Source organism: Rhinolophus sinicus, linkage group LG06 (genome assembly GCF_036562045.2).
Source record: "Rhinolophus sinicus isolate RSC01 linkage group LG06, ASM3656204v1, whole genome shotgun sequence".
Lineage (NCBI taxonomy): Eukaryota > Metazoa > Chordata > Mammalia > Chiroptera > Rhinolophidae > Rhinolophus > Rhinolophus sinicus.
Genome location: NC_133756.1, coordinates 123,656,364 through 124,232,893, shown reverse-complemented (window position 1 = coordinate 124,232,893; position 576,530 = coordinate 123,656,364). Strand labels below are relative to the sequence as shown.

Genomic DNA, 576,530 nt, shown 5'->3' with positions numbered 1-576,530 from the left:
CAGACTGAATCCCCAAGGCCTCACTGGCCATGCCACTCATGGATGCCCAACTGCTTGTTTCCATAGCAATACAAACTGTGTATCCCTGCATCTGTGGTTACTACAGCAACCCAGGGAGAGCCAGGTGCACTGAGGACAAAGGCCCTATCTGAAGGAACCACAGCCAGAGGCCACAGTCACTGACGCTCTCTGTGACCAGCCCTGTGCTAGGAGTCAGGAGCAGGCTCTGTGCTGGGGGACATGTGCATTGTCCCCCTGAGGGACTGATGTGGGATTTAGGGTTTCCTTGTCTGTGTTCTTAGCCTCTTTTTCTCTCATTCCCCCTAAAGTGCACCTGAGTGGCCTTATCCCCTCACAGGGCTTCATCTCCCACACTCTTACATAGAGTGCCCACACTTGCATCATGGACCCACCCCTCTCCTAAACTCTAGACCAGGGGTGTCCAAACTGCGGCCCGTGGGCCAACTGCGGCCCATGATCCATTGTTAACTGGCCCGCAGCAAATTCCAAAAATATATTTAGTTTACTTAAATAAACCAGGTGAGGCAATACGTGCTTCACCTCGAGTGAGTGGCCCGGCTGTTTGTGTATTTTACCGCATATGGCCTTTGGTGAAAAATGTTGAAAAAGTTTGGACACCCCTGCTCTAGACCTTTCCATCTACCTGCTCGCTGGACACATCGCCCTAGCTGTCCCACAGCACCTCACACTGAGGTATGCAGCCTGGGACTTCCTATGCGTCTGAGCATTCATTTTATATATTCTGTCTTTGTGAGTGACACATCCAGCCCCCCAGGCACCATCGCAACTTCCTGCTTTCCCCTGACAACCCTCTCTGCCCTTGCAGACAACTATCAAGCCCTTCTGAAGTCACTTACCAAGCATCTCCCAACTGCACTCACCCTCGTCCCTTGACCCACATCCTCGGAAGGGCTGCCCTGTCTGTTGCCCAGAACCTGGCATCAGGATGGTGTCTGCCTCCAACTTGCTCCTCTCAATCCAGCCTCTAACTGACACCAGAGTGAACCTCTAACCACTAAATGCAAATCTGATTATGTCTCCCACCCCCCGCCTACACCTTCAGAAGCTCCCCACTGCCTCAGGACAGGCTAAGCTGCTGTGCTCTGCCCAAGTCCTGATAGCTGCTCCAGCCTCACGTACTATGGGGTACTCACCCTAACTCCCAGGCCATGTCACCCCCACCTCTCTCTTCCCTACCTCCCGCCCCACCTCTTCCCCTTTCCTGTCCATCCTTGGCCACACTCATAAAAATTGTACCCAGATTGTCCATGAACACTTAGAATAATAATTAGGAATCTTTGGGATTCAGTTTCAAATTTCTGAGGGGAAAATGATGCCTAGATGCAAAACCAGACATTGCTCATTCCACTCTGACTGGACGCTGAAGACCTGAGCCCCTAGGTCTCCCAAGCAGACAAAGACATGTGAGGAGACTGTAAGTGGCTGGAGAGGAAAGTGCAAAGGTGAGCCCATTCTGTCAACTCTCATGGCCTCCAGAAAACAGAACCCCAGACTGTCAGCTGAGAAGGGCATCTCATCCCTTACCCTTCATGACACAGATGGTGACAATCAGGCTCAGAGGGAGGAAGGGTCAGAGCCACGTCTCCCAATTCTCAGTCTGCTGTTCTGTCCACTTTGCAACAAGCCTCAAAGCTCCAAAACCAGCATTGAGAAGGCCGCACGGAGGGATCCTGCGCAGATATACCGCACATAGCAGCTTCCAGGTGGGGCAGTGTATGTGTGTGCCCACCTGGAAATGGAGACCTCATCCCTGCATCTCTCATAAACGCTCAGATGTCTTCTGTCCTGCTGTGGGCAGAATGGAACTTTCCAGTCAGAATCAAAGGGCAGCTCAAAGCCAATACTCAGGCCAGCACTTTCTCAAGCAGTTCCCTCCCTGGTCCCCTTCTTGCCCGAGCTGCAGCATCAGGGTGTGCACTCTTTCCAGAGTGGGCCCTCCACCTCTGCCATCAGCCATTTTTTCTTCACCTCGAGCCCAAACACATCCCTTTGGTTCTGGTTCTGTCTTCCAGGGCCCTGCAGAACATGACTCTTCGGTCTGTCACAGCACTTTGCAGTTTTAGAGCACTTATACATATGTTAGCTCTTTTAATGGTGAGCTCAGCCTTCAAAGGAGGGCATTATTATTCAGATTTAACAGAAGAGGAAACTGAGGCTCAAGGGGAAGTGACTTGCCCAGTCAGTGGCACAGAACACATTGGATGACACTTCCAGGCGGGGTGGCCGGAGTGTGCCAGCTCTGAGGTGCTGTGGAGGCCTCAGAAGGGAGATGGTGGAGAATAGCAAGGGCGGAGTGCTTCTCACGCATTCCACCTGAGACTCTTGGGTCTCCCACTGTGATGGCCAGCCCTGGGACACTGAGTGGCCAAGTGACATAGGCCTGGACCTTCACATGACACTGCCTCAAGTCCCACATATGATTTGGCATCCTGGGCACCCCTTCAACAAGGATCTTTCTGAAATGTTTGTTTAACCTTTAGATAAGCTGAGCACAACCCGGGTAGGGTTGCGGGGGGAGGGGCAGGGAGGGCATTCTTTGGTGACAGGTGTGCCTCAGCTTACAGATGTTGCTCAGCAAAACAAAACCATTCAGGGAATCAGACCTACCCTCTGCAGAAGGCTGGTTAGCCAGCATCCATGTTTACTTCCGCGTTTCGCCTCCCTGTCACAAACATCACCAGTCTTCCATTAGCCACACGCTGTCCTTCCCCTGGGAGGGATTCAGGTAAATGTAATTTTCTCCATCTCCATACACATCCAGCAATGTTTTAGCTTCCTTTGAGATTCGTGCAGCAGGGACTCTGTCAGGCATACCTGCACTTATCCGGCCCTGGCAGGACGTGATTGTAGGAGTGGAGCAAACCCAGCATGTTCTGTCCTCAAATTACCACAGCAGTTACCATGGCAACCTGCAAGTCCTCTTGGAGGTGTCCAATGATGAAGCAGGTCCAGAGGGATGGACTGGAGGATGGGCATTCAGGAGGGAGAACCCATGGTGGGGCCCCAGCTCATATAGAAGCTGAGCCCCCAATCTGAGATAGTAGGCAGGGAGAACTGAAGGGAGCAGGGGTGTAGAGCCCAACAGGAAGTCGGGGATCAGGAACAGGACTAGGGTGAGTTGAATGAGGCACTCACCTGGGGTGCAAAATTTAAGGTGGTGCCAAACAACTTAGTGATCAAGATAAATAATATTCAAATCAAAATGGATGCAAAAATACCCTACATTTTTTTAAAATTTAAATTAAGACAGCACTGGAATTAAGGTGAGGCAAGGCCAAGTACTGCAATCCAGGGTTAGATCCTGTCTTTAAGAAATTTTGATTTTGTTCATTATGGATGTTTTTGCATTCATTTTGATTTTTAAAAGTTACTACATTAAATATTCTCTGGATTACTGAGCTTTGTGACAGTCCCTTAAAATTTGTACCTAAGGTAAATGCCTCACTTGCCTTACTAGTCTCAGGCCTGGAGGGGAAGACAGACTGAGTCAGGGGCAGGAGGGACCCTGATGCAGTGAAAATGCATCATGTGACAAGGAGCCAGGAGTCTGCAAAGTGCAGGGATTCCTCTCAGTTCTGACAGAATCAGATTCACATTTCACAAGACTTTGCAACTTAAAGATTGCTGCTATTGGGGATCACAGGTGACTAGCAAGCACATGGGCCCCCTCCATACATACGGGGGTGACAGTGACTCAGAAGGGGGCTTCCATCTCCTGCCCTCCCTCAGGCTGGCTGCTAAAGGGAGGGGAAGGGAGAAGAAGACAGGAGAATGGAGTGGGCGAGCAGGGAAGAGGCTGGCAGTTTTGCGCGACTGGGAGCAGGAATGGCAGATTAGCTATAATTGCCTGAAGCTGAGAGGCTGTTGATAAGTGTTACTAATAATCAACCTTCAGATCTGACACCCAGCTCGGGCTGGGATTACTGTTTTGAATGGAAATCGAACCCAAACCAGTAATTACACCGGTGAGCAATGCCAGTTTTACTCTGGAGCCTGTTCTAGGCAGGGAAATGGCACCTCATGTCAGCCCATCAGGGAGAGGATTCTTCAAGGGGCCCCTTCCCAAGAGCCCAAGCTGGTGTGGCCTCTGCCCACTCCATGGAACACAGTCAACAGAAACACCCACCCTTCTTCCTAGGAATGGCCACGGGAAGGGATGCCCACCCATCATCCAGGGCCTCTAAGCTGGATCCAGACTTCAGACATTATTCACACTGTCCATCCCTCCGGGGGCTGGGTGGGGGGTCCCTTGTGGACACTGTCCCTAGCTGTCAAAAGCAGTTGCTGGGAGGATGGTGGGGTTGGGGGCGTGGCTGGCTTCCCCCACACAGATGTAGTACTCTAAGCCTTTGTCTGGGACCCCTGGACAGACACACACAGTTGTTCCGTTAGACTAGGAGTTTCCTGGAATGGCCTGAGCTGGGTCTCCTCCCAGGGTACACATGTGCTTGGGTCCTTTCCCCTGCTTCCCAGTGAGGTAGCTGGATACTAAAGAGCATTCACAAGACACATTACGGTGGCAAACAGTGATGGCAACATTCTCTCCTGTTTGCGTATCATTCACCACCTTGTGCCCTCTCCACTGTGCCAGGAAATAAGACAGTCCCTGCCCTCAAGGAGTCCTGTGGGGAAAGAGGATAATAGGCAGGTAGTGACAGATCACTACAACTGCAGGTAGTCCCTGATGGCCCCTTCTCATGTCCCAAGTAAAAGTGCTCAGAGTCTGGAGATGTTGATGAGCTGCCTTGGGGGCAGACAGAGCTGGTAAGGCCTGGTGGGATTCAGAGTGTATGAGATCACAGCCTTTTAGGCTGAAACTGGACAGGTGAACAGCAGGCAAGTGTCACAACACTCAGCTCCCTCCCTAGCAGGAACCGACACCTCAAGGGTGCCACCTAGTGACAGCAGGAATGCAGCTCTGTCTTCAGGACCTGGGGTCTCCCTGTTTCTCTCCTTCTCCTGAAACAGACCCCTGAACTCAGCTGTGCAAAGGGGAGCCAAGGAAAGGGGTTCGGCTTTGTTCACAAAAGCTTGGGGCTTGGAAGAAAGAGACACTATGGGCCCCAGGGTCTGGAAGCCGCTGGGTAGCAGGCAGGGTAGGGGCTGTGCCTCTGGAGCTCCTACGTCCCTCCAGGGAATACTGGCGCCCCACAATTATCTGCTCCTTCAGCAGGGTCTCCCCCACTCCACTGGGACCTCAGTTTTCTCACCTGCTCATGACCCAACCCACAGGGAGAGGTGACAGGAAGCCCACACCCAGAACTGGCCTGCTCAGCCTCTCAGGTGCTGTGATAGATTTGGGGGTCCCAGAGAAGCTGTGCTCACCATCAGCTAACTCACTCTGCTCCTGTGGCCTGGGAAGGGACATATTTTCATCTTGGGGTCAGGCAAGGATGCTGCAGCGGCTCAGCCCTCAGCTCTCACATATCCTATTGGATTCTGTAATTCCTGTTGCCCCAATCATTTTCCTTTCTTGCCAGAGAAAGTAGTGAGGCAATGTGAGGGGAGTGGTCTGTCTCCAAGGTAAAGTGCCCAGATGTAGAGAGCACTCAGCCTGAGAGGTAAGCCAGGTGTGTGGGGGATGCAGAGTGAGGAGGAAGGGAATGTGCCCAGGTGTGGGGGGAAAGGAAGAGAATGGACACATGCAGGGTAAAGGGGAGCATGCACTGCGGAATAGCTGAGGGGGTGGGCAAACATCTTCTTAAAGGGCCAGACAGTAAATATTTGAGGCTTGAATTCTGAGCTGTGTTCAACTCTGAGGCTGTAGTGTAAAAGCACCCATAGACCATACGTAAACAAAGAGATGTATGTATTCCATTTAACTATTCACAAAAACAGGCTGCCAGTGCACCAGGCCCCAATTTGCCTATTTAATCCAAGCTCACCGCGCACCACAATGGCTGTCCATGCTCCACTACCCAGGCCACATCCCATTAAAAGCTTCATCCCAAAGACTGCCAACTAGTACCAGACGATCCAGGGACTACCAGCCCACTTCACTGCGGCCTCCTAGACAGAGGTTGGGGGTGGTGCCACAAGGGGCTGGAGTAAAAGTGGTGGGGTGGTGAGAAGCTTGGCCATCGGGGCTCCCAGATCTCAGTCCTGCCCTTTCTCTGTCCCCCCCACCACACACACACACACACACACACACACACTCGGGGCACAGACACTCACCTGAAGAGGGAGGCTCTGCACAGCGGCAGCAGCTCCCCTTCCGATCCCACGGGTATCTCTCACCGTCCAGCTGATGCCCCTCCAGCCCCTTCCCAAGCAGGAAACCCCAAAGGCATGAGGGGGGATGGGACTGAACTGCCCCAAGGACACACTGCCCGACAGATGACACCCCAGGGAGGACAAAGTGGCCCAATGGGGGAGGAGGTGTAACCCAGCACCGGGACCCAGGGGCCCAGGAGAGGCCAGGCTGGAACCGAACCCCTGCCCCTCAGGGTTGGGCCGGGCTGGCCCCCACCCTGTCCCGGGACAAAGCACTGGAATCTGCGCCAGCCTCCCCACCCCAGCTCAGGTCCCCCCCGCAGGTGGTGCCTTCGTGAGAAGATTGTCATTTGCAGGTTCGGGCTTGTCCCTGGGCTCTCCAGTTACACTAAAAGTGAGACCGGGGAAGATGGTATCGAGGCCAAGCGGAGGCAGCGCGAGTTCATCCAACATTGATGCGGCCCCGGATTGCCCCAGCGCCCCTCGTGGGGGCACAGGGGCCTGGCTCCCAACTCCTTTGGGATGGGCTAGGCAGCAGGGAAGGGTCTGCCTGCAATTCATCGCCACAGTCACATAGGTACCTTTTAGCCCCCTCACCTCAGGACAACCCCTCCAGCGCTCAAGGCCTTGCTCAATCATGCCTAGTACTGGGCCAGGGGTAGGGGCAGTGCGCCCCTCCCCAGTCTGTTCCCAATCCTCCCCAGCCAGGAGCAGGGGAAAAAGAGGGAGGGAGGGAGCCGGCCAGTTCCCCCGCCCCGCCCCCACACACAGAGTCAATTCTCTCCAGCACATGCATCTCTATTCAAGTACACACCACTCAGCACACAGCCAATAGCCACTCTTGGCACACATAACCCTCCCTGCAAAGGTGCACAAAATCATCAGTATTCACTCAGTGGTGCATACACACCTTGGCACACATGCATATACCCCAGATATACTCTAACTGGTACGCACACTCAGTTGCACAGAGAAACACATTCTCAAGGGATTCTTCTCCCAGAGGAACCCAACCCATCACTGTGTCTGCTCTCAGACACTTGGTGATGGAGAGGGAACACCACCCAGAATGTCCCACCCCAGGCAAAGCAGACTGTGGAGGGAGAGTAGTGCAAAGGCAGTGCCCTTGGTCTGCAGCGCTGGAGAGGCAGAGCCAGGTTGGGATTAAGTCTTTGCTGAGAAATGTGCCCTCCTAAGAAGATAATCCTGGGTTCTCCTTCCCCTGGTGTGGGGCCTCCCTCCCTGACTCCAAAGGTTCCCACATGCTGGGCTCTCCTCCTCCTGCCCTGAACACTGTGCCTCTCATTCTGACAATAGGTTCCAGTAGGCTGGCAGTTCTCTAGCATCGTTCACCGGCAGAAAGCTGCCTCCCCTGGCAACAGCATGGGCAAGCTGTTCCCTAAAGCCTGCTGACCTCCCCACAACCTGGATTTTCCTTAATGAAAGAATTAGATATCAATGGGTGCCTGTGAGCCCCTGTTTGGCCATTGCTCTCCAGACTGCGGGTACAGCTGGTCCTTCCTTCTACCTTGGGTCACAGATGTAATGTCCTTGCCCCCACGGTCTTCCTGCTTTTGCTTGAATGCATCCAGGGAAACCACAGTGCCTGATGATTTCAAAACTCAGTGTGGACAAGTCCTAAAGGAGTGAAGCAGTCCGTGCCTCACCTTCATGACTGACTCCTCTCCCCATCCCCTAATCACCCTGAGCCCCAGTCATACCAGCTGCATGGGAGACAGACCCCCCCCATCACCTCCTCCAGAGCTATTCCTCCACTGACCCAGGTACCACCACTCCCATTTGCCCCAATCTAGTTGTCTTGGTCCTGTACTGTTAGAAATCCATCAAAGAAAAGTAATTGTACTCCAAAAGCTCTGGAACAAAGCTGGGCCTCTAATCACCCAGCTCTGGTGGTCACCTCAACTGCCCCTGCCAGCAACCCTTAAACTGGCACTGCCATGGCCAGAGCCTCCAATCCCAGTCTGACCTGTCTTATCTCTTCACCCTGACCTTTCCAATCAGAGAACACACATGGAGGCCATGGGTCAGGCAGTCACAGAACCCCAGAACTACAAGAGTGCTCAATTAACCAGTGAGCCCCTTCCACTTCAGGGGAAACATGCCCAGAGAGCCAGTGACTTGCCCAGATCAGAATGGGAATTCATGAGGCAACCAGCATCAAATCCTGGACTCCTAACTCCCTTCACAGTGCTCGTTCCAATACATCTTCCTACTTCATGAAACCCAGTGTACAGACAATAAAAACATCACCTCCTTATCTCACAGTAAGTTGCTAGTGAACCTACATGCCACGGTGATCAGCCTGGCTACCTCCAGGCTTGGTCTGTCCTGCTGCTGCCTGGTCCCTGCCGGCTTCTCTATGGATTCTGATCCACCAGCAGTCGGGACTGCAGTTAGCTGGCTCATCCCTACAGACCCCTCTGTGGTGGTCTCTCAACAACTGCGGCACAGGTCCAAGTCCTAAGCCAGGGTTATGTTTCGGTGTCCTGATCTACTTAGGAATTCTCAACTAGGACTAAAGGCCCAGTCCCTCTTGGGGAAGCTGAGCCTTGTCACCCATGCTTCAGGCACTGGCTAAAGTCCCCAGCTCCAGAGGGCCCATCTGACCTTGGCCTGGAGGTCATGTAACCGTGCCCTCTCACCCAACTGGTCCCAACTGGTTCTCACCAGGTCTTTATTAGTTATGCCTCTTCAATCCCTGGATTGCCTCCCTAGGTGCAGTCCTCACCCTCCTTGGCCTCCCTGCTTTCCTGCCGACCCTCCTCACAGTACTCCTGAGTGCCCTGGGGCAGGGCCTGATGGGTCACCACACCTACCTCTCTACCTAGGAATGGCCTTTCAGATTCAATTGGACAGAAATGTCCTGATGTTAACTAGAGGAGCCCTGCTCTGGGCCAGGTAATAACAACAGCTAACAGTTAAAGAGCACTTACTATGTGTCAGACACTACCCCACGCATGCTACATTTATTAAGCCTTACATATATTCACACATTGAATCCTCACAACAATCCTACAAACTAGCTTTATTATTATGTCCATTTTAAAGATGAAGAAGTGGAGGCTCACAGCAGTTCAGTAGTTTCCCCAAGGTCATACGTGTACTGTGCATGTGATTTGCTGAAGGAATAAGGAACAACTTTCTGGAACACTAGAAAGCAGAAGCCAGAGCCATTGTTCGGTAGTATCTAGACACTCACTCTGGCTTCTCCTCCTACCCCAGACCCACTCCGGCCAAAAGGATGTGGCTTTGCTGGCATTAAGTTAGGTTCAAGAACCAGGAGAACCTAAGTTTTGAAAATAGAAGCACATATTTTGTTAGTGTCAGGTTTTCTTGGAATGAGAAGTAGGCCTTAGTACAAAAGGGTTACCTGCACAATAAGAATTTGGCTACTTTCTCAACTTGACAGAAACCTACCTGTGCAGAGAGTATCACCAGCAATTGTGTGCCCTGTTTGGGAACTCAGGGGCCAGAAGAAAGTTAAACCAACATATGTTGAAGAGACTCCTGGCTACCGTGGTCCCCTCGTCTCCAGTAAGCTTCAGGCCAATTAAATTAGGAACTTCACTTTTCCCAATCCTATTGCAGATATGTGTATGCTGTGTTTCTGCTAATTCACAGCTCATCTGAAAGGTTACACAAATATTATCTCATTCAATTCTCACCCTTCACCATAAGAAAACCATCACCCCCATTTTACAGATGGGGAAACTAAGGCTAAAGGATATTAAGTGCTTGATATACTTCCAAACTATTTGGCCTTTGTTTCTTTTACAAGTGGAAAATATTATTTTTATAATCAACCAGAACAATAAGGATTTTCCTTTCCTGTGCTGTATTTACACAGCTACCCTGTTTTCCCGAAAATAAGACCTAGCTGGACAATCAGCTCTAATGCATCTTTTGGAGCAAAAATTAATGTAAGACCCGATATTATATTATATTATATTATATTATATTACACAAGACCCAGCCTTACATTATAGTAAAATAAGAGCAGGTCTTATATTCATTTTTGCTCCAAAAGACGCACTAAAGCTGATTGTCTGGCTAGGTCTTATTTTCGGGGAAACATGGCAGTAAGAGGTGGAGGTGGGATTCAAGCCAGGTCTAATACCAAAGCTCAAGCTCTCCATGCTGCCCCCTTTGCCATCTCAGTGACCCAGTCCATAGGGAGTTTCATCCCTCCCCAGACATATTTATAACAGGTCATGTCTTGCTTCCTTGCCCGTTTCTCCTATTCAAAACTTGTTACAAAGCTGCAGCAATCACAACAGTGAGGTACCGGCATAAGGAACTGATTCAATAGCACATAACACACATGGATATGAAAATATCAAATTGTGCGCCTTAAATACCACATTTTAAATTGTGTGTATACACATTTTAAGAGATGTTATCTATTACTTTTCTAAGTTGAATTGAATGATGGTAGCATTGTGTAGTATGCCCTTTGCTCAAGATGCCGTTGATCAAATGAATGCTAGTGTCACCATGCGACAGGCAGGACAGTCAAAGAAAATGGGGAAAGCACGGTTGTCGTTTGAGGAGCGCAAGACCATTTTGAAGTGGTATTTGCAACTCGAGAACATCGTGGAAGTATGACAATGGAGGTGTGAAAACGCAACAGACTCTCCAACACACCTAACAATTGCACGCATCTGTGGTAAGTTTGAGATGCATGGTGCTGTGTGAAGAAACTGAAACGGCATGCAGTGATACAAGTGGGCACTTTGGTCAGCGTTGCTCAAGCAGCAGTTCGCCGCAATCAGAAGCGTGTAGACACTGATGGTAACCACTTCGAACACCTCTTGTAATTGCAGAAGTCAAATGTGACTTGTGTTCATCTTTTGTTATCGGTATATATTGAGTATTACAATTTTAAGAGTTTTTTCCTTTCTTAAAAAGTGTACACGTGTTTTTGGCACCCTCTGTATATATAATTCCTATGTGTCAATTACACCTCAATAAAGTTGGGGGGGAAAACCCAATAATAATAATAATATCAATGAAAGGACATACATTAAATTGTCCACTATTAATAATAGACCAAATCTGGAATCATCCCAAGCGTTCATCACAGTGGAATGACGGTGGTGAATTCCTTCAGTAGAATACTACATAGCAATGAGAACAAACTGCACTACCTGCGAAAACACGGATGAATCTACTATTAAGCTAAAAAATGAGGACACAAAAGAGTACACCTGGTACTCAAGTTAAATCTCAGCAAAACTAACCTCTGCTATGAGAAGTCAGCCTGACGGAAGTCAGGAAGGTGGTAACCCTTACGTCAGGGGGCAGTGGCAAGAAGGGCATCTGCTTACAAGCGTGCATTCACTTTGTGATGATTCACCAAGCTCTTCACTTATTACTTGAACATTTTTTTCATATGTAGGTTACACGTCAATTGAAAGTTTATTAGAAAAACAAACAAAAAAGATGGGCAAAGGATTTGAATAGACATTTATCCAAAGAAGATATATGAATGGCCAATAAGCACATGAAAAGATGCTCAACATCATTAGTCATTGAGAAAATGCAAATCAAAACCACAATGAGAAACCATTTCACATATCCTAGGATGGCTCTAATAATAACAGTATTTTAGAATCAGAAAATAACATGTGTTGGTGAGGATGTGGAGAAATGAGCACTCTCATATATTTCTATGGGAATGTAAAATGGTGCAGTCCCTGTGGAAAACAGTTTGGTGGCTTCTCAAAAAGCTAAACAGAATTACCATATGATCCAACAATTTCACTCCTTGGTATACACCAAAAAATAAAAAACAAAAAATACAAAAATGAAAACAAGGACTGGAACAGATATTTGCATCAATGTTCATTACAGCATTTTCACAATAGCCAAAAGACAGAAACAACCCAAGTGTCCATCACCCATACTTTGGATAAACAAAATGTGGTATATACATACAATGAAGTATTATTCAGTCAAAAAACGAATAAAGTTCTCATACAGGCTACAACACGGATCAATCTTGAAAACAGTATGCTAAGTGAAATAAGCCAGACATGAAAGAAATATTGTAGGATTCCACTTATATGCAGAGTCTAGAACAGAAAAATGATAAAGACAGAAAGTAAATTAGAAGTCACAAGGAGCTGGGGAGAAGGATGAATAAGGGGTTACTGCTTAATGAGTACAGAGTTCTTGTTTGGGGTGACGAAAGTTTTGGAAATAGATAGTGGTGATGGTAACACAATACTGTGAACGTAATTGATGTCGCTGAATTGTACACTTAGAAATCAATGACAGGGCCGGCCCGGTGGCTCAGGCGGTTAGAGCTCCATGCTCCCCACTCCGAAGGCTGCCGGTTCGATTCCCACATGGGCCAGTGGGCTCTCAACCACAAGGTTGCCAGTTCAATTCCTCGAGTCCCACAAGGGATGGTGGGCTGCGCCCCCTGCAACTAGCAACAGCAACTGGACCTGGAACTGAACTGTGCCCTCCACAACTAAGACTGAAAGGACAACAACCTGAAGCTGAACAGCACCCTCCACAACTAAGATTGAAAGGACAACAATTTGACTTGGAAAAAAGTCCTGGAAGTACACACTGTTCCCCAATAAAGTCCTGTTTCCCTTCCCCAATAAAATCTTTAAAAAAAAAAGAAGAAGAAATCAATGACATAGCTAATTTTATGTTATATACATTTTACCACAAAACTCCCCCAACTGTATTGCTATGCACTAGTTATGAACAATTGGACAATGAAATTTTTAAAAATACCATTTACAATACTATTGAAAAATATGCAATACTTAGGGAAAAATCTTACAAAAGAGGTGAAAAACTTATATACTTAAAACTACAAAATATGGGTTGGAAGACCTAATATTAAGAGTCAACTTTCCTAGGGGCAGCCAGTTGGCTCAGTTGGTTAGAGCGCAGTGCTCATAACACCAAGGTCGCCGATTCGATTCCCACATGAGCCAGTAAACTGCATCCTCCACAACTAGATTAAAAAACGACAACTTGATTTGGAACTGATGGATCCTGGAAAAACACACTGTTCCCCAATAAAAAAATTAATAAATAAATAAATAGTCAACTCTCCTCAAATCAATCTATAGATTCAACACAATCCTAATCAAAATCCCAGAAGGCTATTTTTTGGGGAGAAGGGGGGAGAACTGGAAAATCTCATTTAAAATTAATGTGAAATTGAAAAGGACCTCAAATAGAAAAAAAAAAAAAAAAAAAAAAACCCTTGAAAAAGAAGAACATCTCTAAACCATTCCTTCTCTCTTGTTTTGACTCCACACCCCCCAGGCAACCCCTTGATTTTACTTGCCTAGTAGTTTGATTCTGGGATGATGATGAGCCCTCAGCAGGGCGACGAACACTATAACAAGTAGAAAGGGATCTTCACAACTGTAGAGTAATAAGTGGGTATTTTGGTTTGAAAACAAAAAAAAGTTAAATGTCCTGAACAACCTGATAGCAAGACTTATTACAAAGCTATAGTAATTAAGACAGTGTGGTATTGGTGTCAAGAAAGACAAGTAAATCAGTGGAGCAGAATACCGAGCATAGAAATACATTACATATAAGGACAACTGATTTTCTTTTCCTTTTTTTTTTTTAAAGTTTATTGGGGTGACAATTGTTAGTAAAATTACATAGATTTCAGGTGTACAATTCTGTATTACATCATCTATAAATCCCACTGTGTGTTCACCACCCAGAGTCAGTTCTTCCATCACCATCTCCCCGCCCCCCCACCACTTACCTTCTGGTAACCATTAAACTATAGGACAACTGATTTTCAATAAAGGTGCAAAAAAAGTAAAGTCCTCTCAACAAATGGTGCTTGAACTATTGGATAACTTTTAAAAAAAATAAACCTCATACCATTTACAAAAGCACAGACCTAAAATGTTAAACCTAAAATTAGAAAGTTCCTAGGAGAAAACTCTTGTCACTTTGAGTTAGGCAATGATTTATTAGATATGACACCAGAAGCACAATACATATAAGAACAAATTGATAAATTAGACTGCATCAAATGTAAAAACTCTGCTCTTCAAAATAAGAGAATTAAAAGAAAGGCAAAGATTTGGAGACCATATTTGCAAGTCATATATCTGATAAAGGACATGTATCCAAAATATACAAAGAATTCTCAAAACTCAAGAATAAGGAAACAACTCAATATAAAAAATAAAAAATGGGGAAAAGGTTTTAACAGATCCTTCCCAAAGAAGAGATATAGATGGCAAATAAGCACATGAAAAGATGCTCAATATCAATAGTCATTAGGGAAAGGCAACTTAAAATCACAAAGCTATTCCACTACATGTCTATTAGAACCACTGAAATGAAAAAGACTGACCATACCAAGTTGTCTAAAGGATGTAGAGGAATAGGAACTCTCCTACACTGCTCTTGGGAATATAAAATGGTACAACCACTTTGGAAAAGTTACACTGTTTCTTAAAAAGTTAAATGTACACCTACCATATAATCCAGCCAGTCCACTCCTAGGTATTTACCCAAGAGAAATAAAAACCTATGTCCATGCAAGGACTTGTACACAGTCACAAAGCTTTATTCATAATAGCCCCAAACTGGAAACAAAGATGAATGGACAAAATTGTTGCATGGTATCTCCATAAAATGAAATACTACTCAGCAATAAAAAGAAATGAACTACCAATCCATGTAACAACATGGAAGACTATAAAAAATAACTGCTGCATGAAAGAAGCCAGACCAAAAAAGAGTACATACTGAATCACTCCGTCTATATAAAATTCTACAAAATGCAACCAAATCAATTCAGTGGTCCCCTGAGAACAGAGAGGCAGAGAGGTCAACTTCGATGGGGACCTAAAAGAGAGAGGTTTCCCAGGTTCAAAGATGTTGTGGGGGCAGAAGCCAGAGAACAGGGTTGGAAAGTGATGGTCAACTATTAATAGCTGCTTTTCTTTGTTTGTTTTTACAGGGAAAAAGTTTAGGTACTATATAGAATTATCTCAATTTAAAAATTTCCTCCTACCATGTTTCCCTCAAAATAAGACCTACCCCGAAAATAAACCCGTTAAGATCGTCAGACAGACAGACACATTTAGTACGTTACAACGATGTTCCAGAAGATGTCATAACTATGTTTGAATTAATGTAGATTGTTGTACATGAAAAAATAAGACATCCCCTGAAAATATGCCCTAATGCGTCTTTTGGGGCAAAAATTAATATAAGACCTGGTCTTATTTTCAGGGAAACACAGTATATACAGAGGGTGCCAAAAAATGTACACACATTTTAAGAAAGGAAAAAGCTACATTAAAATTATGCTTATGGTAACCACTTTGAGCACCTTTTGTGATTGCAGAAGTCAAACGTGACTTGTATTCCTCTTTTGTCATCTTTTGTTTATATTGAGTATTACAATTTTGTTATCTTTTGTATATATTACAATTTTAATACAGTTTTTTCCTTTCTTAAAATGTGTATATATTTTTTGGCACCCTCTGTATGTGTTAGACCTTTGGCATATGCTACCACTTATTTCTAATAGAATCTAGACTATGAGCTCATCTAGGGGAAAGAATTATGTCTTTTTATCTCCTTAACTCCAAGGCTCAGCACACATTTGCACTCAGTACATTGTTAATAAATGAATGAATGTGATTTGGGATCAGAATACAAGCTTGAAGGTTTTGTTATTTTAAGCTGAATGCTCCAATCATTTTAGAGTTCCTCTCCAGAGAGAGCACTGCTTTAGGGGGGGTTGTCACTGTGTGAGGGATATAAATGATAAATGTCTAACTATTATATTGTTTTGTGCACGTAAAACTAATAAAAAGTAAAAAAGAAGGTCACTGGGATCATGAGGTGACAGCAACCAGATTGCTAGGATTGTGCAATGAAGGACAGATGAGGAAACAGAATCAGATATTTTTCTACAAAGAAGGCAATGAAAGCAAAGAAAGAGGTGGCCCAGTTGCACCCATCTTGAGGAGGGAAACAGGACAAACTTGAGTAGGTTTATAGGCTGAGGAGAGATCCCTGGAAAAGAGGGGAAGGTGAGGATGGAGAAGGGAGGTGAGATGGGACCAATGGGAGGATAGGAGGGGTGTAAGGGGAATTAGCCTGGGGGAGGAGAAACACCTGTTCCTCTGAATCTCAGAAAACAAGGGTTGTTAGAGATGCAGGAAGGTTTTTAGCAAAGTGAAGGGAAAGAGAGTGGCAGGAAGCAGGTCTTTAGGGAGGTGAGAGCAGCCGGGTTCCTGAAGTTTCTCTTCCAGCCCTCACCGTTTAGGACCAGGGATCAGAACATTTAACTCCGGAGATCGACATGGGATTGCTAACTTTAAAAACGACAACAAAAATCTACTATTATGGTTTCATTTTAAAACGAGGGATAGCATTCAACACACCAAAAAAAAAAAAAAAAAGGCAGAAAGGGCAAAATCTCGGAATAAATCTACTCTGCTTTATGACCAACTCAGTCCGTCGTCCTTATTTCTCTCATTTTAGCAGGAAGGATGATGATTACTTCCTCCAAGACCAGTGCGTGGGCAGCGCGGCTCCAAACCGCCCAAGCGGGCAGCCGCTCTCCAACCCCGCGGGGCCGGCAGGGCGCACTCTGCCTGGGGCCAACCCTCTGCCCGCCCGGTCCCGCGGGGCACAGAACCGTGAGGCAGTAGCGGGCCTGGAGCAGAGGGGAGCCTCTCCTCGCCCCACTTGCCCCGCTCTTTCGCACGGCTCTAGCGCCCACCGACGCAGCGGAGCAGCGTGTGGGGGTGGCGTGGGGTGGGAGGTGGGTGGCAGCTCCCCGTCCCAGTGCTCCGGTGCCCCCCTCCGACAGCTCTGCCCCGTAAGTGTGAGGACACCCTCGCTTCGCTCCAATTTCGGATATTCCGAGGCTCTCGGTACTGATGTCGCGGATACTCGAGAATCCGAGTCTACCCTGGGGTCTGGATGCTCACTCACCGCCACGGTCAACCCCGGACCGCCAGCTTCTTCCGCAGTAGTGCGAGCAGCAACTGGCGTCCACGCAGGGCTACCCGGAGGGGCCCGGCGGAGCCCATCCCCCAGGGGCCAGCCCTACCTGTCGTAGCTCCAGCGGCTGTAGGACAGGGTCCGGTGGCTGCTGACTCCCTCCATCGCTGCCTCCAACACTACGCTCCTGGCACCGCGGGCGGCAGCAGAGGCTGCGCTGAGCTCCGCTTTAGCTCCCTGCGGGCCCGGCCAGGGCGCGGGCGGAGGACTGTACCATTCCCCCCCCCCAATAGGGGGGTTACCCCCTCCGGCTCTGCCAATGGCTGGGACGCGAGGGCTGCGGGGACCCGGGCCCGAGGGGCCCCCTCCCCCGCGCTGAGTCCCGCGGGGGCGCGGCTGTTGCAGCCTGGACTGCTTATTTATTTACAAGCGATGTGTGCTCCACGTCGCCATGGCAACCGTTCCATCTTTTCCGGCGTCACTAGGGTACCGCGCTTTCAAACCTCCCCGGGACAGGGACTGCTAAGAGGTGGTCGATTCTCCTCGTATTCAGGCCCCCTCTGCAGAGACGCCCCCCTCCTTTCCGTCGTGAGGGGGGGTGTCTTCATCCATTCACTCCTCCAACCTTCCACTGTCAATTGCCCCCCCTTCTCAGGAATGGGAATACCCATCACCGGAATTTCCAAGATTTTCCCTCTCCCTATCCTCCTAGCATGGAAGTCCTTTAACCACTGGAGTCCCCCTTTCCTAAAACTGTCGGGACTCAGCCTCTTCATTACTCGAGTGAAAATCCACTTCTCCCTCTCTCCTTCCCCACTGGATTCCCTCGGCCCCGCTATTTAGCGTGTTGCTGCCCGCTTGAGTTCCCAGCACCAAGCTCTGTAAACGTTCCTATTTCTAGGCCCTTCATTTCTGTTTATTTTCCTTTGTGTTTTCCCTTCATTAAATCCAGTTGTGTTGGCTCAACTAGCAGAGAGCGTCTTCTTTGTCTACACCAGGCTGAGGGTGACCCAAGGGAAGGCTAAGGAGAACTGAGTCTGCTGGGTGGTGCGAGTTGGGGGGGGGGACCTAGCCGCTCTGCCTCTCTTTCTCTTCCTCTTTCCCCAGCCTGAGCTGCGGGCTGCGGGGATTTACAGGTATAATCTCCTTGCAGAGGTCATGGAAGCCTAAGAAGGACTTCCAGTGCAATTGTGGTGAGGCTGCCGTAAGACGCTGGGACCCTGGGTGGGAGGAGGCGCCTACAGTTCCCTGGAGGTGGTGAGCAGGGCCACAGGGATTGGGCTACACTTATCCAAGGATCAGGGACAACTGCTGTGAAACTAGACTTGCCTGTTAACCCTTGGTTACAGGGCTTGCAACTGGCAGCACACTTGTTGCATTCAGCCCACAAGTGTTTTTGCTTGTCCTGCCCAGGTTCTTTTTTCTTTTTTTTCTTTTTCATTGACTAACCTGACAACACTTAAAAATTGGAAAATTTAATAGATCCAGTCTTTTTGTCCTCTGTTGAAAACTAAGCAAATCTGGCAGCCCCTGGGCCTGCCTGCAGCATGGCAGGCATAGAGCAGAGAAGGGGCTGCTCTCCTCACAGGGAGCATGTGTTCTCCTGTGGGCCTGGGGCGCCAGCCAGCCAGCTTCTCAGTTACGTAACTTGCTGGTCTCAGTAGCTTCGGAGTTTGCCACCATGTGGATGGAATACAGTCATCTCTGTAATCACTGGTTTTCCATGGCCCTCAGAGCTGCCCAAATGCATCATTAACTAGTACTAATCAAGGGCCGGGCCCTCAGCAGTGCTGTAGCATGCAGACACTTGCTACTCCCTTGTGGCACTCACAGGCTGACATGCGCGCACTGACTCCCAGACAGAACTCCTGTTCCTGAACCACATCTTGATGGTGAAACTCTCGGCATGGCCACGGCCTCAGTGATAGATTGGGACTCCAGAATCAACTCATTGCGAGTGTGTGAAGCCTTAGTTCATTGTTTGGGTAGGGCTGAGGGGTGAATTTCCCTATCTGGACAATGTTTGGAATTTGTGGCACCTCCCACAGACACTGCAGAACCAGAAGCCGCTGCTCCTGATCCATATAAGACAAGCTTCCAAGGGTGTCCGTTCTCCGAAGGACCGATGGAAGGGTAATAGGACCTAAGAAGGGATTCCCTCAAGAAGACAGGTCTTGCTCCAGCAGCATCACCCCACTCTAGCCCATGCTAGCTTAGCACCAGCCGTCTTAGAGACCGACACTGGGCGCTGGTTGCCAGGCCCCTCCAGCCTGCCTTGGTGAGCTCACTGCAGGCAGAGGTAATAAGTACATTCTACCTCATCAGGGAACCAAGTAATTAGTATAAGACAAGGGTTCTATAGCTATAAAAGCCAATAGTAGGTGTACAGGGCTCCCAGACCCCCGCCTCCAAATCCTGACACCCCTAGGAGTGCAAATAAGAAGCTTAAGACCAGGTATTCCGAGCCAGGGCTGAAAGCTATAGGAAAGCTACATCCCAGACATTCTGGAGGAGCAGAGGTCATGGACGCTAAGAACAGCTGTAAAAATTGGGATGGCACATGAGCAGATTTTGATGAAGTTGGGGGCCTTGAACCCCTAAATTATGCTGAGCCTCCTTTGCCAGTAGAAAAATCTTTTCCTCCCGATGTTTGTGTATATAATAAGCAATATTTAAGCAATATTTTTCCTTCTCCTCTCCCTTGCCACCTAATAAAAGATGTCTAAATAGTATACTCTCATCTCAGTATTTAAGCTACATGATATCAAAAGGGGAGTGTGACTCAGCTAGAAGAGAAATGCACGTCACCCAAAGACAGACAAAGGAATTTGTCCTCTTTTGGAGAGAGGGTTTGCTTCTCTGCTTGAACCCTATCTGATACATGTAGTAGTTGGAACAGAGAGAACAAGCCGATCTTTAGATGTTCAGGCTGGAGCGGGCTGGGGAGAATGGACTATAAGGTTAGCTAGGGGAGAGCTTATTGACCTGGGAGCACCCTGCCATGACTCAGGATCAAATACTCTAGAAAGGGCACCTGGAGCAGGTGTAATAATATATTTGCTGTGGTCACCCCTTGAAGCCTGGATATGGTGATGGCCTGCAGTACGTGAGATGGCATAAACAACACTGATGTGTCACTCAGATCCTTTTTTATTGACCTTATATGTGTCCTGCCACCTTCCATGTTCGCCAACAGCTTTGATGTACTTGTGCTTCTAAAACCCAACACCTGCACCTTTTCTTCCGAGGACTGCCTTCACACTGCTGGGACCGCTTTGCTCACCCACACCCAGAGCAGTAGGAACCTAGGAATTTACTTCCACCCTGGATGGCCCTGGCCTAACACCTGGCAGGTGCAGGAGTATAACAATGCAGCGTCCTTGCCTTGGGTATAACGTGTACTTGGGTCTCCTGGTAGGATCAGGTTGACTTTAACGAGTGTGGGACTTGGTCTAAGATCACTCTTGCTTCACTTCCTCCTACTTCTTGCCCTCCTGCATCCACTCCTTTCCTTGTCTCCTGTAGCAGGGTTCCAGTGGCTTGCTGGGGCTGGCTAGTGTGGGGAGCCGATTGTTAGCAGCTCTTCCCAATTCCATGTTCAGGAACGTCATGTCAGTAGCTTTTTGGCCGATTCACCATGGAGTTTTCATGGAAACTGGCAAATGCTATGAATCAAGGCTTTTAAAATTTTCTTTCCGGAGAGCCAATTGTTCTTTATGATCACACTACTGCGGCACTTCCTTAATAAATCACTTGTGCTTAAGTATTCATTTCAGAGTCTGCTCAACCAGAGTTGCAGAGGCTGGATCCTCATTTATAGTGTCGTTCCTTGAGGAAACCACACCAGCACTCGGTGGTAATTTGATTATATCAGACTCCTTCCATTCTGGATAGGGCAGCTTTTCTGACTATGGATTGATCTTCTATGTTTGTAGTGCTTTTCCAAAGGCTTATACACTGTAATGATCAACCTGAGATCCTACATAGTAAAGTCTCAGCTGAAGGGTCTAGTTTATGTAAAGGATGTCTGACAATGGTTTTGTAAAACAAGGGAGTCTTAACATGTACTTCATTACCCGGAAACAAAGGGTAGAAAGTGGGAATGGCCTATTAAAGGCTCAGCTAAGGAGCCAGCTTAGGGATGAAACTCTGGACTGGGTCACTGTCCTCCAGGATGTAGTCCACGCATTAAGCTATCAGCTGATACATAGCGCTGTGTTCCCAGTACTTAGAATACTCTTTGATTTCAGACTTCTATCTCCAGAACTGTGAGATAAATTTCTCTCGTTTTAAGCCACGAAGGTTGTGGTCCTTTTTATAGCAACCCTAGGAATCTAATTCAGATAGCCTTACACATAAACTACGTTCCCCCAAGTCCCTGTCACAGGTTGTGCTTTCAAGGGATCCAACTAAGTATGCTTCCACTCCAGCTGAATTTTTAGGTCTAAATTTGGGGCTTCCATTCTCAGCTAACCCTTACTCAACCCATCTCTTGCACCCCCAATCAGCTGAGCAGTTTTACCTGGGATTGAACGTGATCCTGCCTTGTACCATCTACTTCTTCTAACCTCCAGTTTGGTGAGGGCCCCGCTCACCTACCAAAAACTCTAGTACCATGTGGAGAGGATAGGTTCTTTGATAGGCACCCCAGGACTATATACAAGCTCTGGCACCACCCCTTCCCTGGATGGAAAGCCCAGAAATCTCATTTTGGTCCTCAGGGCGCAGGCCAGGGTTTCTCCTGGGAACTGGCACCTCCAGGATTTTTGTCGAGGGGCTTGTAGATTACAATCTGATTGGAAGGGGAGTGGGCCCTAGGAGATTTACTTCAAACTATTTCTAAATCACATTTCCCAATAGATTACGTGTTTATTTGGAGTGATTTTGGAATGGGTATAGAGAAAGGTGCTTTGTTATCATTATGGCTCATGATAGCAGGTGGTCAAGGAAGCATCTCTAGCTGTGGTCACCCATTCTGCACTGCCATGGCCTCTGCAAGGCTGACCTGGCCTGTAGAAAACTGCACAGGAACTAAGGGAACCAAAAGGCAACCAGCAGCCTGTAAGTGGTGCAAGGGAGCCCTCTAGTGGCTGACTCAGGAAACCTCGGGCATAGAGCTATGCTGCTTCTGGGCCTGCTGGACCATCATCATCATCATGGACAGAAGGACCAACACTTGGAGGCAGACTAAGGACCATCATCCTGGGACAGAAACATAAGCACAGGGCTGGCAACCCCAATTGGACAGAAGATAGATCAGGACGATCACAGACCGTCACAGAAAAAACAGGCCTAACCACAGCCTACATCACCAAATGCAACTGTTTGCCCTTCTGGGAGACATCACTGGGGAAAAAGGGATAACTGGAATTTTATTAACCCTGTAAGGACCTGTGTTACAAGAAGCATAGAAAATGATTTTGTGAAAATTTAGTTAAAACTTCAAAATACAAAATTGACTCCAGGTTCAGAGAACTTGGGAGACACCCCAGACGACTTTTAGGAGGATCTGAGGAAGCAGGCGATCCCCACAGAGAACGAGAAATACAGTGTTGTGGCTGTTACTGCAACCCTATTTTTACCTCTAAGCTGCTGTCTCCTTGGAAACACAACTCTATATATAGGCCATTATAAAACTAAGTAGTATTTCTTCCAAGCTTTTCCTCTTCTTTTGTGACCAGCCAATTCCAACGTCTTTCAAGACTGAATTCCCTTCTCTGACCCTCAGGCAGATTTCAGCAGGTCCCGAGTCTTCCCAAGACTTCCTACCTTTTATAGCAATCATTCCTCATCATTTTTGTGCATCTCCTCCGTAACACTGAAACCCACAGAGGGCAAAGCATGGTTCATGAACTTGTGTCACCAGTGCCCCACACTGTGTTTGATGCACTCTAAGCACCATTAAGTATTTGTAGAATGAGTGAAACAAATAACTCGCTGTCTGGCGTGCTCCCTCACTCCAGCCGCTCCAAAGGATCCTGATGATGGTCTTGGCCCTCACGGACATTGTGCTCTGACAAGTTCAAAATGGTGAGATAAAACGCTAAGGTAGGAAAATGTCGTGGGATCACGGTATTGGAGCACCTCCTAAGAAGGCAGCACGTAGACTAAAACCTGAAGGATGAGTAATAATAGTAAGGCAGCTAAAGGGGCACAGATTCTAGCAGAGGGCAGAGAGAATGCAAGGGGAGCCCACATTGAGTGCAAGACACAGAGCTGGAGAGTCAGGCAAGTATGATGAGCCACAGATTGGGGTAACAAGTGTGGACTTCATCCTGGGCAACGGGACACCTCTGAAAAAGATTTCATCTGAGGTTACGTCCTGGTCAGATTCACAGAGCAGTGTGGCTGCTGTGAGAGTGTACCGAAGTGGGTGAACAGGAAAACTGTTTTTCTCTACACTTACTATTCATATCAAACACCTCTGCGACCAGATGTGCTGGTGCTTTGCCCCACCATGCAATTCTCAAGACACCAGCTGAGTGTCCTATAATTGAACAACATTAACACTACCTGGAGACAGTGTCAGGTGCCAAGGTGAAGGGCTCAGTCCCACAAGACTGCCTTTCCCACCCCAACCCCTTCAGATGCCAGTAGCCAAGTCCAGGTTGTCAACCGTGCTTCTGACTGACCAGTTGTAACTGGAGCTTCCCCTGATCCCCTCCTTGGGTTGAATTTGCTAGAGCACTTCACAGAGCTAAGGAAAAGTTTACTTACCATTACTGATTTATTATAAAGGATATGAACGAACAGCCAGATGCAGAAGCACAGAGAGAGGTCTGGATGGGTATAGAGCACAGGAGCTTCTGTCCCTGAGTTTGGGGTGCGCCACTTTCCTGGCATGCACCATATTTCTGAATGCATTCTTATTCACCAACCCAGCCATTCTCCAAACTCTGTCCTTCTGGGTTTTTATGGAAGTTTCATTATGTAGGATAAGTTGATTAAATCATTGGCTATTGGTAATTAAGCCAACCTTCAGCCCATCTCCTCCCAAAGATAAAAGTTCTAAGGTCCAATCACATGGGCAATTCACCTGGCAAACAGCCCCCATTCCTGTGGTTGCCCAGAGGCCTTCCAAAAATCACTTCGTTAACATAAACGCAGAAGTTGTTGAAAGGGGCTTGTGTACATCTTTAACAGGACTCTCTACATCTTTATAGCTCTTATCACTTAGGAAGTTCCGAAGGTTTTAAGAGCTGCACGCCAGGACCATGGATGAAGACCACAATATATACTTATCACAGCCCCGTACCATGGAGGGCGAGAGGGAAGGCAGAGTTGTAATAAACTAGTTGAAGCATGACGGTGGACAGAGAGGGGAGAATCAAGGATTCATTCATCCAATGTTTCTGGTTTGGACAACTAGGTACAGTGTGTCATTACCTAAGGAAGGAAATTCAGGAGGTGATTTGTATGGGAGGAAGAGACAATCAGTTCAATATACAAGTAGAATTTAAGCTGCTTCTGAGACATCTAGGTAAGGTATCTTGTGTCCGTTTAACAAGGCTGGAATCAGGAAACCAGTTGTGAATGTGGGCCAGAGCTAGAGACTGGGCATTCTTAACACACAGGTAATGACTGTCGGAGGCTTCAGTGAGATTTTCCAGTCAGAGGGTGCAGAGGAAAAAGTGAAAAGGACCCAGGACCAAGGAAAAGCACTGAAAAGGAGTGGTTACAGAGGCTGGAGAAAACCAGGGGAGTAGTGTCAGAACTCAGGCAACGGAAGTCTCACCCAGACATATTCTAATATGTTTTTAGCATACGCACAGCTACCTACCATGTATGAAAACATTCACATTAAAAAAACCTGTGCACACAAAAGCAAAGTCTGCAAAAAATCAAAAATAAAATAATATCCTGCCAACCTTACAAACATCTGAGCCAGGAGTCAGCACCGATGGGCCACCTGGTTGACCGTCTCTCTGGGACTTTGTACACATTAGTTTGTGTGCCTAGAGTACTCTACGCCGCCCCCTCCCACCCCCCAGTTTCACCCTGTCTCTTCCTCTTTCAGGTCCAGCTTAGATTTCACTTCCTAACTAGATGCCTGCCATGACCTCCAACACCTCTAGTAGATTCTAAGCATGCACCATGGCTTTTTGCTTAGTATGTTGTTTGGCATTTGGTAAGTTTTACATGAGCAAATGGATAACTTGAATTCTTCAGCCTTTCCCCAAAAGATGTGGTACAGCCCCTCCGTTTACCTAGTCACAGCTCTTCTGTTGCATTTAACACTTCACCACTTGGTCCCACACTACCCCAACCTTAATCTGGCCACACCTCTCTGCATCCTCTAAGCTTCCACCGCTTTGGAGTAGCCAGTTTCCATATCCACCATCCCTTCAATCACCTTTCTCAGAAACAGGCAACACCCTGCACCCCTCCCATCTCTCACCAGTGTCAAGTCCTCCTGAGCCTGCCTTATAGCATCCCCGTGAGCCTGGGTCTTCCCCATCCTGTCACGGCATTGGTTTGGGCACTCGTCGTCTCTCCTCTGAACAATCAGTGGCCCTCTGACTCGCTCCCTGCCTTCTATTTCCTTCCCTTTCCATCCTGCCTCGGCACTACCAGGTGATCTTCCTGACATCCAAATCTGATGAAAATTATCCAATGCCTTCCCACAACCTCCAAGATAAAAAGCCAACCTCTACAGACTGAGGGCCCTTGTAGGCTGGCATATGCCTCTTTAGGTTCTGTACATGTTAAGCTTTTTTACATTTCTCTACTTTTTTATGTTTCTTCTGCTCAATTACCCTTTTCTGATTTCCTGTTTAAAAAAACAAACAAAACCCAAAACATCAGCTAACATGTCCTGGGGCAGAATCTTCCCCGACTCCCTCTGACAGAGCTGGTCAATCCTTATGATATGCTCCTATTATGTTGTATTTTTGCCCTATTAATTATTTAACTGGGCCACTAAACTGTGAAGCAGAGGACCACATACAAAAATAAAATCCAGACCTGGGTTCAAATCCTGTTTCATCACTTACTAATTGTATATACCCTCAAGTAATGTACTTAACTTCTCAGAACCCCAGCTCCCTCTGTAATATGAAAATAATAAAAACTGCCCCCAGATACTAGATGGAAGGGGGGGTGGGGACAAGAGGGAAGGTGAAGGGATTAGAAAGCACAATCGGTAACCACAAGGTTGCCATGGGGATCGAAAGTCAATTTAGGGTATATAATCAATAATGTAAAGATTTTGTAGGGTATCCAATGGACACTAGTCTCATTAGGGCGACCACCTCAGGGATGATGTAGATGCCTGATCATTGCACTGTACACCTGAAGCTGAAGAATAATGAATATATATATATATATATATATTCACAATAAGTGGAGTACAGCATTAGGAATAGAAACAGTGGAAACATAACAGATGTATGCGATGTCAGAGGGGTGGTAGATTGGGGGCGGGGGGTTATCATTGTGTGAGGGGGATATAAATGATAAATGTCTAACTATCACATTGTTTTGTACACCTGAAATAATAATAAAAAACCTGCCCCCAAACATAAGAGGTGCTCATTAAATATTAGACCCAGCACTCATTTTCTAGTGTTTTGCAATTGATCATTTACTTTTGTTTCCCCCACTAAAATGGGAAAAAACTTAACCTAGAGATTCTAATTCTGCCTCCCTGAACCGTAGTGGCAAACAGCTTTATCCTACTATTCAAGCATTTTAAAACGGTGATCACACCTCTACTTTCAGTTCAGATATTAAGTATCCAATTATTTTCCCTGCATGGATTCTCCTTTCCATTTCCTGTGGAAACCACATAACCCATTAAGAAATGGTTCACAATATTGTCAGCGGACACCTTTCCAGACTGAAAAACCAAGAGAAAAAATTCAGTAAAGCACTGTTAATTCTCACCATGGAGACGGCTGTCTTTCTACCAGAACTCATGGGTCCCAGGAATGAGACGTGTATCCACGCCCTTCTCTCCTCTCTTCTCTCACTAGCACATTCTCCAGGTACTTCAAACTGTGATAAGGCAACCCTTTATACTGCCATCCACATAAGATGCTATGAAAGAGGAGTGATAAAGAACAATTTCTTTGGAGCTCCAGTGTGCTCTGAGCATAAATAAAAAGAGTGAAGAGAAAATGACCCTGTAAACCAGTGTGCAAAGAAGGCTATCTAGTTGGGTCAGATGAGGCGAAAGTGGCTTGGGCAACAACTGACGACAGACAAGTCATGTCAAACACACAACCAACTTCTACAGCGCACTCCCTTTTGGTTTCTGCATGGGCTCCAGAACAGTTTTCTCCCTTCCACCCAGCAGTAAACTCACATAAGGTGGAATTCATTTACAAAAGTTAGGTTATGTTTATTTAGAGTCACAAGCAGTTGACTGACTCAGTGTGACTCAAACCACAAGAAGCCATTACAACTTCACTCCTAGGGTTGGGCCCAGAATGGCAGGTGTGCTGCTTGGGGCCCATTCACAGGTTTACAAGTTTCTCATTGAGGGCAATCTGTGACTGTGTGAGATTGGCCAGGTAGGTCACCATCAGCAGGTCCTGGAAGAGAAAGAAGCCACAATGAGTGAGGAGCTGGGTGGAAGGGGAGCAGAAAGGCCAGCCTTGGCCAGCTCTACGATGGACAACGGGTGTGAGGGCAGCCCGGGTAAATGACAGCTGGGAGAGGTTGAGTAAGAGCTGGAGGTAGAAGACAGGAAGGAAACGCCTGAGAACAGCTTCTCATCTCTCCTGATACACTTATAGACGAGGGGAGTTTGAGTTGAGATCCATGGGTAGAATTATAGGGGGTCTGTGAACTCATATGGGGAAAACAAAAAATTGCATTTTCATTAACATCTGAATTTAAGCATTTCTCTCGACCATGAATTTGGATAACAAGTCACAGTATCAGCAACACCTGAGCCAATGGGATTAAGGAAGAAGAGAATCTTGGAGCTTGTGCGGTCTCTCTTCCTTCCTCCCAGCCTGGACAGCAAGGGCGCCGCAGGCGAAGCCCTGTCTCCTCTGTCCCCTCCAGGCCATCCCCCCCAATTCCCTGCACAAGTGAGGGAATGCCCAGCTGAGGGAGGTGAAGGCACAGGCCCCCGGGAGCCCAGAAAAGGCACTCACGTTGATGTTGCTGTTGAGCATGGTCTCGAAGTCATCAGGAACAATTTTGGGTACTTGGTTAACCAGACTCATCAAGAAGCGGCCCACAGTATTGTCAGCTGACACCTTTCCAGACTGAGCACCAAACAAAGATGGAATGAGGCAGTTAATTCTCACCACTGAGGACCGTCACTTCACCAGCCTATCCCGCAGCAATCTCAGAGCGGAGAGCTCGGCCCCCCTTTTCCTTCCCCTCCTCACCAGCACATCCTCTGCGTACTGCAACACTGTGCTCAGGGCATCCTGGATGCGAGCCGACGACCCTGCTACTTGCTGCAAGTCACTGGAGAGTCCAATCACCCGGTTGGGGCTAAAACAGGTTTTCATGATCAGGTCAACTGTGAGCGTGGGTTGGGGGAATAAGACACAGAAAACTCAGTCATGCGCTCAGGAGAGATGATCTCTAACCAACCTAACGCTCGCCCCTCCCTCTGGACTCAGTCAACACCCCCAAACCCCCGTTCTGCCCCTGCTAGCTTTTCTTCCCCCTGACAGAGCCCAACTCCTGCACCCAGTGTGCTAATCACTGCTTTTGGGCCCATCCGCATGGCCAGACAGCCTCTAGTGCTGACAACTTCCCACCTCGAACAATTTCACACATCATTCCTCGAATTCCATTTATGTAGGACAATGCCTGTGATTTCCAGGCATCACACACCTTAGATCACTGGTTCCTGTTTAACCCACCCAAGCCTTCCATCCTTGTTAGAGCAACTCCCTCCCACGAAAAATGCAGAAGACCTTGGAAGACGACCTGGAAGGCCACTCACCTCCAATGCGCTCAGTGTCGTAATACGCGTATTTCACTGTCAGAGGCGTGAACATCACCCCCATGGTCCTCCCAGGGACTCCCATTAAAGTGCTGGGGAGAGAGAAGTCCAGGCAAACAGATGGTCTTGAGAGGGTTTCCACGTCTAGTCTGGGCTGGGAAAGCCGTCATACCAAGAGTATAGCTTCCAAGGTTCTGATATAAGAAGGCGTGAACCCCAGAGGTCTCATGGGACAAGTCGTATTCTTCCCTTGGCTCATTCCACATATCAAACCCTTGGCCTGGGAGAGGGGCCTCAGCTTTCAGACCTGGCCTGGTCCGTTCAGAGGAAGACTTCACACACTATGCAATCTCAGTGAGAGGACAGGACACTGGGTTTCCCTGTGGAGCTGGCTGCCTAGACATCCAGCCCCACAGAAAGAAGAGAAAGGACAGGTCTTTTCTGGGACTGAGCCCTTCATCTGCACTAAAAAACAGACTCACTCCAGCCCACCAAGATTAGATTGGGTGCTGTCACTAAAGGTGACGGCCTTTCCCATGTCAACTATACACTCTTAACTGAATCTTGAGGAGTCTGAAATATCTGGAAAGGCTAAGAAATCAGGCAATGGCTAGAGCTTAGTGGTACACCGACTGGCCATTTAAGACTTGGTAACTCATCCTTCCAACTCCATAGCAGCCCCCTTCAGCATGCCACGAGAGCCTTTTTCAACATCCCCTAACAACTGGCATTTTAACTGCCTGCGGGCTCAGTGCCAATACTGCAATGTTACGGTCACCAAAACGACTTAATTCTGGATTAATAGATATGTTCAAAATAAGGCCAGCCATCCTTTAACCTGCACTACTCTGAGTCCTGTGCTCAGTCTCGGGGTAAGAACAAACTAAAGGGTAACTCAAAAAAGCAGTGAACATGGTGAAGGAGCATGACCGGAATACCAGTGAAGACTGGCTGTAGGAACCATGCAGACTTATCTTCTAGAAGAAATGACATGAACAACATCATGGCTTGCTCATTTGAAACTGGTCTAAGAGCAGTGAGTAGACAAGCAGGATACAAGTAGGATCAGTGAGTGGAAATTTCTGGGACGACATTGTTTCAGAGCAAAGCCATTCTAATGATAACTGTTGACAGTGAGGAATGGGCTTCCTTAGGAGGCAGTGAGTTATACACTGAAGGATGAAACCTCCTTGGGGTGGAGGTGGGGTGTCACCGGGCATGGTATGAACTAGGTTGCTTTTGACACCCTTGTGGCCCAAGACCCTCGTCACCTGATATAGGCCTTGATGCTCATGCGGCCGTTCTGAAGGCTCGTGTCCACAGTGAGGTGAATGGGGTTGGGGGCTTCCCGGCTGTAGTACTCATGGATCAGCACAGAGTGCTCTGTGATGTCATGGCCTGTAGCGTACCTGGAAAACGGAACACAGCTGTGGCCTCAAGTCTACACGTGACATCGATACTCAACATGACGGTGGCCTGAGCGTCTCTAGGTACCTGGCAGCCCTGCGGTATAGACACCCAGTGACACCCCGAATACCAAAACAATAAACACACTGAAAACACTATCAACTCAAATCAAATCAAAAGCTGACTTAGAACTCTTGAAAAACTCCAAGGTACCAGCAAGGCAAAAAAAGACTTGCTCAGTAAAAGCTACAATTCAAAAGAAATATTCTTGGCCTCATAGGATCAGAACTGCCAGCAAAACACACTGAATTCATAGCTCCTTGAGGTAATACACCTTCAGTACAGTCTCCAGAAGAGGGAGTACGACACCCAGTCTGGTGGCAAAAGGCCTCGGCAATCAGACTCCCAACCCCTCTGCCCCCCAACTTACCAGCCCAGGATGAGCTCATTTGGAGAGACTTTCTTGTGTAATTCATACATATTCTTAGCGAATTCCATGTCAACAGCCACCTAAGGAGGCAGGAAAGAAAGCTCAGAAGTCAGAAAATGGATAAAAAGGATGACAGGCCATCCCAACAGACAGAAGATGCCCGTGAAGTACGTATAAAGGGAACAAAGCTCCCTGAACTATAGGAGCTCGAGTTATGAGCACAACACGCTTTACGGGAGGGCCCTACGGGAAGCCCAGCAAAAGAACAGGTAGCCTGCACAGGGCGGCTCAAATCCCCACTCACCTCATCTTCTGATTCATTGTGTGGCACTGAAAAGCAATTGGTGACTTCCACCGAGTGCTTGTCAACGGTTCCTGGGAGAGAGAATTGTCCATGTGTTACGTAACCCAAAGGCTCCCAGCAGCCTCTGACCACTTCCCAAATGCTTTCAGATTTTCAGGTCTCCTCAAAGTCAATGAACAAAACACTGAACTCATTAGTTCCAACAAGTTCAGCCATGTGCATCAGTGGGACCAGAATTCTCCAGAGAACGAAAACCCTGGAGTGACCGCCAACGCCTTCCTTTAACCATCAAGCGGGGCCTATTCTCCCTTCACAAGGTCTCCTTTTGCCTGTTACTTCCTGCTGTCAGTCTACTCCAGACCTTTACACTGTGACCGTCATTTTTTCAGCCTCTATACTCTCTCCTTGTAATTTAGTCTGCAGGGCTACCCGGAAGATTTTAATTATGTCTACATAGACCACGCCTCCAGTACCCTAGTCAGAGAACCGTTTAGGGAGCTTCACCTGTACCTCCCTTCAGCCATCTGGTCCCATAGTCATAACCACATCATCATCCAGGAACCCTCTACCTGTGAAACATCATCAAAGTGAGTCTTTTTCCACAAACTTCTATTCTAGTTCTGGTAACTTTATTCCCACTACCCACATTTGTTTCTGGACCTAAGACGGCTAGTCCCTTCTCTACTTTTCTCTAATGTACTGACATCTCCCATCCCAGGCTTCAAGTGCTCCCCTCCTCACCACAGACCACAGTGGTGCCTATACCCGTTAGTGTCTAGTTCCACCTTACTATGGTTTCTGCCTCCTTTGCTGAAACTACGTCCTTGAACCCAATGGATACATATTCTTTACCTTATTTGACCTCTCATCAGCATCCAAAAGACTTGACCACTTCAAGCTTCTGAAATAATTAAGTCTTCTATATTTTCCACGCCACTATGACATCCTTCTATTAGAGCATTTATCATATTATATTCTAATTATTTGCATACAAGACTATATCTTCATCTTCAATTTAGGATTAGAGTAGAGCTTGTTTTATCAAACTTTGAATTCTAGTGCCTAACGATTTTATAGCACATAAAGCACCAGTGACTTCATTTAACCAAATGAAATATTTTTCATGAATTAATGTCTAACTGAGAAAATGTGTAAGTTCCCAGCAAGCAGAATCCATGCTTCATTCTTCAGTAAGCACTGCCTCTGTCACACCTGACCCCTGTTTGGAAGAGAATCTGAAGATCTAGATTACAGTTATTCTAACTAGGGTCATTGTACTACTTAGGGCACTTAGCACAAACCTTGGGTGGAGAATTGTTTCTTTAATTAAATAGTACCACTGAGTTTGGGAAACTTGACAGTATAGCTGAAAGAGGGTAAGTATTTGTCGAGTGCCAAGTCAGTGATGCAAAAATCATTTATTACAGAAGCTCAAAGCAGGGCAGTCACAGAATGCTACCATACTTTGGGAGGTTAAGAGTGAGGGTGAGGGTGAGAGTATGGGACGAAGGACCAATACTGAACACTTTTCCTGGAAGATGAGTGGAACTTGAACAGACAAGTGAGAGCAGGGAAGGCACTTGTGGCAAAGGGAATACAATCGCTTGAGAAAAACCATGGCAATGTTCAGAAAATAATGGATTGATTAAAGTTTCTGCAAAACACTACTTTCTCAAATAAAAAGAGAATGTGTGTGTGTGTGTGTGTGTGTTTCAGGAGTGGTATAGGCCTGACATGGTGCAGGTTGGCAACCAACAGCCGTTTCGTACCTAATGTGTGCCAGCAGTTAGATGCTTTCTGTAATAAGTTTTCACAAAGACTAAGTCTATAAAGTAGCCTCTGAAGGAACTACACTTTAGGTTATTTGTCCCAAGGCACAAGGCATATATTTGATGGAGTCTGCCTACAAATTGTGTCCTCTTTGCAATACACCTATTGTTTTCTACGGTAGAAGGACTATTACATGTTCAAGAGTAAGAAAGAGAAATGATGCATACAATTGGAGTGGATGCACAAAGGTGTCTAAAATTTGTGACTTAGATGGAGTGAAAATGAATTTGATGGGACCAGCAGAACCCAGAAAAAGGGATATATTATCAGTAATTCCTCTTTAGTGCGTCTCGGTTTTACAAATTACTTTTAACATAAAATATCAATTTCCCCAAATTTGGGACATGGGTAGGGAAAGGTTATTCTTTCATTTGAAGGTTAAGCAGTATCATAAACAGATTAATACAATTGTTTGTATCCAAATGGAGATCAGAGACAGCTCTGGGGGAACAGGGTCTACGAATTAGGGAGAGGAAGGAACAGGGATTCAGGCTTACACAATCAGATTATTACTGAAATCCTAAATGGGTTCCTGCCAAATCGATTTACTTGTTGAGAGGGATATCTCTTAACAGATGTTCCCTTTGCCAACTGGATAGAAACTTCTTTGCAAACACCTAGAAAATAAAGACATTTGGTAGATAAGCGGGAAAAAACGTGGTCACTGGGGAGTCAAGAGTTTTTGCCTTACTTAGTCAACTTTTGAACTCACTTTTGGTAGAATGGGGCTAATCATACTTGACGTGAAATGCTACTGGGAAGATTAAAATGTAAATGGCTCGGTACACGATATTTACCTAATACATAACTACTCCTCATACACATTATGTTGCACAAAGTGACAGCAATCAGGCAAGAAAGTTCAAGTTCCTTGGGAAGATGAGTCCCAACAGGACGGTCCAATGGAGAAACAGGTAAGCGATCAACGCGGATGTGAAGGGGAGTCAGATAAAGGAGAGGTGGCAGGTAGAAGAAAACGTCAATTTTCTCTGACCACTCACCCAGCAGGGTCCCGATAACTCGGGCAGCACCCTCGTTGCGACGCTCGTAGCTGTCCACGATAGAGGCCAAAATGACAGGGTGCAGTCGGACCACACGGCCGCCGGGGAAGGGGCCGGGTAGAGCAGGACTAGCCAGCGACTGCGCCGGGGTCTGCGCTGCTGCTGGCGGTGAAGCCTGGGTCTGGCCCGGAGCCGCGGTCGCAGCCGCTGCTGCTGCCGGGTCTGGGGATGAGGATGGAGCTGGAGTTGGAGCTGGAACCGGCACTGGAGCCGGAGCCGGCGCTGGAGCTGAGGTTGGGACCGGGGCTGGGGCTGAGGCTGGGGCAGCAGCCATGGCTGGGGTGGGACTGGTGGGAGAAGCACTCGCCGGTACCGCCTGTGTGGCCATCTTGTTGAAAGAGAAGGAGCCTGGGGCGGAAAAGAGTAAGGTTGGAACCATTAGGAGCACCATAGGCTGAATATGCTCCACGTGAACAAGATCTTCGTGCCTATTGGTTACTGATGATGCTTCTCACGGCACTACAATTTCCGGCTCCGAGTTTGTGCTCTTTGATCTAGGTCGACGCGCATTCAGTGAGACCGAGCTCAATAGTTCCGAGTAAACTTGGGACCGCCCTGGGAGAAGAGAAGCAGCTCAGTCTGCATAGTTGTCGCCAGATGGAGCCAGAAAGCTGCACAAGTGTCACAAATCGTGTTTTCAGACTTCAATGGGATAATGGCTGTCAAAGTGCCTTATTATAAAGGCTTTGTCCTTGACAGGGTCGTAAGATGGTTTATTCATTAAATTAAATATGTGCCAGACGCTTTTTAAAGGAATCTATCAGTGAACAAAACAAAGATCGTTGTCCTTGAAAAGTTTACATTGTAGGGGGAGAGACAAATAAGTACATTATATATGTTAGAAGGTAGGACGTTCTAAGAAAAAGGAAAAAGTACCAGAGAGTAATGGGTAATCAGGAGTTGTGAGGAGTTAGGGTGGATCACAATGACAATGTGAGATTTGAGTGGATTTGAAAAAGGCGAATGAGGTGGCCATTATGAAGTGTGAGGGGAAAAGAGCTTCCAGGTAGAGGGAACAGCTAGTGCAAAGGCCTGAAGGCAGGAGTAGGCCTGTTGTGTTTGAGGAGGCTATTTGGCAGCTGGAGAGTTAACATCAGCCTGGAGTAGCAGGAGATGGACCCCTAAACAGGGATTAGAGATCATTAAAGACCTCCTAGGGCATAATAAGGGTAAGGACTTTCATTTTTAGTTTGAATGAAATGGGGAACCATTGCCAAGTTTTGAGCAGGGGAGGGTCATGATTTGTCTTAGTTTTGAAAGGATCACTATAGCTGCTTTGAGAAAAATACAATAGGGGGCTCGGTTACTGGGGAGAGGCAGACGAGAAAGAGCAGAGAGACAAGGTAGGAGATTACCAAATCTAAGCGAGATGACGGTGGTTGGCACCAAACCAGTAGTAGTGCAAGTGGTGAGAAGTGGGCAGATTGCAGGTATATTTTAAAGGTAGAGACAACAGGATTTTCTAAGAAATTGTATGTGAGGTGTGAAAGAGAAAGTCAAGGATGACTCCAATTTTTTGTGCTGAGCAACTAGTATGAAGAAGTTGTCGATAATCGAGACAGTGAAAGCTACAAGTGCAGCAGGTTTTTGGGAAAAGACCCCAAGTTAATTTTTTTCTTAAACTTTTTTTATTAGTTTCAGGTGCACAAAACAATGTAATAGACATTTATCATTTATATCCCTCACACAGTGTCAACCCCTATCCCCCCATCCACTATCCCTCTGACGTCGCACACAGCCATTGTTTCCACTGTCTCTATTCCTAATGCTGTACTCCGCTTCTTGTAACCATATATACATATATATAAAATTGTAGTTGACATTCATTATTGTTCAGCTTCAGGTGTACAGTGCAGTGATCAGGCATCTACATCATCACTGAGGTGGTCTCCCTAATGAGAGAAGTGCCCATCGGATACCCTACAAAATCTTTACTTTATTAATTCCCCAAATTGACTTTTGTATTCCGTGGTAATCTTGTGGCTACTGACTGTGCTCTCTAATCCCCTTACCTTCCACCTTATCCCCACCTCCCCTCCCATCTAGCAATCCTGTTTTTCCTCTATGCCTAGTTCATTTTTGGATGTATCACCATTGAGGTGTATTATTATTATTATTTGGTAGCTATTATTTTTACTATGTGATGGAAGGAACTCTGATCCTAACTTACTGTGTAACTCTGGGCAATCTATAATTTTTTTCTGAGTCTCAGTTTCCTTCTTGGTCTAATGTGGGTGGTAACAGCTGCCTGTCAGGAAACCTATCAACTCCCTTACTTAGGTTGACACCCAGCATCCAGCTGTCAAGGTGGATGGGGGATTTTGGGCTTCTTAGCCCCAACTCTTATGCTCAAGAACTGCTTTCTCCTTGGAGCTACTTTCTATAATTAAAATTCACGTAATCCTACTCCCATCAGTGCTCTGGGTAGACATACATATCCTTAGTTCCCTCAAACACAGGTGAACAACTTATCAGAGGAGGACTGAAAAATGACTCTTGGATTTCATGACCTGGATTTTTAGCAACCCTAGTAGAGCACTGTCAGTGAAACTGAGGGTGGGGTGGGCTTGGAAACCAGAATTCAGGTGTGAGAGAATGGTCAGTTTGAATTGATGGCAGTAAGTGGTGGCTACTGTCTCAAGGAGGCTGCTGGGAAGGAAAAGAGACATTTAAGGCAGTAGCTGTGGAAAGGGGGACAGTTTAGGCTGGAAGAGTTTTAAGTATATTTTAAACGAAGAGTAAGAATCTCAAGGAGGGAGAAAGATCGAATACACAAGTGTGAGCAAGGGAAGCTATCTAATGAAACAAAGCAGGAAGGGGGATCCAAATAGAGAAACCTAGATGAGAGAAATGGTCTTTGGTAGGATGAGGGATATGTTGGAGAGTGACTCCGGGATATGGCCTCCCTTATGGGTGCCACATGGGGGTCTGCCGTAGCCCAGGGTGGTGCCCTGAGATCATTCCATGGGGAGAAATTCAGAGGACAGAACCATTCCCAATGAAGAGGTGTTGCTGTCCCGACCAGACCGTGCACAACCTTGAACTTCCCATTCATATGTTGATTTGAGTTGGGTGTGGACACTTCACCCTCAACTTTGCCTTTATATCGATGGTCTAAAGACCTTTCTCTCTGGTAGAAAAGGAAAAAAAGGATGAAGAATCGGAGACACTTTGAATTGGAGAGAGAAGGGAGTTGCAGGAGCTCTTGTCAAATGATGTTTTTCTCAGGGAAGTGGAGGCAAAGTGATCTGCTGAGAATGACAATGGATGAATGGGGTTCAGCCTTGGAGCAATGGGCAATATTTGGAAGAAGGGCCCAGAGTGAGCAATCAAAGGCGTTGATCAATTATGGAAGGGTCCAGCTGAGCCTGGAGACCTCAAGGATCTGGTCAGCTTTTGTATTTTTCTCCAGCCACATAGCTCAGGGGCAGGAGGAGGGTGATCACTGGCATTGTCTTCCTAGGGATGCTGATTGGCCAGGACAAGGGAATGCATAGTCGTACATCCAGGATGCTGAGGGATCCCGGCAGGCAGAACCCTATTTATAGAGTGAGTGTATAAATGTGTGTGTGTTTGAGGAGAGAGAGAGAGAGAGAGAGAGAGAGAGAGAGAGAGAGAGAGAGAGATCCATACCCATCAGCTAGCTTCATCTGTCTGTCTCTGTTTCTCTCTGACTTTGTTTTGTCTGCTCATTTCTCTCTTGTGCCTCTTTGTATCTCTTAACTGACTGTTTCCATCCTTGGTCTCTGTTTCTTTTGTCTCCACCTCTTCCCTTTTTGGGACTGTTATACCAGTTGTCAGTTCTGCCCACAGCCAGGCCAGGGTTAATAGGGAGGGAGGTTTCATTTCATTTCCTGCCTCTAGCCTCCAATTAATATCGGTGCTTTTGCATATCATTTCTACTTCCTTTAGGTGTGATTCTCAGTCCCTGGCCCTGTGATCTCCAGACCTGGAGCCTTCTAGGGGAGGCAGACCTGAAAGTCTTCACAGTAAGTGGCTTTACTCGTGTCTTCTGTCACATGGTCTACGTGGCTGTGTCTCACTCCATTTTCCCATCTTGGTCTCTTGGGCTTGGTTCTTTGCTGTCTTGCTTGTCTCTAGCCACAGTTTGGTTAAGGCTCTGGGACAATTCCCATTCCTGCCTGTTTTCCTGGACTCTGGGAGAACTTGCTTGAGCAATGGGCACTGGGGGCCCTGGAGTGGGAGGAAAGGTACCTGGGAGAGAACCACCTCACAGCCCTCCCAAGCCAGTCCTCCACCCTTAAGGGATGCTCTTACTCATCCTTTGTGCAGGATATAGGGACCGCCAGACATGATTATCCTCATCTTCTGACCACAAACCCCGTACACCTACCTTGCTCTGCCAAACAATGTCTCTCACTTTCCTCGGGCATGAATGGAGGCTGTTCCGTCCATCCTCCTGCCAAAGGCTTTGAATTCTATCCCAATCCACACTCTCAATCGTCTCCTCTAGTACTTCTCTCTCCCTCTAGCGTTTCTAACTTGACCTTTCTGTTGGATTTTTCATATTTTTGGTCAGCATTTGCCACCCTCTCCCATGTTAAAAACAAACAAAACCGTGACTTAATTCCTCATCACCTCAAAATCACCAATTCCTTTTGTTGCCAAACTTCTTGAAATATTTGTCTATATATGCGTTTTTTTTCTTTTTGCATCAATGTGTGTTAACTCCATTTCTTTACCTTCTATCCTTTCATTGTTAATTTTTATTTTATCAAGTGACACATGCTCATAGTTTAAAAAGTCAATTAGCATTAAAAAGCTTATGCTTCAAATACAGTAGTTTTCTGGTCCACCCCCTTCCCCCACTACCCCCAAATAGCTACCTTAGATTTTAAACTGTTTCTTCTTACATCTCTGCACTTGTAAATGCATGTATACTGCTACCTTTTGATTCACCCATTGTAGGCATTATCTGTGGACTTCCTATGCCAGTGCTTTCTTTCCACTACTACCGAATCCTTCCAGTATGGTTATATTTTCCATTTTAGCTAGGTAAATATTCAGTGGTCACGTTATTATTTCTATGCAAACATCATTCACATCTGAATGTTGTGGTTAACTATTATGTAAACTTCTGACTTTCTTTTTTGTTGTCCTTTGTCATGTTTTTTTTCTAGAGCTAGTAATTTCCTCGTTTTACTTTCATTTGTTGAGTTTTCTTGGTGTTGTTAGTTTTTCCCATACCGTCTAATAGCCTGTCGGTAGGATCTTTCTGAAGGCCAGTGGCACCAGCTAATTGGTCAATCCTTGTTTTCCTTGGAGACAGTCTTTCTGAGAACCCCATTCCGCTGTCAGGGTTTCCTGCGCAGTCAGTGCTACAGGCCCTCTGACCAGGCCTTCAAGGACTGTTTGGCTCCTTGTTTCGTGGAGCTTCTGACTTCCTCCTTTTTCACTTTGGTGGTGCATATCTTCTAGTGCTTTCAACAACTAAAAGAAAGGAGGCCATGGCTGAGGATGTGGTGGTGACAGTGCCCCCATTCCTTTGTCTCACGAGTCAAGTAGCCCCAGCTTGGCCTGGAGTCAGGTTGTAGAAAAGGGCTGGTGTTTCAGAGAGGGAGATGGAGGGTGTGCTGGGCCTCTTTTCTCTTGGTGACAGAAGAGTTTATCCCTTCGGCTCCTCCCTTGTTTTTCAACTTCAGTATGTGGAGGAATGAGGTCAAGTTCTCGTTTGGTGAGCAGTGTCCATCCACTGACAGTCCGAGGGAATGTGTGGGTGTTTGTGTTTCTCTGCTGCTCTGGGGGTCTTCATCTGTCCTAGCCCCACATGTCCTAGGGCCTGCTGGGTATCAGAGGGTGTCTGGGTAGTCGCACCCAGCCTTTTAATACCAACATCACCAAGCAGAGCAAACTATGGGTTTGGGTTAAGTGGACCCAGGCCTGGCTTGGGAAGCTGTCTGATCAGAAAAAGGGATTTGTTTCAGTTCAGTTCCCAGGACCTATTTGTCGGGCTCCTGCAGCAGGAAGCTCATCGGCTCGGCCTCCCTTCCAGCTTTCCCAGCCTAACCCGACTGAACCACCTTGACTGCACTTCTTGGCAGGCTCTAGTGCTCTCTTTTCTTGTTCTTACCTGAATTAGCTCTCACAACAGGAGATTCACAGGGCAGCCTGAGGCTTTATTGTAAACTGCTCCTGCATCAACTGGCCTGCGTTTACAAACTTGCAGCCAAAGTCTCTGTATCCTAACAAACATATTTTTAATATTTTCTCTCTCCTTTTGGTATGCAGTCAAAATGCTGATATTTGAATCTCAGTAACTCTCCCCATTCCCAAACACCTTTTGCTGACTCTCAGATATTTTACTACCAAGATGGATTCCCCAGTGGCTTTAGATCCCAGGTGTAATTCTGGACTCTGAAAGCTTTCAATCAGTTGTTGCTTTTCTTCTTCTGAGGGTGGCCAATCTGCCAATATTTAGTTCTGTATCTTAAACACAACTCAAGACCCTGTTCTCCTTTCTCTTCTGCTTTATCCTCTACAAATCGTTCTAGTTTCAGGTAGCATTTAGTGCAACGACCTGATTTCTCTGCTTGTCTACTATGTCTTTGTCTTTTCATCTCTTTCTGTTTACCCAGGTCATTGACCAGGATTTAAATTCTGAATTTATGCCCACTGGTCTAGCTCTGGAAAATTCTGGAAAACCAGTTTTCTCTGTCAAATTTCTCATCTGGAGGGATCCCCAAGACAGTTTCTGTGATGATCAAAAGGGATAATATATGTAAATCACCCAGCACAAAATCAGCTTTTTTTAAAAAATCATGATTTGAACTTGTCTCTTTATCGGAATGAGAAGACTTCCAGCTTTGAAATGCTGTGTGTGAATGAGTACATGAGGCTGATGTATGAGGGCCAATGGGCTGATGACTGTAGGGTTTTAACCTTTTTGCCGTACTTCAGCAGTCCCGCAATATATTTTTTTCTTAACACAAACTGTCTGAGGAGGAAGACAGGGCTTGATAAACACTGTGTGGGAGGAAGGGAGGAGATAGACAAAATAAATACAGATCAACACACCCACATACCTCACTTCTTTCTATCTGCCACACAGCACACATCTGCTGGAAAAGAGGCACAGCAGGGACTGACGAGGAATACCTCCTGCTGTCTCATCCACTTACCTTCCTTGGAACTTGGCACGTATGTCATCACTCCCTGCCTTGCGCTCAGCAGCTTGCTGAGCAGCCAGAAAGCGGGGCACACTGAGGTACCGTCAGGCTGTAGTTCCCTCAGCAGCGAACCTCTCCTCTCCTTTCCTCTTATCCCTCATTCTCTAGGTCACAGGTCTGAACTTGAGCCTTCACTCCAAATACTATGGCTCTGGCTGGCAACGCACGGGACGCATTGCTCTGGGCCTTGCGTGACCTTGAGGAAAACAACTTCAAGATATTAAAATTCCACTTACTGGATAGAACCCTGCTTAAGGGCCAGGGGCTGGCCCGTGGAGAGCTGGAGGGCCTGAGTCGGGTGGATTTGGCTTCTCGGCTGATTCTGATGTACGGAGCACAGGACGCTCTGAAAGTGGTGCTCAATGTCCTGAGGGTCATGAACCTGCTAGAACTCGTGGACCAGCTCAGTTCTTTTTGTCTAAATGGTGAGTACAGCAGCGGACAAGGGGAGGTCAGGGTGGCACTGGGACTTCCCCTCCCCCATGCCATTTCCAGAAACTCCCATGCCTGTCATTTACGCCTTCTTTCACTCTTGTCTTTTGCCCTTGCCTGGAAACCCCAGTGCCTGAGGGTCCTCGTGGTCTCCAGTTAAACACTCTTGACAACTGTGGGGTGAAGGGCCTGGGCCCAGGTGGGGATTTATTTATGGAAAGATTAGGGTATCTTATGGCCATAATGCCCACCCCCATCTTCAGGTTTAGTGCCAGAGAAGGGGGAGTATGAAGAAAGGGGCTTAGAGATTGGGGATGATGCTGGTGAAGGGGTTTCTGTAACCAGAGACATGGCATCAGGGCGTGGGGGTGAGACATTTCCCTCGCTGCTCTGTGGCAGGCAGTTCCGGCAGCTTCTCAGAGAGGATAGCCTGCTCCAGCACCCTGCTCTCTTGAGGAACTGGTGGACTGATGGCACTCTAGAGGGTGGGCGTGGAGCCTAAGTGGCCTCTTGTCCCTTCTCGTGGGGCACTGAAGAGAACAGAGGGTCTGTTGGTGCCGGTGCCCCCTCCATCGGCTCCTCCGACATAGAGATGGGAGGTTCCATAGACTCAGAGCTGTGGCTCTTACACAGAAGCTGGTTTATCTTTACAGCATCTGGCTCGACCTTTACTTAGAACAGGCTCCTATGGCTTCACCTTTCCTTTGTCGTCTCCGTTCTCACCATTTTAAATGGGGACAGTTTATGTGAATACTCAGATATTCACGCATAGAGACTTTTGCACACACACATATTCTTACACATACTTGCTGATGCACGCTGCCATGCCTTCTCTACACAAAAGTACACAAGCTTCCATAAGGACACTCCCACAAGCACGCATGGATACCAACCTTCACTCCCTTCCCACAGATAGTCACACATGCTAAACGTACCCTTGCACTTATATAGATGTGCACATGAACATTACACATGCACATGCGTGCGCGCACACACAGACACAGACATGCACACACTCATACACATGTACAGTGGTCCCTCCCCATGAAGCTAGAATTACAACTTTCAGGGAGATATAAGTTAGAGAGCATAGAAGATGAAGAGCAGAGTCCAGAGTTCGACGGGCCATTTTGTTCTTTTTCATTCGTATTTCACTACCTAATATCCCACTGTCTGACTCAGATTACAGAGAAATATACCGAGAGCACGTGCGCTGCCTAGAGGAGAGGCAAGAAGAGGGCGTCAACCACCGGTACAACCAGCTGCTCCTGGTGGCCAAGCCCAGCCCTGGGAGCCCCACCCTGGAGGAGGAGCTGAAGGTGGAAGATCTATTTGCTCCAAGGGAAGGGCCTGACCAAGGCCCACCCACAGTGGTGATACAGGGGTCCGCTGGCACTGGAAAGACAACACTGGCCAGAAAAATGGTGCTGGACTGGGCCACTGGAACCCTGTACCCAGGCCAGTTTGATTATGTATTTTATGTGAGCTGCAGAGAAGTGGTCCTGCTGCCGGAGAGCACATTGGACCAGCTCCTTATCTGGTGCTGTGGGGACAATAAAGCGCCTGTCGCAGAGATTCGGAGGCAGCAGCCAGAGAGGCTCCTGTTCATCCTGGACGGCTACGATGAGCTGCAGCGGTCCTTTGCGGAGAGGCTGAAGAGGCCAGGGCCCACTCCCATAGAGGACATGCTGCACCGTCTAATTAGGAGAGAGGTGCTGCCCACATGCTCTCTTCTCATCACAACTCGGCCCCTGGCTTTGCGGAACCTGGAGGCCTTGCTGAAGCAACCGCGCCACGTCCACATCCTAGGCTTCTCTGAAAATGAGAGGATGAAGTATTTCAGATCCTATTTCACAGATGAGGAGCAAATCAAAAATGCCACTGACATTGTACAAGGAAGTGACGTTCTCTCCAAAGCATGTCAGATTCCAGGCATTTGCTGGGTGGTCTGCTCCTGGCTGAAGGGGCAGATGGAGAGGGGCGGAGTGCTCTCAGAGTCTCCCAGTAACAGCACTGACATCTTCATGGCCTATGTCTCCACCTTCCTGCCGCCCAATGACAAGGAGGGCTGCTCCGAGCTCACCCGACGCATGGTTCTGAGAGGTCTGTGCTCCCTGGCAGCTGAGGGGATCCAACACCAGAGGTTCCTGTTTGAAGAAGCTGAGCTCAGGAAGCACAATTTAGATGGGCCCAGCCTTGCTGCTTTCCTGAGCAGCATCGATTACCAAGAGGGACTTAACATCAAGAAGTTCTACAGCTTCCGCCACATTAGCTTCCAGGAATTTTTCCATGCCATGTCCTACCTGGTAAAAGAGGACCAGGGCCAGCTGGGGGAAGAGTCCCTCAGAGAAGTGAACAGGCTGCTGGATGAAAAGCAGGAGGCGGGGAATGAAGAGATGACCCTCAGTATGCAGTTTTTATTGGACATATCAAAAAAAGAGAGCTCCTCGAACTTTGAGCTAAAGTTCTGCTTCAAAATTTCCCCATTGATAAGTCAGGATCTGAAGAATTTCAAAGAACTGATGAGCTCTATAAAGCATAACAGGCCCTGGGATTTGGAATTCTCCCTATATGACTCTAAAATAAAGAATCTGGTAAGGAGTGTTCAGATAAGTGGTGCAGAGCTTAGGGTGAGACATTCAAATGAAAAGAACTCCTGCAGCAAGAACTCATTATCTGTCAAAACCAGCTTGAGTAATAGAAAGAGCAGCAAAAACGTCCAATTGAGGACAAAGGTAATAGAGCAGGGACACAAAAAGGCTTCTAATGGAGAAGGCAGAAGGACAGAAGGCAGAGGAACTAGAGACAAGGAAGGTGCGAGTGGTGGGATGGGAAGCACAGAAATGGGGACACCAGAGCTGAGGGAGGACGGTGGGGTGGAGGGACAGGAGAGTGGGGAAGACAGAGTAGAAAGGAATGCAGAGACCTGAGATTAGACTAATGGGCACTAGGAGTGGAAGGAAGCAGACAGAGGATCAGAAGACAATGGCTCAAGTACAGTTATTTAGCACCCCTAGGCTGTCTGTAACTTTCTATAGCGTAGTCTTATTTCAGGAGCTCCTCTTATATGTGGTTATCAGTAACCAAGCATGAACGCCTCACATTTGGCGTGAACCCCTGACATTTGATTGTTTTCTATAAAATAAACTTAATATAATAAAATGTGGATTGTGCTCACTCTATAAGATTGGATAAAGTGAACCATATCAATGTCAACTTTTAAAGGAAATACTGTACTGTGGTATAATGGAATGTCCCTTTGACTCTATATTTGTGATCAATTGCTGCTTAAATAAATAGTAGCTGACCATCTTTCTAGAAACTTCTAGAATTTCCATGTTGGAAAGGAGCCATGGCTTGTCACAGACCTTTGGTCTTAGAAGCTCTACTGTGACTTGACTTACCTCTTTGCTAATAACATGCCACTGTTGTCCCAGCTGTACCATTAACTGACTTTTGGTTTTGGAAAGATCAGTCAGCTCCAAGTGCTAACTCATAGTCTCATTTTCTGCCTCGGTTCCCTCTGTATAAAAAAGAAGAGGAAAAGTAATTATAGACCTATGTGTGGTCAGTGCCCAACCCTCATTTCATAGATGAAGAAACAAGTTCAGTCAGGAGCCCCATTCATGGCTGGGTTCCCACCCCTCCGCCCACAGTTGTAGATGCCCTCAGGCTTGGTGCAGGCACCGCAAACCTGCCCCTACCCCAACAGTCACTGTTGGCTCCGGGGAGCCGAGTGCGCTGATGTTGCCTTGGACTCTCAGTGCCACAAAGAAAGTTACAGACACTTCTCTTTTTGCTTCTCATGCATTTTTATTGTTGTCATGCTCCTCACAAGTTGTTTCCATGTATACCAATCCCAGCAATTTGCTTGCTGTGCCCAGACACCTGATTCCAAGGGAATTCAGACCTGGGAGGTCAAGTTGGTACATCACTACACCAATTATCGTAACTCTTCTCATAGGAAGTTTGGCAGCCATATATTTGGTAACTATATATATAGCATGTTGAACACAAAGATTGCATGTTCATATAGAATATGTAAGAAACAGTATGTGTGTGCATGTACTTATTTAAAGAGCAATTTGTACTGAATTACTGAAGAAGCTGGTTGGTATACCCACTGAGCTAGGCTGCGGTGCCCCCTAAAGAGGTTGGATGTCTTCAGCAGACCAACTCCTGAATATCATAGAGAATTTGGGAACAATGAAACAGGTACCCAGCCATATTGCTGGATTTTCTTGGGGCCAAGGAGGTCTATTAAAAAAAGTGGATCTACCATCCAGTGGAGGTTTAGACATCATTTTCCTTAAGATTCACATTCAATACAAACTAACTTAAGCAAAAATTAAATGACTTACTGTATTCATTTAAAGAAAAAAAAAATGACTTGTAGTTCTAGGTACGTCTGGCTCTTTCTGACAATGTCGTCAGGGGTTCCACTCTCGTTCCTGTCGTTCTTTTTATAGTTACCTTTTGCTCTTTTTTTCAGAAAGTGAACCTTACGTGTCAGAGAAATGGCCATAAGGGGCTTCAATTTAAACCATTCTTACCATCAATAATTCCAAAGGAAGAAAAGAGTCTTTACTGACAGCTCTCGCAGGGAAGTTGGGGGAGGGTTCTGACCTGATCCTGGGTACGTGCCAAGTCTTGAATAATCTCTGTGGTCTGGAAGATGAACTTCTCTGATTGGCCAGGCCTGAGTTTCACGGCCTAGGCCACCTGCCCACACTTTCTAGGTCACACTGCCATGCCCCTAAGTTTGTGTAAGGAAGGCTCAACACCTCCCTTTATGTCCTTCCAGCCTGTCTTGCCACAACAATTAATTTGATTAGTTGAAAGCTTTCATCTTTCTCCTGTATCCATACAATAATTTAATGTAGACAATGTGTTTTCTCGTATGTATAGGGACATTTGAGTGTTGACTCGCCTTCATTCATTGCCTCCTTCCCCTGCCAACAGTACCTTCATTGTTCTTGGGTAATTTTTTTGATTAAACCTTTTTAGATATGCATAGTTGAGATAGATGCTAGTCCAAATTATGAGGGGGGGACCATGAAAAGTGCACGTTAGGCAGCATTTCCCATTTAGTCACAGTCGTAGGATCTGGTTTATGGTTTTGTATGTGATCTTACTACAGTGAACAATATGGGAGGAGTCCTTTGATTGGTTTTGGTGAATGAGAACCTGTTTCCCCACAGGATAACTGGTATGTCCACAAGACACAGATTAGAGAGAATGTATCCCTAAGTGTTATTGGCAGCCAGGTGCCTTTAGGAGGGGAAAACTTCCTTGAGAATGGAACCTACTCTAGGAAAGCAGAAACGAGAAACAGAGAAAGGGAACCCAGGTCCTGGTTACATCATCCGAGTTCTGGATAAAGCCACGCCTGCAGACTCACGCACCCCTGCATTCTGCTGGGACTGAGTCCGTGGTCTCACTGACTGTTCAGTACACACGGAACTCTGAGTCCCCTAGTTCTTACACAATCCCTGCGAGATTAACAACATTATCTTTATTTTAGCCAGAGAAGTTACCTATTTGCTCAGTCGTAGAGCTAGATGTTTTTGACTTCAAGTTAAAAAGCTCCAACTATAAAATCATCTGAATGAAATGACTCCTCCCCACACCAAATTTTCAGTTTCCATATTTCCACTAGAAAACATAAAACATTTTAGTAATGATATCTAGGCTTTCCACAAAGTAACTGCAATCAACTTGCCTCGATGTGTTTCCTATCATTGCAGAGACTGTTTACCCCATGCAATTAGACCTTCCATCTAGATCAGCTTACATTTGCTCACAGCCTCATCCCTTTCTCCCTTCTTCACTCTGCCTATTTACTAACTTTCACTCAGCCTCTGCTTTCATTTCTTAATGGGGGAGGCCATGGTGGAATTAAGTCTCTTGACAAGAGGTGTTTATTCCCTGTAGAAACCTGAAAAAGTGTTGCTCCAAGTTTGTGCAGTTGAGCTTTCTTATGTCCACATGGGAAAGTCTACATAAATTAAGTGTAAGTTCTCCAGAGATGGATTCTCCCAAGGCAGACAATTCAATGCCACATAGTGTTATAAAATCAGTCCATTGACTCACTGAACTGAGTTTAGGGGAGAGATTTTTTTTTAACTGAAGAAGTGAAATATCTTATTAAATGGAATGAAAATTAGAGGCAGTCAATAAATAGGTCAGGTTCTGCTTATGTACCTGTTAGTGGGTTTCCATTTATAGTTCTTATTGATAACTGGAGATGCCTATCAAGTGACAGCTCAGTGCTCAGGTAAGAGCCAACTACCTGTTTCATGTTCACGTATTCAATCATTTGGATAACGGTTAGAACTAGTAGTTGTTTGCTTGCACTAATTAACAATTCCTAGAGGTTTGTAGTGGGGCTGGGAGGTGTTCAGAAATAAGGCCAGTCATGTAGAAGGATGAAACCCAGAAGAGGGAGTGATTTGCCCGAAATCACACAGAGAGTTAGCACTAGAGCCAGAAGCACACGTCAGTGAGTTAGGTCAGCTTCAGTGCAGTGCATGTTAAAGGGAAAAGATGGAGCATTCAGGTTGTGGTGGTTGTTTTTAAATTTCTCATGAAGTCAGCAATTGAGATTTGTTCCATAACTTTATCAGCCCCCTGAAGCCTATTTTTAATAGGATACTCTAAATTACCATATTTTTAAAAGTTATTTTTTATATACTTGAAACTTAATATATATACTTTGTCTATTAGAAATGGAACTTAAATGTTTTTTTTCCCTGCAGAGTCTATACTAATTTTAGAAGATTTTTTGACATCTAAAATATAATTATTAAAGTTAATACAGATATTTGATTTTAATATATCACTATGGCCAAACTCACTAAATCAACTTGCCTTTTACTCTCTGCTAACGTTGTCTTCCTCATGTCCCACTGGGAAATTCTGCTGGTTTTCAAGCATCATAGAAAGACCAGTAGGCCTCCATTCTGGTGCTCAGACGTCACTGAATACCTTTGATTTGAGCAAGTCAGCCTTCCTCCTTTCTGTCCATGACACCCTGTGATTATGAGTTTTCACTCTCCGTCTCCATTCAGGAGTAATTTTTCCCTCTGTAAATTTCTAGAGCACTGTTCCCACTCTGGTTTTCCCTAAATGCCAGCCTGAGAAGTGGGCATTTTGTTGCACAGATAAGAGGAGACCCTGAAGATTCTGGGAGGGAGGATGATATTATTTGGGCAGAGGTATGAGGGAGACATTGGAGAAGTCAGTCAAGAGACCATTTAACGACGGACGGAGGCTGAAGGGGAGGAAAAGAGGTAGTGAGCTAGAGCAGTGTCAGTTGAGATGAACTTTCTGAGGCCAAAGGGACTCCAGATTTGAAAGATCCATGGGCCTGACAGTGAATAGGATGCTGGGGACAGGGGGAGTAGGTCTGGGTGGCGAGGGAGAAGAAGAGGAGAGAAATGAGGTGTTCTGCCCAGAGAGGGGCTTTGGAAGAGCATCTGGACTGGGGGGAAGCCGATTAGCTCTGCTTGGGAGTGGCTGGCCCCAAGGACTCAGGCAGCATGTGTGCCTCCTACGTGGCTGCCCACCACTATTCCAGGCCCCCTTCAGCCTGGCTGTCATATGAGTGGAGGGGAAGCCCAGCAGCTTGCAGTTTTCTATGAACAAATCAGAGAAGCACCCATGTAAGAGCGGAAGAGATGTCCAGGGTTGTTTTCCTGTTACCAACCATACAGGGGAGAGTTGGTAAGTGCAGGGAGAGGCAGACACTCCTCTTCAAGGTAGTGGCAGAGTCAGGGTAAGAGCCCGGTTCCTCAATCTGATGATATTCCCAATCCTATAGGGGGCCTCAAAATTCCACAAAAGCTATGGATTAATTGTGGGGCCCTCGATTCTCTTGTACTTTATTTTTTTCTTCAGACACTATATTCCTTAAGGGCAGAGTCTGGGTTTTCCTCATTTTAGTATTTCTCTATCTATTCAATAAATGTTGGTTTAGCATCTGTTATGTCATTTGTCTGTTTTAGGCACTGAGACTACAGCAAAGAACTGAACAAAGTTCCTGTCCTCCTGGAGCTTACATTCCAGAAGGGGGAGTTAGACAATAAGCATAAAACCCAAATAAACATGCATTATTTCAGTTGGTGATGAGCGTAATGGCAAAAATAAACCAGGGAGATGGGAGTCAGAGGCAGGGAGTAAAGGTTGCTATTTTACACTGTGTGGCTAGGGAAGGAAGACATCTTTGCTTAGTTTATGGCTCCCACGTGTCCCCTCAGGGACACACTTGGTAGGTGCTCAACCAGTGTTCTTGAATGGTTAATGGTTAAAAAAACTTCCTAGTGTGTGAGAGGGGTGGTGGGGGGAGAGGGAGACTGTTTAAACCACAGGGTCAGGATAACCAAAAATGGTATTTTCTATAGCCTTGAAAGCCACTTATGGTCACAAAGATGGACTACAGAGAACTGACTGACCTCTAAAGTTTCTCATTCAGGTAAATTTCAAATAATTAGTCAGATACACTGTAACCAGAAATCAGTATGCTTGAAGCAATTTACTTACCTTGATTGAGATAAGTGCATCTAAAATTCAACTGCTTTTGAGTGTTCCTGTATTTTTCTGGGTACACTAGTCACGTATTTCATTTTTAACAAAATACTATAAATGCATTTTGAACTTTGGCATTTATAATAAATATTCAAAATTGTTTTAATTTTGAATTATAAATTATAATTTTTTTCTGGACTTTTTTGCTATTTGTTTATTTGAAAATTCACATATGAACATATAATTTAAAAGAATGTACATATCAATGTAATGGACAATGGATTTGTAACTAATATAATATTGTATATGTTTTAAGAATAGGATTAATTTTCAACCTAGCAAAAAAGTTGCCAGAAAACATCTGCTGTTATTTTATACTTTTAAAACAAGATCTGGGCCAAAATTCTTCACTTCTTCATCTGTAATTGAAAGATTTACTATACCAAAGATTTACTATACCATTCTCTAAACTGCCAACTTGAAGATCTGTCAAAATGAGCTAATCATTTCATCTTCCGCCAAGAATTTCAGACTCGAACTCTCAGCTATTGGATGGTGACTTCATAATTAACATACAATGTCCATAAAAATAATACATGCTCCACTACTGAAATGAAAAGGCAAAACCAAAGCTCTGTGGTTGAATTCATCCTCTTGGGTTTTTCTAATTTTCCTGAACTCCAAGAGCAGCTCTTTGGGGTTTTCTTGGTTATTTATGTGGTGACTCTGATAGGAAATGCCATTATTATAGTCATCATCTCCCTGGAACAGAGCCTCCATGTTCCCATGTACCTGTTTCTCTTGAACTTGTCTGTGGTGGATGTGACTTTCAATGCAGTTGTTATGCCTGAAACGCTGGTGGTCCTCACCACTGAGAAAACATCGATTACTTTTGCAGGCTGTTTTGCACAGATGTATTTCCTACTTCTTTTTGGTGGGACTGAATGTTTTCTCCTGGGGGCAATGGCTTATGACCGATTTGCTGCAATCTGCCATCCTCTGAGCTACCCAATGATTATGAACAAAAGGGTTTTTGTGAAATTAGTAATGTTCTCATGGATCTCAGGGATCACGGTAGCTACGCTGCAGGCCACGTGGGTTTTCAGTTTTCCCTTTTGTGGCCCTGGTGAAATTAATCACCTCTTCTGTGAGACTCCCCCAGTCTTAGAGCTTGTATGTGCAGACACCTTTTTGTTTGAAATCTATGCATTCACTGGCACCATTTTGATTATCATGGTTCCTTTCTTGTTGATACTCTTGTCTTACGTTCGAATTCTCTTTGCCATCCTGATGATGCCATCAACCACTGGGAGGCAAAAGGCCTTTTCCACTTGTGCCTCCCATCTCACGTCTGTGACCCTCTTCTATGGCACAGCCAGCATGACTTATTTGCAGCCCAAATCTGGCTACTCCCCTGAAACCAAGAAACTGATGTCATTGGCTTACACGCTGCTTACACCTCTGCTGAATCCTCTAATCTACAGCTTGCGAAACAGTGAGATGAAAAGAGCTTTGATGAAAATATGGCGAAGGAAAGTAGATTTACATACATTCTGACTATGCTGGGAAGCCCTGTCACATTTGGCCACTGCCCGACTGAACTCTATTTAAATTTAATAAATGGTCAAACATTCTGCACTTCTTGGTATAAACATGTTTAATTTTTTGAGTTTTCCAAGTTCAATAATACATTAGTTTCCCTCTGCTGTCATTCATTTTTCATAGATATGTAAGTTTTCATATAATACCATGATTTATTTATCAGTTCCTCTATTATGATCATCCAGGTCAATACTGGATTGTTGTCATTAAGATGAAGCTTCAATAAACACCTAGTTTCATATGTTCATAAGTACTGATATTTTATTTCTGTATAATAGATTCGTCAAAGTCGGCCAGATGGGACAAAGAGTATATGTGCTTATAAATTTTAATAGCTATTGTCGAATTATTTTTCAAAATGATTGTATCTCCTTCAGATGGACCTGAAAGTCCATTCTGCTGTACTAACAGGATAAATCTTCAAGAGACCCACAAATAAATGAGATTTTTATTTCTGCCGTTAAAATCTGTTCCATGAATGACTAAACAAAGTACAGTTATTTTTTGGAAGACCAAACTAGTTCAATTTGTTGGACTCACACAGATTATTATTATTCAGGATTTCTCTTGGTATTTTTCCAGATATTTATCAGAACGTTGGTGACCAGAGAACTTCCCTGAAGTTTCACTTGATAATTTCAGTATCTTTTTCACTTATACACCACTGTTTGTAGATACTCCTGTTAAATTTCTCTTTGTAGTTCCTCAATGCCCCCAACATTTTGTTTATAAACACAGGACAATTCATTTTTTTTAATTGTGGGAAACTGATTAACTATTTGTGCATATCTTAAATGGTTCTCAAGTCATATCATTAACTGTGTGATCTTCCCCAGAATAATTTCTCATCTTGCTACAACATTTCAAACATTTAATGCTTGCCTCCTATTTTAATGTTGCTGTTCATAAGTTGAAAGGGGCCCCTTTATTGAATCTACAACACATGAGCTCCTACTGCTCTTAGTTTCTGTTCCAGGGATGGTAATAAAGGGGAAAAACACTATTCCCATTGTCATTCCGCTGTGGGAAAAACAATCTTTCAATTGTCACTACTGCCTCTGCCAAAAAATGAGAAGTGGAGATGAAAAACTGATTGGATTTTCACAAAAGGAAATTTTGTCATCAAACGGTTGAAACCAGTTTGATTAACATCTGAATGTTGCATCATCTTTTCAGTGGGAGCATTAAACAGGTATTTGGAAATCCTTTCACCAGATTCTGTCTCTTCGTGTCGTGAAATGTCCTTCTCATGGCGATCAGTTAAATAGGGCCATTTAGGGGAAAAGAATTTCCCAAAGCCTAAATCTCAAACCAAATATACAGCTTCCTTTCGATTTTTGTTCTTTATCTCATTTGTTTATTCATTCATTGACTAAACAAGTTTTTGTTAGGGATAACTGTTAATGTGACTGTCCCTGGGGAAATACAGTGTCTGTCCCTGAAGGATTCAAAGTTACTGGAAGGTCACGGAAGCCACACTGTACCTATGTCTCCACCCTGGGTGAGAAACAGAAGTTGAATGGCAAGGTTCAAGGCTTGGTTGCAGATGCGATGAGTTCAGAGGCACAGTGATCCGCCATAGTTATGTTACATAAGAACTTTGACAAAACTGCCACTCCAAAAGGACCCTGTGATGATTCTCCTCTAAATAGCAGCAATTCAGGCAATGCCAGGTTTAATATCATGGCAGCTAATAGGGCTGATCATTGAAATTGTGCTTTCTTGCCTTTGAAGTTGACACCAAGATTTCCACCTACAATCATCATGGATAGGAAAAAAGTGAACTTTTAAAATGTAAATCTTGTGATATCTCACCTTGCTTAAAATATTTCAATGGGTTTTTACTGTATATAGGATAAAAAAATCCTTAACGTGGCCTATGAAGGAGCCCTGCTGGATTTGGTCCTGCCTGTATGTCCTACTATTTTATGCTTCTGCCCACTTATTCATTCATTCACTCACCTATTACTCATTTCTGCTTTCAGTTTTATGAAATCACTATTCCATTCTTGGCTGGAGCTGTCAAAACATGCCTTTTTCTCCATCTGAGATAGTTCTCATTCCATTTCTCACCTAATTCTTACTCTTTCCTTAGGCCTCCTTCCAGTGTCCTGTCCTTAAGGCTACCTACCGTTCTTGGCCCCTCACACCTCCTCTTCCCTTCCCCAATTGTTTTCCCTCTGAACACCCTGTCTTTTCTTCATAGCCCTTTACTTAAATTTTATTTCTTGCAGCAGTTTCCTGGTTGACATTTGAGAGCTCCGGGCTGCTTTGTGACATAGTACTTTTTTCCCTCATCAGGCCCAGTGTGTCCCTAGCTGGGCTTTATTGTGACTTAACCCTATGTACAGGCCTGGGGTCCAGGAGTGGAGGTGAAAGTGGTTTTTGATGTGGTGCCTTTTATATAGTTTTCCTTCTCTTAATGGTGGTGGTGGGGCGGGGGGGGATTGGCCACTTCTGCAGTTTCAGAAGGTTCAGAGATGTCTTGGGAGTAAAAATCACTGGAGACATCTATCCAAATTTCCCATCCTGGATATGTGTCGAGTCCTTAGATTTACCAACTCTGGCTTCAATTTGGCATAACAGACCTTCCTTGATTAGGCATTATTTATCTTTGAAGTTCGGTCATTCTGGCTATTAAACCCTGGATTTGATCTTCAGCGTTCTCTGCTTGGACATTGTAAGAGATGAGGATATTTGTGACGTACCGAAGGACTCTCTGGCTCGACTGCACTCAGCTTTTGGTTATGTATCTGCAGCGGTCGACACAATACAGTAACTATGTCATTCTATTATCCTTTGATTTATCAACCCTCAGCCCCTTCATTTTGATGCCTCAATCATTGCACTGGCCAGTACATTTCCTGCCACAGTTACGTAATTACGAGTCACCATTCCTGAAAAGCTTTTATCACTGAACTTTGCGGCCTAGTATATTGTCAGGTTTTTGAAAATGTTCTGTCTAATTGAAAAGGATGTTCCTTCTTCCCAGTTTTTGATGCAGTGCTCTCTGTGTGTGTACTAGACTAGTTGTGTTGTGAATATTTTCTTTCTCCTTATCGATCTATTTCTTTCTTTATCAATTAAAAAGGCATGTTACAGTACAGTCTCTCACTACAAATGACACTCAAGTTTCCTTGTGATTCTGTTAATAATTGCTGGGTATATTTTGCAGCCATACTATTGGCCATGCACAGGTTTAGAATTGTTGTCTCCTGGAAGAATTGAACCTTTTCTTCCTCTGAAGTGACTCTCTTTATCTCTAGTAATGTTTGTTGCTCTTAAGTCTGCTTTTTCTGATAATAATATTGTTGTCACACAGCAGCCTAGCAGACTGCCCTCCCCCCCCCCCCCCCGTGTCTTTCTTTAAGGAAAGAATAGTCTGTGAGACTGGGCATCTCTGGGGCTGTATATTTCTATTTAGTCTCCAAAAGAGAGTTTGCGGCCAATGACGAGTAAGATTCCCCATGGGGGTGGGAGGGGTGGGGGGAGACAACCCAAGCCAGGCAGAACCCCACGGAGACCCCCGATGAGCTGCCTTAAAAAGATCTGGGAAGGGGCCTTGTCTCTCCTTCCCCCTGCCTGGGAAAAACAGCTGCTGACTCTGACTTTTCCCTCTCACCTAATTGGGAGAAAAGTCTTGAGGGTGATAAGATTAAACTCTCTGCTCAGCTCTGTGAAACAATTTCAACATGTGACATATGTCCCTTAAAAGAGTTGCATACCTCACCTCAAGGACTTTCTGCTTCGGCTGTTTGAAGATCAACATAATTGTTTTGGGTTGTTTCTATAACATGATACGTGAGTCTCACAGACCGTGCCAAAAACACTACTACTCCCTGGTATACTTATCAATAAAAACCTCCAGTCGGCTCAAATCTGGGCTCCAGTCTTTCAGACTGTGAGACCCCTGGCCTTCTGAGATTTAAACTGCATTAAGTCTCTGTTTCTTTCTTAAAACTTAACCCAAAACTGCCCCTTCTCGTACCCTCACTGTCTGTGTTGTGCTGGATGTGACATAACATAATTACACAAATTTCCTTTTATTAGTATTTTGGAATATTGTTTTTCATCTTTTTGTTTTTAACCTTTCCATCTCCTTATGATTTCGATGTATTTATGCCCAGGAGTGCTGTGGAGAAAAATAAATCAGGATAGTAGTGTTGCAGTTGGGGTTCAATTTTAAATAAGTTGATTTGGCAAGATTTCATGGAGAAGATGTCACTTGGGCAAAAGGACATAAGGGAGTTCGCGTTTTTGAGAGCAGTAGTCCATGTTCAGGGAAAAGCTAAGGCAGTAGCTGTGGGATGGGAACATAGCTGGTGGGTCTGAGAAACAGCAAGGAAGCTGCGTGGCTGGAGAGGAGTGAACAGGGGATGTACTAACGATGAGCCCAGAGAGTAGCAGTGCAACACACAGATCTTTAATCTGTATTTATGAGTTTGGCTTTCACACCGAATGAGATAGGGTGCTATTCAAGTATTTTGAGCAGAGGAAAGGGAGAAAGAAAGAAGTTCAGAGACTATTGTAATGATCAATTTGAGAGAAGAAAATGACTTGGACCAGTGTGAGCTTTAGGAAAGGTGAGAATGTTTAGGTTTGACACACTGTGTTTTGAAGACAGAGCCACAGATAGTTTATGGATTTGATATGGTTTGGGAGGAAAAATGGATTCAAGGATGACTCCTAGGCTTTGGCCTGTGGAACTGAAGCTTTAGGTTGCTATTACCTGATAAGGAACGCAGAGAGTGGAGCAGGATTTAGGAGAAGACCAGGCATTCAAGTTGGACACATTAATAAATTAAAAATTTTAGCTTAATTTAAAAATGTATGTATTAGAAGTCTGTATTTCATTTCTGACTTCCTGTTATCATAAAAGTTATTTTCAGATTCAGAATCTTTAAAAAAATTTCAAGACTTCAGTTTTCGTTTTCTCTATTTGGTTGTTGTTTTGCAGTTTTATTGCACAGTATATTATGTGTATGGCTGCCAAGTATTTGGATGTACTAATATTTTCTTTCTGACAAATAATTTTTATAAATATTCCGTAAGTATTTTGGGAAGAAAAGACAGAGTTAGCAGACTAAGAAGTGTTGCTTCTATCTTATACTTATGCTCTCATTATCAGCTGTTAAGTCAAAATTTTATTATTGAAATCTTCCTACTTATATGTCTTTGTTGTCTATTTTGTCTGTCAATCATTGAGGAGGGTGTGCTAATGTTTCCACATTTTGATTTTTGTTTTATCTGTTTAGTACTATCTGCTATGAATTCCAGTTTGGTATTAATATTACTGCCTTCTTTTTTATCCCTTTTAGCATGTGTATGAAATGTTCTATACGGTTTTCATTTGAAGTCTGATATACGTATAGGAAAGTGTAAAAATCATGACTCTACATCTTGATGCCTTCTCACAAAATACACATCATCTGCATTATCATCACTGACATCAAGAAATAGAATGTATCAGTATGATGGATGCCCACATGGGATTTTATGGGGTATGAATCATGGAAAATACGTACTAGGGAGCATTTCTCACCTGGTACACGTGACTGGTTCATGCATGGGGTATAATCCCACCACGGTGAATGGAGTCTGTGAATGAAGCCCTATTGCTGCCAAGAGGGGTGAACTTCCTTGACAATGAAACCTATTCCAGGAACACAGTGACGAGTAGACACAGGTGACCTGCATTCTGGCCACATCATCTGGTTCTAGACAAAGCCAAGCAGAATCATTCACCGCTTCAGTCTGTTGAGACTGAGCCCGTGGCTTATAAACTGTTCAAGCCAGTTTGGACTAATCCCTGAGTCCCTGATTCTCATATATAGTCTATGAGATTCATAATGTTTTACTTATTTTACAAAGACTAGAACTAGAGAAGTTAATGATTTGCTCCAATCATATGAACTAGTCCAGATTTTTTGGCTCCTAGTTTAGAATTTCTATCTATGAAAACAATTGTAATGGCATTTTTTTTCCCTCAAAAATTTTCGGAGATTCTAGATTTCCACTAGAAATAATCAAAAGTTCTTGCATGGGGGAGGGCATCCGGGCTTTTTACAAAGAGGCTTCAATCGCCTTAACCTGATTCCAACCACTGTTGGAAGCTATGCATCCCCTCTAATCAGATCCTCTACCTCTAGCTCACCTGCCGTTGCTCACAGCCTCACCCCACCATTCTTTTCTTTCCCCACTTACAACCTTTATTTCAGCTTCTGCCGTGGCCTCCTACTGGGAGATGTCATGGTGAAATTGAGTCACTTGTGTGAAAAGGCTTTTTCCCTATAGGAATATGAAGGAGTGGAAGCTCCAGGCTTGTGCTCTTGAGCTTTCTCACCTGAGGGGCCAAGTTCAAGCCTCTTCAATTATCATGTGAAAATATGGAAAAGTGTTTATGAAGTGATTCCACCTTCTCCAAGGAGGTCTTCTCCAGGGCATATAAGTCAATGTCATATAATGTTCTAGAGTCAGTGCACTGAATCAATGAGTTATATTTATGAGAAAGTGGCTTTTGACTAGAGCTAACACTTCTGATAAAGTCGTGTGAAATTTAAAGAGACAGAGTCAATAGGTAAGAAAGTGAAGAATCTGCTTGTGGGCCTGTTGGTGGGATTTCCATTTACAGTTCTCCTCCCTGATAGTTGGAGGTGCTGTTGAAGTGATATGTCGATGCTCAGGAATCACCAGACACAGCCGAAACATTTGAATCAGTAGACTCATGGTTTTGATGCTAGTCAATTTGTTTTTCTGTTTGTTTTGTTTTTCAGAGAAGAGTTCAGGCAATAACCGAGGTAAAAGTACTTGGCATACACTAATCATCAAATCTTAGAAGTTTGCAACTGGAAGGGAACTTGGTAAATAAGCCTAATTCCTACCTTTTTTAATTGCACGGATGAAACCTAGAGAAGGGAGTGATCTGCCTAAATATTTTATATCAGTCAATTATCCAAGAGAGCATTAGGGTCTCTAAGTCACAGAGATACTGTGGCACATCTGTGGTCAGTTGCTCTTTACCACTCACAGATGTTCTGTTCCATAACATGCTTACAGTCCTAAAAAGTTTTCTATTTTATTTATATGATAGTCTAAATTTTCTAATTTTGAAAACCTACTTTTAAATATTTGCAACTGAATAAATATACATTATTCTTTTTTTCCATTAGAAATGGGTTTTAAATGTTTGATCCTGTGACATTTTACTAATTTTAGGTGATTTTTTGAAATTCAAAATATAACTATTATGATTAATACACACATTTAAATTTTAATGAATGATTATGGTCAAACTCATAAATATATCAACTTGCCTTCTCTCTGCTAATGTCCTACTGATCTGCACTCCAGACAGTATTAAATGTCTTCCGCTCACCTGTCCTTACTGTGGTCTCCTGGGTTTCTCACCTCCCACAGTGTATTTGCTGTTTTTCTAAACATCACACAAAGGACAGTAGGCCTCCATTGTAATGCTAAGGTGTCATCACATACCTTAGGCCTGAGCAAGTCATCCCTCCTTGCACTGTTTTCCTTCCACCTATATAACTTCCTCTGATGACACCATATATTTATGGCTGTTCACTCTCCCCCTCATTCAGAAGTAATCTTTCCCTCATTGAAATGTCTAAAGCACTTGTTATTACTTCTGCTTCTCAAAAGTGATGAGTACTGGTTTCACTTTTTAAAAAACACGCTATTTCTTAAAGGTATAGTGGATTTTCCTCCTTTTTTAGTCCTTGTTCATCAAATATTGGCTTAGCATCTATTATGGAACAGGGACTGTTGCAGACATTGTGAATATAGCAAAGGACAAAAAAAAATTTTTGATTCCTGGAGTTTATATTTTAGTGAGGGAGTTTTATATATATGTGTGTGTGTGTGTATAATATATATGTATATTATATTATATAATAGTACATATATATTATATATATATATATATATAATGTCAGTTGGTGATAATGGAGAAAAATAGAGCAAGGCATAATGAAAGGAGTTAGAGAGTACTGAGGTAAGGGTGCAATGCTAGTTTGTGCTGTGTTTTCAGCTTTCTGTTGAGTTGTAGGATCAAATGTGTCCTGAAATTACTAAGCCTAGAAAATATTAGTTGTTTAGTATTGAATAATTAATGATTAAATGAACTTCTTGATGAGCAGGTGAATAGGAGGAGAGAAAAAAGATACAGAGGGAGAGAGTAGAAACATTTAAATCACAGTTCCAGGATGACCAAAATTGGACTTTTCTTAAATCCATCATGGTCACAAATGTAAGCCATGGAGAACTGGCTCTTAAAACTTCCCATGAAGCCCAATCTTAATATAATTGGCCATAACCAGTCTATGCATAATCTATAAGCCTGAAGTCAATTCACATTATTTACAGATCACCTAAGATAGGTGTATCTAAAATACAACCACCTTTGTGTGTTCCTGTAGAGTTTTCATATTTAACCAGGTTACATAAAGGTATTTTGAACATAATAAATATTTATACTAAATATAAAACAACTGTGTTATAACTGTGTTGTAACTTATTAGGTTGCTATCAAAACTTTGTGGGTATCTTTCCATTTGTCTACTTTTTTTTTATTAGTTTCAGGTGTAGTCTACTTTTTAATACTTTATTTTTTTTGTACTCTCACATTTCCTATTGTTTAAAATTGAGAAAAATAAATGCTCCTGATAGCAATGTCATGGGAATGGAACCTAAATTATAAAACATTTATGTTTGTTTTAAAACTATTTTCAAACTACATAATGTAAAAGTTGCAAAAGAATTTTGATATATTTTGTACTTTACAGATAAGATTTCTGAGCTACGTTCTTCACTTCCTCTTTTTATTTGAAAGTTTCTTTAATCCAAGTAATTGGCCATTCTCCAAAACTGCTACACTGAATTTCTGTCAGGATCAGTTCCTTTTTATATCATCTGCCAAGAATATCTGGGGTGAATGCACACACAGACTCTCAGCTATTGGATGGTGACTTCATAAGTAACTGACAATATCCATAGAAACAAAACATGCTCCACCACCGAAATGAAAAGGCAAAACCAAAGCTCTGTGGTTGAATTCATCCTCTTGGGTTTTTCTGATTTTCCTGAACTCCAAGAGCAGCTCTTTGGGGTTTTCTTGGTTATTTATGTGGTAACTCTGATAGGAAATGCCATTATTATAGTCATCATCTCCCTGGAACAGAGCCTCCATGTTCCCATGTACCTGTTTCTCTTGAACTTGTCTGTGGTGGATGTGAGTTTCAGTGCAGTCATTATGCCTGAAATGCTGGTGGTCCTTTCTACTGAGAAAACATCAATTACTTTTGTGAGTTGTTTTGCACAGATGTATTTCATTCTTTTTTTTGGTGGGACAGAATGTTTTCTCCTGGGGGCAATGGCGTATGACCGATTTGCTGCAATCTGCCATCCTCTGAGCTACCCAATGATCATGAACAAAAGGGTTTTCATGAAATTAGTTATATCCTCATGGGCCTTAGGTTTCATGGTAGGTACTCTGCAAACATTATGGGTGTCTAGTTTTCCATTTTGTGGCCCTGATGAAATTAATCATATCTCTTGTGAAACACCAGCAGTGTTAGAGCTTGCATGTGCCGACACCTTTTTGTTTGAAATCTATGCATTCACTGGCACCATTTTGATTATCATGGTTCCTTTCTTGTTGATACTCTTATCTTACGTTCGAATTCTCTTTGCCATCCTGATGATGCCATCAACCACTGGGAGGCAAAAAGCCTTTTCCACTTGTGCCTCCCATCTCACGTCTGTGACCCTCTTCTATGGCACAGCCAGCATGACTTATTTGCAGCCCAAATCTGGCTACTCCCCTGAAACCAAGAAACTGATGTCATTGGCTTACTCACTTCTTACACCTCTGCTGAATCCTCTAATCTACAGCTTGCGAAACAGTGAGATGAAAAGAGCTTTGATGAAAATATGGCGAAGGAAAGTAGATTTACATACATTCTGACTATGCTGGGAAGCCCTGTGATATTTGGTCACTAAGTGGTGGAAATATCTGGCATTTTTTTTGATATGAGTATGCTTAACTTTTTGAGTTTGCTAATATATTAGGGGTATTTAATACGTGTTTTTACTTTTTTTCAAAGATGTATTCATTATATTCCTTGATATTGGGTACAACAGTTTCTTCACAAAAAGGTTTATTGGTGGCCATACAGGTGTTTGTTAGTTTTTTGTCCCTTTAGAGAATGCTAAATAAAAAACCTAGTTTTACACGTTCATAAATATTGATGCTTTAATTTCTGCAGAGTAGGTTTTCCAATGTGAGTTTGATGGGTTAAAGCAACTGAGAATTTGCAAACTTTCATAAATATTATCAAATTACTTTTTTTTTTTTTTAAAGATTTTATTGGGGAAGGGGAACAGGACTTTATTGGGGAACAGTGTGTACTTCCAGGACTTTTTTTCCAAGTCAAGTTGTTGTCCTTTCAGTCTTAGTTGTGGAGGGTGCAGTTCAGCTCCAGGTCCAGTTGCCGTTGCTAGTTGCAGGGGGCGCAGCCCACCATCCCTTGCGGGACTCGAGGAATCGAACTGGCAACCTTGTGGTTGAGAGCCCGCACTCCAACCAACTGGGCCATCCGGGAGGCAGCTCAGCTCAAGATGCCGTGTTCAATCTTAGTTGCAGGGGACGGAGCCCACCATCCCTTGCGGGACTCGAGGAATTGAACTGGCAACCTTGTGGTTGAGAGCCCACTGGCCCATGTGGGAATCGAACCGGCAGCCTTCGGAGTTAGGAGCACGGAGCTCTGACCGCCTGAGCCACCGGGCCGGACCTCAAATAACTTTTTAAAATTTCATCAGCAGACTGCTGAAACTTTGTGGGTAATAGCTAAATGTTGTATAATACAATTTTCAGTTAGTCATCAAAGAAGCATCAGCAAAAAGTTTGATTGAATCCCATCCCTTGATATGCTGAAATTTCCTTCTCTTATCTCTTAAAAGAGCCAATAAAGTAAGGATTATCTAAAACAAACAAAGGAAGCTAAATCGTTTCCTCTTGCTTGTTCTTTAGTTCATTTGTCCATTCATTAATTGTATAAATCAATTTTTCTTTTTTTAATACCTTTATTTATTTTTGTTTTTCCCCAGCTTTATTGAGACATAATTGATAATTAAAGTTGTATATTTAAATTACAATGTTATGATTTGATATACATATTAATTGTGAAATAATTACCACAATCAAGTTAATTCACACATCCTTCACCTCACAGTTACTGTTTTGATTTTTTTGGTTGAAAACACTTGAGATCTATCAGCAAATTTCAAATATACCATACGTTATTTTTAACTATCATCATCATACTATACATTAGATCTTCAGAACTTATTCATCTTGTAACTGAAAGTTTGTACCATTTGACCAACATTTCCTTATTTCCCCTACCCACCAGCCTCTGGCAACCACCATTCTACTGTTGTTTCTATGAGTTAGATTTTTAAAATTATTTATTTAAAATTATACATATAAGTGATACCATAGAGTATTTGTCTCTCTGCCTGGTTCATTTCACTTAGCATAATGCCCCTCAGGTTAATTCATGTTGTCATAAATGGCAGGATTTCCTTCTTTTTTAATGGCTGTACAATATTCTAATATACATATGTGTGTATATATATATATAATATACATTATATATATATATATGTTGTCACACAGCAGCCGAGCAGACTGTCCCCACATGTCTTTCCTTAAGGAAAGAATAGTCTGTGAGACTGGGCATCTCTGGGACTGTATATTTCTCTCTATCTAGTCTCCAAAAGAGGGTTTGCGGCCAATGACGAGTAAGATTCCCCACAAGGGTGGGGGTGGGGCAACTCAAGCCAGGCGGAACCCCATGGAGACCCCCAATGAGATGCCTTAAAAAGATCTGGGAAGGGGCCTTGTCTCTCCTTCCCCCTGCCTGGGAAAAACAGCTGCTGGCTCTGACTTTTCCCTCTCACCTAATTGGGAGAAAAGTCTTGAGAGTGATAAGATTAAACTCTCTCTGCTCAGCTCTGAAACAATTTCAACATGTGACATATGTCCCTTAAAAGAGTTGCATACCTCACCTCAAGGACTTTCTGCTTCGGCTGTTTGAAGATCAACATGATTGGTTTGGGTTGTTTCTATAACGTAATACGTGAGTCTCACAGACCGTGCCAAAAACACTGCTATTCTCTTGTACACTTATCAATAAAAACCTCCAGCGGGCTTTATTCTGGGCTCTAGTCTTTCAGAACTGTGAGACCCCTGGCCTTCTGAGACTTAAGCTGCATTAAGTTTTTGTATGTTTCTTTCTTAAAAACTTAACCCAAAGCCGCCTCTTCTCGCACCCTCACTGCCCCTGTTGTGCTGGATGCGACATCTGGCGCCCAATGTGGGGCTGCTCGAGAAGGGAAGGAAGACTTAGAGTCTTAGGGTTCTGCAGACACGGCTGAGGGACTCCAAGCATCCGCCGGGGCAACTACCTGGGGTAAGGAGGTAGTTTATGGACTTGGAGTATTTAACCAGGGTAACGAAGGAATTTAAAAGAAACAACTAACGTTTTCGTGTGAAAGAGTGTGATTATGTGAGTGAATGCTTACAACTCCATGGATTTTTTGGCTACAGAGTTTGCTTGGGCTCGTAACCACGGTTCCGTAACGTGTCATACGGCATAACGGCGATCTGGGGTCTCCCCAGCCTGGGTCGGGGGGGTTATACAACCACGCCTTAGCCAAGACGTGTTCTAAGGTCTTGTGAGAGACATGGCCGGCCGAGCATCAGAGTGGGGATCGAGTGAAAGTCCTTCTCTTTCCTTTCCTGTTCCTTTGCTAACATGGGTAATACAGAAAGCAAGTACAGACCTTATATTTGCTTGCTTAAGCAGCTTATTAAAAAATTGGAAAGATAAAACCTCAGAAAAGAAATTAGAAAAACTCCTTAAGGTAATTGAGATTCATGTTCCTGGTTTCCAAGCCTACGGACGCTTGACTTAGATAAATGGGAGACAGTTGGCCAGGACCTCCGTGATTTACATGCTAACAGAACGTCCTTTCCCAGTTCAGTTTGGGAAAACTTTAAGCTGGTTCGTTCAGTTTTGGAAGCGCTCCAAACAGATGCAAAAGAAGAGAGAGAAAAAGAGGATCAAGATCAGTTTAAAAAGACAAAGGAGGGTCAAGATGATGACCAGGGGTCTGGGACAGCGTCCACTATCCGGATTTAGGAATGTTTTAGGGATGATTGCCCCCCTCCTCCATCTCAATGGCCACCTCCACCGCCCCCTAGCTTAGAACAAAAGTGGGAGCCTTCCAAATATCCTAAACAAAATAATAATTCCTTTCTCAGTAAAAATGTTCCTCAAACAATTAAAAAAGATATCCACTCTTCATTGTCAGCTATAGAACGTGGCATACATCAAGTTAAACTTGAGGGAGACATAGATGCACTCAATTTTCCAGTTATCTTTAGACAGACTGAAGCCCCTAATACAGACCATCCTGAAGGGGTCCATGAGGCGATTTATGAGCCTTTCCCTTTTAAATTGCTCAAAGAATTAAAACAAGCAGTTTTGCAGTTTGGAGTCACTTCTCCGTATACCGTCGGCCTTGTTAAAGGTATTGCTGATGGCAATCGGATGATTCCCGCTGATTGGCATGCTTTAGCTAAGACCTGTCTGACTCCTTCTCAGTTCCTCCAATTTAAAACTTGGTGGATTGATGGTGCAGAAACACAGGAGAGACAAAATCAGGCTCGTAATGTAGATATTTCTGCTGACCAGCTATTAGGGAAGAGACTTTGGGCTGAAACACGTGATCAGCTAGATATGGAACAATTGGCTGTGGGACAATTAAAACAAATTTGTCTAACAGCATGGGAAAAGATTGAGATAGAGGGTAAAACTCCCTCCTCTTTTCAAAAAATCTTACAAGGTCCACAAGAACCTTATTCAGATTTTCTTGCCCGTTTGCAAGAGGCAATTCATAAACAGATCACCAATCCTGCTGCTGCAGATATCATTTTACAAATTATGGCTTTTGAGAACACAAACAAAGATTGTAAACGTGCCACTGGCACCCAAAAAGGAAAAAGTGATGCTATGGGATATCTTAGGCTGTGTCAACAGGTAGGGACGGAAGACCATAAAGCTGCTATGTTAGCTAATGCCACTACAGGGGCAATTCAGGAAAAAGACAAGTTTTCTGGCACTTGCTATAATTGTGACAAGTCCGGACATACTAAAAAGAATTGCAGAGTTAAGAAAAAAAGCGGTTCCCAGCCACAAAGTCCTTCTCCTCCCCAGGGTCCTAAACAACCTGGGGTTTGTCCTTGGTGTAAAAAAAACAACCATTGGGCATCAAAATATAAATCAAAATATCATAAAGATGAAACCCTGCTTCACAGAAATGGAAAACGGGGCCAGCCCCAGGCCCAGACAATAACCGGGGTATTTGTGAGTCAGGCAGCACCTCAAAATTACCAGACGGTGCCTCCTCCTCAAAACTATCTATTCAACAATTAACTCCTGCCACTGAAGGGAGTGCTGCAGTTGATATTTATACAGCTCAAGATATACTACTGCTTCTAGGGGAAGCCCCCCTTCGTGTGCCCACAGGCATAATTGGACCAATCCCTCAAAATACAGTTGGATTCTCCCTAAGAGGTTAAGTCCAGCTCCAATTTCAAAAGCTGTAACAATTTTTACTGATAGATCTCGTATCGACAGAGCAGCGACTGTGAGTGAAATAAATCAACAGGTCATTCAAACTAATTACACCTCTACACAGAGAATAGAGTTAGTTGCAGTTTTAACTGCCTTACAAGATTACGCTGAATCTTTAAATATTGTCTCTGATTCGGCTTATGTTGTACATACAATACAAAATATTGAGACGGCGTTACTGTCTAACAACTCAAACGGGTCTCTCCAGTTTCTTTTTAATCAACTCCAACAAGTTGTCAGAAACCGACAACATCCATTTTTCATTACTCATATACATGCTCACACCTCCCTACCGGGACCACTGACCACTGACGTGTGGCAATGCTATTGCTGATTCATTAATTGCTAATGTTATGGTTACTGAGGCAACTGAGTTTCAGTCTTTAATCCATACAAATGCTGCTGGCCTTCGAGCTCATTTTCCTATTACTTACAAACAGGCCAGACATATAGTTCAAACTTGCCCAACCTGCCAAATTCCCAATGCTTCTCGAGAGTGCCCTATAGGGGTTAATCCCCGAGGACTAGTTCCTAATGCTATCTGACAAATGGATGTAACTCATGTCCCTTCATTTGGACGTTTATCTTTTGTTCATGTCACTGTCGATACCTCCTCTGGTTTCAACTCGGCCATGGTTCAAAGCGACAAAACGGACATTCCGCAGACATTTGCTTATATGTTTCTCCATTATGGGCCTTCCTCAAGCCATTAAAACAGATAATGGCCCTGCTTATACCAGTAATAAGTTCACAAAATTTTGTGAACAGTGAAAAATCAATCATACCACAGGGATTCCTTATAATCCCCAAGGACAAACTATTGTAAAACGTGCTAATTGTACCCTTAAAAAAACGACTTCACATATATGGTGATGGAAGGAGAACTGATTCTGGGTGATGAACACACAATGGGATTTATAGATGATGTAATACAGAATTGTACACCTGAAATCTATGTAATTTTACTAACAATTGTCACCCCAATAAATTAAAAAAAGAAAAAGAAAAAAAAACCGACTTCAAAAACAGAAGGGGGGAGACAATAAGGATCCTCCACAAGTACAACTAGCCAAAGCTATGCTTACTTTAAATTTTTTACATTCTTCTGGCTCTAGCAGTAATACAGTGCCACACCTTGGGCGCACAAATTCCACTGCCATCACCTGATGAGGAATGACGTGGCGCCTCTGGCCCATCTGCTCCTGTGTCTTCTGTGTCATCCTCAGCCAAGGCTCCTGAATCAAGTGCTATTGCACTTCCTACTTGGAGACAACTTAGAAAGTTGTCCCGTGAGGCTGAGAAAAATTTAATAAAACAAAAGCTCCTCAAAACGGATACTAACATGTTGGTGTCCATGATAGCTATACTCTCTGTTGTAAGTTGTCTTCCTTTGAGTGTACATGCTGATAATTTCACTTATGGGGCTTATCTTCCCAATGCCCCAATGCTGACACCTGTGACTTGGAATGATGATCCTCCTTTAGTCTATATAAATGACAGCTCCTGGTTTCTAGGACCTGAGGAGCAGAGAGGTCCAGAATTTCCTGACGAATAAGGCCGAGAATTTATACTTTCTGGCCATACAGCCTTAGGTTATGTGTATCCTCCTCTTTGCTTTGGTCCTATCCCTCTGTATATTCCTCTCTCTGATCAAGTTTGGGTGATTCCCAAGGGAGAAGGAAATAACACTTATAAAGAATTGTTTATGCTCTCAAGTAAAGGATTCCAGCCCCAAGAGTTAAGTACTCATCTTTTTCCTCCTTCTCTCCAACCGTGTCCTCAAGATAAATGGATTAACACTTTTCCTCCTGCATTCATTGGGAAGAATGCAGGGGAAGTTTAGATCGAGTGTTAGTCCGTACTTCTCTTGGTACTATAGTTGCTTGGGGACCTTATGGAATGGCTATACATGCATGTTCTCAGAAAAAATGCTCTGAGCCTCAATCCTTAAAAGAACAAATGTTAGAAGAAAATTTCCCTAAAGTTATTAAATCCCCATATAATATTTCTATTTTTTGGATAGATAAAGCTTTGGCCCCGCATCAATTAAGAGTGATTATTCCTATCCGGGGTCCAGTACAAAAGACCTTATGGAAAATAGCTTTAGGTCTAGGTCCAAATAAGCTTTGGAATGGAAATTATACTAAAGATAATAATAAAAATATATACTTTTAGGTTTGAAAAAACACAAATGTTCAATTTACAAGTGTGTCTTACAACTCCTTTTGTTTTACTGGTTGGCAAATTTACGATTGATTCAACTTTAAAGATAGTTGAATGTTCTCAGTGTCGCTTATTCACTTGCCTAAATCCTTCCATATACATTTTCCACCCAAGATAAAATTATGATTTTGTGAAAAAGATGGGGTCTATGGGTTCCTGTCCAAGCCCCTCGAGTGTGGGAGGGCTCTCCCACTGTTCATATTGTTCTTCAACTGCTTCATAAGATTTTACATAGGTCTAAAAGATTGATTGGCTTGCTAATTGCTGCTGTTATGGGAATAATTGTTATAACCACTGTAGCTGCTGTTTCAGGTGTTGCTTTACACCAGACTGTTCAAAACACTTAATTTGTACAAAAATGACATGAAAATGCTAGTAAAAACTGGAATCAACAGGTTAAGATAGATCAAGAGATTAATGTTAGATTAATTGATTTAGAAACCACTGTTGTGTTTCTTGGTGATCAAATAGAAAATCTTCGTACAATGATTACTCTCAAATGTGATTGGAATGTATCCACCTTTTGTGTAACCCCATTTTCTTATAATCACACTCGTACCCCTTGGTCTGAAGTACGAGCTCATCTTCAGGGACATTTGCCTACTCTCACTGTGGACATTACACAATTACAACAAGAAGTTGATCAGATGTCTAGTGCCAAGCTACAGCTTCTCCCTGGAGAGGAGACACTTTCCCAGCTACAGAAGGACTTTCTGCTTTAAACCCTGTCAAATGGATAAAGACATGGGTGGTGGGTTTGCTTGTGTCATTGTTATTCTGTTTATTGTTCTTTGTTTATTCTGTTTAGTCCTCAAATCTGGACAAGCTGCCCTCTGGCGAGCAGTAAATGAAGAGTCTACATGGTCTGTGTTTCTTCAAAAACAGAAAGGGGGAGATGTTGTCACACAGCAGCCTAGCAGACTGTCCCCACATGTCTTTCCTTAAGGAAAGAATAGTCTGTGAGACTGGGCATCTCTGGGACTGTATATTTCTCTCTATCTAGCCTCCAAAAGAGGGTTTGCGGCCAATGACGAGTCAGATTCCCCACGGGGTGGGGGTGGGGCAACTCAAGCCAGGCGGAACCCCATGGGGACCCCCAATGAGCTGCCTTAAAAAGATCTGGAAAGGGGCCTTGCCCCCCCTTTCCCCTGCCTGGGAAAAGTGGCTGCTGGCTCTGACTTTTCCCTCTCACCTAATTGGGAGAAAAGTCTTGAGAGTGATAAGATTAAACTCTCTGCTCAGCTCTGTGAAACAATTTCAACATGTGACATATGTCCCTTAAAAGAGTCGCATACCTCACCTCAAGGACTTTCTGCTTCGGCTGTTTGAAGATCAACATGATTGGTTTGGGTTGTTTCTATAACGTGATACGTGAGTCTCACAGACCGTGCCAAAAACACTGCTACTCCCTTGTATACTTATCAATAAAAACCTCCAGTGGGCTTTATTCTGGGCTCCAGTCTTTCAGAACTATGAGACCCCTGGCCTTCTGAGATTTAAGCTGCATTAAGTTTTTGTATGTTTCTTTCTTAAAAACTTAACCCAAAGCCGCCACTTCTTGCATCCTCACTGCCCATGTTGTGCTGGATGCGACATATATATATATATATATAACTTTCTTTATCCATTTCTTGTTGATGGACATCTACGAGGTGTGATCAAAAGATAAGGTGAATGTTTAAAATAAAATAATGTATTACGGTAAAAGACACATTGTCATTAACCCCCCTCAAAACACTCCTCTTCACTTCAAATACACTTATCTCATCGTTCTTGCCACTTTCTGAAGCAGTTCTGGAAGCCCTCTTTTGTGAGTGTCTTTATTTCATCCAACATCATGATATCGCTCCATGTCACACATTGCTTGTGGTACGATAATTTCTGTCAAATAAAAACATTACGGTATGTCCTCATCCACCTTATTCACTGGATCTGGTACCATGTGACTTCTGGCTCTTCCCCAAAGTCAAAATGACCATGAAAGGAAAACTATTTTGAGTCAATCCAGGACATTGAGGCAGCCACGACAATGCAACTTAAGACACTCATGAAAGAGGACTTCGAGAACTGCTTCAGAAAGAGGCAAGAAACATGGGATAAGTATGTTCAAAGCGAGGGGGAGTATTCTGAGAGGGATTAATGGCAATATGTCTTTTACGCTAATAAATTTTTTAATTTAAATATTCACCGTATTTTTTTTTTATCACACCTCATACATTGTTTCCATATCTTGGCTATTGTGACTAATACTGCAATAAATATGGGAATGCAGATAGCTCTTCAAAATCCTGTTTTCATTTCCTTTGAATATATACCCAGAAGTGGGATTGCTGGATCATATGATAGTTCTATTTTTAGTGTTTTGGGGAATCTCCTTACTGTTTTCCATAGTGGCTGTATCACTTTATATTTACACCAACAATGCACAAGAGTTCCATTTTCTCCACATCCTTGCCAACAATTGTTATCTCGTCTTCTTGATGATATCCATTCTAACAGGTGTGAGGTGTGATGTCTCATTATAGTTTTGATTTGCATTTCTCTGATGATTAGCGATGTTGAGCATCTTTTCATGTATCTGTTGGCCATCTGTATGTCCTCTTTGGAGAAATGTCTATTCAGGTCTTCTGCCCATTTTCTAATTGGGTCGTTTGTTTTTTGGGGTGCTAAGTTGTATGAGTTCCTTGTATATTTTGAATATTAACCCCTTACCCAATATATCATTTGCAAGTATCTTCTCCCATTTTGTAAGATGCCTTTTCATTTTTTAAAATTATTTCTTTTACTGTGCAGAAGCTTTTTATCTTGATGCAGTCTCACGTTGTTGATTTCTGCTTTTGTAGCCTGTGCTTTTGGTGTCAGGTCCAAAAAAATCATTGCCAAGACCAATGTTAAGGAGATTTTCTCCTATGTTTTCTTCTAGGAGTTTTATGGTATTAAATCATAGGTTTAAGTCTTTAATCCATTTTGAGTTAATTTTTGTGAGTGGTAAGACAAGGATCTAAATTTTATTTTTCTGCATGTGGTTATCCAGTTTGCCCAACACCATTTATTGAAGAGATTGTCCTTTCCCGACTGAGTCTTCTTGGCTCTCTTTTCAAATATTATTTTGACCATACATGGTGTGGGTATGCAATTGGTGACCAGAAGTGCCGGAAGAGAAGTGTTGTGAATGTGGCAGTGTGAGAGTAAAGAACAATAACAGGTGGAAAACTATGGTTTTTCACTAACACAGGTTTCCTCCACTATCTGAAAGTAGAGTGTTCCTATGAAACCTTTCGTATGCCAAAATGGTAAAGACACAATTACCATTAATTTATATAAAAAAAATTCAGCATTTCCAGATCCAAAATTTGATGCAAGCAAACTATCTTTATTTCTTTCACCATGACTGAAATGCTTAATTATGTCCAGTTTTACCCTAATGCAACACCCTTAAGAGCTCTTACGCTTTTCTGATACCTTAGGACACACCTTGCTAATGGATGCACAAAATAAACACAGATAAAGCACAGATGCTTGGACATAGTTCAAAGCTATGGCAGCTTGATGCTGAGATAGTAAGTGTGGTTCCCAGGAAAGCAGCTTGGTGGTGCCCCTCTCCGCTTTAGAGGTTTGTTGCAAAACAAATGCCGAACTGAATGCTATTTTTGCTTTTGCCTTTTTGTGAAAAAGCGAAAATCCTCTTCAGATTTTGGCTAGCAGAAACAGGTACAGGTACCCCCCACTTCTTGAAAGTTCACTTTCTGCCACTTTGCTTTTACAAAAGACCTATACTTGTACCTGTTTTTGCTAATCAAAATAAATCTGAAGAGGATTTTCACTTTTATGAAAAAATCCATGACAGCACTAATATAGGTCTGTTGTAAAAGGGAAGTGGCATAAAGTGAACTTTCAGAAAGTGGGGGATACCTGTACACAGCCCTTAGAAAACTAATACAGCTGTGACACATGAAATCTGGAGTCAAATGCTGCAGTCAGCTTCTTAATGTAAGGAGCATTTGGGGTTTCTGAAGTCCCTCGATTTGCTCCCTGCCAACAGGTCACAGGCTTGTCCTTTCCTTTGCTGAGTTACACAGGCTCTTGGAGATACCTTGTGCAGGCCTAGGGGGAGAAAGATACACTGACTGTGGAGGCTGAGGACCTAAGGAGACATAACTGCTGTGCTAATTTCTTTTGTCTCTAATGGTTGTGGCAGCCCAGCTTTATCTGACTCCACCACGTACACGAGCAGCCTGCTGAGACAAAGATGTCATATTACTTAGTATGTCATCCAGATTGAGGCTGTGCCAAGCTCAGCCGATTTCCAAGGACTCTCTTGGGGGAATCCCCTGACTGACTTATAAAGATGGCCCTTTCATTTCCTTGAGGTGTAAATAGGACCGGTTTTTCAGTGTATGAAATGTCAAGACTGCGTAGCACTGTTTAATTAAGGTAGTGCAGGGCTCACCCATAGCCTTTTCACAAGTATGTGTCTAGTTCCACAGAAAGGAAAGGAAAACAACTACTCTAACCTGCCATTTGGGAAAGCACAGTAGCCAGCCCAAAGGAGGCAGGTTCCGCAAGGCTCATCTCTTTATGACCTCCAGAGGGACTCCATATACTAATAAGGTCATTACTGCTGTGCCCTCAGTCAGTGAACGGGGTTATGGCAAGTGTTCAGTAACTCTGCCAAACAAATAAACTAAAACAACTAAGAACAAGACCAGATGGAGTTCTGGGGACAGGCTGCATTATATATCCAATAAACAGATGTCAGCAAAGCCTACTGAAGTTCCCCTGCAGCAGTTAACCAAAATAGCTGTGAAGCACTAGAGATGGCGAGAGCCCAGTTCCCAGAAGTCCTGAATGAGCCAGTGCCAGAGGCTGCCCTATGATGCCAGAGTCCTGAGGGAATAGCAAGACTATTGTTTCTTAATTCTGTGTCATTAATTAGGACTGTTTAATATCTTAGAGTCTGAATTACATGAATATCTTATGTAATTCTACAATTATTATTAAATAGGATAGCTTTGGGTTGAATTGTGTTCCTCCTCAATTCACATGAAGTTCTAACCCCCAGTACGTCAGAATGTGACCTTATTTGGAGATAGGGTCTTTACAGAGATAACCAAGTTAAAGTGAGATCATTAGGGTAAGTCCTCATCCATTATGACTGGTGTCCTTATAAAAAGTGGAAATTTGGACAAAGATATGTGCAGTGAGGGAAGACAATGTGAAGAGACATAGGGAAAAGATGGCCGTCTACAAGCCAAGGAGGCGTGGAACTAACTGATCCTTCCCTCACAGCCTTCAGAGGGAACCAACCCTGCTGACAACTTGATTTTGGACCTCTAGCCTCCAGAAATGTGAAATGACAAATTTCTGTTGTGTAAGTTACCCAGTGTGTGGTGCTTTGTTATGGCAGCCCTAGCAAACTAATACATGAGTATTTTGGAGGGACATTTAAGTCTATCTTTCATTGAGATGTAGTACTTGTTCATTAAAGAAAATTTGTAGAAGCCTCATGCCTTGAAGTCAACCAAACAATACACTGGTATCTATAAGCATATATTTAAAGAGTACAATCAGAATTGTACAATCCAGGTTGTGCCTGCCAGAATGATTCTATGTAATCATTCGTACGTAGTGATTGTAATCATTTGTAACTCTACGTAAGAAAGGAATGTCTTCTATGTAATTATAGGATTATTTTTATAATGAGGGGTAACAATCATCAATTAAATAATTTGCCTTAAGCTTCATATAAATTCCATTATGAACATTAAAATACTCTATTTACATTCTTGAAGGTTCATTACTTTAGGATTTTAAGGATGTTTGGTTTGCTGAAGTAACCATTTCCGCTAAGGATACTTACCATGAGTTGGGAGGTGGGTCAGCACAAGCACTGATAGTCCTGTTGGAGAGTCTAGAACTTTTTTTAAATTAAATATCACCACTTTCAATTTTAGTGGCTGACCAGAGTGATTATTTTTAAGAAGAATAAACGTGAGGAATATTTTTAGAAGTAATTGCACAACAGAATATGGTTCTGTTGCCTTCACACATAACGACAATGTCTTGGTGAGACTGCTTTCAATCACAATCAGTTTTCTTTAAAAGTCTAATAATATTGGAATTTTGTTCTAATATTGAGTGTTAAAAAGACGGAGGCCAGCCTCACTGTTATTCATTTATTTCTATAATAGATATTTACTAGATAAGACTCTAACATTCAAACAAAAATAGCCACAAATTTTGTTTGGAAATTTATACCCCCCCCCTTTTCCCCAAAACACACACACACACACACACACACACACACTCAGCTCAAATGCTTGCAGCTCATGATATCTACTTGCCCACCATGGCGGTTAGGTCCAGTGTGGAACACGATGTAGTCAAATCCAATGAAATACATAGGGCCAATTTTTCCCCTTAGAAATTCTAGAAATGAGATTCTGTTCTCTGATGAACTCAGCTGAGAAGGGATCTAAAGCCTAATGTTGCTGGAGACATTTTTAAACCACCAAGATAAAACATGCGGAATGAAGGGAGCACACCACGAATTAGGACTGCTAATCATACATAAACAGAGAAACTGAGTACGTAACGGTCAGACCACATATGACAACAGAGCTGTGACCCACAACCTCTATAACAATCAGCCCAGAACAGGCAGAACTCAGCCAGTGACTGCCATTTCCCTATTTATTATCACTTCCCCCTCCAACTCAGGAAAACCAGAGAAAGCCAAATACAAGCCCCAAACTAATTACATACGATGCCCACGTCACCTCCAGCTTTCTCATGTCATCAATCTCCAAACAGAACATACTTGAAGTCTCCCCTTTTTTTTACTATAAAGTTTTCCAACTCTCCTGCCTGCTAAATCCAAGTGAGGGCAGCTGACTCCCTTTCTATAATGAGCTTTGAATAAACAGTCTCTGTTCGCATTTGGGTAGTCTTTGTTTATTTTTAAAAAATCATCCCTGATTTGAACCCGTGCATCAACCTCGAGCCTTTCATGTATGTGATTTTGTATTATTTTTGCATAAGTCAATGTGGGTGAGTTTAATGCTATTTGCAGCTAAATGATCCTAACTTCTACACTAGATGATGTGGTTTTTGTTTGTTGTGAATTTAAAATAATGTATTTGCACAGTGTAGGGTACCTTTTCTTCATTTTTATTATTTACCTTTCCCTCCTGAGGATATATCTAGGTTTTGATCTCTATTCACTGAATTTGCTTGAACGTGAGCTCTTTCACTTGGAAAATTCAATTCTTTTTCTCCTACATAAAGTTTCTTCAAATACGTTCTGATGTTATGAAGTGCCTATAATTCTTAAGTTGTAGCTTCACTGCTGCTCTAGAAAGACTGAAATAGCCCCCCGTCTTACCACTGCCCCTTCTTTGGGAGAACCCCAACACATACATGAGTGAGTTTTGCTACCTGTATAATCTCTACTCACCTCCACTGTCCCTTATAGCTGATTGATCCAGAAGGAGACAGCTGTTGCAATCAGACTCTTGGCCATGCCCTGGAAAGTACACCCATAAACTCTTACCAATAAAGTTCCTTTTCTAAATTTCCCTGCTTTTTATTCAACACGAACTCAGAGGGCTTAACAGATGCGTCTATGGTAAAACAGGGTGTGCTTGTCCCTATGAAGGGAAGATATCAAAAGAGTATCTGGGTCTATCACCACTGATATATTACAGAATCATACATCTGACATCTATGTAACTTTAGTAACAATTATCACCCCAATAAGCTTTAATTAAACAAACAAACAAACAAACAAAGAGTATCTGGGTAATCCTGCCCTACTTTCCAGAGGCCATGCTGCCAGTATCCATTATTGCACTTTTATATCTTTTTGAGACCAAGAACCTCTGGAACAGGTCAGAATTAAGTGAAGGCATTACTTAGGACATTTCTTCATTGGGCTGAAAATTCACATCTATTTCCCAACTCAAACTGACACCACCTAGTTCACTAAAAGCTTGTGCAATAGGGACAACAGCACAGAATAACCCAAATGATGCAGAAATAGAAAAATGCCTACAAGTTAAATTACATAAATGCTCTAACCAACAGGGCCTTTAATGTTCCCCTCAGCCCGAGTAAACTTCAGGCAGGTGTTTTTCCTGATTATAGGCCCCTGACCCCACTTTTCATAGAGCACTTTAGAAAACTTGTAAGTACAAATTCTTTCTCTGCCTCATTTGAAACTACCTCCTGCCATTGCTATGAGAAGGTTTATTTTTCCTCTGGGTCAGTTAGCAAACACAGGTGCCTCATGATGCCCAGCCCCCTCACTCCAGCTCTGAAAACCTCTCCACCCCTTTGTTTCAGCAGAATTTGAGTCAATCTCTCTCCCATATTGCAAAGGTCTTGAGTAAAGTCTCTTTTGCCTGCTTAACTTTGCCCAGTGCAATTCTTACTTTAACAGCTCTTTTAATACTAATTTCACATAGAGTGAGTACTGAAAGAATCCAAACTATCAACCCCCTATGCAGCTTACTGTCTACATAAACATGGTTTCACTGTTTCATTGTCTTCATTTGGCATAACTTTACTATTCCAGGAGACTCCTGACGGGGCATCAGGTAAATAATTTGTTCATTACAATAACTTCCCCTAAATCCTAGTAAGTCGTTAATAAGAAGCATCAACGGGTACATGATACACAAGACCTTTCCAACTCTTCCTCCACAAACTGAGACACCCCAGAGTGAGAGAATAATTCAGAAGGTGCCAGTCACTCAAAGTCTGATCCCATAAACTGGTTCAATGCCAGTTCCAGCATTCTGTTGATCAAGTAGGGACAGAGCTCTTTTAAAATCATTTAAAATCTTTCTGAAGTGTGAACAAAGGGTTTTACAACCACTCCCTGGATTTGATCTTTGTCCAAAAATCATTCCTTTCCTTTATAATTGTTTGCTGGGAGAGACTGGAAATGAGAAAGTTTTATTTTTGAATCTAGCAAGTCCTGGCTCCTTTATATTTTCTCTAAATTCTGCTGAAAAGCCAAATAGTTTGGGCTCTAGCTCATTTTTCACTCCTGGTGTTTTATTCTATGGAGCTAAAAGAAACCAGTTAGCACTTCTGATATTCTGCCTGGAAATCTCCTTATTCAGATTTGCCATTTTATTGGTATGTCTCTGTTTTCCACATTGTTTCAAGTAAGTGAGAGTTTTGATGCATAACCAGTACATCAATTGGGTGCCCTTTCATCCAGCATCCAATATCAATTTCCTCACTATCTGCTTGCCCAACATCAATAATCTCCTTGAAGCCCTTCAAACTTTCGTTAGCATTACCCTCAAGACACTTCCTGATTCTTCCCTTTGGTCCCATTCTAGAGCCAATGTCAGCATTTAGAGTTTTATTATGGTTGTATTAATGGTGTGATATTTGAATTAAGAACTGAAGAATGAGTGTTATCTTATGTAATTATATGTGTGTGTGTCTGTGTGTATGTTGGGTGTGACTTTCTAACAGCTTATGCAAAGACACTGGTGGGAAGGAGAATGACTAGTTCGAGAAAGAGAAAAAAAGCCATTTAATCTTTATTCAGCATTTATTGAATGACTTCTATGTAACAGACGTTGTGTCAGGTGCCAGGAACACAAAGATCAGCAAGATAGTCTAATGAGAGAGACTGTTATTAAAGTGCTAGGTGCCAGGAACACAAACATAAGCAAGATAGTCTAATGAGAGTGACAACTACTAAACAAACACATAATAAAAATATTATTACAATTGTATTAACTGTTATAAAGGGAAAGCACAAGATACCTTGGGCTTATAGCAGGAAGGCCTTATCTAACCTGGAGGGGGAGGAATGGCACAGGGAAGGGCAGGGAAGGCGTCCCGGGGAAAGTGACATTTAAACTGAGCCTTAAAGGCTGATAGGAGTTAGTCAGGCCCAACTGTGGAGGTTGGAGTAGTGCAGGACCAAGAATGGAGTGTTTAAAGGTCTGAAGATGAAGGAACTTGATGTCAGTCTGGGAAAGAGAGAATGCTGGAGAGGGAGAGGGAGGAGTGGGAAGCCGAGGTAGGCAGAAGCCAGACCATGCGAAGTCGTACAGGTACGATAAAAACTCTGAACTTCACCTACTAGCTAGCGATAGAGGTGGCCAGTGAGGTACAGAGGAAAACAGTGACATGAACATATTTGTACTTTTAAAATGTCCTTCTGAGTGCTGAACATAATCGGTGGGAGGGGTTCAAGAGTAGAAATAGGCAAGGAAGAGGCAAATGCTATAGGCCTGGTGACTATAGGCCTGGCTGGGACTGGGAAGGCAGCAGTGGAAATGGAGCAGCATGAATGAGTCTGCCCCTACTTCAGAAATCAAATCGACAGGACTTGGTAATGAACTGTATGTGGGAGGGGGCAGAAGAGAGAGAGGTGTCAAGGGTGCACCCATATTTCTGTTTGGAGTGGAGAGTGGATAGGGGTTCCATTTGCTGAGATGTGGAACACTGGAAGGGGAGACTTTTTGGGTGAAATCCAGTTTGGGATGAGGGAAGTTGGAGGTGCCTGTGTGGCGTCAGCCAAGTAGTAGCTGGGTTACGTAGGTCAGGCGCAGAAGGGAGGTCTGAATCAGGGCAACAGAGCGGCAGGGCAATAGCTGCAGGATCCAGGATCCATATTAAGATGAAGAGACTGCAGAAGTTTTGAAGTTCCAAGGAATAAATCCAAAAGAAGAGAACAGATATTGAATCAGTGTGGTTCAGCCTTGTGCTGATGTTTCTATATGACAAAAAGATAGACACGAATGGATAAAGTGCTACATGAGTAGAGAGAAGAGAGTTGTGAAGTTACAGGGATTCCCGGGAGGAGGCTAGAGGGACAGGGTACGTTAGACGGTGGAAGTGGATCTGGAAAGAAGGCTCCAGCCACTAAATGAATGAAAGCTCAGGAGGAATCTGGTTAACTACGCCAAAAGGTGGGCTAAATTCTCACTGCCATCTAGCAGCTGAAGCATGGAATTGCTATAAAGTCCAGGGAGCTAAACTTGTTCATGGGTTCACCAATACCATTTCTGATCAATTCACATTAAGTAATACAATCTGTTAGGCCAAGAGCAGAAACCGTCTTAGGCCTAGAGACACCGCTGCCTGGAATGTATTAAATAGAAACTGTATTGAATAGAAACCATCTTATCTTAGAAGCATCTTGCCTTGTTCCCTGCTTGCTTGTACCTGCTGGCTGGTATTTTTCTCACAGGAGCTAGTGATCAACGGACCTAAACATTCCTGGACGATGGCATAGGACCCAGGATATGTAGCAAGAAGACATGGCCACACCCAAAAACCCTCCATTACCATAAACAATGTAAAGAAAAGCCCTTGAAGCATCGAAGAGGAACAGCGCCTCATTTACCTCCCCCTAACAAACTCCATACCTCTCTTACTTGGAGAGGTTATGGTCTTTTCTAACCTGACCTCTGGCAGTTCAAGCACACCAAATAAATTCTAATAGACCAATTTTGATCTCGCAACTCATTCCTCCGGCCGCGCCTAACAATTTGGTGACCAGATGGGGAGCTGCCTTAAGTCTACCCTTTGGCAGACTACTTAGGTAAGTCTTCCCTCTTCCACACTCCGACTCGGTCAGATCTGCCATCAGATACAAGACCTAGCACTGGGCCTGACCGTGTTCCGGGGCCAGGCCCCTGGGTCAGCCATCGGGCAGGGACGCCTGCTCCGGTCTGCACCCCTCCCCTCTGCCGGATCTGAGGAAACAGACAGGGGGACGCCCTATCAGTTTCCCTTGTCCTCCGGGTGATTAAGGGGGTCTAGACTTTACCTCCTTTCTGCCCCCATTCCCCTTCTTCATTACTATGGGCTCCCGCCCCTCCTCTTACACCAGGGACTCCCCTTTGGGGATCCTTTTGAACCACATTAAGAGCGGACTTTACCCCGATTTAAAGGCTAAATCCTTATTTCCTTTTCATCTGTGGCCTGGCCACAATATAAGCTTTATAAGGGCGAATCCTGGCCACGCCCCAGAACTCTTGACCTTGATACTCTCCAGGATTTCGACAACCTCCTCCGCCAGCCGGGTAAATGGAGCGAGGTTCCCTACCTCCTGGCTTTCTATGAGCTGCGTGAGGACTTGTCCCATTTCCCACCTAAGGGCGAATCATGCCTCTTGGGTTTAGCTGCAGCCTCTTCTGCCCCATCTGCTCCAGAGTCCTCACCCCCTAATCCTGATCTGGATCCTTTTGACCCCCCTGACTGTTCTTGTCCTGCCCAACCTCCGCTAGTTCAAACCCACTCATCATATCAACCCACTGCCTCCGTGTCTCCACAAGCTGCTTCTTCCTCCTCAACATCCAATACTCCCTCTTCCTCGTCCGCTGTGCCGCCTGCTCCCAACCTTTCCTCCCCTGCTCATACCTGATACAGACAGCCTTAAGCGCCCCCAGCCACTCAGATGTCTCTCAGGGGAGTGGCAGGCACTGAAGGCCCTGTTAGGGTCCAGGTCCCTTTCTCGATGACGGACCTGAGTCAGACTGAATCTAAGCCAGGATACTTTTCTTCTGATCTCACCCGCTTTACTAAGGAATTTGAATACCTCACTCTTAGCTATGACCTTACTTAGTGGGACATCTATATCATTTACTCCACATGTATTAACTCTGATAAAAAGAAGGCTAGGGAAATAGCAGACTCCATGCATCACCAAAATAATTCCCCCTCGCTCCCCCGGGAGATGGCCGTCCCTACCCAGAATCCTAACTGGAATTAACAGACTCACCCCCAACCCCATTTGACCGCCTAAAGAGAGACCATATGGTTAATTGTCTCCTTCAGGGCATGAAGGCAGCCATTCAGAAGGCTGTCAATTATGAAAAAATTAGGGAAATCTACCAGGACCACCATGAGAACCCAGTTGTTTTTCTCTCTCACCTTTCAGAGGCCCTACAAACCTACACTAACATTAACCCTGAGTCTCCAGATGGCAGAGTCATCTTAGCTATGCATTTCATCTCCCAGTTGGCCTCTGATATTCGCAGGAAGCTTGAAAAACTAGAAAAAGGTCCTCACACCCTCCAAGCAGATCTTTTAGAACTGGTCTTTAAGGTCTTCAGCAATCGAGATGAGGAGAACAGACAGACTCATACTCAGGCCTTACATCTGGTAGCCACAGAAGTGTCCCAGGCCGTTAAGCCAGGACAGCTCCAAAAGAAAGGCCCAGGACCCCAGTCCTCTGCAAGCCACATCAACCAGGTGCCTGCTTCATATGTGGCCTCCAGGGACACTGGAGCCACGCTTGCCCTAACACAAGGCCCCTACTAAGCCTTGCCACCTATGTGGCTGTGGTGGCCACTGGAAATTGGATTGTCCTCAAGCACCTCAAGGCTCAGGAGCACCCACTTCCTGGCCCCGGCCAAACACCATGCCTGCCATGTAGCGTCCCGCGTGGTGAGGGTTGTGGGGAGCGAGGAGGGCGGCGCAGGGTTAAGAAAAGACAGTAGCCAAGAATAGTGTGCAAGCGGGGCCAAGGGACTCCAGCTTCAAGGACTGAGCCCCAAATTGGGCAAACGCATAGCTTTTATTAATTAGGTGAGAAAGTAAAGGAGATAAAACCTGTCAATCTCAAGATCTGTGAATCCCATACATTATAATAGTAAACTGATTCAAGCCAATCACCCTTGCCTGCAGGCAGCTGAACCGTAAGTCTCAGGATGTATGTACTTTCCCCAAAGGACAAAACCTTTATGCATATGAATAGATGGAGAACACATCACTGAATCTCTTCCCCTGCAGGTTGTGGGAAGGAATGCAGCCACAGAGGCAGAGGCTCTCCTTAGCTGGGGGAAGGTGGGGGGCTGTGCCACCTCTGTCGACCCCGCAAGTTCTCCAGTGGGTCCCCACTCGACTGCACCTGTCTTAGGTTGCTTTCCACGTGGAAAGTCGTACCCGTCTTTGACTGTCCAGTCATCTTTAGGGTCAAACAGAGAGATGGCACCAAGGTGAAGCAATGTCCCTGAAAGAATCTGTCTCACAGACTCTCCTTTTTTTTACAGGCAGGTAAGAGGAGACAGACGGGTAGGCTGCTGTGTGGCAACACTGCCACAGCACCAGCAGGCAGGAATAATCTTTCCCTCCCGGGGATCCTTGACACTGATAAAGATTGAAGGGTTTCGGTCCTGTCACAGGCCTCTGCCTCCACCTCCACCACAGGCATGACAACACTCCAACCGCAGGCAACTCGCCTTTCCTTCTGGACACGAGGGCCACTTACTTGGCACGCCCTGAATTTTGGGGCAATCTCTCTCTCTCTCTCTCTCTCTCTCTCTCTCTCTCTCCTCTCGATAGTGAGGGTCGATGGGACTAGACGGATACCTTTAAATCATTTCTTCCTAGTCCTACCCTGCTGTGCCACTCCTATTTTAGGGAGGGATGTCCTCTCCAAATTTCATTCCACCGTTGCTCTATATACGCTTTCTTGAGCTACCATTTTTCTCTATTTACTAGCTGAATCACCCCCAGAAGTCACCTCTGGCTTTCCCCTACTCATCCAAACTTGCCAAGCTAGGTCCTTTAAAATCTTGTATCTCCCCTCCACCCCATATCCTGTTTAACAGCTATAACTCCTCCTACCAATGCCACCCTCTTCCCCAGCCCATCGGGCCTAATGTGGCTGTGCACAACTCCTAACAACTGACCAACATGACCCCCTTGAGGCCATCACACATTCCCACCTTGATAATTCCCTACATGGGAGAGACTGCACCCTGGCCACCTTGGCCCCACAGGGCCTTCTCATTCTGAACCTTACCCAGAGCCTATTCCCACACCCACAGAACAAGGGCTTCGGATTCAGGATAGCAGGAGCAATTGCTACTGCTGCAGCCGCCGCCCCTTGGGGAGGTTTTGCTTGTCATGAACACACTCTCAGGAAGCTCACTAAGTCCACAGAAGACACTTCCCGAGAAACGGCAGATGCCCTGGCAGGACTCTCCAGGTCGTTACATTCACTAGCGAATGTTGTCTTCAACAACCGCCTTGCTCTAGACTACCTCCTAGCAGACAGCCCAAGGGGGTGTTTGTGTGGTCATTAACTAGACCTGCTGTACCTATATTAATAATTCAGGACAAGCTGTAACCAATATGAAAAATATTTATGAACAGGGAGTAGCTGCACAAATACAACAGTCAAGGGGCGACTAGTTCCTTGACCTCCTGGCTCCCGAGCCTCTCTTGGTTACTCCCACTCACAGGCCCCTTAATCATCTTGTTGCTCCTCTTCCTTTTTGGCCACTTCTTACGCGGCCTGCTCATAAACTTTATACAAAAAAACCATAGCTGAAGTTAGCAGTAGGCAAATAGCTCTCCCCAAGCTCTTACAAGAGCACCACTGCAGCCCCCTCACCCAAAGGTCTAACTAGGGACCCTGATCTAAGCCTCCGCTCAGCAGGAAGCAGTTACAGAAGACTGACCACCGCCCTTTTTCCTAAGAATAGTTACCAAACCCAGAGGGGGAATTTGTTAGGCTAGGAGCAGAAACTGTCTTAGGCCTGGAGAAACCTCCTTCCGGAATGTGCTGAATAGAAACTGCATTGAATAGAAACCATCTTATCTCAGAAGCCATCTCGCTTTGCTCCCTGCTTGCTTGTACCTGCTGGCTGGTATATTTCTCACAGGAGCTAGTGATCAACAGATCTAAACATTCCTGGACGATGGCATAGGACCCAGGATATGTAGCAAGAGGACATGGCCACACCCCGAAACCCTCCATTATAATAAACCATGCAACGATGGACACTTGTCTCAGTAGGGAGACCACCTCAGGGATGATGTGGATGCCTGATCACTGCACTGCACACCTGAAGCGGAAGCTGAAGAATAATGAATGTCAACTACAAGTTTATATGTATACATATATACACACACACACATACATATAGTTACAAGAAGCGGAGTACAGCATTAGGAATAGAGACAGTGGAGATGTAATGGCTGTGTGCGATGTCAGAGGGGTAGTGGATGGGGAGAGGGGGGTTATCACTGTGTGAGGGATATAAATGATAAATGTCTATTACATTATTTTGTACACCTGAAACTAATAAAAAAATAAACAATAAACAATGCAACGAAAAGCCCCTGAAGCATCGAAGAGGAACAGCTCCTTGTTTACCTCCCCCTATCAAACTCCACACCCCTCTTACTTGGAGAGGTTATGGTCTTTTCTAACCTGACCTCCCGCAGCTCAAACACGCGAAATACATTCTAATAAGACCAATTTTGGTCTCCCATGACTCATTCCTCCAGCCGTGCCTAACAGAATCAATCACCTCAGCTCTGGGCAAAACATATTTGGGCAGATGTCAAATGCAGTGGTAAGTTCCATGTTCTTAAGAGGTGTAGGTATATCTTTTTGTTAGGCTTAGGAACAGACAACTGAGGTGCATCCTCCATTCTTTCCCCCTTTTCCCTCTCCTTTCCCAATCTTGCTCTCTTCTTTTGCCACCACTACAATGACCACTATTATCACCATCAGCATAATCATTATCCCTCACCCCACACAGTGCACATTCACAATAATGGACTGTCTTTATCTCGTTTGAATATCCTGCCTAAATTCAAAACCATTTATTGGGTACCTGCCACGTGCCAGTTGCTGTTGTGTGTTAGGCACAAAGATCAGGTACGCGCATTTCTAGCTTCCTATCGAATACTGAAGCAGACAAACTCGTACAACACTGTGTGGTGAGTGTTATAATTGCAGTTAACGCTTGTGTGGTGAGACTTCACTACGTGTCTTAAGACTAGGAGTCAGGGAAGACTTCCTGGAGGGGGCAATTGTGGTCATAGGTGTCGTGCAAGAGACCCTGTTCGCTGCGCCATTTGTCATGTGAGGCGTCAGGTGGGGCCTCTAGTCACGCTCCCCACATAAGAACGCAGGATATGGCGAGGCAAAAAGGAACACCCACGGAGCCATAGGTAGGGGAGTCGTACCACTATAGTCTCACTGGAGGCTGGAGCCACATGACCTGCAACCTGCCGTCCACTTCTCTGCCTGCCAACCGACCGACTCTCCAACCAACGCAGCCGCAGCAGTTATATCAGTGACTAATTGACTAACTGGTAACAGATGATGGTCAATTAGCCACAGCTGACAGCCATCTACTACCCGAGCCAGCACCTTTCCACGTGAGGCCGAAAGCCTGGAAACTGCTCTCTGGGACTCTGTCCCCACAATAGTATATAAGAGTTAGTTACATGGCAAAAACAAGAAAGGAGACTCTACATCTAGAGAAAAGATAGAGTCTAAAAAGCATGATGGATTTTAACATCTTGAGTAGCACTATGTGACAGCTGCATAAAATACTTGGGGAGTGACAGAAAATGAGTTCAGACTGTGAGTGACTTTATGAGGTAAACAAATGAGTTTGAACTCAATTTTGAAAGGAATGGGGGAGTTGCTGAAGGAAGTTTCATGGGGAAAAATCATATCTGTATTTTAAAAATAGCTGGTATTTATTGGACACTTACTATATACCTGGCTAAGCCCCTTATACGCATGAGCTCATTTTATCCTTCACAACAAACCCATTTAACAGAGGAGCTGAGAGATATTAAATAATTTGTCCAAGCATTCAAAATTATTTTGTAGCTGGACTGGATTAGAACACAGGTTTCTTAGACTTCAGAATTCATGCTTTGGGCCAGTAGGCTTGTGCTACTGCCTCTCACGTGATAGAAGTCGGGCTTACGAGCCCCTGGCATTGCTCCAGTGGCTGTGCACTGAGCTGTGGTCTCCAGTGTACATCCCAGGCTGGAGCGCCCTCCTGGAGGTGACAGACTAGGGAGAGCCATCAGCCTGGGATTGGTCATAAGCAGACATCATGGGCAGAAATGTGTATCAATACCGGCTATTCTGGCAGGAGGGACACACCCCCTGAGATCATCACGTGTTCTTGTGCAGCAATTTGCGCATACAATACAGTTGTCTTGGAGAAGGAAAAAAAGGCAATTCTTTTTAGAAAGTTCCTGTTTCCCCTATGATTTGACTTCTCAGGCAGGCCTTACGAGGGGGAAACCAGGCATTCCTCGCACATGAAAAACTTTTCTATCTTTGTTGTTACTGTTTCCAAGTATTAAGTGCTTTCCCCCCCAACACTGTAGCCTTTCCTAATAAACTCTGTGACTTTGTGATATTTGGCAGTTTAGAGTATCTGTCACTGTTTCAAAATAAAATGATAGCAAAACTGTTTTTGGTGTTAGTGCTTCTAGATGGGTTATTCTCCATTTTTTTTTTCTTTCTTTTTTTGGATTATCATCCAGAAACAGGGGCAGACAATCCCAGATGTCAATATTAGAATGTCCCATCAGGAGGCCAAAACTCCTATAGGTTGGGATGGCCTAAAGCAGTGGAAAATATCAAGAGTAGGGCATAGACACTTGCATCTTAATAACTGCAAACTTTTTTGTTGATCCGTTGCTTTGTTTTATGTTCCATTCAGAATTATAGCTATGTGGTGACCATGATTTATTGCAGTTTTGTTTAGAGGAGTGGTTCTCAAAGTTGATTTGAGGAGCCCTGTAAGACCTGAGATCCTTTCAGGGGTTCTGAGGTCAAAATTACTCTCATAATAATATTAATACATTATTTGCCTTTTATCGCTTATTCTTTCAGAAATGTACATAGACATTTCCAGAAGTTACATGATGCTTTATATCACAACAGATTGAATGCAGAAGCAGGTAAGAGAATTTAGCCAGACATTAAAGAGATTTACAAAAATGTAAAACAGTGCCATTCTTCTAAACATTTTTTTTGAAAACACAATTATTTTCCGTCAAAATATGTTAACATGTAATGGCTTATTGTTATTTTTAAATGAGTTAATAAATATTTTAAAACGTCTTAGCTTTAATTTCTAATATAGTAAATATCAATTACTATAATCTGTATAAATAAAAACTCTTTGAGGTTCTCTATAATTGCCAGAGTGTAAAGGGGCTCTGAGACTAAAAAGATTGACGATAGTGGTTTAGAGAACTCAACTATAGGCAATTTCTCAATGATTTTAAGAGGAGGACGTATGTCTGGATTTTCTTGGCACCCCCTCCTCTTAAAAGAGAGTAAGAGGCAGCCGAAATACATGTGTTTACAGGTCCCTGGTCTCCAGGTGTCACACATACCTCTCTGCACAGTTGATCTGTTTCGTTGATAACTAAACTGGAACTAAACCACCACCTGTGGCCTATTAACAGCCTTCCTTGGATTCCATGGCTGGTTTCCACGGGGCGATGACTGTCTGGGAATAATTAGAGAACTTGGTAAGAAGTTTCCTCAAGCAGGAAATTGGTTCCTCTGGAACTTGTTAAACATTAACTCTACAGCCACTATCATGAAAACATTTACTGAAATTAGTAATAGCATTCAGGTCCTCTGGGAGAATAGTGTCAGGAGTCAGGGACTATGAGTTTATTCTTAAAGGTTTAGGTGTCAGTTTTACACTGTGATGAGGGAGCAATTAGGTTAAAATGATTCCTGTGTTTCTAATGAAGCCACACTTTTATGCCTCTCCCTGGGGTTCAACGCTGGTCTAGAGTAAGGGTGTGAGATGTAATTAAAGTCTACTTTAAATCCAGATGTTCTTCACTGAGCCCCTTTTGCCACCACCGATTTCAGTAAGAGTATCAAAGACTTGTCAAACTTGGAGAAATTGGCCAAACTTCAGATAGTCTCAGTCAGTCATGAATTTCTGACAACTTGAACAGTTTCAACTTTGAGTAAAAAGCAATCGAGTTTTCCCTAGCCAACACTTTGGGGCTTTAAGACCTGTCTAAAATAAGCACACAAATCTAAGGTAAAAACAAAAAAAACCCCATAATAAATCTATAAGCAAACCACAGCTATATTTTCCCTGGAAAAAACATTGCTGAGAACTCAACAGCAGTGAAAGGAAAGAACAAAGGGCAGAGTACAGAGGTCCCCACCTAATGATACATCCTGTCACCCCACAAGATACCCTGCTTGGGGCTGCAGCCTGTGGACCCCAGTTCTGCACCAGGCCAAGCCCAGGCCTTTACAAGGAATGACGGGTCTGACAGATAGAATGGCAGGGCAATCATCTCTCCTTCCTGAATATCATTCAAATGCTTTGTATTAGGTTGGTGCAAAGGTAACTGAGGTTTAAAAGGTTAAAAATAATTGCAAATACCGCAATTACTTTTGCACCAACCTACCAGATGGCCTGAAATGGAAAACAGTTTCAGTAGCACCTAAAAGATCAGCTTACATACGAAAGAGAATGAACAGATAAAACATTTCAGTGTGGAAATTTTGTAACAATAGAAGAAAAATAAAGAAGCATGAAAATATAATAAATAACACTTCTGAGTGCCTGCTATGAGCTGGTGCTGAGTGTTCTGTGCTCAGTTAATGCTCTTAACATCCTTTGCTTGGGCACCACTACGACCTTCACGTTACCCAGCAGGACACCTCACTGTGGGAGCTGACACACACTGTCCAAGGCTAAGCAGCAGAAGTGGAAACAGAACATCCTTCCCTTTAACTCCAAGTTCCAAGTTCTTGACCATGGCCTGCTAGCCTACACTCATCACGCCCCATTTACTTCTCCATTCAACTAATGTTTACTGAGGGGTGACTACGTGCCAGACCCTAAAATAAGGAGCCAAAACAGACATTGCTCTTGCCCACAAGGGGCTCCTGGTAAGTAGCAGAAGACATAAATCAAATAACGACACAAATCAGCGTATCATTACAAGTTACGTGTTTGAAGGAATACAAATGCAAGCCAATTATATACAGACGGTGCCAAAAAAATGTACACACATTTTAAGAAAAAAACTGTATTACAATTGTAATAACATATACTAATAACAACAGATGAATACAAGTTACATTTGATTTCTGCAATTACAACAGGCGGTCCAAGTGGTTACCATCACTGTAATTTTAATACAGTTTTTTCCTTTCTTAAAATGTGTATGTATATTTTTGGCACCCTCTGTATATAATCATGTATTTATCATATTTATATTTTACCTACATTGTATTTATATTTATTATACTTATACAAATATATATTTATACGGGGTCTGACAATTACATTTCTGAACTTGCCACCACGCGCTTACACTGGCAGCACTGTACAAACAGCTCGGTAAGGTTTCATAACCTTGGCATATCAACGTCTCACAGCTGTGTTCGTGTCGACATGTGGTGGTATCTTGCTGTGATGTTCATTATTGTTGTTGCGCGTTTTTGTGTGCTGTCACAAGAATGCCTGAGCTTGAATTAGAGCAACTAACAAATATTAAACTTCTTGTTAAACTTGGCAAGAGTGGAAGTGAAATTGGGGACATGTGAGTCCAAGTTTATGGGGATAATGCTAATAAAAAAAATGGCAGTGTACAAATGGACTGAACGTTTTTCTGAGGGAAGAGAATACGTCTGACGAAGAGAGTCAGGCCGGCCAGTAATGAGCAAAACTAATGAAAACACTGCAAAAGTTCATTGAATTCTCCATCAAAATGGTCAGCTGACTGTGAGAAGCATAGCAAATAAACATCGATAGAGAAACAGGAAAATCTTAACTGAAAATCTTGGCATGAGAAAGATGTGTGCAAAAATAGTCCTGAAGGAACTCTTGCATCACGACAGCTCCCACAGCACTGTCTGTGAGGGAGTTTTTAGCCAGTAAACAAATAACTGTACTGGAACACCCTCCCTACTCACTTGATCTGGCCTCCAATGACTTTCTTTACCCGAAGATAAAGGAAATACTGACAGGAAGACATTTTGATGACATTCAGGACATCAAGGGTAATATGACGACAGCTCTGATGGCCATTCCAGAAAAACAGTTCCAAAATTGCTTTGAAGGGTAGACTAGGTGCTGGCATCGGTGCATAGCTTCCCAAGGCGAGTACTTTGACCATAGTGATATTCAGCAACGAGGTATGTAGCACTTTTTCTAGGATGAGTTCGCAAACTTAATTGTCAGACCTTGTATATAATATAAAAATACATAGTCATATATTTACACACACACACACAACTTAGGCTGGAGAGGTCAAGAAAGATAGCTCCAAAAGAGTGATATTTGCATTAAAATATGAAGTTTGAGTAGCAATATAACCAGGAAGTTTGAGGAAGGTAGGTGGAGAGAGAGTCATGGGCAGAAACAACAAAGCTTCCGTGGCAGCAAGAAGCAAATCCTAGGCACAGAACCCTAAGAAGTTCAGTGTGTGATATAGGACTGGAGAAGTAGCAGAGACAGACATGTAGGATCTTAATGCTGCATTAAGGAAGCTATTGAAAAGGCTCTACTGCTATATTTTATTTTGAATTTTTGTTGTTTTGAAAAAATTTTGGCTGCTTTTCTTATGTGAGAAATATTTCACATATGGAGTACAGAAGAGAAGACTGTAAAGAATATTCATGGTAACCACTACCAAGTTAAATAAACCATTATAATTAATGCTTCTGAATAATGTGATTTCAATTACAATTGAAGTCTCTTGTATATCCCTAATGATACTGAAAAATTTTAAGTTAGGGGCAGACATGAAGAGATTTACATTTTGAAAAGATCTTTGAGAAGTCGTGGAACACAGAATAAATTAGAAGAAAGCCAGTGGGGATGCAGAGATCCTGATTAGCTAACTACTGAGGCTAAGTGAGAGGTGTGGGCTAGACTGCAGTGGTGGCGGAAGGGTCAGGGATAACAGACATCCTAGGGAGGTATTAGGGTGATACTGGCGTGACTGAGTGATGGATTGGTAAAGGGGTGTGAGGGCGGTGGAATGGGGGCTGAAGATAACTTCTGAAATACTCTCTCATGAAATGAAGCGTTATTTCTAGGAGGAAAATTATCTATCCTTAACAATTATCTCCAGAATTAAGAAAAAAGTACAGCCAAGTTAATATGGAAGCAGAATAAGGTGATTGTTAAAAACAGTACAGTTAGATTATGCATATTTTCAATTTTTCTTTAATGCTGAATTATATTCCAAAATGGTCGTACCAATTTACATTACAATGTAAATTGATAAGTTTTTGAATGAGCTAAATTCTTAAAAATTTTAACTTACTCTTTAGATAGATGTATATAATTAATATCTCTATCTACTTATTCTTCTCCTTCAATAAAATTAAAACTGTAGTACACTCTTATTTCCTTCCTCTCCAAACCCAGTCTCTCACCCGGTATTATCTTTGAAATTTTTTGAGATTTCTTTTCAAACTCTTATTTTTGCAGAATGCAGCTATACTTATTTGAGTTTAATTATATAATTTTCTTGTTTCTTCAGCTGTGTGTGTGTGTGTGTGTGTGTGTGTGTGTGCAAGATCTTCCTTTAATTTGAATTTCTTTTTTTGTTTTGTTGAACTATATCCTTGAATAGTTCCTTCAGAGAGATTCTGAGAGCAATAAACTTTATGCGATCTTTTAAGTTTGAAAATGCTTTGTTTGTAAATCTATTTACTGCTAGTTTGGATGTAGGGATTCTAGGTTCAAAATCAAATTTCTTCAGATTTCTGAGCATACTATTCTGTTACATTCTAGGGAAAAAATGTGTTGCTGAAAAGAAATAAGGGATTAATTTTTTTATGTCTTTAGAGTCAAACTGTATTTTCTCCCAACAAACATTTGTACAATTACCCTTTATTTTTTCTTGGTGCTGTGAAGTTTACCATGGGATCTGGATTTGTCATGCATATCACTCAGTGGGACTTTTTAACCTGAAGACTTTGTGTTTCTTCAGCTGTGTGCAATTTTCTTAGTTATCTTCGACGATTTCCTTTCCTCCATTTGCTTTCTTTTCTCTTTTGAAATTCCTTTTAAATAGGGGTTGAGTTTCTGGATAAATCTTTCATATATCAACTTTTCTCTTATATTTTCCAAATCTTTTCTCTCTTTGTTGCTTTTAAGGGTGAATAACTCAGTTAGCTTTTCTAGGCCATCAATCCTTTTTTCAACCATGTTGATTCTCTTCTTACTCAGCCCATTTTCCTTCTTATCTATAAGTTTTCAAATATTTTTCAGTGAACATAATTTAGTGTTTCTTGTTTAATGGAAGCATGATCTTGTAAAACTATGTGACCATATCAATTGAAGCAATTTTACCATCTTTTTGTTTTATGATCTGTTTTATTAGGCATTATCTCTTCTATTTATGAGATTAGGTTCCTCTTTTTCAAAGCATAGGTTTTTCTTCAAATGCTTGGTGGTTCTTGACTGTCATCTCACCTTTGTATTAAAAATCCCTGTTTATTTATCTATAGATGCAGTGTGTGATGAGCTTCCTTTCATTGTTTGGAGGAGCAGAACATGCTTCCAAGTAGAGTATGCCAACGGTTTTTAATTTTTTTTGGATTGTTGATGCAATCCATCCATCTTGGTTTTCCTACCCTACCTGGAAAACTATCCTGACTCTCTTTCCCAGTTCCACACTCAACTGCTTTAGTATCACAGGACATGAGATTGTGGCCTACTCCTTAGCATAAGCCAAGGAAAAGGGATTAGCAAACCACTGGTAATTCCATTAATCATTCTGATAATTAACTCTAGTTCCTTTTCCTGTTGCTAGTACTCAATGATTCTGAACTTGGAGTTCCCCTGAACCACTTCTTACTCGTCTACTTATGGTTTTATCTTAGGGTGTTCCTCATATTTTTTCCCCATCAACTTAATCAGATATCTGCAAAACTGATAACTTTGATCATTTTGTTTCCTCCTTTCAACATTTTCTTCCTCATTGTCTTCTCTTAACCTCACCCTGGCATACTGCATTGACTAGGACTTCTTCAGTACAGCTTCCAACCGGTCTACCATAAGTGGGTTGCAGATATCCTGGAGGACCAGAGTGTTGATGCTTATTGCCTCCAGGCACAAGTACATTAAAAAAAAATCATTCAGCCATAAATATCATTTTTCAAATATGCCAGGTTGTGAAAAAGATTGGAATCTACTGCTCTAGAACAGAGTAGAAAATAATCCCCTTCACTTATGTTTTAAAAATTATTTATTACAACACGGTACACAGTGTTATATTAAATCTAGCAAATTATTTTTGTCTGTCTTCATTCTAATTTTGCTTTTCCCCCTGTCTTCCTACATCTCTTTCTTTTCTTTATTTAAAAACCTATCTTGGGCATACTTGCCCAGGAAGTACCAATTATTTATTGGTCATTTAAAAGAAGTAGTTTTTTTCTCCCTTTAAATTAAGTATATTGATATTCTGTAATTCATCTAAGTCATATCTTTACATGTATTAGTTTGTTCCACCTCGTTTGCTATATTACTAGTAGTACTTTTCTAGCCCTTTTGATTGACTGTTTCAGTTTATAAATCATTCTCATTTTTAAATAAACTGTTAAGACTACAAGCTTTCTTCAGTTTACCACTTTGGACAAAGAGTGACACTACTTTCATTTGATGACAATGAATCATCTCTAGTTATGCTATAAAATGGAGGTTATTTTTAAAAACTCAAGTCATTTATAAGAGAGGCATTTGTTTCCGAGTGCTTACAACCTTTCCTCTTCTATTTCCTGTTAATTAATTTTTAGTTTTAATGTATTTTGGTGAAACTGTATAATATACTCTGTATGATTTCTCTTTTGAAATTTATTGAGATGATTTCTCTTTTGAAATTTATTGAGATCTTTGTAGCCTAATATACAATCAGTTTATGTTTATGCCATAGGCATTGGAGAAACATGTGTTCCTACTGGGATCTAAAATTAAGTACACCCTCACACACGTGCATTCACAGAGATCTAGTGTTTCCTGCCTCCTCACAATGTCCATGAATCAGTTCACTTGATCATTTGCCTGCTGCCATCTGCTGGCCCAGCAGCTCGGATGCCTTCCTCCTGCTATTGACCCCATATCTGATCAGCGTGGCTGACGCCAGTTCCTCATCAAGGTCACTGCCACTGCAGGGAGGCCCTGATTGCTGCTGGAACCTGGACAGTCTGGGAAGTTCAAAAGCAAAATGGAGTCAGGTGGAGAGATTCAAGAAATGTTTGCTAGAACTGATAAAACAGTATTTGACAGGTCATGGGACATTACGAAGATAGAAGAATCAAGAATAATATATGATTTATGACTCTAATGGAACCAGGCAGCTAACGGAAAAATTATTTCTAAAAGTTTTTTTTAAAGTTCATTTTCTTGGGTTTCACAGGCATCATGAGCAAATAATGATAATTTGATCTGTTTCTTTTCAATATTTATAGTCTCATAGGTTTTATGATGGCTAAAATTTCTGAGACTTTTCTAGGTTTCTAGGAGCAAGAAAAGCCCAGCTGTGACCTGGGTTATAACAGCTTCCTCTGACTCCCAGTGCTTCCGGTGCGTTGGCATCGTGGAGAATTAGAACAATAGTTAGTGTCATCCAGATATTGCTGGAGCTCAATGACACTTCCTCTGAGTTCACCAAAGATGATCTGACTGGGGAGATGTCGCCTTATTAAGGATTACTCTGACTAGGAAGAATCTGCACTGAGCTAGTTCAGAGGGGGTTGTAGTTCCTACATATTGGAAGGAGTTATCAAGATGACTGCCAGCTGACCCCCAGCCTGGACCAGGGCAATCGGGAGCTCCTCAACTCCCCCCGTCCTTGGAATGTACGTTCTGTCCACTATTCCCATAGTAGGAGCCAGTTTCAAAGACACAGCCTTAAGAGAACAATGTGTTGCTGATGCAGGTATATGTGACTGAACCCAGTTATAAGTCTCTATATAAAATTTTAAGATTCTGACAGGCAGGTGTCATCCAAGACAAACTTTGTGAGTTTCCCTGCTTATTAAAACTGCCACCTACCAATCTGGAAGGTCTGCCTCTTTCTCTGGTCTCTCCCTACCCTCTGTGTGTACAAGTTTGTGAACTTGTACAGGGTTGGTTGCCAGTTTGCTAACCAACACTATACCTTGCCAATTTTCAATAACTGTGGGTTCATCCACTTGGGTTCTTCCACACTCTTAGTCAAGATTGCTGGAAATAGAAGGCACAGTCATGGGGATTTTGAAGGGAAATGAAGGGACTATTTACCAAGGTATAGACAAGGGACCCACAAAAGATGATGAGATACTCAGAGACTAGTAAAAGCATTAACTAAAAATAAAGCCATTAACATCTGTATGCAGGAAATGGTAAAAAGGCATGAAAGTTACCAGAGATCAGTGAAGGCTGGAGCCATAGAGCTGTGGCAGAGGGTTGCCAGACCGAAGAGTTAGTTGTAGTGGACCAGACACTGCCAGAACCATCATCCTAGGGCAGAGAGGACGTCAGAGGACACACACTCTGACTTCTCTCTCCTCCATCCTCTAATCTGCTGGTGCCTTAAATGGGCTGGATCCTACCAGAAAGCAGAGGCCAAGGAGCCTGAATGATGTAGAGGAGTGAGTGAATGAGAGCGAGAGCGAGAGCGAAAGAGAGAGAGAGAGAGAGAGAGAGAGAGAGAGAGAGAGAGAGAGAGAGACAGGTTTTATATAATACATTAAAAATTGTAGTACCTGAGGGGGAAGAATCAACCTGGGACTGCTGTTCTCTGATGGGTACTGTGGATACGAAAGACACTAGCCATCAGAGATATAAACATAGTTAAATTTTTAACCTTATGAGAACTCTATATATTGATATATTAATCGCATTTACCATTTTCATTTCTTGACAAATATTTTTTCAAAACTTTCATTTTATTTTTAATTTGGTTATTTTTTAAGTATGTAGGACATTTTAAATTATATTGTTAAATTTGTCATTTTTATCATGACTCTGCCTCTGATATCATACTTAGAAAGTGTTTTCCTACCCCTTAAGGATTTATAAATTTCACCTAGTAATCTGGTACTTCATGGCTTTTCTGAAAAAATTTATTGCATTATTTACTGAAATATCCATAAATGTCCATATATATATATATATATATATATATATATATATATATATATATATCAGTTTATAAATATTTATATCAAATATAAATTGCATTGGGAAATGAGGTAAAATTAATGATAGACAAGAGGTCATGTGGTATCAAGGCCACCAATCATTGTGAAGATGTAAAAATTATTACTATAACAAAGGTGAAAAAGTAGAAGTCATGGAATACGTGACATAAACTAAGCAGATGGAAAAATAAGTGAGTCAGTGGTGAAAAGAGGTAGAGTTCATGCGTAACAAGTAGGATGTGTAACAAGTAGTCATGTTAATGGCACCCACATACCTATACTGGACACCCCTTTGCCTAAACCTTCCCAATGGTGTCCCTGCTCACTCAGAATCGTTACCATGCCTACAATGCCCTACATGCTCTGACCTCCTGCTATGTCTCTATCTCATTTGCTGGCACTCTCTTTCTTGCTAATTCCATTTAACCACATCTGCATCCTTGGTGTTCCTCCAAGATTCCAAGCACACTTCTGCCTTTGGGCCTAAGCACTTTCTGTTCCCCCACTGCTTAGAGCACTCTTTCTTCAGATATTTTCTGACTTTCTTCCTTCAGTTCAAATGCCACTGTTCAGAGAGGGCTTACCCAACCACCATACTAAAACAGCTGCTCTATCCCCATCATTTCCTGTCCCCATACCCTACTTTATTTTTCTTACCATTTATTTATCATTGTTTAATGTTTGCTCCCCCAATTAGAATAAACGCTCCATGAGATCTTTGTTTGTTGTTGTTTTGGGGGGGCAGGGTAACTGAAACAGAACAGCACCTGAGATACAGTAGGTACTCAATAAACGTCTGTCAAATGAATAAATAAACTGAAAACTGCAAGATCTTTTCATCCCTCTTTAGAGGCAGTTGATCTTCTCCCTCATTCCCACCATGCTTGCAGAATGTTCATTAGCAAGCCTTCAAGTTCCCAGATAAAAATATTGGAAATTTATTAATTATTATTAAAACTTAAAAAAAAAAACCATTTTCATTTTGATATTAAGGAACCAGTAGAGAGAAAGGACTGGCTTTCCACTAATCACGTTAAAGCAAAGTCTATCAGTTGAAAATCTTGCCTACATGCACAAAGATGGACCAAAAAGAATCATCAGATACTGCAGAAAACCCTCTATGCAAAAGAGGCCAAGAGTAACAGACAGGAAGAAAGTCTCTGAGGAATGGCGATAACACAAGGAACAGAAGAGAGCTGAGACAATATTGTACTTATAAAATAAGAATATGAAGTTATTAAGAGTAACAATTGGAGAATAAGAGTAAACTCCTATAAATTAACAATGATTGGAAAAATGTATCAATAGAAAGGCTGGAAAATCAAGATAAGTCTTTCAGGAAGAGGAGCAAAAAGACAAAAAAGGAGAAAAAAATGATAGTGATAGAGGATCAATTGATGAGTTGTAACTTTTTCAATACCAATTTTAGAAACAGAGAAAACAAAGGATACAAATTATTACTGAAATCATACAGGAAAACCCCAATGGTAAGAATATGCATTTTCAGACTGACATGGTCCTTTGGATAAAGAACTCATCTTTAAGGAACAAAAGTATAAAATTTCAGCACACAAAGGATAAAAAAATCCTAAGTGCTTACAGAAAGGGGAAAAACAAAGAAACAACGCCCCCCCCCCATACCCCAAATACTGTATTAGTGTGGTTTCTCCAGAGAAAAATAATCTCTACGTGTTTGTATAAAAAGAGCTTAATTATAGGGAATGTTCACATGGTTGTGGAGGAGAAGTCCCCGGATCTAGTGTTGGCAAGCTAGAGACCCAGGAGAGCCGATGGTACAGTGCCAGTTGGAGTTTGAAGATCTCAGAACAGGAGAGTGGTGGTGTCCAAGTTTCAGTCCAAGTCCAAAGGCAAGGGAAGGACAGTGAGGCAGAGAAAGCAAATTCTCTTACTCCACCTTTTTGTTCTATTCAAGCCTTTAGCGGACTGGATGAGGCACACCCATATTAGGGAGGATGGTCTGCTTTACTCAAGTCTATTCACTCAAATGTTAATCTCATCCAGAAACACCCTCAACACTGTTTAACCAAATGTCTGGGCACCCCATGGCCCAGTCAAGTGGACCCATAAAATTAACCATCCCACATACCTTTTCAAAAGAACAAGTATCAGAATGGAACACTGCTAGAAGATCTTAGCTTCCAGATTTCTGAGGGAAAAAGTCTTTTCCTTCTAGAATTGTATTTCTCCCCACACTATCAATCAAGAGTAAAGCTAAAATATAGTTATTTTAAGACATATAACAACTCAGAAAACTTATTTCTCATTACATTCAAGCGAACTGCTCGAGGAAGTCACTGTAACAAAATAATGGAGAACACCAAGAAAAAGGTAGAAATGGGATCTATAAAATAGTGGATCCAAACCAAAAATTTAGTGATGTTCCAAGATCAGCCCAGTGTGTCACTGTGACCTAGGTGACTACCATTCCAGACAGAAGGAGGTGGGCCTTGGAGGAGACATACGAGGTCTGACAATTAAGTTCCTGAAATCATCCTAGAAAAAGTGCTACATACCTCATTGCTGAATATCTCTATGGTCACCTTCGAAGTACTCCCCTTGGGAAGCTATGCACCGACGCCAGTGCCTAGTCCACCCTTCAAAGCAATTTTGGAACTCTTTTTCTGGAATGGCCACCAGAGTTGTCATTGTGTTACCCCTGATGTCCTGAAAGTCATAAAAATGTCTGTTTTTCAATATTTCCTTTATCTTCGGGTAAAGAAAGAAGACACTGGGGGCCAGATCAGGTGAGTAGGGAGGGTGTTCCAATATGGTTATTTGTTTACTGGCTAAAAACTCCCTCACAGACAGTGCCATGTGAGCTGGTGCATTGTCGTGATTCAAGAGCCATGAATTGTTGGTGAAAAGTTTAGGTCGTCTAACTTTTTCACGCAGCCTTTTCAGCACTTCCAAATAGTAAACGTGGTTAACTGCTTGTCATAATGAATAATCCCTCTTTTATTTAATCCTCGGTACACCTATGCAATTGGTACTACTATTGACCCAATTTTATGAAGTTGAAACAGAGAGATTACATAAGTTGTGGACCCAAGATTTGAACCCAGGCTTCCAGGCTCCAGAGCTTTTAACCACTATGTGATCCTGCCCCTAATTCTGGCCAGTGGGCTGCTGACTGCTGGCCCCAGGGCTGATGGGGTGCTGTGGCCTCCTTCCCCATCAAGGGAAAGGTCTGTTGTTTTAGGAGAAAGAATTCTACATTCCTATTCTCCTGGGTTCCCCACTCAGCTAACAAAGGAGAGCCCTCAAAATATAAAGGCATTTGGAGACTCCAACAATGCATTTACTACACATAAACCCTATAAATGCTTTCTGAGGTTATTTAAAGCATTTACCTTCAATCAGTCAGCCTCGAAAAATCATTATTTTACCAATAAAGTCAGTCAATCTCAAGTTTCTCTAATGTTTTCAGTGGCTCCCTATATTTTCTTTAGTTAGTGCTTCCTCCTAACTGCTTTGTAACGAGCCCTGTCCCATTCCTAGAGGGAAACATACCTCCTATGGGAAGCACACCTTTTATGGGAAAAACACCTTTCTCCCAAAATGTACACTGCTCCTCCCCTACACCTAGGTAGAACTGACAATTCCATTCTTTTGCTCCTACTGTGCTCATACAATCTTCTTCTATTATAGCACTCAGGACATAGTTCCCCGCTTTTCACTTGTTAGACTGTAAGACTTGCAGTCAGGGATCATGTATAATTCAGCCTTATCCACTCAGCACCAGGCTGCGTGCAGCTGAGGAAATGCAAAAGAGAATGCTTCTGGAGATAGGTGTGTCATCCAAAAGCTAGCAACTTGTGAACCATCATTCATGAATAGAAACTGTCTTTGTCCCAGAGTCAATCTAATTCAGGGATTCTAAGTCACCCTACCAAAGCTCACATGAGACTTGTGAATATAGTCAGATGCCACTTTACTCAATTACAATAAGAAAAATTAGAACTCTAAGTTCAAGTGACCTGGAAACCCTGCTTAACTAACGAGCCTGGAATCAGAGTGGGGAGTTTTGCTGTGATGTAGCATTAAATGGCTTGATGAGTCTGTTCTCCAAATCAGGAGGACCAGATATTTGGGTTGGATCCACAAGGCCCCTCTTGGGAAGCTATGCATGGATGGTTTCAGACGGTACTGCTGCCTTGTTTCCCCAAAAATAAGACCTAGCCGGACAATCAGCTCTAATGTTTTTTTTGGAGCACAAATTAATATAAGACACGGTGTTATTTTACAGTTTCCTTTTGGCCGGCCCTAATTTTTTGTTTTTGCATTATTTTTACTGGGCTTGTAGTTTCAGGCTGTCACTGGTTTTACAACTAAGGAAGGTACGCAAATGAAATCATCTACTGAAAGCAGAAATAACGTGCAACTTACATACACAGTTTACAAAGGTCAGAAAGACCAGACTGCACTGTGATTACAATGCTCATGTTTTTCAAGGGGATACAAGTGCTATAACTTTCCTAATAATATCCATGTAATTCTCTCACTAGCAGGATTTGTAGTAAATCCCAGGGGAACGTTGCAAGAACCCATTTTCTCAAGTTATTTAAAACTCAGACTCCACAAACTCCCCCCATTTATACCACAGTATGAACTTGGTGACAAGACATTCAAGATCACAAGGACATGCAAGTAAGTGGCTTTTAGCTGTTATGCCTCAGATTTTTGTTTTTTGAAAAGTTACTTTAAAATTATAACTCATAGGCATCATATTTAACATATGGAAGTTTAAAAAATTAGACTTGAATTCATTAGAAGGTGTATATTCAGTTCAACTCAAATTTTAAATCAATATTTTAAAATCTGTATTTTTATTAAAATATGCTTGTATTCTGCAAAGTTTTTAAAAGTATAACTTGAAACATTATTTTTAAAAATGTTTTAAAGGCTCTTAATTAAAATATTTCTCTTCTCAGTTACATTTTTTTACAGGGGCTTATGAATTATTTCTTGCTCTTTTAGTTACTAATCAAGCAAAGATTTGTAAGATTTTAGAATCTGTTTCTTTCCTTTTCTTTTATTCTTATTCCAAAATTTTTTAGCAATTATTAGGTCCTTTTATATCACTTCTCAAAAATTGGTTTTCACTACAAAATTGAGAGGTTCAAATAGGATTTAAAGAGTCAAGAAAAAAATGGGTCCTCATTAGTGCTTTTTGAATCATGCTGGTAATTTGATCCTGTAGCTTAAAACTATTGAGAATATGGAAGTAAATGGAATTATAGGGCTCAGACATCTACTCCGATGTGAATGATTTGCCAGAATGGCCCATGGGAGGAGAGCCACCTCTTGTGTTAAGGAGCCTCAAGTGTGTGTTGTTTGGAAGAGACCATGTAAAGTTCAGGAAGCCTACAGATATGCTTTACTCCTTACTATGTTTTTGTACCTGAGAACACTTTGGACAAAAGCAAGCTAGGCTTCTGGTAGGTGGCAGACTGAGTGTGAAGAGCTTTGCTGTGCTGGGGTAACCGCGGACAACAGCCTGACATCTAGGCCAACCGTCCTCAGCTCTCCTGCCAGTTCCAGCTCTGGGCTTTCCCCTGGTGAGAACAATAGGGAAGCAGTCAGTCCCGATGGGCATAGGAACAATAGGTCACAGCCAACTACAGCACTTCCAAGGAGCGGTTTCCAGGAACCAAGCCCCATCACTTAGACAGGCACCATGGACTGGAGGGCTTTTGTGCTATATCCAGCACCCCACTCCAGTAACATGCCAGCCAGGTCACTATATTTCTCATTTTTTCTTAAAAGAAAAGTGAAAATTTTAGTGAAAAAAGTTGTAAGACCTCCCAGAAGGGCCTCATATCTTACAGCCATGTCCGCATCTCTGTAAGTGTAAAAGCAGATGCCCAGTCTGCTTCCCACATTGGAATTTTACCTTCACCAATGGCACACTATGTGATCCAGGACACATCTCTTAGCTTCTCTAAGTTCTGCTTTTCTTATCTCTTTTATGGTTAATCATAATAGTGTCTGCTATTGTGATGATGACATGAGATATACCCACGCATGCAAAGTGCTTAGTATAGTGCCCGAAGGGGAGGAGAGCCCAATGCGTTGTTCAATGCAGAGATTAAGACCTGTTGTGATAGTGGCCCAGCTCTTCCCGGGCTGATATCCTGGGATATTCTGAGCAGACTCCTTGGTGCATTGTTTATGTCAGTTAAATCCAACACATGAGAAGGAAATAAGTATGTCTGTCAAGGACAAGTCCAGACAAGAGATTTATGGGTTCCTAGGATGAATTCTGATAACCAGGCAAGTGAGACTAGGAGTTGACTTCTTTCTTTTTCTTGAGGCCTGGAAGTCAGGGAAGACCTCCCTGAAAAAGTGGTAATTAAGTCCCAGTTCAGACTCATAGGCAGAGGAAAGGGTGAGGTGACATACATAACTAGTTGGCAGGTGAAACAGTTCTCCTGATTCCCATTTCGATGTTTCCTTTATTCCACAAAATTACCTCTATTAGTGTCTTCTTGGAGCCGCCAGAAATATTTCAGATAGAGTGCAACTGACTATAATAAGGATCAGATGGAACCACTTTCATCTATTAAAAAAACACCCATCAAATCATTGCCACGTTCAAAGCTGTGTGTTGCTGGCTAAACACCCAGCATCTTTCTGCTAAACCATCTTCCTTTTTGGCCAGTGGCCTCCCAGTCAGACAGACCTGAAACCCCAGCATCATCTTTTACTCCTTCCTCCATTGTCTCATTCTTCCTCTTTCTTCCCACCATCTTTTCTCACTCACTATACATCTAGATTGTGGTAGTATCCTTTTAACTTGGCCCCCTGCCTCTAGGGTTGGCATTGGGCACTAGGTCGGTAATTTGGAGTTAAAAATATACAATAGATCTTGGCTGAGGGTTTAAGATATATCTTGAATAGGATTGATTTCTTATTGTTTTGTTTATTTATAAATAAAGAAATCAGTAAAAAGCACTTGGGATTCTATCATCTAGAAATAAGCAATACCAACCACTACTAGTATATCTATATGTTTTGCAGATATAATTTTTAACAACAAAATGGTGTCATATGCATAACTTGAAACCCTTTATACATATATCATGAGCATTTTCATGGGAAAATACATCTACATTATTTTAATGATGCGTTATTACATATATTATATATTACTGCATCAGTTTCCTTATTTAATCAATCCTTCATTGATACATCTATATTGCTGTTGATGTTTTACTGTTATAAATATTATTATAGTAAGCTGCAAAATTCATAGATCTTCATACATTTCTGAGAGTGTTTCCATCAAGTAAATTCTTGTAAAGGAAATTGCTGGATGAAAAAGGTGTTTAATTGTAAGGCTTTTGGTGAATATTGTCAAATTGCCCTCTGGAAATTTTATACCAATTTACACTCCCAAAAGATAAGCAGCCTCTTTTCCTATACTATGACCTGGTTATTAATATTCTTTAATATCTTTGCCAATCTGATCAGTGAAAAATGGTTTCATTATTGTATTAATTTGTATTTTCTTGTCAGTAATGAGATTGAACATCTTTTGCGTATTTTAGATCATTTGTACTTCTTATTTTGTGAGTTGTCTGTTCATACCTGGGACCTAACCTTTTATTGATTTATCTTATCTATATTAATTCTGTCATATATGTAGTAAATATTTTGCCATTTGATGTTTGTATTTACTATTATAAGAAATTTAAAATTTTGGTATCACCAAAACTGTTACACTTTTTTTTTTAACAGTTTCTGACCTTAGTTCTTTTCTTAAAAAGGCTTTCCCTATTTCCAGACTAGCAACTATTCATCTAAATTTTATTCAAGTATTTTTAAGGTTCCATTTATTACATTAAGATCAGACTTATCTTGAATTTATTTTGATATAAGATCTAAGACATAGAAATGTGTTTACGGCTTGCATTTGCTCTAATTTATTGATAAACCCATTGCTTCCTCCGGTCTGAAATGATGACATTATCATATATTATACTCATACATACTGAGGATCTCTGAGGTGGGGCGATTAGAAGAAAAGACACAGGGAGGTCCAGGAGCAAAGTAATGGTAATGGTGGTAATAGGACTGGAAAGGAAGGGGATTAATGCAAGAAATCTTGCATTAATGCATAGGTAAATAACGGATAAATCTTACCTCTTCTTTGAAATATGAAGATAAAAAAAGGAGAGATCAAAAGTAACTCTAATTATTTTGCACTAGGTGACTGGGGGAAAGTGCCATGTACAAAATTGTGAAAAGCAGAAGTTGGCTGTGAAGTAGAAGATCAATTAATTCAGTCATTAAGATTTTGAGCTCCTGGTTCCAAGAGATCATCTATTCGGTGATGATGATAATAATGATGATGTGTGTGTGTGAGAGAGAGAGAGAGAGAGAGACAGAGGGCAAGATTCAGGTAACTTTTATTCAGCATCTACTGTATTGAATAGGCAATGCTACATTTTCCTGCATGGTTCATCAGCATTTGAAAAATTCTACTCTCTTCCTCTAGAAGTAAGGCAACAGATAATACCTCCAGGGAATCTGAGAAACGACACATCAGTTTCTCCCTAGCCCTTTCCCCTGCTCTCTTTCCTCCCCTCCTGCCCAGCTTTAGATCCTCACATCTCAGGCCACTGATCACCCTCCTCCCAGTGGAAGAGAGGAGGTGGAATTCCCATCTTAGCAGCCCTGCTGTGGGAAGGTGGTGAGCACTGGAGGGGAAAGACCACAGGGGAGAGGCTTCTGCAGACCTTAACTCTCGTGCTATTTCCTTTCAGCTTCTTCCAGGCTTATTGATAATGCAAACTGAGGCAAAGAACAAGGAGCAGGAGAGAGTGAGCTGTCTTCCACCCACTCCCCACCACTGCCCAATCCCACAGCTCATTCCTAATTGCTCTTTCATAGGTGGGGGTGAGACCAACAGAAATTCATAGCACTCAGTCCTGGGGACTCTGGGGAAAAGCGTGCTACCTTCCACAATGTAGTTGTAACAACTCAGAGTTCTTAGTGGCTCACCTTGTCAAGTCAGACCTTTGTTCTATGAGAACATGTGAGCTGTAGTGGTTCAAGGTCAAAGAAAAGTCAGTGGAGATCTATTATGAATTAGGAAGACTTTTATGGCCTGCTCTGAGCAGACCATGTGCAACTATGTTCCCAGGGAACTGTGTGTCCATGTTCCAACTCATTGACTTGCAAACAGACATTGGGACTAGAGCCCCGTAAAATGGAAATGGGCTGTACTCAATTTTCCAATCAAGGAGATGAAATGAAGAAAATTCATTATTGGAGATAAATGCCAACTTCCATATTTTGTAAAAACATTTTTCAGGCAAGAATTTTCCAAATACTTGCTTCAAATCAAAGATTATGAAATTTGAAACCTAACTGGAAGCGGTAGAGTCTAGTTATTAAAAATAAAAGCTTTATACTTTTAAATGTTTAAAATAACACTTTGGCATACCCTACACTATTTTCTCCTTTAGTAACCCCGCAAGATACAATTTCCCTCATATTCTAGGTGAAAGAACTAAGGCTCAAATGGATAAGCCCCTTGACTGACAGCATGGTTCAGAGTAGACCAAGCTAAGACCTTCAGTTCCCTATCCAGTCTCCACCACACCACCAGCACTGCTATAGGCTTTTGAAGCTCTGCTTTTTGAGGCCACACTGTGTGTGTGCATGCGTGTGTGTGCGTGCGTGTGTGTGTGTGTGTGTGTGTGTGTGTAAGCAAAATCTTTACCTCCCAAACCATACATTTTTTTCAGGCTCAGCATGGTTTACTTGTCTTGCTTGGCATGCAGGTGTCTATAACATAGTTCCGAAATGTGAATTTACAGATTTACCAGAAGTCAGTTATAGGTTTAGGGAAGGGATCACACAGGCACAGCCTTCTTTTGATAAATCTAACAATTTAATGTACAGGGAACTATGAACAGGCCAGGAGGTAAAAGCTTAGTGGACAGTGTTTTAACACCCAATTAGTTAAAAGTACAGCCGAGAACTGTACCCTTAGATTAAAGCTAACAGGGCTGTAATTTTGTGCCTGTGAATACTTTAGGACCCACCTGTGATTTGTGGTAAATATAAGAAGGAAAGATAGTCTAATATTTGTGAAAGATGCTTTAACATTTCTTTATAAAAATGATTCCCCAAATATCAATAACATTAAAGTTCCCTTTCAATTTGCTACTCTATTATTACATTAATTTTAACATTTATTTGAATTCTGCATCCAAAAGATTTCTAAGTAAAGCTAGCTGCTACTTTTGCTAAGGGAGATAAGTAAATATACTACTCATGATATAACCTTTCAGATGAAACAGGAGATGATAGGGATAAGGAGAGTTAAAAATGGTTCTTTTTAAGAGGAAAGACAATAAAAATGGGAAAAAAAACCTTCTGTGGGAAACCCAGAGATGGACTTAGGTGCCCTCCCTGCTCTTGCCCTTGTACATATGACTACGAGAAACCTGCAGTCCTTCCTAGGTGAGGATGAGCCAGAGGTGGGCTGGAGCGTAGTGGAGCCTGTCTGCTTCACTGTTCTATCCCTGCTCCTGTACCAAGTCCAATGTGGTCAGCAAACAGGGATGCCTGGAGGGAGGGGCAGAAGCTGCAGGTTGGTAGGTGTCCAGGAGCCAGCGTGGTCAACACACCCAAGCAAAGAAAGTGAGCTTGTAGGAGTAAAAACCTTTTCTTTGAGACAGAATACCTTCTGGAAACTCTTCGTTAAAACAATTAAGCACTTGTAATGGAGTAAGATTTAATTAATTGATTTTTAAAATAAAGATGATCTTTTCCTCATTCCAATTTGCTTTATCTTCCCAGAGATGGAAGTTCTAGTTATTTATAAAATGTTTGTAGTTTCACAGCAAAAGAAGAGCTTGGAAGAACAGGCTCAATCTGTTACCTTCCCAGGAGCCTAAACTCCCCAAGTTCTGACACCAGTATCTCCCTATCTCTCTGGTGGATCCACCACTTAATAGCAAGTGGGAGCCACGCTTAAGCACTGAATTAACATTTTCCCATCCCACCTTGCTCTCTAAGAAGGCAAGAATTATTTATCCAGGGCAGAGTTCAAAATGTGGGGGCACACATTTGAGATTTAAAAATTCTTAAGATTCTGAAATACTTATATATATCAAATAATGTAAAAGAAAGTAAATACTTGTCCTCTCGCGTTTCCTTTTACATGATAAACATAATCAAAAATCCTTTTGGCATATTTCTAAGCATGACAAATAAAGAGTATTAAATGAGGAGAAATGAGAAATTTAAATTTAAGCTGATTGAAAAAGTCAGCACTTTATGTGCAAATGAGTATAAATTTGTATGTAATATGCATATTTCATATGTTTCTGTTAGATTTTTTAAAAATCACAATAGATTTTTAAATGGAAATTGCCTATGGGTGAATACTATTTTTTACGATTATCATAAGGAAAAAGGATTTACATTTTATTTAAATGTGAGGGCAGTTTTATTTTCATTTTCCACAAAATGTTGCCCTTTTAAAATCTGATAAAGGTAAAATATTTATTATTTTTGTAACATTTACTTATTGAAGATATTTGTTTTATTTTGGGCTAAAAAACTAGTATAATTGTTATGAGTATTGATTGAAACAGCCTTACTTTATAAGTGAACAAAGATGCATAATCGTGTTGGTTTCTCTTAGGGCTTAAACACTGTCATTTTAATGCTACACATGTGTATAGTGTGCTATATATTTTAAATATATATATATAATTAATTGAAGAATTTTCTTACTATATGGCCCAAATCATAGAGGTCAATTTATAAGACTAAGGAGCCCCAATGAGCAAAGAAATAGAAAATATTAGCTCAAAATTTAGCTGATTCAGACAGACCCTTCCTCATACCTCTCTTTGCTTTTTAGGTCTTTGGGAAACTTAGGAAAACATGGATTTATATCCTTCATAATCTACAAATACAATATTCTCAATTTTCTGCTTTGCTTTATAGGAAACCAGGGAAGCACATGAAACAAAGCAGACAAATTCAATGCTGGGAAGGCATTATGGAGAGGTCCTGCGACATATTTTCTTCAGTTTTCTTTAAAAATAACTGAAGAACTAATGACATGTACTTTTAGACCAACCAAATATTCCTTTAAAAATATGAGTAAACTTCATTTGCTGAGAGACATGTATTAAAACATGTGATACATATTTTTTTTTTCTCTTCCTAAACTAAACTGATTTGGAAATAGTTTGAAAAAGAAATTTAAGAAATGGGTATGGCTGTTTATTGAAAACATAGTTTCCCATCTAAGTGTTGGTACCTGCTCCTATTCTTTACCTCAGTACATTAATGGTCCCTTGCCTGTCATGGTCCATTGACAACTCTAACTACTGCTGTGTTTCCCCAAAAACAAGACCTAGCCGGACAGTCAGATCTAATGCATCTTTTGGAGCAAAAATTAACATAAGACCTGGTCTTATTTTACTATAATATAAGACCAGGTCTAATATAATATAATGTAATACCCGGTCTTATTTTATTACAATATAAGACCGGGTATAATATAATATAATGTAATATATATAGTATAATATAATATGATATAATACCGGGTCTTATATTAATTTTTGCTCCAAAAGACGCATTCGAGGTGACTGTCTGGCTAGGTCTTATTTTCAGGGAAATAACGATGCCATCTTCCCAACACATATACCAACTTCCAGATGCATCTCTTTCATTGGCCAGATCATGTTGTTGCCTCTATGTCTTCCTACCACAAAAATGTTAGCTTTGCTGGGGGAGAGGGGTATTGAAAAACACTCTTCCTGTCAAAACCCTAGTAATTTCCTTCTCTCTGTTACTTTCCAACCACATATTGATTACTAGGCACTATGTCCACCCATCCATTGGAATTAGGAATAAATACAGAAGAGTTCAATTTGGTTCAGCAAATAGTTATGATGCGTGTGTTCTGTGCCAGGAGCTGTGGTAGGTGCTAGGGTTCAGAGGGAAGAGATAACCTGCAAAGTCTCAAAGAGCTCATGGCCTAATAACCCTCTCTCACATATCCTTCAGCACTATCTTCCCCACTTTGCTTGCTCCTCTCTTCATTACCGGTGCCAGCTGTGCTACCTCTGGGGCTTTCTTCATACCTTTCCTGCCTCTGTTCCTCTGGTATATTATCTTTTGTTTTAAAGACAGCCAACACCTCATCCCCAAGTGTTTAGGATATAACTCAACTCTCCAGAAAGGCTTTCTGAGCTAAATAAGAGAAGTTATAAATATTTAACTACTTTTATTTTTCTAAATTACTAATCTCAAGTAGCAATAAAACAAAGATTCCCATCATATTATCTGAAGAGTTAATTAGGGGGCAACAGGGACCCCCTTAGTTTCTTGATTAATTTTAAACTTTTTGTAGTCGATTGGTGACATATGTTCTTAGTCATAAAAACAAATGTCAAAATAATAATCATATTTAAAAATAGTTTAAGGGAAAAATCTAATGGTTTATGGCAAATGTGTGTTTCTCGAGAATTATTTTTAAAGAAGGGTTAGAATTGAGACTTAGAAAAAACATAGAGTGCTTATATTCTTACCTGAAAAAAAAAAAAATTAAAAGAGACTTTTCTTTCACCTGTCACCACCAACAGCAAGAACTTACATAGATTTATCTCCAAGAAAGTTGGAATATCAGATAGTGAGAATAGAAATAAAGTATATGGAAAATGTTGTAACTGTGAAATATTTTTCTATGTTATCCAAATTATTTAAAACAATAATTTCATTTTTCAGAAACATTCTTGGTTTCTGGCCAGGTTGCCTCAGGAAACTCTCAGCTCTTTCCCTTTCTTTTTCTTTCTACTTCTCTTTCTCTTTCTCAAGTTCATGTATGATTCCCTTCCTCACTCAACCTACCCACTAAAAGAAAATCACTACACCTGCACTTTCCAGAGACTAGAAAAATTAAACCCTGGTTGTTGAATAAATGACCACTTTTAACATCTCTGAAAGTATCCTAAACCCTCTCTAACTCTTCTAATTTAACTTTCTGTTCTAAACAAACAATAAAATTAACCCCACATTTAACTGATTCATAGTTTTTAAATTCTTTCCTCCCTTTTTATTGCTGTAATACTATTTTTTCTATTGTTCGTTTTAGGCATGCAATATTTCAACTAAATTTAGATTACATAACCTTTTATAATCTGATCTTGCAACTTCACCACCATCAATAGCCATGTTATAAAGAAATAAGTTTTTAAGACTAACAAATGCTTTGCTACTACATAGCGTGTTTTAAGCTGGAAATGTTTCTAAGAACATAGGTATCTATGTGTAGGTTTTGTACCTAGCTTAATTAATTTAGAGTTTCACCCAGAACGTTGCTTTTTAGGATCTTTTCAAATTTAAAGCTCATGTTGTCACTTAATTGGTAGTAAGCCACTTCCTTTTCAACATATGAAGGGCATATTAACAGTCTAGCTTGTAAATTCTGATTAGTCCATGATAACTGGTTGGATTAAATATTACTACGTCAAGCGAGTGTCCAAGTACTTTTGGTCATTAAAAAATCCAAACTGGATTGACTGTTTCCTTCCTGATAGGATAGCAACTGGCCTGCTAAATTTCAATGAGATTGGTTATACTGTGTCAGTACACCGTACTTTCCCAATGCTACTTTCTGATAACTCACTCACTGTGACTCTTTGCCCTCTATCATCTTTCTCAGGGTGTCCTTTACTTCTGTGTTTCTCAGGCTGTAGATCAGGGGGTTGAGCATGGGAATTACAAGACTATAAAACACAGAAACCACTTTGTTGTACTTCCATGAATTCCCTACTGTAGGTTGCCACAGATACATGAAAAACAGTGTTCCATAGAAGATGACGACCACAGTGAGGTGGGAGGCACAGGTGGAAAATGCTTTGCATCTGCCTTGGGAAGAATGGATTTTTATAATGGAAAAGAGGATGCAAATGTAGGAGATGAAGACAGTCAGGAGGGACCCAGTGAGGTTTACCGCAGAGAAGATCAAGAGTTGCTTTTCTTTCCTGTGGGTGTCAGAGCAGGAGAGGGCAAGGAGAGGGGGGTCAGCACAGTAGAAATGGTGGATGACATTGGAGCCGCAGAAAGACAGCTGGAAAGTCAGAACAGTCTGTACCACAGCGTTTAGGAAGCCGTAGGTATAGACCCCTATCACCAACTCCTTGCAGACCCGCTGAGTCATGATGGCTGGGTAAATCAGGGGGTTGCAGATTGCCATGTAGCGGTCGTAGGCCATCGTGGCCAAGAGGAAGCACTCCGTAGTGGCAAAAGCACCAGAGAAATACAGCTGGACAAAACAGCCAGAGAAGGAGATGGTTTTGTCCTTCATCAATAAATTTTGCAGCATCTTGGGCCCAATGGAAGATGAGTAACAAACATCAATGAATGCCAGATGGCTGAGGAAATAGTACATGGGGGTGTGGAGCCTGGAATCCACCTTGATGAGCAGGATCATGCCAAGGTTTCCCACCAGAGTGATGAGATAAATGACCAGGAACACCACAAAGAGAGGAAGCTGAAGCTCAGGACGGTCTGTGAATCCCATGAGGACAAATTCTGTCACTGTGGTATGATTGCCACTCACCATTTTGTTCACTCTCTTGTTGGAAAAAGAAGAAATAGGGCTTCAAAATGATTAGATACTTAAAGACAAAAGCGTCTTACCTCTTTGTTCCAGTACAGCTGATAAAAATTGGGCTTTACATCCCAATGGTGAAAGGCTGTCGTTAACCAATGGCCTTTATCCTGTTAAAACAGACTCAGGAAAGTCTGAGCTCATTCATTTTCTCTTTCAATGGAGATTGACAAATTGACCACTTAAGTTGCACAAAGTTATACTCCCAACAATATTGTACAAGAATACAAATTTTTTCACAAACCCAGTTTTATCAAATTTTAAACCTTTGCCACTGTGAGGGTGAACATTGGTAACTCATGTCCTCTTGATTTGTACGCTTTTAAAAATTATGATAGGAGTTAACATTTTTTCAAACAATTATTTGTATGTCTATTTCTTTTTCTATGACTGGTCAATTCAGTTCATTTGCTAATTTTTTATTATGTTGTTAGTCTTCTAAGCATTTTATTTAAGGTGTTCTTTGTTATGGAAAGGAGCCATTTGTTTGATGCAAGTATGGCAAATTAGTTTTTGGCTTTTCACTTAATGTTGGTATGGTAATTGTTCTTTTTGCTATGCAGTATATTTTAAATGGTTTGATATCAAATTTATTAATCTTGTTCCTTTTGAATTCTGGTCTTTGTGACATGGTTAGATGAGTCTTCCTCAATTTATTAGGTTGGGGCAAAAGTAATTGCGGTTTTTGCAATTATTTTTAACCTTTTAAACCGCAATTACTTTTGTATCAACCTAATAAAATTATTTTAAAAAGTATCTCTTGTTCTATTCTAGAACTTTACTGGCTTTCATTTTTACATATAATCTTTGATCTATCTGGAGTTTAATTTTGATATAAGGAACTCTTTTCATTTATTTCTCCAAACAGCTAGTGAGGTGTGCTAATGCCATTTGATGGTGAAATCATTTCTAGTTGATTCTATTGATTTACTAGTCCAGCCTTATTGTAGAGTAAAACATTCATGACTAATTGGGTCAGTTTCTGATTCTTTTTCTTTGCAGTCTCTTCTAGAACAAGGACCAAACATTTAAATAATATAGATATGTAATTGATTTTGATATCTGGTAGCAAATTTTTTGATTATTCTCACTTGTCTATTTTTCCAGATGAGCTTTGATATTATTTTATCAAATTCCAAATAATTAAAAAATGCTGTTTGTATTTAGAATGCCATTGCATTGAACTGGTATGAATTTGAGAAGAAATGACATCTTTACAATCAAATCTTCTTTTCTATAACTAAGGTATGTTTTTTTTATTTATTAAAGACTTTCCTAAGTAGAGTTTCAAGTTTTCTTTAAACTTTACAGATAAATATTCTACACATTTCTTTAAAGTCTATCACTGGTATTTTATCTTTTTGTAATTATTGTAAACAAAATTTTTTTTTTTCATTTTGTGGGTTGAGTATTATTTATATATAGAAAAGCTATTGATTTTTATAAATTAATTTTATAACTATTTTCTTTACTATAGTTTCCTATCATTTAAAGATCATTTTTTAGTTGATGATTCTCTTGGATTTTTCAAATACATATTCATATAATATGAACAGGATATGAATTTCCACATAGTATCTCTCTTTCCTTTCTCTTCTCTACTAGTATTGGCTAGTACTTCCAGAACAATATTTGAAAAACAGTGACAATGGTGGCAATTTTTACTTTTCAACTTCTTAAAGGATGCTTCAGGGGTACAGAAGACTCTCAGGTGTAATAAACAGAGAGCACAGCCTGTGCGATGTAACTGGTGTTTCAGAAAAAGAAGCATTAAAGAACTGCAAATAATTGGTGTGGTTAAAAACAGGCTCCCTAGGAGCAAGGGCTGCCTTTGACATTGGAAAGGGCCCATGGCAAGAATAACAAACGGAGGCCTGCATATCCTATTCTTGATATGCACAAGTTAAAAAATAAAGGTAACAAATTAATAAAATATGTTCTACCCTCCCTCTTTAAATATCTTTACAATAATCTGGGAGGGAGAACACTTGGGATTCTTGGGGTTCCTTGATGGAATGAGGTGGTGAAGAGAACCTGTCTCCAGCCCATACACGTGTGGACATGGCAGCCTGCATGTACATGCTCTATTCACATCCCTGCAAACGGCAATCCCTTGGCTACCTTTAAGGTCTAGGCATGTGAACATTAGCAGTGTGTTCACCCTTACAAAGGTGATCTGGTAAAGAGAATCTTATAGACTCTGGGAATAAGCTAGTGGCCACGTGGGCAAGGGATTTTAGGGTCCTGTAACCTAGATGATGGTCTAGAAGGGGTGGATAGAATGGACTCTGGGTGGGCACCTGTCCCATGGGATGTAGTGCAGTAGAAAGAGGCCCAGAATTGCCCTAAAGAATGTGGCTAAGGTAGGGTCCCTTTTGTCTGAACCTAAGGGTAGTGATATCACTCACTGCCTGTGAGTGATAAGAAACATAGGTAGAAATGCATGTCGGGAATAGATAGTTGAGGGCTCTTACCCATTATAAGGAATTTGGTCTGTATCCTGTTGGGACTAGGTAGGCAGACTTTGAAATGAACTGAGATGGTCACTGGAAGATGGAAAGAACCTCAAAATATGGAAGGTGGATTAGAGGAGAGCATTTTAGGAGGGAACAATTGAGCAAGAAGTTGAATCAGAACAGCTCAGAGCATGTTTGGGGGACTGTGAGCATCCTTATGGGTAAAAGCAAGTACATATGAAAGAGATTAGTAAGAAACAAACTGGATGGGGGTACAGTGTGCCATATTGTGAAGAGTTTCCCATGCCAGGGAGATTTTAATTAGTTCGGTAGTAAATATAGACCCATTAAATATTTGAGCAGTAGAACAGCTTGACCAGTACTCAGCTTTCAGGGAGTTAATCTGGCAGTATGTGCAAAATGGATTGAAGGGAGAGAGCTGTCCAGTTGGAATACCTGCTAGGATGTTTTCCCTGTAAGAGATGATAACGATTTGCACTAAGGAAACGGTGGCAAGAAGGAAGAAAGGAGATGGGAATGAGAGATACCCCAAGACCTGAGTCTGTGTCACTTGGCAATTGACTGAAACTCAGTTTTCAAGTCAGAGAGACCAGGATAATGATAATCTAAGAATTTACAATTTAATTTAATTTTACCTTGTCTCTTTCCTAAGGAGATCTGACACAATTTAAATACACACACACACACACACACACACACACACACACACAATCAGTATTACAGAATTCAAAAGTTGAAAACAGCATTGAGGGAGAAAAATAAAAGCAAAATTTCCCACTGTACTTATTGAACAATGTTACTGTGAGCTCTTAGAAAGAGAAGGCCTGAGCTGGGAGTAGAGTAGGAGGGAAGGGTGTTGAATTCGGTTTGAGGGGATGGTGACGTCTATCACACAGTCAAGAGCTAGTGAAACTGACTTAGGTGTCATCAATAGACAGAAGTCAGTAAAAGCTGTGGGAATTCATGAGATCATTCAGGAGAGAAAAACAGGTGATAGCAAGGGTTCGAGGCTAGACCTTTGGGAAAAGTGTATCTTTAAGGGCTGGGGAGAGGAACAGCAGTCTTAGATGCCCTAAGATGTTCAGGCTAGCTCATATCAGGAAATGGTACGGGACCTTTTAAATATGGCCATTTGTGACACTCCTGCTTATGGTAGACGTCACCTATTTTGTTGTGGTCCTTTGCTTCTCTATAATAGCTTAAAACAAAACAAAACCTTGGGATCCTCAGGCATGGAAACAATCTTAGTCAAATGTTTATTCTGGATTCTGTGCCATCTATAGGCAGGAAAACATTTTTTGGAAATCATTTTTAGAATTGTCAAGTATTCCTGCTCCTTGACTTACAATGAGGTTATGTCCTGATAAACCCCTTGTAAGTTGAAAATATCATCAGTCGAAAATACACTTAACATACCTAACTTACCAAACATCATAGCTTAGCTTAGCCTACCTTAAACATTCGCAAAACACTTACATTAGCCTACAGTTGGGCAGTTATCTTGAGTTTCATCTCAAGAGTGATTGCCTTCCTTGTCTTACCAGAAACAAGAGACACAGATGGGTGTTTTGTACACATGATGGGATGCAGAAACACAGAACACAATATCCAAAAAACGCTGGCAACACAGTACACTGTAGAGTACCGGTTATTTATCCTGTGATTGTATGGCTGACTGGGAGCTGTGCCTCACTGCTGCTGCCCAAAAGGGAGTATACTGTACCACATATCGCTAGCCTGGGAAAGATCAAAATTCAAAGTATGGTTTCTACCGAATGCATATCGCTTTTTCACCATTGTAAAGTCAAAAAACTGTAGGTCGAACCATTGTAAGTCGGGGACCGTCTGTATAACGGTTTACACTTCAAACTGTGACTGGGTTGGTTTAGTAAAGAAATGGTTTAACATCAGTGGAAAAACCCAAGAATCCAGTTTTTAGCTGGAGTTCCAGTTTTAGAAGGCCAGATTTCAGCTTTATTCAACAGCTCCTGTGTGACAGATTTTTACCATGGTAGCTATTGTTGATATGATTTCATGTTTGCCTCTGAAATTTCTAAGACATGGTTAATGCATTCTAATTTCTAGATAAAAAAATTTTCCTTTCCATTACCTAAATATTTATTCATCATTTATCCTATGAGCATGGTTTTCTGCATTTCAAAAAACTTCTAATTTAATGCTCTTGCTTAAAAGTTTCAACCCAGTACGTACTCTGATTTTCTTCAAGGGCAATTAAGATTGAAGCTTATTGATAACATCAATGTTTAGTCTACTAGTTCTCAGAATATAACGAGACCTGATGACAAATTCCAGGAAAAACAAAATAATAAATCTCTAATAATAAATATTTGACTTGTAATTTTCTACCTAAGAGAAAATTAACGGTCCCTTTAAAAGAAATACTAAATAGTGAGATTTAATTATTCTTAAAGTTGATAATAACCAGTGATATTTGCATACTTATAATGTGCCAAGACACATTCTATTTTACATACATAATTTTGTTTAATACATAATTATCGTTTCCCTCATTTTCTTAATGAGGAAACTGAGACGTAGAAATATTCAATAGTTTTTCCAAATTCACAAAATAGATAGAGGAGCCAGGATTTGAAACCAGGTAGGCTGATTCCAGACCCTCAGCCTAAACTATAATGCTCCCCACTTATGATTCCTCAGATTTATTCATTTCATTACCTTTTTTCTTTTTTTTTTTTTTGCAAATTTGGACTTCTGTGAGAAAATTATAGGCATATTAGGATGAATTCAGTAACGCTTTTCCATATTAGGATGAGTTCAGTAACGCTTTTCCTTAGTTCCTTCAAACACTTTTAACATTTATTGTTATGTTTAACTAATATAGTCAACCTCTGATAATTCAGAGAGTTGTTTTGTGTTTTACCATTCATTGTCTGAATGATTCAAACAACTTTGGTTGAATAACCTAGGAAATATTCTTAACCCCTGGGAATGGAGAGGCAGACGAACTACTCTTGAGAATCTGATGAAAGCTAAGTATCTATTCCTAGGAATGTTTCACTCATACATAATTTTGCATGCAATTTCAGGGTTTAATGAGTTTATCAGGTCCATGCTATGGTTTCCTCATTGACTAATACACTGATAAAACATCCCAGCTTTTCCAAGTAAGAGTCAACCAATCCTTCCCCATTTGCTTCTTTGAGAAGCAAAGCACACCTGTCCTAATGCCCTGTCCTCTTCACAGTCCCAGAACTGAAACCCTTCTTTTGGCTGCCTTGGAGTTTTTACTATGACAGTCTTAGAAATGAATACAACTCACCGAGTACCTATCACAGGATTAGTACCTGTCAGTCAGGATTTCCAACGCCCAGCAAACATCCACTCAGAGTGTTTCCAATCAGACAAACAGGCTTCTTCATGTCTTGCTGGAAGGGTTGGTTTCTGTGTTCCATACCAACAAACCTGTGAATATTTATAAAGTTAAAGTATAATGAGTATGTTGTTATCTCTTGTTATTCAAGAGCTTCCTGGGTACCAAGGGAACAGTTTATGCAGAGTTTCTGTGAGATACTTTACATTCGATTTAAACCACCCTTGGGATTTAAAATCCCTGAATCATCCTGTTAACTGTTGACGACTCAGGTTATGATGCGTTGGTGCATGTTCTCAGGATGACTCCCAAGTCCTTGGATGCTTGGAGACAGACTTCCGGTCCTTGGCAGGGCATCTGCAATGGGTGACCTTGAAGTTGTGGCTGGGGTGGGGGGCCCAGTTAATGTTTTTGTAGGGAACTAGGTAAGGTTATGCAAAGACTGTATGACTAGGATACACATATGGGACATTTTTGCTTGCAAAGAAAAGATGGCCTTGGCTAGCATATTTATCACAACAGATGGTGTAAGAGAAAAATAGCCTTCATTTTTCCTACTATTACAATTTTTCCCATTGAATCAATTAAGGAATAGAACCATATTCAAAACCATGTCAGCAACTAAATGTTCTAATGGTTCCACAGGCTCCTTCCCTTTCTCTCTCCATTCCCCAGTCCCCTCTGGATTGCAATTGGGGCGATCAGTACCACCTGATGTGGCCAGGTCAGTTTTTCAATGCATTAGGTCTTTCCTCACGGCCACGAGGGAAGAGAGACTAGAGCCTGGTCCTCTAGGTCAGTCATTACAGTGATTTAGCACCGCCCTTAAAGTATTGCTGTGAACACTGCCCTTAACCTTGCACTCAAAGCGAGGCAGAGCTAAGGTGAGAGATTCTCCCACTAGAAAGTGCATTTTCTGTCTCTCATCATTTCCCAAGTTCATTAATTCACACCAAAGAGGAGGAAACTGGAATAGATGTGTGTTTGTGTCAGACCTGGAGACATAGTTTTAGTGGCCTTTCCTAGTCAATTTTGCCCTTGTAAGTAACGTGTAGCAGGTAAATCTATGACTTTTCATTCTGGTTGGAGGGGATAATTTCTAGGCTATATATGGTGTAGAGTGAAATGTAACTTTGATATTAAAATATGGGGTGCTACTGACTTCTTCACGCTAAATTTAAAGCATGATAATAGATCAGTAAAGATGAATGCATGATAAGAAAATAAGATGTTGGTATTTGACTTTTACTGCAGATGTGTCCTCTTCCCACATGGAAAGACATTTAAAGGCTCGCAGAACATTCATTGCTAGACTGAACCCTAACAATCTTTTCTTTCCTGTTCTTTTCAGTACGACTTTGTGTGAAAAATGTACTTTAATGACCAACTGCATACCTAGAACTACAGCATTAATTGACTAATTCATGTTTCAAAGCTATTGTTACGTGCTTGGGTTCATAATTGTCTCCAGACATTTTAACTTATTCCAAGCAAATATAAGTAACTGTGAGGATCTTTTTGTGTCATACTTACACCCAATTTGAAAATTTAAATTCCTTTTTTTGCCCATGTTTCGTATTGCTTTTGCGTTTGCTTTTGTACTATTATTGTTTGGATATTCCTCCCCCAAGTACTTAATTTGTAAATGTACAAGCTTAAAACATACTTTGTATGTAACTTGAAAAGAAAACAAAAATTTATATACTCATCTCCTTATTATACAACTTAATATAATGATATAAACTATTTGAAAGCTAAAAAATGGGAAAAGATATAGTATATGAACATTAATGAGAGAAAGCAAGAGTGACTGTATTAATTTCAAATAGTGTAGTCTTCAGTGCAAAGAAAATCACTAGAGACAGAGAGTGATATAACATAATGATAAAATTCTTGAAATGCTATTGTACTATATAGTCTTGCAAGATGTTACCATTTGGAGAAACTCAGTAAAGGATACATGGGATTTTTGTATTATTATTTCTTACAACTGCACATGCATCTACAATTATCTAAAAAAAAACACATTTAGTTAAAAGACATACAGGTGGCATCATCTAGAAATGCATACAAAACATAAGCACTTATTTTTTCTCTGAAGGATTTCTAGTTTGAAATGAAAATATATTTGGTACACTATTTTATTCTTGTGAGTCCCAAAACAGAATGATATAGCAATCCATAAAAATGTTTCTTAAAGAAAACTAATGCGCCCTCAAAAGAATGTTTAGGTAGACAAGACATGTGTACCTATAATTTTCTCTGTCCTGATGGATTTTCAGTGGAATGTTCACAAATAAGTAATGTGCTCAAGGGGCTAGATCCCTAAAGACCCAAATCTCATAAATACAGCCTTGCTCTACAGTGACAATTCTTTGGCATTTGCCCTTACTGTTGAAGTACCAACATCTGCAGGTAATAATTTTCCTTTTATATTGATACAGAAATGATTTTTCTCATATTTGCATTAGAAGTTAAGGTTTGGTTATTCTAAGGAAAGAATCATTTGTTGAGCATCCACTTAGCTCTGTGACTCATACTTGCAGTTATGTGCATCATCTTATTCAACAAAATAATCCTATGAGCTATATAAATTTTTAACAAAGAAAGTAATGGAGACTTGAAGAGTTCATGTCAATTGTCTAAGATTCCATAGATAGTCAATGGCAAAGTTGGAATTTAATCTTAGGCCTGCATGGCTCCAAAGCTGGTGGATTTTTGCATAATACTTTGCTTCTATGCCATATTGCCACTCACAATTGACTGAATTTGTGTCATGCTTATCAGTTTTCAAAATTTTAAGCTTTCATTCAGTCTTGGGTCCGCACTTACTAAATAAAGTTCCAGGTTTGCCCTACACAAAGATAAGGAAGCTTGGACTTTGAAGTTCAGACTCATAATTACAAAGTTTTCATAATATGGCATTCTATTGTTTAGTCAATTCACATATGATATTATTCAAGCATTTCTGTTAAGAATAAAACTGTGACACACACAAGCTGAGTACATGGCTGGATGCTGTGTGTATGTGTGTTTGTGTGTGCACATGCAATCTTCTTGACAGTGAATATTTTAAGGAAAAATAATATTATTCTGAAATTTTAGTTGATCTCTATTGCTCAAGGAACACCTAACAACATGACGTAAACATGAGTTAAGCTGGTTAAGTTAAAAAAATTTTTTTTCTGAGTATTTCCGGACTTATATCAATAAACATATATACTGTCAAGTTTTACAGGAGGTATTGTGTGTGAATGCACTTGTTACCAAATTTACACTAGACTGTCTATGTTTTTGTAATTTATTATATAGCCATTGTAAAAATAAGTATGCAAATTATAATATTTTCTTGTGTTCTAATACTCACTTATTTTGCTTTCAGTGGGCACAATTTCCAGTATAGATGGAGACTGGAAACAATACAATTGTGACAGAGTTCATTATTTTGGGGTTAACGGAGGATACCTCAATTAGTGTCATTTTATTTATTGTGTTTCTAGGAATCTATGCGGTCACCTTACTGGGCAACGTCAGCATCATTGTGTTAATCAGAAGCAGCCCTCAGCTTCATACCCCAATGTACCTTTTCCTCTGCCATTTGGCCTTTGTAGATGTTGGTTACTCCTCATCAGTCACACCTGTCATGCTCACGGGCTTCCTCAGGGAAGGAACCGCTATCTGTGTTGTGGGCTGTGTAGCCCAACTCTGTTCTGTGGTCACATTTGGGAGCACTGAGTGCTTCCTCCTGGCTGCCATGGCCTATGATCGCTATGTGGCCATCTGCTCTCCCCTGCTCTACTCCTCCCACATGTCCCCCAGAATCTGCATTCTCTTCGTGGGGATGTCCTACCTGGGTGGATGTATGAACGCTTGGACATTTACTGGCTGTTTATTAAGTCTATCCTTCTGTGGACCAAATAAAGTCAATCACTTTTTCTGTGACTATTCACCACTTTTGAAGCTTTCCTGTTCTCATGATTTTACTTCTGAAATAATTCCAGCCGTCTCTTCTGGCTCCATTATTGTGGTCACTGTGTTTATCATTGCTCTGTCTTATGTCTACATCCTTTTCTCAATTCTGAAAATGCACTCCACTGAAGGGCGTCACAAAGCCTTTTCCACCTGCACCTCCCACCTCACAGCGGTCACTCTGTTCTATGGAACCATCACATTCATTTATGTGATGCCCAAGTCCAGCTACTCAACTGAACAAAACAAAGTGGCGTCTGTGTTCTACACGGTGGTGATCCCCATGTTGAATCCCCTCATCTACAGTCTGAGGAACAAGGAGGTTAAACAGGCCATGAGAAAATTGATGGCTGGAACACACTGGTGGTCCTAAAGTAATCTGACTTTAATAATAAACACTGTACAATAAGGACCTCTTCTGCAGATCTATGGATAATGTACTAAGTACATTTCAGTGTATATTTATAGTATTCTAGACTCAAATTTCATTTTGTGATTCTCGAGAAAATCTTCAATTTAAAGAATAAATGTGCAGTCACTTAGAAACGTGCAGCAAAAAAATTTGCTTTATCCTTACTTTACCCAACATTTCTTGCATCGACAAGAACAAATATTTTTAACTAAGTTCTATGCTCTCTTAATGCAGTCTTTGGGATTAACAGCTGGAAGCATCTGAAACTCCTTAAATGGAAAATAAAGAGTAGTGTTGCCATCCAAGATCTTGTCATCTGAAAGAGATGGTGTCCATGGTGTACAGAGAATGTAAGGATTTAAATCAGTGATACTGGTAGTTGTAAGGCTTCTATTGCCCAGTGATCTGAGTGTGACCAACAGTATTCCTCCTATAGTACCTCTGCAGGTGAGCCTCTTAAAGCCAACTCAGATGATATCTGAAAGCTCCCTCTAGCTAATGTGTTTCCCTGAAAATAAGACCTAGCCAGACCATTAGCTCTAAAGCATCTTTTGGAGTAAAAATTAATATAAGACCTGGTCTTATTTTAATATAAGACTGAGTATAATACCAGATCTCATATTAATTTTTGCTCCAGAAGACACATTAGAACTGACGGTCCGATTAGGTCTTATTTTGGGGAAAACACGGTACTAGCTCTTTATTTTCAGGAATCTATTCAACAAAATATTTTAAGGAGTCCCCCCCCCCCCCAAGAAAGCCTACTGGGTGCTAATTGGCATGACCTGGCTCCTTTCTAGATGAAAAAGGAAAGTTACTTTTTTTAGGTTGTTTCAATCTTGTCAAATGTATGCTGCATGCTTCTTCTGTAATGTATGTTAAACCATTTCTTTTCCTCCTAGTCCTAGTGCCTCTGATACTAAAATTCGCAGATCTTTTACACATAATTTTACTGGAAATTCTGTAATAGCCCTGAAAATGCTCTTTCTAAACAAGACTAAGTTTCATTTAAAGAATTTAAAATTATTTGTGTTATTACAGACCTCTTTGTGTTTCTTCTTCCAGTTGTTTTTATCTATGTGAATACTTTATTTAATAAAAAAATGGACATTTTTAAGAACCTTACTTTTTCCTTTAATAAAAATATAAACACCAGATTAATCTTTTACGATTTTTATATTTAATCATCAGCAATGATTTTACTGTCTACAACATTAAGTCCAGAGTGATGTCAGCTTCAAGGTGGTATGAGACATTGTTCCTTTCTGTCCCCCTTTTAAAACAATTGATTAGGCATCCATCTACAAACAAAAGTGCCTCTGTGGGAGTTATGGGACCCAGCATCATTCACCAAAGGATATGGGGAGAGATAAAAGGCAGGAAGGCCTCAGTAAGGGTTGCAAACCCAGCAGGAGCCAGTGAATATATTCCAACTTCTCTGGGCCATGGTCAGGGAAAACCTAGAGAGTGCTGACTTGGGCAGAAAGCCACAGATGAGAGACACTTTGTAGAAGTCCAGTCTTAGAGTGGGGCTATTACAGCACACCAGTGGTGGAAAAAACAAAACAAAACAAAACAAAAAACAAGTTTGGACACACTGGAGACTGAAAAAAGAACTTTGCTAGTGCTGTCTCTTCCCCAAGGCAATACTGTACGGAGCTGAATTAGTGGGTGGAGTCCTCTCTCGTGGAGGAAAGGGAAAATGGTGAGTGCTTGGCTTTCCCAGCTGTGCAGTACACTGCTGGAGAAACCTCCTCTCTCCAGAAGCACCCACAGTACTGAGGTAGGACCCCCATGACTCAGGGGAGGGAGGAGATCAGATAAGAGGCACATAATGTTAAAGGGCATTAAAGAAACACAGTTAGGCTGACTGTGCTCAGTACTTCAGCAGGAAGTCCACCCAAAAGTCTTTGGGAGAACCCCACATGAGAGGCCCCCAACTGGGTTTACAGGCATTCTTAACACCAATATCTCCCCCCATTCTGCAGATGACTCCTTGTGTGTGTTCATGAGTGCACTGAGAGCAAGCTCCAGGAAATGGAGTGCTCTCAGAAAACCAGAACAGGGTCTGTGAGAAAGAAAGACAGAAACCATGAATTTGAGCTGTAGCACTACGCTCTAGAAAACAAAAGAGAGGTTTCCAGCCAGACTGGTGAGCTGTAAAAACCAGTGAAAATGTAAAAGCTTAAGAATTCTGGGCTTCTAGTCAAGATGGCAGAGTCGGTAAATGCTGTGCTCGCCTCCTCCCACAACCACCTCAAAATTACCAAGAAACAACAGAACAACCATCATTGAGCACCACCTGGGTCTAGCTCAACAGAAGACCTATATATAAGGACATAATAGAAGAAGCCACCTCGAGACTAATAGGAGGGATGGCCCCACAACCACGTGTGGTGGTTAAAAATCTGAAGGGCCATGGTGGCTGCAGAGGTCCTCTCTGAGGAGTGAAGGGTCTCAGCCCCATACCAGGGTTCCAGTGCCAGGAAGAGAAGCCCTCATAAGTTCTGGCTGTGAAAACCCGCAGAGACTGTGGCTGAGTAAAACAGAGGGCTGCTGGAGTCCCAGGCATACCTCTTCAAGGGCTCATGAATGAACTTACTCGCTGACAGACTCATTTTCTCTGAGCTCCAGCTCTGGGGCAGCAGCTTGAAAGTGCTAGGAATACACAGGGAGGAACTGAATTGTCTGGCTTCAAGACGAGGGCTAGAGGGACAGCTTTCTCCAAGAGAGAAGTGCTGACAAAAGCCATTGTTCCTTTGTTGAGCCCTCCCACTACCCAGCCTGTACACATAGGTGGGTATCATATCTGAGTTTCCATCAACTTAGCTAACACTGTTCACTCCACCCTGGTGATTCCCTGAGACCCCGTCCCACCCAACTTGTAGGTCCACCCAAGCCACTTCCAGTAGCTTTTCTATACAAATGGCCTGTATTGGTTCATACCAAAGATTTTTCTGAAATCTCTTAAAGGTTCACAAACACCAATCAAATAGCATCTGGCCTTAGCATGCCCATAACTCTTGAAATAGCCCTAAGCCCAGCATTAGTGGGAGCCAGCCTCAGTTCACAGCTTAGACTCTCCCAGGCACCTCCAAGCCCAGCCCAAGTGGCAATCATCTGCAGATCACTCTGTAGCTCATACCAACTGGCCCTGGGCAGAGGACAGGCAGCAGCTCACTATGGCCTCCTAAGAGGTCCCAGAACCAACAATCCAGTGGCCAGCTTCAGACCACACCAGAACGCCACCCAACCACCACCAGAAATGACACACCTAAAGGGCAGAATCAGCAGGCACCAGAGCCCTACTAAAGCTAATGCTGTTTGTATGGCTAGTCCCTGCACAACAGCTCCGCCACTATAGTCAGAGCCAGTCCTCATAACCAATCAGCCCTCAGGTCAATTCCTCCTATTGATGTGCCAACAGCAATCAAAGCTCAACTACAACAGGAAGGCCCACACAACCCACACAAGGGACACACCTGGAGTATCCGGCTCAGGTAACCAGGGAGACTGTGCCATTGGGCCCCATAGGACACCTACTATATAAGGCCACTCTACCAAGATCAGGAGACACAGCAGCTCTACCTAACACATAGAAACAAACACACAGAGGCAACCAAAATGAGGAGACAAAGAAACATGTCCCAAATAAAAGAACAGAACAATCCTCCAAAAAAAGAACTAAACAAAATATAGACGAGCAATCTACCAGATGGAGAGTTCAAAACACTGATTATAAAAATGCTCAATGATCTCAGGGAGAGCTTCAACAAAGGGATAGGATGCATAAAAATGGAGACATAAAATCTAAAAGAGAACCAGTCAGAAATGAAGACTACAGTAGCTGAAATAAAGAATACTTAGAGAGAATCAACAGTAGATCAGATGAAGTAGAGGATCAAATCAGCAATTTGGAAGATAAAGAAGCAGAAAACACCCCATCAGAACAGAAAAAAGAAAAAAGAATACCCCCAAATGAGGAGAGGTTAAGGCCCTCTGGGACAACATCATGCATGCCAACATTTGCATCCTAGGGGCACCAGAAGGAGAAGAGAGAGGAAAGAATAGAAAACCAGTTTGAAGAAATGACAGAAAACTTTCCTAACCTGGTGAAGGAAATAGACATACAAGCCCAAGAAGCACAGAGAGTCCCAAACAAGATGAACCAAAAGAGGCCAACAGGTTAGACAAAGGTTAAAGACAAAGAGAGAATCTTAAAAGCAGCAAGAAAAAAAAAACAGTTAGTTACTTACAAGGGAGTTCCCATAAGGTTACCAGCTGATTTCTCAACAGAAACTTTGCTGGCCAGAGGTATTGGCATGAAATACTCAAAGTGACAAAAAGGAAGAACATACAACCAAGATTACTCTATTCGGAAAAGTTATCATTTTGAATTGAAGGGAAGATAAAGAGGTTCCCAGACAAGAAAAGGCTAAAGGAGTTCATCATCACTAAGCCAGTATTATAAGAAATGTTAAAGAGACTTCTAGAAGAAGAAGGAGAAGGAGAAGAAGGAGAAATGATTAGAAATATGAATAAAATGGCAATAACTACATATCTATCAACAATTACTTTAAATGTAAATGGATTAAATGCTCCAAAGAAAAGATGTAGGGCGGCTGAATGGATAAGAAAACAAAACCCTTACATATGCTGCCTGCAAGAGACTTCACATCAAAATATACATAAGACTGAAAGTTAAGGGTTTGGAAAAGATATTGCATGAAAATGGAAATGAAAAAAATAATCCAGGGTACAACACTTTTACCAGACATAATAGGCTTTAAAACAAAGACTATAACAAGAGACAAAAAAAGGACCTATTAATTCCGCGTATGGGTATTTATCCAAAGAAACCAAAAACAGTAACTTGTAAATATATATGCATCCATTATGTTTACTGAAGCATTATTTACAATAGCCAAGATATGGAAGCAACCAAAGTGGAAGATTTAAAATGGAATATTACTCAGCAATAAAAAAGAATGAAATCTTCCCATCTGCAACAACATGGATGGACCTAGAGGGTATTATGCTAAGTGAAATAAATCAGAGAAAGACAAATACCATATGATTTCACTTATATATGGAATCTACAAAACAAATTGGATGAACAAACAAAACATAAACAAACTCATAGATACAGAGAACACTTTGCTGGTTGCCAGATGGGAGGTGGGTTGGGGAGATAGTTGAAGAGGGAAAGTATTAATAGGTGCAAATTGGTAGCTATAAAATAGTCATGGGGATGTAACATTTAGCATAGGGAATACAGTCATTAATTTTGCAATAACTATGTATGGTGTCAGATGGCTACTAGGTTTATTGGGGTGAGCACTTCGTTAGTTACATAAATCACTATGTAAATCACGTTAGTCTAATCACTATGTTGTACACCTGAAATATAGTATTGTACGTCAACTGTAATTGAAAAATAAAAATAAAAAAATAAATTGTACACAGATTCTTAAAAAAAAAAAAAGGATTCGTCACAGGAGGGTGCAAGATGTATGGTACAGGTGTAACCATACATGGTCAGAGTAAATCCCAGATATAACAGGACCAATGTACAATATATCACACCTAAAGCAACTAGTAAAGATATGAGGAGGTGTCTGCTACTCCAAATGTGTAAAGTAGTAACATAAAACTACAAGGAACATAAAGAATTAGACAAATATATCATTACCAAAAGATAACAATAATTCTGCAATAACTGAACTCAATAGTACAGAATATTGCAATCTAACTAATAAAGAATTCAAAATACTATTTTGAGGAAACTCAACAAGCTACAAGAAAGCACAAAAAAGACAACTCAACTAAATCAGGAAAACAATACATGAAAAGTGAAAAATTTAACAAAGAGATAGAAATCACACACACACACACACCCCCCACACACACAAAGAACAGAAATTCTGGAAGTGAAGAATTCAATGAATAAAATGAAAACTGCAATAGAGATCATCTACAGCACAGTAGACCAAATAGAAGATAGAATAAGTGATCTAGAGAATAGGAACATTGAAATAACCCAATTAGAGGAGAATAAATTAAAAAGCATTTAAAAGATCAAAGAAAGTCTATGTAATCTTTGGGACTCCAGTAAATGTACAAATATTAGAATAGCTGGGGTTCCAGAAGGAGATGACAGGGAGAAGGAGGAAGAAAATTTATTTAAAGAAATAATAGCTGAGAACTCCCCAAACTTGGGAGAGACTTTGACATCCAAATTCATGAAGCTAACAGATCACCTTATCTCAACGCAAAAAGACCTTTATCAAGACACTTTATAACAAAACTGTCAAAAATCAAAGATAAAGAGAGAATCTTAAAAGTAGCAGAGAAAAAAGATTGTAATCTACAAAGAAACCCCATTAGGCTATCAGTGGATTTCTCAGAAACCCTACAGGCAAAGAGAGAGTGGAATGATATAGTTAAAGTAATTTAAAAAAAATGCAAACCAGAATATTCTATCCACCAAAATTACCCTTCAGATATGAAGGAAAAATACTTTCCCAGACAAACAAAAGCTGAAGGAGTTCATCACCACTGTACCTGCCTTGCAAGAAATGCTGGGGGGCTGGCCTGGTGGCTCAGGTAGTTGGGAGTGCCATGCTATGCTCCTAACACCAAGGTTGCCGGTTCAATTCCCACATGGGCCAGTAAACTGCGCCCTCTATAGCTAAGACTGTGAACAACAGCTCTCCCTGGAGCTGGGCTGCCCTGAGCAGCCAGAGGTTGGAGTGAGCTGCCGTGAGCTGCAGTGAGCTGCAGTGAGCGAGAGACTGACGACTGGCAACCGACTGCCTCAGCCAAGGGGAGCGCAAGGCTCATAATACCAGCGTGGGCCAGGGAGCTGTGTCCTACACAACTAGACTGAGAAACAACAGCTTGAACTGGAGTGGCAGGGGAGACAGAAAAAAAGGGGGGGGGGAGAAATGCTGAAAGGAGTTCTTTAAGCTGAAATTAAAAAGTGCTAATCAATGACATGAAAACATATAAAAATATGAGGTCAGACAATTAAGTTTGCAAACTCATCGTAGAAAAAGTGCTACCATACCTCATTGCTGAATATCACTACACTCATCCTCCAAGTACTCTCCTTGGGAAGCTGTGCACCGATGCAAGCACCTAGTCCACCCTTCAAAGCAATTTTGGAACTCTTTTTCTGGAATGGCCATCAGAGTGGCTGTTGTATTCCGTAACCTTGATGTCTTGAATGTCATCAAAATGTCTTCCTTTCAATATTTCCTTTATCTTTGGGTAAAGAAGTCGTCACTGGGGGCCAGATCAGGTGAATAGGGAGGGTCTTTCTATACAGTTATTTGTTTACTGGGTAAAAACTCCCTCACAGACAGTGCCCTGTGAGTTGGTTCATTGGCGTGATGCAAGAGCTATGAATTGTTGGCGAAAAGTTCAGGTCATCTAACTTTTTCACTCAGCATTTCGGTATTTCCAAATAGTAAGCGTGGTAAACTGTTTGTCCAGTCCGTACCAATTCATAATGAATAATCCTTCTGATATCAAAAAAGGTTAGCAACATCATTTTGACTCTTGATTTGGATTGATGAAATTTTTTTGGTCGTGAGAATTGGCTGACTTACACTGTGCACTTGGACGTTTTGTTTCAGGGACGTATTGGTACACCCATGTTTCATCACCAGTGATAATATGGCACAAAACATTGTCTTGCCTGTCCAAAAGGTGTTGGCAAACTTCAAGTCTCCTTTGTTTTTGTTCATTGGTGAGCTCCTTCGGGACTATTTTCGCACACACCTTTCTCATGCCAAGATTTTCAGTTAAGATTTTCCTGTTTCTCTATCAATGTTTATTTGGTCTGCTATGCTTCTTACAGTCAGCTGATGATTTCGATGCACAATTCAATGAATTTTTGGAATGTTTTTGTCAGTTCTGCTTGTTACTGGCTGCCATGACCTCTCTTCATTAATGACCAGTTCTCTCCCCTCAGAAAAATGTTTAATCCATTTGTACACTGCCATTTTCTTCATGGAATTGTCCCCATAAACTTGGACTAAGCATGTCCCTGATTTCCCTTCCACGCTTGCCAAGTTTAACAAGAAATTTAACGTTTGTTCATTGCTCTAATTCAAGCTCAGACATTCTCACAACGGCACATAAAAACATGCAACAACAATAATGAACGCCACTCAACAAGACACTGCCACATGTTAACACGGACACAGCTGTGAGATGCTGAGATACCAAGGTTACGAAATCTTGCTGAGCTGTTTGTACAGTGCTGCCAATGTAAGTGCACAGTGGTAAGTCCGCTAACTTAATTGTCTGACCAATTTTAATGAATTGCATTAATTAAAATTCAACTTTACATGGAATTCCACGCCATGCTCCTCAAGGCACCCAAAAGAGTGCCTTACACATATCATCATAAAACACTTATAAATTCACACATGCTGAATGAATGAAGCTAAAGTTACCATTTTATAGTTGAAGTTTAGTATTACTTAACCTGAACTATCAAAGTAAGCTTAGAACCAATATTCATGTATGAAATAATTTATTATTTGTACTCCTATCGATTGCAAGTGCACCAAAATCTAGATATTAAGAAAAAATTGATTAGCTCAAACTAGACAAAACACTTAAAGATTAGTTGTGTTTGTGTGAACTGCACTGCTCACATCATTATCAGATGTGATAATGATGTGATCATTATCACATCATTATCAGGATGTGATAATGATCCCTGGTGCTTTTGAATTCACATATGAATCTGTAGAATCTTCAGAGATTTATCCCCAAAGGCAAACAATGATAAAAACATGGCTACTGTATAACAACGGTGACTTTCAATTTATTGCTGTAAGATAAATGAATTCTTATTTCAGGAGGTAAGATTGTGGCTTTTGGGAGTAATCTGATGTAATGATTTCCATTTACCATTTGAGAAACATTTTATTCTCTAACGTATTGTACTCACAAGCCATGGTGGAGAAACAGGGTGGATGTAATCCAACAGTCATCTAGCAAGTAACCTTAGCTAAATTAACCTAAGTTTATGTAGTCTATTTAGTGGGATAAACAGGCATAATTCAAAGCACCAGGATTCCCCATAAGACCAGAAACTCACATAGCCTTTCATGCTATATCAACTTGGCACTCATCCATAATGCTAATAAATTCACTAGCTTTGAGATGCTTTGGGGACTGTTTGTAAATATTCTGTGGACATTTTCCTTTGTTCATTGTTCTGAATGCTTTAGCTTACAGGCAACCAGGCACTTCTGAGAAAGTCAAGAATATACAGCAAGAAAACTTGGAAATGAGGCTCAACCTGGCACGAACAGCATGAACCTGGGTAAACTTCTGAACATTCTAGGTTGTAACTTTATTCAGCTGTATGGTATGTTGAAATTAAAATTATTTCATTCTATAATACTACAATTATAAAGCATTGTTACATTAAAAATGATCTGTCTGAATATATTTTAATATTGTCCTAGATATTAAAAATCTGTTTTGCATAGTAATGAGATAGCTATTTCAAACTACTTGATAAAACTATTTTAATTGTAAACGCTAAACATACATAAATAAACAGTTGGCAACTTCATTCATAACCCGAATATAAGAATTCCTTTCTATTTCTTTTTCCTATCAAAAAATTCTAATTCTCCTTTAAAAACAGTCATTTTACTGATAGAAATTGTAAATTTTCTGATTAACTAAGCACCCCTTTTGTAGATTAGCTATCAGACAGTAGAAAGTAGAAAGGATAATTTGTTATCCACCCATTTCTAAGAGACTTGACTTCATCATGAGTATTATTTAATTTCATTTATAGCACAGTTACCAAAGGAATGGACTGAATGCAAACTGAGATTCACAACTAGGTTCCACCACTTGTTATGTAAACTTAGGTATATACTTAACATTGTTAAAATAAGTTTCTTCATCTATAAATAAAAGTTCTTAATATTATTTCATGAAAATTAATATTGAACTAAATATCTAAAATTCCTAACCTTCTGCCTGCCATTTAGTCAACTTTCCATAAATGTTAGCTATTGTTCAAGTTTCCATTACATAATCCTGTATTTATATAAATGTTTACCGTTTTGGTTATACTAACCATTCCTTTTTGCTATTCTCATAAGTCTTATGCTTTTAATCCTCAGATTAAAAGCCACTTTAAGTATGTTTTATAAATACATAATATAAATAGAAAAATGATCTACATTATTTGAAGAAGATTCTGTATGTAGTATTTGGGCTGAAATAATTTTTAAAATATGGAAGACTCGTTACACATACATATAAACTCTGGGCTCCACAGTAAAAAAGAATTCCAAACTTAGCTTGAATAATTTGTTTATAATAATCTCTATGTATATTAATGAAATTAAAACCATCAAATTTATAACTTCTTTAATGTAATGTTTCATCACAGGTTCCTTTGGCAGCAGCTACGTTATCTCATGGATTCCCCAGGAGATGGGAACCATACTATAGTGACAGGGTTCATTTTACTGGGCTTAACTGATGACCCAATCCTTCGTGTCATACTCTTTATAATCATCCTGTGTATCTATCTGGTGACCGTATTTGGCAATTTCTTCACAATAATTCTTATCAGCATCTCTTCTCAGCTTCATAGTCCCATGTATTTTTTTCTGAGCCACTTGGCTTTTGTGGACATATGCCTTTCAACTTGTGTCACACCCAATATGATTGTAAATTTCCTGGTGGAGAGAAATTCACTCTCCTATCATGGATGTGGCATGCAGGTTGGTTCAACTGCTTTCTTTGGGGCAATTGAGTGCTTCCTTCTGGCTATCATGGCATATGATCGCTTTGTGGCAATCTGCAACCCACTGCTTTATTCAACTAAAATGTCCACACAAGTTTGTATTCAATTGCTCATAGTGGCTTACATAGGTGGTTGTTTCAATTCTTGTTCCTTTACTATTTCCTTCCATTTATTATTCTTCTGTGGACCGAATGGAGTCAATCATTTTTTCTGTGATTTTGCTCCTTTAGTTGAAATCTCCTGTTCTGGGAGCAGTATCCCCACAGTTGTCCCCTCATTTGCTGCTGGCTCCATCATTGTGTTCACAGTGTTTGCCATAGTTGTCTCCTACATCTACATCCTTATCACCATCCTGAAGATGAGCTCCACCGAGGGGCACTACAAGGCCTTCTCCACCTGCACAGCCCACCTCACAGCGATCACTCTGTATTTTGGGACTGTCACATTCGCTTATGTGATGCCCAAGTCCACCTTCTCAAGTGACCAGAAGAAGGTGGCATCTGTGTTCTACAATGTGGTCATCCCCATGTTGAACCCTGTCATCTACAGCCTCAGGAACAATGAGATTAAGGGGGCTCTGAAGAGAGAGGTTCACAGAATATTTTCTTAGTGAAGCTTGATATTTTTGTATGATTTGATATAATACGGCACAAATATAATAATAGGAAATTGCGTGTCTGTGTGTGGTCTAAATATATTCGTCCATATGTCATTGGTCTCTGTGGAGTTTTTCAGTGAAAGTAGGTGGTAGATTTTCTCATATCAAATTGTAAATCCAAGGCCTATGATGAATTATTGTGAATAACAATTAACTTAATTTATAACTAGAAACACAAATTAGTTAACATGAAAAAAAAACTTAATCTGCTCAAAATCCACTTAATATTTTATTCATTTTTTTCAAAAGTTATTCTCTGCCATAAATTAAGGTTATTATACCTCCAAACCTTTGAAACTGCATTTTCAACAGCAGTTTATTCTAAAATGAGCGTGATAATTATGACAGTACATTACTGGAGGAAACGACTAAGTAGAACCACACAGTAAAATGACTGGACACATTCTTCTTGTAGGAAAGTTATCTGCTGGGGTTGGGTTATGTGGACCCATAAATTCTGACCTGTGTTCCTGATCTCTGGCTCCAGCCTAGTTATATGGAATCCTATAAAAGAATAGGATGGAATGCCCTGAACTAACCTGCAAATTCTTCTGTCAGGTCAAAATGATGACTTTTCTATGGGAATGAGCTGGGTTCCTCAACTCCGTAGGGAGCGAGTGAACAAATGGTTGAAGTGACTTGTTTATGGTCAGACTCATTCCTGTTAAGGAGATTTGAGGGAACTGGACTGTTTCCTGTGAAGCTTAACGCACCTCTAGTACTGACAACTAACATATTTATTTCTCTTTCCCTGTCCTCTACTTAGTGTTTTAGACAAAATCATTTTAGTCTATTGAATTTCAAGCACAAATTGTCTAAAACTGAAGAAATTATCTCCTTCCACCCTAAACTGCTCCTCTCCAATGTTCTGTATTCCGTAAGAGGCACCAATTAGTCACTCAATTTATTGATTCTGAATCCTTGAGTAATTTTTTTCTTCCACACACTTACATTCTACAGAAAGTCTTATACATTTTGAGTCCAGTATTTATGTCCTACTTCTCTTCATTTTCATTGTCAGCACTTCTTTTTCAAGCCACCACCATATACACTTATTTTACAATAGTACTCATGTGATAGCTAATTTTATGTGTCAAGTTGACTAGGCTATTGATGACCAGTTTTTTTGTCAAACATCAGGCTAGCCTTTACTGTAAAGGTATGTTTTAGGTGTGACTAACATTTAAATCAGTAGATTTTGAGTAAAGCAGATTATGCTCCATAATGCGGATGGCCCTCATCCAATCAGCTGAAAACCTTAAGAAAAAAAACTGAGGTTTCCTGAAAAAGAGGGATTTTGTTTCCAGGTTGCCTTGGAATTTAACACTGCAACATCAGCTCTTACTGGAATTATCCCTCTGACTGCCTTAGATTTTGGAATTGCCAACTCCCACATTGCGTGAGCCAATTCCTTCAAATAATTCTTTCTCATTCCCATTCTCCCCACATTTCTCTCTCTCTCTCTCTCTCTCTCTCTCTCTCTCTCTCTCTCTCTCTCTCTCTCTCTCCCCACACACACACACACATGTATGTATCTCCTATTGGTTCTGTTTCTCTGGAGAATCCTGACTAACACAATCCTAACTAGCTGTCCTCTTCCCTTTCTCACACTTTCATTCATTCTCCATATACCAACCACGGTCATAAATCTAAATAGATTAGCTCCTTCATTAATATCCCCCGAAGATCTTAGAACAAAGGCAAAATTTTTTTTTTTTTAAAGATTTTATTGGAGAAGGGGAACAGGACTTTATTGGGGAACAGTGTGTACTTTCAGGACCTTTTTCCAAGTCAACTTGTTGTCCTTTTAATCTTAGTTGTGGAGGATGCCATTCAGCTTCAAGTTGTTGTCCTTTCAGTCTTAGTTGTGGAGGGCGCATCTCAGCTCCAGGTCCAGTTGCCGTTGCTAGTTGCAAGGGGCGCAGCCCACCATCGGTTGCGGGAGTTGAACCGGCAACCTTGTGGTTGAGAGGATGCACTCCAACCAACTGAGCCATTCGGGAGCTCAGCGGCAGCTCAAGGTGCCGTGTTCAATTTTAGTTGCAGGGGGCACTGCCCACCATCCCTTGCGGGACTTGAGGAATTGAACTGGCAACCTTGTGGTTGAGAGCCCACTGGCCCATGTGGGAATCAAACCAGCAGCCTTCGGAGTTAGGAGCACAGAGCTCTAACCGCCTGAGCCACCGGGCCAGCCCCAAGGCAACAATTTTTAACATGACTTTAAAGTCCTGAATATGGTCCTGTTTTCTATCTCTTTGCAGTCTTCCTTCAGTCCCCAAACACACAAATTCTAGGAATCAGTCATTTGGTCTTCTCTTAAATCCTCAAACGTGTCCATAATCTTTATCACACTGGGGAACTCTCATATGTGGCAGCTCTTCCTGAAATGCATTTCTCTCCTCACCTGGGTAACACTGGATTATGCTATAGGTACCAATCTGAATGCTGTTTTTGATCCTTTGGAAAGTCTTCTTGAGACTACAGACCAAATTAAGTACACTTGTTACCTGTCTGTAGAACCCTGTGGGTTATCTCCAGAATACTAAGCACAGTTGTAAAGATTCAACATTTGTTTTCTCCACAATGTTGGAAGCTTCATATAGACAGCTACAATGTTTCTTTTCCCCCCATGCATCTATGTTTATATAGTTCCAAGAACATAGCAAGCATAAATGCTTAGTTAAAATGAATGAAAGAACTAATTAATGAATAAATAGGTGGTTGAATGAAGCTTTTGCTCTGGCATGAACCACTGACTCTGCTGGCTTTGAACCCTGGCCACTGATTTGTAGAATGCTTCATCCTGATTTAAGTGATTGAATGTTTGTGTCAGATCTTGCTACAACTGTGACAAGCCATTACACAAACTCATGCTCACCTCAATTATACCTTTGTGCTTATACTGATGAACTCAGACTGGCAACTAGAATTGCAGCCTACTTGTTAAATGTTTTGTAATAACCCTCTTCTGAAAAATGTATTTCTTATATATCTGCATGGTTGGAGAGTTAGAAGATCTAACTCACAGTAATCAAATGTTACTTATAGTAGTAGCAGCAGTAAGACTACTGCAATAGGAGCTAACAACATGAGAATGTTTGCTACTGCTCTCAGAGATTTACAAGTATTAACCCCATTAATCCTAATAACCTTATGAAGTGTTTTTCCCCCAATGTGTATATTACAGAAGATGTAACTGAGACATATAAAGGTTAAGCAAGATCTAAAAATTACAAATATCATTTGACAAGATACAACATCCATTTATGACTGAAATACTTAATAAATGAGTTTGGAAGGAAAGTACCTCAACATAATAAAGGCCATATACAACAAGCCCTCAGCTAATATCAGATTTAATGGTGAGAAACTGGAAGCTTTTCCTCTATGGTCAGGAACAAGACAGAAATGCACCCTCTCACCACTGTAATTCAACATAGTATTGGAACTCCTAGCCAGAGCAATCAGGCAAAAAAAAGAAATAAAAGGCATCCAAACTGGGAATGAAGAAGTTAAATTGTCATTTTTTGTAGATGACATGATTCTTTATATCAAAAACCATAGAGACTACACCAAAAAACTATTAGAAACAATAAACAAATACAGTAAAATTGCAGGATACAAAATCAATATATAAAAACCCATTGCATTCCTATATATTAACAATGAAATTTCAAAAAAAAAAAAAAGAAAAAAAGAAATGTAAAAAACAATTCCTTTTGTAATTGCAACAAAAATAATAAAATACCTAGGAATAAACTTGAAGGATGTGAAGGCTCTATACACTGAAAACTATAAGACATAATTAAAAGTAACTGAAGACGACTCAAGAAATGGAAAAGATATTCTGTGTTCATGGATTGGAAGAATCAACATAGTTAAAATGGCCATATTACCTAAAGCAACATACAGATTTAATGGCAAGCCCCATCAAAATCCCAATGGCATTTTTAAAAGAAATAGAACAAAAAAATCATCAAATTTGTATAGAATCACAAAAGATCCAGAATAGCCAAAGCAATCCTAAGAAAAAAGAATACAGCTGGCGGTATCACACTCCCTGACTTCAATTTACACTACAAAGCAACAATAATCAAAACAGTATGGCACTGGCAGAAAAACAGACACACAGACCAATGGAACAGAATCGAGAACCCAGGAATAAGCCTGCTTACCGTGTTTCCACGAAAATAAGACCTAGCTGGACAATCAACTCTAATGCATCTTTTAGAGCAAAAATTAATATAATACCTGCTCTTATATAATATAATAAAATAAAAAATAGTAAAATAAAGCCGGATATTATTTATCTTATCTTATCTTACATTATATTATATTATACCTGGTCTTACATTATAGTAAAATAAGACCGGATCTTATATTATTTTTTGTTCCAAAAGATGCATTAGAGCTGATTGTTCATCTAGGTCTTATTTTCAGGGAAACACGGTATATATGATGTATATGGTCAGATAATTTTCGACAAAGGAGCCAAAAACATACAATGGAGAAAAGAAAGCCTCTTCAATAAATGGTACAGGGAAGATTGGAAAGCCAAAAGAATGAAAACAGAGTGCTATCTGTCACCATACCAAAATTAACTCAAAATGGATCAAAGACCTAAACATAAGACCTGACACAATAAATTGCATAGAAGAAAGCATAGGTACTAAACATATGGACCTTGGGTTCAGGGAGGATTTTATGAATTTGACCTCAAAGGCAAGGGAAGTAAAAGTAAAAATAAATGAATGGGGCTATATCAAACTGAAAAGTTCTGCACAGCAAAAGAAACCATCAACACAACAAAAAGGCAACCAACAGAATCAGAGAAGATATTTGCAAAAAACACTCCAATAAGGGGTTAACATCCAAAATACATAAATAACTCAAGAGCTCTACAACAAAAAAACAAACCAATGGAAAACAGGGGCAGAGTACCTGAACAGACACTTCCCCCAAAAGAACAAACAAATGGCCAACAGATATATGAAAAAAATGCTCAAATTCACTAGCTATTAGGGAAATGCATATCAAAACCACAATGAGATACCACCTCAAACTTGTTAGAATGGCTACTATCAACAAGACAAGTAATAACAAGTGTTGGAGAGGCTGTGGAGAAAAACAGAATGTAAATTGGGATAGCCACTTTGGAAAACAGTATGAAGGTTCCTCAAAAGATTCAGAATAGAATTACCATATGACCTAGCAATCCCCTTCTCAATATCTACCCCAAAACTCTGAAAACATTTATCTGTAAACATGTATGTACCCCTATGTTCACTGCAGCATTATTCATGGTGGCCAAGACATGGAAATAACCAAAGTGTCCTTTAATAGATGACTGGATAAAGAAGATTTGGTACATATACACAATGGAATATTACTTGGCCATAAGAAAAGATGAAATACTGCCATTTGCGACAATATAGATGGAGCTTGAGATTATCATGCTAAGCAAAATAAGTCAGATAGAAAAAGTTGAGAACCATATGACTTTATTCATATGTGGGACATAAAACTGAAGGCAACAAAGGAACAAAACAAACAAAGAAACAGAAACTCATAGACACAGACAACAGTTTAGTGGATACCAGATGGTAAGCGGAAAGAGGTGGTGGCAGAAGAGGGTAAAGGAGATCAAATATATGGTGATGGAAGGAAATTTGACTCTGGGTGGTGAACAATGCAATATATAGATGTATTATAGAATTGTACACTTGAAACATATATAATTTTACTAACCAATGTTACCTCAATAAATTTAATAAAAATTTAAAAAAATTAAAAATACAAATTATAAGTATCATTTAATACTTTGCCTTCTTTTAAAGAATATATTCTGTTGAGGCACAGACTGAAGGGCTTTTTGAGAATACAGCTGATCTTTCAACAACATCACATAAACAGGCGATTAACACATATATTTTGTATGAGTATGTTCTAGTTATAACATACTGCATAAAGTAACCTAGTGAAAAGAAAATGTTGTTAAAATCATAGGAAAAATACACTGACTGTATTCACTGAAAGAAATCCCTATGATTTTCTTAGTAATATTTCTTTTTCTGCCTTACTTTATCATAAGAATGCAGTATGTAAAACATATAACATACAAAATATACCAGTAAGGCTTCCGATCAACAGTAGACTATTAATAGTTAAGTTTTTGGAGATTTTTGACTGCACAAGCGTTCAGCAACCCCAACCCCTGCATTGTTCAAAGATGAACTGTACTTCATCCCTAGAGGACTTTACTCCTCTCGGGCATACTCCCTTCTAGTCAACCCTTACTGTTCAGAGTAAGTATGAAGGCCTCTACACTGGGTAGGTCAGGAGAACTTGTATCAGAATAATTTCCTAGCACAAAATAAGTAAGAAGGTACATAAATATCTTTTAATATTTTAAGGCACACACCTCTGGTTCCACTGTAGATGATGTAGCACCATTCCTCTAGGGTCCTCCCTCTTATTATTAAACAAAATATCCCAGACATAATACAATAAATAAGAATAGGAAGACTCTGAAGGAGGAAGATGAAAGCAGACTCCTAGGGACTTAGGGACTTGAGAAACAACATAGCAGTGATTCCTTGGGTTTCCTTATTGCTTTCACAGATCCGACAGGTTCCTATACAAGCCTCCAACCCAGAACCACCAAAGACAGAGACAAAAAGTTCTAAGAAAAGCCTGTTCCTCCTAGCCAAAGAACTAGAGGAAAGGTGGCCTTAAGAGAACAGAAACAGAAAACGTTTTGGCAATGCCCGCCCTACTCTAGACTAACACCAGTGGAAAGATCGTCCAGGTTTTAGTGACGCCACATAGGAGCTGATCTTCACCTCACCCACCCTTCAATTCCCCTGCCAGGGTAGTGTCAATGGGGGCCAGTGGGGAAATGATCCTCCACTATCATCTGGTAGCAGTGAGAGAATGAGGGAGACTGAGGTGGGGCTAATGGTAGGTACTCTGCTCACTCCAACGTGAATCCTACTTGTGAGTGAGCCAGTAGGGAGCTGAGCTTCTACCTAAAGTCTACAACAAAGCATTGCGAACCAGCTCTCCACTTCCCTCTTCCTTAGTAGCAGTGGGGCCCAACAAGAAGCTGAGCTTACTTGAAGGCAAGGCACCATGTAGTCAGTGTCACACTGTTACTGGGGAGGAGACAACAAGGCTCCATTTTTGTCAGAGTTGTGTCAGTAGTGCTCACAGCAGTAGGAAGCTGAACATACACACTCATCTGGTGGTTGCAGTGACACCTCAACAGGGGAACTTCCTCCTTAAAAAAGACTGAATATGACCCAGAGTCTCACAATATAATATCCTAAATAGGGTTTCTAGGTGGGAATTCCCACCCATTCTCAGGATGTTTTTTGCTTTCCCATTCCTGAATCCCAAGAAAAGTTGGTCAGGAAATCTGGAAAATCAGCTCCTTGAACCCAGTAATAGCCACAATTGGAAATAAATGTACTGCTCACAATGTATCCCTTAGACATTTTTCCTATTTATCACTAGAGTTTCTGGGCGGGAATTCCCGCCTGTTCTCGGGAATTTTTTTCGCTTTTCTGTTCCCGAATCCCGAGAAAACTTGGTCGGGAAATCAGGAAAATCGGCTCCTTGAACCCAGGTGGTTGGTAGTATTGGCCGTCATTTTGTGGATATGATTCATCGTGGAGAACAGAAAACAGTTTATATCTTGGGATTCGGGAAAGGGAAAACGAAAGAAATTCCTGAAAATGGGCGGGAATTCCCGCCTAGAAACCCTAACTCTAAATGTCTGTGATACAACAAAAAAATCACTTGTCATACCACACATGAAAATAATCACAACTTCAATGAGAAAAGATAACATATGCCAACACCAAGATGAATAGAAGGTTGAAATCATCTGACAAGTATATTAAAGCAGTCATCAAACAAATACGTCATTAAGCAATCATTAATTTTCTTGACAAAAATGAAAAAATAGGAAAGTTCAGTAAAGGAATATAAGTTATACAAATAACGAAATGAAAGTTGTAGATTTGAAAAATACAACTGTGTTTCCCTGAAAATAAGACCTGGCCGTACCATCAGCTCTAATGCATCTTTTGGAGCAAAAATTAATATAAGACCCCGTCTTATTTTAATATAAGATGGGTTCTTGTATAATACAATTAATACCGGGTCTTATATTATTTTTTGCTCCAAAAGATGCATTAGAGCTGATGGTCTGGTTAGGTCTTATTTTGGGGGAAACAAAGAATCAGTGAAATTAAAAACTAAAACAACTTGCTGGATAGGTTCAAGAGTAGAATGAAAAGACAGGACAGACTCATTGAACTTGAAGAAAGAAGAATAGAAACACCTGATCTAAATGAAGAGAATATAAATCAGAAAAAGAATAGAGCTACGTGGATCTGTAGAACTATAAAAGAATGAGCTAACATTCATATTTTGGTAGTCCTGAAAGGAGAGAAGAAAGAAAGGAGGACCGAATAAGTATTTAAAGAAATGATGGCTGAAAACTTCCCATATTTGGTGAAAGACTGAGCTACAGATTCAGGAAACTGAGCAAACTTCAAACAAGATAAAACCTCAAAGAAATCCAAACCAAGACACATATAATTAATGTTCTAAAAATTAAAAACAAAGAAATCTTGAAAGCACTGAGGGAGAAAGTCCTCATTATACACTGAAAAAACCAACATCAAAAACAACAATTTTCTTTTCTGAAACCATAAGGCCAGAAGGAAGTGGCACAATATTTTTCAAGTACTAAAAGCAAAGAATTGTCAAATATAAATACTGCATCTGGCAAAAATAGCCTTTGTGAATGAAGAAGAAATAAAAACATCTCAGATGAAGGAAAGCTAAGATAATTTGTTTCCCACAAATCTACCTTTAAGTAATGGTTAAAAGACATTATCTATTGAGAAAAGTAAATGATAAAAAGAAGACCTGGACTTCACTATTTAATAAATACACAGAATACAATGAAAATAAGGCAATCTATCAAATGATGTGAGGTTCAGGTAAAGCAGTGCTAGGAGGGAAAATTATAGCACTAAATGCTTACATTACATAGGAAACAATAATGAAGATATAGTTGCCCACCAATACAAAGGCAGAGAGCACAAAAATAGCCATTACTCTTATATTACTAAAAAGGTCCTAGGATATAAAAAATCATCTTGAGAGAGAAGAATAAATGTGTGGAATCATTCTGTCTGATACTAAGGCTTACCATATACCTACAGTCATTAGGACAGTGTGGTACTGGTGGAAGAATAAACATATAAATCAATGAAGCTAACTAGAGAACCCAGAAAGAGACCTACACAAGTATGCCAGACTGATTTTTTGTTTTTTTGTTTTAAGGTTCAAAAGCAATCCAATGAAACAAGGAAGGCATTCAAAAAATTGTGTTGGGGAAAAGGGACATCTATAGAGTAGGGAACTACCTCAACTCTAAACCTCACACTTTATATGAGAATTAACTCAAAATGTATTGTGAACTTAAATGTAAAATGCAGAACTATAAACTATGAATCTTTAGGAGAAAATAATCAAGATTTAGGGCTAGTCGAGAAGTTTTTAGAACTGATATTAAAACTACAAAGATTCATCCCACTATTATCATGAAAATATTGTGTTCCAAAACATGTTTTGATTCATTTACCGCAAGCATATTTGTATATTACATACATGCATGCATGCAAACATCCATGTTTAAAAATATTCTAAAACTGCATTTTTTTGTATAGAAAAATGGTGATGTCAAGATATATCAGGTAATTAGTTAATATTTTAATTGCCTGTACACAAAGTGATGATTTTTATTGGAAGTACTCCACTTTGTCTATTTTTATATTATAAACAATCTAAAATTTAAAAAAATGTTTAGGGTTTTTTATTTATCAGTTGAGGGATAAACCTATTTGCATTGTTTAGTAACATCCTTAGGGCTAGCTGCATTTCTGTTTCTTAGGCTCTAAATTATGGGATTAAGCAGAGGTGTCAGCACTGCATATGTTACAACCATCAGCTATCTTTAAGGAATGACTCAATGTCCTTAAGCCTTGAAAAAACAAAGCCAGTAAATCCACAGTGTATGAAGTTGGACAATTAAGTTCGCGAACTCTTCCTAGAAAAAGTGCTATATACCTTATTGCTGAATATCATTATGGTCACCTTTGAAGTACTCCCCTTGGGAAGCTATGCACTGACGCCAGCGCCTAGTCCACCCTTCAAAGTAATTTCGGAACTCTGGAATGGCCATCAAAGCCGTTGTCGTATTACTCTTGATGTCCTGAATGTGTTTGTTTTTAAATGAATTAAAGAGTTTATTAGCCATAGAAAAACATTGATTCCTTAAAACCAATTCTCATTAAGTTTCCTGGAAAACAGTAAGCTTATAGAAAATTTCTTTCTCATGAACAGAAAACCACTATGCTTTTGGTCCAAGATATGTTGGGTTTTTTCTTCCTTCTTCTTCAGTTGATAGATAGTTGGATGTAGCCAAATCTATAAATAGGTGTACTTACCCCAAATGTGCAACATAAATACAGAAGCAATGAATAGAAGACTCATAACCAATGCTGAAACAGGGCCAACTTTGAGGCCAGGTGAATCTTCAGTGTAGAATTGCCACATTCCCCTACTGCCAGCTGTGGTCATACAGCCTGCACTCCTTGTTCCGCAGCTGGCATTTATCCTCTGGCGGATCGTGGAACCTGCCGCTCAGGCGGCCACTGCTTGTTTACTAACTAAAAACTCCCTCACAGACAGTGCCATGTGAGCTGGTGCATTGTTGTGATGCAAGAGCCATGAACTGTTGGTAAAAAGTTCAGGTCGTCCAACTTTTTCACACAGCTTTTTCAGCACTTCCAAATAGTAAACTTGGTTAACTGTTTGTCCAGTTGGTACAAATTCATAATGAATAATCCCTCTGATATCAAAAATGGTTAGCAACATCGTTGCAACAAGTTTGCGAACCTAACTGTCAGACCTCGTATGCACCTTACAGGGAGGTAAGAGGAACATGTTGAAAAGTTCTTATACCTCCCCTTTGCAGAGGGCATCTTCATAACTATGGACACAATAAAGACATAGAAAACAATAATGAAGATATAGCTGCCCACCAATACAGAGGCAGAGAACACAAAAGTAGCCATTTCACGATGGGAAGTGTAATCACAAGCAAGGCAGGCAACAGGGGAGATATCACAGAAGAAGTGATAGGTGGTACTGAAGTCACAGAAAGACAATTTGAATCCAATGAGGATGATGCACAGAGAAACTAGGAATTCAACCATCCAAAAGGCCATCATGAGCTGAAAGCAGATCTTGTGGGTCATAAGAATGGTATAGCGCAGTGGGTTGTGAATGGCAGTGTACTGGTCATCAGATGTGGCAGCCATGACGAAGCAGTTGTTGGCTACCAAGTCAAAGAAAGAAAACATCTGTGTGGCTCACTCAGGAGAAAAATGGTCTTGCTGTGTGACAGCAAGTCCACTATCATACAGGAAATGATTGCCACAGTGGTATAAGTTTCTGAAAAGGAGAGGCCAGAGATAAAAAGTACGTATGGGTGTGAAGGTTGTGACTGAGCTTGATGGCCACCATTATGGATACATTAGCAACTATCATGGTCACAGCACAGAAGAGAATTATCACAAAAAAGAGATTCTGCAGTTCTGAGAAACAGGAATAACCCCACAGAAAGAATGTGCTCACTGTGGTATGACTGCCCATTCTCCTGGTGTGTGCAAGTTTCTTTCAACGGTGCTGAGGTCCTTAAAACAGATATGACCGTAAAAAGATCTTCATGCACTGATGTCACCTAGACTTTATTTAAAGGAACCTGCATAAGTTAAAGCAACTCTTCATGGAAGAGCCTGAGAAAGGGATGCAAATGCACCTGAATTAAGTCAAGTTCGGGAGTCAGAGTGATAAGAATGATTCTAGTATGAGAATCTGTATAAATGACAATCTATGAGAATGACAATCTAATGAGAATCTGTGGTTTTCACAGCCAGAAGTTATGGGGACTTCTCTCCCTAGCACTGGAACGCTGGGCTGAGAAGCCTGGTGTGGGGCTCCTCTGGGGGCACCTCTACAGCCAAAACATCCCTCCTGATTTTTAACATGTTGCGTACGGCGGGGTTTAAATCTGTCGTGAAGATTCTCGTGATCCGTACGCAATGTGTTAATGGTCACACATGGCTGTGGGACCAGCCCATTCCACATCTCTGCCCTTCCTACCAGTCTTGAGGTGGCTTCTTCTGAATGTCCTTAGTTGTAGGACTTCAGTTCAGCTAGACTTCAGGTGATTCTCAATGATTGTTGTTCAGTAGTTTAGTTGTAGTTTTATGTGGTCATGAGAGGAGGCAACCACAGCATTTACCTACTCCACCATCTTTCCAATCAGGATCTTCATACAAATAGGCAACTATGAATCAAATTGCTTTGTTTCAACCCACTGGATTTTGTGATGCTACATATTTCAAATACTTTTTGAGATCTAATGGTACCCTGGTACTGAGGCGTGCTTAATAAACTATTGATTGAATGATTCAAATAATTCAATCATTTAAATCATTTAAAATAAATACAATACTTTAAAAAGTTTAGGGAGATCAGTGAAATCTTCTAAAAGAACTTTGACTTTTTTTTCAGTGCAATTCTTCTTTCCTCAGTTTACCATCATGAAGCAGCTCTGAAGGTGATAATTGTGACAATGACTAGACCCCCTAAATGAATTCAACATGTTGTAACTTCTGCTAGGCTGCTTCCCATGGTAACAACAGAAGCTTGAGATATACAATATCATTAATTCTAATACAAATCAACAATTTTTAAGTTCTTGAGAATTTCTCTTTGATGTTCTTTTCCAGATACCTAATATAATATGATGGACTAGCCTGGAATCAAAATGATTTTGAAGTTACTGTCTCATTTTAGAATGGCATATTCTAGTCATGAAGTTCTAATCAACTTTTGGGTTTTCAGCAAAACTTCCAGGACATTTTCTAGCAGGTGTACTTGTTATGTGGTTTGCCTTGAAGTCTGGAACTGAATAGAATCAAGCCACATTCTTCAGATTAACTTGGCAAATTATATTTCTATTTTGATTGTTCATTAAACATTCAGTCTTGCTAGAAGTGAGGATAGAAAAATGATATTAAGCTAAAACTGAGGGTCCTTATAATTCTTCTTTGACTTAGTTTTAAAACAATTTTTCCTCTTCTCACTCTCAGCACACTGCACTGACCTGACCTTAGTCTCTCACCTTAATGATCACTGACCCCAGGCAGCAGAAGACAAACATCCAGGTTCTGAACAACGGTCATAAGGTTTAACCCCCTGGCAAGCAAAGATAACATCTTAATCTAAATTATGTTTCACCTCCCAAGCCTTACTGTGGGATGACCCCCTTGGCAATGGAGCAGACCTCAGAGCCATCTTCAAGACCTAAAGAAATGATTTATTATCCTTACCTCACCTCTGACCAATCAGCTCCCAGCATGACCCTGAACCCCTAACCCATGGAGTCTTGTGATTTTGCTCTGTATAATCTGTAACCTACATGCCATCAGGGAGTTGGGTCTTTCAGAACATGAGGTCGCCCATCTCTGTCTGGACTGGCCAATTCTAATAAACTAATTCCTTCTTTACTGCAAATCCCTGCTATGCATTTTTTTGTGCAGAGCATGCAAACTCAATGATTGGGATTTGGTAACAAAGACACTCCATAGAATTTTTATCTTAACATCAGTCACTGTTAAAGGTTAAGGGGCAGAAAAATAATAAGCAATCAATGGTGCAAGAGAAAGACAGAAACACTGGCTAGAAATTGTTCTGTAGGATGCACAAAGGTTAAAGACAAGAAGATAAAAAGAAAAATACTGTGTTTCCCCAAAATAAGACTTACCCCAAAAATAAGCCCAGTTCCTCAAAAGTGGGGCTTCAGGGATTGAGATAGGAGAATCTAAAATCAACAAAATGAAAACAGACAGCATACTGAATGTGAGAAGATATTTGCAAATAATATATCCAAAAAGGAGTTAGTATCCAAAATATGTAAGGAACTCATACAACTCAATATAAAAAACAAAACAAAAACAAAAACAAAAAACACACACACAAATAATCCAGTTAAAAACTGGGCAGAGGACCTGAACAGACATTTCTACAAAGACGACTTACAGATGGCTTACAGACATGTGAAAAGATGCTCAACATCACTAATCATCATGGAAATGCAAATCAAAACTACAATGAGATATGTCTCACACCTGTTAGAATGGCTATTATTAAAAAGACAAGAAATTTTTAAAAATAAAATAAATTTTAAAAAAAGCCAAGAAATAAAAAGCTTTGGCGAGGATGTGGAGAACCCTCCTGCACTGTGGGTGGGATTGTAAATTTGGTGTAACAACTGTGAAAAACAGTACGGTGATTCCTCAAAAACATAAAAATGGAACAACCATGTAATCCAGCAATTCCACTTCTGGGAATTTATTCTAAGAAAACTAAAACACTAATTCAAAAAGATATATGCACCCTTATGTTCACTGCAGCACTATTTACAATAGCCAAGATATGGAAATAACCTCAGTGTCCATCAATGAATAAATGGATAAAGAAGTTGTGGTACATATATACAATGGAATATTACTCAGCCATAAGAAAGAATGAAATCTTGCCATTATGCAACAACATGGATGGACCCTGAGGGTATTAAGTGAACTACATGTGGAATCTAAAAAACAAAACAAATGAACAACAACAATAAAACCCCCAAATCGTAGATACACAGAACAGACTGGTGGTTGCCAGAGGTGAGGCGAGTTGGAGGATGGACAAAATGGGTGAAGGGAGTCCAGGGGTGCAGATTTCTAGTTATAAAATAAATAAGGGAAGAGGATATGATGTCTCAAAAAGTTTCTGAAGAAATTATACCTGCTTGGACTGCAAGGGACAGTACAAAATGAAGATGTCTTTGGACTCTCAACCTACAATGGGCAGGAAATAGGCCAAGACAGCTACTCAGCTATAACATGGGCTATTTTTTTTTTCCCTGTAAAAGGATGATTCAGAGGATTGAACTATAAGCCAGAAGGCAGAGCCACAGAAACGTATTAGCAGGAAGTAGAACTGGACCATGATCAAGAAAATGGGAACCTGTGTCTCGCTGGATTTTGGAATTGCTATGGGCCAGTGTTGCTATGTGACTCCTGTATTCTCCCTTTATGAACAGGAGTATTTACTAAAGCTTTCCTACTCCTGTATCAGCAGTGCCTGAAAGATGGGTAGAAGTCATATGCCATCTCTTGCTCCTAGGTCCTCAAATCAAGGGGGATTACATTTGAGGAGCTGTACCTAAGGAACCTCACCATGCCTGAACCTGATATAGATCTCATGATGATAAACTCAGTGTTGATGCTGTAATGGCATAATGTTTTGGGGGAATGTAGGAGGGTAGGAACGTATTTTAGCAGGTGAGAAATATATAAATTGTGGCCGGAGGGATTATGGAAGATTGGAGATGGTTGCAAAGTCTTTGCTATTTCTCTTGTTGAAAGGTGTGATCTAATTTCCCTCCCCTTAAATCTGAACTGGCTTTAGTGATTTGTTTTACCAAGAGGAGACAGTGTAAGTAATATTCTGGGTCTCCTGAGGTTAGGTCATAGGGAATTCCTTTTTAGTCTCCTGGGACATATGCTATTGGAATCTGAGCTACCACGTGAGAAACTCAACTACTCTGCAGGTAAGACCATATGGAAAGACTCTAACACTATATGGAGATAAGGTTTTCAAGCCATCCTTGTGAAGGTGCCAGACATTTGAGTGAAGCCATCTTGGGCTCTCTAGTCATGCCCAGATGCCACCTGAATATCACTAAGTGACTCCTGTTAATTTCATGTGGAGAAGAAATGCTGTGCCAAACCCAACCTGAATTCACAAAATAATGTAATATAAAATGGTTTTGCTTTAAGCCACTAAGTTTTGAGTGACCTGTTATGCATCAATAGATAACCTGAACATCACTTTTCCTCAGCTAGTAAATGGCATCCCATTCACATCCACTGAATAATCTAAGCCAAAAATATCTGAGGTTTCCTCAACTTCTCTTTTAATTTTTAACTTCCCACACTAATCCATTAACAAGTCCTTCAGTCTTTTATCCAAACTACATCTTGAATAGGTTCAGTTCTCTCTAACTACACTGCACCTGAACTAGCCCAATGTACCATCATCAAAAATCTTGACTATTAATCTCATTGGTCTCCTGTTCCCACTCTTCCCTTTAATAATTTTTCATACAACAACCAGACTGATCTTTTAAAAAACTACTCACATTAGATTACACCTATTAAAATCACCATTTAATGGCTTCCCATTCCTTTAGGAATAAAACTGAAACTTTTCCATGGTCTATGACGTTCCCCATGATCTAATCCTTTGTGAGTACCTCTCTCCTCCTGGTTCACCTCGGCCTCCTTATTTCTTGAAATAACAGGATCTTTGTACTTGCCAGATTTCTGTCTGGCGGCTTTCCCCTCACTCTCCATATCAATGGGTCCTTCTCGTCTTTCAACTTTCTACTCAGCTATCACCTCCTCCAAGTGGCCTTCCTTTTCACTCTAAGGTAACACCACCCACATCATCCCAGTTACCCTTTATAAGTCATATCAACCCAACTGACTTGTCTCTTCCATACCACTTATCACATTCTGTATTTCTAATGTTTAATTCCCTAGCTCTACCCCACTATAAGCTAAACTGCATGACAACTCTGTTCTATTCATCAACATATCTTCAGTATTTACTCAGTTCCCAGAATATAATCAAGGCTCAAAAATACTTCTGAAGTGAATGACTATCCCCTATCTACCTGTAAAATGACTTCAAGGCCTGAATCAAATAATCCTCAGAGGCTTCTGAGGTCACAATGGCAGGAAATTATCAATGTTTGAGGCCCCCTCTCCCACGTTCTCCCTGAATTATTCTAAACCTTAACAGATCTGGAAATTAATGTTTATCAGTGGTCTTTGACTCAAATTAGTTCCCAATTAACAAAGCCCAAATGATACCTGAGGTAAAATACAGAAGACCTATCATACTTTGGCAATGACCTCTGAGATGAGTCCAATGTGTCCAGAGGGACACTCGTCTCTTTATGCTGGACTTTAGAGTTCACGTAACTAAAGCTCTGAGATGTCATGGGAGTCAGGATGCACCTGGTATTTTTACAGAATTGAAAATGTTGTTTATAAAAAATATAATACTATAATAACTCCTCAAAAGAGGCTCAGAGCAAGAGGTGATATTGTCTCTTAGCTAAATTATACCAGATTCCTGAAAGGGTAAAGCCATCTATTGCTGAGACTTCTCTTGCTTTTATTTTTTATTTGTTTGAAAGCAAAGATAAGCTTATGCAAGCAGAGTGACCACTGATGCCTTTAGAACCCAACAATATCAAATGGAAGCCTGCAAACCTGAATAGCCTCACCCTGGGAGACATTTTCATGTAATAAGATGATGGACTGAATGGGATTCTAGTTATGTGCCAGTTATCTTTGGACTTTTATGATGATTTTGCTGTGAAGTGTCTGTAGCCACACACCAGCAGGTGGACTGTGACATAACAGAAATATATCTTTAGTCTCTGCCCTCAGTTCCTGACACAAAGCTCCTAAAACCCTTCCAATTTCCTGAGTAATAGGGGTGCTAGGAGTATCTTTTGTTCTAATAGAATATTTGATCTCTGACCCCCATTTCTGACACAGAGCTCCTAAATACCCTGGAATTTCCTGGGGGACAGGAGTATCTTTTGTTCTAATGAAGCAATTCTTGGTGAGCTCCTGGATAGCTTCAGGATGGGGGCTGGTCACCAGAAAGACCAAACCATGATTAGAATTTGGAACGGTCTGCCCACCCCTCTGTTATGCAGGGAAGAGACAGGGGTTGGAAATGGACTTCATGCCAGTAAGGCCGCCTCCATAAAAATCCTTAAACACTGGCATGGAGAGCGTCCAAGCTGGTGAACACATCCATGTGCCAGGCGGTGGTGCATTCCAATGTCACGGTGACAAAGCTCCTGCCCTAGGGACCCTTTCAGACCTGGAGCTGCGTATCTCTGCTCTGGCTGTTAATGTGTATCCTTTCTCAAGTCTTTTATAATTAACTGGTAAATATAAGTAAATGTTTCCATGAGTTTTCTGAGCCATTCCAGCAAATTATCAAACCTGGGAGAGGGTGGTGAGAATCCTGGCTTTGTAGCCAGTTGGACTGAAGTGTGGGTACTCTGGGGAGCCATTACTTACACCTGGTGTCTGAGGGCAGTCTTGTGGGACTGAGTCCTTAAACTTGTGAAGTCTGACATGACCTCCAGGTGGTTGGTGTCACAATTGAATTTAAAAATAGGGCATTAAATTGATATCTGGATATTTAGAAAATACTGGTTTTCCAATTGGTTGATGGGGGAAAATACAGCACACATTTGGTTGTGAGCAGAGAAACAGTTTTCCTTTACTCATTATTTTAATCATTTCACGTGCTTTTTAAAATTTAATCATATTACCTTTTAATCTTTGTTATGTATTTCCCCCTTAAAATTTGCATTATAGATCCTCTACATTTTTACTTAACAGTTTATTTTAAATATTATTCATTTTATTACATCTTTTTCTTATATCTCCCAATCCTTACTTCTCTCATCCCATTACACTGAGACATGGACTTTCATGATCTAAGTCTTGCTTTCAGATGCTCTAAATAGTTGTCACAGTATGTGCTTTGAGTTGGGAATTCCTGACTCCAGAAAATCTCTTCATCCTTTCTAGTCTCATGGTGATACTGTATGTAAATGAAGGTAGATCATTATACAAAAAAAAACAGTTAGTGCAATCTTTGACAACATTTCTAGTTTTTTTAATGAGTACTAACTTCCTTACAAGCCAGACTGTGGAACTACGATTGTTGTTAACAAATTAATTTCCACGCTTAGAATTAGAAGATACTCTTTTTAATTCCTACAAATAAAGAAGACTGAATTATGCCAATGGGACTGTTTGTTTTTAATATGTGTTTAAGTATGGACAGACTTCCAGTCAAATCATGTGACTGTGGTGCCCAGACCTGATATCCTAAAAGATGGGAATCAATTCAGTTCCCCTTCTTCGTCATTGTTTTGGAGTCTTTACAGCCTAGACCTTCTAGGGCATAGAGTTTGTTCAAAAGACTGATACAAAGTAACAGGTTAGGCTGGATTGCTCTGTTCAAATCCTCTAGTTCAGTAACAGTGCTAAAGTCTTTGGAATCAGAGGACTTGATTCCTCTAGAAGCAGAAGATTTGCGTTCAAATCTCTCCAGACAAACTACTGGATCTCCCTAAGACTTAGTATTCCAATCTGTAAATTGAGGAAAATTAATAAGCCAGCATCATGAAATTGTTATGTATATTAATTGGAGAAGCATAGTGGTTTTGGACCCAGACTTTCTGGATTCAAACATCGGTCCCACAACCTCCTAGCTACATGATTTAGGGCAGTGTACTTAATGTGTCTGAGCTCCAGATGACTGTTGTTGTTTTTTTGGAAAAGAGAAATAATAGTACTTCACAGGATTTTTGCAAGGAATAAACCAGTTAACATATGTAATGTGCTTAGAATTGGGCTTGGCACATAGCAGGTGCAAATTACTGCTTGCTAAATAAATTAAGAAAGAGTACTTGGCATCTACAGATATTAATAAGGGTGACAATTACAGTAATAATAATTGGTTTACTAGTATATAAAAGTGAGTATCAGAAGAAGTATGAATTTAAGCGATCAGTTATGCAGCATTTGGTAGGTCCTAAGCGTGATACAGGTAAACAAAAACGTGCCAAGAATGGATCCTAAGAATATATTCTGACAGCTGCCTTTCTCATGGCCTCCTTCACATCTCTGTTCCTCAGACTGTAGATGAGAGGGTTCAACATGGGGATCACCACTATGGAGAACACAGACGTCACTCTGTTCTGTTCAGGTGAGTAGCTGGATTTGGGCAGCACATAAATGAATGTGACGGTTCCGTAGAAGAGAGTGACCGCAGTGAGGTGGGAGGTGCAGGTGGTGAAGGCCTTGTGCCGCCCTTCAGCAGAGCGTATCTTCAGGATTGTGATGAGGATACAGATATAAGAGAGAGAGATCACAAACATCGTGACCACAATGATGGATCCAGAAGAAACGGAAGGGATAATTTCAATAATGGAGATATCTGAGCAAGAAAGTTTCAGCAAAGGGGAGAAATCACAGAAATAGTGACCTATCTGATTTGGTCCACAGAAAGACAGACTCAATAAACATCCAGTGAATGTCCAAGCATTCACACATCCCCCCAGGTAGGACATCCCCACTAAGTGACTACAGATTCTGGGGGACATGTGGGAGGAGTAGAGCAGGGGAGAGCAGATGGCCACATAGCGGTCATAGGCCATGGCAGCCAGGAGGAAGCACTCAGTGCTCCCAAATGTGACCACAGACCAGAGTTGAGCCATACAGCCAGCAACAGGCAGAGAGATTCCTTTCCTCAGGAAGCCCATGAGCATGACAGGTGTGACTGAGGAAGATAACCAGACGTCTACAAAGGCCAAATGGCAGAGGAAAAGGTACATTGGGGTATGAAGCTGAGGGCTGCTTCTGATTAACACGATGATGCTGACGTTGCCCAGTAAGGTGACCGCATAGATTCCTAGAAACATCACAAAGAAGATGACACTAAGTGTAGGATCCTCTGTTAACCCCAAAATGATGAACTGGGTCACACTGGTGTGGTTTCCAGCCTCCATCTCCTCTGTGAATTATTCCTGTTGAGGGAAATGTGAATATTCATTTCTTTTATGCTTCTTGGAGTTTTGCCCCTGTGTCATGAAAAAGGCAAAAGTTCCTTTGTTTTGAGGCAATCCTGAGAAAGCAATCCTGAGAACAGTGATAAATAATAAGGGAAGACACAGGAATTGCTGCAATCCGAGGGAACAATTTGAAGCATACTAAACAGCCAGTAAAAATTAGAAAAGTTACATTTACAAGAATGAGAAAATAGAAATATAAAAATTTCTTTTAATATTTCTGTAAAATATTATAAAATTTAAAAAAATATTTGGGATTACTCTATTGACCTGAAATTTTCATTTATGCACATGTTTTCTTTCCAGTAACGTCAGCTAAATAACAATCCCTACAGGTAAATTCTACAGATTTATATATTATCTTTACATGCACTTTCTTTTAATTTTTCCATATAGTTAACAACTAAGGAAACACTCAACTTAAATCTTTTACTTAAAACAATGCCTCACAATCCATTTTCATTTATTTTAATTTGGGGGCATAAGTAAGTAGTATTTACATATTTCTAATCGTATTACATATTCCATTTTTATAATTTACATTTTCACTTAATATTATCTATAAAATATTTCCCAGTTTCCTGAGGTATTTGCATATCTGAAATGCTGGCTGGAATATATGTCAAACTCCTTAGCATGGTATTCATGGAACTTCATAATCTGTCTCTGATTATTTTTCTGAATATATCTTCCTACATATGCTTCCGTGCAACTTTTGTGCTTTTAAGAGTCATATGTTAATATGAAACAGATATTTTCTACTCAGTGTTATTGGTTCTAATTTTCATAGAAACACAATTTTCTGCTAACAACATTATTTCAGTTATAAGGTCTTAAACATTTACCATAAATAAATATCAGTAACAAATATCTACAAATGTGTTAGTATCTTAGAAATTATTACATGTCTTACTTTAGATGAGAAAGCATTCAGTATTACCAATAGTGGGACTCAGTGTGACAATGAATTGTGAGGTCTAATGAATCAATAATGAGAACCTGCAGCTCATTGAAGAATATGTCCTATTTCCTCTCTGACTGGTCTTCATTAAGTGCACTTACATTACTCGAGTATCAGGCAGCTTACTGCCATTGCTGTTAGCTTTATCATTAAAAATATCTGTTTTAATCTTATCAATGATCCCCTAAGAGTTTAATGGTACAAATGGTAAAAACCATGTCTTTTCTATAGAAAACTTTGAAATACTTGACCACAGCTAGCATGCTTGCACTGCTTTCCCTTTTCTAAAATTAAGCATCCATAGTTCCTTTGGCCAGGCACCTGTGGCACACTTTTCAGATCCTGCAAAGTGCTCCTGTCACCTTCTGAACATACACTTGTGTGAGGAACTGGGCCTGGCACTGAGCAGTCTCTGTGCTCCTTCCTGTGGCTCAAGCAGAGCTCAGTGGGGCCCCTGCTTCGCTGGCATACTGCGTGCGTTTGGATGTCTACTGACAGCAGAGTTTCGGAGATGGAGAGAAAAAAGATGGAGAGAGTCAGATCCTTGGCCTCCCACTGGCCAGCTGTTTTAACTTGCACATGACACTTAATCCCTCTGACTCTCAGTTTTTTCATTTGTAAAATGGGAATAATTGTCCCTGTAATGCACCTTTGTTGTGAGATTAAAAGAAGTATTTATAAAGTACTCAAAGGTGTTTAGTCATACATCAGGGCTAAGTAACAATTTTTTATTAGGTAAAAAAGTGTTGGTAGATTTTCAGTTATTTAACATTTTTGATGAGAAGCATATATAGTTTTTCTTTCAACACATGGCAGATTTTCACCACAAATCCAAAATAAGACAGGAAGTACAGTATCCGATGCCTTCATACTTGTAGCTTATGCCACTCAGATGCGTAATATAACAACTGATCCTTGTTGCTCCCTTCCTCTCCACTGGCCACCTGGGCTTCTCTCCAGAGCTCTTCATTTTGGCATTCCACTCAGGCTGGCCCACCCACTCTGATTCTCAACTATCTTTTCTGTCAATGCACAGGTCACTTTTGATGCTGGAGAGAGGGCACAGCACTGTGAGCCTCAGCTAACCTGAATATCTGGTGATTTCTCCCCGATTTCCTTCCATAGTTTCAGCTGTGGTTTTGGCTCCTGCAGACCCTCCACACTGCCCTGGGGACTCCTGAGCAGCCTGGTTTGGGTGCAGTGCATCCCTTGCTGAGGCCATAGTATCAACAGACGTCAAGAGCTAACTTGATGAGACAGTGTCTCTTATTTTTAATTTCCCATTGAACAAATAAAAATTTAAATTATTGGAACAAAATCTATGAATACTGTACTCACCTTCAGAGCCAGGATTGTTGAGGCTGAACTTCCAAGAGAATTGCATAAAGCAGAGGTTTTCCACTTAGTTTTCTAAGTAGTTGTGCACTGAATACTCAGCAATGTAAACCATTGAATGCTCCCCTCGGTCAAGGAACGTAGTAGTGGTTCTTCCACACAGGCAGTGAGGATGAGGGCGTGTGTGTGGCGGGAGGGGAAGGAAGGCTCTAACAGAACCTAACAAATCCCCTCAGGCTGCCTCTGCTTGCCCCATTGAGAAACAGGTTCTCTTGTACAGAAATGCTTCGCGGAACCCAGTGACTCATTAAGGCCAGGCTGCCCTTCCCAGAGGCACCCATAAGCCAAGGTAGCCTTTGGGATTCCTTCTCCTTTGTTTAGTGAAAATCAAGGAGAGGGTTCTTGGTTTCCCAGAGCGTGTCTAAAAGTCAGAACAATTAGCTAACTACTCGATCAGGTTAGTAGGATGGTGTCAGTGTTTCTTCTGATAAAATAACCTTTGAGTCAATAAGAACAGGAGCATTAGAATTGAAGTAGGGAACAGGAGGGAAGAAAACTATTACTGTGGCTTAGTGACTATTTAGCTATAGAGGAAAATAAAGACGATTCTTCTCTGGAATTCAGTATATACAGGATGGTCCCCTATTTAAGTGTCTTGGACTCTTTTCGTCCCTCCCCTCAACAGAACACTTCAAGAAACTCTTCTGAGGCATCTAAGTTATCCACATTCCATCAAGGCAGATGGCAACAGCAAGTACATTAGATACCCCACCTTCCTTTACACGTCTCTAACGGTTACCATTGGGATCCATCATTCTCACAGCTCTTTTTACAAGCTCTGGTGAAAAGAACGATCCCAAAGTAATTTATTTTGCTATTCACAACCATCATTTTCCACTTTCAAGTTCTACTCAGGGCTGAACTCCTTACTGTTCGAACCATTAATTTGTCCTATGCCCCTTCCAGGATTGTCTGACCCCATCTGGGAATATGTATTGCAATCTAAAACCATGAAAATATTATCCTGCAATATGTAAGCCTCCTCACGTCATCAGTCATATTCAAAGTACTCACATTGTTATCAAGAAGCAGAGTAGAATGCAACACGAGAAAAAGAAGGAGCAGGTCCCAAATCTTCAAAATGGTGTTTGACAGTAGATCGGAATCCTGCTCAATTCTTCTTCAGCATTAAATCGAATTATTGGTCTTTTTGGCCAGTAGCAGTGGCCAGTACTCCATAAGCCCTGAGAAGTTGAGAGAGAACTTCACTTAATCACTGATTTATTCAACCCATCATCCAAACTAAATTGAGTCCCTGCTCTCCAAAACACAAAACTACCAAAACAAATTTCATCCTAGACGGAATTTATGACATAGTATCATCAGTAGTAAAATGAAAGCATGTAGAAGCTGTTTCAGAAATACAGGAGAAAGAATGATTAACTTTGCATTTAAGGGGCTGGTCAGGGAACGTGGCATAAATAGAAGTTCCTGGGGCTAACAAAAGGTATCTTTCCAAGGATCCTGATGGAAGTTTGTCCAGACAGTTGAACAATGAGCTGTTGGAACAGAAAGTTGGCTAGAAATGGGGACAAGAGTCAGTATTACCAGAGCTTTAATTCCATCTCTGTAGACAAGACAGTCCCTTTAGCTGAGGACATCAGGTAGTGGGAAGAAAGCCAGGGGAACAGTATGAATAAGTGAGCAGAACAGAACACAGTCTACTGTCACTCAAAATGGAGTCCCTGGACTGGTGGCGGTTAGCCAACAGCTTATTATCGATGCGTGATACAATACGGGCAGAACATGAGGGTAACCATTTATACACTTTATTGCTATTCAGGAGAGTAGTTTTAAATGTGTTGATGCTAATAATAAAAAATGGATTATATTTTTGTTTTTCTTACTTAATTTTTTTAGTAGTTCAAGTGTTATTGCCTTTCTATAAATTATTGATCCATGGATGCTTGGGGGAATATTGTCCATTTAAATAGTTTGAAAAATCTAGGGATGACCTTTGTAACCTGGAGACCCGGGTGCAGTTTGAGGTGTATGAGCTCAGGAAAATTGTTTAACCTCTTTGGGACTCAACTTCATGATCTCTAAAATGAGGTTAATAATTCCTATCTCATAGGCTGGTCATAAGGTTTAAATGGGATAGCATATAATTATGTGGAAAAGTTAACTGACGTTATTGATATATCCTAAAGATGTCACAATAGAAAAATGTGCTTCAGTGTGTTGACTCTGATAAGTCACATTCATCAGAGTTTGGCAGAGCCTTGTTACCTTTTGCAAATTATTCTATTTCATCCTCAATCCCACACACTTCCTCCTTTGAGGTTCATGACATTGCAACTATGGCATCTCATCTTCCCCACTGATCTCCCGGGCACTCTTCATTCCTTGAGGACTTTAGCACTTCCATTACAATTTCCTTCTCCATCTTTATCATTGTCAACAGCCAGGACAACTTCTAACAACTTGGATTTCTCAGCTGACATGTGAACTTCGAATTTCCTCCATGTTCTTGACTCTAACAGCTTTCATTCATACACACTGTATTTATTAAATCCTCTGTCAAATTCATACACTAAATCTAATTTTCAGTTCTGTTCTGCCACTTAAAAATAAGTAATTAAAACTACAAATACGTTGTGAAAGCCTAATCAGCCAAAGGCCACCAGAAACAAACCTGCAGCGTAACAGTCAAGTCTAGTAGCTCAATGCTGTGATGGAGGGTACTCCAAAGGACCACTGCACGCCTCTTAACAATGGAGAGAAGGCACATGCCTTTTGAAAGTTTTGGATTCTTAATAAAGGATTCTGAGGAGGAGTAAGGGGACGTAGCTATCAGTTCTGACTGGTTACTGCATCTGAGGTGAGATGAGAAGGGGGTAATCTGGGATTAGACACTGTCATAAAATGATGGCAATTTAGCAACTGTGTATTCCAGCAATAGGTGGGAATAGCACCTCCGGTCTGGATGCATTCTTGGTAAGAAAGCAGTAGTCACTAAAAAATTAGATCACTGCAGCATTTTTACAGCTGCTGCGTAAACCTGGGATAAGTAAATCTTTTACCCAGTTTTAAAAATTGGATTGCTTGTTATCTTACCATTGAGCTATGAAGGCTCTTTATAAATTTTTGATACAAATTCTTTAATAGATAGATATTTGTAAATATTTTATTCCAATGTGTGGCTTGTCATTTTACTTTTAATAATGTCTTTTGAAGTTATTAATGCTTTAACTTTTATGAAGTCCAGTTTATTATTTTGGGGTTCATGTGTTTGGTGTCATATTTAAGATATCTTTGCATCACCCAGGTCAATAAAATTTTCTCTATATTTTTTCTTGAAATTTTATGTTTGTTTACATTTTTTCCTAAGATCTCTTTTGACTGAATTTTAGTTTTATGTGTGAAGTATTGAGGTGACTTTTTTTTAATGGGTGTTCACTTATTCTAGCACACTTTGTTAAAATGATTGTCTTTTCCCCGTTAAATTGCATTATCTTCTCTTTAAAAAAAAGTCAATTAACACTTGTGGTCAAAATGGCAGAGTAGATAAATGCTGTACTTGCCTGCTCCCATGACCAATTGAGGGGATCTAGATGTGAAATGGGCTGGTCCCACACCCACGTGTGGCAGTTAATAATCGGGAGGGATATCTTGGCTGCCGAGTCTCCCCAAGGAGCAAGGGGTCCCAGCCCCACAGTGAGCTCCTCAGCCCAAAACACCAGTGCTGGGAAGAGGAGTCCCCATAACATCTCACTGTGAAAATCAGTGGGGACTCCATCTGGGTGAAACAGAAGGCTGCTGTAGAACCAAGTGTCCTTTTAAAGAGCCTAAGAACAGACTCACTCATTCACAAACACACACCCTTAGCAAAGAGACAGAAACTTGAAAAGCATCAGGGACATAGAAGGATGAACTGAATTGACTGGCTTCAGGTCAAGAGTTGGAGGAAGAGCTCTTTCCAGGACAGATGTGCTGGCAGGGTCCACTGTTTCTTTGTTGAGTCCCCTCCTTCCCCCCTCAGGCTGAAGGCATCAAATCTGAGTCTCCATCACTACTGATAAGTGCTACAACATATTTGGACCTCAAAAACATGATGCTAGATTCAGGGGATAGGAAAGGTGGCAGCAAGGTGGTGTTCTTGAGTTCTCCTCCAGAACTTACCACTAAATGGACATCTATAACCCATCAAAGGACTCTCGGCTCATCACACAGAACAGCCAAGAGATTCGTACGAGGATTACATGAAGGTGGGCAAATTGGGCGAGCAGGGGGAGAGGGAAAGGAGGGGAGTGGAGACACGGCCAGCATCCGCAGGTGTGGAGACGCAGGGGGTCCCAGGTTCGAACAGAGACCACAAGAGCCAGGAGGTGGGCTCTTTGCCTACGTCCCACAGCTGATCTCTCTGGCCGAGAGAGCAGCATATCCAGCATTTGAGGCAGTAACCTCAGATGAGACCTCCAGCTGTGCCCTAGGTCGAACAAAGGACGTAAACACCATACCTGGGTCCCTCCCCACACTCTCGGAATCCTACTTCTGCCCTTCCAGAGACTCAAACTGGCCCCTGAACTGAGGAGTAGTGTCAGACACAGAGGAGCCATAGTGCTCAGGATCTGGGAAGACCCGCCTTGCAGCTCTGATCCAGGCAAGAGACTGGAAAGAGTGTGAAACTGCTGGGTTGGGAGAGAGAAGACTCCTCAATCCCCAGCCCCACCCTTTCTGGCCTGCCTAGGGCAGGGCAATTACTACTGTAGAGACACACCCAGGGGTCAGCAGCAGGCAGCAGTCACAGCTCTGGGCTTTCAGCAGCTCAGAAATCTTGTGCCCTACAACAGACACACACACACACACACACACACACACACACGGAAGAAGTGCCCTAAGACTCAGGAGACCTAGGCACAGGGTTGGTTGTGTTACTCGCAGTGCACATATGTGAAGGCAAGAGCAGAAACTGCACTGACTTTGTAAAAACTACCATCCTGACCCCATAGCCCCACTCATCTAGAACTGCAGTACCAGGGTCACTCTGGGCACCAGATGGCCGGCTCTGCTTGCACAAGACGCAGAGGACTCTTTGGTACAGCATAAGACAACCTGGAGGTGGGCTTACTTGGTGGGCTTAAGCCAAGACTGGTGCTGTTTTTGTTTTGTTTTGTATTTGTATTTTTGATATTTTCGCCTGTGTTGAGTGTGGGTTATCGGTTGTTTTTACATGTGATGGTATTTGTTTTTTTCTTTGTTGTTGTTGTGCTTGTTGATTTGCTTTGTTCTGAAATTGCCCTACACCAGGGCCCAGCTCAAGAGAAACAAGATTCAAGACACCCAGAGGCCAACTCCAGATCAAACCAGCGTATTACCGGGTTTCACCTACAAGTGACACACCCAGAGGGAATTCTCTATAGGCACAAGAGCCCATAGGGGCCAAGCCTCATTGGAGTGGTCAACCCTCACACAGCAGAACATCCACTGTGGGCAGAGCCAAGTCTCACAACTAGTCAGCCTAGGAGTCAATTCCACCTACTGACAAGCCAAAAGCAATTAACGATCAACTTTAACAGGACAATATACACAACACAAGGGTCACCTTTGGAGCACACGCACAGGAGAACAGGCAAGTGGTGCAAATCAAATATAAAGGACACATACTACATAAAATAACCCAGCACAAACCAAGAAACCTAGGGGATCTACCTAATATGTCGAAGCAAACACAGAGAGACAGCCAGAATGGGGACACAAAGAAACATGTCCCAAATAAAAGAACACAAGAAACCTACAGAATTGGAACCAAATGAAATAGAGGTAACCAACCTATCAGAGACAGAGTTCAGAACACTGATGATAAGAATGTTTAAGGAGCTTAGTGATGACATAAAGAAGGGTAGATAAATCATAATGAACAACCAGTTAGAACTAAAGAATACAATAACTTAAATAAAGAACACACTTGAAGGAATTACCAGCAGGTTAGATGAGGCAGAGGATAGAATCAGCGACTTAGAAAAGTTAGCAGAGATCACCCAAACAGAACAACAAAAAGAAAAAAGAATAAAAACAATGAAAATGGCTAAAGAGACCTCTGGGATAATAACAAGTGCAACAAGATGTGAATCATAGGAATACCAGAAAGTGAAGAGAGAGAGCAGGGGATTGAGAACATATTTGAAGTAATAATGTCTGAAAATTTCAGTAACCTGGTGAAGGAAACTGACATACAAGCCCAGGAAATGCAGAGAGTTCCAACCAGGATAATCTAAATAGGTCCACACCAAGACACATTACAGTTAAAATGACAAAGGTTAAAGACAAAGAGAGAATCCTAAAAGCAGCAAGAGAAAGACAGCAGGTTACAAGGGAACTCCTATAAGACTGTCAAAAGACTTTTCTACAGAAACATTGCAGGCTAGGAACGAGTGGCAGGAGGTTCTCAAAGTGATGAAAAACAAAGGCCTACAACCTAGATTGCTTTATCCAGCAAGGCTATCACTTAAAACTGAAGGAGAGATAAAGTGCTTCCCAGAAAAGAGTAAGCTAAAGGAATTTATTACCGCCAAGCCAGCAGTGCAAGAAATACTAAAAGGACTTCTATAAATAGAAAAAAGATGAAAACAATCTAACTACAGATTTAAAAATGGCAATAACTATGTACCTATCAATAATCACTTTAAATGTAAATGGATTAAATGCTCCAATGAAGAGACATGGCTGAGGGTGGTTGAGTGGATAAGAAAGCAAGACCCTTGTATATGCTGTATACAAGAGACTCACCTCAGATCAAAAGACACACACAGGCTGAAAGTGAAGGGCTGGAGTAAGATATTTCATGCAAATGGAAATGAGAAAAAAGCTGGAGTTGCAATACTTATATCAGACAAAATAGACTTTAAAATAAAGAACATATTAAAAGACAAGGATGGGCACTATATAATAATAAAGGGATCGAACCGACAAAAGGACATAACCCTAGTAAACATCTATGCACCCAACATAGGAGCACCTAAATATATAAAACAGATATTGATTGACATAAAGACAGAGATCAACAGTAACACTATCGTAGTAGGGGACTTCAACACACCTCTGACAACAGGGGCCAGGTCTTCCAGACAGAAAATCAATAGGAAAATGGCCTTAAATGACACATTGGACCAGTTGGATTTAATCAATATTTTCAGAGCATTTCACCCCAAAACTGCAGAATACACGTTCTTCTCAAAAGCACATGGAACATTTTCCAAGACAGACCACATGTTAGGCCACAAAACAAGTCTTGATAAATTTAAGAAAACTGAAATCATACCAATTGTCTTCTCTGACCACAGTGCTATGAAATTAGAAATCAACTACAGGGAAAAAACTGGAAGACACACAAACTCATGGATGCTGAATAACGTGTTACTAAATAACGAATGGGTCAACCATGAAATCAAGGAAGAAATCAAAAGATATCTTGAGACAAACAAAAGTGAAAACACGACGACCCAAAAATCTATGGGATGCAGCAAAAGCAGTCCTAAGAGGGAAATTCATAGCAATGCAGGCCTACCTACAGAAACAAGAAAAATCACTGATCAACAGCTGACTTCACACTTAAGGGTCTGGAAAAAGAACAGCAAAATAAGCCCAAAGGGAGTACAAGGAAGGCAATAATAAAGATCAGAGCAGAAATAAATGAAATAGAGAACAGAAAAACAATACAAAAGATTAATGAATCCAAGAGTTGGTTTTTAGAGAAGATAAACAAAATTGACAAACCTTTAGCCAGACTTATCAAAAGAAAAAAAAAAAAAGAGAGAGGACTCAAATTAATAAAATCAGTAATGAAAGAGGAGAAATGACAACAGACACCACAGAAATACAAAACAATTTTAAGAATTTACTATGAACAACTATATGCCAAAAAATTAGACAATCTGGAAGAAATGGACACTTTTCTAGAAGCATACATCCTTCCAAGGCTAACTCAAGAAGAAACGGAAAACCTGAATAGACTGATCACCACCAGTGAAATTGAATCAGTAATCAACAATCTCCCAACAACAAAAAAAAAGCCCTGGACCAGATGGCTTCACAGGTGAATTTTACAAAACATTCAAAAAAGAACTATCACCTATTCTCCTTAAATTATTCCAAAAAATCTGGAAGGAGGGAAAGCTCCTAAACACTTTTTACGAGGCCACTATCACCCTGATCTCCAAAACAAACAAAGACATTACAAAAAAAGAAAACTACAGGGCGATATCCCTAATGAACTTAGATGCAAAAATCCTCAACAAAATATTAGCAAACAGAATTCAGCAATACATTAAAAAGATTATACACTATGATCAAGTGGGATTCATTCCTCGTATGCAAGGGTGGTTCAACATCCACAAATCAATTAATGTAATACACCACACTAACAAAATGAAAAATAAAAGTTATGTGATCATATCAATAGATGCAGAAAAAGCATTTGACAAAATCCAGCAGCCATTTATGATAAAAACTCTTAAGAAATTGGGAATAGAGGGACCATATCACAACATAATAAAGGCCATATGTGATAAACCCACAGCTAACATCATACTCAATGGGGAAAAGCTAAAACATTCCCCTTAAGATCAGGAACAAGGCAAGGTTGCCTACTTTCTCCACTTCTTTTCAACATAGTGTTGGAAGTTCTAGCCACAGCAATCAGACAAGAAAAAAATAAAAGGCATCCAAATTGGTAAGGAGGAAGTAAAACTGTCATTATATGCAAATGACATGATACTGTATATAAAGAACCCTAAAGACTCCACCAAAAAACTATTAGAACTTATAAATGAATTTAGTAAAGTAGCAGGATACAAAATCAGAATAAATGAATTTAGTAAAGTAGCAGGATACAAACTCAGAAATCAGTTGCATTTGTATATACTAATCATAGAATATCAGAAGGAGAAATTAAGAAAACAATCCCATTTACAATTCCTTCAAAGATCATAAAATACCTAGGAACAAATTTAACCAAAGAAGTGAAAGATCTGTACTCAGAAAATTATAAGACACTGAAGAGAGAAACTAAACAAGATAAAAATCGATGGACACACATACCACGCTCGTGGATAGGAAGAATTAATATCGTTAAAATGTCCATACTGCTTAAGGCAATATACAGATTCAACACAATTCCTATCAAGCTACCAAGGGCATTTTTCACAGAAATAGAACATATAATCCTAAAATTTATATGGAACCATAAAAGACCCCGGATACCCTCGACAATCTTGAGAAATAAGAAGAAAGTGGGAGGTATAACGATACCTGATATCAAATTATACTACAAGGCTACAGTGATCAAAACAGCATGATACTGGCATAAAAACAGACACATAGATCAATGGAACAGAACAGAGAGCCCAGAAATAAACCCGTGCCTATAAGGTCATTTATTCTATGACAATATGGAAGCAAGAATTAACAGTGGGGTAAAGACAGTCTATTCAATAAATGGAGGGGGAAAACCTGGACAGACACATGCAAAAAAATGAAGCTGGACGACCTCCTTACATCATCTACAAGAATAAATTCAAAATGGATGAAAGACTTAAATATAAGATCTGAAACCATAAAACTCCTAGAAGAAAATATAGGAAGAAACTTTATATATATTACCCAGAGTAAGATTCTTACTGATATATCCCCTGGGGCAAGGAAAGTAAGAGAAAAAATAAACATGTGGGATTACATCAAACTATAATAAAGTTTTTTCACAGCAAAGGAAACCACCAATAAAGCAAAAAGGGATCCTACTGAATGGGAGAACATATTTGCCAATGATATATCCAATAAGAGGTTAATATCCAAAATTTATAAAAAAACTCACTCAACTCAACTCCAAAAAAACAAACAACCCAATTAAAAAATGGGCAGAGGACACGAAGAGGCATTTTTCTAAAGAGGACATACAGATGGCAAATAGACATATGAAAAAAATGCTCAATCTCACTAATTATTAGAGAAATGCAAATAAAAACCACAGTGAGATACCACCTCACCCCAGTCAAAATGGCTATCATCAATAAATCAACAAACAGCAAGTGCTGGAGAGGATGTAGAGAAAAGGGAACCCTTGTGCACTGTTGGTGGGATTGCAGATTGGTGCAGTCACTATGGAAAACAGTATGGAGGCATCTCAAAAAAACTGAAAATGGAACTACTTTATGACCCAGCAATTCCACTCCTAGGTATATATCTGGAGAAATCCACAACAATCAGTTCATATGTCCATATTCTTTTCCACCTTTTTTCTGACAGATTCCCAGGGCAACACCCAGTATGATGGGCCCTCTCTCTAGCCCTGTGTGTAGGACAGAAGACGTGGGGGCTCGCCAAATTTTCAGAACTATGAAAAAAAATGGCATTGAGCATAAGTAAAACATACCCAAGGGAATCAACCACATTTCAATATGTATTTGAACATGTTGAATTTCAACTACTTGGGTTTTTTTAAAGATAAATAAGAACAAACTTCACTGAATAATCATGATGCTATGTCAGAATAAAAACAATGCTTTGTGGACATCACAATGAGTTCTAGATCCACAGAGGACAATCTTCCTGGTATCTAATGGAAAGGAAGAAACTAAGTGGCGTCAAGGGTAATGGTCTCAGGTGACCACAGAATTCTCATTGGAATATACATGAAACAGCTCCAGCCATAAGGAATAGAGAAGACTCTACCTTATTGTTATAAGAAACTTTGTAATTTCAGGCATAGGGCAAATAAATCACAGGGATTCAAAGGCGAAATGTCTTATCCCTAAATAATATTACAGAAATAACTGTAGAATACTATGCATGAGCAATGAGTTCCTCATACAGCTTAATGTTTTCTTCTTTTTAAGAGATTGGAAGTGACTCCTCTTTGGCATAAGGTGGGAATTTTATTTTATAATTCTATTTACCATGAATATTGTGCTGTGTCTACTAATAACTAAGTAGCTGTGGGTATTAATCGACAGTTAAGAGGTATTGAAAATACCAAGGTACAGTTGGACAGGAGATAAATGCTATTGTTTTCCTAGTCCTGACATAATTAGCACACAGAAAACAGCAATGAAGAAGGTTAGAAAGATGCAAGCTGAGAACAGAACTGCAAACTCCAGACCAAAGCGAAGTGTGCCGAGGCGGATCAACTACACACAGCTGACTAAGCAGAAGAGCTCATACAGCGTCATGGGCAACTTGTGAGCAGGTTAGTACTGCTGAGCACCTGTAGGAAAAGTTGGCTACAAACCATGTGATGTTTTAGCAAATGGGAATAGAACTAGCAGGTATTAGGCACTTATGATCTGATTGATCTATATGCACAGCACTGTAACCCTGCAATGAAGCATATTTAGGGTCATGTTACACAGAGAAAAGTAGTTATCAGGGAGATTAAATTAATGCATGCAATTTGTATGGAACAGAAGCAGACCTTGGATTTGAACACAGGCCACTCTAATTCTGCTCAATCCCCTATTCCATTACAAAATAGACTCCAGTGTAATTCCAGGTCTAACCTCAAGACAAATTAGGTGATTTCATTGTCTCAAAGATTTAAGCAGGAAAGATTAAAGGAAAACAAGTATAAAATCCTTCTGCAATTCTCATATTTCACTCATTATTTAATTGTAAATTTCACTGTAAACCAATGGCAACTTGATTCTTTGTGTGCCCCCCTCTTTTTCTTTTGATCACTCACTATAACCATTTGGTTTCAAAATTATGCAGCTGTGATTTATAAAACAAGCATTCCTTTGGTGGATCTAATATAGCCTCATCAAAAGAACTAAGTTTTCATACACACACGAAGGTTAGAAACTATTTACAACCAGAAAAAAAAAAGAGCCTCGTGAACCTCTAACTTTACATAAATTTTGTTAAATTTTCTATCAGAATTCATACCTATAACTCAATAAAACATACTCCTTTATTTTCCTACCCTCTGGTCAATCATGGTCTGAAAATATTAAATGAAAAATTCCAGAAATAAACAATTCATGAGTTTAAAATTGTGTGCCATTCTGAGTAGCGTGATGAAATCTCGAACCATCCATTTCTGTCTGGTCCAGGATGTGAATCATCCCTTTGCCCAGTGTATCCATGGTGTATACGTGCAACCCGCCCACCCCAGTTAGTCACTTGGTAGCTGTCTTGGTTATCAGATTGTCACAATATCACAGTGTTTGTGTTCAAGTAACCCACACATTACTTAATAAAGGCCCCAAAGAGCAAAGCAGTGATGCTGGCAATTTAAATATGTCAACAGAGAAGCCATAAAGTGCTTCCTTAACTCTTATATATAAGGAAAAACATCGTATATATAAGGTTTAGTATCATCTGCAGTTTCAGGCACCCATTGGAGGTGTTGGAACACATCCCCCATGGATAAGGGGGGACCACTGTATCTTTTCTGAAAATTGTAGAAAAGCTGACTTCTATTCGGATTGGGTTGGAAGAAAGTTGAATGCACTTTTCCAAACACTTGGTGATAAGTATCCCCCATTTCTCCACCTTTGAACATTGATTGCCCCATGAGCAAAAATTAAGAGTAGCCAGCAGAAAAATTCTCCAGTTCAGTCTGCTCGGGAATGATGAGTAACATGGGGGCCCTGAGGGGCCCCAGGCTGGTCATGGTTTTGATGTATCTCTTGGGAGGTAGCTTGGTTTGCTTTGTCCAGTGTTCAGGGTGTGGTGATGGCACAGAGTCTGCAGGTGGCTTAATATCAAGTAGCCTCAAGTTCCTGTAGGTCTCACTGATATATCAGAGAAATCAGACATACTAAGTCCACTAGATCTCTCTGCAAAGGTGGGGCACAAATAACTGGAAAACACGTTTTTCAGGGAAAGAAGTCAATGATGTCTCTTTCAGTCTCACAGAGTAACACATCCCAAGATGGGTGAATTGATCACAAAATGCTGGGCCTGAAAACATCTCCCTCAAACTGTCCCTCAGAGAGTGACTGGAAGTCATGGGAATGATGTCATTTTGACATGTTTTCAATCACTAATTCCCTTGAGTATTATGAGGAAGGTAGGATTTATTATCACTACACATGGGAAAAGGAAGTAATAGAATCACAGTTAAGAGTTTCAAAACCTAGACATGACATAACAATTTCTCCTGAAGTTTTTCTTTTCTCTTCTTGGACAGATATGCCAGAAATGGATGTCAGGAATGATATATAATTCTCAAGAAGGCTCCCCTGGTGACCCCAATACGCTCCTTATTATAGGAGCAGTTATAGCGATCGTGTATTATTTGATGCTACAGAAAATGAAGTATATAGTTTAGACCAGAAAATAATAGTCTGTTTCGCTTTGTTCCAAGGAAACTACTCCTATGGTTTACAGGGTGTTTTTAGGGAGGGGAGTATACTTTACTCATTAAACAAGTATGTATTAAATGTAGATATGTAGTTATCACATTGCTAAGTGATGTGGCTATGTCCCAATGGGTATTGAAATGCACTGAAGGAGACACCCAACAACCTTTAGCATATGTCCAAATTAAGTAATGCTACAGAGAGAAAACAATATAATTAGGAAGAATTAGTCAGTGCACCTAAGAAAAAACCAAGTGAGGCTTCCTGGGACCTGCGGAAGATGCATCCCATTTATTCATTGAACTCTCAAGACACAAATCCTTATATTTACCAGGTTATACTGCAAGTATGTGGACAAAACAGTAAAATAGCCCTCTGCTCTGACTAGTAAAGAAGTCAGACATGTCAAAAGTGTCATCATAATGCAATCAAATGTGAACCCAGAATTTACTAACTCAATCAGAATGACTGGGGATGGTTTTCTAGGCAGGTGCCATTTGAATTGGGTTTGAAACAAAGATTGTAGTTACAGGAGCACAACAGGGCAGAAAGAGCATTATAAGAAACAATGCGTGCAGAGTAGGACAGCCACAAAAGGACATGTCATGCTTGGGGACTGTGGAAATGCTGCCCATACAGAGGAAATTGGTGGCAGGAGAAGGGGGTGGATAGGTAGACCTTGAATGCCATGTTAGGCACTGGCATTTGCAGGGACACTTGACTAGTTAAGAGGGTTTTCTCCAGAGTCACTATGCCTGGGTATAAACACCAGCTCTTTCTTTAACAAACTTTATCACCTTAACAAATTAAGGTAACTTTCTAAGCCACAGTTTCCTTATCTCAAACGTGTGCATAATACTACTATTTACCTCATAAGGTGTTTACGAAAACACATGAGAGAGGTGTTCTGGATACACTGGCTGTCTTCATATTCTTTGAATATGTCAAGCTCATTCCCACCATGAGATCTTTGTACTAGCTGTTTCTTGTGTCTGTCATTTTTCCCCCTTAAATCTTTAAATGGTGAGCTGCTAACTACATTTCAATCACAAAGTAAGCGTAAGCTCCACCGAAAGGGCTTTCCTGCCTCTCCAGTCCCAAGCAGCCACCTAGTCCCTCACTCTCGTATCACTGTCCTTTAATTCTCTTCATGGCATTTTTCTGTATCTGAGATAGGAGAGGTTATATGTGTCCTATCCCATGTTGTATTTCCCATGCACAGAACTGACTAACACATCACAGTCATTAAATAAACAATTGTGGGATTAATGCATTGGATGTGGATAGTTAATTAAGAAACGTGTACTTTAGTTTCAATTTTTTGTAAGATCAGGATTGAAACACCTACTATGTAGAATTGTTGGAAGAAATTTAGTGAGAAAATTCTATCAAACACACAACATATTGACCAGCACATTTCAGACGTTAAGTAAGTACTGCTTAATTGACATGCCTCCTTGTTTGCCCAGTAGTTCAGTACATAAAGAACACACAAACTTTTCAGCTACAGGTATATTTTCTTCTAGATTTGTGAATCCTATGGCATAATTTCCAGTGTGTCTCTACCATTCTTTCTCAATTGTCAACCCCACACCCCTGTCTTCTCAGTGTTTCCCTTTCCTTCCCTGACAATAGTGCCTGAAACTTAGCCACATATTATATAGAAAGTTTTTATGTTACTTTCATGTTGTCATCTCACACACAGAGTGGATGTTTTAAGAACTGATGAAAGTAACCAGAGGACCTTGAGTTCTTACAAGAGTTGTGCTGCAAAGCATACCAGTTAGAAAATACCCTGGAAATTTTCCTGAACGCTCAAGATGATCAGGACATCATGAATGCAGGTGAGTCACCCAGGACAGAAATGGTCTCTCCATGACGGTTTTTCCTTCAAGATCTGCCTGAATGCGAGACAGTTATTGGACACCTCCAGGCTTAGCTTATTGTCATGGATAGGAAACCGGCACAGATTTCACAACTGTACATTTATTTCTTAGGTCTACTCAGTGGCCTAACTTGTTAGCCAAGCAGCCACTGCTTTCTGAAGATAGCATTACTTTGTAAGAATTTTTGGAAGCCATTCGAAAAAATTCTCCTACTTCTCCTTAAATTAGCATTGAGTCAATCGACATTAGGCACTTCTGTGTGCCAGGTTATAATTAGATCACATGTAAACATTTTACACCTGTTATTTCTCATATCCTTGTAGGTGAAAAAATAAGCATTTTTTTTTTTCATATTTCCCTCTTTCATGCCAAGTCTGACTGCAGAGAAAAGAAAAGGGTGATAAATGAGGGGGCTCCAGAATATATTTAGGCGTATTCTATGACAAATACACAGAGTCTCCTATTGGAATCTTTCTCATCACTCTGGGTCCTGACCTTGAATTCAGCCAGGTGCATTTAACTCCCATTTCTCAGGCATTTAACTCCCATTTCTCAGGCATTTAACTCCCATTTCTCAGGCTCTCTTGCTCTTGTCCAGGGGCTCTCGATGAAAGTCCAGATGACATCGATATGTTTTATAATTTTATCGGAGTCTTCACCTCAAGAACATCCGCACCTGTGGGAGAAAGTTGCTGAGCCTACTGGATGATGGGCAATCATACTACAGTGAGTGCATTCCTTCTGCTGGGTTTTTCCAGTTTCCCAGACCTGCAGCGTTTCCTCTTTGTAGTGATTTTCTTCTCCCATGTGACTATCCTAGCTGCAAATGTGTCCATAATGGTGGCCATCAAGCTCAATCACAACCTTCACACCGCCATGTACTATTTTCTCTGTGGCCTGTCCTTTTCAGAAACCTGTACAACTCTGGTAATTATCCCCAGAATGCTAGAGGACTTGCTGTCAGACAGCAAGACCATTTCTCTTCCTGAGTGTGCCACACAGATGTTTTTCTTCTTTAGCTTGGGAGCCAACAACTGCTTCATCATGGCTGCCATGTCCTATGACCGGTACACTGCCATTCACAAGCCACTGCACTACTCCCTCTTGATGACCCGAAATATATGCTTTCAGCTCATGATGGCCTCTTCCGTCACTGGGATTGTAGTGTCGCTGTGCATTGTCCTCATAGTATTCAACTTGTCTTTTTGTGATGCCAGCACTATCCAGCATTTTTTTTGCGACATCACACCTGTGGTCTCCCTTGCCTGTGATTACACCTTTTTCCAGAAAATGGTTCTCCTTGCATTCAGTGCCTTTGTGTTAGTGGGCAGCTTTGTTTTAATTATGATTTCCTATGTCTTCATTGTGTCCATAGTTGTGAAGATGCCCTCTGCGAAGGGCAGGTATAAGGCCTTCTCCACTTGCTCCTCTCACCTCAGCGTAGTGTGTATACACTATGGATTTGCTGGCTTTGTCTATTTGCGGCCCAAGGACAGGGATTCATCCCAGGAAGATATGCTGATGGCTCTGACATATACAGTGCTGACACCTTTGCTTAATCCCGTAGTTTACAGTCTAAGAAACAAAGAAATGCAAATAGCCCTACGGAGAGTACTAGGGAATGTACGTAGGTTTTTCCCTCACATGGTAAGTAAAAGAGCCCTGAGCACGTCTTAAAAAATTTTAAAGAGCACTGATAAATAAAAGTGGAGAAACTGCAGTATTTCCAATAAAAATCAGTACTTTATATACAAAGCAATTAAAGCATGTTACAATTGCTTGATATGCCCTGGTCTCACTCATTTCCTACTATAAAACCAGATGCAGTTTTAAAATGTTGTAAAATACTAAAAAACGTTATTACACATATATGTATATATACATATTCACACACATATAAGCATACACACATGCATATGTGTATGTAGCAAACATCAAAAATACTTTGGAACACTACATTATCATAATTTTGGTTGCCTTTGGAGGAGGTAGAAAATTATACTAAAAAAGGAAAATAAGAAAGAATGAAAGAGGGAGAGACAGTGAGAGAGAGGGAAGGAGAGGGAAAAAGAAGGATCACTAATTAATCAAAAAAGGAGAAAGTACAAACACACAAGTTTAGAGTTGAAATGAATTGAAAAACCACAATACAGAGAAATTCCAAAGAATTTTGAGAAAATATCCTTTCAACTCTGTTAAAAAAAATTGGAAACTAGATGGGAATGAATATCTGGAAAAACAAACTGATGAAAGTTACCACAGAAGAAATGGGCATTTTTAATTTACCAAATTCTAGGAATATAGAAAAGTCTGCCAAAGAGCTAATCTTCCCATTCCACAACAAAGGAGTAAGCTAGATGGTTTCACAATTAACTTCAAGTCTTCAAAAAACAAATATTTCAAATGCTATTTGAGTTAGAGCATAAATAAAGACAAATAGCTTGTAATTTATGAAAACCATAGTGGTGGAAGGTGCTATATAGGAGCACACCATGTTTCCCTGAAAATAAGACCTAGCTGGACCATCAGCTCTAATGCGTCTTTTGGAGCAAAAACTAATACAAGACCTGGTCTTATTTTAATATAAGATCCAGTATTATATTATATTATATTATATTATATTATATTATATTATATTATATTATATTATATCAGATCATATTATACCCAGTCTTATATTAAAATAAGACCGGGTCTTATATACTGTACTATACTATACTGTAATACCGGGTCTTATATTAATTTTTGCTCCAAAAGACACATTAGAGCTGATGGTCTGGCTAGGTCTTATTTTCAGGGAAACACAGTAACTGAATGTAATTGAGGTCATGTAGTAAGGTTCTCGTGTGGATTGTGGAAAATACAAAATGCTAGAAGGAGGTCTATGCATCTTGAGGTAACACTGTCTAATGGTACATCCACATGAGAAGTTATCAATGCTGTGGCAGAACTGAGGGACTGAGATGGGAAAAGGATCAAGAGGCCGGTGGTAAAGTCTTCAATACGTGAGAAGAAAGAATTGGGTTGTCAGTAAGCGCTCTGATAACTGTGGACGGAAAATGGGCCACATGTTAAACCTGACAAGCTCAGGAAACTGAAAATAACCACATAGGATGGCGTGAACACAAAAATTCTTAACGAAGGTAGAATCTTCAGCCTGAAGCTTCCTTGACAAGGTCAATATTTACCTTAAGTGAGTCTGTCTATTGTCTTTTTACACCTAAGATAACATCCTTGGAATGTCAGTAATTCCCTTTTCCAGACCAGAGCAGTAAACTACAGAATTCCTCATTATTATTTTTGTCCCCTGGTTATCATCTCTATGTGTGGTAAAAAGCAAACTATTAACTATCCTGTACTCACCTGTGTTAACAGAAATACCTGTCTCTCCAATTTACTTTTATCTAATCCCCGAGATTTCCTCGCTTTGCTTTCTCCCACCCCCTTAATCTACCACCAGTGGATTTCATGTAACCCTCCTCCTTTGATTCTATGTATAAAATAATCTGCAAACTGCCATTTTGTGGAGCATTTTCTCAATCTGTTGAGATTTTGCCACCCAGCAATTGTTGTCAGTTTGGCTTAAATAAACTCTTAAAAGCTTTTTCTTAGGCTGGATGTTTTTTCGTCGACATTACAATAGTATATTGTTTCATAGCTGGATAATATTGGGGTCAGTTAGTAAATTATTTTGTCATGAAGATGAGACAGGTTAGTTAGCATGTTGCTAGGTAGATGGGGTAGGGGTGGGGGGGTCCCTGGTGGAATAAATAAAAAAGCAGCCTGTCATGCGGGGCGGCCTGCGGGGTCTCTGCTCCCACTCCCCACATAAGAATGCACGACATGGTGAGGCCAAAAAGGAACACCCACGGAGCCATAGGTAGGGGAGTCGTACCACTATAGTCTCACTGGAGGCTGGATTCACACGGTATGCGACCTGCTGTCCGCTTTTCTGCCAACCAACTGACTCTCCTCGACTCCCCCTCGACTTTCCACCACAGCCGCAGAAGTTATATATCAGTGGCCAACTGGCTAACCAGCCACAGCTGACGGCTGACTAGCCACAGCCGACGGCCGTCCACTACCCGAGACAGCACCCCTCCACGTGAGGCCGAGAGCCTGGAAACTGCTCTCCTGGCTCTGTCCCCACACAGCCATATCCTGAAACTCCAGGTCCTGGAATGTCTCCTTCTCTCCAGGACAGAGACATGAGAATCTACCTTGAGGTTAATAATCTCAAATCCCTTCTGGTTGGACAAAGGAGCAGATCTGATAGATAGGAATGGGTTGGTTCGTTAATCCCTTCAGGATGAGCAAACAGGACAAACCTAATAGATGAATTCTATTAGAAGACTCCAGTCCCTTTCCCCAAACAGGCAGGGGAAAGTACAAAAGTAAAAGCCTTTTGCCTTAGCCGGTGGGCACCCCCATTCGGGACCCCCTCCCGCTCAGGGGCTGCAACCTCTTCCTCTAATAAACTATCTTCCTTTATAACTTTTTGCCTCTCCCTGGTCCATGTGTTCATTCTTCAGCTTCACGAGACACGATCCTGACCCACACCCAGAAACTGTCCGCAGATCCAACATAATTTACATCATTTGGGGACTCACAGAAAAATATTCCTACTTCAAAGATTGCAAATAAATGATTTAGAAATATGGTAAGGAGCCAGGAGAATGTCAAGATTCTGTGCTGGTGTCTCAGAATAGGGGAGTGGGCAAATTCTCTTCAATAGAGCCGAGAAGTAGATGTGCTATTCTTGGACAACCAGGTTTAGTCAAGATGAAGAGGGAGACAATGTACTTTGTTACAAGTTGATGCGTGGAATAGAGAGAAGACCCCAGAATTAAAGTTAAACATGTTAGGAAAAAGCCCAGCAAATAAAAAGGATCCCAAAGAGAGGAAGCCGAGCTGTGCTGGAGGGAATGCAGGAGAGGAGAGCTGCCTAAGGGCCTATAACTGGGCTTCTTATCATAGCTTCATTGATTACAGGTGGTGTCTGAGCCGCCCACATTACTACTCCAGGTCCCATTCTTTATTCAACATTGAATTAAAATTTGGCTAGAGGTTCTCCAACCAGCCATTTCACAAACTTCACCATGCCATTTTCACTAATGTCTCCTGCTTAGTGTGAAACTCTACCTCCTCATATAATTATCTTAAGCTTTTTCATTTCATTAATTATTTTAAGTCCCAATTTTGATCAAATGGGATTGATCCCTGGGATGCAAGGTTCGTTTAACATATGTAAAGCATGTAAATATAAATATGCAAAAATATGTAAATCAATCAATGGGCTACACTACGTTAACAGAATGAAAGATAAAAACCATATGATCATGTCAATAGATGTGGTATATATACACAATGAAATACTATTCATCCATAAAAAAGATGGAAATCTTGCCATTTGCAACAACATGGACATACCTGGAGACATTACATTAAGTGAAATAAGCCAGACAGAAAGAAAATACTGCACGATCTCACTTATCTGTGGAATCTAAGAAAGTCAAATTCATAGAAGCAGTGAGTAGAACGATAGTTACCAGGGTTGGGGAGGGAAATGGGGAGATGTTGGTCAAAGGGTACAAAGTTGTCATTATGTAGGAAGAATAAGTTCTAGAGATCTAATGTACTGCATAATAACTGTAGTTAATAATACAGCACTTTATATTGGAAATTTGCTAAGAAAACAAATTTCAGTTGCTCTCATCATGCAAAAAGAGGTAACTATGAGAAGAAATGGGTATGTTAATTAGCTTCACTGTTTTAATCATTTCACTATTTATATGTTAAAACATGTTGTATGCCTTAAACATATACAGTTTCTGTTTAAAAAACATTTAAACATTTCTAAAGATTTAAAAAGCATAGCAACTAGCACTTTATTCATACCACTTGAATGGAAACCATTTTTTAAAGAAGCACTCCTTTGATCATTGTGAACATCTCGAGAGAAAAGCATATGACATATTCAACTTTGTTTCCTCAGTTAATAGTCTACCTGTAGTGCTAGAAATAAAGGAGACACTAAATAAATATTCACTGAATTAGAGTTAATGCTTAACCAACAGGTATTTGTTGAATGCTTGCTCTGTACCAGACACTGCACTTTGAGCTACGGATAATTAGTTCACCCTCCCACATTATTATTATTTTCACCCTCCCACCAAAGTTTCTGCAACTGCGTTTCCAACTCTCAGTCACCACTTTACTTCTATTTTCCATTATGTTTCCATTTAAATGTTATTTCCCCAGAAAACCTTCCTTGAGCTTCACAAATCAATGCATTTGCCAGATGACATCATGAGAAATACTGACTGAGCAAAAAACTACAGCCTGGGGCTTTTGGCAGTGTGGCACGTGAGTACACAGAAGATCGAGGTCAAAGATGCCAGGCAGCTAAGACTTATGAGGCCAAGATCCCGGAGAGGAAAATACTATAGAGAAGTGAGCCCGAAATTCCCTCATTTCTCATTAAGGAATCGGACAACTCCCAAGTTGCACATGGGCTGGTGAGACAGCAAAACGCTAAGTGGAAATCAGCCTGTGGGAGGCTGAAGATCTCAGCAGCGATTTTGGTATTTTGCAGTGCTGGTTGATAGCGTTTGATTGATAGGCCATTTAAGGTAAAGGGGACCCATAATACCCTGTGCTTTTATTTGAGAGTCCTGAGGCAATTACACCTTAGGAGTAATTGCTACATTCTAGAAATAAGGTCAAACCAGGAATAGATCACCTCCAACAGAGCACAACACACAACCTACACTGGAAATACCACCACCATTCTATTAGGATGCAAGTTTAGGAGTTACGTGGTACATGGAGACATCAGTTGCTTTTTTATGTGAATAACACTTTGGGAACTATATTTTCATTTCCTCAAAGGGATCAATCCGGTGACCTATCTTACTGCTGGAATAAAACTGAATACATTTTGGAAAAAGACAATTAGAGTCTCTACAACTTTTAATCCATACTGACCATCATTCAATAAAAAATGACAAGATATGCCAATAAACAGGACAAATGAATAAAAACCAGGTGCTTCAAAATATTAAAAATATTCTAAGAAAAAAAGGAATAAAATGAAAGATCATACCAGAGAACTGAATACAAAAAGAGAAATTAAAATAATCCAGTTTAAATCTAGAAATGAAAAATAGAAATGCAGCAGATGGGTTAATAGTATTGGACACAGCAAAAGAGGATTAGTAAACTGAAAGATGGGTCAATGGAAAACAACATATTCCAGGATGGAGAAATAAGTGATCAAAAATACAAAAAGCATGTGAGAGCTATACAGGAAATTGCAAAAAAATCTAAAGTACATAACTGAAGTCCAAAAAAGAGATGTAGAAGAAATTTCTGAAGAAACATTCCATAATTTTCACACCTGATGACAAAAAGACTATGAGCTACAAATTCAAGAAACATTGCAAATTCTAAACATGATTAAGTATAAGAACAATCATACTTAGGAAATCATAAAAAGACTACAGGATGCCAAGAACAAAACAAAATATTAAAAAGGGGAAGTAAAAGATATACTTCTTTCAAAAAGAAAAAAGTAAAAGACTTAATAGCTGAATTTTTGAAAGATACGATGGAAGCAAGAAAATAACTACATCTTAAAAGTTCTCAAAGATGTTTTAACTGGTAACTTAGCATTCTTCCCAAAATAGAAATATCTCTCAAAAATGAATGTATGTGCAACAAAGACAAAAAACCCACAAAACACCCAAACTGTTAAAATTCATCACCAGCAGATCTGCATTAAAAAAAGAAAGGACAGAGTTGTTTCAAGCAGAAGAAAAGTCAATGCTGGCATACGCAGTGTTAAAAAAAGGAATGAAGAACACCTAAAAGAATAAATATATGGGAAACTAGAGGAAGTACAATAGGTGAGGGAACAGCTTTGAGAAATAATCAAGAAATAAGTGTCCTACATGGGTAGGCAGTTGAGGATATTGTCACCACTGCCTGTAGCCTCAGATTAAAATGGGAAAGAACAGTACCCTCTTATAGAATCTTCTAAAACAGCAACTTTACTGAAGTATAATTTATATAAACAATTTAAATATACAGGTTGATGACTTTTGACATGTATATACTTGTATAACCACCCCAGTCACAATATACAATGATTTCCTCACCCCTCAAGAAGTTACCCCTTGCCCATTTGCTTTCAATATTCTCCAATACTCTGCTACAGGTGTTTTACACAATCTGAGAAATGCCAATGACTTCGTAAGTCCCAATCCACTTCAGAAGAAGAAAATTTTCCCGAAATTTATTTATACCAAGAATCTTTTAACAACACAACAGTTCAGGATCTTGTAAAATTTCTCCCAGTTCAAACCCTGCCTTCTAAGTGGCAGTCTACAACCCTTATTATTAACGGAACCTCCCCTGCCCCAAAGAATATCTTACAAAAGGAGTTTTTGATTGTTCCCACAGGGGTGTGCTTGATCCTTATTTTTTGACACACTGTTTGGGGAAAATGCTTTTTACCATTCAGCTACTAGCAAAGCACACCCCAAATCTTTCTAACCCTTCACTCCCTCCTCCCTTAGAAGAAGTAAATTAACAGTAGATTTGGAGAAGAAAACTAGATATGCAATTACATGAGTTAATGAGGGCAGCCATAACAAAGTACCACAAACTGAGTGGCTTAAACAACAGAAATTTATTGTCTCACAGTTCTGGAGGCTAGAAGTCCAAAATCAAAATGTCAGTGGGCTGGTACCTTCTGAAGGCTGTGGGATCTGTTCCATGCCTCTCACATAGATTGTGGTTTCCTGGCCATCTCTGGAATTCCTTGGCTTGTAGAAATATAAACTCTATCTACCTGTCTTTATTTCAACATGATGTTCACCCTGTTGTCTGTGTCCAAATTCCCCCCCACCCCTATTTTAAAAAATAAGTACACTAGTCATACTAGATTAGAGGCCCATCCAACTCCAACATAACTTCATCTTACCCAATTACATCTACAACTCATTCCCAGGTAAGGCTGTATTCCAAGGTACTGGCAGTTAAGTCTTCAACATACAGATTTATGAGGGACACAATTCAGCCCCTAACAGCAACCCAATCCGTCTTCTTCCCCCTTTCTCTTGGGAATAAGCCTGCCCTCAGTGCTCTTGGCTGTTCTTGGCTGTGCTGTAAATTGATGGGTAAAGGCCTAGTCTCATTAGGGAGACCTGAGTGTTTCCAGTACTGATAGTGACAGAGAAAGAAAGAGTGTCAAGTTCTGGGATTTAGAACAGGAAACATGTGTCCACAGGTGCTCCAATGTTCACTGCAGCTTTATTCACAGTGGCTAAGACATGGAAACAACAAAGTGTCCTTCGATAGATGATTGGATAAAGAAGTTGTGGTATATACATAATGGAATACCATTCTGCCATAAGATGAAATAGTGCCATTTGTGACATGGATGGATCTTGAGATTACAATGCTAAGCGAAATAAGTCAGACAGAAAAACTAGAGAACCATATGATTTCACTGATATGTGCTCTATAAAACTAAAACACACAAAAGGACAAGACAAACAAATGAAGAAACAAAACTCATAGACACAGACAATCATTTAGTGGTTCCCAGAGGGTAAGGGGTAGGGGGATGGTAGATGAAGGTAAAGGGGATCAAATATATGGTCATGGAAGGAGAACTGACTCTAGATGGTGAACATACAATGTGATATGTAGATGATGTAATACAGAATTGTACACCTGAAATCTATGTAACTTTATTAACCGTTGTCACCCCAATAAACTTTAATTTAAAAAAAATATTCTCTAGTATCAGTTCTTTCATTTGTTGGGTAATATTTTGCTCTCTCATATACCTACTTTTTGCATTTGCTCAGTTGATTTAGAACTTGAGAAGGGAAACAAGTGTCAATGTGTATCTTCTCCAATAAGGACTGTAACAAAGCTATACCACACCCCCTACATCAAGGTGACTGAATGATTTGAATCCCTTAGAGGGGAAAATAAGAAGGAAAAATCTCTGCATGGACTCAGTCACAATGAATTGGGGAAGTCTTTAAGCCCCTAGACAGAAGAGATTTAGATAAGGAAGAAGTCAACATGTGACACGTCTTCCATCCAAGAGAAGAAAAGGGATGGAGGGAGCAGACCATTTTGATGGGTGTGCAGTAAGGGTTGCCCCAACCATATTGGAGTACTAAGTATCACAAAGAGTTGTCGCTTACTGAAAAAGGAAAAGAGGAGAAGCAATAGTTTGGGGAGAAATATGATATATTCAGTCAGGGAACACTGAGTTTGAGAGTCTTGGGGGAAAAGGCCAGCAAAGAAGCTCATTTGTCCTCCAAGGAAGGCTGCATTTAGAGACAGAGATACTGTCACCACACAGGTGGCAGCTGAACTGGGAGAAGATGAGGTCACCCTAGGGGATCATGGGGGATGGGAAGAAGGTGAAAAGCCAAGTATAAAGGGAAAGATGAAGAGTGCCAGGCGCAGTCAATGAAAACCACTAGCGTGCAGAGCTCCCACCACGACTTTAAGACAGCCATTTCCAAGATTGAAGTCCTGCCTTTGAGTGCCCTTTCTTTGCCAAGGGCCACATCTGTGCTCACGTTAGCCCCAGAATTATTGCACTGGTGGGCTTATAGGCCCATAATTGATGCAAGGAAAGAGGCATGAATGGGGAAACAGGACCAGAGAAACTCCACAAAGTGGCTTCCAGGCAGAAAAGGAGGAGGTTTCCTTGATCTGCTCGGTGAAGAACCCAGAAATAAGAGGTCAGATTGTAAAGCGGTCCCTCCAAACTGTCTCAGACTTTGTCTGACATTATTAATATGCTAATAAAATAGATTAGCTAAAATATTAATCATAAATTGCTGTGAAAGGAGTATAGGAGGCAGGGAATCAATTTAGAGGCAATTGCCATAACCAGACTGGATCATAAGCATCTTCAAAAAGGGCAGTGGAAGAAGCAGTGACAGTGGACACCTTGAGCGACATTACAAAGTGGGTGGCAGATATATCCTTTGCCTGAGCCATAATTTCAGGCCTTCTATCTATCAACTATTGTTGAAAGGAAAGGAAGTCCCCATGTCCCAGTCTCCCACTTCAAAGAAATGTCAGCTTCCAAAATCCCACTCTAGTGCTCATCTGGTAACACTTACACTGTGAGAAGAGTCAGCTGACATTTATTATATAGAGTTTCTTCTGTGTTTTCTGGGTTGGATCTCTTAATGGACAAATAAAGGAATCATGGCTTAAATAAAGTGAAAATAAATAAAAGCTTTTCTGAGACATAACATCAATGTTTCCAAAAGTTTAAATACTGATTGACCAGGGCAGCACCTTTACAGGAAGTGACCTGAACTGTCTGACTTGTCAATATTACCATCTATTACACATCAGGAACAAGTTTCTTTCCCAAATGTTATTTTATAAGATGGAACACAATTAAATTTGATCTTTGGTTGAAATATTTCTCTGTTTAAATCAGACTCATAATTGGTAGATGGGGTTTTAAATAGAAACTATTTTCTGAAGGTACTCTTACCTTGAAAAATCCATATTTAACTTGTATCAAGCAGATATCCATGTTAATGATACATTTAACTTTACATATGAAAGTAAACATTGGATTTTTATGTTTATAGGCGCTCTTCACTATAAAAGTGATAAAGCTAATGACAGATATCATTAAAATAGCCAGCACAAATGTCCCCCCAAATCTTTGGTTTCTTATTTATAGATTTATATCTGATTTAATTCAGGAAAACCAATGTGTTCTAGCCATTAGTTTTCTCATGGTCTCTTTCACCTCCTTGTTCCTTAGACTGTAGATGAGGGGGTTTAACATGGGGATCACCACTGTGTAGATCACAGATGACACTTTGACCTGATCAGCTGAGTAGCTCAATTTGGGCATCACATAAAGAAAGAAAACTGTCCCATAAAATAAAGTGACTGCAGTAAGGTGGGCAGTGCAGGTGGAGAAGGCCTTCTTCCTCCCCTCAGTACAGTGCATATTCAGGATGGAGTGGAGGATGTGGCTGTACTTGAATAATAAGATGGAGCCTTTCCATTGTGATCACAAAAAACATGAATGCTGCTGCTGAGGGCCAGGCAGGGATCTTCAATATGGGAAGCAGCGCGTCCAACCTTAGTAACAGTGTGTGACAAGTTTCAGTTTGTTCAGTGCAGTCAGTCGGGTGTGAGCTATGGTTGAGAGAATGTGTGTTTTAAAGTGTGATGTAAATCATCCTCCATCATGACAACACTCCATGTCACACATCACTTCTGGCATACAGCAATTTCTGTCAAATAAAAACATTATGGTGCGTCCTCATCCACCTTATTCACCAGATCTGGCACGACTTCTTTGGCTCTTCCCCAAAGTCAAAATGATCCAGGACATCAAAACAGCCACGACAGCACAACTAAAGACACTCACGAAAGAGGACTTCCAGAACTGCTTCAGAAAGTGGCAAGAATGATGGGATAAGTGTGTTCAAGGCGAGGAGGAGTGTTTTGAGGAGGAATCACAGAGATGTGTCATTTACTGTAACAAATTTTTAAAATTTAAACTTTCATTGTACTGTTTGATCACATCTTCTTTATCCCTTTCTGCAAATAACTATAACACACAATTTATTATAGTCCCTAGAACTCTGGGAGTAGCTGGCCTCATGGAAACTTAGTATCCCAGAACCTAGTACACTTTCCCTGAAGATGAAAGATTTTAACAGCAAGGGGATGAGAGTACCAAATCTTTAATGACCAGCTTCATGTTGTTAATGAGTGTGATGATATATAGTGACAGTTGTGTTATGATGTGTTGAATGTGTTGATATAGGAGCTTAAACGAAATGTCTCTTCTTGAACAAAGGAATAAGCAAGATCCACAGGTGTTTCTCACATACTGACCATCTCATTTCTGTGTGGCAGCCAATAAAAGTGTCCCACTCTCAGATGATAATGAAAAACTCAGCATTTCTCATTTTAGAATCAAATTTCTTTATTCTATGATACGAGAAACCTATAGTAAGTCAAAAGCTCAAAAGTCTCTGTGCTTTCAATGGGCCTCTATGCCTAGTTTAGGTTTGTCAACCCTGGCTCACCCCAGGCCCACGCCGTCTTCCTGCAATTTTTACATTAGCAGCACACAATATATAGACAGGATATAGTGGATTTGGAGTCAGGACCATATTCCTAATCAAATGGCTCTAGGAAGTTATTGATAATATATAATAGAAATTTCAAGATCACTTGTCAAAGAAAGACTGAGATTTTGATTATAGCTTAGATTTTAATTGATTACCTCTTACGGCTGAAACCAATCTCTATACCAACAGCCCAAATTTTTCAGCTCCAGGATTAAAGCAGTTGTGGATAAAGCCTCAACTGGGGCTTTGAGTGTCCTTCTTTCCATAAGGATGCAGTCTTGACTGTTTCTTAAATTTGCAGTTCTCACAACTGTTAGGTTTCAAAATTTCTTTGTTTTGCATTTATGCTAATTGTATGTGGTCTGTTTCTACACTACAATGACAAAAGTTGCCACAATGAAGTTGGGGGCTTCTGGTTTGACATTTGCTGTTTTGGGCAGGTAATGTGTAAACGTTGACATACAAATCTCATATTCCTATGTCGTCACAGATAGCATTGGCCAATCCACAGGTGTTTCTCACATACTGACCATGTGCCAAGAACTCAGCCAGGGAAGAGGAAGACTTGTACATAATCAGAGCCACCTCCCCAAGCACCTCATTTACCAGGTGTAGAGGCAAAGAAGAGTTAATGTTTGCCTTCCATAAATACAAAAAAATAGTGAGAATGCAGATTCACAAATGCCTCAATGGACAGTATCCTAAATGACTAACAGCATGACTTCCTGAGTGTGCTACCAAATTACCTTTCCTGTCCTCTCTTCTACCACCTGGTTATAACCGTTCGTTTACATTAGGAAAACAAGAGAAAGTAAAATGTTTTAGCATATTCTGATGGGTTGTTGAAAGCAAGCATATAGAAAAGTCTATTCTTGCAAATAAGAACAACTTCGAAGTTGAATATCAAAGTTGTTGTTGTTTGCAATAATAGACTTTTTGTAGAAGGTGGTAACTTGTACTAAGAAGTCAGTAATGTTTGCAAATGAAAACCTTAGACACAAACCACTTGGCTACCCAGATACACTCTGGGAAGCAACGGATTGATGTGGGAGTAACGGGACCTGTAATATTGCTTGCTCAAGACTATGTTTCTGTGGTTGACTCCCACATCTTGCAAACATCTTTGCAAGAAACCACATTCAGAAACATCATATGGACATGGCTGAATGCCTCAAGTCTTGGTTAATTAATAACCTTCTTTTACATTGTTGGTCTCATAAGCCTTTCTGTTTTGGTTCTCTTTAGTTTCTTTAAAATTTCAGGGAAAAACTCTGAGTCTCAAAATGCCTATGAGCAAAAATAAGCTGATTTTACTAGTTGGAATGATCTTTTTGGAACAAGGTAAATCGGCAACTCTTTCTCTTTCCGAAGGTAAGTTCCAAACAAACTCTGTAATTACCTTTATCTGAAGGAATAACTTTTGCTAGCAATGAGCATCATAACTCCACTCCGTATTTCTTTGGGAAAACAGGAGAAGCAAATATATTTTGGAACTCTAATTGCTTCTCATGTAATTATTTTGGACTTTTCTCCTGAAATCAAAACTGAGTAAAATATTTATGGAATACAACTTGGACAAGTTGCATCGATGTGGAGAAAGCTGGGATTGCTTACTTATTTGGACACATACAATCCTATCCTCTTTCATGGAATAAATTCTGGAAATCAACATAAATTTGGAAGCATTAGTAATCTTCTGGAAAATTATCTTGCTGGGAAATATGAGGCATGTTCAGTGTAGTGTATTATAAATGGTCCTTTTTTCCTGAAGCAACATAAGCTGAGATCAGTTCTTGGCAGGCTTCTCTACAGTCATTTTTGTGCCAACCCTGAGAATCATCATGTTTCCTGTCTTTGCTTCAATGAGTTCAGGAAATAGTAAATTATGTGTCTAAGGTATTTGTGATCCATTCAGCTGAAACAGAAAATAAGCTTTTGATCCAATGTCATGGCTGCACTGGATTCAGAATCAAAAGGCTTAGTGTTATATCCATGTTGTGCCATTAATTAGCTGTGCAACTCTTTGATTCTTTGTTTTCTCATCTGTAAAGTGGGGGTAATAGTACTTGATTCACAGGCATAGAACGGAAGGTTATATGAGAAGTTATTTAAAAAACTTTGTATATTTTAACAAATTAATCTAAATAGCTGTGCTCTCAAGGATGTATTCTCAAGAAAAACCAACTTTCAACCATCCATCCAACTTTTCTAAGGGCCTACTCTACGCTAGGAATTGTGCTAAACCTTGGAAATACAGAGATGAATAGGACATAGGATTTTTTTCCTCAAGTAGTTGATAGTCCAGTGAAGGAGACAGGCAAATAATTCACTACAACAATACTGGCAAAAAAACTATGAAAGGGGAGAAAAAGGGTACTACACAGTACAGAAGAGAGACACTTTGAGGAAATCAAGGAAGACCTCTCAGTGAGATGATCTCTAAGCTGAAGAATAAACATTAGATGAGTCAGCTCGGTAAAGAAGTGCGGTGATTGTGAGGCAGGGCTTTTTAGACTTTCCTAGGAAACATGTACAGAATGATCTGCAGTAGGGACAGAAGATGTACCATTCCAGAATTACGAGGCAGTTGTAAACCTCTTTAATCTAACCCATCTCTTAGCTGAGAAGTCAAAGAAAAACATTTTTAAAAACTAGCGGATAAATAAGTAAATGCAACCTTTTCAGGGAGAAAGTCTTTTCCACAGAGTTCTTTGTTCCACTACTTGGCAACCCTTCTATCCTAACACCAGTCTGCTTTGTGAATCAGGACACAGTCTTTTCTTCACTCCACTCTCCTTGAACCACCTGCCACTTTCCACCCTCACTGAGAATTAAATCCAGTATCTGACTGTGTGGCAGGCACCACAGACCATGGTCTCAGACTCAGGCCCCCGGGTGGAAGAGATGTACACACAATTACAATCCAAGGCAGACTATGGCATCATCCACTCAACGAATTAATTGAGTAACTTCTGTGCATCAGGAACTCTGCTGGTTATTGTGGACATAGGTATTTCTATGATTAAGTTCATAACTTTGGGGAGCCCACAATTTAGTTAGGATGAGAGACACAGAAGTAACCATACTGCATATAATAAATGTCACAGAAGTACAGAGAGCTGTGACAAGCCTCTAAGGGGCCAGATTGCTCAGAATCAAAAGGGGGCTACATCCTTGCAGAGATCTAACTCTGACATCCTTAATCTTCATATCAGAAAAGTAGATCTTTTCATGATATGCATGTTCTATGCATGACAAAAATTGAACAATCCTTTGTAGTGCAAATCACAGCAAATCCCACAATTAACCGAAAGCCATTTTGTAATTTTTCACAATCCATATCTTACAGTTTTTTTCTTGCTCTGAAGTTTCCCATATCCCTCAGTCTTAGGAGCTATCTAATCACTAAATTTTTGTCTTGTCTTCTTCCCAGCTCCCACTTGTGGGCAGAGTCCAGTGAAGGTACGGCCTTGGAATGACATTTTTAGTCGCATTGTTGGGGGAGACCAAGTGGAAAAGGGCTCTTACCCTTGGCAAGTGAGTCTCAGAGAACATTCTCTGGTGGGTGACCTATGAGCTGTGTTGGGACTGGATCTCCCTGAATCACATGTTACTCATCAATGCTCTCCATTCTGCCTCACTCATCACCAGAGAGCTCATGAGTATATGTAGGGATTCAAGTCCCTCATGATGTGTACCAGCTGAGTTCCAGGAAAGGTGTGTTCACAATAGTTATAAAAATTGGAAATACCATCCCCAACTTCTAACCCCTAAGACAAAAATCCCACTTCAAGAAGCTGAAAAACTTTTAAATTTAAAATTTTAAAAATAATTTTGATTCAGTAAATACATTTAAAATATACTTACCTCGTTATAGTTACAGATGACCAGGGACTGTATGTCTGAGGTGTAAGAGTTGTACCTATACCACAGGACCGCTCAGGGAATAGTCAGAAGTACTGCCTTCTTAGTAGCTAATGTCCTAAGAATTCTGTCTCAATCTAATTTCCTGGTCCTCTCATGCCACAGAAATGCCTCTGTGCTTCTGCTCCTAGCCTATGGTATTTACATATATTGTCTTTGAAAGTCTCCAAATTTTCTTCACCCTGGGAGCCATGTTGTATTCTTGCTGCTTAATTTTGCAAGTAGAGCGCTAGCTCTTTATCTTGACTTCTCTTGACTCCGTTGTATTAACTTTTAGGTCAGTGGATATTTGGTAATGGTTGGTTCACTGAGTTTGTGCTCAGTGGATTGATGAGTGAATTACTTGGCTGAAGATCAGTTGCTTACTTGGTCAGTTGGTTGACTAGTCAATTCAGAAGTCCATATTCAAATCACAGTCAAGGGTGACTCACTGACTTCTACTTATTTGCTCTTTATTCTATTAGCCTTTTCTCTGTATTAGTTTTTCAATTGCTCATTAAATAATTTTTAGTCAAAAAGGTAACAATTCTAATAGATTGCTTCTTTTCTAATTCCAACAATGGAATTAAAAGTATTCACTTGTACCCTGTAAGCCATTTTAGAGTCAAATCAAATATCATTAATAGGATAAACCAAAGATAGAAAGTATATCACAGAGGTAGATTACAAATAGGCTTAAAGAAGTTGTAAAGGTCAAATAGTTAAGAGTGTTAGAAAAGCGTGAGTCCAGACGATTTCTCCAAGAGGCCTGGAGGAATTGGAGTATATATTGAAGGACTCCCTTTGACCACCCCCCCTTGCCTTTCTCTCAAAACTGTTCATCTGGATTCTATCTTAATCTTCTTTTTCTTTCTCTTCAGTCACAGATAAGGCTCATATTGTTAAAGTAACAGTATGAGTCAACAGTATTATAAAAATAAACAAATACCAACAATATTTACTATCTATTGAAACCCTATAGCCACTCATCCGAAATTAACTCTCTCTCCTGTGAACCAGGGTTGGGAATGCTCTGCTTCCAGCACTGCTCCTTTTTTTCTGAGCTGTAGTGGGATGGGTTTTACTCCTTCACAGTCCACGATTTCTGATATTTATGAAGAAGATAGCTGGGTCTATTTTTTTAGAATATGCTCTGTCTCCAGGTTTTGGGGGATCCCAGGACATTAACTTTAAGGTCTTTGCAATTTAGGTGTCTCTGAAACGAAGGCAGAAGCATATCTGTGGTGGGACCATCATCTCTCCACAGTGGGTGATCACAGCTGCTCACTGCGTCGCCAACAGGTAGGGGAAGACCTAGCCCATGGATAAAGGTCAGATTACCCTCCTTCTCCTTTGGAATCAGCAGCAATAACTCTTTAAGACAGGAACTGTGTGATGTATGCTTCAGTGATGCCGTCAGAGGGTACTCAACTTGGTAGAAAACATACACTCCTTGCAGGAGGAGAATAGTTAAATATGAATGGAAGTTATTAAATAATAATATCCAAGTGAGAAAAACATACCACAAAGACATATTTATGAAAGTTTTCTCCTAGATTTCTTAAATTTCCATGGGAAAAAAAATCATGCAGTTCATTGTGCATTTTAAGAAATGGATAAAACAAAAGGAGGCTGGTAAAACATAAAGAAGGCTCCCATATCTTCCTTAGAATTGATCCTGCCTCTATGAGCTTCAATCTAACAACTTCCATCCTTTTACCCAATTTCCTGTGTGCTCTGAATGTTCTATTGCTGCCAGGGCTCTTGGTACCCACTAGGTGTAATCAAGATCAGGTCCCCATATTTGCCCTATTTCAAATCTGTAAACATCTGCTGGATATTTGCTCGGTGCTAGACACTAGTGGATACCACAGAAACAAAGATGAATAAGACATAATTCCTGTCCCTAGAGAGGTGAGAGTCTGAAAAACAGTCAACTGATAATTTCACTGCAATGTGGCAGGTGGTTAGGCTAGAAAGTTGCTATGTATTAGGTTAGGTACCTAACACAGCCTAGAGTCAGGGAAATATACCAAGAGAAAGTGATGCTGTTCCCAATTCTGTATAAAATTATCACTTCTGGGAATGAAGGGTCCCAAAAGATGGCAAGCTCAAAGCTCTTAATCCATCTCAATTCATCCCACCAAATTCCTTTCAGATAACTTTGCTTCAGGAAGAAGGGAAATGGTCTTTTCCCATGTCATGCCAAGTCTTTAAATTACAAACAAAAAAACAAGGTAAGAAACTCCTCACCTCCCATTGTTTTAATCAGTCCCAAAGCCTTGAGAGTGTGCATGCTCTCTGGGACATCAGTTACGGTGCTATTATGTCTTTCACAGTATACATTATGCACTACATTTCTGACATTAAAGCAGCATATTTAGTGGAAATCACAAATCATTCCCAAAGAATCTCACCAAGAATAAGGCCAGGGAAACCACCTAGGGTAGCTGAATAAAGTCCACTATAGCTTTAGACTCCTGGATTACAATGTACATACATCTTTAGACATTTTACAAATAACACTGAAAAATATTAAATTTATTACATCACTGACTCCATGAGGCCACTCTTTACTACTCTCCCACTCAAACTGAGAACCTCTGCATTTTTCCTGAGTGTTGGAATCATTCTCACTTTCTCTGTTCAGCAGCCTTATACCCCCATTATCCATCCATGTTACTTTAAAGAGGCCAGTTTGTTAATCATTACAACTGTACTCAGAGGCTCAATGAAATCAATTTATTTTATGGCTTCCTCTTTTTAGAAATATTGCATCAACTTTGAATGTTACGGCTGGAAAACATGACTTGAGCCATATTGAACCAGGAGAGCAAACCCTCCCCATTGAAAGCATCATCATACACCCATATTTTTCCACAAAGAAACCAATGGACTATGATATTGCTCTTTTGAAGATGGCTGGCACCTTCCATTTCGGTAAACATTTCAGGCTCACACTGAATTAGCTATCGCATGTTCTCCGTAATTTCTGTTCCATGGCACATTACCTACAGTACATGTTAGGCCCAATGGTTCTGGGTCATTGACTTAGAGACAGGGATTTGGGGTGGAGGGTCCCCTACCTGAAACCTTTTTTGCTCGTAGCTTTAGATACAGTATTAGGGTGTAAAGTAGGGAGGTCTTCCTTTGTGTGACAAATGACACCTGGAAATGCCACATAGAGGTATCACAACTCTTAGAAGGTCTTGGGGGAACCACCTGGATGTCAACTGGTGAGTGGCTTCTGGTGTCCTTTTCTCCATGCTCTGCCTTTTTTTTTTTTTTAGGCCAGTTTGTGGGGCCCATGTGTCTTCCAGAGCCAGGGGAACGATTTAAGGCTGGAATGATTTGTACAACTGTAGGCTGGGGTCGCCTGACTGAAAGTAAGACCTTCTATGCCTCTATCCTTAATCAATGTCAGAACTTTCTGACAGGTAATCACAAAATAGAATATTTAATGTTTTTAGAACACAATTGTGTAAACATTTTTAAACATAGAGCCTATCATATTGTACTTAGAAATTCAGGTCTTTCGAAAAGACAAGCCTGAATGGGGCATCATCAACTCAGAAGGCGTGAAGGAGTACTTTGCTGGGACTCTCATCTCTGTGTTTTCTAGATGGCATCCTCCCACAAGTCTTGCAGGAAGTGAATCTGCCCATTTTGACCCAGGAGGAGTGTGTGGCAGCTATGTTAACCCTGAAGAAACCCATCAGTGGGCAGACCTTCCTGTGCACAGGCTTCCCAGATGGAGGGAGAGATGCATGTCAGGTAGGAAGGTCGCAGGCAGGTCGCAGGCAGGACTCCCCTCAGCTTTGTCATTAGGCGACGGGCTGAAAGAAGGCTGTAGTTAAGACTAGACTCTGGAAAGGAGGGTCAAGAGAGACAGGGGAGGTTGAGTCAAAATAAAGGGACAATTTAAACAATCTGTTTATACCAGGGAGTGTACATTTAGAGGAGGTCTTTCACTTTTTCCAAAAAACCAAAAAACAGATAATGCAAATAATGAGCTCAGCTGGCTCTTTCCTATGTAGAGGGCTCCAGTTTATGTATAACAGGGACTTTACCTCCATCCCTCTTGCTGACCAAGACTTGAGATCAATTCTACTACTGGGCAAGACTTCTCTGAGCCTGTAGGATGTGACAGAATCAAGAAGAAAGGCTGGTGTTTGATGAAAGCCTAGGATGGGAAAGAAGGAGGTCAAACTGACAGGTTCCAATGATAGTTTCTAATGTGAACTGTGCTTGCCTGTTCCCCCAGGTTCCTGAGTCAAAATTATTAGAAGTTAAGAAATGTCATTGATCCTAGTCTAGCATCTTTATGGGGGAAACGAGTGAGAACTGTGGGGCACAGACACTGACCATGATGGTAACAGAAGCTTTTTATCTCCACAGGGAGATTCAGGAGGTTCTCTCATGTGCCGGAATAAGAGAGGGAGTTGGACTCTTGCTGGTGTGACTTCTTGGGGTTTGGGCTGTGGTCGAGGCTGGAGAAATAATGTGCGGAAAGATGATCAAGGATCCCCTGGGATATTCACAGATCTTGGCAAAATGCTTCCCTGGATCCACAAACACATCCGAATTGGTAATAAAGCTAGCACGGAAGGTCAAGAAGCTAGGACCAGAGAGAACATCTGAGTCTGGGCAAGTCAGGACCACTGAGCAGACGACAGGCTCTGCTTCTGTTCTTAGGGTAGCACAGAAGGACTGTGGAATTCACTAAGTCTAAAACAAGAGTAAATATGTATGTGGTACAGCATCAACTATTCAATGAAACATGAATATATCCATGCTAGACTTTGTCAAATTTCCCTTTAATTGAAACTATCTCAGCTGGTGATGTTTTCACCACTTCTCAACTGTGCAAGATTCAGCAAGCTATAGCATAGATCGGGAGTTATCAACCAGGGGAAATTTTGCCCCCCGCCCCGGACAAAAATGTCTGGAGATATTTTTGGTTGTCACAACCTGGGGAGCGGGTGACACTAGCATTTAGTGAGAAGGGACCATGGATGCAGCCACGCCTTCTACAATGCACAGAATGATGCAGCCCAAAATGTTGGTAATGCCAAGCTCGAGAAGGCCTGGTCTTCCAGGTCTTCTAAGTACCCTAAGTCTGAAAAGGCCTGAGTCTACATACACCCTTCTACTAGACAGACCATTGAGTTCACTGAAACTTCATTTCTGCCTCCAAATCAAATTTGTTTTCTTAACTGGTGGCTTCCAGCCCCAATAGGGCTTCTATTCTTCCCCAAAGGGGTTAATTCAAATTAGTGTAGTAAGAACTTGGGTTTCCTTTCAAGTGTATGGTGCAGTGGCAGGTATTTGAGCCCTCAGTTCAACTTATAGCTATCACAGCAATTCTTTTGTGATTGTGGGTGAGTTACTTTCATCTTCAGCCTACCTTCTCATACAAACTGAGAGGGGTAAACCAGATGACCTCTTCTTGCTCTGTGTAACTTCCAAGCTAATCATAGCCCATTACTTAATTCACCGACTAGTAGGTTTATTGAAAGACAGTGAAATCATCTCCTTAAAACAGCAAGGCTACTTTCCTGCTTTATCAATTTATCCCTGCTTTCCTTTCCACAGATTAGATTTTGTTTAGTTGCATATTGACTTAAAAATCTCTGCACTTTCGAGTCAAGGAGATGCTCACTTCTTGAAATACTGTTTAGGACACCACAAAGCTTGAATCACATCTGTCTTTTTCTTTCTCGGGGAAGCAGAGAAAGAGCTTGAAAGGTGGGTATTTCTCCAGCCTTCTCCCCCAGGAGCGTGAATTAACATCTAGCATTTCCGAATAGTGGCTCCCTTCATCATCAAGTCTTCCTTTGCAAGAGCTGTCCTCGCTCACTAGGTACAAAACCACCACTGAGAGCACCACAGCCGTTCCCTGCAGTCCCTCAGTCAGCTGGAGCCCCAGATTCCCTCCCATTTCACATCTTGTCAACCCAAAGCTCCATCTCATTTCAGCAAACATTTGCCAAATCCTTGCTTTAGATCACAGACTTGAAAAAGGAGGGTGAGGTGGTACATATGTGGCCAATAAGCTACACACCTTGTCCTGAAAGAGTCCTTACTTATCCAGGGGACTCACCCTGGTGTTACAAGTCTGCAATGAATCCACTCAGTGACTTTGGGAAGCTCCTTCCTACCTCAGTTTCCTTACCCACAAAGAAAAGAGTCTGGACCTGATGGTCTCTAAGGCATCTTTAGCTCAAATCTTCAGTGGGTCTTTGAATCGGTAGAACTACCCACAGAGAGCAATGTGGAAAAAAGAGTACCCCGAGAGCTCAGGAGTGGGTCGCTGCTTCTTGCATTAAAAAAAGTGTGTGGGGGGGAGGCACACATACCTTTTAAGCTAAACCTTAAAGGACAAAGAATGAGTAGGATTTTGTCAGGTGCAAATGGGATACAGGTGAAGAAAAACAACCCAGCTCAAGGAATCATCCTTATCAAATCATAGATACTAAACGATGGAGACAGGAAAATGTAGGCTGTAATAGAGACCAGTAAGGATATGTGATGGAGTTTTACGAGGGAGATAATCTGAGACCAAATAATGGAAATTTTGAATGTCAGTCAAAAAACTTTGGACTTTATTGAGTAATAGGAAGTTGATTAATTAGATAAATAGATCAGAGCTATACTTTACTGGGATAAGAGCAACACATAGGGGATAGATTGGAGGGGGAAACAATTCAAGGTGGATTTGAGGTTATGCATTAGTTCAAGACAAAAAAGGAAGGAAGGAAGGAAAGAAGGAAGGAAAAAGAAAGAAAGAAAGAAAGAAAGAAAGAAAGAAAGAAAGAAAGAAAGAAAGAAAAAAAAACAAAGAAAGGAAGAAAGAAAAAGAAAGAAGAAAGCTTGACCTAGGGCAATAGCCAGAGAATGGAAAGGAGGGAACAGACACAGAAGAATTAGGACTTAGTAGTCACTTAGCTGAAGGGAGGTGAGGGAGAGGGAAGAATCAAGGATGACACCTAAGTTTTGAGCATGAGAGACTAAGAAAGGGGCCGGTAAAACCAAAGCAGAAGCGGAAGCACTTCTGTATACCCAAAGACTTTCATTTATAGCATGTTAACTTTCAGGAGAGAGATCTAGGAGATGGTTTAAATATCAGGTCTGAAGTTGAAAAATGTAGAGCTGATAGTTGAACATGAAGATATGAATGAAACTGGTCAGAGGGCTCTATAGAGAGAGATGAAAACTAAGGACAGAATTTGGGAACTACCTGTATTTACAGAATGGAGTGATGGGGTCAGAGAAAGAAGAGTGAAGGAGAAGAAATCATAGAATCTCAAAGTTAAGCAGGATCTAAAAGGAACAAAAAAGAGTAAGGCATCTAGAAGCCAAGGCAGGAAAAGATGTGAAACAAGGAAGCGGACGTAATGAAGAACAAGGCGGTTCTAGTAGCCGCGCCGACTCTGGAAAGCGAGGGCTGCGGTGACTGGCCGTCACTGTTAGCCTGACTCTTGTGGCTTTCTCTCCCAGCCGCACGCAGTGAGCAGGACCGCGTGCTCAGTGAGTCTGAGGGGGGGCTGCACTTCCCAGACAGCCCCTACCTATATTATGACAGCAAGCAGAGAGTAGTCCCCTCTGCCACTCCTCCCCCGACTCCCTCCTCCAGTCTGACTGTGTCATTAATTGGACTGTGACAGCCACTTTCTGTCTACAAGTAACACCCTCTCAATGTATCTGCCTGCAGACTATGTGTCTGGACCCTGTTGGTACCAGAAGAAATGCATGTGTTACTCAGTTTTTCCCAACTGGATGCAGAGTCTTGTAACCACAATTACCTGTCAGTGTATTCTTTAGAAGACAGACTTATTGGTGAGTGGATTTGCACATTGTCAGATGGACACTAGTGTGAGGAGGGCTTAATGGGACCTGGTTACATGTCTGGCACTGAGGCATCTGCAGACACATTTCTTGTCTCCAATTTCTGATACTCAGAAATGACAGTGGAAAAGAACTGAATCTGAGCCTGTGTGATGGCTGTAAGCCACAGTGCATTTCATTTGCTACATCTGCTTCCCATGGAACCAGGCTTCTAACACGCATTCGCTAGACAGGGAGTCCATCAGGAGTATTATGGAGACACAAGCAGCGCCTCCCAGGGCCTCCACACAGCATGCTGCTTTTCTAAGCATGAAAATGGCATTTACCGGCCTCATCCAGCTAAGAAGGAAAATACCAATGGATACTCATGAGTAGGAGACAAAGGTTATTTCTATCAGAAACAGAAGTGGAGGAGACCTTCTGTAGTTCTTAACTGGAGGTGATTGTGCCCCCCAAGAGACACTCAGCAATGTCTTAAAAGCTTTTATGGTTGTCATAGCTGGAGGGAGTGTTACTGGCATCTAGAGGGTAGTGGCCGGGGATGCTGTAAAACATCCCACAATGTGCAGGACAGCCTGAACACAAAGAACGTTCCAGTTCAAAATGTAAGTAGTACCAAGGTTGAGAAACCTGGTTTAGATAATACACTATCATGACAAGTTCAGTTCTCCTAAGTCTTTGAATGGGTGCTGTTTTCTAGACTCTAAACAAAGAATCTTCTTATGTTGCAGGGAAATTCTGTGGAGAAAGCCTTCCTTCATCTATTCTTGTTGGCTCCAACGCTTTAAGGCTGAGGTTCATCTCTGATGCCACAAATTATGCCGCTGGGTTTAATCTCACCTATAAAGCTCTTAAACCAAACTACCTTCCTGGTAAAACCATTTAATTTTATCACACATTACCCAGGCCTTTTGTAGGAATTGAGGCCCCACAGGAATTAGGTGAGAGGCAGGCAGTGAGATGTGGGGTGCAGGCACTCCTTCTCTGGTCCTGCTTACCACACACGCAAGTGCACTGAGATGGCCTGATAAGTTCTGAAAAATCAGTGCGCAGACCTCTTCCTCTTGTTGGCTCTGCCTGAAGATTCAGTTCATGCATCATTTGTGGGAGGCAGGAAGGAAAACAAAGAGGATTCGTCTTTGTCTTTGTTTGGCTGATGCCATTGTGTGGATGTTTCCCTTGTGTTTCAGATTCAGGCTGCAGTTCCTTAACTGTCCTTTTTGAGGAAGGCCTCATACAGAGTCTGCACTATCCTGAAGACTACAGTGGCATGGCCGACTGTAACTGGGTTTTTCAGGCCCCCAAACATCACCTAATTAAGGTATTGACTTTCATTACTCATACTCTGCTGTGGCATCTCCACAAAAGAGCTAACATAAGCAGCATTAGGGCAGAGGTTTTTATCCGACTTATTCACTGCTGTATCCCTCCTGCTGGTACCGGGCACACAAGGCTCTCAATAAATACTGAGTAACAGACTAGCCTATCTCCGCCTGTAATACCCACACTTACCACCAGATGGCAATCACACACTTTACTTTGGGTTGAAGTGCTGGCTTAATCTTTGTACCTGATAACTGTTTCATCAGTGTCTAATTCCTTCTAGAAACAAGCATTTCTTCCTTATTAATTAAATGGCTAACAAGAAACTTTGTAAATAATGGCTAACAAAGGTCAACGACAATAAGGCCCAAATCATCCAGCCTCTCACGCAGCGGGGACAGAGCAAGCACAAAGGACCCAGCGCAGAACGGGTTCAGGGACTCTGGTGAGAGTCGGAACATGTACCGGGAGGGGTGGTGGAGGGCAGGCGAGGCTGAGGTCCAAGTACGGAGAGCTCTGAACGTCAGGATTCGTTAGTAGTATTTGTGGCCATTTGTTTGCTTGTTCATTAAACACTAGTGAGTCACCTGCAGATGCCTCCATGTAGCTGAAGGTGAGAACTGCAGTCAGTGAGGTTGGAACTAGGCATTTATTCAGAAGTCTTTCCCTTAAAATAATAATTAAAGGCAAGAGAATATATGAAGGAGAGAAAGTAGGGTAGAAAATAAAGGGGGAAGAGTAAGGGTGGACAAGACTTCAAAGTTCTCATAAGTTCAAGAGGCAAACAGAGATCTGAGACACACGAGGAGAACCAAGCTGGTGTGGTGATGGTGACAGTCCAGAGAATGGAGCCTTTAATTCAAAACACAAACAAAATAAACAAGCAAAGAGGTGCGGCCAATACTTTGGCTTTCACACACACAGAGTTTAGAGGAGGAGAGCTGAGCATTCGCTGGCCAGTCCCCACCTCATGCCCCAATAAAAAGGCAGAACAATTGGATCGGACAACTGAACAACAGAGAGGAGGTGGGGGGGGGCGAAGGGGGTGTCGAAATATAAGTTAAGTCATATGTTAGGAGGACAAACAAGATCACATACGTTTTATGAATGAGTGGGAGAAGAAGACACAGAAGAAGCAAGTATAGATCTTTTTCTAAAAGTTTCTGAAACCCAAACAGTCAAGGCAGAAACTTCAGGAGGATGTAGAATTAAGGGAAGATACGTTACTAGTGATGGAGGATAAAAAAGTTTACGCATGAGGTTTATTTCTGGAAGGAGGATGAAGACAAATTCGGTTGAATCTCAACATGCCAGGGCCAGAAGTAATTTAAAAACATCTCTTCAGTGAATGTACTGAGTGCTGTGCGATCAGTGCAGTGACGCTCTCACACCCTGCCAGTGCCGGCATCGTCCTCAGGCCTCATCCGAGACAGAAACGCGGAAACTGGTATTACAAGTCATCACTATGTGCACACCGCTGACTCGGAGGAAAACCGGTCTGCTTCCAGAAAGCACCCCAGTAAGGGTGTGAGAAGCGCCTGAATGAATCCTGCTTCTGACAGCTCCTTCTCCCATGACCGCTAATGATCCTTTGCCTCCACTTTGTCCTATGACTGCAGCTGTGTCTTTGGCTGAGTGCTCAGGCTCCACTGAATCCCCATCATCTTTGTGTTTAAAACCTAAATTCCTACTTCATCAGACCTATCTCCCACTGCTCTTCTTTTCGGACTCAACTGGCCAGCACCTTCAAACTGCTCAAATATGGTTCTTTGCTGTTTTCTTGGCTCCTCCTAGCACGGATCTAGGGAGCTCAAATATTTGCATATTTTTCCATCCTTACATTCAGACTGTATTTGGTTAGTTTAGATGTTTCAGCAGGTTTGGCAGGTACAGCATCTTTTCCTAAGCAACGTAACCCACTCATGAACGCCTACTAACTTTCCCATCTAAGGTCACACTCGAGAGCAAGCTGAACAATCCAACTTTGTCTGCTTAATTAAAATCATGTCATTCATGCCTATTACTTACTCTGGATGTAATGTTGAATCTTCTCAGCTTTCCTTTCAGAATCTGGAAATAGAAGAGAGTGGCGACTGCACTTCCGACTATGTCACAGTGCACAGGGATGTAGAAAGGAAGAAGGAAATCGGTTTGTGTTCCCCAGGAGCTCAGCTGCTCTGGTTTGCATGTGGACCCAGTCCTTTTTGGGAATCCTTTTGGGGAATAAAAAGGATCTGGCTCAATGTTCTTTCATTCCCCTGCACCACCTCCATCCCTCCAAGGTTCTCACCACCACTCCTTCTACATCAGGGACAGGAAGAGCAAGAGGGAGAATCAAAGGGCCATGTAACAGAAAATATGGAAGGCCCACATGGAGTAGGAGTCAGAAAGGAAAAGTGCCATTGAAATAAGCCCTGTGGCTACAACCAATTCCTTTAGTGGCATTCCCAGTAGGAGAGTATGGAAGATTAAATAGAATTGAAATGTTGATGGAGTTATATACATATTAAAAAGGAGCAAACTGCCTTTCTATTCTGAACACCAATTGCAACATCCACTAGAAAAGTTAATCTCCTAACAATTACCTAAAGGACAATGTTTTTCTTTTATCCAATATTACATCTATTTGCTGGGCACTTGACCATGTCTTTCCCGGGCTGGGCTTGAACCAGCTGGGTTGTGTGGCTTTGGGACTCCTGCCCCTGTGCTGAGCTGGACCGGTATAATGCTCATCAGCTTTCAGACGGATGAAAATGTGACCTTCAGAGGCTTTCAGGCTACAGTCTCCTTCGTTCTGAAACAGGTAAGAAGGAAGAGGCAGTAACTTCTTGGGTCCCAATTCTTGTCCTCATGATGTGGTAACTGACGATGGCCATTAGAGCCTACATAGATCCAGTCGATTCTCATTATTTATACCAGTTCTGTTCTATAAAGTCTCCACGAAAACTGAATTAGTGAATACTGAACTATTGTCCCTAGGGGGGATACAGGTTAGGTTCCCATGAGCCTCTGTTTTTCGGTGTGTTTCTTCTTTAACATACCAGGGATGCCAAAAAAATGTATACACAGAACTTGTATTCATCTTTTGTTATCAGTATATGAGTGTTACAATTTTAACAGTTTTTTTCCTTTCTTAAAATGTGTATACATTTTTTGGGCATCCTCTGTATATTGTTGATTCATTAACATTGAACTCACAGCCAGTACCACTATAACTCGTACCTGAACACAGCTTATCTGTGACAGGTATTTTCTCCATACAGACATCACAGCCTCCTTGTACACAGGTACACTAGATGGTACTTCAGCATCATGTTTAGGGCCATTTCAAACAGCAAAGTCACCAACAAACAACACAAAAATGCAAAAAATAAATAATAACAGACCATGGCAAGGACACCTGTTTATAGTATGAAAGTCGAAACAAGAAGGCAGAGGATCACCTCGTTAGACCTCAGCTAGGAACATGCTCACCAGGTAACTCGAATTTTTCACGAATGTCCATGAATGACCATGAAAGCACCGGGACTACTGGTTTTGAGTTACAAATCAATGTTGGGGAGTAGGAGAGTTTGCAAATTCAGAATCCACAAAGAACCAGGGTCAACTGTGTGTATGAATCTTGGCCTATGCTTACCAGATGTATGATCTAAGAGGCTTCAATCTTACAATGGGTGAATAATACATACCTAGTGAGAATGTAGTGAGGATTAAATCAGACAAAGTATACTTAGCCATGAGCAAGTGTGTGACACATAAGAGAGGCTCCAAAATGTGAAATATCTTCATCAATCCCCAGTCCCTAGACACCTGAACTACACAGCTTCCTTCCAAGCCCTCACATGCAGGAGTACTTTGTCCAAACCCCACAAAGCCAGTTACTGGCTTGGCTTCTCAAGTTGTTTATTCTTGTTAGGTGGTAAGCAGCTACTTATGGCAAAGCCAGGGTATAGTTAAAATACTCCTTTTCAGTTAAAATATCTATAGAGCCCAGTTGACCGAGATGTCCCAGAAATCTAATAATTATTTTCTGATAAGTCTCAAGCACTGGCCTTGCTTGTGTGATCAGAGCAATTGTATTTTGCTTACACCCAGATGTAAACATCTCCAGACCAGACGATGAGTCAGTGTTTCTGGATACATGGAATGTCCTACCTGAAGAACTCAATGCTTCTGGTAAGTTGTTTGGGAAATGTGACCAAGAGATACGCACAGAGTGTATCAGCTGGGTTCAACCAGAGAACCCCAAAAAGATATGTTGGAGTCCTAACCTCCAGTACCCCAGAATGTGACCTTATTTGGAGATTGTCTTGAGAGAGGTAATCAAGTTAAAATGAAATCATTAGTATGGGCCCTAATCCAATATAAGTGGTGTCCTCATAAAAGGGGAAATTTGGATGCAGAGAGAGACACACACACAGGGAGAACATCACATGAACATGAAGGCAGAGATTGGGGTGATGCATCCTCTACGAGACAAGAAACACCAAAGTTTGCCAGCACAGCACAAGAAGCTAGGGGAGAGGCGTGGAACAGATTCTCCCTTATAGCCCTCGAAGGAATCAAGCTGACCAACACGCTGACCTTGGTCTTCCAGCCTCCAGAACTATGACACAATAAATGGCTGCCTTTCTAAGACACCCAGTTTGTGGTATTTCATTATGGCAGGTCTAGCAAGCGAATACACCAGGAATTGGCTTACACTAGTGTGTGTGTGTGTGTGTGTGTGTGTGTGTGTAGGGGGGTGACTAAGTGAGTAAATCCATAGGGCAGGCAGTCAGAAAGGGAAGATCACAGGACACTGGAATTCCACAGCACAGGCTAAAGTTATTCTCCACAGGCAGAATTTCTTCTCTCTTTTGGGGAAGCCTCAGCTCTGCTTTTAAGGCCTTTCCAATTAATTAAGTCAGGCCTACCTGGATTATCCAGGATGATCTTCCTCACTTCAAGTCAACTGATCAGGGACTTTCAGTTACATCTGCAAAATCCCTTCACAGCAACCTCTCAATTATTGACTAACTGGGAGCAGTAACCCAGCCAAGTTGACACATCAAATAATCCATCATATAGAGCTCTATGGGCTGTGGTCATTGTCCCTTTTGCTCAAAGCAACGGGAAGCACTGAAATATTTCCAATAATAAGAATCAAAATTCCCATCTCAAGTGACTCATTTGGTGAGAATGGCTAAATGGTGTGCCAAATTGTGGTCTGACTCATGAGATCCGTCCACTGAAAAAAAGTGAGCATACCATTATGTTTTAATGCTGTGAACAATGAGAAGAGCTGGGCTTTCTCTTTTCCTTATCTCCACAAACATATATATGAGACATCCTGGTCCATGTGGAAAATGTGGTGAGGGAAGCGTGCAGAGAATGGCGGTAGGGAGATTTTCATAGTTCACCATTTTGATAGTTTGTCAAGAGAAAAATCAAGCACCTTATTTGAAAAATTTTAAAATTAATTAAAAAAATTTTCAAATTATCTAGCACATAGAACACAGAATAATAGAATGTGTGGAGAGTGAATATTGCTTTTAATGAAAAGTGATAGAAACAGTCTGCATCTTTTTGTTCTGGCTTCTTGGACCTCATGATACACAGATGCATCATGGTAAGAACCTAGTATTACCACTTGACACAGCCTTTTCTATTCTTCTAGAATAGCTCCGGGGACTCCTTGGTTTGTCCCCTGGAATATTCAGGCACTATGTCATTTTTGGGATAACCAGCTGGGGCCTGGGCTGTGGACTGATTCACTACCCAGGTGTACCCATTGTGGATGGAAAAGGGGCCACAAGTTAAACCTGACAAGCTCAGAAAACTGAAAATAACCACATAGGATGGCGTGAACATAAAAATTTCTAAGGTTGGCTATGGGGGGAAGTCACATCCTAGGCCTGTAGCTTCCTTGACAAAGGTCAATCTTTACCTTAAGTGAGCCTGTCTGTGGTCTTTTTGCATCTAAGATAACATACTCTTGGAATGTCAGAGTAATCGCTTTTTCCGGATCTCCCAGGGGGCACAACCCACCACACCAGAGCAGGAAACTACAAAATCCCTCATTGTTATCTTGTTCCCCAAATACCATCTCTCTGTGCTGTAAAATGCTATTAACTATCCTGTACTCACCAACGTAAAAGAAGTATGTGTGCCTCTCCATTTTGCTTTTTATCCAATCCCAGAGATTTCTCTGCTTTGCTGTCTCCCACCCCCTTAATCTACCACCAATGGATTTCATGTAACCCTCCTCCTTTGATTCTAATGTATAAAATAAGTTGCAAAATGGCCATTCTCTGGAGCATTCTCTCATCCATTGAGACTGTGCTTCCTGGCAATTGTTGTCAGTTTGGCTCAAATAAACCCCTAGAAGCTTCCTCTCAGGCTGGATGTTTTTCGTCGACACCATGAACATCAGTGCCTTTACTGACTGGATCGTCTGCACCTCTGTGACAACAGGACTTTTAGAGAATGTTTTCTGAGTTAATGAAACTCCTCCCCATAACGCTCTCTCACAGGCAGCACTGTCTCATCCCCCTACGGGTCTCAAAGGCAGTGTGCAGACTTTCTGCTGGAGGGACGCTGCACAGAACTCATCTCTCTTCATGTTAGTGCCGATGAGCCGTGTGTTGTGGATTGGGATGCTGCTCAGCGTAGACAAATGCATCTGTCGGATCACAGTGCTTCTCTTCCTCTGCTGTTCTCATCATTTTAAAAATCTGTATTAGTATCTGCTTGTTCATCGTGAGGACATGGAAGCCAACATATATTAAGTGGTAATTGCTGTTATGGGTACTTTACATTCATCTTTCCATCAACATTTCTGTAAGAATAACACCGGCTAATGCTAATCTGTAACTTATGTGTTCCATTCTAAACATTTTACATCAGCTAACTCATATAATCATCATATAGCTCTACGAAAAGCATCATCAGCATCATCATCATCATCATCATCATCCCCATTGTAAGGACGGAGAAACAAGGCATGGAAATGTTCAGAAACAGCTCCCGGTCAGATCCTTTATAAACTGGTAGAGCAGGGATTTGGGCCTTTGCAGTCTTGCACCAGAGTCTACACAGTGCCATGCTGCCCCTCAGGTAGGCATATTTGGTGTAAGTATCCCCAATACACAGATGATGAATCTGGGTATCAGAATCGTTAGGCCGTGTAGGGAGGATCTACATCTAACCCGTCTGAGAAATCCTATTAGGAAGTAGGTTCCACATTCAGTTCAGTTCAACAGCATTATTATTTTTTAATTATGACCTGGCCATTGGCTCAATTTCCTTCTCCAAGGGCACTGGAATCCACTGAGACACCTTAGACTTTCCTTCTTCATCCACACTGAGTATAATCAGAAAGCTAATTCTGGAAAGTAAGGAAGCAATCAGCAAATAATTACTAAGCACCTGTGATATGCCAAATCCAGCTGGATAAGCACAAGGGAAGGTAGAGATGCGTCCCTGTGTCAAGGGCCTTCCAGTCTCAGTGGAGGCACAAGATAAATGTATAATCAGGGAATAATGCAAGACAGAGTGTGACCATGAGCTGGAGCTGTGGCTGGACATCTGGTGGGAGCCGTTCCAAAGCAAGTGGAAAGAATGGATTGAAGGTATCTGAGAATGTTGCAAGGAGAGGATAAGACGGCGTCTGGTGGACAATTTAAGGGAATTTGTCTGAGAATATGTACTTGCTAATATTTAAGAAACTCATTATGCAAAGTAAAAAGTTTTCATAGGTGTAGAGGGAAACCTGAATTACTCCAGGCCTCAGGAGTTTATGGGTAGAAACAGAACCACCCTAATAACACTCCAATTTCCACTTACTCTTGTTTCCACCTGTCATGGAGAGTCTTAGCCCTTACAAAATGCCTTTCAGATGGCCTGTATCCTTAAAAGGTGTCTCACATGTAGTTGGCAACAAGTCTGCTCCCATCAGGCAGTGCAGTTCTTCCATCTCCCACCCTAGGTCTACCAGCAACTGCTTTTCCTGCTCAGTTACCAGGCTTCCTCAGGGCCACTGCCCCCGCTCTCCTCTGTGTGACCCCGCTCTTCTCCCAGCTCCTCCTCCGGGTTATGGGAGCCCCACTGGTGTCAAAACTGTCGTGTTCCTTGGTGAAATGAGGGAGAATGTCTCTGTTTTGTGCTACCCTCCATGAATACTGCCCGGGTTCCACTGTTTAATAGGGACTTTAACGAAACACTTCTTTCAGTTCTGACTTAGGGCCTCACTCTTGCTTTCCTTGGGATGAGTCTAGCAGGATCAATAAGGGGGGACAATGAGGGGATATCTGTAGGCCCATGTTCACAGCAACTTACAACAGCTGAAACATGAAAACAACCAAGTGTCCATCAATGGAGGAATGGATAAGCAAAATGTGATAGATACACACACACACACACACACACACACACACACACACACACACACATATATATGAACTTCTCTCTAGAGAGGAATAGGGGCTGCCAAATTAGTTACTATCTGGCCAAATTCTGCCACAGGACTCTGAACGCCAGAAAGCAGGTGCTGAAAAAGGCAGGTGTGGGATTCAGACCAGGGTTCAGATCCTGATGCGGCCACTTGTCTGCATGACCTTGATCATGTCATTTGACCTTTCAGGACTTTAGTTTTCATCGATATAAGTGAGATGAACCAGGGGTAGTTGCTGGAAACTGGGGAGGGCCCATAAACAGCTCTTGGCTGAGACTGGCCACGGGCACCTTGCTTTTCCCCTTGACTTGGATTAGAGGGTTAACAGGCAGGAGGCTCTTCAGAAAATTATTCAGCCTTAAAAAGAAATTCTGACATTCCCATATGCTACAACATAAATGAACTTTGAGTACAGTATACTAAGTGAAATAAGCTAGTCACAATAAGACAAATAATATATGATTCCACTTATGTGACGTAGTCAAAATCATACAGACAGAAAAATAGAATGGTGGTTGCCAGGTGCTAGGGGAGGGAGGAATGGGGAGTTATTGTTTAATAGGTATACAGTCTCAGTTTTACAAAATGAAAAATGTTATGGATGGTGGTAATGGTTGCACAACATAGTAAATGCATTTGATATCACTGAACCGTACATTTAAAATGATTAAGACAGTAAATTTTATGTTACATATATTTTACTACAATAACTAAATTAGAAAAAAAAAAAGACAGACAACATGATATTCTCAGAATTGCCCTCTTAAGATGACTAAGGTTTCATCTGTGCCTGGATCATTCTTCCCTCAGTATAAGTTCTTTCTCAGGAAACTCCTCAGCTCTAAGCAAAGAGACTCTGGCCAATTCCATCCCTCCAGTTCAAACATCACTGGATATGTCTGCAGCCCACTTAGACTTAAGTTGAGACCCACTCCTACATACGAAAATTAACTATGTCTTATAGCTAGACCATATGCCCTATTGGTTGGGCTTAGTTTCTATGTTACACTTAAGAATCTAGGCTCAAGATCAAACAGTAAGAAGAAACAAGTTCTTCATACACAGTGAAGCTGGACGTAAGAGCCAAAGAGGAATGTTTCTGTTTCAGGGAGGGTAGCTGACTCCTCAGGCAGAATCCTGGAGGTGCCCTTACGCGTCCACATCCTTAGCTCTATCTGTCCAGAAGCTCAACTGTGTCAATATGCTTGTGTTGTGCTCACAGGAAATGAGTCCCAGACCCAACAAAAGGATATATAAACACAAAGTCGGATGTATTAATGTGGGACAGGGGCTATTCACTTTTAGGGGATGGAGTATGAGGCATGGGATACATACATCCATCCTCCCAACTTCTGCTGCCAAACTTTTAATAAGCAACAACCATCAGGCATCCACCTAGATATGAGAGAGGGCTATTGAAGCATTCCCCCATCACCTTTCCGGTAAGCAGAATGCTCATGACCGCTGGGCAGGATAGCAAACACCAGGGTTGAGTCCTTCTCTCTGATTTCCCTTCACTGGGGCTCCATGCACACCTATCTCATGTTACCACTGCCTATCTTCAGGACAGACTACAATACAATGGCTCAGACCGTAGATTTCTTGACCATAGACACATGGTGGTACTGTCCACAAAATACTGCACCATGAACAATGGGATCAGACTCAGGTGTTCCCTAATATCCCCAATCATGTGTTTATAAATAATGTCCTAGCCCAAAGCCTGCACATAGTAGGTACTCAATCAGTGATAGCTAATAAGACTATAACTATTATAGAAAGCTGGTCTTAGTCATTACGTTTTAATTCTTAGTCATCACTAGGAGTTCTAGGGCCACATGACTTTTCCCCTCCGTGGCCACACACATAGCAGACATCCTACTTTTTTTAGAATAATGTATTCATTTTGAACAATATACTCTAACAACTGTGGCAGAGGGAGGATCTGAACTCTCGATATGCGACTATATTAGTCTCAGGAGTTCTCAGCCTGAAACCCGTTCTAACAAGATGGCGGTTCCAAATTGATTTGGCTGAAACCAAATTGACTTTAAATAAGATTGTGAACATGACAATTTAGTTGAAATAAATCTGGTCAAAAATGTGTATTTCCAACAATCACCTTTTAAAGTATTGATTATTTTAATACACACTAGAGCATTTCATAACTCTTTGAGCACCTTGAAAAAATTTCAGTCTGTTTTTCCTAATTTATAGGGGAATTACTTGCTTTTATGTCACTCATTTCTGTCCAACACAGACAGAATGAGTATTCAAAAATAAGAGCTCTAGAAGAATGTACTCCAAGGGGCTAACAGGGATTTTCTTTGGGTTGATGGGATTTGGATGCTCTTCAGGTTCCTCCTAGGCTGATTTCTTCATGTATTCAACAAGTATTTGAAAGTGCCTCTATCTGCATCAAGTATGGAGGCACACAGCGATACTTCAGTGAGCAAAATGGACAAAAATCTAACGGGGATGAGAAACAGACAACGAGCAAAGAAGTAAAAAATATATTATAGCAGTAGGTAATAAATTACATGAGCAAACAAAGCAGGGAGGGGGGATAGTAAATGCTGGCTAGGAGGGTATTAAAATCTATGGTCAGGGAAGAACTGATAAGGCGACATCTGAGAGAAGACCTGAAAAGGGTGAGGACCAAGGCTACACAGATATCTGAGCATTCCAGGCACAGAGAACAGCAAGTGCAAAAGTCCTGAGGTGGGAGTATGTCTGATATATACAAAAACTAGCCAAAAGGTCAACATGTCTTGAAAGGCATGAACATGGGGAGATCAGAGAAGTTACGTGGGGAGGGCAGCTTGTGTAAGACCTGATGGGCTAATGTACAGACACTGGCTTCTACTCCAAGTGGGATGAGGAGACATCAAGCGGAGTAACAGGACCTAAACCCATTTCAACAAGATCACACTTGTACTATGTTGACATTAGACTACAGGAGAAGGCAATGGAGGAAGCAGGGAGATCAGTTAGAAGACGACTATAATAATCAATGCAAGAAACAGATCTGAATGGTAACAGTGGACATGGTGAGAAGCCAGATTCTGGATACACATTAAAGTAAGAGCCAACAGGAATTGCAGGTAGATTGAATGTGAGGTGTGAAAAAAAGGAGTCATCAATGACCCCAGGAGTTTTGATCTGAACAACTGAAAGTCTGGTGTTACCGTTTTCTGAAATGAAAATTTTTGAACAGTGTATACTAACAATGTGGCATAGGAAGGATTTCAACTATTTACATACAACTAATCTCAGGTGTTCTCATCCTGAGATGACTCCCTCTGATGACTGAGGTCCCAGAATTCTGGGGGAAGAGCGGGAGTTTGTACTTGATCATGTTAAGTTTGAAATGTCTGTGGCCATCCAAGAGGAGACATCAAGTGGGAGTTGGATGTTGGAACACAGAGATCAGGAGAAAGATCCAGCCTGGTTATGCAAACTTCAGAATCATCAGCATATTGTTGATATTTAAACCTGTGACACAGGAAGAGATCACCAAAGAAGTTGTCTGGGATTTGAGCCCTGAGCACTCCAACATTTACATGGAGTGGAAATGAGGAATTGACTGAGAACTGACCTTTACATTTGGCAACACGGGGGTTTTGTCTCTCGACAGGGCAGTTTTAAAGTAGTGGTGAGAGCGAGTGGTGAGAGAATTTGATGGGAAGAATTGGAGATGGCAGGTAAAGACAACTATTTCAAGAAATTTTACTTGGAACACAGAAACGAAATAGCACCTACATATGGATATGGAAGTCAAAAGGATTTATTTTGCCTTTTTTAACATGGGGAAAATTACGGCATATGTGTATACTGACAGGCATTATCAAGCAGAGAGAAAGAACTGGTAAGGAAAGAGAAAGAGGGAAGAATTGCTGGGGCAATGTTCTTTAGAAGAAAAGAGGGACGAAAACTGGCATATAAGGGAAGCACTTGGCTAGACAGCAACATGGCAGGTGACATAGTAACAGGAAGACAGGCAGAGGAAAGAGGTGCATTTTCTGTATTTCCATACTTTCTGAATTCTCTTCCACCACGGAAGAAACTCTCACTTGCTCTTAATCAAACTGCAGGCTGGTCAAGACTGACACTTCAATACAAATGACCCAATCACAGCCTTTCCTCCAAAAGCATCGTTTGACATCGCTGGGCTTCAGCTTTATCAGCGGAAAAATGGAGCACTTCTTTAAATTTGAAATCAGGGATTGAGTTTAAGTTCGCATGGCATCGTGAACAAAATGTCTTTTATGCCCTGACTGCACCACGGGGTGCCATGAGGTGCAGGAGAAGAACATTAGGCTGGATTCAGAAACGCGGGCTTGCCTCCCAGCTTTGCTGTTTTCAAGCCATGTGATCATGGATGCGGCATGGAATCTCTCCGAGGCCCTTTCTCCAAATTAAAGTGGTTGTAAAAGGATCACAACATTTTCAGAGGGATGTGTTCCGTTTGGGGAAATGTTTGTAAGCTCTACAGTTGTATAAAAATGAAGGTTTTATAATTACTCTCAGAATGGAGGCTTTAGCCCAATTTGCTCTCTCTTCACTTGTTCATGCCTTTAAAAAAAAACAAACAAACGAAAAACCAGAAATTGTCCCCACAAACAAAACTTTTGAAAATCTCCTGCTTTTGTCCTATAAGAGACAAGGAAGCAGAGGCTGGGGCAAGTTAGTGAACAACCAAGGTCCTGGCTGTGTTCAAGCAGGAGATGGGAATGCTTCCCTTCATTTCTTTGTTTTGGACACTTTCCCCTTCTCCCTTTCCTGGTGGCCTGCCTTTCTCCTATTGTAGGTCTGAGGCTCGCAGCCCTAGGCTGGCTCCCATGCCCCATCTGCGCAGGTGGAACTTTCCTCTGGAAACTGCATTTGCTGCCCCGTTTATTCCCTGCTGTCTCCATAGCCCAAGCTGTGAACTCGTAATTACTACCTTCTGGAAGCTCTAACCCAGCCTCTGACACAACAGATGCTGTGTAGGAAGAGTTGAAGCAACTGCTATAAATATTGGTGGGGAACTTGACGAGCATTGTTGGAGCAGCTCTGTAGACACAGCTGCTGGGGAAGGAGTCCCCTTGGGTGTGGAAGGGACGATGGGAATAGGGCTCTGCATGCTGTTCTTTTGATCCTTCCCAAACACGTTGTCTCTAGCAAATGCTGGTCCTTCCCAGTGTCTCAAGTGTCTCAGCTTTACAGTCTTATCCCATTGGCCCACGTAAGCCCCACAATGCCAGGAGCATGCAAGGTTTCCCGTGCCACATTTCTGTTATACAAGTCAAGGTTGAAGACATTCCAGGAAGCAAAGCGTTACTTTTGCTTTATGCCCATCTGCAGTGCTCAGTGGGGGAATTCTGATCAAGTAGCATCGACATACTTTACTTTAAAATCCTTGAAGAGGAAAACCAAGGAAACTCCAATTTAGGAAATATTCTGCGTTGGTCACAGGGTTGGGTGATTGGAGTGGGAGTGGGTAAGGTATTCCGTCAGTGTTCTTTCATGAAGCTCACCCCAGTCAACTAGACTTGTCTGCTGACATCCTTGGTTCAGGATGACATTTATGCACATAGGACAGGCCAGAGCCAGAGTGATTAGAAGGGATGGAATGGGAGGGTCACTCATATGGCCTGGCAGAGACAAGCTGAAAAAGTGGCCAGGCAGCAGGGCGCTGCCGAGGGAGGGTGTTCACATGAGGAAAGAAACCCATAATGAGAGCAACAAGAACATTAGAACCAGAGAGGAGGGACAGCTCCTGGCTCCTCTGATCTCAATCATAGGCAATATAGTTTTGGAATAAATCCAAGCATACACAAACAAGCCCTAAGAGACAAAAACAATCCTTCATTTAGTGTATTAGTTTCCCATTGCTGCTGTAACCAACGTACTAGCTTTAAACAGCACACCTTTATTCTCTTACAGTTCTGGAAGCCAGAAGTATAAAATCAGTCTCGCCGGGCTAAAGTCAAGGTGTCAGCAGGGCTGGTTCCTTCCAAAGGCTCTGAGGGGAAATCCCTTTCCTTGACTTTCTCAGCTTCTGGTGGCTACTTGCATTTCTTGGCTTGTAACTCCTTCCTCCATCTTCAAAGTTCATCACTCCAATTGCTGCTTCTGTCATCACATCATGTTCTTTTCTGTCTCCTTCTGCATCTCACTTATAAGAAATATTGTGATCATATTGGGCTCACTGGATAATCCAGGCCAGTCTCTCCATCTCAAGATCTTTAAGTTAATCACAGGTACAAAGTCCCTTTTGTCATATAAGGTAGCATTCATAGGTTCCAGGAAATAGGATGTGGGTATATTTTGGAGGCCATTATACCACAATTTAGGTTTAACACCTAGCATCTGAGAGATGGGCATTTGTTGAGGGGGTAACGTGAAAAATAAACCATTTTCAAGATGAAAAAGCTAATGAAAAGTCTGCAACAGCCTGGAAATTGTTTAGAGAGAAAATGCTCATTAAGCATAAACTTGGTCAGGGTATTAGTTCCCCCAAGAGAATCTCAGCAGTGAGGAAAGCTTGGTACCACACAGGAGGGGCTGTCCTATGGGGGCAGAATCTCACATATGCTCAAGGAGTGACAACAGATGTTCATTCTTTCTTTTTTCAGTAAACACTTGCTGAGGGCCTACTCTTTGCCAGGCCCTATCATGAAGCTGGGCATTTAGAAAGTGAGACATGCTCACAGTTTATTCCAGGAGAGTAGAAAAGCCAAATTCCAGGCAGCACACAAGCATGTGAGGGACATATATAAAGAGTGTAGGATTGCCGAGGAGAGAGGGGACTCACTGCCCTCTCAAAATTACTGGGAGCCTAGCCTGCCTTTTATCCTGCTCTAGATTAATAAAGGAAGATGTGCCATCTGCCTCTCTGGTGACACTGAAGGACTGTGCAGGGAAAATGGAAGGGAAAACGGTGGTTAGAGGAAAAGTACTAAGCCACAGGAAAAGGTAAAGTGACTCTGAATTCCAAAACCAAAAATGAAGCCTTTTGATTGAATCAAAGGAAGAAAATGAAGTTTGTTCATTCATTCATGCCATAAATACGTACTGAGCATCTACTAATTGCCAGGCACTGTTCTAGGCCTGGGATATAGCAGGAGTTAAAACAGACAAAGCAAGTCCTGTCCTCATGGAGCTTACATTATTGAGAGTAAGACAGTAAACAAGTAGTTAAGATAATATAGTGTGTCATCTGGTGATATGTCCTACAGAGACAAATTAAGCAAGGAAATGGCACAGAGTACTGATGGAAAGTAATGTTCCTTTCTCTAGTATTTATGGAGCATCTACCACACGCCAGGCAGTGTACTAAATGCTGCAGGGCAGAGATGAATTTATTCATTCATTTGTTAAATGTTTATTGAACGTTATCTATATGACAGTTACTGTGCTAAGCCCTAGGGAGACAAGGTCTCTGCCATAACAGAACTTCTAGACAAATGTGCAAATCAGTTATTTAACAATTAAAAACACTCACGAGGTATAATTACAAACTGAAGTAAAAGCTATGAGTAGAATGTAACGTAAACTGCCAATGAAGTGATATTTGAATGCATGAGTGGGAGATATAAACACTTGTTATAGACTATTATAATTATAAAAGTCCCCTATTGCTACTGGAGTTGGGCAACTAGATCAATGTAAGAGCACAGAACCAGACTCATACAAACAAGGTTGGACAATTAAGTTCGTGAACTCATCCTAGAAAAAGTGCTACATACCTCATTGCTGAATATCACTACAGTCACCTTCGAAGTACTCCCCTTGGGAAGCTATGCACCAATGCCAGTACCTAGTCCACCCTTCAAAGCAATTTTGGAACTCTTTTTCCGGAATGGCCATCAGAGCTGTCATTATATTACCCCTGATGTCCTGATGTCCTGAAAGTCATCAAAATGTCTTCCTTTCAATATTTCCTTTTTCTTCGGGTAAAGAAGTCATCATTGGGGGCCAGATCAGGTGAACAGGGGGGTGTTCCATTACAGTTACGTGTTTACTGGCTAAAAACTCCCTCACAGACAGTGCCGTGTGAGCTGGTGCATTGTCGTGACGCAAGAGCCATGAATTGTTGGCGAAAAGTTCAGGTCATCTAACTTTTTCACGCAGCCTTTCAGCACTTCCAAATAGTAAACTTGGTTAACTGCTTGTCCAGTTGGTACAAATTCACAATGAATAATCCCTCTGATGTCAAAAAGGTTAGCAACATTGTTGCAACAAGTTCAGGAACTTAATCGTCAGACCTTGTATATGAAAACTGATATATGACAGGGGTGGCATTGCAGGTTAGTGGCCAGGTATGACCTATTCAATAAATGTTACCAAGACAACTTAGTATCCATGATATGGAAAAAATTAAATTGGATCCCTGCTTCACATCATACACAAAAATCAGCTCCAGGTAGTTGAAAGACTTCAATATGAAAGGAAAAATTTTAAATCTTGTCAGAGAAAATATAAAATCTCTTTATGACTTTGGGTGGGAATAGATAAGTCACAAAAAAAGCACTAACCACAAAGGTAAAAGGTTGAAGAATGAAACACTGGACTACACTGCAATTGCAAACTTCTATTTATTAAAATACACTGAGGGGGAGAGAGAAGAGGGAAGAGAAAAGAGAGAAAAAAAAGAAAGGTAAATTAAGTTGCAAACGGGGAGAAAACATTTGTAACTAGCAAAGAAGTAGTTTCTAAAATAGTATATGTGACTCCTAAAATTGAGTAAGGAAAGACAACTCAATAGAAAAATGGGCAAGTCATGAGCAGGCTTTTTTTCCCCCCAGAAAAGGAAACGCCATGGGAAATAAACATGAAAGATGTTCAACCTCCTTAGCAATTAGGCAATGAAATGAGGTTCACAAGCCATCATTTTACATTAGATTGTGAAAAATTAAGATATCGCACAATAATATTCGGGCACCTGCAGGTGTTAGGGTACGAGGCATCTACTACACACGGACCTGTGGTGGTGTGTTTGGGGGCTGGGGGTGAGATAGGAATTTATTTCTTGGCTTCTGTCTCATTCAGGCCCAGGAGGGTGGAATTTACCTTTGCCATTGGCAATGGAAAAAATGCTGGACGGAGGGGGGTCAGCAAGATTCTGAAATAACTGTGAAGAACACCCATAACCGTACATGCCTGCCATTCTGCCTCCCATTGGTCTAGTGTTGGGTACCTCTCTCCCTCTCTCCCAATAATAAACGTATGAAGGAACGCTTTGAGGGACTGTCTTCTTAAACTCGATTACACCGCCACCTGACCCCCGCAAACACCTGGCCCTGGACCAGGTTCAGAGTAGGATCACTGTGTTGCGAAAGAAAACATTTATGTGTTCTTTGAACCGGCCCAAATTCCCATTTCCTTTACCAGCATCCTTTTCCTCCCACTCAGACGCCCTCCCTCCCTCCCTCCAGCCCTGCCACAATTTAAACTAGCTGAGGGCACAGAGGTGTCCATCAGCGCAGCTCAGAGTGTTCTGGGCGGGGGCCAGGATGGAGATGGGGGCACGTAATAAATAAGGCATGTTTCACTAGGAACGAGGAAGCCCCTAGCTTTCGGCGCTACCTTCCCCGTCTCCACCCCCAACCCCAAGCCATGGAAGACCCTGGATTCAGCGCGGCCGTGAAGCGGGGCCGGAGCAGAGCCATAGACCCGCGAGAAAGAACCTTCCGACGCCCGCTCCTCCGGGTGGGTGTGGGGTCACCGCAGAAGGTGCCCGCCGCGCGCCGCCGCCGGTCTGGGCGCGCGTTTCCCCGCCCGGCCCATCTCCCTGGCGTCGGTCCCTACCTGTCAGCCAGGCGCTGCCGTCGGTCCCGCGGAGCTGCAGGGCGCCGCCCCGAGTCAGCGGCCAGCGGGGTGGGGAGCTGCGCGCCCGCCTTCGGGCCACCTCACGTCGGCGATATGTTCGGCGTCTCGTTCCGGGTGGGCTCCCGGGGCAGGACGGCCCGGTGGGAAGAGGCCACAGACGCGGAGGCGGGCGGGAGCCGGGGGACGTCCGACCGGGCCCCCCGGAGCCTTAATGGGGGAAGGGAGGGGGCCGCGGGCAGTGCCCGGAGGGGCGGGGGGGCCACGCGGGGCTGGGCTCGGTGCGGCGCTGGAGAGGGCGTGGCGCGTGTGCGGCGGGGCATCGGGGCGCGCGGCGCGAGAAGACGCTGGCGGACCTTTCCCGAACCTGCGGAGTGGGCTGGGGGCGGGAAATGAGCAGGCGGCCCTGGCGGGGCGGGGGGCGGGGGCGGAGTTGGAGGCAGACGCGGAGGCGGGCCGAGCCGCGGACAGGTGAGCGCTCAGGCTCCTCCTGCCTTGGAGGGTGTTGGTGTGTCCTCAGGCGCTAAGGGAATGGAGTACCCCCAAGTCAGGAGTACTCATCCCACTCCAACCCCTAGCCTATCCTGGACGGGTAGGACTAGTGGGGAAGGTGAGCCTGCCCTGCCTAGCTGTCAGCCACATCGCCTCAGGGGAGGATGCAACACCCATCCCTCTCTCTAGTTCTGTCCTTGGGGGCTGCGGACTTCATTCCAAATTGTGTGTTAGGAGCAATGCCATCACCCCCTCCACTTCAAGAAGGCGACTCCCAGGGCACGCGCCTTTGGCTGTAGTAAGATGGAAGCAAATGGGCAGGAAGGGTCTGATGACATAAGCACTCCCAGGCCATCTGTCTGGCCTGGTCCAGGAGACCTGAAACATCCCCTCTTGTCTGACCTGCAACTGACCCCATCCCTACCTGTTGGGTCCCCCATAGACTCAGACTGCCTTCAGTTTCAATACCTTTCCCTCTGCCCAGTGTCTTTCAGGCACAGCCCAGCTTCTGTGCCTTTGGTGTGGAGAGGGTGCCTCTGTGCCTGAGAACTGTCCTGCTTAGGGCAGGCAGGACCTGAGGTGCCCTGTCCACATTGTGCCTGGCTAGGATCCGTCCCTGCTCCTTGCCATCACTATCCTTGGGGTCACGGTGCTTCTGTTGGCCCTGCGGAACATGAACTCAAGGAGAAGACATCGTATCACCTTAAAGGACCCTAATATCAAGTACCTGCTACCCTTGATTGAAAAAGAGGTAAGGGGTCAGCCCACCCCCTCCAACTGTCAGTGGGTAAAAGAGAGAAGGATCAGAGTGGAGGGGAAGGTGATGGCTGAGAAGGCAGGGCAGTGGGACAGGCATTTCATGGCCTCCAGTTGGCTCCCCGCTGCCATTGTCTGTGTGTATGTTTGCTCTGGGAGAGCACCAAATGGAGCTCCTTTGCCCCGCATCTGAGCTACCCAGCAAGACTTCCAGAAAGTTGACAGCCTGCCTGTTTTGTTTTATTAGCAAATCAGCCACAACACCCGGAGGTTCCGCTTTGGACTGCCTTCACCAGATCACGTCTTAGGGCTTCCTGTAGGTGAGTGGGGTTTGGTTTCATTACCAAGACGGGGTGATGAAACTCAGCTGGAGTGTAAAGGTTGCCCTGATACCTTTCCTGAGACACATGAGCTCAGAAAGGTAGGGAGATGGGCTTGGGGAACATCATTCCCTTTCTCATTGTTTGATTTGGGCTGACACAAAAATGATCTCTCAATGAGCGTTGAAAAGAAGTGAGTCTGGAGTCAAAAGATCTAAAATATCATCGCAGGCTTCTTGCTGGGCAACCTTAGGCAAGTTTCTCAATCTCTCTGAGCCTCAGACTATGAACTGGGATTTCCCAGGCCTGCCTGCTTCTTGGGTTGTAAGGATAAAGTGATTGGTGGATGTCAAATTCAGAAATTGCAGTGTTATCTGTGCATATGGGAAGGATAGGTGGATGTTCCCCTAGTTAGAAGAAAGGCACAGAAAATGTGGACAGGCAGGAGGGCATCAAGGGTCCCTCCCTACTACCGCATGGATTCTCAGCAGGGCCCTCAGACTCATACAATGAAGGACCCATTGTGAATACCAGCCCCAGTGGTCCTAGAGTTCTGAATTATCCTGTTTCTAGTCTGTACCACCACCAGACGGCTGAGTCTTAGTGAGGGGGAAAACCTCTGCTAGGTGCACAGCCAGGGAATCCAGCACTTTTTACAGACTGCTAGTGTTGCTCACCTGCCTGGTGGGGAACCTCATCCATGGCCTATGTGTTCTGAGTGCATGGGACAAAACCTTGACCTCACCTCTAACAAGTGTTGAAATTACCCCTTAGGCAGCCAGCCTGACCCGTCAGCCTCCTTGTTGCTTCCTGTCTCTGTCTTCATCCATGAGAGCTCAGTGCCAGCCTGCCTTCCAGCCCACTGCCTGGCCTATGCGGTCAGTGCTATTGGCAAGAAGGCTAAAAGAATGAAAAACTTTGAAATAGAATTTCTTAGACTTTGTCATAACCCATTGTCTCCCCATCTCTGTTATAGGCAGTGCAAAGTCAGTGGGGCAGAGGTTGCTGATGCTTCCTAGCTTGGCTGAAATGCAGCTGGTTAGAGATAGGGCCTGCAGGACCGTTTTCTCTGGGGAGGCTGCCAGGCCAGGCCCAGGCTGGCTGCCCCTGAAGGAACCTTTCTAAGATTTCCGATTTCACACTAGTTCTCAGAAGGAAGCTGCCTCAGGCGTTTATTCCTGGGTATCCCTGGTTCCCAGCCAGGCCATAGTCAGCATCATTGAGCCTGTTCTTTCTTAACCTAAAGTGTTTGTGTGCCTCAAGCCCCATCAAAAACTTTGGCTTATGTTTCTGAAACTGCTGGAAGGACTGGCCCTTCCAGTCCCCCTTCCTGCCTTCTCTGTCTCTTTAGGTCTCCACCTTTGTCTACATATCCACTCCATCTTTCCTGTGTATGTAGTTTCTACTCCCTCAGATACTCTGGTACAGAGTTTCGTCTTGCCTGTCTTTTAGCATCTCGATTGCAGCTTCCATCCTACGTCACTGATACTTCCCGTGTTAGCTCCAGCAGAAATTTGAATGGCCCAGCTCATCGTGTGACACTGAGACGTAGTCATGATCCATAGGTCTTTGGCCACAGCTTGTCCATTCATTTCTACCCTGGAAGGTCAGAATTACATGGTTTAAAACTTGACTGCTGCCTCTCATCGGCCAGGAAGACACAATGGTCTGTCTAGAACTCCTGGTCTGTGGGAGTCCAAATCCTGGGGCCCTGCACACCTGTGAGCCCAGGCCTTCTCTATGCCAGGCAACGGGTTATAGATGAGGGGGCTGTGATTTATTCACTGACTCCACTGATGCATCTAGTTTAGGAAGAAATGATTTTGTGAAGGCAACACATTTTGTTTTAAAGGGGAAACACTCCTTTCTGCAATATTTAAATACTCAGCCTCCAACTTTAATGACCTCTTCCTGCTCCACAAAGTACTCTGACACAGTAAGGACACACTGACAGTAGGTTCCTGTATGTGAAGCTCACAAGTACACTATGATGGAGGCAGGGCAGGTATATCATCCCCATTTACCCAGAGATGAAGTGACTTACCCAGAGTCACACACGGAGCGACAAGAGCATGCCAAGGATCCAGGCATCCTGACTTTGAGCTCCTTCCCTGTTTGGCTCTCCCCCCATGCACCCTGCCACACTATGCACCCATGTCCCTGAAGCTCAGTCCTTTTTAGGGGAGTTCTGGGTCCTGTTAGGCTGGCCATGCTGGCTTGACATTTGATGCCTTTTCTGTAGGTAACTACGTCCATCTCTTGGCCAAAATTGATGGTGTTCTGGTGGTCCGGGCTTACACGCCTGTGTCCAGTGACAATGATCGGGGCTTTGTGGACTTCATTATAAAGGTTACTGCTACCCCCCATGTCCAGCTGCCACGCCCTCACAAGCCTAGTAAGGGTGGTGGGTGAAGAAGGGACACGTGCCCTGGATAGGGCTTTCCAGAAGTGTCATTTCACAGTGAAGCTGTTGACCTGGTGATGTCTTCAGGGGTTGCCTAGAGCAACCATGAGGGCAGAGGATGTCTCCGCATGGTTTCTAGTAGCAAATGTATTTCTGAGTTCTCTGTGGCTGTGGCCTCAGGTCTGAGGCTGTGAAAACCATGCTACCTCATTTTTCAGATCTACTTCAAAAATGTACACCCTAATTATCCAGAAGGAGGGAAGATGACTCAGTACTTGGAAAACACGAAAATTGGGGACACCATCCTTTTTCAAGGGCCATGCGGGAACCTGTTCTATCATGGACAAGGTACTGGGGGTTCACACTGGGCCTCCAACAGGGAGGAAGAAGATTCCTGCAGTAGTTCCACTGTCCTAGGAAATGCCTCAGATTTGAGTCACATGGACTTGTCCTTAAAGTGGTCATACATTCATTCACACATCTACTTTACAAGAGTGTAAGCTTCCTGAAGGTAGGGAAGTGACTTGGTGTGCGCTCATCACTGTCTCCAGCACAATGCCTGATACGTAAACGGCACCTACTAGTGCTGAAAAGTGGATGGAGTCTACACTCATTCATTTACTCACATATACATCATTTATTCACTCACTGCTGTCAGTGAGAGTGCTGTGAGGCTCCCTCTTAACTTCAGCGTAACCTCCGTCCTTCCTCAGGAGAGACGATCCAGTGATTCTCCACAGAGACCCAGGCTCTGTTCCTACTTTGTGCATCAGTGCCCCATGGTTGGCCGAGGAGGCCATCTGTCTTGTTCTTCTGGTTTAAGATGGTACAGCCACTTCCTTAGCTGGACTTGCCTCCTGGAAGTCCCAAGGAAAGCCATTCATCTTTTGCAGGCTCTCAGGCAAGAGCTCAAGAAGTCAGAAGTATCCTCTGTGTTTTCAGGGAAATTTTCAACCAAAGCATACAAAATGAGTGAGCCTAAACAAAAACTGGTCCATCAACTAGGAATGATTGCTGGGGGCACAGGTAAGACGCTTCCTGGGGCTTCATTCATAGGCGAGCCCTGAGACCTTTCTGACTTTGGAGTCATTTGATCTCAGAAGGGGTGATGTGAGAGATTCCTTCCCTGGCTATTTTAGATGGGAGTACGGGATCAATGACAGGCCTTGAAACTGACCCTGTGTGCTCTGCTCCCCTAAACCAACATGGCGGCTGCCTCAGGAGCCCTGGGGAGCCTCTAAAGTCAGGCTGAGTACATGGAAGAGGCTGGGGCCAGGCTGGGCAGGCCCACACGTGGTCCCCCAAGGACTCCTGGATCCAGTTCAAGCCTGACTCCCCATCTTTTGAGAATGAACATCTGAAAGAACAGAACAAACATGTAAAGAGACTGACAACTTGCCAGGCACCATAATAGGCATTTTTGAAACTATCACATTTACTCATCAGTAACTCTGTTTTATAAATGAGGACCCTGAAGAGCTCAGACATGTACCCGACTCAGCCTAGTCAGACAGTTAGTGAGGGAGCTGGGCATGAAACCCAGTCCCAGTTCCAAAGCCAGTGTCCCTTCCATCTTGCCGTATGAAAATGAGAAACGACTTTTGATTTGCTGTTGTATTAAAAGGAAAAACCAAAATGAAGCACGGTTCCCCACTCTGAGTAGGGGGCAGAAGTGAGGAAAGTAGAATTGGGGCCCAGGAAACTGTTCAGCGGCTGCAGACCAGGGGCTGTGGGCATCCGAGAGGCAGAGGAGGCTAGCCGGCCGCTAACTGTGTTCCAGGCATCACACCCATGCTGCAGCTCATTCGCCACATCATCGGGCACCCCAGTGACAGGCCCAGAATGGCCCTCATCTTTGCCAACCAGGTCAGTTCTGCCGAGTCAGCCCTGAACTTACAGGGGTAGGATGGATGGAATGTTGGCTGAGCCGGGGCTCTGCATTCACCCCACCCCCACCTGAGCTCATGCTGCTTGGGTGCCTGTGGCTAGGGGAGGGCTCGGTGGGCTCAACTAGGACTGCTGGCAGCGGAGAAGCTGGGTCCAGGCCTGTTTTTCCTTTTTTTTCCAAACTCTTCTCTCCTCAACCAACCCTAAGTGCTATGCTTTCCTTCCTTCCTTAATACATAGCTTAAATATATGTTTATCTGAGTATAAAATAATAGCTACCCTCAATACAAGTTTTGGAAAATACAGAAGCATATAAATATTTGACTTTTTATCTTTTTTCTCTATATGCTATATATTTATAATTACATACATATGTATAGTTCTGTTTTCTTAGTCAGGATTAATTACCATATAGACATTTTCTTCTCATAAAAACTATAAATATTTTCATCCATCTGTATCAAATTACACCATAATTTACTAAATCTTCTACATTCAGATTGTTTTCACTTATAAATAATAGTGATGAATAATTGTGGCTAGACCTGATCACTGTTAGATTATTTCCTTAAACAGAATCCCAGAAATGGAGTTATTAGGACAAGAATTGCAAAGTTTTAGGATCCAGGTCTTCTGTGCAGTATCTCTGAGCCTGTGACATTTCTTTTGGCTTTGGCTCCCTTTTCCCCAAATGAGGCTCCAGACTTTGTTTTTCTCTCCTTTAGCTCTCCCGTGCTGTCATATATCATATGATATATTACTGCCTTAGCCCCTTCCAGTCCCGGCAGGAGATCCTGAGCCCGCACTAGGCTTGTTCCAGTTGCGTTTGCCGTGCTTGGCACTCGGTGTGGATGTGGGAGGTGGGGCTGGACCCTCTGAGTGAAGCCACCCCGCCCATGCTGAGCCGTGGAAGAGCTGGAGGGCAGCTCTTCCACCCACAAGAGAGGGTTTGTTGTGCAGGAGCGGCAGCAGAACTCTAGTTTGTCTGGAGTGGTCTGCGGGGAACACTCAAGCCAGAGTGGAGGCAGCTAGAGTGGAGGCAGCTTGGGCAGAAATGTGCTAACCTATGTGCTCAATCTGGGCAATAAGCAGGAAGTCTCTGGAAGGGCTCTGCTCATGCTGCTGCTTTTGTAGACAGAGGCGGATATCTTGATGAGAAAGGAACTTGAAAAAATTGCCAGAACTCACCCAGACCAGTTCAACTTGTGGTACACCCTGGACAGGCCTCCTGCTGGTATGACCCCCGTTGTCCCCACCCTGGGTCAGGTCCAACCCCTGACCCACCTCAGGGACTGGTCCCTGGGTTTGTATGTTGGGACTGGGCTTGGGGACTGAGGCCGGTGGGTCTGTCTCCACATGGGACATGCAGGAATTTGAAGGAGAGAGGATTTGGGATGACCTGCTTGTAAAGGCAGGGAAGGGCAGGTGTCCTATGTCTCAGCAGCAGTCCACACACTGCACTGAACATCAGGCGGGGCACTGAGCACCTGCCCCCGGCTTCACACGGCATCCCAGAGCCATCACATACACTGCAGCTTATATAGCCATTGACCACTCACCACTCACCTCCCCTGGACAGCAGTCCTCACATGGTGAGCCCCTGAGAGCATCCAGACGTCACTGTGCACACCGCACCGCACAAGGCCACCGCACCCTTCAGGCTGCCTCTCCCACATGCACTGAGCGGTCTGTCGTGTCATACAGCTCCTTGCCCAGCAGAGGGCGCCACCAATCGAGCCGGTCCACAACCCCACAACACGTCCCACGCACAGCTCCAGCTGGCTGCCTTGGTTTACACCACGCCTTGGCACATCCCACCTCACTGTCCTGTTCTCCATCCTCACCGGTGCTTACAGCAGGCAGACGCCAGCCAGGAGCCTCAGAACCTGGCATCTGGGGTGAATACTGAAGAGGGCTGTCAGGGCCCCCATGGCCTCTACTTTTCAGCTTTTGGGAGGGACAGCAAGAGGCCTGGGGTGAGAGACTGGATCTGGCCCCTCCACAGCTTTTCTTTCTGCTTAATCTCAGGCTGGAAGTACAGCTCAGGTTTCGTCACCGCTGACATGATCAAGGAGCACCTCCCTTCTCCTGGGAAGTTCACACTCATGCTGGTGTGTGGCCCACCTCCCCTGATCCAGAGAGCCGCTCACCCTAGCCTGGAGAACCTGGGTTACACCAAGGACATGATTTTCACCTACTAACACCTCTCCTGCTCTTAGCAAATGTGCCTAGTCCCTTTCCTCTGTTTCAATGTGAGTTCCACTTTGCCATGTTATACTGGGAAGTGTTCCAAAGTGTCTCATAATGCAACCATGGGCACGCTGGCGTGCCTCTCTTTTGGGTGTGCGCTAAGAAGGGTTCAAGGGGTTGGAGCAAAGTGGCTTCTGAAGTCTCCTTGCACGGGCGGTCTGAAGGAACTCCATTTCCCATAGTTTAGTGAAATAAACTCCAGTACAAAACAGCCTGTGAGGTGTGGCTCTGTGGGGACCCACCAGGCACTTAGGCCTTGGCCTGTTCTACAGGTGAATTGGCTTGTGTCTGTGGGAGGTCGGAATTGGCAAAAGTGCTGGGGCAGAATTCCAGAAGAATCCAAGTGGGATCACTTCAACTCCCAAGAATCTCCCTTGAACCTCTCCTCAGAGCAATGTTCTAAGGTCAGACCTACTGAGGGCTCAGGCACCCTTCAGGAGCACTCTCCCTTCTCTTGTGGGAGACCCTTGAAATAGAAATAGTGGTAAACACAGGTCAGGGCAGTAATAAATCCACAGGGCAGGTGGGTTCCGGGAATCCGAGTCCTTGCACTTTGCACAACATATGGAGGTAAGGGGTGCATTTTGTTAGCATCCTCTAAAAGGCAGACCCTGTTCTGGTGGGTGGGGTAGGGGTGCTTACAGGCAGAAGCTTCCAAACTTGCAAACAAAATTAGGTTCCAGAAGTTTTTCCTTAAATCCTTCATATTAACCCAAAGGCTGCAAATGACCACTCGTGCCATCTGCTGTTCGTGACGAGGATGACATGCTGCTGCTGCTGTCTGAGTGGATGGAACCACTTCTGCACTTGAGTTTGCATAATTCTGATAACAAGCCCGAGATTCAGTGGGGATTTTGTTCTCCAAGTTGGATGAGGAAACAGGCTTGGAGATAACGTTATTGTGCCCAGGTCGTTCAGCCTGGTAGGTAGGTGGCAAAATTGGGCCTCAAACCTGGATCTGTTTAATTCCAAGTTGTTCATTCCTTTTTCACAGAAACTGGCATAGTAGCAGCACTGCTAAAACTTGGTGTCACTGGATTTCTTACTCAGCATGTATGTGGGTAAGGGAGGTGGGGCGGGGTAAGGAGAGGAGAGGAAGACGGCTCTAGAGAACTCTGAAGTACAGCTGTGTAGTGCCCACAGGGTGGCCTAACAGGGTGGTCTCACAGAGGGCCTGTGGCGGTGGGGTGCTGGGAGGTGGCGAGCCTCCATGCACTCAGTGCATCCTCAGTGAACCCCCTACTCAGAGAAAGATACTTTGCTGGGCACTGCATGAGGAGTGAGGTCCTACCCTCATATGTTTTTCTTAAATACCAATATAACCATCCTATCTTCTGCTTTAAACCTCTTAGTACTTTCAGTAGACCCCACCTGGCCACCCTATCGCCAAGATAAACTCCAGGGGCCTGGCTTACAAAGCCTGTCTTGATCTGGCTCCAGCTGGCCTCACCAGGTTTTTCCTTCCCTGGGCGTCCTACTCTGACCCCATTCTCTGGCTTAATGGTTCTCAACTAGACATCTTGCCCCCCAGGGAACATTTGGCCAAGTCTGGAGACCTTTTTGGTTGTCACAATTAGGAGGGCTGCTACTGGCATCACGAAGGAGAGGCCAAGCGTACTGCTAAACATCCTACAGCACACAGGACAGCCCATCACCGTGACCTAGCCAGCCCTGAATGACAACAGGGCCGAGGTTGAGAAATTAGTCATACCAACTTTTGGCACTTCTTAGGATGTGCTGAGATGTTTGAAGTCCATCTGCCTAGAGTGCCTTTCCCTTCTGGCATACTTGGGGAACCTGATTCATCTTTCAAAATTCAAGTATCACCTCTTCCTTGGAGCCATTATGGTTCCCACATCTAGCCCTCCATTAAAAATGACCACTTGGTCTTTGGGGCTGTAGAGACTTCTATGGGAGCATCTGTAACATCCAGCACTCTTATTTGATGTTTCTGTACACCAAACCATCCGCAGCCTTAGGCGAGGACCTTGGCGTTCACGCCTGTATCTCTAGCCCTCCTTAGCTCAGCATGGAAGGTCCTTAACCTGCGTACGTGAAGGAGTAGGTGGGGAGCTTAGCAGCATGGATCTCCTGAGCAACCTGAGGACCAAGACTGGGTCTTACACCTGCCTGTACAAAAGTCCGCCCATAGCTGGTGCTCAGTGAGCTGGTGCTGAGGTTGGGTAGGGTAAGGGAGAAAGACGACATACTGCTTCAAGGGTAAGCTAGGAAGCACGTGGGCTCAAGGGACACAGGGACTTCCGACCCAAGCACCAGGGAAGGCTTCCTGAAGGAGGCCTCAATGGGCAGGATTTGGCCTTGTGACAGGGACTGGGAGAAAAATACATCCTATAGTGAGGGAAAGGTAGAAGCGCAGGCATGAGTGCAGGTTCATGAAAGCTGAAGATTCAAAAAGGCCTTGGATGGTGCTAAGGCTTTTGAACTCTGTGATAATTCAAGGACTGAGTTCTTAGAAGGGTAACAGGGTTAAAACAGTGCTTTGGGAAGGTCACCCTGGGGATGGAGTAGAAAGGTCTGGTGGGGACCCACTGGAAAGGTGAGGGACTAAGTAGGAGACCACTTGTGGAAATCAGATGAGAGTAGAGGCCTGAGCTGGAGCCATCATGGGGGAAGAAGGAGGGGCCTGTCACTAAGGGGAGGGGACTGGTTGGCAGGGGCTTCTTCTGAGGTAGTAGACTGAGGTTTACTGAGAGTTGCAGTGGAAACGTTTTGAGGTCTCCAAGAGCCTTCCACTGGGGGTGGGGGGGCTGTTTGAGCAGACAATTGCATTTGAGGCTAATGAGGGAATTGGAAACTGTGTGCTCTGTATAATAGGATGGAGGGCAAAGGCCCTTGAGAGAGAGAGAGAGAGAGAAGAGAGAAGAGAGAAGAGAGAAGAGAGAAGAGAGAAGAGAGATGAGCGAGGAGACACCATTGTTCAGACCCTGGGAGGCACCTTTTGCATAGTAGGGTAGACTGAGGGGAGCCAAGCCAGTGGGGAGGGAATCTCCTTGCTCCCTTCCTGCTCTCACCCTAAATCCCAGCACTCGGACCAGATTGCTGAGAGTGGGAACACATGCTTTTCTGTCTGGAAGCAGCCCAGGAGGGGGCTCCTATCATCATTTCACTCAATTCTGTCACTACAGAACATTCAGAACATTTTTTCAGAACTTTTTTCCACCAGAGCTTTATGAACTCAGCCCTTCCCCTTGGTGTAGGAGCCTCCCAGCTGTCACCAGGAACAGTAGGAGCCATTGAGTCTGCACTGACATCTCATTGCCCTCCACACAAAAGTGGTTTGCAGTCCATGTATAAAAGTACAAAAAGTGTAAAGCTGTGGAAGAGCACAGCATGGTTGAAAACACGGGGGCACTGGGGCTACCTCCTGCACATCTGCCCACAGCCTTACTTCCCTCCCGCCAGCACCCATGTCCCAGATGCCCTGCCCGCTCCAGTCTGGGCTCTGCAGTGGCTGTGTGCCAGCTCCCCATTGAAGCAAAGCCTCGGGACCCCCACACGTGCCTCTCTGGGCTCCCAGCCATGAAGAAGTCATCTCCAGTCTTCAGAGTTGGGAGCGGGCAGGCGAGAGTCATTCAGCAGCTGGTCCTGGCTCAGCATGGTCTGAAAGGACATGGCCAGAGGTGCAGTTGAACAAAGTTTTGGTCAAAGCCACCTTGCAGCAGGTTCGTTGGAAGCAGTGGGGCACTGAGTGTGGCCCCATCTGACACCAGTGCCCGGTGAGTTCACGGTATCTCAGGGACCCCGCATATGGGGTCAGAATAGACTGTACTATCAGGATACTAGACGGCTCACACCTTAGAGGTAAAGTTGCTATTTCAAGGCCACCAGAAACCTATTAGAAGTGCTAAGGGCAAAGCTGGGTGGATTCATTTCAGTGTGTGAGCCAAGAAAAAAATAAAAATAAAAATGAGCCCCCTTGGATTCAAGGAGACAACTCCCCCAACCCCAGGCTGTGCCCTTGGATACAGCTTCTTAACATGTCTCCACAGGTCGGCAAGCAAAGGATAGTTACAGGTGCCTCGGGGACACACGCTACAGCCAGTGGGCTGTGATGGGGAGTCAGGAACGAACTGGCCCGGAAGGTATGAGGCCTCAAAAATGGGAACCTTCCCTGCAGCTGGACTTGGACCGTCAGTTCTAGTCTGCCTTCCAGCCTTGGGGCACAGCTTTGGCCCTGCTTTACAGAAAAGTAAGCCAGGGCTCAGAGAGAATGACTTGCTCAAGGTCCCAGAGCAGGGTGGCTCCCTCCAGGGCTGCCCTTCTCCCCGAGACCAGTTTGTCCTCCCTGAGCATGCCAGGATACATTCATGTGCCTTGTTCTGTGACATCAAAGGCATGACAGGAAATACGTGTTTCACGGGAAGAGAGGGCAGAACAGTGCCACCAGGCCTGAGGTGAGGCCTGGGCGTTGGGCTGACTACAGGCAGGTGACAGAGCTGCTAAGTGTTTCCATTTCCCTCCCAGCTCTGAGCCTGGGGAGAGGACCTGAGACCTAGTACACCTTAGCTGTTTTTTGTTCAAGGCCCATAACCCTTCCCAATGCCCTGAACAGCTCAAGGCCCAGCAGCAGGCCAGTGGAGAGGGCCTCTGGGCAGCTTTCTGCCTCACGGCTGGCTCAGGCTCTGACCTCAGTGCCCAGCAGAGGTGCTAGTGACACTTTGGAGTGGGGACCTCGCCAAACTCATGGGGCCTCCCAGCACCTGTCCTACTGTGGAGAGAGGGTCGGGGTCCTACCGTGAGGCGGTGAATGTCTTGGGAGAGGAGCCCTATCTGCGTCACAGTGCCTTCTGAAGGTGCCATCTGTAAAATGGGCAGCAGCCCGGTCAGCACATGTGGACTCTGCTTATGATTCCCAGAGATGGCATGCAAGACCCATCCTGCTCAGGCATGCTCCCTGGGGGTGCAGGCAAGGTGTGGGCCAGGCCCTGAGGAGTGCTGGCTCTGTCTCTGGGGAAAGGCAGAGCTTCCAGTATCCCACACTGTCATGTACATGCTCTCCTGGGTCCTCACTCCGGCACCAGCTCTAAGGGTACACAGGAGCAGGGCACAGACAGGCCCTGTCAGAAGCAGCTTGTTAGCACATATCAGGGCTCCAACTATCTCCAGGAGCAGAGATGAAGGCCTTCAGGATGTGGAATACACGGACAATTTCTGGAACTAACAGCACCCCAGACGCTGATGCCCGGTATAGGCATAGGTATAGGTATAGGTATAGGTATAGGTATAGGTATAGGTATAGGTATAGGTATAGGTATAGGCCTAGGTGGGCATCCTCAGGTTGCTGCTGATGGAGCTTCCTCGCTACCAGGATCTCCCTTCCCTCCCCTCCCACCCTTTCCTCCTCAGGTAATGCTGGCCCGCTCCTTCTCCCCTAAGCTATTTGGATATTATAGATTCAGAAGCATCCTCTGAGGGCATCACATATAACCCCTAATTTTACAGGTGGGGAAACGGGCCCACAAAAGAAGAGGCCTTCCCTGAGGCTGCACAGAGAATTAGTGACTTCATTCCATGCAGAGTCTGAAAACAGGCACATGCAGATTCCCTCACCAGGGTATGATAAGATATAAGGGACAGAGCCTGCCCTGACTGTGGCTTACACCTGCAGTGACCAGGTATCAGCCTTGACGAGCACCTGTCATGCAGTGGTCCCAGGCACTGAGATCAAACAGCAGCTGTCCATCTCTCACTGGCCGGACTGCAGGGGAGACCGGAGGCCATGGCCTGAGGTTACAGGTAGATTAAGAAGCAAATCTGAGCATCGCCTCCATCTGGGACAGAGTCAGTGTACTCTCAGTGCTCAGTGGGGTCCTCAGGCCCTGCCCCAGCCACCAGACAGTCACAATGTGTCTGGTACACTTCGGCAGATGAGGCCCAGGGGACCCAGCGGAGCCAAAAGCTGCCCCAGGGAAAACTGGGATCTCAGGAGCAAAAGCCCAGACTGGCAAGGCGTGTCTCTCACTCAGTCCTTGGCCAGACAAAGTCCATCTGGGAGACTCATTATCAGTTAGTCAGCCTCTAAATCAGGAGGACAGGTCTGCTGCAGCGCTGCCAACACAGACAGCACTGGTCAAGGGCCCAACTAGGTCAATAACAGAGAAGCTGGCAAAACACATGAAAGAACAGAAAGTCTTTCCAGCAAGGCCGCCTTCTTGTCTCCCCACCACCCCCTTCACTCGGTGGCCCACACCGCCGAAACATAACTGAACTTTGGGGTCTGCACGACAGATGTGACCCGCAGTCAGGAGGCACGCGAGACACGAGGTTCCCCCCTCGGCTTCACAGAGGGCGGTGGGGTCTGAAGGATAAGGGTTGGGGGATCCTTCCTTACTCCATTCCCCTCCTCCATCACACTTGGCAGGTCCTGAGTGTGCACCTGGCTGAGGACCTCGCTCAGTGCCGTCAGTTCTCAAGCTGTGCAGTGAGCAGGACTCCATTTCCAGATGTGCTCAGCTCTCTTTCCCCAATAAGATTAAAAGTGTTGTACTGTTTGCTTTCTACATAAATATTGGTTTTATTACCAGAAAGAAGCGGCCACCTCTGTAGTAAGGCACAACACAGTGACATTGTCACTGCGGCAGAAAACCCTGCTGCTGTCCCTTTGATCTCAGCCAAGGCACTGTGGCCACAGGCCGAAGGCACTTGAGATTGCCCTTCAACTGAAGCACAGTGGAGGGGCCTGAGAGCTGAGGCGCTGACGATTGTCCGTGGTCTCTGGACTTGTGTCCGAGCTAGTGTGTTTCCACTCGTGCTGAAGATGGACATTAAGAATGACTAAAAATGTACAAGCATCTTAAGTACCTTTCCTCCTGAGTCCACCTTTGGCAACAGTCCCCAAAGCCTGGCCCCTCAGCAAAGGTGCAACTCCATACCCTGGCCACCCTTAGGGCTTGAAGAGAGACTGGCCCAGCGGGCCACAATTGCTGGATTGTTCTCGGTGAGTCATGCACACAGGCGGGGGTGAGAGGCAGTTATACGGTGACACACACGGTGTTACTGTGAGCTCTGAGGGTGCACAGAGAAGACAGGTGACAAGGGCATCAGCTAGTCTGTCCCACCTGGTCCAGCCCATCCACTTCAGAGGCATCAAGGGGGCCGAGGCCCCGGCAGCCACTGTAAACCCTGTGACTGTCACTGACACTGTCACTGGGCTCCATCGGGCAAATGTAGTCCGTTGATTCATCGAACTTCTTTTTTCTTATGTTTCCAAAATGTGAAAATCCTAGTTTCCTTGGCTAAAACAAAGCAAACGCAAGAGTATGAGAAGATTAACAAGCTGGCGTGCAGCTATGACTGACAATGAATTACAAGCAGGCCCCTGAGGGGAAAAAATTAGGCAAACTGCTTCTTGAAAAGCTTAACAAAAGGGAGCTCCCAAAAGCAAGTTCTATGTGCTGAGGAAAGACCAACAGATAACTAATCTTGAACAAGGACAGCTGGTCCCCTAAGACTTCGTTCCTGAAACACATGCCCTGCTGTTTCAGATGGGATGTTGGCTTTTCCCCCAAGGACTGGGAATCCTAGCGGACCCGCCGCACCACCGCTGTTGCACCACACGGGGGAGCTCTCCCTTACTTCCAAGTGCAGCACCTCCAGCTGAGGCAAAGCTGCCCTGCAGCTACACTGGACAGCCCTGGGTGGTCCTCCCTCCCTGCTCCAGCTTTGCCCAGCAGTGTTTCTGCTTGTCTCCCTCAGACACACTTCCCGCCCTGCTCCCTTGGGGAAGGAGGGCTGAGAAGGACATGGTCTGAGGACGACGGGGCTCAGGCAGGTCGAACGAGCTTGGTGGGATTCAGACAGCTCCAGTGAAAGGTGCTGGTACTTGGACAACCTCGGGACCTCTGGATAGCTGTGTGCTGCCATTCCACAGCACAGGGCACCTGGGGCCAGCTGCCAAGAGGAACACTCCCTGTGTTGGCAAGACAGCTTTGACCAAGACCCCCCACAGCACCGCGGCACAAAATTGGTCTTGGCTGCAGGAAGCCTAGACTCAGGGACTCATCTGCTTTGCAAAGTTTGTCAAGGCAGCCTTGGGGGTAGAGGATGAGTTCTTAACCTCCTGAGAATAGATGCTTCCTGCACATGGCATCTATATAAAGAAACCTGCAGTCTGTTCCTTGGATTCAAGACTGGCAGGGAGCTGGCCTAAAAAACTAACAGACAATGAAATCAAACTCTCAAAGCAGAAGCTGAGAGAGCCCCCTTGTCCAGGTGGCACACACTGGTTTAGCTCCAGGTGTTGGAGCAGCTGCTGTACAACGTGAGGGCCAGAAGGGAGACATCTGTGATCACCCCAGAAAGGGTCTGGCAACTCACCCGGACTTTGGCTGTGGTAGTCAGTGGTGTGTATGCTGGTGAAGCCATTTTATCTCGCTTTTCCTGTTCAGCTTCAGGACCAATCAGGGCACTGAATTTGGTAGTTAGGTGACGTCTGAGGAGCGTCTTTTGTGGTGGGATATTGAGAAGCATAGCCAGGGTGTCCCCGGTGAAGCGTGGCTCCAGGATCTAAGAAGAAACCAGTGACAATTATGGTGGCTCTAGGTGAAGGCACTAAGAAATGGGTCCCCATGGGCCTGAAGGTGCCTCCAGGGCAGGGGCTGATGCTCACCCACTTGTCCTGAGGTGTCCCACTCCACTCTCTACCTGGCACAGAGCCAGGCTCTGAGCAGAAACGAGCACATTTGACTGATCACCTCATTTTCATAGATCGGCAGAGAACTATGCTCTCTTACACAAGGTTAGCGCCCAGGGTCCACTCTGGACAACACCCAAGCCACCCCCTCATTTCCCTGCTGGCTTTGCCACTTGATAGACCTGAATGATGCTAAGGCTTGTATCATGGCGAGCAGGACATTGCATTCTGATGGCCTCCCCCTCACTTCCCCAGCCCCACGTTCCTCTAGGAGGAGGTCAAGCTGAGGGCTGATTCTCACGCAACCTCTTTGTCCTGGAATCTTCTGGGTTTGTGGCAAGGGAATTCCTTCCAGAAGCCATTTTGTTTCTATTAGGTATATTAATTCTTAACCACAAATTACCAAAATACATTGAGACTTCCATTTATACAAGGATTTCAGATGAAATATCAATTTTCACTGGGACTTATGTTTAGCCCTTAAGAAATCAGTTTCTGAATAGCCCCGATTGCACTGAGGCAGGGGAGCTGTCCAAAGAGCCACTCACAATGAGACCTCCATGGACGCCACTCCCACGAAGGTTGGGCGCATACTCTGCTAGGTCCACAGATCGTAACCACTCCATTACCCTGTGGTTGGACCACTGCACAACTTCTGAAGGAGAAAGGTTACTCTGTGAAGGGAGAAGAAGAGGGAAGAAGTTAGCTCTAATAGGCCCTACCACGGTCCTCTGTGGAGTCTGCCCCAGATGCCTCACCAACAGGTGACCCTCACCCCTAAGTGACCAGGCAGCCAGACCAGTGGCCTGAGAGCCTTCTCAGTTTCCAAGAAACAGAGCTCTTATGGAATCTTGCAGGATCTTCTACACTGAGATATCTGATTCCAGAATCCTGTTACTCCCTAATTTTCTGGTTAACTTTGGGACTAATAGTCCTAAAAGGCATATAGTCATTCACTCAGTGATTCAACAGAACTTTAAAGAGGACTATCCATTATGAGCTGAGTGTTTTATAGACAAAAAAATCTCCCTCTAGGCGAGTACACATTGAGATACTTGTGTCTAAATGCCCTCAAGTGGCATCTGGGTCTTCAAAATGCCCAGCACTGTGTCTGACACACCATGTTTCCCCGAAAATAAGACCTAACCGGAAAATAAGCCCTAGAATGATTTTTCAGGATGACATTCCCTGAACATAAGCCCTAATGTGTCTTTTGGAGCAAAACTTGAAATAAGACCCAGTCTTATTTTCAGGGAAACACGGTATAGAAGGCATTCAAAATATATTTGTTGAATAGGAAGAAAATAGGTGATGGAAGGTAAAGGTAGGAGTTTGTGGTCCCTCAGTGGGGCTGAGTGAATCTTCGAGCAGAGTGAGTCTTAGTTCCCAGGAACACAGGAGACAGGGTGTGATGAACGACCTTTAGCTTCAGGGCCCACCAAGAACTCCAAGGTTCATGGAACATTGTCAGGGACTTCTGCAGTACTTGGGTTGCTGTGCTTACCTACACTGTTTCTTCTCTAGCAAAACCTGTCCATGGATCCCTCCTGGGACTGGAGGTCAGTTAACTTCATAGCTACCCATAGGGAGATCTATTCCAAGATGTCTGGTTCCTTATGGGCACCTTATGTCATCCTCTGCCTTCTCTTCTCCTTTAATCATTACGATAGCTTTGAGAGACTGGCTGCTACCATCCTCTGGCCCACAGATCTGTCTCCCTAAGCAAAGGTGGGAGGTTGGAAGTCTAGTGGCTGCTGTGGAACACACAGTATAGGTCATGGGGTGTTTGGGGCAGCACGAAGCAGCAGCAAAGGAAAGAATCCCAAGCGCTATGGTCCAAAATGCAGCCATTTCCCGATGATGTCTCTCCTGCTGTCTTACACCAGATAGTCCTGGCTCAGGGCTACTCACCTCATCAGCCGGCCGCCGGTGCAGGCAGTGGGGGTTGAACTTGTTGACGTGCAGCACATGAATGGCACATTTGATGCTGAGATGATGTAGTTGGCTGGTGACTTTTAAGAAGAGGAGGTCATTCTAGAAGAGGCAAGTTTTGGTTGACGAACAAGAGTTTTCCAAGTGACAAACGACTCCTGACATTCCTTCCCAGACCAAACACAGAGAAGTCCACCACCTCTCAGCAGGGCACAGAGACACACCCACAGCTTTTCTTAGCACAATGGTTCATACTCTGCTACTTGGAACCTTTTATGTAACAAATGACATGATTTTAGGACCTTAAGAATATCGGGGAGGTGGTGGAATCAAGTTTAAAATAGCCATCGCAGGGGTCAGCAGAGCCAAGTGCTCACGGGGACAACTGAAATATTGAAAGGAAAATCCTCACCACAGTTAGGTATTGCAGCATGCGCCCATCAACTCTGGATTCATGAAATTGGTCTTTGTATTGGGGCAGGCCAATATCATCAAGCCAACCTGCAGAACAGGAAGCAACAGGCGTGTGAGGATTCATGAGCATGGGACTGTGAACGCCCCAGAAAAGGAGAGGCAGTAAACGAGCATTTTGGAGTTCCAGCTGTATTCCCAATAAGGTTCAGTAATCCATCTGCCTTTCCCAAGGCGACAGCTGTCTTTGAGACACATATTCACAGGGAAACTCTGTCTACTCTGAGGAGCTGCCAGAAACATAACACACATATACGCCTGTCCTTACGTGTCACCCAAATGTGGTCTAGCAGTGCAGACTTCTCCTCCTGCTTGGTGTTGATGGCTTTCACTGCTAAAACCAGCTTCTTCCTGTGAAGAGGGTGCTTAATTCCTAGCTCCTGAAATTGAAAGATGAAGACAGGTATGAAATTTTTGTGGGCAGTTTGGCCCTTGGAGGATGCTATGCCTGGTGGAGATATTCCACCTGGATGGAGTGTGGCAGTGGACCCCTGCACTATGCCAAGGGATCAACGTGCAGTGACAGAGGGAGTCTCAGCTTCCTCTGTTCACTCTCCTGTGGGGGTGGAAAGTGGGGGGCCTTACTTCTCCAGGCATTGGTTTGGGGAGGAAGGGGAATCTCCTCACCCAGGGCTCAGTCCTTACCTTTTCCATGTCCTGAGGGGTAGCTGTCAGCAAAGTGTGACCAGAAGTCACCCACTGCCTGGCAAAGATCACGTACTGAGCCAGGCCGAAGTCCTCCAGCCACGCACACACTCGGTCTGTGCTCCACTGGGCAAAGGGGGCATTGATATCACTGGGAAGCAGGAAAACAGCGTGTGCCTGTTAGTGGGAGAGCCTGAGGCTCCATCTGAACACAACAGAGTCTCACAAAAAGGGGAACAGTGTTTTAACTAACAACCCCATCATGGGATCTAGTTAAACAAAAGACCACTACAATGCACTCATTTGAGGTAAATTCTAGCATTTCCTGTGGTAACACCTGGCCTGAGTTCCAAATCTGTAGCTACTGAGAGCGTGGGGCAGTTACAGCATCCTCGTGAGGCTGTGTGTATGTGCGCCGTCATCCACGCACACGTGTGCATGTGCCACAAGCCCAGAGTCCTGCCCCATTAGAATGAAGATCCCCAACAGAATCACGTTTTCAACAGGGTTCAATACCATTTTTAGGGAAACACTTAGAAAACTGGGAAAAGGGGGGGTTAGTTCTCTAATGTTAAAAAAACAAAAAACAAAAAAACTCCTCCAATCAACAACAGCTAATACCTTATTTATTAATGAAACACTAGGGGCATTCACATTATAGCCAATAAAAAGACAATAGTTTTTATCAGTATTGAAAACACTGGTCTGAGTGGTGCAGCCAGAATAAAAAGAGATAAAGTAAAAATTAGAAGCATAGCTATTAGAGAGGTAGAAATAAAAGAAAGCCATTCCTTTCAGATGATACAACTGCCCACCTAGAAAACGCAAGAGAATTCAGTAAGGTGGCTAGTTATAAAATACACACGTACACATATTTATGATATACAAAAACCAACAATTTTCTATACACCATCAATGCATACATACTAACTTTCTTGTTAAAATAATTTAAAAATCCCACTCATAGCAACCAAAATTATAAAATGTCTAGTTGACTTTACAAGGAACCTGTGGGTCCTGTGTAACTGTGTGTGTGTGTGTTGGGTGGGAGGAGGGAGAAGGTGGTAACTGTAACACCCAACTGAGCAACAGAAGAAAAGACATGAATAAATGAAGAGCTAGATTGTCTTCCTAGACAGGATGACTGGGTATTACAAAGCCATCCATTCTTAGAGACATCAATTTTTCATGTAAAGTGTGAATATTAATGGCACCCTTAAAATCTCAATAGAGTCTTTTTTGGGGGGTAGGGAAGAAGTTGACAAAGCAACATTCTGTTCATTTTTAAAAAATAAATGGGGATTTATGGACTATTAGAAGACTAGATGTTTTAAAAGATTTCTTCTAGGAAAGTAACCCTAACATGCTGGTCAAAAAAAAAAAAAAAAAAAAAAATCATTGTTTGAATGCCTGGTTGAGTTGTTATTAAAGTGGGGGAATTCCTTAAAGAGCCAGAAGACTTCTTATCTTTCCCTCTGTGTACCTGTAAGCATGAGTGATGTCTACTTGTGTCAACTGGGAAGGGTTGGGAAGCTCTGCACGAGGGCTCCCGTCTCCCACCTCTGGGTGCTCTGGAACATCTAGCCCCATCCCCACTCCACCCTGGTCAGGACTTCACACAGTTCTTTGTAAATGGACTGGAGGGAGGCTTACCTTTTCTGACCCTTGGGGTCCCTGGTCCGAGAGAGCCTGGGCCCTGCAGTCGCTCGGAGCCCACCTCGGCGAAACTCTGCCATCCCCGGTGCATCGGTGTTGAAATTTCCTGACTGAGTTCTTCGGATCCTGCGTGAAAGAGAGGCATCACAAAGACTGTCAGGGGGAAGTCTGAAAGCATGGAGTCAGGGCAACCCCTCCTACACAGGGCCACACAGCCAGACCCAGGATTCTCAATGGCACTGCTTCCAAGTGCCTCCCCAGGGGTCAAGGATCATGACCTGTGAGAGCTCTTTGGCCAGACCCAAGTCTCAATTCTAATCCTGCCTCTGGGACTTGTGCCACTCCCCGTGGGGGTACAAGTGAAGTTTGGTGCCTGGTAGGAGGCCCCAGTTTCTGCCTCATTTCATGGACTGGGTCAGTTGAGCTAGCAAGTAGTCAGCACTCCATCTTCAAAGATTTCTGAAGATACAGACAGACCCCTAAAAAGGAAGAAATTGGTCTTACCCATGTGTCTCTCCCAAAGCACATGTGATTGAGCTGCAGAGAATGTGCTCAGGGTGTGGGGGATGGATGGATGGATGGATGCCTTGAACGAGAGACATGTAATGCAGCTGACTGTATTTATTGGGTACCTTTCATAGTTCTCCTTCTCTGGGCCCTAAAATAATCACTCAAATTCTTCTCTCTAAACATGACCACACTGTTTTTACTGCTCTGCTCCAACATCTAATTGAACAGGGGTTTATGGAGAATCTGCCCAGTCAAAAAGAATATTAATTCCAAGTAATAAAATTATAATCATCACCACCAACTTACTTGCCCCAGAATTTCCTGATGCCTTTGGGGCTCCGTTTACCATCTGGTGTCAGGGGAGACTGGGGGCCCGACTCAGTACCAGATGATGTGGATGAGAGGTCATTGGCCATAGTAGTGTCGTCCCAACCACTTTCTGTGTCTCCTGAGATTGAAAGAATGTAATGATGTGTGAATGAGAGGAAGGGATGTGACCTTTACAAACATTCCCCCAAGCCTGGGCCATTGTTCAGAGGGAGTTGGGAAGAGTCTGCCCAGCTCGGCCACCAAGATCTCACAAGGATCTCACAAGGGGGCTCAAGCACACTCCAGGTTTTCTCTCCGAGGACTGAGTGAGATTAAGGTTCCAAACCTGGGTGAGCTAATGCCTTTGAATTTTAAGGGTTTGGGGTCCAAGTACTTGCAGATAACTCCAAGAAGGAGCCTGCTCTCTTTTTCCCAAGGGAGATTCGAGAATGCAGACAGGAGGGGATCCTGGCTGAGTGTTTGGGAGCGGGTGTTAGGGTAGGGAAACAGGGTATCTCACTCTCCACCTCACCTGGAAGGGTACAGTACCTAATACGGGGGCACTGACACTCCGGCCACGATCTCCAGCCAACCAAGAAGCAGAGAAGCCACATGAAGAAGCAAGAGAGGCCCAAGTCCAGCCCACCAGAGTTATAGGGAAGCAAAGAAATAAACAAGAGAGTCATCGAGCAAGAGAGAAAAACTCAAACAGAAAGAAAAACAACCCCACAAGGAAGGAAGGGGTGAATGGCGACTGGGCTTGGCCCACAGGGTCAGCACAGCGAGAGGCGGCCTCACGCGCAGGGCCAAATGCTCCTGGAGCACTTCCTTGCAGGTAGGGTGTCCACATGCAGGGGGAGTGGCAGGGACTGAATACACCAGGCCCTGTACAGCTTATGTGGCTGCCAGGGCTCACTTAGGTCAGACTAGAATGTCCAAAACCACTTCAAGTCCACAGTCTGGCTGTCATCAGGACATACACATTCAAGGGCTTATCTGGAGTTCCTGTAACCAAAGGCAGAACTGGCCAAGGGCAAAAGCCAACACATGGCTGGCACAGGGAACAGCCAGGGACAAGGAATCAGGGGTAGGGAGAGCTCTGCCAGGACTAGAACATTCCCTCCTGGGCCCCATTGATCTGCTGCTGCTATTGGGGAAAGACGGCCTATTATGCATGGAAAGTAGCAAAGACCTCCACGGTTTCAAGTCCTAAGCACCAAAAGGATACTTGTGGACTGACATCCTTGCCCACTGGCCACTGACTTCATTTCTCTAAGGAAATGCCCTCCCTTGGAAGAGCGCATAATATCATCCTATTGGTAATAGAGAGGCTGCAGAGAGGAAGGCAGAGACAGGAAAGAGAAGATCAGGATGACAGAGGAGGAGGAGCAAGGGACAGGAAGGGTGGAGTGGGATAGCTAAGAGGGAGGGAAAAAAGGAATGATGGGAAGGATAGGAAGGGGTTCAAGAGAGGAGGAATAGAAGAGGGGAGCGAGGGGTGGTGTACTTGCAGCTGGAAAGGGTGGGTACACACCCCCGTTTTCTGGGGCTCTGAAGTGTTTACCAAAGGGAACAGTGTGCCCAAACAGGGAGCCATCATCTCTGGAAGTGGGACCACCCCGAGGTATGGCTTGTCCCATCCACTCACCCCCACCGTTCTCCAATTGTGGGCGGCAGTGGTGGGTGCAGGGATCTCGTGCAGTAATTGGAAGTGCCAAGGCCGCCCGTCGCTTCAGGGGCCACAGGCCCAGGGCCTGGATACTCACTCAGCCGCAGCAGGCTGCTCCCGGCAGGGTCCGGCTGGGAGGCAGTGGGAGTAGATTTGGCAGCCTCTCCATTGGGCATGGCTCCTGACATCTTCCCAGGTAACGTCGGGTATTTGTGCTCTGCCGGGAAAGGGCTGTCCTATTAGAAGGGGAGAGCGAGATGTTGAATTAGCCGTCAGTCTCAGACTCAAACCCACTTAGGAAATCTCTGGATGCAGGAACAACTCTCTGTTCTCTAAGAGGCATTTTTCACTTAGTCCAACTCGAAGACCCCTCAAAGATCATTTAGTCCAGGCCAGGAAAGGGGAGAAGAGTTCTGAGAGAGGTAGAAACTTGCCCAAGGCCATGCAGTGAGACGGGTCGGGTCAGGCCCAAGCCCACGGCTGACTGCAACGGACTCTCAGCAGAAGTGGAGGTGTCTTGCAAAGGGGACCTTTGCATTTGGTCTAGTGTTCAGAGGCTCAATGAATAAACAGCTGTGTGTTACCCTTTGAGCTCTTTGAATATATAAACCAGAATTCTAATAAAAGCTATTACTTTATTATATAATGTTATGGATAGCTAATATATATTATTACATATTATGATAATTGTTATTTTGAAAAATATCAGATTATGGCAAAGTGAGAAGATATGCCCACACTCAGGGGAGATGACAACAGAAAATGAGCCAGAGGGCTCCATGCTGACAGAGTCCCCTAGGAACTTAGGGTTATAGTCTGCATGAGGTTCGGCCCCAGTGCAATGGGCTCTGGCCATAGAAAGGGTCCCCAAGCAACAAGCCGATTAAAAGGGGAAGAAGAATTGGAATTATTTGGTTAAGGAAGATATAATGACCCCTAAATTCACAAACCTGAGGGAAACACCGCGGAATGCATTTGAGTGAGAATTACAAAAGAAAAATTGAAGCAGCATTACCAAGGGAATCACCTACAGTTGGACCCAGAAGAAAGATATGAAAGACACAACTGATTTCAAAATGGACGAATCAGAAAAGCAATGGGAGACTTCAGTGACTGAGACATCTTTTGAAGTTTCAATTAGTTAGAAGCTAAGTGCCCAATAAATTTCTGATTACAGTTTGTTTATACATGCATGTCCTAGAAATTGTTTGAAATCCAATTCATTCATTGAACATTGAATACTAATGCTCTATAAAATAGCTCAGAAAGGACGGATATGAGAAAAGTAGGCTAAATTCTCAATGAATTCTGAAAGAACTGGATGGTGAAGTAGAAATAATCACAACCTTGAGAGATGGAGACAATGTGATTTTTAAGTTCATGGTGACCTAGAGGTCGAGACTGGACCTGACCAGTCAGACATGCGCTCAAGTCCAACAGTTTCCAAAGCTAGGCCATGGACTGGCTGCTTCTTAATCACCTGGGGCACTTGTAGAAACAATATCAATTCCCAGGTTCCACTTGGTCCCATGAATCCGCCCCTCTGGGAGTGTACCCTGGGAGTCTGTATTTTTAACAAGCATCTCAATGATTGATGCACAGTCAGACCTGTGACCCACTGACTGTGGGGAAGGCAGCCTTCAAAACATTCAGAGAACTGAAAGGCATGACTCCAAGTTATATAGTATATAGGAAATATGAGAGTGGGGACGGGCTCTCAAAAACAGATGTCTGGTTGTGTGATCACACATACTCTCCTAAGGCAGGGCTGAGACAACCAAAGCATTGGCGTGGGTTGCTCTGGGAGCTGGCCGAGGAGCTGAGATGTAAAGAGAGCAAAGACCCAACCCAAGGATGGGCTTCAAAGGTGGCCCAGACCAGTGAGAAAGATAACTAGAGGAACCAAGGGCAAGGGAAAGGGCTCTCAGCTCTGTTCAGCCAAGAAGGAAAACTGGGAAGGAAGGACTCACTGCTGGAGAAAGTTGTGCAAGGTCAGGACAGGACCCAGAGGAAACGGAAATGCTTGAATCAGTTCTGCTTCTCTTGTCTCCAAGAAGAATAAGCCTGGTTGTGGGGAAATGGAAATCCCAGCCAGGGAGCAGCATATAACTGATTGCCGAGCACAGAAAGGCAGCACACACGGGTGGAAAGAGCCCAGGCATTGAGTCAGACAGACTCAGGCAAAGCCCTTTCTCTTTAGCCTCTCAGAACCTCTGTTTTATGGTTTCTAAATAGAGAATAACAATACCTGCCTCAGGCCTAGCACACAAATGGAAGCACAGACACGAGCACGTGCCTGGGGCCGGAAGGCACGGGTCAGATCCTATCAGGAGTATCACACTCAAGTGTGGTCCAGGGCACAGTGAGAGGACACACTGAGAAACTAGAGCCGATCTAAGGAGATTGAATAGGAACATGAAAGGTCTGTGATCTGTGTACGTGAGAAGAGGATGTTTAACTCAGAGACAGCCCAAAGGACTTAAATTCTAGAGCTGTCAGGAGCAGGCAGAATGATTTATTCCATGGGTTCCAGAGCAAGATCCAGGACCAGGCATGCACATTCTAGGGAAGCCCGGAAGATGCATCTACCAGACAGAGCTGGGAAAGAATACAGGGGGTCTAACAGTATAATGAGCTCTCAGTCACAGAAAGCAAGGGCCAGACACCAACGTTAGGGGATATTGAAGAAAGATTCTTGCACCGTAGCCAAGCGTATTCCTGTGTTTTTAAATCATGACATATCAGCACAGAAAGAATGAGAGCTGTCACACTCCTCTAATTGTGCGCTGAGATCACATCTCCCTTCCCAGCAATCGGATCTATGTTGCCTGGTTAAAGATGAATTTCTCTGAGCCTATAAAACGGAGGAGATAATAAGAAATCCTATCCTACTGATAAGGGCGGTGAAAGCACATGATACAGCTCGGTGCACATACAAAGGAAACAGGATAGGAAGTTTTGTCTTTTCTCTCACCCTCTTAACCCTTATAGCTAACATATTTTAAGGTTACAAAAGCTGTAACTCACTAAATGAAGACACTCCAGCAAACAATGCAACCACAAATACGTAATAGGGACATGCAGTTAATGTACCTTTGGGTCTCCCTCCGGGGAGAGTTGGTTCCCATCGACACACTATGGAGTGGCAATGAGGATTTCAGTTACGTGAAGAAAAAGAGACCCGTGTTAGTCACAAACAACAACTCAGGACCACCTTCCAGCGTCAATCTGCAACGCTCATCCCCTCCCTCCCCATCTTTATGTCAGGTAACCACAGTCCATGGCAGGAAATACAGGTCACTATCTACCCCCAGCTGCCAGCAATGTGACGGGGGTGTGGGGCAGGAGACACACGACTGGGGGAGCAAAGCCACTGAGTGGCCCTGACTCCTGGCAGCCCCAGCCTTTATAGTTTTCCACTGTGTATCACCAGGGATCCTGTGCAGTGCGGCTCAGGGAAGGTGCCCTATCAGGGTCTCCAGTGACCTCGCTCAAGAGCCTGCGACCCTCCCCTCCAGCCCAGGGGTCTGGGATCATCTCCTTTCCCCATTACTTGTGCATTCAAAATCTCTGCAATGCTCCCCAGGACCCTGGGGATACAGGACTAGTATTCAAGATCTTTTCTGGTTTGATCTGTCTCATGACCTTGACCATACCTCCTCATGCTCCACCATTTCCCCAAACCTGACTGTGCCCAGCTCAGCACCTCTCATGAACTTCAGATAGCATTTCCTGACTTGCTCAGCCTCTGGGATGCCTGGGGTCACACCTGACCAGTTTTCTCAAAATATTCCTGTAAACCTTGCCTCCCTATCTGCTTTATAAAAGCGGGGACCAGGACCTTGCTGTGTGTCCCAGCACAAAGGAATAACGCAGTAATCTGATAGAGACACTGATAGGCTGACCTTCTCCACAGATTCACTTCTCAAGTCTTCTAGACTACAGGAGAGTTTTTTCTGAGCCCTGGGAAAACACAAAAGAAAGAGTTATTGGAGAAGGAGGCACATGGTATCATTCATGCAGAAGACATTCCAGATGTTGAACCAGCAGTCTGTCTTAGGCTTAGGGTCAAGATCAGATAAAAACCACCCTCTCATCACAATCATTGCGTACGAGACTGGCCCATCTCAGGGTAGAGCCGCTCTCACAATGTGCTGGTGAGGGCATGAGAGGATCAATTAACTCCAAATGAAAAATCCTTGGCATTCCTCAGAATGCTGGGATATACTCAATTCTGCCACATCAATGTGAGTGGACTGTTTTGTGGTCATAAGAGAGCAGTGCCTACAGAGTAAAAGAGGAAAGACACCAATACTGCCTTGTCTGTGAGTCTAAGAGTAATCCAGGGAGGAGGGGTTACTTTAGAGAGGAAATGAGCACATCAGCCAGCCCCAGCTCCAAAGCATTACCTGCTAGGATCTTCTATATGCACTGACCAGCCTGCTTAGAGGAATTTGCTTTCTTGGGGGCTATTTTGCAGAGAAGGGCACTAATTGGATAGAGAAGAGGCAACGCTACCACTGGTCACAAGGTGACAAGGTGGCCTGGTGACATGTGTTCTTGGCAGTGATATTTCTCAGTTTATATGAATAAATCATCATCTGTTTGTACATTAGTCTCTTGGAAGTCTGGTCAGTGTGAGTTACTCAGTGTTGACTTCCTCATGAGTGAACTCATCTACCAAATTTCTTATTCTGCAAAACTAAGGGCTGGCCAGTTGCCCTCTTTGACACTGCCGTTTTTCTCTGGGACTAAAGGCTCAGGGAACACGGGCACTCTGGAAGGTGGGGTTCTGAAAGTGCAGATGCTGGAGCTCTGGAGACTGAGCACCCTTCTGGGGAATGCTTCCATCATGTTGTGGCTGCCTTCTCCAGACACCTTGGCAGAAAGACAGCCTGCTCTTGGTGGTCAAGCTCCATATCACCATCACTTGGTAATGTGTTCTAAAGAGCTGACATAGGGAACTAGGAATAGGTTCATTTTAGAGGGAACTGGACAGGTGTCAGCCAAGTGACCCCACAGGCTGGCCTGTTAGAAACTCATTGCTCTGTGAAGCTTCCCCAGAGCAAGTGGAGCAACTTCCCCGTAGAAGAAATGGCCCTCCCTAGACAGCGTGGCTTGTCACAGGGCTAGATTCACCCTGAGAGCAGAAAGCACATTCCAAAGTTGCCGCTGGAAATAACAGGCACACATCACAGGATGCTCTCAGCAACCAGGAGCCCCTGGAAGTCACAGATGAGATGCAGCCACCTCTCCTGAGGCTCCAACCCAACCAGATCTTTTGTCAGTGACAATGACCCAGACCCTTGGCCTATGGGAAAGGAAGCCCCTCTGTGGCCAGGGGTAGCAGACATGGTTCATGACTGCTCCATGCATTTGGCCCCAGTAGGCCTGGATTGCTGCTCTGATGATGGAAGGGCAGGTGTGCCCAGTACATGGTCGTCATGCTCAACACAAGTGGACAGCCCCCACCGTGTCAGGAGCCCCAAAAATGGACTGAGAGCATAGCAGCTCCGGGGAAATGCTCGGGCCTCTTACCTGGTTTCCAGTGATTTCTGTGGTAGCGGAGGCGGCCCCACTATGGGAGAGCTACATCTTGGAGGCATCTGTACCAGAAACAGAAGAGTCACTGTAGAGGACAGTCACTGTTTGGAGACCACCCACCATCCTTTCCCCTTCTTTGGACAATCCCTTTGGGGGGTTACATTTCTGCCTCAGCATACAGCCATGGTTGGCTACATCAATTCTTGCTCTTTCAAGATGCCAAGGAGGTAGGTGTAATCGAACAACCTGGGCCCACTTGCCTCTCCTTCCTGGGACAAAGCTCTCATCCTAGGAGCAGAGTCCTGACAAGAGAGTCCAGAGACCTCAATCCTGGATTCTTGCTGCTCCTGCCCTTTCTGAACTTGGTCCTTCAGCTTTTCCTCTCATTCAGCGAGCTGCCGCACACCCTTTCAGGAACACTGCTTTTGGGCATAGGTTAGCCATATTCGATTTCTGTTGCTTGCAACTGAAATTGATATAGTCACTCAACAAACATGAGCAACATCTACTGCCTGCCAGACCCTGTGCTAGGTGTGGGGCGAGCACACCCCACATCAGGGAGGCCCATAAGTTAATTAGGATAAACGATCAATGTAACATGTCCTTATGGTACCAATGCCTACAACATAACATGGGGCTAGATGGGAGGGAGGCTCTCTCGTTGGAGGGAATGGGAGGAAGGCTTCAGAGGGAAGAACACTTGAGCTAAATCTTGAGAAATGAGAATGGGCTCGCCAAGAAAGCAAGAAAGGAAAGTGCATCACAGCTGGCATGAACATGAGCTAATGGTGGTGTATAAGGACACAGTCCCACGTCTTCAGTACTGCACTGACTGCAAAGTCTACCTCTTTTCTCTACAGTCCAGTATCTTTTTGGTCTACTGTAGGAAGAACCCTGGCATTATAGCACAGTTGTTAAAAGCCTGGGCTTTTTGGTCAGATAAACCTGGATTCAAGTCGAGGTCCTGTCATCTACTTGCTATACAACCTAGAACAGATTACTTGGCCTCTCTGAGCCTCACCCTCACCAATTAAGGATCCCAATGGAGTGTCAAGAGGAGGAAATGAGGTGAGCCATGTACAGTGCTCAGAGGTTCTGAGTATGTATCAGTTACTGCTATTTTATTATTGCCAGCAATCTGGAATGCTTGCTGTGACTAGGTAACCGGGTCACTGGGTGACACTTAGCTCCTCCCTTAATTAAAAGGATTGAGCTGGACCACTAAGATCCTTTTCATTTTGACTGTTCTGGAGTTTCTCAAATCTTGTGGATCTTAGGCTGAAGCCCCTTCTCTACTTGAGATCTGTGTCTACAAGTTCATTTGCTTGTTTGTATCTAACCTAAGTCCAGAGACTGATATAATAGGACCAGATTTTAAACAAGCAAAAGAGAAAGAAAATCTGCATGCCCGTTACAGGGGCCAGAGGGATGGCTGTGACATAGGAATGTATCACTTCAAAACTTGCAGCTATCCCTCTAAATGAGCCAGATGCATCCATTTATTCAACAAACGTTTGTTGAATTCTGCTGGGTACCAGGCATTATTGCAGCCGCTGGAGGAACAGTGGTAAATAAAGCAAACGACACCTTTGGTCTACGCTTGCATTGCAGAAAGGAAAGACAAAAAGAAACAAGGAAGTGGATTAAAAAAGGAAATTTCTACACTTGAAAGTCTAGTATCCACTATGCGGTCCCTCCCGAGTGGAGCGCAGGCCTGTGCCTGGGCCCTTGCTGCCCTCATGGCTCTCAGGACTGTCACCTGTCAAGATTTATACCTGACAGGTGCCTGACTAGATCCTCCCCTGTGCTCAGAGGGAGTTCTTAGGGCCTGCTGAAACCCCACATCATGGATGGAAATACAGCACCTCTGGTTTAAATAAGTCTTCGGGGCCTTTATTTGTGGTGTTCCACTTCCTGAAACTTCCCTCCAGTTCTTCCTCATTGATTGAGAGACTTCTTTCAGAAGGCCCTGGAAGCAGTAATGCAGAAGAGATGATCAGTATAGTGTGATTTGCTCAGAAACCTATAATTGTACCTCAAAATTCTAACACTGTTTTTCCTCCGTGAAGAAAGACTAAGAAATATATAAAGGGATATTAAGAGTGTGATTGGACACATTCTTCAGAGCATCTGAGCAAGGGCTGCTACAAGGGTCATCTCAAGGTCAAAGGTCAAAGCTCACACGTGGAGCAGAGAGAAGGCACCCTGTAGTATTCTTCTCCAACCTCCTCACTCCTTGGCCACAGGCAATCACACACTGAGAGTGACTTGACCCAAGATCCCAAAGGATTAGAGAAAACAGGGCTGCACGTGTGCAGGGGCTGGCAGTGGCCTAGGCAGCGATCAGTCAGCCACAACCCAGTTTGGGGCTCAGCTTCTTCTCAAGACTATGCAGCAGCTCAGCCAGAATCTGGGGTTCCTGAATACCCTCTAAACAGCCCTCTTGTGTGAAACGGCTGCTTCCTCAGGATCTGTGATGGGAGGGAGCCCACCCAGATCAATAGTATGAACAGTAAGGCAGGCAGCCTGACTCATGCCCCACTGTGCCCATAAAAACATGAATGCTGCCTGCACATTGCATTCAGCCTGGGCAGCAAATATGAAATGCAAACAGCTCTCCCTGCCCTGTGACTTCCTGTGGGAACCCAGGCACCCAGAGACACAAAGAAGCCTCCCCATTTCCCTGGGAGTCTGCTCGGGAGCTTTTAGATTTTCTAGAAGGTAGACAATGAGGGCACTGAACTGATTTTTGATTCAGGTTTGACTGCACTCACTGGCTTTAAGGGGTATCTGGGGAAGACACATAGGAGAACCTCCAAGGGTCGGGGTTCCCAAAGGCTCAAGTTGAAGGCTTTATTTTCTTGGTGATCGGGATTGTCCCTGGGAGTCCTGAACTGAGTGCCATTTGACAAAATTTCTGGAAATCTTAAGAGCTGCCCATTTCCCACAATTCAGGACAGTCTAACCAGATCTTTTCTCCAGCAGAGTCTTCTCCAAATGAAAATGAATGTCCTGGCAGGAGTGCCCTGGGATTTAACACAGTAGCTGGAATACCTTTGGGAGAGAATGGTGGGATCCCCCTTGCTCTTACCTTGAGTTGCCCTCACAATCTCCTTCACCCTTCGGTACTGGTTTAACAGCCCTGTGAGCTCATCTATCCGACGGTCCTGCCACAGTGTGAGAGCAGACGTATTGTAAACACCACCACTGGTACCTCAAGTTAAGTTCATTTGGGGGCTCAGACTACATTCTGGGGCCCCTGAGAAGAGATGCCATGTGGAACCTATGGAATATTCCAAAGGGAAACACGGTCTCCAGGCCCCTGGGTTCTCAGTGATCTGCCTCCTAGGCAGCTGCAGGCACTCTTGCCTTTCCCTGAAGGCTGAGTCCAATCTCTAACCATAAAACAACCCCTGCTTGACATAGCCTTCAACAGGCTTAAACATTTCCAGATGAAGGAAACTCACTGTCTCCCTACCTTCCCGAGGTAACCATTAAAATCTGCCTCCTGGTCCAAATGTCATCCAAGACTAAAATAAAGCTGTCTATTTATCCTAATATCCCTGCCTGTTCCTTAGGCGTCTGAGGTTCCTTAGACAACAGAGGACATTCCCAGAGGGATCATTTCTTCCAGCAAAGGCCGAGGACTCGGGAGGCCACACTGAGTCTGGAGTAAGACAAACGTGGGTGTGAACTCTAGCTCTGCTGTCTCCTGTTACCTGGCCTGGGGCAAAACTGCATAAGCACTTTGAATCTGTTTTGTCATCTGTAAAATGCAGGGCTGTGGTCCTCCGAACTGATGCTTGTGCCAGGTGAGTCCCCTCTTCTAAGAGAGGTGGTTATTTTAGGATTATATAGGAACTAGATGTGAAGAATAGAGACGGCAGGGTAAGCAGCGTGCTGCCTGGTGTCTCTATGATGGGTCTATCACTGGATCATGCATGTGAGAGACTGGCGGGCTGTTCTAGAGTTTTGCTAGGAGTCTAAGCATTGGCAGTAACTACAGTGGTATTTCTTTCCCCACACCAGCAATGAGCAGGCATGGCTTTAATCTGCCTTGTAGAGAGTCCATTTGGGCAAAGTTCCCAGACATCAAAGTCAAAAACAGGTGGCTGAGGTCTAGTCTCTAGGAGGCAGAAGCCATTCTACTAACACATCCCCGAGTCAGTGGCCAGATGGGCAGGCTATGTCCAAAATATCAGAGACCAGCAAGGGTCAAACAGAGGCAGGGATGTCAGCAGGGAAAGACGGGGCCCCCAAATGACCGCTTTACCTTATCTTCATTGGCAACAAGCAAAGTTTCCATCCCCATTTTCAGACGGTGAATTTCTTGGTCTGAAAGAATTTAGGCGTAGGAAGAATTATTTATATAAATGCAGGCAGCTATCCCCACACGCTAAGATGCTCCTCAAGTCTAAACTTGAGAAATTTCCGTGTGAATAAATTACACATGGGCTTATTTACATCTTTATAGAGTCCATGGTGGTGTCTGGCACAGTTAGACTCATTAAATATTTATTGCACTAATAAATGAACGAAACTATCATTTTGTCTTTTCTTTATAGACATTTGTGGGAAAAAAACACAAAAGGCCATTTCTCCAAGGTGACACAGAGGACCCAAAAATCTTTTATAATTAACATCTCACAAGAATATAGATGTTTATCTGTTATAACTTGAGTAGGACTATACATGGGCTGCAACTAGTTTTAGAGAAAAGCATATAGTCCTATGGATTGTAGCAGAGAATTTAAAATGAGGAAAAAAAGTCTACAGTTGAATGGAGACTAGAAAAGTATGATCATATAAGAGTACCGTGTTTCCCCGAAAATAAGACCTAGCTGGACAATCAGCTCTAATGTGTCTTTTAGAGCAAAAATTAATGTAAGAGCCGGTGTTATATTATATTATATATTATATTATATTATATTATATTATATATTATATTATATTATATTATATTATATTATACCTGGTCTTATAGTAAAATAAAACCGGGTCTTATATTAATTTTTGTTCCAAAAGATGCATTAGAGCTGATTGGCTCGGTCTTATTTTGGAGGAAACATGGTACTTGGCTTAAAGTGGTATAATCAAAACTGACTAAGAAACGTTTAGGTGCATCTATAAATATATTAAAACAAACTCTACTGGTAAGGAAAACAATCTTATTTCATCATAAATGTACAGTATTTCCCTATGGGCTGAGGGATCTCTTTCAGTCTGTGGTGCACAGTTCACCGCCTTCTCTCACTTTGGAACTAACAAGGACTCTCTTGACTTCTTCCCAAACGGGTCTGGAGAGCCAGGTCAAAGGCCAATGCCTAAAGGAGCTGGAGGTCATTCTTCCAAATATTGGATGTTGAAGAACTGGCACAGAATTTCCAAACAAGGACCTACACCCCTCCCCAAACTGGGACTGCAAAGAGAATAGGGGTGTCTATATAAGAAAAGTACAGGGGCCAATGAAACAAAAGTATAGGCACCCCATTTCCTTTTAGGATGCTTGCTACAACCAACAAGAATAAGAACAGATTTATGGACTTTGTGTAAACAGCTGTAAGGGTTAATTTTCAGAGGAAAGTGCAGAGTGCTTGCTCATCAACTAATGTTCTTGGCAGCTGAAGATCAGGTCTGCAGCCCCGTCTGTGGGGGAGGGCGGTAAGCCCCATATGAAGGCTGGCACACTTTGGTGCTTTGGGCGGGACCCAACCTGAGCAGCAAATGACCAAAGGACCAGCTCCAGGAGGTAACTGATGATAGAATGGGGAAGGGTCTGGAAGGCTTAGACTGATCTAAAAGTCATGGATCAGGGAGTTCTCTGTCCAAGTTTAGTATCACAGATAGTCTAGGGTATTTTTTTGCGGGGGAGGGGGCCAGCATCTACCTTAGGCTTGGCAGGTAGGTGACATACTCAATGGCTTGGGAAGAGAAAGGCTGGGGAAGGGATTAGCATATTGGTGGCGTAAGTCACTGTTTCATGGCTACCTGGCTTCCCCTCTAGCCAGGAATCCGAGCTCATGAGCTAAGCAGTGCTGAGGCCGAGATGAGACTAGGTATTAGGGCCAATCCGCCGGGCTATATGAGCTCCCCAGCATTGCTCTGCAGCCTGAGGTAAGAGGAAAAGTTGGAAGATGTGTAACCATTTTGTATACAAGGCAAATAGCTGTAAATACTAAACATGTGGTAATAAGAGGATTTACCCTCTAGTGAACTCTTCAGGGACCATTCACCATCCTGTCACTTAGTCGGTAAGAATGTCTTAGGAGACCACCATGGGCCGAACGCTATGCTAGGCTCTGCAGACATGGACTTAAACAAAACAGACATGGTACCCGCCCCAGAGCGAGGATGGCAGTCTATGTAAAAGAGACCTCTCCCCCACTATATAACACGGATAAGTTATAATAAATGTTATGAAGAAAACAAAAAGATCACTGACTGAGAGAAAAATAGGACTGGGGGCATCTACATGAGGTAGAGTGGCCAGGAAAGGTCTTTCTAAGAGGTAACAATTAAGTTGAGCTCTAACGGATAAGAAATAACTGATCTGTTTCTGTAACCTTGGGGCCTTGCACGAGTATCAGGCAGGTATCCATTAAATGACTGAATGAATTGCTAAATCCTCCCTTTTGGTGATGACACAAAAACAGGTCTTCAATCAAGTGAAGGTCTGAAGCTCCAGAGGTAGCTACAAAGAGCTTTAATTATCAGACTCATCTGAGAAAAGCCTTCAGAGCCGAGTCTTCTGGACAGGGGAGGGATCATGGCAGTGAGTCCACGATAGAGCTGTGCTGTACAGGCCCACTCATGTACACACACACCTACATCTGTTCCCGTGGACTTGTCTGCACACATACACGCACTTACATGCACCTTAGTGCACCTACTCACACATGCCCACTCCTGTTCATAGACGTGCACGCCCTCTTACAGGAATGGACACAGGACTCTGGGACAACTGCAATCTGCCACAGTCAAACCACTTACCTTTGTCTGCATGGTCACCATGTAGAGCTGCAGCCCGGGACAGCTGGCTATGTAGACGCTCAATTTCTGCATCCTTTAGGGCCACCTGCTCTTGCAGCTGGGCTACCTCAGCCTGGAAGGAAACAGGATCCATACCAGCTCAGAGGGATAGCAAAGTATAATGAAGTGCCTCAAGTCAGAGCCCAGGGCCAATGGGTCCCAGGACATACTAGGAAATTAGAAGCAGAGGTGCTGGAGGTGAGCAGTTAGAGGTGCACACTACCATCCCCACAAGGTGGAGCTCTGCGGAATAAATTCATTCTTCCTGGCCATTCTGGCCCCGCCTACCACTCTGGCCCTCTCCCAGCTCTTCTTCTGCATCTTCCAACCTGACCAGGCTCTTTCCCTCGCCTGCCCTCTGTTCCTAACACCACTGAGGTTGGAGGAGCTGGGATTGTGTGCTGCCCTTGGTCCTGGGATAAATACTCTCTTTCTGGATGTGGTCTTCCTTTCCCCAAGATATTCATGCAACAGCATGTATACCGTTGTAACAAATGCACGCACCTTTCATTTTCCACCCTGTATGGGAAATACAGTGGAAATCAAACCACTACTGGTAGATAAAGAGTGAGCCAAACATTCCCTCCCCAACCCTTTGTGCACAGCCACTGCCTCTGTCTAACCTCCAGGTACCTGTGCACGCTCACCCACATGTATATCCACACAAGCATTCAGGTATGCTGAGCAGACATACTTCTGCAAATAAAGCAGGTAAGTACAGCCACACCAGTGCACACACACACATTTATATATGTACACCCACGGCAGCTGCGTTGGGTGGTTCCCATGGCTCTAAGGATAGCAGGTTAAATTTCACATGTAACTGTAGGTGTGCTTGACCATGCCTTCCCATACTCATTAGAAAACCAGAACTGTGTAGGTCCCCCCCACCCCAAGAGGCACATTGGCTTTGAAGTCAAACAAACTTGGATTCTCTCACTTCCTATTGGGTGACTTTGGGCAAATGAATTAACCTTTCTGAGTCTTGGTTCATTTATAAAATGGGGAAAAGAGCATTTACCTCATGGGGCTGTAGTAAGCATTAAATAAGATGATGGTTACAAACAACTTAGCCTAATGCTTGGTAGACAGTAAGTACACAATAAATAAATACTACTATTGCTGCTCTCATACTATTCCTTCTCTTATGAATAACTAGCTAGTTCTCTGAGCATCAAAACAGACTACATAGGGGTTGAGACCTGATTCCTGAGCCAGGCAATGGAGTATACAGCAAAGGCTTCTGCTTGGGCTGCACCCCTGCCAATTTGCACACAATAGGCCAGGTGCTCTGTTATCCTGTCCCCACAGGTAGGAAGTCAACAATAGCCCAGAGGCCCTCTATTTGACCACGAGGACAAAGTATGTGCTATGGCAATAGCCACTGAGGCTAGAGTGACCACAGGCAGAGATGGGCACCCTGGTTGGTGCTGGGCCTCATTAAACCCAGGGACCAGCCCTATTGCTGCTGCACTGGAAGGAAACTCACCTTTAGGGACCAAGAAGTTTTACACAGAACAATGAAGAACTTTCAAAACCAGTGAAGGATTTTATTGCAGGGAATCAGAATGGTGTAGAGGAAAGAGCATGCATTTTGGAATGACACAGAACCAGATCCAAACCTTACCTTGGCCACTCTGAGCCTCAGTTTCCTTACTAATAAAATGAGGACAATGAGTCAATAAACCTCACCAGGTTATTTTATGGATCAAATGAGAAAAAGTGTGCAAAGAGCTTGATACATTGTGGCACGCAGGAGGTGCTCCACACCCGGTAGTTCTTAAATAACTTTGGGATCTCAAAGGTCTACATGAGGAGAAAAGGAGCTTAGGTAATTTAGAAAGAAAAGAGTTGTTTGGGTTCATAAGAGAAAGTGGTATGTACAGCTTCAAAGGTTTCACCAAGATTGTATTTGCTTGAGTAGAGCATCAGGACAGAAGGTTCTGACATATTTGAGAAAAACAGTGTTCCTACAACTGGTGACTATGAAGCATAGTGCATACAATGGTATAATTACATAAAAACAAAGCAGTTGATATATGGATCTGGATTGTCTATGGTTGGTGCTGACTAGCTGTCAGGTCTCAGGAAAGTTACTTAACCACTCTGTGCCTCAGTTTTCTCATCTGTAAAATGGTGAAGCAAATTATTTTATATTCATACAATAGAATATTATATAGATTACAGACAGCAAACATGTTCAGAGTTTTCTCTTAAGAGCATGATATAAAGTTGTATATAAATTATCCAAACCAGAAATTGAGAGAGAGAGAGAGAGAGAGAGAGAGAGAGAGAGAGAGAGAGAACCTAAAAAGAGAAATGCCTAGAAGGAAATATTAATAGTGGTAGCTCCTACGTGATATATGAATGATTTTTATATCTTTTCTGGTTTAAAAATTCTCTACACTGAATATTATTGTTTTTGTAATCATTAAAAGTTAACTTACAGAAAAAGATAAAACAAAGTATAATACAAACGAGAAGTTAAGAAAACTCGAAGTAAAAATGAAAATGCCTGCAGGGCCATGTGGTAACACCTGTAGGTGGCGCTGCGGAAACCTTAGTGAAATGGCAGGTGTGCCCCCCACCCTGGGGCAGCCCTGCCCAGGCTCCCTCAAGCAGAAATGCTGCTCCGGGGTTTTGAGAGCTACCCACCCTATACCCCACCACCCCCGGGCAGACTAACTCTGTATTTTCATGTGAAATATCCTCATACTTAAGTGACAACTAATTAGACATCTTTAAATACAATGTTCAGGCCAAAACAATAAATAAATTTGTGGGTGGATTCCAACCCATTCATTTTAATCTCTGCATTTCAACTATTAGAGGAAATGAAGGAAGAAACCAAGGGGGAAGGGAAAAATGCTATTTCACAAAAGAAGTTATCCTCAGTGTCCTTTAAATAGCAAAGCCCGCAGTTCAATAGAAACATGATTTGATTTTTTTAAATGTTCAAAGTACACATTATTTGTTTAGGGATATATTCATTGCTGAAGAAAAGCATGCCTATTTTTAAAAACTGATTATTACAGGGACTGTTAAATTTAAAATGATGCAGCCAATATACCGTTGGTTCATCTGCCTTAGAATTCATCTCTCATTCACTTACTCACTCGCTCCCTCACTCACTCACCCCTTCTTGGCCCAGTGTCAGCTGGTGGTGGTACAGGACATAGCAAGAGGAAGGAGGCTGAGTTATTTCAGCATCTCATTAGCTTGTGGACCATCTCCATGAGAAGAGCCCTCCTAGATCAGAGCTGTCTGCTGCACAATGTGGCCACTGTTGCATGTGCTCACAGTAGGGTCAGTTTCTACATTTTTCCAGCCTAGGCTCCTGAAAACCCCAAGTCTGGACAAAGACACTCCCTACCGGGCCTCAAGGCCTCCCCATAAGTGTAAGAACCGCCTTTTACCTTAGTGGCCTTCAGCTTCCACTCATACTGATTCCGTTCATTTTCCAACTCTTCTACCTTGATTTTGAGGTGCCTGAGTTCTTGCAGTAACTCCTAGAGAGGTGAGAGAGAAAGACAAAGTTCTGATGGTTACCGGTTACCGCGCAGGATGGTCCCTGGATCTACAACCATGGTTAAGCTCATGCACAGAGAATGGGGGGTGGGGGGGTGGGCAGTGCTCTACACTCTGGCTCAAATCGTTAACCACCGTCCTTTTTCAGGAAAAGCTCTGCAGCCATTGAAAAACAAAGACCAGGAAGTTCTTCACATGAGAAAGAGAAAACTTTCTGCTTATTTTTAGAACCTGTTTTGCCTGCCCCTTTCTGACATCTGTCTTCTGCGGGGTGTGTCCACGTCATGCACAGTTGGGGCAGCACAGGTAGGGCTTTGGGGCCAGAGGAACAGAGGTGTGGAAATGAGGCAGCTTCTGACAGAGGAACAGGAAGCAGGTGAATTGGGAGCATCTCTTCATGCTGAGGGCTGAGCAACACAGAGGAGGGGTCGGTGGTCCTGAAAGGCTTCACAGAGGAAGTGACAGCCAGCAGGAGAGAAATAAGATACTAAGATAACAAATGCTAAGTGCCAAATGTAGAAGCCAGTCTGGCTGTTCCAGTTCAGAGGAGGGGGTTAGTTTGAAGAAAGGAGGGAGGGACGAGGCATCTAGGGAGAGGATGGGAGATGGGGTCAGGACGATAAGGTGGGGCTCTACTATAAAGGCTTTTGGATGAGCGCATAAGGAATGCTGATGCCATTCTTTGGAGAGTGGGGAGCCAATGAAGGTTGCTAAGTGGGGAAGTGATATTTAAAGAACTTGCCCTTGAGCTGGAATTCAAGCCCACATCTTCTGACTCCAAGGCCCCTACTTTCTAAACTACCCCTTCAGTGAAGATGACACCACTGAGTACCCATGTCCCAGACCAAGGTTCCTTTAACAGACAATTGGTCCTGCTGGCTGGTTCCTATCAGAAAAATTAGCATAAAAGCAATCACTTCCACAGACTTTCTGAGTTCCAGACTCACCTAACAAACTTCCTACTTAACCTATCTGTGTGGATGGCACACAGGCTTCTCCCAAGTGTCGTGGCCCAAGTGGCACTCTTAATCCCGCCTCTTACTCATCCCTGTCTCATTAAATGGCAGCTCTATCCACCCAATCACCTGTGCAGAACCTGGGATCCATCTTTGGTATCGCCTCCCCCTTTCCCCCACACATATGTAACTCACCCCCAAGCCTTGTTAACTCTACCTCTCAGACACAAACTGAATCTCTCATTCTCTCCAACTCTACACCACTACTCTGGCCTAGCAAATCAATTGCTGGCAGCCTGCACAGCCTCTTCATCGGCTGCTCCTCTGTCACTTTGCCTTTCTCGAATCCACTGACCCCCATGACATCCGGGGGAACAATAGAATGAAAACACAAATCTGATCCCGGCACTCCCCTCAAAGCTCGTACATTGTAACCCATGACCAGCACAGGCTGGCCTGCCCCAGCGCCCTGCCTGCCCCTGGGTAGCCTCCAGTCACAAGGAATACTACTTAGTTTCTCCTTCTGACATGGGCCTTCACACGTGCCATTCCCTCTGTCTGGAACTATTTGCCAGGTTAACTCCTGCCCACCTTCAGGCCTCCCTTAGCAAAACTCTCCCAACCTCCACACTTTATCAGGTGCCCCTGCCATACTCTCCCGAGGCACCCTGTGTGTCTGCTTTAAACATTTAGTGGTATGATTACTAATGGCTAGTTCTCCTAAACTACGCACTCCATGAGGAGTTTTGCTAACCTCTGGCACATAGTAGGTATGAATTATTTCTTGATGAATGAACAGATGAAATTCAAGTCATCCTTTAACTGGCCCGGAGTGCTTTGCATTCTGAGACAATTCACCAGAAAGTTACGCTGCTTAAACTTGAATTTGGCAGGGTAATTTATTAATTTTCTTATAGTGGAGGTGAGCATTTGTTGATACCCTTTTAAACTTATATAATTTTACTAACCAATGTCACCCCAATAAATTTAATAAAAATGTTTTTTTTAAAAAATGTCTTCCAAGAGAAGGTTATTGCATCCCTGATCTGCAGCATTCAACTTCTCAGCCTGTTGTGGCTTGCAGCCGATCCATAATCATTTTCTGAGAACATTTCTGGCCCTGCCTGAGGGGGCACCAGGCCTGCTGATGGCAGAACACAAGTGTGCAGGTTACTGCCTGAGGGGCTGCCACGATGGGGACACAGAGCATGATGATCTCCAGCTGAGAGAGCATCAAAGCTGTCTGCTGCACAATGTGGCCACTGTTGCATGTGCACATAGTAGGATCACTTTGCATTTTTCCATCGTAGCCTCCTGCAAATCCCGAGTTTGAACACTGGCCCTGCCCACTGGGCCTTAAGGCCTCCCTGTAAGCGTCAGAATCACCTCTTACCTTAGGGGCCTCGTTAGCACATTCACCTCGTTCTAAGCTATTTGTTGCCCATCATTGGCTATAAACACTGGTGCAAATTATAACTTCTTTAGAAGCCTTTCTGGGGTAACCTACTCAACGTGGGGCACGCCCCAACACCCTCAGGGCTTCCCTATCCAAATCTGCACTTGTATCTTGGCTCTCATTTTTCCCCCCATATCCTTTAATGTAAGAGAAAATCTTCCCTACTGAATGCCTCCCTAATGCCTAAGTCTGGGTAGAGATTTCAACACGTTCCGTAGTTGAATATGGTAACTTCCTACAAAGCTGAGATCGACCGCATGCAGTGCTCCCGACTACTGTGACCTTGACCTTCCCTGGGGTTTCCAAGTCCTCTGACAGTGGGCCTTGGAGGTGCAGTATCATCTCTGTGCAGCTGCCATCACCCGGCCTCAGGAGGCCACACAGGACCTGGCTATTCCAGTATGAGGGGCCAAGTCCAGAATCCAGGTCAGATATATCCCCAGAAGTCACTAAATCCCTCTAATGTGGTTATGTGGGGGAATTTTTCTGGCAATTCAGTTGATGACTTAATCGCTATAGAAAATGGAAACTTGTATTTTTTCACTGGGGATAAACCTCCTTAAAAATAAACTTGAAAGGATTCTTTCATGATGCTTTTTTTTAAACCACAGGAGATGAAATTTCAGTCCAGGAGCAAGAATCAGTATCTGAATTGTACTTGGGAAGGGGAATCCTGAGGCTTCCTTTTGCACAAATGCCCCGTCACTCAGCACACCAGACACACCTCATTCCCAGCCCTGGGGGAGTTGAGTGCCAGCACCTGTCCGAGGGTTGGCCTCACCTGCTCAGCTCACGTCCCGAGGGGGGTGAGTGAGTCTCAAGCTCTGCCCAGAGATAACAACAGATCCCTGTTAATCCACTGCACTCTGTTCTGGTTAGGAGAAAGCCCGGCCCGTCCAGCAGTGAAACGCCCCCCACACACATGCTCTGAAATACTTAAGTGTGGTTCCTACAGATGACCCCTCCCAATGGGCACAGTCCTGGCTGCAGGCCTGGGTCTCAGTCACACCGTCACCGGCTGCCACCTCCTCAGGGTGGTCCCTACTGAGTAAGAGACGCTCTTGAATCTGCCTGTGGATGTCCAGCTGCAGCCTACACATCTGCTCCTGCAGCTCACTGATCACATTCAGAACCGACTGTAGGAAGGAAGAGAAAGGAGAAAAAGCACCCAAGGTCAGTCAGCTCTCAGACACTGGATTTCTTAAGAGAGCAGCACAGAAGGAAGCATGCAGAGGGGGAGCAACAGGCGGCACCCAGCGCTCACTGCCTGCAACCCTCTGCTTTCTTCACAGGAACCAAAAGACATGACATTTTCCCTGAGGCCTGCCCCATCTTCAGGCCTGTCTCACAGTTTGAACCCCCCCACAGCTCCGTGGTGCCATCCTGGCATGTCAACATCTGAGGCACGGAGCCTAGCAACAGCAGAGACAGGCACACATATGGACACATCCACTTTATGCATATGCCAATGCTTCACATGCCAGCTCCCCCCAAACCATGCACAGGTGACACACGGCACACACCACACTCATGCATGCTAATATGTCCCCAACCCTAAAGTCTCTCTCACACCCTCTATACCAAACCTTACTCCTTCACTTCCCACTCCAAACCTGACTCCTCTCTAGCCTCAAGAGCATTTGGCTTTTTATGGCAACTGAAAAACACCTGCAACCCTTGGAATTCACACCTGCCCAATTCTGGATCCCTTTCACTAGCAGCTCTCCTAGGCTTTCCTTTATCTGCTCCATAGACATTTACTGTCACTCTACAAAGACCCAAGGCCACAGTAACCAATGCCCCTCACAGGTGAGTGGGAAGAGACATACAAAATAACAATCACAGCACGGTGGAAGCACTATAGCCAAGAAAACCACACACAGGGCTTTCAGGGAGCAGTGAGTAACTAATTCTGCCTGGGTCAAGAGGAAGGGATGGGATGTCAAGTAGCCACCTCCTAGACCCCTTGTCTGGGTGCGGGAGTAAAGGGGATAGAGTCACGGCCTGGGGTACAGATGATGGTGCCACTTGTGGCGGTAAGGAACCCAGAGGTTGGGGGAAACTATGAACAGCCCATAGTCAGGGGTAGAGGTTTAAGGAGACAGTTGGCAATAGAGTAGAACAGGGTGTGTGTGTGTGTGTGTGTGGAGGGGCGGGGGTCAAATAAACTGCTTGGCCCACTCTGCCCATCTTTACTGATATTCTAAGACTGGCACCTGGTACTGAAAGGTCTGCCCACTGGCACCATAGGAACTGCCCAGTCATGTTAGAAAGGGGTTGTCCATCCCCAATAGTGACAATATTGTCTAAAAGAAGAAAAGCTCCTAGCCCATATCTTATTGTTTTGTAAATCTCCTTTTCCAATGTAGAAGGAAAACTGATGGCCTGGGTGGCACTTTCGGGCTGAAGGGGCACTGGGGTAAGGCCCCTATGCCAGCCTGCTCTTCTCTCTGGTAATGCCATTTCTACTGGGAGAGCTGCAGTGCAGTCACCACTGATACAAGCAGGCCCCTGGCCTCCCAGCCACGCCCCCCTTGAACTAGCTCACCTGATTTAGCCCACAGACATCCCCAGGTTGTCTTCCCCCAGGGTCATCTGCCCAACAAGTTATTTCTCTTTGGAGACCAGAGAATTGGGTTGAAAGCTCAAGGTGACCCTCGTGGGCCTGAGTAAGTGCTCTGGACTCCAGAAGTTCACGCAGCTTCACTGTGGCTGGTCCCTGAACCCTCATGGGCCACGGACCAATGGGCTGGACAATATCTGCCCTCTGAGGTCTCATCTACAGTCCCAGTGCAGACACTGGGCTCTGACTTGGCCTTTGCTCCATCTTCCCCTGGGTTTTGAACCCTTTGCTACCTTAGCTCAGATGCCTAACAAGGGCAGAGGATTCCTGCCTGACTGGCCTCTGCCACTCGGAGTTACAGTCTCACTCTGTCTCTGCTGTTCTTGGACTTGGCATCACTGGGGGATACTAAATAGGAAAAAGATGTCTACCTTCAGTTTCTTCATGCTTTTTCTTCTGAGAAGTTTCAAAGTCTTTTGGAGCTTTCATCATTTAGCAGGTAGGTCCCTAGCACTACCTTTGAGGACCAAGAAACTGGAGGAGGAGGAATTACAGAGGGAGGAAGAGGAGCTGGAATCAGCAGCCCGAAGTGGGGGGCTTAGCTAAGCCCAATGGGGCTGGGAGTCCAGGTGGGTTTCTAGATGAGAAACAGGAAGTTGAGGGAGAGCCTTCCCAATGGCCCTGATCTGCTCTGTAGAGGAGGTGGCAAGGCTGCCTGCTCAAAGGACACAGTAAAGCAAAAAGGAATACAGATTCACAGTCGTCACTGTGAGGCATGAGAAGAGGAAAGTTAGGAGTGGAGATGAGCAATACCAAGGAGGGGGAGGACGCAGCTGAGGATGGAAATCAATTAGCATGGAACTGTTTGTTGTTTTTAATTTCTAATCCTCTAACCAAGAGCCCCGGGGCAGGAGGAAGGCTGGCGAGTTATGCCTGCTACCAGTGGGGCTAAGCTACGACAAAGGGCAGTATGACGCAGTGAAACGTGCACAGGCTTCGTACTTGACATACCTGGGTTTAAGGCCAGTCTGTCACCTTTTTTCCCATGTGAATTGGGTGAGTTATGAAACTTTACCAACCTTAGATTTCAAATTTGTAGAATGAGGGTCTCACTACCTCATCGGGTGGTTGGGAGGATTAAATCAAGTGAGACTTAGGTAAAGCACTTGGCATAGTGCCTGGCACAGGGAGGCATTCAATAAATGAGAGTTCACTTCCCCCACTGCTGCTTCTTGTGCCATCAAGTGTTTGATCCATAAGAGATGAGCAAGAGAAACTGGGAGAACAATAGAAAATACCTACTGGTCATGGGACACAGTTAAGGCCCATGTGACACTGATTGCTGACAACAAAAGCCCAGCGGCTCATATCCCCCAGTATGCCCACCTTATTGGGTACCCTGCTCCAGAATCTTTAGCCTCTCCTAGCCCACTGGCCCTGCCTATCTTCTCTTATATAAGTTTCCAGAACACCACTGCCCTCTCTCATCTCTTGTTCCCTTCATTGTCAAACTTCTCCAGTGAGGAGTCTAGACCTGCTGTCCCTGGTTTTCACCCCATTCCCTGGCCCCGCTCTCCAGGTAGACAAGCTCCGCCTCCACCATAGAAGGGCACCACTCTTCCTCAGTGCCCTCCTCCTGGCCAAATCCACAGCACGTTCTCTGCCCGCAAGCGCCTGGCTCCCTCTTGAAGTGTGTCACGCCTCACCCTCAGTGATGTTGCACTATTAAGGTTCTTCTGACCTTTTACTCTTTTTCTGCCAACCTATCAATCACTCCAGTCTGCGTAGGTTTTTATGAATTCCATTGTCAACTGATCCACTTACTTTTTCTTTGGATTCCTGTCATCACAACTTCAAGGCCTTCTACATCAGCACCCAAATTATGGACTAAAAATGCTAAACAGGCAGAAGGGCTAAGGGCAGAGTACTGTAACCCTCTATGGAAAAATCCTTCGAGAGGTAGTCGTTAGGTACTTAGTATGCATTATCATTTGGGTACTAACAGACCTATTTTCACTTTCGTCCTGTATTCCTCTATCGTATCCACAAGACTATCCCGAGCAATGTTTTTGTCATGTCTCACTGATTTGCCAGCTCTACGACTACAAGACACGTTTGCAGCCAAGCCAATGAAGTCAATCTGACGTAACTCTGACTGGACACGGATCCCGACCTTGTCTTCTAGCTTCTCACAAACCATCATAGGTTGAGCCCAAACTCCATAGACTGAATGGTATAGAACCCATCTAACTTTCTCAGTCATTTTGAAGGAGGAAGAGGAGGAGGAGGAGGAGAACAAAATGGCTTACTTCCAGTTTTTTAACACTTGAGTTCCCTAATTTCCCAACGTTCGCTCACAGCAAGCAGCTAGGCTTGCTGTCCTAAGTGCTCGGCACTTACCAGAGGCATCAGTGGCATCAAGCCTATTCTTTCTTTGATCTTATTGAGAAGGTAACGTTTAACAAAAAGTTTTCCTATTCTCCTCAGCATTGTCCTTTTGCTTGGGGTTTGCCCTTCCTGACGCGTTCACGCAGGTGCACTTTTGTTTGTTCTTTCTATCTGTCGTACAAGCCCCTTTGAAAACTAGTTTCTCTCAAAGTACTGTTAAGCTTTTTCTTTTTAATGGGTGTTATTTGAGAGATGGTGCAATCAGACTATATTATTTTTAAGTAGTTCGATATTCTTGAGTCATCTTCTATTTTACTTCTGAACTTTCAAAGTTACGAATTGCCAAAGTCCACAGTGCATGTCTGTCTATGCCTAGTTTTCCCCTTCCTCCTGTCATGAACTCTCAAATAACAATGACCATGGTCTCTCAAGGTGCTCATCAGTTTTACTCATAAACTAGTTTCTCCCTTTGCTTCAACATTAGAGTTGCAGTGGCAGTTTTTCCAGTTTCTTTCTCTACCCGCTGGGTGGAAACTATAAACAAGTGGTGGGGGGCAGGGGAAGGGACCAAAAGCCAACCTTTCAAATACTTAAGTGTTTAGCTGGAGGAGATTTTTAGGAGGTATCCAAATTGCTACTCCCTTCCATCATTGCCCCTTGTTGGCCTCAATCAGTCTGGAGATCTGTATATGACCCTCCTCTGCTCAGTGTGACCGTGTGGTATATACCCCAACCCTGCTGGGACACTCTTCTTTAATTCTCCCTATCCACGTGGTGGTGTTGCTTTACAGTCTATCTATCCTCAGATGTGGTATTTCAACTTACTTTTATAATTCTTTATCTCCAGGGCTAGGCCATCTCCTCTTTTAATAGGTCTGTGTCTCTTCCATAGGGTAGAGCCTTTGAAACCTGTGTTCCTTTCTTGGGTCCCATATCATTAAGTCCAAGGGACATTTATGAGGTTCTAATTGTTGTTCTGTGGTGTAATCTCAGCTCATTTATTCCTGCTTTGCCAACTATCCAAGTTCTTTTTTATGGTTCTTTTCTTTGTGAAACTATGGGTACCTACCATAATCATAGTTTTTCCCACCCCATCCTACCTGTTAAACCTGTTCACAATTGTTCTTTCTCTCCCTCTTCCTTCCTGCTCTGTGTAATACTGTCCTGGCACTCTTAGGCATCACAGGTGAGACTATAACCTCTCTATAGGGCAGTTTGGAAATATCTGTCAAAATTTCATGTGCATGTACACTTTGACACATCAATTCCACGTCAATATCCTCATACATGTACAAGCATTATTTGTAATAGCAAATACTTGGAAACAAATGTCCATCAAAAGAGAACTGGTTAAATAAATCAGGGCACAGGCAGATAGTGGAATATGCAGACATAAATATGAATAAGTTTTCTTAATGAGGAGAAAATGTGTGTGTATATATTTATAGGTAGGTATAGACAGATATCCAAATAATTTGCTTGTCCATGCATAAAATAACTGGAAAGTTAAGAAACAACTGATAACATTGGTTCCTGACTGCTGGCTGAGGGACAGGCATGGAAGGAGACTTTTTGTTGTATATACCTCTTGAACTCTTGAGTTTCGAATTGGTGGAGAACATTTTCTATGCTAATAAAAATAAGTAAACACACAACATAAAATAAAAACAAGAATAATAAAACTCTCCTAGTCAGGCCAGCTCTTCTCTGAGCAAACTCAATCTTCCCAGCCCTTGCTCTGTACTCCAAGTCCATCATCTGGTTGCCCAGTCCAGAAACCAGAATCCCTCCCTTCCAAGGTCCTAACCATAGAAAGAAAGAAGGAATGACACCACCACTTGTGCTGTTAGATATTCCACTTTCTGCCAGGAAATCCTCAAGCTTCTTTCTAATTTTCTTCATGCTTCTGCATATCCCTGATCAGTAAGGCTGACTTCACTTCCCAGAACATGCTGGATCCCTGCCCCCTCTCCATAGGCTGCTCCTCGCAAAATCCTTTGGGCCCCACAAGGAATTCAGTGACAGGCCTCTTTGCACCCCCAATGCTTAAGGAAGCCAGCCTCCCTTCTCTAAGGAAGATCCCTCTGAGGGACATGGCTTTGACATGGTGAATCACACAGGGGTTTTTCCTTTGCTTCTGGATCTCTTTCTTTCATGTTCCATTCTCCTAATTCTGGTGTTTACTTTCCATGTTAGTCATTCTTTTGCAGTCCTGCTTTTCAGGAGCAAATCTAATTGATCCAAACATAGGTTCCCCAAAATGACCCAGAACCACGGCAAAAGGCTAATAAGAAAAAGTAAATATTTGTCATCCCAATAAAGTTTAATTTAAAAAAAAAAGAAAAAGAAAAAATAAATATAGGAAACTCAGTAATCGCCCACCTCTCATTTAGGCCACTACCGACCAACTCCTGAGCAAGGCTGGTTGTTAGTGTTCTCTCCACTTGACAAGAAACCTGCCCTCAGTCCTCAGGCTTTACAGACAACTTTCTGTAATGACTTCCACAACTGCAGACAGCAGGATACTAGCTTAGGGTGAGATCAGAACCAGACAGAAAGAGCAGTCTGCAATGCTCTCATCAATAGCATCCTTTCTTTTTTCCTTTTTTTCCATTGAAACATAAAATGGAATTTGAGGATTAAAGCCTGAGCGGCATGGAGGAAGTTTACTACAGATCTGGCTACCTGAAAGAAAAAAAAAAGTCCCTGCCTTTTCCAAACCACAAGTAATCAGGCCTTAGGCTAAACACAGTCACTGGAAAAAACAGCGGCAGTACAGGATGGAAAGCAGCATTCCTTTTACTCGTGAAACTACGACCTCTGGTAACCTCAGCGAGCTAAATGTCTCACTCAAATAAACATCTTCATGTAGATGACAATAGCTCAGCTTCAGCAGCACTCTTCAGGTCTTTTTAAGCCTCTTTATGCCTCTCATACTGCAGACAGTTACCAACAGTAGTGGAGGTTCTGGGCATACCAGCAAAGATTATGTCCAATTACAAGAATGAGAAATTATGTTTCAGGTCACGTGGCTGTTTGAACTATCACGGGTTTGAACAGCCTAAAAAATTCCTCCACGTGGAAACCTAATGTTTGTATGAGCAACTGGGAAGGGCTGTTATCAGATAGGACTGGTGCCAGTAACTCAGGGTCTATGTTGCCTCAGAAATGAATAGCCTAATGTAAAACAAAAACAAAAAACTCAGATTGAAAAACAATCCTGCAGAAAAGAACGAAGTAAAGTAAACAGTAAAATGACTGCTTTAGCTATCCCTGGCCCAGAAGTGAGAGCTCTCCTTCCTTTCGGTCTTCCCTAGAAAGGAACTGAGCTACCCCGGCTTGGTACTAACGCTGCGTGTTCCCAGGATGGACTGACTCTGGCGCACAAACCCATGCGTGGATACACGCTCCCGACAGTGGCTGGTTTCGAATCCGGCATGTGACCCAAATTGGCCCAATAAGACACAATCCTGGGGCTTTCTCTGGAACCTCTGAGAAAGAGAATCTCTCTCTCTGCAGAGGTTGCCAGGCTGGTAGAGTTGCTGATGGCCATCTCCGTCACCACCTGGGGAGAGCCTTCCTGAGAATAAGGCTAAATTAGAGCCAAATGATCAACTAAGACTGGTCTCTAATGACATTGTGAGGTCACCTGGATCCAGTACTACTGGATTTTTAAACCCTGGACTCTTTGAGTTGTGTGACCTAATAACACTCCCACCTTAAAAAAAAAAAAAAAGAAAGAAAAGAAAAGAATTATGTGGTTTTGAGTTGAGTTTCTGACACTAAGCCTTCTCACAGAATCTATTGAATTGTTGCCCCGAAGCCCTACTGTATATTCACATGTAATCACACATCTTGAAACGTTGGTAAAATTAACTCTAAACCTGGAGAAAATTCAATTGCTTCTCTGTGAACAATTAAGAAATAGTCTATTCAACTAACCCTTCATACAGTTAGCTTTCAGTCTGTGTGACCTTTGCCATCTATAAATAATGTATTTAAGTCTACATTTCCATTTCTAGCATTTCTAACAAGATCAATAAGTGATCGATAAAAACTGGCTATTACTATGTGTCCAGCACTCTGCTAAGGGCTGGGTGGACATTACCTCATTCCCTACTCAGAACAACCCAAGAAATAAGAAGTACGTACTATTACCTCCATTTTACAGAAGAAGAAATAGAGGTTTGGGAAGTTAAATTACTTGCCTAACATCACAAAGCTGCTGAGTGGCTGAGCTTGGATTACAGTCAGGAGATCTGATTCAGAAGCCTGTACTCTTAATCACTAGAAGATACTGTCCTCAGCTTAATGGAGAGAACGTCTTTTGGCAACTGTTCTTACTAATGAGCTTGTTCTCAAAAGCAAGACAAGGAATATGCCCCCACATATTAGAAGTGTCTCAAGCACCAGTGTTTACCCAGCAAACAGAATTATGACAGGTTTCAGTGTACAACAACATTGGCACTTAATAGCAAGGAACAATATCCATCTGTAGATTTGGGGGATGCCTAAATGGAAGAAGGGGGTGAAGATAGACTGACTCCCTACAAAATACTGGAGACTATGAGAGGGATTTTATTTTTGTGATTTTATTTGGACTTCACACAGCTATCCATTTTACAGATAAAGAAATTGAATTGCAGAGAGATTAAGGAGCTAACTTGTTGAAGTCCATAAAGCTGTTAAGCAGTTAGTCAGTAATTGAGCCACGGTGTTTCTAAACCTAAAGCCTCTCTTCCTTCCACATCTTCCTTCCACAGCTCACGTGGCCAGGGACTGGTACGTAGAGACACACAGACGATATTATCAACGTTAAAACAGGATGTTCTCTCTCAAATGAAGGAGCTTGGAGCCTAAAATCCTCTAAATGTTTATTCAAAAATGGAGTCTAGCATGGTCTAGTCTAGTCAATGGCATATGGAGCCTGGAAAAAAACAAAAACAAACCCAGGAAAACATTCTCTTCAGAGAAGGCCTATGCATGGGCCGACCCATATGTCCCATCAGAAGAAAAGAAACACAAAACCTAAGGTCTGCATCTGGGTCAGTGAAATGCACATCAGACTCCTTGGATATAGTGACTGTGGCCTACTGGGCAGCTGACTTCATCCCAGTATGTGGTCACTACCTTGGCTTTCACAGGAGACATCTTGTGTCCCTCCACATCTTGTCTGATCCTTCCCCACTACTGCTTCCCTTTTTACCCTTGTCAGCAGCTTTAGGAAGGATAAAGCCTTACAGCCAAAACTGGGTGGTTTGGGCATTGCTGAAATTTGCAGCTACAGCAAAACCTGATAACTTGGTATTAACAGATCATTGCATCTCTAGTGCACAGAAGTTTCTGGCACCCAGCGACTGCCAGGCTCGGGGTTGATCAGATAGTCTGAGCCCACATTAGGATAGTTTTCCCTGGTCTGAGCTCCAGACAGTATGGGTCCTCCTGGAGTTTGGTGTATCACACTCACCTCTGCTTTTCTCTGCTTCTCCTCCTGCTCTCTCTGCTCCTTCTCCATGCCAACCAGCTTGAGCTTCAGCTCCGACACTTCAGTCATCAGATCGAGCTTCTGAGTCTCAAGAGATGTGCGACTTAGCAGCTCCTGCAGGCAAAATCATAAACCTCATGGATTTCAAAATCATAAACCCCCATGGCAACAAGAACGACTCTCGCTCCATAAGCACATAAGGCAATCTCTAAGTTGTGTGTTGGTTAATACAGAGTTGCGACTGCTACATATAAGCCACAGGCCTCTTAGAGATAAGCCTGGGATGATAAGAAATCATGTATGGATAGCACAGCTCCTGCCACAACCCACTATGCTCTGAGAGACAATGTGAGCTACATTAAAAAAAAAACACATTTGCCCATAGAAACCATTATTCATTATTATTAGAGAAAAACAAAAGCATACTCTTGAAGAACTAAATTTCTTCACCTCTATTTTTTAAGGCAAAGCAATAGAGCCTTCTCCACTAAAACAAACAAACAAAAAAAAAACACACAAGTTTATGGTAATATATTTTTCAAAATCAAAATTTCCATATCACCTCCTGAGCTCAATGTTCAGCACAGTCTTCACTCCATCTCAATGTGAGACCTGGCTGCAATGAGCCTGGAAGGGAGCGAGCACATCAAGTGCAAGTCCAGTGAGTACTGAATGATATTAGACTCTTATTATGTGAGATGATCTTTCCTGAGCTGTATCAACATTACAATTTGGCTACTAGGGGATGTAAGTAAGAAGACTGTTCGTTCCTTATTGTGAGGACTTCTGGTGAGATATTACTAGTAGACAACAACTTGCCATTAACACATACACTTAACAAGCATAAATAAGGCAAAAAACAAACATGATAGGCAAAACAACTGCTAAGAACTATTAGGAATTAAGGCTATGAAGAACCTCAAAAAACAGGAGCATTTCCCAAAGTCCAGGGAGAACACGTTGCTCAACTGGCAAAAAGCAATGTTCCATGAGGTTCAAAATCCTAGTATATGGTAGACATTGAATACACAGGTCCTAGCAAGGAGAATATAATATGGCAACTAGGGGAGCAATGGGCCAAATGAGCAGACGGAAAAGACGCAATGTCCTGCCAGGGTCTGAGCATTCGGTAACATCTTGGGCAGCCCAACCCTAGTACAAGAATGACGATCGCCACACGATTCTAACCAAATAGCTGTGAGTTCATATATTCTGAACTGTCCTCAGGTCATAACCCAAACTGCACAGGACAAAGATTTTAACTTGGAATACGTGATTCCTCAGGCCAAAAGGCCCTCACTACCTGAGAAAACCAGGCCACAAACTGTCCATCTGCTAATCTGAGGGGATGAGTATCTAGAAGCCAAATCAGCAAAATGAGCTCACTGAGCACTGGGCCAAGAAGGCTGGCTCTTCCTGGGCCAGTCAGACTTAAAGCTGGCTTATAGGGCAGAGGCAGTGGCACTGCCATGCCAGACCTGTGAATTACTTGGTCGTGAGGAGTCAGCCCAATAAGCATGTCTAATGTAATTGGTGGACTGGGGGACACAGATTCACTGAGTGTCTCCTTTGTGCCAGACACTGTTGGGTATTTTACATATATCCCTTCCATAAACCCTCTCAGGGATTTGGCAGTAAATATTATTATCCCAATTTTACACATGAGGAAACAGGCCCACAGGTTGACTTGTCTTGGCCAAGGACGTATGTCAAACAATAGCACGTTAGTTTTTAAACCAAGGTCTGCTGACTCCAAAACTTATTTCTGTCTAATGTATCACACTGTTTCTCAAACAGAGGAAGAAGTTGAAGAATTTTAAGGGAAATGAAAAACATGCTGAAAAAAGGCAGTCAACAAATATTCACTGAGCCCAGGAAACACCCACTCAAATTGACAAGATTTTGGTGAGTACATACTATCTACCAGAGCCTGGTATTAAGGCTATGCAGAAGATAAAAGGCCCTAACGGCTTCTTTCCTGGGTAAAGACGATGGCACCTCGGGGTCGAGTATCTTAAGATGTAACGCTCCCCCACACTACCTATTCACCCCTACCTCCTTCACCCTCTTCCCCACCTCTCTCTCTGCCTCCACCACCTCATAATTCTATGTCTATCGCTCCATCCTCTCATCAACTTGATTATTCCAAAAATGATCTGAGGCAGTTTGCAAAATAGACAATTCAAGTTAAAAAATCAATCATGAAAACTAAAGCAGGCAGGAAAAGAGGTTGAAGTCAGAGTTATAGTTGGAATGAAAGTTATACCCTAAAGTTCTACATACGCGTACAGCTAGACATGGAATATAACATGTATGTGAGCTTCCCAGTTACCAAAGCAAAGGTGAAAAAGAACAATTCTACAAATCAGGTCCATGGGATAACATTTGCTTTGGAGTGCTGAGAACTGAGAAAATATTCTTCTATGAGACTTCGAAAAGTTTATTCAACAAATATGTTTTTATGTATCTACCAGATGCCAAGGCCTAGGGATATGATGGTTAAAAACACAGCCTCTATTGAGCACTTGAGTATCTTAAGATGATATGTCTAACCAGCATTCAAGATACTTACTGCCTTTGTGGGATTTAAAAAGTCTCAGAGTGTACCTCTCTTGAAAGCTAAGAATCTACTTCAATTATTGTCAAAATCCCTGTGGCTGGGATTTTAAATGCCAGGTTGTAATTGGTCACACCAATGTTCCAGCTGACAAGGGTAATATTCTAATTGGTCGCACTAAACTTCCAATAGCCATTCCAATTGGTCATGGCAGGGTTCCAGTTGGTCACACTAACATTTCAAATAGACATTCCAGTTGGACACACCAAAGTTTTAATTTAGAAACCTGGGGGTGCTTAATTTCATATACTCCACTGATAATACAGGTTTCACTTACTCTCTCCTGGCTTATATCTATTACCATGTGCCTCTACCTTTCGTGACCATCACCCCTCATCCTTGTCCTTAATAAGTACTGCCCTAGTGCCTGACTTCAAAAACCAGCCTCTAACAAGCTTATCTCAGTCCATTTTCACTTCCCATCTCCAGGCCAGGTATGGCCTCCAGTAACTATTACAATACACTGTAAACTCTATCATACGTGTCTTAATGGGATTTTACCTTCTGTACATTCTCAACTGCTCCTTCTACTTCTAGTATAAGATGAATCCTGACTTTTACACAATACGACACATCCTTCCCAGTTATCTCAAGTGGAGACCACTGTGTTCCAACAACTCGACTTATAGAACACTTTTCTCCCTGTTTCAAGACTGCTTCCAGACCACTATTTGTCCTATTGATCTCTATGTCTGCCCTCCTCTTCTCCGGCAGCACACTCAGTTATAGCCCATGCTTTCCAAACATCCAGAACCCAATACCGTCTCCCATTTTTCTTGAGGCTTTTGTCTTTTGATCATTGGTTTCTCTTCCTACTTTGAGCACATTTCATCTCCTCAGTGGTTTCAACATCCTTGTTTGTCTTCCTTTCAAAATCCACTCCGGCTTCACATTTCTTGAACTCAGCACCAACACGCTCTGCTTCCACTTTGTCTCAGGTTTTCAGCGGCATGGCTACCACCTGGCCCTTATCTTTGTCCAGAAAGCGTTTGCCCTGCTTTTAAAATCTTCAACTCTGAAATTCTGTCCTCTGGCCACAATCCTCTGACCTTTCAACCGTCCCATTTACTCATTCAAATAATCTTTAATTTCTTCTTCGGTGTCCGCTAGTTACTTAATAACTCCCTATTTTCCTAGTTTATCAACTTCCTTTAAGAAATATTTGCCTCGTTCTGTGCTCTATACCTTAAAGTTAGTTATTTCAATTGCATCACATTGGCACCAGAAAATCCCTCATCCAGTTCATCCCCACCCCTAGACCTGAAGTGCATTTGCTTTCCAGAGCCCAGCATGCCAAACCTCAATGCCTTCTGTCTGTTTCCATTCCCCATGGCCTGAGAATTGCTCGTAAAAGTCACTTAAGGATGCCAACTGGTTTTCATACAAATGTACACTATCTAATTACAGCTGATCTTCCAATACTGCCTGGCAGAACTTGTATTCACCTCTGGCTGGGTCCTTTCATAGATCCTTCCAAATCTTTTCCATTCTTCTCAATCCCTAAACCCCACCCTATCCCCCTCTTCTCCTCAAATAACCTCTCCTCATATTTACTGAAAAGATTTTTAAAAATCATCTGATCATTCACTGAACTTATATCTTTTCTATTTCAAAGTTTCCCAGAATCGTCTCTCATTCATATCTCTTAAATCCATATGCTAATGAAGCCAGCCCACACCTCCTCTCCAACGTTAGTCTGACAGAACTGCACATAAGCCAACTCCTCGGTCAGGCTCTTTCACCTTTAAGCACTGTTCCCTACCTCAGGAAGTTTCCAGCTTGCACATAAAAAGCATACATTAAAAAACACAGTGGCTCCAGAGTTTGCTCCTGAATTGCCCCCATCTGACCCACCTTCCTGTTGCTGACCACTTCTCAGCCTCCAGACGCTTTGTGCCCTTTTCACACAGCTTGATGAAACCTCAGACTGCTTCCCTGGTTAACCAGTAGCATTTGGCTTTGTTCTCTGAGTTCTGGTCCTGTTTCTCCCTCTCGCTAGTAACTCAGAATGCGGCCGACTCACATGGTCCTCGGCTCTTCCTCACCTCTGTACTGCCTTTGAGGCAGTTCCCACCAAGTCTGTGCTACTCCAGGGTAGGACCATTAATCATCCCCTCTGACAGGCATTTAATCTCTCCCTCACCATCAGCTTCCATTCCTCAGTCTATAAACATGATCAAATTTCTGAGATTTGAAATGTCAAACCTTCCCTTTGACCTGGCCTTCCCCTGGAGCAACCACCACCGACTCCAGTGTGCTCTCAGTCAGCGCGTGCATGCTCTGTGTGCGCTGTGTGTATGAATGCCGTCCTGCTCTGCCCCCTCGCTCTCCCAAGCTCTAGAAAGAATAATCTGCCCCTGCTGCCTCTTCTTCCTCATCTTCCTGTCACTTCTCAATAAGATGTCTGCATGCCGGCAGCACGGCTTCTGCCTGCAAGTAGAGCACAGAAACAGTTCCAGTTCTGGGGACCATGGGTCAAACTTTCAGATGCAATTTCTACTTCTCAGCTCTCAACCCACTCAGCCTTCATCCTCTTATCAGTGTAAGCTACTCCTTGCCACCCCTTCCTTCCTTTTGGTTTTCCTGCCTTTCTTTTCTCTCTTCTATCTCCTTTACTGGCTTCTTTTCTTCTGTCTACGGCTTAAGAGAAACCTTTTTGGGTCCTTAGCTCTCATCCCCAAGACTGGAGTTATCTCTGGATCCAGCCTGTTTGTCTGGAGAACCAAGGCAAGGATAAGTCCCTGCTCAGACTTGCAGGGTAAGGTCCTGCTGAGAATGTCTTGGAGTCATGCAGCCACCATAATGGGTGGGGAGGTGAGGTGAGAGGAGGCAGAGGGCTGGAGATAAGGGTTTCATAAGCAGCACTGGCTTCTGCCACCCAACTGTTTCAAGGTTGCCTGTGTAAATGAGAGAGGACGAGGATGAGGAGGGGGTGGTATGAAAAGCGGGGGTTTTGTTTTTCTTGCTGTGAAGGACCATGAAACCGAGTAATGAAACTTTAGGAAAAACCAGTGAACAAAATTGTCACTCACCCCTCTCACTTCACCACTACCAGTAATCTCTTCCAGAAGGAAAACTACATCTCCCTTCTTGGAGATGAAGAAAAGCTTACATCTCAGAGCAAATCGTCATTTCCTGTTTCCAAAGCTCAGTTTCTGACCGGAGCTGATAAAAAGAAATTGCCTTTCAAGTTATTTTCTCCTTAAAGAGCCACATCTTGAAGCAATTACCTCCATCTTTAAGTGTGGAACACGACCCAGAGAGTTACTGACCAATGACAGAGGACTGGAGCCAGACTGGCAATGTGAAACCAGAATGAAAGAACAGGCCATGGAAAGACATGAAAGGAAAAATGTGTCCTTTGCCCTTTGAAGTAAGAGGCCGGGCCTTGCTGGGAAGCCTCCTTCATGAGTAACACTGCAGAGAGAGGTGCCCACAGTCAGCCTGAGTTTGAGTCTAGACGCAGTCCCCACTAACGAAATCATCTCTCTGAGCTTCAGTCCCCTTATCTGTAAAAAGGAGTAAAGCACCTACTTTACACTGTGGTCTGGAAAGCCAACATCAAATGAGATAAACTTGAGGAAAGCAGTTACTTCTGCCTCATAAATTTCCTGGGGGAGTTGGAGGCAATAACTGACAAATCCATTTTCTTCACTCGTGACTCAAGAACATACCACTTCCTCAGACAGATTTGTGCTCCCTCAGGAATATGTCCCTAGCTCTGTTTAATATTCTTTTTGAGATGGAAATACCCCCTTAAAGGTTCTTTTGGGAAATTGATCAGCCAGGTGCTGCTGACACGTTGTTGAATTCCCACATCTGGGCACACTGTTCTCTCACTCACCTCGAGGGCAGGAACTGCGCCTGTGTCTTAGGCCCTGCATCCCCCTGCTCAGTTCTCTTGAATCACACTGGCCATTTCTGTGATGGTTTAGTTTTACCAAAACTGGAATAACTGTACTACAGCTCTACGACATAGGCAATGTCAAGTCTGTATCATCTTCCCCAATCTCTATAAATAAGAACCCAGGTTCACTGACCTTCCCAGATCAACAACAGGTAGTGAATCCACAGAAAGTCATGTCCACTGACTCCAAATACCCAAAATTTATCACTCTCCACACCTCACCTAAAAGGCAGCCAAAACTATGAGGTTGCCTGATGCTTGGAGTTCTGGGTCAGGCAGGAGGATTGAAACAGAGCCTGGTGTCCTCAAGGTTTCGCCAAAGCTGGGTTATGTCCTCACAAGGAGGTTTGCGTCCTTTCTTCCTCCCCACTCAGCTTCCTACCCTCTCTTCTTTTTTGGCACTGAACATCGTTTCTGCTCTTGACCTTGATTGCATCATAAATGACCAGTCTCTGGAAAGTGCTGCATTTGGCTGCTGGCTCTGTATAAAACTTCTTACCCAGTGAATAGCATCAGCTTCTTCCCTAAAATCATCACCCTCTGGAGAAGGGTCAGGGACTGGGGTCAGAGGAGCTTGCTGTGCAGGAACCTTCTGGACACCAGAGAACCCATGGAGGCCACATCAGAAAAAGTCACCAGGGACCTCAACTACAAAAGACCATGGGGAACCCTCCCTGTGACGCAGAGATTTTGTTGCCAACGTGGCCTGAGCCACTCACAACAAGGAGGGCACTGGCCCACGCCTGTATTCTGGGGTGCTATTGGGGGCCCTGGGCTCAGACAGCCCAGTGTGCAGCCCTCAGAGATGCAACTGGACAATGCCTTGACCTTCTTGAGGAACAGAGGGCAAGGCTCAGGCCTGTGATCTCTTACCTAGTCCAGTGGCTCAGACTATCCCAGACCCGTGAAAACTGACCGAGGCTGTGTGGTCCCTTGAAGACTCATTTGTACATTTCCTGGGAAATGTCTCTTCCTAATGGGGAAGGTTCCCTGGGAAATCCAGACATGCTCAGTGAGTCTGAGACCATATCTGAGTAGGTGCGTCCCTCAGCTTCCGAAGAGATGCTGTATACTGCTCCTTCCCAACCGCAGCGGGTTGCAGACAAGGAATATTTTGCTCTAAGTTGTGTCTGTAATCTACGTGCTGCCGATGTGGACGGGCCCCTGTGCTGATTCTATTTAGTCTGGCTTGCCCATCTAAGACCAAGGTCTTCATGGTCTCTTTCTGGAGATTAAATGGGTTAATGCGTAGAAGAAACAGATGGGAGTTGAGAGATTTGCACTTAGTAGGGGCCTGACCAGGCCAGGCTGAGGGGTGTGTGGCTCATGAATTGGGTAGGGAACTCTCTTCCTTCCTCTTCGGCTCCAGGAGGGAGGCTTTAAGTTCCCCAAGTGCTATTATTCCAGCCAGTGGAGGGGACAAAGTCTAGGGTGGAAATTGCAGATTAGAGGACTGCGGGCTTGGCCTAATGGTGTACCATGTGGTTCCCAGGGTATTTTTATTTTCATTTAAATTAGTCACCGATGTTTTTTAAAACAGAAACTCATCTTTAAATCTTTAAATCTGGATTTTCAGCTTCTTGTGAGAAACGGGAATATCTAGCAACGCTGGGCCTACATGGGCAGTCAGCTAGAGTTGAGTAGCAGCTGCCTCATTTAGACAAGACCCATTCAGCCTGCAGGAGCAACATACCCAAGGGAAGCAGTGCAATAGGCAGTCAGAAGGCCCCACACTGTGACAGTGAAAGAAACTGTTCAGAGCGGCTCAGGCCTTTGAGCAGGAGGCCAGGCTTGGCTCAGGGCAGGAATGGGCTCTGAGGGCTGGCAGAAAGAGGCAATTGTTTGCCTCCATTCTCTGCCTCAAGGCCATGAGTCATTCTTGCTCCTACCACCAGAAGCCAAGAGCCCTGCAGTCCAGCATAACACAGTCAAGCCAGGCGAGTCTCTGCCTGCACTAGTTCAGAGGACACATCCATATGTACTCCAAGCCACAGACGGCATCACATCAACACTGTGATGCAAGAATTAAGTGTCTTTTCAAAGAGTATTCAAGCAGATTTCAGGAAAGCATTAACGTGTGCAGCAGAACATTCAACTTGGGATCTGGAGCTGGGAACTCAAAGATCTCAAGCTCAGGCATCATCAAGTCCAACAAACACGAGTGTCCTCTGATGTGAACTCAGAATTGGCCAAGAAAGGAGTATTCCATACTCCTTTCATTTTTACCCTTGAAAGGTTGAGAGAACGCAGTGAAACTTACGAGCATAGAAATACCTTGGTTAAGTTCAGGAAGATCTTTAAACCCCAGACCTGGCTAATACGAGCTACCATACTCCAAAAGATACCAATCCAAGACAATCACCTCTATGGTACCTGTAAACCACCTGCTTGCTACCAAACCCATAGCACGCAAGAAAGAAGATTTAGGATAAGTAGGACATAAAGGGTAACTGGGCTTAAAACTTTTTCAAAAGTCTGGAATCCAGTCCATGGAATAATGCTTAGAGGGACAAAACAGACCCAGGTGGTAATGGGAACCAGCATCAGATTACTTGGCACAGAGACTCTGACAAGAGAGCAGAAGCACAGCCATATAGAGGGGTGTGGGGCAGTCCCGGGAGAGCAGCCAGGAATGGTGGTCAGAGCTCAGGAACCACAACACAGCTATTCTCTGACCTCCGATTACATGGTTTCTTGCCAGGCATTGTCTTCCTGAAAAACCCACCTTTCTGACAGGTTCCCTTTCATGTTCAAATTTTCTTGGTTTCTATCTGGGTTGTGTTTTTTTAATTTATCGAGGTGACATTGGTTAGTAAACTTATATAGGTTTCACGTGTACATTTTTATAAAACATCATCTATATATCACATTATCCATCACCATATATTTGACCCCCTGTGGCTTTTACAACACTCCATCATCTTCCTTCCTCGTCCCCACCCCAAAACCGCACCTAGTGCAGCCTTAAAAATACAATCTAGTGGGTTGTCCTACGCACTCTTTATGAAAATGCTTTTCTGCCACTTGAGATTTTTCTATCAGGCTATTTTCTTTCCTGTGTCTTCAAAAGAAAGATTCAAAACTTCAAGAATTAAAGAAATAAAAAGAAAGACAACTCCTATTGCTACTCAGATTTTCAGGAAGTATGAAGAGCAAGAGAAATGACATACAATTTAAACAGAGAGTCAAATAGAGCCAGGCATGTGGTAACTCATTAATCAGCAATGAAAAGATAATAAACTATTAACAGTTTCTGAGCTGTTGGAACTAGTTTGTTTTTACAGACCTTTGCATAAGAATACTGACCTTTTTATTTTTTTAGTTTTCAAACACATTCAAACAAAACTAAGAGATACCTGGGAACTGAGAGACTTATCCTAAGAACAAAGGTCAAATTCAAAGCCTGTGTTCACTACGATTCTGTGGAAAAACAATTTTAATTTTATGTTGATTACAGCAATAAAAAATCGTTAGAGCTTTGGGAAAAAGATTATAAGGAGTTATCTAATCGAACCCACTCATTTGTAGGGGATGATTCTCATCCTTTAAATAATTAATGTGCACCTTTTATGTGCTGGTACTATACTAGAAGCTACATAGCATATACACAGAAAATTCAGTCATGGTTTACTTTTCAAAATAACTGAAAAATGCAAGAATGATGAAAGTTAAAGAAACCTAGTAATTAGATATATTTATGGATTTCACAAAATAAAATTTCTAATTAGATTTCAAAAGATTCTGAAAAGACTTTTGATAAAAATTCAATATGCTTCCGAAAAATTACAGCTCATTATTTACAACAGGATAAAACTGTTCAAGAGTAAAAGAGTTAGTTAAGTCAATTATGATACTTTCACTCAAAACAATATCTATAAGGGATAGTAAAGACAATTATACAGCAAAATTTAAAAGTGGTGAAAAATTCTATGATGTGAAGTATACAAAATCTGAGGACTAAATTGTATCTCTGATGTGAATAGAGCTTTGTAAATTATATGTACACATAACAAGGAAGACCAAAAAGAAACAAGGAAAAAAAAACAGTTAAGAGATATGACTGGTAGGAGAACAGCTAATTTTTTTTCATTTTGCTATCTATTAAATTCTATTAAAATGTTGTTTATTTAATAAGTTTTATCAAAGAAGACTAGAGAGTGAGAGGGAGAAGAGTGAGTGGAAAAGGGGCACAAAATAAGCTAACTGACTTTCTAAACCCCAGATGTCACCGGCAGTAAGCTGTGGTTTATGTGCTAATATGAGGGTGACATTGCCAGCAGAGAGCTCCTTCACTGAACCAGCCCTGGAGAAAGTGCCGCCTGGGAATCTGTCTAACCAGCCCAACAGGTTATTCATCTCAGGCCAGCTCGGTCCCTCCCTCCCCCCTCGGCAATTCTCAGTGTTCAGGCTGGTTTCACCTGCTCTAAAAACACCACACAGTGAGCAGCCAATCCTACTTCCAGGCAGGATGGGAAAGTAAGAGCTGTAAGCCTGACACAGAAAGGGGCTTTAATGCATGAGCTCTGGTAGAAACCAAGGGCCTTCATCCCCACCTGCCCTTACCTGTTGAAGCATCTCTTCAGCAGCATTGAGTTTCACCTGGTGTCCTTCCAGACATACTTCCAGGTCCCGAATTTTCTCTCCTTGGGCTTCCACTTGGTCTGTGAGGACACTCACCTGTCCCAGGAAATAAAGCAATGGTGGAGAAGCAGCTATGGCTCCCCACCAGATATGAGCTGTGAAACCACACCACTGATCCTTACATAGGAAGAATAGCTTTTCTGTTTGGCGGATGGCAGGTGGGGGAAGTGTCCTACATGAAGGAAACTCCAGTTGTTTTCTTACCTTGCCAGGCAGTCTCAGCCACCACCTGAACAATGTGGGTCACATTTCCTGCTCTTGACAGACTCAAGAGAAAAATACCCAAAAGCCACGAGAGCTGCCTCTGGGCTGGACTCTTGCTCTTATTCCTCTTCTAGAGCTCACTCGAGCAGCCCCGACCTGAAGGCATATCTCAGCTAGCTTGCCAGGGCTGCCACCTCATGTGGAAGAGCAATCCAAGCTCCTGCGGAGACTAACCAATGACCTCACCTCTCTCATAAGGGTGTGAGGACTGTTCACCTATCAGGCGAGTGTTCTGAAGCAATTAAGGAATGTGGGACTTAAAGGGCATGTATTAGCACTGACAAAACTTGGCTCCAGATAGGTTTTTGTGTTTCACAGGCCAAAACATGACTCTAAGTCGTAAATATATACAAGCCACATTGCACATACAGTGGCAGGAAAAAAGTCATCTTTCTGAGGGACACTGAGAATATCTATTGGAATGAATTAATAAAAATCCATTTATAAGAAGTCATTTAAATTACATCCTAAATATATACTGAAAGATTTTCATAGCCTTCTCTATTAGCAAACTGCCCCAGGATCCTTTTTCTTGTTCTTAGTTAAAAGGTGCCTCAGAGCAGAAAGGTGAAGAAAGAGAATGGATGACTGCCCCAAAATAAAGAAAGCAATGCCTGGCAAATTGAGATCAGACCCTTTTGGTTTTTAACCAATGGCTGTCATTTCCATTTACATATAGATTATCCTAAATTATTTTCCCCCAGTGATAGCTGGGGCATGAAAGAGTTAATGTGAATTCACTTATGAGTGTTTAAATAAACTTTATGAATTATAAAGCTCCCCCTTTACAGAGGCACTAAATTAATACAGCTACTTTAAGCTTTCCATTTTTGTGTTCCCAAGTGATTATGAATGATTGAAACATATTCCTGGAGTTGAGGCATGGTGTGCTAACATTCCAATTACAACCCCAAAACAAGCGCCTTCTGTCAACTAGGCTCATCTTAAACACAAATCTTCGTGATTTTTTGGTTTGTTTTTTAATCCTTGTTGCCCAACACCATCAGCAGTCTGGCCTTTTCAACTACTAACTCTACTTTGAAAAGGGTAGGATTCCAGGGGGTGGCCTTTGCTTCCTGGGTTCCAGAGTTTCTGTTTGGGAAGGATGTATTAGGATTAATCTTATAATGAGGATTAACACAGGTAGTCTGCACCAGGCCTTGGGCCATGCACTGGCAGTACCCAGAGGGATAATGTGGTTTCTAGGTTTCTAGAGTTTATAGTTCAGCCGCAGGTAAGACTCAAGATACACAGGGCTATAGGGTCCTTATGAACTTCAATATTCACTCCAAATATTGTGAATGGAGAGGTGTTGAAAACTGGGACAGGATTTCCTTGGTTCTTCTATAAGTAAACCCAGGAAAACCTGCTAGGCCAAGGGCTCTAGTTAATTCAGTCTGGCTGGCCTGCTCTGTGAATTAAGCAGGAGGCCCTACCATGTGGAGGGGCTGTATAAGCAGCTCCATGAGGCCACTATAGAACAGCAGTGATCACGTAAAGGCAACTCTGAAAGTCTGTCCACAAGCTCCTGGCAGAATAGAGACAGCGAGGATCCACTTCTGACTTCCTTGGGCTTCCCAATTGTGTTAGGATTATTTAGACAAGGATTATTCAAGAATTCGGAATTTTAAAAAAACCATGAACATCAAAGAGATTATCAAATAGGACTTCTTTATTAAACAGTAATCCTGTAAATAGGAATGTATTATTTAATGTATTATTTTGGCCATGAAGGTTTCTGGTTCAAAAGTTTGCAATTTCATACTGTTTGGGGCAAAATTCTATTTTGGACACTCATTAATCAATCATGTCATTGGGGTGGCGTTTCAAATTACACATTCCTGAAAACATCTGCGCTCTAATGTGCTCCACAATCTGGCCCCTGCTAGCTCTCTGAAGGCAGCTCCCACCAGGCTTCTTCGCGGGTCACCAGCTCCAGCCACATGACTCCTTCCTGTCCATCCCATATATCAAGCACCCTCCCACTAGGGGTGTATACTGGACCCACCACCTCCTCGGCCTGAAATACGCTTCTTCAGGCATCTAAGTGGCTCCCTCCTTACCCTGTTTCCCCGAAAATAAGACCTAGCCAGACAATCAGCTCTAATGCATCTTTTGGAACAAAAATTAATATAAGACCTGGTATTATATTATATTATATTAGATCCAGTCTTATATTATAATAAAATAATACCAGGTCTTATATTAATTTTTGCTCCAAAAGACGCATTAGAGCTGATGGTCCGGCTCAGTCTTATTTTCGGGGAAACACGGCCGCTCCTTCAGGTCTCGGATAAGGGAGGTCTTCCCTGACTACATAATCCTTATCCTGCTCTATTTTTCTCCATAGGATTTATCACCACCCGAAACATTTTGTGTATTGGTTTATTGTGTACACACACACACACACACACACACACACACACACGAATGGAAGCTCGAGAACAGGGTCTGACTTCATCTGATTTCTTCACTGCTGCATCCCCAGCACCAAAAACCAGTGTCTGCCAAGTTGTGAGTACTCAAATATTTTGCAATGAACAAATCCATGATGTAAAGATAAAAAAAAAATTGGATGGAAAATTGTATCACTGGTCTGAGTTTAATTATTTAAGATAGGGGCAGAAGAGAAAAAGGGGCTAGAAAAAAAGGCCAAAATGTTAAACTCTTTGATTTTCCAAAGTTTCTGAAATAATCCTTTATTACTCTTACATTCATAAAATGAAGTAAAGTAAGTAAAAGAAATAAGGTAAAATAGAAGAAAAAAAATAAAACCCAAACATACTGCAGCCTCTTAATAGTGTTAAGTCTTGGGCTCTAAGCTAAAGCCTACAGTCTGGGGAGGGTTCCAGAACCCTACCTGCCCCTTTCTCTATTCTACTAATAGTCTTGCCCACCATCCTTCAAGCTTTTCAAGGAACTAGGATTGGGATATTTATCTTATTATTCTCCAACTCATCATATGTATACCGGACCTTGAGGCGTGATTCATGCATTTGAGAACTAACACAGCAAATAGCCCCTGACCCAGCAACAGGCCTCCCATAAGAATGCTCAACTTTATGACCTACCAAGGAATGCAAGTTTTCAGAACTGCAACTGTTCCTTTGATTGTCTTTCTCCATGAAAAGTTGTGGAGTTCCTCTCTTTGAAGCAAGTCATTAAAGGCTTATTAGCCCACGTTACCAGCTCCAGGGTATTTGGCCTCAGAGTGTGAGTCTAGATCCCACTCCCGATGATCTGGGCTTGAATCTGTTAACGTGCACCCTTAAGCCTGTATCACCCATGGTTCTGTTTTATTAGTGACATGAGGACACAACTTATCACCCTTGCAAGACTCCTGGGCTCCTAGAAGACAAGGCCCCATTAATCAGCCTGGACACAGAGCTTCCAATGTATAGAGATATGTGCTTGGTAGTTCATGACAAATGAATGAATACATTCAGAGCCCCCCAAAACCAAGTCCAGAGTTAAACTGTGCCCCTAGTTACTTTCCGCCTTGTTTCAGGAAAAGTCTTTCTAAAAACATACATTTTGGGAGCAGGATAAATCCAACAGAGAAAACCTCTGGTACTTCCCTCTCACTTAGGACAGTTACAGCATTACAGGTAACAGGATAACCTGGTTCCCACCAAAAAGAACCCACCTGTAATATGAGGGACTCCTTATCTCCTTCTAGACGTGCCAAGCGTTCCTGGTATGTTTCATTACTAGCAGCACCATGGTCGTTTACCTGGGACTGGGGAGAAAACAAAATGCACTTAAAAGGTTGAAAAAACATCTTACCAACTTTCAAATGAAATATGCAATTTGTGCAGGTAGTTTCGCTGATTATATGTGCAAAACCACCCACCTAAACAGGAAACCACAGGATTTCAAAACTACCACAAGGAGAACCTGACCAGATGCCATCAATAGGTGTGCTTTGGAAGTTGGCAAAACCACCCCCTGGATGACCTCAGCCCAGTGGGGAGGGCCTCCGTGGAGCTCTGGACCCAGTGGTGCTTGACTTGGCTAGATATGTTGGGTCTTGTTTAGCTGGAGGCACAGCCTCTCAGAGGCACCAATAGGAGTAAGGTTCTACTCTTTGAGACCAGGTATCATTCACAAAGGAACTCTGGGAACATCTCCTGCATACATCTTGGTATCTCGTAACTCTCATACCAGGTTCTCCAAAGCCAAGGCACACCTCACAGCATGGAGGCCCTTCCTGAACATCATCGTGAGAACGGAGGATGGGGGATGTCAACTGCGAGGCCATTCATCTACTCACACGTCCCTCCCAGAAGTGGCCATTCCCACTCCTCTCTAAGGCTCTGGCAGTCAGACTGACACACTGTGTTTCTTCAGTGTTAGAGCTGAGATAAACAAGCTAACATGAAATATCTTGAGAAAAACCCAAATAACCCAGAGGGATCTCAAAGGACTAAGCAGAAGGAAAACACAGGAAATGAAAAGTAGCCAGAAACTATGGAAAACAGAGGAAAAGGAGAAGATTTGAAATGGTAGATGAGAGGCAGAATTATATAAAATGCCCTGAGATAGAGATAGGAGCTGCGGTCACTTTCGGGGTGTGTCTGACCTGGTTGTAGGCAGGGAGGAGGGAGGCAGCTGCTAATGGAATTGAGTTGGCCCAATACCACCAAACACTCCCTTCCTTTATGCTGAATGTAAGACCGAAACCAGAGGCCCACTCACTACTGCTTTTCCAGGGGTTCTTGACAGTGTGAGAAAGGAGCTTTTAGTGCTATACGGGGAAATGACAATTGTAATAATCTAGACTCCTCCAGAGGAATCAATGTTCCAATGTTTATGAGTCAGGTACCCTCGACCCCAAAGGAAAGTCTTGATTGTGCAAAATAAGGGGTCAGAGAGGATCCCAGGCACAGGGGATGGGAGCTGGCTCTCTTCTCCTGAGCCCATTTCCCCACGTTCCAACCTTCAGAATGGGCTTTCCAACCCTCCTCCATTAAGAAAGGGTACCTCCTTCCTTCCTGTCCCACCCCTTCCTCAATGCACTGCCTAGGTGAGGGCAGGTGACAGAGCCAGGCTCCGCCCTAGAAGAGAAACAGGGATCATCATTCTGTGCTGAGGCCTGGAGTCTCACTTGGGAGAGAAGCACTGGCTGTTTGTTGAAGAGGCAGTGGGAGGGCATGGCCAGAGGGCATTTCCCAGGGCAGCCGTGCCAGGCACAGGCTGGACTAGACTCAAGGCTCCTGCCACACCACTGCCTTTCACTCCAGCCTCTCGGCAGTCTGCATCTTGTTCATTGTTATGGAAGCTCTTTCACACCATACACAAAGGGCCTTAACAATCACAAATGGCAGTTTATTGTGGTTACATTAATATTCTAGTCCTCACATGGTCAAACTCTCTGACTAGTATCCAAGGATATAATTATAACCTACATGTCCTCAGAATCTAACAAGAGAAGAAAATAATTCTTCACAGCAGGTCAAATGCTTCTCTGTCAAAGAACTCACATGACAGTGATTTGCAGGGGGTAGAGAGAATAGAAAAAGGCCAGGCACCCAAGTGAAGCTCTGCACATCCAACCCCACTGCCAAGGTCAGCACGTGCATGGGCCCACCCAGCACGGGCCGCTGCCACTTTCTCCAGCAGGAGGTCAAGGAGGGAAGACCAAAGGGAAGATCCCTTCCACAAGACTCTGGCAAGCCCAAGTTCCAACTGTGCCTCAATCCAATGGAGTGCAATAGGTTCCTCGTTGTAATAAAAGGTCTACCCATACAATCACCCACAGAGGCAGTTATTTTTACCAATTGAAAAACAAATAGAAGAGTAGGAAAGTAAGTTGATGTCATTGAGTTCAATTAATACACAAAATGCTTGCCATAGAGTCTATAACACATGCTAGAAGCAGATCAAAAAATCTGGATCCATCCTAGCAGCTGATGGATAAAAAGGCAACATGATGAATTAAAAGATGCACAGATCAGGGCCGGCCCGGTGGCTCAGGTGGTTGGAGCTCCATGCTCCTGACTCCGAAGGCTGCCAGTTCGATTCCCACATGGGCCAGTGGGCTCTCAACCACAAGTTCGCCGTTTCGATTCCTTGAGTCCCACAAGGGATGGTGGGCTGTGTCCCCTGCACCTAAGATTGAACACGGCACCTTGAGCTGAGCTGCCACTGAGCTCCCAGATGGCTCAGTTGGTTGGAGCACATCCTCTCAACCACAAGGTTGCTGGTTCGACTCCCACAAGGGATGGTGGGCTCTGCCTCCTGCAACTAAGATCAAACACATCACCTTGAGCTGAGCTGCCACTGAGCTCCCAGATGGCTCAGTTGGTTGGAGCACATCCTCTCAACCACAAGGTTGCTGGTTCGACTCCCACAAGGGATGGTGGGCTCTGCCTCCTGCAACTAAGATCAAACACATCACCTTGAGCTGAGCTGCCGCTGAGCTCCCAGATGACTCGGTTGGAGCGCGTCCTCTCAACCACAAGGTTGCCGGTTTGAGTCCCGCAAGGGATGGTGGGCTGTGCCCCCTGCAACTAGCAACGGCAACTGGACCTGGAGCTGAGCTGCGCCCTCCACAACTAAGACAGAAAGGACAACAACTTGAAGCTGAACAGCACTCTCCACAACTAAGATTGAAAGGACAACAACTAGACTTGGAAAAAAAAGTCCTGGAAGTACACACTGTTCCCCAATAAAGTCCTGTTCCCCTTCCCCAATAAAATCTTAAAAAAAAAAAAAAAAGATGCACAGATCAGTACAGTCAAAGCGACTGCTTAGGAGAAGCACAACTATTCCCGAGGAAGGGAGAAACTTCTCGCTTTCATGGAGATAAACAACATTCATGATGGTATCCTTACAGGAAGCTAAGCCCAGTAGAACTCACTGCTTTCCAGTGATGTGCTCTAAGTTGGTTAATGAATAATGTGGGCCAAAGGCCAAAGCACGGCTATGCAGACCAATACAACTGGTCCAAGCAACAGTGCTGTAAATACATAGAAAGCATTGAGGTACTGCTCACATGTGCCAGGCACTGTTTAGAGCACTTTATATGCATACACTCCTTTAATCCTTTCCACAGCCCCGTGAGGCAGGTACTATTTTCACTTCCATTTTACAGATAAAGGAACTGAGGCACAAAGTGTATGAATAAGGCGCAAATGGATAATTTGCCCAAGTTACTATGTGCTACATTGGCAAGCTTTCCATTGTTACAACTTAACTGAGGAGCAGCTCAAGTACAAATTTTGTTTTATATATTGTGCTTGAATGAGAATTGACTTAAAATAAGGCTTGGAAATTCTGTCTGAACCTAAATGCCCATTAATAGATGACTGGATAAAGAAGACGTGGTACATGTATACAATGGACTATTATTCGGCCATAAAAAAAGTGAAATTTACTACTTATGACAACAAGGGTGGGCCTAGGGGATATTACACTAAGTGAAATAAGTCAGACAGGGGACACTGCATTTTAATTAGGGATGAGATTATCAGAAGATATCTAAGGCCCATAAAAGAAACCTTATCATTAGTTGAGGAAAACCTTAGACTAGTAAGTTTCTCCTTTGCTCTCTTGCTCAGGTAAAGCAATGGAGAAAACCAACACAGACAGAATTCTTCTGAACCCTGCTTTAATGAAATCTATTGTCCGTCTGCCCAGAATCTATTGTCTGACTGTAACCACGTGGTAAAGGTGAGGACTGTCATCTTCTTAGAGATAATCCTCACCTCACAGTCACCGGATCCAAGCGTGCCTGGTTAGAATCCTTCCTCTGAATTTTTTAAACGTGGGAACAGAAAATGGTAGCAGTGGTGCTAGAAGGTTCTGTGGTTGTCAGTGACCGTGTCCTTTTCCCCTTGGAAGAAGCTGGTTTGCAGAAGGAGTCAGCTATGAAGCCAACGTGCACAGAAACACAAATGAAAGCTAAGGAAAGAGAGAGAGAGAGGATGGTGGCATTTCTCATCCCTGGTTCATGCTGTCTAAAGGCAGAGATATATTCCCAGCCTCCCTCTTAGTCCCCTCTTGGCCTGCACTGGTTCAAACTGAGTTTCTGTTACTTGCAACCAAAAGTCCAGGCTAATGCATTTATGTCAAAAGGTGACTGATCAATCAACTGAATGAAATTAATTCCTTTGGAAAGAGACTTACAACAAAGAATTCCTGCTATATGGATATAGTACTAAATTACAAAGGAATTCTGCCTACTATTACTTCATTTGCTTGAACTGGCAATTTTTAAGATAGGGTGTCAGTTCTGAGCCAACTATAGTTAAAACCAGGATTATCATCAAGGGCCATTGGGGATCTACTTTCAGGCACATGGTGTATCCATGTGGGATGTACTGGGATAAAAAAGGCATCCACTCTCCTTTGTGTGTGGAATGGATGGCTTTCCATCCACCACCTGTTGGCCTCCATTCTTATTTCCCATGTAGAACAAGACAGGGAAATGACAGGGTGAAGGCAGGGAATGATACAAGTGGCAACAGGACCATGGGCATCAACTGGGTGGGGCGAGGATAAGAAAAAATAAGTTATAACAATAAATAAATAGGAAGCTAAAGTAGGGCTAAAAAATATAAGGGTGAGAAGAAAAATAAGTAAATGAAGGGTAATAAAAACATCAAAACACCTGACAACTGTTTAAAAAGTTATGTTGAAAGAATGACATGTCCTACACAGCTGTACAGATGTCAGGTGTGGGAGTCGGGAGGCTGTGAGCTGCAGTTTGCTGTTCCCAGTCTTTGCCCAGCTGGACCTAAAGGCAGTGGACCCTGGAGACTTTGTTGGGGGACATGCATGTATTTACAGAATTCCTACAGCATCCCCTTCTGCAAGGAACACCCCTCTCGGCAGAACAAGGGCAGCAAGGAGTGGCTCTACCCATGTGTAATCTCAGGTAGGTCACATCATTGCAGGCTTCCCATCCTTAAAAGAGAAAATTATACCTCACAGAGTGACACAGAGGGGCAGTTAGGTCATTAGACATGAAAACATATGGGAGCAAAAGTGCAGAATGCTTTTTATAACACGATACTCTAGTATTTCCTCTGTGTAATATAAACAGTTTCTGAATGATTGTGGAAATACGGAAATCATCTAAACGGCTGTGTTTAAGCCAAAAGACCAAAGAAGTAGAGTTAGAAGCAGTTCATCTCTTGTGCTGACAGTTTTAATTAACTCACTTGTTTTGCACAAGAGAACAAAAAAAGACAATGTTTCTGATCCAGACACCTACGAAGCACCTGTAAGGATCTGTACAAACAATCCAAGGGAAAAATAAGCAAAATACTTCCAGGCTGGAAAGAACAAAATGCCGCCTAAGTGACAACACAGAACCCACTGTTAGCTAAGAGCACTGGAATTGTGCCTGTGGCGCAAACAGCCGAGGACGTGTTCACTTTTCCATTGTCCCTGAAAAGATGCCCACGTTTGAGTCACATCTACACAGCCACAATTTTTTCGTCTTTATAAGCGTTTTACTACATACTGTAAGTACTATGTGCTACATACATGTTTATGATGAGCACATTGAGAATTTCAATAACTAGAAATGACCAATCATAAAACTTGAATTTTTATTTCTGTTCCAATCCAGAAGTCAGCTCAAATTTAAGTTAAACATGAGTTTTCCAGCCAAATCACCCCCAGCAGCCTCCTACGAGCCATCACCCTCTGACTCGGGTGACTGGTCAGATTCCAAGATGCTTGCTCACTCTTGGCCTGGCCCCTCCACTGTAGCTTGGCCAAGGGACAGCCACGTTAGGTCTCCACGGATTTCCGGAAGGGATGCGTGCCTGATGCCCTGGCTGGGGGCTGTGCAGAATCCCCAGGAGCATGGCTCCGGCACAACCTGGCTGGCCTCTGCCAGGAGAGCACGTCCTCCACATATGCTCTGGTACACTCTTGAGGATGCTGGATGAGGGCAATCCTGAAGCATTTCCTAACTGGCACGTCCCAGGAGACCTGCTGTCAGCACTGAACTTCACTGAATACGGGGACAGAGCTGGTTCCAGAATGGTCAAGTGGGGCAGACAAGAAGTCACATGAGGGTGTCATGTGGTACAGAAGCATGGAGTGTGGGGAAATCCTAAGGGCGTCCGCTCCCCGGTGTGATAGCTCTAGCCATCGTGTGTTGTTATCCAGAGCCATAGCTGCTTCTCAGAGCTCCTGCCTTGGGGTCCTCAAAATACATCTACCCTCTTTTTTTTTCTTGATATCAAAGTCTATAGTCTTCACCAGGTGAAGAGTCACCTTCAGTGCTTCTAACAAGCCACAGATTCCAGTTCCCTCAGGATCTTAGCCACAGCATATATGCTGTTTCAACCAATCAGATGTTAAATTATATGATGGTTCCTTGCCTGAAAATACGCTGAGATTTTGAACACACCACACTGGGTAAGCCTTGGCCCTGGATAAGTCTCCCTTCTTTAGCCACTAAACACATAAATGGTGTGATTTTAGCTGCATAAGAAAGCAACAAGAAAAAATGTGTACTATTTCCAGGCCGCATGGTCAAAGGGATCTTATCAAACTTAGAAAACCAATTTCAAGTGAGCTCTAACTGCTGGGCACAGAGGAGATGTCAAACTCACTACAGTTATACTTCAAGTTCAAAAGCACCACTCACATACCAAGCTTTTTTTGAAACTTGAAAAATGTAGACCTTAAAAATAAGGGGACTGAAAAAATAAAAAATGAAAATAAGTGGATCATGGTGGCTACAGGCAATTCCCATTATATGGCTCAGGTTACCCATCACCAAGGGAACCAAGCAGTATAAGTATATAAGTGTAGGCAAGTGCTTGTAAATAGGAAACCCCCTTCCCCTGCCCCACCCCAATTCTTTGGTTAAGGAGTTAAAGGCTTTCTGGCAGTTATTATAAAACCAGCTGTTCCCAGAACCAGTTCCACATTTTCTAGGTGAGGAACAGTCAAGCCAATCTACTATCTTTGACACAGAGTGAAAGAAGTTTCTTCCAAATGTAGTATGCATGGAGTGCAATCAAATCCTTAGCTACCAGGAGTCCAACAAGAGAGATCTTATCCTGACTTTGACTTTCGCATGCCCTCCACCTCTTGGTTTCAATTATACGTAAGGGGAGGCTAAGGGTTGGTGGTGGGGCTGTCACTATCAAATAATCTAATTGCCCACCTTTAAGGACGAGCAAAGCCAAGTTCGTAAAGCAAATTACATAGCTTGGTGGACCAATATTCATATAATCGTGCTTTATTCATTTATCTAAGCAATAACTCAAATATTCCTGAACACCTGCAAGGTACCACGCTGGGTGCTAAACAAATGCTTCCTTTCCTGCCACCAAAAAGCTCTCTAGTCTTACAGTGAGATATGATAAGTACTTTCATAATATAAAACATAAGCCAGCAGCAGTGGCATATGGGAGGGATGAATTAATTATACCTTCAAAGGAGAGGAGACGATTTATAGTGGAGTCACCAGTTGAATGATTAAGTCTTACAAGCTCTGAAGTAATTTTCCCAGGAGAATGGGAGAACAGCATCTTTGGAAAGAGTGTTCCCAATACACATAGGCTATCCATGAAGCTATTAGGTTGATGCAAAAGTAATTGCAGTTTTTGCAATTATTTTTAACCTTTTAAACCGCAATTACTTTTGTACCAACCTAATACAACCATCACTACCCTTGTGACATTCTGGTTTCCAGAACTAACACAGAAAACAAAGGCTACCTTGATGGCAGTCTGCCTATAATCTCTACAACCAAGGGGTTGGTGTGATATACATGAAGCCTCCTCACTGGTCATCCCGGGGAGATTTGGAGGGAGAGAAATTCATTTGATTTACCAAAATCTTTTTCCAGAATTATATCCTTGGATAAGCTTAGCTCCCAGTAAATTCTCTTGCTCAGGAGGCTGGATACATAAGGGACCTACAGCACTGGGCTATAGGAGAATTGGTATTTGTATGTGTGCTAGTGTCATGTGAAGGAATGATACTAAAGCCAAGAAGAGAGTAACAACAGGAGACTCTTTGAGTGATGCTCTTTCCTCATCTTGCCAACTCCAATAGATACACGGACTCATTATTACTACTAAAAATGCCTCCGGAGAGAGAGAGGCAGTTCCGGGGCTGGGGGTGGAGGTGGAGGGGGTGCTGTGAGTGTTTTAGCTCACCTGGGGGCATTAGAAGTAAACTTCCCAATGCCTCTCAGACTGCCTGGACCTTCGATCTGAGGAGCCAATAATCAAATAGGCATGAGAGAAACATCTATGGGGGGAAATATAGGACTAGGTGAGGGTCACAGTGAGGAGCTGGTCGTTTTGTCACAAGAATGCATTTAACCCTACAAGATTCCAAGATGGAAATGAATTCAGGGGGAAATGGATGGGAAAGGTTGCTTGGGAACTAGAGGTAGTAAGAACACTGTAGAAGATATTTGAAAGACATCTTTAGGGACAAAGGGTTTGTGACAGTGGGTTTGGGAGTGACCAGGAAGGAGTAGAGATGGTGAGTTTTTAGCCTGCTCTTTCAAGATTCCTGATGATGAAAGGAAGATAAATTATAAGTCAGCATGGAGAGGCAACTACAGGGTTACAGACAGTTTTGATTTGTTTTTCCCTAAGAATTGAGAAGAATCATTTTCTGCCAAGGGCAAGGGACACGTAGACAGGGAAGAGTTGAGAGAAGAAACAATCAGAGGAACAAGACAAAGCAGACATTGACTGGGTCAGGAGGGCAGGATACTGGGGTAGCCTTGGCTGAGAGAAGGGACTCTTAGCCCATGAAACTGAAGGTGGAAAAATGATGGCTGTGAACATAGCTACTTTTTATGGTAATGGAAAGGGAAGATGAGAGAGTCTTCTAAGTGCGGCTATCTTTTTTCTTCAATGAAGTAGGCGGTGACATCAGTTGAAAGGGGAGTGTAGGGTTGGACACAAATGGAAAGGTGTGAAAGAGCTGCTACAAGGATCTGAGAGGGAAGAATGCAGAGATGAGTCAAGGGATCCCCAAGGGCTGCTGCCAGCCCACAGAATTACCCACATCTGTGTGGCTCTGGAGTATTTATAAGCTACTCAGCAAGTGACTCTGGTCTGATGCCACTTTGTTAAATCCTGCTGGGAAAAAAGCGTGGGAGCCTCTCCAAGGAACAAACAGGAGTTACAGGTGCTAGGGATCAGAAATGGCAGATTCTAGCTCCTAAATTATATTGGAGAATATGATGGGTGGGCATGTTGGGTGCACTAACTAAAAATGGGATATATCTGTAGGAAATTGCGGACAGCTAGAACCCGGGAGGAACCATACCCACTGTCATCCTCCTCAGGGTCTTGAAAAACCTCTTTGCCCAGAATCAAGGTTGGACACATGGCTCTGGAGTAACGAAAGGCTGTCAGCCATGGTCAAGGTCATCATGACTGTAACTAACACTTATGAAGTAGCTTCTAAGCACTTTATGTATATTGAATTATGTACCCATATTTTACAGTCAAGGAAATTAAATCCCAGGAGGTTAAATCAATTGTCCAAGGTCACACAGAGCTGAGATATGAACCAAAGGAGTTGGATCCAGGATTTGTGCTCTTAGCCAATGGGAGCAGCTTCCACAGAAGCTGCTGCCTGCTTTTCCAACTTTCCCAGCAAGCCAGAGTCAAGGATGCCTGTATCACGGATTTGTCTTTGCAGCTCTTCTGGCCCCAGTAGCCAGGCTAGTGGATCAACCAGTTGAGCACCAAATGACACAGAATAAAGTCTCACATTGGCAGCTGGAGTTCATTCCACACTCTACTGCAGAACCCAAGTCAATGACATGGGGGATCCACGGTGATTCCATTTACGTTGTGTCTTTGGGTTGGAAGTTGGCTTAACCACTGAGAGTGCTAGAAGCCAGCAACAGTGTGAAGATGCTGACAGTGCGGGGTTTTCTGTTCCTGGGAAAATGAACTCCTGCTCAGAGGGCAGTGGGTGGGCCCCACAGACCCTGCTTGGAGCTACTTTTAGAAGCTCTGTCATGCCTATGTGGGTTGGAGCCACTCATCTGAAAGCAGGCAGGGGTGAGCTGTTTGTCAATCAGGCAGAAACCAAATAGCTGAGGGGCAGAGGCCCTCTGGATACCTGAGAAAAGAGAGTACCTTGTCCCTGGGCTCTATCTGTTGGGAAAGGAGCTGAAGGACCAGCCCTGGTCAGCTTCACTCAGCAGCCACAGCCACGCTGGCTAGAGCCAGCAGCCACTGGGGACTCTGGTTACTCATGGTGGGCAAGGTTGCAGCTGCCTCTTCTAGGTCCTTAGTGTGCTTTGGTTTGAGACCTTGATATGAAATGTGAAAAGCGGCCTAGAGCTGAAGGAATGAATAGCCTAAGACACACAGCGAGGAGAGAACCAAACAGGCCCCACCCGTTCCTCTTCCAATTTTCCCCGCCTGGTAATGGCCAATAGCAGTTAACTTTCACTGAATGGTTCCTACGTTAGTGGCACTATGCTAAGCATTTTACATACATTATCTTACCCGAGCTTCACAAAACCTGGGTGTGACAGGCACTGTTATCATCTTTATCTTACAGATGAAGACATCCAGGCTTTTGAGGTAATCTACCTAAGATCACATAGCTGGTTAAGTGTGGCAAAACCAAGATTCCAAGCCAGGCCTTACTTCCAACTGCGTGTTCTTAACTAGAATAGTACACAGTTTCCCCACCTCTCTAACCCACTGAGAAATGCTCTTTTTCTGAGCCAATGTAGGCTGTGTGCCTCCCTGACCACAGGCACCTCCCTCACTGCCCCCAAAGACCCTGTCTTGCTCTGTGGCCTTGCGCTGTCAGACTGGTCAAAGGGCCAGGGCTCCTAGCCTGTGTTGACCAGGTTACACCTCACCCAGGCACCTATTCTTCTAGAACCAGCCCCTCTACATGGGAGAATGAAGGAACCAGTGTCCCACCTTCAGGAAACTGCTCTCCAAGCCGCCTCAGTTTGAGGAAGCTCGGGAGAAGGGGTGGGTGAGCCCGGGCAGACTGAAGTATTGGCGACCAGTGCTGGAGGAATCCCCCACAGTGATCACGTCAGCAAGGGACGGATGGAAGAGGAGGGCCTGGATGGAGTCAGATGAAGTGAATGGGATTAGAGAGAAGGACCACACTGGGTACAAGCTCAGAAAAGGGAGGGCATATGCTTGGGAGCTCATCAGAGTAGATATAAAAAGGTGAAACTAAAAAGGTAAGTTGAGGTTTGGTTGCAAAAAGTCGGAAAAGCCAAGCAGGTGGAAGAGCCTGGGCTTTTTCTTGCAGACTAAGGGCAAGTCCTACAGGCTTATGATCAGGGTCACGGGATGAAAGGGAATTTTTTTTTTTTTTTTGAGGGGATTTTAAAAAGAAGAATCTGGAAATAGTGTTTGGGGTAGAGAATAGGAAAGATACTGACTACGCTATCTGTGGCATGTTCAGCACCGTGCTTTTCTTCTTTGAATGCTCCTTAAAATTCTAAAAGTGGAAGAAAAATGCTTGTTTTGTTATTAGTCACCCTGCAGCATCTGAAGTCTCCTCGCTTACAGCTTTCCTCAGCAGACTTCCAACTGTCCGCAGAAGCCAGAGCTCAGCCTGGGTCTCAGGACAGAAGGGCCCTTCTTACATCGTATCACGTGCAGAATTCCGTCCCACACAGAAAGAACTCCTGCACAAGGTGCAGAGTTACATCTGCCCCAGCAGCTGGGACACGGCCCCAACCATCCCGGGCACGTCACAGCGCGAAGGCCTCCTAATTAAAAAGCTTCATTTTGGATACGGGAAAATAAAGACTAAGTGATGGGAAGTGTGCTTCCTACCTATATCCACCCAGTTATCTCCCCAGTGGAGCTTTTGAAATGAAAACGATGGATGCAAGCTTTGGCCAAACTGTTTGGTCACTTCAGCACGCTCTGTGGTGGCTGCAATGCCTCCCTCCCAAAGCTGAGCAGGGGCTGAGCACAGACAGGATTTCTGCTGGGTTCGTAACCAGTAATTTTCTACATATTTGGCAGAAGAGATGAGGAAAGAGAACTGGACTGGGAGACCGATCAGGGGTCAAGGTCAGGCTGCACCGCTAAGAGCTCTAACACTAATAACCATGAGGTCCTTAGCCTCTCTTGGGCTTGGTTAAATGACGGGTTTGCACTCCTCGATCCTGACAAGCCCTCGAGCTCTCTAATTTTGTTCAGCTGCCTCACTTTTCGCAACACCATTTACCATACACCACATCACAGCTAGAGTGATTTTCTCAAAACACAAAATGAATCCCCCAGTGTATCCCATGTCACTTCCCTGCTACAAGCCCCCCGTTATGCAAACCATGTCAGCCACAAGCCTTACTGCAGCCTTGGCTGTCCTGTGTGACCTGGCATCTGACTGCCTCCTCTCTGTCACTGACCACAGTCACACTGGCTTTCTCTCAGTCTTGAAACCTGCCTGACTCCCTCCTGCTTTCACATCTTTGCACATACTATCTCCTTTGCCTGGAATGTTCATTATCTTGTTTTTCACCTGACTCACTTCTACTTCTCTTTCAGGTTTCAATGAAGTGTTACTTCCTCAAAGTGGCCCTTCCAACAGCTCCTGCTTAATCTTCCACAGCCCTAGTGGGCCTTCTGTTGTTCCTCCTCCCTGCACTTATAAATGTGTAATTTGGGGTCGATTCACTGGGACTGATTAACCCCCATCTCCTGCACTAAATGGAAGATCCCCCAAAGCAGGGACTGCTTCTACTTTGCTCACCCCTGGACACCCATTGACTGGAACTCAACAAATATTTGCTGAATACACAATGCGGAGGGAGCACACAAAAGCCAACAGGCCCAGTGTTTGGGCATTGGGGTCAGGGCTTTCTGAGCTGGATACTTCCTGTCCCTCTTGTTCTTCCCCTGTTACAATGTCAGATCTCTTATCTGTCAGCTGCTTTGGCCCTTCCTGCCTCTGAAAAATATTCAGCCTCAGTGTGAAAATAAATGGATACTCGGCCAGTTTTAAAACGGTCACAAACGAGGAAAGAGCCTGCGTTCTGGGGTACGGATGCTACTCCAGCCCTCAACATTCATTCATTCCTCGCTCACAGGGCACACTCCCCCTCATCCCCTCAACAAAGGGCATCACAACCTGCAACCCAAACCCCAGGCTTCTGAGCATTCAGAAGAGAACTCCCATTCAGAAGAGAACTCCCAAGAGAGCCTGCCTCAGGAAACGCAGAAGCTCTTTCAGCTGACAGCACACTCCTCTTCACGCTGGATAACATCGGAGCTGAGAATAAGCTCAACAACTTCCGAATTCAGTGCATTTCAAAGGCAGCACCTTCTAATCTGTCCTCAAACCGAAAAGCAAAAAGCGGTGGACACCTTTTTCTGGGCATGGCGTTTGGAGCCTCCAACAGTTTAAGTGCCAAAGTTAAAACAATTAACTTTCCTCACTCCATTCTGGCCTCTCCGTACAGAGGCTCATTCACCAGAATGTCAGAGAAGAAACAAAGACAGCTGGTTATTTCTCCCCTAGTGTCTATAATTAGATTCTCATGGAGAACTTGGCCACAACAGGGCTCTGCAGGACAAATACCCCCCCCCACAACACACACACACACACACACACACACACACACACCACCCCAAAGGGTTGCTCCCCTCACTGTCTCCACGGAGACCCAGACAAAGCATCCAGTCACTTACCCTCTTCAGCCACGCAAAATGCTTGTAAACATCAATGTCCCCATCCATGCTGGGCACCCATGTCAGCAGTTAGATTCCTTGGTTGAAAAGCCCTTTTTCTGGCTCGAGACCAAGTTCTCTCCTCTTCCTTGCCACTGCCCCCTCCCCCTCAGGAACATCAAGCTATGTTCAAGTTTCCCCACTTCGCTGGCCTGTGTCCTCCAGCCTTTCCCTAAACAGTTTCAGATACACAAGGGCTCAGCCCAGACCTTGCTGCTCCAGAGTCCTCCCCCACCGCCCCCACAGACACACACGGGGCACCAGCGCTGGGATGCAGAGCCTGTGGAGCAATCAAACCTAACAAAAATGTAGGGAAAAAAGAAAGACTTGGACAGGAGTTGTAAACACACACACACACACACACACACACACACACACACACACACACACACGAACATTCCTTTGGTGATAATACCAGAGCCTGCCAGAGGGAAACAGTTCTGAAGAAAATTCCTCGTCTGGCTTCCCCTTTCTGGAGTGGCTGGAACTCATTACCGAGAGACCCCGATTTCCTGTCTCTACTCCACTCTGCATTTACCCACAGCCTCCCAGCTGCTCTCGGTTTATTTGGGACTGGGGAGAAGACTAAAAATAAGTGCTGCTCTTGGAGGAGCTGCTGGTTCCCACACACAGCCTGACCCCCACCCCGAAGCCCACGCCTACCCCTTTTTCTGTCCGTGCCCTGAGGAAAAGTCTGTCGTCTCCAAAAAAGAACCGATTCAGAACCAGCTCCAGTCTGGGTTCTTGGCCCTGCTGGGTGTTTGCTGTCCTTGGCGCTGGTGGCATTATCCACTGGACACCAGCTGCTGCAACCTCAGAGCCCTCTGCCACTTGGGGGAGTCTGGCTCCGGGCTGCTGCCAGCCACCACCACTGGGCTCCCTGGGGCCCTGTTCTGCACCAGCATGGGGTACAGCTTCTGTCAAGTCCTAGGGCTGCCTCACTGGCTGTCCCCTTCTCCAGACTAGCTGCCTCACAAGCCAGGGTGGGAGAAAGGGTAAGGCTGGCTTTACATGCGAGTCCCTGAGACACGGAGAGCTCCAGGTAGGAGCTTGAGGAAGGCAGTTGCTGTCAGACCGCTGCATCTGTTTTCCTATTGGCAAGTCACATGTTGGCTTTCTGGGGTGGGGTGGGGGCTCTCCAGCACTCCTCAGAGGCTGCCCACCACCTGCTCACACTCCCATCTCCTTTGAGAGCTCCCCTAACACAGCTTTCCTCCCTAGCCCAGCCCTTGACATGCAACCTTTGGCTATGAGTGACTCTGAAAGCGATCTTTGATGTGGGTGCAGTGGGAACTGTGGTTATATGTAAGGGCTCTCAGCTCTGCGGCGTAAATGACTTGTGACTGTGGGGGCCCTCCCGTGCCCTCAGGGGTCACCAGGAACTCCCAGCCTGAAGAGAAGGCCCTACTGGGTGTCGGCATGTCTCTCAGCACACTATCAACATTCACCATGGCCCAGAAGCAGGGCCCGAAAGACGGAAGAGAAACACATTCTGCAGCCCAGTCTCAGCAGGCGGGCCCAGCCCACAGATCAGAGGCAGGAGGAGAGCTTGGCCAGCAGCTGGCATGAGGGGAGGAGGAAATTCCTGGAGACACACCCAGATCAGAGGCCAGAAAGGAAAAGCAGGCTCTGCTGCCCAGGCACTGAGCTCTAGATCCTTCTTCTCTCCTCTGGCCCAGTTCCAGAGTGCCGCCCGGGCCCCGCCTGGCTGAGGTTCCCTGGCCAGAGCTATGATAGGATGTGTTAATGAACAACATCGCTAAGGTTGCAGGGGTAAGTAAGCCTTCTTATTTTTTCTGTCTAAAAGCCTACGGAAGTCAAATGAAGAATTCATTTGGAGAACACACATTTGCCCAGCATCCAAAGCAAATGACACTGACTTCCTACTCTGGGCAAATAAGGAATTACCACATGGTATGTAGTAAAGGTGTTTCTGGGGCTCAAGGGAGAAAGAGGCGGGAGCTGATTTGGGGGTTGGATGGAGAGGCGGGGCACAGTCCTAGACCCTGCCCACCTTGGAGAAAGGCCCGGCGTCCTTCGTAGGTTGTGGTGTGATTGGAGGAAAAGAGGTGATCACGTGGCAACAAGGCTACCTCTCAGCCTTGCTCACGCCCACCTGCCCACGGGGAGCTGCTGGGGTGGCAGCCCCTCCTCTCACTCCCTCCTCAGCATCCATGCTCCTCTCCACTTCACCACCTGCCCTGTTGTACTGAACCACAGCTGGCAGTTTATATATCTGTCCTCTGCACCAGACTGGAGGACATGTGTCTAAGCCCCGATTCACTGCTCTAACTTCCATGCTTAGCACAATTCTTGGTACACAGTAAGAACTGACACATTCTTTGAATGAAAAAAAATGAGGCTCAAATGGTAAGACTGGCAAGATAAGACTAAAAATCTACTTGGAGAAAATGAGTCTTGAAAGTCTGTTTCCCCGGAGTAAAGATGCTCGAGTCCAAGAGAAAAGGACAGGGCCAATTTCACTTATTAGCTCAACTCATGTGTGATGAATTGGGAGGGTGGGGGGAGAAGAGAGGAGAGGAAGGAGGGAGGGAGGGAGAAATCTAGACAAGTCGCAGCTAAATTCTTGATGTATTTTTATGGTATCCTTAAGTGGCAATTCTTACCTCAGTTCCTCCCCCACCTTATAAACACCAAAGTATATTTTATTTATATTATAATTCAACTCAAAAAAATCCACAAAATAACACTGAAAAAGACCTAGGCGCAGGAAATGTGTGTGTGGCTGGGAAGTTGAATGAAATGCGATTGATGCAAGAAGGATCTAATAGATACGCCACTAATTCCCCCAGTGGCAGCGGGCCCAGGCGTGGCCCCACCATGGTGCGGGCGAGGCAAGGCCTGGCTGCATCACCTCATTCTGAAGGCCATCCCACAAGGGGCACCTCACAGAGGTCCACAGAGGGGCTTCGGGGAATCACACAGGCCCCTGAATACGTTCATAAAATGTACACAAAGTACAATTTGTATGTATAAATCATCATGTCTCTGAATATAAAGTTTTCATCAGATTATCAAAATGATCTATGAGTCCCAAAAGATTAGCAGCCTGGGTTTTATCTGGCCTAAGCAGTTACTCTGAAAGATTTAGGCTGCCCTGGGAGGGTGGGGGCGGGAGGAGGAGTGCTTTCTGCTTCCGTTCCACCGCCTCCAGAGGTAGTCTCAGGGACTCCCTGCACCCATCGCTGAAGAGAGTTCTCAGGAACCACACAGCTCACATAAATAGGGGTCAATACAGTGACCCTGCCAGCCCTCGGGGCCTTCCCAAAATAACTCACTCACCGACAACAACCAGACTCAACTCTTTACTGTCTGAAACATGAGGCAGCCAGACAAGGGCAAAGGGCAGAGACCGGGAGACTGAACGTTTGGGAAATAAAAACACTGCTAAGAGGGCAGAGTGATCAGGTTTGGAATTCATGCAGCTTGCCCTCCTCCTCATCCCATGGCCCAGAAGGGCACCCAGGACAGTCAGGCACCTGGCTGGAACTCCAGGTCCCTGTGAGAATGAGGGTGGGATTCCCTGGCTCCTCCTGCCTGCTGCCAGGAGCCAGCAGCATCTCCTCTGGAAGACCTGATGACTGAGTGGGGTCTTGTGGCTCACACACCATTCGGCTGACCTGTCACCTGCAACCTGCACTCCAGCTCAGCCCTCAGCCTTGGCCTCTGGGCCACGGTGCCGGGTGCCAGGATGTCCCTGATAAGTCAGATACAGGCTTATATCCTTCAACAGCTGTGCTGCACAGTGGGCCTGCTACTGGCGAGCATTGGGGAGGAGAGGGAAGAGCCCAGCCCTGGGACACTGACCCTTTGGGCTGGCAAGCAGGTCCTGCTCGTGAAACAGCAGCCTGGGCACCACAGCCCAGCTCCCCACGGGGCACAAGCACGAGAACCCACCTCCAAAATGGGTCAAGGACAAGGGTCGGCAGACTTTTGCTGTTTCCTGTAAAGGGCCAGATGGCAAATGTTTTCAGCTTTGTGGGCCATATGGTCTCTGTCATACTCGACTGCCATTTGTGCAGCCAAAGCAGCCACAGCCAACACGTAAACCAACGAGTGTGGCTGTGTTCCAATAACCTTTTCTTCATGGGCACTGAAAACAGAGTTTTATATCATTTTTACATCACAATATATTCTACTTGGGATTTCTCTCAGTCACAGAAAAATGGAAAAACCATTCTTAGCTCAGGGGGCATAATGCAGGCCATAGTCCCCTGGGCCAGGACAATACTTCCCTGTCTATAATGAACCACCCGGGCCAGAGGGAGTTCTCATAAACATGCAGATTCTGACCCGGCAGGTTGGGAGTGGGGCCAGAAATTGTGCATCACTAACAAGCTCCCAGGTCATGCTCACACGGCTGATATCAGGGCCAGATTTGAGTCGGAGGAGGACAGGACGGTCAGAAGTTGCTTGAATCACAGGGTACTGAGCAAGTTTGCCTAGAAGCGGGAATTCTCCAGAGCCTGTCTGCCGACCAGCCCATGCCTGAGAGGGCAGAAGGCTCCTGGGGTTGTGGCTCTGGCAGGCCTTCTTCACGGTGGAGGGTGGCTGGGTGTCTACATGCTCAGACCTCAAGTTATGCTAACCTGGCAACACCACCCACCACGTCCCCGGGGCCTGAAGCAGGAAATTGCGTGGGGGAAGATTTATTTGCTCTTTCACCAGTATTTGCACAGTCTTGGTCATTTATAAACACTGGTTCTTAGGGGCTGAAATAATCTTAAGGCAGGCCTGAAAGGAGCCAGATCTCTCGAATTTAGTAGGGTACAATTTACTTTGGGGGGGGGGGAGTGAAAAACCAGGTAAAATAAAACTGAAATTTGTGGTGGTTGCAGATCCCCAATCTAGGGTGCTGTGCCAGGAAAAGTGTATTCAAAATCCTGCACGGGGGGGTAGGCCGGTTAGCTCAGTTGGCTAGAGTGTGGCGCTCTTAACAACACGGTTGCTGGTTCGATTCCCATATGGGCCACTGTGAGCTGCGCCCTCCATAACTAGATTGAAAAAACTACTTGACTTGGAGCTGATGGGTCCTGGAAGTTAAAAAAACAAACATCCCTCACGGTATTAGAGGATTCTTTAGGGCAGGGCCTGGCAGCTATGGGGTCAGGAAATGCCTCCTGAAAGGAAAGAGCCATCCCAGTAGTGCCCCCAGCAAAAAGCACTGAAATTAATGGGTCTGAACAGACCTTCTTGCCATAGACAATGGAAGGTCAGGTCTATGCTCCCAGGACCAATCTCCCCAACTGCAAACAGTGGGGGTCTCCCAGGGCTATCCTTTGTCCACTGGGTTCCAAGGAAAAATGGGAAAGAGCTCCTTTGCCAGCTGACCCAGGGGCACTGCACAGCAGCTTCACTGAAGTGCTTATGTCATCTTTTGTATTGAAAAATGAAAAAAGCTATATATAATTTTTTTGTATAAAGCCTATATCTTATTCCTTGGGATTTAGGCTTTCCAGAATTTGTCCCTGACTCCCCCCTAGTGGCTTCTTCCAGCACTGCACTGCAAAGAACCCCATCCCACACACACCAGCCCCGCCCAGGGCAAGAGTCCCTAGGGAGCCAAGCACAGGAAAGAAAGTGCTGACTGACACCTATGACTTTCTGAGTTCTCGCGGAAATTCACACCTGTCATAGGTGGAGGGCAAGAAACATAGAAAGACTGGAAATTAGGTCACAATAGACATCTGCTTTTTTTATTCTTGCAAAATGGGTACCAAATTTCTCCTCTCAGAAAAGATCTAGGGGAAAAGGTTTTCCTATAAAACTCTTGAATGAATTTCTAAAATGAAAATGTTCAATACGTATATGTCCTGACCCATCTTTTGTTCCAGGTCCAGGGTAGCGCAGAGGTACAGAGATGAATGAGAAACTCAAGCTCACAGTTTATGATTCAAAAAACAGCTTTTTTCTCCCCTCTTCTTTGCGACTCCTCTGGCTTTTCAATATGGTAAACAGATTTGCTTCTTTGGCTGGAATGAAAGATTGCAAGCTGAATCTGGCAGGACTGCCTGGGCTTTGTTGGCGGAGCTGGGAGCTGAAGAAGCCGCCACCTGTGATGAGATGGTGGTGCTGGTGAGGGGCTTGGCCATGCACTCTACTGGGCCTGGGTCTCTTCCTTTGTTTCTTGAGACTAGTTTAGAGGCTAACTGTGGGTGCCTGAACTGACCAGGAGGATATCCAAGGTGAGCATGTATCCCAGATGGGGCCTCACTTCCCCAGCCCAGCCAGGCCCAGCAGAGGCTGCCCAGTCAGGACATCCTGTCTCACTGCTCCTGACATGTCAGCCTCCGCTGAGCCCTAACGCTGCGCAGCTACACCTAGAGGCTCCCTGTCTCTATTTGGGAAACCAAAAAGTCTAAACCGAAGAAGGCAAAGGCTAGTGCCTACAGGCGGCCACTCAATATAGTTCCTCAACAAACTGCAAGATTAGAATGCTTGGCCAGCTCTCACGACAGACTGTCAAACCGGCTGTCATTTCCAGTAGGGGAACTGGGTCCCTGAGGAGGGAAGATGAGGCTAGCTCAAAGCCAGATACAAATGAGTGGCTGAGCACTGGCCTGCTTATGCATTCCTACCTCCCACACTGCTTCATGCTGGTTCACTTCACTTCCACGTGCCCAAGCACACTAACCAGGACACCTGCCACTTTGCAGAGGAAAGCCCGGGTTCCTGCTGGGAGGCCAAGCTTGCTCCATGAACCCCACTTCCAAAGAGGGGCCCAGAGTACAATCCCCCTGGAGGTTCTCTGCCAACCTTTCCCCCTCACCCTGATCCTGCTGGGTTTGCCTATCTTTCCTTGGACTTGAGCCCCTGAAGCCTCTGTTAGAGAAGGACCCAGAGCTGCTCCACCTGGAGACTCTCCTGGCTCTGGTGTCTCTTGGGCATTGCCCAGGGACCTGTGTCCCTAGCCACCACTGCACACCAGGCTCAATCCACTGCCCCTCGCCACCTGGCTGTCCCCAGCCCTGCAGGGTCCACTGGAAGCTGGCTGACTAGCCCCTGTATCGGTTCCTCCACCCAGCATGGCCCTAGATCTACCCAACTAGCCTCCACCCAGCCAAGCCAAGTAGATGTGGAAGAATAGTGATACCTCTTCCATACTTAAGGTACCGCCCGATTCCTGGACGTGGTCATAGCAGCACCAGCCCCTTCTTGCCTGTGGTACATGTCAGGATCACTGATGAGCACCGTTCTCCTTTCCCACCTTCAGGACCATCTGGCGGGGCTTGGGGGCTCTTGACTGGAAATGGCCATGCTCTCCCTGAGGGCATCATCCACACTTTGTCACAGGTCTAGGAGGGAGATGCAGGGAGGGGAAGGAGGCTGCCCCTTTCTGGAACTCAGCTCCATTTTCATCAGAGAAGAGGTGCTTCAGCCTTTCAGCCTGGGCCTCAGCTTCCTTCTCTACCATGCTCATGACCACAGCACAGGACAGCCTTGCTGATGTTTCTCAGAAGGCCAGGCCCCAGCATGCCTTGGACTGCAGGAAACCTTCCCTATACAAGAGCCTAATCTGAAGCTCCTTGGTGTTCTACCAACTTTCTGGGGATAGGCCCAGATTGCAGACTCAGATACTGCTCTCAGAACAAGGGAATCCAGGCTCTGTGTTCCTTTCCTCATTGAAGCCCCAGCGGGTGTCCCCAGCTCAGAGAGCCCCACACATAACCTTCAAAGCCAGGAGCTCACCTTTCCTCATTCTACTGGCTGCCAAGGAAGGGAGGACCCTGTTTTAGGCCCCAGAGCCCTGGAAACTCACTCACAGCCCAGGGACACTGAATTCTGGGAAGGTCTTGCCTACTTGGTCTTTAGACTGAGTCTGGCCTGCTTTAATTATCCCCCTGGAGAGTCCTTGCTGCTGCCGATCATTCTGTGTCCAGCCCTGCCAGTAACGAGCAGAGGAGGAAGTAGCCCCACCATGTAGACGCAGAGCTACCTACATTCTTTCTGACTTTGATACACTAGGACCAGGAGCTCCCTCTCCATTTAAAGGTAGATGGGGGTCCAGGACGAGTCTGTCTGCTGTTTATTACATTCTAACCGCCAACTACTCCCCATATCTACCACTGCCTCTTCAACAGCTCCTGTTTTTCTTGGGTACCAGCTATGCCAACATCTGTGCCTAAAGAGCCACAGTCCCTGATGAACAGCATCAGTAGAAAACCACGTGTCCTACCATGTGATGCTTCCCCCCTCACCACAGGTGATTGGCCTTCGGATGGACAACTGAACCAAGGACAGTTAATCCATAGCTGTGCATAAATTAAAAGTCTTTAATTTCTATTTCTTTTGCACTTAACATTTCTTTATATGCCTAGAGGACTTAGCTAAAAAATTATGACCTAAGCCAATAGGATTCTCTCCTTCAGGAATTTGAGTTCACACACACATACACACACACACACACACACACACACACACACACACGGAGAAAACATACAAAGACTTTTTCAGTTAACAAGAATAAAATCAAACCTTAAGGACTCATGGCAGTTTTCTCTGCACTGTCTTCCTAAGAGCCATTTATTTCCCCCACTTTATCATGTTTCCTTCCTGACAGAAGCCACCTTGACTCTGGTGAATTCTGATGAATTGCCAATACTTGTTTCCAGCCTCCCTTGCAGCTAGGATATGCACATGTGAACAAATGTTGGCCCTTGGGACCATACAGAAATCTGCAGGAAGGTTCCTTCCTAATTAAAGATAAACAAACAAACATACAAACAACAAAAGGACATGCCCTACCTGTGGCCATGGCTGTGTCTGTATGAGGACATGTTGCCTGGAGCTGCAGTAGCCATCCTGCTACTGTTAGGGGATATAGCTGGGGGAAAACCAACCTCCTGAGGATGGCGGAGCAGAAAGATGGGATGAGCCAGAGCCCTTGAGGTCGTCCCAGAGTCACTGATTTAATCCTGGGACCCACCCCCACCCCCCATTCTCTGGACATCTTGTTAGTGATATATAAACCTCCTTATTATTTATGACACTTTACTGGAGGAAGAATCTCAACTGATGGAGATGTCACGAGGCAGAGTTGGACCATCCCAGGCCAACGTGTGACAAAGCAGTAACTGAGTTCCATGACAAAGCCAGTTGTCTAAAGAGGAGCATAGTGTAAATATGCAAGGGATGCAGAGCTATTATGAATGAGAAGGCATAAGGACTGCCTGCCGGATCCCTCCAGCTGCTTTACTAGTTCCAATTCCAATTCTAAGTCCCATGTAAGTTATTTATGAAATAACTCCAGTGAGTCTCTGTGGTTTGGAGCAGTACTTCTCAAACTTTAATGTGCATAGGAATCGCCTGGCAATGGCTCAGTGGGTACAGGGTGTGGCAGGCCATGTTCTGCACTTTTTTTTATAAGCTACCAGGGGATGCCAAAGCTGTGGGTCGATATACCACAATTTGAGTAGAAAGCACTTCTAACTCAAAGTACCAACCTAAAAAGTACCAGTGGATGGTTTACTGCTTTATACTCTATTTCCATACATATAAGACCTACTATGGAGTGCGAGTGCACCCAGATTGTAAAATGACTTCAGGTCTGCAAGACTTAAAATACAGACAGGCCATTTCTGTTCAGAATCAAAATCTTAACATCCAGACCTGTTATCTTGCAATGTTTACATGAACTTTTGACCCCTGAAAAATACACCATTCATAGGCTGCTGCTGGGGATAATTACTCTAAAAGATTTAGGAATGCAACAATTTTTAGGAAAATCTCTCCAAAAAAAGGCATTTCCCCAACCATTGTAAATAAACCCAAAACAGATCTGCAAATCTGAACAGAAGCTGTTTTTGCAATGCATCTTGCAAAAATCAACAATCACATCAATTGCTTTTGGATCAAAAAATCTCTTTTAAAAAATCTTTTTTGGTAAGTTTTTAAGTTACATCCATATTTCACACCACACAATAAAAAATATCGCAGATGAAATAGAGTTAACCATAAGATACAAATCAAACCACAAACTTACTGGAGGAAGACACAGGTGAATATTATTTGATATGAGGCTGGGAAAGGTCTTTATAGACATAAAAGGAAACAAAGAAACCCAAGTAGGAAAGACTGGTACAGTTCTTTACATTCCTTTTAAATGCTAAGTCTCAAATAACACCATAAACAATATTTAACAACAACGTGAGGTAAATAAATGCTACTAAATAAAGCAAAGGGCTAATAAAAGTTTATATACATAAGAAAAGCACTAAAATCCTAACAGGAAAAAAGTACAGAATATGAATAGATGAGGATGAGGTTAGCACCCAGGGACCCAAGGTGATCACTGGGTTGTGTGGAAGAAAATATTAGAACTACTTTTTAAACTGCCCTTTAAAAATTTCTACTTTGGGGAATGTTTTATAATTTACATATATTAGGACAATACCACATAAATGAATATGAATATATGGAGAATGAATTTTTTTTCAGATAGGTATATGAGATCCAAAGTTTGAAGACCATACAGAAGATTAAATACTAAACTAATGAAAAAAAAAGACTGTTTAGTTTTCCTACTGAACAAAGAAATGCAGAAAACGATAAAAAGAAAACATTTTCTCTATGAAATTAGGAACACTGTCTTTTTAAAATCTTTGTGATTACTGTTTGATAAAGATACACAAATGCCTTGCTAATGCAGATATAAACAGGCAAAATCTTTCTGAAAAATGGTTTGGAAAAATGTACCAAAAGGCTTAAAGATGTTAATACCTTTGGATTAGAATTGCCCAATTTAGCTAGCTGCATGGGACACGCTTATGAAAAATGTTTCACTGCTTGTCTAAAATTCAAATTTAATTGAGCATCCTGTATTTTGTCTGTTAACCTTACTTTAACTCTATTATACCACTTTTAGGACTCTATCTTAAGCAAAGATCTAAAGACACATATTTGTGGACAAAGACATTCTCTGTAGCAATGCCGTATATTAGTGAAAGATTAGAAATAAGCTGTCAATATCAGAGAAATGGTCACACAAATTCAGGCACATCCATACAAGAGGAAAAGTCCACAGTCACTATAAACTACACAGTAAAGAAGAAAAATATCAGCTATTCTCTGTTCTCTGGGATAACTGGGCTTTTGCAAGGGAAGACATTTCAATGAATCTCTTGGTTATGTGTGGTAAGGTCCTGAGCGGAGCTGAGAGGGAGCATTTAAAATAAGGTGCAAAACTGGTCTGCAGCCTAATGAAGCATTCAGGGAACAGTGGAGAAGGCTCTGTCTGGGAGGTACCAAAGGAAACAAGGCACATGGTGACAGGCCAGCCCAAGGACAGAGAGTCAACAAGTGACTCTAGAGAGCGATCATGGCTGACAGAAATTGGGAATGGGTAATGTCCAATATCCTATATTTGGTTTTAAGTTTTGTTTTCTGCACTGAAATATTCCTCGTGTAAGATCACTATCCCTTACTTGCAATTCTGAAACCCAAAAAAGCTCTGAAAACCAAAAGGTATTTTGTGTTTTTTTTTTTAAATAATGTTGGTGCCAAACTTATTTGGCAGCAAAACCTGACCTGAACAGGCAGCAGAACATTTACAGTCTGTCTTTATCCCACTACACGTGGATACTCATAAGTTTTTCTGAAGAAATGTCAATGTGTTTCCTGCCCTGTGTCTTCTGGAGATGGTATATATTATTATGTGATATATATGCACTATCTCACCTTTCGAAAGCTTAGTAAGTTCCGAATTCTAAAACTCATCTGGACCCAAGGGTGTCAGAATGAGGGGCTGAGGACCTGCAATTTTCTGAGGCTTCATGAAATTATCTATAAACACTGCAGCCTGAGTCAGTAGCACGAGCAGGAATGGAGGGAGGGGTCGGTGTCCACACCCGGGGTAAAGCAACCAGAGGAAGGTGCAGCTGTACAGAGCGGTGGGCAAGATGGTCAGAAAGGCCTCGGGAGAAGCCAGGATCAGCACTGTGGAACTGAGAGTACAGTCACAGCCAGAAGGCTCCTCATGGAATTCTAGGGAAGCAAGGAGGGACCCTTCTGCTAGAGGATAGGAGAGAGAACTAACTACTAAAGCCATTTCCCCCCTTGCAACTCCCAACCATGGTTTTAAACAAGTGAGTGGAGAAGCAATGGGGATTTCTATCATCAGCACAAGCTGAGGGGACCACCAAGGACGGTCCTCATTTGGGGGAAGAGATGAGGAGCAGGCTTTTAAACCTAAACTGTAACAGGCCCATCTGAGACCCGCTCAGTAACCTTCTCCACCTTTCTCTCTATGCAATATCTGCTTGTATTAAATTCCTATCAATGCCTTAACAAATTACCACAAAGTGGTTATAACAAATCAAATGTCTTATCTTACAGTTCTGGTGGTTGGAAGTCCAAAATGGGTCTCACTGGGCTAAATGCAAGGTGTTGATTGGGCTGCGTTCCTTCAGGAGGCCCTAGAGGAGGGTGCGCTTTTCCAGCTCCTAGCAGCTGCCTGCATTCCTTGGCTCTTGGCCCCCATTCATCTTCAAAGCCAGCAGCAGAAGTGTCGAGCCCTTCTCGAATCACAGTCACTCAGACACTTACTCTGCCTCCTCCCTCCACTGATAAGGACTCCAGTAATAACACTGGGCCCACCTGGATAACCCAGGCTACTTACTCTCCCTATTTTAAACTCAGCTGATTAGCAACCGTAATTCCACTTACTACGTCCCCCCTTTGCCATGTAAGATAACTTATTCACTGGTTCTGGCAATTAGTATGTAGGCATCTTTGGGAGGCTATTATTCTCCCTACCACACTGGTATAGGTACCGTGTTCCCCCCAAAACAAGACCTAGCCAGACAATCAGCTCTAATGAGTCTTTTGGAGCAAAAATTAATATAAATCCGGACTATGTTATATTATATAAGACCGGGTCTTATACTACAGTATAAGACCAGGCCTTCTATTAATTTTTGCTCCAACAGACTCATTAGAGCTGATTGTCTGGCTAGGTCTTATTTTTGGGGAAACACTGTGTATTACAGAACAGCAGACAGACAGTCTACATAATGAAAATATTAAATAACACATGTAATGAATGTAATAAAGAATTCTTCTGTGTTCAGAGGAAGGCATGGCGATGAGACTATTGAAGGAGGCTTCCTGAACAGGAAGTAGGCTAGGACATCTGGGATGTAACCTGTAACAAATGACATGGCCTATCAACAAGGGTGTCTCAACATCCTTGGTCTGTGGTTTCCAACATCAAGCCCTCCCTCCCGATTTAGTGGTCCCGTTCCTGCCTTCCTAACTGCCTTCCTAACTCTATGCATACTTTCCAATTTTGACTCAGGTTTACAAGGCTCTAGCTTTAGAAGACTGCATCCCAGATTTCATCCTCAAACTCAGCTTAGGTAATCACATGCTTCCCTTGGCTCCCCAGGTCCCTCCCTCCAGCCCTCAGATAGATGCATTTGAGATCACCTCCTCAGTGGGCTAGAGCCTTGCCTGACCCTTTCCCAGATAGTACTATTCTCTTAACGTTGACCAGCTGGTCTCCACAGGGAAAAAGATGGGTAACCAGAGCCACATATTTACAGCTTTGGTTACTCATCCGCTTCCCTTAGAGACTAGCAGGTGTACAGGTTTGACCTAGAAAGAACAGGAGGAGGAGAGTAAAGAAAGCCACATTCTACTCTACGCACAGGAAGCATTTCTAGAAGGTCTGAAGAGTAGCGGCATCAGTAAAGAAATGACTGAGATGACAAAGTTCTCACCTGTTATAAGGAACAAGGAGCGAAGGGGAGGATACAGCTGATCCGAGGGCAGACACCCCAGCTAGATATTATAACTCAGTAAGTGGTATGGGTAATTCAGGGGGCAGGGGCAGGGAATCTTCTATGTTTGCTCTCCTCTGGCCCAGGATTTAACCCTTCTCAGGAGAGAGGGGCTCCACTGGAGTGCACAGGTAGCTTAAGCTGTTTCATTGGGTTCTACCCTCCTCCTGGGAAGGACCACCCTGCAGGTGTTGACCAAAGCTGGATGGGAAGCAAGAAAAGATTGGAAGGTGCACAGAAGCAGTCACAGCCCCAGGCAGTGGTGGCACTTCATGGGCTCCATGATTATGTTCCCCAAACAGGCCATGGGCCTACTCACCAAGCTCTCCTGGAACCACTCCTTTATGTAGGCAGCTGTGGGGCCCGGGATCTGGCTCAGGAGGGCTGCTCTCTCCTGAGGATGCTCCAGCATCTCCAGGGCCAGCCTCAGGTCCTCGACGAGATGGAGCACTGGGAAGGGGTTCATGTAGGGTGCGGGGGAGGCCAGTCCAGGCTCACAGTTACCATCACTAACATCTGCACCTGTTTTAGTGCCTGGAACAAGAGAGAGGTGGGAACCTTAGTAAGAAAGGTGGACGCCATGGGCAGGGAACTATAAAGAGCAAAGGTAGTGAAAGGAGAAGGGGAAGAGATGCCTAAGAAGCCTAGACGACCACGTTGACCTCAGCAGAATCACTCACAAAGTAAACTTCACAGAAATCATCTTTAATCCCGGGCTGGACTTGATAGGAAGAGACCTGTCAGAGGTGGATGGCTGTGCCCACTGGGACCGACATATGGAAGCTCATACCCTTACGCAACTGGGAAAACACAGCCAGCCCTCACCAGTGACCAAAAAATGCCAGCTCAAACAATGAGATGCCGTTCTTCAGCTTTTAGATTAACACACTTGCTTTCCTTTAAGTTAATCGGTAGACTGTCTGCACAGATGGCCACCACAATTCCTCCCTCCTTTGTATATGCATTCCACTCCTCTCATCCGAGGTGGCTCCTGAATTGGGCCGGCCTAGTGACGCTCTGATCAATAGAATGCAACGGAAGTGACGCTATGCCAGTTCTGGTGAGGGTTTAGCAAACAGGACTCTTTCTGGATCTTCCCAGTTGGGAGAGCTCTATATCCCCTGACCAGCTCACACTGTTAACCTATCTTAAATACTCTGTATACCCACATCTCATCTCCCCATTATGGGCTGTGAAGTCTCCGAGGGCAGAGTCCCTGTCATAGTTAGCGGAGTCCCCAGCACCATGCCCCTGCCCAGTAGAAGTTGAAGCAGAATATGACTGAAAGTCTGCGCATATGTTTGGATGAATGGCTAAGAGGAAGAGTGCTTGGACTTACTCAAAGACCCAGGATATTGGGTCAGCTCTTTCTAATTTGATATGTCCCAAATAGGACTGTTTTTGCCTTTCTAAACTCCATCATTAAAAAAAAAAGTCTGCTTTGCATATTTTTGAAACCAAAACTGGGGCGACACAGTCTAACAAAGGATTTCCGATTTCCATGCCTCTTTCAGCAATAAGAAACACTTTTGAAAATATGGTTTAGACAGCAGAATTTCTAGGGCATTTGGGTTGTTTATAAGGCCAACAGGATACAATATCTGAAATCAGGCTTCTGCTGGAAAATGCGGGCTGTACGCCACCACATCCACAGTTACACTGCAGGTCTGACGTCTAGTTCCAGGTCCCTTTACTCTACTACGAGCCAACCTCCTACTTACCGTGGCAGTCTCTGGAAGGCGAAATCCACACAGGAGGAAACAATTACCATCTGATTACTGGTTTGCTTTCTGAAACTGCAGGATAGAGGGAATCGTGGATCACAACCCACAAATAAGTCCGTGGCTCTGGGGAGCTAGGAACCTGTTCAAATCTCCCCCCTCCCTGTGGGCACTCAGCACTCTGGCTCCTACAACAATTTAGAGTTGACTAGGGAAGTGCCCTAGGCAAACTTCAGGCAAGAAAATGGACAGAAGCAGAGCAAGACCCCCAAGCTCCTCTCCATCCTGAACACACTCCAATATACACACACAGATACACACATCCCTTTATAAATATAGGATGAGTCAGGCCAAAAGCAGGTCAGTAGACTGAAATTTTTCATTAAGTATATCACTCTGTGGTCTTGGACAACATGAAATGGAAAAACAAGCCTACACATACCTGTATACCAGCAATTATAACAATTATAAATGCATTAAACTCATCTATTTAAATCCAAACACTTGAATAATGGAATAAAAGATATCCAGCGCTTTGATGTTATCAAGAGAGACACCCAAAAAAATTAAAACACCGAATGACTGAAATATAAAGCATTCAAAAAGATAACACTACTTAGGTATTTTGATCAGACTATTAAAAACAGACACACACAGGCACGCACACACATACACAGCCACTGGATAAAATGATAAAAATAAATTTTAAAATCATCTGAATAATCCTATAAAAAATTGAACTATAATATAAATTTTTTTCCACAGAGAAAATACCAGACCAAAATACTTTTACAAGTTAATTCTATCAAACCTTTAGAAGTGAATAATTCTAATCTACTTTGTTCAGTATAGAAAATGAGGGAATGCTCCAGGCTCACTCAATAAAGAGAACCTGACAGTACAACTTGTAGATCAGAGGGTGAATGGTGAGTCTGGAATTGTATAACTTGGCAGTCCTGAGTACTACAAAGAACAATTATAAACATTCTCACTGATGAACTTAGATTACCAGTTTCTAAACACAAATTTACAAAACCAAATCCCAGTGTGTAAAAAAGATAACACATTGTGACCATCTCCCTTGGGAATGACAGATCAAGCAGACCCAAAAAGAAAATGAAAAGTAAAGAGGTGATACATCAGAACAACAAAGGACATAGAGAACGATGCCCCAGACAAATTGAGATGGCCCATTGTGTTCCAGCACACATTAAGCATTTTACCAAAACTGACCACAGACGAGGCCATACAGGAAGTCTCAACGAAAATCAGGAACTGTTATTCGGGATATCTATTCCTGTTTCCATATTTCCGTGGGAAGGGAGGGTGGTTTCAATCCCCTGCCTCCCCTCATTCAATTTTTCCTCCAAAGGAGGAGTGCCTCTTCTGACGACAGAGCTGAAAGAAGGAATCCTCTGCGAAGCTGCCCATCCCTGGATACAAGCATGATCCTGGGGGATGCTTTCTGAGACCAGCTCTGCCCCAGCAAGGCGGAAATCTGTAGTTTGGGATTAAGTTCAATTTGAGGTGTGTGTAGGATGGGTGATAAGCAAGATCCTAATGGTGGCTAACTTTCCTAACCAGTAAAACTAATACTAAAGTTGATATTTTGGTCTCCCTTTATCTGACCCCTTTGTCTATTCCTCAACTGGTTTAAAACTAAGGAGGAAAAGAAAGGGATTTTGTTTATTGATCATGGTGCTAGGCAGAATCATGACACCATCCCCCAACCCCTGCCCAAAGATATTCACATCCTAATCCCTGGAACATGTGAATGTGTTACCTTAAGTGGCAAAAGGGACTTTACAGATGTGACTAAGGGTCATGAGATGGGAGATTATCCTGAATTATTATCACATGGGCTCTTAAATGAGAAGAGAAAGGCAGAAGATTGGGTCGAGAGATGTGACATGCGGACTCTACTGGCCACTGCTGGCTTTGAAGGTAGAGGAAGGGATCCGTGAGCCGAGGAAGGTAACAGCATTATACCAGCAACAGTGCAGGTAATGGCAAGCTAGTTGTACAGACATAACCCTCACGAACACCCAAAGATACAAAAATACACATACACACACTTTTTAATGCAACGGAATTGAAGGAAACCGTCAGAGCTCAGAACCTTAGGGGTAAGAGAGCATTTGCACTGGTGTTTGCCCTGTAGGCCACTGCCAATTCCCCGATGTCCTAATATCTGGGCTTGAATGGGCCACTTGGGGACAGAAGAAAAAGCTTAGGGCCCGAGCGACAGGAGAGATTGGATGGGAGAGCTCTGCATAAAGCCAGGATGCAAAAGGGCAATATCCTCAGTAAATCAACTAGGAAAAAAAAGAGAATGATGGCTATTGAACAGTGCTTGTCACTGTGGGCCATTTCAACAGCGTTACACAAAGGGCAGCCTTGGACATCTGAGCCTGCTAGATACCTCCCAACTTTCACTCTGATTCTTAAGGTCAAAGTCATAGCGAAACAGTCTCAACCTGAATCTTGAAGTGGAATCAGACAACTCTGTTACTGATGAGTGGTATATAATGATCTGCTATATACTGGTATATACAAGGTCAACTCCCTGCTCTGAGCATGGACCCATCATTATAGGCCAAGGCGAATAATCTCAGTCTTGATCAGAACTTACTCGGCCCCTAATCTTTAAATCTTAAAAAACAAAACAAAACAAAACGAAAAACTCAGACACAATTAGAATTGTCAGAAAGGCCCAGACAGAGCAAACTCCTTTTTAACTATCATAAAAACAGTCTCCTCTTTACTATTTCTCATCGATGGGTACAGCTTGCAGATAATCACATGAATAACATCCTGCCATGGTGAAGAGGAATAAATGGCCCTCTGTGTCCTCACCATGGGGTTCTCTGGTCCTATTATAGAAGTGGCCTCACAGAGCAGCCACTGAACCTGTTAGTCCACAAAGTAAGCCCTATGCAAAGTTTGCATCTGTGGCAGTAACTCTGGGCCATCCACAGGGATGTAAATAGGCAATACATAGTTCAATCAATTGCCAACAGTGTAATAATTCAGTTATAGTGTTCTTTGCAGGCAAATCACAGGGACTACACAGGAGGAAAACCAGATCAAAGGCTAACGTACTAGAAGCTACAATGATCTTTTGTACTAGAAACAAATCATTTTGACAAGAGTCCTGGAGTCTTTAATAGTTACCTTTTCTCAATTTTCTGGCATAAAGTTCCAGGGTTCTAATCAAATAGTCACACGTGGGGTAGAACTAGTCAGGTTTCAAGAATTGAACTTTATAGAAAGTTTCATTTAAAAGTCCTATCTCTGCTTATAAGCATTTCTTTTTCTCATACCTCCAGAGCCACTGAGCGCCTTGAGATGAGTCACACACTATGGCTCAGGTGCAGTACGTGGCACTTGTGCGTCAGGATGTCCTCTCAGAGTATCCCGGTCCTGCTTGTCTATGGGAGTAATAACCTCCTGCATTATTTGCATTGATTGGAGGAAGGGGCACTTTCTTCTTGCGTTAAATGCTTAGTTACATAAACACTGATACCACGTGCTCCCCTAAGTGTACTATTTTTGGAAAGAGTTTTGGAAAGTGAGCAATATCTAGAATACTACAGAATAATGAATAAAGGAAAATTCCTTGTTATATAGTATTATGATTATGAATAATCATTACTGAAGGAATTGTGTTTGTTTTAGTAGGAATCCATGTTGTTTTTGCAACAATGGTTGCTATTTGGGCTGTGCAGGAAGCCCACAACATTTTCTTCCATTGATGTAAGTGGTGATTGTGTTTTCAGAAAGAGAGAATACAGTTCTTGAGTACTCATTTGAGCACTTTAACAGGTGCAAAAGCAACTGTGTTTTGGTAGTGCTGGCACTGCTTGATAGTGTTTGATTTCAAATTAATAAAATAATAGAATTATAGAAAGGAAGGTTTAAACATTCACACAAAAATGTCATTTCTGCAGGATCTGAGGCGTCACAATGTGGTGCCACAGTTTTGAACTTTCTTTTAGCTGTGCCACATTTTAAGCAAAGGAAGTCTAATGTGTAAGAGAGATGAGAGCAAAGCCATGCTGGGTAAGGGATTGGGAACAAGAACAGAACTGGACCCTCCTCCCAACGAACACTTCTCCTTAGACAGCCGCACAGAGCCCCCGGTGCTCTACTACACACCATCATAAAATCAACACAGGAACGAAAAGAGCCCAGCAGAGGTGAAACAATACAAAACTGCCTCCTGACTCCCAAGCACACTGGGGACCAGCTGGGGAAGTGAGCTGACATCTGCGTTAGGAGGCAAAGCCGGCTAGACTTTGAGTTTCAGCTCGACTATAATAAGCCATGATGTGCTCTGAAGAATTTATAATAAAATCAATCTCATTACACCCAAACTGCCTCGCAGCCAGGATCCAAACTGCTATATGCATGTTATATGCATGTTAACATATGGTACACCCACCCTGTCTCAACAGAGACCTGCACTCACACCAGATACCAGAGTTCTAGAAGTCTGTACTCTTAAAAAAGAGATGGTATGCACAATAAAATAAAAATAAATCTAATGAGGGGCTTCTATCTGTGCCAGAAAGAACAGTAAAATGAGAGAAAGCAGTTTCTCAGGTGTGGTGACGAGCCACCAGTCGTTAGGACGCCCTGCCTGTACCTGCAATGATCCCGTCCATCTGCTCCAGGGCAGCTTGCAGTGCATGACTGGCATCGGAAGCCATGACTCCTTCTCCTGCTTAATCTCCTCCTTCTCTCACTGAAAATTCAAATATAAAACAAAGGGAAAATTACAGAGCGTCCCACATTATGCTCACAAGACCACAAAGCCCTCTTATTCCACCATCGTACAGCGCACTCTCACGAGAACCCTCGTAGCCGGTGGTTTCTGCCATCTCTATGGCCTCTCCCTCCTGGCATGAGTGCTCTTTTCCCATGAATCTTTCGCAGGGGATCCCATTCGCTTCCATAATGAAAAGTCACTAGGGCTCGCCAGTCACCTGTAACAGTGAGATAGCAATTGCCACTGTTGGCCATCGTTATAGTCCCAGGCTCCAGAAGCTCCAGCCACCACTGGGGAGAAGGTTCCCCTATGTGTGGGTCATGGAAGACATTTAACTGTCTTGTACCTGCATTTGTCCCAAACCTGCAACACTTCCTGGGGCAGGTGTGATCCAGGCTGAGCAGCCTCAACTGCCACTTTTACTTTTCAAATGGCCCAAGGTGCCCCACCTAGGAAGGCTGCAGGCGCACTGCCTTGGGGAGACTACTGTCCCAGGAACCAGGAGCACTGTTTCTTACAGTTTAGTTCTACTCTACCCAGCACCATTCAAGGTGCAGAATTCCATCTTCTGGGGGCTAGAGAACTTCTCCAAGGATACATGGTTCAGCCACTCCCCTAAAGCTGAATCTCCCCTCTAACGGGAGAGATGGCAATTGGTTCCATCTCCAGACCACTCTGCCTCTAGTCTTTAAGCTAAACGGTCTTCCTGCAGCCTCTTCTCATTTTTCATGCTTCCCACCCCCGCCCCCCGGGTGGCAGCATTTGTAATCCTAAGAAGAGACATAGCTCACATCTATAAACTGGAGGCAGGAGGAGCTGTGGTTTGCTCATTCAGCAAAACCTTTGTGCCCAGTGGGCACAGGTACTATGGAGAACAGAGGCACAGCTCCCATACCCAAGAATGGCACAGTCAGGAAACAGAAAGTCCTGAGGGTCTCCACTCATTTACGCTGTGGAGTGAGGAGAGGAAAGTGAGCAGCCACCGCTAAGTAGCTTTGGAGATGGTGTGGATAAGAATGGTAGGACCACAAAGAACCACACTGGACTGTGCCAGGCAGTAGCAGTTTAACAGCCAGGGTTCAAGCCCAGCTCTGTCATTTACTGTGTGATCTTTGAGCCTCAGAATTCTTATCTGTAAAATGGGGATAGTAACAGCACCTAACTCACAAAGTTGATGTCACAATTAAATGAGGAATTAATATTTCATAGAAAATGTTTAGTACATTCCCTTGCACATAGAGAGGGCTCAATGTGTGTTAGCTTTGTTTGTTTGTTTTTAAGTGAGGAGATAACCTCAGGATGTATTTGTGCCAGAACAGCTCAGTAGGTGAGAGACTTTAAACTGAACTCAGGGCGGGAGAACCCAGACAATCCCAGATCTGTCTTCACGTCTCAGCTGCAAAGTTGTCTTGAGAGGCCTTCCTTGCACGCCTCCATCTAAAGCAGCCTCTTCAAACCACAGCAATCACAAAGCATCTCATCCGTATATTTCTTTCTTTACTAACTGGCCTTGTTAACCCTCTCCATGGAGGCAGGGGGACCCTATCTGTCCTATTCACCCATATGTGCCCAGTACCCAGCAGAGTGCCTGGCACAAGGAAGTTTGTGCATAAACACTTGTGAATAAAGGGATGGATCCATGCAGCCAACATTCCCGGAACCATGCTGTGCTGTGCACTGGGGGGATATTAACAAATCAGACCTAGTCCCTGTCCCCATGGGCCACACGGTCTAGTGGAGATGACAGAGTACGAACAGGTAATTACGACACAGTGTGAGGCATGCTGAAAGCGGCAGGGATGCAGTTTCCCTGGGTATTGAAGGATGAGTAGGAGCTTTCTCAGAAGATAAAGGGGAGAATGCTCTTCTAGGCAGAGAGGACGGTGCATGAAAGGCAGAGAAGCATGTAAGGGCAGGATGTCGTTGGCCAATGTCAAAATGACTGACAAGACTATACAGGAGTATCCAGTTGCTCAAGATGAGTCAAAACCGTCCATGGAATTCACATAAGCATGACAAGGTTAATTAATGAGAGGAGCTTGGGAATCTACTTCAGGAGTCTGGATACCAGCGCACAACAAATCAACTGACCTCAGCTGTAAACACGACAGAGATTTTAAAAAGCAAGCTCTCATATTTCAATAAACTGGCCCCATTTGGGGTGAAAAATGGGGGGCAGTTAGAAGGTGCCAACCCCAGAGGGCCCAGGCTACGTTCCCTGGCAACAGAAGGGTCATAAAAGATGACCCTTGGGCCCTCTGCCCAGTGATGACTTCGTACCTGGCAAATAGCAAGCTGGGTGGACCCGTGGGAGCTGGTGTGAAGCAGAGCATGAGTCAAGGGTATATCATTTTTACAACCCAGAAGCCGGGGGCTGGTAAGATTGGGAGCATTCAGGAACCTGCTGTGGGCAGCTGATGAGCTCAGTTCTAGACCTGCTGGGTCTGAGGTGATGGCAGGACACCTGGGTAAAGATGGGCCCTGCCAATCAGTCAGAGGGTGGCTGTGAGGTGACAGTGGGGTACGGAAGAGACCTCTGGAGGGGCAAACATGCCTCTGAGCCCCATCTATGAACACAGACATTCTTTTTGGGGCAGGGAAGCCACGAGGTCACCAACCATTCCCATTCTGGCAGCGATAGCCATTTTCTTCCCCTCTCATTGTCGAGGTTAGTAACGCATGATGGGACAATCCCTGCCCTCCAGGAACTTGGGGTCTCAGAGGCAGCATGTCATCCGTCAGCATTCAGTGTGTCTGGTGTCTTCTGTGTCTGTTCATCCCCGCAGGACACAGCACCTCCCTCAAGGAGCCTGGGGTCACCAGGGATGTGCGGTTTAAGTGCGGAAGTCCAGAAGTAGCGTAACAGGAGGCCTCCTGGAGAGAAGCGAGGTGAAGAGGACAGACAGGGCATCTGGAAGAGGCAATAGCCCAAAGGGGCTGGGAAAGAGAGCCCATCCAGGACACACTGCAAAGGGACAAGTGAAATCAGGGCAAACTCCAAGCAGGTGGTGGGGAGTGGAACTGAAATCGTGTTCCCTGCCAGCAAGGGGAGCGATAGCAGACACTGGGGCTGGACAGGGAGTGGATGGTGGAGGAGCAGACACAGTGTGTGCCCTGGGGACGCTGAGGAGGGGTGACCCACCAGCACAAGGAGGAGAGGAGCAGGCAGAGGAGGATGTTGTTGTTAACATGCTCAGCACAGTGACAGTTGTTATACTGACTGAAAGCATTTTCATTCTCTCTGGACACTTGGACTATTAACAGAGCCCTGCATTTGACCCTGATGAGCAGGCAGGCTTCATATACCAAGAAGCTGGCTGACCCCTCGCTACAAAGATAAGGCAGGGAATGCTCTCCAAGAAAAGGTGTGGTCCGTTCATCATCCATCCTTCCCATCACCCACAGGCCTCTCTAGATGCTGTCATCTTCTTACTTGTGACAATGTCTGCAGCTTGGGCTCCCCTTAATACAGGACTTTACCTTCCCTCCTCTTTGTTACCAGCCAGCGAGAAAATGACACCCATAGCTGTACAACCAGCCAGTGAAGAAGGAACAGCCATGTTTTAGAATGACAGTGCCTGGTGATAGATGCTATGGCCGCAGGAACTGCACCACACAAAGGCCAGACTGGATCCTTGAAGCTGATTAGGGTTCAGGATTTGTATGTGTTCTGAAATTCAGAAAATGAACCACAACTAGCTGCCCACATCTGGTGCGCTCTGAGGCAAGCAGTGATGTAGATACTGTATTGACTACTTTTGAGTTCAGCAAAGGAGAATCAGAAGTAGACAGGAACCACTGACTAAGATAAGTCCTGAGGGAGTAAACCTGAACATACCCCTCCCACGCTGAATTGCAAGCTTCCATTCCATTTCATAAGCTACTTTTCTCTCAGTAAAAGTGGTTAGGGTTGCACGTGTTTTGGGCAGGCTCGCACCATCCTGGATGGAGGAAGGAATCAGGAACATTTCCAGGCTTCCTGATTACTCCTGCTCCTCCAGAGTCTCCTGCATCACAGCTGGGTCCTGACTCCTCGGCAGCTGCATCCAGACGAGGGCCAGTGTCCCCGAATAGAAGGCAAGGCCTGGACAAGGAACTTTCAGGAAATACCCATCACCACCAAACATCTTATGCCTCCCCGTTTCCTAAGTGACCAACAGGTGGTAACGTGTTAACCATATCACAACAAACTGTAGTCTTTTCCTTATAATTTGCAGGTCACATCTAAACCACAGCTGCTCTGAAATAGTTATCTTAAGAAATAAGAAATACCTCTTACTATAGGTCTGTAAACTTGGGAAACAGCCTCTTAAAGGATATGGGAAACTTACCTCTTTGGGGTAGTAGAGCAAAAAGCCATTTACAGCATTAAAAATAAATAAATAAATGGAGGACGACATACAAAGGAAATTGACGGCAGTGCCTAAATCCTCAATCACAACACATATCAACCAATAACAACTTTCTTTTTAAAGGACAAAGAAGAAAGAACAAAAGGATATAGCCAGACAGTCTTGAGTTAAAACCTGGGCTCTGCTGCTAATGGCTGTAGGTCTTTAGACAAGTTATTTAACCTCTCTGAGCCTCAAATGTCTCATCTATAAAATGAGTATAAACCAATCTCATTGTTATAAGGGAAAGTGAACAAGATAGACCTCAGGTAAATACAGCAGGGTGAAGCCAACCATCTCATTTAGCTACCCACTGAAACAACAGTAAAGGAATCTATTTTCAAAACACAACCCCACAAGGTCGTGGAGAATGTGACTGGAGACAGAAGGGCAATGCCATGGTGACAGTCACGCATTACGCAACAAGCACGAAAGGGCAGCCGGTCCACGCCGGATCTAATGGAAACTGCACTGGCAGAATGGGAAGTGGGGGTGGAAAAGTGTGAGTGAGCAGTGGGAATAGGAGTGGAAAGAGAGCGATTCCTCATCTTCTAGACTGGGAACTCAGAAGTCACTACATAGGACAAACACAGAAAGTAGCAGAACAAGCATTGTCTTTAGTCACTTGGATAAAAAACACTAGAAGAATTTTTAGTGGCTGCGTCTAAGGAAGAGCAATGCGGATGGGGAGGTGAGGAAATGGCTGTTTTAACAAGTCGTATACAATTATCTGACTCTTTAAATGGTGTAGGTATATAGTCATGATAAAAATAAAAACAATCAACAAGATTAAAACAGATAGTAGTGTGGTGTGCCTGGCACAGAGTAGGGATTCAATTAATACGCGCTCCTTTCTCCTCTTGGGCAGGTATCTGTTCATTACTAGCTCAGAGTTGATCCAACATTATCTCACTTAATCTCCATATGTCAATCAGTAATTACTCTCCCCCTCTTACAGATGAGCGAACAGATTAGGCAACTTGCCTGAGGATGCAACCGTTCTTCCTTCCATTTTCCTACTGTCTCTGAGATAGGAATCCAGTGGAGGGTTTTGAGCACAGGAGATGTCACTTCCCTTTTAAAAGTAATGCTTTGGATGGAAACAACCTAAGTGCCCATTGATGGATGAATGGATAAAGAAGACGTGGTGTGTGTGTGTGTGTGTGTGTGTGTGTGTGTGTGTGTGTGTGTGTGTGTATATATATATATATATATATATGGCTATTTAGCCATAAAAAGGAAATCTTGCTATTTGCAACATGGATGGACCCTGAAGTGTTATTCTAAGTGAAGTCAGAGAAAGACAAAATACCGTATGATTTTACTTATATGTGGAATCTCAAAAAGCAAAACAAACGAACAAACAAAACCACTCATAGATACAGAGAAAGATTCGTTGTTACTAGAGGAGAAGGGAGTTGGAGGGAGGGCAAAACAGGTGCAGGGGATCAACTGCAAGGTGATGGATGGTAACTACCGTGTTTCCCCAAAAATAAGACCTGGCCAGACCATCAGCTCTAATGCGCCTTTTGGAGCAAACATTAATATAAGACCCGGTCTTATTATTATATTATATTATTTTCGGGGAAACACAGTATACTTACAGTAGTGACTACTATGATGTATATAAATATTGAATTATAATGTTGCACACCTGAAATAAATATAATGTTGTATCCCAGTTTTACACAATAAAAATAATTAAACAAATGAAAATTAAAGGAAGGAGCACTTCAGCTGCTGCTTGGAAAATGGACTGGGGTAGGGATTGGGAAAGCGAACTGGGGGCAGAGGGCAGGGGTGTCCCAGCAGTGAACACAGGAAACCCAGGCAAGAGGTGATGGTAGCTTGGAGCAGGATGACTGTGGTCAATGTTCTAATCCTTGATACATGTTGAGGGCAAAGCCAGTAAGTTATGCTGATAGATTGGATGTGGGCATGAGAGAGGGAAGTCAAACAAGACTAGAAGGTTGTTGCCCTGAGCCTCTGGGAGAGTGGGGAGGGCTGCAGGAGCAGCCATGTGTGTGAGTGTGTGGGGGTGGGGGTGGTGGGGGTGGGGGTGGGGGTGGGGATGGTGGGGGTGGGGGTGGTGATGGTGGTGGTGGTGGTGATGGTGGTGGTGGTGGTGGTGGTGGTGGTGGTGGTGGTGAAATCAGGAGATCGTTTTTGGAAATATAGTCTAAGATGCCTAAGGATACCTAGGAAGATATACTGAACAGGCACTTAGAAATACGAGTCTGATTTCAGAGAGAGGTCAGGGCTGCAGACAACAATTTGGGAGCTATCTGCATAAAGATGATATTTAAAATAACTGCATGAAGTAACTTAAGGAGTGTAGACCAATAAAAGTAATAATAATAAAAGGAAGAGGCCCCAGACTCTCTAGAACACTCCAATGTGCAGCCGTCACAGTGAAGAACCAACAACGACCGAGGAGGAGCAGCCCGGAGAACTGAGAAAGTGGAGCCCTGGAAACCCAATGAAGGGTTCAGGATGGAGGATGCAATCATGGGAGCCACATGCTGCTGAGTCAGACCAGAGACTGTCAACTCTCCAAACTTCTGCTGGTGGTGATCTCATCTGCCCCCACAGCCTCACCTGTGCCTGCATTACCTCATCCCAGCCGACTCAGAGGCCTCCTACCGGAACTGGTTGCGGACCTCCAAGCAGCCTCTCCATTCACCCTGCAGTCAAGATTCACCTAACTCTGGTCCTCAAACTTTGGTGTTTCTCAGTCACTTGGAGGGCAAATCAAGCACAGGGGCCCAGCCTCATTTAAGTAGCAGATGGCCTTACCTTCGTACTCTGACCTAGCTCCGCAGGTGAATCTGAAACTGCCCAAACTGATCAGAAGAACTGCAGATCGAATGCAAACACAGCTCCAACCCCACACTCTTCTGCTTAGAAAGCCTCCAGGTATAACTCATATCTTTTACCCTATGGACTCAAACTACTTCCTTGCAACTTTAACTTCCATCATACCCCTTTGCAAACCTCTGCCCGTCCCAACTAAATGTCTTATCATCAGTGGACAGATTATAATTGTTAGTTAACTGACCACACTAGTTGCTTTCCTGCTTTATGCCCATGACAGCAGCCTTCCCAGCTAAATCTCCATCTCTGCAAGCCAGTTTTTCTAGGAAACCATGCTTGATCTTGCCCACCTAAATGTGATTTCCCCATCTCTTTAATCTTCTAGGAAAGGAATGAAAGCAGCTGTCCTCAGCCATCTCCCCTGCAAGCCTTCCATGTGTCTGGGCCACTGAGGTTATCCCCCACTCTGCAAGCCCTGAAGAAACCTTTGCAGATTTACAGATAAAACAAAACTATTTATCATCAGGGGGAAACAAAAGCGGGGAAGCCAGTGAAGACTGGCAGGGGGCGGTGGCAGCAGATGGCCCACATCCCTCTCCATGTCCTCAATATTCTGCGACCCCAATGGATGGTCTTCCCCAACATATGGTGCTCTCCATCCTACCTCAGTGATGTCACCACAGTGGCCAAGCCAGAAACCTGGGCGTCATCCCTGGCCTTCCCTTCTCTCACCTCCAGCCAGTTAGTCACTGTTTCTGATAAAGTCTCCTTCCTCACCCACTGTCAGATCTGTCCCCTCATCTTCACCTTCCCTGCTTCAGGCCACATCATTTCCCATCAGAATGACTGCAATAGCTTCCTGACTGGTTTTCCTGCCTACAGCCTCCCCTCCCGTCTCACCCTCGCACACACACCTCTTATCTTCCACACTGCTGCCAGGAGGACGAGTCTAGTTCACAAATCCCATCAAGGCAATGCAGCACTAGCACAACTCTTCACCTGCTTCCTATCAGCCAGAGAGGAGGCAAAGAACCTATGAGATTGTCAAGACTGTGCGCTCTACAGTGAGGCCTGCATTTGGACCCATGTTCTTCCCATCGGGGCAACGCCCTTGGACAAGTGCCTCAACATCACTGAGTTTCATTTTTCCTATTTATATGAAATGTGGGTGAAAATACACACATTGTGCGATTGTGGAGATTCAGTGAGATTATGTATATGGAAGTCCTTGGCACATAACTGGGAGTTTGCAACCATGGCAGTAATAACGCTCTCAGCCATACATGGCCCCCACCCTGAGTACCAACCATCAGACACAACAGCCAAGTTATTTTCACACCGTCCGCTTTCTTACTCTGAGGCTTCTTCACCATGTAATGTTTTACCCCAAGACCCCTATTCCACCTACTCATTTCCCACTCCTATTTGAAGGCTCAGTTCCAGCATCACGATTCCAGGAATCCTCTCCCATCCCCCACATGGAAGTGACTGCTCCTGACTCTCTACCCCCACAACAGACTTGGATCACAGCACCCGGAACTCTCTGGAGAAATGGCCACTTATACGTGTAACTCCTTTGTCTGAGTGGTAAGCTCCCTGTGGGCAGGGCCATGTCTCTGAGCCCAGAACTCAGCCCAGGACTTGGCACAGAGCAGGTCGTCAGCTCACAGATGTTGAATGGATAAATGGAATGACACATCTGCCTGAGGGAGGCAGCTGGAGGCTAACCAAGGACAAAATTCCTCTCCATCTGTGGATCTGTGAAAGTTGTCTGCTTCCAAAACACAATGGGGCAGCTAGTGGATAGACATTCCCATTCTAAAACAGAGAAAACAGAAGGAATAAAGAGCTCACTGGTATAAACTGGAAGCTGACAGGATCCCAGGGATGGAAGGCCAAGTCTGCCCAGGCCACAGGCTGTCCCTGGAGCTGTGAAGCCTAACCGAGGTCCTGCCCAGTCCTGAGGTCTTTGTCCTCACAGGGAAGGCCTGACAGTGAAGAAAAGCAGCACCCCTGGCCTCTGAGCAGTGGGAGGGCCACAGACACACACCCACTTTGTATCCAGACCACGGACAAGGCCACAGGCATTAACTTTCCATAGGAACAGGGAGCCAGACACAACGAGATATCCAGTCATAACAAAGGGAAGTCAGAGCAGGACAGAGGAACCAGGATGCTGAGAAAGCTGCTATCAGAATTGCTGAATGCCTTTAGTGAATACCTGAGCCTAATACAATAAAAGTGAAGAGGTGGAGCCTTGATTTCTTTTGTCAGTGAACAGAAGCTAAGTAGCCTAAGAAAAACTGCACAGGAGAAAAGAAAAGAATGCCACTGAAGGTGAACAAGCACGTTTAACTTGTCCCCATCTAATCATGGTATCAGTGACTCCTAATAAGGAATGTTTGTTTAAAGCTTTCAGCTTCAATAATGTTTTTCACACACAAGGGAGTGTCTCTCACTCCCACCTAAACATCCCAGATCAGGCTGTTCTGAACAGTCAGCCAGTCAGACTGAGGCCAGTGGGAGCCAAGATCCATCAGAATTGATAAAAGGGGCTTAGCTAGGTGCAGGCTGGCAGTGCCGAGGGGTGGCAGGGGCCTAATGCAATATTTCTTGCTTAGCATCTTTCCTCGCTGTACCAGGTTAGTGAGTTGTATGCACGGTGCATTCCCAGCCACACCCTGTTAGGCGAGGTCCAAAAGAGCCCAAAGAACACTTGTGCTGGAGCCCAGCTCTACCAAAACCGCTGGAAGGAGGCCTTTTGCTTTCTGGCTTTTCCATTTAAAACCCATCCCAGCTCATCACATGTCACTCCTCCTCCACCAGCCTCCTTTGGCACATCCAAACCCAGACGCTTCCACTTAAGCACTTACCCAAAAAGCTCAGGCCCTCTCACCAAGCCACAGCCCTTTAAACAGGGCTGCAAGATCCCAAACAGCTTTTCCACCAACACGTAATAACAGCAGGAGACTCAGTCACAGAGCTGAACCCACTTCTCTAAAGAATGAAAGGAATAGCACCAGGACTGACACCTCACCTCCAGGCGCCATGAGGCCGGACTACCTCCCAGCCTTGCTGTGCCCCAGACTCAGGAGCAGGAGAGACATCTGCCTCCAACTTGACATAGCAAGCTTAAGAGAAACACCACCCCAAAGCCTCATGAGAACCCATGAGCCCACCCACAAGGAGGGGCCTGAGGTCTGGCTGGAAGGGGGTGTCACTGCTGACACCCAAACAGCACCTCTGACCTGGGCTTAAGGGACACTGAAGACTGATGTTGAGTTTCCCTTAATGTCTTTGCTTAATATTTTTAAACCTTGCTTCACCTTCCTCTGATTGTTCTCACCTCCCATTTCTGCTCTTGACATTCAGCCCCTGAGCTGGTCTTTTTGCCTAATTCAGGGGTTTATTGTGGTAGAGGCCACCAACAATCTCAGTGACCCAGGCCATGGGCCTTGACCCAGGCCATGGGCCTTAACCCAGGCCTGCCGAGGCATGGTTTAGGCAGATCTCAAAAGACAGGGGATGCAGGTACTCCAGCAAGGAGAGGGACTGGGGACGAGGCTAAGAACAGGCAGGAATCCGAGCCTTTGGGAAAAGTGAAATGGGGAGCCAGAGTGTGTCCAGGGACAAAGCATCATCAGGCCCCCCATCAGTTTGCCCCATAACACTGTGTTTAAGGCAAATACATCTGTATCCTCACTGGGGTTGGGCGCACAGTGGTCACTTGGAGAACTTGGAGGGAAGGTTCTTTGCCTTCCTTCTGAGAGTCTCAGAAAAAGTAGGTTTCAGGAGTAAACATAAAGGAGAGTTGGCCCTCTGAGACCGGGAAGTGAAGGGCGGGGAGAAGACAACAAACCTCCATAGCTCAGATCTGGTAGCCAGCCCATGGCCTCAGGGCTGTCCACAGCACATCACACAATGGCAAATTATTTCGTGCCTGTGTAGTTTTCACCTGTTTATAAGAGCTGCCTGCTATGGAAGTTCACAGAGGGTTTCCTATCTCCTCCAGGAACAGCAGCCCCTGTGAAAAGACTCTGTCCTCATTATGTTAATCTTCCTGGTGATCTTGTAAGGGATATATTGTAATTATCAGCCCCATTTTACTAAAGAGGCAACGAGACACAAATGGCGGTTTGATGGGGTCACAAACTGCTGAAAGTCCTCCCGTGGGGTCTACGTAGTCTGTCTGTCACCTAAGTCCCTGCTTGCTCTCCCCCCACACTACCCGGCCCAGCAGACTTGCCCGGAGCGCTGAAGAGCTGTGCCACAGGGAAGCTGGTTTCCATATCCAAACTGAACCCAGCTCAAAACACCTGGGGCCGAGAGACATACTGTCACCCGCTCCCCTGCCTAGCTCACCATCATGGGACCCTGCCCACTGCCAACCCCCTTCACCTCTGTTACGAGATCGCATTTTACTTGAAAACAACAACACACACACACACACACACACAGAGAAAACAATTGTCATAAAAATGCATGACCCACAAATATCAATCTATTATTATTTTTTTAAGATTTGTTTATCCATTTAACAAATACTATTTGTCCCCTATTATCTGTAAAACCCTGTGCTAGTAGATGCTGGGAGGGGGGAAAAATGAAGGTTAAGACTAAGCTATTTATCTACCAAGAGCCAAAAATCTTTCATCTCTCATCCATGTCAATTAGAATGTGAAGGTTGCGTGAGCCTCTATCTGAGATCCATGAGCCAAAGCCAATAAACTTTGGCTTTTCCCAATTTAGACGTCAGAAATTCATGGATTAATTAATGATCTAATTTCAAAGCAGTCATGGTATTCCTTTATGAGAAGAAAAACATCATTTCCCTGACATTCCTATCATCTCTAAAATTAAATTCAGATGGCAACTAACGGCTAGTGTCATTTCTACAATGTCACTAGCTCAATGGGCAAGTAACATGTAAAACATCACATAGCAGTTAGTTTCAAAGACAAGCTGAGTTTCAAAAATCGACCATTTGCTGATCCTTTTGTGGGTAATAAGGCTCACCTCACCATCCATTCATTCAACGGGAAGATTGCAGGCGCCGGGCACCAGACAGGCCCTGGAGAAAGACACGTGCATGGTGACAACCCAGCATGCTGTGCATGCCCGGGAGAGGGAAGCTCAGTGTTCTCAGAGCGTGGCAGCAGTAGGAAGAAGTGAGAGGGCCATGTGGGCAACCCTAGAAGGCTTCACAGAGCAAGTGAGATTTCTCCAGATGGGCAGCAGGCAGAAATGCATTGCAAGAGGAGTCAAGAGCAGGCTCCAAGGTATGAAAAACCTGTGTGTGTGTGTGCGCCTGCGTGTATGCATGTGTGTGCCTGCATATAGCTCTGTGTGGCCAGAGAACTGGGAATGAATGGCAGCAAATGAGGCTTGGACCAGCTTGTTAAGGGTCCCTTACCTCATCTCACCCCTAGAACTTGGCCTTTATCCATCAGGCAATGGGAAACACTGAGAGGAGCGACTTGGAAGCCGCCATTCTTCTCCAGTATTAATGGAGAAGGATGCAAGGACCTGAGGGAAGGATTCTTCTCAGAGGAGCTTGCAGGGCTCTCAGAACTCCCCTCCCTGAGTATAACCAGGCTAATGGCAGCCTGCCCTCCACCTGCTTACCTCAGGAACCCTGCCCCACACTCCTCTAACTCAGTTTTCCCTTTCACTACCCCCTCATTCTGGACAGCGAGGATGGGGCGTCTCTACTCCAGGCCCCGTGAGCCCTGTGCTTGTCGGCAGTCAGCACACAGGATCATCCCCTGAAACTCTGCCTACCTCTCTCCAGCCACCTCCCCAGCTGGCACTGACTGCTCCCCAGCTCGTTCTGCCTCTCCGGTCACAACTTGCCCTGACTCTCCCCCTGCCTGGGGAGGCAAGCTCAGGTGTCTTCTTCCTTCTGCTCCAGGATGCTAAACAATGCATACAGCTCCATCAGACACTTGTGTACCCAGACCTTTAATCTCATGTTTCCTTCCTATGAGACTTCTCCTCAGCAAACCACCATGCATCTTTCTTGGGTGAGAAATGGTATCCCCCAGTTCCCTTTCTCTCCACCCCAAACTTCCCTTCTGCCATCTGATCCCCTAATCTCTCATCACTGAGGTTCAACCTCTCAATTATTCCCTTTTTGGCTGAATCTGAATCTCTCCCCCTCTCCTGCTCCTTCCTCTCAATCCACAAACATTAAAGCCTCAGCTATCCTAAAACCCTTCCTTTGGACCTACATCCCCAGCTATCATTTCATGTTTCTCCTTTACTTTGTTGCCAAAGTGCTTACCTCCCATTTTCTCTGACACCTTCTGCAATGAGATTTCCATCTATGGGCACCGATGCTGCTATCTCATCTACTGAGCTACTTTGGTTCTTACTCCTTGAGAGGCAGTCTAGGGTGGGGGGTCAGACTGCTTGGGTTAGAACCCCATTTCTGAATCACTTGCTAAGTGTCCTAGGGCAAGATGCTTACCCTCGGGCCGGCCCGGTGGCTCAGGCAGTTAGAGCTCCATGCTCCTAACTCCGAAGGCTGCCGGTTCGATTCCCACATGGGCCAGTGGGCTATCAACTACAAGGTTGCCAGTTCAATTCCTCGAGTCCCGCAAGGGATGGTGGGCTCCGCCCCCTGCAACTAAGATTGAACACGGCACCTTGAGCTGAGCTGCCGCTGAGCTCCCGAATGTCTCAGTTGGTTGGAGCGCGTCCTCTCAACCACAAGGTTGCCAGTTTGACTCCCGCAAGGGATGGTGGGCTGTGCCCCCTGCAACTAGCAATGGCAACTGGACCTGGAGTTGAACTGCGCCCTCCACAACTAAGACTGAAAAGGACAACAACTTGACTTGGGAAAAAAAGGCCTGGAAGTACACACTGTTCCCAATAGAGTCCTGTTCCTCTTCCCCAATAAAATCTTTAAAAAAAAAAAAAAAGATAAAGATGCTTACCCTCTAGCCTAAGCTTCCGCATCTATAAGAAGAATAAAAGTACCTACCCCAAAAGTGGTTGTGAAGGTTAAATGAGTTAATACAAGCCCAGCACTGAGACCAGTGGTCAGTCAGTGTCAGCTGAGACTGCTTTCCTTGGCATCTCATCCGTGCTGAATCCCCTGAGACGGTCTCTTTCTTTGGCACTTGGGACAAAACATTCTCTGGTTTCTTCCAGATCCTCTTCCTTCATTAAATGTCCTAGCTCAGCTTCCACACACTTCCCCAGGCAGATTCTGAGCTCAGTCTCATCTTTTCTCCTTCTACTGTCTCTCCCTGGAAAAGCCATATTTCATCACCATGTTCCTGACTCCTAAAACTACACTGCTTTTTTGAGCTGCGGACCAAAATATCCAAATACTCATTAGCTCACTGGCTATTTCTTTGCAGCCACTGAGATTCAGCATTCTCAGAAACTCTCAGCATCGTCCTGACTTCTCTTGGTAGCTCCTTGGCCTTCTCGAACTGTACACCCTGAACCCCCGGGGACCTCTCCCTCACTTTCAAACAGTGGACAGGTATCTGTGGATGGTTCCCTACAAGGACACTCTTCTCCCTCTCACCCCTCCACTCCAGCTGCCTTAGCCTGTGTTTGGGTATTCAGGACCTAGGCACCGAGCGCCTCCTCTCACCTGAGCAATACCTGGCCTCTCCCACAGAAGCCTAAATTCATGATCTGGCATCCAAGGCATTTCTTAGTCCTGGACTCATGATGGCAATAATTATGGCTGCCATTTATTAAGCACTCGTCCTGCGCTGAATTAAGTGTTTATATGTATCTCCTATCTGAATACGCATAACTATTATTATTCAAATTTTACAGACAAGGAAACTGAAGCTTGGAGATGTTAAGTGACTTGCTCAAATCACACATCTAGGAAGCAGTAGAGATGGGATTTGAACTCTGACTATTGGACTCCAAGGTTATGTTCTTAACCACTATGCAGCACTTCCTCACCAAGCCTGGGTACCTCCAACCACAGTCTTCTGAGTTCCCGGTACTCCAGCCACAGGAGTGCTTTCACATTTTGCTGTGCCTTCTCATGCTGTCCCCTCAAGCTAAGGTCCCCTCTCCAGTCTCTGCGCATAAAAACTAACTCTTCAAGGTCCAGACAATTCTCCTTCCTTTATGACAGCATCCCCACACTTACCTGTCCTAGAAAATTTCTGCTGAGGCCCACAACACGTGCTCACACCTTCATTTAATTTGTTTCATGGTGCCATGGGGATATAATGGGGCCACGAGAGGACACAGACATTATCGTTTTTCAGGACCTCTTCACCTGGAGCAGCTAAGAATCTGATTGGTGGGAATGAGAGAAGGAACTGAGCATGTGCAGTCCAGCCCCATCCTTCCCTCTCTTTTCCTAGAGCCACCTTGCCAGAGAAAAGTGGCCTTCCCCAGGAAGAGGTCCATGATAGCAGTGGGTATGCTAGCTCAGCAAAGGGATGCATTCAAACCCTACTGGCCACATTCTCTAAACACCTTTATTAGCCCTAGAGCAAATATCTTGGTCTCTTTCTCTCTGACTCCTGCTCTTATTTTTTAATCAGTGCCAAACTCAGAGGGCATATAAGTGGTGAAAATAATTACTACATCCCCCACCCAGTTTGTGTCACTTTCAGTAAAGGGTAAAGTGACAGTGCTCACAGAATGACAGGTCAGTGTGGTTCTGTGTGGCACACTGATGACCTTTAAGCAATCACTGGGGGTCGAGTACTGATCACTAGCAAGGAGGCCCCACAGCATGCTGGGTGATAGCCCTACCATCCACATGGCGCCCCTGTCTGGGAGACTGGCTCCTCAGCAACCTGCACATGACCCTGTAATTCACTTTCCCAGGTAAGGTAATGCCAGGAAGGCGATCTGGGAGGACAGACATTTATGTTGTGGCCAGTGGACAAAGCCTGCCAAAGTGAATTAGTCCATTGGTGTCTGGTTTATAAACAAGCCTTGTCAGTTCGGTCAGCATGAATCAGGCTCCCAGGCCACAAGCACCCTTCAATGAATGGACAAGGAGGGTCTGACCCTGCAAACCACCATTCCAATCAGTGCTTACCTCCATTCTCTGCCCTGTGCACACCCTACCTGCCCCCCAAGGCAGACAGAACCTTACCCTGCTGACAGAAACCAGTGGGCAGTGTGTTTCCTGAATTCCTTCAAAGAAAGAGCACATCCTTCAAAGAAAGCTACCCTCATCCTCCTTCTTACAGCAAAGAACACATGCATGCACCCGTACACGCACAAAAATTTACTTCCAGGAAGGAACAAATGGACATCAAGTTATTTCACTTCCTCAACCTGAAGACAGACAGATCCAGAGAAATGCTTCAAAGGCAACTTGAATACTTCCAAAAAGTTTCATCTCAATAACCACCACCTAAGTAGGGGCAGCCAGTTAGCTTAGTTGGTTAGAGTGTGTGCTCTTAACAGCAAGGTTGCAGGTTCGATTCCCACATAAGCCAGTGAGCTGCGCCCTCCACAACTAGATTAAAGACAACGACTTGACTTGGAGTTGATGGGTCCTGAAAAAAAACACACTGTTACCCAATAAAATTAAAAATAAAATAAAATAAAATAACCACCATCTAAATAATAGAACTAGTAAGGGCGTATTGTTGAAGCTGGGTGATGGGTAATGAGTTTCATTACACCATTTGTTCTTCTTTTGTGTATGCTTGAATTTTTTTATAGTAAAAGATAAAAAACAAAACAAAAAACACCACTTAGGGAACTGGGCTTTTCCAAAGGGAGGCATAGGATCCCACCTTCCCTTGCTAGGGACCAGCAGAACTGAGATTTGAACCTAAATTCCTGATGACGGATACAGTGTTTTTTGAACAGTGTCATTCAGACCCCCTGAAGGTCCTTAACATCTAACCAAACTCTCATCTCAGCGTCGTTCGGACCTTCATCATCTCTCACCTGGATTGCCAAAGCTGCCTCCTCTCGGCTTCTTCTAGCTGACTCTTCTTCAACCCATCTTGCCCAGTGCAGACAGGTTGTGTTTCATAAAGCTCATGACATTACTTCTCTGCTCCCAAACTTTCCACGGCTCCCCACTGTTTCAGGAACAAAGCTGCATTTATAGCTTAGCCATCAACTTCTCCAATAAGGTCCACCCTCCCAGCTGCACTTCTTACCGTGTTCTCAGGTGCTGCCATGTCCTGCTCCTAAATCCAGAAAGAGTCTCCAGTTTTCTCTATTTTGTCTGTTTGGGATGCTTTATTCCATCTAGACTTTTAGATCCCACCCATGCTAAGGCTTTATCCAAATGCACCAACCCCAGGAAGCCTTTCCCAACACCACTACTCCCAGTGCGAAGTTCTGGATGCCTCCACTCTGCTCCTGCCATACTTGGTACCCGTCTTTATCATCTCACGTACAGCCCTGTTTATACAATTCCTCAAAATCTGTCTCCCCTTCTAAATTAAAATGCTGGAGAGTAAGAGTGCTATTCACCTTTCCATCGTCAGAGCCCAGCAATGAACTCGATACAGGTGGATACTCATAAACACTGGCTGACACAAAATGTTAAAGGTGTGTGAACCTGAGTGGAGAGCAAAGGGAGAAGGGGCATGTGTGTGTGAGTGAGTGAGAGACAGAGACAGAGACAGATGGACACGTTGGTGAGCTTTCTGAAATAAGGGTGAGGAATTGTCCACAACAGCCTCTCCCACCTCACTCTCTCCACACTGGAGACCCCTCTCTTGGTAGCCTGATAGTCAGAGAAGGCAGCCTCTGCCATAAGGGAAACTTGGCCATGCTTGGGCCTGGCATGAGCAAGAGACATAATAGATGAATGCAATTATACTCCCAAAGGACCAACAGGGGAAGAGGATGTAACTTCCCCCAACAGATCATAAAACCAGTCATTTCTCCTCATTATTTTCTTTCTCCTCATTTTCTCTTCTATTATTTTAGAACACTAAGCAACAAGAGAAAAAAACAGATCTGAATTGGCAAGTTTTCTCTATCATCTAGAGTGTGCAGGGCCTCCTGTATAACTTGAGCCTGCAGCCAGCCACCTCCTACAAGTTCCCAAGCTGCCTGGGGAGGAGCACAGGCCCCAGAATTTGGCAGGCTCTAGGCAAATTCTAATTGAAGTAATCAAAATGTATTCTGTATTTCGAACCTTCATTTCAACATTTGCTCAACAGTTTAATTTTGAATCAATGCAATAGTTTTCCTTTTGCATTAAAACACAGTTAAGCCAATAGAACACCAAAGAATTTCTTCAAAGACAGGCCGTGTGCACTGGCAACAACAACCTGGCTCCGACCTCGGTTAGAGAAGGGGGCTTCCTCTGCAGGTCTGCGCGAGATGTTGTTAGCAGGGTATTAGCATCTCGGGCTTCACTGGAGGGCTGAGGGCCACATGGGAGCCAGATGAAGACACCACACAGACCCCACTGCTGCCAGAGGGCCCAGACTACAAGGGAACAGCTTGGCCTGGACTTTCCTGGGCTGAGAGTTTGGACAAGGCCAATCCAGCTTCCCCCACTGGCTGGGCTGAATCCCCCTTCCTCTCCTGGTCCCTTGGCAGGACCAGCAGTGAGTGCCTCTCCCTCCCTCACCATGACACTGAGTCTTGTCCAATGAGGATTTTGGAAATATCTGGTTATAGGCTAAATCATGTCCTCCTTCCCCGAATTCATATGCTGAAGGCCCAACCCCTACTACCTCAGAATATGACTATATTTAGAAAGGCGATCTTTGAAGAGGTAATCAAGGTAAAAGGAGGTCGTTAGTGTGAGCTCTAATCCAATATGACTGGTGCCTTTACAAGGACAAAGATAGGTACAGAGGGAAGACCACGTGAAGACACAGGGAGCAGTTGGCCATCCGTAAGCTAAAGCGAGAGGCCTCAGAAAAAACCAACCCTACCGACACTTTGATCTTGGACTTGTAGCCTCCAAAATCGAGAAAATAAATTTCTGTTGTTTAATCCACCCAGTCTGTGGCACTTTGCTATGGCAGCCCCAGCAAACTACCACACACCCCATCTGTCTTAGACACACGGCTGGACAAGATGATCGGAAGAAGGCAGAACTCCTCTCCAGACCGTGGGCCTCTGTTCTCATCCACTGGTGCCCCTTCCTTCTCAGTCTAAGGGAGACTTTGCTTCCCATCTGCAAATCTTAAACAGCACTCAGGTAAGGACAGTTCCTAGGAGTCCTTTATTTTCTCTGTAAGTCAGTTCTGAGGCTGTCGCACCTGGGACCAAGACCATTTAGTGAGGTCAGACTCTAGCATGCTACAAGGAGGAAACCCCAAGAACCCCCAGCCTGACCAACTTTCAAGCTGCTTTCAAGGAGCTAAGAGCTCTGGGCCCGGCCGTCTTCTCCACAAGCCAACAACTCCAGAGTATACTGAAGGGAGGGAGGGGCAGGACTGGGCTCCTAACCTCAGCTCACCAGTCACAAGACACTTGTCACTAAGATCACTTCCCTCCCCTAAGAGCACTTAGGCCAGAGTGGTTCTGGGAGTTTCCCAGGAAAAGTGATCCAGGAATCCCCCATTTGTATATATACTCCTGCCGACGAAAGACAAGCTGGCTGGAGAATTACACTGCACTAGGTCTCCCCTCCCTGGGGGCCCAAGAGGTCTTGCCAGTCTCACCCCAGGGGAGTGGGAGCATCTGCGAAATCTCCTGGGGCCTCTCTCACCTTTTCCACCTCTTCTTGTCCATAAAGCTGGGCCATTGTTTTCCCATTGGACCTTCCAGAATGGTTTCTCAGACTCAAAGTAAAATATGGAAAAGTCCGTGTGATTCAAAAAAGCCATAGAAGGGAAGGCAGGATGGACACCAGAGTCCCCACACCCCAGTCCAGTCTAACCCTAAACTTCCTTCAGCTGACTTCTCATTCCCCTGAGGGAGGAGAGGAGCAGGAGGCAGGCAGACTGACTTGGGCTTAAATCCTGCTCTACCACTTAGAGTTGGGTGAGTTTTTGGCCTTGAATAATAATATACACTAACCTCTCAGGTAAATGGAGATAAGAATACCTGCCTCACAGAGCTGGTGAGGTTAGGAGAGAGGATAGAGTAAAGGACCCGCTCAGTGCCTGGCCAGTAAATATGCAACACCCGGCCTCTCCTCTCAGAGAACATATCCCTAACTATACTATTCCAGAAGATGGATTTAGCCAAGACCTCTTATCGGGGCCTAAATGTTGAGATCAGAGGGGAAAAAAATATATGACTTTAAGAAGTTGCCAAACCTCTTGGAGCTGGCCCCCAATTAGGCAGACCCTGGGGAACACAGAGCACATGCTCCGAGCTGTGTCTCTCCAGCAGTGTCTGTCAGGAAGGCTGGGCCACCAGGCTCTTACAACTCTTTGGTGTCTTCCTCAGTCATTTCGCCTGTCTCACCAGGCACCTGGCTTAGGGACAGTGAGTAGATTTTATGATGATCAAGGGCCATCTGAGGGCAGGCACCTGGCAGAGAAATCAGAGTTGGGGAGATGGATTTGGGAGACCCCCAAACATAGAGGTTGTAGCTGAAGCTGGGCCCTAGGGATTGGGGAGAGGAAGGGCCCGATCTTGACAACATTCATGAAGGGCTTCAGCCTGGGAGCAGGTCTCTGGCCCCGGGCACTTGCACTGGGAAAGCCTATTTAACTCAGAGGTAACCTTGAGACCACGGCCAAGTTGTGCTGGTGTCCCAGAGAAGCCCTACAATCGCTCCTAGTAGACATCACACTCTTACAGGACACCCAGAGCCAGGCAGGCAAGCACTGCTGGAGTGACTGAGGGAATGTTTCCACACAGTGTGTAACAGCGATGCAACGAGGTGCATTCCCATGTAGCCTGCAGGATCCTTCTCACGAACGCCATTCCTCATCTAATTGTCACTAGTTTATTTAAAATTCTCTTTCAAACAGTAAGTAATCATCACATCTGAGGACTGGATTTGTGATTCTGGAGTTCTTAAGTTTTCAAAGTACTCAAGATTAGTAGGCAGGACATGGAGACAGCGCTCTGTCCCACCCGAAGTCCCCTGTTACGAGATCAGGAGTCACTGCAGCCCAGATACTACCCTATCTAGCTCCCCAGCTTCCTAGGTGGTTTCTCTCTGGGCTGAGGGAAACTACCCATTAGGAAGGTTGAAGGACCCCAGTTCCACCCTGAGGACAGAAGCAAGGTGTGGCTGCCAGGGCTGCATCTAGTTTCTGAGCTCCAGGAGGGAGGCCAGGCTGGACAAAGCGTGGGGCCATGGGCAGACCTGTTCGGCAGTAAGGACTGGCTAACTCTCAGAACACAGGATAAGAAAGAAGCCCAACTTTAGCAGGCAGCCACCACCAGCACCCATCTGCTCAGAGCCTGAACATGTTACCATGGAAACAATGCCCTCCTTTCACGCAGGTACCCAGCACCCACTCCACGTCCCTGCTTGGGCAGTCTCCCAGCAAATGCTTACTGAATTTTGTGGGCCCCTCCTCTTTACCTCCACAACCCCACCTTGGTCACTGGCCAGGTTTCTCTGGCTCTCATCCCTCACCCCACCCTTCCCACCCACTCCAGAGTACCATCTTGCTTACCATCCCTCTACATCTGACACCCTCGAGTCCACAGCAGGTGAGGTGGGTTGTAAGGAACCTGTTACCAAAGATAAAGTAGCTAAAGCCAAGAATCTTTTTGTATAAACTAGAGAAGATTCTGGATTATCTTGCCCCATTCTAATATACTTTACTGAGTGGGAGCGAAAATAGAGGAATTCAGCCAAGAAATCAGCAATTGCCTACAGTGTTCAGGGAGTAGCAGTTTCTGTGACACCACGAACAAGAATGCAACTTTCTACTATGTACTAGACTTACTTCCTAGATACGCGTATGTGTGCACACACACATATGTATTGGGGCCAGGTGTGTCATAACCATCTGGCCACATCCACCAAGTGCTTCTCAAAGGTTAATGTCTGACATGCGCACACTGACCATCTTCCTGCCTCAGCATGAAGAGCTGATCTTCACAGCAAACTTAAGATGAAATAATCTTGACTCTCAACATGGTGGCAAGATAGGATGGAAAGAACACGGGTTTAGGGATTGGGTAGACCGTGCAAAATCTTACGTCAGCCAATCGCCAAATAAGGAACCGTGGGAAAGTCACTTATCCTGAGTCAGTTTCCTCCTCAATTAAAGCCCTGAAATGCTCTTGTGAGATATAAGAGTCATCTTTGCGGGATGCATGGTGGGCACTTAATAGATGATAACTTCAATTCCTGGTTCCATATTTAACCTCACTTACTCCTCAGTTCTAGCCAAACCAAACCACTGGCTGTTTTCCACATATGCCCCATAATTTACCATCTCAGGCCTTTCTTTCCACATTGCTGCTCCCTCTGCTAGAAATGCCCTTCACTCCCACAGAAAGGGGTGTCTCTGGTCCATTTCTTTCCTTCAAGACATACCTCAAATGCCATCTCCTCAGCAAGCCAGCTGCCCCAAACTCTCTTTTCTCTGAATGTTCACTGTATTTTCTCTGTGGTTATCGCTGCCGAGTTTGAGTAAGGGGTATGTTGCTTAAATTCCATTCAGGTAGGGGACATATTTTATTCATCTGTTGCTCCCACCATCACAGTTCTCAGCGCAGAGGATGGTCAAAAATCATTTGGTGAGTGATGTAATAAATGAGGTCACAAATCTATTGATTCCAGAGTCCTTAAGAATTATGCTCTACCACTGCTCCTAACAGGGTGAGCATTTCCCTAGATTCAGTGGGCCAATTCTGACCTTGGGGCTGCCGTGGCCTCCGTTCTTACCTTCTTACCAGGCTCCCTCCCTTCCCTGCCACCCAGGCCAGGACAGCGTGCCCTTCACACATCCACGTTGCTTAACCACAGCACTCTCCATCCCCCACACAGACACCCCACCCAAAACCTCAGCCTCCTTGAATAAGGCCCTGCTGCCCACAGCCCTTCCCCACCTCATGGGGCTGGAAGCTTGCTCCGAGGCCCAGGCTGCAGACAGTCAGTATTCCCAGTCTTGGATGCTGTGAGCCCAGTGCCTCAGACCACATGGCCCTGGTTCTTCAGGTACCAGGACGCTGTGTTCTCAATATCTTCGAGGGGTCGCCAATGAGTCTGTAAGAGGTTTCATGCCCCAGGCAATGGTTGGGCCAAGGTGGGCACCGGCAGAGAATACACAGGGTACAGTTACTTCTTTGGGCTCATAGCCTCAGTTTCAGCCCACAGAGGCATTTCCTCAGAGCCTTTCCTCTCTCCCAACCCCTGCTACTGGTGGGACTTCAGCCTATGACAGGACAGAGAAGCTTCTACACAGTTTTAAGGCTGCCCTTCCCCAGCCTCCCCACCTCATTCCCTCCTACACTTGCTGCGAGTCATCTCTGCTCAGAAGCCACCAACTATCCCCCCAAATCCTGCAGCACTTCTACTCAGACCCATAACCTTTCAGCTAATCCTGCCTCCCCTGTCATTTCACAAACTTCTCTCTAGCCAATCCCGCTTGGACAAACCCCCTTCAGATCGACTCCAATACCGTACATGCGTTAAGACAGCTGCCGGGCCCTAGAGACAAGCTTGAGTGTTTGGAATGTTCTACATCATGTCAAACTAAAACCTACCTCCTCTTAGTGCCCTCTACTGTTACACTACCGACCCTCGACTCTGCCCACTGAGCAACATAGAACATGGTAGCTCTCTCACCCCCCTGAAAATTGCAATCACAGCCTGGTGTCTTCCCGTCTGTCCCCAGGTCTTTCCAGAGCTCTCAAGGCAGGAACTCTAGCTTTGCAGCATTTAGGGTCCTTCCTCTACCTGCTCCCAAAGTGTACTGCCAGGGTGCCACCTCCAGGTGTGGCCAGTGTTGGCCAGTGCAGGGAAAAGTGGGATGATTCACTAGCAAGGTCTAAAGCCAGGACTTCTAGTAATGCAGCCAGGCTAAGCCAATGTATGTGGGCTTTTTCACATGGTCAGGTAGGAAACACACACCAATTGATTTTGGAGCCCGAGGGCAGGACTTTGCACTTACCCTGCCACGTCTCATTGAGCTGGAGAGGGCTCTGAGCTCTCTCTGTTTGCTGCCCTTGTCCTGAATGTAGGTGACTGGCCATCTGAAACCAGGCTGTTCCCCGTCTGCCGCACACTTTTGCTTCCTGACTTCCGACTCACCCCCACCATGGCTGTCCTTTCTGTGTCACACCTAGAGACCCAGAGAATGTTCCTTCCCTCTCAAATTTCAGAATAGGCTTACATCTGGATGACGTGAATCACTCCTCTGGACACAGCATTTCCCCCCGGCTTCCTGAGATGAGGATGAAAATGATAATAATACTACTTATTGACTACTTACAACGTGCCAAGCACTGTAGCCAACATTTTCTGTGCAGCATCCAATCTTCACAACAACCAAATGAAATAGGCTAGTTCCCATTTGACAGAGGAGGAACTTAAAGATCAGAGAGGTAGAGACGTGCTCAAAGCAGCACCAGTAAGTCTGTGTGGAGCTGGGATTTAAATGGAGGCCTGTGTGATTCAATCTACACTCTAGAACCACCAGCGTCCACAGCGATTAGGGAGGCCGAGCCTTCACGGTGGAGAAAACCTGCGCCTGCCACGCCAGAATGGGGAAGGGCACGCAGGAGGAGTCAGTTTCCTCGTGTCCAGAAGCAGGACAATAATCCCAGCCTGAGGCATTGTGCAGCTCTAACGAGCTGGCGCGGCGAAAACCTAGACAGACACACAGGGTAGTTGTTACCGGGTGAGCAGCCTTGCATAGAAGAACCAGATGTCTTGGCTGGTCACAGGAAGAGCTTATGTAATACAACTTTTTCATGACATCTAGTCAAGGTTAGGGGTCAGAGCTAAGAACTATTCCTTTGCTTTAGCAAAATGTTCAATTAGGAGAATCTGCCTTTCCAACCCAAATTCAAGTTCTAACGTCTCCCCTTCCCCTACGGCCATCCATTCTCCCGTTCCCTCTCCCTTTTCCTGCCCTGGTTACTTATTGAATTTGGAGTTTGATACCACACATCCCAGTATGCCTGGGACAGTCCTGTCATCCCAGGATCCCATCCACTTCAGCATATGTCCACCTCCTTTCACTCTCAAAAGTGTGCCTGTTTGGATAATAAATTAAAGATAATATTCTGGAATCTTAAAAAAAAAAAAAAAATCACTTTACTTCTCCAGCACGTTTCCTTCCCATAAAATGGGAAAAACTACCTATCTGATGAGACAAGCCCTGTGTAAAACCTACCAAGTGAAGTTCCACTTTATCATTCTCTCCGGAGGTAGCTTTCTGTGGGGCCTGGTGTTCACCTCTGTTGTCTCCATGAAGCAGTCTAGCATGGAACTAGCTATTCATTCGAAAACCTCTTTGATTCAGGGGAAACCAGGCCTCGTGCTCAAGAGAGAGGAGTTGCCATGTATGCATGCAGGGAACAAAGATAACCAATTTTTGGTCTTCCTAGCCTGATCTGTGGCTCTGCCCTTCTCTGTTCCCTTAGTCCCTACGACAGCTCATTGGCTCCTATACAACTCTCCTCTCTCCCTCTCTCTCTTTTCTCTTCTCTCTCTCTCTCTCTCTCTCTCTCTCTCTCTCTCTCTCTCTCTCTCTCTCTCTGTCTCTCTCTCTGTCTCTCTCTCTGTCTCTCTCTCTCTCTCTCTCACACACACACACACACACACACACACACACACACACACTGTCAAACCAAGGAGTTCCTTCTGGCATGGCTCCCTTAGCCTTTCTCCTGGAAGCAGGTGGGAGAAGTTTGCTAAGACTACTTGGGACACCTCCAGCCCAGTCACAGGAGTGGACCTCCAGGGCAGAGCAGTCCCTGCCCAGCCGAGAGGGCCAGTTACATCTGACTGGTACGTTCCACCCATGCACACAAGTCACTGTGCATTTATGTCTTTACCCGGGAGTCTGGGCAGGAGTTCTAACTAAGCCACTAAAACACACCCCCAGCGACCAATAAGCACTGGCATTCTTTAAGCAGGCACAGCAACCTGAGATTTGGATCAGCTCTTTCCTGTGCCTGTCCTCAACCTAGAGGAAAAAGATACAGGCATACCTTGGAGATATTGTGGGTTCGGTTCCAGACCACCATAATCAAGTGAGTATTGCAATAAAGCTACTTGTCTAATTGTCACCTTTCTGCTGGTGGAATGCCTGCCTTCAAAAACACAACATCTGTGAAGCACAACAAAGTGAAGCACAATAAAAGAAGGTATATGCCTCTATACCCAAAACACAGCCTCCTGGGGACATCGCAGCAGCTGTAGGCCTGAGGACGGGCCATGATACAATTAATTCCCCATAGCTGCACTTGGGTTAACAATCTCTTCCTGCAGATTAGTCAGCAGGCTCTCCACCAGCTCACCTCTCAAATCAGTCATCTGTGGTTGTCCCCGATACTTTACCATGGGTGAGTAGGCTCATGCACATATTCTGGTCGAGAGAGAGAGAGAGAGAGAGAGAGAGAGAGAGAGAGAGAGAGAGAGAGAGAGAGAGAGAGAGAGAGAGAGAGAGAGAGAGAGAGAGAGAGAGAGACTCAAAGCAAACTGAGGTAGAAACTTGCAAGACATAGCTACATAGCTCAAAACAGCCTAAACTTGACAAGTTTTTCCTCAAAGTTGAATCCCGACATTCCTTGTATCTTTGTTTTTATTTGGCAATTACCACATGCCTGGCAATAATCTAAATGTTTTACGTACATTAACCCAGCTCTGCCTTAGCAGACCAAGGTGACCACTGTGCTATGGCAAAGGCAGGACTCATCCTGGGAGGCTGGAAGCTGAAGAGCCCGGCTGAATGGAGAGGTATGGAAAGGCGGGGTGAAGAGGGAAGGAAATCCAGCCTTAGGGCCACTGAGTCTCAGTCTCTTGGCAGCAGTGAAAATTCTAGATAAGGTCCTCCTCACCTGACAGCTCTGGCCCTCCCCTAACCATCTGGACCCCGGACACTGGCCCCTGCTTGGAGGAGGTCCTCAGGGCTGGTTGCCCTCTACCACCCCCACTCCAACCCTACACAGACAACATCTCAGGATTGGCAGGATGTGTCCCTAAAGTTTGTGCAAAAAAAAAGGTGTTTGGGTCTTAGAATACATCTTTCCATGGAACAGACAGATTGGTGGTTGTAGTCCCAGAAAAACCATTTACTACACATGCACCCACACTGAGCACTAACAAGTGGGAGTGCCGACACCATAAAAGCTGTCCCCACTTCCCATCAGCCTACTTACAGCCAGGCCCCAAGACAGAAAGGAGGACTCATGAGCCATCACACCCTCCCTGGCATTGGCTGTCAGGAGACACTTCCCCTGAGTCCATGACCTACAAGACTCCAGCCTTAGCTGTTCTACAGGCTGAATTCACCCCAAAACTGGTATCTTTCTCCTTTTTCATTGCCTAATGGAATCTTCATCTGGACCTTCTGGAAGCTCCCCTCTGGCCAAACCCACTATGCTCCAAAGGATAGAGCCCCAAGCCAGAGGACCAGGAGGCCTGGGTTCTGCCACCAGCAGCTGGATGACCCTGGGTAGCTTTCTTTGGGCTTCACCATTCTCTTGTGTACGAATAAAAATATAAGGGACATGTAAGAAACTACCCAAGGCTTCCTCCTGATTCCAAAGGAAATCAACCACCCTCGTTTCCCTTCCCCCTTCCAAGAAGCTTCTCCATTCTCTCATGCTCCCAACAATTGCCTCATTCTTCTCCCAGCACACTAGCACAAAATGTCAGTGTCCAACTTGACCCTTTTCTCTCTCCCTCAAATCCAATCAGTCACCAAATCCTGCAGGATTTCTTGGCAAGCTCCCTCACCTCCATTTCCTCCTCTCCATCCCTATTGCAACTGCCTGGGGTTAGGTCCTAAATTACCTCAATGGGTTAGTCCAACAGCGCATTCTCACAAGAAGTTCTTCTCTTCCCTCCAACCTGGCCTTCCTAGCCCTGAATCTTTCTTAAAGCACAGTTTTCAATGTGTCTTCTCCACACTCAAAGATCTTCGAAGCCATCGGAATAAAATTTAAATTCTTGAGCTTCAGTCTTTCAAGGCCTTCCACAATCTCTCCCTGCCCTAAGACTCCAGCCTCACCTTTCTCAGTGTCCCCTCCCCACCCCACCCTATGACTCTAGTAGCCACACGAGCCACTCCTCATTGGGCTTGCCCCAGTCTTTCAGGTTCTGCTCCTGTTCCTTCCCTCATCTCCCCCCCTTCACTGAGGCAGACATTGCAAACCCAGCTAGCTCAAGGGTTTTGCCTGCCACAAACTCTTCCTGAACATCTGTCGTGTGTAGGCCTCACACAACGGCTGAAGCAGCCCTAGAGCAGCTCAGAATTTGCAGGTCTGGACAGAGACATGCAAATAAAGAGCCTGCAAATAAAGAGCCTACGGACCATAGCAGAGATTTGTATTTGATGCTTTACATGTATAATATTAGAGGAAAAAGTAAACATGACTTGGGGTAGTGGAAGGTGAGCTGTTTCGAGAGTTTGATCTGCGTCCTGAAGGATTAATAGGAGTTATTCATCTTACAGAGAAGAGACAAAAGGGCTTTCCAGGAAGAGGAAATAGTGTATGCAAAGGCAGAGATGCACAAAGGATAGAAATGATTCAGCTACTCAGTTTGGGGAACAGTAGAGATGCAGCTGGCAAAGCTAAATTGTTGCCATCCTCTGCAAAGCCTTGAATGCCATACAAGGATGTTATACTTTATCCTTTCAGAGAGGTAATTCTATCCCCTCTGTGTCTAGACTTTCTTTCTACAGATGTGCTACAGAGGTTAAGATTACTATATAACATGGAACGTGGTGATTAGAAAAGCATAGTGCACAATGAATGCTCAGTTCTCAGTGTGCATAACTGTGTATGTGACAGAGAGAGGAAATGAAAGTAAGAATTACCAAGGAGCACCAAAGTTAGAATTACCTAGAAGCACTAAACAGAAATCATAAATTTCCTGAAGACAAAGCTGAGAGTTAGCAGCTCCCTGGGAACTCGTCAGGCCTTGAGGAGATCTGGGTCTAAAGCTGAACAGAGGCTATAGGACAGCTCCTCCCAGAAGATGATTTACCTGGTGCAGGAGAGATATTAATGGACCGCTTTAAGATCCTCAAGGTCAAACAAGAGCTGACCTGGCTTTCGGAGTCTATGAAGGATACAGCCCACCATTCTGAGGCTACCTGTGGATTCTGTGAAAACTGAGACACATAGGTGCCATTAAGTGTTGAAATCAAAGAATGACGCCAGGAAACATAAAGTGGAACTGCTCTAAGGAAGGAGGAAGCAGGAAAAGTAGTGACTCAGGAAAACACAAAGCTGCCAAGAGTTTCAGCCTAGTTGTGCCCACACCCAATAGTGACAGTATCACTTATTCCCTGAGTGTCACCTCTTGAATGGGGGAGCACAGTCTGGGAACTTAGTAAATGCTTAAATTACCACATAAGTTTGTTCATATTAGCTCTTCCTTCTCATAATGTGGAATAAGGGATCCACCAGAGGATTTTAAGCCGCGGAGCGTCATGAACAGATGTGTACTTCAGGGAAAAAAAAATTCTGATGGCCAGGTAAAAAACAACTTCAAATCTTACCCCAAATGTTCACTCGAAAGTATATATCATTCCTCCTCCAAAGCTGAATTCTCTCAGAATCATTCCTCCCTCCTCACTGAACCCGTGTAGTCAGTATACAGACTGACAATACCCACTCCCTGGCCCTTGTCCTATAGATTCTATCTCTCTGGAGTCTCTCCTGCCTCGATGTCCCACTGTCTCAGGCCCAATATAAGGCCTCATCGTTTATAACCTGATTGATTTTCCAGTGTCTTAACTGGGCTCTCCAGCCCAGTATTTTTTCCCTTGTGTTACTGCTTCCCACAGCCCTGCCAAGAGCCCACTACAGCACTTCCAACCCAGCCTTCATCAGAATCACCTGGGGGAATTTAGTAAAAACATCCCAGACACACTTAATCTGAATAGTTTAAAAGCTCCGCAGGTAATTCTGAGGCGTAGCCAGGTTAGCAAACTACTGCTCTAAATCCTTGCTATAGATAGTGAAGGGGTCACACCAGCCAAGTACTTGTTAGAAATGCAGAATGTCAGGTCCCACCCCTGAGCGATCAGAATCTGCATTTGAACAAGATCCCCAGGTGATTCTTAAACTGGTTAAAGGTTGAGACGCTCTGCTCTGAAGTGTTGCCTGGTCATTCATCCCACAGTATTTACAGGATTTTCTCCACTCAAGGCTAGGATTAGGGAAGTTGGGTAGGTCAAGGGCGAAGGTCCCTGACTTTATTAAGCTCAAAGAAACATCTACCAGTCTCCTGCTTAAAACCCTTTATTGACTCCCAGACTTTCAGACAAAGTCCAGACTTCTGCACCTGGCCCTCATGGCCCGCTGAGGCCATGTTTTTCACCAACTTTAATGTCTACCACTCACCATAGGAGCCCAGTCGGACAACTTACCACTTCTCAGGGTAGCTGGTGCTTGCCTGCTACATAGCTGTCACAGCCCAGGTCACACACTACCCACTTCTGCCTGGAGAAACTCGAGAGAAATGCTTTGAGGTCCATCACACAGATGTCACCCCCTTCTTGAAATTATCCCCGATTTTCCCTGCTCTAAAGACAGGAACCCCCACAACTCTTTGCTCTTACCTCTTTGTGGCATTTATCTCATTCTACTTAGTTTTAAAGTCAGCACACCTGCTATAGCTACCCCAGGAAAGAAGAGACCATAATACTGTTTGTCCACCTGTAGCAATAAACTAATAACTGACACATCATCAAATCTCAAATGAATAATAATAACAATGTTTTAAATAAAATCATGGATGAATGCAGTAAGTGAAAGATTCGCCATCTCCCTCACCACTCACTTCAAAGTTACTTGAATATGAATTTAAGCAGAATACAAATGAGCTGCCTCTCTCAAACCCAAAAGAAAAATACATAATCTCTAAATCAAATAGCATTCTGTTTTCCATATACAAATAATAATCAAAGACTGAACGTGCTAAAGATGAATTATGTTTACAACCAACTACCTTTTTGTAATTGGGCATTTAACTTCACAAAATGCAATGTAAATTTGGAAACACTTCAGATTTGCATTACAATCAATTCAGGAACAGGGAGAGGAAGGAGAGAGATGAAGAGAAAGACAGAAAGTAGACCAAAATTGGAAAGGGAGACGGATCCATACCAAATATCCAGCTTCTCTAAATGTAAAAGTATAAAACTCTGGATTTATTTTTAATAGGATTAAACACTGGCTAGAGTGCCAGTTTCAATCCTACCCAAACTTTGTAAATTCTGTTCTTTAGATATGTAATCTTATTTTCATCTGAGGAAAAACCGGGGGGGTCTGGAGTCGGGATGTCATGCGGGAGGAACAGCCCACCTTCTTGCAGCGGACTGGGACGCAGTGGCTTGAGAGTTTCAAAGGCATGTGGCCTATATGCAATTACAGTATAGGGCTGGTCTCTGCCAAAGCGTTGCCTCTGGCCACATGCTCTGCCGAACACAAATTACTTGGGTAGACAGTAAATTTCCCAACCACCTTGGACTCTCGAGATTACGCCGCTGCTCCAGCTCACTGAGCAGAGCCCTGACATACCACACAGAACTGAGGTGACCGACCACTCAACGCATCACCAGGGACACCCTAGCACCTGTGGGGTGCGGACTGTCCCTACATTCCGGGCAGGATTGGGTAGCGATTCGGAGCAAATCCACAGAAGTTATATCCTCCTACCAGTCTTCTGCCCAGGGAAGAGGAGGATCCCCGTCGTCGCGCCTGGGACACGCTCTGGAGCCCATATTGACACTGATCGCAATGCCCCGGGTGGTTCTAGGATCTAGGGGCTCTTCGTTTCCCAGGCAATGCCCCTGAGGGGGCTCTCAGTCCCGACCGCGCAGCGGGCCTAAGGGCGTGGGGAGAGCCCACTGACCTGGGTGCAGAGCTCCTCTCCAGGCGGCTCAGGTGTGCGGGCCGCTCCGGTGGCCCTCCCACCTTCGAACCTGCGAGCCGATAGCCGAGCTGCAGGCCACTAACCCACCAACCAACCGACCCACCAACCAGTGGACCGAGCGGCAGCACCAGGGTCTGGAGCCCACGTGACGGGGGCGGGTACCCATGGGAGGCTGTCCCGGAGAGCCCGCTTTCCCCGCCTTCTTTCCTCTGGGACCGCCCTTCTGCCGCTCCTGCTCCGTCTCCCGCACCGTTGCGGCCGGTAGGGACAGGTCCGCCACAGATTCCGGTTCTTCAGAGACTCGTCTTGTCAACCGCGCCCCTTCGAACCTGCCTTCGCCCCCACCGTCCTAGCCCCGGCCCCGCCCCCTGGAGCGCGCTCCTAGTCCCCCAAGACCCGCCTCTCTCCGAAAACCACGCCCCGCTCCTATCACCTCCCCTTCCCGCACCCTTCGCACCCCGAGGCGGCAGCCCTGCGGGTCCCAGCTCTCAGTCCCCTGGACTTCTCCGGCCCTTCAGCACCATTCCCCGGTCGAAAGAAACGAAAACGGCGGAACAGAAAGGAAATTTGTGTCGCGAATTGCAAAGGAAGAGAAGCCATAGAAAAATCGATTAGAGGCACACCCAGCGCAGCAACCTTTGGGTGTTTGGAGTTCCTGGACCAGTGCGATTCCGCCTAAACTGAGGCTGGCCTGAGGGAAGCGTCATTCTTTGTCTCTGAGAGCCCCCCACCACTTCCCTACCCCCCCAGTTTGGAAGGCTCTGAGGCACCCTAGGGTCCGGCTGCGCTTGAGTCCCGCGACCTGGGGTGGAGGTCCCTCTAGTGGTCAACGCTAACTAAAGGCACTGGTGAGCTGCTGTGGACAAAAAGCAGTTCCCTGTGCCCAGCACCAAGGCGGTGTTCCACAGGCCCAGGAAAAGCTTTGGCGATGACTGACCACAGGAATGGATTCTAGAATCTGGGCAGAACTGGGCCCTGGAAGAGCTCGTCGGATGCCTTCCCCTCAGTGTATAGCCTGAATCCCCTTTCGTTGTACTGCTAGGTTATTTCCCTGCCTGAGCCTCCAAGGACTGGTTGCTCAGTTCAGCTGATTAAAATCCCTGTGGGCCTCAGATGGCATCGACACCAGGGACTCTGGCATAGTCCCCAACTCTGGCAGGAGTCACTACAGCCCTGGCCTCAGTTTTGTATGTACATTTTTACCGGCAGGCGTCCTGACAAACTCCACAAGACACATCTTTTTTCAAATTACCCTGGTGGTCTGAAATTACCAGTGTGCCCAGAAGACTTTTACATGTGAGGAGAACTTAAGCCACCCTGGCAAATATGAGACTCTGGTCACCGCAGGAACCTGGCCAGAAGCAGACTGAGGGCAAAGCCAGCAGAGGAAGGCTGGGGCCCACAAGAATTGTGTTACAACAGGACACCCTTCAGTTCTCTTTCACTTCCTTAAAATAGCAGCAGAGAGGCTTTTGTAGACGGAGGCTGCCACAGTTCACATGAGTTCATGGGTATTTCCAAGTCCCACATGTCATTGCCCCGGTGGACCCACTATCGCGACACCAGCCCCCAGAAAATGCTAGTGTGTTCTCAGAACTATACAGTTACTTTTTTTATATTACTTTAAAAAATGGTGTAAGGCACTGGCTCTCAAGCTTATTTGCACTTTGGAAACACTTTGGAGAAGGGGAGTTTAAAAATGTGTCTGGGTCCCAGCTCCAGAGGTTCTGATTTAATGGTTTGGGTGTATGGCCTGGCATTAGGATTTTTAAAACTCTTTGGGTGCTTCTTATGCTCAGTAAAGTTTAAGAATCACTGGTATAGGTCATAGTGATTTCAATCCTGACCAAACTCCAACAAAAACCCCAGAACTTAAAGGTTCACCTGGAAGAAGCCCAAAAAGTGTTCATGGACCTATATGCTGTCCAGTCCTGACTCCCAGGAAACAAAGTGGCACATTAACAGGGGCTTCCTTCTTGACCTAAAAGAGTGATTCTAACTGCAGGAATTTAAGGCGTCAGGGTGGGTTGTTAGTGAAAAGCGCACCCTGGAAAACTATCAATTCAAAGCATATCACAAATGATAGTCAACCTCTTCTCTGTGCCTCCAAAGGTACTATGTGTCCAGTTCTAGCACATAATTCCACTCACTGATAACTCCACTCTCCCCTCCTCTGTGAGGCATTTCCCATTCCTTATCCTGATGAAATAAATGATATTCTTTTACCCATAAGGCAGGTCATGTCCCCAAACCCATGGAGTGGGTAATATCATCATGTTTATCCACACCTGCCTCACTCCACAGCAGATCTGGGCTTTCTGTATCACTCTGTTAGCATGGTGGGTAATTGCACTATGTTCTATTCTGCCAAAGTTCTACTCAAACGCTATGGGGAAGAAAAAACAACAACAAACTTGTCTTCACTGCCTATGGTCCTGGCCTGAGCTTGGCAGAGTCTGGAAAACAGCTGCAAGTGTACAAAGCAAATCCTCTTATGTGACCAAGCTGGAAAGACCGAGGCCTAAGCACGTGATACAGACTGGTACCACAGCCTGTACTTGTGACCCATACCAGGCTGAATTGGCCAAACGCATGGGAAAGATTTTGAAAAAGCCCCTCTGGCCAGGCACAGCTACCCTCTGTCCCCTGTGCCACACGGCACACTTGCTGTGGCAGGGAGTCACTTGGCTGCTATCTGGCTTCCATCCACATTCCAGAATATTTACCAAGGACCTCAGTGTGTTGGGGATTGTTCACAGGCAACTCAAGCACCAGCAGTGTTCCCTGATACTGTTACGCCAACGGCATGTAGGCAAATATAACCTGATGAGGTTTGTTTGCTTCGTGTCAATTTTATTGTATTTCAAGCAAGAAGAGAGACTTAGGGGAAGGTAAGACAAGATGAGGCTAGAAATAGGGTCCTCACCCTCAGGCTAGTTTTCTGGAGGAAGCATCTTCTGAAAGGGCTATAGGAAGGTCTTGTGTGGACATGAAAAGTGGCTAAAGGGGCAAACTTATTTTTAGAATGAAATGATGAATGTATTACTTATAAAAGATTAAGTGAACAAACATGCATATTTGGTGCTTCCTTGGGCAACGAAAAACTATGGGATTTGCAGTATTTTCTAGCTCTATCTTTCATTTTGTAGCTCTGTTATTTTGAATGGCTTATCTAAGCTTTCCTCATCTTTAAAATGGCAACTATAAAGACTTGTCCTGCATACAAGGCTGAGATGAGAATTAAATGTTGTAATATAGGTGCAAACACATTGTAACTTGAAAGTAGTATTCAAATGTTAATGTGTTGACCTTATTATTACATCTACCTAGCTTGGTGGAAAGGTTGAGCTAGAGGAAATCAAGATTAAGCATCAATAAGAAATAGTATTTTAGTTGGGCAGTAAAAATGGAAGAATATCAAAAGGCATTTGTGAAACAGGAAAAAGCTTGAGAAAAGGCCAGAGGAGAGAAAAGCCAGGAGTATTAGGGGGTGGCCTACATTTCTAATTGCTTGGGGGTTGGGGGTGGAGTTAAAGTAAATGCCAGTAAAAGCAAAGGCTGGAAGTAAGCTGGATCAGAATGCGGAAGGCCTTGAGTGCCAGGAGATTTGGATGGGTAATGTAAGTTGTTGAAAATGTCTGAATGACGGATTCTCATCTAAACTCTTGGAAGATCTCTAAGTCAGTATCTGGGAGGATGCACATGCGTTCCGACTTCTAGACTCAATCCCTTTATGTGATTAGAGGGATGCAATATTGCAAAGAGGCTGTGGCCTCAATGTCCTGAAGAGCAGCTTCCAAAGCCAAGGTGTCCTCCCTCGTAGCCATAATACATTACTTCAGAGGCTGCTTTCGCTTTATCTGGAGTTTGTAAATGATCTGGTTTCCATCATTCCAGGCATAGAGCTGCTTATCTCTGGCGTTGTAATGGATCATGGAGTGACTTTTTGGCCGCCTGGGGAAGAACAAGTTGGGCAGATCCTCCTCAGTGATGGTGCCCCGTGGGTCATAGACACAGGTAATGCGATGGGGGCCATGGCCACCAAAACTATAGACTACATACAGAACCCCACACAAGAGGAATGCAGCTTCGGCATCCTGGCTTTTGCATGGGGTGATCCATGAGTGTTCCATTCCCAGTGTGCCAGGCTCGATTTTCGTGAGAACCAAATGGCCATGGATCCCTGGCCCCGAGTGGATGGCCCAGAGCCCATACTCATCCACAGCCAGGTCAATGTAAGTTGATGGGGAGTGCTGGTAGACCAGGGCTCGGCCTGCCCCTCCTGGGAGCAGCATTCGATCTTCCACAGTCCTCTTCTGCAGATTGTATTTGATGATTTCATTAGGAGTCCCTTGGTTGTGAAAAAATAGGAAACCTTTGTAGATCACTTGGCCTGTTCCCTGCCAGGAATGTGTTAAGATTAGCTTCCGTGGACCTGGCTTGGTGCTGTCCTCCATGAGTGCCCGCATGTTTGCGAATTCCCAAACAGTGTTGTTTCTGGATCCAGTTAAGAAATAAACCTTTGGAGAGTTACTGACAGCATCTTTCATCCAAGAGCCATCCCTGTCCATAGTCTTCTTCACTATTTTCAGAGACTTTATACCCATCAGCATGTTGTCACAGCCTGGCGAAACAGGAAAAAAAGGAGAGGTTACTTTATAAACATGAGATGTCTGCTATTCTCACAGGTTGCTTTTTTTCCTGTAGTGTCTTGAATAAAGTTATCACACATAGATTAATGAAAATTTATGGTAAGACTCAATGAATCAAAGGATTAAATGAATAAATGGGTCTCTGTTAAAGGAGTTGCTGTCCAGTTATGAGTCAGCATTTTATTCAAGTCAGGAAATAAACCGCTCTTTGCTGTATCCGAGACCCTGTTCACTCTCTAGAGCACTTGGGGTTAACACAGTGAGAATGACTTCGGTGTGAAGCTGCCTAATTCAATTCTATTTGCCAAGATTTTATTGGTTATCTACTGTGTTCTTAGCTTACAATGCTCCCAGGACAGTGCTAAGTATTGAGGGTAAAACATATATTTCTGACATTGCCATGAAGATATAAATGCCTGAGTTAGGGTAAGAGATACTTGGAGCAGAACCAAATCACCCCAGTCAGGCCCAGCCTAAATAGCAAACCCTCATCCAACCACTGATCCATGAGAATAAATGATTGTTGTTTTAAGACACTCAGTTTTCAAGTTGTTTGTTCCACAGTATTTTTGAAGCAATGGATTTCTATAGTCACTCTTTTGGTTATCTATCTATCTATCTATCTATCTATCTATCTATCTATCTATCTATCATCTATCATCTACCTATCTAATCAAGCCTACACCTCCAGGAGATCATATTCTGGGGAAGGATTCTGCCCCTTAACACTATCAGAATATTATAAGAGCTCTACTCATCCATCCATTTATTTATTCATGAACACATGCATGTATTTAGTCAGCAGACATTGGATACTTACAAAGGGCAAGAGAGTGAGCTAGGTGTTATGAGCTGGGGGTACAATGCGCTGAGGTGCAATGGTAAATTAGGAGTGGTTCTTGCTTAATAGATATATGACAAGTAGAATATAAAGCTTAAAGTGGAATTTTTGCAAAAACTAGAACACAGAATCGAGATGTCATTTGAGGCAGAGACTAATCTGCGTTTGAATTAGTGCTTGAAGGATGACATTCTGAGGTAGGTGGGAAAAACATTCCTGACAGTTAATAAAACCATATTTGGGAAAGTTCTCCAAGATTAGTGTTAATAAAATAGTACAGAATTTAAACCAATACAAACTAAGGACTTGATATTACCGCAAACTAGATGAATAAAATAAAATAGTGGATTGAAACCAGTTCTGTGCCTGGAACTTGAGGGTGAGGATAAGGAATAGAAATTTTATTCTACAGGCAGATAGGGAGCTACTGAAGTTTTAGTTTTTGAGCAAGAGTAAGACATAGTCAAGGATATTCAACAAGATGAATTAAGCTGGCAATCATGTGTATGATGGATACATGGGAGAGAGACTAAAATCTGGGAAACCAATTAGGAAGAGTATTTCTATAATCCAACAGGATGATAAGGGTCTAAGCTAGGTGGAGGAAGATGACATGAAAAAAGAGGTTTACATTTTTCTAGCTCCTCACTGCCACTTCAGACTTATTCTTCTACTTTCATGCAAAATCCTGTCCTTCTTTATATCTCATGCTATCAACCCTTTCTAGTCTAAATCATTGACTATTCTCTATGACACCACCCCCTACGCATCAACAGCCTGAGCACTTGGACCTCTTCAACTCCGTGCACCTTCCTTTCAAACCACTTTAGCAACACCCTCCCATGGCTGTACTCTGGATACCCCCACCCCCTAGAACTGTTCCATATTAGAAATCTAAAACTCTAATGTCCTCCCCTCTGCAATAACAATGTATACTTCTATTTCTCATTCCTTTGCTCTCACCTCCTCTGCTCTTCCATTTCCTCATGCCCTCCGGTTCCTTGACCTCTACTCTCTCGCAGGCCATTCGCCTTCTCTTGGACTCATTTCCTTTCCTATCCAACCTCTCACCAGCACCCTCACCCACCAATCCCTAGCTATTCCACAATATCCACTCTACAAAAATCCCTGGTCCTGTCAAACCAGGGATTCAGGGTCAGTTCAAACATCTGTCTCTGCCCTTGAGAGTTGTGTGTCCATGGAGAAAATCTCACAATAGTTCATATTGGTGCCATGACACATTAGGGGTCTCTAACCTCAACTGAGCCCTAAACATCATACTGCTTTCCATAGTTAGCCCCCAATCTTCCACATAGCAGCTATCTTAAACCCCTACAATAACCCCATAATTCCCTTCATAACAGCATATTAACACCTTGAAAAAATAAACCCAATTAGACATGAACTCCCTTCACTTCCTTTTTCTCACTTATAAACTTTTCTTCAGTTGTTCCTACCCTTGCTATCCTCCCAAACATCTTAGAAGAGGCCAAGCCATTGCTTTTGTCCAAGACTAATACATCCATTCGTGCTCTGGTCTCATCTTCTCCTGGCTTCTTCTAGATTTCCTTGATGAATTATCACCTTTTTGTTATCGTGGCTTTTTCTTTCACTACTAGTTCTTTACCTTGTGAACATCTTGCCTATATTAAAAAACAATTCTCCTTCAATTAGGCACCCCTTTCTAGTTATTTCACTTCTCTTTCTGTCATTTTATGTAGCTAGATTCTCCGACAGAATAGTCTGTACTCTGTATCTACTTCCTTGCCTCCCATTCTTTCACTTCATCCTAACTTCACAGAAACTACCCTTCATAATATTGCGAGGTACTTCCTAACTAAAAAAATCAGACCTTTTATGTCTATATCTTACTTCACCTTTCTGTAGCATGACCGTATTTGATCAGTTCCTCTTTCCTGAAGATTACTTCCGTCTTGATCTTTGTGTCACCGCTGTCTGTGTATGCCTCCTACTTTTTTCTTCTCTGACTGCTTATGGCAGAGACAATGTCTGTGTTCATCAAATGCCATTTCATTTCCCTCTTCCCTAGTTACACATCCGAAACCTCCTTTGTAGTTAGGTTACACCCACTGACCTGTTCTGTCTAATGGGATATGGGAAGAAGTGGTGTAATTTATTCCCACCTGGCCCTTAGATATGCTATCTTCCAGATGACCTTAGGGTCTTGGAATTTGGGGTCATGATGAGATTAGTTCTACTGTTCACTTCAGGAAAAATGGATCATCAGTTCTAATTATGGACTTGTTGTTGGGATTACCCTATTAGGCAGTCTACTGTGAGGTGACCAGTATCATGGAGGCAGGGAGTGGAGGCCTTACTAGAAAGCACAAGGAACCCTGTGAGTATCCCTCAAATCATGATGAGGGCTGTATCGTGAGTAGAAGACGGTCTTAGTAAGAGCATGGAACTCTCTGGGCATCCCTCATTGACTGCAGGAGGGTGAGGTGGTGGAATGATAGTCAGGTGTGTAACAGTCTCTCAAGGAGAACTGCGCACACTGAGGGCCTCTCTTGTCCTTCCAAAGGCTTTGGATAAGAAACTGGATGTGCCAGTGGGTTGTCATGTTCTTCTTAATAAATGCTTGGGTTCTCTAGGCCAATTGGAGGTCATCTAGAGTCAGAAGACAAGTAACAGGGGGAAGCAAGAAAAACTAGACACAAGGAAAAAGGTGCACAGCCAGAGCAGCCCTAGAGGTTTGACGTAAGTAAGCATTTTAGCAAACTGCTTGTTACTGCCAGCAGTTTGGGTAGAATCCTACCCTAATTCCTTAATCAATTCGTCACTCACTATTATCATACCTTCTCTTCTCTTCTTAAGCCTCCATCATGCCCGCCTCGCTCTCATATGAAGATCATACCTCTTATTTCACTGAGAAAACAGGAGCAATCTGAGAACTACATCATGTCCTTCCTGGATTACTGCCATAGTCTCCTACCTACTGTAGTGGCCACACTTCTATCCTAGATTCCCACAGTCCATTCCCCACATCAGCCAAAGGGATCTGTTTAAAATTTAAGTCAGGTCATGTCACATGTTTGCTCAAAACTTACGAGGGACTGTCTTCCCTTCTCACTGAGAATAAAGCTCAAATCTTTGCCTTCCAGACCATATGTGAACTGTCCCTACGCTGCCTCTCTGATCTCGTCTCTTACAACTCTCCGACCTTGTTCATTTTGTTTAGCCACAATGGTGCCCTTGCTGTTCCTCAAATTGTGCCAAGCACACTCTTACCTCAGGAATTTGACACTTTTTGTTCCCTCTGCTTGCAATTCAACTAGCTTCCCCAACATATCTACCTGGCTTCCTCCCTCACTTCCCTCAGGTCTGTTCTCAAATGTTCCCTGATCATTAAAGCCTTTTATGATCACCTGATACAAAATGGCAATCTCTTCTCCACTATCCATAATACCCTTACCCTAGTTCATTTTTCTCCAGAGTGCTCATTTTCTATCTGACATATCATAAATTCATCTGTTAACATTTATTGCTTGACTTCCTTGAATGGAATATAAACTCCATGGGGGCATGAGCTTTATTTGTTTCATTCAGTGCTGTATGTCTTGCCTCTAGGAAAGCAACTGGTACATAGGCAAGTATTTGCTGAACGAACGAATGAATGAATGAATGAATGAGTTTTCCAACCACCAAATCTACCAACCAATTGCACCTGAACCCATATTCTCTGCCTTCTTTCCTGCTCTATTTATGTTTTCAGTGGATCTAATCCCCTCTTACCTACTCAAGGACTTGGCACCTGAAATTATCTTCTCTTGCCTCAGTAGTCTCTCCTTCCCAACTGAATCATTCCCCTCAGTAAACAAACAGAACTTTCTAGTGTGGCCCTATTTCTCTGTTCCACTTTATAATAAAACTCCTTGACAGAGGAGTTTCCTCACCTCCAATTGTACCCTAAGCCACTCTAATCAGTGTCCGTTCTCCACTGGTCTGCACTCCCTTGCCTACTCCACTGAATCAGTTCTTATCAAGATCATGGACAACTAACATGCTGCCAAACCCAAGGGTCAATTCTCAGTCTTCAGCCTATTCAAACTCTCAGCAAAATCTGATTACTTGACCAGTACTTGCCCTTGAAACTTTCTTCTCTTGATTCTGGAGCACCCCTTCTTTTGTTTGTCCTCCCATCTTTCTGAATTTTTTTCAGGGCATCCATTCTCCCCTTCTACCTTTAAGTGCCCTGTCTTCACACCTCTTCTTTTCTCTATCTACAATCACTTTCCAAGTCACCTCATTGTGCCTCATGGTTCTGAATACCATCTAAATTCCAAATAATGATGAATTCCAAATTTCTGTCTGGAATTACATCCTATCTGGGATGTCTACTTAGTCCCAAACTCATTTACCAGACTGCCTACTCAATGTCCCTACTTAGATATGTTCAAACTTAATCTGTCCATAGCAGAACTCTTGCTTTTATCCCCAAAAATCTCTTTCTCCCTACTCTTCTCATTTCAGGCAAGAACTATCAACCAAGTTTTTTCCTAGAAGTCATTCTTGATTCTTTTCCCTCCATTTCCCCACTGCCAGCAAGTTCTGAAAATAAAACTTACTTTTAAATTATGTTATACTTAAATTAAAATGTTCAACTTCATCTCTCTCCTCCTCTTCCCACCTCCTCTTCCCTTGTACTCCTTGAATCTTTTCCTCTTGCCTAGACCACTACAGTAGTCCCTAATTTTTCTCCTTGATTTTACTCTTGCTTACCTGTAGTATATTCTCCACAAAGCAATAGGAGTCATCTGCTTAAAAACATGAATTATGTGACTGACCTGCTAAACCCTTTCTCCTTATCAGTCTTAGAATAAACTCCTAACCCCTTACCTTGTCCTAAAGGACCTACATGATATGGCTGCTGCCTGTCTCTGGGACTTTAGCCTCTATTCTCCTTCCCCTTGCTCACTGTCTTGTGAGTACATTGGCTTTCTTGCTATTCTAGGAGCAGGTCAAGTTTGTTTCTGCCTCAGGGCTTTTGCACTTGCCCTTCTCTCTGCCTGGAGGGGTCTTTTTCTTGATCTTCCCACAGTCTGCTCCAACTCCATCCTTCAAAGCAGTTTCAATATCATCTCCTTAAGAGGCTTCCTGAGACTACCGCATCTAAATTTAAAACGATTTCCTATAGCCTATAGCATCTTATTTCCTTGAGATCACTTACCACATTCTGTAATTATGTTATCGGTTTTATTTATTAGTGCATTGTCCTTCTCCCTCACTACACTGTAAGCTCCATAACAGCAGGGCCCTTGTCTTCATGTTTACTATTGTGTTCTATTGCCTAATTCAGTGCTTTGTGGGTTCAATAAATATCTATTGAATTAATGAGGAAAATAGCTTCATTCAAGCAGATGTTTTTCAACGGTCTAAATAGTGCTGCATATCCGGAGTGCTGATCACAGTCCTGTCTTAAGTAAATAATTTGTAAAGTACTATAAAGCTTTTAAGGTACTTTCAAATCCATTATTTCATTTAAAAATCTGACACAAGGTTCTCATCAAGGGAACCTATGGTAGGAGTGGGGGTGGGGAGTGGCGTAGCTGGGCAGAACCGAGTCTTAGGAAGGTCAGTCCTTCCAGTGGTCATGTAGTCACTGGCTGGTCCCAGCCCAGAGGTCTTGGCTGGCCTCCACTGTGGTCAGGGCCAGACTTTGGGATGAGCTGTAGAAGTCTCTCAGCCATCAGTTGCCACCATGTCCCCTTGCTGACATGCTTTGCCAACCTGAATGCCTCTTCCCTGAGGCCTCAGGGTCAACTTTGTTCCTGTCGGCCTGCCTTATAGGAAGCCAAACCCCTGGAGAAGACAGAGAAGCCTGGGCCAGCTGGAAACCTGTGCACTTCAGGGGCCGCTTAACAAAAGGGTCCCCTGCCAAGCTGAGCTCTGGGGGTTACTCGCTGTGGTGTGGAAGAGGGAGGAGCAGGCTGCTCCGTTTACCAGGGACCCATCTCTGCCAGGGCCCCGTATACCTTTATTCAGTTTCCCAAGTTCAGTCTGTCTCATGTGAATGCTCTGTTCTTCCCACATTCCCTGGTGATCACAGAGGATGAATGAATGAGGGTTAAAGCCTGTAGTGATCACAGAGAGCTTTAATGGGAAGAGAAAGGCTATAAGAGCAGCTTAAAAACTGTTCGCTATTGAAGAACAAGCACAAAGGCTTGAGAAGTTACAAATATATACAATATGCATGGTTCTGTGATAGGTACTTTATTTAGATTAACTAATCCAGTTCTTACAATAAGCCTAAATGGTAAATATTTTAATCTCCATTTTCCAAGTGAAAAAGAAATTAAGGCTTGGATAGGTCACAAAGCTATGGGTGTTCAGAGCTCGGTCTGAGCCAGGAGTCGGGGCCAGCCAGGACACCTCCAGCCAGCCCCCAGAGACATGGTGGATGGGTGTGTATATGTGTGGTGGGAAGGGGTGGAGAGGGGTGAGTCTGGCTGTGCCTAAAGAAGGATGGGTGAGGGCCATGGACTCTCTGGGACCTAATCACAGGATGCTATGATATTTGCCCTGATAAGGAAGCCCCCAGCCCGCCCATCCTTCTGGGAGGAAAGTCAGCAGGCTTGCAGCCCAGCTGTGGAGGGACTATGTCTAAGAACAAGGCACGTTTGATGTCTCACCCATAAAAAAATGTTCTTTTAAAATACAGCAGAAAATAAAATACAGCAGAAACTAACACAAACATTCTTCTTTCTCCTACATCTCATTTCTAATGCAGAGTCCTTGGAGAAAAAGCAAAACAAGAGAGTGTTGATAGATGGTTTCGATCAGGGAAACATAGTTCTGGGAAAAAAGGAACTGCATTTTCCCATGTGCTCCCTTCTCCTACTCCTACCCCTTCTGTGGTAACATGGAACATGGGACTGGGAATCAGAGACTTACGTGATCTAAACTTGGTCTCTGGTTCTCTATATGTCTCCCTAAAAGTCCCTTTTTCAATCTGGCCTTCGCTTTCCCAGCTGTAAAACAAGGGGTTTAGGGTGGATGCTCTCTATAGTTTTTTCAGGGTATATATTTTACAATTTTTATAAATTTTTATTCTTTTGGAATTTGGGGAAAATATACTTCCAGAGTAAAAGGGTAAGTTAAGATTCCCTGCTGTGCTTCTCTTCAGAAGACATAATTAGCAGAAGGAAAAGGAAGGATAGGAAATAAATTTAAAACCTTTGAGTCCAGCCAAGATGCAAATTATTTAAAAGAGACAATGACATGCAAGGTTCCACCTGCAAACTAGAGAATGAAAATCTGTGATTTCCCCCTCAGGCAGAATTGCAGATAAGCAATTAGAATAGAATTTGGCCCAAGGTTTCACAGTGAATTCATAAACAAAGACCACTTATTTGAATTTTAAGAATACTTCTCCCTTATTTAATAGCAGCACTCACCAGACCTCAAGAGAATTGTCCCTCTGTAGGGGAGTGACTCAATAAGAGTTATGTTTTAGAAACATCCATCTGGATGTTGGTAGAGAAAAGACTGGGAGGTAAAGTTGTGGGGGGGGGGGGAGGCACAGAGAGACAGGTAGAGAGACTGTAATTATAATCTAGACGAGAGATATCTGAATAGTGATGGACGTGGAAAAATGGATACGGATTCAAGAAATAGAAAAAGAGAGATCAGGTCTTAGCAATTGATTAGATAAAGGGAGTTGGGCGATAAACCAGACTCATGGATGGGGTGATGGAATGCATAAGATAGTGACAGAGAGGGAGGGCAGGTTTCCTTGGGAAGAAGAGTCATGAATTCATTAAAAAAAAAAAAGAGAGAATTTCTGCAAAACCATGAATATTTTGACTGCCTCTTGAAATTCTATTATAAAACTTGACTTTTTCAATCACCTGAGTTGTATTCATGTTAATAAACATTTGCCAATGCCTATAAAGTTACAGTTATGATATTAGACACTGGGATGACAAAAGGACAGCTCTCAGATGAGTAGTCCATTACAGAGCTTCAAGCTACAATAAAATTGTCAATGTGGACTTAACTATTCTAGAAATTAGGGCCATTTTTCATGCATTTCACCCACAGAGTAAGTTTCAGATATCTCGGCATGGCACTCAAGGTCCTTCTACTGACCTCCTCTTTTGTCACTTCCCTGCCATACTGGACTGGTTATTAGTCACCAAACATGCCATGGCCTGTCATAAGTTTTAGATTTGCCCATCTGGTTCCTTAGCTCACCTTTGCTAACTTGAGATCCATCTACTCATCGTTCAAAACAAAATTCTCTGACTCCTGCAGAGCAGTTGGTTTCTCCTTCTTTGTCCAAAGCATTCTGTGCAGACCTCTTCCAGGGCAGTTAGCGCACTGAATTGGAATTGCTTATTCACTTTATTTCCTCACAAGTACTTCAGACAGGGACTGTGTCTTATGTGTCTTTTTATCCACAGTGCCTGAGACATAATACACATCTCCCTCCTATTCAATCTCTGCTGCTTACCATCCAAACTCAGGAATCAGTTCGATTCAGATAATGCAGTATTAGCTGGTGTCCAAACTTGCTATCCCAACTCATGCTATGCCGACTTAGAAATCACATTGATTGGACTAGCAAGAGGCATGTGTGGACATTAACAGTGCTAGTTCAGTGTCTGAGTGCCTGGGTAGATGGATGGCAGGAAGGCAGGATGGCCAGCTTGTATGAAATGGTACTCAGTGAGCCATAGGAGGAGTCAGATTTGCAGGGTTGTGAATCCAGTGTTTAAACAGGGCCTAGAATACAATAAATGCTCTATATGCTGGTTTTGGTGAGTTAGACAGAACTCTTTAGTCAGTCCACATCAGAGGTTTTTCTAGGCTGCCAGCACTAAATTCAAAGTATTCCATGGTACCCAGTATGGAGCCCTGACATCTTCTCTTTATTCATGATTGGCAATAGATCGTGAGGAAGAAAACAGACGATGCATGGCTGGTTGCTTGCATGGCTGTGTGCTGCTTAATAACATCGAGTTGAAAATTCATGGGAGTGCATGGCAGCTGAAAGAGGTGTGAATACGAGTCCAGCCCGCTTCCACGGTGAGGCCCCTACAGCTGGAGTCCAACAGAGCCAGCTTCCTTCAGATGCCTCCTTTCAGATGAGGCCAGTTCTCCATAACCCCTTTGCCTTACTTGATTTTCCTCAGTAATACTTATTATCTTCTATCTGACATGTTATAAATTTATCTGTTAACATAGTTATTGTTTGACTCCCCTCAATAGAATGTGAATCCTAAGAGGGCCTGGCTTTGACTAATCGTTATATTTACCGCTGTATACCCTGTCCTAGAATAGCATCTGGTACATATCACAATTTTTACATTTTAATTATGAATAAGGTAAATATCAACAGATATAAACCACATCAACAAAAATTCTTTGGGGTCCTGAATATTTTTTTTAAGTGTAAAGGGTTCCTGAGACTAAAACTTTGAGAATGCTGTCCTAGAGAATCTAGGCTGGTCTACACTCATGGGCAGTGAAGCATGGAAGTGGGCAAGTGCTCTGGGGAATTTCTCATCAAACGGCTCCATTTTGTATCAATTATCTGAATGTGGCAACATTTAGGCATTCCTTTTAGGTTATAATTGTGAACTTTCTATTTCTATTTTTCATTTAAAAACTGATCTGGTTTTTGTTTTGCTTTGTTTTTGCATAGTGTTTTTATTACACCCCCCCCCCCCCCGTAATATTCTTACCAAACTGAAAAGGATGGAAATGTTTTCAATTTCTAGGGATAGTAGTGTCATGTTCCCATTTGCCTGGTTAGGAAACAAAGTCATTTTGCCATTTTGCCATGCATTCTTCCTGTGAACAAACCTCACTACATCATGTCCTTGCCATCTTTTCTCAAAGTCTGGAGCCTGCTCTCCTGAGCCTGAACTTTACAGCAGCCCTCTCACTGGTTCTTTGATCTCACCTCAACCATTAATCATAGTAATGCCCAGTTCACTTCTTTGATATAGAAATTTGCATACTTCAAAACTGATCTTGATTACTGCCCGTTTCCAGAAGTGTCAAGACCAAAAGCCTTCTTAGATGCCATTAGAGGTTCCACTGGAAGGGGGGGGCTCCAGAGCCAGACTTGGAACTTGCTTTGGCCAAAAGAATTTGGTAAAAGTGACCAGACCTTGGTGTGCTTGTGTCCCCATCTCAGATGTCTGCCTCCATCATTAGAACAAACAAAGGTTCACCTTCTGAAAGATCAGAGCCCACGTGGAGGAGATCCAAGTCATCCCATCTGAAGCCATCCTCAGCCAGCCATCCGCTAGCGATGTGCCACTAGGGAACTCAGGTGAGAGCGCCCAAGCCTGGCCCAGACTAACAGACCTGCCCAGCGCCCTGTAGACTCCTGAGAAATAATCAATGATTGTTGTTTTAACCACTCAGTGTCGGAGTGGTATGTTATGCAGCATTACTGTGGCAAAAGATAACTGACACTGGGTGAGCGTGAGTGGACGGTGAGCAGAAATGAAGGCTGAGATGAGTCTAGTGTCTCGGGGTAGTGTGTACTCTGAATGTCGCAGGAATGTGGGAGAAGATGGCGTTGCATGAAACACTGAGCGACAGTTTCTTCATCTGAAATAAGTCATCATGGTATCTACCTAGCAGGATTGCTGTGGGCTTGGGCAAGATAACAGATAAAAGGGCTTAATGCGATCTCCGGCAAATAGTTGCCTCCACTTTCTAATAAACTACTCCTCAAGGTCAGAAAATACTGATTTCTACTCTGTTCCAGGCACTGTGATAGACTTGGGAAACACAGCATGCATAATGCAGGGATACATGAAGTCTATTTTATGTTTTCAGAATAGCAGATCAGACACAGCATAGAGCATCGAGTAGATGGAGACAGGCAGTAGTGGCACAAGATGAACTGAGAAATGTTCAAAGTTGCTGTGTTCAGTTGTTGGCTTGTTATCTACTTTTACAACAAAAGTATATACAATATATATATACAGTACATACAATATTCATATTTTTTTATTTAATCAGCAGGTTTACTTTCATAGAGAATACTAAAACAAGTTATTTAAAGAAAGCTAGGTTGGGGTCTGGTTGTAAGAGTTTTCTTTATGTTATTTTATGGGGTTTGCTTTAGCCTGTAGGGTTACAGGTACCATCCAAGTTGATAAAGCAAAGCTGCAGTGACACAAGGAAGATGACCCTGGTGGCAACATAGGGAGAAGCCCTGAACAGCGAGAGACCAGCAGCTAAGATCAGTCAGGAGGCTTTTGCAGTAATCAAGACGACAGATGATGAGACAGCTGTGCAGAGGGAAAGGCTACATTTGACAGACAATCAGAAGAAAGAACCTACTGGATATGGTGACTGGTCAGACAACGGCCAAAGAGATGCCCCTGAGATTTCTAGCACAGAATAGTGAGTAGGGGTCTCTTCTGTTAACTGAGAGAAGATGGGGGAAAGCAGAGAAGTGTTGTAGTTTAAGAATAAATGAAGAAAAGTCAGCGAATTAAAAACTGAGAAGATGAGGGAAGAAAATTGACCTTTCTAGGCCAGGGTTTAAAAAAATAATTTCAATGAACTGTTTGTGAGCAGGAATAATCATCAAATAGCAACCAAGAGCACTAACGTGGTCTTCATGTGTGTCCCACAACGAGATCAGACGCAGCTGAGCCTTGGGGGTGCAGGCATCGCATCTCAGAACAGAAACCCTCTGTTCCCACCCTGAGGGCCTCTGTGACAGGCCTGGAGATGACCTCCCTGCCTCCATTCGCTCCGTCCTATGTGTACTCAGCCTCCCCCACTGCAGTCTGTTCTGTAACTGTGGCCAGAATGATCTTCCTAAAACCTCCACCTGGGCCCCGACACTCCCATGCTTACCGCTGCCAACCAGGACAGCCCATGGGAGAGGTGTACGGTAGGAGTCAGCCGGCCTTGGTTTGAATCCCAGCTCTGGCGCCAATTAGCTATGAGATCTTGGACAATCGCTTATCCTTTCAGTGCCTTGATTTCCTCACCTATAAATGGGGGATAATTATAATACCTATCTCATAGGACCTTTGTGAGAATTAGATGATAGAATCTAATAAGATACATAAAATGCTTAAAGATTACCTGGTACATAATAAACACTCAGTAAGTAGTAGTTACCATTTTCCACATTATATTCCTTCCTCACAGCTTGAATGTGTGAACGGGCCTAGCACAAAGGAGCTTAGCTCTTGTCTGCTTCTTTTCTCTCCACTCCACCACTTCCCCCTTCACCCGAGATTTACTGAACGACCAGTAAGCCCGATTTGGCCTTTGTGCCTCCACATGCTGTTCCATTTGCTGGAAGTGCCCTTTTTTCTGTTCTCCATTTGATTGGTTTTTTTCCCATTACTAAGACTCATCTTGAGGGTTACTTTCCAGATTCCACAGTCCCCCTCATCTCCACGGCAACCCTGACCTTGCTTAATTACTTAATGTCTGCCCCTTGTGCTTCTGTGACAGCCTCCACCAGCACAGTCACACTCTGGCTGTTATCCTGGGTTTGTTTAGGTGGCTTCCCCACTTGGCTGTAAGCTTTTTGAGCCCAAGGATGTTATCCTATTTAATGTCCCATCTCTAATGCCTGGTGCGAGGCCAACATAGATCTGGAATTCAATTAGACATTTGTTGAATGAATGAATAAATGAGTGAGTTATAGAGAGAATAAATGGATGTTTGCTCCATCTGGAGTCAAAAAGCCACCAGCTAAAACAACTTTGGGACCTTTTGTGAGTATCCATGGTGATGGGACTGGAGGTACCCTCATAAGACCACAGACCTTCCAGATGGATAAATGAAACAAGTGCTGTGTACACGGGCCTTCCTGGACCCAGTCCAGTGACCTGGAGACAGCACAGGGTAAGCTGTGCACATACCTCCAGTGTTGCTAGCCCATGAACGCAGCAACTTTTGGGTAGAGAATGTGTTCGTGTAAGCGTGTGTGTGCACGTACAAGCACTCTCCACCCTCCTGTGCTCACACTTGTGTGTATATCCTCAATCCCCTCCTTTGTGATAAACATATCTGTTCCAAATATATTTAATGTTTTGTTCCACTCATCACAAACTAATGGATCCTGGGAGTTGGCTCACAGACATGTTTTATTTGGCTCCCAGTGGGTGTTTTGTTTGCTTATTTGTTTTATATTTTGTTTTGTTTTTAATGGATTTGAATATGAGGCATGCACATTTTACTGCCTGAATGGATCCCAGAGGCATTTACATTTGCAGCAACAGACTTTCTTCTTTCAAACGTAATCTAACAAAAGATATGGGTTATTTAAGTCAGCATGGGAAAGGTTTACTTGAGGTAACTTGCGTGCATACTTGTAATAAAAGGAGTGGGACTAAAACAGGAAATAAAATGAAACCTGCTATAATGCCTTGTTTTGACTGCCTTGAGAATTTTTCTTTACAAGCTACTTACAAGTTAAAAAGCGGTTAATACTCATATCCATATAAGAATGAAGCCTGTGGAATCGGCCAAAGACTTTCAATTGGATAAATTCTCAATCTGGGTATCAGGGGTATTTGAGGCAATGATGCTTTGCCATAAATTGCCAAATGCAATACGACATTTCTTTATACTAATAAGAGTTAAAGAACCAAAGACTTGGAATGATTTTTAAATATAAGTTAGATTGTATTCAAGTAACTTTCACTCACTGCATTTTAAAGTGTGTGGCTGTGTGCTCATGCGCATGTGAAAGACAGAGGGAAGGAGGAAGGAAGAGAGGGAGGAGAGAGAGAGAGTATGTATTTGTGTTAGAGTTAAGAGTCTGAGAATTTTATGCAACCCCAAACATCCCTGGGATTGTGGCCCTTATGGGAACATCTTTGGGGATCCTCTCTAAATAAAGGTTGATGATTTGGGAACAGCTCTATAGGAAATGGCTTAATTACAGAGCAACTCTATCTTATTAATTATCCCTAGTATCTGGCCCTTCATTGTTGATGAAGAAACATTCCGAGAATAAATCAGAATCATTTAGACTGATGTTAGAATTTTCTGCAAGTCTCCTGAGACACAGGTTGAATTTTCCAAGGAAGCTGCATTATCTTCTCCCTACAAGTTTTCTGAAGAAACTCTCTAAGACAGAGGGTATGTATGAATGAAACCCTGTGGTGTGACCTCTAGCCCATGATCCCAAGGTGTTTGCCCACATGAGTCTTAAGGATTTTAGTGGAAGTTGCATAGCTGGCTCAGTCCCTGTAGGCCAAGATTAGAAGACAGGAAAATCAGAACCTTGTAGGAAGAAGGTGGGTACAGTTCACAGCGGCACCAGCTGGGCCCAGCAGACTAAGACAGCTTGGTAAGCAGAATTCTAAGATGGCCCCCAAGATTCCCACCCTGTGGTGGACATGCTATATAATCCCCTCACTTTGAGTGAAGGCAGAACCTGGCAATATGACAGGATAGCATTCTTCGACTAGGTTACACTATAAGATAAAGCTGAAGGGATTTTGCCGATATAACTAAGCCAATTTTGAGTTAATCAAAAGGAAGATTATTATGGGTGGGCCTGCCTTAAATCAGATAAAAACTCTTAAAAGAGGGACTGGGCACTTCTGAAGAGAGGCACTCTCCTCCTGGCCTTGAAGCCATTGCCACTTTGTGAGCTGCCTCTGGGGAGGGGTGGCCTCTAGAAGCTGAGGGCCTCAGCCCTACAACCACAAGAAAGGCAATTCTGCCAACAACCTTGGTGAGCTCAGAAGAAAATCCTGAGTTCCAGGTGAGAATGTAGCCCAGCCAACACCTCGATTGTACCCTCCTAAGTGAGACCTTGAACAGCTAAGCTGTGTCTGGATTCCTCACCCACAGAAATGCTGAGATTGTTTTAAGCTGCTAAAACACTGGTGAATTTTTTTCAGTGATAATTTTTTCTAAGTTGCTAAATCGTTGGTAATTTGTTACACAGCATTAGAAAACTAAGACAGGCGTAGTTACTAACAGAAATGGCAAAATCGTGGGGGATGGGCACAGTATGTAAAATATGAAACAGTGCAAGGCAGGGAAATAAATCGACATTCCACAGTATCTTTGGGCAGAGAACCTCTGAAAATAATAGGCCAATGGGCACTAATCACATGGTTATGATTGTTTACAGGTTTGTCTTTCCCTAAACTAAGCTCTGAGGCTCCTATGCTATCAGTGTTTCTTCTATAGATAATTTTTACAGCCTCCCCTTCGTTTCTGTGAATGCAGAAATGAAGGTGTCAATAGGTCTGTAGTTTGGTTGAGGAATCAAACACACACAGATACATGTGATTGAAAATTTTAGTGCTCCCTTGGATGACTCCACGAGATGGTCCAATGTGCTGGTAGTGGTGGTGGGGGGGGATGTGAAAGTCTTCACAGAGAACCCACAATATTTTGGAGTCATAAAGGGTGGATAGAAAAAGCAATATTTATATTTTTAATTGCCACTCCATGTGGGTAAATTATGGGAGTAAAAGAACCTGGAGATGAGCTTGGGCCACTTTGTGAAGGTCCTTCCCCATATAAAAGGCTAAGAGATTTGAATGGATTTTTTTTGGTTGATGATAACTGATGGTGAATGACAAGGAAAAAAAAAAGAAAAAAAAAAGAAAATTCTACCTACAGGAGTAATGTGATCCATTTTGTGTTGTGGGAAGGTCTGCATGACAGCAGATGGATTGTAGGAGGCAAGACCAGAGGCAAAGAAGCTGTAAGAAAGCTAGTGAAGGATGTAGCACGTTCTACTCACTCTGCTGTCCCTACTGTGTAGCACAGGGCCCATCCAATAGTGGGGGCAAAAGGTGGCTGTTAATCATAAACCGACAAATCACCAAATGAGGGCCCCAGAGGCAATAGGCATGGAAGGAGCAATCTCTGGAAAGTTGAAAGAGAAGTTTTAACTCACCATGGAGCTGGGAGAGGGAATGTTTTCTAGTGTCTGAGGGATAAGGCAGAGGATGAGGTTTGAAAAAGCAGCAATGCCAATCTCGGGGCTTCTGCTGAGCTTGAGCAATTGTGGAAAGGGGCAACTTCAAGGCCTGTGGGGCTTAGGGTGTTCAGGTCCCCGGAGCAGCTCAGGGATCCAATCCAGTACAACCATTCAGGCTTGCGGTCCTGCCTGATCTCTGGCACATGAAAGTTCAGGCACATTCTAGCTCAGGCCACATTGCACCCGATTCTCCCCAGCAGCTTTTTGGACAGCCTCTGTTCATCCTCTGCTGGCTCATCCTTACCCTTTGCGTCCTTCCCTCACCTGATGCTTAGCCGCAGTCGCTCCTCAGAGGATGATTCATCTCAAGACAGTGTCAGGGCAAAAAGGAATCACTCACTTGGCCAACTCAATCAACTGTTTCCTATTATAGATAAGGCACCCTCCTCTGTTTCCTGACTCAAAGGTAAGATATTCTCTTTTCTTTCAAAGCCTAATAACCCCTCTGTCTGTGCTGACAATCTCTCCATGCATTCATTCATGTAGTTATTCACTGACAAATGTTTGTTGAACATAAACACTATTCTAGGCACTGGGATACAACAGTGAATATGAAATGCAGGATCTAGGCTCTCACAGAGGTGACATTCTCAACGCAGAGGCAGAAAATAACCAGTGAGCAAATAAATGAACTAGAAGATTTCAGAATAATAAGTGCTAAAAAAAGAAAAAAAGTAGATTAGTAAGAGCTCCCAAACTCCTCTTGGGTTTCCTATCTCAACATATTTCAGACCAATCACCAAATGACCTAAGCCAAAACCCCGGGAAGCATCCTTCTCACTCATTTTTCATGTTTATTTAGTCACCACCAACTATATGAATTCCAACTCTCAGTGGCTCTCAAATCCATTTGCTCTTCTCCATCTTACTGACACTTAAATGTAGACACCATTGCTTGTTGTGTTGTATTCTCCTGTTTGGTCTCCTTTCTCTAGTCTTGCTGTCTTACTTCATGTCTTGCCCCTGCTTAAAATTGCTCAGTGGTTCTCCATAGTTTCCAAGTCCAACCTCCTTAGCATAACATCCAAGCTCTTTCATTATGTGGGTCCTACTGAACTCGTCAATCTTGCTGCCTAAACTCACCTGCCCCATACAGGTCCACTCAACCATATCTGCAGATCTACATGTCAAAGAGTCACATATTCTCATGCCTTTGACATGTTGTACCTTCCCTTGATGTGCCCTCTGCATATTCCTCTCTAATTTCTCTGTTCAAAATTCAGATCAAGTGTCACCTCATTTAGGAAGACCATGGAGTTCTTATAAGGATTGCACTGAGAAGATATTTGAAACCCTTAGTGCAATGATAGCTCTCAGCCTGTGTCTTATTTCCCTGATGGAATTTCTCACATCTGGAACAGACATAATTAGCCTAAAAATAAAGTTTTCCTGTTGGTAGTAAAACCATCTCAGAATAAAGACTCTGAGCTGGGGGACTTGTCTCCCTCACTATTTTAATAAAATGGACTCATGCACAGGACATTTCCCTTCTTTTTTATGTTTTTGTTGCTTATACTTGTTATTATAATTTGAGCTCCTAAACATTATTCTTAATGGCCTGGAAATAGATCACAAGACAGGCAACAAATCCCCTGGATATCACCATCCTGACAGCACACATAGTAATAACTCACTGCAGTCCCTAGCCCGAAGGGTTGGCTATTGCCTGGCATATTTGCAGCCTCTCCCCACTCCCAGGGCACTGGGAGAATCCACCAACCTGTCGCTCTCCCTGGAAGGATCTGGGACCTCCAGCTTCCTCCAAACCAAGGTCTATCAGAAGATACTGGGCTGACTTCTGACACTGTAGCCCTGACCTTCTCTGGGGCCTTGAAGAACTCTCTGTGAATGGAAAAGCTGCTTTCTGAGAATGGATTTTCCTTTGGACACCTGTTCCCGGCTAAGGTTTCCCTCCCAGCATGGGCACACAGAGCACACATCCAGCTCTCACTCTCATACTTGGTTAGACCCTTCCTGACCAGGCCTCTAAGTGACAGTCCCTAGACGGGTATACACGACACAGCTGTCTTACTTGCATTCAGCAGAGTCCGAATCTTTTTTTCATCTTCAGCTTCTTGGACTAGCTTTTCTGCCAGCATCTTGTCCTCTGATTCCAGGCACATGTCAGCTTCTCGCAGGTACTCTAGGTAGTCAACCTCCCGTTGGGCATGTTCGACTCTCAGCGCCAGGTTATTCACTGCACTCTTAAACTCACTTGTGTAGGTCAGACATCTTCCCAGCATAACAGATATGTTTTTTGAGAACTCACGGAAGTCTTGAATGTATGCCCTTGTTGCTTGTGTACACTTTTGTAGTCCTTGCTTCGATCAGAAAATAAATTCTCAAATTACCGCCAGTTATTGAAATGACCCAAGTAATAAAATAGCTATTATTGATAAAAAGATTTTAAAAATACAGATAATTAAAAAGCGGGAAAATAAAAATCACTCATAATTCTTTAACTCAAAGTACTATTGATATTTCAATGTGTAAATTTTTAAGTTTTTCCATGCATTCAGTCATAGATATATAAATATATATTTTAAAATGCTGGGCAAATTGATGTTAAACGTAGTGGTTAAGCACAATTCTGGCACTTTTAAGGAGGTGAGATTGGGGAGGAGGTGTCTGAGGAGACAGCAAACGAAGCAGCAAGAGGCCACTGGCCTGGGAACATTTCATCCACCACCTCTAGCCTCAGTCTGTTGGCTGGACAACGTTTGGAAATATGTTCGGCCTGCTCTGTGGAATTATTTAACCCTGACTGTAAATAGATGACCAAATAATTTGGACTTTAAGATTTTTCAGGAAAATGTTAAAAACAAATATTAGAGATAAGAGGGTATTTGAAAGAAGATAAAAAATTCATCAAAACTTAATTTGTGCAAATGAAAGGCAATTAAGTATGAAATAGTCAAAGTCAACACCAGGTTGTGTCAAAGGTTAGGACAGAAGGTTACATTTGTCCCTGGGAGCCTGTTCGTGCTACCAAAATGTAGGGTTTTGCAAATTTTAGTGAAGTGGTAGCTGCAACACAGAGAAGAGGGCCCAAATACTTTCTCCCTGTTTAACATTGCTGAAATCTGCTCATTTCTAAATCCAAATCCAGTTTGGCATAAGCTTCTTGGTACAATAATATCATGACTTCTTACAGTGACCTAATAGTTTATCAGAAAAAGACAAAAAGCTAAAATCGACTATCACCCTGATATAGTGAAAATGATGAAAAGTGACAACATCTTTAAATTTTCATATTTTAAAAATTGAACTTTGAATAACTTCTTGGACATTTACCAGCATGTGAGACAATGTTCCAAAGTATACATTAATTTTTTAAATCTTCAGAATAGCCTTAGGAAGTAAATTCTATTATCATCCCCATTTTATAAATGAGAAAAACTGCACAGAGGGAAGCCCTACAAAAAGTCTGGGGGTGGTGCAGTCTGGACCCGGGTGCTCTAAATCACTAGACTATAAAGTTTTCAAGTATAACTTTAGCAATGTGTTTATTGTTTACTATCTGGAAACAAATGCATCCCAGTAGACAGGAAAGCCCGGTGAAGATAAGGTGACGTCTAGGAGGAATGTTCCAGTATCAGGCACACAGATGCCACCTACCTCCAAGACTTGAAAGCGCTGGTAGATGTAGTGCACCATGGCTGGGTCCTGAGCACAGTGTGGCGGGGGCAGGACAGCTGCGAGGAACAGAACCAGGAAAGCGGAAGCTTGCCGAAAGGCCAGCATCGTCCTGCAAAGCACCCAGGGGTGGAAACACCTGTGCTGTACCTCTCAAAGAAGACTCAAAGATCCAGGTTGTGGTCGCCTGCTTTCTAGCCACTGCTGTGAAAAATCCTCTAAAAACAGCTGGAGAGCGAAGTCCGCTTGGTATTCCACCAGATGTGTGACCTCACTTTGCAAGCTGGTGATCAAGTCCAGCTGTTGGCAAGCTGGTCCCCGGAGGCCTTGCAGGCAGACTTGGGGTAGAGAAATTCCTGGGTCCAGCATCTGTTGGGATCACTCAGGACATGCACTGACCCTCCGGAGGCTAGTGGCTGCACCCTGCTTCTAGGTCTGGGTGAGGGTGCATTGGGGTGGGCGTAAGGAGGGCTTGTCCCCTTTCTCCAGCTCTTTTACTTTTGCTTTCCTCATTGCTAGTAAATTCTGCAGTCCAATCACAGGCCTGACCCAACACACACCACCCCCAACTTCCCAGAGTTGGAATCTCAGCTTCATTTCTGGCCAAAACTCCCAGGATCCTTTCCCCAGCAGTCTTGTTGGGAGACCCAACCCCTCTTCCATACTCTTTTCATTCCTGCAGCTCTTAAAGGCACAACAAGGAAAAAAAAACACCCCAAAAACCGAAAGCTCTGATATGCACAGAACTGATTGCCCCTAGTGAGGTAGATATGCCGCAGGCATGGCCACTCAGGCTGATAGCTGAAAAAGCTGAGGATTGAGCTCAGAAGAGTTTTAGCAAGATGCACAACAATTATTGATACAGTGATGCCTCCAGAGCTAAATCATCAGGAAATGGAACTCCTGTGAGGAAGCCCTTGACTTTTCTCAGTCCCTAATGGCAGAACTGCCTTCACCTGTAGCTGCAGGCCAGCAGTGCACAGGACTCAACTCCTGCAGGCCCTGTTCCAGTTGAAGGTAAATCACATTCCTAGGGCAAAGTTGTAAATCTTCCATGTTTTGCTTTTGCTGTTCAGGCTTTCACATATCTCAACCTCTCCTTCCATGGGTGGGTCCAGGATACCCATGGTCCTTCCTCAATCACTACCAAAGTAGGAAAGGTTGGGGGTATCTATGGGATGTAGAAAGAAGTCTGGCCAGGAGTCAGAAGACCTGGGTTGCCTTTGGTCCCTGCAAAAGACACTAAAGGACAAAATTTCCTGTGTGGCCCTTGCATGTCCTTGCCCCCATTAGGTGTTCCTCTCTACCTCTCTTCCACGTGACTTTAGCCCCTAACTCTTCCTCCTCACCCGTTTGGTAAAATCACAAACAATGGCTTCTCATCCTTAAGAACAATAATTCCTCCTGTTTCTGAGAACCATCTTTGAACTATTCCCCAAACTGGCTCAAGTTCAGCTCATCCCTCCTCTGAATCCTTATAAAAAATACTGCTTGACTTAGCCTTCTTCCTCAGGTGAGAATGCTCTTTTGGAAACTTCTCATGCCTGGCATTTTTGAATAAAGTCTTATGCTAAAGGTGCTCTGGTTGATTTCCTTCTATGAGTCCCTCAAGTCCTAACTTTGAGACTATGAACTAAGATGGGTAAGGTCCAGGGGAAGAAAACTCTGATTGTATCACATTAACTTTTGGAGGGTCAGCATGGTGGGTCAACTTTTTCTTCGTCTTCCATGGCATGCCTATATTACTTTTACAGTGAAATACCCACTCAGTACTAATGAATTATTGCAGAGTCTGTGAGAACGCAGTGGGAGGCCTCGATTGCAGCACAAGTCCGTAAACTGCTGTCGCCCCAAAGTGTCTGGGGTGAGCTCCAAAGAGCTTGGCCTCAGAGCCCTACTGTCCAGTCTGGTAGGCCCTCTCTGCCCACCAGTGATTCAGCTCCTACACCACTCTCTCGTCATTCACTAGCTTCATAAGGACAAGCTTGGTCTCTCTGCTCTAACTGCCCACACACAGTCTTAGTTGGAGAGCTTCGCTTGTGATCTGGAGGCAGCGAAACCCACAGCTCACTCCCCTAACCATCTAGGATTGATGAGCCATGGGGCAGACCCAGAGTGGAAACTTTTGCATTCTTGTGACCAGTGGTTTTGTAAAAAATAAAAATTAAAAAAAATGAAAAAATAAACTTACCTTGGAGTTAGTCACAGCTTTGACCGATGTATATAGTAAGTAGCCAACTAACCATCTTCATTCAGAGCAAGTTTTACTCAATGGAAAGAAAAAGATGGCTTGCTGAGCCTTAGCCTATAGTTGGGATAAAATCATAAGCTTGGCTCTTTTGCCTTCCTTACATTTAACCTCTGGCTTTGACCACTGCTATAAGTTCACTAGTGAATACAGTTACTAAGCATACTGACCTTCCTTTTCTCCTCTGCAAGTGACTGATCCTTCTGCTTTCCTGCCCCAGTATCCTGTGAGAGGAAACTGAAGCCCTTTGACAGCCTCCACTACGTCTTTAAGTGTGGTTGGATCTAGGTCCTTGATCTGTAGGCCCAGCCATGAGTTGACTGTCTTCCCTAAATGACCAGTTAGAACTGGACATGTTAATGTGCAGCCAGTCAACCCAGCAAGGCTGATCTCATCCAGCTTCCCAGGTCTTGGAATTCTTTGCTGCCTTCATCACTGGTGGTACTTTTCCTGCTGTGCTCCCATGTTACCCGACCCCTTTGCTCCCAGTATCTTCCACTTTGCTGAGAGGTGCTGGCCCACTCTGGGAACGTCTGTGAGAACTCTACCTTCTTGAGGAGGCAGAGCTCAACTCAATAGAATCCATCTGGGGTACTAGCATTTATCATTTAGATCTCAACAAGATGTCTCCGCTTTTTCTTTTCTCTTTTTTTCTCTTCTCCTCTCTTTTCCCCCAGCTTTTCCTCTTTATCTTTTATTCACCACTCTGGCCCCTACCCCCACCCCAATAGCTCTTTGCTTAATGTTATCCTCCAGTGTTCCATCCTTTTACAAGTAATTACATTGTTTCCTGCCTGAGTGATTGGAGCAGACTCTAATTCCCTGTCTATGTCTCTTTAGATGAAACATTGGCTGATTTTATGCCAAAAGGAAAGCTCTTTACAACGTGTCCTCAGCCAACCCCTTACTTCAGCTCTTACCATCCCCACATCCTACCTCCACAAGAGCTACATCTGACTGTTCCCAAATTTCCTATGAAATTTAACATTGTGGTATCTTTGCTTACCTGGGGTCCCTTAGCCTAGAATGTTCCTCTCTTTTGTAACCAGTGAATTCTTACTCATCCTTTGAGTCTTCCTACCACATCCTCACCTCCATCCCAGGCAGAATGACCCCTTCTTTCATCTGTTTTCATAACACATTGAGGTTTGAATCTTGGAAATTTGAGGGAAAGCCTCATCTGGACATGCTATGGTAGACAGGCATGGGCTGGCTGCCTCTGGGGCAGTGACGGGCAAGGAGGAGAAGAAATAAAGGTCTATGAGCTGAATTGTGCCCCTTGCAAAATCCGTATGTTGAAGTCCACCCCCCAGGACCTCAGAATGTGACTGTATTTGGAGATGGGGCCTTTAAAATGTGATTAAGTTAAAATGAGGACACTAATGTGGGCCTTAATCTGACTGATATCCTTATAAAAAGAGGACATTTGAACGCACAGATACCAGGGGTATGGGTGCAGAGAAAACACCATGTGAGGACACAGCAAGAAGGCAGCCATCTGCAAGCCACGGAGATAACCTTCAGAAGACACCAAACCTGCTGACACTTTGATCTTGGACCTCTAGCCTCCAGAACTGTGAGAAATAAATTTCTGTTGTTTGGGCCACCCAGTCTGTGGTATTTTGTTACAGCTCCCCTAGAAAACTAACATGAGCACCTACTGAGCTGCATAAAGAAGCAACATGGGGACAAAATGGAGACAGACTCCAATGGGGGTCTGTAGGATTTTCTTGGCAAGAAGTAAATTGACAAGGGAATTTCTTGGGTGATATACGAATGATTTCCACGTCCAGCCTAAGGCTTGAGCTCCAAAGCCTGTTTCTACCTGTCTACTGGACATTGGTACTTGGATATAGAATAGGTATCTCAAACTTAGGCTTTTTCTGCTTATCTTTCTACTTAAAATTAAACTTACTGCTGTATCCCCTCTCTCACCAAATAGCACCATCTTCTGTCTACTTACAAATGCAGAAATGTAGGTGTAATCCTAGACTCTTCCTCACTCTTATTCTTATGTTTAATCAATTAGCCACTAAAAGCTATTCATTTTACCACTTAAATATGTATCATTCATATATATATATATATATATATATATATATAATCTTTTATCCCTTGACACTACTGCTACTTCCTTACTTAGGGCTTCTTTATTTCCTACTTTTTATTCATTTATTTAACAAATGTTTTAGAGTACCTATTGTATTCCAGGTCTTGGACTATGTACTAGGGACACAATGACAGACAGAATAGACACATTCCTAGTCCTCATGGAGGATATCGTGTAGTAGGGGAGACAATCACGTGGATGCATAATTTGATGCTTTGTAATTAAATTTTGCAGTGATGGCAGTAGCACTGAATGCCATGACAACACAGAAGTGGAGCATCTGAGTTTGGTGAATGAATCAGGGAAGACGTCCCAAAGGAGACGACATCTTAGCTGAGACTTAAAGAATGAATAGGAGTTAATCTCTATAAAGTAGATAGCAGGGAGGAGAGGTGGGAAAGGCGCTAGGCAGAGGCACTAGTATGTACAAAGACACATAAATCAGAGAACTGATCAAAGTCCTGCATGAACTTCCGATAACTGAGTGATGGGGCTGGGAGAGTATTGTAGGTCAGGCTCCCCAGGAAACAGACCCTGAGACCAACTTGCGTACAAAACATTGCTAGGGATATGCTCTCTGGAACAATACCTGTTGGGAGTGAATGAAACATGAATGGCAAAGAGACAAGTTAAACTGCAAAGCAATTGCAACACAGGTCTCAACCAATCCCACAAAGAGCTCTGGAACTAGGAGAGCCCTTCACACATGTCCCGAATTGAGGCAAGGAGACCACGCCTTGGCACCCCTCCACCAGGTCGTCACTGGTGAGGGCCGTTCCTGAGGAGGGAGGATATATATAGTCTTGAGTAAGGCAGAATCCTCTCACGTGGCTGGCAGTGGCACTGTTCCCTGCCTAAATTCAAGAGCCTGGCCCTGTCTCCCCACAGCCCCCAAGATGGACAGCTACTTGCCCAGCATCACTTGGTGGAACAGTCACAACCTCACTTTGTTCTTTGAAATAAAAATCATGTGCACCAGAGTCCCCAGAACTCGCAAAACCTTTCATTGTGATCATTCTGGTTTGGCTTTTGAAACCCACCTGGGCAGTTTGCTATAAACTGACTCTCTCTGGAGGATGTCTTGTCCTAACTGGTACCAGTCAAACGCTGGCTATGCCAGGTGTGCTAGTTGGGCTCGGGTGGCCTATTCAGAGTCTCTATTCCTTCAGCACCTGGTAACCATGTTGCTGTTGAAAGCTTCTGAAGACTTGCCAACATTCACTCAGCATGGGGAGGGCTTGGGAGTGGCAAGTGGACAGACAGACTGCGAGGAGGGGCTGGACTAAGGAGAGCCACTGATGGGGATGGGACGTGGTCAGTGACTTCTAGTGTTGTGAACAGTGTGGCTGCTGCTACAGAAGACCTGCTGGCCAGGAAATGATGTCATGGTGCCTGATGGTCACGCACATGGCTCCTTCCCATGTAGGCCCCAGGGTCAGGGCTTGTCAGTGTGAGGGGGAAAGCTAGGTCTCCCACAGGCTCCATGGCATCCCCAGCATAGGACCTACCTTGGTCTCTGCTGTGCCGGTTCCCAAGTAAGTGACACCTCTAGGGACCTATGACCATTTAGCCCAATGGGAACAGAGCCTCAGGACTTAAAGCGGAGGGACTAACCCCTGTCCCCAGAGAGCACCTCCTTGGGTGGTCTCAGTTCAGTGTTCCAGGCCCAGACATTGAGTCAATTTTGAGCAAAATATTTGAACTTTTAGCCACTAGCGGGCAGAGACTTTTCAGGTGTTATCTGACTGTGGCTAAGGTTCTAGTCCTTTTCCTTTGGAGACTTGATGGGGATGTACTCTACCTACAAAAAGTGCCCACAGACCTTCTCTCTTCTCTCCCTCCTTCCCCAATGAACCTGATTGATATTCTCAATCAGATTGACTAAATGGATGGAAGGGGCTGAGCAATTTTATTTTCAAACACGTTCTTGCAGTTGATAGAACATCATGCCCTAGATAGAAACCTGCACTTCAAACCAGTGTTCACGTGGGCCTGGTGGATGGGCTGCACTGGCTTGTGTGAGCTGCGCAATTTGGAGAAGGAAGGTCCTTGCTCTTGATTCCCCGGATGCCTCTGTCTTCATGTTATTAGAGCACAGGGCTGAGCAGCATGAGTTGTCGACACATCTATGAGCTTCCCTGGATAAAGTTTTCGACCACACCCCAAGGCCAGAGATTATAGGCTGTTGCTTGAAGAAGTAGGCCAGGGAGGGAGGCCACTCAGTGTCCCCTTCTTTACTGCCCATGACTGTGAGCCACCCACACAGACTGTCTTTCCCTCCTTTCTTCCTCGAACATCTTCTTCATCAAGACGCCCTTCTTGCAGAGAGCTATCTGTGCCGCTGCTCTCTTTCCTCCTTCCAGCTTACTTGCAGGACCATGACGAGCTCTTTGGGGGATACTGAGAACCTGTACTAGCTATTAAAAATGGAAATTCCTCTGTTTAGATTGCCAGTCTATGATGCACAGAAGACATTACTAATCATTTAAAGGGTATTCAGCAAATTCTCAAAATCAAATCCCTTTCAGATCATTTGTTAAAAATGAAAACCCACTGAAAAGGGAACTGAGAAACAAAGGAAGGGATGAGGAGAGAGTCCATGTCCTCTGGAAACCATGAAAAACCTTGTCCAGAGGTAGTCTGCACTTGGGTTTCTTGGCTATAGGAGTCTAAGACTACACAGACCCCCGCCCTATGGGCATGAGCAGTTCCTTAGACTCAGAGACACACAGACACCAGAGGTGGAAGAGCACAGAATACACTGGGCTAACCTTCCTTATGTGGTGGGGTGGCCTCAGCTTCAGAGGCAGGAGCAGAGCTCTGGGTCCAGCCCCAGTTCATGGCTCTCTCCATTACACCATGCTGTTTCTTGGTCTTTGCTCAGTGTTCCTCAGGCTAGCAATCCAGTTGCAAATACATTTGAAGGGCAACCCTTCACCAGAAACAGCACCCGAAAAACCCTATACATGATGCTGTGGTCTCTGACACGATCCTTTCTTGAACCCATGTATCATGGCCCTAGAGCAGTGTTGTCACCTCTCCCCCCCCCCCCAACTGACACCTTTCCTGAGTGCAAGACTAGGTTAAGGAGGTAAGTGTCACGTAGAATCTTGCATAAAATGAGACGGGAGAGCTGCCATGACTGAAGGTCATAGGTATCTAAGGGAATGGGAGCTTCTGAGACAAAGAGGTTATTTGTGCCAGGTGGGCAGGTGCACTCATGAAGCCTTGCCCTGTGTCTGACATTCCTGTGTAGCAATTTCCGTAAGACCCAGAGAGCTCTTGCTGCAGAGCAGAGACACACAAGATCACGTCTCCCAGCTCTGAATGGGGCCATGCTCTCCTCACTAATTTTCCTCTGCCTAGAAGGAGCATGAAGCCCTGCACCAGCCTCTTCTGAGCAGCTCCTGCACAGTAATCACACTTGCGCTTGTGTGTGCGCGTGTGTTCAGTGGCCCAGGAATACCGAGCACCACAAAGTAATATCACTGAGAGGCTGTGGCAAGACAGGAAGTTCCAGCCAGGGGCTTCCAGTGGCCATACTTCTGTTGTGTGCTTTAGCCCTTTGGGGATTGCTAAAGTCCTCTTAAGCCCAGAAGAGTGGGACCCAAGTACAGCCACAGGGGCAATGCTGTTCTCCTCAGGTATGTTTGTGATCTGGTTGCACCAGGGACTGATAAGGGTCTGGGAAGGGACATCCGAGGGCTGGGAAAATAGTAGGACGATGAGGCCTGGAGGTCACAGGGCTGGTCAGTGGCAGAGCAAACCCTCAGCCCCAGCATAAGTGGGGCTGTTTCCAACCAGCTCTCTGCTTGGAGATAACTGGTTTGAGTTCTTTCTGCAACTTCTAGGGCCAGCTGGCCTCTACCACGGCTTCCGTCTACCAGAATAAGGCACATGTTTGATGATTTGATCCCAAAGCAATGAGATCATGCACTAGAATAGTTTCAAGGGGTGGGTAAAAGTTTACTTAGTTTTCCTTCCCTGTCCTTAACCCCTGGATAATTACACCTTCAAGCCTGAAATCTGCCTTTCCCAAACTAGTGATTTTACCTTGTCCCATGGAGTCAAAGCAGGTCATCATTTTGTCCCTCATTTATATAAACACCTTCCTCTACGAGGACCTGTTCCCCCCACCCCCAGGAGGCATCAAAAGATGTGAGGACCATGCTGGGGTTTCCTGAGTCTGCTTTCCTCTTCCAAGCCAGAAGGTGCCCAGTGATGGGTTGTGGGTCCCACTGAGGCTTCACACATAGTACAGCCCTTTAAGGAGGCATCTGCGACAGCTACTTTTTATTTTTACACGGGCCGGGAAAATTGACATAACAGAGCCATTCAGCCAAATGTCAATATTTGGTCTATCAGATAGAATAACCATTTTCATACTGAACTTTTCTGGTTTTATGGAACTCTTTAAAGTCCCTTGGATTTCCTTTGAGTCCACTGTTTATGTCTTTTGAAATTCCATCTTTATGTCCCTTAAAAATTCAAGATCAATAAACTTTAAAACATAGAAAAAAATGAAGAATACTGCATTTGGGTTGCCTCCAGATGACATTTTCCCCGCCCCTGCATGCACGTGCAGTGGTTGTTCTGTTCTTATTCTGTTTGGTGACACGGATTCATTCTCCTTTGCTTTGAAATTTTTTGGGGAAAAAGGACCACTTTTCAGTGGGGAGATCCCAAACCAAATGGCAGTTGCTGCCAACATGGCATTATGTTGACCCAGAAGTTTTGTCAAAGCTGCTAAGTAGACTGCTGCAGCAAGCACCGAGTCTCATCGAGCCAAGGAGTCTCTGTGAAAGGGACAGTGGGTGTTGACAGCACTGGTCAGGGCCAGGGTCCACTGGAGCAAGTCAGGCAGGCAGCTTCCTGTGCTTTCAAGTGTGGAAAACACTGGGAGGCAAAGTTTAAGTGTCTTCTCGTTAATTTTACTCAAATGCAATTCTTTCCAAACCTGTCAGTGCTGTTCAAGATAGTATGACTCTTGACTTTGCAGAGGACAAAGGAAAACAAATACATATTTTAGAAAAATATTTACTTTGGTGGAAGTACCGTCAACCCCAGGAATTCTCATTTGGAAAATGCATATACCTGGTCTTCTTCCATTTTATATGGTAGCTCAGAGACCTCACTTCTCTCCAGGGTACTTGGGCCAGGGCTGCTTGGGTCTTATTCTTAATAAAGCCTTTCTGTATTCACTTTTTTCAACCAGAAAACGCAATTTAAAAATACTGACCATAATGTTGGGCCATAATGCAGATTTGCTGCTGGTCTAAGAAAGTTTGCGAGCCTTGGTGGATCCAGCAGGCCCAGTGAGCACTCAGCAAAGGTCCAGTCTGAGTTTGTAGACATGCAGGCAGGGATAGTGCAATTTGTTTTGCTTTAAGAAATGCACAGTATATGGCAATGCTTTTATTTTTAATTTTTATTGTGTTCTTATCTTGCTTGCACTTTCTAGTGCACTTTTAAGGTAAGGATCATTTTAAAACTTTATTTTATACTTAACATTTTAATTTAGTTCTAAAATTCCCTGAGGAAAATAATATATTTAAAAATGATTACTTTTTTGAGATGAAGGTAAACTTTTTTTCTGGAAGGTTATTTACCAGTTTATATAGTCCATAAGCTCATCTCTGAAAGCCTGAATACAAGTATCTTCAGGTGTTTGAAGAAATGATTTTATCATTATCTGGAAGCTTTGAGTTTGGTGAATTCAAATCTGGACACTGTCACCATGCAAAAATAATTTTATCTAAATTATGAAAAAGTCAGTGTCTTAGAGATGATGTTCACTTGATAGGAAAAACCATGAATATTACTATGTCAAATGCTGGTTTGGAAATAACTTTAATGAAAAAGATAATTTTTGGATAATAATCGGATTACCTATAATGAATTTAGTACTGAGCCAAGACGACATTAACTTTTTTTTTCCTAATCTTACTGTTTGCAATCACAAATTATATTTTCAAAAAATAAAGAAAGTGGATAAAAGTGATACTGTGCATTGTAAACTATAAGCTGCAGTGTTGTTTATCATCAATAACTTCATATTGATAAATACATTTTTGTAACTGTCCGGAAATGCTCATCCAGGCTTCACGGAGACATCTATTTCATGATGGAGTTTTGGGAGGCAGGAGCAATGACTTAAGGGGACAGCCTCCGTGTTCCAGGTCCCTTTGGCCTATTCTTCTCTTACCTACCAGGAGGAGGTACACCAGCTGGCCTGTGGATAAGTGGGGGGACGCTGATGCTACTGAGGTGTAACCAAGGTGATTGGAACTTCAGGCCTGGCTGCCGAGCCTCTGAGGCCTTCGGGGCCATCTTCGATCTTAGTTCTTAGTTCTTTCCAGGCCCAGAGCTCCTGGACACGGTGGGAAGACACCAGGGAGAGAGGGGACAAAGATGATTATACTGCTGGTTTAATTTTTCAGCCTATATGCCCCAGGATCCTAGGTAGCAAGTGACAAGTAAGCATTTGAGTGGAAGAAGCAAAATGTGGGTTCTGCCATGGTCCTTGGAGAGCCTGGATCTGATATATGAGGAGAATGAGCAAAGCGAGCTTTACACCTGACATCATCAACAGATCCACGGACCTGCTCAGAGCTTCTGTTTGCCTCATACGTGGACTTAGAAATGAGGAGCAGGGCTAACCTCCTGCAGCTCCCAGCATACCAGCACACCCTCTCTGTTTCTGTTTCCTTGGAGTTGTCCTATAGGTCTTCCCTGGGATATTTCCTCACTTGATGGAGCAATTTTCCTCTTAGGTCATTTTCTTTTTCTTAGCTTTGCCATTTTACTTCTTTCATGAAGGTCAGCCTATTTCATACAAAACTGTGTAAAGGTGGAAAAGCATGGCTCTAACAAAGGGCCCCATTCATCTGGTCTCTTCTCCAGAAAGGGCATCTCAGAGACACATCAGAATTCTCTGAGCACTGCGTGTGACTTATCTGGGATTTAGAAGATAAGACGCCAAGCAGTACTTCTGTGGCAGGCATCGCTGGGTCTGTGGCTAGGGAAGCAATCGAAGGTGACCGTTAAGGGATATTGAGGGGTATCACCTCTCTTTGGCTAGGAGAGAAGATCGGAGGGGGAAGAGTCAGAGGCCTCATCAGTGAGAAAACCTGGGTGTCAGAGAGCTCTCACTGCCACTCTTAGCCGCACTGGTTGTGCTGTGGATCAGCAACCAGCTTGGCAATCCTGTGTGTGAGAGAGATACTCTTTGTAGGGATCCAGAACAGGACAGTAAAGCAACAGGTGAGGACATCCTCTGGCTTGAGTGTTGGTGGCACTTCCGGGGCACTTCCAGCCTGGACACTCCCAATAGCCCTCAGCTGCCATTGGCAGTAAAATGGCCTGCAGAATTCTCAGGATCCATACACAGGTTGCAGACATTGTTTTTGGCCATATGCATGCCCATGCTTTATGTGCTTTTTTCAGTTCATTAAATCACTTTCTAGAACTTTGGTTTGAAAGTTCTAGAAAGTGACTGTGTTACATGGAGGCCAGGGCAGAGCGAAGATCGGTGGGTTGGCCCCTGACTATTCCATGTAGTAGGACTGTCGCAAGAGAGGGAGGGGCAGACTGGAGAAGGCACCATGGCAACACTAGTGATAGGGGGACCTCATGCAAGGGGACGACTGGCGGTTCTGCTCATTCAAACTAGATTTTACACAATCCCTCTCTCTTAACTGCAATAATTCTTTCTGAATTGAAATCTTCAGAAAAGGGACAACCTCGACTTAGCCTACTTAGCATTTTCATCTCTAAGTATGTTCCCAAGCCTGGGAATGTCTTACGTGCACCTTTGCTGTAGCTCAGAGAGGTGGGGGGGGTGGAGCATCCAACTGAAACTTTTGATCAGTCAGTAGAATGGCAATAATCATGTTTTCCCTCCAGGGTTTCTTGTGACATTGTAAACACTCATAACTAGTTACCTTTCTTTAGCTTATGCTCTATTTAAGTGTCCATGAGTAGCCCTTCTCTCCTCCTCTGTCCCTTATTACTGGCCCCCTCACCCCACCCTTATGCATGTTAAGTATTACATGTGCTTTTAAAGTGACAGCTATCCAGGAAGCTCTCTGATTCAGTGACACCCCTCCAACTCCCACCCCCACTATCCCTGATGAGCCACACCTTCTTGTATTCCATTCTAGTGTAATTCCTTCCCCTTAAATCTAGGATTGGCCCTATGATTTGCTCTTGACCAACAGTGTGTGGTTGGGATGACTCTGTGTTATTTCAGAGGTTATTTAGAATCTACTGGGACCTCTTGCAATGTTAGGTCTGAAGGCGGCCAGCCGCTATGTAAGAAGTCTGACTACCCTGAGACCTCCATGTTGTGGAGAAGTGCTAGCTAACCATGTGGAGAGACTATGTGGAGAAAGATGCCCAACCAGCCTCCAGCTGCTCTAGTCATGCCAGCAGAGAAGCCAGGAAGGGAGCAAAAAGTCCTTCATGGATATCCCGTCCAATCAGGCATTCAGAGGATACCAGACTCAGCTGCCATCTGATAGGAACCATGAGACTCCAAGAGACAGCAACCACCCAAGCCCAGCCAACCCACATCATCATGAGAGATAATAGCTTTCTATTTAAACCACTAGGCTTTGTAGTGCTTTGTTATGCAGCATAGATAACTGGAACACCCACCAATATAGCACAGGATGGCCATGAAGATAGCAAGACATTTCCCATACATATTTTTTGTCATTCTCCATTCTTAAGTCTGACTTTCTTTTCTTCATAGGAAATGCAGTTCTACTGACGACCATGAGGACTAAATCATCCCATATAGAGTCATGATGTCGGAGCATTTTGAAAACATCCATATGGTAGAAACCACTACTTCCCCCGCCCCTATTCATCCTCGGGTTATGCACCAGTGTATTTCTAGGACATCACATTGCCTGCCGAAGATGCCCAGTTCGCTGGCTGGGAAGATGCTTTTGCAGCAACACACATCCAAGGCAGATCTTCTTGAAGACAAATGCAGCAAGAGGAAGGGGCTGAGAATCAGGGTCAGGTGGGGGACACTGGATTGGGGGAGTCAGCTTTCCCCAAGGCCTCTTCATAAGATCTAACCAGGGTGTTTCCCGTTCCACTGCCATTTCCATTTTTTTCCCCCAAGGTACTTTAATTTCCTTCTCTATCTGGAAAAAGACGTTGGCGAATACCTTTCCCACCAAGTTCAATGAGACAAGGTTGGAATTTTTCAAAAGGAACATTTACTCGGAAACTAAAGGGAAACCAAACAGAATGCAAGAGAACAGAGACAGAGTTGCAGATGGGCTCAGGAAGTTCAAATTTATAACCAGCCTCTGGCTACAGCTGGGCTGGCTGGGCAAAACTTTCCAGACACAAAGCCACCTGCCCGCCATCTGGGCAGGTCTCGCTGTCTGCTGGTCCCTACAAAGCCACCTTCTGTGTCATACCAACCAATCAGTAGTACACTCATTAGTGCCCCAGGGCTGCTAGCTCTCTGGGCAGGAAGATCTTCAGGATCTCCTACCAAGGCTCCCAGTGCCAAGGACATATCAAAGTTTATTGGGATATATGCCTGATATCTATTGGGGCCAGTCTGGTTCCTCTGGAACCATTCTTCTGGGCTCATCTGCCTGGCTCTTGAGATAATATTTCTGCGGACTATCCTGCTGGCAGTAGTCTTTCATGCTTTGGTCCTAAACACTGGTATGGTGGAGGATGTCTGAATGGGAGGAATAGGCAACGAGGAAGCTTGGGTCAAGAAAGTTGTATACTTCTCATGTCATCAAACCTAGGCAGAATCTTGGGTCCCCTTTGGATCCTGGAGATTGAAAGCCAGTCAGAGATGGAAATGGATGAGGCAGGCTGGAGAACACATGAAGGTGGAGTATAGTAACACTGCCTCACACAACCAGTGGCCTCCATCCTTTTTAGATTTGACACAGGGTAGTTTCTTATACGAGCAGCTGTCACAACAAGAACTTTCTGAAGACATGCAATGGTCCGGCTTCCACCCAGTCAATCCCACATTGAAATGTTAATTGAAATGAAGATAATGAGCTTCCCAGGAAGGTAAACGACAGTCCAACTCTGGATTTTGCTGCAAAGGGATTGTATGAAAAGGGAAATGCTACCTTGGAGAAGGGGTGTAAATGTGTGGGTGGGGTACCTTGCATCCATCACAGGAGGCAGAGGACCACTAGGTAACAGCCCCCTCCCAGGGTATGCTGAGGACTTTGGTTTCATTCATGTGGAGGCAGAAGCAATGAGGATGAGAAACACAGCTGGCAGTAGGTTGGCTGATATGGTCACAAAGGAAGATGAGTAATGAATGAGATACCTGGGGAGAGCCCTTGACCTTCACTCTTGTAGGTATTTCCATTCCCCAAGTGCTATGAAAGTGATATATGTGTTTGGAAGTGAAAAGGAAACCGTCTATGGCTACCCAAGGCTATGCCTCTGGGCTATTGCATATGGAAATACCTCAGAAGGCACTCAGGCCAAGAAGGTCCAAAAGTCGCTCTTTCAGTCAGGGGACAGCTGTGTCATCTCCCCATGAACTCACACAATGGTACATCTATTTCTGAGGCTGCCCCCTCAATGGACAAATGTGCCTGGGAAAGGGTATTCCAGAATGCTTACGCCATTGAGAAGTATGCCTCTCTAATAGGGATGACATTTGACTTTCATTTTAACTCCAAAACCAGTTGAAAGGAAGTGGCTGCTGGCTATCTAGAAAACAGTGTAGGGGCTTCTGACTCCTCAGAATCTACGTTTAGCAGAAGAGAGAGCCACGCTCAACTGGTACTCGCTGCCATGTGCATGGGAGGGGGCAGTGAATTTGCTGTGAACTAGCCCTCCTTGCACTAGATTTCTCACCAGGGGAACAGCTTGCTTATCCTATTACTCTCCCGGGGTTATTCCTTGCAAAGCCGCAGCACTTCTTGGGTGAAATTATTTTCTGGAGAGTTATTAGCTCAAAGGTAGTCCAGTATGTATTAGATATGCTGCCTATTTAGCACCTGGATATATTTTAAAATATTCTGTCCTTCCAGGGCATTCAAAGCAAATAACCTCATGTCAGCATGTCGCTGCCAGGGCAGGTGCTGTGCCCCCATCACCCAGGGCCTTACGTTCATCACCAAGAGTCCTGTACTCTAGGTACTCTCAGTACTCTCGCTGCATCACTGGCTTTCTTCCAGAGTCCGAACTTGCTTCTTCACCCTGAGAGACATGCGTCCCTACAGCACACCACCTTAGGCCACCTGAAGACATCTGGACGTTTCGTGTTCCCCAAACCCAGTCTGGAAAGAGGGCCAGTTATTGCTGTGGTTACAGCTGTGCATTTGGTCACTGGAGTTGTCTGAGTGTTGTTGGAGAGGAAAGGTTACTTAAGATCTTTGAAGGACGATGGTCCTACTGCATCCTTGGCAAGGCAGTCCTCTTCCCCAGTCATCGTTTCTGTAGGAAGAAGAAACAAAAAGAACACTTTGGTTTTCATCCATATATTTTTTAATGTGTACCTAACAAGTGCCAGGCACTGTGATGGATGCTGGGGATACAGTTCCATGAGTAAGACACACCCCTCACAGGGGCGCACAGAGGGAGAATTACAACGCGAGAAGCTGAATAACAGGTGTACATTAAAATGCACAGGAGCAAAGAGGAGGGAGAAACAAACTTCAAGGGGACTGAGGTCTACAGAGAAGATTTGAAAGATTAAGTCTTTTTAAACACTTTTTAAAAAAATTTAAGTATGGTTGGTATACACTGTTTCCTGTGTACAATATAGTGATTCAACATGTATATACCTTATAATGTGATCACCACACTAATTCTAGTAATGAAAGCTTATCACAATATTATTGACCATATTCCCATTCACTTCTGTCACTCATCCTCCCATCCCCCTCCCCTCTAACGACTCTCACTTTGATCTCTGTTTCAATGAGTCTGTTTTTGTTTTGCAGGGAAATGCAAATCAAAACCACCTGAGATATACCATCTCACCCCAGTCAGAATAGCTATTAACAAAAATGTCAACAAATAAGGTTGGCTAGGATATGGAGAAAAGGGAACCCTTGTGCACTTTGGTAAGACTGAAAATTGGTGCAGTCACTATGGAAAACAGTATGGAGATTCCTCAAAAAACTAAAAATAGATCTATCATATGACCCAGCAGTTTCACTTCTGGGTATTTATTCTGAAAAAACAAAATTCAAAACGATATATGTACCCCTATGTTCTAGTAGCATTATTTACAATAGCCAAACTATGGAAGCAACCTAGGTGTCTTATCAATAGATGAATAAACAAAGAAGATATAATACACACACACACACACACACAGAATGGTATATTACTCAGCAATAAAATGAGTAAAATCTTGCCATTTGCGATAACATGGATGGACCTAGAAGGTATTATGCTAAGTGAAATAAGTCAGACAGAGAAAGACAAATACCATATGGTTTCATTTATACGTGGAATCTAAAAACAAACAAACAAACAAAAAACCCCTGAAACAAATGAACTAATACAATGAAAGGTAAGTCTTGAGGCTGAAGGGGAGCCCACTAGGCGAGAAGGATGGAAAGCCATTTCGGGCAGAGGCAAGAGTCTTTGCAAAGGTACAAAGACAGGGAAGGGCATATGGTTTGGTCCATTGGAAGTTTTGTCATAATTTGGTGTAAGGAGTAGAGCAGCAGGAAATAAGGCTGGGAGGAGAGGGGGGTCTGCCTGAGTGCTGCACCATCCGGTCCTTGTTTCTAATCTGTGAAGAACAGGCTCTTTCAAAGGAGCCCCAGACTTAGAGTAGCAGGATATTTAGTGTTTCACACTCAGCCCAGCATTCAACTTAAACTCAGGGTATCTTCCAGTACAGATTAAGGGTATTAATGCTGCAGCCACAGAAAGAAAAGCGAAGTCACTTCCATGGACATAGCATAACAAAAAATATACATATAAACTGTGGGAGAGCTGTAAACATTCTCAAACTGGAATATATGAACTGCATTTCAAAGACCAAATGTCCATATTTGAGGCCACTAGAGAAAGTAATACAAGCCAGAGCATACACTGTAAAGGGAAAGTCATGTCTGACTGTGACCCTTGGCTTTGAAGAGCACGTCTGGGTGTGGGCACACTCATACCCCTGAGAAAGAGTTGCTCCTTTCTGAGTCTAGGAGGAAAATATGAATGGATATTTGCCTTATATTGTGATTAAAACACAACTTTCCTAGACCAACTGACGCTGTGGGAAAGTTGTGTTTTACTTCCCAACCCCACACCTGCATCAGGCCGTGCTTCCCAGGGCCCCTTCTCTCAGCTGTGAGACCCATACCTACAGGCCCAGCTGGCCAGACCCTGAGTTCCTCCTTATTGGGGAAGGCAAACTGTCAACAGGCTCAGTTCCACCAAGGAATGCGGTCTGGAATTAGCTGTGCTGCTATTTACAACTAGGCCACGTGCCACATCCATTCAGCTTTTGAGTACCAATTGTCTGCCAGGCATTATCACGTGAACTTTTCAAATCCTTAAAATAATCCTATGAGGTTCTTTACTGGAAAATATAGACATGTAGAGAGACTGATGTGCGCAAAGCCACAGTTACTAAGTGTCAGAGTTTTTCCAAACTATAGAAAAATATTTAGGGATTCGAACCTAAGACTTCTAATTTCAAAGTCTAAGCTTTAACAATTACATGATTCCTAAACTAACTCTGTCAGTCCAGTCTACACGTCTGAGCTTCTGCTTTGGTTTTCTAGGCACTCTAAATCTAGCCAGATGAGGTAACTTTAAGAAACTCTAGTCCGATTTAGCAGTATGCAGCAGGTGCCATATCCCACTTACGGGTTCCTACCTTCTTATTCCATTTCTCTGGATTCCCCTGGCGAGTGACCTGCAGGTGTACCTCATTTCCCCCTTCAGTTCTACACATAACACACTATTCTCTGTTTGGACCTCAGTGACACCTCTCCATGTGAGCCGTCCCTTCAGACTGCTTTGGGCGGAGCTCTCCCAAAGCGCCCAGCCTTAGGGAGCACTTCCGTATCTGGTTGGTTATAGCCTCCTGTGAGGACCACTTACAGGGCTGGGCTATGACCTCAACCGATCTTTCACCCGTCCCCATACCCAGGAATACTACTAGCAGAGGCCAGGCCACCAATGGCCAAATCACAGTACAGCTCCAATCTGACTTCCAGTGCTGGGGTTTGCTCACTTGATTTCCTGTGTACAGTTAGCTGGAATAAAGCTCAGCCACTGGGAATACTGTGGAGTAGACTACTGGTCTCTCTCTTCTCCAGCTGAGTAAGTTTTCTGGGCCCTGATACTGTCTGGTCCCAGAATCCTTTGTTTTCATACTCTGGATGGTGCCAGTAAGGCCGTGGAATACTTGTGGTCTGCCATCCACAAGATGATGGGATAAAGGAGTTTCAACATGTCTGGTGGAACAGTGGGGTCCTCTTTACCAGGGGTCTTGCAAGAGAAGCTTCTTGAAAACAAGCTTCTCTTAGGGAAAATCAGACATGTAAGTCAAGTGTGAGAAAAGTAGTTCAGTTGTTCCAGGAGAAGGGCAATTTTGAGTATGGCGTGGGTGGATTGTGCTATGGCTCAACCCTTTTTGTCTATCTCGTGGGAAGAGGACTGGAAAAAGTTAACTAACCTAACAAAACAAAATAAGCAAATCGTGACATCTTTCCAAACTCTTATAACCTAAAAGGCTGTTGCTCAGCCAAGCTTTCTGTTAAATGAGGTATAAGAAAATATTTTTCTGTGGTTGGGAAAAGCACTGATGCCGTAGGAATATGGTGGGGGACTGTGGCATCAAGACCAAAGACAGCAATGGTGGCTCAAGCACTGGTGGCTGTAAGGCTGGCCTTGCTGGCTCCAGTGCTAGCGCTAGGCCCATTTCCGTGGGCAGCAGCGGCAGTGACCTTGTAATCAGATCCAGTCGCCTCCGAGGCAGCACCAGGGGTTTAGAAAGTATTAGGAAGATCAGCGGCATCAGCAGGAGCAGTGGTTATAATCTTATCTGAACAGAGGGGATTTTAAGCGAATTCAATTGTCCTGAGACATATGAATTTGATTTGAATTAAACTGAATTGAAACCAAAGATGAGAACTGTCCTAATGAAAACTGTAATGTGAAGTGCCATTTCGATCACAAAAATGATAACTGATATGAGACAGGCCATTGAAACTGACTGCAAATTAAGAACATGAAAAGATTGAGTGGATCATTAGACAATATCTTCCTGTGAATTTGAAAATGGGTTTTGATTACAGGAAGTATCTAAGGGTTTTGAACTAAGGAGCTTGTCAAAAATTGAAGTGACTCATTACATGATTCAATCTTATATGTACTTAACATTATTAAACTTGAATTTTAAAATTTTATTTAAAAAAGCATAAAAATCTTGGGACTTTATGGACTATTACTCACCACAGCTTTGCAAATATATGAAGAAACATCATGCCACGCCCACTTTCTCCCTTTCTCCAAAGAAGGCATTCTTTATTCTTCTCTCAGCCTGACCCATTAAAGAATCAGTATGTTAAAGAAATAAAGCAAAGTGTGAATGTAACTACACTGCCAGTCAGGAGAATGGGGGCAATAGCATGGAAAATTAAAGAGTCTATCTGGGTAAAATCTACTATTGAGCACTCACTCATCCTACTGTATCCTAAGAGCTTGGCTTACCTTATCTCATTCAATACTCACCTTGACCCTCTGTGATAGATATTACAATTACATTTTTACAGAGGTAACTGAGTCTGAGAAAGACAAATAACAAAAGCAGTAAATGGCAGAGCCAGGACCTGCCATCATGTGTTTATGGATTCAAATGTATGCTCCTTAAGTACCATGCCCAGGAAGACAAATTACTGTATGCCAACTCCATTGCGATGCTTTTCTAAAAAGGATTCTCAGTTAAGAATTCTGAACAGTCCAGACTTCATAGGAACATGTATTGAGATTCACTGTCAAATCAGCCTTGAGAGGAAGGGTGGTGGACGGGGGCATGTATAACATGCAGACTGTCACTGAGAGGGATTCATAGGAAACAAGCAAGAAGCAAGTGCTATAAAGTGAGCCATTCAAAAGGCAAGAAGAGTACTGTCATAGTTTTTCAGATGAAGGGGCAAGTTAGGGAATTACTGCAAGGAAAAACTTACTCTACCCAGTGAAGTTAAGGAGAGAATGTTTGCAGTTTGTTACTCCAAGTTTACGTTAATTATATTTATTCACTAATTCATTCAACAAGCATTGATTGAGCACCAGGCAAATGTGTTGACCACTAGAAACATAAAGATGACTAACGCACACCCTACTCTTGAAGAGCTCACAGCTGTCAGTAAATGACTATAGAATCAAGAATGATGAGAAAGACGAGGGAGTGAAGGAAGTCTCATCAGAAAGCTGGACTGTAACTGCTGTGTCTGTGTGTGCGTGTGCACGCGCACTGAATTCCCTCTGCTCAGGTCAGGGAAGGGGAAGGGAAAAAGTTATGATTTAAAAATTGGAATTTTATTTGCTAGAAAATTTATAAGTTTTTTAAAAATTTAATTTGAAATGTTTAAGAGAGTTTGATTAAGTGTGAAATTGGTGTTTAGAAGTTTAAGAAAATTTAATCTGTCAAATGAATGAGCTAAGTGAGAATTACCCAAAGAACAAGTGAAAATTAGTGCTTTAATTTCAAAACAAAATGATTAGATTTATAATCATAATAGTTAATGTTATATAGCATTTACTATGTACTGTTCTAAGAATATTAAATATATTGATTCATTTACTCCTCACCATAATTCTCTGAGATGGGTACTATTATTATCCACATGTTACAGATGAGAAAATTGAGGTACAGAGATGTTAAATGACTGCTTTACCAAGTGCTATGGACTTAATTGTATACCCCAAAATCTATATATTGAAGTCTTAACCCCTAATGTGATAGTGTTTGCAGATAGAGCCTTTGGGGGGCGGTAATTGCATTAGATGAGGTTATGAAGGTAGGGCCCTCATGATGAGATTTAGTGCCCTTATGAGAAACACCAGAGACCTAGTGGGCTCACTCATCCTCTCCTTCTCCCTCCCCCTCCCCCATCCCTTCCCCTTCCCGCTCCATCTCCACCAGCCATGTGAGGACACAGTGAACAGTCAGCCATCTGCAAGCCAGGAAGAATGCTTACCAGAACCCAGCCATGCCAGTGCCCTGATCTCTGACTTCCAGCCTCCAGAACTAAGAGAAGATAAAGTTCTGTTGTTTAAGCTACCCAGTCTATGATATTTTGTTATGGTAGTTGACTAAGATATCAAGTGTATTAGTTTCCTAGGACTGCCATAACAAAACATCACAAATTGGGTGGCTTAGAACAACATAAATTTATTCTCTCACATTTCTGGAGACCAGAAGTCTGAAATGAAGGTGTCAGTGGGGCCATGCTCCGTCTCAAGGCTCTAGGTAAGGATCCCTCCTTGCCTCTTCCTAGCTTTTGGTGGTTGCTGGCAATCCTTAGCTTTCCTTGGCTTGTATTTACATCACTCCAATTCCTGTCCCCATTGTCACACTGCATTCTTCCTGTGTTTTCACTGGGTCTTCTCCTAGGTGTTCACTAGTCACTGGATTTAGGGCCTATCCTAATCCAGTATGAGCCTCATTCTAACTTAACTATCTGCAAAGACTCTATTTCTAAATAAGGTTATATTTTCAGGATCTGGGTACATCGAAATGGGGGGGGCACTATTTAACCTATTTAATCCCACGTCCCCAATATTCAGCACATTGACAAACTCAATGTCAGTTCTCAGTCCTCATCTCATCTGACCTATTGGTCAACGTCCGACAGCACTCATCATTGTCTTCTCCCGAAAACCACTTCTTCTCCCTTGTCTTTGGACACTCTCTTGGTTTTCTCACTACTTCAGTGACTTTTTCCTTTTCACTCTCTGCTGTTCTTCTTTTCCCTACCTTGAAGTGTTGGAACGTCCCAGTTTTTAGTCCTTCAACCTCTTCTCTTCTCTATTTACATCTCAACCATCTTTACAACTATAGCTTGACCTTTCTCTGGAACTCTAGATTTCTGCATCTAACAGCCATTTCACGTGTCCTTGTAGATATTCAATAAATGCTTCAAACTTAGTAGGTCCAACTCCTGATTGCCCGGCATAGGTGCTCCAGCCTTCCTCAGCTCACTTCATGTCAACTCCATCCTTCCAGTTGCTCAGGCCCAAAACGTTGGGTTCATCCTTCACTTCTCTCTGTCATGTCCTACATCAGGAAATCTTATTAGGTTTCCTTCCAAAATATATCCAGAGTGTAACCACTTCTCACCACTACCCCTGTGTCTACACTGGTCCAAGCCTCTATTGTTTCCATTTGGATAACAATGGTAGACTCCTAATGGATCTCCCCACTTTCATCCTTGCTCCTAAACAGTCTATTCTCAACACAGAACCAGAGGGATCAGTAATAACCCCAGGTAATGTCACGTGTCTCTCTCCAAAATCCTGCAATGGTTTCTGGTTCATCTCAGAGTATGAACTGAAGTCCTTATGAAGTTCTATTAGGGTCTATGTAACCTAAGCTCTGCCCACCCTCTTAGCTTCCTGATGTCATTGCCTATTACTTTCCCTCTTGCTCACTCTGCACCCACACTGCTCTCCTCACTGTTCCTTGTACAAGTTCCTTAAGGTCTTTATAATGACTGTTCCTTCATCCTGCATATCCACATGGCTTATTCCCTCACCCCCTTAAGTGTTTACTCAATTGTTTCAATTCTCCATGTGGCCTACAGTACCTCTATTAAAACCACACCTCCTCCTTAAAAAAACCAACCAACCAACCAACCAACCAACCAACCAACCAACCAACCAAAAAACCACTACCACACTTCTGAGCCCCTTTATCTGCTTTACTATATTTTTCATAGTGCTTGTTACTTTCAATATTATATAATATGCTCATTTGTAATGTTTATTTTCGGTTTTTTCCACTAGCATATAAGCTCCACTAGGCAAAGAATTTTTGTCTATTTTAGGTATTCAGCCAATATTTGTTGATGAATAAATAATTGACTGACTCTCCCATTTCTCTATGCAGAGTGTTTGTTTTAAAGGAAGTTTGATTGATCATTACTTGAACAGAATGCCACAATGTAATAAATGATACAGGTACTGCAAAGAGGCATCTTGAAAGACTGCTGAGATACGCAAGCATGAAAGAATTGTGAGCTTTCTGGAGGAAATGGTTGTGGGTTTCCCAACCTGTTTTTAAACTAAGATGTTTTCCTTGCAGAGAGCTTTATGAGAACTGTCTGGGCTTTTGTGTTGCCACAATTCTCACCTGAGACAATGACTGGGAACTTGATTGCATTGTCTTAACTTTCATGGGTGTCACCTTGCACTTGGAGAACTGGGTGTTGGAAGGAAGGTAGGGCTCATTTAGTCCTCAAGAAAAATGAAGCTTCTTTGGCTTTCAGAGAAGCACTGGGTTACTTTTATACATTAATAGAAATACTATGCCTGTAGAGTTGAAAATAGAACATGCAGAGTCCATCTCACAAAACTGCAATCATTTTCCAAGTTGTAAGATAGAAAAAATTGGAATTCTATCCAACAAGAATTTATTCAGCGCTGACTTTGTGCCAGGCATTTTGCCAAGTACTGGTTATACAATGATGAATAACAGTCTCTAGCCTCACGGAGCAGTTGGATGTGCTGTGGATGACACGTACACAGATAATATCAAGTGGCACTACCGTGTTTCCCCAAAAATAAGACCTAGCCGGACCATCAGCTGTAATGAGTCTTTTGGAGCAATAATTAACATAAGACCCGGTCTTATATAAGACCGGATATTATGTTATATCTATTATGTTATACCCGGTCTTATATTAATTTTTGCTCCAAAAGACGCATCAGAGTTGATGGTCTGGCTAGGTCTTATTTTTGGGGAAACACAGTAAATGTTATTTTAGGGGTAGGTGCAGGGTTCTAGGGGAAGAAAACACAGACAAGAGACGTTTTACTCATAGGAGGGTCTTCAGAATGCTTTCTGAAGATGACAGTGAGCGGATGCTTAAAAGATGACCTACATCTAGCCAAGCAAAGAGGGTTAGCAAAGACAGCACAAGAAGTGAAAGCAGGAGCAAGGGCATGGGGGTAAATAGAAAACACAGTGTGGACCACCAGTAATTGGGCATGGCCTCAACATAAAGTCCAAGGAGATGGAGGCAGGGTCACAGAGGACCTCGCATGCCAAGATAGGGAACCTGATCTTATTCTGGACAAAGGGCAGTTATTGAAGGATTTTAAGTAGGGAAGAGGTATGATCAGATTTTTGTGTTAGGACTTGGACCCTGGAAGCAGTCTAGAGATTGGACTGGAAATCACACAGGAGAGCAGGGAAACCAGAGTTGAGTGACCACGTGGGAGAGCTCAAGCATCTATCTTGCCTTGATAATCCTTATCACCCTGGCCCTGTGGAAGTGTTGGTCAGTGAAGACAGGGGGAGGTAGTTGGCTTCGGCTCCTGAGAACTTTAATTGGCTGGTCCCCAAACAGGACCAGAGTATTTAAATTCAGTGTTTCCTGAAAAGGAACAAATGGAGCTCTGATAAATAAAAAAGAGCTACAAATATAAATACCAAGGAGATGATAAAGAGTTGTATATCTATCTCTTACCCAGCCATCAGCTGACCCTATACATTAGTGCACAATACAATGGATATTAGATTTGTTTACCTGTGAACTGACTTCAGGATATCACCATTACCACTTATGGAATGGTGGGCATTTTCTGGCTAAGAAGCAAGACCCCAAAGTCCTCTAGTTCTCATTTGCCTGACATGAAGGAGACATTAGAGGAAAGTACATCCAGCCTGCTGTACGTGCAGGTACCTGTGTCTCTCCTCTGGGGGCTTCTACCCACTGAGGGGAGCTGTGTGCAGACTACAGCTATCTTAATCTAATCCACCCTTGGGCACGCTCACACTGGCCAGTCCCCTCCTGCCTGGGACCATTACACACTGGAAACTTCTCTATAGACCACAGAGGAAAGGCTCAATCACCATCTGCAGCAAAGGTGAGCTATGAGCCCAAATCAGCCAGATACATCAATACAGTGAATAATGAAAGATCTTACTTTTCACCATGGTGAGAAAACACAATCTCAGACCTCAAGGGGTTTGCAGTCAAGAGAATACAGATGAATTATCTAACTATAAAGCCAAAGCTAGAGGCAGTAAGAGGTCAACGTGAATTACAATTGAAGTATCATGGGAGCACTTCATGTTAAGTGGCGTGTAGTCACTTGTGAATTCACAGAGGAGATGACACTTAAATTGAATGCTGAGGATTATGTAGGATTCATGTGGTGAGCATGGTGAGAGGAAAGGTATTCCAGGCTGAGGAACATCAGGAGAAAAGGGACAAAAAAGAGAATTAGCTTAGAAAACATTAATAGGTATGGCCAGTCAGTGGAAGCATTTGAAGAAGGGAGAACTGGTAAAATCTGAGTTCTCCTTCCTAAGGAGAGTGGTTTAGAGTGAAATGGGAATGACTGAGGGGCTGCTAAAGTCACTTCTACAGTCCACCTGAAGGAGAGATGACAGGCACAGGGCTACCTCCTTCTTGGGCAACGGCTGGGACCAGCCTCACCCGACTGGGTCACTTCAGCAGATTGACCCCCGAGATGGTCATTCATTCCCAGAGTTTACACAGACCAAAGAGCACAGTTGTGGAATCTGTAGCCTATTGTGATACCCTGAGGGATAAAATACCAACTGCATGACGACCTCAAGCAGGGGTCTTCGCTCCAAATCTCCAGGCCCTTCCTTCATGCTCCCCTTTCCTTCTCCAAGTGTGATTATGGATGTGTTTTTCCTTGGGAAGAGCTGTCAGAATTAGCTTAAATATTGGGGTGTAACAGTATGGAATAAAAACATCTAGTAGCTTGAACAGAACTTCACTGAAAAGTCAAATATGTGGTAATTTAAAAAACATAATTGTTAGTGTAGGCAGAAAGAACAGGGTCATGTGGAGAAAGCGGGGAGGAAAAGACGGAAGACGTGAGGGGAAACAAAACAGAGGAGATGAGATCATTCCTTAGAAAAAGTGCAGCTACAGCTAACTGTAATGGATTATAACACTATTAGCATTGCCAGCTGGGAAAAATCTCCACTCCCTGTGTCGCCCTGACAGTCCCCATAAGGGAATCCTTCCTGATGGGAAGGAGTAGTCATCAATAGCAAGGACCTGCCCTGGGAACGCCTGCCACACCACCCCCTGCAGATTTTGTGCCCTCAAACATAATCCTAAATTTCTCTGTTCTTTGGTGCAGTTGCCATTTTTCTCCTGGGCCTGCCCACTCTCACGCCATCTTGAGAGTATACTGGGCTATTTCCTTTCTTTAATAAATGTTTGGCTTGCTTGCCTTTGTTTGCATGTCTTAATATTTTGGTACGTCCTGGAATTCCTTCCAGTGATGTTTACCAAGAACCCTTTCAATCTCTGGTAACGTAATGTCTTACAGCTTACTCTTCTCTGAGAGAGAAAGACAGAGATCCTTAAATGTATTTGCTGTTTGAACAGAAGATATGCATAAGAAACTTTCTTTTCTCCAAAGATTTAGAGGCTTATATTGGTATGTGATTAGTAATATCAACATTTTTGGTATTATTCCTACATTAGCTTTTCATCTCAGAGATTCTCACAATGTCAAAAAAACAAACAAAAGAACTATCAGCACAATTAATTTTTTTCTTATCTGAGTAGCTGCTCTCTTCTAAAAAAAATATGACTGATAGCAAGCCAGGAAATGTATCTCTCCACAATGCTATTAACTTTGGGCCTTTGTGTGAATTAGAAACAGGAACCCCTCCAGGCGTACAGACCACTTGGCAGTGAGGAGAGCACTGACTTCAGCTTCAGGCCTCTCCTCTGCCCCAGGTCCTGATGAAAGGGACACTTGCAGGACCGTTTGCATGGCCTGGGGGAGGGGAGAAGCTCTTTGGGGGGCTATTGAGGGGCTTAGATTATCAAAAGTAAAGCCCAGATCCTGCCTTAGCCTGAAAGGCTAAGATCCCAAGAGGCTGTGCTATTCCACAGAATGATGTAAAGTGTGTTCTTTGCAGACACTTTTCTACTGGCAGGGACACTTATGGCATGAGGTGGATGTTTCCTTCCCTGGTTATAGGATTTATCAGTTTTACATTATCTATTTTGTGTTGTAATCACCAACCCTTAGGAAAGTTTCATTAAATGCTACAGCCTGGCATTAGCTGTGCTCTGGGGAATTGAGGAGGGGCTGTGTCCAAACTTGGAGTAAGCAGTACAGGGAGAGATGGTGGCTGGGAGAAGCAGTCCGGAGACCTCTACAGATGACCAGCAGACAAACTTGGAGGACCGCTGGGGGCAGAAAGGGTAAGCGACAATCGGAACCTGTGAAAAACGCAACCATTCTTCAGGGAATCACTGAGCCACGTAGGGAGAGGAAATCATCTTAGGATAAAGAGGGTGGAGGCTCAGATCAGGTGAACCTGAGGACCTTGGATTTTATTAAGGAGCTGGGAATAAGGGGATAAGAGAATAGTGACCGAGGGTGTAGCAAGGACCAGGAAAGGGCGGCTAATCTTGGATGAAGTAGGCATTGGTGTTACCTGTGGGGAAGCTGAGGTCTCATGGCTCTGCTGCGAGCACCTGGCCTGTCAGGCGAGATGAACCTGCAGAGGGGTCAGGCTGAGCTTAGCTCCTCTGCCCTGGAGCTCCTGATGAGGGGCCGGGACCAGAAGGCAGGGCAGCTCCTCCTTGTCCTGGCCCCAACTGCTGAGGACTCTTGTGTCCCAGCCACGCCTGCCTTCTCTCCGTTTTTCCTAGGTCTTTGCTCAGCTGTCTGCTTCTTGTTCCAGGTCTCTGTTTAGTGTCACCTTCCCAACCCCCCAACACAAAGGCAGCTTCTATCACATCCCTCTGGCGTACTTTTCATGCTTGAACTTATCATGACCTATTTTCTGTGTGTGTGTGTGTGTATGTGTGTGTGTGTGTGTGTGTGTGTGTGTGTGTGTGTGTGATTTGTCTGTCTTCTTCCACCAGAATGCAAGCTCCATGGTGGCAGGAATCTTGCTTGCTTCGCTCAACATTGCATTGCTAGTGCCTCTTACAGCATGTGGCACATGACAGGTGCTCAATGAATGTCGGCTGAATGAATGTGTGAGTGCAGAGGTCAGGACCACTGAAGACCATCGTGGGAACCGACGATAAATAATCCGATGGCCAGCCATGGGGTTAGGAGTGTTTCCCAGCTCACACTGACGACACTCCCCTCCCCATCATCTGCAGTGCCCCCACCCACAGCAATGAGTCCCTGGAAGTCATGCTTACAAGAGACGGAGTTCTCTTAATCCTCTCTTCCCTCACACCCTCCTACCTCAGCTGTTAGGACCGAGGGTGGGCACCCACCCCAAGATGAGTGAATGCAAAGTCCTATTTTTGGAAAATGAGAAAGGGGAAGAAAAGGAAAAAACACAGAGAAATGAGAATATGTGTGCGTGTGTGAGTGTGTGTGTGCGCGTGTATGTGTACACACACACACATATACATACATACACACTACTTCACAATTTCTTAGTCTGCCTATCATCTCTCCCTCCCTCCAGAGGTTCAATGTCATCAGGACTCATTACCACTTTCCCCACCTCTCAGCGATACTTTCTTTTGATTTGCTCCATTCTGGGGCAGGTCCTACTGCTGTGATGGTAAGATAGCAACTAGGCCTCCACACTTGCATTCTGACAGCTCCAAGTCCAGAGGAAAGAGGTGACTCTTCCAGACAGTTTCTACAAAACTTCTGGGCCTAAATTGGATCACGTCCCCATCCTGAACCAATGCCTGAACGTGCCTTTGGACACAGCCTGGGGGACACAGAGCCCCTGGAGCTGAGGGTGTCGTTAGGTCTACCCACACCCCATGGACAGAGAGGGAACATGGCTGAGTCCTCAAGGAAAATGGGTTCTTTTATCAGAAGAGGAGAGAGGAATGCTGCATAAGCAAAATCACAAGTTTTCACTTCAGAGCTTTTCATGTTAACTAGGGAAAATCATGTTCTAATGTGAAGGCATCAAATCTTTGTAGCTACAAAGTGTACTCTTATTAGAATACAACATTTAAAAACACATTTGTGGGAAAAACCCACAGAACATAACATGATTAATGAAATAAAAAAAAAAAGTATTCCATTAGCTTTTAGGATTTTTTTAAAAGGGCTTTCAGTTAATCAATTTTACTGCCTATTGTTCATTGCACATCCTACTGGTTTTGAAAATGATGGTTATATTGAAGCAGATGATTAGGTGGGGAAGAAACAGCAGAAGCAAAACAACTGAAAGTAAATTAGCAAAACACGTACATGACAAATCATTTGGGAATGTGAGATCATAAGAGATAGTGAATCAGTGCCAGCAGGACAAAAACAAAAGAACATTCCAGAATATTCTTAGGCATTATTTTAGTTTTACATTCTTTACTGAGCTGAATAATAACAACACAGAACAGGGAAAATCTTTCAGAACCAGCATAGCTGTGTGACCCATAAATTGATGGACCATGTAAGAAACTGGTTGCATCTGACTGATACAGCTGTGTCCTCTTCCAAGCTGCCTGACTGGCAGAGAAACAGGTTTGAGAGATTTGCTGAGATGTGTAGGTACTTGCTAATTTTCTTCTACGAAGAGGGTAGAGGGAGAAAAGGAAGAGTGCAGCAGCCATAGGTTGCCCGCTTTAGTTCATGATGAAGTGATGCAGAAAGAAAGCCCTTCCTAAGGGTGTGAAGAGAGGTTCACATCTGGATCCAGCCCAGACAGCCCTGGTACCTGTGCGTGAGGAGCACTGAGAGAGAAGAACATTGATTTGAAAAGCACTGTATGGAATTGGAAAGATCTCGATTTAAATATGTATTAGTCAGATTTTGCTGCAGTGACAAACAACCCAAACAACCCCCCAATCTTGGTTGCTTACAATAAACACTTATTTCTTGCTCATGGGTTTAAGGGTCATCTACAGCTCAGCTGGGCTCAGCTGGACGTAGCTCCAGACAGAGAGAAGTCTGATTCTGTGTTTTCTGAAGTCTGCTTCTGTGTTTTCTCATTCCGGGACCCAGGTAATTCTTACGACAGATGCCAGAAGCCCAAGGGGATGAATAGAAATATGTGATGCATCTTAAAGCCCTCAGTTAGAACTGTCATCCCACCCATGTTCTATTGGTCAAAGCAAGTCACAGGGCCAAGTCCCAAGTCACCGGAATGTAAGATCCACACAAGAGTGAGGAGGGGGCATGAAACAATGGACAATTAATGCAACCTACCTCAATATGCTACCTCTACCACTTCTTTGCCTCATGACGTGCAATAAGTTAGTTAAGCCTCAGTTTTCTGCTTTTTTGTTTTGTTTTGTTTTTCATCTGGGGAGATAATACTGTTTACCTCACAGGGTGAAGGTTAAATTAGATGATACATGTACAGTGCTTAGCATGGTACCCTGGGTAGAGTAGGTGTTCGATGTAGGAAAGCTAATATGGTATTATTATTAATCTGAGGTACCGTGTTACGGGCCCTAAGGCACACCTGCTTGTCTGGAGGACGATGACTCACGCTGAGAAGGCAGGACACAGTGATTGACAGGTTACACAGGCACAGTCCAGGGCAGGCAGGCAGGTAAGAGTCTAAGATGATGGGAACACCAGGGGCATATTAGATCCAAGGCTCATGAACACTGGGTGATGGATGAATGAATGGATGCATGCGTGAGAGATGCCTCAGGCTTCCTCTCAAACAACTCTGGGAAAACACTGGTCTGAGGGTGGTCGTGGCTTTATCGTCCCACCCCTGGGGCTGCCTGGTCACCTTACTTTCTCCAGGTAAGGCAGACATTGCCTCTTGAAACAGAATCTACCAGGCTTCCCTCCCTTGCTTTCTGCCCCCACTGTCCAGTCATCTCTCCTCTCCCTCCTGTCACCCACATCCTGTCCTGTATTTCCCCTTCCCTGAATGAACCCCCTCTTTAAACCACCTCCACCCCTTCTCGGGTGCTCTCTATCTGCCATCCTCCATATCTTTGACCCTTTGTTAAAAGCTGTCAAGTATCTCCTCGCCTGATGTGAATCCTGGTTCTCCGTAGAAGTCATCACTCTCTCTGCAGCCCTCTCAAGACACTGCAAACCTTCACATCCCATGTAGCTCGTAGTGAGGTGGCAGCATTGTCTCTTCTGCTCCTCAATGCCTTTGCTCCTCTACCTTCTTGTCAAACAACCTGTGTACCCTACACCTCTCCAACCTGTGACCACCAGCAACATCCTTGGCCACTGCCCTCCATCTAGGAAAACGAAGGCCCCTGCTACTCTGGTTTTCTCTTTCACTCCAAGTCCTGCCATTGCCCCGCACTAATAACCAGGCGAGGGATGTGTCACACCTTGGTGCCAACTCATCCCACAGCTGGGCATTATGGCAGTGGTGGTGACAGTGGGGGTGGGGAGGGACATTCAGATCTCTTTGGAAGCTGTAGAGATGGGCCTCTAACTCAGTGTACCCACTGCAGAATTATGTTGAAGGTGAGTTATTCTGAGAGAAGTCTTTGGGTGTGTAGCAGAGGAGATTTTGCCACTTTATGAAACAATTTCAGTTAAGTCTGGAAAATAAAACCACATGCCACACAATGCTGGAGGCACAGTGGGTACAGTTGCCATTTTCAGCATAGATTGAAGTGGAATAATCGCAGCATGAAACGGCAATAAATAAGGCACTGTCATCTTGTTGAAGCCAGCACAAGCACACACGGGAATGCTTTCTTCGCTGGAACAGGAGGTGTGTGCTGCGCCCTTGTTCTCAGCCTTGTGGTGAGAGCAGCAGGGACCAGAGTCCTGAGCGCAGAAGTTAAGATCTGATGAGGTGCCTGTGTGCATTCTGCTCATTTCCCAGGAGCCATCAGCGGCAATGACACTTCCTCGAAGTCGAGAGCCAGGCCCTCGCCCCTGAGTATGGCACCCTCGCACTGCAAAGGCTGCTTTCAGAATACATTCGAGGTTCTGAAGCCCTTCTGGAGGCCACAGCCTCCTCTATCATCTGTTCTCATTCCCTGCTACCTGTCCATCCTCATCTCCGTTTCACAAAGTCATCAAATCACCTCGTAATGTGAAATATCTGGAAGCCCGTGGGACCCCGAAGCCCAGCTGTATTTCTCTCCTTCTGGGTAGTATAGACTTTTCCCAAAAGCCCCTCCAGAGAGGGAAATCCTGTGCTATCAGGCAAAGCAAGGGATGTTGTCAGTGAGGGCCTTTTCCAGTCAGCTTTTCGGTGGGTAGAACGTTAAACATGAAAATCTGCTGAAATCATTGTCAGTGAAGGTCCCCCACTCTGAGTCAGGAAAGGGGCTTACACACCAAGCATGTGGGAAGCCAGGCCTCCTTCCCTCTTTCCCTCAGTCTCTGTCTCTCTAATTCAGCCAATACTGAGCACCTACTCATTGCTGAGGCCCACACCAGGGTCCAGGGGATCAGAGATGAATGAGATACAACCTTCAGGGAACTCAGGGAACTCATGGCCTGTTCAGGAAAGCAAACACAATATAACAAAACAGCGTTATGGGAGTGACCACAACAGTAGTCCGCCCTTATCCGCGGATTTGCTTTCTGCGGTTCTAGTTACCTGTGGTCAACTGTGGTCTGAAAATATTAAATGGAAAATTCTGGAAACAAACAATTCATAAATTTTAAATTGCACACCCTTCTGAGTAGCGTGATGAAATCTTGTGCTGTCCTGCTCTGTCCAGCCAGGGATATGAATCATCCCTTTGTCCAGTGTATCCACGTTGTAGGCGCTCCCCACCTGTCAGTCACTCAGTAGGCCTCTCGGTTATCGGAAAGATTGCAGGTATCACAGGGCTTGTGTTCAAGCCATCCTTGCTTTACTTAAAAATGGCCTCAAAGAGCAAGAGTAATGATACTGGCAAATTTAGATATGCCAAAGAAAAGCAATAAAGTGCTTCTTTACAGTGAACTTTCATATATATTCATTCACAAGAAGTGGAGTACAACATTAGGAATAGAGACAGTGGAAATGCAATGGCTCTGTGTGATGTCAGAGGGGTAGCAGATCAGGGGCGGGGGGTTATCACTTTGTAAGGGGTATAAATGATAAATGTCTAACTATTATGGTGCTTCATTATACATGAAACTAATAAAAAAAATAAACTGAAAAGGTGAGTACAGTACAATAAGATATTTTGAGTGACAGAGAGACCACATTCACATAACTTTCACTATCATATCTGTTATAATTATTCTATTATTAGGTATTGTAGTTAATCTGACAGTGCCTAATTTATAAATTAAACTTTATCATAAGCATGTATGTATAGGGAAAAATATAGTATGTATAGGGCCTGACAGCAGCACGTTTTGGACACTCTGGTTCTCTCGTCTGCTTCTCTCTTTCCCCTCTACATACTTGTATGTTAAATAATATCAATTATTAAAATTTACCTAGCATGCATTAAGCACCAGACACTGTGTTAAACATATTACATTCTTTTCTCATTTAAGTCTCGCCACAGCTCTATTTGGTGGGGTCTATCATTATGCCGTTAGGAAGCTGAAGAATCTGAGGCTTAGAGAGGTTCAGAAACTTGCTCAAAGACACACAGGTCAGAAGTGGGAGAGCCAAAATGAGAGCCCAGAGGTCTGACTCCAGAACCCATGATTTTAAAAGGCACATTCTTCCAGCTTCCCACAGTGAAAAGACCACATCTTTGGCTTTGAATTAGTAGAAGGTGGCCCAGGGCCCCTGCAAAATCCCAGCAGGGGAGGACCCTCCTGGAAGCCTCTTGGCAAAACAAGGGGCTGTCCCCAGCCACTGACCTCTAAGTCCCAGGAGTAATCCTGCTCTGGAAAACCATGAACTCCTTGGGAGATCAAAGGCAAAGCCGGCACTGCCTGCCAAAGGGTTTGGCCAGGCCCCTCCTGCGATACAGGCCTCCAGGGAGTTAGACACCACAAGACACGGACATCCCTGGCTCTGCCTCCACAGGGAAGCACACACATGGGCCTCCGCTGGCTCTGGAAATGGGGCAATTTCTCACTTAAAAACATCTGAAAACAAACTTCAGTGCCTTCAAAATTATACATTCACAGAACATTTCTAGACTCTGGAATAGGATCAGATGGTAATGATTTAATTGATGGTTAAGCGTTAGATAAAATGAATGCACTGAATCCTTTCCGTAATTATCTCTCCAAGGAGCCCTGGCAGCTGTAATTACTGTCTGAGGCCAAAATTACAAACCTGCTGTAGTTTTAAGCAAACTATGTAGCCGCCCCTGCTGGCTCTCTGAGTAAAAGTCGACCACTCCCAGCACAGGGGCCGCTAGGACCCATCACAGAGAGCATAGCCCTTGCAGAGGTTTGCCTCCCAAACCTTGGGAATATGTTCTTCTGGTTGTTCTGCACCCCTGGCCCAACCCTCACTGCACACTGCTGTCTGTCCTGCGCTCCCCCTGTTCTCAGCGCAGTGGGCTTACACTCATCTCTCCTGGCGGAGGGGGGCTGAGTGCAGGATGCACAAAGGGGCACCCTTATGTCTCAGGTCTAAATCTCAGATGATGGGGAGCTCTCCTTGGCCTGGAGATAGACCCGTGGTGTCACTGCAACTCAGAGTCTACATGCAGTTGGTGGCCAATACACCAAATAAGGTTATAAATCCACTTCTGGCTACAATGAACCGGAATAGCTGTCTCCACGGATCATATGAGTCCAATTATGACTAAATTCTTTGCAGAAGCTAAGCTCCTGCCTGGATAATTATGCAAAATTGATGTATTCATTCAATAAATACCACAGAATTGTGGAGCGCCCCCTATGTGCCAGCTGCATGAAGGACTGGGTACACATTGGTGAAGAGAGCAGATATGGTTCCTGCAGCGTTGGACTGTGGCTCTTGAATTATCCTTGACTGGAACCTGCCCAAGGTCCTGGCCAACACAGTCTCACACATCTGGATCTGCATCTGGAGATGAGTTAGTCGGACAGCAGAGAATGTCGGAGTGGGTTGGGCATGCAGTAGGTGAGGGAGAGCACACAAGCGCTGATTTCAGCAGAGCTTGTTGGAGACAACGGGCTGGATTCTCTCAGCCTTTCTCTGCTTAATAACAGTTACGGTAAGTGTTACCTTTCTCTACGCTGCAGCCTCTTTGATAATTCAGCACTTCCCAAAATGCCTACTGTGTTGTGTGCATAGGCTGTGCTCCTGTGTGGTTTATTCCTTCTACCCCCAAACCATGGATCCCATGCCCTCTCCTTGCCATGCAGGGTTTTTATTAGGTGTAAACAACTGAGAACATAGCACCAGATAGCAATTACCATAACTGTTATTAAGCAATCTGATTATTTACTTATGTCTATCCCTTTAGCTGGACTATAAATTCCATGGAGGATGGAGCTAGTATTTCCCCAGGGCATCTCCTGTGCTTGGGAAATTGCTTAGCACCCACTCAGAAACATTTGATTTATAAATGAAAAATCATAAAATCCTAGGGAGAAAGAAGGCAGAGTCTCTGGCACCCTCCACTACTGGAGGGAGGTCAAAGTCCCCAGCTCAGGTCTAAGGATTTTGTCAGGTGAAGGTGCTAGGAGGTCAAGTCTGTGGAATGATGAGCAAATCCAGGCTTCCAATGGGATACACTAGAATTCATTCATTCCCATTCATTCATTCATTCATTCACATCCACTTCCACTCCCTCTCTCCCCTTCTCCTCACTAGACTATGCTCTTGGAAGACAAGCACCATGTATTTTTATCACTAAATCTAGACATTGTATACCATGTTTCCCTGAAAATAAGACCTAGCTGGACCATCAGCTCTAATGCGTCTTTTGGAGCAAAAATTAATGTAAGACCTGGTCTTACATAAGACCCGGTCTTATAGTATAATAAAATAAGACCACGTCTTACATTAATTTTTGCTCCAAAAGACGCATTAGATCTTATTTTCAGGAAACACGGTAGTACTGAGTGACCCTAAATAAGAGTTTATTGAATAAGCACATCAGTGAACCCTGAAAGGCTATTTGCAGTGACACTGATGGCCAGGGGAGGGCAGCAAAGGGTAGCAGAGCAGATGGCAGAGGCCCCAGGAAAGGGCCATTTGCTCTGGGATTTCTTGGCAAATGAAGCAAGGAGCTATTTATTACCCATTGAATATTTGGGGAAACTGAGAAGACCAGGACTGGAGAAAATTACTGACAGAAGTCCAATGAAGCCCAGTGTCATAAAGGAGGGAAAACAATCTGAGTGGGGAGCTAGAGAGGCTGGTGACCAGTGCTGGGGTAGAGGTGTGTGGAAAGAGGTATGCGTCCAGGGTCCCAAGTGAAGTCGTCTAGAGCCACAGCGCTGGCACAAGCCCTGTGCTGAGCTCCTCAGGGAGCTCCAAACTTACCCCTGGGGCTTTGACTGTCATTCTTAAAGTGACAAGCGTCCTGCATGTCAGGCCTGACACCATCTTCCATCCTGGTTTGGGCTTAGACACAGTGGGGGAGAGGGCCCAGACCAGACAGGAGCAGTGTGGAAGGATGCTCTCACTCTCAGGGACCCCACAGGTGTGGGAACCGGCAGAGCACAGGGTCGGTAGAAGAAGAGCTCCTTCATTGCTTTCCCTGGAACAGAGGGCTGAGGGCAGGTGTAGAGACGAGACAGGAGGCAGGGGGGACCAGGCCAGCCGCTGCCTACCAGAATCATCTCTTACCTAGAGAGGTTCAGTGGGGGCTGCTGGTCTGGCAAACTGTGGGATTCAGACTTGATTTGCTGCCCTGTGGTGCCTATGTTGGCTTGAGCCTTTTGGAATTGGCTAGAAATGGTTTGTTTCCAGGAGAGCAAACAATGGAGCCCCGAGTTGTCATGGAAACACATCAGGGGAATGGAGGGGGGTCACAGCAGGAAGGTCAGACAGCCATCTCTAGGGGACAAGGAGATGATGTTTTTCCTCAGTCAGAAGAAAGGATTCTGCTTGAGGTTGGCAAGCAATGTCCTTCAAATCAGGGGAAGGCCTTTGGGCCTTGGAAGATGCGACATGGCCAGCTAGCCCAGGTGCTAGGGCACACGTCCCTTTGGGATGCTGAGCACCAGCAGCCTTGGGAGGTCCTTTGCCCAGGAGACTATGAAGAGGCACATCCCCCCAGGTTTTGTGACCAAAGCTTTGATGGAAGTACATTTGTTGTGTGATGCCTCCAAGTGTCCCAGTTGTGAAAAACAAGTGGGCCGGTGTCAAGTGCACAGTTCCTTGAAGAAGCCCAGCTTCCCAGTATAGACAGAGAACCAGATTTCTAGGTGCAGGTCTGGTGTAGGCCTTTCCAGGAAAGGGGAAAAACAGGTCAAGTTCTGTATTTCTAGAGAGTGGAAGTTCTGCAGAGAGGCAAACGAAAGAGCACAGGGGCAAGGTGGTGCTGAGAGGCCAGGTAGGAAGACGAAGGCAGGAATGCACCTTCCTTACTGTTTGTGCACATCCGTGTAAAGTATCAGTAATCATGGGTTTCTACGAGTACCTCTCCTCCTATCAAGCTGACTGTATAGTCAGAATAGCATTTTAAAGAGCTTTTCATATATTTTGAGTCTCTGCATCTAGGCTCCCAGTAACTAAAAACGTCTACCTTTATTTTTCTTCTGAGTTTTTGAAACTCTTTATCCTAAAGCGGATGGTAAAATCTGACCCTATCCAACCGTTATCCCTTTTGCTACCAAAATCTCTATGATAGTTTTCCTAAGGGCCGAATTACTTCTATTCTGCCAAAGAGTTCTTGTGTTTCTACACATTTCCCTTGTCCTGCTCCTTTTATTAAATATACAGTTGACCCTTGAACAACATAGGGGCTCAGGGCACTGACCCCCTCTGTAGTTCAAAATCCCTGTATAACTTTTTTCTCCCCTAAAACCACTAATAGCCTATTATCGATTGGAAGCCTTTATGTTACTGTTTAACATAACATAAACAGTAGACCAACACATATTTTGTATGTTATATGTATCATATACTGCATTCTCACAATAAAGCTAGAGAAAATGTTATTAAAATCATAAGGTAGAGAAAATACATTTACAGTATTGATTGAAAAAAATCCATATATAAGTGGACCAGCACAGTTCAAATCTGTGTTGTTCAAGAGTCAGCTGTATACGTTTTGTTACCTGTACTCACTGTCTACATTAATTAGAAGATGCCTTGTAAAGTACACTGTAATTACTTGCCCAGCACCCATCGCCCCCAGCCTCCTCCTTCCGAAGTGAACCCTGAATTTGTCAGGTTTCCACCTCTCCCCATTCACCTAGACATCTCAGGGGAAGGGGGACCATCTCTAGAGTTGGACCTGTTTGGCCCATATAATCCTGTTCCTTTTTCCAGTGATTGATTCAAAAACTGGCATACTTTAGGCCGTGACATGTAAGGACAAAGTCTGATGGGGACTTGAAGAATTTTTTTCCTTGCTTCTAATAAGAGAGCTACAAGAAGTGCATTTGCCTCTGGTTCCTGTCACATCTGAATGCAATGCCTGGAACTGCATCCATTTTGCCACCAACCTGAAGATGAGTGGAAAAGGAATGAGGGCTCAGCAGCCTGGGAAGACGGGGCGTTCTTGATCTCATCATTAACCAGTGAAGCTGCAATCTCTGAACCCCTTCCTACTTCTAAATTCTCAGCCCGATGACACATTTCTCACTGTTTAATCCAGTTGGTGTCAGGATTTCTGTTCTCTACATCAGAATTACTCTAACTGATATATCTTGCCAGCAAAGCGACTCAAGAACTTGTCAGATCCTCTGTTTTCCACCAAAGAAGACTTCCCGGAAATGTCTCCTTGGTGAGCGCCTCCCTCACAATGAGAACTTGCCTCTGCACCGGTGCTATGCTTTCCTTTGGGAGAGGATGGCCCTCTACCCGTGGTGCTCCCTGCGCCGAGTCATTCTGCTAAGCGCCCCCGGCTGTGGCATCAGCACAGGCTACCTGGGATCACACAGGCTCCCCTCTTCTATCAGCCCGCAGCAGGCTCCAACTCTGACTCCCCTTGTTTCCTTGTTTCTGGGACAAAGAAGCCTCCCCAGAAGGTTTAGATTTCAGGTTCTAAGTGGAGGTCTCAGACCATCATGAAAGAGGATCCAGTGGTTTTTCCTTCTTTTCCATATTGTGTACATCGCCATGCCGCCCCTAGCTTGTATAATTTTTCCATTCTCTCCTCAAATTATGTCCTTTCTATTTTAGCTGGGCTTTTAGGAGCATTTTTCAGGCTGCTTCATCCCTCTGGATGTCTTGGAGTTTGCCTTGATTCAAGCCAAAAAGGCACAGTGAGTGTTTGCATTCTGAGTGGTGAGGGGTGGCCTCTCGCATCAGTGTTGCGCCTTTTGGGATTTTGGAATAAATGCTCAAAGACTGTTCACAGCTGGACTTCCTGGAAGTGAATGGAGGTGGGGCTGTAAATTAGAGCTGGGAGGAGAGGACTTAGCAGGAAGATGCTTCTGCCTCAAGGGCCGATTCTGAAATCAGAGATGAGGTCTAAGTGGGGGTGTGGCATGGCCATTCAAGTGTCAGGAGTGGGACATAGGAGGTGTCAAACCCTGCATGGTTTGGCAGGGCGCAGGGCTCTGATCTGAGGGGTTCAGTTGAAAAGCACAGAGCAGAGTAGTGGGGAGAGGCTGGGTTGTTCCAGGCAATGTGATCAAAATTGATGGAAGAATAAAAGGGTCTGAATGCTGACCAAAGGCCCGGGAGGATCCAAAAGGCCCAGGTAAGGAAAAATGTCCTTTCAGGCCGAGCCAGATTGGAAGAGGACAGAGCTGCTTCCAGGACACGGGACGTATGCAGAGAAAAACTGGGGACCTAGAGACGTGGGAAGAGAGGAGGCAGGCGATTGTTTGGGCCTCAGTTCCGGTAGGTGGGAGAGGTGGTAAGGAGGCATTGTATAAACGCTGGGTGCTCTGCCCTTGTACTGAGAGGAGCACAAGGCTTCTCCTAACCCCGCCTGTGGGGAACAGCTGCTTCCACAGGCCGCAGAGGTGAGATGGAGCCCTGATGTGCCGGTAACGGGAGGAGAAGAACATCCATGTGCTCTGTGAGAAGAGCTGGGCCTAAGTCCAGAGCCCTGTCCACACATCAGTTATCCCCTCTCTCTCCTATATCTTCAAACTTCCCCTCCCTACTGGCCTCTTCTTCAGCCTAAAAAAAGATGCTTGAATTTCTTGCTTCTGAAGAAAGTCCCATTGTCAAAACCCTTCATCCTTTTCTAGTGACTGGCCTCTTGCCTTCCCCTTTCAGCTAAGAAACTTGAAGGAGTGGTCTATACTCATCAACTTTAATTCCTCACCCCGTGTCTGTCTCCAATCCAGGTACCACCAGATTCCACACCGCTCTGCTGAGACTGCTCTTCTTGAGGGTAGCGAGACACCAGACATAAAAACTCAGGGTCGTCAGCCCAACCATCTCGTGCACACAGAAACGCTGGGGTGCTCGCTCTTTCTCAAGATATTTGAGAAATTGGAAGGGAAGCTGAGGGATGGGGTATAGTGCTGAGGAATTATTTTAAAAAGTTACTGTTGATGTTGAAGTTGGTTTGAACAGATTTTGCTAAGCCTTCCTTTTGCCCTGGCCTGCTCTGGGGCCCACGTTCACTGTCTCAGAGTTGCTGTCTCTCCAGTCCTGGCTCCCTCCTCTCGTCCTTGCTGAGAGGACACCCATCTGTCTGAGCTCCTGTGATGACTGCTGTTCCAGAGGTATTTTTTTCAGTCGTCACTCTTGGCCTCAGTAGGGAGAGGGATGCAATGCAAAGAATCTGCCTGTCTGAGTCGAGGTCCTGTCTCTTCCCAGTAGGGTCACAGCTGAGTCTGGACTCTCATACTGATACATGGGCCACTTGGGAAAACCTACAGCCTCCCTTAATTCAGGAAGAGCTTTTGTCCGTAAAGCTCAGAGGTTTCTGATATCTTTCCCCCAAAGGATCTGGGGCTTAAAATTCAGGCTAATTGGCCTTTGTCAGCAGATTTGGGGCACAGGCATTTTCATTTAAAAACCAGGTGAAACAATCTGGTCTTCACGTGGCCTTGGGCCCAGAATAGAATCTGACTGGCTGTCAGCTAAGAAAAAGGTAGCAATAGGCACACATGCGTGCATCTCTGTATGAGGCGTGGATGGTTAAAACCTAAGTAACTTGTGAACTCAATGTCTCTTCCAGAAGAGCATCTTTCAGAAGGTACTAGGTGAATGGTATGTTCTGTCAAATTCTACTGCTCTTGGCACACACTGAAACTCCTTAATCTCCTCTCTCCTTGTCAGCTCCCCCTTCCCTCACCTGGTCCCAAACACCCTGTCCCTTCTCTACCATTCTGTACCACAGTAGATGTCGGGACCACCCATCTGTCAACATAGAGGCCTGTTCTCATCCTGGCCTCCACTCTTGCCCTGTCCTCTCACAAACCTCCTCAAAGGCATTCATTCCTCCCCACGCAGCCCCTCTGTGTCTGCCTGCTCCAGGCATGAGTCTGGCTCATCTTGACCAGTACAGTTACCTCTGTGTCCAGCCTCATCCCCTCGTCCACACTCCTCCGGATGCATGTCAGCATGATCCTTGTAGAATATAAATTGGAGCACATGCTGCAGCTCTTCTTAAAATCATTCCAACATTCCTTTACTGTCCCCGCAGAAAGTTCGAATTCCTTATCACGGTTGAAGAAGCCTGGCCTCATTTCCATTCCCCATGGACCCTGGGTTTTAGTCATCTTGAAGTCTTTGGTGTTTCAGGCACCACCCCTCCTCTTTTATACCTTCCTGCCTTTGAATGTGTTACGCTTTCTCCTCAAAATTCCTTTTTCTCTTCACACAGGAGGATAACTACCAATTTTCAAGAGCCAGCTCAAGTGGGTCAGCGTGTCTCTCTGGTCACCACCCTTCCCCAGTGGGCGGTTGGGAACTCTCTCATCTGTGCTCCCACACAGATTTTGAAAACACAGACTGCACAATTTGCTGTCAGGTTGCCCCATCAGAGTCCTTGAATGTGGGCACTGGGTCCTTAGCACTTAGGACTGTACCTGGCACCAGGCAGGAGCGAAGGAGTCCTGCTACCTCAGGAACTTTTTCATAGAGTGACACACACGTCCAACTAGAATTGCCTCTTCCTTCCTTCTGTGGCTTCACACATTTTTCTTCAATTATAAACACACAGTGTGTGTCTCTGTGCTGTTTAAGCATTGTAAGGCTAAGCACAGCTCCAAACCAGAAGGTTAAATATTTGTGATAAAAATAATCTATTTGTGCTCATCATACAAATGTGATAACACAACTGAGGTATATAGTATCCTATGCAGAGAAGCGAAAACTAAGGAATGGTGTTGTTTCCTGACAAATAGATGTGATGCAAATCCTAGAATTCTAGTCTTTTGGAGAGAAAGCATTCAGATGGTCCTAAAAATGCATATAGTTGGTTATGAGTCCACATTTCCCTCCAAATACTCTCACACTGTATCCAAATTACACTGGCCTCTCTAAACGTGCCATCCTTTGCTTCAGGTGTCCATAGTATGGAATGTGTCTAATTATTGGGTTTGCAAAATCAATTTAATGGCTGTGAACAGTATTTTTTTTAATGATATAAAACATTTTCAAAAAATGTATCACATGTATGTGTATTATTTCACAAAACTTTACCTTCAATTTTTATATTTGTGTGTGTTATAATGTAAAATGTGTTTCTTACTCTAAATCGTAGCCAAGATCATTTGAGGTAAACAGCTCTATTCCATATATAATCAGGAACTTTATGAAATATTGTGCTATATTTTATGTTCTTGACATCTAAGTCTCTGTGTAGGATTGGAAATTCCAAAAGCCAGAGAAATGACAAACTTGGGATATCCCTGGGAAAGTAATCTTCACTTGAACACTGCAATAACATCATTACAAATCAGTGACTGAAAAGCTGGGTGGACTTATATTTTCCCACTTATTAAACACTTAGGAAGCATCTTTCACTGCTAGATACTATGCTAGATGCTTTCATATACGTTACATTATTTAATCACCACAACAGGTTGATTTTTTTTGGGGGGCGGCATTTTTATCAGAGTTTATTTGAGCCAAACTGACTATAATTGCCAGAAAGCAAGATCTCAGATGCTACAGAGCATAAACAGTTTTGCAGCTTCTTTCAGGCGTTTGAAATTAAGGAGGGAATGTAAGGATGATTACACGAAGATGGAAGAAAGCAAGGTAGGGACTAGATTACAGGATAGTTAACAAGATTATGTGACCTCTTGAGGGTGGTTGTGCTTATTTAAAAGGTGTGTTAAGTTAGATGCACAAAAACGGGTTTTTAAAAGTAGGTACTTACAGCCCCATTTCATGGAGGAAGAAACTGATCTTCAGAGGGATTAGTTGATTTGCTCAAGGGCACAGCTCTAAGTGGCAGAGGTAGCATTGGGCTCCTTCCCTGTTAGACACTAACACAGCACAAACGGGCTAGTCCACCAAGGAGTTTAACCGGGGCATGCCTTCCTCTTGGATAAACTGATTTTGCTCTCCTCAACTTTTGTCCGATTCAATCACAGAAGCTCTTGCATTTATTTGTTTTATACATTAAATTTCTAAATTAGTTTTGACTTCAGGAAAGAGTTCAACAAAAACCCTCCAAAAACTGCACACACTGTGTTAAACAACTACCAGTAATCTAAGCCTTTAGGTGTATGCTTACAATTGCTAAGAACTAACTTAAATTTGTATTATCTAGATGCATATGAACAGCAGATGACACATAATCTAGAATTATGCAGGACCTTCATGGACCCTTTAGTCTAGGAGTCACTCAGCAAGCTCTCATAATACGTATAATCCAAATGCAAATCTGTGTCAGATTTCCTGAAGCTATGAAGATTCCCTTGTCTCCCTCCAGCAAAACTGACTCCAAATCTCCTTCAAATACCTTCGATCTCTCTATCCCTCTCCACCATTCCCAACAAGCACCAAATTCCTTACCCTGTGGCTGGCTACCTGCTACCACTTTCTCTCTCTCTCAAACCTATTCTCTTCAGCTTCTTTAACCACAACCCCTATACAACCTCTCACCCCACCACACTCAACAACTCCTCAGCAGGCATGTCCCACTCAGCAACATGGAGCATTAGAAATAGAGGCCACCCAGTGTTCTCTGAGCATGGGATGGGGGTGATAGTGGACGGGGCCCAGACTTTAACTTCCAAGCCCTCTACTCTGGATGGCAATGGGTGAAGACTTGAGTCTGGTCCAGATCTGTTTCTTTTTTCATAGACTTCGTTCCCCATCATTCCATGGCTCATGAAGTCGCTTTTGGTCTTTGTAGATACACTCAGCAAAGAGTTATAGCAGTCTGCCACCCACCTTGTCTGTAACACAGGGCTCAGTGCTGCATTTCCAGTGCTACTGCTATTATTACTCTGTCCCCATTTCCTGCTACTGAGGAAGCCCATACCCACCCAGTACAGCCTTCTCCTGGGCTCCCATGAACTCAAACACCACTGTAAAGACAGCGAGGGAAACTACATCTGTGTTGCGGGCTTTAGAGAATCACTGGCTTGAAGAAGTAAGAGGAACGTCTTCTGAGCTGAGTAGTCCTCGAAGATTCCCATGTGATTTGAAAGTCCTTTTCTTTCCTATTATTCCCTTTCTTGCTTTCAAGCATCTCCTCTTGGCAGCAGCCACTGGAGCTAAAAGCTATTTCCCCGAAACAAAGCACAGTTTTCTCAAGGCCTTTGTTCTTAACTCGTTCGTGCCCACTGACATGTGAGAGCAGCAGGAGGACTGGCGGTGGAGCAGACGGGCACTGTGCGCGGCGATGGCTTAGATTCTGCTGGGCGCAGCAGTAGCCCTGATTTCCCCTTGTTATCCTGAGATCGTAGGCTTTCTCTGAGTTACTATTCCTTTCTCTGCAACGATACCTGGATCCTTATTCCTAATATAACATTTAGTTCTGGGTAAGCCCACATTCACACACTTTGGCTCCATACTTGAAGAGCAATGGAAATGTCACATTATTTTTAAGCAGCAGGATAGGAGCTATGAGTACCAATCCTAGAGTGGACATTCTGCAGCTTTTAGGAACATAACATTTTAAACGCAAAGGGGCCTTGGTTGTCAACTCATCCCCCGACCTTGTGTGCTGAAGTGAGTCTAACACCCACAGGCTTCACCTGCACCAGCAGGCTGACCCAGCCTGCCAAGCTGGGGTCCTGCTCGCATCCACCTCAATCCTAAAGTCTGCCGTGAAGAGCTCCGCCATCACTCTAACACCAGAGGCCCCCCCTGACCCCTGCACCACTCGAGTCCCTTGTTAGAGGCTGGATCTGGGGCCACAGTCACTGCCACTGGAGGGCCCCACCCTCTACCCCTGTATGGAAGCTTCCAGAATGAGGATGGGAACACCAGATGCTCAGGCGTGATATATGAGGTTAGTGCGGAAGTAATTGTGGTTTAAAAGGTTAAAAATAACTGCAAAAACTGCACTTCCTTTTGCACCAACCTAGTATGAGTTACAGATGCCCTGGGCCCCTCTGCAGCCTACTCCTCCCCGCCCATCTTCCCCTTGTGAGCAGGTGTTGATTGTTCTAACTCAGCTTTGCTCCTGCAGGCGACCCTGACGCCAGTCAACAAAGAGGGAGAATGCAGACAAAATCCCACAAAAAGCATCATGGATCCACATCTCCAGGCCCACTTCAGAGACATCATTAGGCATTAACAGGGGAAAAAAATCCAGATTGTTTACATTGTTTATGTTTAGTCAGGCTTAATCCCTTTGCACGGCATTTGCTTTCTTGATGAATTTTATGACCTTCCTCTAGTAAACATTTTTAATCTGGACACCTACTATCAATAGGTATAATATTTAAGCAGACTTCATTAAGACCGTCAGCTACATCGGAAAAAATATCACGCCTTTGTTTTCCTATTCATCACAGCTTCTCTTTCTGATAATCTGCGCCCAACTCCTGAGAGTATTCTACATCCTATACCAAAAGTTAAGACTGCATTACGTAAGTGCTCAACGATTGGTAAAGTCCCCCTGGCTTTTTAGAAACCCCCCCTTTCCTTATTTTTAAGCATTTCAGTCAATCTCATCATATTTCATGTTTTGAACTTTATTTAAAATGGGGGAAAATATGTAATTCTACCACTACTAATCACAGACTTTAAACACGTAGTTGAACTTTAGCTTCTAAATAAAAACAATAAATATAGGGTTAAAAGGTAATGTTAGAGTTGCTCAAGTACCGTTATTAAATGAGCATAGATTTTCATTTTCGTTCTAAACAAATGAATTGCAATACATGGTAGGAGACGTCGACGGGAAAGGACAGCCATGTCACTGATCGTCACTCCTGAGGAACTGACCCCTGCTAACCCAAGGGAGCCATCGTAAGATGGACAGCTGCCCACAGCTCCCTCCAGGCCATGGATTTCCCTTTGGTAAATAAGATACAAAGCAAGATGAAAGCAGTTTTTCTCCTAACTTTTCACATCACTTGCATGTTATGAAGAGCAGACTCTCTCTTTTGGCCACGATTGTTTCAACACACAAGCTAATTAACCAAACCGATAATTTGGTTCATTCGGAACACTTTCCTGAATGTCTAGCATGTGCCATGTACTTTGTTAGGTACTGGACGTACCACAGTGAACAAGACACAGGGTTGATCTCATGGCAGCTTTGGGAATGGTTCTCTTCACCCCAAGGGAACCCCGTCTGGGAGAGGTGTTCACCTGGGTCCCAGACAAGGTATTCTCTGTTTCAAGCAACAGCAATCCCGTCTCATATTGCTTACATAACAAAGGGAACTTATGTGCTTACATATTTATAAAGGCCAGAAGTAACACTACACTCAAGAGAGGCTTGCTCCAGTAGCTCAACCATATGCTTGAGGGTCTGGATTCTTTTTCTATTCTGCCACCCATGGGATTGGCCTCACCCTAAGTCTGGCCCCCTTTAGAGGTCCAAAAGAGCCACAGCTGCTCCTAGGGTATATGCTTCTTTGTTCACATCCAACAGGGAAGAAAGAGCATCTTCGTCCAAGCAGTCACACCAAATGTTCTATAATACTCTCTGACTAAATCAGTTTATGCAATACTAATCCCAGCAATTGGCTTGATTGTTTTAACCTGGGTCTAGGTCTTGGCCTGGATCCAAGGATGGAGCTAGGATTCCTAGAGTCCCCAATCAGAAGTCAGGGCCATCAGAAAGGGGGTTTAATGCCGGGGAGGCAATGAACAAACATTCACTCATGCTGTCTGGGTGGGTACCTGCAGAACTGGGCAGATCCTGGTCAGCTTTCCTTCTGCTTTTTGTTCTTGGGGCATAAGAACTAAAGCCATCTACCCCAACAGTGTCTACTCTATATTAACTTGATTTTGCTATTCTGTTGTCTTCATTAACATAACTTTACTATTCCCAGAGGAGACACTTGCCAAGATAGATAAAAGTTGCAAATGACATTATTGCTCATTACAGGGACTTCCCAAAAGACTATGAATTCTTCCTTAGAAAGCATCAACAGTTTACACCCCAAGACTCTTTGAACCCTGTTCTCAAAATCCTCACCTTTCTGTGTACACCGAAACTAGTACATTATGCTCTTTACCCAATCCTAACCAAGCTCTCCCAGCCTGTTTTATCCCCTTTGCCACGGCACTGAAAGGCCAACCTTAAACACTTCAAAATCTCCATAAATCAGACTTTGCCTTTCCCTTTCCGTTACCAGGCAAGCAATAAACTCAGTTTTATCTTATTAACAGGTTGTTCTGGTGATATCTGGAAGATAGCATTCAAAGGGCACATATCCTGAAATACCATTTCCAGGGGCAGTGATCTTCTGGATGTTCTCTGTCCTCTGCCAGGATGCTCTACCCCTGCTCCAGGCCCCTTAACCCAGGAAGTTCTCTCTTCCCATCCATACCTGAGGGTTTGTGCTTCTTTCAGAGGCTGGCATACACCATTCTAGTTAATTTCTTCTACAGGGAAGGAATCGGCCCATCAGCCCATTACATTAACAGTCACTTCTGAATGCCACTCCTGGAGACAGAGATGACTACAGACTCAATCAAGCCCATTGTTAAGCACTTTCTTATTTAATTACTATTCAAGTGTGCCACAGGAGCAGTCCGGGTCAGTGCCTGCTGGGGCAAGGTCATTTGTGAATGAGAGGATATTCACGATGCAGTTGGCATTCTATTCAGGAAGCAATGCTATTTTCCAACACACTGTTATTATCTTTTATACCTCTAGTGTTTACCCTAATGCCCCCATGTTGTGCATGATTACTATCTCTATAGACCTTAGAAAGAGTCACTGGTTTTGTATCCCAGCTGAAGATGAGAAAATGGTTAGCATCCTTTTTTTCTTTTTTGTACAGATAATTCAGTACAAGAAAGAAAACTTGCTCGGGAAAGACAAATGCTCTTGGCTTTGCTTGCTGACCGTTCTCTCCACCAGCTGGAAACACAACGCCCCATTAACACGAACGGTGCCTTCTTGTGCAAACTGCGTTCTGGCCACTTATATCAATTGGCAGAGATTCTAACAGGCTTGTTAATATTTTTCAGATTCCCAAACATGTAGCACATTTATGTTCTTTGCAATCAGTTTTGCTTCAGTGGCCCTGCAGGTATTTATGGATACTGGCATGCTAAATTACACCAATACAAATAGTTTATTTTGAGGGAAAAAGATCTCAATTATAAGTTTTTTATTTTGCCCAAAAAATACTTTCCCACTATTTTTCCCTTCACACGTAGGTAGAAAAAAATCATTATCTTGTGTAAAATTGCTGCTAAAATGTTTCCTGGTGAGAAAAGCCAACTCATGGATTAATCTCCTTGTCACCTCCAAATCAGTTCTCATTCAGGGTGCAGTGGTCTTCCGTTCACCATATGGATCTCTGTGGCATTTCTGCTTCCCCATTCTCTTAAAAAAATACTGAAGTACTCTAGAACCGAGCCACCCTATGAGCTTAAGAGAGACCTTCATAATTTACTAAGGTGCTTCAGTTACTGCTCTGAATAGTTCTCAACGGCACTGAAGATGCAAAAGCAGTATCATCAGATGGCAGTTCATGGGAACCACGGGAGAAAATGAGCTCTTTTCATGTTCTTCTCGTAAATGGAGAAAAGGTAATCCGAGCTTCAAGCTTAAGAAGGGCTATTTCCATTTGAAGAACCTACTGCAAATTTAGTCTCAATACCTTTACATCGCTCCCACACCCTACCTGCCTTCGATTTTGGACACCACTGAATGGGGGAATTGTGGAACTTCAGAACTAAGGGAGCCCACTTACTTTCATTATATGTCTCTTTCATTCATTTACCAAATACTAATCCAATACCTATGTAATACAGTATTTCCATTCTTTGCAAATTGTGTTATTCCCAAGCAATGAATCAATGCCATATATTCCAGTACAGAGAAGGCAAATAATAGGGTCAACGATCAGTCAGCTAGTCCCTCATGAAACAAGAGTCTCCAAAGCCAGGCCCTGTCCGAAAAGAGATACATCTCAATTCCAAAAGTTCCGTTTACATGTTGAGAGGGAAACTTGGATATCTGAACACAAGGCATAGGTAGAGATGAATCATGTTATGGATATAAAAGAAGTTTCCAGCACCTGGGAGAAGGAAGTAGAGACTTTGGTGGAAGAAATAGGGAGAGAGAAAGAGAAGAGGCTTTGATGTGAAGCCCTGGCTTCACCCCTTAGGCTTGAAACCCCAAGTTTCAGGTGGATTGAGGAGGAAGCTGAAGGCAGATGTGGCCCCTGTGCCAACATGAGGCGAGAGGAACAATGCAGAAATAGCCACTTATGGACATGAAGAGAGTGTCTGCAGTTCTCCTGCAGTTCTTATGTGTCCTTGAAAGCTCAGAAGATGTGGAAAGGAGGTGACAGTATTGGTGACAGTGTTTCAAGGGGGTTCCAGCAAGTGGGGAAGTGAGCCTGTACCAAGCGCTGCAAAGAAGACCTCCCAGGTCAGGCATCCAAGGGGAGGGACCGCCAGATCTGAGATCTGCAGGGCTGTCAACAACCCAAGTGGGGCCTGGTCTGGTTCTTGTTTGCTCAGTTTCCATCCAGAACATTTTGTTCTTTGAGTCACTGAGACATCCTGTTGGTCTATGTGTGGGGGAGTGTGTCACAACAGGGGGTGATGGCATGTGGCCCCCATGTGCCCACTACTCATATCCTCTATTACCACCCCCTCACATACATGACAGACTTACGCTCAGCTTTTTCCCCAGACCTTGAGCCACACTTCCCATCAGAGGGCAGAGCATGTGATTGCCAGCCCAAGTTCACTCCCTACTGATGGGGACTGGAGTTCATGGTGTTTCCAAAGACCTATAATCTGGGGTGCTAATGGGCACCTCAGATATCTACAGCTTGCTGAGTGGCAGCACTTCCTAAGGTTTGCCTTATCCTATGCCTCAGGCCATGCTTTTTAAAAAAGTGTTTTCATCTCAGTTTCCTTCTCTACTGGTCTTATTCTCACTGGGACCCAAGTCCTGCAACACATCCAAACTCCCTTGATAAAACCTGATTGGTTTGGCTTTTTTTTGTTTTGGAGAATCACTCCTGTTTCCTAAATCTGTTGTGAATAACAATTTCCCAGAGTGCTAAAGGCTCTGACTCCCTCACTTCAAAATCTTCAGGGTAGCAGCTGGTTTTGCTTGTGTCAGTTTCACTGTCCGGCCAAGACCCCTCTCAGGAAGTCTACTCCCCATATTCCTTCCTGCTGGAGTGGGCACTGGCTCACATTTCCATGACCCCTGACTTGCAGTGAAATGGACCAGGGGTGGACACCTAACCCAACCTGGGCAATCAGATACTTTCTCCTGAGAATGTGTGGACCTTGAAGACTCCAGGTCGGCTCCGCTGAGCACCTGACGGGCAATATGTAGCCCTGCTTTAAAGGGCCTAGTGGTGTAACTTCTTGCCAAGTCCGTGTAACTGACACTTGCTTTAGTTCTATAGCTCTAAGTTCACACCCTTAAGAAGGCAGAGGGTGGTAGATGGGACTCTGCATGCCAGGGTTCACTGTGCCACCTCTGCTCCCTAGTTATGCTGGGAATTGTAGAAGCCTGAGTTCCAGGAGCCAGCAGACTCACTGAAGTGGTTCCAGCAGAACCAGACTAGCTGGGCCCAGGACCCCATTAGCCTTCTGGACATACACGTACAAAAGGCTGAGCTTGGAGAGAGCAAGCCTTACGCACACATAGCACCCCTTGAGTAGGACTTTGCTCCTCTGTCAGACAGGATAATGCTGCTGATCTTCACCATATATTCTCATGGGGCCCTCTGTCTCCTATCTCTTTTAGAAAAGTAAAATTTGATTTAACCAAAAGGTGTCTGTGTCTGATCTTCCCATTAAAGCAAGTTCACTAGTTGTTAATGCAGAGAGTGTGCAGCACTACACAGGGAGGAGATGAAAATCTGGAACTGTTGCTATGATTCTCCCTGGGGCTTATGACGTAGATCAGCTCCACATCCAGGAGGGTGGAAAAGGTGCTGGGATATGGCCAAGCCAACACCATCTTCTCGTGGATATATGGCACAGCGGGCTGTGGTGGGAGCCCCGAGAGCTCTGTCATCTCCGGAGGCCCCATGGAGGGGACACTCCTGTCCCCAAGTCCCAGGCAGCCTCCCTGGGGGAGGCTGCACAGCTTCCCAAGCTTTGACATCAGGGACAGTAAAGGGAGTGGGACTGGCTGACCTTTGAGTGTGCAGTGAAGCCATCCAGAATCCCTGAGAGAGAAACGGATTTTTGAACTCGTTGGCTTTGAAGACTCCATCTGCCATCTGCCCTGGCAAGGTCAGGGTATGTTGGATGCAGCCCCAAGCAGGCTGCCAGATCTCAGCAGGGCTCAGGGTTCAGTCCTAACCTGGTTCCTCTGCCCCCCAGAAGTGCAGAGCTTCTGCCAGACCAGCCTCCCTTCATACTTAATCCTAGTTACCCCATATTCTCTCTTCCCTCTTTCTCTCTCTCATTCATTCAAACACACATGCGTAGGTACACACACACACACACACACACACACACACACACAGAGAACGGAAGCTTAATTACTGTTTTTGTTTTAAAGCAGAAAGTTAAAGGAAGAGGGTACAACAGGAACTTACTGTTGAGGCCAAGGACGATAGGAGAAGGAACAGAACTTAAATATGTGCATCTGTGTCCAGCAAAGCCCCGATGACCCCTCCCCCCAGTCTGAGGTGATGGCTCACAGAAGTGCAGGGGATGGGGATTTCTAACATTCCTTTTATCTTCCATGACAGACACCATGGATGGTATTTCTTTATGTGACAGTCACACGAGGACACACAGCAGTCACTCAGAATGTGGAACATACATAATAATGATTATACCTGAGGACTTGACTGAGCATTATGGGCCAGCCACTGTAATAGATTATTTAATTCTCACCACCTTGTGAGATAGGCACTGTTATGGCCACTTTACAGATGAGAAAATTGAGGTCCAGAAAGGGAAAAACAATTTTCAAGTGGCAGCACAGGAACTTAAATCTAGGTCCATCCAGCTCCAAAGTGAGCGCTTCCAACCTCTCTGCCTACGGCCTCCTCCGTCCTCACAGCGGTTAGCAAGGTGCAGTGACCTCTCCAATACTGCTTTTCATCTCACCTGGTACCAGTGCCCCAATTCTGCTAGCTGCACGTTTATTTTTAAAAGGAGAAGTATTGCTTCCCCTCACAAGATGGATCTAGAGTCCTGGGCACGAGCGTCAGAGACAAGAAGTCACAGGGCAAGGGCAGCCTCCCTTGGTTTGCCCTTCATGGAAGGGGCACAGGCGTTTCATTTCCTAAGTTCTACTGTAACCGTTAAGAAATGACCACTGTATTTGCTGAAGTAGTTCTAGCTGGTGTAACAAAGGACTCCCAGTTTCAGTGATTGAACCCTAAAAGCATTTATTTCTCACTTACGTAACTGTCAAACACAGATTTGCAAAAGGCCAAACGCGCGGGGTTTAAGGACCATCTCCCAGGTATCCAAAGTCATACAGCACTTTTTCCTTGGGAGTGAAGGAAGCCTCCAAGACCCGCTGCCTACACTTCCCAGGTGTCATGTGCAGGCACAGCCACTCAGGGCCCAGTGTACAGGCACCACCCAGGGTTACTTCCTGGCCAGGTCATGAAGAAACAATTGCTTGTACACCGAATCAGGGCTCACGTCTCAGCCCCATGCCACATGCCTAATCCTACCCTTTTCCATTTCCTGTGTCTTGAGGAGCATAGAGCTTTGACACTCTTTGATACTCCAGATTACAAATAAGAATTTAAGTCACCAGTGACTTATAAGGGTGCAAAATGTCTATTACAACTGCTTTAACTGCCACTGCTAGTGAGGCTCAAACAATTAAATGAGTCCGCAGATGGACTCCTTCGAGAACTGCACCAGGAGCTGAAGAAGCGAGATGCAGTTCAGTCAGCATCGGTCCTCCAGCCACTTCTCAGGTGGTTCATAGGTCCCACGGGTTTCCCTTGGGGATTCATTTTGAGTCCAGGAAAAAAAAGTCTTGGCTTCGATGGCCCAGGGGCAGAGGTATCCTCAGGGACCTAGGCTCTCCCTGAATACCCTGAAGCTTAGAGTTAGTCCATAAATCCTGTCCTGCTCTTCTCCATCTGGCATAAACTCCAACAAAGGAAGATTGTCCTTTTGTCCCCAGGCCAGATGTAGAGCCTCTCTACAGCTGTCTTGAATATTTACTGCAACCAGATCACCAACTGATGGCGGCAGAGCCCACACTGGGCGAGGCTCTGGTCACATCTTACAGGATGGCTTTGCAGGGGGCAGAGCTATCTGCATGGGGAGAGTAAGAGGACAGTTCTGACTGAAACCCCGGCTCCCTAGTGTGTCCCTGTTCCCAGGGGCTCAATTTTCTTCACTTATCAAGGGCAGGAGGAAGAAATGCTTCATGGACAATCTCGTAAGCACAACAAACACGTCCCTTCTTTGTGCTTCTGTGGCACCGGATGTCGACGATAACGCTCATGAATGTGCACTTTAATGACTAGTTTACACACTGTATTCTGTCTCTCTTATGGTGTATAAGTATTGCAAGGGAAGGGAAGGTTTATTATTCACATCTATTTTCTGTAGCTAATATTTAGGCATTTGACTCTCAGAAATGTTACCTAGTGAATGCAATTTGTTTTTGAGAGAATGAGTTAATAAATAAGAGAGTGAGTCAGTGAGCAATGATGAATGGGGGAAGAGTAAATAAAAAGTAAATTGTGGGGGAGTGAATGAATGGAGGTGTGAGAGGCAGAATGATGGTCCACTGCCTCCAGGTATCCACTTTTCTCTTTTCCCTTGCAAACAAAACCCTAGTTTTTAGTTGGGCACATTTCCACCCAACAAAAACAATATATTTCCCACACATGTCCATGTGAATAAGTTTTATGACTAAGTTAATTGTAAGTATCAGCATTGCATGAGACATCAAGGAAAATCCTTGAAAGAGAAATGTGTGTGTCTTGGCCACCTTTCTATGGCCTGTAAAATATGTGATGGCTAGAGCTTAGTAGCCATATTATACAAGGAGGTGACACCCTCCCCTCCCCTTCCAAAACAAAAGCCACACTGGGTGAGTGACACAGAAAGACAGGAGAAGTCTAGGTCTCTGTTGATCATGGAACCACTATAATATCTTAGACTACCTTCCTCTGAACCCTTTTTATGTAAGACAAATAAATTTCCACTTCACTTGTTGTTTCATGGTTTGTTGTTTTTTAGATTTTTATCATTTATAGTTGAATCTGACACTAACCAACTGGCCCAGAATCACAAGTTCATGCTAGAATCAGTCCTAGAATCCAGACCTCCTCTGTTCCAGTCTCAAGCTCTTTCTGATGCCAGGCATAAGTCACTATATGATGGTCTGAAATGCTACACTCACCCAGTTCCTGCAGATGTCCTTCAAATGTCAACCCAAAGCACAACACAGAATCAGAGAATCTCGACCTTTGCTTAAGAAAATCAAAGTGAGGGATGATCCCTGATCAATGCTCAAAACCCACCAGGCTGGTGAGGATCACAGAGTCAACCTCAGATTGAATGCAATTCCTAACAGTCCCAGAAAGTGCAACTAGGAACCACACACTCTGGTACATTCACATTTTTGGTGGCACCTGCATTTCAATAATCAAGCATTTACTCTTCCATAAGTGAAGCATATGGGGGGCGCGTCTTACCTCCACCAGGGAATGCCAGTGTGCGATGGGCTTCCGAGGATATGACAGCATCTCACTCCAGTGGTCTCTGCCCAGCCTCTCGGCTTCGTTGCCTACTTGACATACGCCGATGACCTCATTGTGACCTACACTGTGAAAATGGCCCACAATAGTTTTTTCTTAAAATTTTGGTATGTACGAACAACAATTACTCAATTAAACTAATAGAGAGGTATTAGGGAAGGGGGTGGTTCTTTTCATTCCCTAATTTAAAACTACAGGCCAAGTTTAACAGCCGATAGGACTTGGGATCCAACACTGCACTCGGTGGTACAGAGAAGAAGAGAGGAGTCTGCCTCTCATAGACCCAGATTATGCAAAAATACCACGTGGCATGGCTTAGCTTGTTCCCAAGAAGAGCTCCCTGATGCATGCTAAGGATGTCACCTCTGGTTCTGGAAGTACATTGACCTCCAGGCCTGCAAATCCATGTAATGAATACGGGGCCCCTGAAAAGAGTTTCTTGCAATAACGGCTGCTCAAATTCCTGCAAGAGGCAACCAAGTATGGATAAGGGGGCAGCTCTGTGTCTGGCAGCCATAGTCTTCAGCTTACAAAGGGAGCAGAGTGGAGGAGGCCCTTGAGTCGTGCTTTCCCCTCTCTTCAGGGAATTGGTTTTCGCATGCTCTTCCCTCCTTCCAAACCCAGCTTTGCTTCTTTGACTCAACCTGATTTCCTTACTATAGAAAGACACTTAGCTCCTTTAACTTGAGTGTTAATATTTCTGAAACATTCTGTGGGTAGGTCCCTGTCTTGGCTTCCCTACCCCCTTTTTTCCTGAAAAGATTTTTTGGTGAGAAATCCTTTGTATAACTAGAATGACATGGCCCATCCATGAACTCTTTGGGATCTAAACTCCAGACTTTCTCTCTTTCTTTTTTCTTCCTGCAAAGACAAGTGATTTTTCTCCTATTTGTGTGTAGGGAGTAAGGGGGAGACGAGGTGGGGAAGTAGTGTGAAGGGTATTCAAGTCTATGCTCATTAAAATCAGTTGCATGCAGAAGCCCCATGAATTCTGCTATGGATGTTTTCCAGCCCAGATTCATGAGTTTACTGAGAATTAAATTGAAGCAGAGCTCACATAATCAGATTTGTTAATGCAAGAAACTTGGCACTAGCTTGAAAAATGCTGGCCTAGCTCTCCATGGGTGGTGGGCAATGTCCCCTCCCGTGGCCTGATACTACTGGTATTGTGAGTCATCCAGAGGAGACAGAAGGAGGTCCACGCCCAGCACGGACTGTCATACCCATGGGCAGCTGAACCACTCCTGTGCTCCCTGGGATGGAAGACGGTTATGCTTCACCCTGGCATCTGCTAGAAGAGTGTTGAGGGCTCTGGGGCTTCCTTGCTGACATTTCAGGAAAATTTTCAGCTACAAATAATATTTGTAAGATTACACGAGAAGTCAGAATGATTTTTTCATAATTGTGCCCAGACCACGTGGGAGGGTTCCAATTAAAAAGAGACTTTTCATTTCAGTCTAATGACTGGTTTAACATGTATAATTCCCTGTTGGTACTTCCTCTGCATATTAAAGTGACTGTTTTTCAAATCTGTTCTTTAAATACACAATTGGCTACAATGTAGGCTATAAATATCTCTTCTGTGCTGTATTAATTAGAAAGTTGAGCATCTTATACATTTTAATATACCCCGTCACCCATACTGATTCTAGCATTTTCAAGAGAACATTTCTGTGTTTGCTTTCAGACTTAAGTGGATGGAAATGATCTTTATTAAACACATTGGGAGAAGGACAAAATAACAAAGTTGCATATTTAGAAATGTTGATGGTTTGGCTAAAGTAATCACTCTGCTGTTCTGAGTGGAACCTTTCCATGAAGGCGAGGCAGGATTACCCGAGTGATGAGTAAGACGTGTGGGGTCACAGTTCTCCAAGCTGAGAATCTAGGGGATGTGCAGGGGTGGAGAGGGGAAGAGGTAGGGTAGGGGAGGATGGAGAAGGAGAAAGAGATTGAAAAGGGGCAGGAAAGAACGGGCGTGCTGAGCGGCACCCTGATAACCGGACTCCGCAGCACGGTTTGGATTTCTTATCCATCAGCTCCCCACATCCTGCTCAATCAAGTCATCTCCTGAGGCCCGGGCACCAGCTAAGAATCTATGGCGGCACCGCCCCTCTGCCCTCCCAGCCCCGGGCACAGTGGACTTGGACTGAGAAAGAGCGCTAGGTGTCTCACCGGTCATAATCCATGACCGCTATGGACAAGTGGATTTGGTCAATGTTCTCGGGAGGGACGTCAAAGACTATGGCTTCATTGTAAACAGGATTCAGAGTGTTCCTCTTGGTGGACGTTTTCCTCTTCTTCAGCCGTCTGCCATCACACATCAGTGAGACTTTCACGTAGGGATCTGTACAGACAATGAGAAGCAGGGGTACTGTGAGATTTAGTGTAGATTTAGTCAGGCAGTTTCGTCACTGTGGAATTTCTCGGACTATGTATGCAGAACTCCACCTGCCTGTGGGCTAGAGTTGGAGGAATTTAACAAGTATGATGCCTGGACAGCGACTACAGTTAGTTAGGATAATTAAGTCATTCATTCATGAAAAAGCACAGGAATTTAAAAATAGTGTGAAAACACCCATTATCGAATGAGAAAATGTTCCAGCTAGAATTCAAATTCTGCCTGGCTGTGACAGCAAGAGAGATGCAAAGGCACTTCCAAGGCATGGGGAAACGGGTTGCAGGCTCCAAATCTGAGCCACCCCAGATAAGCTTTTCCTAAATATCAGGTCTTTAGAAAAGGGAGCTAAATTCTTAGAGGACAGGGAGAATTGCAGGGCGTGGATTAGCTTAAGTGCAGGAGCCTCAAACCCCCAGATCTGCCTACAGTCAGGGGGAAGCAGTTCAGCACGTTAGGGAAAGAAAGGATACAGCGCTGGGATGGGGTGACAGGTGACAAGGCTGGTCTCTGCTTCCTGGTTCCACCTCACTATTCTACTGCTCAGTGGGGAGTTCTCCGCTCTTCACCTGCATAACCGTGCGTTGCCCACTCCCACACACTGTCCAGGAGGGACTTAGAGGGCCAGAAGGGGCATCTTTTTTTCTGCTTGGAAAAACACTGGAGTACAGGAAGCAGAATATATTGCATCTGATGTCCTTTGATTTCAGTGACCAACAGTTAGTCAGTGAGTGGACTGGATATTTTATGACCACATTTCAGTAGCTGCTGCAGAAGTTGTTTGTGAACTTGTCTGTTAGGAACTGCATATTGGGGCTTTTTTTTTTATTAAGGTTTAGAATTTAAGGTACATGCTTAATTCATTGGAAAAACCAAACTACACTGCTCACTAATGAGCCTTTTACCAGGATATAGGATTCTTTTCTCTTCAATAAGCCTGGGATAGTAATTGCTTACATCCAAGGAAAGACCCAATCAGATAAGCTGTATCAGCGTGTGCAAATTGTAGGTCCAATTCGCAATTATGGTGAAAAAGACCTCAGAGAGAGAGTAATAACAATCATCATCATCATCATCATAATAATAAAATAATAATAATGATAGCTAACATTAGGTAGCATTTAGTATGTGCCAAGTGCTATTCTTATGGTTTCGTATGTTTGAGCTCATTTAATCTTATAGCAATCCAATGAGCCAGTTACTACTATTACCCTCATTTTACAGGTAGAGAACCTGAAGCCCCAAAGGGTTAAGTGACTTGGCCGAGGTCACACAGCAATTAAGTCTAAGACAGGGACTAAACCTAGGTAGTTTGGTTTCAGAGTTCCTGTGCTTTATTACTCTACTAGAAACTTTGTAGGGTACAACAGAACCATATGAGGAAGTCTGAATTAGAGAATGTCCCACCTGATGCTCCTGTTATGTCCATTGCTTTTAAATTCCTTGCTTTTATAATGGTAATGGTCAGCCTGCCAGCCGTTGGAAGATAGCAGAGGGAAAACATCAGCTCTCCAAGGTCTATGTTGTCCTGTTGAGAAAGTACAAACGGAAGCATTAGAAGGCATCTTCAGCCTGGTGCGCAAAATGATCAGCTGCAGGGCAGCACTGGAAAAGTCGGGAGCTCCTGCTCATCTCGTGAGTCCCGGGTGCCTCTCGCCTTCACATCAGCCTCAGGGAGAAGAATAAACGCGTGCACTTCAGGAGCCCGCACCCTAAGGAAGCAGAGCCCATCTGTAGATGGCAAAGCTGTGGAGGCCATCCAGGGCCTCGGTCCAGCCACCTGCAGCCCTGCACAGCTTCACACAGGTCCTCACGGCCCAGAACACAGTCCCCAGAGCAGAAGCCCCCACAGCCTTAACTATTCCCCGTGGAGTCCCCCATGTTGTTCTTTCATATCCCCATCACGATCCACCCCGAGCCCCCAAGACAAAGCCACACAGAGAGGTGACCTGCAGTACTGTACAGCCCCACCCACAGCCCTGTACCCAGATCTGCTCTGCACACAGCCTCATGCAGTCTCTCACACAGGTCCCCACACAGCCCCTCGGAGATTCTCCCGTCCCCCATTTCCTACATCGTCTCCTCCCGCAATTTTTCCCACAAGCCCCACATAGGCCCGCAGTCTTCCAAATAGTCACCGTCCACATGCATCCTTGTTCCACAGCCCCAGACACGTACCTACACAGTTCCCCAAGTTTGCCACAATACCTCCATAAACTCCTGCAAACACTGCAACCCCAACACACACACACACACACACACACACACACACACACACACACACCTCTCCACCTGCCAGAGCACTGCACACAAACTGGCATACACAACCTGTGTGGACCAGCACACAGCTCCACTGGACCCCAGAAACATCTATTCCCTACATGGCTCTGGACAAGAACCTCCGAAAGCCTGAGAGTAGCACCTGGTGACCCCACACATCCTCAGTCCTGGACACACCCAGCCTCAGAGAGAGCCCCACGCAGTCTCCACACAGGGAGAGATGGGTGGAAGCCAGATCCCACAGGGCCCTACTGCCCACCCCGGGGGGCTCCCACTGGGCTGCAGCGCTTGCCTCTATTGGTGTATCTCTAAAGAGCCTGTATCCCTCTGCTGGAAAAGACATCTCCTCGGGCAGTGTGCAGCCATTAAAATACGTCAGAAGATATGATTCCTTTTCTCCCGTTTAGCCCAGGGAGGGTGAAACCAGAAAAGAAAAAAAAAAAGAAGCCAGTTCATTTAGTTTCAATTTCTGTGATACCTGAGGTTACTGAGCTGGGTGCGGGTGTCTAATTAATAGTTGCATACTGACAGTGCTCTGGGGAGTCCGGTTTTTGCCCTCAACATCCACAACCTCCCCTCCCCTTCTCAATTCTCCAAGGATGCTATTTTTAGAAGCACAGATTCAGCTCTGGAAGGTCACCTCATCCAACCTCCCTGCCTTGACCGCTTCTGCTGGAGGATGAGGTGAAGGGAATTTGTTTGGTCGCTAAGGCAGATGGATTGCTCTGTATCTTTGCGCATCACTTGCCTCATATAAATAAATGATCTCACCTCACAAGCCAGGCTCTCCTGGTTCTGGAACCCTGACCTCTAGAGACCCAGGTGGCTGAGCCTTTCTCTTTGGGTTGGAGATGAGAAGGAGGGACGAGAATTCTACAGGAGCGGGGGTGTCACACGGGCAAGCGCTGGACTGCTCTGTGCTGCTGGGTTCCCTCCTGCAGTAGGAGTGTCTGCTCTCACTGAAGAAGGACCTGACCCAGCTTCCTGCTGGTGGCACAGGAGAAAGAAAAGCAACAGCTGTCCCCACAAATTATCGTTATCCTTCCTTACACCCTGGCCTATGCCTTTCCCCTTTGCCCTCTCCTATCTGCCTTAAGCAGAAAGGCCCAGACACCTGTCCTCTCAGAGGTCTTTTCACTGCACCTAGCTCACTCCTTCTGTCCTCTCAACCGGCCCAGAAAATCTTGGTTTAACAAAGTAAAACGGAGGTAACAAAAACCATGCCTATCAGCTTCATCATCATCCATCTTTTCAGCACACAATTCCTGAGGGCCCACACTGCACAAGCTCTGTAGGGTTCAAGGTGTGACGACGCAGGCACTCCAGTCCCTGCCCTCAAGGCCAGTGTACAGAACTCAATGTGATGTGTCAGGTTACTTTTGTGCTACATACATTTTTTGCAACACATACCCCATTCACAAATACTTACATTATATGGCTGTTTGTTCGTGAGTTAAAAGGGAAAAGGAATCAAGCTTCAGAGGTGGTGATATATACAGAATGCGAAGTAGGGCTAAAGTCCACATTTGTACTTAAAAAAGAAAAAACCCCGGCAAATTAAATAAATAGTTATCAAAGAGAAAATGCTGGCTTTGGTTTCCAAGTGCTTTAAAAACAAATCATTTAAAATATTCTAAGTCATGAAAGTAAAAATGATAAAATTCAAATACAGAAAATTTTAAGTAAAAGCAGTAAAATAACCCCCCCCCCCTTTTTTATGTTCATACCACCTATGGCACTCCTTTCCCCAAAGTAACACTGTGGATAAGCATCCGTATTTTTCTTTTTACCCATCCATTTATCCATCCATCCACCCACTCATCTATTCTTTTAACATTTGATGTGGTTGTGGTTGTTGAACATTGCTCTTTTCCAGGTGCTGACAGCCATTTCTGCAGTGGTAACCAACAGACATAGAAATGGGCTTGATGGGATATGGGTCAGGAGTTGACAGCACCTAATGCTAACTCTGCCTTCTCATCGGCTGATACTAATTTGAGGGCAAGAACCTGTAGATCTCAATGTTTGTAAACATTCTGTTAAACCAGTGGTTCTCAACAAGGAGCAATTTTGCTCCTGTAGGGGACATTTGCCATAACCTGAAGACATTTTTGATTGTCACAACTGGGGACGGGGGTGTGTTATGCATACCTAGTGGGCAGAGTTCAGTGCTCTGCTAAACATCCTACAGTGCAAAGGGCAGCCCCTTACTACAAAGAATTACCCGGTCCAAAACGTCAGTAATATCGAGGCTGAGAAACTCTGCCTTATACAGAGTGCTTATATATTTTTTCCCAGAATGCTGATAAAAGTCAAATATAAAAGGGTGGTGGAGTATTTGGCTTCTTTTTCAGCTTGACAGAAATCAGAGAGCAGAAGTGTCACTGGTGGCTGAGTGCCCTGGGGGGCACAAGGGGAAGGAAAATGTCATACAGAGAAATGCTTCATTTGCTCCAGTTCTGTGTAGCCAAGTTCAGTACTGTTGGCAAGATCTATTGAGAATTCATAGCAAGTGCATGTGAATTCTCTACCTGCCAATCTGTAACCTCTTTCTGTGATATGTTTGCCTGTAGTGGTCTATGATAGCTTTACTTTTTGTCTAACTAGTACACTTTTGCAGTCCCTCTTCCTGGGTTCTTCCGGGGAGCTCTTCCCCAAGTCCATGAAGCTCTAGGAGGGCTGCTGCAGGATTTCAGGCTTACCAGAATATTCACGCCCCAGTCTGCTGTTGTCTTTTCAGGGATGAGTATGTAACCCAAGCAGGACCACTTAGAGTCCTCCCTGAGATTGGAAAATCAATATTGAGAAATTCTCATTTTATTGGGGTTATTCATTGAGAAGATATGGAACTAGAACTGTTGTAGGGGTCTTGTACTATGTATATAGTACAAGTAGTATAATACAACTTTAAGTTAGGTTGTCTATATTAAAGATGTATACTATAAACCCAAGAGCAATGACTAAAATAATAAAAGAAGGACTTATAGCTAATAAGCTAAAAAAGGAGATAAAATGAATGCTTTAAAATATTAAATCAATCCAAAAGGAGGCAGAAAAAAAGGAAAAGTGAGTAAGATCAGAAGAGACATATCTGCAGGAAACAGAAAACAAATAGTAAGATGTTAAATTTAAACCTCGTTACTCCAATAATTATATTAATGGTAAATGATATAAACATCCAAATAAAAGGCAAAGATTGATTCAATAAAATAGCAAGATCCAATTCTTGCTCTCTCCAAGAAAGTTACTTTACATATAAAGATATAAGTAGATTAAAAGTAAAAGAATAGAAAAAAATATGTCATACTAACACTAATAAAAAGAAATTTAGAGTTGCTAAATTAATATCAGACAAAGTATATGTCAGAGCAATTAATATTAATATGGACAAAGAGGGTCATTGCATTATGATAAAGGGATCAGTTCATCAAAACACATAACAATTCCAAATATTTAGGCACCAGATAGCACACCCTCAAAATACATGAAATTAAAACTGACAGAATTGTGAGGATACACAAGTTATTGTCAGAGATTTAACTACTTGAACAACACTATCAACTAACGTGGCCTAACTAGTAGCATTAAAACAAACAACACTCGACCAAACAACAGCAGAATATACATTCTTTTCAAGACACTCATACCATTGAACAAGATAGACCACATTCTGGGCCATAAAAGAAGGCTCAATTCAATCTGAGAACATGCAAAGTATATTTTCTGGGTGCAGTGGAAATGAATTAGAAATCAGTAACAAAAAGTTATGTGGAAAATCTCCAAACATTTGAGAACTAAATAACACATTTCTAAATAATCCATGGATCAAAGAAGAACTCAAAAGAGAACTTAGGAAGTATTTTAAACTGAACTGAAATGAAAACACAACCTATTAAAATTTGTGGAATGCAGCTAAAGGGAAATTTACAGCACTAAAATGCTTCTATTACACAAAAAGGAAAATCTCTCAAGTCAGTGACCTCAGCTTCCACTCTAAGAAACCAGAAAATAAAAACAAATTAAAAGCAAAGCAAACAGAAGAACAGAAATAATAAAGATTAATAAAATAATATGAAGATGTACATTTTAAAGACTAGAGTAACCACTAAAAGAGCTAATAGGTATATGTAAGAAGCTATTATTGAAGATAAAATGGAATATAAAAATACTCAATCCAAAAAAAGGCAGGAAAAAAGAAAAAAAGTACAGATGGAACAAACAGAAAAGGTAGGTTTAAATGCTAACATACTGATAACTACTTTAAATGTATTTGCCTAATAACTTCAATTGAAAGGACAGAAATCGTCAGATAGGATAACAAAGCAAGACTTACATGCTGTCTACAGGAACCCACTTCAAATAGCATGACAAAGGTAGGTTTAAAAAGGATGAAAAAATTAGTCCATGTAACCACTAATGAAAAGAAAGTTGTAGTGGCTATATTAATATCAAAAAAGATTTCAGGCCAAGGAATATTACCAGGAGGAAGGGGAAATTTTATCGATAGTGGGTCAAATCATTGAGAGGACATAATCCTAAATGAGTATGCATCTAATAACAGAACTTCAACATATGAATATATTAAATAAATCCAATAGAATTACGAGGAGAAAAAGCAAACCCACAAGTAGAGTTAGTGATTCCAACACTGCTTTATCAGTAATTGATTGAACAAGTAAGCAGAAAACAAGGATATAAAAGACTTGAACAATATTATCAACCAACTTGACCTAATTGATACTTACTCTACCTATTAACACTCCATTCAACAAGAGCAAAATGGACATTTTTTCAAGTATATACCAAACATTCACCATAATAAACCATATTCTAGGCCATAAAAAAATCCTCATTAAATTCAACAATACAAAGTAGGTCGTTTAACAAGAATAAAATTAAGCTGGAATTCAATCATAGATATCTAGAAAATCTCCCAAATATTTGGAAATTAAACAATACTTTATAAATTATACACAAGTCAAAGAAACAAATCATAAGGGATATTAAAAATTATTTTGATGGAATGAAAATGAAAACACAGCATGTCAAAATTTGTAGGACACATCCAAAGCAATGCTTAGAGGAAAATTTATAGCATTAAATGCTTATATTAAAAAAGAAGTATCATCTAAAAACAATGATCTGAGCTTCAACTTAGGACCACACACACAAAAAAAAGTGAAAATCAAACACAAAGTAGATTTAAAAAAAGGAAATAATAAACATAAGAGTGGGAACAATGAAATGAAAACACTAGAGAAAAATCAATGAAACCAACATCCTAACAAGACTAATCAGGAAAGAAAATGAGAAAATATTAATTTTCAATGTCAAGAATGGAAGTGGGCACATCTGTACAGATACTATAAAATTAAAATAATGATAAAAGGAATATTATGAATAATTTTATTCCAATAAATTTGACAACTTAGATTAAATGAACAAATTACTTGAAAGACAAAAACCACTATACCAAACTAAGGAAAAAAATAGATAACCAAATAGTCTGAAATCCACTAAATAAATTGAAGTCATAGTTAAAAACTTTCTCACAAAGAAAACTCTAGCCCATTTCAGAAAGAAATAATACCAATTCTGTGTAAGCGTTTCCAGATAATAGAAGAGGTGGGAACATTTCTCAACTCATTATATGAGCACAGCAATATCCTGATACTAAAATTAGACAACGATATTTTAAGAAAACTACAGACGACTATTCTTATGAATATAGACACAATTATCCTTAATAATATTTTAGCAAATCAAACCCAGCAATATATTAAACAAATAGAATTTATCCTGGGAATGCAAGTTTGGCTTAACATTTGAAAATCTAAATTAAGGTAAATCACTATATCAAAATACTAAAAACAAACAAACAACAACAACAACAACAACAAAAAACCATACTGATAGATACAAAACGACCATTTGACCAAAGTCAGTATCTATTCAGGATAAAAGCTCTCAGCAAACTAGGAATAGAAGGGGACTTCCTTCTATTAGAAGAGATCTCTATAAAATACTACAGTTAAGATTATACTTAATGATGAAAGACTGAACACTTTCTCCCTAAGGTTAAGGAACATGGCTAGGATGTCTGCTTTTACCACTTCTATTGAGCACTCTACTAGAGGGTCCAGCCAGAGAAATAAGGCAGAAATAGACGATATTCACCTCAAAAAAGAAGAAATAAAACTGTCTTATTTGCAGATGCCATGAGTGTTTATGGAGAAATCCTCAGGAATCTACAAAAAGCTACTAAAATAAGTTTATCAAGACCAACGAGGGCAACACAAATAAATATGATTTCTATGTACTAGAAATGAAACATACAGTTACATATATACTTATGGATAAATTTAGCATACTATATATAAGATCTGTACACTGAAAAGTATAAAACACTGCTGAAAAAATTAGATAACACTGAAATAAGTGGAGAGATATTTCAGATTCATGGATCAAGAGACTCAACATTGTTAAAATGCCAGTTCTTCCAACTGACCTGTAAATTCAATACGATTTAAATCAAAAGCCCAACATACCTTTTGTAGGTACTTTCAAACTGATTTTAAAAATTTATATGGAAATGCAAAAAACCTATAATATTAAAAATCATTTTAAAAAAGAACAAAATTGGAGGACTTTACCTGATTATGAAATGTAGAATAAAACTACAGTAATCAAGATAGTGAGGTATTGGCAAAAGCCAGACATATTGATCAAGAGAACAGAATGAAGAGGCCAGAAGTAGACCCTCATTTATATGGTCAAGTAATTTTCTAGAAAGGTGCCACAAAATTTAAGGAAGAAAAGATACTCTCTTCAACAACAGTACTAGAATAGTTGGATATCTATTTGGAAACAAAACAAAACAAAACAAAAACATAGTATTTTCTTCATAACATATACAATAATTATAGCTTGGAAATGGATCATGTAAGAACTGAAACTATGAAAATTCTAGAAGAAAGCATAAGAGAAAATGTTTGTGACTGGGTTAGACAAAGATTCCTTAGACGGACACAAAAAGCACAAAGCATAACAGAAAAAAACTGATAATCTGTGCTGCATTGAAGTTAAAAACTTTTGCTCTTCAAAACACATTGTTAGGAAAGGGAAAGCTTAAGCCACAGGATCATACTTGTAAAACACACGCATACAGCTAATAAAGGACTTACATCCAGAATATATAAAAACAACCTGACAAAAATATGGGCAAAAGATCTGAATGGACACTTCATCAAAATTACATTAAACCACAGTGAGCTATCACTACACACCCACTAGAATAGCTGAAATAAAAGACTGACAATATGAATTGTTGCCCAGGATGTAAAGCAAATTGATCCTCTCATAAGATGCAGCTGGAAAGGCAAAATGTTAAAACCATTTTGGAAAAATAGTTTGACAGTTTCCTTTAAAATTACATATACACTTGCCAAATGACCCAGAAATCCTACACCTACTTACTCAAGTGAAAGAAAATCACATTTCCATCCAAAGACTTGTATACAATTGTTCTAAGTCCAAAATAAAAAGAAACCCAAATGTACATCAAATGGTGAATGGATTAAAAAAATGTATATCCATACAATGGAATATTATACAGCAACCAAATGAAACAAACTACTAATACAAGAAACAACATAAATATGTATCAAAAGCATTATGCTGAATGAAAGAAGCTACACACACAAGACAACATATTGTTTGATCCCTTTTATATGAAATTCTAGGAAAAGTAAAATTACAGTGACATAAAGTGATCAGTGGGTGCTAGGGACCAGAAGTGGGAAGAGGGGATCGACTGAAAAGGGGCACTGTGAAACCTTTGGGGATGATAGATATATTCTATGTTATGTTATGGTGGTGGTTACTGTGACTATATACATGTGACAGAACTTGTACAGTAAAAATTGGTTAATTTTATTATATATAAATTAATAATGGGGATTTAAAAATTCTGAGAAGAAAGATTTTGCAGAGGAATATATTTTTATTTTCTAGTTTTATTGCCTTGAGTTCATAGAATATGCCTTGATGGTCTCAACCATTTAAAATATTATCCTATCCTAGCTTATCTACCCCATTCATTTGTGCTCAAATGCATCTGAAAATAATGTGTGTTCTCTATTTGTAAGGGATAAATATCTATATGTCTATTAAATCAAGCTTGTTAATTTTGTATCCAAATCTTCTTCCTAGAATTTACTATGTTTTTGTCTTTTCAAGTATGGTTTACTATTCCAATATGTTTCATAGTATGGTTTACTATTCCAATATGTTAAGTATTAACAATCATTTAAGCCATGGTTAAAATATTCTTATTTCTTGGCTCATTGCAGTTTCTTAAAACCCAATCATCCTCCCTTTTAGATACATTTTTTCATTGTGCTTGAGTATACCCTTGAGCAACTTTTTTAGCAGTGAGTGTTGTTCACAGGTAGTTAAAACAATCTTTATTGTGCTCTAATTCTTGAAAGAAAGTTGGCAGGGCATGGAATTTAGGTTCAAATTATTTTATCTTAGAATCTTTTCATATTGTCACAACAATGTCTCCTAGTACTTCATGTTCCAGATGGGGTGTTTGAAGCCATTCTTTTGTAGATTTTTTTTTTTCTCTCAAGGAGGTTTTAAGATTATCTATTTGTACTTTATACTTGTACCTTCTGAAATTTCTCCAAAAGGTATTTAGATATCTTGTTTTCACTGATGTTGCTTGGTTCTCGGTGATTGATGTTAGAATTCTCTCTCTTGCTTTAACCTCTTTCTCCAGTGATCAGTTGAAATATTTGTTTATTTTGGACCTTCTCTTTCATGACGTTGATTTCCCTCAGATTCTAGGACATCCCTAATTGTCTATATTTATAACTGAAGGGTCAAAGCAAAAATCTCTACTTATGACATTCATAGCTCCTTTATTATAATTTTATGGATGGGGAGCCATAAAAGGTTGTGGAGACAATCTTATGTTTTTCATCTGATGTATTTAACTGGAAGTTCTGATTAATTATTATTTAATACTATTTGTATGATATTGACATCGCTAAAATTGCTGAACTTTGACTTTACAGAGGGTTATACAACTTAGGCAAAGAGAATCATTATCAACACATTTTTGATACCTCAGTCTCCTCAGTATTTTCTGAGTACCACTGTATTGGGGGCCCCTAAGCCCACCCTCAGGTTTGATGATTCACTAGAAGGACTCACGTGACCCAGAAAGGCTGTAATACACATAGCTGTGGTTTATTATAGGAAAAGGATGCATTAAAGTCAGCAAAATGAAAGGTACATAGGGTAGAGTCCAGGGGAAACCAGGAATGAGCTTCCAGTGGTGCTTTCCCAATACAGTAACACACAGAGCACTTAATTCTCCTAGCAGCGATATGTGACAATGCATTCGAAGGACTGCCAACCAGAGAAGCTCACCTAAACCTTGATGTCCAAAGTTCTTACTGCAGGTGGCAAGAAGTGCCCACATAACTGACCTTAGCTAATCAGTTTTCATTCCCCTCATCGGAGGTCAAACAGCATGGCCCAGAACCCAAGGTGAACAAAACAAGTGTTCGCCATAAATCACATTGTTAGCATCAAATATGTGGTGTGGCCCAAGGTCTGTTATACAAAGACCTCTTTCTTATCAGGTAGGATAGTCTAAGGGCTTAGAGGTTATCTCTCAGGAACCAGTTAATAGACAGTCTTTTCTCTGGAATGTACAGGGTTTGAGTACCCCAAGCTCGCTGAGTTAATCCTTTATTGCACACAAACAATGCCCTCATTTCAACTTGCCTTTTCACACATATTTTCCTGTACTAAAAAGGGGAGAGGTGGTTGTGGTCCATATGCTGTGCACTCAACCATCACACATTCTCACCCAGAGATCAATAGTTAATGTCATGGAAGACATTCTGGAAGGAGGTTAGTTAACATCAGGCCTGGCAGAGATGTTAGACAGGATGAGGCATGACCGTGATGCAGTCCAGCTAGAAATCTGTAACAAAAAAGATAACTAGAATGTTTCCATATGTTTTGAAACTAAGAAATATACTTTCAAATAAACCATGGGTCCAAGTAAAAATCACAATGAAAATTATAAATATATTGAACTGGATGATAATGAAAATAATACATCTAGAAGTCTGCATACTGTGATTTATAATAAGAAATATATACATGGTCTTTGTCCCTGTTCCTGACACAGAGTTCCTGAAACCCTTGTAAATTCCTAAGTGATAAGAGCAGTAGGAACATCTTTTGCTCTACTGAAGTGACTCTGAGTGGACTCCCAGATGGATCCTGGATGCGGTCTGGTCTCCAGAAAGATCAAGCCATGATTAGAAGTATGGAGTTTTCAGCCCCAATTGTCCAGAGAGGGGAAGGGGCTGCAAATGGAATTCATAACAGAACATGCCTACATGAAGAAGCCTCTATAAAATCCCTATAGTGAACATTATGTTAAGTGAAATAAGTCAGAAAGAGAAAGACAAATACCATATGATCTCACTTATATGCGGAATCTAAAGAAAAGAATAAGTGAATGAACTAATCAGAGACAGTTTTGGAAACATGGAGGAAAAACTGAGGGTTGCTAGAGGGGTGTGGGGGTGGGGATAAGGGGAAGGTGAGAGGTTTTGAAAAACAGTCGGTAACCACAAGATGGTCATGGGGGTTTGAAAATTAATTTGGGGAACGTACAGAGGGATAGTGGATGGGGGAGGGGGGTTCACACAGTGTGAGGGATATAAATGATAAACGTCTAAGTTTTGCTTTGTCTTGTGCACCTGAAACTAATAATAATAATAAAAAAATCCCTATAGTGTTGGGTCTGGAGAGCACATCCACATATACCAGGGTGATGCACCCCAACTCCATGGGACAACATCTCCCTGTGCTTGGGACCCTCTCAGACCTTGCCCTATGTTCCTTTTCATCTGGTTGTTAATCTGAATTCTTTACTAAACTGATAAACATAAATAAGTGTTTCCCTGAATTCTGTGAGCTACTCGAGCAAATAATAAAACCCAAGGGGGAAGAGATCATGACAACCTCCGATTTGTAGGCAAGTTGGATAACAATTGTGGGTAACCTGGGGACCTACTACTTGTGATCAGAATCTGAAGTGGGGGCAGTCTCGTAGGACTGAGCGCTTAAACTGTGGGATCTGATACCATCTCCAGGTAGATAATGTCAGAATTGAATTAAATTGCAGGATACATAGCTGGTGTCGCAGAACTGCTTGGTGTGGAAATAACCCCCACGTGTCTTGTGTCACAAGTGTTGTGAGTGTGGCAGTAGTGTGAGAGTAAAGGAGAAACACACACATTAAGATTATAATATTAATTAAAATCAGATTAAGGGAAAATTTTTAGCTTTAAATGTGTAACATTGAACAAAATAAGGCTGATTATCACTGATGAAAGCATCTATGTCAAAAGCTTGAAAAAAGAACAATTTAAACCCAAAGTAAGTAGAAGAAAGACAATAAATGTAAGAGCACAAATTAATGAAATAGAAAACAAATATGTTTAGAGAGAATCAATAAAGCCAAAAGTCAGCTTTCAAAAGGCTAATAAACATTGCTAATCTTCAAGACAGATGAAAAAGACGGGCAGGGGAGAAAAAGGCACAAATAACCATGTCATGGTTGAAAATGCAACACCACTACAGATCTTTATGGAAAGAATTAAAAAGATTATAAAAGGATTTTATAAACAATTTTACACCCATCGATTTTTAAAATTAGACAAAATGCATGAGTTTTTCAAAACACAAAATTTTATAAAATTGATATAAGAATTAAAGACTGAATTTCTATGGCTCATTAAAGAAATAAATCTGTATTTAAACACCTCACCATAAAGAAAATTTCAGGCCCACTTTGGTTCACTGGTGAATTCTATTAAATATTTAGGGAAGAAATAAAGCCAATATTATGTAAATACTTCCAGAAAATAGGAAAAGAGGGAATACTCCCCAATTCATTTTTTGAACCCATCATATATTGGGTACCAAAATCTGAGCTGGCAATTACAAGAAGGTAAAATTACAGATCAATTATATTCAAACTGGTATTGAAACATTAAACAAAATGTTAGAAAACTGAGTGCAGAAAAACCTAAAAATGATACTATATTACTACCAGATTTGTTTTATCTCAAGTTTCCAAGGCTGATTTAACATACAGAATATTAAAAACAATTGTCTACAATAACAGAATAAAGAGTACACAATGTTATATGTCAATTACATCTAAATAAAAACAACACTAAAGCCATTATTCAATACTGCCGTCTGTGTGTGTGTGTGTGTGTGTGTGTGTGTGTGTCCAAATACCTTCTTTATCAATTTTAGTGAAAATGTTTCCTTGAAGGGGAAACTGCAAGGGCATTTACTGCAAGTCATTGTGTTCAGGGCTAGCTCAGAATAAATTTGTGAATCATAGAAAAAGAATTAACAGAATAAAGAGAAAAATCATATAATTATCTAAATGAATATAGAAAAATACGATAAAATCAAGCATTTATTTACAATAAAAGCTTTTAACAGAAAAGATATCAAAGGAGAATTTGCTTATCAGATGGAGAGCATCTAAAAAGAAGGCTACAGCAGTGGTGTACTTCATGGTGAAGTGTGGAAAGCTTCGCAATTTATGTTAGGAATAAGACACATTACTACTATTCTACATTGTACTTGAGGTGCTAGCTAGTGAAATAAGGCATAAAAAGCAATAAAAGAAGTAGTGTTGAATGAAGAATGAAGTCTGTCATTTTTGTTAGATACGTGTAAAGGAATAAAAAAATCTCTACAGATAAATTATTATAATTAATAAACATGTTTATTGATGATTTATGGATTGATGGATATAAGGTCAGTGAACAAAAATAAATTTCATTTTCATATACCAGAAAAAAACAAGTAAGAAAAAAATCACTTAAAAACAGCATCAAAAAATTTCAAGTACCTTGGAATAAATTTACCCCCAAATGTCCAATATTTCTTTATAGAAAAAAAAAAGTATTGCTGAGTAAAGTTAAGGAAGGTCTAAACAAATGAAGAGATATACCATGTTCATAGATTGGAAGTCGCTATATTATATTCTCCAATTGATCTATAGGCTAAACGTAATTCCAATCAGATTGCAACTTGACAAACTGATTCTAAGTTTTATTTAGACATGCAAAGATCTAAGAACAGTCAAGATTCTCTTGAGGAAGAACAAATTGGAAGACCTTACTTTACTGGATAGGAAAACTAATTAGAATGCTACTGAACTAGTGTTCAGAATAGACTGGACTACTGCAGCACTTGTGTAGGGCAAAGAGACCAATGGAATTATAGAGAGAGCTCAGAAACAGACTCATGTGTCTATGGACATTTGTCTTACGTACTGGTTCTCTTAATTTTCCTCTCCACACCACTCCCTGCTCCATACCCTAAAAGGCTGTCTTCTACAGAAATAAAGAAAACCTGGTGTATTTATTAAGAGACTTAAATGTTTGACAGAGATTAGGATGAATTAGTGAGAGGTGCTTGGACACACACACTCAAACATGGCAAATAAAACCAAGATAATTCATTGGTTTAGTCTTCATTCAACAAACATTTGTGAAATGCAATTATTTGCCAGGTACCCTTCTGGGTGCTGGGAATCTATCAGTGAATCAACCTGGCAAAAATCATTTGCCCTCACGAGGCTTATATTTCTTGTGTGTGAAGCTAATGAGCAAAATTAATTACTTACACACACACACACACACACACACACACACACACACACACACACACCCATAGAGCACACACATGTATAATGAAGTAGAGAAGGAGGTTGAACAGTATTGAGGGGTTAAATAAAATGTTAAAGTGAAGGCTTCACAAAAGAGTGCCTTTTGAGTAAAGGCCTGGAGTCAAGCAGCTAACTGGGGAAGATTCCACACAGTCCAAGGAGCAAGTGCAGATGCCTGAAGGGGATGTGACCTGCTCTGTCTGAGGAAGGGGAAGAGGATAAGGAAAAAGAAAGAGGGTGAAAATAATGAGGTCAGAGAGGTTGTGAGGGACCAGATTATGTAGGTTATTGCAGGATTTTGGCTTATGCTGTGAGCGGGAATGGAAGCCATTAAATGGACTGAAGCAGAAAAGTAGCACAATTTTATTTTCATAGGATTACCCAGGCTGCTGTGTTGAGAATAGTCCAATGGGACAAGGGCAGAGGCAGGGTCATCAGTGAGGAGATTGTTGCAATGAAACTGGAGAGAGGTGATGTGCTTGGTCCAGAGAAAACAATAAAGTGAATAATAAGTCATCAAATTTTGAAGATAAAACAGGATTTTCTAATAGGTTAAACGATAGAAAGAGAGGAGTCAGGGATGATTTCAATATTTTGGCCTGAGTTCATGGAAAACATGAATTGCCATTAACCCTCATTTCTAAGTGGAGAGGGAGAAGGCACTGGGCTATGGAGAAATCAAGAACTCAATTTTGCATATGGTGAATGTGAGATCCAAAAGAGTGTGTCAGGTAGCCAATTAGATAAGAGTACGGAGATCAGCAGAAAGCCCCAGGCCAGAGATACAAGTGACCAACTCCTGGGGGGAAACAAGACAACATAATCACCACACACTACATGGTTCAGCTATAAACTAAGTTTACATAATAATGATATAGACATGAATCATTATCTCCATAAATGTATAACTATTTTGAGACTATGGGGGAGGAAAGTGTGTATGCATATAGAGAACTTATGAGCTAAGTCTTCACTTTCCATAATAAAATGCAATAGAAATTTACAACTAAAAATAAATAGAATAAAGCATTGAAAAAATATATGGAGGTATGTTTTAAAAGAAACCATTAAAGTAATTGAAAATATTTGCTCCTAATTGAAAATATTGCGGATTGAAGTTGGGGGTAAAAACAGGAAGACGACTTAATTGGTATTTAAAGGCCCTAAAGCCTGGACATATAGAGCAACTGATTGAAGCTGAGTTCAAGTCTTAGCGCCTCACTTACTATTATGCAACCTTAGATAAAGCTACATAATTTCTCAGTTCTCTGTTCTCAGTTTCCTCACTTGGACACTGGAATTAATATTGAAAGCACAGAGTTATTAAAAAGATTAAATGAGAAAACCTGCATGCAGTAACTACTGAATATGAAGTAACTATTATTACTAATGCATTTGATTACATGTTTCTCAGTCTCACTGGTCTGTGTACGCTTCAAGGAAAAGTCTGACTTATCCACCTCTTCCAGTGGCTGACACTTAGGAGTCGCTTCGTCAATATTTCTTGAATTAATAAATTGATGCACGATTGAAGGGGAAGTGCAAGTGTCCTTGGATATCTGCTGCAGCCTCAGTAGCCTCGCTTCCTAGGGCCTTTGGATCAATTTCCCAGTGCGCCATCAAGCTATGGGCCATCTGGTCACTACCACCCCTGATCCTCCCCAGCACGACCGACTCACTGAGAAATCCTGCCATTACAGAGTCTCTTTCAAAAACAAAAACCCTTGTGAGCTATAGCAGCAAGAAATCGTTACTTAGTAAGTGGAGAGGAAATCCTGGTTGCAACCTCTCTTAAGTGCCATTAATCCTCACCTGTAATAATCACACAGGTAGCCCAAACCTGGCCTACCTGTAACACAGAAACTGTTAATAATTTGATCATTCTGTTTTCTCAGAAACTCCAACTGTATTCCTGATACTTGCCCCAGACATGACAAAATTGGCAAAAACACCTTTTTTTCAGTAACAGATCTTACCAGTAATTAGCATGCACTGTTAAAGTAACTGCTGATTGCGCTTTATTTATAGATATTAACATGATTAATTGCATTGGAAGTGTGCCTGGAGGATGACACGTTCTGAGCTGGTGCTGGGGCACAAGTGAACTCAGCAGCTCTCACAGGGTGTTGGGAGAGGGCTGTGATCAGCCCACTCCTTTTCCTTTTCTGAGTTGCTCCCTCAAATGATTCTAGGTCTAATTCCACAGGACTGCACCTACATTAGAAAGTATTTACTTTGGCTAATGATATGTTCAGCTGGGAATGGACAAGACAACATCACAGGTTCAGGAAGAGTATTGAAGTCTTCCTGAACCTTCTTACTCTTTCTCAGTATGGTTCCCTAATAGATTCACACATGATGTTTTTAACACTCCTATTTTCCCAGGGAGCACGTCTAGTCAGAGTGTCCTTGCTGAAAACTTGGTGAAAACAAGGACAGCAGATTTCAAAAGTTAACGGCCTACAGAAAAGGCTTTAATATGTGTAAAGCACTTTATGGTAGACCAAAAACATTCACATCACTATCTGATCTGATCTTATCCAGTTCTCTGGTTTAAAATGCCACTTACGTGTATGGAAGACTTCAACATTTATCTCCATCCCAGCCTATTTCCTATATTATAGACTCATACATCCAAATGCTTTCTTTATACGTCTAGATAATTGCCTAACAGGCACTTCAGTCTTACAGCTTCAAAAATGGAGCTGATTTCCCTCCCCTGCCCCCATCCTTCCTACCCATGTCTTCATCTCAGTTGTGTAAAAACATCCTCCCTGAGGCTAAAGCTCAAAATCTAATAGTCATCATGTCATATTCCTCCTTGTCTCTCACCCTCCCACATCTGTTATTTCTCTCTCCAGAAATATCAAGAGTTTGTCCAAATTTTTTCTCCTCTATAGTACTACGCTAACCCAAGATATCATCACTCTCTCACAGGAACTACTGCAGAACAACTAAGGACAAAGAAGTGAGACCATGAGACAGGATGGCTGCTGATAAGCTCATCACACATGATTCTACATGGCTCACAGCTGCTCAAGATAGAAGGAAGCCTCTGCTGCTCACTTACATGCTGCAACATGACTCCGAGTCTGAGATTCCCAGTCTGGTCTGCTGCACCAGTCAGTACTCAGAGGGAGCTTCCAAAAAGGACTGGTTCCACCTGTAGACAGGACACTGCCGTTTGCTACCTCCCCACATGATTGGAACTTCCCCTCAAAGGCTTCCAGAGTAAGACCCAGTGGCTGGAGAGCTCCCGTCACATCTCCACCACACAGGAAGCTGGCTATATCCCAGAGCCGCAGTGACAGATAAGACTGATAATGATAATAACAGAGAGAACTACTGAATGATAAGAGCAACAGTAAGTCCCACTGAGGGCTTACTAGGTGCTCAGCTCTTCTCAGCACTAGAGGGTAAAGGGAAAACTGGGAGACTGGCTTGTGGCCCATAGGAAATGACCATCTAGAATGACAGGAAGAGCTTCACCACAGGCAACAGTTGGGGCCCTAACTGGCAGTGAGGGAAACCACAGACACAGAATGAAACCTCTTTCCTGAGAAAGTGTGCCTACTGCTCATCTCAGACGTAGTATCAGGATTGATTATTTAAAAAGTATGGTTTCAAAGGCCTAAAGTATCGAGTCTTCACGGGTTCATTAAAAATAGGTGAAAATACTAGACTGACAACACTTTCTTTTTTGATTTGGGCTATGTGACTCATACCTCAGGACACTTTCGTAGGCACAGTAAATGTGGACCAGCATCTGATAAGCGCTCTCCTGACCTCCTTGTAGATGATCTGGATAAATTTAGGCTGAGTGACGTAAAACAAGGTGAATTCATATTTAGTTGGACAACCATAACTACAGGGTGCTGGTTAATGATTCAACAACTTGGTTGTTATCCAGTTCTGTAATTTAGAAGAAGACATAGAATTTGGGTATGATACATTTGGCATAATAAGGACACTGGGGTCCAGACTCAAGAGCCATAAAAATCCTGACAGGCAGGTGAGATGGATAAAGCTTAACAAAATAAATTTATCCAGATAAATTATTTGAGGGCCTTAAAGTTCAATAATGCAACCTCTCAAGTCAAGCAACCTAATGCATGTAAAAATGAAAGGCTTTATGATTTAATCTTATTTTGAATCAAAATGTGATATAGTTACCAGAAACTAATTTTGCTTTAAGTGGCATCAATGGAGGTATAGTCTAAAGAGGAAAGGCATACACCAGCCACAGCACACCCAAAACATTAATTCTGCTCTGGGTATCTCCATTTTAGAGACCCATAATCAGCCGGAAGGTGGTGAAAAGAGCAACCACCATGGGAGAGGGTCAGGATTGCATGAGGAACAGTGAAGAGCTAGTACGATTGATGGAAAAGATTCCAGAGAGACAAGATACCACGTTTCCCCGAAAATAAGACCTAGCTGGACAATCAGCTCTAATGCATCTTTTGGAGCAAAAATTGATGTAAGACCTGGTCTTATTGTACTATAAGACCGGATCTTTAATATAATTATTATAATATAATATAATATAATATAATATAATATAATATAATATAATATAATATAATATAATATAATATAATATAATATAATAAATATAATATAATATAATATAATATAATATAATATAATATAATATAATATAATATAATACCGGGTCTTATATTACTTTTTTGCTCTAAAAGACTCATTAGAGGTGATTATCCAGCGAAGTCTTATTTTGAGGGAAACACAGAACTTGTCAGTACATATTTGAAGTGGTGTCACATAGACGAGGGACTAAAGTTTTTCTTAGTAGTCCCAATGATCAGAACTAGGACCAACTAGTGGAAGCCATGGGAAGATTTAGAATAGTCTTCTCTATCACAATCCAAAACCACAGTGTGTCTCTGAAGGTGGTAAGTTCCCATCTGTTGGGCAGGTTTCTTTGCTTGAGAGAATAATCGAGTATCAATAAGTAGCTGAACAAATGTAAAACCTTTCTCAGCCCTGATATCCTGCAATTCCCTGCTCTCAGACATTACCTGCTAGGCAGGAGGAGACAATAAAGTTTTGGAGCAAGGCAACTGTGTTATCAGAAGGGTGATTAAGGAGATAGGATTTGGTGGAGTGTGCAATTGTATTTCAGGGGTAGATCTGGATACTGGGAGGTCAGGAAGGGTGAGGGCTCTTGACAGAATGCTTAATTCAGCATCCGAGGACCACATCGCGTATATTTTGAAGGGGACATGGGAAAGAGGAGGTGATTCCAAGCCTTGGTGCATTTTACATAGAAACTTTGAGTATTGAAGTCTTCCTGAACCTTCTTATTCTTTCTCAGTATGGTTCCCTAATAGATTGAGATTCACACATGATTTTGTTTTTAATGCTCCTATTTTCCCAGGGAGCATGTCTAGTCAGAGTGTCCTTGGTGAAAACTTGGTAAAAACAAGGACAGCAGATTTCAAAAGTTAATGGCTTACAGAAAAGGCTTTAATATTTAATTTGAATGAAAATAATCTATTCTGAAAAGACTTTTATAGATCCATCAATTCTCAATAGAAATAAAAGTAATTGGAAATGAAAATTTGTTCTTATTTAAAGAACAAATATTATTTGGGAATATCAGAGTATCCTTAGAAGCTTGGGCATTGTGTGCTACCTCTGACTGCTATGTGTTTCACTGACTTTTGAAGAAAAGAAAACATTAAGATGAGTTGGAAATAATTATGAATTCACCCTGTATTCTAAGCATCATTGTCATCCTAAAAATTTCCATCAAAACTAAGAAGTCACATAGTTTATGGGAGATGGGAGGATGACATTCTCTAGCAAATATGTCTTCTAAAGAGAAATATGGCAGTAAGTGAATTAAATCAACATGCTCAGTGGTATGAACAATAGTAAAGAAAAACATTACTTTTATTTGACCATGGATGGAGATCTGCTCCAAAAATAATCACAGGACATAGGGTGTTTTTAACCTTCTACTGGAGACAAACACTAGGTATCGCACCTCTCTACTGTCCCCATCAACTGTTCTCCCATCCCTACTACTACTTACCTCTCAGAGCTTAGCAGTACATGGATCACCATATCATTTCAATCGACTTCCAAAATGTGTGATTATGACTCTTCCTCTCCATTCCCTTTGCATCAGTCTCTGAAAGATTATTCAGGAGCAATTCTACCTCTTTTGCTAACATCCTCCATGTAAACAGCGATCTGAACACTTCACTCCTTGCTTAAATACTTCAATAGATCCCAGATGCTCTTAGGTTAAAATGTGAACCTCTTAGTATATCCCATAAATGATAACTTCTCCTAACATGTCCTGTTATTTCTTATAACACGTCTAACTTGCCAGTCAGAACTATTCTTAACTCCCTACCCATGCCTTACCCTTTTATTCCTTTGTGTGCTATTTTTTTCTTCCTGTATGATTTTGCTCACTTCTCTGCTGGCAAAATATTCTTTTGTATCTTTGAAGACCCAGCTTGCGAGTTATCCCCCCTGTGCAAACTTCAGGTCACTCCAAGACTGTTCTCTCTGCTTTGGCAGCCCTTTGTCCATATTTCTATAATATTACCACATGAGATTAGAGATATTTGTGTTAGACTGTGAGATACTGAAGGCAGGAACTCTGTTTTCTTTTTTTGGAACTTTTATCTGGAGCCCTGGTCATTTTACAGTGAACCCTGGGTCAGAGTGAAGTTAAACAATGCTGTCCAAGGTCACACAGCTCGTTAGTGCTGGAGCCACGCCCACTGACTGCAGAGCCTATAGCACTCTCGAGTGGGAGGCCCTTGTATAACCCAAGAGGACCTTAGGGAATACTTAAGAGGAAGGGCCAAATTCTCCTTTTTTGTATGGTGGAGACTTGAAGAAGATGAACTGGGATCTACAAGCCTCTAGATCCTTCTCTTTAGCACACACTCAACATTTCCACCTTTAAGGCTGACCTTCTCTCACCTTTTATCAGCTCAAACTTTCTTTTGCCTTTGCAGCTAGTGGGGAAAAGAATAAAAGAGAGAGAAGCTACCTCGATGAATCTTAAATAAGAACTAGGGCAAATGGGGCTTTAGCAAAAAAAGATCTGCCTTTCCTTCATGCACAAGCATGAGACCAGTTCCCTCTGTGTCCATTAAGATTTCCTTACACTCTTTAGGGAAATAGGAGATTATATTACAATAAAGGGTAGTGCAGGTATAATCAGGGGGTACCTCAGATGCACTTCCAATAAAGACAATAATAATAGTCCACTCTTTTTCTTTCTCTCTCTCAAAAATTAAATGAACTAATATATGTAATGCATAGCACTGTGTCTGAAATATATGTGTGAACTCATTATCTACGTTGCTCCCATGTCTCTTAGAGCAGACCCTGGCACAGAGTAGGTACATAATTATTAGATGCAGTGCATCAGTGAATGAATAGCAATAGTGTCTACAGGAAGGGAAAGACGGATGGATCAGCAGAGCACAGAGCAAGGATTCCTTTCCACCAGCTCGACCCACATTTGAAGACACTCTCACATCCTGATCTACAAGTTGGATAAAAGACACACACAAGCACTACAAGAATTTCCTACACTATGGGAAGAATTATACAATAAAGAAAACAAATAAGATATTATTTGTAAATGGTATGTCCTGGGAGCTATAGACCTACCAGATACCATCAGAGCAGTTGAACAACTTGCCCGTGGTCACAAAGTTCACCAGGGTCAAGAATGTGTCTGAAGACACTTTCCATCTCCATGTGCTCTCTCTGACACTAAGTATTCATTCAAAGGTGAGGAAGTTTAGAATGTGTCAATCAATCCTATTAGAATTTTAGAACAAACCTCCTACTCCAACTCCCAGGACTCAGAAGAGGGTCTTAAGTTTTTTTCCATCCAATGCTCCATTTCAGACTCACAGGCATTTCTAGTTAGAGTAAGTCAACTGCTACAAAGTCTCCTTCTTGGTAATAGCCCAATGCCATTCCGTGTGTTGGGATGGTTGGGTGACAAACCTGGGTACCAAGTTTGTCCTGATCACCTGAGGAATTCCCTGATCCCTATAATCACAACTTAGTCTATGTTATGTAGGAATTTTCTCTTCTCTCTATAAAGGCACAGTTCTCATTTACCCAGGACAAGAGCAAAGGCAGCTATGAGGGGTCGGGGGAGAACCTGGGTGTGTTTAAAAAAAAAGTCTTCAAATGCATTTACTCATTTATTCAACAAGTACTTGTTGAATACCTACCATGTACCAGGCACTATACTAGGTGCTGGGAATACAAATGGGGAAAAAGGATAAGAGTTTTTGCTGGAGTTGCCACAGTAGTTGACATTCTAGAAATCAGGTAATAAACAAATAAAGTATATTGTATGTTAAGTGGTAAAAAGTGTTACTGAAAAATTATAGGGAGATAGGAGGTGGTGGAAAGAAATGCCATTTTAAATAGGCTGGTTAAGAAAGAGAAATTAAACCTGTAACCTATGCTATTCAAGCTTCTACTGTTTTTAGCTACTTTCTTAAGATTGTCTTTGATTTTATAAGGTCTCCTTAATCATTAAGACGTATTTTAATTGGTTATTGAATTAGCCATGGTTTCCACTGTAGACATGTTTCTGCTACTCATCTAATCAGATCCTGTGGCGGGTGGTAAGATGCTCCTTGTGTTTGGGAAGATTTACAATAGGGGCCTAACTGAATGTTCTCCCCAGGAGCTCTAGGATATCAGAACAAAACCGTCTAGGACAATCTAAAGAAGTCTAAATAGCACGCTGATAATGTTCATTAGGTAGCTTTTCTCCTACACTAGGGTCCCGATCACACTCTTTGCAGGTATCTCCATCCAGGGTCTCTCACTGAGAAGAAGTGAAGGCTTCTCCAGCCTCCAGGTGCTTCCAGACACCTGGGAAGAGAGAGTCCAAGCATGAGGTTGAGTTATGTGAAAATGTCACTTTTGTAAGTCAAAAATGGGGGACTATCAGCAATTTCATACAGTTTAACCTATTTCATGGCTCAGGGTCAGGCTGCCCTAGATGTCCTCATGAAATGCCTCTGACTTAGTACAAGAGAACTCACTCCAAAATGAAATGCAAACCTCAACAACTCAGTGCAGCCGAGGATGCCCACAGCATCCATACCTACAGCAGCGGGGCCCAGAGCAGCTGAGCAGGGTACTTGGGAACCTCGAGTGCAGTACTGGCCAATAACAATATGGGAAGAGGAGGTGTGAGGTGAAGGAAATCATTCAAGGGTAAAAACAGCAGGAGAATGGCAATGAAAAAGTGATACAGGTAATGGATTTGTTTAAAAATATCCTCCAGAGGAGAAAATGATAGCTCTTATATTGAGTTTAGTCTGACCCTGAAACCAGTATCTGACAAAGATGCACAAAAGAAACCAAGCATCTCCACAAAAACAAAACAATAACAAATAAGCAAGCAAACAAAACTATAGGCCAATTCTTTTATGAATATAGTTGAAAGTCCTACATATTAACAAATAAAATCCATCAGTATTAATAATACACCAAGTATTGACCAAGTCGAGTTTATTCCAAGATGCATGGATGTTTCAAAATTAGTAAGTCACATTAGTGGATTAAAGAAGAAAATTCATGCAAACATCTCAACAGAAAATATAGGAAGATAAAATTCGCCATCATTCCTAGTAAAACAATACGGTAACACTAAGAGCATTATCATTAATTCAAGATCAGGACAATAATCCCTGCTATCTCTCCTGTTATTCAACAATTTGAGAAATTCCAGCTAATGCCATAAAGTAAGAAAAATACATAAAAGGTAAAATTATGACAAAAAAGGAGCAAAAATATGATTCTTCACAGAAGATATGATGATTTAGTTGGAAATCAAAGACAACCAAGTGAATAACTACTGGAACTACTGCAACAGGTAGCTAATTATAAATATGTAAAAATAAAGAACTTCTACACATCACAAATCAAGATAACCCAATAAAAATGGGCAAAAAGCTAAAACAAATTTTATAGAGGAAAATATATGAAAAGTAAGAGAAGGTGCTTGACATTAGTAGTCATAAAGGAAAACCACAATAAAATGCCATCACTAGAATGGCTGAAATAAAAAGACGGCAACACCAAATACTGACAGGGCTATGAGGCAACTGGAACTCAGATGCACTGCTGGTAGGAATGTAAAATATTATGACCACTTTGAAAAACTATTTGTATTTCTTATAAACATATATGTAGCTTATAACCAAGGAATTCTACTTCCAAAAGAAATAAAAACATTTATGTTCATATATAGACTTGTATAAGAATGCTCGTAACAGCTGTGTTCATATCAGCCCAAAAACAAAACAAACAAAGAAAAACACCAAACTAGAAACAACACATATGTCCAAAAGCAGCAGAATGAATAAACAAATTCTGGTGTACTCATACGGTGTAACACTACTCAGTAAAAAAAGGAAGAGACTCCTGATATACTCCATATCACAGATGAACATCAAAAATTATGTTGAGCAAAAGAATTTCCCCACACACAAAAGTATGAAGTACAAGCACAGGAAATCATTGTATTAGGAGTCACAAATTGGCGGCTGTTGGGGTAGGGGTGGAGGGATTGACTGAAACAGGACACGATAGAACTTTCTGGAATGATGGAAATGCTCTCTCTATAGCTTGTTTTGCATGATGGTGACATAGATGAACACAAATGTCAAAACTCATCAAACTGAGCACTTAAGATCCATATATTTTATCAAACGTAAATAAAACAGATTTAAAGAATGAAAAATATCCCATTCTCAATGGCAGCAAAAATATAGAGTACACAAGAAAAATCTTAAAAGGAAATGTAATGAATCTCTATAAAGAAATTTTACAAAATGTTATTAAATGGCTTTTTTAAAAGACTGGAGTAAATGAAGATATTCTATGTTCCCAGATGAGAATATTTAATATTGTAAAGATGTTCATTCATACCAAAGTTGTATATAAATGTAAGTAAATCCCAGAGCAATGTCACAATTTATTTTTAAACATCTTTCTTAAATAATATAAAGGTTTTACCTGCAACAACCAATCTTTTCGTCATTTATAAAAGTAAGATGGGAGATTTGTCTTACCAAATAGTAAAACATATTATTAAAAGGCTGTAATGATAATATCAGCATATGGCTACCAGAAAAATGAGGAAGAATAGAAATAAAGCAAAGTACAAAAATAGACCAAAGCAGACAGGCAGTCCCCTACTTTGGTACATAATTATCTCATAAAAACATATGGAATACAAATGTATAAAAACTGAAGAGCACACTTAGATATCATAAAGGGCCTTTTATTCTCTAAGAACTAAAAATTCTATTAAAACCCTAATCAAACAAGTCTTAACAATATGTTCCCAACATTTTCTTTCATTCACAATAGAGCCTAGAATCAGCAGGCTAAGTGTAAGAGAGCATCTGTTGGAAGAACTGCTTTCAAATTCTAATTATTTCCATATTTACCCCAATTTTATTATTTTTTAGATGCGTATTCTTTATGATTAATATCAGCACTTCTCAAGTTTCCATCCTGTGTGTATGTGTATGTGTGTGTATGTGTGTGTGTGTGTGTGTGTGTTTGTGAGAGAGAGAGAGAGAGAGAGAGAGAGAGAGAGTTGTAAGCTGGTTTCTCTCTAATTGCCTTGGTGAGACATAATTTACATCCTATAAGATTCACCTGTTTTAAGTGTAATTTTCAATGAAATTTAGTACATTTACAGAATTTTACAAACATCACCACAATCTACTTTGAGAACATTTCCAGCACCCTAAATGGAAACCTCATGCCCATTTACGGTCACTCCCCATCCCCACCCTAGTCCTAGACAACAACGAATCTACTTTGAATCTCTATAGATTTGCCTTTTCTGGACATTCTATATTAATGGGCTCAGACAATATATGTTATATTGCGTCTGGCTTCGAAATAAGGACAAAACGAAATACAATTTTATAACAATTACATAAATATCACTAATCAAATGAAGATGAAAATTCTGCTAAAACTGACCCGTTTTATCAATGCCACTTGAAATAATTTTCAATATCTTTATCAGCTGATGCATCAAACATCAAACATGGGTTATAAAAGGTGGTTTAGTGATGATGTATAAGGCTCAAGTGTGCAAACTGCACAAAAGTTAAAAATATGTGTTTGTTATGTGATAATACTGGTAGTTTAGAAATGCTGGTTTACTCAGATGGGGTTGATATAACATTACTTGGGGAATAGGATCACTAACATATATGTACATTAAATTCATTCCAAATGTATTCAAGTTTTAAAGTGTGGCCTCTGGAATCAGACTACCTGAGTTTGATTCCACGCTCTGCCATTCACTATGTGACCTTGAGCAAGTCACTTCACCTTTTTGTATCTCAGTTTCTTCACTTGTCAAATGAGTTATAATAATATCATATGCCTCACAGGGTTTTTGTGATGAATAAAGAAGATAACATATACAAAAAATTCTTAGAAAAGGGCCTGGCAAATGGCTAAGTACTTAGTAAATGCAAGTTCTTGATGTTGCTTCTGTTAATACATGAGGTCTGACAATTAAGTTCACAAACTTGTTGCAATGATGTTGCTAACCTTTTTTTAATATCAGAGGGATTATTCAATATGAATTTGAACCAAATGGACAAACAGTTAACCAAGCTTATTATTTGGAAGTGCTGAAAAAGCTGCATGAAAAAGTTAGACGACCTGAACTTTTCACCAACAATTTACAGCTCTTACATCACAACAATGCACCAGCTCACATGGCACTGTCTGTGAGGCAGTTTTTAGCCAGTAAACTAATAACTGTATTGGAACACCCTCTCTACTCACCTTATCTGGCTCCCAATGACTTCTTTCTTTACCCAAAGATAAAGGAAATACTGAAAGGAAGACATTTTGATGACATTCAGGACATCAAGGGTAATACGACGACAGCTCTGACGGCCATTCCAGAAAAAGAGTTCCAAAATTGCTTTGAAGGGTGAACTAAGCACTGGCATTGGTTCATAGCTTTCCAAGGGGAGTACTTCGAAGGTGACCATAGTGATATTCAGCAATAAGGTATGTAGCACTTTTTCTAGGATGAGTTCGCAAACTTTACTGTCTGACCTTCATAAGTGATTTCTGTAATCTCAGAATACCTCCAAAGGCAGAATCTCCAATGGCAGAACATTATGTATGTGAATATATAAACATTTACCAGTGTCACAAAACAAACAAAGGTTCACACTTTTAACTTCAAAGAGATCTTAAAAATTACTAAGAAAAAGAGTAAACCCTAACATAAAAACAAAAGAGACAAATCACAAAAGAAAAACAAATGGTCAATAAACATACAAAAATATGTTTATCTTCTTCAATATTACAAGAAACACAAATCATGTTAAAATCATCAGGCCACACTTCGCCTATTAGATTAGAAAACAATAAAGTTATCATAACAGAAAAGCCTGGAAGGGCCACACTAACTAAAATAATTACAACTAGAAAAAGCAAAACTTAAAACAGGTGAGAAATCCCCTGAAAATGTCAGTAAAAAGAAGGCAATGAGAGCCAAAAGCCAGTGAAAACTATTGGTGAGAATACTCTGTGAAAAAAGTTTAATTAGTCATTCATTCATTTATTTTAAAAAAATGTTGTCACCCACAAGATGTCAGGCATGGCACAAGGTGCTAGAGTTTGAGGTGAGCAAAGGTGAATGAAAGAGTACCCTGACAATGCAGCATTCCAATCCAGTTTGCTCAGAAGTGCAAATAAAATATAGCCTAGAGTTAAACATAACGCAATCTTACCAGAACATTATATACTGTAAAGTCTTAAAAATATTTAGTCTTGCAAAAACAGAAAATGTGAAATGTGATTTTTTTTTTTCATTTTTGTCTGAGAAAAAACATAAAACGTGCTTCCCTCCATAAACTGGGAGAATAAATTTTTAGACTGAGGTGTATCTTTTTATGACGAGTCTTCTGTTCCCATTCTCCTACCCCCATCTCAAGGGTTTCTAAATTATTTCTTCAGTTTTTTCCCTCTTCAAAGTCATGAAAATAAAAAATGTTTACTCTATTATCATAGCTTTCCATTTCGTAAGCATTCCTGTCATTGGGGGGGTTTCACTGCCCAAGGGAGTGAGGGTGGGCTAAGGGTAGGGCAGGTCTGGGAGGAGGGAGCCTGGATGCCCATGGGACATGCTCTTTCAGATACACTAAGATACAAGAGGCCCCTAGCAATCCAGAAAACCTGTTCTGGGAAGCAAGATGAACTGTCTGGATAGAAGGTTCAGTTTAACACAGATTCTTTTTCTTCCCTTTCTCCCTCTAGCATTTCCATTCTCATCCATCAGTCACAGCTGCAGAGTTCCCCAGCCATGAAGGAATCTGACCCCAAATTCTATTTTAGACCTAGTGATGCCTTACATTTAACAGAAATAAATGTTACCATTGAAAACCACTAACTGTGCTCACACAGGTTAGAGTTTTCAACTGGGTCACAAAAGATATTAAATATCTATATGAAGTGTAGAAAGGCCAGTGGAGGGATGGCAGAGAATTTCCAACAAGCCAGTGAAAAACTGGAGGAGATAACTTTTGTCTTTGCCACACTCTTCTAATTTCTCAAATTAAAATGTTAAACAGATGTAGGGTTCAACCCTAGTTCTGCTGTATGAGTTTGGGCAAATCATTTAACATTTGTTTCCACCTTTGTAGAGTGAGGGTAATAGCATTTACTGGGTTTTTGTGATTATTAGAAACAATAATACATTTTATTAGTATTTTAAACAGTTATTTGTTGGATCAGTTAAGGATATGAAAAATAAAAGTTTTTTTATTTTACCTTCATTTAATTCTTCTTTGATGCTCTTCTTTTCTTCATGTACGTCCAACTTTCTGACACTATTTTCCTTCTCTCTAAAGAACTTCTTTTAACATTCTTTTTTTTTTTTTTGCAAAGCAGGTCTTCTGGCAACAAATCCCCTCATTTTTTGTTAGTCTTAGAAAGTCTTTATTTCCCATTTAATTTTACAGGGCACAAAATTCTAGGTTGGTGGGTTTTTTTCTCTCAACTCTTGATATATTCCACTCCACTCTCTTCTTGTTTGCAGAGTTTTTGAAGACGAGTCAGATATAATTCTTATGTTTGTTACTCTACAGGTTAGGTGTTCTTTTCCTCTGGCTTCTTTCAGGATTTTTTCTTTCTCTTTGATTTTCTGTAGTTTGAAAATGATTGGAATTTATCCTTCTTGGTGTTCTCTAAACTTCCTGGATCTGTGGTTTGGTGTATGAAACTAATTTGGGGGAAAGTCTGTTATTATTGTTTCAAATATTTCTTTCTGTTCCTTTCATCTCCCTCTGAAATTCCTGATTACGCGTATGTTATGCCTTTTGTAGTTGTCCCACAGTCCTTGGATATTCTGTTCTGTTGTTTTTAAGTCTTTGTTCTCTTTGCTTTCCAGTTTTAGAACTTTCTGTTGAGATATCCTCAAGCTCTGAGATTCTTTTCTTCAGCTGTGGCCAGTCTATTAATAGGCCCATCAAAGGCATTCTTTATTTCTGCTACAGTGATTTTTATCTTTAGCATTTCCTTTTAGTTCTTTCTTAGGATTCCTATCTTGGGTTATGTCTTGATTATATTTAGGCTCCTGCCAAGGTGTCTATTAGAAAAAGTAGGAGGAGTAGGTTTGGGGGTCTCTGGTTATACACTTACCTGAAAATTATTTTATCAGGAGTTTACTTCTCATTGCCTTGTTATCTTTAGGACACAATCAGAGAAGCTGATGTCCAATTATGATTGGTTCATCCGTATTACCTTGCTTGGGAAGACAAAGTGTAGTAATACTAGGGTTTCCAGGCAGGAATTCCCACCCTTTCTCAGGAATTTCTTTCGCTTTCCCGTTCCCGAATCCCGAGATATAAACTGTTTTCTGTTCTCCACGATGAATCGTTTCCACAAAGTGATGGCTGATACTACCAACCACCTGGGTTCAAGGAGCCGATTTTCCCGATTTTCTGACCAACTTTTCTCGGGATTTGGGAACCAGGAAAGCGGAAAAAAAAAATCCCGAGAATGGGCAGGAATTCTTGCATGGAAACCCTAAGTAATAACAATAATTTAAAACACTTTTATTACCGGGTCTTGAAGACCAATGCAAACTTAATATTATTTGTCATACGCTGGTATCTGTATCCAGTATTCCCAAATCACCAAGATATTGGCTCCCTCTTCCTAATCTCTCACCGTAAGACAATGCTAATACAGGTCCTTGAGAACTTCCCTAGACACCTTACAATCTCTTCTCCACATAACAACAGCCTGAGGGCTATTTTTTAAATGCAAATAATTTCATGTCACTCTCTAAAAACCTTTCAGTAGGTTTCCACTGTTGTTTGGTGGGGGCGGGGGGGGGGGGCAGTGTGGAATCCCAAATACTGAACATGGCTTGTGTTTTTCATCAGGAAATGCTTTTTTCCATAACTTCTCCTTACTGCTCTTCTCGGGTTACCTTCTATTCCCACTTCAGCCTCAACAGAAACACTACTTCTCTGGGGAAACTTTCCCTGATCTCTCCGACCATGTTTTGCCCACTTGTTACACGTTCTTGTACCACTTCTCTCAATTTTAATTAAATAACAATCCGTGTAGTTATTTGTTGAATATCTGCCTCCCCTCCCGGTTGAAACACCATGAAAGCAGTAACCCTCGGACATAGCAGCAGAGTGCGTGGCAAATAGTAACCAACCAAGATGGAACTGTAAAATGCATGAATTAGCATGCTTTAATATCACAACAAGGAAAAAAAGTGACGTAAAAATAATTATCCTCCAAATAGCAGAACCTGCATGCGGAGCTTCAATTACTGATGATCGCAATTACTTTTAATTACATCTGCTATAAACTGTGCTAGTTGTCTGTAAAGGACTCATTTCATAATGTTCAAAACGTGATTTTTCTTACTATCTCAGTCGCTCTCAAGTAATTTGAGTAGGTAAGTTTAAGTGAGTAAATCACAAGCAGAAAGAAGCATTCAGTGGAGTAAAGCAGGGCGTCCTCTACTTCTTCCCTCCCTGGGGGGCTTGCACTACATGGAGTCACAGTCCTGTTGGGAGGGAGGGGAGAAAAGAGCAGAAGAGGCAAAGCCCCCAAACCAGGCCAGGGTTGCTCAGGCTACGGCCTTAAACACAACAGCTCAATTGTACACTAGTATCATAGTTTACAACACTGCAATATAAAAGTAGCCATTTCTCCCAAGAGAGGATCTAGATACCGAATGTCAGAGTTGTAAAACAGGTGTTAACATTACATTTCAAGAACTAGAAAGATGATTCAAGTTTGAAGATGCAAAGAGAAGGATCACCGACATTTCAGGCTTTCTTCCTAGAGCTATAATGGGATCCAGACCATTAGCCCTTGGAACTGCTTCTTCCATCCTTCGACAAGCTCATTACCATCTGTTGACTTTAACCACAGTGACCAATCTTAGCACCTGGACAGGCTCACGCACATTGTCAATTACATCAGCCCAGAAGACATTTCATGAGCATATAGGAAACAAGCATCCTACTGGAATGATTTAAGTTGGACTCTCAAATGAAATCCAAGGAAAAGGCGTAAGCAGGACCAATCAAGCTCAAATAAGGAAGATTTCATGAGCTCCTATTTGTATAAGGGCCCTGGGCCAGGCTTACCGTGGCAAACACAAGTCAGTAAGGAAGGAATGTGCCCCAAGGAGCTCCTGGAATAACTGAGGAGAGAAGACATAGCATGAGAAACACAAACAGCTCAATTGTACACTAGTATCATTTAACCAGATGATCTCTAAAGTCAATCCCACCAATGTCACTGTCCCCTCTCTATTCTTTAATCCAATAATAGCATAGAAGAGATGTCTGGGCAAAGGCTGAGTATCTGTTCAATAGTGTGATTGATAAATCAGACAATAACTACAGTAGAAGTATATGGAAGAAGGTGGGGTACCACATCAGATGGATGCTTCTATTCCTTCTGGAAGGAAAGCAGGGAAGAATTTAAGTGAAAGGTGGGATTTGAATTCAGGACAGAAAGATCAACTGAGCAGATAGGAGAGGAAGGAAAAAAGGTAACTCTAACACAGCACTTCCCTAATATTTTATGTTGTGACATAAATAGAAACCCATACTTATAGTGCACACTCTTATAAGTCAGCTAGGTCAGGAGATAAGCCTGGAGGTGAGGGGAACCCACCTGGTCTCCCAGAAAGCCAAGGGGAATTCAGCATTTCAGCACACCTGTAGCTCACCTGTGGCCCACCTATGTCCTACAGTGTGCCAGCTGGGAAGCTCAGATTCAAGAGTCTGATGGCAGGAAAGGGCAAATTCCTTTTTCCAGATTTCAGGTAGGGTTAGGTGTGGAAGTGTGAGTGAGGAGTAGCCAAGAGAAAACCTATGGAAATGTATTTTTTACACTGTTGTGGACTTTGAAAAAAAATGATACTATTTGTTGAAATGCCTATTCTATTACAGGTACTAGTTCAAACACTAACTCATTTATTCTTGACAACAACTTCATAGGCGGATAGATACAAGTATTAATATATTTTTCATATGAGAAAACTGAGGCACAGAGAGAGATGGTGGCCATAACATTTATGGAAGAGCAGCTTGGGAGAGTGTTCCCAAGCAGCATGTTGTCACTGTGGGGGGTGAGGCGATAGTGTCAATTAAGACGATGAATATATTTCCATTGCCCCTGCACAGCAAAGGCCGGCACCTCTGCTTCTGAGAACAAACTGTACAGCATCACGGTGGGCTCCACACATGAGCAGCTCTTGCCAAGAAAACACAAAGCATTATGCTGAAAAAAGGAGAACAGGTGAAAACACCAATCAGCTGAGAGCAGGGGCAGCAAGGCCTTGAGTTACTCAAAAGCTTTTCAGCACTGAGGAAGGGGTCATGTGTCCGCTGAGAGGAAGTCTGAGCCTCAGGACATAGAATCCAATAGGAGATCCCTGGTGCGGGATCCCTCAGCATATGTTCCCCAACTCAGGCGTGTGGGGTGAGTGGGGGTAGGTGACAAGACTAGAGAAGAAGATACATGTTGGTCCTGCCAGAGTTTAGACCATCAGATTTACCAAGGCCTGGGGACACACATACTTGCAAACTGATGGCCTGTTCAAAGTGGTCTACAGATAGGTTTTGTAATTTATCATAAGAGCAATGGGGAGCTGATGACACATTTTAAGCAAGACAGCGACATGGTTTTTACATGGCTATGGTTGTAGGTAATGAACTAGAAAGGAAACAAGGACGTGGCTTAGACCAGGGGGGTCTAAAGAGAGTTCATATGCCCCGGAAATGTGCAGGAGATGTGCAGTATGATGCTCTGGAGTAGGGTAAAGAAACAAAGTAACTTCTCTTTATTTTTGTTGTCTTAAAAATAAAGCCTACTCACACGTAATGTAAAGATGGACATGAGCTGCCTCACTCAATCCCAATCAAAAACATTATTTATTTACTATTGCTAATGATTAACTATACTAGGTCTATATTGTTACTTGAGATATTTGCTAACGACAGTATAAAGCTATTATCATCAACAGATAGTTAAAATATTTCAAATATACAATATTTCATCTTTGTCTTATTTTTTTGTGTAGGTGTTAACATGCTCAGTGAAATAATACATGAATATAATTGATAAATAAGAAAATACAGATATATTGTCAGTGAATGCTCAATTACTACTACTACAAGTGTACTGTATCAGCCTGGGTCCAGAAAGTGAGAGAAACCATCAGTAATTGGACATGGAAAGTTTAATATGAACAATTATTGACTGTAACCGAGGATTGGAGTGACGAGGGATTGGCTAGCAAGACGTAAAGAGAACTCTAAAGAATATGGGAGTAGTAGATATAAGAAGCAGCCGTTTCTCCTTGGGCTGAGATGGAGCACCCAGGAGGAGATCCTCCCTGCCCTCAAGGCTGAGGCCGACATTGTTGAGAGGGCACAGCTGTCACTCATTGAAGGTGCTGTGGTACTGCACCAGAATTTACTGGAAATCCACCCTCTGGGACTTGCCAGAAATCTGCCATCCAGCTCCTAGGAAGAACTCCTGTTCATGGGAAGGTGTCAGCGGAGGCACTCTGCTACAGAACCACCCGAGGGGGTGCTGGGGAAGCAGCTGGCCACTGAGGGCTGCTGACTGCTGTGTGCCACAGAGGCCAATTGCTGAGAGGCCACCTGTGTTGTGGAGCATGGCACTGAAGCAGCTGCCCACACTGCAGGAGCAGGGCACCAGGGAAGTGCATAAGCTGCAGGAGCTCGCTGCTGAAGAAGCTGTGCTCACTGCAGGAGCCTGAGGGCAGGACACCAGCACTAGGAAGAAAAACCCCTTTCTTGTGCATGGCCTCTCTGGCGCCCTCTACTGACAGAGTTTAACACTGTGCCAGGTGTAAAGGAAAAAGACTTAAAGGTCCCAACTCTAGTTTTCCAGAGAAGGCAATGAAAGATGAATTCAGAGCCGAGAGGAAATATATTTATAAGTGACACATGCAGTATAAAAAAATTAGGGCATACACTCCCAACATATGTATATTTACTTATATAAGTTACATACATGTAGAAAATTCTAACAAATTATACCTAATAAACATACAAAAAGAGAGATAACAAAGATGACATAATTAAATAGAAGTTCTAATATTTTATTCTCACACCTCAATGTATGCCTCCCACCTCTGCTTTGGAGATCACTCCACCCAGTCAAACCCATCAGGACCCATAGCCAAACTGCTTACTCTGTGATACCTCGCTCATCTTTCTAGTCACAGTAATCTCTGTGCACCTCACATACTTGTATGAAACCTTCTCTGTATTGCTACTTCAGTGTCCCATAGGTGTAGAGCATCCCTAATAACTGCAGGAGACACACACCACATGTTTCTATACTGCTCCCCTCAAGACCAGGCAAAAATGACAGTCATCAGACTTGCTAATGGTAGATTCACTGACTTTTTTTTTAAACCTTGATTAAGATATAGTTGACATACAAAAAGCTGCATGTACTTAATATATACAACTTGATGAGTCTGAAGATAGGTATATACCTGTGAAACCATCACCACAATCTATACCACAAACATACCCATCATCACTAACTGTTCTTAAATAATATCAATATTTACTAATTACTTCATTTTTCTTTATTATTACATGGTTCCACACTTTAAACTATAGCTGTCTGGGTCTTATTGTTTAATTCGCCTTCTGCAGGGTTATAAGGCAAGTGAGCATTTAGTAAAACGCATTTGTTGATATCAGTTTGAATGTCTGTTGTACAACTTTCTGACGAGTCTACGTCAACCTGCTCTGAATCCCAGTGCAGACATTCAGGTCGGCTGTGCAAACCTGGCTGCCTTGCTGGAGACACTTCTATTTCTTTGCCATCTCTGATGTGCCTGTACAACACCTGTACAGAAGCTCCTGAGATTTTAAGATTGTATATGTTTATGCTTCTTCAGGAAGCAATATGCCTACTTCCTCTAAAATCATTTCTGTCAGAAGTCTTGGGATCGCTCTCCTCTGTAAAGTCTCACAGCACTTCATAAACACACACATTCCCCAAACCCTTCTGGGATGGCCTGTCAAGCAAGTTGGGATTTGGCCAAACAGCCACACAACTGCTCACCATCTGGGCCCTCCTTAGTCTGGTGGCAGACCTAGACCTGTGAAGAAAAGCAAGGTCTGGTGGTCCCTCTGCTCCACTCACCCCATTCTGTCGCCACCACTTCTACGGGGTTTATCCCCTGGAGAGCACATTCACAAATCGGCACCACCAGCTCCCCAAACAGCAGGACCTGGCACACAGTGTTTGGCTGCTTACTATTGTTCTCTTCCTTTCTCTTTGCTCTCAGGCCTGACCGTCACACTCCTGGTCATGTATGTAACATGCAGAATCCTCGTAGCCCTGGGTTTTCAAACACCAGCATATCTTTCAAGTAAGCCCACTGTTTGTGTGAGGATGCTTTACTTAAAAGAGCAGCCAAATGTTGACAAAACAGAGCTTAGCCTCATCTCAAGTTTCCACTTCCATCTTCAGAATCGATGAGGATTCTGGAAAGTGCATCATTAATCCCATTACATCATTTTATTGAAGATACTGGTGTGGTGTTTATGAAAGGAAGTGCTTTCTTCCCCATAAAATCAATGATGACAGGCTAAGGCTCTGGGCAGGGAACGAGCAGTCTGCAGCTTCAGTCCGATACACAGCTCCCACGTGGGAGCCCATAACTCGGGGGCTGTTCTCAAAAGTAGGCCAGCATCCCCACTGCACTGTGCATTAGGTGACTGCCACCTGACAGGCTGCCCAAAGCCTCAGGGCCCTCTGGGCTGACTGCGGGAGCTTGACCCTGGCTAGCCACATCCCTGGCCGATTAGCATAGACGGCAGACTCCTGAAAATGTAACAACTGCCCTAAACATATAGATAATACTTTACTTGTACTAAAGATCTTTGTAACTCTTGAGCTTTTAGTGTCTTTCCCCATCAAAGTCCATGATATTCAACCATTAAGAAATAGTTGATACCACTTTATTTTTTTCAAGGTGCAAATAAATCATTAAAAATTATTTTTAAAACCCTGGCTATTCATATGAAAGCAGGACTTTTTAAAGGTGGTCACTTTGATGTGGACATTTTCAAGACAAGAGCACTGTATCATAACAATCACTGCTTCTATTACTGAGCTGATGCTTCCTTCATCCTTGACCCCACTCCAGACGTGACTGTCACCCACAAATACGATGAGAGTTAGTGATGGTGTCAGGGTCAAAAATCCACTAAAACGTTGTTTTATACATTATTTAGAAGTGTTTGTAAAAGCTGGACATTTATCTGTTGGTTTTTAGGCAGTGTGAAAATGCACATAGCATTTCCTTTCTCTCTCTTGACCTGCCCTCATATTTTCTGGAACAATCCTGCTCTCAGGTTGAAAGTTGGTGGTGGCAGCAACAGCAATGCCAGCCACGAACGGAGGAGCCAGGGAGTGGGCGCCGAGAGGAAAGAGGACTGGACCTAGAAGAACAGGGTGAGGCCTCAGCAATAAGCCTTATGATAGGGAGAAGAAGGGAAGTCAGCACTGCATTTTGGAGGTTCTCGTATGGATCCATGACATGGAAGCGAGCTGACAGGAATGACGACTTGTGGTCTGCAGGACACACCAGCGCCTGTAAGCAGCTCTGGCAGGAACCGACTTCGGCCGTCCTTCAAACTGGTATTCTTTACATCCCTGTTCAGTGTTTATTAGAAGAGAGGTGGACTGTTCTGATGGGTAGAGAAAGCAAGTTGTTGGACGCAGTGCTGGGCTCCCCTATCACCTGAACAGCCAAGCCCTAAGCTTGCAGTTAACTGGGCCCAGATCTTTAGAGGACAGGTTAGTGAGCATTCATTGCAACCTGAGCTAGTTGGGAGTGTCATCACTGTCCCTCAGCGGCTAATTAAAGTATTGTTTTCAACTGTATGTAATATTCTCCTGGAGAGAAATATTGATTAATAGTTTCCTCCACCTCAGTGTTTTAGCATCCTTTATCGATTAGTTCTCTGGACATCTATCTGGCCGGCCTGTCCCTTATTCTGGCTCTGATGTATCATCTCATCACCAAAAACTACACTAGGGGGAAAAGGTGTTGTGGGTGGTCCCATGGGCGTGGGTGACTCACAGGATGGAGGTAGGGGTCCATGACGAAAACACCAGGAACACTAGTGGCTCTGGTAAGCGTGCTAGACACAAATCCTGATACAAACTCATTTTTACTCCAGAGTTGATGATGGCATTGTTAAAAGCACTTGTTTATACTAGGACAGAGACTTTGAAGTATGGTATAATAGAAAAAGTATGGGTTCTGGAACACAGGCTTTAAACAGGCAGACATTTAAACTTTGTTTTGCCCCTTATAACTTGTGTGACCTTAGGCAAGTAATGAACCCTTCTATACCTCAATTCCCTCTTCCGTAAAATGGGCACAGTAACTATTTCACTTTCATGAAAATTAATTGGGAAACATGTAATTGAGCCCAGGGTTTGGCACATAGGGAGTGTGTGTTACTCCTGAGTCCCTTTCTTCCTCTGGTGGAAACTGGCTGGGACTTCATACTCAGAGTATGAAGGGTTCAACCACAGTGCAGCTGTTTCTTGACTACACTGATGATTTATAGGAGAGAAAAATCTTTTTTTAGATAAAATTTTTGTTTTGTATTACTCTCCTGGTTACTCAGTACTGAGTAACCAGGAGAGAACCTGGCATAGGGATGATGAGGGAAGTCAGAAATAGGGGAAGAGAGTGAAAACCAATGGGTGAATTTCGTTAGAACAGGTATTAGTGAGACAATGGCTCAGGTCTCTGGGAGCTGAGGGGAGGCCAGCCCTCATCGCCTGGAGCCTCTGCTGAAACGAGGAGGAGCCACCTTCTGTGACACTGTGCTGGGCCCACACACAGCCCGGTTTTTGTTTTTCTGCATATTTTTCAAATTGTGGTAAAAGATACATAAAATGTACCATGTTAGCCATTTGTAAGTGTACAATTTGGTTGCATTAAATATATTCACGATGTTGTGCAAACATCATCCCTATCTATTTCCACAACGTCTGTATCACCCCCGACACATTAACCAGTAACCCATTTCCCCTTCTCCCAGCCCCTGGCAACCTTGCTAGAGGTTTTCAAGGCACAGTGAGGCGAGTAAGTGGTGGTGACAGTGGGCAGAAGCCCACTTGAAATGTCCTATTCCAAACCCACTTCTGAATTTTGTGACTCCTTTGGAAACTACTCCCCAAAAGCTATGCAGAGTTCATAACCACATCAGCGTGTGTGGCCCCTCTGTCCAAGAGTCCACCCCACTTCTGGCTGTGGTTGTGTAACCTTCTCAGCTTGTGGACTTTTGCTTCCTTTACTTTCTCCAGGACAAAACTGACCGTGGCTATTTTCTATGACTGCTATAATTGAGAAATACACAGACCAGAACCAGGGCCAGACCTGGGACACACGATTGGGTATGAAATTTTAAGAGACAGTAAAAAAAAAGAGAGGCAAAAAAAAAAGCCCATTTGAAAAAAGGGCCAGTTCAATTCCTAAAACCACTCATCTACAATCTGAAAATATAGAAGGATTTTCTTCTGTAAAACAAAGAAGCAAACAGAAAAACAAGAAGTTTGATGGCTCTGATACCTGGAAGGGATTACATGCTAAAAATAGCTCAAAGTATTGAGAATGCTGAGGGAGTGTGCAGTTCCTGAAGCAGAGGACAGTAAAATCTGGCACTAAATGCTAACAAGGGAGGAGTTCTTACAAAACGCCACGACCTGTGAGTCACTGGGACCCTTTTCCATTAAAGGTAAAAGTAATTCTTTAATAGCAGCACAATTATGGACCTTACTTCCAGCCCAATGTGTTAAGAAAGCACTAATGTCCAGTAAAGGATCCAAAACTGACCTGCAATGAAGGAAATGAACTATGGATTAGATTCTCTAATGCCTCCCTGTTTTGGGTGAAGCCATGCTGACGGCAAAGTGACATTTGCAGGGCCATCTGGTGACATTTCTTTTTGGGAACAGATTACTAGAGACTGGGGAGGGTGGTGGGGTTGGAGCAGAGGCCAACACATGATTCTCAGGTGGCTTCGTGCAGCCCGTGTATGTCTTTGAAGGGGGAAATCCCCTATTTCTTTTCCCTAGAAGAATGTGGTCAAACTGTAGTTACTAAACATTGGTATGACGTGATAGGTGACTCCTTCTGTACTGAAAGCATTTCTTTCCATTCTGAAAGCAGCTATGAATATGAAACCCAGGTATTAAGGAAAGTTCCTTATTGGAAAATGTTCTCTCCTCACTCCCCTCACTCCACTAGGGTGAGGGGAACAAATGCAGCTAGAGATGAGTTGCTTCCTCCTGGAATTTTTTCCTGCTCTGATGTCACAGACTTAGCTCCTACCAGCTGTGGTTTCCTCCTTCAGTACCTATAAGCCTCCCAGTGCCTAGCATCAAGCCTGCCTGGCAATGTCTGTTGAAAGAACAAATGCTTCACTGGGCCTTGACCATTCGTCATGCTCTGCTCTCACCGAGTTGTCAATCTCTGTCTCAATATGGCAAAACTCCCAAATTTCCCGTTTGGCTTCCTTTCCCCTCAACAAGCTGCTGTCTGCACCCTGTTGTGAAAGAATAGTGAGACCTTTCCCTCCAGGCTTAAGTGGAGGTGTGTCTGCAAACTTCCTTACTTCCCAGGGCCAGTGGCTCCTTTATTGCAGAGATGCTGGTTTGATCCCTGAAGGTGCACTGAGACTTCCCCGGTACCTGGCCCTGCAGCATTACCTTTCTTTAATTGGAGTAGTTTCATAAGAACTGTCTGAAAGTAGTATTGGTGAACTGATCAGTGCCAGTTTCTCTTTCGGACACACTGACTGTGACCCCTCAGCCTCCAAAGAAAGAAGACACTAGACAAGCTCCCTCTGAGGCCTGAACATCCAATGTGTGTTTGCCCAGGGCTGCCTGGCTTCCAGAGAAGCCCTGGCCTCAGGAACTGTGGGCTAAGGGAACAAAGCCCTGTCCAGCTATTCAGGGGCAGGACAGCCACCTGCCTGCAGAGGGGCCCTCTGACGTACTGTGCATTCTGCTTCTTTCCTTATATTGTAGTGAAGCTTACCAAATCGTGTCATAACCACATGAAAATTGCAAATGAAGAGCCATGGACAGAGATTATACAGGAAAGACATATCCAAACTTTCACAATGGTTGTCTCTGGGCAGAGGGATTCTGGGTGACTATGTACTCAGGATTATCTACGCTTCTGTTCTATTCAATTTTCTGTATTGCACATATTATCTAATAAAGAGCCAACAAATTATTTTTGAAAAGTAAGGTATGTTCTAAAGTTTAAAATAGACCAATGATAAAGTGAGACTGAGTTTCACAAATTACACTTGGTAGTTACTGTAAAAGAAATCATCAGACCGTTATATCCCAAAGGACCCAAGCTCCCGAGGGCAGAGGCTAGTTCACATTCACTCTCAGAACAGAGCTGTTTCATACTTCATAGAGAGGACAGAGCCACTGGAAGGGGCTACACTTAACTTCCTGCCTGTGTGGGGTCTCTCCTCCCCACTTGTGATGTGGGAGGAAGTGTCCTATCCAAAGCCAAGCCAATCCACAAACTCTGTTCTGGATCCCATCCACACTCACCGTCCAATGGGCTCCCAGCCATGGGGCGCCCTCTACTGCTCATCCTTCTACATCTCTAAGCTCCTTCACTTTATTGGCTCTTACCTGTCAGTATTTAAAATGCCCGGTCCCACTCATCTTGACAAAATTCTCCCTAATTCCAATTCCTAGCTTCTTCTTTGCAGCCAGTTATGTCACAGAGCTCTTTAAACATGCTGCCTCCCTGTTTCTTCTCATTTGCTTTTCAGTCTACTGCACTCTGGCTTCAGATCTGATTAACTTCCCTTACTAGAGTCACCAAATACTTCATGTCACAGAATCCAATGGGTTCTTTCCAGTCCTTTCTTAATGGACATCATTTTAGCTTTTGACCCACCTGAGCACTCACAGTTCCATGAAACATTCTTCTGGTGACTTCCATGACACAGTAAACCAGTTTTCCTTTTACCTCTTTGGCTGTCCCATTCCAGGTTATTTTAAGGTGTCAGGAATTGGTCCCACACCCTCTTCTTTCTTTACTCTAGATTCTGCTGTTAAGTAACTTCATCAACCTCTACGATTCAAATACCATAAACAGCCTATGTTGACAATTCATAAATATTTCCAACTCAGCCTCTTCTCTTGAGCTCCAGCCTCGTATATCCAATTGCTATTGATTTTTCCATACTTGAATGTTTCACTAGAAATACAAACTGAATATGTTAAAAATGGAATACATGATCTTATCTACACCAAAAAATATATAAATATCCTATTCTTAACCTAATCCTTCCTATCTCAGTAAACAGCAACACCTTCCTTCTGGTTGCTCATGCTAGAAACCAGAAAATCATCTTTGACCATTTCCATTCTTCAAGTCTCCCAGAAAAAGAATCACTTCTGACAATGATAAAGACACAGGAAATTAATTTACCCTCACATCTTAAACAACGGAAAATCTGGACAAAGCATATAAAACAATGGTTGCCAAGACATTGGGCATCAGACAATGAAGATATATGATAGCTGAGCGACAGGAAACAATCGAGGTGAATCCTACAATTGCCCCTGCTCACTACCTGAAAAAAATTTTCAAGACAGCATAGAGAGGTGGGAGCCGAGGCAGAGCCGAGTGGGCTCTCTGAGTTGAGGAAATGAACTTGGGAATCTGGAAAGGCCAACCCAGCTAGCGTTCCCAGAGCAGAGTACTGTAAAGAAAGATGAATACCGACAGAGCTCCAGAGAGCTGCTGCATAAAACAGTGCTCAAATAAAGGTGTATTAAATGGAGAGATATATACTCTTCATGATTGGGAAGACTCAATGTTTTTAAGATGTTTATTTTTTCTAAATTGATTTTATAGTCAATGCAACACTAATCAAAATTCCAACAGGGTTTGCATGCGCATATGTAAATAGATAAGCTGATTATAAAATTCATATGGAAATTGGAAGGACCCAGAATAACCAAAACCACTTTGAAAAAGTAGGACAAAGGTGGAGCACTTACATTAGTTGATTTCAGGATTTATTACAAATCTATAATAGTCAAGACACTGTGCTACTGGAGTAAAGATAGACAAACAGAGCAATGGATAAGAATGGAATGCAGAAATAGACTCATACGTATGATCAACTGATTTTCTTCGAAAGTACAAAAGGCAGTTATACAGATAAAGGGTAGTCTTGTCAACAATTGAATACCATTAAAGAAGAAAGAACTCTAACCCATACTTCACACTATATATAAAAATCTTGGAGTGTATGGTCTTGGGATATGGGAATTCAGGAAGAGGGGACAGGTAGAAAACAAAAACTTGCACAATTAAGTATTTACATGTGTGGTTGGTGCTGAGAAGGAGACATGAGCAAGTGTTATGTTCAAGGCCAAACCTAGCCTGGTGCATCAAAGAAGAATGCTTGGAGGAAATAACATTGAAGCTGAGGCTAAAGGAAGGTTAGGGGTTCACTTGGAGAAGGGCAAAGTCCCAGGCAAAAGGAATTGGCATGTGTAAAATCCCGGAGACAGAAACAGTTGTGGCAAGTTCCAGGAGCAGAAAGCTCCAACAGAGGAGGGATCATTATACACTCAATGTCTAGTGCATTGCCCGGCACATAGCAGGTACGTATTTAAAAACATTTGTTGAATAAATGATATAGAGACAGAACCGGGACTCACTTCCTGACCCAGATCTCATTCCCTGACTTCCAAATTAATTTTTTCTCAATTCACTCATGCTAAATCCATCCTTCTGTATCTGACAGCCAAGTGTACTTTTTCTATAGTTACTTTGATCTCAAATTGGTAAGAATTAAGAAATGTACTAAGGCCATATCTCAAGTATCAAATACTTTAAAACCAAAATATTGGACTTATAAAAGAAAGGTTAGCAATGTTAAACATAGCTGAATTAGGTTTTCAAAAAAAATCAGTCATGTTCATTTTAATGATACAATTATTCTGGAAGTTATACCTCAAGACAGTTATAAAGTGAGTTAACAAGAATGAGTTAACAAAGAATGAAAGTGAATGGAGATGAAGCTAGCGAGGCAGAACCTTGTAGGAAAAGAAGTCACAGCTCCTCGCTGAAAGGTGACCATTAATCCAGCACCACCATGTTTTTAGCAAAGTAGTGGCCTAGATTCTCAGTGTAGCTGAGTGTGTGCGGCTGGGAAGAGCAAGACTGCAAACATGGCCATTTTCCAAAACAGTTTCCTAAGAAACAGCCTACCTTCCCCTCCCTTTCACTGCCCCACTATGTTTATAGAGTCCCCTTAATTAGAGCATTCCAGCATGGAAGCATAATCCAATCTGAAAGAAAATTTCCCTTGAGAGCCATCTGTCAGAATTAGACTACCCTTAGCTACTGGACAGTAAGGCTGTCTTGTAAATAGCACAGACTGCTTCGATTCTCCAAAGGTTCAAAACTCATTTTACGAGCAAGCAAATGCCAATCCAGGGGACAAGGCTTTCTGTCAGGAAACTGGCTCACTGTTTTGGACAGTAATGCTTCCATAGGTAGAAGATCATTCAAAGCAGCCCCAGGGGGACATTCTATAATACTGGACTGTCTCACCTTTCTTCAGAGATGAAATTGCTGTCCTTGACAACTCTATTAAGTCTCCTTAATTGTTCAGGTTTGCAGAAGATTTTTTTTTCATTGAGTGAGCTTGTCCCCATGTATTCAGCCATGGAGCTATCTGACTGTGTAAGGTGGGACCAAGGAGAGCCCACTCTGGCTCCCTGTAGAGCCAGCCCCCTTCTCAGGAGCTTTGAGCTGGCAGTGCACAACCTGCCTTTGGTACCCGTGCCAAGGCAGCAGGCAGACTCTTCATTAGGAAAGGTGTGCATAGGGTGGAGGGGGTAAGAGGGTCCCTTCTCTCTTTCTTCATCATTTCCCTACATTTCAGAGGTCATATGAGCCCGGGTCTCACTTGTGTCCTCATAACTCCTTTACCATTGCTCTGTTCTGTCACACAGCAGCAGACCCAATTGTGTCCAGGCCAGTGTTCCCATTCCTTAGCTGCTATGAGTGTTGGCTGCTCATAGCCAGTGGCCGCACCCTTCCTGGGAGAACTCCCCTCAATTCATGGGAGCCACTTTAAAAATGACTGCCAAGTTACACCCTCTCTGCAGGGGTGGCCTTCAGCCAATGAAAAAGGCGGGATAAAGAGGCAGCCCCTTGTTTCAGGGTGGGACACCTCTGTGGTAACTTTCACACTCCAACAGCTGCCTGTGGGGTCAGGCTCAGGGCTTTGGTGGAAGCCCCATCTTTGCCTATCCTGCTCCCCTGACTTAAAGATTTCACTTGAAAGCAGTTCCTCAATAAATTACTTGCACGAGAATCCTTCTGAGCCTCTCCTTCTAGGGAATCCTACTTAATATACACATACTATATTGGAGCTATTTTCATTCCATTTCATTCATTCATTCATACATTCATTCACTCACTCACTCAAAAACCATTTATCATCCACCGCTTAGGTTAAGTACTGAAGACACAATCATAGATTTTGTCTTCAAGAAACATCTACTCGAGCAGGGTAGGTAGGATAAACAGATACGATCAGATGTGATACCTGCTTTGAAGAGGTAGATAGAAGGCAGTGTGGAGATTCCTCAAAAAATTAAAATAGAATTACCATATGACCCAGCAATCCCTCTCCTGGGTATCTACCCAAAAAATCTGAAAACACTTATCCATAAAGATATATGTGCTCCAATGTTCATTGCAGCTTTATTTATGGTGGCCAAGACATGGAAACAACCAAAGTGTCCTTCGATAGATGAATGGATAAAGAAGTTGTGGTATATATACACAATGGAATACTATTCGGCGGTAAGAAAAGATGATATAGGAACATTTGTGACAACATGGATGGATCTTGAGAGTATAATGCTAAGTGAAATAAGTCAGACAGAAAAAGCAGAGAACCATGTGATTTCACTGATATGTGGTATATAAAGCTGAAAACAAAAAAGGGACAAGACAAACAAATGAAGAAACAGAAACTCATTGACATAGACAATAGTTTAGTGATTTCCAAAGGGTGAGAGGGAAAGGGGGCTGGGAGATGGGGGTAAATGGGTCAAATATATGGTGATGGAAGAACTGACTCTGGGTGGTGAACACACAACGTGATATATAGGTGATGTATTACAGAATTGCGCACCTGAAATCTATGCAATTTTACTAACTATTGTCACCCCAATAAACTTTAATTAAAAAAAAAGAAGAAGATATGTTGAAGAGTTCACAGAGAAACCTAATCTGTTCTCAGTGGATATAGGAAGGGCTTGCTTAACGAGGTGACAGTTAAGTGCAAGACTTCAAGAATAAGGTTGAGTTGAACAAAAAGGAGCAGTGGTAAAAAAGGTCATTGCAGACAGAGAATAGTGTGTATGCAGAACAAATACATGAGTGACCATTAAAAGGAATTAGATGGAATAACAGGGAATTGGTTGCCAAACACTTATAGGCAGACATTGTTACTGGATTCTTGTCTTCTCATTTGCTGAGTATTAATATTGCTTCTTAATCCTTTTTAATATAGCCCACGAGTCAGCTATCATCAGTTGATTAAAATTGGTCCTCAAGATGAAAACTCTTTGCCATCCCTTTTGCACGTTTTTATGTTTATCTTCAACTACACATCTCCAAATCTCCAAACTTTCCTGCATCTGCTCCCATATTTTTCTCTGTAATTCCTACAACAAAGGAAATGCTGTTCCTTTCTTTATCTAAAGTCAGCCCCTCTACCTGCATTTTAGACCCTGTCCCCTCCTTTTTAGGGAAATTGCTCTATTAATTATCCTACCCTTTATCCACATCTTCAAACTCTACCTACATTGACTCTTTTCATTAGATTTTTCTTCTTACTTAATTAACTCTATTTTCCCCTCTCAAGTGATTTTTTAATTTTTATTAATTTATTTTTAATTTACATACAGTAAAATTCAGTTTTGTTACACTGTTCTATGAGTTTTGACAAATGCAGAGAGTTATGTACCCACCACCACAATTACAATAGAGAACAATTCCATTATTCCTCCAAAATTCCTTCCTGTTGTCTCTGCAGTCAACTCATCTCCCCACCCCCAACTCCTGGCAACCGTTGATTTGTACTCTTTCCTGAAAATTGTGCCTTTTTCACAATATCATATAAATGAAATGAGACAGTATGTAATCTTCTGAGTCTGGCTTCTTTCCCTTAGCATTATGAACCTGAGATTCATTCATATTATTGTGTATATATTATATGCACATTGTTTCTTTCATTGCTGAATAGTATTCCATTGTATGGATGTAATAGTTTACCCATTTACCCACTGAAGGACACCAAGGTTGCTTCCAGTTTTTGGTGATTATGAATAAAGCTGCTATAAACATTCACATTCATGTTCACAAGATTTTCTTTTTTTTGTAAATATGTTTTTATTTCTCTTGTAAATTTACTGTTTTTCCAATTCTATCTAAAATAATCAAAACATGGGTAGACTGTATAGAGAAAAATATCAGTACCCCTGCTACCTTCTTTGAGCTGTGGTATCATCTCCACGTATGTACACAGGAATCCCATCAGAGCCAGCCTGCTTGCTCAGCTTTCTGGCCTGTCCTCCTCTTTGTGCACCCAGAGAAAGAACAATAAAATCAAAATCAAATCAGAGGCTGATCTCACGTATGGATTTAGTTGCAAAAACCTTTAACAAAATATTAACAGACCAAATAGCTGAACACACACATACACACTCATGTATATCCATATATATGAAAAACAATAAAAGTTGGATTTATGCCAGGAATACAAGTTATCACAAAATTTAGAAAATAAAGTAATACAATTTATCACCTTAAAAGATAAAAGGAGGAAAACATAATTGTCTCAATAAATTTAGAAAAACCATCTAATAAAATCCAATATCCATTCAGGTTTTCAAAGAGTCTCTAGTCAATGTTCTATTTAGCAGTAAAGTTGAAAAAATTCCTTTTGAAATCAGGACCAAGCCATGGATTTACTCTGTTGGCCTTTGTATTGGCAGTCCTGGTAAATGCAATAAAGCAAGCACAAGGGATGGTTTTAGGGGGAGAAGTAAAAAAAAAAAAAAAAAAAAAAAATGATAAGAAGAAACAAAACTGCCCTTATCCATGCATGGTATAACTGTCAATGTACAAAACTCAAAAGAACCGGTGGTCAATTTATTAGACCTGGAGCGCAGAGGATCACTAAGTATATGGGCCAGGATTGTAAACTGGTCAAACCACTTCAAGATACAATCTTTCCAATGTAGCAACTCCATTCCTAGGTATGCATATCCTAGAGATATTCTTGCACATATTTACCAAGAGAAACGTAAAAAAAAAGTAGACATGCAACAGCATTTTCTAAAACAGAAAACACTTAAATTAATTCAAATATCCATTGATAAGAGACTAGATAAATTACGGCATTTCATACAATGGAATACTAAAACACTTCTGCAAAAAAAAAAAAAAAGAACTACAGTACATATGTGAACATAAATGATTCAATACAAATAATGAAAATAGAGGTCTGCAGAAGGATATGTACAATATAATTTTTTCATATAAATTTCAAAAATAGGTGAGATGAAACCCATTCTTAGGTGGTAAAATTATTTTAAAAATGGGAATTACAGATATGAAATTCAGTATATTGATCATTTCTGAGGGCATTGTGGAGATGGAGACAGGACAAAGGGAGCTTCAAAGAGACTGATAATGTTCTCTTTCTTCAGTTAAATTCTGGATTGACTGATGTGCATTTTGTTATTTTTAAATCATATATATATATATATATATATATATATATATATATACACACACACACACACACATTGTATATACTCTTGCATATGTCATATATTTAATTTAATATACTTCATTAAATGTAGGTGCTTTGTCGTGGCACCTACACTAGGATAAAAGCTACTGATGTCTGTTTGTCAGGGATCTGTAGCTTTATTAATCCCCTTCTTTAGATGTCCTGTTCCATAGTTCTACCACTTTTCACTCCCTCTGAATAATCTAGACATGAACGGGATACCACATCTGCGGTATCATGAGTGATAGGGTGGGATACAGTGGACTGTCGTGAAGACACAGCTCATCAGATCCCAATCATGGCCAACTCCACCTGCATCCACATTACAGAAGAAATTTGGCTTTCCTGTCATCAGCTGGACACCAGGACTTTGTATGGGGCTTTTCAAATTGTCGGCCCCTTAGGATCAATTATCCAACCAGGCTTAGTGTTTGCAACACTACATGTAATGTGCACTGGAGTTGGCTCTTGTCCGCTGGCACCAGCTTGTGGGAGCCAACGTGAGCATCTTTTGCCAAATCCATCTTAGTGATGTCACATTGGTAGCTTGCAATCAGCCCTACTGGGAGTATTTACATCATGGAAAAGAACAAATGTTAGAAGTCAGGTCCCCTTCCTATCCTCCTCACCCCAGCCAGTTGTTACACATCTACCAGGACACCACTGAATGTGACAAAGCCATTCAAATATATGATAATAACTCAGGACTCATGATGCAACTGAATGAAATAGGATTAAATTAATAAACTTCTTCAGTCATGGAGACTGCCTGTCCAATTTGTATTCAACTGTGAGGAGCAAGCATCCTGGGTTTCCCTGAAAATTTATATCCTGCCCTGACTGGTTGCAGGTGTCTATTTGCAGGTTTAGAAATGGCCCCAGGGCCCTGGAGACTGAACAGGGAAATTCCTAAATCAACCATTATAAAACACTGGACTTAGCAATGACTCACAATGTCCAATTTTGATGCAAATGTGAGGTTTTTAAATTCCTAACATTAAAATAAAGTCTCTGCGGTTGTACACTATAACTTTACCTTTTCTGAACTGGGATCCATGTGGGCATAGAGGGAACGTCATCACTTCTGGTGTTACTATGTGAGAACGCTGGCATCTCCTCCAAATCAGAGTCTGCTTAGATGATCATAGGTCCCAGAGAAAGTCTCAGAACCAGTTTCTAGGCCACCAAGAGATAGATTCCTGACGTGCTCAATGCCTACTTGCCAGAGGGCCAGTGATGAGTGGGGTACACTGAAAATGCCAGGAGTGTAGGTATGATGGCCAACATTCACCCAGACCACTAAACTCATGCTTTCTGGACTTTGACCTTCTCCCAGATGCTATCTTCTCCCCTGTTGGCTGACACATGTCTCACAAAGGCACATTATACCATTATTGATTGATCTGGCTTCAGTAGTTGAGAGGTTTAATTAAACTATTGCTTTTACACTCAAAATTATTATTTTGTTTCTTCACAGAAGGTATGAGAATTAATTTTTGTTTGACTGCTAACATTTATAAAACTCCTCATCTCCTTGGAGAACAAAATTTTTAAAAATTAGTTTATTAGTTCGGCTCTTTAGAACACTGCCCCCCACCCACCAAATCAGATCCTAGAGCCTCACCAAATTAGCCCCTTATAGGGAGCCTCACTTTATTCAGCAAGTGCTTATTAAGTATTTCACTTCCATACATCATTCTAGGGGCTGGGGATACAGCAGCATACAAGCCAGATATGGTCTTTGAAGCCACAAAACTGTCTAAAGGAGAAGAAAAAATGAACAGATACATAAAAGAGGGTATGATAAGTAATGATAGAAGTGGAGAGTGTCATGGAAGCAAACACCAGAAAAATCTATCCTAGTCCAGGGCTTATGTAAGAGTTTTCTGAGGAAGTGGCAGTTAAGCCAGGATCTTAGTGCTTAGTACAAATTAGCCAGGGAAAGGAGAACTAAACCAGCATATATAACAATGTTGATACACCTTTTTATAAACTGAGTTAGCTGATGAAAAATTTAGTCCTAACTCCTATTTGGCCATTATCCAGCTGTGTGACCTTGGTTGAATCTCCTAATGGCCTTCCACCTCAGTTTTATGCACTAAACGAGGATTTTAGATTACAGGACCGCTAAGGCTCTTTGTGGCTATTCAATCACTAGGCAAACATATAATACAGAGATTACTATTCAGTTAGTACAAGTAAAAACTGCTTTTTGGATAGGCTTTGAGCAATACAGCACACAGTGTTTCCAGTAACAGAGTGGATATTCACAGAAACTCCTTCAGGTAAAAATACTGGATTATAAAATTCTTTTCAATGCATAGCAAAGCTGATGGGACAGAATTGGAATTATTCAGTGGCCAGAAACAATAAGAAAGCATAAATCCACAGAGGTAAATAAGCACTGGAGCTTAACTGGGGGTAGTTGTGAATTTCTGGTGGGTTAGTGCCTGGGGGTTAGAGGACTATGGGAGAATGCTCCATATCCTTAAAAGATTAAGAGCCATATCCTTAAAGGATAAACAAAACAGGACATCTGCCTTACATACGTAGATGCTGGAGATCCAGCCTGTCTTGGACTTGCTCGAGGTAAAGCAAGAAAAAAAATTCTCCCCTGCCAGTTTCTATCCATTAATACAAACCTGAACTCACACATTTGGAGCCTATATTTACCCTACCTCTGTTGTTCCCAAACCCTCAAGCTTAAAATTTAAAGTGGTTCCGTGCTGGTAGTTCACCTAGGCATCTGGGAGAAGCAATCACAAATCATCTCCGAAGGAATGTATGGTAAACCCAGGGATTGAAAACTTCAGTCGCCCTCCGCATCTGTGAGTTCTGCATCTGCAGATTCCGGTATCAATCCACAGTTGGTTGAATCCACAGATGCGGAACCCACGGATATAGAGGGCTGACTAAGGGCTGACTTGAACATTTGCACATTTTGGTATCCATGGGAGTCCTGGAACCAATTCCATGCCTATAATAAAGGATGACTGTGCTGATAAAGTTCCAAGCTAGATGAGTTCATGATCATAAATCACTAAATACAAGAGGCGTGATAAACTAGGGTCTATGGAAATGCAAAAAAAAAAAAAAAAATCAGATTTAAAGATTATAGCTATTGGAGTTGCGAGTAACAGAATACACACACACATGCGCGCGCACACACACACACACACACAATACATGGAAAGGTAAAAGAAATAGAAAAGGGAACTTAAAGTATGTTGAAGAAAAAAATACCAAATATGTTAGGCAAATGTGAAAACACATCAAATAATATTTCTACAAACATAAAGAAGAAAAATGGCTGAGAATTTTCAGAACTGACAAAAAGAAACAATCTCAGACTCAGGAAACCCAATAAATCTCAGTCAGGATAAATAGAAACACCCACTTAGCAATAAGTTACAGCTAACTTACAGAACACTAAACAGAAAAGCAAGATCTTGGAAGCAGTAAGAAAGAAAAAAAATTACATACAATGGAATAAATATTAGACTAAATGTTGATTTCTCAAAAGCAATTGAAGGTCAGAAGACTATGGAATGATAGCTTTACAATGCTAAAATCAGAGTAACTGAGAGTTTTATGTCCCTGAATTTCTATGCCCAGGAAAATAATCTTTTAAAAACAACAGCAAAATAAAGACATATTCAGGAGCTGTGGCCGTTGGTTGAAGGTTATTACCAGCCTACGGATAACCCAAAGGAGGTAGCTGGAGAAATAAATATCCCAACTGTTCTCCTCCCTTCCTTGTTATCTGAACCTAACCATAAGTCAGAGACTAAAGGAGCTATTTTCATTTTGAAGAAAAATAAACAAAACCCCCAAAGAATCTAGGGGCACCAAGCTGAAGCGAATTGAAGGTACCCAAAATAATACCGCCAATCAATATTATAAATCAAGAATCACATTGATCCTAACCTAGATAAGGATCATACAAGAAAGTAGATTACATGTATCTACAAGTAGATTACATGAGCACAGATGCAAAAAAACACTAAACAAAATATTAGTAAACTGAACTCCGCAATGTATTAAAACGTGACATATCAAGACCAATTGGGGTCATACTAGAAATATAAGATTGGCTCAAAATAAGAAAATTGATTAATGTAATTGATCAAAGTAGCATATTAAAGGGGGCAAAAAAACCCTCAGAGGATCATAGCATTTGATAAAACAACTGTCTGTGATAAAGTCTTAGTCAGCTAGGAATAAAAGGATATATTCTTAATATAAAGACATCCACAAAGTATCTATAGCAAAATTGTATTGATGCAAATGTTAAAAACATTCCATTTAAAATAAGGAACAAGTCAAAGATGACTACTATCAAAATTATCATTCAGCATTGTACTGGAAATCCTAGTCTGTACACTACATTAAAAAAATAAATAAATAAAAGGTATACAAATTAGAAAGAAACAGACAAACGATCATAATTCACATGACTAATTATCTAGCAAAGAAAATTCGGAAGAATTCATAATCCAATTATGAGAATTAATAAATTTTTCGAGATTAACAAATAGAGGATAAATACACATAATTTAAACTGTATTACTATATAGCAGCATTAGTTAGAAAATGTAGTTTTAGAAAAGATACTATTTAAAATAACAAAAAAGGTACCTAGCAATAAATCTAACATGCAAGATCCTCAGGTAGAAAATTTTAAGTCTTGAATGAAAGACTTTAAAGAGGAACTAAATAAGTGAAGAAAATGCACTATGGTCACAAATAGGAAGACTCAATATCATAAAAGATGTAAAATTTCCCTAAATTAATCTATAGACTTCATACAAATCCAAACAAATACCAGAAAAAATTTTAACTTGACAATTAGATTCTAAAATTTATGAGAACAGTCAACTATTGGTCAAGATAAAACTGAAAAAAAGCATACTGGATGTTAAGACATATCATAGAATGATAGGAATTTGAAAATTATGCTATTGGTAGAGATAAGTCAAATAAAACAGTGGATAAAGAGAATCCAGAATAACCTTCATATATGGAAATCTATATAAGACACAGAACGCACTGCAGATTATTGGGGAAATATGCCAGAACATTGGTTATCCATTTGGAAAAAGAAATATGAATGCATTATGGACTGAAAATGTATGACCCCCCCCCAAACTCATATGATGAAGCCATCACACCCAATGTGACAGTATTTGGAGGTGGGTCCTTTGGGAAGTAATTAGGTTTAAATGAGGTCATGTGGATGGGGCCCCCATGATGGGACTAGTGTCCGGATCAGAAGAGAAACCAGAGCTCTCTTTCTTTGCCCTGTGAAGACACAGTGAGAGAAGGCTGCTGTCTACAAGCCAGGAAGAGGGCTCTAACCAGGAATCGAATCTGCTGGCATCTTAATCTTGTACTTCCCAGCTTCCAGAATGGTGGGAAATAAATTCCTGTTGTTTAGCTCAAGCTGAATAATACAAGATGCCTGTACTATACAAAAAAATTTCATTCTAAGTTGATTAAAATCATAATTAGGACAGTCAAAAGTTTAAGATTCCTAATAGAAAACACAGGAGAAATATTTTATGACATAATGTAAGGAAGGATTTCTTAAACAAAACATGGAAGTGCTAACTTACATTGGAAAATATTGACATGTTTTACTACATTGAACATAAGAACCTCTATGGATCAAAAGATACCATAAAGTGAGTATAAAGACAGACATAAACTGAGAGATGATGTTTGTAATACACTTCAACAAGAATTTGCATATAGACTATATAGAAAACATACATGAATCAAGGAAAAGGAAACAATAGAAAAGAGGTACTGAACAAGCATTTCACAAGAAAGGAAATATGAATGGCCAACAAACATATCAAAAGATGATCTACTTTGGCAACCAAGAAAATACAAATTATATACCATTTTATATGCATGAACACACACACACACATCAGTGTGGCTACTGCAAGAGTTGGTGAGAAGATGGAACATTAGAAATGATCAAATCTTATCAGTGAGAGGATCAATTTGTACAGCTCCTATGGAAAAGAACTCGGCATTGCCTAGAAAACTTGACACATGGACCCTACCTCTATAAGGGGTACATCCTAGAGACATTATTTCATATGTGAACCATGAGATATGCACAAAAATGTTCTCTGCACTGCTGTTCAGAATCCCAAAGAACGAATAACAACCCAATGTCATCAATACAAGGCAGCTAATCTGTCATATGAAACACAACGGAATATTATACATCAATGAAAATACATGAACTACAGCTCCATTCATCTCTATTGTTCAATGTCAAAATCAATGTGAACTGGAAAAAAAAAAGTCAAAGAAGAGCTTTGAAAAACAGAAAGAGACAAAACCAAACAATACATTGTTTTACAAACATGTCTATAAATAAAATTCAGGATAGTGATTTCCTCTGGGCAGGAGTGGACGGAGAGAAAACATGATGAGGGAGAACCACCCAAAGGTCACCCAAATACTGGTGATGTTCTATACTTCCTCTGAGGTGTGGGTTCATGCCTGTTCCTTTAATTATTTCCTCATTACCAGGTGCACGTACATTATATAAACTGTGTTACATATGTGCTATATTATAAAAATGAAACCTTGGCAAATTTCAGACCTTCATCTCAGTCTCTATATAAAGTCACATGCAAAAAAGCCCAGTCAACATAGCCCCAAGTAATCATTTTTAATGAAAAATTTAAAATATATGACAAATTATAAAATAATCTGTAATTCCATTCTCGGACCTCCTCTCTCCTGCTGGCCACCCAAAGGCCTAGATCAATGCTTATAATGTTTATTATTTGCCCGAGGAAACAACTGAGAATTTTGAAGCTTTTAGCCTTTTGGTTTTCTTCCTTGATTAATAAATGCGTTCTCCTCAAACTCTACGGAAATCAAAGTTTCTCCAGCAATGGATGGGGAACTTTTAGTCCCAAAAGAGTGCTAAAATGGCAGTGATCTCAGGGCCAGAAGGTCCTGCAGGCTGCCATTCAATATTCTCATCCCATGGGAAACTGCTCTAGAAGATGTTCTCACCAGGATCAGCCTTATCCAGAGTTTTATGAGCCACTGTCCACTCAATGTTGCTCTCTCCACAAAGTCTCTAGAAGGCAACTCAGAGCAGGATCCCTGCTGAGCTTTTTAACAACCACTCCAGCTATTTTATGGAATTCATTTGTCAAAAAATATAAATTAATGTCATACTAGATGGTATGGCCAACCTCTCTCGACCAGGGCTCATCACTGTCAGCCGGCAGAGTCTCAGCTTCTACCCAAGGGGACTTGGTAAATACTCTGGTGAGAGGGTTCATTCTTGAGTCACTTATAACAGTATAAACAGCCAGCCCATTTTGTGTCTTTAAAACTTCTCATGCTGGCTTCTGAGACTGGCAGTTGGGGTAAGTATAATCCTTGCTTCCCCCAACATCCATTTTTTCGTTTATAGAGATTATAACCTTTCAAGATTGAAGAGATCTGTTCCTTCCCCAATCTCCCAAATCACTTTAGTTTCATCACCCGATGTTCTCTCCAGCTCCTTCTTTTCTTTCCTCATCATTACGATAAAGGCCAGCAAAACCCCATGTTATATACGTTGCTTATCCTAGAAGCCAGACAAAGTTGGCACTGGTATCTCGTGGCATGGGAAGAGAAGGTGCCCGAGTGTGGGTAAGTCCCCAGTTCACAAAAACGGCAGAGGACGAGGCAGTACTAGGGCGGCTATTTGGTCATCGGGCAGAGAATATGTGTGTGTTCTGAGCAGAGTGAGAGCTTTTCACTCAATAGGTTCCAACCTCAAACTGGATTACAGGCTGGGCTGAGTAGGGATTATAGTACTTGGTGTCTTTGGATGCCAAAGCAGAGAAAGAGAAAGGCCTCAGAAGGGCCCATATTCCAGAAGACAAGTTAACAAAGTTACCTGAAGGAAACTGGACAGGTGAAAGAAACTTAAAAAGTGGTTTTAAAATATCAGTGTCGTGCAGGAGACCCGGAGGGGTCTCTGCTCCCGCTCCCCATACAAGAACGCAGGATATGGTGAGGCCAAAAAGGAACACCCACGGAGCCATAGGTAGGGGAGTCATACCACTATATTCTCTCTGGTGGCACTATACTCTCAATGGAGGCTGATTTCACACTGTCCGCAAACCGCCATCCACACTTGCCAGCCCAGCCGCCATCTTCTTGCTAGCCCCATTCTTCCCTCTTCCTCCTTCTCCCTTCTCCTCTGCTTGCGTAGCCACAGCAGTTATATTAGTGGCCAATGGCTCACTGGTTACAGCTGACGGCCAACTAGCCACAGCTGATGGCCGTGCAATCACAGTTGATGGCCATTTACTACCTGAGCCAGCACCTGTCTATGTGAGGCCGAGAGCCTGGAAACTACTTTCTGGGGCTCTGCCCCCACACTCAGTTACCTAAGAAAGTCCAATTTTGCTTTCTGTTTCAGGAGTGTCAATACACCTTTGCAGGATAAAGAGAGGATGTAAATGGAGTAAAAATATCACCACTGCAATCTCGTGTTGAAAATGTACGCGCCTACATGGATGTAGGGCATCACCACATAGGACTTCTGCCCTCTCTTTCCTGAGCTCTAAATTGGATTTGACCTTTTATAGATTAGTTTGGCCAATATCTGTAGATCTTTTCAAACTGACCTTCTTATAGCTTTGATTTTATATTTGAAAATGTGGTGCCAACTCTTCTCAACTATTCTCACTGCTGGGGTTAAAGTTGAATATCTGATGATGAGAAAAACTGAGCCCACCTGAGAACATGTGCAAGGACTTAATGCTCTCAGCTGCAGACACAGTTAATAGGATGCTAGGATCCATTAACCACAAACAACCTCAGCAAGCTCTAAAGAAAATGTGGTAAGAAGGACCAATAACATGTCTATTAGAGAATAGCTAAGAATTAGAAAAGAGAGAATGTTATTCTTTAATACTGTTTTCATGAATAATTCTTAGAAATTCCCAAATGAATATTGTTAAACACCTGTTTCTGGAAAGGTACCAGGAGGTTCTGAAGCCATAGCTACATGTACGTTGACATGGATTTTATACTTTGCCCCCCAAACAAAATAAGGTGGAAGTAATTTGTTTCATGGTGACCAAGGAGCACTCTCCCCCCAACAAAATGAAGAAATGCTGGACTTACATTGGTGACATATTCGATGTCCTTCCAAAGGATGCATTCCCTGGGGAAATCAGCCAAGTCTAAGAAGTGATCCACCACCACTTGGCCGATTAAGTCATGGCGAGAGAACCTGTCAAAGTCGTACACAGAGAAGTGAAGCTTCCGGGCTGCAAGGTCATTGTAGGGAACTGGAAACAAAAACACTTCGTTAAACACAGGGTTCAAGGTCTTTCTGTGAACTTTAGTCTGGTGTTTTGTTTTCCGATCGGGAAGCAAATAGATCTTGACGTAAGGATCTGAAGTCCCAGAAAAGTCCTTGGCAGGCAAATTGACAGCTTTGTGAATCTTCACTATGAGCTGCTCTAAGTCACAGTCATATTTTACAATAAAGTTCAGTTTCCCACAGGCCTTGCTGTTACTCCGTCTCCCGTCATCATTATCCAGTGACCTCTGCTTATATAGCTCTGGTTTGATTCGACCAATTCCAGTCAACTGTTCCTGTTTTTGAAGCTGCTGGATATTGAAGTCCGGGTTTGACAGGTTGAGTTGTCTTCTGATTGAATTATGCCTTCAGTGAAGAGCGAGAGAGAACAACGTTATAACCTCATTAGGTCTTTCAGAAACTTGTGTCTGAGTTGTAGGTGCACTGCTATGCACTGTTAAAAGCTTAGATCTGTGGGCATTGCCTCCCCACCGCCTGCACCTTTTTTTGCCTAAATTCAAAATACTCATCAATGTAAGCTGCTCCCTAAGACCTGAAGCTCAAAATTGAGGCCTCGTGTAAGGAAGTGAACTTACTACACCTGACCTTAGAGCTTTAAAAGTACAGTGAATGCACTTTCTAAACTAATACATCATTTCAAAAAAGCTTATTCAGATGGTGGAATGTGAAGACTTGTTCAAACCGGTTTAAAATGAAAATTATTCAGTTTCATATATTATACACTGAAATTAAAATAGTTAGCTATGTGTTTTCTTAAGAAGAATAAATCTTTCCCTCAATTACACAGAATTTCCTGTCACTGGCTTATAGGTTTATAAGGATGTACATTATTACTCGTTCAAATCAAGTCATTTCATCCCAAGAACACAGTTTTTGCTTTTGTGAGGATGTATGTGACAGGATGTGTCTGCTTGCAGTGGATTGCACTGGCTCTGACAGGTACAAGTGACAGCTCTGTGACTGTGTTTCTGTTACACCCTGCGGGTGATTACTGATCAGGAGGAAGGGTTTTATTTCTGTAACAAACATTACGGGTGCAAAAATTACAGGTAAGCTATCAATGTAAACAAGGATTCAGTTAGAGAAGGCTGGATACTGATATTTGCAAATTAAATATTTGCTAACACAATCAACTCTTCACCCTGTAAGCTTATCAATTGTGGTTAGAAGTTTCCCTGAAATTCTCTTTGAAAGGGCACTATCTGTGTGAGTCCTCAGAAACTGTGAGAAGTAGTCATTAGATATAAGGTTGTTTTTAAGGCTATGTTTGTTTGTTTTTAGCTCAGAGTCATTATACTGTATTTTCTGCAGTATCTCAATAACTTTAATTAAAATAACCTCTCTCTACCAGAAGGTCAAAGGAAACAGCCAGGCTGTCTCTGAGGGATTGGTAAATAGTTAGAGAGGCAGAGTAAACATTTGAGTTTGTCTTTTTTCCCTTTCTTAAAGATATTTATGAAATAAAGATGTAAAAATGGGATTAATAGACCTCAAAACATGTTTAAAATTATTCTCCCTTGTCATACAGATGTTGTTATGCTGAACATTCCCTCTTCATCTTAAAATACACACCTACTCACTAATCACCAACATGGCACAAGAGCACAGTCACAGAGCTGTCACGTGCACCTGTCACAGCCAACACAGTTCACCGCAAGCAGACATACCCAGGCACATACAGTCCCACAGGTCCAAGAACTGTGTGGTTTGAGTTTCTGCTGTGCGATTTTAATTGCTTACAGAGAAATCCACAATATTAAGTTTTCTCTGTATCTTATGATTTTTCGGGGGAGGAAGAGAGTCAGCGGATGCTATTAAGCACCTAGAACTCGCTCTCTGTACTAGTGCAGCAAGTCATTCCCTTGTCCAGATGTTGAACCTTTGTAATACTAGAATAGAGCTGTAGTCTTGCTCTGTTGGGATCTCCTGGCAGCAAGGACCAGCAGGAAGCAGCAAGTATCCAGTCCTATGCGGAGGCAATAAGCGGCTGGTACCAGCTCTGGCTTCCCCTGCTACTGACTTTTTACTCAAGACTGGATTCAAACAAGGTCCTTATTGGGGTCTGGAGTCAGCTCCCACCTACGATGGGCCATTCTGGGAGCAGTTAGTTAGTGATGCTGTTTAAATACTAAAGTACTCCATCAAGACCCACGGGATGCCCATTCTCTGCACCAATGTCTGTGATGGGACACCGGTCCTGTGTCTACACCAGCTCCAGCCCCTGCCGCTCGCTGCCATTGTTCTCCTGAGGTGGGCACTGAGCAGACTCTTTGTGCGTAACAACTTCCCTTCAATTTTTTAAATACTTTTTTTATTAGTTTCAGGTGTACAAAACAATGTAATAGTTAGGCATTTACACCCCTCACAAAGCGATAACCCCTTTCCCCCAGTCCCCCAGTCTACTACCCCTGACTTCATATATAGCTGTTACAATCCCATTGACTATATTCCCTATGCTGTACTCCACATTCCGTGACTATACATATATATATATGAAATTATAGTTGACATTCAGTATTATTCAGCTTCAGCTTCAGATGTACAGTGCAGTGGTCAGGCATCTACCTTCAATTTTTTTGAGTACTGGCTTTAGATTTATTACAGCAAAATTTTATCTGTAGGACTAAGCCTGCCATGTAAATTTTAACTTAAAATACTTGAATTTGGCTGCTTAGTAATGGAAATATTCTGTTTTGCTTGCACATTTTCTTAGACATAAAATCTGAAGAGAATTAGGTTCTACCTGCACTGCTCTTTCTAACTACAGGGGATTGCCAGGGGGTAGAGAGAGTGAATTGGGGAGGGAGTTATGGAGAGATTTGTACATCAAAGACCAAACAGGATCCCCTTCCCTCACAACTCAATTGCACAAAATGCTTCTATTCAAAATTCCAACGCAACTGAAGGTTCTTTTTAAAAATCAAGCACAGATATGAATACTATTATCTACCTAAATGTTTTACATGACAAGTTTCATTCCCAACACTTCCTTCCCCCTCCCCCCATTCAGAATCACACTTATTATTGGGAAAACAGTTGAATCTAACTGTAAGGTAGTGGCTTAAAGGAAAGAGCAAAGACTAACAGGACAGGATGGTTCTCACTCCCTGGGGCTCTCTTTCAATCACTTTCAATTTCCTTTCAGGAGAGAGTTAGCGAGTTCTGGAGTTGGGGGATAGACTAGAGAAGCTCATAGCAATCAGAGAACCAAGGTAACTCATCACCTCCCTGAATAATCTCTGCAGTTTTCTGGGATGAGAAATGAGAAAGCAGAGCAGGTAGGCTGCCCCGGAAGAAATGGAAAATCAATATGCCATGGCTCTTACAGGCTATTCCAGTGGGAGGTGGGAAGATAAGCAAGTCAAAAGCAAGGGAGCAGAAAGATGGAGAACAGAATGTTGTGACTTGGTTCCCGTCAACCCACATGAGGGGTCCTAAGATGGTCAGTGGAGGTGGTACTTGAGTGCAGTCAACTAGAGACCTTCCCACCCCCACCCCCCACTCAGGATCTCAAATTTTAATGCTGCTGAGTGACACTGAGTGGGTGTGATAAGGAGTGATCTGTGTCTGAAGCAGACAGTCCTCTGAGTAGGTCTGGGGAGTCCTGTGTCTTGGTGTTCTCCGGACTTAATGTGCACAATGAATGGAAGGAGAGGGGGTGGGCCCCAAGGAAAGGGTGTGAGGAGGAAAGCTGAGAGACTGTGTCCTCTATAAATAAGTCATATTCTAACACTTTCTTAGAGAAGCCCGCCCCTGAGTATAGATATATAAGGAAAAACAAAGTGGATGTGTCTTTGAGCTCAGGGACTCATAATCTAGAAGAGGTATAGGTGATAAACAAATAAGTATTGAGTTAGGAATAGAGTTCAATTCTGTGACAAAGTGAAAACAAGGCAATGTGTGAGAGAAAGAAGAGTGGGAGGGAGTAGAGGAAAGAATACGTACTTCAGAGAGGGTGGGCAGGGAGGCCATTCTAAGGCAGTGACATTTTAGGTGGGAATGAAAGCTGCAAAGGAGTCAAGCACGGCAAAGGAAAAGAAAGAGCATTCCAGGCAGAGGGAACCGCATGTGTGAAGGCGTCAAGGCGACAAGGGCCGAGGATACTAAAGGAACTGAGAGACAGACTGCCTAGCGTAGCCGGAATGTGATGAGCTTTTTCATGTGAAGCCTCCTACTTAATCCATGTTACCAGTGTCCTCTGGGGTTGTGCCCCATGGTGGCCCTGGCCAAGAGGTGAGGCTGACAGCTGACAGAAGCAGACGGTGGCATTATCACACAGAGCCTTAACAGACCTGATTAAGGAGTTTGTGGCATGGTAATTGAAATTTTTACAGAACTGTAAATTGTATACTAGAGTTAAATGTTGTAATTACTCTTATGAGTAGCACAATTCTATCAAGCTAAGACTTTTCTTGTGTTGAGAGCATTGGTTAGATGTAAATATCTAAAATACAACAATTTTTTAAATTACTCTTTTAGTTACTTCTTCAGATTTTAATAAACTGACAGCTTCAAAATGCAAGGTGCCTAGACCTCTCTTAACTCCCATTGGACCCTGAAACTAGATATAAATGTGTATTTTCTCTACGGGGATTTAAATATCAGCAATTATTATGTCCATGGCATTCACATATTTACTCTAGACACATGCAGTATAGGTTACATAGGAAATTTGATAAGACTTGAAGAAACAGACTGGACTTTCATCTTGGGACATAAATCAGGGAGTGGATTAGATGGACTTTCAAGGTTCCTTCCATTTTGAGGATTCAGGGATTTTCATATATTTGGAATAGAGACCGTTAAAATGTTCTGGTATTTAAAAATTCTGAAAAACACACACAAAAAAAACCTGCATTCCCAGGATATTAGGTCATTATGCAAAAGGGATTTCATCCAAATTAAAACAAATTAACAAGAATTTGGGGGCCCGCCCACCTGGTGGTTCAGGTGGTTGCAGCACTGTGCTCCTAATACCGAGGTCGCCGGTTCTATTCCCACATGGGCCAGTGAGCGTCGCCCTCTACAGCTAAGATTGTGAACAACGGCTCTCAACGGGCTACTGACTGCCTCAGCTGGGGGTAGTGCAAAGCTCGTAATACCAGCGTGGGCCAGGGAGCTTTGTCCTACACAACTAGACTGATAAACAATGGCTTGAACCGAGTGGGGGAGGAGAGGGAGGCAGGAGAAGGGGGAAAAAATAATTTTGGAGGGTTCTGATAGTAATTGAGCTAACTAGAAACAGAATGCTAACGTGATTGATCTTAGAAGAATAGAAAGTTATCCTGACCAGAAACATTCTTAGAAGATGAAACAAAGCTCATATTTAGGACATTCCAAAAGGCACTGATGGGAGCCACGCATATCCAAACTGAAGAGGCCAGAAGAGGATGGGATTTCCATTGTAAATGCTGTGACAGAAGCTATGCCAAATGCAATGACAGTGGGGTGCCCTTAACTGGCTGTCTAAGCCTAACGTGCTCTAGGCTAAGGAGGCATCCGGAGAATTTGGGGATAAGTGACAACAGCCACAGGAGAAGAAGAAGTAAGAAAGAAAGTGACAGCAGTGAGAAAGGACATAATAAGAATGAAGGGAGAAGAAATAATAATTAGCAGAGCAGACTGCTTACAATCATCACAGCAAAAAGTACCTCCGCCCTCCCCAAATATGGTATCAAAAATGTTACTTAAATAAGAATGTTAGAAATGTTTTGGGACGTGAAGGAAATTTCACTCATTTTTCCCATTTTGAGAGTAAAAAGGCTGTGTGTGTGTGTGTGTGTGTGTGTGTGTGTGTGTGTGTGTGTTTATAATATAACACAATCCCTAAAGAATTAGAAGACCATATACCATTCTTATTATGGAAAGACCATGAGTCAAAGATATGCATTTCCAGACATAACTCGTAAATCTAGGTCAGTAGTAATTTAGATAAGAATGTTTTAAATGCATAATGATGCAAATTATCAGTAATAGGTTAAATGCAGATGGAAAGAGTTTAGTTTTCTTATAGTAGTTCAGAGGGTACTAAACTTGTTTTGGCCATCAGAAAATAATTTAATTGCATTACTCCTAAAATAAATCTTAATATGAAATACACTTTGTAGGGATAATTCCTTCCCTGTTTTCTTTTTATTTTTTTCCTTCTACCTAATTTCCACAAATCAGTGGTGAAGGTATCTATAGTTTTTATTTTTAAATAAAACATATTGATACACGGAGTACTTACACATTTTTCTAGAATAAATATTGTGATAATTATGATATGATTACTATCATTCATTAGAATTACGGCAAAGTCCCCAGATCTATAATCTAATAAAAACACAGTATTATCACCCTGTATTGATGGAACCCAAATCAGAAAAATTAACATGCAAAATAAAACCGAATAGGAGATAATTTCAACGGAGACTCCATCGGAAAGGCTCCAATTATTGAAATACTGAGAGGATTTTATTATGGGTCTGCCCCATTGCACAAACTCCATAGCAGCGTCAAAGAGAGCTCCAATAATATTTAAGTGTTAAATCTGAAGAGAAATCCTAGTGATAAAATCTGAGGATTTCTTCTAAATCAAATGGCAAACAACCATCCATTTCCTCACAGAGGAATATTTCAGGTTTAGCAGTTCAATTCAGAATTGGAAATGATGCTAAAATAGGTTTCTGAAAAAATTAAATTATAAACTGTCATATTCCATCCCACTTAAAGTGAATGAGCAGAGCCTCTAGGATAAACTCGATTAACATTAAAAAAGGGTGAAATCTTATTTCTATTTCTAGAGAACAAATAAAAAAGATTTTAAAAAAATGCACCCAAACTGTGCTCATACTTTCCAAATACAGCACAAGCTATTCCTCTGGCTATCGCTCAAGCAAATATTTTCATTTTAAAGAAAGCTGTTTTCCGAGTCTCTTTCCCTAAAATCTCTTATTGAAAGTGAATTTTTATATCCAATGATTCAGAATTGGCTGTTTAACTTCAACGCCACTTTTATGCAACATCTGAGTCTTGGGAGAGGCCAGTCTCCATGATAATGATGCTGATAATAGCAATACTGAAAGCAAAAAGGCAGCTCACATTTTGGAGTACTTACTAGGTACAGGCCTATGCAAAGCACATGACACCCATTTATCATTTCACTCTTAAAACCACCTGTACGTCAGTGCTATCACTATTCCTTTTACAGAAGAGGAAATGGAAACATGCGGAGGTTAAGAAATGTGTCCAGTATCATGCACGTAAGTAAAGCCAGTTCACTGGACCCTAGAGACCTTGTTTTTATCACTGTATTATTTCTCCACTGCTGAAGAGCACAAAGCATCCAGCCACAGAAAGAGAGTGACCTTAGGCCTGGGCACTCTGTACGTCTTGCAAAGGCTGGAGATGGGCAAAGACCTCTAGCCACTCTGTAGAGTGTAAAGAGAGCCTATGAGTGACCGCTAGGCTAGGTCAGCAGCATAGGGAATAAACTCTACAGCACTAGGAGTGGTTAAAAACTCAGGCTCTGGTGTTGACTGAGCCAGGGTTCAAACCCTGATCTGGGTGCTTACCCAGATATATGACTTTGTTACTTAATCTCCGTATGTTTCTTCTGTCAAATGAAAAAGAGAAGAGGATCCATCCCTCACAAAGTTGTGAGCTATAATAAAATAATGCAGATAATGTTCTTAGATAGTACTTGATAGTTAACAATGGTAACTATTATTACGGACAAGGCAGAGACTCAGCAGAGCTCGGGAACCTCACTGGAATACAGGACGCACCAAGTTTCCCCATGTAATGGTCACAGGCTCCTAGGCTACTCAATGCCATTGCTGCCAAGAGAGGGGGCTGGGGTGGTCCTTGCCTTGCAGTCAGAAGGAAGGAAGCATTACTGACCGAGTCGACGAGGTTGGCTCTGTGACTTGGCGCTGCATGCGGACGCCATGGGCACAGTTCACTTGGCCCCCCACCTGGTTGGAGAGGGGAATGTCAGGGGAGGTATGGCTGATCTTCATGGAGGAGTCCGGGCAGGGGCTGGGAGGGTCTAGGAAGCCCTCACTGTTCTCTTGCTCATTGGTCTCTGTGTCCGTGTAGTTCAGAGGCTCCTGGTTGTTGTCTTTGCTACCAGAGAACAGGCCTCTTTCTCGCCACGGAACCCAGCAGAGTTTCCAAGACACGAAGAGAGACACGCCAAAGAGAGCGAGGCCACAGGCAGTGACCACAAGGGTCAGCAGGCTCACGGAGATATCTGCAAAGAAGCAAAGATCGAAGGTCAGTATGATGGCCGCCCCTACCTCTGTGCCCACCCACTGCACAGTGCAGACAGAATGACCCTCTCATCTATTCAGCCCTCAGGAGCCGGCTGCGGAAGGCCAGGCTGGGGATGCTGCTGAGTCACCTGATTCTGAGGCACCAACAATGAGGACCCGGACACAAGTACAGAGGAGGTAACACGCAGGCTGTGTTTAGAAATAAATAGCCTGCCTAATGCTATAGCAAGAGGCAGGGTATCCTCAGGGGGCTGGGAAGGCCCTGCCAGTCATCAGAGATCCAATCTCAAAGCAACACAAATCACTGATACTGTCTGAGCAGGGCGGTTTCACTGTCCCGAAAAATTACTGTCATCTGAGAGAGCTATAATTTGGGAATTGTTTGGGAATAATTAGGGAATTGTTTGAGTAACAACTTTTTAAAGCAAAAGAAACGAGAGTGCTTTTTTCTGTTTTTGATACTAACTTTTAAGGGTTTAAGCAAAATGAAGCTCAAACCCTCTGAAGCCTCAAGAATACCCATGCTCCAGTGGTCAGGATGCCCTAGACCCAGGAATGACTGTCCTAGTTTGGGTCTCCCCAGTAGCAGACTGGAGACAAGTATTCCAGGGCCATGGTTTATTGAGAAGGTAAAGAAAACACAGGTAGGGGAGCAGGGAAGTGGTGTGGGGAAGGAAGCCAGTAAAGGGGGCTTCATCAAGCCAGTTACCATAGTGGGGGACTGAAGGGTAAGCCTGCTGAGGAGGCTCCACACACATAGTCTCCCCACCACAGGGACCAGAGATATGGGCTATTTATAACATCAACTCCTTTCAGTCATTGATTTGTGGGATGCTCTCAAGGGAAACTTCCAACTTGCAGCACGGGTGGCAAAATAAGTTTCAGTGGCCTGAAGAATTACACATTCAAATAAATGCAAGGGCTTGACTTTGGAGGTCAGCAAGCATGCACTCAAGTGGTAAGGGTGAGGGGATACGGCAGGGCAACAACAGCATCTGATGCCTAGCCTCAGCTAGGGTCCATGGCAGTGCAGTTTCCAGAGGCTGTGCTCCTGACTCTCAGAACGAAGCCTTCCAGGCTTCCGTCCCACCCTACAGTAGAGCCAGGGAGGCTGAGGTATCCACCTGCACTCGTTCCTGGCACCATGGTGGCTGTCAGCCCCTTACTTTCACCAATACCCCTACCTGCTCTTACTGTGCTCCACTACATTCAGGAGCTCCAAGGAGTTGCCCCAGGTTACTCCTTTACTGCTTATCATTAATATGTGCATTGCTTCAGCCAAAGTTTTCTGAACATCTATTCATGCCAGGTACTGTGCTAGGCTTTGGAGATACAATGGAGAACATGGCAGATGCATCCCATACCTTCATAGAATTATATTCTAGTGAAGGAGAAAGTTATTAGGAATTAGTTACTTAATAGTCACAATTTCAATTATCCGTAGCACGCCACAATCCATGATATATGAAAATTTATATTTCTGCTGAGGCATGCATGTGAACCCTCCCTGAAAATCAGTTCTACTGAGTCAAGCTGACCACCTATCATCCCTGAGCGTTTCAGTATGACTCTGAGGGTACTTGATCATTCTTATGAAATGATAAAACAGTTTATGAAAAATCACTCTTGACAGAAAGCCAGCTGCAGGGCTAGTGATGGATCTAATGTATCTCCTCTATGACTCCCAATCAAACTTTGTCCTTGTGGTGAAACAATATTATATCTCTGTTTGAAAACAGTGGAGTTCCAGTATCAACATGGATAACCGAGCTCAAATCTTTGCCACTTTTCTCTCCTCAAGTTGCACTGACATGGGATAAGCAAACTATGTAACAATGGAAAACAAGGATGGGTCCATCAGTAAATCAGTAATGTTGAGGAATTGCTGGAATTGTTTTAAAGAAAAAGCCAATCAATGCTGGACATTTAACACAGGCAAATGAAGGGACACCAAGGGAAAAATAAAAAATTAGAAAAACAAAAAAAACAAAACCCAGTTACAAAGAAACAAGGGCAGGGATGGAGAATGGGGATTAGTCAGTGGGGGCAAAGTAAAGGGAACTAAAATCACTGTTCACAGAGCCCCAACACAAGGTAGTGGAGAGCATGGTTTGGCCACTTGGCTCCACCTGATTCTGTCAGCCCAGACAGTAGAGTGGAAAATTTGTTAGTGCAACTATTATAAGTGGTAATGCTGGAGACACAGGGTAGGAGACCCTGTCCCCGTCAATCAGGCTGCCACCGCAAACATCAAGCCCTACTCCTGCCAATGAAATCTAAAAACAAAACGGGCTCCACACCACAGTGAAATCCCTTAATACATTCTGCAATGTACATGGAAGCAAAACTCCTTCCTTACGTGCTGTTCATCACCCCAGCACTGTCCTCACGCACAGACAGGAGAGCATTAGCAAAGCCTAGAGGAAGGGTACACTGGAAGGCAGCAGGGTGTAGAGTGTGGTGTGGTAACTGTGTTGTTTATCCCATTCACTCTTCCCCACCACAGCGCCCCCTGAGGGAGGAGCATATCCCCCATGTTGGTCTTGGCCATGTGACTTGCTCTAGTGAATGAAATATAAGTAGATACGGCTCAGGCCACCTCAAACCACAGGACTCTTGGGCTCCCACCTTCTGCGGTGAGAAGAAGAGGTCTCGTATAAGGGCTGATCTTCCAGCCTGAGTGCCATCATGGGATGTCTGTGGTACAAAGTCCAGAATGAGGAGCAAACTTGAACCTGACCCACAGACTGGGGCAGAGCTGCAGCTGATCTACAGATCCATGAGCAAAACCTAGATAGTTACTGTTTCAAGTCACTAAGATTTTGAAGGTGTTTGCTACCATGGCAAGAAGTTGACTAATATATGTGACCCTATAATTTATTGTCCAAGGCTGGGACACTTTGAAGAGGGAAAAGAGGTGAAATTAATAATCACATGGGCCAAGAGATTTCATCCAGTATTGTCCAGGGTAAACCAGGATATAGGGTCAACCTGGACTTAAGAATCCCACCTGAGCTCTGAACTCTTTGGCTTGGGACAGCATGGCCTCTCAGGTTTTACTTGGCATAGACAACATACTAATAAATGTAAGCCTGGCCCACTATGTTAGAAACCACAGGGCCCTGACCCAGCATAAGCACAATTCCAGCTTGTTAGCTGACTCTCAACTCATGCACCCAAAAAGCAGATTGCTCGTAAGTCTAGTCCTGGGGCATCCATGAGAGCAGGGATCTTGTCTATCTCAGCATTGAATCCCAAGCATCTAGAAGAGTGCCTGGCACATAGCAGGCTTTCAGTAAATGTTTGATGAAGCCCACCTGAGGAGCTCCGTATTTACCATGAATTGTAGTGTGGCCTGTAAACTCCAGGAGGTGTTAGCCACATGCATGGTCATTATAGATTTTTGTGCATAGAGTTATTACAGAAAATTTCTGGCAAATGGCAAGAGTGGCTTTTTCTAATTCACACAAAAGTGCCATGTGGGTTAGCAGTGGGCCAGGAACACCTGCCAAGAGAAACCAACGGTGACCTGCACCGCCACACCAACCACTAAGCGTAATCACCTGGACTTCATTTGTAAACAGCTCAGGGCGCCCTGTACACACTATGCTCGTACTTTTCTCTCATTTTTCAGAAAGACGTGCTGAGAAAACTGCTGTGGAGTTACTAAGGCCATACATAATACCTACCTCAAACCCACGACCTCGGGAAAAGGAGAGGAAGAATCCACTTAGAATCACAAAATAGCTTTATTTAGAAGAACAGAAGTCATTTCTTCTGTTTATTTAGAACAGAAGTTAGGTGGTAGGTACATGGCCATTTGTTTTATTACTGATCTTTACATGTATTCACTATATGTATTCTTTGGCCTACATAGTACATTTCGTAATAAAAATTGAAAAAAAAGTGACATCAAAAAATTATTCTAAAGATTTTTCCAAAAAATAGGAAAATGTAATTGGTCCTTTTGTCCAAGGCTCAAGAAAATAACCAGATGGTGATTCAGGGATAAAAGAAAACAAATAGTAACCCAGGTGTGGTCCAGATAGGGGAGGTGTTGCTACTTGGGGGTGCCTGTGCATGAGATGGTACGCAGAGCTGCCATGGAGGGCATCCTCCCAGAGAAGAAATGGAGTGGAAAGCCCTGCACCATCCTGATCGTCCGTACCCGCTCCTACCGGCTATTAGCCCTAGCCATAGGATATGATATACTGCAGCAGCATCTGGGGACACCAGACACCACACACAGTGACACCTCTAGATCCAGCAGACATCCCAGCTGGACACCTATAATTCTAAGGGATCCCTGCAAGCCTAAAGACTTATTTTGAAATGGCAGATATTATTGCCCAATGAGTGAAAAGCCTGAGCACCCATACACTGCATATGGACAGAGGAACAGTAAATTGTGCAGGGCCAGAGAACACAAACTGACAACCAAAGAAAAGTCAGGAGACAAATGGGACAAATCAGCAACGTAAAAGAGGCTAACCAAGCTGAGCCATCAGAATAAATGGCTTTTGACATAAAACAAATTAACACAAGAGGGCAATTAATTCATATACTCAGTGAGATCTTTAAAAGAGTGGCTAACAGTGAGAAGTATGGCTACAGCAGTAACCACAAGTAGAGACCGCTGAGATCCCACCTGATCCAAGGAAAGGAGATTGTAGCCCTAGAATTCCACAGCCAGCCACATCATCACAAGAGGAAAGGCAAGGCATTTTCAGCAGTCAGCGACTCAGAAAATATACTATTCATGTACTCTCTCGCTCCTGAATAAAACCTAAGGAAATTCTCCAAACAAACAAATAAAAATTTATGTCAGAATAGAGAATCCAAGAAGAGAAGAGCATACTATACAAGATGTATACTTACATACTATGTATCACAAGAATTAGTGATAAGCAAAGACAAGAGTAAAAAAGTGTATTAAATCTAAATAATTGCTGGTTATGAGATTATGAAGTTTGATGTAAACTGTTAAGTAAAAAACACTTTAAAAGAGCAAAGGAATGACTACTATGCACTTAAATTCCAACAATATCAAGAAAACATGGGAGACCAAAGAAGGAAGTAAGAACAAATTAAATGTCCTATATTGTTAGCAGGAGGAGAATACAGATACTTCATCTTGATGTTAATAATGAAATACAGTTGCAAATATGTATAACAAATATTTAAGGGGGAATGTGATTCATAAAGGTACATTTGCATATATATTTATATCCTCTCCTTCCTGAGACCCACACCCCCAATCAAGTGATATGAAATAAATAAAAAATATTAAGCCCATAATCACAAAGAGAACATAGGATGATCAGCAAACAGGATTTTAATTTTTTTCCCCCTGGAATACAGTATGTGGATGGAGGAGGCATGGTAGAGGACGCCACAGTACTCCCCACCACCACCACAAAAAAAAAAAGAATAAAAAGAAAATGCAGATGAAGCTACATCTGAGGGGCAGGCAACCTGACCGGCTGAACTCAGACAGGCTCATCACACAGTCATTTCCAGCATGGTAGTGGCTAAGATTGAGATGTCAGGCTGAAAACGTGGGCATGGATTGAAAATCACCAAAATATTGTCCAATCTGTCTAGGCAGAAACCAAGGCAACTAGTGCGAGAATTAGTGCCTAAGAGTAGAATTCTTTATATTGCAAAAAATGGAACCCTTTTACAATCCCCTTAAAGTCAATCTTGTATGTTACAATCTCACTCCCAGATACATAGCCTCATAGTCAGCTTTTCTATTGCTTATTAAATATGGCTAAGCTGCAAAGAGTCACCAGCCATGTAAGGCAATCTTACAGCAACCAAGATCACTGTATGGGAGCAAAAATAGATGTTTCCAGAGAAAACAGGAAAAATCAAGAGCGTAAATAAAAACTTTAAAAACATTTTATTCACAAGAAGATTCCAGAAGGTATTCAATGCATAAAACATGAGTGGACTACTAATAAATGGAATGGAGAACAAGACAATGTTCTTTGAAGTAGTAAAATAACATGATTGCTAAAACAAATAAAAAATTTAATAAAGTCAAGGAACATTTACCCGAATGTGGACCAAAGATTCAGGGAATTTAAGCAAAAGATATGAGATCCAGAGTATGCATCCAGGAGTTCTAATTAAATTTTCCAGAAGGTTAGGATAGATTAAATGAAGGTAAAAATCATCAAAGAAAAAGAAATTTTTTAATTCTCTAGAATTGAAGGAAAGTTGATAGGGCTCCATTGAGCACCTATAATAAAATAAACCTATCTTAGACTCATTATTGTGAAATTTCAAAGCATTAAAAATTAGAGAAAAATCACAAAAGCTTAAGAGACAAAAATAATATGAATGCAAAGAAATCAGAACCATACTGGCATCAGAGTTCTCATAAAAACACTGGATAATGGAACAGTGCCTACAAACTCCTAAGGAAAAATTATGTTTGCCTTAGAATTCTGTACCCAAACATACCATTAATGAAGTGTGAAGGCTGACAATGCCATTATCAGACCTACGAGAAGTCAGAAAGATTACTTTCCATACACCTATCATAGGAAGTTACTTTAAGGTGAATTTATGAGATTAAAATGAGACGGACGAAAACACAGTGCACAGGAAAACCCGCACTCCACTCAGAAGACCAGTGAAGTCCCAGTGCAAGAGCTGAGCAGCAGGCCTAGAGGGGGCCAGTGCAGCCTGGAGCAGGAAGACTGGGCTCTTGGAAGGAGTTCTCCACAGATAAAGGATTTGGAAAAAAACACAAATGACACGATAGAAAGTTTAGTTTTTAATGACATCATTCATTGTCTTCAAAGAGCATTTAAAAAAAAGAGGGAAAGAGAAATTCGGAATTCCAGGAGGAAAAATTTTTGAGAAAAAGGGAAATAATCATAGTTTACCTTTTGGTTCTGTATTAAATACAATTTTAAATTCATTATCACATCAACGCTATTGATTCTCAACTTTTAGAATCAAGAAATAGACAAAGAATGGAAGGCTTAAGTATGGCTATAGAACAGAATATAAATGTTTTCAACTTTGACAATTTAAAATTAGTAGAAAACATGTCAGAAATTAAGAGGTAGAAAGAGGAAATATAGAAGCTGAACACTGGCTTCCAAAATGAAGGAACAAGAGATACTGTCTATTGTTGATACATAATATTGTTGACAGGTAATATGTATACATTAATGTTTTCATGCAAAAAGTATTTATCTTTACATTGAAAACCCTGCAGAGCTAGAACAAGCCATTTCTGTTGGGATGAAATTAGAAGGCACTTTCACTTCTACGTCAAGTTTTTATAAAGAACAAGTATTATTGAGAAAAAAATGAAAAACATTTCGTAAGCTACTGTAGTATCTGAAGTATATACAGTTTACTACATTCTGGTGAGCTTGGGTCCCTAACCCCAAAACATCTCTGAAAACAGTCCTTATTTAATCCTACTCCTTGGTTTATAAGGAACAAATGAATGGCAGTCACGATAACCTCAGTCTCCCTGCACGGTTTTCCTTCCAAGGCAAACCTGTAAAAGACATCCATCCTTGTCCAGCCATCTTTGTTCGACTTTTAGATTCATGAATAAAATATCAGGAGATTGACATAGGCTATCAACTTTTTACTTTGTAAATATCAATGTTAAAACATACCTCTCATTTACTATCACATTCATTTATACAAGGAAGGATGTTTTAACACCAAAAACAAACAGCATTCCCTTAAAAAACTGTACCGAGCTTTATGTATAAAACCATTACACTGTCTTTATTTTGTCAATTAGCTTCAGACACACAAAAACCTTTTTAATGGATAAACAAGGCACCGCACATTGGGAGCCACTGTCGCACATTGGGAGCCACTGTCGTAGTCCCTCCCACCTCAGTGCTGCCCCATCTCTATTACTTACAGCAACAAATACAGCTCACAGCAAAACAGGGAAATGGATGACAGTTTTGATATCCACTTCCAGCCTTCCTATCCTTAGCTCTCCTTTCATCTGCCCTCCCAACCTCTCATTGTCTCAGAGAACTAGAATTTTCCAAGGGATTATGTTGGAACCTAAAGATTTTGTGTCTGTGTGTTGTCCTCTCCTGGCCACAAACTGACGGTGAGGACACAGGAGGACTGCAATACGGTGTTTCCAGGGCCGGGCAGACAAAGGAAACTTGGAATCACAATTAAGGCCAAAAAGATCAGAACTGGAAAAGTGCTGAGCATTGAGACTGAGGAAGAGTAGGACATAAACAGATGAGGAAACTCATGATCAGAAGCTGAGGTGACGGGAACTGGTTTAAAAGACAGATACAAAATGAAGTAAGACAAGTGGCTTGAGTTCAGGGACATGTTCATTTACATATGACTGACCTTTTTGCAAAAGGATTTGAAGGAGCTTTAACAACTATACAGCACAGTAGGATAAAATAAACTTTGTGGGGAAATCAGGACAAAAGAAAAAAAAAAGTGAAATGAAGATGAAATCAGGGGTAAGATAAATAGCCAAAATGCATACATGAGGTTTGGAAAAATTGCCAGAGGTGGCAATGGAATTGGCTCCCAACATTCCACCTGATATAGCATCTAAAACACTACACAATTAAGAAACATTTATCAGATAAGGAAAATCTGAATTAGAAATGTAATGATATTGGAGATTATTATTAATGACTTTCAGATATGTTAATTGTATGGTGGTTATGTTGTATAGCTACAAATGAAAACACTCAAATGATATGTTTACAATTTGCTTCAAATTATAAATGAAACAAGTTTGATTATGGAGTAATAATTGTTGAAACTGAGTATTTGGAGTTTATTATACTATTTTCTCTGCATTTGACTATGTTTGACAATTTCCTAATAAAAAATAAAAACAAAATATGTTTTGGTCAGGGAAAAATGTTGATCCCTGAGTTCAATCTTGGACAGTCTTATCTAATAGGTCTTAGATGAGGACCCTTAATCTCCATTTTTAACAAACATCTCAGATCTCAAATTAATCTAATACAGATGGTCTGTAAATAACACTGCGTAAAACCGATCAAGTAAGTGTATTTATATCATGGTTCAGAACACAAGATGCTTTCCTAATACTAAAACAATTGTGTCTTGGGAGCCTAATAAAGACAACACCAGAAATTTAGTTAAAACCATCAGGTGACGGAGACCATGAGGATATCACACGGTACCTTGTTAGGGAAAGCAATAATGTAATTAGATAGAGGAAACAGGCAAGACAAGACAGCTCTGATGATGAGATGTTAGGTGTTTCAGGGAACTGAACCAACGTGGAAACACTGAATTAGAACCAACCTTAGGAATCATCCAGAACAGTCCATGTCAGAATTCTCTCATCAACAATCCCTTCCATGTGACCATGAGGACTTCATTTGAATTTTATTTTCTATCTTTTTTTAAACTTAACACAATGAACATGTATTACATTTCAATTAAAAAAGATGGTAAAATTGCTGCATTAAAAAAATCATAGCATTCTGGAGTTATCCAATGAAGGGGAACTTAGCTCCATAACACACCTCAATAGCCCAGAGAGCATCTTCTGAATGGTGACCCTGAGGTATCTTGGATAAGAAGCATGTAATAGATTTTAGGCTAAAATTAGATGCTTTGGTGTTTAAAAGATTGAACTTAAATTGTCTGGGAAATGCAATCTTGCAGAGGCCTGGCTCTTTCATTACACTGTAGGCACCACAGCCCAGCAGTTAGGAATATGGGTTCCAGAGTCACACAGTCAAGGTCTGCAGCCTGACATCCGCTGTGCAACTGAAGACAAATATCTCTGTATTTGTTTTATTCATAGTAACAATGGGATAATAATAGCATTTATCTCTTGAGGTTGTAGCAAGTGCTTAGAAAGGTACTGGTGCTCAGTAAATACAAGTTCTTGTGTTTTGGTTTTTCATGAGGTGTCTCAGGATTCAGCCACTCCATGTCCAGACTTATTCTTACTGCCACAAAGTGGTCTCTGTGGTTAGTAAATAATGAGGCCTTCTGAAGTTTTATGAAGTAGGCTGGCCATGAGCAAACATCAGGTGCCTAATAGGTGCTTGTTGAGCTGAATTACTAAGGACAAGAGAAGCAGCTAAGATCTTTGCTAAGGACGAAACCAGGGGTACAAAATAAATAAAACTAGACCTTGCCCTCAAGGAACCACTAGTCAAGAGAATTTCAGTAATGCTATTCACAATTCAGAGTGCTTCTCGAGTTCAGATGTGGGGGAATACATAATCTGGGGTTCGGAGAAGGCTTCCCATAAAAGAGGAGTGAGCCAAGCTACTTATAACCACTTCTCTTACACAAAGACCAAACCCAGGTCATTTGGCCACATGGTCAAAAGATTTCACCAGGAGAAAGGGAAGGCCAGGGCATAAGGCGTAACTTACTCAACTGTACATGGGCGTCCCAAGAAAGAGCTCACCTGTTCTAAGGGCTCTGGGACCACCTTTGCCACCAGTCATGTTTTGTGACCTTGGGTAAGTCACTGCCTCTCTGTGGTCTTCCTCATCTGTCATAAGGGCCTGGACATAGCTCTCACATTCTGTGGTTCCTGTGAAATTGCAAATGACCTTGAGTTCACAGCAATGTCTGTATCTAGGACTAAAGCCATTATAATAATTCCTGTCAATGACCACAAGTCAATGGGTGCTATCCAACTGAAGGCTACATTTTAGAACCATTCCTGCTTTTCATTCTTGCAGCAGACAGGAGGCCCTCTTAGCACTGGCTCTTGGTGCAAACTGTACAGATTAAGGAACATTAACTTGGGCCTGCAGGGGCCAGACCATCATTAAGGCACTGAGCCAGGTAAACAGAACATTCTATTGCCTTAACTCTAAGAAGCCACAGACTAGTAAAATGAATTAGAACACAGAAATTGGAAAATGAATCAATTGCATTTTCCCGCAATTGACATAAAGGGAGGGGAATATTTAATAGGACTGTGTCTCTGGCCCTCAGATCCTTTCCTCAGAGGGCTGCCCAGATGATTCTGCCTGTGTGAACTAAGCAGCTGGCCTAAATCAGCCATGGGAGAACACTCTCTGTTGCACTTATTTGCAAAGTGCAGCCTCATCAGTGTGACCAGTTCCTCTTCACACTGGCATCGGCCACTCTGCCATGAGCAGATGGGGCAGGGGCTGCAGAGGTTACACACAGTGGCCGGAACTACAAACACTAAGAACTGGGTTTTAGCCCTTGTGTCCATAATCCCTGACCTCCCAATCCTGCTGCACCTGAGTTCCTGCTGTCTGCATAACAGGAAGGCTCGGGAATTAGCATCAGGTTTGCTGTTGGGTTTCCACTCTCTTTGTCCTCAATCTCTCCAGAAATTATTTAATTGGAAAACAATGCACTTAAAAAATACTTTAATACCCACTGTAGCATCTCCGGAAGTGCTTGTGAAATCTACAATGGTTTCTGTATCACGGGGTTCTGGCCTGTACAAAGTATAGGGAAACTCTCAGATGTGCTGGGATTCTTGCAAAATAATAGAAAATCTGATGTGCAGGGTTATAGACACTGGGGGACTTCCTGCCTGAAAAGAACACCATGAAACAAAACTCAAGAACATATGGGGGCTGGGCACGGGCCAAAGAGGACAGCAATGCTCCTTGGTGTGTCTGAGGGAAATGGGAGCCCTGACCCACCCAGCAGTGCTGTGAAGAGCTGGGGGTGACGTGGGGGGTTAGCAGTTGGAGACCTGGTGTACAGCTCTATTACCTCCTATGAGACTCTGGGCTGCCCACAACCTCTCTTGAGCCCTTTCTCACCTCTAAAATGGAGGGAGAAATTCCTCCTTGCCTGGCTCTTTTGAAAATCAGTTGTACTTGCATATGCATAAAAGCCTGCCACAGTGCTTTCATGGCATTGCTTGAAATTCTTTTGAAGCCTGGCAGTGCTGCATTGGCCCAGTAATTCACACCTCCCACAGGACCCCTTTCCAAATTTTGTCAGTCCTAGTCATTTCCTAGTCCGGATCTGATCTTGCTTTGATCCAATTAGTGTTTAAACCTCTCATCTACCCTGTGGAACAAGATCAAAAGATTGCTTGACAAACACCCTTTGTGAACTAGTATTTAGAAAACTCTCATAAAATAATGTATAATGTTAGGGTGGGACTGATTCTTTCCATTCCTAGCTCCCCTAAGGAGTGACTTTTCCCTAAGTGCTTCTGGTCACTTTTCCTACCTCTTCTCCGTTCAGAGGGGAAGTGTGTTGCTTGATTAGAAAGCTCAGGGCAGTCCTACCTCACCCTTTTACTTGACATCTGTCCACCCACATGGGGCATGGCGCAACACTGGGAAGTCTGTTACTGCTCTGGGCCCCCGAAGTAGATAGACTTTCTCTCTTGGTTCTTCCTCGGACATAGCTGGCCACTTGCAGGCAGGGCGTTGACCCTTAAACGTATGGCCTGGCTGAGAGCAGTCCTGTGCACGTGATTTCAGCTGGCTGTGCCTATTCAGGTATGGCTCCCACGCTGATATTAGCACAAAGGGAGCTACATGGAGGGAAATTTTTTTCATAGCACATTAGTTGGGTGAGAGACAGGATATATGAGGAAATGACCCAGAATGTCTAGGTAGAGACTTGTTTTAAAACACATGTGAGACACTCTTTAAGGTCTCTCAATAACTCTGGGAAGAAGAACCTGAGATCCTGGTGAAACTTGGTGAGCTGTTGGGGGAAACAGGCCAATGAATTTTATGTATTTTCAGGCCATTGAGGTTCTAGGTACTTCAGTTGTTAGCATTCTATGATTCTAAAACAAGATTTTCTCAAAAACTTAAAATCCCATACTCAAATAACTCAGCAATTGTGTGTGACACCCTTTATAAAAGTCAAAGACCTTCTTCCAACATCTGATTAACCTTGAAACTATGTCCTAAACATTTGCATACTGGATGCATACTAAGTCTCCTAGTAGAGAACTATGTGTTGTGCACCTTCCATTCAGTACCACAAATCTACTCTCCTTCCCTCTCTACCCTGCTTGGAGCCGTGAAGGCTGACCGGTGTGAACTATATCAAGGGGCTCCCTTGTCTTTGGCTTCTTGAGTTCAGCCAATAGGGGATATTACAGGGTGAGAGAGGAGTGAGGTTACAGTATTTATTCCCCCAGCTTTCTTCCTGCTAGGTCACCATGTTGCATGTGTCCCTCTACTGAAAATCGTAGCTCCTTTACTGGGTTCTTTCAGGCCTATGGGTGGCAACTGCTCCCTACTGTTACTAGCCCTGGAGTACTGCACTGTACCTTGCTGGTTTCCCTGAATCCTGACCATGCCTTTATAAAACGTTCCTGTATTAAGCTCTCCTCAAATTACCTAGTTTGATCATGTTGTCTGTTTGCACCGGGATCCAGATGGATTTGCTATAGAATGAGTTGTTTTCTATTCTGAGTCCTACCTCTTATCACCTGAATAACCTCAGGGAACTGAAACTCATATCTGGGCCTGAGTTTCCTAATATATAAAATGAAATGGGATGAGACAGAAGGCCCCTTCCAGATTGCATATTCTTGAATCGAGAGTAATTTTATGTCTAAGATATCTTCTACAACTTAGCATGATGTCTGGTACACAGGAGGCACTCAATGTTTGATGAATGATAAAATTCTAAGCTATGTATCATTTACTTTCATATTCACTAATAAATGTGCTTCAGGAAAAGGAACTACCAAAGAAGCCGTGTGTTTAAGTATAAGGATTTAAGAGTGAGCATTAAGGTTACCTTTTCCTCATGGTTAAAAATGATAGAATATTTCATGCTTCTCTGAACATTTAAGACTCCACACAGACAGTGCAGTATACTGGAAGTAATATGGGCTCTGGAGATAGGCTTTATTTATTAAATTAACTTCACAACACGACGAATTGAGCTGCCTTTATGGAGATATTATGTAATTGAGGGTAAAGTGACCTATTCAGAGTGTGCCAGAGAAACTACATTTTCAGGAGACACTCTTATAGCCAGATGATGTCTCCAGATAGTCTTGTTTTATGGCCAACACTAATCCTAGAAATACCTCCCCTGAGAAACAGTTCCAAGACACAAGGCTGCGTAAAGTCAGCACAGAGAGCTGACTCCTGGCTCAAACTCTTTCCTACCTTTTTTTTTTTTTCCCCTCTCTCTTCTGTCTGGCTTAAACCCTGGTCTATGACTAACAAGTCAGATTCTTCCAACATACAACCTCTTACCAGCTTGGACTTCTATACCTGAAACCCTAATGTACCCCCAAATCATGGGTCTTCCTGTGCTAAAAGCACAATCAGGCTTAGATTATTGGTAATGGATGAAAAGCATGGGTTCTTGTATCTTTGTATTTAACTGCCAATTTTCTACAAATTATGTTTTTAAGTCAACTTACTTTCAGTAAATATTTAATGCTGCTGAAATGAGGATGGTTTCTTTTAATTTGCTTACTTTCGTCAGTAGTTACGCATAGAAACTGGCATATACTCATCATTATAATGATTAATAATACTAGTATATGTCCAAGAAGTGTAGTAATTGTTTTAAAAGCATTGACTATAAAGAAAAAATACTTTGGATTTCAGTACAAAGTACTCTTAACTCTAACTGGAAGACAAAAGGAACACTAATTCTTCTCAAATGTTCTCCTTAGACCTGCCCTCTCAAGTCACAGAAATTCTGCCTGACAGGCTGTGAACAGAGCTATAGCTATGAGCAGGCACTGATGCTTTTTCCTAAGACATTTCTACAATCCTCGCTTGTCTTTAAACTGAGCAGGGTTTTTTTTCGTTTGTTTTGTTTTTACTTTTTTAAAAATTGTGGCAAAAATCTACATAACATAAACGTTACCATTTTTACCATTTTTAAGTGTGCAGTTCAGTGGCATTACATACACTTGTACTGAACACTTTCATCATCCCATAATGAAATTCAATACCCACTAAACAATATCCCCATTCCCTTCTCCCTCCCCCACCACGCCAGTCCTGGTAACCATTGCTCTATTTTTTGTCTCTATGATAAACCAAGTTTGCTTCATTTTAATGAAAGCCGGTCACTAGATAGGCTCTTTAACTCTCAAAAGTGCATGGGGGAGAAGTGACGATGGGATCACAGCCAAAGGGCACAGGCAGGCTGCTTATGTGAATGCTGAAAAAGAGGAGCGTCTGGGGCACAGGTCACATAATGCTTTGAAGACTGAGGAGGGAAAAGGGGCTACTATAAGTGTTTTACTAACGTTGTCAGAGCCCCTGACCCTGATGGAAATGCATTCTCCTGAGGCTGCACAGGGCTGCTCTCACTTTGGGGGGTTCTCATCAGCATCCTGCATCACTAGGGGCCCAAGCAGCATTGCCAGAAGACTGTCTACACATCTGGGCTTGAGATAGGAAGTGTTTCCCTAAAGAGCAAGAGTGTGGGCACTGGAATCAGGAGGAATGAAGACTCCAAACAGCAACCGCAGAGAGGGCAGGTTTCCCACATTTAAAGGGCGAGAAGAAATGCAGGCTGGCTGGATCACTAGTGGTAGATCAGGCAGGGACTACAACAGGCAGAAATTAGGCATCCAAGGCAAGGAGAACAGGAGCAGGGCCTGTTCTCAGAGGAGAGAAAGAGCAAGAACAGCAAGTATGGAGTAAAGAGAAGACAAAAGCATTAGGCTCCGCTGAATGATGGCAAAGCTAAAGGAAGAGGCCCATTTTATGTGGGATATTATTATCCACTGTATCCCCCATGAGGGACTCATAGGAAACCACAGGAAGTGGAGTGAAGGGGACCTTCCTATCCCTTGACAGATTAAAGGCTAATGACCCAGCAGGCCTAGGTATAAGATGCTAAAGCAGCCTCATCTGGGCTCATGAGTGGGTGATATTCAGGGAGGTATTTGGGTTACACAGTAATAAATGAAACAAATAAAATATATTAAAACTACTGGAAAGGATGAGACATTGCTATCACGAAAACAAGAGAACTATTAAGCGAGGGAAAGACTGATGAAGAGTTAGAATTTTAATAAACGTGTAAAACTCCACAGCTTTACTCAATACCAATAGTAAGCATTACATAGTCCTTTTCAAATTGTTCTGCGAAAGTACCCCTAACAGAGTACCACCCTCCTGAGTCTGTGGTTCTTATAGGCTTTCCCAGGGCCCTAATAGTCACATACTTATCCCCACTGTTGTGACTCTGGGAGTCTATGTCAGAAGACGCTGGCATAATCCTGCAAAATCAAGTCTAGGGAGCTTTTTTTGCCATTTGCTATGATGTCATGATGCTTCTTTCTACTGTGACCATATAGCCTGCTATATGTCACTTGGAAACATGGGACATCAAAGCTTATACAATTCCACTTCCATAAGATAACTTATAAAATATATAACAAGGAAATACAATGGAAGCATAAGGTGTTTGATTGTCTTTGTAACATACATACTGTCTTGGGAATGTCTGGATGGTTTGCTGGTTTATAATTTGTTAGAAACTAGAAGGAAGCCCCTATCTCATTGTCCGAAAATGAGAAAGAAACAGTTTCAATTAGATGTCATCACTATTTCTCAAGTTAGGTATAAAATATAGATGTGGATTATCTGAAGGGGAAGCAGCAATGACCAGGTAATGAGTAAGGATCCTGACCTTCTGCTAACATAGAGAATAATTCAATTTCTGCCCAGATATTTGAAGAATTAAGTATAGAGACCACGACCACCAGTGAACTGAGAAACCAATGTGGATAATCATATCCAATTATTACTTAATGTCACCTTGAAAGAAGTGGACTTTGCTAAAAACCCCTTCTGACGAGTGTTGGTCACTGAGTTCTGAACCTTACATTCATGAACTTGTAAAGAGAACCACTAATTTAATGACATTGAAAGGAGAGAGAAGCCCATCTGATCTTTAGTTTCAAAATTTCCCTAAAATAGGGTCTAGGGATAGCTTATGTTATAGGACTGAATGTTTGTGTCCCATCCCCCCAAATTCGTATGTTATATCCTAACACCCAATGTGATGGCATTAGGAGGCCTTTGGGAGGTGATTAGCTCCTGAGCATAGAGCCCTCATAAATGAGATTAGTTCCCTTATAAAAGAGGCCCAAGAGAGCGCCCTCATTCTTTCCATCATGTGAGAACACAGAGAGAAGACACCTTCTATGAGGAAGTAGGCCATCGCCATATACCAAATCTGCCTGTACCTTGAACTGGAAATTCCCAGTCTCCAGAACTGTGAAAAATAAATTTCTGTTGTTTATAAGCCACCCAGTCTATGGTAGTTTGCTATAGCAGCCCAAATGGACTAAGACAGCTTGGTCTCTTGGGGAGGGGCAAATATAACTCAATGGCCTGAGTAAACTCATGAGTTCTTTTTGTTTCTCACTCCATAGTTAGATGAGGAGAAGGGTATGGAAAATGACAGTGAAAGGGTCATGTAAAAGGAAAAAAGAATGAGATATGAGAGGAGGGAACAAAATATTCATCCATACTGAAGTATTGTGAGGTGATTGTCTTCCAAGACACTAAATATAGAGCCAAGAGACAAAAAGCAGTAGAGAAGCTAGGAAACACAGAGGATTAATCTAGGAAACCAACCCCCACTCCCAGAAAGTCTCATAAAAATAAAATAACATTTCCCAGAATGAAAGACATAAAGTTTCTGATTAAATGTCCCAGGAAATGATGAGCAAGATGAATGAAAAAGGGTGTGCATCCAGACACACTGCTATAAAATTTCAAAATCCCAAGAATAGAGAGAACACCATAAAAGATCTAGAAGCAAGCTGCCTTCGGACTTCTTTTAAACAATTCTATAATGCCAGAAGATCATGGAACAGAACCTTTACAATTTCAAGAGAAAATTATTTTCATTATAGCACACATGCTCAGCTAAATCATCCATAAAAAAATGAAGGCAAAATAAAAGCATTTTTAGAAATGCAGGACTCAATATTTATATCCTATGTCAGTCTTCTGAAAAATTTACTTGAGGATGTACTCCAGCTAAATGGAAAAAATAAAGGAATTCAAGAAAGAGAAAAGTAATATATTTATTAGGAAAACTAATAAACAGTGGGCCTAATATTCAAGGGTAAGTGATATGGAATGCCAGGACACCAGCTTTGTGTAAGTTAGAATACTTCTAGATGCAACTAGGAACTCCTGGGAAGAATACTGTCAAGTAGAAAGTGGATTCCCACTATCAAATGAATGATCAAGAAAATGGGTATATTTAATAATATAGTGAAGCAATGTGCTTCTTTTTATTTACAAAATATCCTAAATATTTTATGATAGAAAACATTATTGAACAATCTAAGAAACACAAAATGCCACTAAAAAGTAACAGTCAAATATCAAGCCAATTAAAATATGACAAGATTTTGAACAACAGAAGACTTAGGATACAAGGAACTGAACCTTCAAGTGGCACCAGATTAACAACATAAAACTGTGTTTCATTTTCTGAAGGAAAGAAAATCATACTTCATGGCTCAATAGTTACTAATTTATACAAAATCGCAATATCGTATCAGCAATGTAAGAGCTACACCTTTGAGTGCCTAACAAGTGCCAACGCTGTGATATCCCTATATGCTAACTCATTGATCATTATGAAAACCCTATGATTATCACAATTTAACAGGTGAGGAAACCTAAGCACAGAAAAGTAAAGTAACATCCTTAAGTCGACTCTTAAGCACTGTACTCTAACATTAGAAGCTGATAACACTCTTAGCTAACGTGTTTGATGCGAGTTAATTGAAAAATTCAGTTATACAATAGGTAAAATTACCTGCCCCCTTAAATCTTCAATATTTTAACATAAACACTGCCTTTTAACTTAAAATATTAATTCACCAATCCTTTGATACAGGGTAAATTTCTTTTCTTTGAATATGAGTTCTTTAATTATAGTTTCGTGTTGCCTTTCTTACATCAGAAATACCCATGATGCAGTTTGTGTTTAACTCGAATGTGTTTAAAGCAGAATAAAAAGTTAAAGATATTTGTGAAGCAATCTGAGAGAAGAATGCTTCTAGATTTTTACCATTGTTTTCAATCTTTCCTAGTTGCTCCTCTACTTTGTAATTCTGCACCATTTAAAAAAATAACTTGCCTTTATTGAGTCTTAGCATTCAATTCAGTTTTCATAGAAACAATTCTCTTTTAGTGTTCATACTTCATCAGTAAATGCCATATTTAATTAAATTACACAATAATAAGTACAACCAGAACAAACAACTTTGGGAATAAAAATAACTGCTTCTTAGTAAGCATTCAGCTTAACTTATGGTAGTAGAAATAAATGGTAACAACAGTGAACAGCCTGCTATCTGTGAGAACTCAGCCTATTATGGTATTTACTGAAATGTTTTCTAGAAGAAATGGGAAGCCCTGATCATTCCAGCCAGTTAGAGAACTGGAAGTTGGTTAAGAAAGTTTCAAATGCACCATAAAACACAGTTTGTTGGTATGTAATGTTTAGAATTAACAGGTAGACAAAATATGACTTAATAAATGTAATACAGAATGTAAAAATTTCACCATCACAGTATAATAATAGCATAAGAGCCAACCAATAGCCTCATTTTACAAAGCAGAGCATCCAGATATAATGTCTAAGATTGAGACAATAGGAAATAGAAATTTAAAGTAATTATTTAGAGTCTAAATATGTAACCAATAAAGGAATCCAAAATACTGTAACACATATAAATTGGGAATGGGAAAGTGCCTCATCTTTTTTATGTCTAGTCTAAAGGTGGTAACTAAAACACTGAAGTATTATACAAGACTATTATTTATAACATGGAGGTAATTACCAGAAATCTACAACTAGAAAAGATGAAAATGGTTCCCTCTGTGTGTGGACCTACTAGTAACAAAGCTTTTCTTTTTTTCTTTCTTTTTTTTCAGTATTTAGTGTGATTTTTTTAACACTGTGTATATATTACTTGGATAATTATTAATATTTGTAAATAAAATATGAAGATGTTGAATATAATATAAATTTTTTTAAATGTTTTAAATTAGGAAGCTGAAACATTCCCAATTTTGACTAAAGAGGATCTTGAAGGGCCTGCAAGGGGCCTTGTGTCAACTGAAACTGATGCCAAAAGCATGAAAAAGCACCTGGGAAGGTTTCTGCTCCCAGAAGCTTCCCACGGTGCTGCCTATGGCCTGCTCTGGAGTCGGGGATCCAGATGGCGGCCCAAGACATCCCTGGTTCTGCGCCTGCGCAAGTGCCCTGGGAGGTGCGAACAGTACCAACTGTTATCAGGCACTGCTGTCATCCAGCACGTGAAGCCCAGGGTGCCTAGCCTGCCATCTGTCAACCTGCCTGCCTCTGTGAACGCACACCTAGATACCTACCTGGCCAAATGGTATTTCATAGAAGCCCTAGGTTGTGCTTCCCTTTTTTGCCCTGAACCAGATCCATGGAATCAATTGAACACATACAAGATCTGACAATTAAGTTTGCGAACTCATCCTAGAAAAAGTGCTACATACCTCATTGCTGAAATCATTATGGTCACCTTCAAAGTACTCCCCTTGGGAAGCTATGCACTGATGCCAGCACGTAGTCCACCCTTCAAAGCAATTTTGCAACTCTTTTTCTGGAATGGTCATCAGAGCTGTCATTGTATTACCCTTGATGTCCTGAATGTCATCAAAATGTCTTCCTTTCAAGATTTCTTTTATCATTGGGTACATAAAGAAGTCATTGGAGGCCACATCAGGTGAGTAGCAAGGGTGTTCCACTGCAGTCATTTGTTTACTGACTAAAAACTCCCTCCCAGACAGTGCCGTGTGAGCTGGTGCGTTGTCGTGTGCAAGAGCCATGAATTGTTGGCAGAAAGTTCAAGTCGTCTAACTTTTTCATGCAGCCTTTTCAGCACTTCCAAATAATAAACTTGATTAGCTGTTTGTCCAGTTGGAACAAATTCATAATGAATAATCCCTCTGATAACAAAAAAAGTTAGCAACATCGTTTTGTCTCTTGATTTGGACTGACGGAACATTTTTGGTTGTGGAAAACTGGCTGACTTCCATTGTGTGCTTTGAAGCTTTGTTTCAGGGTCGTATTGGTACACCCATGTTTCATCACCAGTGAAAACATGGCCCAAAGTATCGTCTTGCCTCCCCAAATGGTCTTGGCAAACTTTGACTCTCCTTTGCTTTTTTGTTCATCAGTGAGCTCCTGTGGGACCATTTTTGCACACACCTTTCTCAGGCCAAGATTTTCAGTTAAGTTTTTCCTGTTTGTCTATCAATGTTTACTTGGTCTGCTGTGCTTCTCACAGTCAGTCGATGATTTTGATGCACAATTCAATGAATTTTTGCAATGTTTTCATCAGTTCTGCTGGTTACGGCTGCCCTGACCTCTCTGCATCAGTGACGCGTTCTCTCCCCTCAGGAAAACATTTAATCCATTTGAACACTGCTGTTTTCTTCATGGCATTATCCCCATAAACTTGGACTAACATGTCCCTGATTTCACTTCCACTCTTGCCAAGTTTAACAAGAAATTTAATGCTTGTTCGTTGCTCTAATTCAAGCTGAGACATTCTCATGATGGCACACAAAAACACGCAACAACAATAATGAACGCTACTCAGCAAGACGGTGCCACACGTCGACCCTATGAGACACTGATATACCAAGGTTATGAAACTTTACCAAGCTGTTTGCACAGTGCTGCTACTGTAAGCACAAGGTGGCAAATTCGCGAACTTAATTGTCATGTCTTGTATATCCCCGTGACTTAGGGGCATGTGTGAACCTGGATTCCTGCTGAGCTAGTAAGGCATTTGTGCCCTAAGTGAGGGCAGCTTTAATAGGTCTTGATCTAAGTACTAGGAGTTGCAGCAGGGGGGGGTTCTAACCGGGGCTAGATCTCTCCTCCTGCTCATGTCTGTCTATCTACCTACCCTATCACATGCACTTGGCTTGAAGAGAAAAAAATGGAAGGATGGCATCAATGCTATGAAATGGGTCCAGGGTCTCCCTCCAGCCTAAAGACTGCTTGAATTCATTTTATGTTTTCTAAAACATCAAAAAAGTTGCTTTTTCCATTTTATTAATGTATTATCTTATTACAATATTAGGAGAGATGCTTCCTTACTCCAATTATGAGTCAGTGGACACCATATGAATTTTAACTTGAGGAAGTATTTGAGAGCCTGTAGAAGATCTTTTATGACTGAAATAGCAGCCAAGTTTCTGGGTTATATACCCAATATCCACAAAAGAAAAAAACAATTAACAACTTAAAGTGATTTTGTGTTTATATTTGTTCAGCAAGCAAAGTTTTGTTTAAGTAAGTCCCTGTGCCATAATTACAAAGGTCAGTATAGAAAATATTGATAGAGCTCAGCTCCCTACAGTGGAAATTCAAACACACTTCAGGACATGCTCTTGGGGAGAAGAATAAAATTATTTAACAATTTACTGATAACATAACAGTGAGAAAACAGGAAGAAAGAATTTGATCGTGCGTTGGAGGCATATTTCTAACTCCCTAACTATCCAAAAATTCTATCAAAGAAACATCTCACAGCACTGTTAGTTTTAATATGAATTTACGTAAAGGTGTGGCTCAAATCCTAATATCTTTGCATATGGCAGACAGCTTCAAAGTTCTAGCTCCAAAATGTACAAACTGCAAATAAATTCTACATCTAGATTTGAGCAAAGGACTCCAAAAATCTACTCTAGTGGCCACTGCCAGGCTGCCATCAGATTTGAATTACAAAGTGACTGCCTTTTTATAGTACAAGTGTACAATAGAAGAGTAAGAAACAATAACATGACAATTGGATTCAGAAGGGTTTTTTGACTGGAGAGTGTCAAAGTATCAACACGTTTGCTGAATCAGTAGGAGGCAACACAAGAGAGGTACCTTCACATGTCAGAGTATCTGTTGGTGCAAAACGCAGAGCAGGCAAAAAGCATGAGTCATAAATAGTTTCCCAGACATGACTGGGGAAACCTGTTCAATTGGATCTGACCTCATCTGTTCAAGAATTCTTCTTCACTCAGATGCCCAGGGATGGGATCCATTTGTCAGGTGCGTCACTGCTATGTTCTAGCTTAGAAGAGTTGCATTTTGTACAAACATGAAAATGTGCCTAAATGTCATAATGGTCCTCCTGCATAGAAGCCATGACATAATCCAGTCACTATCTGCAAGTTCAGAAAACTCACCCCTAGTTAGTATTGGTTCATAAGAGCCAATTGTTCAATGTTCAGGGATTTATAGAGCTGGTTATTAAACACAGCCATTCTTTAAAAATTAAAGTATATAAACTTACAATTATATAAGTTATATTGAAAACAAAGGTAATACATATTTAAAAGTCATCATTTCCTACTCATTTTGCTACATTTTACTATCTATGTTCTCAAGATTATTTACATGTATTGTATCTGTATGGTGGAAGTCTATAGAATGATATGCTACTGCACATTTCTTCCCAACTCTGCGTTCAGTGATGTCATGAAGGTAGGGTGAAATAGGCCACGGTGGGAGCATTTACACCATGTAAAACACCACCACCACAAATCAGGGCTTGATTTATTATTTTGTCGATGGACTAGTCTTTAAAAAGTTATGGAGAAAATGTCAATAATGCAGATTAAACGTGTGTCACGTCTGTAGTGATGACATTGTGAATAGCACAAAAGATTGAAGGTAAATTCTTCCAGTATTCAAAAACTATTATCTGATTCAAAAAGAAGCGGCTCACGTTACTGACAAAGGAGTGAAGTTACATGTGTCCTTGTTATTTCACTTTCATCTTACTTGTTAACTTAAATGAAAGGATCAACCACCATCCATGTTGGACCTACACTCACTTGTCAATTATATCCAAAGGTTACTATGGATACAGTTTGACAAAAATCGAGGAAAGCACTTTGTAAGAATCAACTGTGATGCAATCAATAAAGTATAATGTGTATTTATTACGAATTGTGTGCTTCACATCCTTTATATCAGTAAAATTGATAATAAACTTAAGTATGTATATTTATGCATACATTTCTAATTCTGCAGAGCTGGTTGCCACACAGGCAGCAGCACGCCCCTGCCCCCAATTCAGTCAGTATGGAGACTGACTTTCTTAAGCAATTGTAAAGACCTAAGCTTCTATGCCCTGTTACTCTACAATAAGGTCTTTTAACCTGATATAGAATTCCCATTTCAGAGCTCAAAAGATGTGACTCAGTGGCACTGCTTTTGCAGCATAAGCGGCTGTCACCAGATAGCAACAGAGTTGGGATTGAACCTGGGCAATTATAGATACAACTAAAGAACTCCTATACTTCTCCAACTGGGTAACCTTCTTCACAGCAGATGATTTTATCTTTAAAGCAATAGCTCTGAATTTTATGTGTGGTTGGTAACTGCCTGGGAAGCTTGTTAAAATTATAGATTCCTGGGTTATGCCTCTAGAGATCCTGATTCTGGGGTGAGGCCCAGGAATCTACATTGTGAATAAATATCCCCAAGTATCTCTGAAGGCTGGTGGCTCATGGCTTACAGTTTGAGAAATGCAGTATTATGAGACATTCTTACAGTAAATATAGTTTATCTGAGCTCTCTATGCCTTTCTTAAGCAGACTCACACTGGTTCCATCAAATAGGTCATAAAGAGGTATCTTCCTGCCTCTCTGGCTTTTCTCTTCAGCTGATATGAGCCTCACCCCAGCTCAGTTTCTTTGTTCCCAGTGAAAAAAGACTTGTGTTGGTTACCGTAAGCAGTCTCATGAAAAATCTTACTGAAGTCAAGAGTATATCTACCAGTAAAGGAAACACTGGAAGTTTACTGTGACGTGATCTTAATAAGCTAACTTTGGGGTACCTTTTCTTTTCTAGGTGCTCGCAAACCATCTGCTAAATTGGCTCGGGACTTTGCCATGGATGGACACCAATCTCACAAGCCTGAAATTTCTAGATTCCACACATCCTCCACTGTGAGGACTGGGCCATTTGCCCAACTCTATCTGTTGGCTTTGCTCCTGACTCTATTGGATGTCTCCTGGCATCTGCTGTTACTCCCTCTCCCCAGGCAGGGGAATGTATTCCTTCTTGGTTTGATTATAAATTAAAATCATACATTTCTGATTATTCTTTGAATGTTTCCAAAACACCCATTCATTCCTGCCATCAGCATTCCTGGAAATACCTTCACGCCATATGCCCCCTTCAAGTTTTTAGATGTATATCTGCCTGCCCCCTTCATTTGTGCGCCCATAACCCTTTCAATTTGTGCTCATCAGCACTAGTTTCCAAGGTGGTGGGGTCTTCCCCGCTCTTCTCCACTTTTAAGAGTTAGAATGTGAGACTCTAAAAGACCCTTCGTTTTTCATTCTTCTTGAGCTATTAAAAATCTGAATACATGAAATTAAATCGAGTTTTAGTCACTTAAAAATTTCCCTATGTTATAGAACATAAGTCCAGCTATATTCAGCCAAATCAAATCAAATACAATATCAAGTGAACTATGATAAAGAACCACCCTCTATACACCAGATACCAGTATCATTGCTCTAGCTGTTGCTCTAGCTACTGTGGGAGTGAAGTGCAGCTTCAGTTGCATCCCTTAGGTTCCGCTCCAGATAAGACAATGTTGCAGAATTGCACAGCTCAATAAAACAGAATTTTAAAACCACTGTGCAGATTCAGATACCTCAGTTTGGGGCTGGCTTTTCTCTGCCCTTTATGGAATGTGCAGCATTCCTACCATTTAACAAGTGAACAGCGTCGTCAGCACACAGCCTTTCTTAGTGAATCTTTACATGCCATTGAGAACCGCTGAACTCAAAATACTCTGGGCATGTATTCCAACAAGCTGATGATAAATTTCTACAACAGAAACATTTGTTTTCACTTTGATAACTCTAAATCTAGTAGGTACTCAGGGGGAATGAGTAGTAACTTTCAACTAAGATACTCTAAATCCTTAAGATATTATCCACTAAGCAATACTGTCTATGTGCCTGACACAATACTTATTGTAATACCAATGCAATTACTTCACTATTGCAAAAAAAAAAAAAAAAGAAAAAAAAGCCCTTTTGTTCTTGTTGATGAAAACCCTTCAGATGCATAAGACACAGAAACCAATGGATGTAATCTGCCAATGGTTCTTTTTGGTTTTCTTTGTTCTTTTCAGTTATTATTAAGTTGACTTTTGATTTTAACAGAACAGGAATGGGCACTTTATGACAAGTAGGAGATTGTTCTGTAACAGGGAACTCCCATTTTGCAGATTATACTAATATCTTTCAAGTTTGGGAAGTGCAATTCTGTGCCATAACTTGACAATGATCAGAATTCAGCCAGAAACACCCATTCATTCATTCTTTCACCTATTCAAACATTTATCAAGTACTTATTATGCGTCAGTCACTGAGTTAGATGTAGGGAACATAAATAAAACATAGCTCTTTCCACCAAATGAATGAGTTTCTTTGTTGGAGTTCCCAATCGAATGAAGGAGGCAGACATATGGACAGTTTTAAGTGTAGGTACAGTGATAGGAAAAAGAACACAATGAATCCAGGTGAAAGAGACTCAAAGTGGAGTGTTAAAAGAATGACTAGGAAGAATCCACCAGAAGAGAGGGGGCAAGAGTGCGAGGAGAGTCATTCTAGGCTGAGTGGACAGTTTAAGTATAGAGACCAGCAACAAGGCATGCTCTACTGTTAGTATAATGCTAGGGAAGGCACGTTGTGTGACCGGATTAGTCTCTCATGTCACGCTAAGGAGCTTGGACTTGATCCTGTAGCTGATTGGAACTGCTGAAGAGTTTCACTAAGAAAAGCAAGAGGGTCTGATCTGGCCCCAAATTTCGGCTGCTTCAGGGACACCTGGAGTTGGCATCAGGGCTGAGGAGAGTATTTCAGGCAGAAGAACACTGAGGATAAAGGCCAAAATGATGACTCCAGTTTTAGACATGCTGAATTTGAGGTGACTTTCGTCTATCCAGAGGGAGACATCCAGGAGGCCATTAAACATACAGGTCTGAAGCTCAGCACAGTCTGGGCAGAAATATGGGTTTGGAACTATCAGCATATTAGAGCCTGGTGAATCTTGAGAGTGGAGGGCACAACTTGGGGAAAGTACAAAAAGTGGGAAAAACAGTGGTGAAGGTAGGTAATTAGGAAATACCAACACTTATTTAAAGGGAGAGCAGAAGAAAAGAAACCCATGAAGGAGAAAAAGAAGACTGGGATTCAGAGTTGCAAAATTCAAGAGAGTAGGAAGCAGTGATTACTATTTCAAAAGCAGCAGCATTCCGATAACTGATATGTGGCCACTGGGATTAGCAATTAGCAGGTCACTGATGACTGTGGTTAGAGCATCCTCACAGGAGTGGTGGGTGTGGGAATTGCAGGACAGTGGTCTGAAGAAGATGAGGAGAAAACTTTGGGAAGTGTGGCTGTGGAGAGAGAGAGGTCATTTGGTGAGCTGATGGGCAGCAGTGAAAACATCTGTACTGGCAAAGTCCAGAGTCTGGCAAGTCAGGAGAAATCAGCTGGAGCAGCTCTGGCAGGCAAGGGGCATGCCTGAACTGGAGCAGAGGCCGTGCACACTGTGCCAGCTGGTTTTGTGCAGGCCTGCCTACCAAGAAGTAATTCCAGTCCATGACATGGACTTTACAGACCAGGATAGCATTCCTCCTACTCCAGTGAATTACAAGAACCTTTAGGAAGTTCTCCTAAACCTGTGTAAGGGATCAGATATAACAGGAGATGTTATAAGCAAAACAAATGATACTTGTCAGTTGAGGGGGCTGGCAATGCAAAAGGAGTCGGCAGTGCCAGGTTTCATGAGAAAGTGCCTGCTGCATTCTGTAAGGGAAGACTCCTCATTCCTTCATTTATGCTATAGGGTATCAGTCCCAGAAGTTCAGGTCAGGTCGAGTTCCATGCATCAGGTGGCATGTGAGAGGTGAAGAAAGGGATAACCTGAACAGTGATGGAGACGAGAGTCCAGCTGTATGGGGAGAAACTAACCACACAAACTAACATGATTAAAATATGAACTTAATATAGGCATGATCCAAGATTATACAGTCATTACTGGTGTAAACTACAGAAACATGGATTTGGTCAACAAATCCTGAAATACTAGAAAGAAAGGGCTCCACTGGAAGCAAAAGAGAAGTCGATGTCTGACTAACCGAAGACAGCCCTACATAGCTCAGCAGGTAATAAACTTATCATAGGACTTTATCTCAAAGGGCATACAAGCCAGAAATAAAAATAGACTCCAAACATTTTTAGATAAATTCAGCAATAACAAAACCATGGTTGTTTCTTAAATGAACTTAGAGACATCGCTCATCTTGCAGATTGACTTTAGACAGGATAAGACTTTACCTGTCACTCACCCCCAAACCCTCATTCATCCACTTCCCTGGGATCACCATCAGCCCATGTTTCTGGCCATGGGACTCACTTAGAATGGACTTCTGTTTCCAAGTTCCTGTCAGCAATTCCTATGATACCAAAGGCTGAACACTCTCATTCTAACTGCCTTCACAGGAAACGCATACTGAAACCTCTCCTCCACCTCAGTTCTGTTCTTCTTACACTTTGGTCCCTTTTGGAAACATATAATTGAGCCATCACTACCCAACTATGCACACCAAAATAGAACATATAGGCAGAAGGCCTAGAATCATGCAAATTATATACATATAATTATAATTATATAGTCATTACTGGTGTAAACTACAGAAACATGGATTTGGTCAACAAATCCTGAATTATAATTATATATATATATATATATATATAAAATTTGCATGATTCTAGTCCATATATATATATACATACATATACACACACACACACAGTTGGCAATAACAAATGTAATCACTATCATAATTTCAAAATAAGATTTGAAACCGCCATTTCATTTCATACCCATATTTATAATTACTACGCACCTCAAACACACATTTCTAAAACCCAACTCAGTCTCTTGTTCCCTCGACCTGCTCCTTCTTCTGTATTCTGTATTACCTCACTGCCTAAAGCAGAAACCTTAGACTTCCTTTATACCTTCTTCCTACTGTACTCCACACCCTGTGGATTCTATCATAAAATAGATCAATATTACCTCTAAGATAAAATTCAAATTCTTAATATGGCCCAAACACTCCTATTTACCTTTCTGACTTTCTCTCTCATCCCATAAACATCCCTCACTCCCAAATTCAACTCCACCAACCCTAAACTCATTCAGGCTCCCGAAGATCACACACCACTTCAAGTATTCAAGCTTTTACACATGTTGTTTTCTTTACTAAAAACTCTTCCTCTGAATGCTTTGCTTGAACTCTCACTTCCATAACATGTCTGAGCTTATTTCTTCTCTGGGAAAGCTGCCTTTCACACCACTCCTGCCAAGTTTAAGTTTGCCCCTCCTGTGAGCTTCCATAACACATCACACTTTCCCTTACTGCTCTAAATTATAATGGTCTGTGTACTTATCTATCTCCTCCACTAGATGGTAAGCCATTTCTTTCTCATCACAGTAACTCCAGCACCACGGACAGCATCCAACACATGGTAGTTTCCTGTTAAATATGGTGAATGAATAGTGAGATCATTTTACTTATGAAGAGCAGCAGAAAATAGCTATTAACAAGTATGGAGGATAAAATGAAGCAAGAGGTGACAGATAAAGAAAGGGAAAACAATAATGCAGTAGAGCACCAGAAGGTTGAGTGGAAAACAGGAAAGGTTCATGGAAGAAGTGAAAGAAAGCAAAAATCAAGGGTGAGGTAGAAGTCACTTGCACAGATTTTTGTGAAACTTAGAAAAATCTTTCCCAAGAGGAGTAAAAGAAGAACTGACATTTATTGAGATCTAAGTGCCAGGCCTTGTCCCAAATCCATGATCTCATTACCTTACAGTTCCCCTAGAAACATTAGCCTCATTTTGCAGGTAAGAAAATTGAGACACCAAGAAGTTAGGTAACTATCCCCAAGTTACACACTATCATTAAATGGTGAGGCAGTCTTTGAACACAGTTTACATGGATTGCCCAGGATATGTGCTTTTCTCTAATGTGTTCATTTAGAAAGTATTTAACTGTAGAACAAAGGCAGATTTGATGGTTAAAAAAGAAAAAATTCTAAGCAGCTAATCTTATAAATGACACTGTGATTTGCTTTGTTATAGCTCTTCTCCTGCTTTTTCACTTTAAGTTTCTATCTTATAGCTTCTCTGAGAGGAAGCAGATTATCCTTAGCCAAAATCTTCTGTGAAACTGAAATCAGGACCATCCATCCCTCACTGGCGCCCTCTAGGGAAATGTGTGACCTGCAGGGGCCTGGGCTACATCTGTATAATGGGGCTGGGCTTGCCCACCCTTTGCTACAGGCTCCAAACGTGGGGATGGGAGTGCTGCTATTGAACCAACCAGCAGTCCCAGCCCACACTACACAGTCCAGCATTGGCTTTGCCATATTGTACCAATATAATGCCCCCAAAAGGTAAATTTCTAGAAATGCATGGTTTGCATAGATATGTGCCTCAGCTAAGGCATCTATTAGGACCAAAGGAAAACACTTCCTAAACTGACATTAAAAATGGGCTTGGAGCTAATATATATTGGGAATAACATATGTAGGGAATAATATATAATATTACATATTTCATATATATATTTATTTATTTCATATTAGGAAAAAAACTGTTCTCTATCTTTTCCCAAACTTCCATAACAGTAAAATAGCTTTGTCATGACAGCATTCACAGATGCAAGTGAAGAAAGGCTGCTCCTCTAGCTGAACCAAAGTTCACACTGTGGCAATTATGCTTCAGGTACCTTCATTTATATAAGTCTTCCCTCTTTAGGCAGAAGCAGGGTCCTTAATGGCAGAGCCCAGCCCTTGCAGGCTTCCCTCATGTTCCCCATTTTTTAAATTTACCAGGATTTGTAGTTTTTATCTACAAATATTCTCTACATCTGATCAAACACACACACACACATACACACACACACTCACACGCACGCACACACATGCGCACACACACACTTCTTGTGTAGTTAAACATCAAAGCCAATACTTTATCATGGAAACAGATTTCACAAGAGATTAATTTTAACTGATTCAATTCATCATCTTATAACAGTGGTTGCCAAGGACACCAAATAGCCGAAATCGCTTGGCTCCAATATTAACAGAAAGCACTGAAGAATTATTGTTGTCTAAGTAATCTGTCCAGACACAATGCCACCTCCCAATGTCCCTAAGTCCTGAACTCAGTTAAAAACATCCCAGTCTATAATAACCGCTAAATACAAGCAAAGCTTTTTCTAGAATTTGAAAGTCAGTGATTAGTATTTAGAAAAATGACCACTAATGGTTTCACTTTAATTCATTTCCTGATGAAGCACTGAACTGAGAATGGCTACTGATTTGATCTTCTTATCAATCTAAAAGCAAATGCTTCTCACCATGGCAGTTAATTGAGCATTCAGGTAATCTAGCTGAATCTGTCCTAAATCAAACAGCCCATCACTGTACAGATGAGCCTGGAACGTGCACCCCCAAAACAAAAAATGCTCCCCTTGAAAAAGGTTAACATGGTTTTCCTTTCAAAACTACACATAAGATTAAGCACTGTCTCTAATATATTACTGTCCATTTAAAGAAGAACTAAAGAATTGATACTTTCTCTCCGAAAGGCCCTGGCAATCTGTTTCTTATTGATTATACATTTCTTTACATTTTAAGAATATTAACTATATGTCATTCATGGCAACTATTCTGTCCCATTTTGTTTATAATATCTTTTGCAAAAGAAAAAAAACGCTGTTGTGTTTGTCAAAATCAGTCAAGTTGTCTATTATGGTTGTGGGCTTTGGGGTCTGGTAAGGAATGCTTTGCCTACCTAAAATATGACAGAAACTAGTAGTTGCCACCCAGTATCTATCTTTTCCTTTTTCCAAAAAAACAAAATTTAAGCCATATTTGGAATGACAAGATATCAAGCCAAAAGACTACATTTCCTAACTTTCCTTTTAGCTCGGTATGGCCATGTGACTAAATTCTGACTAATGAGATGAGAGCACAGGTGTTGAATGTGGACTCCATGAAAAGTTACTTAACAAGAGCAGACTCAGATTAGAACTGGGGTCTTTTGTCTTTCCCAGAAATGGAAATGTGAGCGCTGGACTTTCAGCAGCCATCTTAGCCTATGAGGTGACTTTGAGTTAAATGCCATGCACTTAAGAAGGCAAAATAGAAAGACTAAGGAACCTGGGCCTTATGACTACCTGGAGCTTCCAGGCCAGGGCAGCCTACCTCTGGATCTATTTACATGAAAGGATTTTAAAAATTTATCTTCTGTGTTTAAGCCACTGTATTAATGCTTTTCTGTCATAGGTAGACAATTCTGATTATAAATCATCTTGCTTCCTTTAGAATTTTAATGGTTTTAATTTTTGTAAAATTCAAAACACATAAAAATTTGGGGGAGTAGAGCTGAAATACAGTGTTTTTCCCAAATAGCCAATTATCCCAACACCATTTACTGAATAATCCATTTTCTCCCCATTGATCCGAAATGCCACCTTTACCAAATACTACGAGGTAGAACAATTAAGTTTGCGAACTCATCCTAGAAAAAAGTGCTAGATATCTCATTGCTGAATATCACTACGGTCACCTTTGAAGGACTCCCCTTGGGAAGTTATGCACTAACGCCAGCACCCAGTCCACACTTCAAAGCAATTTTGGAACTCTTTTTCTGGAATGGCCATCAGAGCTGTCTCGTATTACCCTTGATGTCCTGAATGTCATCAAAATGTCTTCCTTTCAACATTTCCTTTATCATTGGGTAAAGAAAGAAGTCATTGGGGGCCAGATCAGGTGAGCAGCGAGGGTATTCCACTGCAGTTATTTGTTTACTGGCTAAAAACTCCCTCACAGACAGTGCCGTGTGAGCTGGTGCATTGTCGTGATGCAAGAGCCATGAATTGTTGGCGAAAAGTTCAGGTTGTCTAACTTTTTCATGCAGCCTTTTCAGCACTTCCAAACAGTAAACTTGGTTAACTGTTTGTCCAGTCGGTACAAATTCATAATGAATAATCCCTCTGATATCAAAAAAGGTTAGCAACATCCTTGCAACAAGTTCACGAACTTAACTGCCACACATCACATACTGCTGTACTTTTTGTTCCGTTAGTGGGGTTTTTATTTTGGTATAGTTTTTATTTTCTCTGAGAAGTGGGAAGTACAGTTATCTGCAAAAAGTTGAGAGTAGAGGTAGAGCTAAAGATGAGTGGGAGAAGGGCAAGGAAGAGGCAAATGATGGAAGAACTATTAAGTAGCACTGAGGGCCCAACTGAGATGAAATTCTCCATATTATAGCATAAGGATTAACACAGTAGTCTCTGCACCCTGAATGTCTGCTTTCAAATTTCAGCTCCATGACTTACTAGCTGTGAGGACTCAGACAAATCACTTCATATGTCTATGCTTGGGATTCCTCCTCTGTAAAATGCAAATAACGCTAGACCCTACCTCAAGATTGCTGTGTTAAATGAGTTATTATACAAAAAGCTTAGAACAGCAGCTGACATTAAGTTCTATTATATATCATCATCATTAATAGTTATAATGTAATTGTTACTGTCATCATCACCATCGTTCTTAATATTAAGATAGCAGCTTTTTTGTTTCCTAAGGTATTGTCAAGAATAATGACGGATTTTATTATATGATTTTTTGGCATCACCTGAGATAATTATGTTTGTTTCTCCAAAGGCTTATTATTGTGAATGAGACACCATTTCGCACCCACTACTTTTAAAAGGATATAGAGAAATGGGAAACCTCATATACTACTGATGGGAATGTAAAAGAGTGCAGCCATTTTGGAAAACAGGGAGGCCCTTAAAGTGTTCAACGTAGAATTACCGTATTACTCAGCAATTCCACTTATAGGTATATACCCAAGAGAAAACATATAGTCACGTGGAAACTTGCACGTGCATGTTCTTAGGAGCAATTATTCATAATAGCTCAAAATTGTAGACAACTCAAATGTCCACAAACTGGTAGATAAATAAAATGTGGTGTATCCATATAATGGAATATTAATCAGTAATAAAAAGGAAAGAACAACAAATGCTACAGCGTGGCTGGACCTCGTAAATAGTAAGCTAAGTGAAAGAAGACAGGCACAAAAGAGATCACATATTATATGATTCCATTTGTATGACATGTCCAGAAAAGGCAAATTTATAGAGACAGAAAGTAAATTAGTGGCCTCCTGGACCAGGATTAACAGTGAATGGACATGAGTGATCTTACTGAGGTGATGGAAATGTTCGAAAGCTTATTTATAGTGATGATTGCACAACTTCATAGATTTACTAAATAATCACTAAACTGTATACTTAAAGTGCGTCAATTATATGACGTAAAATATGCCTCAAAAAGTTATTTTTTTAAGTAAGGGAATAGCTGGAGATTGAGGAAAATGTGCAAAGTTTATGTTACTTATTTGTGTAAACATGGTCAAAAATTATACCTGTGTGCATAGCTATATATCTATCTATCTATCTATCTATCTATCTATCTATCTATCTATCTATCTATGTCAACAACAAAACCTATTAGTGTGATAATAGGTTTCCTAGTTCTTTACCATTCTTGTAGTCTTGAAATAAACCCCACGAGATTGTAGTGTTATCATTCTTTTAACACAAAGATGTATTTATTTTACTATTATTTAAAATAGAATTTGGGCATTTATGTGCTGAGATTTTTTTTTTATGTGCATAAACAGTTTTTTTCTATTGTCTCTGTCAGATTGGATATCAGTATGATACTAGCCTCATAAAGTGAATTGGAATGTTTTCTATATTTTTTTCTATGCTATTGAATAGTTTTAAAAGTATATGAACTGTTACGCCTTTTCAGAGAACAACTTGATAATTTTGTTTCAAAACATTTAATGTGCAGTAAGCTTACATCTAGCAATTCCACTCCTAGTAAAAATAAATACGTAACAGTGACTCTTTCTGGACAGTGGAAGTGCTGATGACCTTTATTTAATTCTTGTGCTCATTTAAAATGTTTGCAATGACAATTTAAAATAAATTTGCAATAACTCTTACTGTTCCAACAAAAAAGATGATACATTAACTTGATATTTTGATAGACTTGACCTATACAAATATTAGGGCCTATAGCTTTTGATAGTGAGTAGTTCTTGGACCACCTTACAGTGTCTTCTAAATATTTTTATACCTGCTTTGACATGTTTATACCTTCTACTCAGCTTGTATTTCCACATCATTGGCATATATGGCATTTTCTTAGGTTTTTTCATCTCTTCTATATTGATTATTAAATGCACTTGCTCATTCCTTTTGCTTTATATTTGTGCTTTCTCACATTTTTTCTTGCTCAGAATAGCAAAGTATTTACTTATTTGTAATTCAAAGAAACACATCTTGGTTTTGTTTATTAATATGATTTTTTCTTTGTTTTTGTTTTTTATTTTTCACTTTATAATTTATTAATTTTTTCTTTTGGTTTCATTAATGCTTTGTTCCTTCACTTTTCGGTATTTTATTTTTCCATTTCTAGGTTCTAAAATTTAATGCTTGGTTTATTTATTTTCTATCATTCTATTTACTACAACAAGTTAAAGTTATGAATTTGCATTTAAATATAGCTTTGGCTGGACTCCACAGTTTTGATATATGTGCTATTATTTCCATTATATTTTCAATGTCTATCATTTGTTTCCATTTCTGACTTTTTTGTTTTACTCAAGAGATTTCTGAAAGAGTTTAATTTTCAGGTGTTAGGTGTTGTTTCTTGCCATTCACTAATAGTTTTACTGCATTATGGTCACTAAATGTGGCCTATATATTTTTGATCTTTTGGAATGAATGCTCCCTTTTTACAGCCTGATCAGTTCCTTTTTTATGGCACTGACCAATTTTTTGAAATATTCTATGAACATTATTTTCCTCCTGGTGAGCAGAAAATTCCATAAGTATTTCATATAAATCAAACTTTCAACATTTTTCTATCCTCTATTTATACATTTATTTTGTCTATTTGTCATATTAGTGAAGTATGGTAATCTCCCACTATAATTCTGATTTTTCTGACTTCTTAAGTTTCAACAACATGGTGCTATATAAATATTGCTTCATTCCTTCAATGTAAAAGTTTACGGCTGCTAAGCCTTCATTGGTTATTGTACTATTTATCAATTTAAAATAAGTTTTATTTAATGACTTTTATGTCACATTCTGCACATTTATTATAGGAATGTTAGTTTAATTAGCATGAAGCGTTGGAAAAAGAGCAGATATAATATAAAATCCACTGGTACATTGTGCTTGTTATTTTAATATGTTTAGTGAAACTATTTCCAGGACATTTAAAGAATCAGGTAGGGTAAAGCCAACTCTGATCCTCCTGATATTTCCCCATGTTCTGAGCTGCATCATTAAGGCCTGTTTAACACCTGCTGCTCTCCATGAGCTTCCTCAGATCAAATCTGCTGACTGTCAGTAGCACTGTGACCTAAGCCATCACCTTTTACTATAAAAGTATATGCTATAGACCTCTTGTTTTGTGAAACTGTCCAAAAATTTAACTTTCCATTTCCCACACTGAGGTACTGGGAAAATAGTTATGATTGAATCACTGAAGCATAAGACAACATAAAAATTAAAATATCAAAAAAACCCACTGTAATGGAAAAGAGCTGCAATTTTAACTTTTATCGGCCTACAGAGTGGATCCTCTCAAACTGAAGCTGTGGGATTAGATTCTCCCCAGAGAAGCCTACAGTAATCCACACATAAATGGGCTCTAAAGCAGTGAGGAGTTAGAATCAATGGATGGTTCTACCAATAGCAGGTAGGAGAAAAGAAACACTTGGGGGATTTTCTAGTTCTCTTTGTAGGCTCTCTCTGAAATAGATTCCATAATATAATAAATTTTAGCTCCTTGAAAATTAAAGTAATTCACACAAAACATTTTAAAAGCCCTAAAAGAAGGATGACCTATAAATTCAGGATATTACAGTGACATTAATTCTAAAGTAGCAGTCATGGTGGAACAGATTAAAGAAAAGCAAACAGTTTTCTCACTCCCTCTGGAATAATCTGGGAAGCCTTCAGAGCTAGCTCAGCTATGTCGTCCATTGACGTCCATATTATTTGAAGAATTCAGAACTGAAAATATGTTTGACATAAGATTTTCTGAAAAGCATTAAAAGTGGTTCTAATGTGGCCCCTCATTCATGCCTCTTTCTTTGTTTCTCAGATTTTTCTGACAGGAAGTAAGTGTATTGGCAAGAATGAGAGCTAGCCTACAGGAATCAAGCAACCATGTTCTTCTGTAAGTTCCCAGCCCAGTTAGAATTTTTAGTTTATTTCTAGTACGGTTATCCTAAATTAAAAATAAATGCTAATCACATTACTACATGCCTAGCAATAAAGAAGACCATGATTAGAGTTAGTGCCAGGAGGCTACAGTTACATCCTCCAGCTAAATGTGCTATAGAACTTATTATTAGTTGTGCCGATAGCAGTTGTACTTACAAATACTTAGTGATAACTCGCACTGTGGTGAGAAAAAAAGGATCAATGACAGATAGTAAATGCATCTTTGTGCTTGGATTTCCTTGCCTAATATTTTATAACAGTTTTATACAAACGGGTAGAGCATTTATTTTGATAATGGGGCTATAAAAAGTAATTTCAATCCATAAAAGTCATAAATGCATGCCATTTGCAACCCTGGCTGCACACCAGACTTGCGTGTAGAGATATTTTAAATGTCAGCCCAGAAGATTCTGATTTAGTCAGTCTAGGATAGGGCAGTTGTGTCTTCAAAAGTTTCCCAATTGAGACAATGTGAGAAAAAAAAATATTCCCAACTGATTCTGATGCATAGCTGGAATTGAGACTCACATTCCAAAACCCTTCAAGTTAGAAGTAGCCTTAGAATTCAACCATTTCTCATTCTCTTTCATTTCCAGTAACTTCTTCCCAATGATTTACCAGTTAACTGCCCTGGATATCTGTATCAGATCTCATAAACATCCTTGAACTTAATGCATTCTAAATTAATCTTATTATTTTCCCACAAAACATGCTAAACTTCCCATAGAAAACCTAGTAAACCACACGACCATCCTCCCAGGTACTTATGCCAAAAATTTAGGAATTAGGATCCCTCCACTTTACCTCATTGTACTGGTTATTTTACCTCTTAAATATTTACCTCTTAAATATTTTTTATGTCTATTACCTCTTCTCCAACCCCATTTCTTTAAAGCACTCCTTCAATACTTCTGCTTAGATAAATACTAACAGTCTACTATTTCTGGTGTTTTCTCTAAAATCCCCCAGCTTTGAGTCTCGTGTCACCTGAATGCACCACTACGCCACAACTACCCATCATTGTCATGGGCACCTACTATTCCTCAGGTCACTGTCCTCCATCTCTGGCTTATTATCACTCTCTCCAATACTATCTTAATTTTTGGCTAATTCAATACCTCCAAAACGCTGGTCTTTTTGTTCTTTTCCCTGTCTCCTTTAATAACTTGTCCTCCACTCTACCTTAGGGCCTCACTCCCATGATCATGCCTTCTACCCAGTCGTCCAACAACCAAAGCCCCTCCATAATCTCTGGCCCCTCCTCTTCACTGCATTCCCAGTAAGCATCCCACCCCAGAGGAACTACAATCTACTAACGCTACCACCTCTTCACTGTCCCTAACACAACATGTTTACTTTACTCTCCTTACTCAGACGAAATTTCAGAGTTCATCATTCCAGTCACTCCATTCTATATATCCTCAATTCTCTGCCACTCTTTCCCTGTCATACATAAGCACACCTCTGCTTAAACACAAACTCGTGTCTCTTTATGCCGGCACAAACAGAGCTGCATGTGGTGGGAGAAAACTTCACACTTTAAATTCATGATCACCAACTTCAAATGGGCCCTTAACGTTGCTTGGCAAACATACTCCACTTCCCTAATCCATTCACTCTCTCATCTCCATTAGTATCATTTATACCTCTCCTGTTTTCAAGCCTCCATCACCTCCTACTCCATCCTCACTCTCAGCTGAGAACCTTGCTGCTTCCTTTTTCACCCATAATGGACGAGCAATCAGAAGATCAACTTCTATAACATCCCCAAACCATATCTACCCACCTGGACCTATACACTCCCCCCGACTCACTGACAATGAACAAACTGTTGAAAAACCCACCTACTCAAGCACGTCTCTCAGGCAGTTGAACCCTCTGCATCATTTTTAACATCTCTCCAACAGTTATTTTCTCCTTTTGTTAAAAACCACCTTTTGAATTATTCTTTCGTTTCACAACAAAACTCCAAAAAGTAACGTACAGTCTTTCTTCAACTTCTCTCCTCTTGTTCTCTCTTGAAGAGACTAGTCATTCTTTCACCAACTCCATTCATCCATCACTCCTCCAAAATCACTCAGTTCAAGGCAAAGCGCCTGCTTGTTGCTAAATGCAATGGTCAGTTCTCAGCCCTCATCGTACCTGACTTATCGGCTGCATTTCCCCCAGGGGACCCTTCTCTCCTGCCAGGACTCCCTTCTTCACTCCAGGCCACCACACTCCTGATTTTCCTCCCCCTGTACCTGCTGATCCTTTTCAGGCTCCTTTGCTGGTTCCTTCTCGTCTCCCTAACCTCTAACTAGTTGTTTGACTTTCATCTTCATTCTCGTTTTGGTGAGCTAATCTAGTTTCTGGGCTTTAAGTATCATCTTTATGCTGATGGTACCTAAATGTGCAGGCCAGACTTGTTCCTTGAACTCCTAGGAAGGACGTCTAAATATTCATTCAAGGATACAGCTCCAGCAATCCTCTCCTCCTCATCCTACATCACGCATCCTACCAGATCATTCCCGTCACATTAGTGCTATTATCTCTTATAATTTAAAACAAAACAAAGAAAGCCTTGATCTCAGCCTCCTCACCAGCAATTGCTAACCCATTTCTCTGCTCTTGTCTGCAGAAAAACTTGAGAGAGTAGTCTATACTCATCGCCCCCAATTCCTCTCTGGTCAGCTTACCTTAAGGCCTCTCCAGTCAGGCTCTTGTTCCCACCTCTTTACCAAAACTGCTTGTTAACATGACGTCCAGTGACCCCCGACATTACCAGCTGCAGTGGTCAGTACTCGGTGCTCATTCTACTTATCTAATGGTAGCATTTGACACGACTGCATTCCTTCCTCTTTAATACAACTTCTTCATCGTGGCTTTCAGGTCAACACACTTGCTTGGGTTTTCTGGTCCCTCTTCATTAGTCTTCTCTTGCTGGTTCCTCAACTTCTCTCCACCTCTTAGTGTTGAAGAGTCCCAGATCTCGGTCTCGGTCCTCTTCTCTCCTCTAGTCACACTGCCTTCCTAGATGACTTCAGTCAGACTCATTTTAAATATCTTTATGCCTGCAACTCTCTCATTTATATATCTCGTCCGGTCATCTGTCCCAAACTCCAGACTTATGAGTGTATACATATATATCAAACCTTCTAGTCTGTTCCTTACTTGGCTCACTAATAACCATCTCCAATTTAACAATCCAAAACTGAATTCCTAATCATTCCTCTCAAGTTTATTTCTATTACACCTCTAGCCTCTTGCTCAGACCAAAATCTTGGTGTCATTATTGTTTTTTAAAATTTTTTTATTGGGGAATATTGGGGAACAGTGTGGTTTTCCAGGACCCATCAACTCCAAGTCAAGTCGTTTTCAATCTAGTTGTAGAGGGCACAGCTCAGCTCCAAGTCAAGTCATTGTTTTCACTCTAGTTGTGGAGGGCACAGCTCACTGGCCCATGCAGGGATCAAACCGGCAACCTTGGTGTTATGAGCACTGCGCTCTAACCAACTGAGCTAACCTGCTTGCCCTTGGTGTCATTCTTGATTCCGCTCCGATTTTCACACCCTACATCCATCTGTCAGTAAATCCTGTCAGCTCTACGTTCAAGCTAACCGAAATCGGATCACTTCTCACTACCTCTACGGCTATCATGCTGGTCCTGCCACCACCGTCTCTCACACCAGCCATATCACAGCTCACCCTGATTTCTCCCTTACTCTTCTGCAGTCTGTTTTCTATATGTCAGTCAGGGTGATCCTTTCTATTCCTAATTCAGATATTATCATTTTTCTGCTTGAAACTTTCTAATGGCTTCCCATCTTATTCTGAGTAAAAGTGATATTCCTTACAATGGCTTATAGGGCGCTATGATCAGCCTGCCACCACCTTTTGACCTCCCCGACTACTTCTCTCTTCCTTGCCAAGTCCGCTACAGTCCCACTGCTGGCTCTGTAGTATTATAGCTGATACAAACTAAAACATCTTCAGTAGCAGGCATATCCCATAAATGTGACAAGTTTACGTGTGAGGGATGTGTGTGGGGGGTGTGGGTATGAAAGTGTATGACCCCCCTAAGAGCATTAATTCAATTATTTGAACAAACTGTGCCGGCTACTTGGCAACCCCTGTATACAGAATAAAGAACCATCTACACAGCACGGCTTGGTAGGCAGTAGGCAGACCTGCCATGCTTACTCCCTCCTGAGCCCTATAACATCTGAGAAAACAGACTGTGCATATCTACAAACTGCATGGTTGCAATGCAGTTGAACATGTTGCTTTTTCATTATTAAACCAGGCATGGAAACAAGATGTCACTGTTGGCATAGTCTGAAATTGTATCTGGAGCCCAGATGTTTGAATCAGATGAGTAAACTTGCTAACGGCAGTTCTTACAATCACATGAGATCATTATACTTGAGTTTCAGGGTGACATGATTGGGGATCTAAAATAAGTAACCTCTCATTCAGCGATTCCAATTGTTGGGAACTCACCTTGGCCAGGAAGCACAGCATCGTTACCAGCTTGAGCTTATTTCCCATAAAGAACCAGAAAGACTTGAGAAGTGACTCAATTTCCTGAAATCTTTTGGAGTACTTTGCTGAGAATAGATCCTTTGGGCTCATCGCAGTACAATGTACTTGTTTCACAATTTCTGGTTCAGAGTGCTCTAGCCCAAGTCCTGTGTGGGACTCTGACAATGGCATACAAGAACTTCCATGATCTGACCAGTGTTTACTAGAAACAGACTCATCCCTCAACATTCCCAACACATACTGCACTTACTATTACCAAAGATCCATTCTCTCCTGTCTAGGACCCTTGTAAATCCCTAGAATGTCCTTCCCACCCACACATTCCAGGTAAAGTGCTCTACCCACGAATTAGCTTCTCTAGGAATCCTCTGCAGACCCACTCAAGTCAGCTAATTCTCTCCTTTTCTGCTCTACATCCAGTATATCCATTCCTGTCTTTATTTTATCAATTGTAATTATTGTTTTATCTCTATTCCATAGAGGTAGTAACCATGTCTAACATATCTCTGAATTACCTAGTACTTGGCACTTAAGTAAGAGGCACTCAACAAATCTTTTTTAAAATCACTTAATTATAATTAGAAAAGAGTGATCATATCAGTGTGGCCACAGTAAAGGCTACGTAAGTGCTGGGAGGAGAGGGAGGTTGGACAGGGAAAGAAAACACAAAGAAAAAGTGGTCCAAGTTATGGAACAACAGATTTTTTTTTTCATACTTCATACAAATAAAGGCAGCAGCTTTCATTGGAAAGAATGTTACAGTGTGTCAGTTTTCATCTCTTTGCCATTATGGGCAGAAAATGAAAACCTCCAACTTCTCAACATGGTTCAGTTAAAGCTTAGCCTCCCTCCAGAAAAGAATGTTACAATGAATCCCTATTTTCTGTTGCACCCCTAAAAGTTTTAAAGGCAGTTGTTAGTATAAAGGATTGATTCTAGTCAGACAACCCGAATTCACTCACTATATAGTGCTCCTATGAGCTAATTTGAAAGAATATGTATATTCTAACTAATGCAAATTGGTAAGAAAAACATTAAGATTCTCAAAAAATAAATTGGCAAATGGTAAAGAAAAGTCATGTAAGAGGAAATATAAGTAAGTTTAAAATATTAAAAATATTCAATCCTACCAACAAAAAGTACAAATTCAATTCTACCAACAAAAAGTACAAATTCAAACAACGATGAGGTAACCACTTTAAAAAGTACAGTCAAATGAGCATATGCACACCCTGTTTAATTAGCAACCTTGTGTTACATTACACTACCTAATGTAGTGGATTTACTGTTGTCATGTAGCAGGGCTTACTGGCATAGATCTACTGGGAAGCCATTTGAGCCCACTGTTTATAATTTATCATTAAGAAATTTTCCCAAAAGGGATACTATAAATATATTATTTATAGCAATGAAGTCAGAAGCTAGAAATGCCCCCAAAAAATAGTTAAGTAAAAAAGGTATGTATCTACTCTTAGGACTATATACATAGTCATCACAATAATTGCACAATAATGACTGTTCATCATGAATTATAATAATAGGAATAATGATTAATATTTATTGAGCATTTGCTATGTGACAGGTACTTTGGTATTTCATATGAATTATGAGATAAGAACGAATAGAGGGTTGCCAGATTTAGCAAATAAAGATAAAAGATGCCCAATTCAATTTGAATCTGATAAACAATGATAATTATTTAGTATAAGTATGTCCCATGCAATATTATCTGTTGTTCATCTGAAATTCAAACTGAACTGGGCTCCCTGTATTTTATCTGGATACTAGTAATTCATTTTACAGATGAGAAAAAGACACAGAGGTGAACTTGCCCAAGGACATACAGCAAATAAGTTGTGATAAAATGCTAAGCTGACAAAAAAGTAGAACAGAACATTTTTGTCTATGAATGATTACAAATAAGTGAAACACATGCATGCTCATGGACAGAGTTGGGAGGAAACACAGACAGGTGATACTACCTACCACCAAAACCCATTTATTGAGCCCTTGCTCTAAGTACTGTGCTGCAACAGCCTCCCAACCGCATTTTACAGATAAATAAAGTGAAGAGTTAAGTATTTTGCTCAGGGTCGTAAAGCTAGTAAGTACAGAAACATATTCTGACTCCAAAGCTCTTGCTTATTCCCCTTTGTCACTCTGATTTCCTTGATGAGTTTTTTCTTTTTTTCAGACGCAGTTTTATTGATGTTGCTATAAAAGTTTTGGTATGATAAAATACATGCACAGGCTGAATATTTCAAGGAGATCTGCCAAGCCTAGTTGTGGGGTGGTTGCTTTGGTTTAAAGCCATTCCTAGAGCAAACCCGATGAAACACTTGAAAGAAAAAGTCGTGATGCACATTTACGGCTGAAATTGTGATTTCATTTAGACTTGAAACACATACTCCAAGTTATCCTTTTGAAATGACACTACTCCCTGACTTCTGCCTCATTAAGCTCCTCCTCTTTCTCTATCCACTTCAGCATGTGAACTTGTTAGTTCCTTCAAGGAAGTCAGTTAAGGGAATATGAATTTTTTTAAAGCCAAACATAGGGGATAGCACATGTGCACACACAAACACAAAAGTGCCAATATGCTTTGACAGTGAAAGTAATGCCTATCCTCTTTACATAACAGAAACATTCAGCGTGATTTCCCTTCAGTGTCAGCTTAATTTTTCCTTGAGAGGTTAGCCCACATCACAAAGTTTGTGCTTTTGATTGTTTATTCTGGAAGAGGCAGCTGGCCACAGGGCTGCCTGTAATGCCTTTAGTACAGTTTACTACAGTTTGCTCTTGATAATTATCTCATGACTAAACCACTCACTGGTCCATGTAGAGGAATCCCATAGAGATCCAAACACACTTGTTTAAATAAAATATGTATAAAGAAGCTCTAAAATGTCACTGAAGTAAATGCAAGTTAGATCTTCACATATTGTGCATCCAGTATGCCACTCATTCCTTAGAAGACTCTCATTTCCTGATTGCAATTAACATTATTTTTAAAAAATTAATCCCATTGTGCATAATCACATCAATGTCTATTCATAAAAATCCAGTGTTTAAGATTGATTCTCTTATGACTATCAGAAAATTTGAATTAAGGTTAATATTTAATCTTGATGAATAGTTTGGAAATTTTTACTTGGGAACAATATTTATTGTTTTACGTGTACATTACATCTTCTAATAAGTTACTTTGCTCCAATTTAATATAGTGTGGCATTAGTGAAGTTTCCACATTCTGGCCTTTTAATGAAACAGTAGTTGGACACAATTTTCTAAATTTGTTCTTTTTTCCCCCCCAATCACATGAACATAATAGATTTTCATGATATTTTTAAAGAGCCTGCAAAATAAAAGTTCGGGGTAATAATGTCAAAAGAAACCTAAGAATCAGTTCATTTGGGTAGTACCTACAACAAAGGTAACAGTCAAAACCCCTGACTTGATACCATTTTTTCTAATTTTGCAAGAAAGAAATGTGAGCTGAGCAGAGAAGAGTCAGGTGGATTCACACTTCATTTGAGGGTCTCAACAGTTGTCCTCCAGCAGCGTGCTCATTCAAATCAGCTGAGGAACTCAAAAAATGCTCGTATACTGATACTAGGCCCCCGCCTCAGAGATTCTGATTTCATCTCTTAATTTTTTGTTTGTTTTAGTTTTGTTTGTTTGTTTGCTTGCTTGTTAGAGCTCCCTAAATGTTTCTAATGGTCAGCCAACACTGAAAACCACTGGTCTAGAAAAAGCTTTTCCTGAATAGGGTTAACATTCACCTAGAAAAAGGAGTCATCAATAATGTGTTGTAAGGCTCTGCTTCACACCCTGAGCAGGTGAACAGTTGCTACATCACCAGAAAAATTTCTAGAAATACAAAGCTGGAATATCAATGGAAAACCATATCCTGAATAATTCATAAAATTCAAATATTTCATATCATTCAAACTCATATAATTCAAAAATTCATGACCAAAAACTTAGCTGAATCTTTATAACTGCATAGAATTTAACTTACACTTAGAGAGTAAATCCAGTATAGAAGTACAGAACAGAGAAAGTAGATCTAAAGGTGGCTCTTATGAAAAAATACCTAGGAAATTTTCATTGACAGTAACTCCTGGATTCTTAGTATGTGTGATGAGTTTACCAAAGTAGCTTCTTTGACTTAGACTCAACTCTTCTTAAATGGAACCCATGGCCTTGGCTTGTACAATCAGACAGCTTCAGAAGGATGGAGATAAATGCATCTGATGTAAGAATTATTGTGGGCAAAGAGAGGAAAAAGGAATGTGAAGAGAGATTCCGGCCTGAGATGAAGTGCCCTGGAAAAGAGAGTGCACTCTGGATGCGGGCATCAGCCTCAGTTTCCCTCATCTTGCACCAACAGCGCAGCTGTCCAACTCCTTCCTCATAAGCAGGATACTTCCCATCATCAACCAGGGATCTGAGGAGCATGGGCTACCTCAAAACTCCTGTGCTCTAGTTTAAGAAAGCAGAGCAGTGCTTTTAGGAACTCAAAGAGTAGCAAGGCATACTCTTATCTATGGATATTTCTCAGCCAAGGAATCAGATCTGTCTCTTGTAAGGAGTCTTCTCTGATTCTTTCTCAAGGGCTGCCCAGTGCAGGGGCTGAGGAAGACCTAAGAACATAGAATCCAGCTTGCGGGTTAAAAAGAACAGAGGTATAAAATCGGCCAAAAAGATGTGCAGTGTTAAACATGGCAACTCAGCCAGAGGCCTCATCTATCTCTTCTCTTGTACAAAAGCCAAAGATGACTGCTTACGTGGGATAACAATGGGAACCCATGGCACTGTCACAGGTGAGGAACTGGGACGTATCAACACTAACACTTGTTTTGGATGAAGCATGCTAAATAATTTTCTTGTTCCTGCTGCTTAAGGACAGAACTTTGCCCTCTCAGGACATCATCCTCGGCTCCTAGTTCATGAGATGAGGCACTCTCACTCATGTCTGCAGTCTGCAACACACCGCATCCAGCAACGAGCCACACAAAGGCTGGACGTTAAAGTTTAACCGGAAAAATCATCTGGGATCAACAGTATTTCTCGACTTAATTCTCCACTTCTAAGTAACACATTAGTGATCATCCGATAAACTCAATTAATGTAACCACAGGCAAGGGGGAACAATAATCTTTCTTTCTCAATAGATAAAAAGCCTTTGAGTAGGGAAAATCTGATATAAACTTTTAACAGATGAATTCTCATTCCCCTACAGACCCATTTTTTAATATATAATACTACCAAGGAAATGCTATTTAAGTCAGGCCCAGTGTGTATCTCTTTACAGAATCAAATAATTCTCTATCCTTTGTGTAAATGGATTTTTATGTAATAGATTGCCTTAAAATGAGGTAAATTCATGCTGGATAATTTGCACAGCAATAGCTCATTTCCAATATTTATACACAGGAATGAGTATCAGGGGAAAGGTCGTTTTTTCACCCTATCTTTAACAATCCAACCACAACGCGATTTTTTCCCCTTTTACAATAGTACTTAGGCTCAGAGAATATTCGAGAAAATTTCTCCAGGTGAGTAGAATCTCAAGCAAATATTTGGAAGGAATGTGTCTTCCAGTAACCAGCAGTGTATGAGAAGACAGAAGTGGTAGACCGAGGGCCCTTGGGGAAAGCAAAGGGCTCCACTGAAACTCCCTCCTCCAACCTTAATTGGTCAAATGCCAACATAAATGAACTTTCCAAACTTAGGAGCTTTGCACTTTTACTAGGGATAACTGCAGGTGCACAAGCCGTGACCAGCGAGCCCACCGACCCGTGTGCGCCCAGCGGTGGCAGCTGGTCCAGCCAGACGCCCAGGCCCTGGCCGCCTCCACGCCAAGCGACCCGCAGGGAACGGGTTCAGGCCCAGCTGCCTTGGACCGGGACTCCCGGTCCCTAGCCCAACGCCGGATCCTGCTCCGCCTTTCTCAACCTAGACCAAGGAAGGTAAATGGGCACTCCGGTGCCAGGATGAGAAGGGCCCAGTGGGATTCAGTCGCAGCCCGGGGCCGTCCCCAACTCCCAACTTCCCAGAGTTTCCTCCGGCCTCTTTCCCCTTCCCACCGCTCCTGAGGACGCCGCGGCCTCCCCTCGCCTGGAGCACAGAGCCCGGGAAGTGCAGCGCGGAGCTCAGAGCTCAGGAGCCGCCCCCAGGAGCCCCAGTGATGGGCGCGCAGGTGGCGGGCGTGGTTCCTCCAATCCTACCCCAACCCACCCGATCTCGGCCTCCGCGGAGCAGCCTCCGCTGGGGGTCCCCGCCCGGTTCCAGCATCAGGCCTCAGTGCGCTGGTTCTAGATCCCCTCCTCTAGGTCAGTGGCCACCCCTCTGCCCCACCAACACCACCTTTTCCTCCAGTCCGCGTCACTCTTCTGCCTCAGGCCCGGGTGCGGCCCCAACTCCCAGCCCAGGGCCCTCTGGTCGCGCCTGGCAGCGGCAGCGGCACCGGCACTCACCTGGGTCGCGGAGCCGGGGTCTGGCGCGGTCCCGCAGGTGGTAGATGAAATCCTGGCAGCTCTCGTGCTCCAGGGCCCCACGGGCACAAAGCTCGGCCAGCAGCTGCAGCGCCTGGTGACAGAGCGCGTCCCTGGCCCCGGGCATCGCCCCCCCGCATCCTCGGACCGCGCCGGGCAGGCGGGCGCGGGAGACAGCCCTCCGCCTGCCAGCTCAGAGCCGCCGCCTCCGGGCCGTCCGCGCTCGCCGCCAGGGACCCGCCGAGAAACGGCCCGAGCCCCAGCCGCAGCCGGCCCGGCCTCCCACCGGTTGCATGCAGCTCTTTGCCAGCCGGTCGGTGGGTCGGGATTTTTCTCTCTCCCTTCTAGCCCCTCCGTTCCTCCCCCGACACGAGGAGAGGCGGTGCCGCACAGCCCAGCGCGCCTGGCTCCGAGCGCTCCGCCCGCCTCTCGTGGCCGCCGGGGGCGGGGCTGGGTCGGGGGTGCGCGCCGCAGGGTGGGATCCCGGCGGCCAGTTTGGGCGCCAGCGGAGCACGGCGAAAGCTCTCCCGCTGCTAGAGGAGCGCGGTACTGGCTCCGGACCTCGCGCTCAGAGCGGCCGCGCCCAGCTTGGAGAGTGTGAGCGGGTGCGCGCTCCGGGCGCTCTCGCCACCGCACCCCTCGGACCTGATGCAAACCAATCCCTCCCACCGTCCCTCGCCGCAGGTGGCCAAAGCATATTTTGAGGTGCGTTGCACGAAAAGTGCAATCTGGACCACACCCGCCAGATCTGGAGAACAAAGTGCCGGCTTCAAACTTGAAAAGCGCCTTCTGTACGTAAACCATGGGTCTGTGGGTGCTAGACGCCCAAATGTGGGGTTTGGGTCCAAGTTTAGCCAACAAAAGAAAGATTTCCCAAGCAGAGGGCCTTTTCGACCACCCTAGTGATTGGAAGAATGTGGAGGCTCTCAGATCAGAACTAAGGTCTAATTAATGGCACCTGAGAAAGACCTGGGACTTACTGAAGCTTCGGAGATCCTTCAAAGGATGGGTGGTTTTCTCAGCAACTGATTGGAAATCCGAGGTTTGCCAATGTGTTCCCAGCACCCACTAAGGAAGACTATCACAGAATCTCTAATGTTTGGAAGGGAACACAGGTCACCTTCCTTCAGCCTTTCAGGCAGTAAGCCCAGAAATAACTGCGCAGTACTGAGCTCTTTTGTTTGTGCGTGCCGGGCACTGTGCCACAAGCTTTTTAAATATATAATCTCATTTAATTTCCTCGATAGCCCAACAAGGTCTCTATAAATGTTATCCCCGTTTTACGAATGAAAAACCATGAGACTCAGAAAGTTGTCACGTGCCCAAGTTCATCTATGGGGAGGCAAGGTAACCTTGATTTCTTTCCCCTTATTTTACATACTAGTATCCAGGCCCCACTCTAAAACAATTAGAGTAGAGTCTCTACAACTGGTATTCTTAGCCATAAGGCTTGGCTGTTGCCAGGAACATCTCATAGCAAGTCATATTGTGCAGAAAGGTAATTCAAGATGTCATAGAGTGTTCATCCTACAGACCCTGTCTTTGAAACCCTACTGTGAATGGTGCTAGGGCCTCAAGGACCTTCTACTGGAATAGCAGAGAAAATGCAGAGTTGTAAAGGTAACTCCAGAGAGTTGTGAAAAGACAAGTAGACTCTCTGACCTAGAAAATAAGGGGGGAGAAGAAACCTGCTGAAAGTGTGCCTGTGGAGGAGGTAGAGCAGAGAAACTGGTCCCTGAATGGAAGGAAAGAACATGTGAGATGGAGGGGGAATCAGAGAGAGTGTGGTGCTGGGGCTGGTGTAATAATGGTGGCAGGGAGCTGTGTTAAAGCATGTATTAAGTTGGTGCAAAAATAACTGCTGTTTTTGCGATTATTGTTAACCTTTTAAACCACAATTACTTTTGCACCAACACTGATGGACTATGTCAGAGAGGAACTAAAAACAACAAGTTAAGAAGTTACTTTGAGTGACAACATGGATGGACCTAGAGGGTATTATGCTAAGTGAAATCAGACAGAGAAAGACAAATACTACATGATTTCACTTATATGTGGAATCTAAAACAAAACAAAACACGACAAATTAACAAACAAAACAGACTCATAGAAACAGAGAACAAACTGATGGTTGCCAAAGGGGTGGTGGGTGAGGGGATGGATGAAAAAGGTGAAGAAGAATAAGAAGTATAAACTTCCACTTATAACATAAGTAAGTCATGGGGATATAATGTACAGTATAGGCAATACAGTCAATAATATTGTTATAGCTTTGTATGGTGACAGATGGTTACTAGACTTATTATGGTGATCACATCATAAGGTACATAAATGTATAACCACTATAATGTACACCTGAAATTAATATAATATTGTATGTCAACTATACTTTAATAAAAAATGAAGAAAAATTACTTTGATAAGTCTGGCAAGACATAATGAGGGCCTAGATCAGGCTAAAGGCATTGGTTGATTTCCAGGAACATCCAAATTTGAAAAATATTTCAAATGTTAATTGACAAGATTGAGACCAACAGAATGAGAAAGAATGAAAGACAAAGAAGTTTCAAAAACTGACCTGGCTCATATGTGGTTGGTCCCTGATGACACCTTGAATTTCAAGCCTAGAGTTTAGGAGAGACGGGTATCAATCTAATGTCATCTGCCACCAATCTAATGTCAACAGGAGTCCCCAATCTGAGGTGCTGTAAAAGGAGAAACTTTATTCAGGCGAGCAGTTTGCAAACCAGGGAAACACAGCCTCTAGAAGAAACTGAAATTTCACTTTCCAGAGACAAAGGGGAGGCACACTTTTATAGAGAAAGTTCCCATCTTGGTACCTGATTGGTCAATTTTTATGCAACTAAGGAATCAAAATTCGCAGTTTAATTGGTCCGAATAGCACTGTCCTGATTGGTCAGCTTCCCATGTTCTGATCTGTCCTTATGGACCCACTCTGATTGGTCAGTATAGATGCAAATAAGGATAGAGCTGTACAGTTCCAATTGGTTGTGACAGTCCATTGGTCAAAAGATGATTCCAGAAATTCCTTTATAAGATTCAGTTCAGATGGCAGGAACACAGTGCAATAGGCTTGGCAGCTCAGATTGTGACTTTTCCTGAAATTCAGTGTGAGTGAGAAGCCCCTATCAGCAATGGCTGCTAGACTCTGGTTATGATTTTGGGCCCAGTTAACCATGAGGAGTCCTTCTTGGCAGATACATTCCTTCTCGGGGTTCACCGGGGAAACTGGCAATCATCCATAGAAAGGTAGAGATTGAGTTGCCACATTGGATGAGTTCCTCCAGGAAAAAAGAGCTGGAAAAACAGGAGAGAGCTTTGTCGTGTAAAATGTGGCTTAACAAGGATGAGGCTGAAAAGCAACAATCATAGAAGGAGGAGAAATCAGACAAAGGGGAGTCATGGGGGCCAAATGAGGAGGAGCGGTGGATGAAGGAGTAATCAACAGCATCAACTGTCAACAGAACTTAAAGAAAAAAGAAACTGTGTTCTTTGGGTATAGCAGACGGTTAAGACATTCACAATTTAGAAAGAATAGTTACTACGAAACCTATCTAGTATAAGTTACTTAAATGTTTTTGTGCCTCATGTTTCTCATTAGACAATATTAATACCGGCATCATTGGGTTGTTGTAAGATTACATAAAGCACTTAGCATAGTGCTGCCACATAGTACGGGCTCAATCAATACATGTTTTTGTTGTTGCTGTTGTTTGTCTACTACAATGTGCTAGGTACTAAACAGTTTCTTAATTAATACTCACAACATCCCTAAGTGGTAGATGTTATTGTTTCCTATTTTACAGGTGAAGAAAATGAAATCAGGTGGTTAAATAATTTTCCCAAGGACAAACTGGTAGATTGTTTCCAGAGGCAGCCACAACCATCCCTCTTATTCCACATGTCCTTTTGCAATGTGACTTTATCACTCCTCCCACCAAGAAGTCAAGTCTATTTCCCTTCCCCTTAAATCTGGGCTGGACCTGCAACTTACTTTTACCAATAGAATGTGTGAAAGTGACATTCTGGTGTCAGAATGGTGGTTGGCTAAGATGTGGAGAAAAAGGAACCCTGGTGCACTATTGGTGGGAATGTAAATGGGTACAGCCACTATGGAAAACAGTATGGAGTTTCCTAAAAAATTAAAAATAGAACTACCAAATGATCCAGTTACCCCATTTATTGGTATATATCTGCAGGAAATGCAATCAGTATCTCAAAGAAATATCTGCACCTCCATGGTCATTATTCACAATAGCTAAAACATGGCAACAACCTACATGTCCACTGACAGATAAGGGATAAAGATGGATAAAGAAAATGTGGTGTGTATGAATGTGTGTGTGTGTGTTGCATTATATATATAATGCAATATTATTCAGTCACAAAAAAGAAGGAAATCCTGGCATTTGAGACAACATGGATGAACATGGTGGGCATAATGTTAATTGAAATAATCCAGAAAGAGAAAGACAAATACTATATAGTATCACTTATTGAGTAATCTTAAAAAAAAACAAAAAAGCACCAAAAACAAAATACTAATCTCATAGACACGGTGGCTGCCAGGGGCCAGGGGCGGGGGAATTAGAGAGAAGTAGGTCAAAAGGCACTTTAAATATATACAATTTTATTTGTCAATTATTCCTCAGTAAAGCTGGAAAAATAATAAAAGGAATCCCATACGTCTTTCATGCTGTTTTTAGACCACATCCTCACTTCTTCTCCCAAGACCCGGATTCTGTACTTGAGAAATGGTTTGATTCCTAATGGCAGAACTTTCTATTAATTGTCATTTTGTTTGATTCACTTCCTTGCCAGATAGTTGCCCTTAACAAAATAAGATTTGACTGGCATGAACTGTTTTTAGTGAGCCCATGCTATCTTCCAGTGATTAGCACTCCCACGAAATACCCACAAACCTCCTGCTTCATTATCCTGAACTGGTATTCATCCTTACACTTGATTGAGAGCCTTAAATATAACTCACCTAGACCAGGAGGAGACTAGAATTGAGCTCATGTTCTGTGACAACCACTCTCTCATCTTGGGCATCAATCTTTCTTTAAATCTCTGAGCTTGGCCCTTCACTGTTTGGAGTAAATTTTTCTTGAGTGATGAAATAAAGGCAAATTTTGGATTGGGTAGTTCCACTTTGCCTGTATGTCTGTGATGGTACCAAGTAGCAAATTGATCTGGGATGTTCAAAATCTTTAATATTCCATCCTGGGCTGTGTCAGTTCCTTCTCAGTTTTATAATTGCCAATTACAAAGTTGTAACTCCAATTTCTTTGACTTTAAAGAAAGTAGAGATTTATTGGCTTTAATATCTAAAAGATACCCCATAAAAGAAGTATACCGAAAGGAACAGAAGGCAGTGTTCCGGGTCAGAAGGCCTGGCACTCCCCCACTGTCTCTTCTTAGAAGACACTCATGGTTCCACATTTGTTCATCTTTTCAGAATGAGGCCAGAGGAGAAAGCAGAGGTCAGATTTCTGCTGACTGAGAAAAATCTGGACCTCGGGACCCTCCAACACTCAGTAACTTTTTAAAAAAATACGTTTTTGTGTCCCTGGAGCTGCCTTTCAAAGTAGCTGATGTCCTTCACCCTGGACAGGTCTGGAAAGAGAGAGGATGATGAAGTGCAAAACTGGCTAGACTGTGTCACAGTGGTTGTAGGATATGCAACTAGTTAAAGAGGTACCAGAAGAAATGATTCCAAATAACCAACACCTTTCCTTGTCTTCCACAGCAAGCTTCCCTCCATCCTCAGTATTGAAAATGGATTTGGAGCAGGCTGGCCTGCACTCAGGTGCCCGCTTAACAAGAGGAGAGGTCAATGTGCACACTTGCGGGGGAGGATATTAAGGTATTAAGCACGGAAATAAGACTTTCAACATCTCTTTCTTGATCTTTTGTTTCACAACAAATGGCTCTGACCAAAATCTCTGGGGGCTGGGAGGGAGGGAGGGAGGAGAGAGAGAGAGAGAGAGAGAGAGAGAGAGAGAGGCATCCATTTTATCATCCTCTAGTTTTATTCAGAAGAATAAGCCTATATAAACAAACCTTGGTACTATTTTACTAATTTACTACCCAAGCTCAAACTTTGCTTAGATTCCTCATTAATGAGCACGCAAACCTAAGTTTCTTTGTACTGTCAAATCTTCACAAATGCATGGTTTCTTTGTCTAAAAAATATGAAAAGCTGGGCTGTTTATATCATTTCTCTGAGCATCATTCACTATCTTCCACATGCTCATATTAAATTGTGTGTTTTTTTTCATTTAATATGGTTTGTGTCAATTTTATTATTAGTCCAGTGGTAAGAACCCAGGAGAAGCAAAGGGGAGAATTTTCTCCCTTCCGACACTACTGAGTGCTCACTAAGTGAGGATTTTTTGCTACAACTTCTAAGTTGAATATTACATTTACATATTGAAGCTTCTTCTTTTACCTCGCATTCATTGTTCAAAACTGTATCCTTTCAGTATTGCTTACACTTTGAGTTATCCCTATTGCAAATCTTCGTGACTTTTCTTTCCCACTTGTAACCTACCTGTTTCTAATTTTCTTCTTTTTTGTTTTCTTTCCATAAATCCATTCTGTAAAGCTCTCTTTCAGGAAGCAAGTAGAATTCAGAATCCTAGAGATCTATTTCAAAGTTATAATTATTACGTTACTATCATTTTTACTATAGTTTTTTGAGCTCATGCTATGTGCCAGACACTCTAAAAAATGCTCTAAATATATTAGCTCATATAAGCTCCATATCAACCCTATGAGGAGGGTATTGTTATCGTCACTACTTTCCAACGGAGGAAACATGAGCACAGAATTTAACTAGCCTGCCCCAGGTCACACAGCTAGTCAGTCAGTGGTTGTGATGGGCAGTGTGACTCCTGAGCTCTGCCCTTAACACTGCCCTCCTCTGCAGGTGAGTATAGTGGGTCCAGGTGAGAGCACAGAGCCCACATCCTGAAGCTGAATGAATCCAAATGGCCAAAAGAGCAGCATTGTGCCATCACTGCCTCTGGTGGATGCTATCAGATCTATGCCTTGGTTTTGTTTTCTGTATGTGAGGATGGGCAGGGTCTGACCAATGTACATTTAAGCCCTGTGTGGTCTTTTCAGACTGTCCTAAGTGTCTATTTATAGCAGACATTTACTGAGCAATTTCTCTGTATCACATATTGTATGCTGTGCTTTACGTGCTTGCCTTAAATGAATCCTTACCACAACCATCTGAAATAGATAATGTTATTATCATCCTTATTTTATGGATGGGAACATTGAAATTCTGAGGCCTAAGTCACCTGCCCAAGGTCATCTATAGCAAGCTATGGAACAGAGATTCAAACCCACGTTGGCGAGACTCCAGAGACTGAAATTTAACTATTACACAATATGCCTTTTGGTGAATTTCATATCAGAGTTGTCTGGCAGGATTTTTCAAGTTATATGCATTCTTGGAGACTCTTATGATCTCCGTGGACAATGGCAGGAAAACCCAATCCACACTCTAAAATGAATTATATACAGCCTACTAAAGAATTGATTAAAGCCCAGGTGATTACATGAGAAACTACCAGAAAAACACTCTGTGCTCCAATTATTCTGCTAACCCAGGCCCACCTGATTTGAAGACTGGTGGTCTGGATCTCTCCCCCTCGGTTTCTCCTAGCATGCATCATTTCGCTCCTTCTCTTCTGCATGTCTTCCTTTAGTGTAGGCATTATAATTGCCTTTCTCCAACACAGACCTCAGTTTCTCTATCTGCAACTCATCAAAGTTCAGATTTTGCATAGAGGGTTTCCACTAACTAGACATAAGTTTTCCTCCCGTTCAATAACTGCAAAATAACTGCTGTTCCTTACCACAAAACTGTTCTCATGTACCTGGGCAGTATGTTTCTCCGTTATCTCTTTTTCTCATTTTCATATGGTCTCTAAAATATAGAGGGTGCCAAAAAATGTATACACATGTTTAAAAAGGAAAAAAAAAACTGTATTAAAATTGTAATACTCAATATATACCGATAACAAAAGATGAATCCAAGTCATGTGTATACATTTTTTTGGCACCCCCCCCCCCAGTATAGATGTGTGTGTGTGTGTGTGTGTGTGTGTGTGTGTGTGTGTGTGTGAGTCAGTTTCCTCAGGGCTTGGCTAGTATAGGAAGTAATGAGGGATTCTGCTTTTGCAACACAAAGCAACTTTCCTGGGTGCATAAGGATGTAGCAAATTAACATTTTTTTTTTCTATTGAACCATTTTATTCCCTGAGGAAGAATAATTGTTTCCAAGGAGAGTTAGAATTCTTCAGGCTCCTTAGGGCACAGCAGTGAGCAGGGTGAGAGCTTATTTCACTATTTTTGAAGGGTCTTTTGAATTCAGACCTCTTCTGAGAGAGTACAGTGTATTATTGAAAGGAAGGGAAACTAATCAAGTTCAGATAATGAAGGTTTTATGCAAAATCTGAACTTTAATGAACTGTAGATGGCTGTCTGACTTTGAGTGTTTAATTAGAAGAAGAGGTGTACTTTTAAACTATAACTTTAACTCCCATTGATTAAAATGAAAGCACATGCCTTAATTTTCTTTCAGATCTTGAAAAAAAGAGATTATTATATATCAGTTGTCCTATTTGAAAACAGTTCTATTTAAGGAAAAATTGTGTTGTAAACTGCTTTAAGGATACAGCTTCAGTAAAAGTAAGATATGGTCTTGTACATTTTTTGGTTTTAAAATGTTTGGGGTATTAAAATATATATTCAAAGCTTGTTTTGTGGGTTCACTTTTTAGTCTTTAATCTTGACATTTATGAGGAAAATGTTTTGCATATATTATTCAAGAAAGAAAAAGTAGACAAATTTTCTGAAGTGGTTTTTCCCCTCAATTATGTTCCTATTTTTCTTCAGTCTCCAGTGGTTTTTAGGCTCAACTGGGGGTGAACTCACTTGAAATAAATCTGTCATATGAAACTTCAAACATAGATGCAAGTTAAAACGCAGAAAATGGTTATTACCTTCAAACACAGATACCCAGGGATGGAGTGGGACAGGGTGGGAAGGACTGGAGAGGTTGGAGAACTATTACTTGAACCATCTCCTGTCCTTTGAGATCTATTTTTGTTTTCTTTTCTCACAGGCTACTCTCTTTTGTTATCCTTTGCTGACTTCTCCTCTTCTACTTGACTTCTAACTAACTGTTGGATGCCCCAGTTGGTTCTTAGACCTCTACTCCTCTCTTGCTATACTTTTCCCTAAGGCATTTCATTCAGTCGTAGGATTTTAAATTCCGACTATATATTGATGAGTTCCAAGTTTGTATCTCCATCCATGATTTCCCTCTTAGCTCCAAACTCATATGTAAAACTGCCTATTTGATAATCATTTAAATGTGTAACTTCACCTTTACCTCAACCTGTTTCTTCCCAACCCTCCTCATTTAAGTGAATCATTGATTTACACTCAAGTCTAAAGTAATGTATCATTCCCTTTGTCCCATTCCCCTTCCTCTCCTTCCTAATTCAATCCACCAGCAAATCTTTTTGCTTTTAGATGTGTAGTATATCCCCAATCTGTTTCCTTCTCTCTGTTTCCACTCCATTACCCTAATACAAACGACTATTATCTTCTGCCTGGGCCTTGTAATTACCTCCTATAGCGGACAATATTGGTTGTTTACCCAGCATCTATTAATCTCTAGGAGAACCCTAATGTTTCTCATGTAGCCACTTTCTCCCACCAGCCAGGTGTTTCAAGAGAGTCTAGCCCCAACCCTGGATCCCAGAGTAGAACCTAATTAGTCCAAGGCAATTGTGCCAATACTAGTCTCCTTACCAGTGACCGATTTCGGAAGGCACATCTGACCAAATTGTGGCCAATGAGACATAAAGGAAAGTTTATAGAGGACTCCTGAGTAAGGCTGCTCACTCTTACAAAGGGAAACAAGGAATATAGAGCCTCCTTCTACCTCTGGACATGGTCATGTCTAATCTGATACCAGAACTGCCACAGCCAAACTGCAACCAGCCAGAGAAGATGGAACGAACACACAAAGAAGGACATGGCCTCAAGAGCTCTAGTAAAGTGGAGCCAGAGTCTTGATGGCCTATCCCCACAGACCCCTACCTCTGTGCTTCTGTTATGGGAGGAGGATTCATTTCCATATTACTTAAGCTACTTTGAGGCAGTGTTTTCTGTTACTTGCTTTGAAAGGCTTCTGTGTCAATCTGAATTCCTAGTTGCCAACAATAGAGCCTATTACCATCTTTCCTTGAAAATAAGACCTAGCCAGACAATCAGCTCTAATGCGTCTTTTGGAGCAAAAATTAATATAAGACCCGGTCTTATTTTACTATAAGACCGGGTCTTATTTTATTATAAGACCGGGTCTTATATAATATAAGCAATTATATTTGCTTATATTTGGAGCAATTAAGTTTTGCTCCAAAAGACGGAGTAGAGCTGATTGTTCAGCTAGGTCTTATTTTCAGGGAAACAGAGTAGATAGTTTAAGCAAATTATGAAAGAATGTCCTTGAGTGAATCCGGTTTGGAATCTAGGGACAATATCCATGTTACATCAGCAGACAGATCCAATGAAGACCTTACCACTCCCACCCCCACTGGTGCAGGCACAGCAGTTCACAGTGATAGAGGTTGAGCATGAGATTCACCACTAACAACTTACCTCTGCCTCCTGTGAAAGCTGAATTTCCCTCTACCACCTTCCCCAGGATCAGTTCTCTGCAGTACCCCCTTCTTCATGTCATTTCCTGAATTGAAGTCTCGGTCAAATAAGTCAGACTGGCAAAGTTTGGGCCACTTGCCTTCACTCTAGCTGCAAGGGAGGCTAATAAAGACAGTTTCTGGCTTCCATCTTGAGGTGGCAGGGCTCAAAAAGGGGATGCATTATTTATCTATTGCAATGTGACAAACTGCCCCAAAACTTAGCAACTTAAACCAACAAACATTTGTTATTTCACAGCTTCCGACCATCAGGAATGTGGGAGCAGCTTACTGGGTTATACTGGTTCAGGGTCGCTCATGAGATTGCTGTCAAATTATCGGGCAGGACTGCATCACCTGCAGGCTTGACCAGAGCTGCTTTCAAGAAGACTTATTGGTTGGCTGTTGCCAGAAGTCTCAGTTCTTTGCCATGAAGATCTCTCCACAGGAATACCTGGGTATAAAACACAGCAGGTGGCTATGCACAGTGACTGATCCTAAAGAGAGACGAGCCCCAGACATAAGCCACAGTCTAATCTTAGATTATACCTTAATCTTAGAAGTGATATACTATCATTTTGTTTTGTTGTATTACTTACGCAAACTAAACCCTGGTACAATGTGAGAGAGGATTACACAAGGGTGTGAGTACCAGCCTGTGGGGATCACTGGAGGCCATCTGGGAGGCTGGTTACCATAGTGGGAAATTTAGAAAGAGTGCATAAAAGGAGCTGGATGACCAGACAGCATGAAAAATGTTCATTAGCACAGTGCTTTCCAGTTTTTTCCACATTGTAGCCGACATGGAAAATGATGCTATTTATTTAGCAAGCTCACGTTAAAGGATGAGTTTGTTTGAAGACAAACCAATCCTGTGGCTTTGCCCAGCCCAGCCCTCTCCTGGTTACATAAGGACCGAAGGGATCAGTATCTTTTACACTTATAACTTGTTCATGTGATGAAACATCCTAACTAATGCACTTCCTAAGAAGTCTTCCTTTTCCCAGTTTTGCCTCCTACAATTCTTTCTCCTTAGAGCCTCTATAGTGATCTTTTAATTCATGAGCTAAGTCACATCAATTCACTGCTTAAATCTCAAATGACTTACAATTATACTGGTAATTAAACCCAAACTCCTTTGTTTGGTCTGTAGTATCCAGCACAACAGAGCTTTCCTCTACCTTTCTGATACCATCATGTACTACTCTTCCCTTCGCTCAGTTTGTCTCAGTCACATTGTTCTCTTTCTGTCCCCAAATATAATCAGTTTGTTCTCAATTCAGTGATGTTTTATTTGCTCTTTCCTCCACCTCAGACACACACACCCTCAGCTGACTCCTTCATTTTCTTCACATTTTTAGCCTAAACATCACCTTCTTAGTGAGGCCTTCCTCATTGACTCTATTTAAATGCTCTATTTCTTACTAATCTATTTCCTTCACATCACTTAACACAATCAGAAACTATCTTGCTTATCCTATAAAATCACAGATATTTAGTGAGCACCTACTCTGTGCCAGAAACTGTTCTGGGTGCCATGTATGTGTTTGCTTGCTTTTTACTTATCCCCATCCTTCATTCCCCATGAGAGTAGGGACCTTGTCTGTCACTGCTGAGAATCCAGCATCCGAGACAGTGCCTGACACTTAGGAAGTGTCCAGGGAATATTTGTCAAATGAAAGAAGATAGGCAATGAAGGACAGCAAATTTAGATGGGCCAGGGTACTCGTGAGAGCATGGGTCAGTAGCTTGGCAAACACATCAGAACCAGTGTCCTGTGTCAAAGAGTCACGTGAATACGGAGCTCAGAAGCCAAGTGAGCAGTCTGGCTCTGGATACATACAGGATAGGGAGTAAGACCAGAAGCAACATGGGAGGATCTTGCTCATGGAAACAAAGTTAAGCTTCCCTCCAGTATCATCTTGTATACTGTCAGTTTTATCAAGACAGACCCAAGCTAGCCAAGTGCAATGATAGCTGTTGAGTATGTCACCCCACCCAAGTTCATGTCTACCTGGAACCTCAAGAATGTGACCTTATTTGGAAACAAGGTCTTTGCAAATGTAGTTAGTTAAGGATGTAGAGAGGCAATCATCCTGAATTTAGGGTGGGCTCCTTCTAGAAGAGGAGGGGATACAGAGAGATACACAAGAAGAAGACAGAGGCAGAGATTGGAGTGATGCAATAACAGACCAGGGAGTGCCAAGGAATTGCCAGGAGCCACCAGAAGCTAGGAAAAGGCATGGAAGGATTCTTCCCTAGAGCCTCCAGAAGGAGTGTGGCCCTGACAACACCTTGATTTCAGACTTCCAGAATTGTGAGGTAATAAATTTCTGTTGTTTTAAGCCACCAAGGTAGTTTGTTATAGCAGCCCTAGAAAAATAATACAACAGCTACGCTGGATTTTTTTGTGTGTTTGTGTTTGTTTGTTTGTTTGTTTTTCCTGGGCACAGAGCAAGTGTTCAGCCAGGAAAGGTCTGCAGCCAACAGCCAAATAACTCAGCCAGGCAGGTCTGCAGCCAACAACTTGCCCAATATTTGGCACAGAGCAGATGATTTTAAAAATTCTTGTTGTTAATAAATGTTTGATGATTGGGTGACCTAGTATGATTTCAAAACACCCTTAGGAGAAATATATCAAAACCTTTCAGTGATTCTGTCTGTGACTATGGAAAGTCAAAAACACCTGAGGAATCTGACCTTTTCCTGCTGCTGAAAAGAAAATGTATTACCTTTGTCTGTAAAATTATATAAGAGCTGAGGTCAAAATGAATAAGGAAACAGTAGGGCTTGGAAACATTTCTGTAATTTTTATCCAAGTATGAAATATTTTATTTAAATTTGTATTTAAGATTTATTTCTTTACTACTCATGCCGCTTCCTTGTGTAATTAATGGAGCCCTGAGCCAAGAGGACAGTTACCTGGATGATTTCAGGTCACTTTAGGCTGATGAACTGAGCACTTTCTGGATGATTATGACTGTGTCAGTCACTGTGAGCTTTGAAAAATATGTAAGATTAGGTTCTTACCTTGCGGGACTGCACAGTCCTGGATAGTGACAGATGGGTGGTACCTCGTTAAAACACAGGGTCTTGTTAAGGCATTTCATAGAATTACAAAACAATGCAGAGGGATGGATAGAGTAGTTCTATCAAGAAGCATTTGTCTATTATATGATTGTGTGGCCCCAAGAAAGTGACTCTGGGTATCAGTGTCTCATTGCCAAAATAAACGAGTTTGACAAGACAAGGTCCTTTTGGGTGCTGACAATATAACACTGATCTTGTTTCATATGTGCTAGCCTCATCTCCCGTTAGACTACGATGGGGTAGGGGTCATGTCTCAATCATCCCTCTACCGCAGTGCGCAGGGCATTGCCTGACCCATCAAATTTTGCCAAAGGGCTTGAGAAAGTCTCTGTATCTTAGTTCACTCTGATAGCAGTCTATCAAAAGTCTCCCTTTTCTGAACTGATGTGAGCCCCTCACCCCTCCATGATCCTTTCTGACTCTTAACACCTCACACTATAACCACCGTGTGCCTATATATATGAATGTATCTTAAAGATGTGAGTGTTTATAGGTGTGTGTGTGTGTGTGTGCGTGCACGCACACACACAAAATGTTAAGAGAGTAAATGTGAAATTTAGTAGCATGTGCCTGCAAGATGTATGAGAGAGACTCTCTGAGTGTGCATTGTTTGTGTTGATTAGACCAGTAAGAAGAAAGGACTTCTTTATGCCCCACAGAATTACCAGCCCAACCTCAAACCAGAAGCTATCCTCCAAGTTAGCAGAGCTTATCCGAGAGAACAAGCCGGGGGTGGGATGGGGTGAGGGGGCTTCATGCCTCTTGCTTGTCAATTCTTGGGCCTCCATTCCCTAATCCTGGGGAGAGAATTCCATTCACTGTGAATCTTAGATAAAGATAACCATGGGAAAGCTATCAGTTTCAGGGCTTTTTTTGTTTTTTTGTTTGTTTGTTCGTTTGCTTGTTTTTAAGAGTATTAAAAAATAGTAAGCAAGTGAACTTGGCTTTCTTTACTGAATAGATGATGTTCTGTTGGTTAGAAAAAACTGTTGTCTGCAAAGCTTTTTTCCACAGACATTGTTTTCAGTTTATGACCTGCTCTGATCTCAGAGGGGTAAGAGAATAAATCATCTGTTTTCTGAAAGAAAAGACAAAACCATAAAATAAAAAACAAAGGCCCAATAAGATGACTTTTCCCCCGGTTTAAGCCATACTTGTCTGAGTAAATATTACTCAGGGCCCTGAGTTAAGGCCCAACAGGGCTAAGGTGTAATCAGGTCCAAGTCTGGGCCTCTGGAGACCATCCCAGGAGTATTAACACTAATCTGGGATTTTCAGAAAACACAAAACAGCCTTATGTCACATCACTAACACTGTTTCTGGGTCAGGATGACTCCTGAGGCAAAAGGAACTTCTCTGTACTAGAGAAGCTTAAGGTTTCCTTTCTTGTCCACCAACACCCCTCCCCTCCCCCAGCATTTGCTCTTCTATTACAAAACTAATGGCTAACAGAGCGAACCCATTTGTGGAGCTGTTGCTGTTGTAAGCACTTTACAAGCATTAATTTATCGAATCCTCAAAATAATGCTATCAAGTGGATGCCATTATTATATCCATCTTACCAGTAAGGAAGCTGACGCTTGGAGAGAGTAAGTCATTTGCCCAAAGTGACACAGCCAGGAAGTAGGAGAGTGAGGGTTCAAACCCAGACAATCTGCTTCGACTGCTTTATTAACTGCAAGACCACATTATTTTGCTGGCCAGGCCCCTGCTGCAGACAGGTTCTAGAAATGGACTTGTAATGTGAATATTAAATAAAAGCACAGTTTAAAATAGAACAGAACTTTGGCAATTATGTATTTAGAATTGATTAATTTTTAGGGTTATAACAAGGCAAATACAAGGACGGGAAACACTGAGAATTTGTTGTAACAGCCCATGGCTATAATAAAAAAAATGTACTGACTCTGTGTGGTGAACCCACAAGGTGATTATATATATATATGATGTATTACAGAATTGTACACCTGAAATCTATGTAACTTTATTAACAACTGTCACCCCAATAAACTTTAATTAAAAACAAAATGTACTTATAAGAGTAAGGAGGTTTCAATGCTTTCTCTGCCTCTACCCTTTTATACTATCATCTTGATGTCTCTGGATACAGTGCTCCACCATCTGCCTATGTATGCCCTCAGCTATGTGAATACTAGAAATTGAATTCCCTAAAAGCATACAGGTAGAGATTTACTAATGAAGAGATCGTGTGTGTTGTTGGAGGGAGATGGGTACAAGGAAAGTGGCTCTTCTTCTTCTTCTTCTTCCTCCTCCTCCTCCTCCTCCTCCTCCTCCTTCTTCTTCTTTTTTATTTTATTTTTTTTGAGAGTGGCGCTTCTGCAGCCTTTGGTAGGTGAGAGCCTTCTCAGCATTCTCCTCACTTAAGATCCCCTCTACATTCTGGTGAGTGGCTTTACTTGGGATCTCCCAGATTTTCTACCAATATTCCTGTGTAACTTTGTTTTCATTAGGAAGGGAGGGAAGGCAAGTCATGGTTGTCCCACTAGGCTTCACAGGAGCCTTTGTGTTGTCTCTTCTAAGACAGATTTACATACATATCTTAAGAATCAAGTGGCATCATGAAAATGGGTGGTTTGGTATAATCCTGTGGCATGGTGCTTTATGCGATGATGCATCCTTGAACGTATCATTGTATTTCCTACACTCTGACTCTATTAAACATTTGATTCCATTCAGAATCCCAAATCAGAGTCTTCTCCCAAATATATCGACTATCTGTGACATATAATTGATTATTTTTCCCACTGAATTAATTATCTGTTGTGACATAACAGATTACCCTAAAACTTAGAAACTTCAAGCAACTAACATTTCTGAGTATTATCTCACAGTCTCTGTGGGCCAGGAATACAGATGTGACTTAGCTGGGTTCTGGCTCTAGGTTTCTCCTGAGGTTGTAGTCAAGCTGTAATCAGGGCTGTGGTCTCATCTGAAGGCTTGTCAGGGGGAGAATCAATCCCCTGCCTACCTCACTCATGTGGTTGTTTACTGCTTCATTTCCTTACAGGCTTTTGTATTGAGGGCCTGAGGTTTTGCTAGCTATTAGCTAGAGACCTCCTTCAGTTCCCTGCCATGTGGGAAATATGCTACAGCTATTAAACTAAGGAGAAAAACATTTTACAAATTATTGCTTTGTTGATCTAGAAGATCCAAAAACATTGAACAAATTATTCAAACAAATTAGAAAAGTTAGGAAAATGTTCACATGCAAACATAAATAAAAAATATTACTAGTTGCTTCTTTTTGCCAGCAATAATCTAGTCGAAATTATTATGGTGAAATTATTTTATTCTATATCATCAAAAATAAGCAAATTTACAAATAACTAATAAGAAATCTGTGAAAAATAATTTAGAGAATTGTATCATCTATATGAAGAGAATTAGAAACTATATGGAGAGATACAACAGGAAAATAAATGGAGAGATATACCATGTTCCTGAATGAGAATACTAAATATTATAAAGGTAATTAATTCTTCCCGAATAACTTAAAGATCTAATATGATTCCAATAAAAATTTTCTAAGAATTCTATTTTTTTCTTGACAAAGTGATAACATAGTTAATTTTTAAAAGCATATTGTTTTGAATAGCAAAAAATTTCCGAAAAGATACAATAAGATGGAAAGAGTAATGAAGAGGGATTTGTCTTACAAGATAATAAGGCCTACAATAAACTTTCAGTTATTAAGATGCTGTGTATCTAGGACAAGAATTGACAGTTTGATCAATGGAGCAATATAAACATTTTAGAAACCAACACTCTCATATGTAAGAATTTAATATATAGTTAAATTTCCATCATAAATCAATGTGTAAAGGAAGGCGTATTCAATAAATGATGCTGGAACAATTGGTTAGGTATTTAGGGAAAAATAGAGCTAGATTGAAATGACTTAGTGATGTGCTTAAATTTAAGACAAAATAATACTAAAACCAAAGTAAACTAAATTAGAATAAACTGTGTATGAGCATTTTGTTGACCCTGGAAGGAAAATTTTTTTTCTAAGAATGAAAGACATAAAAGAAATCACTATGCAAATAACAAATAAACAAACAAACAAAAACCGGATTACTTAAATATCTAAAACCTAGTTCTCATAAGTTACCACAAAATAACATTAAAAGAAAGTTGACAAACTGGGGAATTATTTGTAGACAACGACTTTGTCTTCTTAAAATGTTTTTTTGTAATTGCTCTCAAATCAAGAAGAAACACACTAATACCTCAATAGATAATAATGGACAAAGGCTATGGTCAGATAATTCACCAAAGAAACATAAGAAGCCAAAAAATATATTTTTTTAAAGGTTGATCTTTTTAGTTATGAAAGAATTGTGGGATAAAATAACAATGGAATAGTATTTTCCTGATTCTAAATTTGAAAAAAATCTTTAAACTTTATAATACTCAGTGTTAGTGAGGGCTATACTAGCATTAGGTACAATCCTGTCTGGGAAATAATTTTGGAAAAGTATACCAAAGTAGTTAAATATTAATATCTTCTGACTAAGGTAACTTTATTAATTGGAATTTATGTTTTTAAAATAGAAGCTATTTTAAAAGTTTAATTTTCTAATAATATGGAAGAATCATTTGATATTGATGGATTAATATATTTTCAGCAATTATAAATCATAATCTCAAAGAAATTAGTTAATTAAATTGAAAAATATTCATAATACAAATAAAATTTTAGAATGAAATATTTCATGTTTACATAACATCATAAATTTGTGTATATCTATGCATGCACACATACAAATAACAATACACGTGCATATATAAAAATGACTGCAGGAAAATATTTAAAACTTAATTGTATCTTTATGGGTGGATTATGAATTTGTTTTCTTTTAGTCTATTTTTTTGTAATTTTGAATATACTCAGAATATTATATTTTAATAATAATTAAAGAACTGTTGAGAAGAAGGATAAGGGGATATTTCTAAATTCCAGGAGACATTCATTCATATACTCATTCAACAAATGTTTACAAAGTGCTTACTAGTGCCAGATGTTATGTTAGGTCTTCAGTATACAAAGGGTGAATGAAGCCGGTGTGATTCCTTCCCCTAGTGACCACACAGTCCCTGTGCCTCTCAAGATTTGTAGTTCTGATTTTTGGCTTCCCCTTTTCTGGTGGGAAATAAATAAGTTGCATTTTTCTCATACTCAGCAAAAAGAAAAAAAAGAAAAGAAAATTCGCTTGCTTTCCCTCAAAGAAAACCTAGCAACCAATTCTCTTAACTTCCTATCCTTTTACTCTAATATGCAGCCCTCCCCCGGAGCTAACTTTTTCCTGAAAGATGACTGTGTCATTAGCAGCAGCCAAATTGCCAAGTGACACCTTCCTTTCTCTCTGATGTGTTACCAGCCCAGGAGCTCAGTTTAGCAGAGTTCTGTGCTGAGGCTTCAAAAGGAATGAATTGTTTCTTTTAAATAATCTCTAAGAGGAGATCTAGGAAGAGCTACAGTGAGCTATATGTTTCCCCAAGATTTTGCTGTTATTTCTACAATATAATGTGTGTAAATGCTCATGATCTGCTAGCGCCTAAGTGCTATATGCACCTAATACATGTGGACTAGATTTCCCAAACAGAACAATTTATGAAAACTATATTTAATAAATGATTCCGAAATCAACCATCACAAATACTACTACGCCTTTAATTACTGATTAGCTGGGAACAGATTTTAAAGCATTCTTTTTCCTCCAGCTGGAAACAGCTTCTGTCAGGCAGTCAGTTATTCAACATTTCCGTGAATCCTTTCTAAGTGGCAGCCATGATCCTACTGAGGATATTAAGATGAATGAAGCAGACTTTTATCTGTAAGTCCCTAACAGGGTTGAGCAGAGGTGTAGAAAATATTACAATACTGTGAGCGAAGGGCTATGTTCAAGATATGTTCAAAAAAAAGCTTTGAGAACCAAAGGGGAGATCATCAAATAAATTCTGTTAAACATGCTATTTGTGCTAAATTTACAAATGAAGCTTGAATGGCACACAGAATGGGGACAGGCCAAGAAAGGGCATGTGAAAAGTTATGGAAACTGTCAAAAATACTATGTGGTGTGTACCAGGATAATTTATTGACCTACTTAATGGTTGTTTTGTTTCTGCTGCTGAAAAAAAATTGGAAAGAATGTGAGCTTTGTGTTTTTCTCACTGTGTTTTCTCTGCGTCACATTCTGAAAAGTTATCAAGCACTGCTCTAAATCCCTCTATTAGCTATTAATTCAATAAATCCTCACGATAACAATATGAAGGAGGAACTATTATCATCTCTAGCTTACAGAAAACTGAAGCACCGAGTAAATAAGTAATTTATAGATTAGTTACAACCTAAAATTCAAACAGAGGCAAATTGGGTCAAAGTCTATATTCTACAACCACCACCCAAACAAAGGATTCACATGCAGAATATACAAAAAGTCTCCCACAAATCAAGAAGAGAAAACATAAACAAAATATTCACAGGTTATAAAGTTCATAGAAGAAGAAATCTGAATGGACAATAAACATGCAAAAAAATGTTCAACCTCATTTGGATTTTGCAAACTGCAAAGTAAAGCAACAGTATAATGCCATTTTTCTCTCATCAAATAGGTAAATATTAAAAAGTCTGACAATATCAATAATTTGCAAGGATTTGGGGAAAACATAGTACTCATATATTACCGGTAAGAATATAAAGTGGTATAGCAATTTTAGAGAGCAATTGGTAGCAGCTAGCAAAATTAAAACTATGCAAACTGTATGATCCAGCAGTCCACTTCTAGATGAACTAGAAATTCTCATATGGACGTGCCACAAAACATATATAGTGAAAGCAAGTAATCTATTGTTTGTGACATATAAAGCTGACAGCCACCTAAATGTCTATTACAAAGGGAACAGACAAATAAAACTTGTTATGTTTATAGTCGTGTTGTGAAATACTCTACAGTGAATAAAAATGTTGAACTATATATAGGTTATCTATGTCTGTAAGCAATTAACCACCATTAATTCTAGGTTGTGGGAGAATAGATATTTGTCATATTATTCTCTGTGTTTTTACATAGCTCTAAAATTTCTTAGATAAAAAGCAAAGGAAACCACAATTGCTCTTCTTCTCTTAAGGAAGGAAGCATAAATTCCACAAGATCCCTTAAATTTCTCAGATCCCAACAGTATTTTCTACTTTTGCCACTTCCTTGACTTTGTAGAGGCAGATAATTAAGCTTTTGCATTTTCAAAAAGACTTATGATCATCTGATGCCTCTTCTCCCCTCCATGGGCTTGGGTTGTTTGTCCTAGGGCTGAAGGGCATCTCTTTACACAGCCATATGCTGTTTTATTTTCCTATTTACTATTTTCAGATGGGCCAAAGCTTATCTTGGAACCAAAAGCTTATCTCTTTTATTATAGGATGTTTGTGAAGGGCATCAGAAGTAGCAAAACTGCTTCAACACCCTTACATTTTTCCACCAAGGTCTCTGAAATCCCAGTATTATAGTAGGCACAGCATCTGACTCAAAATCCAAATAGATGGCAGTTTAACTAGTTGTTTGACAATCACTCAACCACGATGGTCAACTTCTCAGCAAGGGGCCTCACTATCCAACATCCAAGCTCTTTGCTGGTTCTATAATTACAAGTCTGTTAGTTGTAACATTCCAACGTCTGTACCAATTTTGGTATTAATCAGAATGCTTTAGATTGCAAGTAACAGAACCTCAAGTGAAACTACCTTAAGCCACAAATGAACTACATTGGCTCCTAAAAGTGCATGGGTTAATGGGTCCTTTCAGGCACGGCTGGACTGACGGGCTTAACTAATTTATTATTCCTATTTATTCCTCCTATTCCTCCTCCTGCTCCTCTTCTTCCTCATTTTTTAATTCTGTTACTCTCTGTACTTGCCTCATTTTCTCCTACTATAGGTGAACTTTTTCTGTGCAGTTAGGGAAGATGGTTGCCAGCAATTCCAGGTTTCCACTGTCCGAGCTTAGTAAGCCCAGTGCAAAGGTAAGTACTTTCTCAGTGTCCATATATCAATCCCAAAGAAGGATTCTGATTTCCTTTTTTGGGTCATATGTCTACTCCTTGGATCAATTACTGTTTCCATGAGGTGTGGGCACTGTGATGATACCCTACCAGAACCAAATGGAAGGGAAATTATCTCTCAAAGAAAGATGGTGCTATGACTAGACAAAGAGGAAGAGATGCTGGGCAGAAAAACTGATTGGTACCATGAGTCCATTAAAATTCTTTCTACTTAGCCCTAAATTTTCAGTTACATACAACTTCCTTCCACTAGTGACTCTCTAAAGAATTAAGATGGAACTCTGAAGAAAAATGACCTCTGAATGATCCTTTTATTGAGGTCAGCATGGAAGTAGCAGATCAGTGTGATAAAGAATGGCAGTTCCAAAGCTCCAAGCGATGGCCCCACAGCAATGTAAGTAGATACATATATGAAAGTAGGTATGAGAAACTAGATATTAATAGAAAAGTCTTCAGCATGAATTGGCCAAGCAGTAAATGTGAGACAAATTCCTTCTTCTCTCAAATACATATAGAAAGAAAAGTTTTGGGGTGGTATATTAGTCAGGATTTTCCAGAGAAACAGAACCAATGAGATACAGGAGATATATAATATATATATATATACATATTTCTGACGTGCTTTTTTCCAATGGGGCATATATACATCCTATTGTTTCTGTTTTTCTGGGTAATCCTGATATGATATGACATGACAGGATATGATATGATATGATATGATATGATATGATATGATATGACTGATATCATATATTTATTTTAAGGAATTGGCTCACCTGATTATGGAGGGTGAGAAATCCCAACTTCATAGTCAGCAAGCTGGAGACCCACAGAGCCAATGTGTAGTTCCAGTGTGAGTCTGAGGTCTGAGAACCAAGAGAGCCAATGGTGTAACAGTTGAAATCTCTGAAATCTGGCAGGCTTGAGACCCAAGAAAAGCTAATGTTTCAGTCCAAGTTTGAAGGCTGGAAAAGACCAGCTCCAGTAGTCAAGTAGGGGAAGTGCTTTCTTACCCAGCCTTTTTGTTCTCCTCAGGCCTTCAAGTGATTGGATGAGACCCATCCATATTAGGAGAACAATCTGCTCTACTCAGTCTAACCATTCAAATGTCAGTCTTCTCCAGAAACACTCTCACAGACACATCCAGAAAAATGTTCGACCAAATGTCTGGGCACCCCATGGCCCAGTTGACACATAAAACTAACCATTACAGATGGAAACAGGAAGATGTCTCTGCTTTTATCTGCTTGAGATTTTTCAGGTAGCACACTTCATAAGCTTTCTATGGCCTATCTACTCTTCTCACTCTTCTCTGCTTCTTTATTCAGATCTTTTCTATGTTCCTTGTTTCATTCTTCTCTATGTCCCATGCCCTCCTGCCCTCCTTTCAAACATGTTTCTTTCTATATTCTATTTTCCCATGAAAACCAAAGTCGTTTTATTTTGTTTTGTTTTTTTAAGACAACTGTAGACTTTTTGGTAAAGACTGTCATCATTTTGACTTAGTTACTTAACATGAGAACACTAACTCTCCATAGCTGTGATATAATGAGAATTGTTCCTCCTGTTTCAAATGATATGATTAAGGACATCTATGAGGAAAACAGAAAGATATACATAACAATATTAGGACATATTTAATATCATAAAGATATCTCCTTGGAGGCAGAAAACTCTGGGAAATTTGTGGGAGGAGGCCACATCCTTGAGCACTTTGACTCATTATCACAGAGCTGATGGACACATGATCAAGACACCAAAATACCTTTTGAAGACCTGAATGAGGAATGTAGGGTGTCTTGAGTGGTTAACCCTCCTACTCTCAACAAGCAAGAGGACACTGAATGATGTATGTAGTATTGGTATCTATGCCATCCCTGGCTGGCCAATAACCCACTTGGGCCAGAAGTTTAATTTTGAACTCGACCATACCTACAGTCATCCCACATTTCCTGGATGCAGCTTTAGTTCCAGTGTCCACTATGGGAAAGACCAATGCACAGCTTTCCTCCTACTTTCTACCAGGGCTGAACGCTTTAGCTTGATCTTGACTTCATGGCTCTCTAGTCAAATGGATGTGTGAGTGCTTTTTCATTCTCCCAGGGGAAACATCTGCCCTCCCTGAGTGTGGTCATGCTGTGAAAAGAGAGATCCTAGAGTATTGTTCTACAGCTACTTCCTCAGTAGCTGAGCACCAGGCAAAATGTCAGAGCAGCTGGTGCCCATCAATTCATCTTCTGTGATTTCAAATACCAATTAGAATTGCAAACTCCTAATTGCCTCATTTCTAGCCACATTTTAAAGTAATTAATAAGTAATTGAGTAATGGGTTAATAATAGCCTTAATCATTTTTCTAATGATCAGCTCCCGCATATAGTCATCTTTCCAACCCGTGGGGAGAATTGCACTCAGATCATATCTTGTTAATAGCCCCAAGTTGGTCCTGTAAAGCTATCGTTTCTTACCAGAGAAATTTGTTTTCATTCCCCAAAGCAGTTAAAAAAGATGAATTCAACATTCAAGCTGCAATCTGTCAGATATCTTTTAAAATTTATTCCTTCTCTTACACGTGCTGTCCCTTCCTCTTATCCAATTGATTCTCCTGCTAAAACTCAAAGGGAGGTGTCAACATCTAGGCGTGATTTCTAATTGCAGTGAAGCCTTATCTCATGACCATTCCTGAACACACACTTTCTTTAGTAGTAAGAACATTTACCTGGACTCTCAGTTTTGTTTTATCATAATTATAGCTTATATTAGCTGTTAGATATGAAGGGACTTACTAACCTTGGGTTTTAATTCAAGGAGAATGATGGCCACTGCAAAACTACCCAGACCTTCAGGAAAGTTTTAAGCAAGAAGTATAGAGGGTCATAAATAGATCTCCCAAAGAGGTTGAAACTTGCTCTCTCATGATGACCCCCAGCAGTTGAGAACCAGTGTGAGCAAGTCACTTAGAAATGGGTCAGAAGAACATTGGGTGGGTAAAACGGGTGAAGGGGCTCAAAAGGTACAAACTTCCAGTTATAAAGTCAGTCACGGGGATGTAGCATACAGCGTGGTGACTATAGTCAAAAATACTCTATTGCATATTTGAAAATTGCTAAGAAAGTAGATCTTCAAAGTCCTCATCCCCAGAAAAAAAGAGAATTTTTTTTTTGTACTCATGTATGGTGACAAATGTTAAGTAGATTTATTGTGGTGATCATTTCACAGTGTAT

General features: G+C 42.7%; 14 protein-coding genes, 1 long non-coding RNA gene and 1 pseudogene across 35 annotated transcripts; 9 read left to right on the top strand and 7 right to left on the bottom strand.

Moving 5' to 3' along the window:
* Positions 1–27,567: 27,567 nt before the first annotated feature.
* EIF3F (eukaryotic translation initiation factor 3 subunit F) lies at positions 27,568–34,546 on the bottom strand. The gene is made up of 8 exons (XM_019728335.2): positions 34,137–34,546; positions 31,306–31,376; positions 31,002–31,081; positions 30,436–30,573; positions 29,165–29,256; positions 28,596–28,732; positions 28,356–28,469; positions 27,568–27,785 (listed from the first exon to the last, which is right to left on the bottom strand). The coding sequence occupies exons 1-8, from the start codon at positions 34,522–34,524 to the stop codon at positions 27,708–27,710; spliced, it is 1,098 nt and encodes a 365-aa protein (XP_019583894.2). The 5' UTR covers positions 34,525–34,546; the 3' UTR covers positions 27,568–27,707.
* Positions 34,547–38,076: 3,530 nt separating this feature from the next.
* On the top strand, positions 38,077–45,332 carry NLRP10 (NLR family pyrin domain containing 10). Its single transcript, XM_074335942.1, is given in 5 exon segments — positions 38,077–38,185; positions 41,266–41,808; positions 42,998–44,512; positions 44,515–44,566; positions 44,568–45,332. Coding segments are annotated over 4 exon segments (2,025 nt in total). The 5' UTR covers positions 38,077–38,185; positions 41,266–41,528; the 3' UTR covers positions 44,746–45,332.
* A 5,543-nt stretch (positions 45,333–50,875) lies between these two features.
* Positions 50,876–51,898, top strand: LOC109445494 (olfactory receptor 10A3). The gene has a single exon (XM_019727908.2). The coding sequence runs from the start codon at positions 50,954–50,956 to the stop codon at positions 51,896–51,898; it is 945 nt and encodes a 314-aa protein (XP_019583467.2). The 5' UTR covers positions 50,876–50,953.
* Positions 51,899–60,893: 8,995 nt separating this feature from the next.
* LOC109445501 (olfactory receptor 10A3) lies at positions 60,894–61,925 on the top strand. The gene has a single exon (XM_019727920.2). The coding sequence runs from the start codon at positions 60,981–60,983 to the stop codon at positions 61,923–61,925; it is 945 nt and encodes a 314-aa protein (XP_019583479.2). The 5' UTR covers positions 60,894–60,980.
* A 49,521-nt stretch (positions 61,926–111,446) lies between these two features.
* On the bottom strand, positions 111,447–112,463 carry LOC109445442 (olfactory receptor 5M5). Its single transcript, XM_019727848.2, has one exon. It carries the CDS (start codon positions 112,461–112,463, stop codon positions 111,525–111,527), a length of 939 nt encoding a protein of 312 aa, XP_019583407.2. The 3' UTR covers positions 111,447–111,524.
* A 1,817-nt stretch (positions 112,464–114,280) lies between these two features.
* LOC109445515 (olfactory receptor 5P80) lies at positions 114,281–122,682 on the top strand. 2 transcript variants are annotated; one of them, XM_074337143.1, is made up of 3 exons: positions 114,281–114,307; positions 115,134–115,160; positions 121,744–122,682. In XM_074337143.1, exon 3 carries the CDS (start codon positions 121,744–121,746, stop codon positions 122,680–122,682), a length of 939 nt encoding a protein of 312 aa, XP_074193244.1. In that variant the 5' UTR covers positions 114,281–114,307; positions 115,134–115,160. The 2 variants fall into 2 exon arrangements, with proteins under 2 accessions (XP_074193244.1, XP_019583523.2); XM_019727964.2 differs by lacking the exons at positions 114,281–114,307; positions 115,134–115,160 and adding an exon at positions 117,749–117,757.
* Positions 122,683–133,145: 10,463 nt separating this feature from the next.
* Positions 133,146–134,129, top strand: LOC109445509 (olfactory receptor 5P76). Its single transcript, XM_019727933.2, has one exon. It carries the CDS (start codon positions 133,146–133,148, stop codon positions 134,127–134,129), a length of 984 nt encoding a protein of 327 aa, XP_019583492.2.
* A 9,930-nt stretch (positions 134,130–144,059) lies between these two features.
* LOC109445435 (olfactory receptor 10J4) lies at positions 144,060–145,913 on the bottom strand (annotated as a pseudogene).
* An 8,152-nt stretch (positions 145,914–154,065) lies between these two features.
* On the bottom strand, positions 154,066–155,048 carry LOC109445512 (olfactory receptor 5P1). Its single transcript, XM_019727948.2, has one exon. It carries the CDS (start codon positions 154,996–154,998, stop codon positions 154,066–154,068), a length of 933 nt encoding a protein of 310 aa, XP_019583507.2. The 5' UTR covers positions 154,999–155,048.
* An 18,258-nt stretch (positions 155,049–173,306) lies between these two features.
* Positions 173,307–174,275, top strand: LOC109445429 (olfactory receptor 10T2). The gene has a single exon (XM_019727825.2). The coding sequence runs from the start codon at positions 173,307–173,309 to the stop codon at positions 174,273–174,275; it is 969 nt and encodes a 322-aa protein (XP_019583384.2).
* A 12,738-nt stretch (positions 174,276–187,013) lies between these two features.
* OVCH2 (ovochymase 2) lies at positions 187,014–201,653 on the top strand. Its single transcript, XM_074337142.1, has 14 exons — positions 187,014–187,126; positions 189,189–189,292; positions 190,869–190,960; positions 192,426–192,598; positions 192,949–193,044; positions 193,281–193,432; positions 194,057–194,254; positions 195,391–195,406; positions 197,159–197,252; positions 197,376–197,497; positions 198,238–198,378; positions 198,697–198,827; positions 200,885–200,978; positions 201,502–201,653. The coding sequence occupies exons 1-14, from the start codon at positions 187,039–187,041 to the stop codon at positions 201,651–201,653; spliced, it is 1,653 nt and encodes a 550-aa protein (XP_074193243.1). The 5' UTR covers positions 187,014–187,038.
* Positions 201,654–218,241: 16,588 nt separating this feature from the next.
* Positions 218,242–225,102, top strand: CYB5R2 (cytochrome b5 reductase 2). Its single transcript, XM_019728309.2, is given in 8 exon segments — positions 218,242–218,319; positions 218,572–218,644; positions 220,887–220,993; positions 221,267–221,396; positions 221,991–222,074; positions 222,829–222,914; positions 224,074–224,169; positions 224,964–225,102. Coding segments are annotated over 8 exon segments (693 nt in total). The 3' UTR covers positions 225,003–225,102.
* Positions 225,103–228,100: 2,998 nt separating this feature from the next.
* On the bottom strand, positions 228,101–351,770 carry PPFIBP2 (PPFIA binding protein 2). Of its 17 annotated transcripts, none has more exons than XM_074335935.1 (28): positions 351,752–351,770; positions 319,255–319,353; positions 313,205–313,419; positions 285,055–285,147; positions 281,067–281,180; positions 269,962–270,093; positions 260,497–260,679; positions 257,020–257,112; positions 253,565–253,676; positions 250,848–250,909; positions 249,666–249,741; positions 248,440–248,543; positions 246,569–246,636; positions 244,936–244,993; positions 244,124–244,165; positions 241,128–241,266; positions 239,911–239,943; positions 239,359–239,500; positions 238,540–238,668; positions 236,887–237,037; positions 236,510–236,621; positions 236,183–236,271; positions 235,750–235,872; positions 234,387–234,512; positions 233,523–233,711; positions 232,265–232,441; positions 229,941–230,006; positions 228,101–228,806 (listed from the first exon to the last, which is right to left on the bottom strand). In XM_074335935.1, exons 2-28 carry the CDS (start codon positions 319,316–319,318, stop codon positions 228,735–228,737), a joined length of 2,964 nt encoding a protein of 987 aa, XP_074192036.1. In that variant the 5' UTR covers positions 319,319–319,353; positions 351,752–351,770; the 3' UTR covers positions 228,101–228,734. The 17 variants fall into 17 exon arrangements, with proteins under 17 accessions (XP_074192036.1, XP_019583734.2, XP_019583756.2 ...); XM_019728175.2 differs by lacking the exon at positions 351,752–351,770 and adding an exon at positions 351,481–351,660; XM_019728197.2 differs by lacking the exon at positions 351,752–351,770 and adding an exon at positions 314,607–314,681.
* On the top strand, positions 300,648–307,459 carry LOC141572230 (uncharacterized). Of its 2 annotated transcripts, none has more exons than XR_012497502.1 (3): positions 300,648–301,000; positions 304,942–305,057; positions 307,189–307,459. It is a non-coding gene; the product is annotated as an uncharacterized LOC141572230 (long non-coding RNA). The 2 variants fall into 2 exon arrangements; XR_012497501.1 differs by having other exon boundaries at positions 304,942–305,182.
* A 2,572-nt stretch (positions 351,771–354,342) lies between the features above and the next one.
* Positions 354,343–380,920, bottom strand: OLFML1 (olfactomedin like 1). The gene is made up of 3 exons (XM_019728153.2): positions 376,586–380,920; positions 375,000–375,288; positions 354,343–356,125 (listed from the first exon to the last, which is right to left on the bottom strand). The coding sequence occupies exons 1-3, from the start codon at positions 376,709–376,711 to the stop codon at positions 355,335–355,337; spliced, it is 1,206 nt and encodes a 401-aa protein (XP_019583712.1). The 5' UTR covers positions 376,712–380,920; the 3' UTR covers positions 354,343–355,334.
* Positions 380,921–390,171: 9,251 nt separating this feature from the next.
* On the bottom strand, positions 390,172–552,003 carry SYT9 (synaptotagmin 9). 3 transcript variants are annotated; one of them, XR_012497500.1, is made up of 7 exons: positions 551,371–551,652; positions 502,554–502,905; positions 494,468–495,014; positions 436,106–436,226; positions 434,476–434,647; positions 432,238–432,362; positions 390,172–392,412 (listed from the first exon to the last, which is right to left on the bottom strand). XR_012497500.1 is itself a non-coding variant. In XM_019728135.2 (7 exons), exons 1-7 carry the CDS (start codon positions 551,513–551,515, stop codon positions 392,404–392,406), a joined length of 1,476 nt encoding a protein of 491 aa, XP_019583694.2. In that variant the 5' UTR covers positions 551,516–552,003; the 3' UTR covers positions 390,172–392,403. The 3 variants fall into 3 exon arrangements, 2 of the variants coding, with proteins under 2 accessions (XP_019583694.2, XP_074192034.1); XM_019728135.2 differs by having other exon boundaries at positions 432,238–432,367; positions 551,371–552,003; XM_074335933.1 differs by lacking the exons at positions 390,172–392,412; positions 432,238–432,362 and adding an exon at positions 434,049–434,185.
* Between the last annotated feature and the right edge of the window lie 24,527 nt (positions 552,004–576,530).

Excerpts from the sequence above, each read along its gene's own strand:
- LOC109445494 (XM_019727908.2), top strand. The coding sequence starts at position 50,954 with ATGAAAAGGCAAAACCAAAGCTCTGTGGTTGAATTCATCCTCTTGGGT.
- LOC109445509 (XM_019727933.2), top strand. The coding sequence starts at position 133,146 with ATGTTTCATCACAGGTTCCTTTGGCAGCAGCTACGTTATCTCATGGAT.
- OVCH2 (XM_074337142.1), top strand. The coding sequence starts at position 187,039 with ATGCCTATGAGCAAAAATAAGCTGATTTTACTAGTTGGAATGATCTTT. Across the intron at positions 189,293-190,868 it reads AGGGCTCTTACCCTTGGCAA|GTGTCTCTGAAACGAAGGCA; the intron begins GTGAGTCTCAGA and ends TTTGCAATTTAG. Across the intron at positions 193,433-194,056 it reads GAGGGAGAGATGCATGTCAG|GGAGATTCAGGAGGTTCTCT; the intron begins GTAGGAAGGTCG and ends TTATCTCCACAG.
- PPFIBP2 (XM_074335935.1), bottom strand. The coding sequence starts at position 319,318 with ATGGCTTCCGATGCCAGTCATGCACTGCAAGCTGCCCTGGAGCAGATG. Across the intron at positions 270,094-281,066 it reads CTGAAGAGATGCTTCAACAG|GAGCTGCTAAGTCGCACATC; the intron begins GTAAGGGCAGGT and ends TTTTGCCTGCAG. Across the intron at positions 236,622-236,886 it reads CCCCTCAGGACATGGAAAAG|GAGCTAGGAATTAAGCACCC; the intron begins GTAAGGACTGAG and ends TTTCAATTTCAG.
- OLFML1 (XM_019728153.2), bottom strand. The coding sequence starts at position 376,711 with ATGCTGGCCTTTCGGCAAGCTTCCGCTTTCCTGGTTCTGTTCCTCGCA. Across the intron at positions 375,289-376,585 it reads AGCGCTTTCAAGTCTTGGAG|CAAGGACTACAAAAGTGTAC; the intron begins GTAGGTGGCATC and ends TTCTGATCGAAG. Across the intron at positions 356,126-374,999 it reads TCGGACTCTGCTGAATGCAA|GCTGTGACAACATGCTGATG; the intron begins GTAAGACAGCTG and ends CTGTTTCGCCAG.
- LOC109445429 (XM_019727825.2), top strand. The coding sequence starts at position 173,307 with ATGGGCAATCATACTACAGTGAGTGCATTCCTTCTGCTGGGTTTTTCC.
- LOC109445512 (XM_019727948.2), bottom strand. The coding sequence starts at position 154,998 with ATGGAGGCTGGAAACCACACCAGTGTGACCCAGTTCATCATTTTGGGG.
- EIF3F (XM_019728335.2), bottom strand. The coding sequence starts at position 34,524 with ATGGCCACACAGGCGGTACCGGCGAGTGCTTCTCCCACCAGTCCCACC. Across the intron at positions 29,257-30,435 it reads AGCATCAAGGCCTATATCAG|CACTTTAATGGGAGTCCCTG; the intron begins GTGACGAGGGTC and ends CTCTCTCCCCAG. Across the intron at positions 28,470-28,595 it reads AGTACGCAGAGGATGTGCTG|TCTGGAAAGGTGTCAGCTGA; the intron begins GTGAGGAGGGGA and ends TTTGGTGCTCAG.
- SYT9 (XM_019728135.2), bottom strand. The coding sequence starts at position 551,515 with ATGCCCGGGGCCAGGGACGCGCTCTGTCACCAGGCGCTGCAGCTGCTG. Across the intron at positions 436,227-494,467 it reads ACATCGAATATGTCACCAAT|GACAACATAGACCTTGGAGA; the intron begins GTAAGTCCAGCA and ends CTTTCTCAACAG. Across the intron at positions 432,368-434,475 it reads GCGGTCATGGATTATGACCG|TGTAGGTCACAATGAGGTCA; the intron begins GTGAGACACCTA and ends CCATTTTCACAG.
- LOC109445501 (XM_019727920.2), top strand. The coding sequence starts at position 60,981 with ATGAAAAGGCAAAACCAAAGCTCTGTGGTTGAATTCATCCTCTTGGGT.
- LOC109445442 (XM_019727848.2), bottom strand. The coding sequence starts at position 112,463 with ATGGTGAGTGGCAATCATACCACAGTGACAGAATTTGTCCTCATGGGA.